A 535247-nucleotide genomic window follows, 5' to 3' on the forward strand; every position below is an offset into this window, starting at 1 on the left:
TGCAGCCCTAAATGCATATGCATTTAGAATTACCATTCTTGGTGAACTTATCCTTCTATTATCATATAATGTCCCTCTCTGCCTTTGGTAATCTTCATTGCTTTAAGTCCACTTCAAGTGACATTAATATTAAAGCCAATCCTAGTTGTCTTTTATCAATGTTTGCATGCTATGTATTTTTCCATTCTTTTAACTTTCAAGCTATATAGTTAAATTTTAAGTGACTTTCTTGTAGACAGCATATGGTTAGGTCATGTTTCTTAATCCATTTTGCCAATCTCTTTTTTTAAAAAAATATTAGGCTATTTGAGCACTTTTAGGTTTACAGAAAAATAGAGTGGAAAGTACTGAGTCCTCATATAGCTCCTAACCTTTCCCCACCCCACAGCTGCCCGCAGTTTCCCCTATTCCACTAGTGTGGTACATTTATTACAACTGATAAGTCAACGTTGACAGACTATTATTAACTAAAACTCAGATTTAAGTTTACATTAGGATTCACTCTTTGTGCTATACATTGTATGGGTTTTAACAAATCTATGATGAAATGTAGCCATCATTACAGTATCATACAGATTAATTTCATGGCCCTAAAAATCCCCTGTGCTCCATTTATTCAACCCTTGCTCCCTCTCTCTGAGTCCTTGGCCGATTTCTATTGTTTAGTTGATGTATTTAGACCATTTACATTGCATGTAACTACTGATATGTTAGGGCTTATGTATGCCATTTTATTTCATTTTTTCTTTTTATTCTGTTTTTCTTTCTTTTTCTTGCCTTCCTATGGGCTAAATATTTTTTTAGAATTCCATTTTGATGTATCTATACTGTTTTTGAGTGTATCCATTTTTAAAAAAATAAACTTTATTTTTCAGAGCAGTTTTAGGTTCACAGCAAAATTGAGCAGGAGATACAGAGCCTCCCAAATTATCAACATATCCCACCAGAGTTGTGCATTTGTTACCACTGATGAACCTACATTGACAGATTATTATCACCCAAAGTCCACAGTTTATACTAGGGTTCACTCTTGTACATTCTGACTTTAGACAAACGTATAACTGTTTGTCTAAAGTCACCCACCATTACAGTATCATACAGAGTAGTTTCACTGTCCTCCACATCCCATGTTCCACCTACTCATCGTACCCTCGTCCCTAACCTCTAGAAACCACTGTTCTTTTTACTATCTCAATAGGTTTTTCTTTTCCAGAATGCCATTTGTTGGATTTATATAATACACAGACTTTCAGAGTAGCTTCCTTCTCTTAGTAATATACATTTAACGTTCCTCCATGTCTTTCATGGCTTAATAGCTTATTTATTTTTAGTGCTGAATAATATTCCATTGCCCACTGAAACTTTCTATTTTTTCATCTGTTACAAGTGTGTTTATAATTGCTGATAAATTTTGGAGTTTGAGATTTGCAAATGTTAGCCACTACATATAAAAATAGATTAAAAAACAAATTTCTTCTGTATAGCACAAGGAACTATATTTGGTATCTTATAATAATCTTTAATGAAAAAGAATATGAAAATGAAAAAAAATTGCTCATAAAGCATGTTTATTATGGCTGCTTTAAAATCTTTGTCAAATAATTATAAAATGTTTGGTATCTTTTTTTTTTTTCCAATTTCAGTTTGAGTTCTTCCTGCCTCTTGGTATAAATAATTTTTGATTGAATTGTGGACACTTCTGTATCATGAGACTCTAGATCTTATTTAAACCTTCTGTTTTAGCTGGCTTTCTCTAACCCCACTGACAGAGAAACTGGGGCTGTACCTTGTGACTGCCAGTTGCAGGCAGAAGTCCAAGTTTTCCAGTCAGCCTGTGCTGACACCAGAAGGGGGGTGCTCCTCATTACTGCGGGGCAGTGGTGAGTCCTAACCCCTCACTTGGTGTTTACTGACGCTGTGCAAGGAGAGGGGGATACATCAGGACCGGCTGGTGGGGATGAAAGTCCAGGATCTCTACTTGGTCTTCTGTGACACCACTCCAGTGGTAGTGCTAGGCACTTCGTCTTACCCTTATGAGGACAGAAATCCAGACTCCCCACTTTGTCTTTGCTGGTGTGGGTACGGGTAAGGCTAGTTTCGTCTGTGGTGTTTGGCTGGAATACAGTGGTTACAGTCTGAACGTTTTGTCTCGGTAGGCTGCTCTTTCCTGGTCCTTTGTACAGAGAAAGATTTTGTTGTGGCTGGCTTTTTTGTTTGTGTCATTTGAAATTTCCAGTTTCTTGCTTCTTCAGCACCACCTGGATTACATGTATGAGTCAAAAGGAAAACACAGGAAACGCATCACTGTGTTTTTCCTCAAACCCCAAGGTCTTTAGTCAGTCTGCCTACTCTCCACCTTTCCCTCTTAAGTTTACTTTATGTATAATGCCCAGAGTTTTCAGTTACACTGAAGGGGAGGACTGGAGAAAAGGATGCCTACTCAATCATTCCAGAAGTGGAAGTCTGCCTAAAGATCACTTTTTAAAGTTGGCTTTTCTTGTTGTAGGTTTTTGGACCACATATTGGCAGGCTTTTGCATCCTAGAAAGGAACAGCTACTTTTCCAAAGCCAAGGCTTCTATATGTTTTCCACACCTAAGAAATAGCATTTCCCATTTTATTTAAAAAAAAAAAATTCACAGTCGTGCTTCTTAAGTAGGTGAGCATATTCCAGATTTTCTTTTCTCTTTTTAATGAGGATCCTTGCCACAGAATGTTACTGTTACTGATGGGAGAAATCTTCGTCCTCAAGGGTGTGGGCAGAAAAAGATGCAAATCACTGCTATAGAGTCTCAGGTACAATAAAACATTGTTTTTTATGGCCTGTATTTATCACATGTAGAAGTCCAATTCGAATTTGTTAAAATCCCAGAGATTCAGATACTTGAAAAAAAAGTATCATTTTATTTGTACACCTAAAAAGTTGCACACAGAAACTTGTAATACAATTCTGTAAAACTGAAAGAACTGCCAGGGAAAAAGGAGGCTGTTACCTTTTATTGATTGATCATTAAGGAAGTTAGAGAAATAAAACAAAAACACAATAAAATGTTTAAAAAATTAAAGAACATTTTCCAGGTACAAATTTTATAAATACAAAACAAATTCACAAATTACTTTGAATGCTAAATAAATATCTAGTTAATAAACTCGGACTTAATACCTCCAGCCAGCACTGGTACAGCACTTCAAGGATATAAAATTGGATTCATTCATGTGTAGTGTTGAAAGAATGCTCATGAAACATTTCTTAGACGTATACACTTTTTTCTAAACTGTGCTATAATGGAAGATTATCTGTGTAGATAAAATCTCCCTTAATACCACACTTCTAAAAAAAGTCAATGACAAAATAAATCATAGGTGAAAAAATATTTTCTGAGATACTGGGACACATGAATGATCTCAAAATGTACAAAAACCTCTGTAAACCAGTACTGTATCCAATACATCTATCAAACTTATTAGATACTGAACAAAACTGTAGCAAAGGAAATCCTTCCTACATTCTCCTGAGTGCTTAATATTAAAGTTGAGAATATAGTGCAGGCCACATTTCAATGTGGTCAATCAGTTGTTATTGCTTTATACATATATATCTGCTTTAGAGCATGATTTAATGTTCCATTTTCATGAACAATTTGTTTTCCTCAAATATATCCTTTAGAAGGACAAAATTAGATTCGTGACTTTTTTGCAGCCGGTGGTGTGCTAACTTGATCCACATTCCCAGGTGTGACGTGGAGTCCAAGTTTTTGAGCCTGAATATGAAAAAATGCTTGAAGCCTAGTTCCAGCTTTTGCTTCACTTGTGTTACGAGGGTTGTACTCAAAGCAGTTCGAAAACATTAACTCAATATCATCGATAAACTCAGCTAGAATGGAAAAACCAAATGAGATTAGAAGGAAAGTAAATTATAAATATAATTTTTGTTTGTCTCATATCTGGAAATGTCAATAAGAAAATGGAAGTCCACTTTTTCTTTAAAAACTGAAGACTGAAACAAGGTGGCAGAAATGAAGTTTAAAATTGTTTAACTACAAATATTTTAAAACCTTTTATTGAAATTTGCAGTTATTTAATTAGATGCATTTTATATCATTATAAAGAATGACTATTAAGATCAGGTTCTATAAAATGTCTTTAAACTCATTCAATCCTCATGCATCTTTTATCTCTATATATGCATATATAAGCATTTTAGGGATTTCTTGGGAATGCCATCTAGACAGTTACATTCCTATACATCATTTAAATAAAAACAGTCTCTATCTCCTTAAGCAAAAATAATTATTAGACAAAAAATATAAATTACTCACATGCTAATTTATATTCACATTTGTTCACTTTTTCACGAATTATATTTAAGGCAATGGGCTTTTTGATGATGTCATAATAGTCTGGGACCTGTAAAATAATTCAAATATATCTCTCCTATCGAAAATTTATTGGAGATAAGTAGTCAAATATATGCAAGTTTTGCACTTAAAAGCAACTGAATATTAACCTTTGAATACTATTATTCCATTAAAATTACATAATACATTTCAGTCATTATAATGTTGTGAAGTCTATTTGATAGTATAAAACCCTCTGCTTCATTCAAACTATGCATCATTCCCATATTCTCATTTCTAGGTTTTTAACTTATTGTTTCCTCTTCCTGAAATGTCCTTATTACATCTCTCACTATTGATATTCCATCTTTCTTCAATGACCAGACCAAATAGTTCTTCCACACAAAAAAAGTCTCTAATTCCTGCTATTCCCACACTCTGAAATGCCCAGATCAATTGCCTGCTCTTCTCTACTTCTGAAAGACCATCGTAACTTCTAATACAGTGCTGCAGCACGCCCACCTCTGCGGCAGCATGTCATATCCTGTCATACGTGTCTAAGTAACCCAGCACCGTCTCAAATCCCTTAGTCAGGCTATGCCATCTCTATTATTTAAGAGTGCCTATCCTTACATCAATGTTTCTCAAACTGTAGTCTCCGGACCAACACCATCAGCATTACTTGTCAGTAATGCAATTGTTTCGGCATCATTCCAGACCTAGTGAATTAAGAACTCTAGAGTGGGGCCCAGTCACCTGTGTTTTAACAAGCCCTCTGGTGATTCTGGTGTATGCTGAAGTTTAAGAAACACTGTTTAACATAATAGAAATACCAATAACGGTACTCGGTTGAATCAAGTCTATTCCTATTCATTACACAGAATAAAAGCAGTCAGGCTATTTCAACGCACAGTCATCACTGATAAGAAGCAGTCACAGGGCTAGAAGGGACTGAGGAGACTATGCTGTCTGACTCCATGTTTTTCAATATAGGAACCCACTTTCCAAGGTTTTTTTTCCCCCCAAGTAGACAGTGACTAAATAAGTATTTTGACTACCTCAAATTTGCCATGCAGACTGAATCAGATAATAGATATGAACACATTTTATAAAGTCTAGTAATATTACCTGGATTTTAGAAACGAGTTTCAAAAAAGGCCAGCTGTCATCATGCCGTACCAATTCCACAACAAGCTGTTCAAAGGCAGACAGTTCATGAACTCCTCCCTGTCGGCCTGAACTCCTTCGATTCAGTGTCATAGGGGATGATTCTGAATAAATCATTATATTAATTTTAGGTGATGACAAAGCGAAATATTTGATCACCACAAGCAAAGCAGGGCATATAAATACGAACTGAAAACAGGAAATCAACACTGTACACACTGAGATATTAAACTAACATACATTCTGAGATACACGAAAATCTGGACCAATTATCCATTATTTCCTTTTTGGTCTTAAAAAATGTCTAATTGAAATAAACATTCATTGGGAACAGATTATAAAAAGGATATAATACAAAAGGAAATTCTAGAACACAAGGTTGTGGATCGTTTTTTACTCCATTTTATTAAAAATGTGTTTTCAACTATAGTAAAATGAAAGCAAGCAATTCTTTGGTATTTCTTGAAACACATCTTTAGCAAAAGAACCTTTTCAGATCTAGAAACTTAGACTCTTTATTACCTTGCATAATAGAAAACATCTCTCAATGATGAACTAACAGATTCTTATATAATTTTATATGGAGCATTTGCATAAAGCAAAATGTTTTTTTCATAAAATGTCAGGTGTATAATGAAATCTAAGGTGTATAAATTAGTACAAAAAAGCAGTACAGTCTGTATGTGACTTCAGGAGTTTAAATTCCCTGCTTAAGTCAAAGCCCACACTCCCCTCCCACCTGTCCTTGGCACCAGGTGAGTTCACAGATCAATTAACAACACTTTTTTTCTCAGCAGAGGTTTTTGTTTTTGTTTTTAGTTTTAATAAAAATGCTTCAGCTGTGCTACTTTTTAAATAGCTTGGAGCTTAGAATTGGGAAAGAGCGAAACAGACAAGGGGATAGGAAAAACTAAATTAGATCTTGGTCCAAAATTACCTGATATTCTGTCCTCTGCCCCCTCAACCTGGACAACCTGGTAACTGCGTTATGTTCTTTTCTTTCACCAATGAATCACTTAATCCTGTCACGTGTTTGAATAATGCAATATAACTAAAATTCTTCAAGGAACAGTAGTAATATTTTTTATGTTTAACTTCTTTTTTTTTTGAAATATCAAAGGTTTGTTATACTGACAACAAAGAAAAAAGAGGATAGGACTAAAGAGATAAATAAGTAAAGAGATTATTATATGGATAAATATTACTGTAAACAATAATTATCAGAATTAAAAAGAGAGCTGGTGATCACTTCCTAATAATATTACTGTTCTCAACTCTTCCTGTCCCTAAATTCAGTATGTCAGATGGGAACCTTACCAAGTATCTAATGTAGCTTGTCCAGGTGATGATGAGTGTGTTTTGAAGCAAGACAAGGTGGAAGAGAATGAAATGTGTTACAGTGTGATATACTGAGGCTGTTCATTGGCCAAACCTCTCCATGAAAAACAGAACACTGTTTGCAAATTTCTTACAACTATCCTGCTGCCCTAGTAAAAATACTAGTAATGTGGTTTGCCTTTATTCCCCAAATAGCTGCCCCTTCCTTGAATGTTATGCTTCAGGTCAAGTTGTTCCCTAATAACTCTGCATAGAGACAGCCTTTCAGAAATGATCCAAAATGCCTCAACATTAGATCTTTCCAAATTACTTGATTTTCTTTGGTAAGAATAGTTTAAATAAGACTTCTTCATACCTGTAGATTGTCTTTTCCTTCCTCTTCTCTTGGATTCACTATCTTGGAGAGAAAGTTTGGAAGCAACATTTAGAGATCTTGACTGCTCACTCGACTTTGTGGCAATGACTCTGAAGTTAGGGAAGCTGGGACTGTTTTCTGGTGTATTATTAGCACTTTTCCTCCCTCTGCGTTTTCTGCGAGGACTAAGTAGTTCCACGAATACTTCTGCTTGCAGTGGGCCGTGACTCTGGCGAGTAGAACGACTGGCAATTCTTAAAGATTTAGTTTCTGTAGGAGGAGCAGATTTTATCTTTCGTAGGCTTCTACCAGTAGTTTTAGAGGACACAGTTGTTTTGGGTGTACTCTGCTGACTTCTTGAAGTGTATCTTCCAGGATCTTGTCGTTGGCCACGACTTGAGAAAGAAGAGCTGAGTCTCCCTCTTGTTTTAATTGGCAGTCTCACTTGTGGTCGTCCTCGTTTTGGTGGGCTATAAACAGTGTTAGAAAACAATTATTGTGCAGAGCGATGACGAACACACGGCTAGCTCTAGTCCCCTTGTTCTGCTATTCAGCCGATGAGTTCTACACACATAACTTTTCTATGTTACTGAGACTCATCCCACGCTCAATTCTTTAAACTTACGAGCCAATAACTTTTTTTTCCTTTTTTAAAAAAATTATTTTTATTGAAATACAGTCAGTTTACAATGTTGTGTTAGAGCCAGCAAATTTTTCTTGGAAATCTAAAATGTGCTTTCATATATTTCTTTGTAATACAAAGAGAATGTTTAATAATTTCTGGGTAACTCCAGGACATCATCATAAAAATCAAATCCTAAATTATGATAAACTGTAATAAAATCCTCAGGAGAACCAAATAAATGGACTTAATCATGTTGCAAAACTTAAAACACAAATCTTCTGTCTCCTTATGCTACAGGAGACTGTCACTTCTCATTACTATTGATACTGAGGTAACCTATAGTTTTGGCCAATGGATGCCACAAAAGTCGGCCTTAAACCTACTGTTCAATACCGGGCCAAGAATCTCTTTGCCATCTTCTGATTCTTACTGTAGGATACAAAACTAGATTTAACCTTTTAATTGCCTTTAAGTTGTAGACAAGGATGAAACAACCCAATTAAGCCCCCTTTTAGCCATCTCCTCACATACCTGAACTTCCAGTTTACCCAAAATATTTCCAAGAATTTTCCAAATTCTATATCACTTTTATGTTTAACACAATACTGCTATTATAAGCTACAGGGAAAATGGCTCCTGCTGATTGTGCTATTAAACAATAGAGGGTGGCTCTCTCTAATCATCCTTCTCAGACTGTGGCCTTTTTTTTTTTTTTTTTTTGCAGGGGGAGGCAATTAGGTTTACTTACTTGTTTAATTTAATGGAGGTACTAGGGATTGAGAACCCAGGACCTCATGCATGCTAGTCATGTGCTCTACCACTTGACCTATACCCTCAACTCTCAGACTGTGGCCTTTCTAAGGTGCTGTGTCAGTTCTAGGCTGCCCTTGCTTCATATTCACTTTCTTGATTCCACATGAACAGAGTTCAAATGTTAAAAAGAGGGGAAGGTCTACGGACAAGTAACGGGAGACTGCCCCAGTGCTGCCACAGCAGGAATAACCAAACCTATACAGTAAGCTTGGGCAAGTTGCAGCATACTTGGTTATACAGTAGTACAGAAGTTGGTTCTAGGTGCTGACGTGGTAGGAGTATAAAAATACAATGTGCTTCCTGGCATTTCTCTCTCTTTTTCCATAGATTGCCAAGATCACCAATATTTGGGTATAACCCCTTGAGCAAGCAAAAGAGCCTTTGGGATGCTGCATTCATCTTTATCTCATGAATATCCTATGGACTGTTTATTTGCTGCTTTTGGTAAAAAATTAAGTAATATCTACCTGGATGTGGCTCTGAATTGACATTCCTGTCCAAACTTGCACTCATACTTGGTTTTATGATCTGCCTAAGTTCACAAAGGGACTAAACTCCCTTGGGAAGAATTTTGTTTACAATATATAAAAAGCAAGGGTAACTTTATGTTACCATATTGTATACTAGTTTTAAAAAAATTATAGACCCCAGCTATTCTATTTTATTTGAAAAGTCAAGAGACTGTCTAGCTAAGACCCACGAATCCTTATTTTATTGCATGTTAGGACTTACCTGATTTCTTCCTCTTCTTGAGAATCATCTTCATCTTGTTCTACCTCATACTCTTCCTCCTCACTTTGACCCTCTTCATCATCATCATCAACGTCATCATCCTCACCTTCCATGCTGTCTTCCATTTCATCATCACTTTCCAAGGATGGTCTCTGTCTAGAGGAGAGTCTTCTAGAACGTTGCTTTGGCCGACACTCTGGACAAAACCAATCTCCTTCAGGCACAGTCTGATAAATCACATAAATAATCATTAATCATCTGTCACTCAGAATCTCAATGTCCCAATTCTAATCTGAGAAGTAGAAGAAGAAAAAAATACCTTGAGCTTTGGTCGAACACAGTAGGTATGATGACCCCGATCACAACCATCACAAAGCACCATGTTTTCAGCATCGCCCTTCTTTCGGCATATCTTGCAACGGGCATTCAGTATAGATTTAGACCATATCACACTACGATCCAACGTGGAGAGGTGAAGAAAGACTTGGGATAGACTAGCAGAAGAAAGGAGAGACTCTCTCCAACGGTCCAGGACTGTTTTATAAGAACGCCCACTGTCACTGGCATCTTAAATGAAAAAGGAAAGCAATTAAAGTTTCTAGGCAAACCCTAGACATCTCCTAGAACTATTTTCTTGGTAGTTTAAATAGCTTAGATTTTTACTGTTCTTCTCTCCTAATACTTCACAAAAAGACTGTGTTGATATTAAAAACAAAAACCTCACATTAAAGAAGATATTTGCTGAGCCACATCTTGTTTATGATATAAGGAGTTAAATCCATAAACCAAATGCTTGGGAATTTATAGTTAAAAGAGAAAAATAACTTAGGCAACATGTTCTTGATCTAGTTCTTCACATCATACTTGATCTAAAACTGCCTAAATACGATTACAGGCTAGCTACTATTCATTTGAATCAAAAACATTACTTTCTCATTTTCTGATAAAAGACGGACTGCTCCCTAAGTATCAATTGTATATGAGGTTTCTTTGGGGGCTGATGAAAATGTTCTGAAACTAGAAAGTGGTGGATGGCTGTACAACTGTGAATATACTAAAGCCCACTGAACCATATAATTTAAAAAGGTGAATTTTATATATGTGAATTATATCTCAATAATACTGTTATTAAAAATATTAATTGTGTATAAAATACCAACATTATCTTCTATACCTAAGAAACTATTATCTTTAAAATGAGGTAAATTAAAAAAATGTTAATACCCCCTTAAAAAAACTTTCAGCACCAATATTTATACAGAAACATTTGAAGTATTCTGTCATTAATCACATCATTTCTTTGTCTTCTGGACTAAAAAGAAATCTATTAAGAGTCATTTAACTAGATGCCATCAATCTAGCCAGTCTATCGTTTTACAACGGCATGTAACTCCCATTTTTAATTGATCTTCAATATTGCAATGACTTTCGTTTTCCTAAGACATCATACTTAATTATGAAGGGCCTACACATCATGTCAAAATTCTGCAAGATATATTAGACTCCACACAGTTTGGGCCTATCATGCCATATGTTCTTCCATTTTCAAATAAAACCTCATAGGCAGTAACACAATGATTAAGAGAATGTGGGCTGTGCAGTCAGTCTGTCCTGAGGTAATTACTAGCTCCCCAAGTGACTGTGGGCAAGTTACTTAACCCTGTTGTCCCTCAGGGGCCTCAGCAGTAATATGTGGTCAATTTACACCTCTGTTGGGAAGGTTAAATGAGATAATACGCAAAAGACATGTAAACTGCCTCATGGAGTAAATGCTATTGTTGTTATCATTGTTCCTGCATCATACTGTTCCTCCGATGTGCAGTAGTTCAGAAAATACGAAACAAGTCTATTCTATGGCCCCTGCCTTTAAGAAAATTTTAATATAGCTCGGAGGGTGAAGATACACACAATGAGCTGAAGTCTTAAAGCAAAAGACCTGCCACACTCTAGTGGATCTTGAGCTCCAGTTTGACTTGGGCAGGGAGGGAGAGAGGGGACATGAAACCTAAGGCAATGTTATAATGTTATATAATGTGATGAGTCTTCTCTGAAAAGCTAGGACCTCTAAAGGTTACACTTGTAAGTGTAACGGTGGAAAAGGGTGCTGCAAAGGAAGAGGCAGCAAGGAAATCTGCTCATCTGGACCCTGGTGTTGGGTGGAAAGGGGAAAAAAATTTACCCTGAGATTAGTTAACTACAAGCAAAGCCTGTTTAAAACCTGAAAAAACACAAGCTAAGATTTTAAAGCGGTCCAGGGTTGGTAGTGGCCTCAGGTGAATGGCAGAAACAAGTGCAAATCTTTGCAAAATCTCTCTGATGAAATCTCCATAGATAAAGTTACGAGGAATGAGAGTTAATAGTCAAAACCCACAAGGCACGTGTGGAAACAAAACACTATAAGCAAAAGCTTGCAGAATCTGACCCATAAATACTTAAGACACAGAATTAGACAGAATATAAAATAATCATGTTTAACATGTTCAAAGAAATAAACATTTGAAAATATGAGTAAATAACCAAGCAGTCTGAAAAAGCATCAGAACCTCTGAAAATAATTGAGATCTGTATCGCAATGAGAGAGGGAAAAAATGGATGAGTCAAACGATTCTTTAGACAAAACTAAAGAGAAATATTAGCAAAGAGGGAGATAAAAGCAATAATACAGTCCATTTGACTTATTTCCATGCTTTCATTTTGTGCTTCCTCTTGATTTTGATTTTCTGATATACGGCTTCCTGAAAAGTTCTGGCTTGAGTGGAACTTCCAAGGAAGAAAGCAACAAGAATTGCTAGTTCAAAGATCCTGAAGAAATCTTTCTGGATAAACCAGGGGGTATTCTTACTGGTAAAGGCAAGAAATAAAGTTGCAGAGGCCAATGTGCAAGGCTGGAAGAAAAGTTATGAAGTGTCTTTGGAACCTTGAAAGTCAGTTTGAATGGTTCTTAATTCACAGGTTGGTGAAACACTATGGGTTTTGATCAAAGAGGTGCTTTACGAAAATTAAACCAGTGATAGCTCAAGGTCCAATTTTTATCCCACTTACTCCTATCTATTCAAAATATTCTAAATATAAAATATAAATGTAAATGGATGCCCACATTTTTCTATTTTCATATAAGTACTTAAAGATTAAAAAACAATATGTATAATTGATTCCATTTTTCTGCTAATTGTTTTCTTATCTCAAACCTTGTTTCTTCTCCAGATTATACAACTCTCAAGGGCAGAAATCTTTTTTTCTCATTATGCCACCACTGATAAATTCTTCAAGAAATTACCAATTGAAAGTATTTTACTAATATAAAATAATGATAGATTCGTATGATCAAATATCACACTGGGAGATCTCATACTATTAACTGCCACTACACAGTAATCCATGTCACCATGCCATGTAAGCCTCACTAGGAGATAAAACAGTAACATCGCCTACTTCATAATTCTCCTTATGCTAGTAAAGGAAAAAACAATGCTGTGAATACTATATGCAAAATAAGTACTATATATTCTGTAGCTGTTCATTCTTTTAACTAATAACTAAGTATACTAAGATTCAACAATGTAAACTTTTTATATACTAGTTTAAAAGAATTTGATTAGCTGAGGTATGAAATGTAAAAAAAAAAAGTTAGAAAGGTAATATTGTTTTATAAGCTTGCCCCCAACCTCATTCTCTTCCAAAAAAATCAAATCTAAGGTTTTCCTTCAAAAGCTAAATATGTAAACCAGTATTCAGCAATAAAGTAAAATCATAATTCGTCAAAAAGACAAAGTTCTTTAAAAATTTACCATCTTCTCTCACACTAGATTGATCTTCCTCTCTCTTTTTCTTGTCCTTTTTTTTCTACCTCCCTTTTGACCTTTATTAATTTCTGTGTTACCTGATTTCAAATTGATAAAGTTAGTTTGAGAATTTTTTCATAGCTCAAGGGTTTAACCATAAGCATGACTTTATAAATGATTAAATTATCAATCCAAGCAAACAAGTCTCACATATCTTACCTAAAATCATTAGCTAAAATATTATTATCTTCCCCATGTTAAAAAAGCCTAGATTTATCAATGTGATTGGTCACTAGACTAAAAGGGACATACTAGGGAAGGTGGAACATAAGCAGAAATTTTATTTCTTACTTGCTTCATCAAGAAACTGAAATAACCTCTGAAGCTAAACTGGGAAAATTCCTACTATAGTTATTTTCCTATGTCGAAAAATTATCAAGAGAATGGAGAATTTTAATATATATTCTCTCTCAAATATTCATAAAGTGGAACTCCCTTTTCTCTCTTGGATTAAAGATATTCTTGATTACCTTGCTCCAAATATTTAGACTATCTTAAAACCCTAGAGGCACCTCTATGTCCTGCTACCTCATTCAAAATAGATCATTCAAACAAAGGCTTAAACATAAAGAGTTACAGACATCAGTTCTTCTATTAACTTTGAGTCAGCTATGGTAGATGGTAACATCCATATTATAAATGATCAACATTTTACTTTAACCAACATTTACCACCAAAGCAAGTAAGGTAAGATGAATTTATTTCATTTATATTTTTAAGATCCCAAATTAACATTGTTTCTTTTGTAGGATGAAATGAATGTTCTAACACTGCTGTATATAAACAAGCATAAGAAACACCATAGTTCTCAGCTCTTATAAAACCTACTAGATAATAAGTTGAAACATCTCCCAAGGGTAGCTTTTTTCTTTGTCTAAATATTTAATAAAATGTACTGATGAAAATATAGATACACTAAATAATTAATTTGATTATCCCCCTGAACTTATAAATAACTTTAATTGATGGCAATTTCAGAAATGGAAAAATCAGCAGAATTGCATTTTATCCCTTACCTCTTTTGGATCACAGAATTAATAAGTAATAATAAGATCTTACATTTTAAGAGCACTATGACTTACAAACTTTTAACTGAAATTTTAATAGGAGTAATTGTAGATTCACATGTGGTTGTAAGAAATAATATAAAGATCTCCTGTATACATAAATTGATTTAGACACAGAAAATAGTAAGAAATACTGAAGATGAAATAAGAGTGATACAGCAAATACAAATCCTTGTGAGCTGTGATCATATGTATTTTTTTCTTACAAGTGCTACTTTCAATCTGAAAAGTGAGTAATTAAGCTTATGGTGGAATTATCAATTTATAAAAAATATGGATAGGTTTATTAGAACAATGAGATACTGGCCACAAACTCAATTTAAAAATAGACATTTTACAAATATATTGACATTCCAAAATTGCTCTGATACCACCATATATTTATGAAAACTTTGTTCTTATTACTCAACAAGGTAACATTCAAATCATTCTTAAAGGATTTTAGTCTATTCAAATTGCTCTCTTAATATGAGACCAAAAAGATATGGTTTAAAAAAATTGTTTCTTCTAGTACCCCACTGTTGAGATATAAACTCTCAACATGATGAATTATAAATTAATTCAATATTTCAGAAAGACCACAGGGAAGTAAAGGCAGTTATGACATGAAAATTGATATGGAACTTGAAACACGTATTTTCCTAAAGACATAATGATTATGTTCCTAGATTAGTCCCTAAAAGCATATTAATTTCATAAATTGCTGAAACATGATCCAGATAGCATTATTTCTGTCATTGTAACCATAAATTACAGAGTATTTCCTCATCTGCTTCTCTTTAACATTTGGTATTTCTGATTTAGCACTTCTTATACAGAACTCAGGTTAGTGACCCACATTATGAAACCATATCCCTAACTGTGGACATTTAAGTACCTTCTTTGAGGTTCTGTTTTAAATAACAACAAACTTATATATAATCTTTGATTACTCAGGGTCTGGCTAGTCACAGGTTTTGGTAATCTTTCTTTTGATGAAATATTCACAAAAGAAAAGATTGAAAGAAATAGTTGAAAGGAATGAATGCCTAGAATAAAATTAAAAAAAAAAACAGTATTTAAGTATTATTACAATAACTCACCTGAAAGAACTCATTTTAAAACGAAAATGCAATCTCAAAAATCTTCACATTAGTCAATGAATTTTATTACGTCAGCCCATACAGTTGTTACTTAAAGAGCAATTCAAAAACATTTAAAATATAAGTAATATTTTGAATTAAAAACAGATACTTACCAAGTGGAGCTTTGAGAAAACGCCGCTCAATGCCCTGCTCTATTTGAAAAAGTGCCATTGCAAGATAATGAACCACATTGCTCACTGACTGCGGTGTACTTGCATTAGTTGAGACAGTACTTGGAGTTTCTGTTTTTATGCCCAGAAGTCTACAATTAAAACATTGAAGAGTTTATAGTACTTAAAAACCCTACTGGGTGAAACTTGAGCCCACTTATTCATCCAAATGCTTTCTTATACCCGTGTAAGAAATAGTTTCCTCAATCTCAGACAGTTCTCATAAACTAGTAGGAAAGGAAAATAAAAACATGGATCAAGAGCTAACCTAACTATTGAGTCATTTAAGGATGTCAGAAGGGCAAATATCTGGAGGAGGGAAGGTGGATGAGACAAGGCTTTGGGGGAAGGTTTCAGAGACGTGATACTGTGATGGGCCTTAAGGGGTAAGTATCTCAGGCAGCTAATCTCTATTTCTCATGCTTCAACTGTTACTTATACATAGCTGCCTCCTAACTAACTAGTTCGTTGGCCTCCAATGCTACTCCCTTTGCAATAAATCTCCATGCTGCAGCTAAAACAGTCATTTAAAACTGTAAGTCGGTTCACTCAAAGCCTTTGGTATAATGCCTTCCCTCCCAGTTTCATATCTTCCCCACCTTTAGGTCTCAGGTTCACAGTCACTTCCTCTTGCGCTGGCTTTGCTGTCTTCCGTATTCTACCAAGTTAAGAAGCCCTCCTATGTACTACATCTGCACTGGGTATTTACTTCTACCAGAACTCTGACCCTGTTCTTATAATTTTTTTTAATTTAAATTTTTTTTGGGGGGAGGTGATTAGGTTTATATATTTAGTTATTTTAATGGAGGTACTGGGGATTGAACCCAGGACCTCCTGCATGCTGAGCATGTACTCTAACCACTGAGCTATACCCTCCCCCTTGACCCTGTTTTATAATTGCTAGCATCATGTCCCTCCACCATTTCCTTCTAGACAATAAACTTATCCTTAAGGGCAGACAGTATCCAAAATAACTCTGAAAAAGTAAAAGTATCTGTCTGTAGATACATAGCTTCTTATTAATAGCTCAAATAATAGTTCAGGCTACTACAGTTTACTAAGTTTTCCTACAGAATAGAAAAATGGATAGTATAAAGTTACTTTCTGAGATTAATAAAACTTTAAGTTCAAAGACTTTTAAAAAAACTGAGTAATTGTTATTATCCTAACAAACTGTCTTTGGCTTCATTAGTACTAAGTGGAGTAACAGAGAACCTGAGGTTTAACAAAATCATTATTTCAGTGGCTACAAATATTAAGGTCCTCACAATAAGATTTTAAAACAATTTTCTGAAGAAAAAGAAACATTTATTTAAAAAAAAGGAAATGGCAAGGAAAAGTGATGATTATTTTAGAAGAATCCCTTCTGTACCTGTCTTTTACTATGACCTTTGCTTGCTCATCAATTTCCATCTCTTCTACGTCTTCATTCACAGTTTTAATTATCCCATTTTCCTTGTTTTCCTCACTTAACAGCTCATATCGGCCACTTTCTAATGCTGATCTCCAGGTGTGTCGGTCTGTAACCTGTAACAAAACTCAAATTTACTAACTCTGAAAAATGGCATATGTTGTTCCTAAGTATGAGGCTCAATGTACATATGAAAAATTCATGAATATTCTAAAACAGATTGTGAATCAAAAAGGGATCTATTCAATCCCCAGTACCTCCGCTAAAAAACAAAAAACAAAAAACAAAACAAAAAGGGATCTAAAATAAGGTTACTAAGTGGCCAAAATGGAATTCATATCATTCATAAATGGAAGCTTTAATAACTTACTGTCTAGGTAGGGAAATCTTAAACAATTCTAAGATTGGTAACCTGATAGTAGCAAAAAAGTGACAGATGATAGCAAAGGAATGAACAGAACACACATCAAGCATGAATTACTTACAGATTTTAAAAAGGTAACAAAGAAACCAATAAACAAACCAGACTCAGCAGAGCAGGCAGGAGCTAGTCAAGGAAGAAGAAAATATCCTTACACATTTCAACATCTCGGATGAAAATACCATAAAACAGATTTTTTTTAAGTACTAAAAATTAGTACTAAAAAAGTCAATTATGTTCAATTAAATTCTGTTTAAGAAAGCAGATAGTCATATAGTATATTTTAAAAGATTTCTGTCTAATTATAAATATTTTGATACAGGGGAATAAACTTAGTTTTCATTAAAAATATATATATCTCCCTGGTATTTATTCAGAACACACATGCCCTATATCAAATGTTAATAAACATGACCAAAACTCTGATAATTAGGTAAATTAAAAATGGAAACAGATACAAACCTTGATGGCTCCTAATGTTCCTTGGTAGATTCTGTCTTCAATATCCAAAAGAAAATCTCTCAGCCTCAATTCAAGCTGCCTTTCTGCAGATATCTGAGATGGATCATAGGTATTGGAAGATCTTCCCCGACTACATGTAGGTTTGCTATCAGTTTGAAATTTGTCTGAAATAATTATCAAATATCTTTATTATGATTTTATTATTAAAAATACAATTACCCATGTGACTACATGACTATGAGATAATAAAAACACTTAGTAAATCCTCAATTGCATAAAAAAAGGAGAAAATGTTTGCACATCATTTATCTAATAAGGGACTTGTATCTAGAATATATAGCGAACACTTACAACTTAACAAAAAGACAAATAGTTAAAAAACGAGCAAAGGATCTGAACACACTTTTCGTTAAGGAAGCTATACAGATGGCCAATAAGACCATGGAGAAGCTCAACATCACTAGTCAGTTGGGAAATGCACATCAAAACCACAATGAGACACCACTTCACATCTCTAGAATGTCTAGAATCAAAAAGTCAGATAATAACAAATGTTGAGAAGGACATGAAGAAATTTTAACCTTCAATATAGAATTGTGAGCCACTTCAGGAAACAGTATGGCAGTTCCTCAAACAATTCCTCAAACAGAACTACCATATGACCCAGTAATTTTACTCTTCAGTATATATGAGAAGTGAAAACATGTTGGCAAAAATTTGTACACAAATGTTCATAGCAGCATTATTCATAATAGCCAAAAAGTGGAAACAACAGAAATGTCCATCAGTAACATATGGATAAGTAAAATGTGGTATATACATACAATAAACATTATTTGTTCATAAAAAGGAATGAAGTACTGATACACGCTACAACTTGGATGAGCCTTGAAAACATTATGCTAAGTGAAAGAAGCCAGTCACAAAAGACCATACATTATATGATATCAGTCATATAAAATGTTCAGACAGGGAAATTTACACTGACAGAAAATAGATTTGTGGTTGCTTATGTCTATGGGAGGTGGTAGCTAAAGGGTACAGGGTTTCTTTCTGAGATGATGAAAATGTTCTAAAATTGACTATGTGATGGTTGCAAATAAATATCTATGAATATATGAAAAACCACTGAATTGTACACTTTAAATGGGTGAATTGTATGGTGTATGAATTAAACCTCAACAAAGCTGTTAAGAAAAGAATTGTGATTTACAGTTTTTAATCCTGAAGAGAACTAAAGTAGTCATGGTAATAATATGCCCCTGAATTTTAGAGTTCTCTATCTAGAGAATCTCATTTCTTAATACAAAACCTTACACCTAAAAATGCCTACTGCTTTCTCTTATCTGTCATCAATAGACCAGCCACCAAATAGGAAACATTGCTACCTGACTGGCCCTTGCAGCCCATCTCCAAAGAAGTGATCAACTAACCAAACCTGTCCCTGGACCCTGAGCCTCACTATTAGGTCTCAAAAACTGATGGTAACCTCAGTACCTTGGGTATTCAGTCTACTGATCAAGAAATGAGATCAGGAAGAATATATAACTTCTCATATTGCTAGATGTGTTTCTCATAATCCAACTGGAACCCAATGGAATCTAGAAAACCTTATTTCTCTAACTGGCAAACTTTCCCTAACTTAGGAACTGAGAACATAGTCCAAACGAAAGAGAAGGTGTTTTCAATATAGCTCTAATAGCTTGAAAACTGTTTAATCCTGAACCAGAGATTACTGGGAAAGAAAAATACAGGAAAAAGGTTTCACTGAAAATTTACCTGAAAAATGAAATTTCTCTTCAGAAAAATGGGCTAGCTGTGCACATATTCTGCTTTTCTCTTGCAACAAAGTTTCTTTTAAGGCACTTTCTCTATGTCCTCTAGAATTAAGAGCTTCAATAAGCTGGTCCAGCTGTTCACAAGAACTGTAAAAGCACCACCGATTTGGCTTATGCACTGGTTTTGGCAGCTGCACAGAATCATCACATGGACCTTGGTCAATGCTGGAGGTAGATTCAGACATCAAAGAATCTCCAGTTTTAGTGGATACCTGAGGACCTTGAGACTGTACATTATTCTGAAATGATGAAGGTCTAGGCAACAGCATGTCTTCAGTGAGACCAGAATAATCTTCTTCAATAAACAATCCAGGAATAGAAGGGAAAATCCAATACCGCCTATACATGCGGTCACGGCCCAAGGGAAAGATATTGGTACATGCTATGGCACTTTGGATTTTTTCCAAGAGCTCTTTCTCTTTTCGTTGGTGTTCTTGTTTTAAAGCTTCTTCCTCATCAGCAGTAAGAGGCTCTCTTGTTACACAGCTGACCTCTTCCTGCCTTGTAAACTCTTTAAATCCATTTTGTCCCCCTTTCCCTATAATTGAAACAACATTTGATCACCATTAGCATATTTTAAATTTTCCTTACAAAAAATACAAGGTACCCCAAGTTACTATATGTTATGGACTAAATTGTATGTGCCCTGCTTCTCCACTGCCCCAACCCAGCCCCAAATTCATCGGCTGAAGTCCTAAACCCAATGTGACTGTATTTGGAGACAGGGCCATTAAGGAGGTAATAAAGGTTAACTGAATTCAGAAGGGTGGGGCCCTAATTCAATAGGACTGGTGTCTTTAAAGAAGAGGAACAGAGACCAAAGTACTCTCTCTATCCACATCAGAGGTAAGGTCATGTGAGGACACAGTGAGAAGGCTCTATCACCAGCTAAGAGAGGCCCCACCAGAAGTCAACCCTTTTGGCACCTTCATCTTGTACTTACAGCCTCCACAACTGTCATAAAATAAATTTGTTGTTTAAACCACCCAGTCTGTGGTATTTTGTTATGGCAGCACGAATAGACTATAATACTATGTTAGTAAGAAATTGGTATACTTAGGGGGCAGGGTATAGCTTAAGTGGTAGAGCACATGCTTAGCATGCACAAGGGCCTGGGTTCAATTCCCAGTACCTCCTCTAAAATAAACAAATAAATAAACCTGATTACCACCCCCCAGTAACAACAACAAACAAACAAACAATAAAATTTCATCTTAAAAAAAAAGAAAAGAAAAGAAATTGGTATACTTAAATATAAGGGGCCACACAAAAATCTTCCATCTCCATACTGGAGAGTGTGGCAGAGTTTGTTAGTTATTCTGCAACATAGACTCATTCCTTCCTCTAAGGCAGGAGTTAGCAAAACACTTCTATAAAGGGCTAGCTACTAACTATTTTAGGCTGTGTGGGCCATATGGTTTCTGTCACAGCTACCCAACGTTGCTACGGTAGCATGAAAGCAGCCATAGACAATATATAAATGAATGAACATGGCTATGTTCAATAAAACTTTATTTGTGGTCACTGAGTCTGAAATTCATATAATTTTCACATGCCACAAAATATTATTCCATTTTTAATTTTTTCCAACTATTTAAAAATGTAAAAACCCTTCGTAGCTCATGGGTTACATAAAAACAGGGGGCAGGGCAGATTTGGCCAGTGGGCTGAAGTTTACTAACCACTGCTTTAAGGTAACAGAGCACTTAACTGTTAGCAGGCACCTAGCAATCCAAAAGAAGGACAGCATTTCCCAGACCCTCTTTCCCCGGTAAGCATGGCTACATTAGAAACTTCTGGTCAAAGAGATGGGAGCAAAAGAATTACATGTGACCTCTGGGTTGTGCTTCTTTTTCTTCTTCCCCTTGTCCAACTAGAATGGAGACAAGGTGATAAATCATTTTGGAACATGAGGATGGCAGCAAAACCCTAAGGATGAGAGCACCAACAAGACAGAAGGAGCCTGGATTCCTGGTGCCCTGCCTGGCCTTCTGTGCTGTGTTGAAGAATTAGACTTCTCTCTTGTTTCAGTCATTGTCAAATTGCTTAAATAGTTGGGGAATGTTTCTTCTTTCTATTTCTTTTGCATGAAAGAGTTTGTATAAGATTGGAATTACTTGCTTCTTTAAAATTTGGTGGAATTCACCATAAAGTTGCCTGGGACTGATAATTTCTTTATAGGAAAACTTTTAATACTAATTCAAGATCTTTAACATTTTAAGACCATCCACATTTTTTTTCATTACTCTATTTTTATAATTTCCATTTTTCTAGGATTTTGCTCATTTTGGCCTCTATTTTCTAATTTATTGCTATAAAATTGTTATGTTATCCCCTTGTCTTCAAATTTCTTCTCTGTCTGTAGTTATGTTACTTCCATTTTCAGTCCTAATTTGGTTCATTGTGACCCCCCACCCTCCTAAAAATCAGTTGCAACCAAAGTTTGTCTAGTTTGTGCTTTTTTCAAAGAACAAACTTTTGGCTTTGTCGTTCTTCTCTACTGCGGTTTTATTTTCTATTAATTTCTACTCGTATCTGTTGTTTCCTTATATTTGGGGAGATTATTCTAGTTTCTACCTCTAACTTCTTAAATGAATATCTAGCTCAATTTGCCTTCTCCTTTCCTAACATGTAATAAAGATATAAATTTTCCTCTAAGAAGAGGGACTGTATCTAACAAGTGTTGATATGCAATATTAATTAGTTTAAAATATTTTCTAATTTCCATTATGGTTTCTCCTTTGACCCATTACTTAGAGGTATGTTTTAATACTCTAATAACATGAAGTTTATTTGTTTTGGATTTCTAAATCAACTGCATCATAATCAGAGAATATAGCTTCCATGATGCAGGATGTTTTCTTTTTACTTCTAATAATCATTTAGAAAATACTGTTGGGAAAAAAAGATACTATTTAAATTACAGGAACAGAATAAACTTAAGGATCTCCTTTAATAGTTACCAAATGAAGATGGTAAGAGATCCTCAGAAGCTTCCAAAAAATATATTCCCTTTGATCTAGCAAGTTATGAAATTATTTTAAGGAAGCAGAGATTTCCATTCTCAGCAATAGGACACCAATTATAAGCATTACTGATCTTTGTATCTCTAGCGTCTAAGAGGTATACAATGCATGTTGAATGAGTTATGTTATAGAATAAAAATTTCTATTTGGTCTAACATAAAGTAGTAAATATAAAAACTCAACAAAACTCACTGACCAACCAAAAGTTGAAGTGATGAGAAACTGTCCCATTAAAGAGATAAGAATATTGTCTGTTTTCTCTAAAGTATAAATGACATGTGAATAAAGATCTAATCGTAAATATACTACGGTAATTTCATAACACCACTTAAAAAACTTATCAAAGCTATGAGCTGGGCACTTAAAAAACAAACACACCTTGGAATCACAAATGGAAGTAATCTATTATTTCAGAATAGTGAGTTAATAAAGTGCCTGTTTAAAAATAAGCAAGCATGCCCTTAAGAAATTCTGTATTACCTCTTCTGCCTCTTTTATGTGATCCTGGGTCATCTTCATCTTCAGTGACTGTATCTTGATCTTGATCTTGTTCCTTTTGCTCTATTTCTTTGCTCTCAGTGCTAGTATCAAAATCTTCCCTTTCTTCCTCCCTTAAAGATAAAAATAAAAATTTTATTTATTAATGAATATATAATTCCACTCATGAAGTATTTATTGCCTGCCTAAGTAAAGTGCCAGGCATCATGCTCAGAAGTAGTGAGCAAGATGACACACAGTTTACAGTCTTGTAGAGAAAACAGATAATTATATAAACCATTGTAAAATTAAAATATGTAATAAATACTAAAAAAAGAAGTTCAAAGTGCTACCAAAGCATTTCTAGGAGAACCAAATCTAGTGTCAGGGATCAAGAAAGGCTTACTTGCAGAAGTGATATTTAAACTGCAAGACTAAGGAGACTAGGGAGGGGTGAGATGACAGACAGGTAAAAGAAAATCTCCATTTCTAGCAGAGGGAATAACATATGCAAAGGCACTGGGCTCCAGAGAAAAGGAGCTATAGAAGAACATTAAAAAAAAGAAGTCATCTAAGATATGAATGAGAAAAGGCAGGGCTAGATCATACTGAGCCACATAGGACATTATTCAAAAAGCAATGGGAAAAAAGAGGATGAGTTTAGAAAAGGAAATGATATGAGGGATATGATTAGAAGCCACTCTGGCTGCTATGTGGAAAATCATGTGGGAGAGAAAGTAGTTGAGGGGAGGCCAGTAAAGAGGTCAATGTAATATCGTAGCTGGTTGGGAGGTGACGTTGGCTCAGAGCATAAAGGAGATAAATAGACAAGCAGTGAAGGAGAGAACTAGACAAATTCAGAAACAGTTATTAGGCAGCATGAACACAATGTGGATGTTTTACCTAATCTATTATGTTGTCCAAATTAAAAATAACATTGTATGAAACTTGAAACAAATTCCACTATTTATGTTCTACATTCAAAGCAAGTTTTGCAAACTCAAATGTATTTAGAAGCCAGAGAGATAATGTAAATGAGGGAGGCTAGATGAGTACAAAGATATAAAGTGGTGGGATCTATAACATGCCCTATTTTTCCTTTTTTAAAAGTTGAATTATCACAAGGAAAAAAAATTGTAACTATGAGAAGTGATGGATATTAACAAGACTGTGGTAATCATTTCACAATATATACATACATCAAATCATTGTTTTGTACACCTTAAACGAATACAATTATTTTATGTCAATTATACCTCAGTATAATTGGGAGAAGTTTATAAAATGTAAAAACATTTGATATATAATTCACATACCATAAAAAAATCACCATTTTCAAGTGTACAATCAGTGGTTTTCAGTATGTTAACAAGGTTGTGCAATCATTGCTTCTATCTAATTTCAGAACACTTTCATCATCCCCAAAGAAAAACCACATAGCCATTTTCATTTCCTCTTCCCCACTGGCCCTGGTAACTGCTCATCTACTTTCTACATTGATTTGCCTATTCTGGACCTTTCCTACAAATGGAACCACATAATACATGGCCTTTTGTGACTGGCTTCTTTCACTGAGCATATTGTTTGCAAAGTTCATCCACATTGTAGTATGTATCAGAATTCCATTCCTTTTTACTGCTGAAAAACGTTACATGGATTTAACACAAAAGGAGTATATCATTTTGTTTGTCTGTTCATCAATTGACAGACACTTGGGTTTTTATCAGTTTTTGGCTATTAAGAATAATGCTGCTATGAACTTTTTCATGTGTACATTTCTGGGTAAACATAGATTCTTAGTTCTCTTAGGTATACACCTAGGAGTGGAACTGCTGGTCATGTGGTAACACACAGTTTAAATTGTTTGATGAACTGCCAAACTTATCCAAAGCAGCCACACCATTTTATACATCCCTGCCAGCAACGTATGAGAGTTGTAATTTCTTTGCACTCTCACCAACACATGTTTTATGACTAATGATGTTGAGCATCTTTTTGTGTACTTCCTGTGTATCTTCTTTGGAGAAATGCCCATTAAAATCCTTTGTTCATTTTTTAATTGAGATGTCCTTTTTTTATTCAGTTGTATGAGTTCTTTACATATTCTGGATATTAAACCATCATATATGCAATTTGCAGTATTTTTTTCCCATTCTCTGGGTTTTTTCTTTTTTTTACTTTTTTGATAGTGTTCTTTAATCTTCATGAAGTCTAACTATCTATTTTTCCTTTGTGCTTTAGGTGTCATATCTATGAACTTCCTTTAAGGCATCCAAGTTCAATTCCTTAAAGTGTTACTGATGGCCCTGGAAAATACAGCTGTTGCAAGTTTGTGACCTATGATCTTAAGACTTAGGTATTTTTACATGCAAGTATAATCAAAAGTGTATTGACTAAATTTTTATAAGTAAAATTTTTATAAAATAAATAAAACTTTAGTCAATACATTAAATTTGGAATACTGAGATTTTTGTTTAGAACTTCCTTTGCAGATTTTATTTTAAAATGATTATTTCTGCTAAATTTGAATATAATTTGCCATCTGCAATATGGAAAAATTCCCACTTGTCTTCCAAGCTAATCTGTATCTCTAATATTTGGAAATGCAATAAAATACTTAGGCAGTCACTAAATTATTTAAGTAACTAAAAACTATTTAACTAACAACAGAGGATGCTGACATCCTCTCCCTACACCGTCTACCAAAACCTCCTGTCTCATCTCTATTCCTCAATAGGCTCCAAGGAGCTCTGTGAAACACAGTGTACAACTGTGATGATGTTGGTGGAGGGGGAGATACTACTGGTAATGCTAGAAACTAGTTAAAAATAGCCTATTGAAAGTTTTCTGAGAAATTACAATTTATAACATCAATTCTATGAGAAAATGAGTTCTAGACTCCCTAGGAGTACTTTTTTTTTTTTAACATAACACATGTGTATCTGAGGACTGTCTATATGTAAACTTCACAGGCTTTTTGACACTATTACATACGTACAGAAAACTAGTTTTCTAAAAATTTTGAAAGCACTGCAGAGTTTAAGATGCTGATTTTTATTCTTTATACAAAGCCAAATGAGCAGTGTAATTCAAACCATACCCAATAGATACACCTGCAACTGAACTTCTTTGCTCATCTTCCTTTAGTTTTTCTTGTTTCTCCTTCATTTTCTGTTCTTGCTCCTTAAGTTTTTCTTCCTTCCTTTTACGAATTCTGAAAGTTAAAATAAAGTATTATATAGTCTGTCCCATACTTTTAAATTTTAGTATCTTGCTTTTCATCATCAAATTATAAAAAATGCTCCAAATGTTATCACAAAACCATAATGTAGTTGTAATCTATTCATAATTTCTTAGTAAAGCCATCAAACAGCATGAGCCAATGCCACATTGTAGCCGAATAAGAAATATGGTTTTCCTTTTTTATTTTTAAAAATTTTTTACTAAAGTATAGTCAGTTACACTGTGTCAGTTTCTGGTGCACAGCACAATGTCCCAGTCATGCATATATACACATATATTCATTTTCATATTCTTTTTCATTAAAGGTTATTACAAGAGAAATATGGTTTTAGATGCAAAGAAATAAACAGCTTTTATCAGCACAACTGAGATAATTATCTCTCACCTAGCAGCTGCTTCTTCCCTCTCTTTTCGATGTTGTTCTGCTTTTAACTCCCGGAACTCCTGCTTTGCCTGTCGTAAGATGTCAACATAATCTTCAATGAAATCCCTAGTAGAAACCAGGGTCAGTAGTTTCCCACAGAGAGCATGAAGTATCTTCATTTTTTCTCCTGTCAAAAATTGGTAAATAACTTCTGGATTATCAAGGACAAGAAAATTTTAAGTTTGTGGCTCAGTGTGAAAATGCTTAACAAAAAATAGGGAAAAGTCTTTCACGATTAAACATGTTGATGGTATGTCACTGGAAAAAAGCAACTTTGAATCCAATTTAACAGTTATGTGATAAACAAGGCATTTCAAATACTAATGACTATTTTATATACTAGTTAAACAAACATGAAAAATTTTCTAATTGCAAAGCATTATTTTTCAACTTTTAATTTTTAGGATTATGTATAAAGTTCAAATCAAAACTAAGTTATTAACCACATGAATTTAAAAAAATGGCAATAGGCAAATTGCTACTCTGAAAAGACTACACAAAAGCACTACCATAAATTACAAAAACTATATGAATGTTAGGAATTAAGATACTCTACTTTCATTGTATGTTCTCTTAAATAAGCATATTAAACTAAATTCCATAGATTTGTACATTATAATTTTTATTTAAAAAAGGAAGTGAAAAACAACTTCATCTTAATTTTATATACTGTTTCTCATATCTCACTTATTCAAGCAAATATGAGAATTCAGCAGCCTCAGCTATACTAATATATAAAGGTGAAAGCTCGCTAATTCTCATTTATCTTACTTAACTTAGTAGATGTAGTAAACTAACCACAAACTTCTAAAATAATACAAAATCCAAATGAAAAAGAAAGAAAACCATAAATAATTAAAGCTAATATGAGTAACAATAGTAGTTTCAATCTAGGTACTATCTGAATTCCAACAATGTTTTTAGAGACTGTTTTCTCTTTTAAAACTGAATATCATCTAAAACTTATCATCAGCTACTTAGTTTTCTTGGCATAAGAGGATAAGAGGGTAGGAAGTAAGCAGGTTACACTAGTTTCAACTTGCAAAGTTTACCTGGTGTCAAATCATACACTGAAGTGCTTGACAGTTTCTTTACTAGACCAGGATTGCTCAAACGAAGCTCCATACAGGCATCATCTGTAGCATCAAATCCTCCTCGTTTCTGATATCTGTACTTTGCATTTGCTGATGTTACATCAGCACCTGAAGCTAAGATGTGTAGTCTGAGGATTTCAGAAAGAGTGCAGCTATCAAGATCCAAGCTTTTCAAACTGCAACCTACAGTTGTTAAAAAGGAAATAGTCATTTAGAATATAAACAATAAATCCTCAGCAGCGTAAAATATACCTTTATAAAATTAAAAATAAAAAGCCAATCAAAAAAATAAAACCCACACATACCCTGGTGCAACTGCGGCCATGCAGCTGCCAAAGATGCAACTGCAGACAGTGCAGATTTTGTGGGGTCTGCATCTTCATCCAAAGCCTCTGTTAAATCTTTAAGGAAATAAATACTTTATTCTAGTGCAAATCAAAGCTTGAATATTTGGGAATAATGCCCTTTTAAAATGATGAAAGAAACAGCAAACAGCTTAAAATTCAGGAACCTCAAAAGAACCAACACTAGGTACAACAAGCATCATTCACATTCTGCCCAGTCTCCACCTAAAACTATGAATCCCAAGACATGTACTATACACTAAATTTTCCCTTACTTAACATAGAGAAGACAACTTCCAAGTTACCAACAAGACACACATACATTTCCAAAAAATGGTAAAATGCACTTCAGAATGAAAAACAAATCTCCTTGCTAAATACAACTTTAGAAAATTCTACTTTGAAAATCAGAATCTATTTGAAGATACCCAATCTTTCATAAATAGTTGGGATTGAATCATAACAAAATAAAAGTTGTAATCATCACAAAATCAGCACAGAAAAAGAGCTAAAAGAACTTAAAGACAGCACTAGTGTCACTTAACCATAGATCTATCGTCTTCATTTAAATTGCCTGCTTTCATTTTGAAAACTCTCTGATCCAAGAACCAATAGGAAGATCTTCCTGTATTTTCTAAGTAAATTGTTTTAGCTTTGAAAATAGTGCTTAGCTTACAAATAGGACTAAAGAGAAAATCTACTGGCACAAATGTATTTAAAGAATTAGTGTGTAATTAATTAAAGATTTAATGTACAATTATTCCTGACAAAGATAACAAAAAAATTAAATTGTCACCTATGAAAAAACTTTAAGCTTACAAAAGCTCTTCTTTTGTATCACAGTACAGTGGACACCACTTCAGATTAAGAGTCAAATAATGTACATTCTATTTCTAGCTCTGCCTGTCCCTAGTTCCTAGTTATGTAGCTTTTAGACAAGTCATTTAATCGGCTTCATTATTCTTAAAGGGGTAGTCTGGATCAGCAGTTTTCAAATTCTTCAAATATTTCTTGGAAGACTAATATAAACGAGATAAAAGATGCCCTTATTAACGTAGGATATGGAGATGATAGACCTGCCCATTCATCTTTCCAACTACCTTGCAGCAGAATGGAGGAATCCCTGTACAACCTGTATACTCCACAGATTAGAGATGGAAAATCACTGGGCTACCTGGTTCTGTGATTCTTTAGCTTTCTACTGTATGATTCCCTCTCCAAAGTTCACAAGCTAAAAAAATGAACCTTAGAGAACAGAACCGCTGTCCTTTATACTAAAGGAAAAAGGCAGCCCTAGGATTATGTCTGATTACAATCACTGACAATTTTATGGCATATAAAGCATAAGTAATACTACACAGGAGAAGTGATCTGAGTAAATGTTGCATGTATGCGGTAGTTATTCCTACCAGGCCATGAATCTAGTCGAAATGACAGACATTATATTCTTTCTCACCAGGGAAATATTACACCTAAAACTGTTTCAGTTTTCACTGTACATATAAAGCCTAACAAACTTAAAACTAATAGGCACTCTAAAATTAGTAACAGTCCTAGTTGCAGAGCTGTACGAGTGTCCTGGCTCTCTTCCTTTGCAGCAATCACCACATTCAGCCTATTTTACACATAGTAAGTTATAGTTTCCTAGGACAAAGGCTATAAAGGCCTTAAGAAATGGACAACCAACAAAATGACAGTTTACTTTTAGTTGTATTAAACTAACATGTTAAAATATGTATTCTTAAACTCAATTATCTACCAAATGGCACACTCAAGAAACTGCAAATATAATTCGAGGATTTGCTGAGAGACAATCACTTTGGTACATCATACCAAAATGAACCATTTATGTTATTACTACCTGAGACAGATACATTTATCATCATTGTAATCAAGAATTAGGTACACACAATTTCAATACTAAACAGCAACATCTCATCAACTACATGAGATTATTCTACATAAGGAGGATGATCTTGTTCCCGTACTTCAAAGGGTGTTTAAGTTCATAATGTAAGACTAAAGAGAGGAATTGATATTTTTAATGTAAGAGTTAAAAAATTACTGGTCAAAATGTCCAAGTTTTGATATAAAAACAGAGATTAAAGGTCAAAGAAATCAGATGTTCTTGAAGACAGATAATTACTTCTTTGCAATGTTATAAAGCAATATTAACGTAGTTTAATGAGGCTCTGTCTAGACCAGGGTGCCCGAATTTGTATCTCATCACTTTCTTATTAGCCATATGTCTTTGGGCAAGTTAATTCAACTCCTTAAGTCTAAGTTTCTTTATATGTTAAAGGCAGAAAAGAATTACATCTACCTCACAGGGTGGTATGAGGATTAAATGAAACAACGAATATATAGTGTCTTACTAGCTATGTGATCACTTACCATCTATATGATCATCAGTAAATAACCTTACTGAACCTCAGTTTTCTCATCACTATGATAAATTCATGCTTTTGTCTTCTGCCCAATTTCCCCATTTCTAAAAATAGCAAGAACCACCTTATATAATAAGACCAGATAATGAGGAAGTAAAAGAATATTAAAAATCCCATTTGACTATTCAGTTGCTTTTAGGAAGACTATGGAAAAGCTTTTGTTACTGAGATGGGAAAACATGAAAAATACCTGGGGGAACAGTCCAGGGCTCTTAATGAAATAGAAATAACCATTTACAACATGGCCAATAATAATAGGGAAGTGAGAGAAAGGTGAAAAATTCTGAAGTCTTTTTCCCTTCCCTAACATTAAAATAGTTTCAAAATGAGCATTAAAACCTTTATTTAATGGCCAGCTTATTCAGAGGTAGACTTTATAGACAATCCTGTATAGAGGTAGAGCTATAAAAATTACAGATCAAACAAATCATGAGTAGAAAATATAATGGCAATACAAAAGTCAACAGTTACATGTATCTCTCCTTTACACTAGCTGATTTTCCAACACAATTTCCTTTTGACCCCAATTTTTGTCATCAGGACTTCCAAAACTACAAAATTCACCTGCTTCCAATTCTGAATTAAAGAAAGCTTTATGTCTTGTATTAAGGTCAGAATTTGGTCAATAACCCTGTGATGTTACTGGTCATTAAGACAACCTAATGGCTAAAAGAATGAATATATGCTACATTGTCTACCTTAGATAATCTATCTTTAGTGCTGGTACTTCTCATCTTAGAAAATCTTTAGATATTCTATGAATGGATTTACTCTCCTGTCTTCCCTTTAGTAGAGTCTCATTTAATTAACTAAATTGTCTGAGATGACAATGAGGATCACACTGCTAAAATGGCCTTGATAAGGGACTCATGGTGATTAGCAGTCAAGCTAGAGAATATATTTTGCTTGAACTCAGGCTGTAAAATCAAAAAACAACCAACACTGGATATGTACTCATCATTATCCTATTGCTTAAGCAACCAGGCATAAAGGAAATTAGCTCAAATTATCTAAGGCCAACCATACTATCTGAATAGAGGAATGTCCCATTTTTTTGTACTAAGATCCTGCTATCAAGATGTCTCCAAATAGTTATTTCTTATTGTAAATTTTTATGCAATACACTAAAGTATTGTTTAATGGTCCTATCACATATGTAGCAAAATTCAGAGTATTATTCAGGAAGTCAAATCCACCTCTTAATATAGATGCTTAACAATTTCTCTAACTGAGATAAATCCTAAATAAAACAGTGAACATACTCTATATTAAAAATAAAAAAAGGTTTCCCCAAGCATTATTCCTACATTAATATGTACCACATTGACACTAGATACTTAACTGCATAGAATTTGAAGAGCAAAATTTCTAGTTCAAACTAATTAGTGAAAGTAAAAAATTAAACTTAACTCTGATCTAAAAACTATCAGATTTGAAATGAAAATAGTAGTAGTATTTTCAATTTAAAGTATTATTAACAACAATTAAAGTATTTCCTTAGATGCAGGCAAAAAAAAAAATCAGTGTTATTTAGTAGTTTCTTGAAGCTACAGATACTGGTCAATGAAATCTGTAATGCTCCTAAATCACAGATGAAATCTAAAGGAATAAAAAGCAAGATAGAATAGGTGGGGTGAGGGGAGGTATTTTTAAGGTCATCAGAAACAGGATACACTAAAATAAAGTTTTTATAAAGCAACTGATAATGTGTTGTTAGTACATGACTCAAGAATCGAGTAACTTGAACAATCATACTGTATAACTGTAAAAGTCAAGTTAATTTTTTAAAAAACTTGAAAAATTAGTTTCACTACAAAGCTACTACCAGCAAGCAGTAACACAGAACTCTGACCTTTGGTGTCAGCATCAGTTATTTGCTCTTTGGCTACTTCCTCTTCTTCTTCAGCTATCGCCTGGAAGATGGCAGTCAGGAAGAAAAAAAGCAATTCACATAGTGGGCCTTCACTGTCATTTCCTACAAGAGCTTCCTCTAACACTTCTGTGAATAAAATGTTTAAAATGAATTTAAAGTTCTGGTCATGTAGCGAAAAAACAACTCCACTGGAATAATAAACATTTTAATCAACAACAGCCTGTTAACTATTTTCTTAAGTGCCCATTTATCAAAGTAGAGCCAAGTATTATTCAAGGTAAAATTAAAAAAGTATTTTATAATTATTAAAATAAAAGACAATAAAATCATAAGCCAAAATCACTGCATTCAAAGAAAGTCAAATGAGTCTTAGTAGATTAACATTTCTTCTAGGTTTCAATTTGAGATGCAAATTAAGGCATATATTAAAAATTACAATTTACTCTAATTTGAGTAACAATGCCAAGGATTTGTTATTGTTGTCCCTCTATTCTAATAAGCTATGTAGGACATTACTATTTACCAAACAGTGCACAGAAGAGGTAACTGTCACCATTAGATGTAATCCTCATATTGTATTCAAGTCATAAATGTTTCTCATTTAATTCATCTTAACCCAAAACTTCTTATCTAAACTAGCACTATTTAGGCCTTCCTGATCTGTAAGGCACAATGATTCATGCCTCACTCAGTTCATAAAAGGAAACGGAGGGAATCTGAAACCCCTCTTGAAGAATAAATTCATTAAAATAAGAGTGACATTATAATTCCATCTTTGAGAGTCTTTATTTGGATCTTAAGAAAATTATTTTACTATTTGTCAGCTAAAAAACCAAAATGGTATCTAAAGCCATTTTTGTTCTAATTTAGCTCTTATAAATGATGTTTATACAAAGTAAAATTATGTAAGTGCAGAGGCAAAACAGAATCACAAATTAAAGTCACGGTGGGGGTGGTTATTGCTCAAGTGGTAGAGGGCATACTTAGCATGCATGAGGTCCTGGGTTCAATCTCAGTACCTCCATTAAAAAAAAAAATCTAATTACCTTCCCCCCAAACAAATCAATAAATAAAAATTTTAAAAAAAATTAAGGTACAAATACCTTGTCTCCAAATATAGCTGATGTCAATTCCTTCCCTCCCTGCACTTAAATACCATGCCGCCCTCAGGAAGTAAGAGTCTATTCCTTCACCTCTTTGAATCCCAGCAGGCCTAACTAATGGAATATGGCAGAAAAAAGGCTTGGCTAGTTCCAGGCCTGGCCTTTGAGAAGACTGGCAGTTTCTGCTTCCTGCCTCTTGGAGCTCTCAGCTGTGCATAAGGAGGGCAGGCCACCCTGATGGTGCCCACCGCTGCCATGGGGAGGAGCACTGAGGCACCAGGCATATGAGTGTGAAGAAGCCACCTTGAATATCTGTCCAGGTACGCCTTCAGGTGACTCCATTTCCAGTCGCTATCTGACTGTAACCACATGAAAGACCCCAAGAGAAGACTGGACAGCTAGGTCCTGTGACTCCACAGAACTTTGGGAGAAAATAATTTGTTCCTTTAAGCCGCTAATTTTAGAGTGAACTGTAACACAGCAACAGCACTTGCCTAGGGTTACTCCCTCAGGAAATTCATCCTGAAGATCAAAAAGCTCCCCAAATGCATTAAGGAACTCCAAAACCATCAGAGCATCACCAAAGATTTCAGGAGGTAGTCTAGTTTTCACTGGCGTTGGTTCTGGAAGTTCCTGCAAGATTAAACAATTGATATAAATATTTGAACTAAGTACAGAAAATTGTAAAAGACAGATATGATATACTCTTTACCTAGTAAGAATTATTTCATGTGGTTCTCAACTCTAGATGTTTATCACAATCACCTTTGGAACTTTTAAAATTATAGAGCCTGGCCTTATTCCCACTTCACTAAATCATGGTCTCTAGGATATTTTTCCTTCACCAAACTAACAACATAGCTTTAGGCAGAAGTGTATTTCTGACTACATTTTCTAGTTAAGGGGAACTCCTAACCTAGATTCTAAGGTAAAGGCATTAACTGCATCAATAAGGCCTTCAATGCAGTATTTTCCTTAGAATATGGAACAGAATTAATCCATCCTCTGTTGGCGTAGAAATGGTTCCTTTTAAACTGAGATGAATGAGTTTGGTTTGGATACTTTGGTAACTTCTGGAGATGGGCAGAATCTATCAACCAAAACTAAAAAAAGCATGCCTGGCCCCAGAGGCTACTGGATTTTCAAGGATAGCACAAACAACCGATTATTTCTACAGCATAAGAATCATTATCAAAGCTTGTTATAAAATACTAACAATGGAACTCTAAATACAAGCATTTGCTCAATTGGCTATTTCCTCTGGTTCCATAGGTGTGTGAAACATGCTTATACCTTAAGATCATCACATTCCATATCTTCTCTAGGTTTACTCCACTGTTTTAAGTATTCCATATATTTTTTCTTTTCTTCACGTAATTTCTCTCTTTCCTAAAACAAAAGGTTAATAAAACTTCTTATAAGAATTTGTAAGGCAGCATCAGCATCACCTCAGAAATAGGAAGAAATACAAATACTTGAGCTCTACCCTAGACCTACTGAACCAGGATCTCTGGGGTTAGGACCCAGGAACTGATGTTTTAGTAAGCTCTTCTCGTGATTTTGAGGCACATTAAAGTGTTAAAACTACTGATCAAAACAATGCTTATCTGATAGAACTGAGATAAAAAAAAGTCTGACACATAGTAGCTCCTGCATAAATGTTAATTCAATCTGACCCTGCAGCTCTCCTTTAAATCAATCAGATCCTAACTTAAGAAGTAAGAAATTATTAGAAGACCCAAAATAAAACCTCCCCTTGTATTTGTAATACATTTATTTTCAAGATTCATTTAAATCTGACTAAACAGCCTAGGAACACAAAGAGGGGACAATAGGTAAAAAAATACTAGAATATAATTGGTGGACTTTTCTTTCTTTTAATCTAAGTTATTTCTCTTGCTCACTTGGTCTTTTAAAACCCTTACTTCCTGATTCTGGTATTTGAAACTGCAAGATAAATACTAACCTTAAAAAGTCTCTAATAAAGCAGACTGTAAATAAAATATCTTATTGTAATTATTTTCCAATACATATGTTAACGCATGTAATAACATATATATTTAATATACGTTAATATTATTCTCTTTAAAATTTAGCAACACTGAAAGGAAACAGATGTACACTTACCAAATTTAACATAAAACAACCAGATAGCAACAGAAGTTACTAGCTGTGTTTTGAGTGGTCTGCTGAAATAAGTTCCCCCTCCCCCCAAATAATTCTTGTGGGATGTAAAAAGATGGGTATTTTCACTCATTGTTGCTAAGAGTATATATAAATACAACATGTTTGGCAAACAAATATGTGTATAGAAAGTTTTTAAAATGTTCTTACCTTTTGACCTGTTATTTTACTTCTACAAATTTACACAGAGACATAATCCAAAACCAGGAAATATTTTTATTTATAAATCTGAACAAAGTATTATCATTTATGAGCAAAAATTTATAAACTGCTTACCCATCTCTTTAAGTATTATATGTAGTTACTGAAAATTTCACCTTGCTTATTTAATTTATTTAGTAACATGAAGGAATGTTTATAATAATGTTAAATAAAAAAATATATATATACAAAACTATAAATGCTGGATCTTTTTCTTTAAGGCCCGTAATAAAGATTACAAATAAATTAATCCAAGTGTTAACGCTATCTCTAAATGTTACCATTTAGATTAAAAGTAGTGTTTTTTGTTCTGTACGTTTTCTTGAGTAAACATGTATTAGACACTCCCCATCCCTACCGTAAGGACTTATTTGAAATAATTCAAGAAATACATGTAATTTAAATGAGCACAATGTGTGACATGATCACCTAAGGCCACTTGTGAATATCCAAGAAAACCAATGACAGTGACTGACCTTAGAAGAAACCAGCTATAGAATTACCTGAGGAGCATCTTCCACTGAAGATTATAACCCAAGATTTGCTGAAATATCCTATTATCACAGATAATTTATTCTACACAGAGAATAAGAACACTGTAGCAATTCTTAATCATAATTTTATTGTATTTTTCTAATGATGTATTTCACTTTTGAAAGTTCTTTGTGTATTGTCTTTCCTAAATATGTAAGTCTAAATAATGAAGAAAATCAACTTCAGAATTGTACTTTAGAGAGGCTTTGAGGGGTAAAGGCATGCATATATGTTGAACCTTAAATCATTCATCAAATTTTCCAAAGCATTAGAGAGATAAACCAATACTGTTTATCAGTGCTCTATGCACAACTATAAATGTGAATGAAAGTGGTAAAAGTATTTGAAAATTAACTGTAAATTTAAATATGTGAAGCACTATTTACTATTTGTGGAGAGCATAACTAATATACTTGAATAAATACCTTCTCTCTTTCTATTTTAAGCCTCTCTTTTTCTTCTTTCTTCTTCAATCTCTCTTCTTCAACAATTTTTTTCAATTCCTCCTTCTTTTTCTCTTTATCTTCCTTTTCTTTTTTCTTTGCCTCTAGGGCATCTGCTTTTTCTCTTTTTAATTTAGCCTTTTCAAAAGCTGTGGAGAAGGTCAAACTTAGAACTGTACACAGACAGAAAATAACATATTTTGTAATGTAACAAAAGAATCCTTGAAATACCTTAAGGTTAAATGATATCATGAGACTCACAGGGGTTGTAAATTCCTGGAGGGAGTCAGCAGGTGATTAAAATGGGGAAAGCTAGTTGACTGTGTTTAAGATAAACTACTGCAAACATACATCTGCCTTTGGAAGCCTTGCTACTCTAAGTGTGATCCTAAGACCAGCAACAAGGTATTACCTTGTTAGAAATGCAAAATCTCTTCTCCCACCCAGATCTACTAATTCAGAATCTTCATTTTAGTAAGATTCCCAAGTGATTTATATGTACGGTCACACCTGGGAAGCAGTGTTTTATAAGGCTGCATGAATCAAAACAAAATGGCCCAGAACAGTTTGTAAGGCCTAGAAACTCCCAACTGTATTTTAATGTAGCATTAGGTCAGTTTAACAGGGGATATGCTATATACCTTGAAATATTATTTTGGGAGATGAACAGAGGTCTTATTTACCATAAAAATCAATTGGTATCTGAGGGGGAAAAACTATGCATAAAAAAACCCCCCAGAAACATGCCATTTTAGAAATAACCCCTACGTGGGTACAGAGAAACAATCTTTCCTATAACTAAATAGTTTTCAGAGAGAATGTTAAAACTCACCCAGCGACTTCATTTCTTCTTGTTTCAAAAGTTTATCTTTTTCTTTAGTAGTTTTGTTCCTATAACCTGTGATAGTCTGTTTATTAGCAACACTGTCCTCCTAAAAAAAAACAAAACAAAAACAAAAAAACCAAGAAACTAAAGTTACAGAACTACAACTTTTACAAAACAATGGTCTGCTTTGTTCTTACAGTAATAATAAAACACAAAAAATATAAAAGCCCTATTAATTATACTTTCTTTATACTGAGGTTTTTATCCTAAAGTATAACTGAACTCTTAGTATCTCTAATCATAGTAACATACAGAATGTGAGTTAATTCTATTTTTACTAATTTATAGAACTAATTCTATAGTTCTATAAAAAAAACTTCCCAGGAAAAAGAATCAGTAATATATAAAGAGAGCCTTAAAAATACGCATTATTAAAAAAATCTTCCAGGCAGAGAAAAAACATGTCAGAGACATTTTTGTGCCCAATGTTAAACAATATCTAAAGTTTATTTCTACTTCATTTCTTGGGAGATTAAGGTCCTTAACCTGTTTAATTGTAACATTATTAACTCATTTTTTAAAAAATACGTTTATTTTTAATTGAAGTAGAGTCAATTTGCAATGTTGCGTTAGTTTTTGGTGTACAGCATAGTGATTCAGTTTTTTATATATATATAATATATTCTTTTTTTCATATTCTTTTTCATTATAGGCTATTAAAAGATATCGAATATAGTTCCCTATGCAATTCAGTAGGACCTTGTTGTTTATCTATTTTATATATATAGTTAGTTATATAATAGTTGGTATTCTGCAAATCTCAAACTCCCCACACCCTTTCCCCTTTGTTTTCATGTCTGTGAGTAACTTTGTTTTCTATGTCTGTGAGTCTGTTTTGGTTTTGTAAATAAGCTCATTTGTGTCTTTTTCTTTTTTTTTGAAGATTCCACATATAAATGATATCATATAATTTTCCTTTCTTTTTCTGGCTTACTTGATTATCTCTAGGTCCATCCATGATGCTGCAAATGGCATTATTTCATTCTTTTTTTTTTTATGGCTGATTAACTCTTATATTTTAAATGGTCTTTACATTTCAATTACATAATTTATTTCCTGTGTTTCATACTGCTTTACATTTTACTAATTGCTTATATGCTTGCTTCCACTTTGATATAAAATCCCAGTGGCGTGACAGCCATGTCTAATTCACAGCTGAAACTTTTACAAGCCTCACTGCTGGGCAGTTCTATACTATGTACCTTCTTTGTGTGTGAAGGAATGTGCTCCTTCCTACAGGCTACAGGGGTGAGGAGAGCCAAACACTACTCTTGATTTTGATTAACTGTATTAAGAGCCACAATGTAGTTTTTCTCTATTCTCTACTTACCTGATTAATAGATACTCGTTTGGGAGGTCTGCCTCTTCTTCTGTTAGCAGGACTGAAGATAAATGTGGGTGGATCATCAGGGAAGAAATATGAAAAATCTTGTTCTGCTATTTTGTATGTTGAAAGAGATGATGCCTTCATGAAGAAAAGACATATGGTGCAGTAACAACACATGAGTAAACCGTATATAGATATGCTGCAACATGTCACACAACTACTGTTAAAGACCAGGTCAAAAACATTAGAATTTCATTTGTATTATGTAGTAATACATATTTTATTACTTGATCCTTTTAAAAACAATCAGCTTTACCAGAAGGAAAACCATAATTCAAAGGATTACTTCACTGTAAAATACTCAAGAATGTTTCAACAGTTTCTTGAATTTTAAAATTAATTTCAAATTATTTATACAATAATCTTTTTTGTTCACTTTTGACTAATTTTTTATGAGATTCTTCTATGTAAATAATCTACAGATTTAATATTAAAAATCCACTGTATTACCAAATAAATGTTTCTTAGCCATTTCCTAACTGCTGAACATTTAGATTTTCCCCCCAGTTTGAAGTGACAACTTAAAATACTTTATCTATCAAACTTTAAAGCTAGTCTAGATAAAAGCAGATATATTGACAAATTCCTATAAAGTTTCAACTCAAAATTTAAATTCAGAGAAGTCACCCTCAATTTTACCAGAAGTGGTGTGGTTTTAGGATAATTGCTAAATTCAAGAGTTTCTCTTTTACTTTGTATTCAGAACTTGTTCACCTTTCCCCCATGTCCAACTCTAGACTTTTTATTTTTGATTAGCAATTCTGAAAATTATTTTTTGTCTAACAGCCAAGATCATAGTTCTTTCTCTCCAAAAAAACAGGTGTCATTTACAGAAATACAGAAAATGTGTAAGAAAATGATGACATAAAATTTTAAACTATTAACAGAATAGGACTACAACCACAGGGAATTCAATTTACTATGTAATATTTTTATTTTTGGTAGATAACAGCTTTTACCACCTAAAATTCACTCCGTTCTGGCCATCACAATAAATCAAGAATCCATTAAGATTTTACATTAAAGTAAATTCCATTAAGATGGCTGTCTACTATCCCACACACACAAAAAAACTCCTCAATATAGAGACCTGTCCTTTAAGTATGAATGGGTGATTTCTTCTCAAATACATAGTCAAAAAAGGTAAAAATAGGCTTTAATATATTAATTGCCACGGTGTCTTTATTGACACACATGACACACACAATAAAAAAAATACTACATCTCTGTGTTCTTGCAGGTCCTCTTAACTATAGTCTACACTAGCCACACCAGGTATCAGACTTTGTTGCTTTGAGGGTGTTTGTATATGCAAGTATATCAGAATATCCACTAACAACTTTTTGTTTTACTCTAAGAGAAAAGTGTTTACTGTCACCTTAACTTTCATTTATTCATTAAGTAAAGTTGAACTTCTTTTCATGTTTACTGACTGTTTATTTTCCTTGGTGAATAACTGCTGATGTCTTTCACCATTTTTTTCTTAATTGGGTTATTTCTGTTTGTTGATATGTAAGAGATCTTAGTAAATTAGGGGAACTGGCCAACTGGCTGTTTATAACACACACAGGCAACTCACTGCCTTCCACGTGTCAGACACTGTTGCAGCCACTTATCACAAGTGTCTAAATCACTTTTTACAAACATCATTTTACATGGCTACCTGATATTCAGTGTTATAGACAGAAGAATGCTTAAACTATGCTCTCTTATCAAGACAAATATATAGATATGCTCACATTAAAAAATTATTTCTTTCATGGGGGGAGGGTATAGCTCAAGCAGTAGAGCACATACTTAGTGTGCATGAGGTCCTGGGTTCAATCCCCAGTACCGCCTGTAAAAATTAACAGACAAACTGAATTACCTCCCCCCACCAAAAAAATAAAGAAACAAAATTAAAAAAGAAATTTCTTTCAGATGATTCTATCTTATGTTTTCAAGTTTTTATACTTCATTCACTGTGAATTTTGATGTCTATTTGTCCATTTTTCTAATAGGGTGATTATGTTTTATAATTGATTGTAGCTCCTCATTGTATTCACTGAAAGTATTGTTCCTCCAGCACTTGCCCTTGAAATCTATTCATTACATTTTAAAACCCACGTGAGTTTATACTGTCAAATCAATCTCATCTGCAGTATTTCTTTTCTACTGCTCCTCCTGATTACTTCAGCATGAAAAACATCATGTCCTTTTTTTTCTTTTTCAAGTCAGATATAACTTTATTTTTTCAAATAGTTAACCAAGTGTCCCAGTTTTATTTATTAAATAATCTATCGTGGTCTCTAGAGATTTTCTACTTTTCATATAGAGTAAAATCACATATTCTTTTTTTTCGTTATCTTTTCTTTGATGTAACATTTACACATAATAAAACACACAAATCTTAAGCATATAGTAGCTATTTCTGATACATGCATACATCTCTCTAACCCGTTCTATTGCTTTTTTACTTAGATAAACTTTCTCCCAATATGAGTTAAATGTTTCTCATTAAAAAGAATTAGTTTTAGTTTGACCATTTAATTTTTTATTTAGTGTACAGTGTGAGGTATCTATACTTGATACTTTTTCTCTGAATGTTTATGAATAAAATATAACCTATCTGCTTAGTACTGGTCTCTGATGTTCATATATATATAATATATGTTCATATAAACATATATATATTGTTTTCCTATCTAGTAGGATCTATTTTAGCATTGCTCTTTGAATCTGTTTTTGTGAGCCAGCACCACACTATATAGTTGTCCTACTCCCATAGCTTTTCTTTTTCCAAGTTTTCCATATATTCTCATCTATCTTGGTTGATCTTTTTTTTTTTTTAGTATTTTATTTAATTTTATTTTTTTAACATTTTTTATTGATTTATAATCATTTTACAATGTTGTGTCAAATTTCAGTGTTCAGCACAATTTTTCAGTCATTCATGGACATATACACACTCATTGTCACATTTTTTTCTCTGTGAGTTATCATAACATTTTGTATATATTTCCCTGTGCTATACAGTGTAATCTTGTTTATCTATTCTACAATTTTAAAATCCCAGTCTATCCCTTCCCACCCTCCACCCGGTTGATCTTTTTTATACAAGGAAAAAAGTGGAAGTACTTGAGGCACCTAGCAATTCTAACAACCGAAAACACAGTATATAATCCAATCAAATACAAATAAAATTACTAAAAATTTGCTCCAGATGAAAAGAGAGCTATTTTCAACCAACTTTGCAATAACATTTCTGCAGTGTTACAGCTTTATAACACTACTCATTTTTCTTTTTTCTTCTTTCCAACAAATAATTCACTGTTCTGATTACCTTAATTTTAATGACTCCATCTTGTGGTTCACAGTGTTGCTTCAGAAAAAGCTTTAGTTTATCACGGGAAAACAGGTGTTTTCTCCGGCTATAGGGGAAAAAGAGGGAGAAAGAAAAAAGTGTTAATATCAAAGAATTCAATCTAAACTTCATAATCTCTATAAATCTACAAGCTCAATTTCAAGCTTAGGGAAAGAACAACATTTCATTTCCCAATAGTATGTATTTAGAGATTATGAGAAACTTTATATAGAAGTACTTACGTAGAATGTTATAAAATCTACTTGAGTATATCTATCATAAAAATCCACTACAAAAATAGCATGTGCATTTGTTGTTAGGAACCACTTAGAAATTAAATAAACCTCAAGAAAAGTATACTACAGAGAGTAAACCAAATTTTATAAAATCAGATGATTATTCCTACAAGTATCACCATTAAAATTCTTAAAATAATTAAAATTAGTAGACTACCAGATATCATATAGTACTATGTAAATCAACATTCAAATGGATATTGTGAATAGAGGTGAACATGGTGTTTTTATTAAATTCTAAAACATTTTGTGTTTAAATTTCATATGGCAGCCAACAAATTCATAGAATTAAATGTAAAAAGAGTTAGAACCATTAAAATTCTAAAAATATATTATTTTTTATTTTCCCTTGCCCCCGAATTCAAAAACCATAATACAAGTATTTCTAGAAAGGTTCTGGAAAGAAAGCAAATGCTTCAATTGAACTTAATGTATTCCTTTCAAGAAAAAGCCAAGTTAAAAGCTTCCATGAGTAAATAAGCAATATAGGAGTTCTTAAGTAGTGGCCCTCCTAAAATGTATATTCTTTTCCTAGGCCATAGGAAGGACTATATGAAAGGATTCTGGTTCACTGCTGTATGCTAGCACCATACAGTAGCTGACAAGAAGAAGGTAATCATCTTTCGACTACTGACTAACTATACTAGTCGTCAAAATGTACTGTCCTACATGGCATCTACTAGCCACGTGGTTTTTCCCTTCCAATAAATAAAATTAAAATTAAAAGTTCAGTTCCTAACTATTACTAGCCACATTTCAAGTGCTCAATAGCCACATGTGACTACTGGCGACCACACTGGATAGCACATATATAACGTTTCTATCACTGCAGAAAGTTCTACTTGTCAGTGCTACTCTATCATATTAAGTCTTCCTTACAGGATTGGTACCAGGTCTTTTATAGGAATGGTACTATCTTTTGATCTAACAAAGAGCTGCAAGCCATTTAAGTCTTCTATTATCAAGTATAACTTTCCAACTCTATAATTCTTTGGCTCACCAATTAAGAAGAAAATGAGTTAATAAGACAGTAACCAAGATCTAGCAGAATTGTATTTAAAGTATAAGTCAAAAAGTAAGTAGAAAAGTGAAAAATATTAAATAGGGAATTACACTATATAAAAAACATAACTTGAACTAAAAGAAAAAACTCAACAATGAGTAAGGAAAACACTGGTTGTGTCAACTTTACTTTTCATTAGCCCATAAACTGAACAAATTCAAAAGTTTTGAATAATCCATGAACATTATCTTGGGAATGCTATTTTGCAATATACAATAAAGTGTAGAATGCTGTGGAGATCTTACATTAACGACGAGCCCCCTCTTAAACAAAAAAACAAAAAATACACACATCCATATAGTATAGAAAGTAGTATATCTGACTCAGGATTCACTCAATACTTCTATGATTATCACTTTTCTTTGGACTCATGAATATATAGGTGGACAACAGGGATGAGAGAGTAAGTAAAATTCTTTCACGCCAAATGAAATGTAAGACTGATTCCTAGGTGGCAAACTGGTAGAGGCTGATAATGTAAACGACTTGTTTTGAGATGACTAAGAGCCTAACAACCAAACATCAACGTGGATTTTCCTAAAACATATCAATGTAACCTAGAGCCAGGCCCTTTAAATATTACCATTCACCAGCTCTCTCTTTTGATTAGGTCTCAAATAAGAATTTTTTAAAGGTAATTCTGTTTTGTTAATTTTCTTAAGAAATAGGGAGAGACTGATCAGATATTTGTATCTGATGAATATGTATCTGCAAATATGACATATTTGTAAGCACCAGACTTCTCAGCTTTGAAAACTGAGTTCTTTCAGGAGAAATACTTCATAAATAGGATCCTTCTTAGTTTTTCAGATGTGAAGACTATTTAGGGTTAGTTACTAAACTAAATAAAGAGCTCATGGAGTCCATTAGGATTCACATTATCAGTCTATGAGCATAAAAATATACATCTATTTTAAAAAGGGAAGCAATCACATGCAAGATTACCCATGTGTTCCACATCCAATCTTCTTAATCAACATTATCCTACTTTAAACCAACAAGAGAAGATACCGAGTTTTACCTGATCTGTGTTGCTTTAACAATAGCACACTCATACAATTCTTTTTTAGTGGGTTGTACCTTGTACTTGAATAATAAAGGATCAATTGTATCTTTTTTCTTCCTAAAAAGAGCAAAGACACAAATCAGTTAATAATTTGTTTCGAAATGTGGTATTTTAAATGAAATCTAGTTTCTAAGAACATACTATAACAGAATCTAATATATTTTTATTTTAGTTATGATTTTATAAATTACTGATATGCTTCACCATTCTATTAGCCAAAACAATACAAAGCACTTTTTTATGTTAGGTAGGTACTTTAATCACTCATTCAACAAGTTTTCTTTGAATGAAGAAGTTAACTCCAGATGAATAAGGAGAATACCCAGTTTAGGTCAGACAAATTTATAAACAAACAGCTGTCTGATTTGCTTTTAAATTTTCTCCTTCACAGCTATGTAATCCAAGGGCAAAAGTGTACAACACAAGAGTTTTGCCTGTTTTGAGAACTGGCAAAAAGGCTACACATTTTATTCCCTCCCCAACCAACTTCTTTTTTTTTTTTCTTCCCTTTGAGGGTACATACACTCATTTACCCATCCATTCAGTAAAATAGCTAGAGCCTACAATGTGCCAAATATTAATACAGATTCAGTGGTGAACAAATAGATATACAGTGAGGAGATACAGGTAACCAAATAAACAAAAAAATACACAACAGGGTGGGTAGTGTTATGAAGGGAATACAGTGCAGAGTGGAAAAAGGTCTCTATTTTATATAGGGTGATGGTCCCTGATAAACTGACCATGTAGGTCTTCCAAGAAGTTAACATTTAAGCAGAGATCTGAAAAAAAAAAAAATGAAGGAGCAATCCATGAGAAAACCTTGGGAAATGAGTTTTCAAAGGAAGAGAGAAAACAGTGTGTAAAGGCCCTGAGGGGGAAGCATGCATGGTTTGCACAAGAAGCAGAATAAATAGAGTGAATGAAAGGAAAGAAGGTTCAGTCAGAGAGGCAGCAGCAGGGCCAGATTACAGGCCATCACTAAGGGCTTTAAATTTTACTCTGAGTAAAGACACAAGAGGATTCTGAAAATGGGGTGAAAATGCTTTAATTTACATTTCAGAAGGATCACTCTAGCTGCTACGTGGGGCATAGACTATGCGGCAAGAGTGCAAACAGGGATACCAGTTAGAATGTTAATGTAATAAACTAAGTGAGAAAAATGATGGCACTATAGACTAAGAGGGTAGTGGTGGTAGTAGAGAGAAGTGGTTAGAGTCTGGGAAAACTGCCTCTGTGCATGCAAGTGTATATGTAAAGGGGATATAAGGGAGGCTAGAGAAAAGGAAATGACAGGAAAGGATGATAAAGAGAAGTGCTGGGCAATAAAAGTAAGCTATAGTCAAAGTGATACAAACGCTGTACACATACCGCAGACAGTGCCATTTTATATAGATTTTTTTGCCAAGAGCACTCAGCTGACTAATACTGTCAATTGACTAAATTTCAGAAGGTTACAGAGCTTCTTTACCATATGCACCACAAAGTAACTAATAAAGTACAGAATGAATTCTCCCAAGTAAACGAAAGTGGAATGTATAGGATAACTGAATGAAGTGAGCGTCAATTGCTCTTAAGCAGCTGACTAGAATTTACTAGGTAAGTTCCAATTTTGCAAACTCTAACACGTGTTGTTGAACCACATTGCTCTGATGCATAGTATCCAGTGTATGACTAGAAAGGAAGAAGGGTGGGATTAAAGAAAAAATTATTTCAATGGGATATCAGTAGCCAATCTGATATATATTTAAAAATTTAATACAAATCACTTACCCATTTTGAAAAGAACTGTTTTGTGTTTCTGAATCATCACTATCACTGATGATAATAGTTTCTCCATCTATACTGCTGACATGTCCATTAGCAAAACCATTTTGGTGAGATGGAGGGAGGACTTCCAAAATCCTACATTGTAACCTGCAAGAAAATGATTCATTTACAAATGCAACTCATCTTTTATTGTGACTTCTGATCTCTGGAAAGCTTCCTATTCACTAACTCTGTTAACCTTATTTTGGCTTCCTTTACCTCTCCTCTCCTCTATTTTATGGGCTGCAATTTCAGACTCACTCACCACAACTGAAACATTTTTCAATCTCATTTTTACTGTGCCAATTTTCAACTGATAAATAATTTAAATTTGGCATATCCATAACTGGAACATTATTCAACAAAAAGAAAAATAGGAATGAAATACTGATACATGATATATTAGGGATGAACTTTGAAAACATGCTAAATTAAAGGAACCAGACATAAAAGGCCATATAATATATGATTCTGTTTATATGAAACATCCAGGATAGGGAAATCCATAAAGACAGAAAGTAGATGAATGGTTGTGAGGAACTTGGGATATAGGAGGGGAGGGAAGAGGGTGAGAGGAGAATATTGGGCAGTGGCTGCTAATGGGTATGGCTTTCTTTTGTGGGTGCTGAAAATGCTCTAAAATTAGCTTGCAGTGATGGCTGTAAAACTCTAAGAATATACTAAACGCTACTGAACTATACATTTTAAATGGGTGAATTTTATGGTATGTGAAATATATCTTGTTAAAAAAAAGACAGTCACAAGTATAGCAGGGAGTAAAAAAAGACGAGAGAGAGAGAGCATTGCTGGAATTAATCTATGGCATCTCTACAACTCTTAGGCAATTCAGGGGTTTTATTAACTAAGAATATATTAAGCACATATATACTTATCAATAGGTAAATCCCTATTCTCTGAGAAAAACTGGCTCAAGATTAGACAATCTACTCACGGTTATCATTCATTTGGTTATTTCATATCATAAACAAACTCTGATATATTGTGGGCCCTACTCTTCTAGAACGTCATTCTCCCCATACTCCACTTTTTTTCCACATAGTAGGAGTAGAGCTGGTATGTTCCCACAAGACCCTGGCCAGAGTCAGTTGATATCAGGTGGGTACCCTTTTGCTGAGCCAATACACCTTTCCCAAGATTTTAATATTTGCAATCTAGAAAGTAAAAATCAGTCCCTTTCCTATCATGAAATTGGTAAGATATAAAATTCTAGTGCTGCTGGCCACCATGTTTTCTGTACGTGAAAACAGGCCAGTGCGCAGTGAGAGAAGAGAGGAGAGATGGCAGGAGTACTAGAGGCAATTTGTTCTCTTATTCCTGTTTTTTAGGTTTAACTGCACCTTGCCCTATCTCAGATTTAGCTGTTTAATCTTTCCCTTGATTCAATAAACTGATAATTTGCCCTTTTGCCTACATGTTTTCAAAATAGAATTTTGTCATTCACAATCAAAATAAACAGAATCATATAATTCCAGAAAAACAAATAGTATATTTAGAACTGATTGATTTTGGGAAGCTGGTGGCTTTTTACAAGATAATAGCACTTATTTTCACTAGAGTACATTTTAGCATATGCTTGCTTATATTCTCCTTTAGGAGAACATCTTTAGTATCCCCAACAATATCTAATTTTGCTGTTAGGCACAGAAAAAATCAGGAGTATGGATTTCCTGTCAGGGACTTTGTACTATATACAAATAGAAGAGAGCAACTGGTTCCACAGCATCTTAAGGTTCAACAATCAACAAAATGTAGAGTATGTGGGTGAATCCAAAGCCCTTAAAGCATCTTATCTTCTTCCCTCAACTAATTTCCTCATTCTGAAACTTATAAGCATTTGATTAAAAGTATTATATATGATTCCTTAATAATTTGCTCCTAAAATAAAGAACTGAGATAAGAGAGAGAAGACTCAAATTACTAAAACCGGAAGTGAAAACTGGGAAAGATTGTAAGAGAGTATCATGGACAATTGTATGCTGACAAACTAGATAACCTAGATGAAATGGACAAATTCTTAGAAATACACAAACTGACTCAAGAAAAAATAAAAAATCTAAAAGAATCTGTAACTATTAAGAAGATTGAATACGTAATCAAAAAGCATTTCAACGAGGAAAAGCCCAAGACCAAATGGTTTCACTGGTGAGTTCTACCAAACTTTAAAAGAATTAATACCAATTCTCAAAATCTTCCAAAAGACTGAAAAGGAGAGAACGCTTCTTGACTCATTCTATAAGGCCAGCATTACCCTGATACACAAACCAGACAAAGACATGGCAAAACATATAAAGAACTCATAACCCAATTAAAAAAAAATCCAATTCAAATATCAGCAAAGGACCTGAATAGTCATTTCTCAAAAAGGATAACAAATGGCAATAAGCATATGAAAAAATGCTCTGCATCATTGGTCATAAAGGAAATGCAAAATCAAAACTGCAATGAGATACAACTTCATACTTTCTTAAGATGGCTATTATTTTTTTTAAATGGAGAATAAAGAGTGTTGGGGAGGATATTAAGAAACTGGAATCATCGTGCATTGCTGATGCAAATGTAAAATGGTGCAGCTGCTGCAGAAAATAATAATATTAAAAAATTTAAACATAGAAATATCATATAACCCAGCAATTCCCTTTCTAGGTATATACCCAAAAGAATTGAAAATAGAAACTCAATAAATATTTGTACATCAGTGTTCATAATGACATTATTCATGATAGCCAAAAAGGAACAAACAACTCAGGTATCTATCAACAAATGCACAGATGACAAAAGGTGGTATGTACACATACAGTGGAATAGTATTCCGCCATTAAAAGGATGAAATTTTGATACATGCTACAACACAGATGAAGAACCTCAAAAATATTATGCTCAGTGAAATCAGCCAAGTACAAAAGGGCAAACAGTGTAAGAATCCACTTATATGAAGTATCTAGGCAAATTCATAGAGGCATAAAGTAGATAAAGGCTACCAGGGACAGGAAGGAGGGAGAAATGGGGAGTTATTGCTTAATGGGTACAGAATTTCTGTTTGGGATGACGAAAAGTTTTGGAAACAGTAGAGATAGTTACACAACACTGTGAATGTACTTAATATCACTAAATTATACACTGAAAAATGATTACAATGGTGAAGGTTATGTTTATTTACCACAGTTTAAAAAAAAATTTTTTTTGGTCCTAACAGTTAAGCTGAAGAAGGCCTAATTACCAAGCCTACACTGGTAGCAAACGGAAATGGTGTCAAAAGAACAGCAGGCTAACTTTGGCTACTCACTGACAGAAACAAACCAATGTTTCTAAAGAGGAACAACTGCAGGAAATCATATCAGAACTGGTTAAGCAATTATGTAGTCTAATGGTAAAAAGATTCTGTAATTTAGTGACATATAAACTGCACGAAAATAAGCAAGGAATGAAATGGACCTACTTTTGAAGGGTCTAGGTTTAACATTCAAGAATCATATGGCTCAGGGTTCAAGGAGGTGATGAAGACAGCTTTTCAGATAACCTGTGACAAGGTTCTTCAAATTAGAAAAAGAGATGGTTTTCACTGGCAGAGCTCAGGTGAGTACCTCTAAGTGGCAATGGTGGTCGTCATCAGAGAAAAACAAAGTAACTGGGTCTATGCTGCACACAGGAATGGTTGGTGTGGTGCCTAAAATGATTTGATGGTCTACTGACAAGAACAGTCTATGATTCCAGGAAAGCCTACAGAGCTACAGCAATTTAAGAATTACTTTATTTAAAACCAACAGAAAATTAAGATAGAAATACAATTCCCTGACAGAGGAATAAGGAAAAGGGAAACTAGTACTAGTAGCATGGAGACATTGCCTCTAATGTAAGAAATATGTTTTATATATAAATTATATTAGTTATTATTGGATGGAGGGTATAGCTTAAGTGGTAGAGCACATGCTTAACATGCATGAGGTCCTGGGTTCAATCCCTAGTACCTCCTCTAAAACTAAATAAGTAAATAAATAAGTAGACCTAATTACCTACCCCCTCTTAAAACTTATTTTTAATTAAAAGAATATATACTAGTTATTATCAATGCTGTTGCTAACTTTGCACCCAAACCACAGGTAATCTATTTCTTGCTAATCTAATTGATGCTTGGCCTCTCATTGATGCTTAGCTAAACTTCAGGTAACTACAAGATGTCAAATCAACACATTCTAATAACTTCCAAAGAGACATAGTCTATGTCTTTCAAATCCACTTGCTACAATTTCTTGGTTCTAGGGAGTCCAGAGAAGACTAGGGTATAAAAAATGGTTAAAGAATCATGAATTAAGACCCAGTTAGCAGGTCTTGGAGAATACAGAAACTCTAAATTGAAGTTATGCTCCATTATTTGAGGACAGAGTGGAAGCTGACAATCAAAAGATGGTCCTTATAATTATTAGAGTTCCTGTGTGCCAGGTAAGTATATAATATATACATATTTCTCTCCTCATATCAACCCTGCAAGTTATACATTTTTCAGCAGATGAAATTCAGGGTCAGAGAAGTTAAATCATTTACTTACAGTCATACAACCAATAATGGTACAGCCAAAACTTGAACCGATTGGCTCTGAAGCCCACATACTTTCTAATCTTCCCCTCTATTACTGGAGTTGAGGGGGAACACAACAATATACTGACCCAAGGGAATTTCAGAGCTTTAAGCCCAGGCAGCCAAGAGGCACTTTTGGAGCCTCTCTGAAACACATTTCAAACTTCAACACATTTCATAGTGAAGGGAAGTTTGTGGAACAGCGGCAAGCACTGAATGAGCATACAGCAGAAGTTAGCCATAAATCTCTGATAGTGACCAGCTAAACATGGAAATAGCCTTTTATAAGAACATTCTGTAATGGCATATATCACTTCTCCCAAAAAAGCTGCTTTTGTTTTATAGTCATTTAATAATGGCTATAGTTCAATTTACATCTCAAAATACAAATTCACTAAAACAAAAGCCAGTTCTGGAATTTAAATATATGCAGAATATTTATAAGGCATTTGGGGTAGAAGATAAATAATTAAGAGCAAAAGGAAAGAAGACTGGAAACCTGGAGCGACCTAACTGACATAAAGGACTGACCCTCTCTGGGTCTCTAAAAATGGAATCTGTTGAATCTATGGCATGCTTCACACCTGCTCACCTGTGCTGCCGCACTAACCTTTTATTTTCTTGTAATACAGGTGCAACAACATTTAGTTTAAAAATACTATGCTTGGATAATTACTTCAACTTTATAGGTAGAAACAGAGCAATGCTGTTTAATTTGAAGATCAGAGTTTAAAAAAAAAACAACTCAAATTAAGGAGGTTAAGTGATACCTCATTTTAAGTGGAGGAAACTAGACCACTCAACAAGTCTGCTACTTCAAACAAAAAGACTGTGAATTACGTTGATTACTTGTCAGTTGAGAAGAAGAGGTCAGAAAAGGTTGCTTTGTTTCTAACTCCTCACTTTTTAGACAAGTGGATCAGAGTAGCTCAAAGAATGTTTCGTTTTGAATTGTTCTGAGACTCTATGGACAGAGAACCATGTCTTATTATTTCTCCAACTGGCATTTGGTCTATCATAAGCCTAAATAATGTAAGATAACAAGACTCATTAGATTCTTATTAAAGACTAAATCTATTAAAAGATATATAATATAAATAAAAATCTTTGGAAAGAAAATTCTAGATATAAGATATATGGGTTAAAGCCTACATATCTCTAGTAAGTTTCAAACACTTGGTTATTATCAGCATACTGTGTAAAATTAAACTCTTTAGTATTCAAAATTATCATCTTAAAGCCACATGAGTTAATTTGGCTAAAGTGTCAACCAAATTAATGAAAGCTTTACCAAAATACGTTCAAATTCCTACTAGCATATTCAAATTAATAGGTATTCAAAACGTTTGCAGGCTCAGCTTTATGTTGACCTGGCCTACTGATGTCAACAGAGTTGATAACCTTGTGTGGAGGCAAGACCAACACATACAGATCAGAGAAAACAAAACATTAAATACAATGAAAGCCACCACAGATTTAGCAGCAAGTAACTTTTGTTACAAAATGAAAATAGTATTTCAGAACACTCAACTTGACCTCATGGTGGACGATGGATAGGAAAGGAAGAGAAGCAGGCTCCTTGCCTTTCCTCTATCTCACTGCCGTCCTGAACAAGGGAAACAATGGTTACAACCTTGGGATGACTGAGCAGAAGACAGGGAAAAGCCTGGGTTCCTGACAACTTTGTGGACCTGCATACCCAGTCCTAACACTAGAACTTCTGTACTTAGTTCTATATGAGTGAGAAATTTCTATTTTGTTAATGCCACTAAAATTTTTCCTGCTATACGCACCTAACTCAAATCCCAGCTGATAAGGAAAAGCAATATAAGCAATCTATCAGGTATCCTAGGTGTTTTCATTAAATAGTAATCAGTCTATAAACTGATAGATGTTAAATTTATTGAGTCAGAGAACTGTATTCTTCACTTCAGCCAATACAAGCTGAATAAGATTTTCAAACTTGAAAGTTTCCTTGTCGTTGGCAATATAAGTTTTTCAAGTCATATTTGTTTCAGAAAACTGATAGTGTAAAGTAGGAAAGTAAGTTTAACAACGTATGATTTGTAGGTGTGGCATAAAGGAGCAGTATGAGGGATATCTGTAGCGATAGAAATATTCTGTACCATGACTATATTAATGGCAATATCCTGGTTTGACACTGTACAACTGGGGAAATTCTGTATTATTTTACAACTGCATGTGATTCCATAGTTATCTCAAAATAGAAAGTTTAATTTAAAAATGCTAATGATAAGCATTAGGAAAACACTAACCCCAATTAAAAGGATTGATTTCACATATTATGGGAAAAAAATCAATAAAAGATGAAAGTAATGTACATGTATCACTAAAAAGCTACAGTAAATAATGACACTATAGTATTGGCAGAAGGATAGTCATACAGCTCAATAGAAGGGAGACCAGAAACAGAAAATTCCATTTATGTTTATATTCTGGAAAGGGCAAAATTATAAGGACAGAAAACAGATCAGTGGTTGCCCGAGTTTAGGAGATATGGGCAAGGGCTGATTACAAGGAGGCACAAAAGAAGGTAGTAAAAATGTTTACGTCTTATTGTGATGGGTTACATGACTGTGTCAAAAGTCAGAACTATACACTAAAAAGGGTAAATTTTATCATAAGAAAGTAATGTACTTTAATTAAGCTTTATTAGTTTAGACTACTTAGGATAAAGGCCTATCTGAATGTAAGTTATGTAATTTATTCTTTAATTTAAATATAACTAAAAAATTAAAATGATAAAATTATACTTATTACTCCTTGCATTCTCAAATTCAAGCTGGAAGCTCAAACAATTAACTTGAGTATTTTTTACTATCCTTATGGTTAATAAACATTCTTAATATGACAACAATGAAGTCAACATGCTGAGTGATTCATTGACTAGAAGCAGATAAAGAAAGATACAAACATATCTTTATCAAGATAATTCAAAGATAAACACCAACCCATTTGAATGGCTAATCATAGCACATTATTAATGGAGCACTAAATTAATTTGGCATTATAGTACCTTTTATTCATTCTATTTGAATATTAGTGATATACTCACTAGCACAGTAAGACTTACCTGTGCCCTTTTCTTTCCAGTTTTATTGAGAAATAATTGACATACATCACTGTATAAGCTTAAGGCATACAGCATGGTCTGATTTACATACATTGTGAAATGACTACCACAGTAAGTTCACCTAACATCCAGCATCTCACATAACATTCAGTATCTCATACAGTAAAAAGAATAAAAAAATTTCTCCTTATGATGAGAACTCTTAGGGTTTATTCTCAACAACTTTCCTGTATATCATACAGCAGTGTTAACTATAGTCATCATGTTGTACATTACATCGCTAGTATTTATTTATCTTAAAACGGGAAGTCTCTACCTTTCGACCACCCAATTCTTCCTCCAATTCTCCTCCCCTCTTTGTCTTCTTAATGCAGTTATCTTATTCAGTTCTTTATTAGTCATTCATATGTATTTCACTTATCTGCGCCCTGTACATTCTATCTCTGCTACCAATAGACTATATAATGCTTGAGAATAAGTACTAATGCTTTACTCATATTTGATTATCCACTTGCATCTAACAGTGGTTTTCAGAGAAAACACTGAATTAATTGGCTATAACAAAAAATGACTCAAGACTATCCCATCAAGTTTTATTATCTTTATAGCACTGATCAGTATCTGAAATTGTCCTGATTTGTGTATTTCTCTCTTGCACTTGAATGTAAGTCCCAAGTCTTTGTCTTACTCACTACCCTCTTCCCAATACCTATAACAGCACTGAGCACACAACTTATTGAATTAATCACAGAAAATTGGTTTTGTGTATACTATAAAGTACTCAATCAGAATATTCCCTACCACCTCTATGGAAAAAAGTAATAAATAATTGCATTTTTCATCCCTGGAAACTGTGCCAAAAGATAGAAAAAAAATAAATTAATTAAAATTCTATTTTCTCCCATGCTTGCAGTCACCTTTTGTTGCCACTAGATAGCATTCTTTCATCTGCAAGCTATTTAAGAAAGCTTAAATAGCTTGGAATACTGAAGTAAAATAATTAAGGCATCTCTAATAAGTACAATGGTTAAAAATATAAACAGCCAGGGAACCTGTTTAAATACAGGGTCTTTTTTCCCCTTGAATCAATGATCATAAGATGATGCTGATTTTCAGACACTCAACAATATGACCTGGATCACTCTTAGAGTGACTAAGCAAAAGCTTAAAACTAACCACATTATATACAATCCTATGTTTCTTCACACTTTCACAGAAATTATAAAATACTAAAGTAAAGTGAAAAGTAAATACTGAGTGATCAATAAATACATCAACTTATAATCTTTAACTCCTTTTTAAGGGCTATCCTTTCATATTTTTTTTTCATACTCATTACTCCTCCCAAACAGAACCACTACCTGTGCTTGAAAACTTTACTACTTGTTACCTTGAGCAAGTTTTGATTAACTAAGCTCTGTGTATGAACTCCTCAACTGTGAAATGAGTGAATAAGCACCTATCACATATGGCTGTTGTGGGAATTAAATAAGATAGTATAAATAAAAAGCTAAGAGCAGTGTCTGGCATATAATAAGCTCTCAAAAGTTTACTGGTATTGTCATCATCTCCCTAAAATGACATATGGTGAACTCTCAAGAACAGTGACTATGAGGTAAGAAAATTAGGGACTGGCTACCAAAAAAAGATGAGTCATCACAGCTGGCAGGCTCTTCACTTATCTCTGACAAGAGCAGGAAGGATCCAACATTTACTGAGTGCTTTATGTACCAGGCCCTATGCTGGCCTCCTAACAAATATTAACCATTATGACAGACTGTTGCAGTCATGGTCCCCACTGAGACACACCTCTGTGGTCCCCTCCCACATTAATTCTGAATTTGCTCATGTGACTTGCTTTGGTCAATGGAACACTAGCTAACATGGAGCGTGCTGAGGCTTGATATGCACTTACATGCTGGAGCATGCCCTCTCTTGCTGCTAGGAACCCTGCTCCCACCCTCGGAACAGGTTCCAATTAGCCTCCTGAAGGATAAGAGCCACGTGAAAACAGCCACCCAGTCTGAGGCCCCAGACATGTGTGTAAGGCTAGAGTAAACGACCTAGACAATCCAGCCCCAGACCATAAGAACATTCCTGTTTATTGATTTAGGCCACTAAATTTTGGAGGGTGGTTCGTTATGCAGCAAAAGCTAATTAATACAACCACCATATGGATGTACATATTACTTGTTTTACAGATTAGGAAAGAAGATTCTCAGAACTAATAAGTCAGTTTGGCGCCAAAGGCTTTTCCTACCATACCAAGCCACCTCTACATGCCATACTCTGGGGTTCTAGATAAAAAGGGGATCTCTGGGGAGTTTATTCTATATCTCTTATTTAAGCAGTAACCTTTCCTCTCTACCAGCAGTCAGCACACTGTGGCTCATGGGTTAGATCCAACTCATTGCTTGTTTTATATGGTCTATGAGCTAAGAATGGCTTATACATTTTTAAATGGTTTAAAATAACATAAGAGTACTTTGGGACATGTGAAAGTAATATGAAATTCAAATTTCAGTGCTCATAAATAAAGAACAGAGCCATGCTCATTCATATACTGTCTATGGCTGCTTTCGCACTGTAACAGCAGAGTTGGGTGGCTGTGATGGAGACCATATGGACTTCGAAGTCTATAATATCTATCTGGCCCTTAATTTTTTTAAAAAAAAGTGTGCCAGCCTCTGCTCAGAATTATCTCTTGGTATATGTCTTTAATTTAAACAAAGGATTTTGCCTGGTCTTTAGTGATGAGTAGACTTTCTTTGTACTTTTATCACTCCTTTCCCTTTCATTGGAAATTATTTAAGCTTATGTCATTTCTCTTAGTTCTCTTTTTTTTCCTCATTTCAGCAGGGTTTATTTATTTTTTAAATTGAAGTATTGTTGATTTACAACATTGTATGGTTTCTGGTGTGCAGCATAGTGATTCAGTTACACATATAAAAATATATTCTTTTCCATTACAAGTTACTACAATCTCTTACTTCTCTTTTATCTTTCCTTGGTCTCTGAATTTGTCCAAGAAAGACAGATAGCCTCATTTTTAAAATAGTTATTCAGAACTATTGTGATCTTATATTGGCCAAATGGAATAGACCACAAAGGAGGTAGAAGCTGATGCAGGAGAGAGATTTTATTCAAAAGACCCTCTAACTTCCCAGACCTGAACTTGTGTAATAACCATATAGAAATAAACTTCCCTTTTATTCCTAAACGGGATTTCAGGACAGAAGTAGCTCTACACAGTCTTCTCTCTTTTGTGAGATGAGCCTCTAATATTCTCCTGCCATCGGAAGCTAAGAACTTCAGAACAACTACTACTAGTCTACTTCACCACCCTGCTGCTAACCAGTTCACTGAGACACAAATTGAAATAAACCCCTTATTTCCTTTTATATTAGAAGACGTGAACCTCAATTTACTTGCCATTCCCCATTTTTATCATTTTCTTACTATGAATAAGACTCCTACAGTAATGACCACAAGTCTGGTAGAGACTCAGCTGACTCTACACTTAGTGCATTACTGCAAAGGATCAATAAAGAAGTTGCCATAGAAACCAACGCCTTTACCTCCAACATTTACCAAAGACTTTTGAGAATCATTAGACAGATGCCCCTAATGACCAATGACATCTGAACACCCTTAGAGCACTGAACAAAATAAATACGTTTGTTTGGTCAGTCTAAACTTCACTGAACTATTTTGTTAAGCATCAAGCATTTATTTGAGTCCATTTAGAAATACTAAAAACAGAAGCATTATATGTTATTTGAATTAAACATGTTTAGAAAAATAAATTCATTTTCAGTTATGTTGTGACTACTTATTAGGGATTTTTAGGGTATAAAAATGTTTTCCTAGGATGGCCTCGCAATTTACTATTACACAACTAAATACGGATTCTAAATTTTAACTGTTAAACTTGCAACGACAAACCAGTCAGTCAGTCAGGTTGTAAGTCTGGGTCTCTGGTACATACAACAAATGTATCTAAAGAAGATGGTTTCAGTCTAACTTAGAATTCCAAAGGAAGGACAGCTGTCCCAAAGAGCCTTTTCTTCCCTATTAATAATTATATCGTCAACACACTAGGGTCATCAGGAACTAAAGATGGAAACTACAGTTTGAGGATGTTGCTTAGGATACTCCTTGGCTGAGAACCTGGAATTCTGACCTCTAAGGGGCAGTCGTGTAAGCAGACCGACAGAATGCCCTCTCTCTGAAAGAGCTATAATAAATTTAACTAACATATGTTGCCAAAATTATATACCATCTTTGCACCTAAGTAAGAAGACTTCCTCTTCAGTCCTTTCTACTAATTTATGCTTTCCTCTGTCTTAAAATTTCTAGTTAAATAACCCTTTCCCCAAAACTTCTTGATTAATTCCACCTAGATCCAGTCACTGATATCCAAGTATGCATATTTAAATCAAAATACCTGTATTTGTTCCTCACTTATCTCTTTTATGTTCATCTTATCTTCTCAATATATTTAGTATTTCCTTTTGTCCACAACATTAGTGCATTTTAATTCATTAGGATTCACTAGTATCATTAAGGTTAGCAATATAAAAAGAGCCCAAAGTTCATTTTCTCATTTCCAATTCTAATATATAATAAGTACCTACTCTCTATATTTTACCTTTTTATACTAATTTTCTCTTACTTCTTTTAGACTAAAGTGCTTAAAGCATTCCACCAATGCAACATAGAAAGCCATAGAGAATATACTATCAATAGTTGGATAGTTAGCAGGGGAGGGTATATCTCTGTGGCACAGTGCATGCTTAGTATGCACGAGGTTCTGGGTTCAACCCCCAGTACCTCCATTATAAATAAATACAGCTGATTACTTTACCCAAAAAAAACAAACACACAAAAAAGAAAAAAATAGTTGAACAGTTAAGAGCCGTAGTTGGTTGGTCACTATGTAATACCAAAATTGATATGAAACTCTTTGGTACAAATCCAATTTTTCTATTTTAGAGATTTAACCTACGTTGGTGAAAAGGTCTGTCATTAAGTTAAAGGTCAAAGGTTATGTGGAAGAAAATGCAGTTCATTATTTTTAAAGAGAAAATTCACACAAGGCTGGCAAAAGAAGTAACTTTCTCCATCCTCAGAAAAAGGCAATATTCCAAGTAAGCTTTTTAGGAACACATAGTTTAGCTAGTTTATTCAAAACCAATTAAAAATGATGCACATGCTGTTCTGATATAAGAAAATATCCAAACTATTGCTAAGTGAAAAAGCTACTTGTTATTTTCGTTTTTTAATTTAGTGCAGTATAGAAAAAAAGAGAACTATGCGCTAATTTTTGACAGTGTTACCTCTGGAGGGAACATTTGGGGAACACACTCCAGGCCTTCACCCTTTACTTTTCTCTAATATATATGAATCTTTATAGGAAAAAAAGAGCAGATTTTTTTAAATTGTAAACTTCAGTCTTAATAAGCAGAGCATATAATTTTATTTTTTAATTTAAAGACTTTGGTATTTTAGACCAGTTTTAGTTTCACAGCAAAGTTGAGAGGAAGATACAGAGATTTCCTATATAATCCCTACCCCAAAACATGCATAACCTCCCCCTCTATCAACATCTTATACCAGAGAAGTACACTTGTTACCATGAACCTACATCGACACATCATTATCACCCAAAGTCCATAGTTACATTAAGTTCACTCCTGGTGCTGTACATTCTATGGATTTGGACAAATGCATCCATCATTATAGTACCACCGAGAGTATTTTATACTGCCTTAAACATCCTCTGTGCTGCACTTATTAATCTCTCCTCTACCCTCCCCAACTCCTGGCAACCACTGATCTTTTTACTGTCCCCATAGTTTTGCCTTTTCTAAAAAGTCATACAGTTTGAATTATACTATATGTATCCTTTTCAGATTGGCTTCTTTCACTTAGAAATATGCACTTAAGGTTGCTCCATGTCTTTTTATGGCTTGATAGCTCATTTCTTTTTAGCACTGAATAATATTCCACTGCCTGGATGTATCACCATATATTTAATCCATTCACCTACTAAAGGATATCTTGGTTACTTTCAAGTTTTGGCAATTATTAATAAAGCTGCTATAATCATTCATGTGTAGGTTTTGTGTGGACATAAGCGCTCAACACCTTTGGGTAAATAACACGGGTTATTTTTTGAAAATTCTGGGTCACCCATCAGTATCATGAAAATTTAAATGAAAGCACCCAGCACACTGCCTAGCATACAAGAAAAGTTCAATAAATGCTAGCATACTTTCAATTCTTCAGTGTCATGAAAAGTTCAATAAATGCTAGCATACTTTCAGTTCTTCAGTGTCTTCTAAGGTTACCAAATTATATATCTTATATGCAGAGCCAGGACAAAGTATACAAAGTATACTTTGTAGTTAATTTTTATTCCATCTCCTCCTTTGCTATAAGGTGCCGTTTCTTGCTGCTGTCAGTATTTCTATTTTTAGAAGTACCTTCTCACACCTGTTGCTTCAAATCACCTATGAATCTTTCACAGCTCCCAGAACATCTTGACTGTGTTTGTAAAATGGCTGAAAACAAGTTGCCCAAAGCCTACTTTAACTGAAAAAAATTACCAAATATACAATTATATTCTGACTCAATTTCTCAAATTCTCTCAAACTTTAGTTCTTTCTTTACACTGAATAATGACTCAACAGTCCAAAATGTTTATTTGTTGTGTGATGTTTACCTCCTTTTTTCGTTTTTCCTGATTTAATTCTCCAGTTCTAGGGTTAGGGAAAGAAGATGGGTTTATCATGCAAGCATTTGATTTCTAGCTCACCATCTTTCCAATCCTTCATTAAACAAACGACTATCAGTGTTGTTAAAAAGAAAATGAGAAAGTTGGTTGAAACTTGGGTGCCTTGAAATCTACTTGTGTAGCACTTTTTAGATCACATACCAATGTGGAATGACTATCTTCAAAAAACAACTATGTCTGTCTAAGACACTGAAATTGTAAACTGTGGGATTTCCTTTCAGACCTGCAACTGACAAACTTGATTTCAAGTGACAGTGGCCCAGGCAGCTATTGTAGCCTCACATTACTATTGGCATGTTTCAAAAAACAAACAAACCAAACAAAACTCACGGCCACCAATAAACACATTCAAATACTAACAAGACACCTACATCAAAAGGGTAGTATTATATAATACAGCTTAAAACATGATATATGTCATTTTATCCTGTGAGGCAACCCTGTAAGGCAGGGGTCCATTTAATACATGAAAAAGACTAAACCTTAAAGATTTTAAATTACTTGCTCAGAACTATACAGCTAATCATAAATGGCAGAATTCAAAACCAAGGACACAGATACAGAAAAGTGATTTTGTAAGTCAGCCCCGCCTGAATTTAGATCCTACCATCTACAACTTGTAAGACAGGAACAGACGCCCCATGACTTTTTGTTCACTGCTATATGTCCAGTGTCTAGAACAGTGCAAGTAAACAGCAGGTATCAATAAATATATGTTGAGTAATATTACCAAAAAAAGCACTTAACTTCTTCGGATCTCTGTTTTCTTATCTGTAAATGGAAACAGTTAAGTCCTTGCCTGATATCTGCTGATATAATGTATATACAAAGCATCTGGTAGCTATTTAAGAATTAATAGACTTGACTAGCAGTGTTTTTTCCACAAGACCACCCGTCCTCTCACTTCTTCCATAGGCTCTAAGGAAGTAGCAGAAGACAAATGTCAGTATGATTGGCAGGCAAACTGGTGGTGATCAGGATGGGGAGTGTAAAGAAATAAACTGATGTGGCTCAGTCAAGTAGTCAGCTGTTCTCTTTACTACTCTGTCATAGCAATGATGAAAGATCTTCTAGAAGAATCTGTTAGCTGACTGCTAATTTCAGAACAGAAAGTCTTGGTGGGGAGGGAAGCACCTAATCTATACTCATAAGATGCAAAAGAAAAAAAAAGAAAAGAAAAGAAAAGAAAAGGGAGGCGGGATATCTAAAGGTAAATGAGACAATAAGAATATTAAGGCAAGAAGACTCAGAGGACCTATACTAATTCAACCTACAAATGGGCCCATCCATTTCTCTGTAATGTAGCATAGCCTTTCCAGTTAATCTAATTCTAATGGATAAAAAACGTCTTTAGGACCACTGATAAGTACTACCAACAGGGATTGAAACAAAAGGTAGATGGCTACTGACAAGTAGAACAAAAGTTAAAAGCAAAGGGACATGATGCTGCCAATGGTACCATCAAGAATGTGAAAAGACAACTCACAGAATGGGAGCAAATATTTGCAAATTGTGTATCTGCTATGGGACTTGTACCTAAAAACACAAAGAACACTTACAACTCGGTAATAAAAAGATAAAGAACCCACTTTTAAAGTGAGCAAAGGGAAAAAAATAAAATAAAATAAAATGAGCAAAGGACAAGAGTAGACATTTCTCCAAAGAAGGTACACAAATCAGTAAACATATGAAATGATGCTCGATATTATTAGTCATTAGGGAAATGCAAATCAATGACATACCACTTCACATCCACTAGGACAAATAAAAATAAAAAAGATGGACAATCATAAATTGTCCATACGTGAGGATGTGGAGACATTGGAACTCATACACACTAGTGGAAATATAAAATGATGCAGCTGCTCTGGAAAAGTCTGGAGGTTTCTCAAATGCTAAACACAGAGTTATAAAACGACTTACCAATTCTACTTCTAGGTATATACCCAAGAGAACTGAAAACATATCTTCACACAAAAGCTTATGCACGAATGTTTGTCACAGCATTACTTAGAATTGCCCCAAAGTGGAAACAACCCAAGTATCTATCAACTGATTAATGGATAAACAAAATGTGATAGATCCATACAGCAGAATCAATAAAAAAAAAATACTGATAAATGCTACAACTCGGATGAACCTTGAAAAAATTATAGTAAGTGAAAGACACCAAACACAGAAGGGTACATATTTTATGATTCCATATATATGAAATGTCCAGAATAGGCAAATCCACAGAGATAGAAAATAGATGAGTGGTTGCCAGGGGCTGAGGAGAGAGGGTAGTGGGGAGGGCCTGCTAATGGGGACAAGACTTACTGGGATGATGAAAATATTCTCGAATTAATAGAAATAGCCACACAACCTCGGTAATATACTAAAACCCACTGAATTGTACACTTAAAATGAGAAAATTTTACAGTGTGTAAATTATATCTCAATATAGCTCATTTAACCTAAACAGCAGAGGAAGATGAAAATGTGGGCACTGTGTAAGCAAACTCTTCTAAATTCACATTCTAACTTCCAAAGAGTGGACAGTCAGAGCAGGAGCACAGATATCTCATGTTGTGGATCCATGGATCCCATGAAGATAGAAAACACCTGCTATTCTCAGCCACTGGGAGAAATCCATTTAATTCTCTAAATAAGCCCCCTAAGGATAAACCTCATGCCATAGTCAGGTATAAGGAGCCTGCAAATAAAGGTCAATAGGGATACTGAGGAAACTCAGCCTGGAGCTTCTCTCATCATTGAAGCTGGATTTGCTCTAGCTGACCCCATAAGGACACCAGAACTTTACCACTACCATCATCACCTCAAAATTGAACTCAATCTCAGAAGCTACACAAGTAGATGTGAAACCAGAAGGGATATATGTTCCTTGGGGACACATTCCAAACGAAAAACATCAGGCCAAGTCATTTTCTCATATCGGTGTGATAGATAAGAGTTTACAAGCATGACAGAAAACTAAAAAATCAAAATGGAAAAAGATTTGACTTTTTTTACTTGTTGTTTATTGAACACTTGTGTACCTGGCACTTCATATACAGCATTTCAATCAATCTTCACAATAATTCTACTATATATGCAAAGAAGAGATAAGTGATGTTAAATAACTTGCTAAAAAGTTAAACAAGTTGTAAGCGGGGAGGAGGGGAAGAGGTACAATTCTAAACAAAGAAAATCTAGTCAAATTTATATATTAAAGTTATTTTAACTAAAATTTAAGTGGAGAGGGGAGGGTATAGCTCAAGCGGTAGAGTGCATGCTTAGCATGCATGAGGTCCTGGGTTCAATCCCCAGTACCTTCTCTAAGAATAAACAAACAAACAAACAAACCTAATTACCTCCTCCTACCAAAAAAAAAAGGAAAATTTAAATGGAAAAGGTGAAAGGATAAGGGTGTATGGAGGATCTAGGATCTAATGTTGCAGAAATCTCAAGTCAGGCTTGAAGCTTAATTATAATATAAAATATAATTTTTAATAGAAAAACTAGTCAATAATAGGAGAAAAATACTAAGCCTCTTGGGCCACCAGCAGCATTATTTCCCCAGCAAAATGCCACTATATTGTATGTATGTAGCAATTTGAAATGTGTACAGCACACACACACACACACACACTCTCTCTCTCTCATTTTAGTCTCACAATAACCTGAAAGGACATCATTGTCCAACATGGTCAGTCTGACTCAAAAGCCTAAATAAACCCTTTACTATCACACAATTCTGCCTCCCATAAAACTAGAAATTTATGGCTTTTCTCAAACCATAAAGAAAAATCAAAGGTTAAAGTATTCTACTGAAACCAAGTGGTAAATGTGTGAATTATTTACTGTATTTTTTATTGGTTCTGCCTTAATTCTATTATTATTCTTTATATGTATTTAAAAAATTCGTTTTACATTTACTGCACATTTAAGAAAAAAGCAAAAATTTAAGTGGAAAGATATTTGCAACAACATGAAAAAGAGTTTAACGTGCGTAGTATCTAATGAAGATCTTTCACAAATCTATGACAAACCAACCAAAAGAAAAATGGGCAAAGGATCTGAAAAGCAGATTAAACACTGAGAAATCATCAGATTTGGCAAAGATTAAAAGACTAAAATAACCAGTGTTAGCATGAGTGTAGGGAGCCCAGGCCTAGCCTCTATGGCACTCTGGACCTAGATGTCCCTGAATTACCTCATTCATATGCTTATTTTCATACCTGGCAAATTGACATGTTTGTCTCTCCCTTACCTAAACTCTTTAAAGACATCTTAATTCTTTTCATATCCCTAGCACCTAACCCAGTGTCTAGCCTCTAAGTGACACTCATGAGTCACCTAAGCAACATGTCCATGAAACACAAAATCAGAGCAATCAGAAATATCTGGTCCTGAGATAAGAGCAAAGATGGCTAGACTCTGATAGTGTTACTTCCTGAGGCTTCTGCGTCTTACCATCCACCCAGGTGCTAAAGGCAAAAAAGTCAACGAGCCTTCCACAATTTCTCCTTTCCCACAAAATGATTAAGAATGGCCAATAAGAATTACGAAAATTAAGCAAAATTGTGACTCTCAGATTTCCCATTTCTACAACCCTAATTTACTACTGTCATTAAAGCTACAACTATCTGAAGCCTATTTTTAAGGTACAACAAAAAAAAAAGCTGTGCGAAAAACACTGAACCACTACATTTCTAGATGGAAGCAATATTCCTAATGTTAAAGGTTAATGTATCCCAATGATTTGTAAATTAGAAAATACTTTGGCATAAGTCAAATAAAACAATGACTGTAAGGAGAGAAACACTGTCCTGGTCCCCAGACATGGCCGTATTATTCTTGCTGGTGGTACACACTGGTAAGTTCTTGGTGGGGTTACTGGTGACATACCAATCTTATCTCTTGAAAATAAAGATACAGTTTTTTCCAAAAGTCACTAGACATATAAAAAATCCTTCAGTTTTTACCCTAGTTGCTTTCACAATTTAAAAAAGGACTTAAAAATTTGATTCTTTACCAAAATGAAATCCAAACAAATTTAGATCTTAAAATAAACATCTCTTGGCCTTTTAAGATTCATGTAGAGTAGCAGTTAATAACTAAAATAGATTATATTAAGATATTATTCTGAAATTACATATAAGGGGGGGAGGGTAGAGTATGCACTTAGCATGCACAAGGTCCTGGGCTCTATCCTCAGTACCACCATTAAAAAATTAATAAATAAATAAACCTAATTACCTATCCTTCCAAAAAACAAACAAATGAAATTACATACAATTCATGATGATTCTCCAAAATAAGATAATAAAGAATATAATTACTTATGTTTGTTATTATTTACTTATGTTCTTTATTATTACACAATTACTTATGTTCTTTACTGTAACATAATATACAATAACTTTTGACTGCTAAAGTTTAAAACTCAAAAAGGAAAAAATTTGCATTCAGGTTAACAAAGAGGAGGAAAAAGCATCCCAAAATAGTCACTGTCTCAAAAGTGAAGAGGCTATAAAAAGCTTTAATGCAAATAAAGATTACTGTAACAAATATCAGTGACTAGCCTATCATAAATGCCTAAGATTTCAGGAAAGCACTGATAATTTTTAACTTAGTGCCATAGATAATGTCATTTAAAATTTTCATATGTGAAAAATCTGCTTTTTTCTTGAATACCTGGATAAACAAAGAACTTAGTGGAGTATATAAAACTCAATCCTTATCTTATCAAAATAACTACTAAAACCCAGCAAGAAATATAGGCATGTTTAAACTATTAGGTAACATAATGAGAACATAGTAGATATCTAAGATATATCTAAGATTTTTTCATTCTTAAACAGAGAACATTGATATAGTAGAAGTTATTATAAAGAAAAAAGAGAAGGAATGTGGTTTTTAAAGCAGTAGACTAATCTTCAAGATACTTTAAGTGAAAAAAGGTATAAATCATAATATGTTACCTTCCACATTAAAAGGGACAGGAGGATGTGTGACTCTGTGTGTGTACATAATGTTTCTGTATATAAAAATCAGCTCTGGAAAAATATACAAGAAACTATTAACACAAGGATTACGTGGGGGCGGGGGGTAACAGGATAGCTGGAAAATAGTAAAAGAGAAGCTCTCCTCAGTTCACTGTTTTGTGTATTTTGAATTTGAGCAATGTGACATCAAAAGAAAAAATTAAAAGTACCTTACCTTGCACCATTGTTCCTAATGACTTCCACAGTTTCTTCAACAAAATATCGATCCTTGACATATGCAAAAATATCATCACAAATTTCATGTAAGCGTGAACGATGTGTAAGGTTGGTCAAGTATAAAACTGGAATAATTAGTGGTTCTGGAAAACTCTGAAGATTCTGTCTTGCTTTTTTTTCTGATTCAAGTGCTTCCTGATAGGTCAGTCCAGGTCTACCTGTCACAGCACAACTCCACACAAGACTGTTGCACAGAATGGTTCGTTCAAAAAAGTCACTGATTAAAAAACAAAAACAAAAATCCATTACCTATCATTTCACAAATTTTACTTTAAAAGCTTACTTTATTGCAAAATTTCACATAGAATTATAGAACTCAAATAAGAGTTTAGTGACTGGTCAACTTACACATTAATACAAACCTAAGAAAAAATACATTTAAACTAGAAAATTTACATTTTACAATTTAGAGGTACATTCAGCCAAAATTGGACTTTGATTTCCATAGTTTTGAAACTGGGAGTGAAACAAAATAAATTCAAACTTTCCCTTTCCTTCTAATTTTTAAGCTTTTTGTTCCAAAGCAATCGAAACACTGATTTAATTCAAGGACTCAACTATGAATTTTAAGAAGCTTTGACATAATACTAGTGAAAAACTGGGGAATCTAAGCATCTATCTCCAATAAGGGAATGGTTAAGTAAATTACAGTACTTCATAATTAAAAATCAGTCACTAAACAGCACAAGGAGAGGTCTTAAATAACATGCAAATAAGAAAAACAACATTCCAGTCTGCTTCCCTCTTATATTCTTTCAAAGTAAAAGCTTACCAAAACAATACATATAATATGGTCCTACTTTAAAATAAAGAAAGAAAGAAAGAAAGAAAGAAAAAGGGAAGAAAGGAAGGGAGGAAAGGAAGGAGGGAGAAAGGGAAGGAGGAAAGAAAGGAAGGAAGGGAGGGAAGGAGAGAAAGATAATCTGAGGAAGTATAAAAAACTTCTGGAATGTTATACAAAAATTAAGGTAACAGCTACAGAATGGGGATGGGACTAAGGGACCCAGTGCTTTTCTGCATTGTTGGAACTTCTTAGTATGAGTACTGATTTCTTTTTAAAAATTCTGTTCAGTCATTTTTAAAATGCAAGAGATCTATAATATGGAAAGACTTCTAAGGTATACTAAGTAGAACAAACTCAAATCACTGAATGACATAGTTCCATATGCATTAATTATAATAATAGCAAAAATGTGCGAATATTTGTACCTATACAAATATAACAAACAGATGTTCCCTATGGAGAAAGGGAGGGACTGGGAAGGAAGGAAATAGAAAATTTTGTTCTAAATATTTCTATACAGTTTGAATTTTTACAATGAGCATGTACTCATATTATTTTTATAATAAAAATATTTCTAAAGTAGAAAAGGTTAGATGTATGAGAAAAAGTTAATAGAGTTGCCTCTAAGTGGTAAGATATGGGTAAATACTTCCCTCCTGAATAATGATATGTAACCAACATAATTCCTCCTTCCTGAAACCCCCCTTTCCTTCTCCTATCATTCTAAAAATTATTAAAACTGTTACATATTTATTTCCTTGTTAGTATATCTGTATAGGTTATCCTTGTAGCAGTTTAATCTGCAAAGATTTGGGGTAATTCCATTAAGACAGTTTCATTTGTATATTTGTCTATAGATTCTACAACAACAAAAAGATGAAGTCTATGGAAATAAAGAGAAACTAATCATACCTTAATATAAATGAAATCTAAAGAGATAACATACATATGCTAAGTTGCATGACTAATTCAGTACAAAGAAAATCCTTTTGAAGTATGTACCCTTTAGTAAAGGAGATAATGGATGTCTATCATTAAAATACAAAGTAAAAAGTGATTATTACAAGACAGAGGCAGTTATCCTTCGGGAATTCAGAGGAAGGGAAGGAGACGCAGGCAAAAAAGACCAAGAAATACTAGAATATTTTTGGGAGGAAATGGCATTAAGGGTCAGGACTTAAAGGAAAAGTAGAGTTGAGGGGAAAAATGCCAGAGAGAAAAAAAGATGAGTATAATCTGTTTCTTATAAGCAAGAAAACCTATGTCAGATAAATAATTTATTAGCTAAGAGAGAGGCAACAGACATACCCAATAGGTGGTTATCAACAATGCGGAACAAAATGAATGAAATGGATGGATGGATTTTGAAAGAGTTCTTATTCAATTTTTACTGCCTAAAACTGCAGTACAGAGAAAGACAAATACTGTATGATATCACTTAAATGTAGAACCTAAAAAATACAACAAACTAGTGAATACAACAAAAAAGAAGCAGACTCAAAGATGCAGAGAACAAACTAGTGATTACCAGTAGGGAGGGGATGAAGGGGCAATATGAGGGAAGAGTGAGAAGTACAAACTATTGGGTAAGACAGACTACAAGTATGTACTGTACAACATGGGGCACATAGTCAGTATTTTGTAATAACTGTAAATGGAGTGTAACCTTTAAAATTGTATAAAACTAAAAAAAAAAAGTTTGCTTAGAAAGTTTTATAAAAGTTTTAAACTTTTCCTATAGAAACAAACATATCTGTAAGGCTTAGATTCCCAAGCCACATATGGTTAGCACATAATGTACATGAGGTATATGTCTAATAATTTTAACTCTATCTAGTACTACAGGTAGCCTCTGATCAATGGTGAGGAGAGGGAGAGGGGTGCTAATCAAAAACCCATGTATAACTTTACAATCAGCCCCCTTAACCACAGTCAACTGTAAGAAAAATATACTTCAAATCTAGATATCTTACACATTAACTAGTCTCTAAGCCAGTGCTAAAAGAACTAGAATACAAGCCACATAGATAATTTAAAATTTTCTAGTGGTCACATTAAAAAATTTCTAAAGAAATAGTAATAAAATTAAATTAATACATTTTATTTAACTCAACATATTCCCAACTATTTCAATATATAATCAATATTGAAATATTTTACTTATATTTGTACCAAGTCTTCAAAATCCAGTATGTATTTTACATTTACTTCACATCTTAATTCTGACTAACCACATTTCAAGTCCTTAGTAAACCCTGTGCCAAAGAATGGCTCCTGCATTGGACAGCACAACTCTAGCCATAGCAGGTCACTATTTGATAGCCTGGGGTATTTGGTGCCCCAGCAGGGGGACAGACTCTACACTGAGCTGCAAAACACAGTTTAAATTTGTTACCATTGTTTAAAATACCAAGGGAAGCAATGATAAAAGTGTTACAAACCTCCAGGAAACATGTGGGATAGTCAGTAACTGGTGATGTACCCGCCCTTCACACAGGTTGCCACCATCCTCTAGCAAAGTCTCTAGAAAAGTGTTTGTACTGTTTGTTTCCTTTGTGTCCATCTTCTCTACAAAGTTCTTATTACATTATAGCTCTGCTGTGCACCAAGATCTACCCTCGGGGAATGGAGGCAGAGGACACTACCACAGCAGCCATATTTAAGCAAGGGAAAAAAATCTAAGGTTATTTCTCCCTATTCATTATCCCCTACCAGCATGGCACCATTTCTAACATTACATACGTTCACTTACTTCCCTTTCTATAATTCTGCTCTTAATTCATTCATTACACACATTCAAATGTGTAGGATTTTGTTACTAATACTGAACTCTAGGGGATAAGTTACAGTGCCTCTTCAATTTTTATATTATAATAATGTAAAATGATGAAACTTTTACAAGAAGCACATTTTATTATTGTGAGCAAAAATTTACAAAATACAAAGTACTATTTTGTATCAGTTTAGATGAATATAATTATTATGTCTCCAATTTATTACTACATTCCTTCAACAATCCTCTTTACCAGAGATGGGTATACCTACTGGCCCAGAAGTCAAATGCAGCCTTTCACCTGTTTTTCTAGTTTTATTGGAACACAACCACAGCCATACCTTTAGGTAATGCCCCTGACTGCTTTCTCACTACATTTGCAGAGCTGGGTAGGTATAACAGACACCTGTTTTACCTACCTAACGTCCTATAAAGCCTAAAATATTGACTATCCAGCTCTCTAAGAGGAAGTTTGATGACCTCTGCTCTTTATCATTATTTCCTAAGGAAAAATTGCTTCTGAGTTACCAGGTCAAGTACTGGTAAGAACACACTTCTAAAATAAAGTCAACCAACCCTCTAATGAACAAATTAAGGAACAAAGGGCAACATACTGTTGACTTGCTAGGTATTTGGAAAACTTAAAACCTAGTAGAATAAAATGAAAAATGAAGTGACAAAAACCAGAATCTAAATGCAATTCAGAAAAGGTATATGCAAAGTGTACTCTGTTTACTTAATGGCCCAAACTATATTAACCAAACATAAAACAAGGTAAGAACGATCTAGCAGAATACTGCAGAAAAGATCTAAGGGACATAAGCAAACTCCCCTGTCCACAGAAAAATTAGCAAATGAGAAATGCAGCCATAGGTTAAAAACTAACATAATTTCTAACTTAAATAGCATATGGTATGCAAGAGATGGAAAGTATGTTTATAAACTCAGAAGAGTGGTAACTGTGAGAAGACAGCAAAGGTTTTTCTAACAATTCCCTTCATTGAAGGGGTTATAAGAGCAGGAGATTAGGTGATCATGAGCATGGTGGACTATACATACCTTACACTATATAGAGAAATAGTAGCTAGATGAAAATTACATTTATTACATTTATACATAAATGGTCAGGGAAAGTTCAATTAATTAAAAATAAACTTTAGTTTAAAAAAACACTAATGAAATACTACTTTGCACTCTACTTAGTGCTGCCTCAAACAGACTTAGATCTAATAACGTACATGGGAGGCTCCTAAAACCTGCAGATACCAAGCTGGTATAGTAATGAAGTTTTTTTAATCTAAAGACTAAAACCTTAAGTAGAAACCAACAAAGGTGAAACACTCTAGCTTCATCTTTCAGGACATATGTTATCTCCCATCACTCAAAGATGGGAAATACATGTCAATTCCAAGAGTCTAAAATGGCTAAAATAAGTGATTTTATTTAGGAAATTAAATTCACTAGGTAATACAACAAATCATTTTTCTGTTCCACAAATCTAGAATTTCTGGTATACAGACCTGACTATTCAATTTTTGAACAATCCACAGACAAAAAAAGAAAAAAATTAAACCAAGATTGTTGTGAGCTAAGTAAATTACAGGACAAATTTTTATCTCATTTAAGAGATTAAATTTTGCACTTCATTCTTTTTATCTATGAGCTTTGTTTTTCTTGTGTTTTTTCCCTAGGTTCCAAGTATAAGTGAGATCATACAGTATTTGCTTTTCCCTGTGTGACTTACTTCACTTAGTATAGTGCCCTCTAGGTTCATATATATTATTGCAAATAGCAAGATTTCATTCTTTTTTAAGGTTGAATAATATTTCATTGTGTATATATACCACATCTTCTTCACCCATATATCCATCAATGGACACTTAGGAGTACATACCTTGACTATTGTACATAATACTGCAATGAACATGGGATGCATACATCTTTTTGAATTAGTGGTTTCATTTTCTTTGGATAAATACCCAGAAGTGGAATTCCTGGATCATATGGTAGTTCTGTTTGTAATTTTTTGAGGAACCCCAATACTGTTTTCCATAATGGCTGTACCAATTTATAGTTCTACCAATAGTGCACAAGGGTTCCCTTTTCCCCACATCTTCCCCAAAACTTGTTATTTCTAGTCTTTTTAATAATAGCCATTCTAACATACGTGTGGTGATATCTCATTATGGTTTTGATTTGCCTTTCCTTGATTAATGATGTAGAGCTCCTGTTGGTTCTCTGTATACTGTCTGTGGAAAAATATCTACTCAGATCTTCTGTTCGTTTTAAAATCAAATTGTTTTGTTTTTTGCTATTAAGTTGTTTGAGCTCTTTATGTATTTTGAATTTTAGCCCCCAATCAGATATAAGATTTACAAATATTTTTTCCCATTTAGTAGGTTGCCTTTTCATTTTGTTAATGGTTTCCTTCACTGTGCATAAGCATTTTAGTTTGATGTAGTCCCGCTAGTTTATTTTTGTTTTTATTGCTTTTGCTTTTAATGTCAGAGTCAAAAAACCACTGCTAAGACCTATGTCAAGGAGCTTACCACCTGTGTTTTCTTCTAGGAGTTTTATGGTTTCAGGTCTTATGTTTAAGTCTTTAATCCATTTGGAGTTAATTTTTGTGCGTGGTGTAAGAAAGTGGCCCAGTTTCATTCTTCTGCACTTTAGCTTATGCATTCGCCTACAGTTAATGTACTATTTTTAATGAGTCTTCTTTACTTATGGAAAACAGGTCAAACAAGAGTTAGCAATTAGTTAAAGAGAATACAGTTCAAACAAATAAAGGAGTTGGTACTATATAATCACTAAGAATCCATCTTTGTCATAGTCCCTGCCTCAAAGAATTCAGAGTCAAGAAAAAGACAAAATGTGATGCAACACACTGCATTACAGTGCAATAACTGCAGATGTTAACACTAGCTAAAATGGAGGGGGTGACCACTGCTGCTAGAAGGACAAAGGAGGAAGTGTTAGGCTATAACATCAAGTAAGATAGACAAGATGGTATTTAACAATTAAAAGGTCACTGGCAACCTCTAACAACAGAGTTAGGGGCAAAAGTTACTTTGCATTGTGCTGGTAAGTGACAAGGTGGAGACGTGCAGTGAAACTCTTTGACACTGATTAGAGAAAGTTATATTCAAGAAATCAAAAACCTGAGCAAATAGGTGAGCATAATGATCTTCAGACAAATACAAAAGAAAAATGTTCAAAATTATGCACTTAAAGGATAATCTTCAAATTCACATAGACCAATCTGTGATTTAATGAATTAGTGAAAACAGGTTTCCTTCATAGTTTCTCCAGACTTGTGGAAAAGGTCAGAATACCATAATCTGCAGACCACCATAAACCATCCATTATGAATGCATTTTTAGAAAGATCTCTTTGTAATTATCTAAGAGAAAGTAATCCAAATTTTAACACAATTAAATGGCAGTCTTCTTCCAATTTTGCCAATTCAAGGTTATAAACATTAATACCCAAGAACACCAGTAGTTCTTCTTTGCTCAGAAGAAATGATTAAATACCTTTGCTCTCAAACCAATCACTTCTCTTAAACTGCTCTTGATTTCCAAAAATATAAACACTTCAGCGCAGAGAAAACAGAAAATTTAAAAACTAGTTTTTTTTTTTAAGACTTTAATGTCATTAAGACTACAGAGGACACAGTTCCTTAAAATTAATGGAAGGTTGGTATGGAATACCAAAAATCTCTCCCTTTATTTGGCATTTCAGATTTCTCCACAATTATAATAAATCATTAAGAACCTAAGTATCTAGGAAGTGTTTGATTCAAGGATAATGGCTATATTCATGCTCCCTTCTAAAGTGAAAAGAGTACCTCAAAAAGGTAAGAGTGCTTATATAAAAGGAGATACGTTTGAAATTTAAGCCCACTTCCTTATTTTGTTGGCACTTTTAAATACATTTTTTGGAAAAAAAATCAGAATTATCAAGGATTTTAACTTAAACTTTCTTTAAAAATAAGACAGCATCCTTGTCAAGTTACCTAATCCAAGTTCACTTAAGTAGTTACAAGAGTGAACTCTATTTGAGTAACAAAACAAGTCTGTACAGGAGCAGAGTAAGATGTGCACTCCTATTTAAAAGTACTGTCTGCTGAAAAATCTCTCTAGATATAGCATGTTTGCGTGTAACTCCCTCTGTGGAGCTGAAGAAAAAGAAGGCTTGCTTAAAATAAAAGCTCAAAGGAACTCTTTTCTAACTTCAATACTCATTTCTCAGACAGGTGCAGAGTTTGCCTAAAGCCCTCTCTTCATCAAACCCCCACTCAGAAAAGGTGCCTCCTACACACAATTTATTTGGTTCCTATAATACTTGGTTTCTAAGCCACAAAGGGATTCCTTCTGAGTGGAGAGGATAAAGCATAAGAAAAAGGGAGGATCAGGCTGTTTCAGTGATTGATCAGTTCAGGTTCTCACTTGGAGATCCTGTTTAAACGCAGAGCTCTAAAACACCCCGTTGTTTGGTGTCACGGGACAAGGGGATCTCTTGGGATAAACCAGGCGAGGGACTAAAAATTTAGAGGGTGAAACTACACACGCAGCGGCTCCGGATTCTTATCAAAACAATAGCGAGTGGCACATGTCAGGCGGCCCACATGCGCAGGGGGATAAAGGAGAGGCTGGCTGGGGCTGCAGTTGAACTTGTCTTAACCCCCTCCCCCAACTCCCACCGCTGCCCTGCCGGCTACGCGAAAGTGAAAACGAGGGGGCGCCCGGGGCCCTGCTCTCTCCCCCGCCCAGCCCCGACTTCTTCCTCACCCGGTCTCCCGGGGGCGGAGACGCTGAGTTCCCCGGGGCCGGGAGTTAGTCACCAAGAAGAGGCGGTGACAGAACGAACGGCTGGCTCCGCACACTCCGAGGCCTAGCCGCACGGGACCGGAGGCGGCCGGCGGAGTCTCTGGTGTCCTGGGTCCCCCGGCCCCCGGCGAGCCCCCTTCTTCCCCGAATCCCAGCTCCGCTCCCCACCCCACCCCCGCCCCAACTCAAGGCAGTTCCAACGTCAGGCTCCACTCCCGACCGAGGAAACGACGCCCAGCCCGGCCGTTTCCTGCCCCCGGGGGCGGGGATTCCCTCCCCGGGCCGGGGGACTGCGGCTCCGTGCCGCTGACCCGAGCGGGGATCCCCTTGGCCGCCGGGCGGGGATCCCGGAACTGGCCCCGGAGCGCGCGTGTGGCCGCGGCAGGGAGGGGCAAGGCGGGGAGTTTCCGCCGCTCGGCGGCCAGGCGGCAGCCGCGACTACAAGCGATCCCCGCGGCCAGCGGGGGACCCCAGCCTCCTCCGCCCAGGCCGGCTCTCCCCACGCGCGCCGCCGCCGGTCGGACCGCCCGGGGGCTCCGCGCAGTCACCGGGTCGGGCTGGGGGACCAGAGAAACTCGGGCCCGCGGCCACCCGTCACTTTCTAGTCGCCCCGCCAGAAGCCCAGGGCTAGGAAAAGGAGAGAGACAAAAGGGCGCTGGGGAGGGAGTCCCCACACACCCCCGCACCCCCCGCGCCCGGCCCGGCCCTTACTCGTAGTGGCGGAAGATCTCGTTGGTGACTTTACAGTAGAAAACTTCCTCGTCGGGCCGCAGGTCCGCGGGCGGCTTCTGTCTCACAAACGGCTTTCGGTGTAGCAGCGGCATCTCGTGTCCGCCGGCGGGCTCACCCGGACCCTCGGCCGCCCGCGCCGCTCCGCTTCCCTATCAAAATTGGAGGGAAAGGAAAGCCGGTAAGGTGGAGAGCGCTCGGCGGCGGCGTGGGCCGGTCCGCGCGCCGGGGGAAGCTCGACTGCCTTTTGTGTGACTGACGCGCCGCGGCTTCTACCGGAGCCGAGGTCGCTCCTGTCGCGGCCGGGGTTCTGAGAGAGCGGAGCCGCCCCACCTCCGCTCGCCCCGCTGCCGGCTCACAATGGGGCCGGACGCCCAGCCGCGGGCCGGCGGGCGGTGCGGGAGCGGCGGCGGCCCCCTCCCCCAGCGCCCGCTCCCTGTCCGCCGCCGCCGCCGCCGCCGCGGGGCTCACAACGTGCTCGGCGCGCTGCCGGCCCGCCCGACGCCGCGAGGGAGCTCGCTGCGGGCGGACCCCGGCGCCGCTCCGCTTTGTTCCCCCACTCGCCTACACTTCCCTGCCGGCGCTGGCCGGCTCCCGAGCGACCACACCGAGCCCCTCACCTGCGAGCACGCCGGCTGCCACTTCTCCACCTTCTCAACTATGAAGGCGGCGAGGGGAGGCTCTGTCCTCCCCGGGGGTCGCTTTTCGCCGGCCCCGCCGCGCCGTCGGCCGCCGCTTCTCCCGCTGCCACGGCCTGGCTCCGCGCGGGGGATCGCGTCCCACCGCCACTTCCCCGCCTCTCGGAGCTCCTGGGAAGTTTCTGATCTACTTTCGGCTCTGAAGGAGGAAGAGCTGTTGGGAGGAGCTTTACACTTCTCGCTTCTACCTTTTTATTGGCTGCTCGATGACTTTTACAGCCTGTCACTGATACAGGAAGAGACGGCGGAGAGCTTGGGAGAGCTACATTATTAATTAATGGAGCAACCCCTTGTGAAGAATCAGAAGCATCCTCCATGTTTGAGATTATCAGCCCAAAGATCTAGGAAGAGCGCTGGGGTTTCATAAACACATGGCTAACAAAGTAAAGCCTTCATCTTCCAGTCTGGCACCAGCGCTTGGTTCGACGATGGGAAAAGGATTCTAATTAAGACTTAACTTGTATTTTAAAGATGGGAAGAGAGATGAAGAATAAGAAATGAACAGTATTTTGATATTTTCTTCTTTTAAGTTAAAATTCTCATGTCTAAAAAACTTTGCTTGTGTAAACAAACGTTCATCTTGAAAAGAAAATACCTTTCTTGACAGCAGTTCTCTTTAATAATTAGAGAGGACAATTCAGTCAAAGACTTAGCAGAGGAAAAGACAAAAAAAGCGTATGTCAGAAAGTGTCATCATGCCTATAGGACCCCCCACATATTTAAAACTAGAAACACCTTTAAAAAGTAATATTCAGAATACGCTGCTGAAAATATTTTGCAGAGGATCAATATTTAATTCAATCACACAGAATTTTAAAGATTATGGATTTACTAGTGACGTTTCTACTAAAGCAACTTTCCCATATCTATGATTTCCATTTGTGAGACCAATTTTAATGCATATGATACATGTAATTTTTGAATTAAAAAGAATTTTGAAACTACAGATAACTCCAAATGTTCGCCAGCTTTGTACCAATTTTTTTTTTGCTACTGCCCTTTTTTGCTTATTTGCAGATTAGCATCTAAGAATGGGTCTAAAAGTAAATTTGAAGACCCGTCATTCAATGAAGGATGTAACTAATTACTATGAAATGATCTTAGTTATAGAAAGTGTGGGATCATCTTTGTATCTTCAAATTAAACACATATGTACGTTGGAGCAGAAAATGTTAGGAATCTATTCAATCTCAAGAGTTATCATTTTTAAACTTCAGATACTTTTATGGTAGGTAGCAAAATAAAATTTTGTGATTCAAAAATTATTAATAAAATTAATACCTGTAGTGGACAGACACAGAAATCAAAGAGGCTTAGAAATACTCTCAGTAGCAAAAATAGTTTTTAGCCTGGATAAACTCTTCAAAAAAATTATACATTCAAAGATTTGGTGTTTCAAACTTACCTCCAACTAGTACACTGAGTGACAATATAGAATTCCCTACCTAGAAAATAATTTTCCAGGTGAAAAATTTAGAGCCCACAAAGATAGACTCAAAGAAGGGACAAGGAGGATGGATAATTTTTAACCCATCCTGAAGCATCACTCTCACAATTCAAAATCCTAACTTAATTGTTAAGATGAAAATAGATGAAATTTTATCTTATTATATAGTATTTACATTTCTTAGATCTCACTATTTGATAAGATGCTAAAAATAATCTTGTTAAAATTATGATTAAAAATAGTAATCTTAATTTTACTTTCACAAAATACAAATTTTTAAACAATTGGATTCTTTTTCTTTATACTAATCTAAGATTGAAATTTTATTCTGCTTCAAAATACTATCATCTCAATTTCCCTACTATCTTACTCAGATTTCAGTACCATCATAACTTACTCTCTGAGTTACATACATAGTATTTATTTTAATTTGTTATATTTAATAAATGTTATTCTTTCAGAACATGTTTAGTAAATTACAATTAACATGTTTAGTTTTTTTTTTAATTGAAGTATAGTCAGTTTACAATGTGTCAATTTCTGGTACATAGCACAATGTTTAATTTATATATATACATACATATATTCCTTTTCATATTCTTTTTCATTATAGGTTACTATAAGATATTGAATATAGTTCCCTGTGCTATACAGTATAAACTTGCTTTTTATTTATTTTGTATATAGGAGTTCGTATCAGGAAATCTGAAACTCCCAATTTATTCATTCCCACCCTCTTTTCCCCTGGTAACCGTAAGTTTGTTTTCTGTCTATAAGTCTGTTTTGTAAATAAGTTCATTTGTGTTTTTTAAAAAGTTTAGTTTTTATGTTTATAATGTTTGATCAAATTGATAGCATTCTTAAGCTACCTGAAAATAACACTTCTCTTAAAGTTATCCTACACATTTACTACTAAAAGCTTACCTAATGTATTATTTATTTCATATTTTGGTATTATGAACACCTCCGTGCTTTATTAATTACTACTTCTTGGCTTTTGAGGAGTAAAAAGCTCACTGTTGTATACCAAAAGTATACTGTCATGATACTGTCATGAAATATGACTTTGTGTAAAAAAAAATTGCAAATATTGCAAAAGAAGCTGTGAAAGTTAAGGTATCATAAAGAAAAAAGAGAAAACAATGACGTTAATTTAAATTTTTAACAATTCTGTTAAATATTTGTACTCCTTGTATGTGCCAAGACACTGTACCAGCTCATGTAAAGGATACAATATAAATGTATCTTGGTCTCAAAAAATGTGCAATCGTGTAGGGAAGGGATGATGGAAAGACAAACAACTGAAACGAACTGTGTGAGTCCTAATGATCATGAGTGATATAATGCAAAAGGAGAAGTAGAAAAGATGAAAATGTGGACAGGGGACCTAGGGTCAGTCCTAAATGAAGTCATCCACAGAGCGTGATCTGAAGGGCAACAGAAAGCCCATGTTCCAGCACATCTTCCCCAGTCTCAAGATGCAATCCTCCACCCTCCGTCACCCCTCTGGTTGAAGACACCAGTAGCCCTCACTTGAATGCAAAATGTAAATATACTAGTTAGACATGACATATATTCATCTAACATCATCAAGACCTAGTTTAATATTTGAGAAGGTATACTGCCTTAGGTAAAAGACAAAGCAAGACTATGAAAAAATATATATGTTTAGGGGTAATTAGTCTTATATATTTGCTTATTTATTTTAATGGAGGTACTGGGGATTGAACCCAGGACCCTGGGTATGCTAAGCACACACTCTACCACTGAGCTGTACCCTCCCCCCTGAAATATATAGTTTAAAAGCTTGAGCCAGAATACTTTCCCTGATTAAGAAAGGCTTTACTTAGGTGGTTTTGTGATACAGTAATTACTTAGAACTGAAAGGAACATTTGGGAACTCTAAATTCTCTCATTTTGCAGCTGAGGAAACTGAAGCAGAGGAACTGAAATCTAGGCCTCCTGACTCTAGTCTCCAGATGACACTACTCTTTCTGTGGATTCAACAATATCTAACTTTCTTGTATACCCTAGTCACATTGTATCTATAAATGAGCTAAAATGCCACTACAAATCCTTCTTAAACTGCTAAAATGTGTAGGGGACAAAATATTTCACTCGTGATCAGAAATAATACTTAATTTTTGAGAATCATCCAGGGAAGCAATAAGGGGTAATAAGAATCTTAAATCCATCTACTTGAAGAGCTGGTGAGTTCCATCTCCATGCTTCAGTTAACACATCTAACAAATACAAACACTTCATGCCTCTTACCTCTAAGTAGCAGTTATAAAAGTATTTAGAATATAGCTGAGAAAGATGTCTTATAACTATATGCAAGGAATACCTTCAACTTCATAATTCCTTCCCTCAGTATCTCTATCTGACACCTATCTCAACTTTTCTATGTTCTCTCTCTCTCTCTTTTTTTTCTCTCTCTTTTTTTTTTTTAATTGAAGTGTAGTTGATTTACAACGTTGTGTTAGTTTCTGGTGTACAGCATAGTGATTCAATTATACATATATGTATATTCTTTTTCATAATAGGTTATTGTAAGATATTGAATATAGTTCCCTGTGTTATACAGTAGGTCCCTGTTGTTTATCTATTTTATATATTGTAGTGTGTATCTGCTAATCCCGAACACCTAATTTATCCATCACCCTTTATCCTTTGGCAACCTCAGGTTTGTTTTCTGTCTGTGAGTCTATTTCTGTTTTGTAAATAAGTTCATTTGGGTCTTTTTTTTTAGATTCCACATATTCTCTTTTTAATGTCTCTCTAATTCATAGCATCTTGCCTATTAAAATATTTTTATATATTGTTCTTTAGAAGCAATAAATATGTTTCCCTTCATATCTGAAACCATTGGCCTAGTATTAGGATAGTGGTTCTAGACATTAGCTGCCCATTGAAATCACCGGAGAGATTTCTGAAAGATATTAATGCCTGGGTCATACCCTAGACCCATTAAAACAATCTCTAAGTTAGGGACCCAGACATTCCAGCTTTAAAAATCTACTCAGGTGATTCCAAGGTTGAGAACTACTATGCTTTGAGGAGATTGGATTGTTAATACTAAGAAGTAATGTTAGCAAATTTGGAATTCATTTTTTATTCAACCCCTTGTGATTAAATACATGGATTATGGATGTAATAAGGATTGAAAGAATAGTCTATGGCCATCATCATCATCACAGTAATACTTAACATTTAATGAATGTGTCTAGCTTGTCAAACATTGTGCTAAGGGCTTTAAATGAATCACCCATGCAGTTCTCACAACAAAGTTCTATTTATCATTTCCATTTTACAGATGAAGCTGTTGAGGGTAATTAAGTAGCAAGCCCAAGGTCATACAGCCTAGAAGGAGAAAAGCCAAAACTATCAACTCTGGGGTCCAAACTCCTTACTGCTACTCTGTTTCCATGGGACTGATTTGCTAATCTAGTTCAGATATAAATTAAAACAGGGAATTTGAGCCAATGCACTGGACAGTTTAGAACTTGCAATGATTAAGAATGCTCATTAAAGGAAACCATGGAGAACTTTAAAAATTATCTCAGAGTGTGGAAAGCCTAAGTACTATAACACAAAGCCCAGAATCCACAAAGATAACTTTGTAAAATAAAAACTTTAAATTTCTGCGTGACAAGAGTGCCCACAAAGTTGGAAGACAACTATCAAACTGGGAAAATAACTATTTGCAACTCACTGACAAAGGGATAATTTCCCTAATCCCTTGTATATAAATAATTTCCTATTTCTCTATCATATTAGTAATAATAAATCATAATAACCCAAGAGAAACAAAAAATATATAAATTCCTTTTAAAAGATATGAAGATTCTCAGCCTCACTCATAATAAGAGAAATGCAAATTAAGACTATATTGATCACTGAAACATGCTGTATACCAGAAATTGACAACACTGTAAACTGAGTATACTTCAATTTTTGAAAATGATTAAAAAAAATTACACCGAGAGGACATTTTTCGTCCTTCAGATTTGTAAAGATCACCTTAAATGTTGGCAAGTCTGGGGGAACAGGCACAACCTCTATAAAGGTCAAATTGGCAATATTTATCCAAAATTACAAATGTACATAAAATTCCATCTCTGGGAAGATATGCTACCAGTATCTTTGAACTAAGACTCTATTTTGGCTTTGTTAGGAATAGCATAATATTAAAATTAATGGAAATGTCCATTATTAAATAAATCATGATATGTCCATACAATGGAATAGTATGCAGACATAAGAATGAGAAAGCAAAAAAAAAAAAGTGCATTAAAATATGTGTGGAGGCTTAATGTATACACACATTTGCATAAAATGTATCTGTAAAGATATATTGGAAAACAACACACTGGTTGCCTTTGGAAAAGGAGTTGCTAGGGGACAGGGATCAAGGGAGACTTTTCACTTGTAGAAAGATGAATACAAGTTTTTAAAATATAGAGATTAGATGGCAAAGCAGCAGATAAGGACAGATAGATGATGTAATAAAGTCTTTCACTTAACAATTGGAAATAAGTTTAGAACTGCAAATAAAAAGTAAAAATGGCTGTGTTAAATATTATACAGGGGCTAGAATAGTGCTTTTCCCATTATAGGAGTTCAATACATATTTGTTGGGTGGATGAACAGTTAGATGGATATATAAAAGAAAAGTGTAATTTGATCATAGTGAAAGAAATAGAATCAGATAGATAGCTGCTTTCATCTTAACCTGGAAACAGAATTTAGATTACATGTTTCCAAGAAAGTCTCTTTAGACTGTTTAATTATTAGTTATATGTCAATTTACAGAACAAGGCATACTGTATTCAGCCAAATAGATTTATTATTATTTTTTAAAATAAGACATACAAGGAAAAAGTAGAAGTTTTAAAATTTTGAATTACAGGGTTCTTTTTCTTATTCTTATCAGCTTCAAAACTAATTTTTAAGTTTTAGTTTATCTATATAGTAAAACAGCTACTAGATAAAAGTTGCACTAATATTTGTCATCTCACTAACTTCTGTGAATACTGTGTATAAAATACTGGAATAAACTACTTTGTCCTCTTTCTCTTTAGTGTTCAGGCTATAACCTATTATCAGATATCATTTTAGATATTACTGTATAATTTTTAAAAATCTTCTTAATAAGATTTACTACCATGCTTGGAACAGGGTAGGCACTCAGAACCTATTATAGAAAAGTACTACGTTCTGTTATTTTTCTTTTCTTCTAATATTTAAATAATTACTATTTATAATATTTATGATTAGGACCATATCTTGTTTTTTTAGCAGTCAGCTCATGTGGTTGAAACATGGTATTATCAACATAAATACTGCGAGTGTGACACCAATACTAGCCCCATATTGCAATGCATCCATGGACTACCCAGCAATTATGGAGGAAGAGAGAATTAACAGCTAAAATTCAGAAACCAGTTTTGAACATATTACCACTAAATTCTAATCTAAGAGTTCCTGATGAAACATGCGCTAATGCTACAGGCATTATAAAATGAAGCCTTTAGGGTTTTCTCCCTTTTATTTCTGTTGCCATCATCATATCTAGAACCCAGGAGTCATGCTACTATCCTATTTTCTTTGGTCTAAGGGTTGGTCAAAACACCTATCTCTTATTTCCTTTGCACAACTGAAATTTATCTTTTTTAGCTACCAGTAAACTGTTTCACAATAACTTCTTAGCACCTAAGCACCACATGCCTGGCATCAAGGGACCAGTTTACCTACCAGAACAAGCATCCTGCTGATTTCAAGTACAAAAATGAAATTCTCCAGCACTAAACACCTTTCCCCCAACCCTGACCATTTCAAACTTTCTTCTTAAAGACCTCACTCTCAGTTCCAGTGTGGTAGGCAAAATAATAGCCCCCAAAGCTGTCCAGAACCTAACACCCAGGATCAGTGAATATGTTATCTTACATGGCAAAAGAAACTTGCAATTATCATTCAGGTTAAGGACCTCGAGATAGGGAGAGCTGCCTGGATTATCCAGGTGGACCCAGTCTAATCACTTGTGTGTTTAAATGTAGAGAACCTTTTCTGGGTGTGGTCAGAGACAGATGGGAAGACTGACTAAGGTTAGAGAGATACGATGTTGCTGGTCTGGAATGGAGAAAGGGAGCCACAAACCAAGGAATGCAGTGGTCTCTAGAAGCTGGGAGAGGCAAGGGAACAGATTCTCCCGCAGAAACCCCCAGAGAGGAACATAAACTGGCCTACACCATTATTTTTGCCCAGTGAGACCTCACTGGACTTCTGACCTACCACTAAGCTTCTGGTAATTTATTAGAGTAGCAATAGAAAACTAATACATCTAGTGTGAAAATATTCTTAATTCCCAGCTGATTTTCATGGAAATAGTGAAGATACCTTTGAACTTGAATGATTTAGCTCTTTCAAGCTGAGGCTATTAGCAACTCCTAGACTTTTCTGGAATGATTCAACCAACTGCTACCTCTTCAAGTTGCAAAAATTCATCTAGTCATTTCATAATGCATCATTACCTTAACCATACATAACCATAACATATATCCAGTCAGAATTAGCATGTACATGGTAAGAGGATGATTATAAATGGACAAAGACTTTTCCCCCCTCACTAGTTTCTATCTCTTCAGACGTCCTTAGGGAACTTGCTCCATCAATCCATCTTCCCTCTAATATCAAGCTTTCTTTCACCACTGAGATCTCTGCCCTTAGACTGTAATCTAGTGCAAGCCTCTCTCATTGGTGGTGGGGAGGATTAACTACATCTTTCTTTGTCTTCAGCACTATCTCTCTTCTTAACCAACATTTAAAAAAGGAAACCTAAGTTCCTTGTTTCTACTTCTTTATTTCTCAGCCCTCTGTAGCCTCCTTATACTCCCCGAAAACTGCTTTTGATTCTGACTCCATAATTGCTAAATCCAACAGACTGTAAGCAAGGAAGAGTCCACCTTATTCACTCTGCTCCTTGACATTCTCTCCCACCTTGGTCTCTGTGACACACTCTCCCCTGGCTCTCCTCCTACCCCTCTACTGCCCCAAGTCTCTCTGGCATCACCTCTTCCTCCTCAGTCTATTCCCTAAATCCTGGTGTCTCCCAGCTTTCTTCCATCCATTCTTTTCTCCTGTCGCTCCTCAGGGAAGCCGTCTCTAAACCAGCATGTCCTCCTGACTGCCCCCATTCTCATTGGAATATGAGATCCTCTAAAGTCTTCTTGTTTCCTTAGGGACTCTACCACACCTCCTGGAAGATTTTTGTTTAATGGGTGATTTTAAACCTCTTTAAACAAATTTTTATTGAAGTATAGTTGATTTTCCTTGAAGATTTTTGAGATGAAGAATGATTCATCAAACTGACATTTTATAAAGATTAATCTGGGTGTGGTATGTAAGACTGACTGCATTGGGTAGAGCCTGGAGGCAGGGGAACCAGTTGAGAAGGCCTAGGAGAAGTACAAGTATGGAATGACAACAGCCTGAATTATTGCTTTGGCCATGGAAAGGAAGAAAAGCCAGGAGAAATATTTCAGTTATGTCATCAAGACTGAACTTGATGACACATTAAGGAAGAAAGAGGAAAAGTCAGAGATGACTCACAAATTTCAGACCTGGGATACTGGAAACGTCCTAATGTTAACAAAAATGGGATAATCGGGTATAGGAAAGAAAAGAAGAAGGAAAAAAAAGAAAAAAAATCAGGTATAGAAATGGTTTTGGTAGGAAGATGAAGCATTCGATCTTAGAAATGGAACATCAAAGCAGAGATGCCCTACAGGCACTTGGAAGACTGGGCTCTGAAATCAAAAGAGAAATCCGGATTGAGGCTACAGATTAGGGAACTGTTTCCAGAAATCTGATTTTAAAAGCTACTAAAATTGATGGGTATGCAGTAAGTAATTAATATTTGGTAAATAAATAAACCTCTTTATACTCTTTCCTCTGTTCAAGTGCTCAGCGCAAGTACCAGGATGCTCTAGACACTCACCAGCACTCCAGAACTCCTCACTGGTATTGCCACCATGAGTAACCCCCAGCGTTTGTTTTCAGTTGCCTCTTGCTGACTGATCATTGCAAGGTATTACAAAAACATGCTCTCTAATCCTAGGGCCGCATGGACACGCTAGCCTCCTTTTAAGTCATGTCATGCTGACATTCTATTGAACATCCTGCAACAGTTTTTCTAAGCCTCTTTTCACTTTTCTCAAGCCCTCAACCTGATCTTCCTTTCTGAGCCTACCTTGCTCTCAGCACACACCTTGCCTCCTAATTTATTTACAAAATCTGGGCCATTCAGTATGACTTCTGTTCTCAACCCAAATTTCCTTTTATTTTCACCCCACCTTTTTCCCCTTCCCTAATGTCTTCTTTCCAAGGCTATTGCTGTGCCTTTGATCATATTTCTTTCAACTTCTAGGATCTTACTCCACGACTGACTTCTCTAATGTCTCCCCACTGCAGTTGCTCCTTTCTTTTGGCCTCCTAACAAATTTAAGCCCACCTTATCCTTAAAAAACCTTTTTCCTTCACTTTGATTCCCTCAGAGCTACCATCTTATCACTCTTTGTTGGTGTTACTGAGTAATATAAACTGTACCACCATGTGTAGTCTTGATAGTGGTTTGAATTCTTGCTTGAGCAGGTTTGCTTGTGTTAGTATGTATGTCCTATATGTTTGTGTCACAGTCTCCAAAATGTCAGTTCCTGTAGGGCAGAAATCATGTGATAAATTAATGATAAAATATTTTCAGCTGTGACTAATCAAGAACTAGTTACGAGATTTGGGGTGCTGACTTCTGAGAAGCAATAAATAATATAATACTACTTTGCCTTTATCTGTTTCCAAGGAGTTAAAATTGTAAATGCACTTTAGAGTTGTCATGTGGCGGTTCTCTCTTAGTCATAAGTCAGGACTTTTCTGATGTCTGTAACAATAGCAATTATACTCATTTCAGGCTGTAAGCAAGAGTCTTGGGCAATCTCTGTGCCAGCAAATGTAGATGTTAGCATGAGAAGTGGGCAGTCAAGTTTTGAAGTTAGAAGGCACTAGGAGAACACTAATTTTTTCCATTATTAATTTAGATACAATCAATCTTACTTCATAAAAATTATTTATGTCTTAGAACTTTCTAGGAGGAAAGTTGACAGTGCCTTTCCCTCTGTACTCTTCACACCTACATTTCTCCTTCTATCATAAAAAGCTACCTTTTTGCCCTGGTCCGCTAGAGCTGCCTTCCTAATTGTTGTTGAAGTTAGAGAAGCTGCCTGAATGTATTGCTAAATATTTGGATTTAAGGGCTAAAGAATGAAATATTTAAAAATTAACATTTATAACCAACTTTTTAAAAAGTTATTTTTATAATTTCACAAAAATAAAATACATATTTTATGTCATCCCAACAAAATTAAGGCCCCACAGCCAGAAAACTTCTGAAAAATATTTTAAGATTATGATCTGTAGTTAAAGCAAATTTATGCCTCATAATTGAATATAAAAATTAAATTAAAAGTCATTTAGAGGGCAACTACTAGGTATAAAGCACTTTACCAAGCACTGAGCTTAATATTTAAGTATAACATAAGAAAGTCATAATGGCTCAGATTACAGGTCTCTGTTACAAACATGTATAGAAGAAATACATTCCATATTGTTATTCTTGTCTTACAGATAGTAAGGCTGAGGTATAGCAGGGTAAAGAAATCCTCCAAGATCCACAGTATACAAGTGGAAAAGCTGGGATTCGAATTCAGACTGATTAGATGTCAAAGTCTATTCAGTCAACAGGTATTTCCGAGCGCCTTTTATACGTTAGACACTGTTCTGGAGACTTGGGCTACATCAGGGAAGAAAACAGAAGACGATCCTCGCACTCTTGGTGCCACATTCATTAGCTGACCACCCCTCTGTTTTCTCCCCTGCCTCCCATCTACACAAAGAAAGAAAAATTTACTTTCTCAAGATTAACCCTTCTACCTAGGTTGTTCTACCTTTATCACAAGTTTCCTTTGAAACCTGGCTTAATCAATTATTGCCTCTTCCACTGGATCTATCCAACTCCATAAATATCCATGGCTCATCTTGAAAAATCACTCTGCTTGTCCCTATTTCCACTCCTTCTTCTCACTCTACAACATATCCCATGTTCCACAGCACTTTTCTAACCCTCTGCTACCTCGTTTCCCTTTTGCAGTCCTCATGCCTTTCAATTTGTCTACAACATTTAACCATTCTGACCACCCCTGAAAACTTCCTTGACTGATGAGAATTCGCCTTATCCTGGCTTTAAAAGAATGGTGTTTTTACATCCATAAGATTATCTTTAAGAAAAATGAATAGGACCATCTCCTGTGAATACTGTCATCACAGTAAGAAGTTGAATAAGTCAGAAAATTGGCTAATTTTTTCTTGAAATCATCTAGAGGAATTTGTTTTCCTTTCCTGTTTTTAACATCTTTCTAATGCAAACAAGATGATACATATTTATATTTATTCTATCATGTATTTCACTGGTAAGTAGAGATAACTACAAGCTAGTATAAAAGTCAGACATCATTTTTACCATTTAGAAGGTGACTCAGAACTGCTTCTGACTCAAGATACACACTCAGAACCAGGTATAAGAATTTTAAAAGCATGGATTTGAGTCATTTAATGTTAGGGCAAAAAGTTCCACATAAACCAAGTTATTCCAGTCCAGTAATAACAACAATTTAGTGCCTCTAAATCATTAAGAGAAAATTATGTTCAACATACTATTTAAGAGTCTGAGCATATTGTATACTGTATATACAATATACTCACTATACAGACACACACACATATTTTTAACCCTTTCCATTACAAATTACATGGAACAGTGCATAAAATAAATATGCAGATCAATGACTTACCACAAAAAAAAACCACTACCCAGATAAAGAAAGAGAACATAGGCTGCACCCCAATGTTTCTGAGACTCATCCACATTGTTACACATACCTGTAGTTTATTCATTTTCCTTACCATGTGGTATTCTAGCATATGCATTCACCAAAATCTACCCATTCTTCTGTTGATGAACATTGGCTGTTTGCAGTTCATGCTTATGAACATTCTTGTGCATGTCTCTTGGACATGTGAATGTATAGATAGGCGTGGAATTGTTGGGTTATAGGAAGTGCATATTTTTAGCTTTAATAGATAGTCAGACTCTTCCAAAGTGGCCATGCAAATTGGTACTCCCACCAACAGCATTATGTAAGTTCTATCCTCACTATATATCCTTACTAGCACTTGGTACTGTCTGTCTTTCTAGCCATTCTGGTGAGTATATAATAACTCACTGTAGCTTAAATCTGCATTTTCCTGATTGCTAATGAGGTTAAATATCCTTTTATATGTTCATTGGCCGTTTGGATTTTTCTTTGGTGATACCTTCTTGACATTTAAAAGATTTTGATATTAAGTGGTTGAAATAAACAGAGCAAATTTTTTAGGTGGAATGAGGACAGAGAACAGCCATTAAAATGCTTTAATATTGCTACAGGGCTCTCTGAGCAAGGCAAGAAAAGACCAAAAGTTGCTCTGTACAACAGAGAGTCATTGTTTCTATGGACTGAGCTTGAGGCCAGCAAATACAGAGAAAATATTTTCTCAATAGGCTTTAGGGAAATATATCTATGTTTCAAGGTTTAATGTGTAAGTTTTGTGAAGTCTAGAGCCAGGAGGATCCTACTGTATCATATTCCCTCCTAGGCCTGAGGAGAGAGAAGGTATTATCCTAAAAAATGGACTTCAATCCATTTCTAGTGGTTTTTGTTAGCAGAAGAGAGTCTCATGACCAGAAAGAATATTTTCAAGAGAGACAGTAATCCTGACCAGTCCTCACTCAGAGGCAAAAAGTGAAGCTGTGGTTGGGGACGGTATGGGAGGGACAGCTAACCACTGGGTGATCATATATGGGAAATTCACAAATACAGAAAGGTTTCATTTCCCCTCCACGTCAGATTATTGAAGCTTTTGGCAAAATCGTTGCTATCAAATGAGAAGAATCCCTTATTTGCCAGATATCCGTACAACAGTTAAGGATAATTAATCACACTAGAGAAACAGTAGGCTGCTATAGAAAGCAAATGCCTTTGTAAGACTGGGGTTTTAAATTTTCATTTGGCACATAAAGCCTTGAGAAAAGAAGTTTCTTCATCTATCAACAGTGAGCGTAGATTCCAGGTTCATAAGTGTTTCTATTCAAATTCAATCAAAACTTTAAGGCATACATACAATATGATCAATAATATCTAATTTATTCTAGAAAAAAGAATGCTATGGAAAATTTTATTATTATTAATTTTTAAAAGTTGGAATAACCTGAGAATGAAACCTGAGGCACACAGCACAGAAAAAAAGAAAACCACAGACTAACTACATTTATGAAAACTGATACAAAAAAATTCCAAATAAAATATTAACAATCAAATTCAGCAGTATATTAACAGAATAGCATACCGTGACTAAGAAGGGCTTATTCTGAGACTACCCAGATGGTTCAAAGTATTAAGAGATCAATAAATAAATTTTACCACATTAAATGGTCAAAAGAGTAAAAATCCAAGATGGCTTTGAGAGAGAACAAAAGAGAATTTGATCAAATTTAATGTCTGTTCCTGGCTACATTTCCATCAAAATCAAGAACAATAAGAAATCCCCACTATTGTTGCGATTATTCAAGTCTGTGCAGGAAGCGAGCTAAGAAATAGAAAAAGAAACAAGAGGTATAAGTCTTTAAAAAAATAAGAGAAATTTATCACTGTGTAGATGATCTAATTGTCTTGAAAATCAAAAGTCAACTAAAAAAACTATTACTACCAATAAGAGAGGTTCAGAAGGATATTTGGTCACGAGATAACGTTCCTATACAGTAGCAGTAATCATTCAGGAAATAGAAGAACGATCCCATTCATAAAGAGCCCAGACTGACGGTGAAGGATACATGGGATCTCTCCGTACATTTTAAAAACAGCTTCCTGTGACTCTAGTATCATTTTAAAATAAAGTTTAAAATGTTACACAGCCCACAAGTGGAAGCTAAGAAAATGAACTTTTAGAGTGCATAGTACGCCAGACCTTTATTGGATCCATCTAGTATGCTCTTTCTAGTGAAAAACAGGTCTTGAGAAAAACACACACATAGAGATATATGGATGCACTGTCTTACCGGGAATGCCAGTTTTCAGTTCTAAATTGAACCATCATACCATCACGAACTCCCTATTTTTCTACACAACAGCAAAATCAAGGTGGTCCATGTTTTTATTCACCCTCGCACCAAGAGTGGGACCAATCATACCTTATCTCTGCAACCTGAGAGATCTCTTTTCTATTTTAAGGTGTTGGGGTTCATCTTAACTTGATATTACCTTTAAAAAAAATGCTGGGCAGGGACCCAAATTAACACGAACTGGGCCCAACCCCCTCTATAAATTGTCCTAATGTCCTCCCCTCAAGGTTACAGTCCCACCCACACATTTCACCTTTATTCCTATGCTGTTTCTGTTCTTACCCAGAGTTCATGTAGGCCTCTTGATCTAACTAACTAAAACATCCGCTCTGACGCCTCTACACTAAAGCAACAGACACACTTTGCTTCTCTAGGAAGGTTCCTGGGTCATGTGGTGGCTCAATGCTGCTCACTTCAAAAGTAAGATTCTTTGAGACTTGCTATGTCTGGAGTATTTAGTCTCTGTCTCTCTTAGGACTTAGCTTCCCCCTAAAAAACCACATTCTCTCCTCTAACAAAGTAGCAGGTTTTGTTTTAGCCTGAAAATTGCTTCTCTGTCTTTTGAATGGCTTCAGTCCTACAAATCATCTATTAGTAACAGAACTCTCTATGCATGTCCTCAAGGATAGCCTAAAATTAAATATTCTCTTACTCTGTTCTTCCTAATAATGGGGTTTCACAACTAGGTAAGCTCCTGTGTCTTCTGAAATCCACTCCTATTGCAGGCTTGGGCCTTGGAAAGTATATTCAAATGTTAAGATTTCCAAGAGGCAATCAGCACAGAAGGTTCTCTGTAACTTGAACTTATCTGTTTTTTGCATTATCTGTGTGTACAGTTTAAAGTTTGAAGCAAAGTAGCTGATCTAATAAAAAGCAAATTTTGGACTGTGGCGTTTTTGTTTGTCTTTTAATTTTACAAACACATTCCAAATCTGTCTGTTGCAACCAGTCTGTTGAAGAACGAAAGCTCATTAGTATGTCTCAACAATCAGAGAAAACATAAATTGCAATAAGTAGGGCTAAAATTTCCAAAATAAGAAGGACCCAGGAAAGTTCTTCCATAACTTTAATTGGCCTGAATAAAAACTACTATTGCCCCCCAATTTTGTAGCAGTCAGATATAATTACATAGACCAAGACATTGTTTTGTTTGCATAACAAATACATATTAGACTAAGCACCTATCTTCTCAAGAAGCACTACCTGTACCCCCACCCCCAAACACCCATAATACTGAAAACCTCTTTCTTGTTGCCCTTACATAGTTCCTATAACACATTGTATCCATTTGGTTATATGTCAGTAATCCTGGGATGGGCATGGGCAGGGACTGTACCTTCCTCCTCTGATATAATGCCTGACATACACTGTAGTTCCTTTCATACAAACTTGAATGAAGGAATACGAATGAATGAATGACTGAATGAATACTAGGAAGAATCTGGACTGTGTTTTTTTGCATCTCCATTGTATGAATATAAAGAGATTTGGAATAGTTTTTCTGTTCTTGAATCATGAACAATAAATACATGTTTAAAGGTGGGATGCAAAGAAGACCAATGGAAGCCAAGAGATTTAGTCTCTGCATTAACTCTACTCTTCTGGTGGGAGGGGGCACTCAACTTTCTTCGTGGTAGGTTAATATATCTGTAAAATCAGAGGTTTAAATTAGATGCGTGCCACAGCACCAGATTATTCATAGATTTTGTGAGCCCCCTCATTATTCCAAAGTACAAACATGTAGATTTGTGCTTTAGAAAAACTGGTATTAACAACACAGTCTTTGTAGGAGCGATTGTTATTAATTATAGTATGGTATTTTGCCTTTTTACATGACATTGTCCCTATGCATTAGTGGAACAGTACTTTTGTAAACACCTCTGTTATAGCACTTGTCACTCTGTATTGTAACTATTTGCTTTCTTAATGGTTTCTCTCATTAGACACTAGCTAGCCTCTCAAGGACAGATACCAGGGCTATGTTTAATGTATCACTGTATAGCTACCTCTAGCACATCACTGATACACAGAGGGTCTCAAAAATATTTTTTGAAGAATGAATTAATTTTTAATATTTTAAGTCCGCCTTGAACTAGTTCAAACCTAAAGTTTCACGTATTTATAAAAGAGATCTATTTTTGAATTTAGGAGTATTCACGGTTATTTTAAACTCCTTTGTATTCCTCTGTGGCTTGTACCATTATTGTTATTTAAATTTTTAAATTTCATTTTAAATATAAGACAGCATATTAACCAGGATCTGATTCATGTATCAAGTGGGTAGATCACAGAATTTAATTACCTATAAACTGTTTGTCAGAAGTGCTATGAATTTTAATATCTGCCAAGGCTTTTACCATGCTGGGATGAAAGACATTCAAGAGTAATGCATCATTATCAACAGTGCAACCACGATCTGCATGCACGAATTTGAAAGTACATCTAAAGTACCATTTCAGATTTTGTAAGAAGACGTGTAAATGTGCCATATCACAGCTTCCACCGAAGTTAGAAAGAACTTCGATTTTCACTAATGCTTTCTACAGTCAATTACTTCTAGATGAAATACCTTAGCTTTGTTATTAGAACTTAATCTTCAGCTACATTTTAGGAGGGTTTTTGTTTTGATTTATTGCTGTGGTGGTTGTTAATACAATTAGCTCCCAAATTACTTTATCTCCGAAGCATGCCTATATTTCATGGTAAAACCACTCCATTCTCCCTTAGTTCCCATGATCCAATCCATAAAAGTCCCTTTTTTTCTTTTAAATATTACTCAAATTAGTCTAATTTTCCTTCTATTACCATCCAAATGCAAACCAGTCATCTCCTACCTAAAATAGCTCCATGGCCTCTTAATCTACCTGCATTTATTCTTCCTTCTCTCTAGGCTACAGATAGTTGTTGTTTTTTTTGGTTTTGGTTTTTGGGTTTTTTTGAGGGGGGGATAATTAGATTTATGCATTCATTTATCCATTTTGATGGAGGTACTGGGGATTGAACCCAGGACTTTGTGCATGCTAAGTACACACTCTACCACTGAGCTACACCCTCTCCCCAATATTTTTTTTTTTTAAGTAAGACCTAATCCTGTCACTTTCAACACTAAAACCTTCAGTGTCTTCCCTTTGTTCTTAAAGCCCACTCCTTAGCATAGCCTTCGAAATCCTGGACATTCTGGTCCCTCACCTACCCTTCCGGTTCCTATTCCAATCACTCTGCCAGCTTCCTTCTCCATCACCCTCACCTGCTTTCAGGCTTCTGAACTTTCCTAGGGCTACTTCCCAAGCTGGGAATATTCTTCCCACTGTTTCTTGCTAGTTACATGTGCTCATCCTTCAGAGCTCATCTGTCTCTTAAAGCCTAGCATGAGTTCCTTGACTAAGTTAAATCCCTGTTTGCTCTAATCTCTCATAGCACCATGGGTGTCCCTTCATAGTCCTCACCACAAGCTTTACACTTATTTGTGTGATCGTGTTTGATTCTTCTGCTTCTCCCCTCGATTGTACACCCCATGAGGGCACCATCTGCTCATCATTAGAGCCCCACTCAGCTCCCAGAACAGTGCCTGGCACATAGATGCTCAATAAATTTTTGTTAATTCCTATTCTATTAATGCTTCATCTAGATTTACCATAGGCACTAAAGTAATAAATAAACATCTTAAAAAAGGGAATTTAAAAAGCAGAACCATAGAAAATGAAATCATTCTTCAGGAATTATTTTATTAAATTATTAAATCTGGTAATAGAAAATCACATGGGCTCAGAAGATTTACGTTATAAAAATTTTCACCAGAAATAACATGTTTACTAACATATATCAATGTCACCCTCTCCTTTGAACTGTTACCATGAAATAATCATAAAAATAACAGATAGCATTTATTGAACTTTTACCATGTGCAGGCACTGTGTTAAGTGTTATACATGTATTATTTCATCCAATTCTCATAACACCCTTGATGTAGGTATTATTAAACCCATTTTACTCATGAGAAAATTAAGGCTCAGAGAAGTTGACTTTCTTAGTCAAACAACTACTAAGTGGCAGAGACCACATAGCCAATAGTCAGCCCAGACCTATCTGACTCCTGATTCCCCTCCCCATCCTCTGTTAACCATGAATATCAGTGTCCTAAGAGAGAACAGGACATCATAGGCTTTGATGTTAGGCCAGCTCTGACTTTGAGACTCAGCTCTGGCACAGACCAGCCATTTGATCTTATACAAATTACATAACCACCTCTCTCTCACCAGCTTCTACAAGTATAAAATGGAAACAATAGCACCTACCTGGCAGGGTTAAAAATTAGGTATACTACACTGTATATACAATAGATATTCAATACATCACTTTTTATTATTGCTTCATATGATGTCTTTATTTTTTTCACGGAACTTGGATTTAGCAGCGTTATGTTTTGGATTCTCTAGGATAGTCCTCATTTCTATGATTCAGAAACACTGTCACCACAGATTTATTTGTCAGAGCATGGGTCTTATTTTGGGGTTTACAAAATAAGATCATTATACTCAAATGTCATTTAGCTGAGTGCTGTGCCTATAAAAAGATACCTAATAAGTCCATGTTAAATAACTGAATGATTATTATACAGCAAATGAATGAAGAATTCACAGGTAAACAGAAAAATCTACCTAAAATGGATCAGAAAAAATAAGTAGCATTCACAAATTACCTCTGAGTTTTATCTCTGATTTATTAAGTTCTGAAAACATAGGTCCAATTTAATTTTTACAATTTGATGCAGTAATGAAAAAATTACATCACTGTCTATACATTTAAGTCTATAGTTACTGATTAGTCAAAAAGTTATGATCACTATTCTTACAAGCAAATATATTTGTTAAAGTGATACACAATATTTAATCACACTTATGTGAAAATCCAAAAAAAATTTTAATTGAAAGAAATTCACATGTTTCAAATTGTCCACAAAAGCACTGAAAATTAATTAAACTATCTGGATGATGGTAAACATATCCAAGAACCTTTCAACATAATGACTGAAAACAATTTTGCTTTCAAAGCTATGCCGATTTTTTTCCTAATTCTGAAACCTTAGAGAGAAACCCAAATTAGGTACTCTAGTTTAAAACCAGATTCATGAGGTTTGCAACTGAAATAGTACTTGGATTATATACTGTGTGTGAAATTTAAAATTATAACTCAGTTTATATCAAACAGCTGTATTGATTTAGAACCTATAATTAGCATTAATGTAAAGTGCCAACTGTCTTCCATTTTATTGACTTGCTAACTAGGAAAAAATTTCACACACACAAAAATTAAATTCTTTTTGAGTGTTTTAACACTTCCAAAGTTTTATCTATCCTGATGTAATATTTATACAAATTAAGACTGCACACACTTTTTAAATGATAATTTTATAATGATATATTTAATCCTGTGTATTTCATAAGTGGTAGTATTGTAGAAAACCTCAGCATTATGACTTTAAATCTCATAATTATTATTTATTTATTTTATATGTATAATATAATGAATAATCATTCATTTCCATGACATTTCTATGAATATGACCACGTTTTATTCCTATTTTATAAAAGATTAATATAAGAATGCATATAGAATATCTAGTAGTAACAAAGCTAGGAAAAAGATGAGTTTCTGCTAGGTGATTTTGGAATTAGTTTCCTAGTTCTCACTTCAATTCTGGATGTTAAAAAAAAATTCCCACATGGAAGACACAATTGAATCTAAGCGATAGCTCCTTAATAAAGAAGTTTCATATTTAAACAGTACATTCTTTCCAAATGCACAGTACCCGTCAATTAATTGGGTTAGGAACAAGATCACTCTTGGAGAAAAGCTAATGAACCTGCTGCCCAGGTGGGATCTGAAAGCCACAGGGAGAAGCCTTTCCCAAACCTCTTCCCCAGATTCCCAGGGCAGCTGTCAGCCATTAATATATTGGTTTGAATTAGTTTATCTGTCACCAACCTGAGTAAGACTTGGAGGAAACAGGAGCTCAACTGCCAAGCTAGTGAGTCTGCAGTGGAGACAGTAGGCAGTTTGGGGAACAGCAGCAACAGAACACAAGTCCCTGGAAGAATGGAGAATGCAGAAAGATGCCACTGAAAAAGAGATAAAAGATTCATGGAGAACAACTTCACCTACTTCACAGTTTTTCAAATAAGCAGGAGTATTTCACTTACACACTTGATTCCAAGCAGTACTCAAAATAGTCAGATCTTAAATATTAAATGCAGTTACAGATAAAAGTTCTAAACAGCTAAGAAATACTTAAGTAATTACCTTTTTTTTTTTTGGCATTGGAAAGCTATAGGCTGAATTTCATATTGCTGTGAGTGGATTCCATTTATTCTATTGGTTTTTTCCTTCTAGCAGTTAAAAACCAGTAACCTACAGGGAAACAGTATAATCTCAACATTCTATTAAACCTGACCATAATCAGTAACTGAGCTGATACTGAAGTGGTAAGGTCATTTACTCTCCTTTATAGTGATGTAAAGATATACATGTGTTTTTAATCTCTTTTATTAGAAAAGATGAGATTACTCAACATTTATGTTATTGGAGAAAAACTTCTATTCTCCTTTCTCAGTTATTCTCTACACACAATTCTATAATCAGATGTTGAGTCCAAATTTTGAAAATGCAACAGAAAGTATTTGGAGGAGTGTATATATCCATATTTCTGCCTGTTTCAGATATGTGCAGGGAGGCCAAAGACAGAAAAGGAAGCATATATTCAAATAGGTCCCATGGGCACTACTGAGTCCATGAACCTCCCCTCAAAGAACAGAGCAGAGGGGCTAGAAAAGGACCATCCCCCTGCCCTTCTTTTTTTTCATATGTCCCTGAAGGAAAGCAGTGTTTTATCAAAAACAAAACAAAACAAAGCAAAACAAAAGACAAAAAAACAGCCCCACAGACACACAATAGGGATGGAATCAACAAGACAGGAAATTACTCAGTCAGCAGCCTCCAAGCATCATTTCAAATTCGAACCTTCACTATCCCACAGACAACTTGAAGGCAGGCTTTCCCCACCAATACAGCAAAGAACAGCCGCATAGAAGACAGCAGTTTGTGCGGTGGCTCCTCACTTATGCCCTGAAGTCAGGCAGGCTTGGGTTTGAATTCTAACTCTGACACTTACTGGCTGCAACTAAACAATGACTGTCCATGTTTATTTCCTGATCCTGTGCCTATTTCCTGATCTGTAATGGGAGTTAATGCTTCCTCAGAGGGTCGTTCTGAGGATCAAATAAAAGAGGTGCTCGGCATGGAGCAAATATTAGCGGTTCACTCGTCATTAACCCTCACCCCTACCACTGTTCTGAAGTCAGAAAAGGCATATTTTGAGGCAGATCATAAAATATGTTATGAGCAACTCATTGGTAAATGTCTGTTGAGCCAATTCTGCCTTCAGCACTCTAACTGTATGCCCCAAGTACCAAAGTATTAAATCTCTGCCTTGATCACACATTTTCTTTATCTTTCACTGGCAGATTCTCTTTAGGAGTTTGTGGGAAGAAATAACTTCAAAGAAGAAATAGGCCTACTGCATGACAGAAATGGTCCGATTTTAGCAGCTGAACAAAAGAGTTGGGCTACTTGATGACTATATTGCTTCGATCTTCTAAGCAAAATAGAAATATTTTCCAGCTGGAAAAAATTTACCTTGGAGGGGTCTCCAAGATTATCCACACCCCTAGGGTAGGCTTTAAAAATCTGCATCTATAATATCAGTATCAGAAATTCAGAATATTCAGACCAGCTGCTTTCACACCCAGAATTCCATCTACCCCCATTCAATCTACTTTATTCACACAAGAGTGTGTGTTGGTTGGGGACATACACATCGTCACCTCCAAATGGAGAGTAAACTCCCTGATTGTTCACTTCTGTCCAAGTTCAGCACATTATAGTGCTTCATTCATGTTTGTTAAGTGAACAAACCTAAAGGTAGACTAGAAGCCCACAATACCTGAAGAAATAATAAGAATTAGCCACTCCAACAGAGTTCAAGTCTCCAGCACTCCTGAGAATTATACATTTAGATGCTGACAATTCTTGCCTTTTGGTTTCAGCATCAGTGTTAGTGATCTCTGAGAAATAATATTTTTTAATGGGGGGAGGTAATTAGGTTGGTTTGTTTGTTTGCTTAATGCAGGTACTGGGAATTGAATCCAGGACCTCATGCATGCTAAGCATGCACTCTACCACTGAGCTATACCCTCCCCGCTGAGAAATAATATTTTAAAAAGGGATAGGGATGAGCAGGTTTCTGGAAAATTGTAGACTGATTACTTTCCAAATTTTCAATAGTATATAGCCTAGTAATTACTCAGTGGAAAGCCTGATTCTGACTGCCTACAGCATTTTATAGCAATTTATTAAATCTTGGCTTACAAGCATGTATGAAAGTACACAGTGATCATTAGAAGCCAAAATATATTCTCTCAGAATGCCATTTAAATTGAATCCCCTTTCCTCTTTTGCTACGTTGCCAGGTTGGTACATCAGCAGAATTTCACAGCCTACCTCTGCTAATCACCACGCTGAATAGTAAGATGAGCTGACCACTGCAGCTATTTATGAGTATGGAATTTTAACTGTACAAGGAATTAAAATCTCTTAAACCAAAGCTGGAACTATTAGGCAGGAGTCAAATTGTATCAGGTTCACGAACAGGAATACTTAAAGCAGTAGGACAGAAACACAGGCAGGAACCAATCTGCGGCTGCTTATTAGAACAGGCAGACAAGTCAGAAAGCTTTAGTGGGTGTCAACAGAAAGATGAAGAGGTAGTTATCAGGAAGCAACAGTCATTTATTAAGGAAACCAAAGAAATGATGAGGAGAAAAGCCAAGCCAGGCAGCCATGACAGCTAAGTTCTTGGGAATGCAAGTTGCATGGATAAGGCTTTTGGATCACAGGGTTTTTTTCTAATGACACCCCATCAGATGATAAAGGCATCTTTCCTGGTTTTTAAGTAACCAAGACCCTAGCAATGACAAGCTATAATTCTAGAGCACTGTGTCTCAACCCTGGCTGCAGTTAGGAGTTTTGAAAAATACCAGTGCCAAGGGTTCCAACCCCAGAGCAATTAAATCAGTCTCTAGAGGATGCAGCCCAGTCTTCAGTATTTTTTAAAAGCCCTCCCAGGTGAATTTAATGTGTAGTGAAAGTTGCGAATTACTATCCAATGGGGAAATCTCTATTGTACACTGCTCTCAGACTTAACGTGTGTACAAATCATTTGGGGAATCTTGTTAAATGCAGATTTTGAGTTAGTAATTCTGGTTTAGGGTCTGAGATTCTGAATTTATAACAAGTTTCCAAGCAATATTAGTGGGTTGGTCCACAGACCATACTTAGAGTAGTAAGGCTCTGGGACAATGCTATAGGACTCTATTTCTAGCCCTTTTCTGTTGAAAATTTTATATTAGATTAAGGTCTATAGGCATGGTTATGAAATATTATGATCATACAAAAAGAGGTAGCAAATAGTTTACCTCAGAATTAGATTCAGAAATATTTTCACAGGTTGAAATAAATAAGATGAAATTTATTCCTTAACAGGAATTATTTCAAGTCTATAATATAAGCTAAGACAATTCTGAAAAAAAAAAAAGGTATTAAAATATAAAGCAGTAATCATTTCACGTGGTGGTAATACCTTATGAGTAACTAATTAAACTGAATAGTAAGTAAAAAAAAGTATTTTAAAATGAGGGAATTTGGACTATGATAAAGTATCTATTTAAAATGGGAGAGAATTAGTCAATTAATCAAACTGAAACAAAAGAAAAATGTCTGGCTTATGTCACTTAGCATGATGTTTTCAAGGTTCATCCATGTTCTAACCATGTATCAGAATTTCATTCCTTTTTAAGGCTGAATAATATTCCATTATATGTATACATAACATTTTGTTTATTCATCTATTGATGGCATTTAGATTGTTTCTGACTTTTGGTTACTGTGAATAATACTGCTATAAAAATTGGTGTACTAGTATCTGTTTGAGTTCCTATTTTCATTTCTTTCAGGTATTTACCCAGAATTGGAATGGCTGAGTCATATGATAATTCTGTTTAAATTTCTGAGGAAATGCCATGTTGTTTTCCAGAATGAACCATTTTACATTCCCAGCAGCCATGCATGATGGTTCTAATTTCTCCATATCCTCACGAACATTTATTTCCTTTTATTTTGTTAGTAATAGCCATCCCAATGGGTGTGTAATAGTATAATAGCATCTCATTGTAATTTTGGTTTGTGTTTCCCTAATGACTAACATCTTTTCATGTGATGATTGGTCATTATCTATCTTCTTTGAAGAAATGTCTACTCAAGTCCTTTGCCCATTTTTTAATTGGGTTGTGTTTTTTTGTTATTGAGTTCGTTTTTTTTAATTGAAGTATAGTTGATTTACAATATTGTGTTAGTTTCAGGTGTACAGCAAAGTGATTCAGTTATTTTTTTCACATAACTTTTCATCATAGGTTATATTCAATATACAAGATTTTGAATATAGTTCCCTGTGCTATACAGTAAATCCTTGTTGCTTACCTGTTTTTATATATAGTAGTTTATATCTGTTAATCCCATACTCCCGATTTATCCTTCTCAACTCCTGCATCCCTTTCCCCTTTGGTAACCATAAGTTTGTTTTCTGTATCTGTGAGTCTGTTTCTGTTTTGTAAATAAAGTCATGTGTATTATTTTTTAGATTCCACATATAAGTGATGTCATGTAATATCTGTCTTATTATTGAGTTCTTTATATATTCAAGATACAAATATTGCAAATATTTTCTTTCATTCTGTGGGTTATATTTTCACCTTCTTGATAGTGTCCTTTGATCTGCGAAAGGTTTTAATTTTGCTAAAGTCCAATCTATTTTTTTCCTTTTGTTGCTAGTGATTTTGTTGTCCCATCGAAGACAACCTTGCCAAAGCCAATGCCATAAAGATCGCCCCCTATACTTTCTTCTAAAAGCTTCATAGTTTTAGCTCTTACATTTAAGACTCTCACCCATTTTGAATTAATTTTTGTATATGATGTAAGCTAAAAGCCCAACTTTATTCTTTTGCATGTGGATATTACTATGCCTTTTAGTAATATTTATTTTTCTCATTTATAAATAGAATTGTAATAGCTGCCTCTTATATTCTCTTTTAAACCTATTATATATAATATTGTATTGTTAATAAGGTGACTACACTGTGGGCAATTTAAAAAGTAGATTTTAATTCAATAAGACTTTTTTTGTTGATTGTAGTTCATAGGCTGAGTGCACTCTATACAACAGCACCTTAGGAGCCTATAAAGATAGGTATCAGGCTTATGGAAAAAAGAACTGGACCAGAAGCTGACTTTAAACAAACAAACAAGAACAAAACCAGATTGTTAGGAAGAGGAGCCATTCTAGAAATGAGCATTGTGCTTCAGCAATGGGTTTGGGGATAACTGGTGTCAAGACCCCAGCCCTGGGTTATAGCATTAAGGAATTTTATAATTAGAAACTGAGTCTGATATCACTTATATGTGGAATCTAAAAAATGATACAAATGAATTTATTTACAAAACAAAAACAGACTCATAGACACAAAACAAATTTATGATGGGGGAGGGATAAATTAGGAGTTCAGGATTAGCAGATACAAATTATATAAAACAAATAAACAACAAGGTCCTACTGTGTAGCACAGGGAACTACTTTATACCTTGTAATAAACTACTATGGAAAAGAATCTGAAAAAGAACATATGTATATAATACATATATGTTTTGAGTCATTTTGCGCTATACCAGAAACTAACACATTGTAAATCAACTATACTTCAATTGAAAAAAAGAAGAAAGAGTCTAGGAGAGCCCTCTAATGCTCTTGCGGAATAAAGGCACTTTTTATTTTTTTGGTTTTTAACTTTAAAAAAAATTCAAGTACAGTTGACTTACAATGTTGTATTAGTTTCTGGTGTACAGCATAGTGATTCAGTTACACATATATATCATTTTCATATTCTTTTCCAATACAGGTTACTACAAGCCATTGAATATAGTATCCTGCGCTGTATCTATTGTTTATCTATTCTGTATACAGTAGTTTGTATCTGTAAAGGCATTTCTTGGTCGTTTACAGCAGATAAGTTTTGTTTTCTTCGCGGCGTTATCCGGAGGAACTTTTACTCACCAGGGCAGGCGACGCGGCCGTTCTCCCGTCAGGCCCGCGCTCACCCCTCGCATCCGGGTCGCCCGGGCGGCGGTCCTCGCATCCCCCCCCCCCCCCCCGGCGACCGCCTCACGTCTGGGGGCCTTGCCATCCTCCCTGCCCTCCCCGGAGCCGGCCGGGGGGACTCGCGCACCTCGCCGCTACCGGCAGCCACCGCCCTGCGGCACAGGCCAGCGTTCGACCCCGAACAACCCCGGAGCGAGGATGCGCTGTTCCAGCTCCCGCAAGGCGAGCCCTTAGGCGGGGGCCCCGGCCCTGGAGGGTGGCTGGGACCCGAAGAGACCTTCAGCTCCCTTCACCGTCTAATTGTCAGGACAGGATTTCTGAAGATAACGTTTGGAGTGACTCTCGCCAAAAGCAAAACAGAACACTTGAGACGCTGGAGGCGCAACTCTGGCTTTCCCCCCAGCATAGCTTCGGAAGCGGGGGCAGGTCGTGGGCAAGCAAGGGAGGCTGAGTCACTGCGGGGGTGGGGGTGGGGGCAGGCAGACGGGACCTGGAAACGTCTACAAATCCAGCCTCTTGTGAGGTTATGAATCGTGGCCTGGTCAGACGGTTATGACCTAGCGAGACAGTTACCTACCCGGTAACCTACGCAGTGCTGCCTTTGAATGATACCTTCTTAGAGCGGATACTCTGGCTACCTCTCTGTTAATGTGTTCATGCAGGGTAGATACCGTAAGTCACAAACTTGAGTGAGAAGTAGGCGGATAGTAGTTGAAAAAGCGGGAAAGAACCTCAAGATGATTATGCCTAAGAAGTCTGCTTACAGACTGGATATAATGATATAAAACGTATTCTCTTCCTGAGGATTCCTAAGAATGGAGATTCTGAAAGATTATTTACAGGGTTAAGTTCTTCAACAGATTTAAATGTAGCCCATCTACCATTAAGGCAGCGTGATATAGTGGGAAAAGTCTGGGACTTGGAATCAGGACAAATACAATTGAGTCCTGGTTCTGCCTCTTTTTAAATTGTGAACCTGGGCAAATTACCTAACCTTTTCCTCATTTAATTACTTCATCTTTAAAATAGGGACAGTAATAGCACCAATATTACAATACTGTTACAAGAAATAAGTGGGGTAGAGTATATAAAAAGTACATTGTAAAGTGCTATGTAAGCATTAATTTTTCAACAAGTGTGTGTTTTGTACACAACTTGTACAAAAGGTCATCCTTTCTATAGCCATTTATTCCCATAACCATTTATTTCTATTTTTTTAATCTGTATAATCGACACTTTTCCTTTTCTCTACATCCCTGTATTGGTCACTGGGGCACCACCTAAAAATGGCTTTTTGTCATCATGTTACAGATTTAACTTTGGTAAGGCCAACCTTATGAAAATGTATTATTTTCTGTGAGCCATTACATTTACAATTCAGGTGCCACCAAGTGGATGGTGTGCCTGTCTTATGGTTGTGTGAGCTTACTGTCTAGCCTATTCTCTGCTTTGGATAAAAGAATATAGTTTATTCCATAACCTAGCCAATTTTTCTATCATATCTGTTTATTAAAAATAATAGTCCTAAAGTGTGACCTATTTAATTACTAATGGCATATGTTGGACATCATATTCCATAAACTCTGGAGAAGCATAAACATTTATATTCAAAGCTCCTCACTCACTCAATTTCAATCCATTTAAATAACAACTTACAAAACCACCAAAGCTCTTTGGAACTGAAGTCAGAGCTGGAAGGTTGCACCTATTAGAATGGATGAAAAGTGAAGGCAGTGGAGGGCTACTGGAGTGTGCATTCCTGAAAGCCCTGAAGAACAGGTGAGTCGAGTTGCCCATGTAGAGCAGGTAGGGTAGGAACCGGAAAGGAGTTATAATATGTTCAGAATTAGTCACTGGGATGTCAGGGAGAATGCTGACATAAAATCAGAACCAAAATGAGCCTGCAATTAGGACACCAAAAAAGATGCCTTACCGGGGCAGGATTTAGGGACCAAGATGAACTGGGCTGCCATGGGAAGAAGCCAGTGTATCCTAGGATTAAATCTTGTATGCAAGCAAATGCCACCTGGAAACTAGAATCTCCCTTGAGGTTGATGTCAAGAGTTTCCCATAGTTGTGTTCCTTTAAAAAAAATCTGTTTATTGGGCACTTGTAATGTGCTATCAGTGTTCTAAGCACTTAGTGTTCTCTCTTTTAATTTTCACAACAACCCTATGAAGTAGATAATCTGTTTATCTGCATTTTATAGAAGAAACTTGGGCAAAGGAGGTTAACCAGCTAGTCCAAGGTTACTCACCCAATAAATATTAGAGCAGGGACTCTATTTCAGGCAGCCTGACCCCCAAGCCTGTGCTCTAAACCACGATGGTACATGGCTTCCTGCAGTTTTAACTCATGCTTATCATCTGTTGTTTCACTGAGCTCAGCCTAGGCTTGAGAGAGATGGCTGGAGACACGCATATCAGGTCCAGATAATATTTAGTCTAATTTTTCTTGTTAAGAATGTAGTATTTAAAAAATTTTTACAGATATGTAACTTAAGGGAAAAAATCTTTAACTTTGTTCCCTTTGAAGTTAAAAAGCCTCTGTGTAGTTGGCTGCACAAAAGCATTTGAAATTTTGTCATCAGAATTCTTCATGGTTGATTTTGCTCAATTTTGTTCATTTATGAAAGACAAGTTGGCCTTATTTTTACCTCCTTCAAGGAAAGACCACATTTACCTCTCTGCATTCCAAACTCTCAATCCATGCATCTTTTCTTTCGGGAGGCATATTGAATTGAAAGGAATTTCAGGATGATCAGATAAAAATGTTAGCTAATGAGATATGTGGGATCAGAAGTAGTTAGGACTAGAGTTATGAATTTGGGTGTTATTCATAAAGAGGTTCTAGTTGACATTATGGGGAAAATATTCAACAACTAAAAAAAGAGAGCTCAGTCTAGGTGAAAAAGACTTTATCAATCATTCTAGTTCAATCCTTTCCACAAATCTCTACTCCTCAGAACAGAAAAGCCCAGCTCTACTGCTGTGCCTGTGATGATAGAAACTCATTACTCCCTGGGTAAGTTTCCTCTTGTCACTGTAACAAATCACCACAAATTTTGTGGTTTAAACAACACAAAAATATAATCTTACAGTTCTGGAGGGCAGAAATCCAAAATGAGTTTCCCTGGGCCCAAATCAAGGTGTTGCTAAGGCAGGATTCCCTCCAGGGATTCTATCTCTGGGTAGAACCTGCTTCCTTGCCTTTCCCAGTGTCTAGAGGCTGCCTGCGTTCTTTGGCTTATGACCCCTTCCTCCATCTTCAAAGCCAGTAATGTAGCATCTGCTTCCACCATCACATCTTCTTTGATTCCTCTGCCTCCCTCTTTCTTCTTTTTTTAAAATTTTTTTTTGGGGGAAGGTAATTAGATTTATTTATTCATTCGTTAATATTTTTAATGGAGGTACTGGGGATTGAACCCAGGACCTTGTGCATGCTAAGCAGGTACTGAGCTATACCATCCCCACTCCCTCTTTTATCTTTTAAAGACCATTGTAATTACATTGGGCTCATCTGGATAATCCAGAATAATCTCCTTAAATTAAGATTCACAAATTAATCACATTTACAGAGTCTCTTCTGCTGTGTATGGCAACATATGCGAGGATTCCAAGGATTAATACATGGACATCTTTGGGGCCCATTAGTCTACACACCCCCTAAAGTAGCCCATGTCGTTATGGCTAGAAAGTGCTTACATTGAGCTAAACTTTGTCTACATGTAGGTTCTATACCTTGACCCTGGCTTTGTCCTCTGAAGTCACAAAGGTTAAGTTTAGTATCTGCCACATAGATCTCCTTCAGATATTTGAAGATGTATTGACCCCCCTCTCCCCTAGACAAAACCGTTTCTTCCAGCAGTTTAATAGGACGTAGTTCCAAATTCCTATTATCCTGGTTAGCCTCCTGCGGAAAAGTTTGGCTTATCAGTGTTTCTTTGAAAACATGGTGAGGTCTAATCAAGCAAGAATAAATGGGGCCAATATTCCCCTGGTTCTAAGCACTGGATTTTAATTAATGAAGCCCACACTGTAGTCTATTAAATTCTTATCTTTCCAAATACTGCTGAAGGACATGTTTACCTTAACTGTAATTGTGCAGTTGATTTTTAACTGAAGTATGGCTTTTACAATTAGGTTTATCAAATAGCTCTTTAATGTCAATGAACACATTAGTAATCCTTAACTACATGTGAGCTACAAATTTAATTACATGTGAGTTTTTATCCAAATCATTGATAAAAATGTTAAGTGTGACAGCCCTGCAGCATAGCTGAAGGACATTTGTCTGCTTTCTTGGGCCAAAGTCCTTCAAGTGAGATCTAACTGTGTTATCATTGATTCATAGTTTTTCATCTTTTCCACAAGGAGTTCAATGTTTTACACTCTTCATACAGCATCTCCATGACTACCAGTCTACCAATATTATCTAAAAGGAGAAAAGGTTAGTGTGGCTTAACCTATTTTTGGTAAACTCGGCTACAAGTGATCAATGTCTTCTCCTTAAGTGCTCTCAAATCAGCTACGAAAATCCATTTTAGACCTTTTCCTGGGACTAATATTAAGTTTGCCCGAATACAGTACTCAGACTGTATTTTCCTTCCCTTGTTGAAAATGATCTTGTTCTGACTTTAGTCTTTTTGCTCCTCTCTTCTTCCTTCTAGTTCCTCCCCTATGAAACACTGTAATGTGTTTATTGTCTTTGGAGAGCAAAGTAGTCTAAAGCTGAAGGGACAGTTCTTCGTGACCTAAGCAATGAAATGAAGAGAAATGAAAAACTAAATTCCAGTTTTACCCATTTGACTTGCTTTTAAACTTCAGTCAAAGCTCTTTATATCTTCTCCACAAAGCAGGCCCAGTCAGTTGTCAGGTTACCTAGATATTTTGAGGATATCTGAAATAACGAATACGAAAAAACATTCTTTATAATTGCTATATAAATATTGCACGCAAGAAAAAAATAGCGACAGACATAGTAAACAAACTTATGGCTACTGGGGCAAGGGGGTGGGAAGGGATAAATTTGGGAGTTTGAGATTTACAAATGTTAGCCACTATATATAAAAATAGATTTTTAAAAAGTTTCTTCTGTATAGCACAGGGAACTATATTCAATATCTTGTAATAACCTTTAATGAAAAAGAATATGAAAACAAATATATGTATGTATATGCATGACTGGGACATTGTGCTGTACACCAGAAATTGACACATTATAACCGACTGTACTTCAATTAAAAAAAAAAGAAGAAAAAGAATAGCATTAAGTAAATTTTATATAAATACAAAATTAACAAGTCCTCTTTGGTCTGTATCATTCTACACAGTACTTTTATACTTACAGTTTGGGATTTAGACATTTGGGTTAGTCCAGAAATTTGGTCCAGTTAGTCCTTTCATGTTTGTGCATGCATGTTTGTGCGGAGATTTTGTTTTGCACTCCTGTCAGGGTTTCTCATTTGTCTCTGGCAGTCACAGATAACATTACTTCACAGAGCCACTTTAAGAGGCAGTTTAGAACAGTTATTTAGACTTATGGTCTTGCGCAATTAGATTTGCTTTTTGACAGGATATATGTAATATATATCTTTCTCCTGTAAGTCCTCCTCACAATACAGAAAAGTAAATATTACTTATCCCAACATTCCACAAAAGGTCTGGAAGCCAATATAGCCCCAAGATGGTCATCTTTTTTAAGCCCCACTTTCAGCTTTAAAAATTCGTGGAATATTTTGCCACAATAGATAAGTTCACTCTCCTGATTGTGGTAATGCCACAGGTGTCTGTATATCTTAACACTCATCAAATTGTACCCTTTAAAAATGTACAGTTTATTGTATATCGTATAGCCTCAATAAAACTGTTAAAAAATTTAACTTCATGGAAGAATGAGTGAACTATAAGTACATAAAACAACATAGATGAATGCCATAATTGAGCAAAAAAAAGTCAGGCACAGAGAGGCTGGGTGTAGTTCAGTGGTAAGGCCCTTGCTTAACATGCACAAGGTCCTGGGTTCAATCCCCAATACCTCCACTGAAAAAAAAAAGAAAGAAAGAAAGAAAAAATGAGTGAAAAAAGAAGCTAGGTACAAAAAAGTACATGATATGTGTGATTTACTCTTCAGGGAGGGTAGTGACTCAAAAGGAGTATAAAGAGGCCTTCTGAAGTGATGGTGCTTTTGTGCCTTGAACTGAGTTACATGGGCGTATTTATTTCATGAAAATGCATTGAACTGTGCGTTTATGTTCAGGATCATTGTGGTGAGGGAATAGCTCTGGATCTTGATTGTGGTGGTAGTTACACACATCTCTAAGGATGTGATAAAATCTTGTAGATTTTTTATACACCATACAAATGAGTGCATGTAGAAGTGGTGACATCTGAAAAAAAAAAGTGGTGACATCTGAGTCTGAGTGGTGAAGTCTGTGGATTGTACCAATGTCAGTTTCCTGGTTTTGATATTGTACTACCGTAACATAGGATGCTACCATGGGGAAAACTGAGTGGAAATTTTCTGTACTAATTTTTCAACTTCCTGTGAATCTATAATTATTTTGACATAAAAATTACTATTGTGTAAAGTAGTATTTTTGTATGTGAATATCTTTAGGATTTTCTACTTCTATCCTCTTTCTAGAAATTTCTTTCCTCCTCTTTTACAGGATTGTGGTGAAAACTGTTATGTTCAGCCTAAGTGGTCCCAAACCTGGATGACAGTTGGTGGTCATCTGTCCTAATGCAGGAATTGGAGTCTTTTCTTGGAAATACGGCATTTGGACTGAGAACCGTCTCTCTTCATATGCCTAGACGATTCCTTGTAAATTCAAGAACTTTCCAGAGTGTTCTGTCTTCCATCATGTAATCAGGGGAAGCAGAAGAACCTGGTCTATGGAGAGAAGGTGAGATAAAGCACCTTTCCTTTGGATTTGCCTTCCTGGCATCTTATGTGCAGCCAAATTCCTGTCCTTTGATTTAAGAGACCCTTCTGTGCTTTTTGTAATAAATTCATCTTCCTATTTAAACAAGAGCCATTTGGATTTCTATTACTTGCAACCATAACAAATCCCAATCAAATATCTAAGAAGATGAAACCATACTTATCCTTAGAATTTTTTTAAAATGTAAGTATGGCTTTACCATATCTGAGAGAAAGATTTCCACTTCCCCATAGTACAATCATACAGAACCTACTAAAGATTTAACCCATCCCTCACATTTTCAGGCGAGAAAACAGAAGCCAGAAAGGTTAAGGGACTTAGCCATAGTCAACAGCCAGTTTCTAGAAGATCCAGAACTACTGCCCTGTCACCTCCCTCTCTTCGATATTACATTATATGTCCTGGAGGGAAGCCCCAGGATGCCCCATTGAAGGTTTTATTTGCTTGCTTTTAGTGTATACGCTGCATAACTAATGACTCAGAACGTGGTTAATAAGGACCTACTTGAGAGATCAAATAAATAAGGGGTAGGGAATAGGGCTATAAATAGAGTTATAATTATAGGCACTTACAACTAAGAAAAACTTTAACTTTCATCATTATTAGTCATAGAGATATTCCATTTGTCACTTAGAACAGATATACGTAGTCTTTTGAAAGTCAAAGGAAACATAATTTCAGGGCAGATTACTCAAACATCTTCATTCAAATAGTGAGTATCTAGAATTGAGGGAAAAATTTAAGACTCTATTAAACAGGATGTCAATACTCAGTTTGACATACACTTCCTGAGAGGTGGAGGTTTGCTCTGAAACTTCCTGCTTGGTCACAAAGGGGAACAAGGCAACTGGAACACATTAGTCTTTCTCACTCAATCAGGTCCTCTGTGGTCGATTAAAAATGGTGATTTGGAATTATTCTTAAAAAACAAAAGTAGCCAAAACACAGCTTTATGTTGACTGTATTTCAGAAGACACCTGGTAGGTGGGAAAGAAGTATAGCTCAGTTTTTAAATAAAGGGAAGTCTGATAAACACGTGACTTGCTGGAAAGCAGCACACTGAATAGAAAAAGAGTAATTTGCAGCTTTCAGTTCTATGTTTCCCTTAATGGAAGTAGCTGCTCTTGTCACTTCTAGTGCCTTGGACATCCAAAGCTGTAGCTGTCTGCTTCTTGATGAAAACTGTTGACTGTGCCCCAACTCTCTCTGCTGGGGCTATGGACCATCCCATAGCACTGTGTTATGTGTACAAGTAAATTCTCCCTACTCTTGTTCCCCCTAAACCACAAAGTTTATTATCTTTTTAGGAATTCCATTTGTAGAGGGGCGTTTTAATATTAGTTTCCCAAGGGTAGGGAACCCAGCTCCATCACTGCCTCCGGTGCGCATGTCGTTGTTTTTGGTCTGGGTTTCCTGGAGCTGCATTCTCCCGGAAAGTAGGCATCTGCTCACTCATATGCATGAGACCTCAAAACCTTTTGGGGTAGAGGGAAAGAAAAAAATTGCTCTCACTATACAGTTGCCAAAAAATACGTAAATACCTTAAAAAAGCTAAAAAAGGAAGGAGCAAAAAAGAAATAAAGACTTCTCAGTTTCTTGAGATTTCTTCTGGGGGAGCAGTGTAAACAGGGCAGGAAAGGCTTTTTTGGACCTTATCTCAAGTACACTTCTAGAGGGCAGCCTCAGTACTTTCATGTCGGTTGGCTTCCCAGTGTCCACATTCCCTTCTGGAACATTTTCTATCTCTTCCTGATAGCATTGCATCTTCATAATATTGTTTTGCAAACAAATGTATCACGCCTGTGGCTTTGATATTACTATTTGGCATTGTATTAACAGATATCCACCCCCTCCCAAGTCCCCATTAGGCAGAGTTAAGTGCAGAAATTGTGTAACAGATTTTCCTCCCTGGCAGGTAATACCAGGAAAAGACACAGAGCTCTATCCATTCTACTCTGCCATCTCGGTGTCTGGGCAGGGAAGGGTAAGTTTGTGTTTCAGGTGGAATCACACCCTCGTCACGTGGGATACAACATGGAGGTCATAGAGGAGAAAAGTTTTCGGTGGTTCTTTTCATCTCCAGTTTGCTTTTGCTTAATGCCTCCCATACAATATTAAGCAGTCTACTCCAAATGGACAGCCCAGGTCTTTCTTACCTGAATCGTCTCCCCTTCCAAGATAACTAATTTCATTATTTTCAGTAAATATTCATGAACTGAAAGATCGGGCTTACACAAAGTTACTTTTTTGGTATTTAGTTGTAAACTATTTAATTTTTATAAAAAGAAAGAAAAAGAAAAACAAGTGGCATTAACTTGATCTGAGTATATGCCTGATAAAGGTTAATCCCTTCCTATTTTAATGAGTATAATGTTAAGTGTGTATATCTCAATTTTCAGGGCAAATTTCAAAACTATTGTTTAAGATGTTGATCATATAATATATAGGTGTCATAGGTGTGTGTGGTTTAACCTAAGACAGACTTAGAAAAGGGGACAGGGTATGTTGTTACTTTATTACAAACCTGTTTTAAGAAGTACACAGTAACACATAGGTGCATATATAGTAATCCTTAAATGACAGTAGGTCATATGTTATTGAAAGATATGTCAAACAAAATTCCAGCTGGTAATTTATTTTGCTTGTCTAGCCCTGGCCACTCCCACCCCTCCCCCCAAGAAGAATGTACGCGCCGTAAGGACTATGAGCTTGTCTATCTTGTTCGCTGCTGCATTCCTATCCTGAATAGTTCCAGATATGTAGTAAAAGGTCTATAAATATTTACTGAATGAATGAAAAACTGAGACATAATTTTAAAAGAATAAAAAGTGGCATTGAGTTTATTAAAAAAAAAACACAACACTGTGAACAGAAGTTCTAAAGTTATCCAATTCTAAAACAAACCAGATTTCTCTACAGAGTTGCAAGTTCAATCTAATTCCAAACTTTAAAGTCATAGGTGGCATGCATTACTGGTTCTCAACGAATGATATAATTGGATATTAGTAGTAAGAGTTAAAACGCAGATGACTAATAAAGGCATAGATGGTTCACTTCTGTGTCAAAGGTAGTCCTTGGGGTTCTGACTGAACATCTGAGAAAGGGCAGAGCACCAGTTCACATGGGCAGGTGTTAAAGCCCATAGAGGATGAAAAAGGAGGTAACTGCAGGAATAACTTCTCTTTCTTATTTTGTGGGCTTCTCTTTAATGTTTGTTCTTTCACCCTTTATCATCCCAAACTAAAGGATTAGTTAACTCTAGAGGACCTGAGTAACTGATCTTTGGTAAACTGGTGACTCAGACAATTTTAGGAGAATTAACGGAAACATTAAATGTAGTGGAAGCTTAGGAACCACTATTTTTTTTTCAGATGACTACCATATGTACCCTTTAAAACTTGAACTTTTAGCCAGTCTTAAATGTCAGAATAAGGCAGTTTTTTTAAACCTCATTTTTATTATGAAATATACATACCAAAGAACATACAAAACATAGATGTAGATTTTTTAAAAATAACTAAAGAAACATCTATGTACCCACAAGCTTGAGAAGAATTTCTTAAATTAACAACTTATGAAAACTATCAAATTAATTGTCCATTCTCCAGTTGAGCTTTCACTAAAGTGGTTTAATTAAATCCGTATGTCTATTAAAATCTACAGCTCTGATAATTTCTACTACAGAGCACTTATTTCCAGAATTGAAGATAGTTACTACAGAGATAGGAGTTTATTATTTTTCAGAATAGTGGAGAGCTAATTAGATCCCTATGGCTTGTAAAAATAGAACCTTGTGGTTTTTTAATGGAAAAGTGTGACTGGAAACTCTAATTCTTTAAGATTAATTTCTAAACTCAGAAGTGAGATCATGACACAATCTCTTGGCAAGTTTCTAAGATTTTTCTAGGGAGTAACTACCCTGACTGGGTAAAGAATGAATCTCAGATGAATATTAATTTCTTCTTTAATTGAATAAGATTTGAGGTAAAGGTAAGTTAGTATTATCAAGTGGAATCTGTATTAGTTATCTGTTGCTGCACAACAAATTACCACTTAGTAGCTTGAGGCAGTAAACATTTATTATCTCAGAGTCTGTGGGTTAGGAAGCTGGGCATGGCTCAGTTGGGTCTTCTGACTCTGGGTGTCTCGCAAGGCTGCAGTCAAGGCGCTGGCTGTTTTTACAGCCTTAGTGCTTGACTGGACCTAGATCCACTTCTGCCTCACTCAGGATGATGTTGGGAAGAGTTAGTTCCTCTCAGGGTGTTGCGCTGATGGCCTCAGTTCCTCATTGGCTGTTGACTAGAGGCTGTTCTCTGTTCTTTGCCACCTCGACCTATCCATTTGGCAGCTCATAGCATGGCAGTCTGCTTCATCAGAATGAGTAAGTGAAAGATAGAGAGAGAGAGAAAGATGAAAGACATAGATACTGTAATCCAGTCTCAGATAGGATATCACTTTTGCAATATTCTGTTCATTAGAAATAAGTTACTAGGTTCAGTCCACCCACAACGGGAGGAAATTACACAAGGATGTGAAAGCCAAGAAGTGGGGATCGTTATGAGCCTCAAAAAGGAGCAGATGATGTTTTATTCTTGGGCAATTAGTGGAGGGTAATAACCACATCCCCAGCCCATTGGCACCCTTATATAGTATCATTTCTACTGTGCTTTTCATCTTATCAGTAGCCTGTGGGCTCATTTCATCCATTTAACAAGAACGTTGACCATATAGCTTTTAGGTGATTAGGGTCCAGGAAAGCCTGCTGGAGAGGTCATAGTATTACAATTCCCTTCCTTTGCACCACTCTGTATGAAAACTGTGTTTGAAACTTTCCATGCCTTTTGTTGGCATAGAGGTGATTATTTTTCTGTTTGGAAAATGTGAGATAACTCATCTGAGGTGATTTTATTTAAACAGACATGGGAAAAATATATATTTATTATTTCATTTTGAAAGTTAAAAAAAATAATTTCTTCTGAGTTGCCTTCTCCATTCTGTCATTCTGTAACTTGTGCTGGAAAATTATCCTACTTGTTTTTGGCTTCAGTAGAGTGGCTTCAACTAACCACTTGAAAATTAAGTTTTATGCTCTGGGCCTTCCAGAATTTTAAGCAAATTTCTCAAATTTTACTTAGGAGCAAATTGCAGAAGGGTGGGTTTTTAAAAAGTTGCTAGTCCTAGAATGTGTTTAATGCTTGAAGCTGTAAAAATCACGATTTAATAAATGATTAAAAGAATTTTTGATGTTTTCTAAAAGCCTTTGAGTTGTTACTTCAGTTGCTTAATTATTAGCTAGTACTATATATCATGGCAAAGTATCATGATTGTTTTTCTTCCCAATTGTTCATTTTAGGCTTTTTGTTCTTTGCCTATTTTTTTTTCAGCTTCCTCCATCTTTTGAAATTAAAAAAAAAATCAGATAGAGTGGAAAGACCGCCTAACAAGTAGTGCATTGAGTAGAGTCTTCAGAAGTTCACTGCCTCAGCAGTTGAGCCAAATATGCCCTATATTAAGGGCTGTTCTGGACATGCCCAACAAAGCTTAAAAGTAAGCTTTGAAAGGACCAAACTGTTTTCAAGTAACATAGCTGTATCCCAGAACAAAACCCTCAAATGTGTAAAGGAATACAAAAACTCCAGCACAATGGCATCCAGTCAAAACTTAGAAGGTATTCAAAAAGCAGGAAAATACAATCTGTAATGAGGAAAAACTTAATCAATAGAATCAGTCCCAGAAATGACACAGATGATAGAATTAGTTAAATAGGTTAGGGATATTAAAACAGCTATTATAAATATACTCCATATCTTCAAAAAGGTACAGGAAAGTGCAAGCATGGAAAGAAGAGGTATGTAAAATACTAAAAAAAAGACCCACAGCAAGAGAGAATGTGACAATGGATGTATGTGTGTTCATGTATAACTGAAAAATTGTGCTCTACACTGGAATTTGACACAACATTGTAAAATGACTATAACTCACTAAAAAAATGTTAAAAAAAGACCCAAATCAAACTTCTGGAGATAACAAACAAAAACAGTAACAATGTCTAAAATGAACAATGCTCTGGATAGGATTAACAGCACACTGGACAATGCTGAAGAATAGATTAGTAAAGCTGAAGACATAGCAACAGAAATTATTCAAAACAGAGCACAGAAAGATAAGACTGGAGGGAAAAAGAGTAAAGGGAAAGCATCACTGAACTGAGGGACATCATGCAGCCTAACAGTCTAACATAGTTAGAGTCTCAGAAGGGGAGGAGAAAAATGGAGGGATGGATTAAATATCTGATAAAATAATGACCAGAAGTTTCCCAAATTTGATGAAAAGTATAAACTCACAGATCCAAGAAGCTCAATAAATCTCAAGTCAAAGAAACATGAAATAGAACACAGCAATGCACATCAAAATTAAGTTGTCAAGAACCAGTAATAAAAATAGAATATTAAAAGCAGCCAGAAGAGGGGGGAGGATATAGCTCAAGTGGTAGAGCTCATGCCTAGCACACATGAGGTCCTGGGTTCAGTCCTCAGTATCTACATTAAAATAAATAAATAAATAGACCTAATCACCACCTGCCCCCACCCCCTGCCACCGCCCAAAGCAGCCAGAGAAACAAGATACAAATACTGAACAACAAAGGTAAGAATGACAGAAGCAGTGCAAGCCAGAGTACATGAGCAACATCCTCAAAATACTGAAAGATAAAACTGTCAACCTAGGATTTTGAATCCAGCAAAGGCCTTTCAGAAGTAAAGTGAAAATAAAGACATTTTCAGACATATAAAAGCAGAAAGAATTACTCACCAGCAGACCAGTTGAAGAAATGGAAAAGGTATTTCTTTAGGCACAAGGAAAATGTGCAATTGTCACCACAACCTAAATTTTTATCACCACAAAAGAAATTTTTTATCTATTAGTAGTCCCCTCCCATTCTCCCTCTGCCCCACTCCTACTCTGAACAACCACTAACATACTTCCTGTTTCTATAGATTTGTCTATTCTGGACATTTCACATAAACAGAATCATAGAATGTGATATTTTGTGACTGGCTTCTGTCATTTAGTATAATGTTTCAAAGATTCATCCATGTTCTAGCACGGATTAATATCTCATTTCTTTTTATTCTGAATAAATCAGTTCCATTCATCAGTTGATATGTGTCCCCTACCTGACTTTTTGGCTATCACAATAATGTTCTATGAGTATCTGTTCATAGTGCAAGTTTCTATGCTAGATGTATATTTCCCTTTCTCTTGGGTATGTATCTAGGAGTGGAAGTACAGGTCATACAACTCTATGTTTAACATTTTGAGGAACTACCAAATTGTTTTCCAAAGCAGCCACACCACTTTATGCTCCTACCAGCAATATAGGAAGGTTCTAATTTCTCAACATCAACCTAAAGTATTTTTCAAGCTTAATTTTATCCCATAAATTGTGGGTCCCAGGTTGGCAGAATACAGATACATTTTAAGGCAGTTGCCTTTTCCCACTATGCAAAGAAGCTCCAAATATAATTTTTCTTTTTCTAAGAAAATGGAGTTAGACTAGTTTATCCTAAGGTAAGTCCTAACTCTAAAACTCTGTACTTCTCTGAATCCTTCATCTTCCAACAGAAAGTGTCTCTTCTTATTTGCACCTTACAGTTTGACCTGAATAATGATGTCTGTTTTGGCAAGGAAAAGTAAACAAAGCTGGAATCCAAAAACTGAGTCATTGTTTTAAGTAAATCATATATAGTCTCTGCTAGTTGCCCCTTCTGCCTATAAGCCAAAATCTTCGCCTATTTTCCATCTCTTCTGCTTTTGAAAACTTCAGGTATTATTTTATAATGCATGCACAATTTAGTAAATGAGAGAAAAAAGGGAAGAGATTGAACTTAACATTCAATATAAGTAACTTTCAATGTAAAAACAGAATCACATTAATAATTTCCATCTAGGATGTTTATATTCATCGTGTTAAGCAATACCAATACAAATATTAAAGCCATATTGTGCTTCTCTTTTACTTAAAAGCCACAAATTTTGAACTCTGATCTAGTTGTCATTTTTCCTCTTGGATTAAACACTCAACAGATTTGTAAGTCATAGCTGTAACTCATACATTTGACAAATGCTCAAGCAACTCTCATACTGATGAGGAATCCAAAGGCAAAATGAAGAGGCTTCTCTTCATGAGAATCTGTTGATTTTGTCCTTAATATTAGGCTATGAAATTGAAAACATAGAGCAGCATAACAAAAGAGCAGAGGCTTTGGAGTTCAGATAGAAAACAGGGTTGAATCCTGGCTCTGCCATTTACTAGCTGAACAACATTTGGAAAGTTTCTTACCTTCACTAAAACTCAGTGTTAAATGAGATTACTAAATAACTCTTACTTCACTGATCCATTGACATGGTCAATAGGTAATGTGCTGTGTACAAATGTGTCAATAAATTTTAGGGATTTTTTTTTGGCCTGAAAATCTTCCTTGAGGACTCAGTACTTAAATATATATCACCCTTCCTGGTCTAGGAATCTGTCTTTGATTTAGGTCAGTATGGAAGTGGTTTTTTTTTTTTTTATGTTTAGAGGGTGTACTGGGGATTGAACCCATGACCTTGAGCATGCTAAGCATGCGTTCCACCACTTGAGCTATACCCTCCTCCCCAGTATGGAAGTGTTTTAATAGAGTCTGCTTAAGAACTGATTCCTTAGCTTGTGATATTTCCTTCCATTAGATTTAGGTGAGATTTTTCATATATATATTTTTCAGTCTACAAAAGTATATTTTCAGTAATCCACATTGAACTTATTCCTAGGAGGTTATCTTGGGCATATTTCTCTTTCCTCATCTTCCTCCAAGAAAGTAGAAATTTGAGAAAACCATTAAGTTTTAGATAATTTAACAACCATAGGATCATTGTTGTTGACAAAAAGCAACCTGAAGTTCAACGCTCTTAGAAATGAACATTGATACAATCGCTTGATACAATTATGACTATTATATCTATTAATTTTCTTGGGATACTCCTTTGGATAAAGAGACAAAAATCAGTTCCAACTTGTATTCTATGTATGTGCTTTTTCATGTGTATATCTCAAGGTGTTTATCACTCAGTAGTGTACATACTCATGAAACTCATGGTCTGAAAACATTAATTAATTTTACAAGTGGGTAAGCTACAGCCTGAAGTGGTTGAGTTGCTTTAGGCACATGGACAAGTCTAGGGAAGTTAAGAGCAGCCCAAGTTCCAAGGCCTGTTTAATTAATATTGTATCCAGGAAATGAGTTCTTAAAAGCAGAAATCTTTTACTGTGCTATCACATCCCCAGTGAAACCCTTAAGGGTTAGTTTCCGCCTCACCCCTGCAGCTAGATTCTTACTTCATTACATGAAAAATGTTTGGAACTCTGTGCCCTATCTAAATTCTTCCCTTCAGTGCTAATAACATTGTTTATCTTGTGTGTATTTTTTCACTCTTGGTAGGGTCCTTTTCAAGTTGTCTTAGTTTTTGCTTTTTAGCATTCCTTTTTGGGTCATATACTTAGAATTTAACTTTTTTCTTATGCTGATATTGATTCCATTGAGGAGATTTCTTGCTATTATCTTTTGACTAAATAAATTTGCTATAATGCCTCATTTTCTTATGCATCTTTAGAAATGTAATCTTAAAAATTCTACTCACTTCTGGATTTATGTACTCCCCAACAAACTGCCAAGGCCTTCTAAACACCTCCTGCCCCCTTTTGTTTCCCTCCATCCCCAGAGTCACTGCCTTAGTTCATTTCTACTGGGCTCACTGGACCACCACAGTGGCTTCCTGACAAGGCTATCCCCTTGCCCCTTATTTTTAATCATCATAGATCATGTCTCCAGAATTGTGTTTCTGTAATTTTATTCTGACTGTATCAGTATGCTGCTTAAAAATCTTTGAATGGCTCACCCTGACTCAGAATAAGATGGGATCTCCTTTGCCTGGCATACCATGCCCTTCTGATCTGGCATCCACCTACTTCACCACCCTGATGTGGTGAAGTAATCCTAGCCTGGACTCTACAAACTAAAATACTGTCCTCCGTGTTTCTGCACATACTGTTCCCTCTACCAGGAACAACTTCTCTTACCCTGTATCTATTGTGTCCCTTGCTCTCCTTAACAGTGTGAGTTCCTTCAGGGTGAAGCCAAGTGTTCTATTTTTGTATCTGTGAGGCTGGCAGAGTGGGAGCTTATATACATGTTTGTATAATTAGTGCAATTAATAGCTGAATGGCTGTAGAATTCACCAATAGGAAATACCTCATAATGTCTACTGATGAGGTTTTCATGAAACTCTGGGATGTTTAAGCTGTGCTATCCCAAAACAGGACCTGGTTAGGATCTCAAGGGGTCTGCATTAGGAAGAGGGGACTGGAGATTGGATAAAGGAATGAGGTGACAAAACCTGGATATGTTCTACGGAGTTTAGTAATTTTAAAGGAACACTGGCAGAAAAAAGTCCTCAAGTTCTAATAAGCAACTTAATTTTGTTTCCTATCAATTTAACTTTCATCAAATTGGTTATGTATTTTTATAAGGCAACAAGACAAATAATTTGGACATTTACCGTTATCTTAATGTTTTCAGTTGCCTGAGCACCAGTAATGCTATATGAAAAAGTGTTTTTCTTTTTGTTTTGTGTATTTTTCATTTGGCTGCTGAAATATGAAAGTATCTTAACTCTTACTCCCTTCCCTATCCCCGCACCCCCACCCCATAACCGCAGCCTTTGGAGACAGACAGCATGACATCAGAGGGTAGAGAGGGAGGCTGAAGCTAAGGAGTGACAAACTGCAAGAAGTGTAAGAATTCTGACACCAAAACTTCTCCAAAAGTGAAAAATTACCTTTTTAAATGACAGTAATTGACTCTAGACCAATATATAGACATTTAAAAACTTAAATAATGCCATATACAGAATATTAATAGTAGTATAGGAATGTCTCCTCAATATCCTATAATTCTAATATTTGCCTCAAGGATCTGTTTAAAAATGTGTTAAGCACATACATACCATACAGAATATTTTCCAATATTTTAGACTGTTTACACCTTTTTTTCTTTTCTATCAGCTAAAGATCCAGTTTATTTTAACATCTAAAAACAATAGCAATGACAACAGTATTTAAAAAATCATCCATTCTTTTTCTGTAACTTTAATCATCTACCTATGGAAACCTCCTTATAATCTGTACTCTTGACTATATTCTACTAATGGTAGCTGAATACTTTTATTTTACAGGGGAGGGGCTGAGTGATTTGAAACTAGGTGTGCAAACAGACTTCCCCCTCATTATCTAGAGTGTTGCCCATGCTCTCCCTGTCCTGTCCAGGGCCTTCCGGAATGGGAGTTCTGGCACTCACCCAAGGGCCACAGCAGACTGTGCTTCGGAGGCTTATTTCTGAGGAGCAGTCAAGCACTAGGGCCACTGGGTTTCCGAGTTTAGCAATTATAGTTTCTTAAGAATAGGCACAGCGTAAAGTGAATTCAATTAAGTGTTATGTTTATAATTATGTGTCACATTACTAATAAACTCATTTTTTCATGGATGATTACTATTTATATCTTATATAACACTATTTGCTAGTTTTATTCTTTGTTGTATTTGAAGTTTAAGTGCCTAAATGTAAGTTATTATAGTAAACCAATAAATGTATTTAATTATATATAAAACAATCATATAAATAATGGCTACAAGCTACTTTAAAATACTTTAAATTTTCTCCTTTTCAATAAATCTTTCCAAAATCTCAAAAAATCTTCACAGCCTCCTGGGAACATCCATCAATCGTTACTCAGAGATGTCAGAAGTTTATAGTGACTTCTTTTTGGGTGACTAGCATGGTAAGATGTTTAATGGGTTAGCAGGAATAAATAATGCCTGTGTGAAATTATTGGAATTCATTCCGGCATTTATTCTGATATTCAGTATTATACCAGGTCCTAAATATTAAACTTATTAATATCAAAATAAAGGTGAAGTTCCAAACTTGTTTTTATATTTTTAGCATTTTGTTTGCCTACTGACCAATAATTTTCTTTTAAAAGTTAAGAGTTGACTGTCACTGCAAATTCTTTTTCAGAAGCAAGTGATGACAAAAAGTATATTAGATAAATCCCTTTTAAAAGATAGATCTGCAAAAGGTTCTGCAATTCCAAAATGTGATTTAGTTTGGTTTAAAAAAGTAATTTAAATATAATTCTAAACATTAGATTACTGGAACTAGTTAAGTGTTTAAATTTTGATGTTTCATTGTATTCTTTAAAAAAAAAGTTTTGCTTTTCCTGATTTCAAGAAATACAATCATTACAGAAAAAAATGGAAAATTCAGAAAAGCACAGAAAAGAAAAAAATTAAATCATCAGTAACTGTTCCACCTAGATAGAATCTCTTTATATTTTAAAGGCTATTTCTTTAGTTTTGCTTTTTTCTAGAAATTGCAATTATTTATTTTAGTCCTCGCGCTAGGCTCCTCAGATTAAGCTGTGTACAAGGAATCTTTACAGAACAGAGATATAATCAATGGGGTACAATGTAACCTACCTTCTCTTCTGCCCCTGTCCCAGGATAGATGCCACTTCTGATCTTCTTTTGTGTCATATCTGGACTTGGTATACAGAGTAAGTGACTAAAGAAAGACACGTATTTATATTTTTAACAGAATAAAAGAAACCAGGGGAAAACGAAATTTTTTTCAGATAAACTATTTTAATAAAATTATCACGCAAAGCAAACATAGACACACACACACAACTATTTACAAATATGTAAGCATATGTACAAAGACCAAAAAGGAGACAGAAAAAAGAGGTCTTAGGATACTGGGGTTATGTTTCTTTTTCATTATTTTGTAATATATTCAACAAAGCATTACACTGAGATAGGACTATTTTAGTGTTAGAGAATCTTATATAAATGTATTTGTTTAAGGGCTTCCCTGTCAATATCCTTTTCTGGGTAGACATCATAGTTCAGTGGTACTTCATCAACCCAGGAAGATAACTGTATATTAACCTGGAAAAAAAAAAGGTTACAAACAAATATGAATATTGCAGGATGAACCTACTGTCTTGAATTTCAAGAAATCACGACTAACTAAGTAACTGAACGCAACGGATATTTATTACAATGAGTGGGACCAAGTTCTACAAGATGATGCCACATGTACATGTATTCTTTGTCATACTAAATGGTAAGTCTGTGGATTCAGGGACTTAATACTTGGATTTTGGAACTTGAAAGAATAAAGAACATATAGAATAATTGTTTTCATGTAATTCATTTAATAATTATCATTAGGCTTAAACAGTAAAAGACTAAAATAACAATGGGAATATACAAATAACACAGAAAAACTGTTCATATATACACAGTGATGGTACTAAGAAGTTTCATGAGAGGAGCTGATTTCCCTCCATAACCTTCGTCAGGCCCTTTCCTTCACATTGCAAACTTGGGTCTCCATGACACAGAAATTCTGGAGCCACCAATGGATGTATCTGCCTAAAGTAGTTTCATTAGATAAGAAAGCAATAAAGTTATTCAAGAATTTCTGTATAAGGACTCTTAAATGTTAATTTCTATTGGTTATCTAGATGGGACTTACTTATTTTGTGTGAAAGGTATGATTTTGATAACTGAAAAATCACTGAATTATTTCAATACATATAAACATCATAAACTGGAGACTATATATTTTAAAAGCTATGTTTTTATATAGTGTGAAAAAGTATGGTAGAATCACACCACTCATGGGGTAGATATCTCATGGGAAAGGAATTAGTCAGAGGGAAACCAGGGAGATTAACATTTTTTCTTTATATATTTCTGTATTACTTCCCTCGTTATGGCAAACATGAATCACTTCTGTAATTCAGATGATAGACAAAAATTTTGGTACTACTGATGACTGTTTAGTTTTTTAAAGGAAGAAACAGGTACTTAAATTTGGCAGTGCTTATATGCAAGGAAAGCTCTATTAAAGAAAATGATAATACCACTGTACTAAGAAAACTATGGTATCTTTCCTCTAGGGATCTCAAAGAGCTTTACAAATATTAATTAACCTTTATAAATGGTCAGTCTTTTGGCTTGAATCTTATTATTAAATATCAGCCTTATTTTATACGGAGAACCTGAGAAATACAGAAGCAGTTTGTGCAAGATTCTCAATTGATCTAGAAGCTAAACTGAGCACAGGATGTAGTCCTCCAGGCCATTTACTGATTCCAGAAGGCTAAACAACTCTGTTCCTTTTGTTCTCAGGAAAAAAGTTATCATGTGGGTATTCTAAGTCTTACAAATACATAATAGCATTTGCTAACCTAAAACTGTACCTGCACAGTTGGAAAAACTGGGTGGAGAAGCAAAGTACTCTATATCAAAACCAGAATTAGAATTTCAGAGCTCTTAAGGCCAGTGAACAAACCACAAATCAGTTCTTAAGCCCTAAGGCCTTGCTAGTCTATCGTCTGTCACTATATTCAGACTGAACACTTCTAGAACACTGTTAACAGCTATCAGAAAAGGGGAGAAACGTTTTGACAATGAAAACGCTGGGAAGGAGGCTTACCTACCTGAAGACCTGAGAGAGACTCTTCAAGACTTGGTACTGTCACTAGTAACGATCCCCGTCTCCTTACATTATGGCTGATGTAGTCCCAGGCTCTACAACACATCAAAAACTTACTATGTTAGGTTTTACCAGACATTGGATTTTTTTTTTTTTAAGTGAGGATGAACAAAATAAAACGCAGCACAGGTGATATTCCAGATGGGCAAAATGTTTGTCAGCAGGAAATAGGATCACAGCAACATACTAGAAATTGGTAAATTTTCTAGTGTTGGCCAAATTGTGAAGTGACAGCACTGAAGAGATTTAACAAGATGGAGATTGGGGTTAATACAAGGGATTGTGAGTAACGCCAAAAGGAAATTTTCAGAACTGATGCAGAAGTCAAAGCTGGATAGTGTTAAAACCCCTTAAATTCTTTATGAACTGTCAAAATTTCTGCAGAATGGAACAGGGATGAGGGGTGGAAGTGGGGAAGAGTCATGGAGAAGGGCCATAGAAGACAGAAGACGAGTAAAGCCTAATGATAAAAGTATATAATACCTAGATTAGATCTTTTAAAATAATACCAAGAGTGAAATCATACTTAATTTGACTGTCAGAAATATTCAGTGCAAAGATTTATGGACAAAACGGCACCTGAGGTTAGTGGGATTAGCAAAGTTTAAAGCACGACTGCATGCCATGTGCATGTGTCAGAGGGCAGTGTCCGTGTGACCAGTTCTGACTAACCTGTAGTGCAGACATGAACTGGATTTCTACACTGTGCATGAGTCTTGATAGTACACCGTACTACTGAGGAGCAAAGGTCAAGCAAAGCAGGGATGTGCAACCCTTGCAGTGGGGCAGGTGGGCAGCTGTATCACGTGCACTTCCTTTAATTATAGCAATGGTTATTGGGTATAGAGGTTATTAGGCAAAATGATAACAAATGTTCTTTTTTTTAGGCTAGATCTAAAACCTAGTAGCATAATAACTATCACTGTGCTTGGGCTAGAGCTGTTTGTTGTTTTGATGTAGTTTCTTAGAAATTACATACTTTACAAGTTTAGTAAGAATGAAGAAGCTGAGTATACTGGCATGGTTGTGCGTGGCTCCCAAAAGAGCACTTGCTGTTTCTGATAACTGTCATTATACTAGTTGTGTATGTTTCACCTCCTGAAAAGAATACACAGAGGCACCCTTTAAAGAATTACTCTACCAATGTGGGGTGTTACTCTGTAATGAGATCTAGCTTTTCTGAAGCCTGAGCCTTTCCTGGGTATGTTTTCTAGTATTATGATATGTTTCTATTTTCTCTTATGTGCTAACTCCTATAGCAATATCATCTCCACTTGTCCTCAGGTTCTGATCAAGATTACAGATCTTTGGAGGCTATATGCTGTGCCATCTCTTTTACTTGCTACAACGTAGAATAATACAGGTACACAGTAAGTTTTGTCAGGACAGAATGCTTTATCTCCTAAACTTTCTCCTGTGTGCTGTCATTTATGACGAAGAGAAGATATTAACCATGAGAGGCTATAACATATCCGTATTCAGAACTCACTGCACTAGACTAATTTGAAGAAATGACTGAACTAACTACACACGTAGTCAATACCTATTCAGTGAGTCATACAGAGTTTGTGAATGAACGTACCAGGATAGTTTTTAAAACGACCCAAACATGCAGTATTTCCAGTAGCAAGCTGACCAGTAGCATTTATCATTCTCCAGCATTCAAAATCTTCCTATATGAATCTCCAAAGAGTTGAAGGTGTTTTTCCCTTTTAACTCTTTATACAACATAAACCTGTGTAAGGTTTTGGCCACAGGTCATTAACTTAAAAAGATAAAAAGCTAAACATACTTTGCCCACTGGAAATTAAGCTCAAAGAGTGTACTATGATTAAAACTACTTTGTTCATGTTGTGTTTCTGGTCTTTAGCCTGTGACCAAAAATCATCACCCATTCTGGCTGAGCTTTGACTATATGATTAGCTTTCTGTTGAATCAGTTTCCTTTTAAACTATTTAAGTTGTTAATTTTTTACTGGCCTTAACCTAGAAGCAATGGGGGTGTGTATGTGTGTCAAAGAGAGAGAGAGAGAGAGGGAGAGAATATAGATGGTGAAGGGATGGCAGGATAAAGAGGTTTAGTCATTCAAGATTCTACTCCATATTAATTGCTCATTGCCTATAATTTTATGCATTTTTATTTCTCAGCAGTAGAAACATCATGGATGCACTAGCCCTTTCATATATATGGAAAGGAGCTTTCTTGCATGTGAAGTATATATATGTCATTATGATAAATAAGTCAGCAAGCCTAACTGGCCAGAAAATCAGTGTCTCAGACTACAGACTACAGGCATTTTCTAATTAGAGGAACCTGTTAAGTCCTGATAAGAAGTCAGGAAAGTGATCACAGACTTGCTAATTTTTCTATTGCTTGAATAGTGGAATAAACTCCAAGAACCTACCATTACCAGCTTGAGGACATTTTAAATATTTGATAATTAATCACTGTCTTCCAGCTTAATATTCTTATATCTTATTTTATAGTCATTTATAGCCATTAGTTAATTCTCATCATTCTGTACAGGATAGCATATGACATGTTTTTTAAAAGAAAAGAAAACTGAGGCAAAAAAGAGGAAGTATGAAGACCCACTGGGACTTAATACCTTCCTGCATCCCTGACTGTTAAGCAAATGCTTGGGTCATAATAATCATTTTTTTTCTACTCAAAATTAGATATAATATTTTACAAAGTTAAAATAGACAGTTTTATTTTTCTTTCACACATAACACATTTCCTTATTAATATAATTTCACAGGTGAGGTAATTTTTTAAAAAGTTTAATAAGAAAACATTTCTACCAATCCCTTTTCATACTTTCTTGGATATATTTTAACAACAGATTTCTTGCTTGAACAAATAACGTACCTGGCCTGTTCTGCCTCATTAAGAAAATATTCAAAGACATTATTCATTATAATAATATCAGCATTTTGCAGAAGTGAACCCTGCGTACAGATGTCTGTGTGAAGCACCTAAAGAAGAAATAAGAAAGAGTTCATGTAAGACAACAAAGACTCTGCATCATACCACCACTTAAGAAACAGCTACTGGTTCAATGATGCTGTGAGGCAACACAGGTTCACACTTCTTAAAATCGGAGAAAGAACAGTGTATTTAACACTACTGCTTATGGGAGACACTTAACATCTAATGAAAACAATAAACTTGGGCAAATTTAATTTGGTTTAGATGGAATTATTTATATAGCCATAATTACACTCCTTTGACTCCCAGTTCAGAGCTTTCCCCACTATATCAGTAGTTGTGAGTTCAAGGACCTAGTTTCAAATTCTAGCTCCATCATCACCTAGGTTTGTACACTTGGGTAGTCAGTGTCTTCATAAATAAAATGGGGTAATATTTGTCCTGAGTCAAAGAATCAAATGGGACCATGTGAAATTATAAATGTAATTTATAAATTGTAAAATGTTAATACACTATGTTAACTGGTCTTGCACGACTCTTCATCTAAAATTCACTTGAACGTATTAACTGTCCAAGAAAGCAAACAAAACAATTTATTTGTTTAACTATATACCTCAAAAAATTAACAAAGACTAGAATCAACAAGTCTTGTAGACCATAGGCAAGATAACAAGAGGAAACATTTATCTACTCAAGAGCAAAGAAAATAACTTTCATTTTAAAAAGAAAAGTATACCTTGTATCATATGATTTATTTCCAAAAAAGCAATTCGCCTTACAAATAAATAATATCCAGAATGTTTAAATCTCAATTTCTAAGTAAATTGATACTCCTTTTAGTTATGTGATTCTTACTATGTAAAAACAGTGTGTTCTTATTCATTAAACATGGAATAGTGAGAAAAATCCATGAATTTATTTTTGGACAATGAATTCTCTTTGCTCATTTGCCTCTCAATTTCTAAGATGAAAGAGAGAGAGAAAAGGAAGGATGGAAGGAGGGAGAGAACTAAAAAATTTCCTTTTATAAAAAAGGGGAAGGCTAGACCCTTCTCAATCTTACTGAGATATGTCTTCCAATAGCAATTGCACCTAACACCAGACACCCTGAGATACTCAATGTTTCTGTGCACTGCCATTAGTGGTGTAGGATCGCTACTGAAATGGTAAGGATTCATTCCTGTATTAACCAAAAAGCTTCCTTTGTCCTTTTCTGTTATTTTCCCCTTACGTATAAGAAAAAGAGAAAATTTCTGTCATAGCCCAATCCAGGGCATCATTCTTCCATGAACTGCTATTCTCTGGCATCCACAATTCCTCCTGAAAGCTTAGGAAAAGAAGATTAAGAACTGCAAGCATTAACCCTTTTGCTTAATTTCAACATTCAGAATTTAATCAAATACACTTGACCAATATCTAGAGATCCAAAAATGTTGTTACCAAAACTTTAGTTGATGTGAAGAAAACAAAGAAAAAAAAATTTCTATTTTCTAATTGGGGAAGAAGAGAAAAATGTGAGTGGAACATGATAATTAACCTTTATTATTAATGTTTTAAAATATTAAGTTAACTCAATCTGTTTCTGCAGAACAGCAGCTAAGAATAGATTCAAAAAGATTTTCCAACTCCAGTTGGAAATTTGGCTAAATTATGCTATACAATGGATAACAGAATAAATATTTAAAAGGGTACCTTTATTCTGTCAGTGAACTGGTATTTTTTAATGACCATTTCCTGCAATTGGCAAAAGTCTCCATTCAATTCTACTCCATATAGTTGCGATGCTGAACTATAAAGATAACCCTAAAATATGAAGACACATTATGATGCAAAAAAATTAACTTTCAGTTGTGTTTATTTCTACTTGAAATTTAAAAAGTTAAACTTTTAAAAACAGAATTCAACAAAGAAAAATAAAATGAACGATAAATAACATTTTATAATTTATGTAAAACAACTTCAAGAACTTAAGGACTCTTACTCATCAAGACCTTGATTGTAGTTTATTCATTTTCATTATTTAAAAGTAATTGTTTTTAAAGGTTTCTTACTTTTCCTGATTAAATGGTACATTTAAAAAAGTTGGAAATGAGAAAAGTAATCACATACAGAGTCTTTAATACCCTATTTCTGTAATTTCTTGGGAAGTTACATCAGGCAAAAATGCAATCTGACACGAGAGGAGGGTAGCTGGAGGTGTGTCCTGTTTGGCTGAGTAAGTCAGCCAGTGTCTAGCAATCTGCCAAAGATAACTGATCATTAGTTAACAAGGAGGAGCACTGAGAACTAGCTATATACTATTATGTATCTATTTTTGGTTGTTATAACCAAAAATAATGTGGAAGAAAAGGTCAAAGCATAATCTGAAGATGATTTTTACATCAACTAATACCTATGTGTAAACCAAATTTACATTTATAGTTCATCATGGGTTTTTAGAGTATGTTCAACAGAGCATATGGAAGTATTCAAAAATTTTTTGATGACTGAACCAGTGACCTAATATGGAAAAAGATGACAATATGTTTAAATTCATTAATGCTGCCAAATACCTGCAGAGCCACAATTATTTCAGCTATCTACTTTTCTAACAAATCAACAAATTAACAGCAGTGGACAAAATATGGTAGACAATCCTAATCTCTAATGTTCTCCAAATAAAACCATCTGACACACTGTACTTTTTATTATGGCTATCTTTCCTAATTATAGAATAAACGTCAAGACTGAAAAATAAATTAAGCCTTAAAAAGAGTTAACTGTTTCTGTGTAGAGCAGGCAGTGGTGCTGGGAGATGATAGGGCCTGTTTCTGGCAGGAACCTCTACTGCTGTTGGCCACATGTTTTAACAAGTCTGTTAATGACAACCAGAAACCACATTTGAGTTTTTTAATGAAATCACTTAAAAACATTAAAAATACTCAAGATTTGAGTTTTTTTTTTTTAAAAAGCCACATTGAGGTGGTTATTTCAGAAACAAAAGTCTACATCTAAACTTTGAACACAGAAAACTGGAGCAAGCTGTGCCTTGGATATCATTTAGTTTGCTTGCTTACAGGTGAGAAACTTGAGGCCCAGAGGTGTTAAATGACTTGCTTATGGCCAGATGCAATATCCTAGGTGAAGCAAATTTGTCAGTTTTGTAAGAGCTCTTATCAAAGCTCAGTATATTATTTTAGTACAGTACAAAGAAAATGGAGTTAGAAGGGTGGTAGTGAGTGACAAAATAGCAAAGTGTTTTGAGGGTCACCTGTCTCTGTTTTGTTGATATCCTTTCATTATGTCACAGAGACAACTAGTAAAGGAAATGAGAGAGGTGGTCTCTGAAATTCGAAATTTAATGCACTATTTTAACCGTATTATTCTGTTACTCTAAAAAATAAAGCCAAGCTGTCACCTTGGATGGTGGCAGGCAAAACTGTTGCTAGCAGGAGAAGAAAGTATTTCCAAATGCTGAGTATGTCCACAAGCTGGACTTTACCCCATAGAGGACCGTGCCAAGTCTGGAGCCAACATCAACCAAGATCTTTTCCGACAGATCAGGGAGTACATGATGATAAATGAACTTCAATTCCATGAGAGAGAAGGAATGAGAAATAAACCCTGGAGAATTAGAATAGAGTCAACATCAAATTTTGCTTGGGGATTAACAATTGCATTCTGGGTTTCTAATTCTTTTACCATAAAGTATATTTCATGTTTTTCTTATTCAATGAAAGCCATTCAGAGGTTATTTAGAAAAAATTAACGTGATAGTTTTGCACTCATTCACTCCGAGTTGTATTAGACAAGAGCAAATACGAAGTCTCTAACAATGAAAAGGCCTCTATAGGGAATGTCTATTCAGCTGCCTGACCCTATCCTGAGCCCCTTATTTCCGTTTTGCTGCTGTGTAGGGTGTCCTTGGTCTTTCCCTTTCTCCTCTCCCTCTGATCTGTTGTTCCCCGTGACTGCTCCCTAACTCCACACCACCTGGCTTTCTCACCCTACCCCAAGCCAACCGCACAGCTGCCCCCTCTTGCTGCACAGCCTATAAATCACCAAACGAATGACTGTCTCTGGAGTGGAACCAAGTGGCAGCCCTGACCAACCTAAAGTGTGTTCTGGAGTGCAGGAGAGGGGTGAGATGGAAGGAGGCTAAGATACTCCTGAATTATCCTTATTTTCCTTAGTCCAATTACTGTAATTTCTAGCCTCCTAGCCCATCTTCTCACTCCATTATTTCTGTAACGAACCATCTGGGAGAACCTGAGTCTATTTTATCTGATATGGAAGTAACCCAAAGACTTTCCCTACCGTGTTCTGCATAATATTAATGGTCAGAAAGGGCAGAAACTTTGATCATAACTAATGAATGGTGGCCAAGAAAAAGGAAGCAGGCAGGCTAATCCCCCGGAAGAAAATAAAGGGTGTGAGTCAGCCTCAGAAATAACACCTCAGGGGTGGGGGTTGGCTTTAACCACCATAGTCCCTACCTCCCCTCATCCACACTGCCCTCTGTGACATGTCCGTGCTTCTGCCCCAGGCTACGGAGTCATTCTTAGTGTTTGCAGGGAGGCAAGTCCCTTTCGTATAGGGAAGAGGGGTCCCACGTGGTGATAGCCTTTGCAGGTTCATTACAGGTATGTGGGCTGGCCTGGGGACCCGGTCACTATTTACAACCTGATTTTTATGAAAAAATGCATCCTAATTTCCAAATTTTTATTTGTCGAGCACAGCTCTTCTATAAATTTCTAAAAATTAGCTCTGATATGGTGTTATATTTATACTTTACTTTTCAGTTTTCCCTCCATTGTTCATGTCTAAGTCCTTTTCTCTTCTGTGAATTTCAGCTACCTCAAATAGAAATCATTAAGTGCTATCTAAAAACAGAATCTTAAACCAGTAAACCAGGGTGGTTTAATCCCCAACTATAACATAGATACAGTATATCTTTATTAGCAACATATTACAAATTTGGTAGTAGTTGACTTTTGAAAGTACTATTATCTAAGGTCAGTAATATGAGCACAATATTATTTACATGGAAGGGTAGCCCACTTTAAGCACTATCTCTAAATCTAAGTGAGCAGGGAGACTGAAACAGCATGTTTAAAGTAACAGCCTAGACGATCATATCCAGTTTGGACAAAAAATACACTAACAGAAAAGTTAATACATTAGCAGCACGGAGTCAGTCTAGTTTCCCATTTGAAACAGGTGCTGCATCGGAGAGGCAGAGATGCAGGAGATTGTCACTATTCTGTGTTACAGACCAGAGATGCTCCACTAGGTCAAATCATGGTCTGAATAAACTCTTTCCCAAGATTATCTATCTCTGTCTTGAGTCCGTGGCCATCCAACAGTATCTGATTATTATCTGACCTCTCAAGTAAATGTTTCTATAAGGAGAATGTTTTCAGCCCCCTTGACGGCTACATTTCTCATTGTAAATAAATCAGCACTATGTCAACTATGAATCTTTCGAGTATGGAAAGTATGAGTCAGCTTCCCTGTACTCAATCATTTATGATTAGTTTCTGGACCTGAAAAGTCACCTCTGATTAAATATTTGCTGTGAAAAGCAGAAATATCCTCCTGGGAGACATGAAGTGGCCTAGCCTCCCTGGGCAATGTTGCTATTTAATTTCCCAGACTGCAGAAATTGGTAATGGCTGTACATCCAAGCTGGCCTTTTGCTTTCAAAAAACAGTGAATGCTTGGTCAAGGATTTGCATACTCATGACATGTAAGGAAAAGAACACACGAAGTCATCAGGTTTGCAAGCTTGAGTGCCCACCTAAAGGTGCCGTCTGGTGCGAGCCGCATACTGTACAGTAATTTCTGCTCATTTTTCCTTCCTCACATAATGAATCAATAAAGTCTTCATCATAAAGGAATGCATCAACGTGAACTGTGGGTTCTGGCTGCTGCTGTATCTGGTGGAGAGAAGAAAAACATCAAAAGAAACAAAGTACAAAGAAGTCTCTTTTTATTGCTAAATAAGGCAAAACATCAGTGGTTCATATGCTGAAATTCTGAGAGCAAAAACAAGGCCCAGAAAGACGTTTCGCTTATGGAAGTCAGCAACTCTGCTCTCCTTCCGTTTTATTTCTGAAACACTAGCAACTTTTTATTTGACTTGTCATGATGCAAAACATGGATATGAGAAATAGATAAAAATTCTAGTTGAAAGGAGTATTTTAGGAACATCTTGTCCATCCTAAGTAGTATATTTTACAAACAAAGAAACTGATACCCAGAGAGGTTTCTCCAAAGAAATGACACTAGTCAGTTAAGAGGGGGAAGGACTGAAACTAATACCAGGACGTCTGAGTCCTACACGTCAGTGACCCATTAAAACACTTAGCAAGTTATCTTTGCCCAGAAGCAAAGTTTTCAAATAATAAAAAAATGTTAGTAAAACTTAGTACTTACAAATAATGGCTCTTTAATAATACTGCTGGTACGTGATACAATAGCAAGCAGCTACAGAGAGAAAAACATGATTCCTTCTACTTTAACAGTAATAGAGAATCAACCTAGCGCCCTGGAAATCTACAAAATTGTATCTACGTCTACACACACATCTATATTATAAGTATGTAAAATATATGAACAAATACAAGGACCAGAAGGAAACAAAGGAAGAAAAAAACCCAAAGTTTGTTGGGACAGGGGATTGTGGGTCTACCATTAACATGTAATGAATACCTTTATCTCATTTTATAGTAAATTACATCATGATACTGATAAAATTGTTTTATTAATAACATCCAAAGGATTACAAATATTTATTATTTTTTTAATGGAGGTAATGGGCATTCTACCACTGGGCTATACCCTCCCCTTCCCTTAGTTTTTATACCATCCATTATTTTTCTCCTATGAATGATAGGATGTTTACTAAGATTTACTGAGTGCTCACAATGTGCACAGCATGACTAAAAATGTACAGGATTTAGTGCCTCTGCTCAGGAATTTACATGCTAAAAAAACCACATGGAGGGCCACCATTTTCAAATTAGTGGGAGAAGAAATTATTAGTATTAGCTTTGCTTTAGGAAACAATATTCATAGCTTACATACTCCATAAGAGTTGGGAGTTGAAGGGACTTGAATGAGGGGGTTATGTGGTGAAGAAAAATGAGAACTAATTCACAGAATAACAGAATAGAAGAATAAGCAAAAACTGTGCAATGCAAAAGTAGAAGAAGGAAACAAAGGGGTGAACTTCACCTTTGATAAAAGCCAGGGAAATGGAACAGGGGAGAGAAAACCAGGACAATGATGTAGGCAGGGACAGATTACTGTTGGGCCTTCCTTGATAATGGAGGGGGTTTGGAGTGCTTGGCAAACAGGACACCTTCAAAACATACTTGTTCAATGAATGGTACTAGGGAACCAGAGGGTTACAGCCTCAAGAATTGGGGACATGGTTGAGGCATCAAATGAAAAAGCAGAATTCAGGACTGAGCAGACTAGAAAGGCTAGGGGGTTAGGGAAGAAGAGGAGAACCCTTAAGTAGCACTAGGAGTAAATTAATCAATGTATTTACTTTTTGGAGGGCTAGATGTTCTGAGGAAAGCATGGTTTCTAGGGGCAAGCAATTCCGAAGGTCTTCTGCTATGTTTTTCAACATAATGTCATTATTGTCTTGAGTGAATTCATCAAAATCTCCTGAAAAAAAAAAAAAGGAAAGAAATAGCTTAAAAATTTTTATTATGATGATGATTTTCAACAGAGGTACTGGGGATTGCACCCAAGACCTCGTAGGTGCTAAGCAGATGCTCTACCACTGAGCTACACCCTCCCCCAGAAACAGCTTTTACAGTGGTAGTCATACCTGGACTAAGCGATTATAATGGATGGGTATTTTCCATCAGATAGCATCAATTTATAATAAATAAACCTTTTAACCAATGAAATACTGAAATTTGAACAAATGTTCCATTTAAAACACTGTGTTTTTCTTTTTCCAAACTGCTTGAAAATATAAAACTTGACTATTTCAGCCTGTTATATAGAACAACAAAGGCACTTAAAAAATATGTAGTACTTTGACTATTTTATTTTTACTTAAGAAGCACTGCCATAAGTTTTTAGGGTCTTAAACTTACCAGTAAGTGGTTAAATATTCCTTCTTTGACCATATAGATCTTACAAGCTTAGGGGGCACACGCAGGGATTACTAAGAAGGTAACTTTAATCTGAGTACCCCTGCCTCCAATAAAATGTACCCAAGACTTCAGATAATAAGTACTGACAGCTGGCACCAACTATATAATAATTATATTTTACAAGAATCATGTTGCTCTGCTGCATTTGAACAGCAGATAAAATGATCATTAAAACAGCACATTTCTGATGGCTGTGGGTGATCTGACAAAAAGGGGAGTGTGTGTGTGCGTACGTCTACAGCAATAAAGATGGAGAAGGTAAGAAAGTGACAGTTGGTGAATCTAGGTGAGGGTAGAAAAGCTGTGTTCAGTGTTCTGTTGTTTCAACTTATCTGTGTGTTTAAAAAATTTTTTTAATTAGCTCTAAAGAAGCATGATTTCTAAGCAGCTCATATATAATTTTAAATACAATGTGACTTCTCTGGAAGTAAAATACTCTAAAAATTAGCTAATGGCCTGAATGCCTAATATAGACTGGAAAAGAGTACTAATGAAAATATTTTACCTTTCTCTTTAAAGATTTTCTTATATTGAATTCTTGCCAGAGTAAAAGGACCTCAAGGGGATTGTGTTTTTCCTACCGTTTTAAAATAGCTGTAAAAGGAAAACAAGGAGATCCTGAAGGAAATATCATCCATCTCCACATGCCCTGCCCTCCAATCTTTGGTTGCTTTTAAGTAAATTCATGATTTCCTTCTTAAACATAAAATAACTCTTGTGTTGGGTCAGAACGCTATTTTTGTGTCACAAATAACAATTAAAATCCTGGTAATATTTTATAGTTTACAAAGCTCATTCATATAGAAACTAGGTCATTTAAGTATTATAACATCCATGTGAGGAAGACAAGGCAAGATTCTCCTCTGACTTACACGGGAGGTAACTGAGTCTTTGAAGGTTAGATGAATTATGAAAAGCTGCAAAGCAGGACAACAGCAGCACGAGAAATAAACCTAGGTTTTCTGCTTCTAAATAAAGGTAGTCTTCCTTTTCACTTTTTCCACTGTGTCCCATACATAGATCCAGAGTTTTTTTTCTCTGCATAACTCCCCTTTGAGAAACAGTAGTTAATACAAAGATATATTATTTGGCTCCCTGAACTAATGCAGAAAGGACTTTTAGCTCTTTTTTCTTTCCTCACCCATCTAGTATAATGTTCTAAGTTGTGGCTTCAAATTATTTCCAGTAGGAGGCAGAATATAAATTATAGAGAAACAAAAATACTATTAAGATTCATTCCAAATTGTTCTAGGTGGAACTTAAACAGCATCTGTGACATATTAAAAAAAAACCGTTTTTATAAATTATATTTTAAAAACCCAGTTAAATTTTCTCAAGGTGTTAATTCCCTCCATAGACAGAAAATTGTTTGGAAGCCTCTGTGACTCACATTTAATTCCAATAATCTCACTCATACCAGTGGTTCTTAGCAAGTTCTCTCAATTTGTAAATGGTGTAATTGAAGAAGCCAATAAAAATCTCGTATCAAACTAAGATATTTCATAGCCCAACTTCTTTGGATTTAATTCTGTAACATAAACAACCATGTTAAGAATGCATAGTTTTCATGCTGATCGGCCTTATAAAAACAGAATCCTACGGTGGGAAGGGAACTTAGACTACAACCTATTACCAAATGGCAGACCATCTAGGTATCCCTGACGTATGACAGTTGTCCAGTCTTCAACTGAACATATTCAGGGACGGCATTTCTTCCATACACTGAGCCAGAGTCTGCCTTTCTGTAACATCAACTTATTTTCTCATTTCAGCCTGAGAGGAATCACCATTTTTAATGCTATATGACATTTATTGAATGAGCAGTTAAGGCATGCTAACCTTTGTGCACTGCTTTTCAAACACTGTCATTTAGTCCTAAGAATCCTACATGTGGTACTATTATCATTTCTATTTCATAACAAAAAAAAGAATCTGAAGTCAGAGGTTAAGTTACTTGTCTCAGGCCATAGTGGCCTGAAAGTGGTAGAGCTGGGAAGTGAATGTAAGTCTAGCTCTGAACTGTTACTCAAGCATGTAGTCTCTCTAAGGTAGTGAAGAAGGAGCTGGCCTGTCACTACTGTAGTCTTCCCTTCTCCCTAGCTCTGAGCATGGTTCCTCACGTGATGTGGGACATCATATCCTCTGACATCCGGTTGCTATCTTCTGCAGTTGTTCAACAGCCCCCTTAAATGTGGCCCTGGAACTGAACCCAATTTGGCGATCTAGTTCTCTAACCATGATTACCTTAGCTTATTCTCCTCTTCTATCATTTTGTAGTGTCTAGGGCTCTGATTGCTACTGCTACTGGGTTATTAATAGACTTGGAAAGGGTGGTGGTGGTGGTGAAACATCTTAAACAGTCATATGTAAAGATCTAGGGAGCTGGCAAAATGAAAGATGGGAAGGGTTGCAAATTCTGAACCATCACAATACATTTCCAGCTATCACCCTAGTTAAATATGTTTATGGGAGGCAAATCCCCAATTAATGTGAGCATCACCAGTCAAAATGAGAAAAATTATGAAAATATGTGTTAAATTACTCAGTTATTTAAAAAAGGCAGTATTAACTGAAGACTGAATTTGTCTTACCTCAATCCCAAGGATATCAGGTGAAAGTGAGAACTGGCACCCCTTATTCTGGACAACAAACTGATTCAGCTATATTCAAGGCTAAAAAGAGATTTCTTCAGTTATAACAGGGGTTCTCCACCATGGTCCTAGTTAAGAGGATCTGTACATGGGCTTTACGTAGTCCATAAAAGATTTAAGGGTGTATGCTTGGTTGTATACATAAATATGTATACTTTTCTAGGAAGAAAATTCTTAAGAGAATTTTCCTAATAATAGGTAATATTTGTTGAGCACCATATGTAAGGCACTGTGGAAATTTTTAGCTCAAGAAGGCTAAAATTAGTTTTTATTGTGTAGTGGTTGGTGAATAACTAGAAGTGTAAGACATTTTTGCCCTAAAAATGGCTATAAATCAGGTCAAAAAGTCATGATATGATAGGATTTTACTGAAGTGTGTAAAACTGGAATTCATTTAACATATCATAAGTATTTACTTTATTAAAATTAAATTCCTTAAAACATTATTTTTAAAGGTGAATAGTGCACCATAGGCATATTAATTAGCCATTTACTCCTACTACCATACATTTAGATATAGTTATAAATGTGAAAAATTTGGAACACTGCAATGAACATTTTGGCATAAATCACCTTTTTGCATTTATTTCCTTACTATAAATTCTTAGACGTAGAAATACTTAAACATTTTAAAGTCTTTTGCTATATACAGTCAAGTTTCTTTCCTGAAAGATTATACCAATTTACTCTATCAGAAAAGAATATGTGTTTTATTAAAGCCTTACAGCATTGAATATTACCATAAAAACAAACTTTGTTGTTTTAATCTGCATTTCTTTAATTACTAGTGAGGCTGAACATCTTTTAACATGTGTAATAGCTATTTCAGAATGTGTGGTAACAGTACGTTGCTTGGAAAAAGATTAAAGAAAGATGTTAATCAGTTGCCTAAGGACAGTAAAGTTTTTCTCAAATTACATATGTAGGTGGGAAGAGAGTGGAGAAAGAAGAGCTTCTCTAAAGAACAAAATTTATTCTTTAAAAATTTTCTACTTATATTTAATTAAATATATGGGGAAGAGAAGTCACCAAAGCTGACAATCTATGAATCAAATCCCACTTTTTAAATCTAGTCAGGTATCAAGACCCATCACTTTCTCTTTTGCATCCTACTCCCCTGTTTATCTTCAACTACCCCCCTCATAGGCAGTCACCACCTCACACTTAGAATACCACTACAAAGTTATAATTAGCTCCTTGATTATCAGTTTCTCCCCACTATAATATATAGACAGCACACCTATTTTAAACTAATCTTGCTTAAACTTCACTTCTCTCCTTCTCCTTACAATTTTTCAATGTTATCAAATCTCATTCTAGACTTTTAAGGCCCTCTATATCACCTGAGTCTAACCATCCCATTTTCTTTTTTTTTTTATTTTTAATTTATTTTTAATTTTTACTTTTTTTGACCGGGGGAGGGGAGGTGGTAATTAGGTCGGTTTGTTTGTTTGTTTGTTTGTTTGTTTATTTTAGAGGAGGTACTGGTTATTGAACCTGGGACCTTGTGCATGCTAAGCATGCGCTCTACCACTTGAGCTATATCCTCCCCTCTATTTTCTGTTTTCATTACTCTCTAGTATCATTTTTGCTCAAGGCAGGCAAATCTCCTCAGTTGTTTTCCATATTCCTTCCTGTTCATACTGTTCCTTTTAACTCTATGAACTTGCTTTTTGCAAGAAGAGCCTGTGCAAGTTACTTCACCTCCCTGAATTCTTACCCTCAACCCCTGGCCTTCACTCACCCATATCCTTACCTCTAATGACTTACGATACATAATTAAACATTTGGTTACATATTTTCTACTACCATTCACATCATATATTACTCTGAAGTCCTTTATCAAATTTTTAAAATTTGTTGAGGGACTTCTGGTCCCAGACAAGATGGCAACTTCTCTCACTTCCTCCTGCTCCTCTCTTCTAAATATAATTAAATACCCTGGAAATAATTCAACAGGCAACCATAAAGGATTCTGAAAACTAGAACAAAGGTAAACTCTCTAGGGACCTCAGGACTTAAGGAAGGAAGGTCACTACAGTGAATTCCCTCCTGGTTTTCTTTTTATCTTCTATGTAGCCAAGACTGGGCCCTAGAGAGGCCTATATCCCAGAACTACCAACAGTCAGAGGTGGGAAAAAACAAAACAAAACACAAAATAAGAAAAGCCTGCTCTCTCTCTCACCAAAGACCAGTAAAGGGGAAGACTAGAGATGTACTGGGGAGCCCTAATCCCTACTCCACACCTAGGGCAGTGGCAGGCTGTCCAGTAGCATCAGGGGAGGCTGCTGTCTCGGGGCCCTCTACCCAGTAGGATAAAGAGACCTAGGCCTAGGGTCTCCCAGCCTTCTGCCAGGTAGCCAAGAGCAAACCAGGTCCTGTATTGCTTGTCCCCTTATCCCCACCAGTGGAAGGCAGCTCAGTGACATAGGAGGTCCAGGAAACTGTCTTTTCCCACGCAGGCAACACCAGGATAAATTGATCAGGAGCCCCAGCAGGGCCAAAAAATGAAGCAGCCTTGAATAGCACTGCAAGGGCACTGGAAACCAAACTGTTATCAGAGCTACAGCCCACAAAAGTCGTCCAGAACCAACAGTTTAAATCTAAGTAGGGCACCTGGCCACTAAGGTAGAAGATTTGAAAAGGATCAAGAGTCAACTTAATATCTAAAGTAATCAGGATACAATGGAAAGTCACTTAAACCAAGAACAGGAAAAATCATAATTTGAAAATCCAGATGCTAATATCCAAATTAATCAGCATTTGGATTATAAGACAAAGATTTTAAAGCAGTCATCATAAAAATGCTTCAGTAAGTAGTTGCGAATGATCTTATAACAAGTGAAAAAACAAAATGTCAGCAAAGCAACAGAAGTTATAAAAAAGAAATTAGAAAACTGAAAAAACAATCATCAAAAATTTAAAAAAACTTGCTAGATGGATCTTGCAAGACAGATCAATAAAATTTTCTCCATCTGAACAACAGAGAGAAAGCAGACTGAAAAAAATAATTGAACAGAGTCTCAATGATCTGTGGGACAATAACAGAAGTTCTAACATTAGTATCAGAGTTCCAAAAGTAGGAGAAAGAATGTTGGGCTGAAAAAAGTTTGAAAAAAACATAGCTAAAAACTCCCTAAATTTGGTGAAAGACGTAAACCTATACAGCTATAAGAAGCTAAGCAAACTCCATGTATGACAGACCCAAAGAAATCTACACAAGAGCATATCATAAACTTCTAAAAACAAAAGACAAAGAACAAAACTTAAAAGCAACCAGAGAGAAATCATTCACTACCTACAAGGAAACGCCAATTCAAATGATAGTGAATTTTTTATCTGAAACCATGGGAGTCAAGAACTTACAGAATTTTTAAATGCTGGGGAAAAAAGGGCCAAAAACTGTGAATTTTATATCTGATAAAATTATCCTTCAGGTATGGAGGAGTAAAGACATCCTTAGACGCAGAAAATCTAAGAATTTGTTGCCAGTAGACCTACCCTTAAAGAATGGGTACTGGAAACTCTCCAACAGAAAGGAAATAGCAGAAGAAGGCTTGGTACTTTTGAAACTAAAGGCCAACAGAATGGGTAAAACAGAGTAAATATTACCATAGCCATGACATGTAAACAACCTAAATGTCCATTGACAGATAAATGGATAAAGAAGATGTGGTGTGGAATATTGCTCACCCATAAAAAGGAATGAAATAATGCCATTTGTAGCAACATAGATGGGCCTAGAGATTATCATATTAAGTGAAGTAAATTAGACAAAGAAAGACAAATATTGTATGATATCATTTATATGTAGAATCTAAAAAAAGATACAAATTTATAAACCAGAAATAGACTCACAAACACAGAAAACAAACTATCATTACCTGAGGGGAAAGGTGGGGGAGGGATAAACCAGGAGTTTGGGATTAACAGATACACACTACTACATTTAAAATAGATAAACAACAAGGACCTACTGTATGGCACAGGGAGCTATATTCAATTTCTTATAATAAGCTACAATGGAAAAGAATCTGAAAATATATGTGTATGTATATGTATAAATGAAATGCTTTGCTGTAGACTTGAAACTAACACTGTAAATCAACTACATTTCAATAAAAAACAAAAAATAAAAAAAACCACAACCCAACTATTTGCTGTCAAGAGAAACTCACTTTGAACATGACAGGAAGACTGAATGTAAATGGATAGAAGAAATTCACTGTGTACACATTAGTTGAAAAAATAAGAGTGGCTATATTAATATGAAATAAAGTAGACTTTAAAACAAAAAATTATTAGGGACAAAGAAGAATATTACATAATGATAAAAGGATAAATTTATCTAGAAGACATAGCAATCTTAAATGTGCATACACCAAACAACAGAGCTTCAAAATACATGAAACAAGGAAGGGAGGGGGGTATAGCTCAAGTGATAGAATGCAAGCTTAGCAACAAGGTCCTGGATTCAATCCCCAGTATTTCCTCTAAAAGATAAGTAAGTAAACCTAATTACCTCCCCCCAACCCAAAATAAATAAATAAAAGCACATTAAAAATACATTAAAATAAGTAAATAAAATACATGAAACAAAAACTGACAGAGGTGAAAGGAGAGAGAGACAAATCCACAATTATAGCTGGGCACTTCAACACCCACCCTCAGCAACTCATAGATCTACTAGGCAGAAAATCAGCAAAGATACCGAGGAACTGAAAAATATCATCAACCAACAAGATCTGATAGATATTTATAAAATGCTTCACTAAACTGAAGTAGAATACATAGTTTTTTTTTCTAATTACCCACAGAACATTCACCAAGATAAACCATATCCTGAGTCATAAAACAAAGTAAGTTTTAAAGAACTGAAATCATACGGAGTATCTTCTCTGACCATAATGGAGCCAAAGTAATAGTAAAACAAAAGGCAAATCTCCAAATACTTGGAAGTTAAACAACACATTTTTAAATAATAATAGCTAGTGTCATCAAGAGAGTATGGTACTGGAAGAGAACAGAGGATCCAGAAATAGATCCCAGCAAAAACACCCAGCTGATTTTCAATGATGCGAAAGCAATTCAATGGAGAAAGGACAGCCTTTTCAACAAGTGGTGCTGAAGCAAAGACATCTATAGGGGGAAAAATGAACTTCAGCTTAAACTTTATACTTTATACAACAGTTAACTTGGATCAAAGAATTAAATGTAAAACACAAAACCACAATTCTTTCATGGAAAAAAAAAAAACCCAAAACCATAGGATCTGAAACTAATATACTGTTGTATAATTTTAAATAAAAAGAAAAAAGTAGCTTAGGAAAATCTTCAGGCTCTAGAGCCAAACAGAGTTCTTAAATTTGGCATCAAAGAAAGAAAAGTGGATAAATTGGACTTCATCAAAATTAAAAACTTTTGCCTTGCAAAAACTCTGTTAAGAGAATGAACAAATTACAGACTGGGAGAAAATACTTGCAAACCACATAACTGACAAAGAGCTTATAGCTAGGATACATAAAGAACTCTCAAAACAACACTATAAAAATACAATAGAAAATGGGCAAAAGACAAGAACAGACATTTCATCAAAGAGGATACACAAATGGCAGATAAACATACGAGAAGACATTCAACATCATTTAGAAAGTGGAAATTAAAACCCAATGATATGTCACTACACGACTATCAGAATGGCTAAAATAAAAAATACTGAAAATACCAAATGCTGGTGAGGATGCAGAGAAACTGGATTACTCATGCATTGCTGGTGAAAATGTAAAATTGTACAACCACTCTGGAAAACAGTTCGGTACTTTCTATAAAACTAAAAATGTACTTACCATATGACTGAGCAATTGCCCTCTTGGACTTCATCAGAGAAATGAAAACTTACATTAACACAAAAACCTGCACATGAATGTTCACAGCAACATTATTCGTAACAAAGGCTTAACTGGGCTGGATATCTCAGATGGCTTCTTTACTCACATGTCTTGTGCCTAGGCTAGGATGACAGGAACATTACAGGCTGGTTGAGCATCTTGCTCTCCATAGGCTAGCTGGGGCTTCCTGATAGTATGACAATCTCAGGGTAGCAGACTACATAAATGATGGTGAGCTTTTCCCAGAGCAAGCATTCAAGAGGCAGGAAGTAGAAGTTGCCAGTTTCTTAAGTCCTGGGTCTGAAACTGGCATAGTGTCATTTCTGCCGTATTCTATTGGCCAAAGTTGTCACAGAGCCCACCCAGATTGAAGCAGAGAAAATACAGACCCGACCACTCATGGAATGAGGGTCAAAGAACTTGTGTCCGTTAAAAAGAGAAAAAAGAAAAAAAAAGCTTTATAGAGGTAGGATTGACACACAATAAACTGTACATATTTAAAGTGTACAATTATGTAAGTTTTGACTTGTGTACAGCCATGAAACATTACTACAATCAAGATAGTGAACATATCCATTATCCCCCAATGTCTCCTCATGCCCCTCTGGAATCCCTCCTTCTCTGCAATCCCACCCCGCAACCCAGCTGTAAGAGATCTATTTTTCTGTCACTATAGATCAGTGTGCATTTTCCTAGTTTTACATAAGTGGAATCATACAGTATGCAGTCCTTTTCAGTATGGCTTATTTCACTTAGCAAAATTTATCCATGGTTGCTGCACATATGAACATGTCATTCCATTTATTTGCCAAGTAGTGTTCCATTATAAAAATAAAGCACAATTTGTTTATCCAGTCACCTGTTTCTAATTGAGATGCCTCCCTCCTCCCTCTTTTCTTGCTATATTGTACTGGCTAGAAGCTCTATTATGATACTGTCTAGAAGGGATGAGTACAAAACTTTATCTTACCCTTGTTCTTACAGGAAAGAATTTAGTCTTTCAGCATTAAGTGGATATTAGCTGCAGATTTTTCATAGATCCCCTTTATCTGGTTGAGAATGTTTCCTTCTATTCCTAGTGTGATGAGAGTTTTTATCAGGAAAAGATGTTATATTATCAGATGCTTTTTCTACGTCTTTTGAGATAATCATAGTTTTTCTTTTTAGTTAAATAGTGAATTACATTTATTGATTTTCTAATGTTAAACCAACAGTGCACTCTGGGATAAAGCCATTTGTTCATGATATATTATTCTTTTTACATATCATGGTTATTTTTAATATACAACAAATGCAATAAAGAGAAAAGTACAATTATTTTTGCTTATTTGATAGAAAACAATCTATTTTATTTACCTCATATACTTGATAACTCTCAAATTCATATGGCTTTAATAAAGATTGGAAAAACTTTAAGTTAATGTGGAAACTTCCTTAGTGGTAATGTCATATAGAATTGGAGTAGTATGCCATTTCACAAATGTCTAGATGCCAGGCTTTTTTTTTCAAATTTGTGGGAATTTCAAAGGAACTCTAACAGCTCTGTAGCTGCTGCTCAGTGAAGATGTATTTAAAATAGAGGACACAGAGAAGCTTCTAAAAGCTTCTAGGTACCTACCGTTATCGTCTTTAAGCATTTAAACATTTTCTTAATGATTTTATTAATTTTCTTACAGCAAACCTAATTTTCTATCCTTTGTAACTTGATTCTTAATAGAAACGTTCATGAGTTGTTGGTTTGCCTTCCTTATTTGTATGTGCTTATTCAGGGAAAACTTCAGAGGCTTCAGAATAGTGTTTGTTAACAGGTATATATTCCAATGTAATTTTTAATATGCTTATTGGGGACACCACTTACAATCCTGGCTCTCAGCTCCTTCACTTAATGGATTGCAGTCACTTTCCTACACTTTGAAAATTAGATCAGGAGCCCACTTTACACATACACAAGAAATAGAGAAGAACAGATGCTCTGCCACAAGATCAGAATCAATGAGCTGAGGTCCTGATTTTTTTTTTTTTTTGCTCCTTTTATTTATTTGTCGGTGGGGGCAGTTATCTTTGTTTGTGTGCTGTGCCTCTCAGACTTGGTTCGTCCTTTGGTGCTCATTTGTTTCCTAGATCTTTGGCCTACACTGTACCAAGGTAAATGTAGGCTCCTACGTTTATTTTTCTACATTTTCAGTTTATATCATACACTGACATGTGCTTAGCTCTGTCTTGGTCCAAGCTTCTGGTTCTACCAGCCTGATCCTAAATGACCCCAGGTCTTGGTAGGATAATTCCACTAGTCCTTCAGAGACCAAAAATATTATTCTTCCTTTTGTGTATTTAAAATTATTGTGATTTTACCTGTTAGCAATATATCGATATTTTTGTTTCAATAAACTCTACAAAACTTCAAAGAGAGTTATAATTATTTAAGGGTCAATGCAAATGTCATACAAGTAAGACATCATGCAGTAATTTTTTTCCTGGAAGAAGGAAATTAATTAGGAAAATGAAAAATGATTGGCAGAATCTTTTGTATTGTATTTCATTAAAAAGTACACTGTGAGTTTCAGTTTGGGAAGATGAGAATGTTCTGGAGATGGATGATGGCGATGGTTGCACGATGTAAATGTACTTAATGCCACTGACATGTATGCTTAAAAATGGTTAAAACGGTAAATTTTATATTATGTATATATTACCACCTAAAAAAGGTATACCAAAAAATTATACTATTTTTTAAGATCTATATTAAAACATACTCCTTCATTTTAAGCTAAGTGACACTCTCATTTCTTAAAATATTCATGTAATAAACATTCTTCAGAAACTCTGTTTTCTAAATTGTTTAACAAATTGCTTGAGTTTTTCTGACTACAAGGTCTGCTGGAGAAAGGCACAGAACTTGCTGTTAGAAAAGTAAAAATGCATTCTTATAGCCAATGGTATCGGGTCTTCTTGCGTACAAACTCATCATCCAAAACAGGCTTTCAAGCTTTCTCGATTTTGAAAAATGGAGACTTAAGTGATGCCTCTAAAACTGGAGATTTAGATTACAGATGGCTCTACAATACTGAAATCTTGAGGGCAAGGATGTTTTAGTAATTGTGCAATTGCCAGAACTAGGCAGTAGATGGCATTTTTGTAGGCATGTGTGTATAAGTATGAAGGTACGGCTTCGGTTTTCTCTACTTTCTAGGCTAAATCTCACTATCAGGTGTGCAAATTAATGTCAGTTTGGCATCTTATCTAAAATGATTCTCCAAAATGTGTAGTAGTAGTAGTAGCAGTAATAATAAATAATACCCAAACAATTGATTGACTCTCACATCACAGAGAGAGCATTCTAGGATGAACCTTAGGGATGGAAGACTAAAATTGGGGGTCATCAGCAAATAGGAATATTTCAAGTCATGGGTCTGTATGAAAATAAACATGGGAATCCACGTTTAGGGTACAGAAGCAGAGTATGGTTTGGCATAGTTCTCAAAGAAGGAATATCCTATCTTCTTGTGTTTTCACCAGGCTTCACTTTGTCAAAACAGATCTATCCCATTTTTCAATAACTATATCTAATTACCACATTTCCAAGATTCTAACTTGTTCTTTCTATTATTACTATTATTCATTTTGTTAACAGTTTAAAATTAAAGACCCTTTCCTCCCCTTTTCTCTTCTCCCTCTCCCCACCTCGGAAAAATTGCTATTAATTGGCCCATTTTACTTACAATTGAGAAAATAAATGCACTAGCTGCATGTGATTTTGCCTACAGGGTAAAAACATCCAGCTCTTACAGCCTAAAACTTCTCTTGCAAAGGGCTTCTTCGGGTAGTATCCTACTGGTGACCTCAAATTTGTGGGAGTAATAGGGGGCTAACCCCCCTTTTTTCTTTCCTTCAGAAAACAGATTAGATACTAGGCGGCTCTAGAGCTCGTCTGAAGTCTGTAGCGGGATCACATAGAACCCACAGCCAGGTCTTCCAGCACCCAATCTTAAACTGGACTTAACCTACCAAGCTCTGAGATGTGCCCGTCTCTATCTGCCCCGCAGCAGAGCAGAGACCAGCACAAGCTACCCCATGAAAGGCTTCTGGCCTCACCCTCAGTCCCCAAGGTCAGCGCCCACAGCATATCCTTGCCCTAACCGCCTGCCTCAGGTTCTGATCGCTTACGGGTAGTTCGCATCCACTGGATCAGCTCTGGGAGGTCTGCGGGAGCCACCGTACGTAGTAGCTGCAGTACAGCTTGCCTCGCGGAGCGGAAATCCATGTTGGAGCAGAAAGCTGAGCAGGAGGAAGGTTCGCACTGCGCAGGCGCAGGCAGAGGCGGGTCCAGACACCTGATTCGGCGCGGGGTGGAACCCGCCACCCTCGGCTCCGAAAGGCCTAAGTCCCGCCCCTTCTATGGAGTTCTCACGTGCTTTCGGGAATCTCTACCTTCCATCGCATCCCCCATCTATCATAATTCTCTTTTTTAACTGGTGGTGCTCCGCCAGGTCATTTTTTCTTAAGGTGGCGCCTGGCGGCCGGACTTCTTTCTTGAGATCGCATCTCTAGAGAGCCTCCGATCTTAATACTAACTTTAATGCCGCAGTTACTGAGCGGTAGAAAACTGCCAAAAGCCAGTCAAAGCAAAGAAACATCTCAAGAAACCCTTTCAGTAAAAGCACTGAAGGAACGCGGCGGGTGCCCCGGAAGCGGAAGTGTGTTCTCTTCAAGAAAGGCTGGACTACGCCGAGTGGTGACGTTTCCTCATTGGGCGGAAGGTTCGGTGGCAGTCGTCGGTCTTCCAGCTGGTGGGAGTTGGCGTCGCAGTGCTGGGCGCTGGGACCCTAGTTGATATAGTTTGGGAAGTTGGGCCGTGGGGTCGCAGTTGTCTGTCTGATCCTCCTTTTCCGTGGTTTCCTCCCACGGTGTGGGGCTTCGGGAAGGACTCCCCGGCCCCTTTGGGCCACGGCGGTAGCGGTGCCTTTTGCGGTAAGTGTCTGCTTTTTCCCGCCGCAGACTGCGGACTAGCAGCTAGGAGCAGCCCCAATCCTGCTTAGGAAGCCAGACACTCCGGAGGGAGTCGGCTTCCTTGACCGCTGGCTGTCGTCACCCAGACAGAGGTGCTCCGGCCCATTTTCATGTCTTGTCCCCATCAGAAGTTTTATTAAAGGATGCGCTGTGACCTTTTAAAATTGTCTCCGAATTTACCTGAGCCAAATTAGACGTAAGCAATTGCAGGCCTGACTCTGTTTTGCTGACTTGACCAAGAATTTTGATGTGGTTACTTACCCGAAAATCTGCCGTGTACCAGATTTTATTTTTCCATGTTAACTTGTGCCTAATTAATGCAGTGTCCTACATATAGTAGGCGTTCAATAAATGAATAAGAAATATCAGCCCATTGATGACTTAAAATATGCTGATGGCTCTCTCCGTAGCGTATGGCACTATTCTACTGACCATTTCTTGAAACTCTTTCCCCTCTTGGCGTTCTTGGTGCTGTTCTCACCTAGTTCTTTCATATGCTTCATTGAACAATGTATTTACTCATTCTTAACCATAGGGATACAGAAATGAATGACGAACCCTAGTATTGAGGAGCTAACAGTAGTACAGTGAGAGAGAGGCACATAAACATACATTATATCAAGATGAGTAATGAGAAACTAGTAGGATATAAAGAGCAGTGAGAGCTATGGAAACACAGAGGAGAGTGTGCTCCTTATATTTGTGACCCTGAGCAAGTTTCTATTCCATTCTCGCCTCAGTTTCCTCACCTACTTAATAAGCCTCGTATAAGGATGAAAGATTAGGTAACATGTTTGGTACAGTGCCTAGAATATAGCAGTGGTGGCACCAAAGAGGAGGGGACTATTTCCTTCAAACCTCTTTCCCTTGATATTTTGATGTGGTCAGTTAGTATTTTCCAACTGAAAATAAAGTACTGTGCAAAAACATCTTCAAGCTCTCTTTAAAACAGGTAACTCCTGTAATTCTCCCTATCTGAAAATTCTGGACCTGCCATATATAGTAAGTAAGTATGGAATATAGTAAGATAACCATAAGTGGTAGCTTTTTTTTTTAAATTGATATTCTTCTGTATGTCTTTGAAGAAAGAGAATTAGTAAAGCTTCTGTCCTTTTGATAATTTTCAGTTTTAGTTGACTCTCTTTTAATTGGCACTTCACCATCACTATAACCCAGATGCTCTCCTTGAGAGTTCTCTTATACTTCCATGGTATTACCCTTGGGATGCCAAGCATTTCCTCATCTTTTTCTTTAGCCTCTGTCTCATGAATAACATAGTTCCTTGGTTTCTGCAAATACAACAGATCTAACACCAAATTCACTCTCTCCAAATGAACGCCTATATACTCAATATCCAGCCTAGTATCAGAACATTGCAAATAACCTTTAAAGCCCCTTGTACCTTTTCTCTTTAACTTTCAAACCAGCTTCTCATTTTGCCTTCCATTCATTGTTTAATGGCATCACTAGCTGTCTGGTTATTCTAACTAAAGACCTTAGAGTCATTTTTGCCTCCTGTTTCTCTCCATTCTCCATAGCCATTTGGTCGTTAGGTCCTATACATTCCGCTTTACAGTTAGCCCTTGGCCTGAGCCCCTTCCCTCCATTTTGTTCTGCTCCCTTACTTCAAGCCCCCATCTCTTGAATAGACTTGTGGAGTATGGTTAGCATACTTGCTTAGTATCCTTATGCATAGTATCCTTGCTCTCAAGTTTTTCTCCCTTTAATGTATTTGCTACATTGTCTCTAATTTTTTAAATTATAGGACAGATTTTTCATTCCCCTGTTTCCTTTGAGGAGTATTGCTTCATGCAGTGATTATTAACCCTGGCTGCACATCAGTATAGCCAGTGAAGCTTTTCAAAATATAGATGCCTTGTTTTGCTCTCCTAATAAGAATTAAGATGAGGCTACTTCCCGGAAAATCTTCTGATGTTACCATCCTTGGAGATTCTGACTGAGTATTTACTTTTTCACTGACAGATGTTAGCTGCATATCATGGAAATTGCCCATTGCTTGAGCATATGCCTCTTATCCCTCCTCATCCATATTTTCAGTCTATATTCTTTTCAACTTCAAGGCAAACTATTTCTAGGGAATTCTTTTGACTTAGTTTTAATTTTCCTCTTGGTAATAGTTTTCCATAAAGATTATTTTTATGATTGACCTGATAGGCAAAAAGTATCTTAAAGAAATGACGTCCGGTGTATTTGAGTATTACCATTGTTGCTAATTGAATTTTTGGTATACCTCTTCTGCTATTGAACCATGAAGTGTTGCAGTGGTTTTATTTTTAATAGTAAAATGAGTTTTAAAAATTGAAAACAATTATTTTTAATGTAGAGAGAACTTCCTGATGCTTCTTTGGTGCAAACTTAAGGCAGAGAAGTCAGTGGTGGTATGAGGCATAATTTATCTTCTGCAGTTAACAGAGGAGTCTTGTCTTCATTAACTTGATGTAATTTATTGATTGAGAGTTAGAACTTTTCTTATGCTGGTAGAATTCCTGGAGCACATAGTAGGTGTTTAATGAATGACTAAATGGTACAAGTGGCAACTCTATCTTAACTTCTAGTATAATATTACTCTAATTTTCATGAAGAGCACTTTGAAAAATAATTTTCCCCTTGACTTAAAAAATAATACTCTTAGGGGGATGGGTATAGCTCAGTGGTAGAGTGCATGTTTAGCATGCACAAGGTCCTGGGTTCAGTCCCCAGTACCTCCCCTAAAACAATAACAACAAAAACCTCTTAGTACCAAAAATTTGGAAATTACAAAATGATATAAATAAGGAAATGAAAATTACTAGTTAGTCACCATCCAGAGGGGCAAATGTTAATATTTTCTAACAATTTTACTGAAATAAAATTTGCATACCATAAAGGTCACATGAAGTGTACAATTCCATGGTTTTTAGTGTATTTACAGAGTTGTGCAACTATCATTGCAATCAATTTTAGAACATTTTCGTCACTCTGTGAAGAAACCCCATACCCATTAACAGTCTTTCTTCATTTTCCCCCAATTCCAAAGCCCTAAGCAAATGTTAATCCACTTTCTTGATTTTTCTCTTGCGACATTTCATGTAAATGGAATCATATGTGGTCTTTTGTCACTGGTTTCTTTCATTTAACATGTTTTCAAGATTCTTCCACGTTGTAGCGTGTATCAGTACTTCATCTCTTTTTATTATAAATAATATTCCATTTGGTGAATATACCACATTTTAGTTATCCATTCATGGGTTGGGGGATATTTGTTTTTTCTTCCCCTTTTGACTAGCATGAATAATGCTGCCAGTGACCATCAAGTACAATTCTTTGCTTAGATGTGTGTCTTCCTTTTTCTTGGATATACCTGGGAGTAGAATTGCTGGACCATATAGTAACCCTGGTTTAAAATTTTGAGGAATTGCCAAACTGCTTTCCAAACAGCTGTACCATTTTGCATTCCCACCAGCAGTGCATGAGGGTTCTGATTTCTCCACATTCTCACCAACACTTTTTATTACGTCTTTTTGATTATAGCCTTCTCAATGTGGGTGAAGTGGTCTCTGATCGTGCCTTTGATTTACATTGTCCTCCAGGCTAATGCCCCATTTTTTGGATGTTTGTTTATAGACAAAATATGGATTATACGATATGTGCAGTTTTGTAATCTGCCTTTTGCATTGAAGCATATTTATAACAGTAGCAAGCATATTTACAAAAGATTTTCCCTCATTTCTACTGCTTTCCTCTTCACTCCCCCCAAAACCATAATTCTTGTGAAAACTTGCCTAAATTATATACATAAAAAATAAAATCTAGGGGAATGTATACCAAATTATGATTGGTGGTTATCAGGAGACAAAAGTGGGTAGGGTTAGGGGAATTATATCTTCTACCTTTAATATTTCTGTAATGTTTGAATTTTTACAATGAACGTGTATCCTCTTGCAATCATAAAACATAAAAGTGAATTATTTCCTTGAAATATACCTAAATTTAAAAGTCATAATTAACATTATGTTAGTTACTCAGATATAATCATTTTACCAAATAAAATACTAATAGGCCACTTTGTTAAGTAATTTACTTGTATATGGTTCTACACTATGAATAAATATGCTATACAGAATTTTAAAAATATATATATATACATTTAGTGCTATAGTCAGGAAAGCAAGTATTGGTTTGGGCTATGACTATTTTATAGAAAAGTATATAAAGTAGAAGTCATTTTTTCCAGAGATATTTACTAATATTAGTATATTTGTATATTTAGTTCTGTAGTCTAATATTGAACCAATAAGTTAGTCACTGACTAGGGCTTAAACTCTTTAATAGGGGTTTTCATTATAATAAGATTTGAAAACTCTAATCATTAGAATCTGTTTATATAATCTCAAATTAAATCAGACAGGGTTCTGGCAGTAGTATTTATAATTGTTTATGTAGAGAAAAGTGGCTGTTTGAACACTCCAACTTCTATTGAAGGTACATGTAATTGGCGCTAAATGTTAAAAATTCCACGTGGGTGGTTCCTGACTGGTGGAACAGGCACTATAGTGGTGTTCAGAAGATTTCTAGTTTACTCACATTTCAGATAATATTATAGGGAGAGCCAATTGATAGTCATTCAAGAAAAGAAGGAAGTTAATGCTGTGCCCTTGCAGACAGTTTTATACATATTGTCTCATTTAATCCTCACAACAGCCCTTCAGGGTAACTACCTTGATAATGGTATTATCTCCATTTTGCAGGTGAGGAAAGTGAGGCTCAGAGAGATTAAGTAACTTGCCCAAAGTAACACATCCAGTATGTAACAGAGCTGGGATTTGAATCCAAATCTGTCAGACTCCAAAGCCCATGCTCTTTCCAGTAGTACTTCACACTGCAGCAGGTAAGTATGATACTTGCCTTACTTAGGGCACCCCAAACTTGGGCCTGTTTCCATCACCGCATTATCCAATTCTTAGTTAGCCTCCTGTTAGGAGAACATATGATAGGCCAAAATCAGTCCTTGTGCATCCTGATTGCAGTGGTACTTATCAGTTCTTTCTGGACATCTCAGGTATTACTCTTCTATGAAGAGGAATGTGCATCTGTGCTTTCAAAATATAATTTTCTCTCTTAAGGTATAGTAGCAAAATTTGTCCCTGGAGTTTGCCAGCAGGAATATTCAACACTATTGTTGAAAGCATCATTCATATTTAGGACCTAAGGCTGTGCAGCAAAGAGACTGTGGGAAGTCATTTTGGTTGTTTTAGAAGGAATGGCCATTCCATTCCTTCACCTGCTTATATTGTAAAATTGTTGTGAGGGTGGAATGAGATAATAGATGTTAAATTGTATGAAGAACTAACTATACAGTAATCTCTTACTTTTGCAATAGCCCCATCTAGGTAGAGATTCTTCTTTTGTGAGACTCCATTACAGTTATACACATATTTACTTCTGTAAATCTTTTTAGTTAGCCAAGAGAATTTTGAGTGAGTATATTTGAATTGTGTATTACTCCAATTTGAGATATCACTTAGCAATTAACATAAAAAAAGATACTTTGCATTTTACTGTGCATATTAGAACAAGGTGAAGTTAATTTTTAAGAGTCTTATTGGAAATTATTTTTAGGGAAATTCTGAAAATTCATAACAGATAATGGCAAATGAATATTGATTGTATAATATCAATTATCTGGGTCATTGATTTTCTTTTGATTTGTCATGGTATCTTCATTGGTTTATTTTAGTGGTCTTTAAGAGATATTTGTAAGGCCTTTCATGACTTTGGTTCCCTAGTCTTGCTTTTCCCCTAAAGTCTTAAATATATCATTCATCTATAAAGCTTATTTTTACTAAAGGCTTACTACATGAGACTGTGGAGAAATAAAGCAGTAAGCTCACAGGAAAGAGCAAAAAAGGGAGAAAATCCCTGCCTTCATGCAGCTTACATTTCAGTGGGGTATAAAGACCACAAATAATATACAGTTGACCCTTAAACAACCTGTTTGACCTCTGTGGATTGACTTATATGTGGATTTTTTCAAGAAATATAGTATTGGTATTTTCATTTTGCAGATCTTTAAATTAACTAAGTATTGGGGAAAGTTGGTGTTCAACTAGAGATCAAATTATATGGAATCAAAAGAACTAGGGTTTGAGTTGATTCTATCCGAACTGTTTCAACTTCCTGCTCTTGGGTGATTTGTCAGTATCTTTGTTTTTGAGGCAGAGATAGCAGTACCAGATTTCCAGGGATTTTCAGCTAGGATAGTGGAGGGGTCAAAGGTGCCACTAACTTCCTTGTTGTTCAAGGGTCAGCTATAAGTAAATTATGTTAGTTGGTAACAAAACAATGAGAAAAAATAAAGAGAAGGAGGTTTGCAATTTTAAATAAATTTTGAGGGAAGTCCTCACTGAAAAGTTGCATCTGGACAATAGCAGTCTGAAGGAGATGAGGGAGGGAGCTATATTGTTAACCAGAGGATGAACCTGCCAGCTAGTACTAAGGCCCTGGGATGGAAACGTGCAGCATCAACAGCAAGGTCATTGTGATTAAAATCGAGTTTGTGTTTGGGAGTACCTTATTGTCCATTCTAAGAACTTTCTTTACCTCTGCATGAAGTGGGAAGTTGTCGAGGTTTTGAACAGAATTCTAATACCAAAGTTTTCAGAACCACATCCTTGGAAATGCAGGGAAAACACTGTATAAATAAAAGGTATTATTAGATATTGTTAATCCTCTATGGAAGTACAGGTTTTTGTAACCAAGCAAATATATTAAAAAAAAAATGAAGTCAGAACATTCCCTCACACCATACATAAAAATAAACTCAAAATGGCTTAAAGACTCAAATATAAGGTATGACACCATTAAACTCCTTTTGAGAATACAGGCAAAACATTCTCTGACATAAATCATAGCATTATTTTCTTAGGTCAGTCTCCTAAGGCAAAAGAAATAAAAGCAAAAATAAAGAAAGGAGACCTAATCATACTTTAAAACTTTTGCACAGCAAAGGAAACCGTAAACAAAATGAAAAGACAGCTTGCGGACTGGGAGAAAATATTTGCAAACGATGCAACCAACAGGGGCTTAATTGCCAAAACATACAAATAGCTCATACAGCTCAATGTCAACAAATAAAAAACCAAAGAACCCAATCAAAAAATGGGCAGAAAAAAAAAATGAGCAGAAGACCTAAATAGATGTTTCTCCAAAGAAGACATAGATGGCCAAAAGGCACATAAAAGGATGCTCAACATCTCTAATTAATAGAGAAATGCAAATCAAAACTGCAGTGAGATATCACCTCACAGCAGTCAGAATGGCCATCATCAAAAAGTCTACAAATAATAAATGCTAGAGAGGGTGTGGAGGAAAGGGAACCCTCCTACACTGTTGGTGGGAATGTAAATTTCTGCAGCCACTATGGCGAACAGTATGAAGGTTCCTTAAAAAACTAAAAATAGACTTACCACATGATCCAGCTATCTCACTTGTGGGCATATATCTGGAGAAGACAAAAACTCTAATTTGAAAAGGTACGTGCACCCCAGTGTTCACAGCAGCATTATTTGCAATAGCCAAGACATGGAAGCAACTGAAGTATTCCTGGACATATGACTCAATAAAGAAGTTGTGGTTTATATATACAACGGAATACTACTCAGCCATAAAAAAGAGGGAACTAATGTCATTTGCAGCAACATGGATAGACCTAGAGATTATCATACTAAGTGAAGTAAATCAGACAGAGGATGACAGATATCATATGACATCACTTGTTTGTGGTATCTAAAAAATGATACAAATGAACTTACAAAACAGAAACAGACAGATACAGAAAACAATCTAATGGTTACCAAAGGGGAAAGGATGGGGAGGGATAAATTAGAGTTTGGGATTAATGTATATACACTACTACGTATAAAATAGGTAAACAAGGACCTATTGTTTAGCATAGGGAACTATAGGTATCTAGATATATCTAACTATATATCTTGTAATAACCTATAATGGAAAAGAATCTTGAAAAGAAAATGTATACATGCATAACTGAATCACTTTGCTGTACACCCAAAACTAACACAACCATTGTAAATCAACTGTATTTCAATAGAATTAAAAATATATATACTGCCAATAAGTACTAGGTAAGGAAAGATATATTGGAAAATCTTGCAGAATTTTATTTTTAATTTAAAAGAGCTAGTCAACTTGGGATGATAAGAGTTAACTAGAGTAGCTTTTTAAAATGGAGGATGATCTGTTTATGACATGATCTCTAAAAAAGCTAATTGTGGTGTCATAATAAGGATGATATTCCTGGCAATGCAGTGGTAAGGGAGATGAACTGAAACATCTGAATCTTATTTCCTACCTGAAAATATTTACTTAAGCAATAATAATTTAGTATAATGAGTGTGGGATAGAAATAAAAAGTCCTGAATCTTTTCCATGAAGTGTATCTTACTCTTTCAGGTTAAATAACCATGTAATTGTAAAAAAAATTATGGTAAGTACTCTTTTTTCATTTCCATCAAGTGCTGGTAGTAATTGTTTAGGTTCTAGATAACCGCATTTTACCTGAATGGAAGCGTAAGTGTTTAATGTAAAGCTCAGCTTGGAATATCTCTTTGCCAGTGATAGGTCCTTGAGTGCATTTTCCCTTCCTGCTTCTCTTGACTTCCCTCGTCTCTCCAGTTTCTCTGTGTTGAATGAGTCAGCTCTTTTGTCATCCTGTTTCTCTTATTTTTAATCTCCTGTATACTCTATAGGTAGGATCTAGTCTACCTAATCTTGGTTGACTAAATTAGACCAGGTTAGTTTGGAAGAGTTGCCAAAACAGCTATTTTGAACAGTGAACTTTTCTGCCAGCATTACTTATATTGGACAATTGGTATTTCTTAACGTGGTTTTCAGAGTCCTTTACAACCTGTGTTTCCTTCTAACTATATAGCCCTGTGTCCTGACCAGAGTGTTTTACTCACTGTCCTCCCCCAAAATTCTCAATAATCTATAAGTACAATACATAACATAAGGTGTAAGTATGTGCCAGGCTTTTCCATGTCTCCATTTCTGTTTATGCCAGTTCACCTTCTTCAGTTTCCCTTTTGTCCTCTTCTCTACCTATCCAACTTCTCCCTGTATTTCAGTATTAAATTTGTGTTTAACCTCTCAGTAAAGCCTATTCTGTCTACTTGAGCCTATTTTTTTCTCCTTTGAATATTTACAGAAATAATCATTAGTAGTTGGCTATAAACTTTTATTGCTAGCTTTGAACTAGTACTTTACTGGTATTAGTCAAGGTTCTCTACAGCAACAGACCAGTAGGATGTATGTATAAATATATGCACAGGTATAAAAAAAAGATTTATTATAAGAAATTTATTATAAGGAGTTGGCTTATGTGACAAGTCCCAAGATCCACAGGGTGAGTTGGCAAGCTGGAGATCCAGAGAACTAAGCCAATGGTACATTTCCAGTCTGCAGTCTGGCGGGCCTGAGACCCGGGAAGAGCTGATGTTTCTGACTGAGTCTGAAGGAAGGAAAAAACCCATGTTCCAACTTGAGGGTAGGAACTAAAAGTCATACTTGCTTACTTACCATCCATGAGTCCTTGCATCCTGACTTAAGTGTGGTAGGTACATCTACATATTTTATAAAACCATAACATTTTAGTGCAGGCAAGTGCCTTTGAAGTAGTCTTATTTTACAGTTGAGGAATCAAGAACAACTTTAAAATAGGAAGATTTAAAAATATACCTCTTTCCTTGGTTGTTAGAAGTATAAAATAAATGAGATAATGTGATGTGTATGGTTTATTAATTTTAAAACTTTTTCCTTTTTTTTTGCTTAGAGCATAGATCAAAATAGTTTACAGAAAGAAAAATACCATATGATATCACTTATATGTGGAATCTAAAAAAAAAAAAGACAAACCAACTTATTTATAAAACAGAAATAGACTCGCAGACATAGAAAACAAACTTACAGTTACCAGAGGAGGAAACAGGTGGGAAGGGATAAATTGAGAGTTTCAGGTTTGCAGATACTAATATGTATAAAATAGATAAACAACAGGTTCATACTGTATAGCACAGAGAACTATATTTAGTATCTTGTCATAACTTATGGTGAAAAAGACTATGAAAATAAATATATGTATATGTATGACTGAAGCATTATGCTGTATACCAGAAATTGACACAATATTGTAAATTGGCTGTATGTCAATAAAAAAAAATATATATGTATCAAATAGTTTGCAAAGTCATTTCATTAGACAGTATTCCTGGGTAGAGATTTCACCTTTTTCTTTTTCTTTCTGACCCTCTTTTCATTTTAAACAGTACGTGACACATTAGTACTTATTCATATTTACCAGTATGTCCAAAGTGAGGGCGGATTTAATTTGACATCATGTCATCATTTCTTCAAAGCCTATTATATGGAATTTTCTGATTCATGTAGAGTATTTTAGTTATGTATTCAAAGATAAGGCATCATAACCAAGTGGTAGGTTTAGCTTTTATGTCTGGCTATATTGAAACTGTAGGTTGAGGCTATAGAAGGTGAAGTTAACAGTGTCTAAAGAGTAGAGTACTTTAATTTGAACTTACTTTTCTTTAAAAGAACTCTTCAGTTATGGAAACTGATATTGGTTGTTTTCAGATGTTTTTATTTACTTTTTTCCCTTCCTAGATTTTCTTGTAATCACGTCTTAAAGCCTTCAGGATGGTACTAGCAGACCTTGGAAGAAAAATAACATCAGCATTACGCTCGTTGAGCAATGCCACCATTATTAATGAAGAGGTATGTAAAATATGTGAAATATATGTGATTGCACATCATCACTAGCATTGAAAGGATAGGTTATTAGTAATCTCTGTGTAAATACTTGTAGGTAAAAATCTAAAAATGGATACACTAGTATATTTTTATTGGGTGATAGACTATCTTCATCTCAACTTTCTACAGAGAACTAGCAAAAAAACCCCACCTTAACTTGCATGTAAAAATAACATACATTTTGTACTTGAAAAATGGCTTAGATCTGAAAATATACTTTTACTTTCTCCCTTGACACAGGTCTAAAACTTCAGTTTCCTGCTTCTACCTGACTAGGCATGGGCATATCTGACCTTTTCTCCTTGACTTTTATTTAATATTCTTATAAAAGGGTAGTATTTCTGTCTTAGCTACTTCGATTCATTTTCTCTGAAATCCTCATTCAGCTTTTGGGAAATTTTGTAAGCTGACTCCTTGTATGGTATCTAAAATACTTTTTCTCCTGGTTTTATTATTTCAAGTTTAAGACATTTTGCTCCCATTCCTCCCACCCCTCAACATTGTATCTTAATGGTTTGTCAATTGAGAAAAGACAGGATGTACCAATGGAAAAGTACTGAATTTGGTTTTAGAAGACCTTGTTTAGAATCCCACCTGCTAGCTGTGTGATAGAAATTTGAGCAAGTGAACTTCATATTTCTTAATGTATAAAATGAGAAAATAGCATTTACCTTTCAAGATGGTTTTAAGGATCAAATGCAATAATAGATAAAAAGTACTTTCTAACTTAGGGGTTTGAAAAAAATTCTAATATAGTATTTGGTATCAACACTTTAATAAGCTAATGAAATTAAATAATTTGGGGACCATCTTTGAACTCCGGCCTCTCACTTAACAGCAACTGAAAGTCAGTTTCACATGTTTATTTATTGGAAGAACCAGGATTATAATCTTTTTTCTAATTCCTCACCCAGGGCTTTTTCAAATAATTATTATTAAATAATAAATCATAATTTAAACCATTGTTTAGTCTTTGGAATTCAGAATAAATAAAACAGCAGCTTTCCAAATAGTTTTCCCTGTTGAGTAACCCTCATGCTGTTTGTGTTTATAGTAGAAAAAAAAATAAAAGCAACCAGGGAGAAGAGCTTGGTGAGAAGTAAAATAACAGCTGTTGCTTGAATTGGCAGCTTGTCTGTTCTTGGTACTTTGCTGCTAGGAAATTAACAAGGAGATATCCTTCTAATGAAAGATCAGTTCCATTTTTACCAGACCCCTTTAACGAGGAATAGAGAAGTCTGATAAACCTCTGTATGACATATAAAGGAAGCTGAAGGTGAGAATTCATTCAAAAAGTATTTGAGGGCCTACATTTTTGCAGACATTTTTCTAGCACCAGGGATATAGTATGAACAAAATAGACTAAAATCTCTGCCCTCATGGAGCTTATGTTTTAATGATGTAAACACATTACCTTGAATAGCTAAGGCCTCATCTTTTTTTTAGGACTTTAGAGTTTGTGACCTTTCAATCACAGAGCCTTGCCACTCAACAAATATGTGATGATAGTGAGTTATTAATGGAGGATAGTTTCCTTTTCAACTTTGTTCCTCTGCTCTGAGTGAAAATAGTAAGGTTGCTAAGTCAGACTGGGTCATTTTCTTTGGTCACATTTTCCTCCATGGTAGTCGGGTTAAGCAGATTTTGTGAATATATGGTGCTGTGTATCAGCAACAGGTCTTCCTGTTTCAATGACTCAGAAAACTTCAATGGCAATATGTATTTTGTAGTAATTTTCTTTGGCTTGTGAATTGTCTTTACTGTTACTTTAATACAGGAGTAAAGTTGTGTTGGTTAATATTTAGTTGAATAAAATGAAATGGAATGTCTTATTTTGATATAATGACTAGACATTTAATAAGATTATATCTCAAAGGCTAACTGAAAACCTATTTTCCCCCCAATGATGTAGTATTGTTTTTATTAAGCTATGATAGTATATGATGACTGGTCATTGTTTTTATATGGTTGAAATGATAAACTGGGCATTTAAAATTTTTGTTTATGTACGTATGTATGTATTTGCAGGTGTTAAATGCTATGCTAAAAGAAGTATGTACAGCATTGCTGGAAGCAGATGTTAATATTAAACTAGTGAAGCAACTAAGAGAAAATGTAAAGTAAGTTAAATTAAGCAGGTAAAAAAACAGGCAAAACTAAATTTAGCTTATTGGGATGAGGAGCTAACTAGAAAAGTCTGCTATATTATGATACATTTCTGTTATACAGTATAGGGAAAGAATGGAACTCATATGTTGAAAGACTGCGTGTATAGTATGTTTCCATAATGATGGTTCAAAGAATAAACAACATGTGGCTTTCATTTAATTATGTATTTCTTTCTATTTTACTATTCCTTTGTATGAATGGATTCAATCATACAGTGTGTAGTATTTTAATGTAAAAGCCTTCTAACAGTTCAGATTCATCATAGAAAAGTGGTGCCATTTTAATCCTCTTCAGACTAAAGATGACATTAATCAGCTTCCTTCATTATTGGAAAATTGTATTCTTTTTTGTTCCCCTTTTGGTTTCTCTGCCCATGTTTGAATAAAGGAGTAATGTGTGTGGTCTCAGTTATTGTGTTAATTAGGAGAGGCACAGATTGAGGCAGGGCACATAGAATAATAGAATAATCGAGGGCATTTCAGTTAGCTGTTTGAATCCTGTAAGCCCTTGTCATGGTCAGGCCATCCTTTCTTTTCATATTGTCAGTCTTGGTATTAAATATTAGAACTACTAGTGTTCCTAAGCATTTAGAACTAGAGAATGCGTCCTATTTTCTGCTAGGTGTAAAGATGTATGAATTATGTATGCTGCAAGAAAATAAATAAAATTAATACTTCACCGTAATATGAGGACAAATTAATGTCTGGGTTAAAAAAAAAAAGCCCTGAAAAACTAACCAAAACCTTGCACCTAAAATTCATGGTAAATTCCTTATGATTTGGACTTATGAATTTGTAGTAATTATATGTATGTTAATTAGAAGACTATTAATATGATTGATTAAATATTCTTACATTCTTTGGGGCAGAAGCTGATTTTTTACAGTGTCTTAACTGACTTTTCTCCTTTCTACCCTCAAAAACCATAATCACGAAGGTCTGCTATTGATCTTGAAGAGATGGCATCTGGTCTTAACAAAAGAAAAATGATTCAGCATGCTGTATTTAAAGAACTTGTGAAGGTAATAATATATCAGGATCATGCTGTGATTCTCTGTACATTCACTATATTAGCGCTGCAAACGGGAATACTATTTCAGAATACTTTTTTATATTTTTATAGAATATTTATATCTATATTAAAAATAGTAATTGAAGGATTATTAAGTTTTTTTATTAAGTTTTTTTAAAGTGGTCTATTTTTATCAGACTTCTTCTCTGAATACAAAATTCTGAGTGCAGATGTGAAGTACGATTTCTGCAAAAAAATGCCAAAGCCAAGTAGCAAAAAATTAAACTTCACTATATATTAATTGATGGACGGGCCTCTTTGAGTTTATCCTCTTTATTTAATTTAATTTATTTTATTTTATTTTATTTTATTTTATTTTATTTTATTTTATTTTATTTTATTTTATTTTATTTTATTTTATTTTATTTTTAACTGGAGTTACTGGGAAATGAACCCAGGACCTCATGTTGTGCTCCACCACTGACCTATTTCCCTCCCTACTCATACCCTTTTTTAATATTAAGTTTTGCCGATTGAAGGGCCTAATTTGGTATAGAAAGTCACTCTTTGCAAGAGTTCTTTTCTACACTTTCATTGTGTCCAAAATTTCCTTTGAAAAGGTCAAATATCCCAACTCTTGCCTAGTTTGTGAGTAATTTTGAATTAGTCAAGTTCTATTTTGCAAATTATAAATATAGCCTATTGACCTGTCCCGCCTTATAACTGCTATTGCTGCTGCTGTCATGAAAATTATGATGAAAAATTTAGAGCTTTAGAAAATATGTGTGGGTGGCAGGGGAATAAAGAAAGGAACTAAAAAAAATTTTTTTAACAGCAACAGATGTCTGCTAGTAGTCTCCTAGTGTTTTTCTGTATTGTGTGAGTAGTTTCATTTACTCCTTTGGTTCCAAGCAGAGCTAACTGGTACTTTGAAAAAGTCTAGTGTCTCAGATGGTTGTGTCATTTCAGTTTAGTCTTGTAAACTAATTAATTAGAAAAGAAATTTAGAAAGAGTTCAGAAAATGTATCCAGTCATACTTCTCAGTTTGCAGCTGAAGAAAGTAATACAGTTAGTTAGTGGCTGACCCAGGTCTGATCGCCAAACTCCTTGTGTAGGACTCCTTGCAGTATTTCCAGACTGCTTTTCGTCTAACATGTGAGGCCAGCACAGGGTGAGTGAACATTTTTATTTTCAGGAGTTGGCGTCTATAGGACATTCTGGTGTGTGAAGTGTTTTGTTAAGATGCCTTTATTGAGTACATACTTTTACTCTAAATACTGCTGATAACAAATGAAAAAGAATGGGCCTTAGGCTCAGAAGCTCATGGTCTAGGGCAGTGGTATACAAAGCAAGGTCAAAACTGTTTTCATAAAGACAATAAGATTATTTGCCTTTTTTTACTGGGCAAAAGCAATAGTGGATAAAACCATTGGATAAAACTCCCTAGCATGAATCAAGGCAGTATTTCCAAACTGTACTAGTAGTCATTGTACTCTTTACTCCCACAAACTTGCGGTTAAAAAAATAAAAATTTTTCAAAGGTCAGTTTCACTTAGAAGTCTTTGATGGAGCAGTAGAAATTATTGGTTGTATTAAATCTTGATCCTCGAGTATACATGTCTTTATAAGATTTTGTGTGATGAGATGGAAAGTATGCCAAAAGCCCTCATGCTGCATACTGGAATTTGATGGTTGTCTTGAGGAAAGCACCTGTGTAATTGATTGCAAGCTGAGCTAGCCACTTCTTTCATAGAACACCGTTTTTACACAAACAACAGACAGATAATCTGTGTTATTCAGATTCAAATCTTATTCAGGCTTGGACATTTGGCATACTCTCCAAAGTAAATAAAGTGAGCCTGTCGCTTAAGCCCAATAACTAACAGTATTGTGGCCAGTGATAAAATCTCAGCTTTCTAGTGAACACTTGAATCTTGTATCTCCACCATGAGTTTGACAATGTCCTGATAATTACTTTTCTGTTGAGATCAGTATTGATATTAATAAATAAAAATTTTTGATGTTGTGTAGTGAAATTATCAAAAATGGGAGCTCTGCTTAACTCAGTGAACCAATATTTTCTAAGTGACTAATTAATGTATGTTGTTACAAAATCATTCACCATTATAGTATTGATTCAAAGTTCAAGTTAGAATAATAAATTTTAGTATAACAGTGTGGAAAGTTCAGTACTGCTGTTCTAGGATGCAGGAGGAAGATAGGTTTATAACAAAATCATTATTCCATAAAACTTGTATGTTCCAAATAGTAGGTTCATAGACAGCTGAGTGATTCTGCCATGGGATATAGAGAACAGAGGTGAATATAGGGTAGATCTGAAAGGATCTAGGAGGAAGGGGAGTAGATTTAGTTTAAAATAGATTTTGCCTATTTCAGAAGTTTGCTTAAGGCCAGGCGCATGCCTGGAAAGGAGATAACAAAATGTGTTTTCTTTTTCTCCCTTTTCAACCACATGGCTTTCCTTGAAATTCAGGTATAATATGGATTATGTAACCTTTACAGTGTCATCTAGCATGGGGCTTAGCAAATTTCTCTTAAGGATAAATAGTTTAGGCTTTGTGGGCCACATGGTCTCTGTTGCAGCTACTCAGCTCTGCTGTTGTAGCACAAAAGCAGTAAATGAATGGGCATGTCTATGTTCTATTAAAACTTTAGCTGGCCAGCCTCTGGTCTAGGACGTTAACTACTATTATGGCTTAATTATCATATGGAGATACAAGTTTCAAGCCCAAACAGCTGACTTGCAAATGAATTATTTTTTAAAATGAACTTTAAAAATGCCTCATGCTTGTAGTTTGAGATTGTCCATAAATGAACCTTAATTTTCCCCTGATTGTCATTATAAAATTGGTGATTACTTTTCACTAGCCCTCTGTGATCACTTTGTAGAACAGTAGATCTTTGGCATTGGAGAATTTAATATTTGAGTGACCTGGAGTATCTTTCACATGTAGTTTGTAATTTTACTCATATATAAACATTTGTCAAATTGAACATGAAGACTGGGGCATTGTGCTGTACATCAGAAATTGACACATTATAACTGATTATACTTCAATTAAAAAAAAAAAGATTTCACCAAAAAAAAAATTTGAACATGAAGATGGGTTCTGTCCTAATATGGTAGCCACTAGCCACATGTGGTTATGGAGCACGTGTTACGTGGCTAGTCCAAATTGAGATGTACTGTATGAAATACATGCCAAGTTTGAAGACTTAGCATGGGAAAAGAGAATATAAAATATCTCATTAGTTTGTAAATATAGATTATATGTTGAAATGGTCATATTTTGGATACATTTGGTTAAATAAAATATTAAAATTAATACCACTTGTTTTTACTTTTTTAAATGTCACTGCTAGAAATTTAAGAATTTCTTAAGTGGCCTGCACAAATATTTTTATATATTTCTGCAGTGCTGATGTTGATTGCTCCTTTGGCTAAAAATTGGTCTCATATTTTAGTTACACTGTAGCTTGTTCTAAAAACCATTTTGAGATCCTCCTAACTTGGTTTGGGAGTCTAGGCTTCCTTATGACTTCACAATGCATTATTTTAAATTCTTAAATTTCATTATGTGTGTACAAAGGAAAATAACAGTCGTAATAGAATGAATGGTAAGATTATGGTTGCCTTTTATATTAAAATGTCTTTAAATTATTTTTACAATTTAAAAGTTGTAGAGGGGATAGGGTATACCTCAGTGGTAGAGTGCATTCTTAGCATGCACAAGATCCTGGAGTCAATCCCCAGTACCTCCATTAAATAAATAAGTAAATAAACCTGACTGCCCCCAAGGGAAAAACAAAACTAAACAAAAAACAAACAAAGAAAAAACAACAAAAGTTGTAGGGGGAGGGATTTTGAATGTAAGCAGATGTTAACCTGATTTTATTTTTATTTTTGGTATGTAGCTTGTAGACCCGGGAGTTAAAGCATGGACACCCACTAAAGGAAAACAGAACGTGATCATGTTTGTTGGATTGCAAGGGAGTGGTAAAACAACAACCTGTTCAAAGGTAAATTATACTTAATTTAAAAAACAGTCATAGAGAAGATAAATTTATATAAATCAATTTTTATATTAAAGCCATGCTTTATACTATTGTTGCTTTACAATTTTGTGTTGCTTGATGTATCTATTATGTTTCTGTAATAGCTTTTTGTAGGATGAGAGGAAAGAATCCCATACCCTCTCTTGTGATTACTTTTTGTAAGAATGATAGTCTTCTATGTAACTGTGCTATTTCTTTTACCAAGGAGAAACTGTTTCTATCCTTTAAGAAGATGAGGATATGAGTTTTAGAGAAGTGAACATGGAAAGTTTATCTTGTCTCCTTTTCACAGTGTCCCACACAGCGTAATATGTATAGATCTTTATTTTGCATATCCTTTTACTAATTTTAAATTCATTATACCACCCCTTCCTCCAGAATTGGGTGCCTCAACTTTGTTGCCAGATTTTGCTTCACAAGCCTCATCTATAGTTTAGAAAGAAAAAAAAGAAAGGATTATTTCCTAGAGGGTTATGTTGTTTTTACTTAATTAACATTAATAGTTAACATTTTTTACTCTGGCCATTTGTTCTTGATCATTTTGAATGTAACTGTATGGCACTTAGAATTTAAACTGTTTAGGAAATTTACTGTATTCAAAAGTGTAATAATACTACTTTTAGGAGAATATGAGAAGTTTTATTTTACTCCTTAAGTAAATAACAAGGGTAAACAGAAACAATTGCATGTATAATAATTTGTATTTGTTGATTTTTTTTAAAAAAAACTTCCTTTCCCAGTTAGCGTATTATTACCAGAGGAAGGGTTGGAAGACCTGTTTGATATGTGCAGACACATTCAGAGCAGGTAATGTGTTGAAATTTGGAAATTGTTTTCTGAAATTTTTATTTTCAAGTTTGAGGACTCATTAACTCTTTGTTTCATAGGGGCTTTTGACCAACTGAAACAGAATGCTACCAAAGCAAGAATTCCATTCTATGGAAGGTGGGTTCCAGTTTTTTGTTTTTATACTCATGTGCCTCATCTTATGTGTCTGACATTATATTTTATGCTATCTGGTCACATTTTAATATATACTTATAAGCTTAAATCCTTTCTGGAACAACGTAGGGGTAGGATTTTAAATACATTGTTATCTTTCATTCCTGTAACATGACTCCTCTGATCTAGCCTGATAGAGCAGATGATGCTTAGTTTCTAATTCTGCCTGTACTTATCTTACCTTGCATGCTTTTCAGCCTCCTTCTGCTCCTATTCCAGTTGTTTCTTTTAAGACCTATCTGAAGCATTCCTCGATTCAGCACACACTGATGAATTCTGTACTGTTTCTTTAGTACATCATTTAAAAGTTTGTGTTTGATCATCCTAAAATGGCTTATAATCTGTAGTTATCTCAGGGTTCTGATCATTACTATCCTTCATTTGATAACACTGCTGTTCAGTTAGGTGGTTTGTATATGTTAGAATGACTAAGTAAAAGAACTGAGTTGAGATTGAATTTAGAAGGACTTATTTCAGAAAATAGCATTCTTCTTAATGTTATTAATACAAATGGTTTATTATACTCTCTGGAAGAAAGCATGAAGAAGCTAACATTCGAGGTAATTAAGTGAGTTATATCATTTTGTTAGTCATTATTTTCTAGTTTTTAGCTGGCCAGAAGAGCTTGTGAACTTTGACCACGATATATTCTTTATTTAAATGTTTTTTCTTTTAGTTATTTTCTAACAAGCAGATTAAAGAATGATGTTAAGATTTTTTTTTTAGAATAAGAACTGATTCTAATACAGGTTTAAAAATCAAAGGATAATAAACAGTTATACTTTTACGGTTCACAATTTGCAAATGATGCAATTTAGCTGATAATTGCTTGAACTATCAGACAAAGCTAGAGCATTAATTTTTAACCAGTATTCTTAATACTATTTATTAATCTCTCCTTTGCTCATGTAAACTTAAAAACTATACTATGTATATGGAGTAAAGTATTAATAATCATTGTTTCCTCTGGGAGGGATGAAAGGAATGGGCTGGGGAAGAACTTGAACCGTGCCTCCAATGTTAAATTTACATTTAGCATTTATTGTGGGGGTAGATACAGGACTGTTTGTTATATTATCATTTGTTCTTCTTTTAAAAAACATAACACTGTTTCAATTAAAAATTTTAAATGAAAGAAGTGAAAGCCCTAACAGTTTCGGTTCCTGGTTACCAGCTTTTAGCATGTCCATCTGTGCTTTTTTCAGTGTCTATAGAAATGAATACACTGAGATAGGTAGATAATTTTAAATTGAAATGGAAGCTTACAGTGCTTTGTACCTTGATTACTGTGATAGTGGTTATAAGGGTTGTGTAAATTTGTCAAAGCTCATTAAAATGAAACTTAAAGTACTGTATGTTATTGTATGTAAACATACCACTAGAGAGTTGATTAAAAATGGGATCTTGTGAGAAGATAGTGATTACTCTTGGGAGGGAGTGAGATGCTGGTTATGTTGTTTCTTGATCTGGGTGTGTTTGCTTTATGAAGATTCACTGAGTTTATAATTTGTGTAACTTTTCCATATATATGTTATACTTATTTAAAATGTTTACTGAAAAATGGAATCTTAATAATTCTGGAATACATATTTAAGGTAATTCTTTTTTATGACATTGTATTCCATTGTATGCATGTATATAATTAATCATTCCCCCTCTTATCAGTATCTTTGATCATATTTCTTTGTACATTTATGAGTTTTAATTGTATCTTTATCATACTTAAAAATAGCTAGTAATACTAATCTCTGTCTTCTTTTTTTTTTTTTTTAACATTTTCTTACCTATTTCACTTACTTATTTTCCTGGATAAATTTTAGATTTTTTGATTAAGCTCCAGAAAAAAAAATCTCCCTAAGATTTTGATTAGACCTGCATTGAAACCAGTTAGTTTAGGGAAGAACTGACATCTTTACTGTATTTGTATAATTCCATTTGGGAACTTGGTAATTTTTTGTTGTTGTTCTTAAAAAGGCTTATGTTCTTAAGTATAATAATTTTTTTATTTAAATCTCACATATATTCTTATTAAGTGTATTCCTACCTAATTTTTGTTGTTGTTAATTTAGGGGAAAAAGATTTTTTTAACTTTGTATGTCTTTTCATTTGACAGTAATGATCTGCATAAAAGTTACCACTAATCAAAAGAATGCAAATTAAAATGAGATATATTTCTTGATTTTCAAGTTGAAAAGATTTTTGAGGATTGTGAAAATATAGTAAAATAGGAATGAAATTAAAGTTTTACGGAGGACTTTTTCCTTTTAAATACCAAAAACCTAAATGATCAGGCTATTTGATCCAAATTCACCTTGTAAAAGTGTGTCATAACAATTTCAGAAAAACGACGTTATGTCCTATTCATATTGGCTATATTTTTCACACCAAGAAATTGGAAAACTTTAAATGGCCAACAAAAGGGCATTTATTTATTAATAAATGATAGATAGCATAGCCATCTGATGGAATTCTGTAAAACCTAAAAATCATGTTTTACAAGAATAGTTTAATAGTTTTATCAAATGCTTACAAAAGGGTGTTAAATGGAAAATCATGTGTGAAACACTATGTCATACAAGTTCAATTATTTTTAAAAATGTAAAAAAAAATGAGGGAAACAACTTTCAGAAAAGACATGCAGCAGAATAATACAGGATTTCATAATTGGAAAACTGGATGCTGCTGCATGCTGCTCTGGAAGTAGGATACTATATTTAGTATTTGTTAGATTTTACTATTCTAAATTGAGATTGTGATCACTATGATGTTTTCAGAATAAAGGTACACCAACAATTTCCAAGTTATTAGCATTTGAAGTTCTTCTGTTGTCATTGTTGTTAACTCATTTGCCCATGTTAAATAGCTATACAGAAATGGATCCTGTTATCATTGCCTCCGAAGGAGTGGAGAAATTCAAAAATGAAAATTTTGAAATTATTATTGTTGATACAAGTGGCCGCCATAAACAAGAAGACTCTTTGTTTGAAGAAATGCTTCAAGTTGCTAATGCTATAGTAAGTAGCTTCAATTTAACCACATTATAAGGAGTTTGGTTAATTTAATTACAAACTTGGTTAATTTAATTGTAAACCCTGATTGAGTTCATGGACCATATCAATTGTGTTTTTGCCTGCAAGGCAGATTCCAAGTAGTTTATTTCTAGGATGGGCACCTTTATCTGTTTGATAAGGATTTAATCTTCTCTGTGTTAATATGAAATTTTCATGAGTATCAAAAAATAATTTCCTTTCTTACTTAATCATCTTACTAGTATGTATAAGAAAAAGTAACATGAAAAAATTGAGAATTAACCTTTAATATCTGTCGAATTTCCTTTCTGTAAATTACTTAAATTAGAAACATTTGCTTTAGGTGAATTTTGAAAGATTTTTCAAAATGAAGCATTTTAAAAATATTAATCATCATTTAGTGCCTCTTTAAAACTGTGATAGAAATAACTTGACGAGAAGAAGCAGTTCATAGGTAACATGGGGGGAGGGTACAGCTAAAGTGGTAGAGCACATGCCTAGCATTCATAAGGTCCCAGGTTCAATCCCCAGTACCTCCTCTAAAAATAAATAAATAAACCTGACTACCTCCTACACACACACACACACACACAGCCATTATAGGTAATCTGTAGCACATATTATGAACCCATGTTTTGCTGTTAGGGTGTTGGCAGTAATTCTTTGGTTAATGGTTAATGCTAATAGGTTTTTTTCCTAGTGATGCCATTATTTTTGTCTAGGTGAGCAGAGCTAAGGGAAGTAGCCTCACCTCTCTTTTGTTCACTGTGGCTTCAGTGTATACTTTTCTACTTTTTATTTTTATCTGATTTACTTTTGCATTCTTTTTGTCTAGAATTCGATTACTCCTCCTCCAGATTGTTCCTTGACTTTTTCCTCTTTATTCAGGCCTCAATTCAAATGTTACCTACAAAAAGGTCTTCCCTGACTACCCTACCGAAAGAAGCCTCCCACACCTCAAACTGATTTTCTCTATCCTATTTTAGTTGTACATCCAAAATGTTTATTTGCCTATTTATTATGTCTCCAGTGACTAGAAGGTAGGTCCCACGAGGACAAGGATTTTCTTACTCATCTCTTTGAGGACCTAAATAGTGCCTAGCACATAATACTCCCTCAGTAAATATTTGTTGATTGAATAATTATTTATAATAAATATTTTTTCTATAGCTTCTAATTATGAAATTTGCTTAAGGTCAGTAAAAATATGTATCTTTTCTATTTACATCTTCTAGCAACCTGATAACATTGTTTATGTGATGGATGCGTCCATTGGGCAGGCTTGTGAAGCCCAGGCTAAGGCTTTTAAAGATAAAGTAGATGTAGCCTCAGTAATAGTGACAAAACTTGATGGTCATGCAAAAGGAGGTGGTGCGCTCAGTGCGTAAGTATCATTGATGCTGTTGTCCTGTGTCTTGGGCTTATATGGTGTGAATGCATGTGTATTTATGGTTTTCTTATTGATAATTTAAAATATATTCCAGTAGGGGACCTAATAATGGTCTATAAAGGAAGTTTAAACAGAATTTTGGAGTCCCTCTCATATAGTTCAATTTTAAATAGTGAAAAGAAACTTAAGCTATATACCTTCGTCTAATTAGCTTTGAAATCTGCTAGAAATTTGTTTTCCTTTTTGAGGTTACTTTATATTTTCTTTTTCTTTGCAGAGTTGCTGCCACAAAAAGTCCAATTATTTTCATTGGTACAGGGGAACATATAGATGACTTTGAACCTTTCAAAACACAGCCTTTCATCAGCAAACTTCTTGGTGCGTACGGTGGTGGGGATATAAAAAATCTCCAAGAAATAGCATGAATTCTTAGGATTTTCATCCTGCCGTTTCACTAACTAGTTCAGGACAGTCATTTCCTTCTATGATTTATCTTCTTCACCTGCAAAATAGGGATGATGATTATCTGCTTCCCATGATTAGAGCGGTAAAATGAGCTATTAACTGGAAAGTTCCGTGGGAAAGTTTTAGAGCACAGTAGAGAACTATGTGGTTGTAGTAATACCAGTGGTAACGGCAGCAGAACTTTCATAATGTCTCCAAGTGTTAGCGTGGAATTTGGAATTAAACCATGGGCTGAGGTCCCTGCTTTGTCACTTACCCTCTCTAGCTTCAGTTTTCTCACCTGCAAAGTATAATAGAAGTACTTGAGCTGCCTATCCTACAGGCTTATTATGTACATGCATGTATTTTGTATAATGTAAAGCAGGGTATGCTATTAGTTGTTAATTTTACTTTTTTGGGTCTTATAGGTATGGGTGACATTGAAGGACTGATAGATAAAGTCAACGAGTTGAAGTTGGATGACAATGAAGCCCTTATAGAGAAGTTGAAACATGGTATATGAGTAGCAAAAAGCATTTGATCTCAGATGACTTCCCTTGATTTCTTTTGCTAAAGCTACTCTAATTTGTTTGAAATGATAAGTTCATTAAAGTCAGTTCTTCAAATGTTTATTTTTTTAGATGATTTATATACAAATCATTCTAAATCTCAGACATCTAAGCCGTTGTAGAATTGAGTGTTTTTATTTTCTTTTTTGTAATCACATTGCCTTAAGATTAAAATTGAAGTTTTCATAGGGTTCCTTGGAGTAGAACAGGTTAAAAGTAAGTTAGAATACTCTCTTCTGATTTGTTTCTTTACCTATAAATTTTATATTTATATATAATAAAATATATAAAAAGAAATATAAAAGAATGAGATTAAACACACACACATACATTTTCTTCACTCCATAATGAAGACTGCTCCAGTGGAGTGTGATTATGAGCTCAGATTTTTAAATCTAACATATAACTTTTTCAAATTACTTACCCTCAATTTCCTTACTTGTAAACAGTAGATAGTATTAAGTTAATATTTTCTTCATAGAGTTGTGAAACTTAAATTAGCTGATATATGTAAAATGACCAGCACTTCAGAAGCATTCGGCATATATTATTATTGAGCATTTCTGTTTTCCTCAAAATGATATTACTCTTAGTTTCCATGGTCACATACTAGCCTGCCTCTTTGCTCCTTCTCACTCATCTTGTCAGGTATCTGGGCCTTTACTTCTCAAACGTTGGTGTTTTTCAGGGATCATCTTGTTACTTTGGAGCTTCAGACTTGTGTCTGTATGTTTACTAGACCATGCTTGGATGTTCCTTAGACACTTAGTTCAGCTTATCCTTATCTTCCCATCCCAACCTCCCACTCCTTTGTAAATCATCAGTGAAGGTTAACATTGTTTGTCTCATTGCCGAAATCAGAAACCTGAGTGTTGATATTAACTCATATCTCTTCCTTACTCTGCCCAGTTTTTTTCCCATCATTCAGTCAGTCCTAGTGATTCTACCTCCTAATTATCCCCATTTCATCCCCTACTTTCCAGCAACTATGCAAGTTCATCTCTCGTCTAGATTGTTTGTTCTAAATCTTTTAACAGGTATTCCAGTTTCTTGGACTCTTCCGCTTGGATCTATTTTTTTAATACTGCAGCCAAATGAGCTTTCAGAAATGCAAATTTGATCCCATTACTACCTTTCTTAAAATCATTGGCTTCCCATTGTTCTTAGAATGTTTTAAAATGACTCCACCATCTAACCTACATCTTCCAAGTCATGTTTTGACACTTGTTCTTAGCATTCCATGTGCCAGTCATGCTGAATTTCTCTCCACTTCTCAAGTGTATGCTGCTGTCTCTCACCTCTGGGCCTTTGCCCCTGCTGGTCCCTCAGCCTGTTAGATAGTTATCCTCTCTTCCTACTTCTGTCCTCCTTTCTGCCAGCCAACCTGGCTACTCCTCTCATACTTCAAGTCTCTTCTTAAATGTCCTTCAGGGACTTTATATTCCAGACTAAGTAGGAAACCCCTGCTAGACGTTTCCGTTGGACCCTGTAATTATTGTAGTATTCATTACAGTTACTTGATGTCTGTCTGCCCTGCTTGAAGGTGAAGGTAGGTTTCATAGCTGTGTTCTTCCTCTTTTATGTTCACAGTACCTAGTGCAATTTCTGAAGCTTAGTAGGTCTTTAGTAAATATTTGTTGAGTGAATGAACCTATCCTTTGTTGCCTGATACTTCCTCCTGCCTCTTTCTGTTGTAAATAGCCCAACCGCTGCTGCTCCTTCCACACTAAGCTGGATAATGTATTCCTAGTCAGTGTACTTTCTGAGTCCTAGGTCCCTCTTTATGTCTCTGCATTTTGCTGGTGCTTCTAACATTCTACTCATTTCTGATGTTACCAAGGGCCCCCTAATTCCAAATGTAGTGACCTTTCTCTTTTCTCTTGACTCCCAATATTTAACAGTCTTACCTGCCTTTTATATTTTCAAACTCTTCACTTGGGTTCCATGACAGTAGATTTCCTGTATTATCATAGCTTCTATTGTCATTTCTGTATAGTGGCCAAATATGTATCTCAGCCTTAACCTTCTCTACCACTGTTTAATTCTGCATTTCTAGCTGCCTGTTCTAACATTTCTTTTAAGATACTGTCCTTCGACTTCACATTCTGAATGCCTTAAACTGAACACCTTTTTCATTTATATCTTAGGACGTAAATAGAAAATAATCTTTCTCTTTTCTCTTGTTCTTTCTGTTTTTTTTTTTTAATTGAAGTTAATTTACATAATAATGAAATGCTTGGATACTAAGGAAATTGTTCCTTCAGTTTTGACAAACACACAATAATCTACAGTCTATCAGGAAACAGAACATTTCTAATACTCTAGAAAGTTTGCTTATTCCCCTTCCCAGTAAATATTTCATATTATAGGAATCCTAGAGTATATATATTTTCCACCTACTTTTTTTTGACTCAGCGTATTTTTGATATCCATCCATATTGTAGTACTTACCTATCGCCTCTTCTTTTATTGCTAAGTAGTATCCCATCCAGAGTCTGTTCTTTTTCCAGTTCATGGGCAGCTGAGCTGTTTAAGAAACTCCAAATAATCTTCTTAAGTGTTTTTTACCAGTTTACGTTCTCATCAGCAGTATATGAGAGTTCTGCTTGTTCTATATCTCTTTAAATTTTGATGTTGTCAGACTTCTTAATTTAATTTTTGATGTTGTCAGACTTCTTAATTTTAGTTGTCCTAGCAGTTATAGTTTGTCTCCTTTGTTTTCACATTTCCTGTGTATTTGTTTATGTCCATTTTCTCTGATAGAATGTGAGCTTCTCTAGGTTGGGATCTATCTGTCTCCACTGCATTCATCCTGTGATCCTGCACATAGTAACTGCTCAGTGAATATTTATTGATTGGATATTTTATAAGTGTTCTTCAAGATGAACCCATGATTAAGGAAAATATTAGTATTTATTGAAAGGAAATGTTCGTTCTCTAATATATCTTAATCATTTATATTGTATTTCAGGTCAGTTTACGTTGCGAGACATGTATGAACAATTTCAAAATATCATGAAAATGGGCCCCTTCAGTCAGATCTTGGTTAGTTATTCTAAAAAGTTTTTTTCTGACCTCTTTTCATTTTGTTAAAATTTCTAAGAGCAGATACACTTGCTTTAATTGTTTTTATTATTTGGGTAAACATAGATACTTTAAAAACTTAGTGTCAATATTAAAGCCATTAGTTAAATGTGAACATTTTGAACCATTAATTTCAAGCTATTATTGGTTTTATGTTTAAATATTTTTGTTTTAGGGGATGATCCCTGGTTTTGGAACAGATTTCATGAGCAAAGGAAATGAACAAGAGTCAATGGCAAGGCTAAAGAAATTAATGACAATAATGGATAGTATGAATGATCAAGGTAAGATGGCAGATTACTTGACTTGAAGGACAGTGTTCTAAATATCAGCAAGTGCAAGTTGAGAGTTTCACTGTATTCTTATGGGCAAGATGGGGAAACATTTAGACTGAAGGATTATTGCTAGGTAGATTTATAGCTGCTTGCAAGCTCTTGCTTAAAGGGTTATGATTATTGGATTGATTTCATCATTGAGAGAAATGTCTGGTACAGTGCTTCTGCAAATGAGTTCTGTGGAGAGAACACTAGTTCTTCAGGATGTTGATAGAGACAATTTAAAAGAGGAGTTCTGTAGTCAAATGAATTTGGGAGAATGCTGAGTTTATAAAAAAAAAACTAGTTAGTTTATGATGTCTTCTCAGAGCTCTAGTATGCTAATATGAATTGGGAATCTGTATAGTTTCAGCAATGCTTACAAACTTATTTTGCCCTGAAACTCTCAAGGTTTCAGTCTTCTCAAATACACTGCTCTATCTCTGTAATCCTAGATTGTCACTCTCTCCTGTATTTCCAAGTCCTCAGCCCATGAGCATTTCTAGTCCCACGATCCCTTTATCTTTTTCCCAGTTTTTTGGCACCCTTTCTGATTCAACCCAGTGGGTAGGCCAAACATTTATCACCATTTTGGAGGCCTTCTACTTTACTACTTGACCTCTGGCCTTATTTACAAAGAAATACAGGATTTTGGCATTGAATTCTTTCAGCCTTCGGCTAACATACCTATGAGATTGTGAGAGCCACAAACCATTCTTCAAGTTTTTTCGAGGAGCTCTCTTCATTAATAAAGTTCTCTCCTATATCTCCAGTCTCTCCTTACCGGTATACTGACTTTTTCCGTATCAGCATACAATTGTAAGTTCACTTTTTCTGGGCTTTATTTCTCCCTCATGCTTTTACTCTGCCTCTCTTTTCAGGCAAAGTTCTTAAAGGAATGGTTTGTGTTCTCAAACTCCTGAAATCTGACTTCTGTCTCCACCATTACTCTGAAATAGATCATACAGAGATTTCCAATAACCTTTTTTCCCCCAACATTATCAAGTCTGTTGATTTTATTCACTGCATAAAAGGTTAAGAATGAAGAAAAACAACTTCATCTCACTAGATGTGCCACAATAGCATTTAGTCGAATGTATCATCTATTACCATCAAAAATCTTGATAGTTTAGAAATGGAAGGAATCTATAAGACACACTAAACATGTTTCTTATGGGAAAATATTGTTTGAGTGAGCTAATGGGGACTAGATGATCCAATAACCTACTGGTCTACTCCAGTGGATGCTTTATAACAGTGTACATTAACTGCCTTTTTCTTTGATTTCCATTACCATCTCCCTCTTTACCCTTAACTTTCTTGTTAACTCAGTCTCTTTCACTGGTCTTATCTTCAGCCAACCTCTTAAATAAATACATGCTACAGGGTTCTGTTACAAGCCAGTTTTTCTTATCCTTCTGCTCATGTTTGTTGAATAATTCATCCACATCTATGCTTTGTCTACTACCTGATTAATTTTTGTAGTCTCTACCTCTTTCCTGATCTCTAGGTCTTCATAGTAACCCAGATAAGGTTGTGTTTCTCATCTCTGTATCTTCAACACTGCAAAAAGTTTTGAATGTAGAATTAATAATAACTGCAGCCTTATCTAGTGTTTATTCTGCTTGAGGCACTGTCCTGAGCACTTTACATATATTAACCCACAACAGCTCATTAAGGGACAATTCTGGGGGTCAGAATCCATTATGATGTAACTCTTAAATATCAGGATACAGGGAAGTTGAGTAATCCACCAAAGGTCACTAGCTGAGGAATGGAGAGGCTGGGTTTCTGGCTTGAGAATCTATACTCTGGATCACTTCCCTTCTCGATGCTCACTAAATGGGGACAGATGTCTCTATTACATGTTTGAAAGTTTTCTGAGGTACATATACATTTAGGATTGATATGTCTTTTTAGTGAATTGACTTGACACTTTTATCAATATGTATGTAATGTCCTCCTTTGTCCCTTGGCTCCTTTATGACCACCCCAGCTTTCTTTTAACTAGTTGTTTGCATTGTATGTCTTTTTCTATCCTTTTATCTTTAACCTACCTATATTATTATATTTGAAGTGGGTTTCATATCAATAGCGTGTAATTGGATTTTTTTAATAATTCTGATAATTTCTTTTAACTGATAATATGTTATATATAATATATATATATTATTAGGCTTTAATTCTGCCATTTTATCTTTTGCTCACTCTGATTTTTTTTTTTTTTTTAGCTTTCTGTTTTATTTATTTATTTATTTATTTATTTATTTATTTATTTATTTAATTTTGGTGGGGGGAGGTAACTAGGTTTATTTATTTTTAGAGGAGGTACTGGGGCTTGAACCCAGGACCTCATGCATGCTAAGCAAGCGCTCTACCACTTGAGCTATACCCTCCCCCCGCTCACTCTGATTTTTGTTGTTCTGTTTTCTCTTGTCTTCTTTCCTATGGATTGCTTGAACATTATTTAGTATTCTATTTTAATGTATCTGTAGTGTTTCTGAGTATACTTCTTGAAGAGTTTTCTTAGTAGTTGCTCTAGGTATTACAATATACATTCATATTTAACTTATCACAGTCTATTTTTATCTATTTTTCTACTTCAAATGGAATATAGGAAACTTAACATCATCTTAGACTTAGTGAGCTATACTTCCTAAATATTTCCCATATCTTCTCTCTTCTCTGTGTGTCTGTATCACCTGCATCAGTTCATACACTCATCATTTCTGACCTAGATTACTGCAGGAGCCTCTTAACATTTCCTTTTCTGTTTTTCACTCCTCTTTTTAATCTGTCTTCCTCACTGCCACAAGAATGGGCTCTCTAACCATAACAATTCTGAAGTCAGAATCTTTTAGTGGCTCTTTATTGTCCTCATGATGAACTCTCCGTTCCTAAGCCTGGCATACACATTCTGCTAGAGTCTTGTCCTTACTACTTTTGTAACCCCTTAAATTTCTCAGCTCTCATCCATGGTTGGTTCCTTCTACACAAAACTGTATTTATTCTAGGAATCTATGTTCTGCTTCCTAGAATGTCCCTTGCTCCTTTCTCTTCTGTACTTAACTCATACTTGTCCCTCAGGACTACACAGTTAAAGGGGAACCACCAGCATGGAGCCTTTCCTCACTTCCTTTCTGCTGTTGGCTTCACCCTTATCTTATTGATTACCAGGGTGTGCCATTGTTAGCTTGTCTTCTTTCTCTCACTCCATTTGAGCTCTTGGGAGGGATATGATACACATTTCCTAAATATTTTATTACGAAGATGTAGCTTAAAAGCTTCATTTATGAAATGGATTTAGAGGTCTTAACAGACTGTAAGTTTATTATGAGGTAATTTGATCTTTATTTGTGTTGTGTCGGTAATACCTTGATTTCAGTTTACTTCTGGACCATAAGCTTAGAGCGCATAGACAAATTAGAAGATGTATTTAGGAAATCGGCATTATAAATGGGGTGCTCAACCTTGTTATAAGAGTTGGATATTTGTCACCTAGAGAAAATTCACAGGAGATCTGGTGGCTCTAAGCATTTGAAAAACTCATTCTTTGTGCCTGGCAAGGAGACATCTGTGCAAAATAGGAAGAAGTGCCAGGCAAATATACTTCATCTTAGTATGTGAAAAGATTTTCCATAATTATGGGTATAATAGAATGGCATAGATTGCCTTATTTTAGATAGCAGGTCATCTGCTGGGGTTATTAAAATCCAGGCTAGGTGACCACTTATTGGGGGATATTGTAGAGAGAATGCAGACATGAAAGAAAGATATTTTTTTAATGTGGGGGAGGTAATTAGGATTCTTCATTGATTTCCTCTCGGAGGAGGTACTGGGGATTGAACCCCTGACCTCTTGGGTGCTGAGCATGCGCTCTGCCATTTGCGCTATACCCTTCCCCCATGATAGAAATTTTAACTAAAGGCCATTTTGTTCCTGAGATTATGCAACTAATTTCGTAAGTATACCTCATATTCTAAGAGTTATTGAAACACTGGAGGGAATTAACTCTTTATGTTACAGATTAAAATACTGGTAGTAATTGATTATATAGGAAATAAAACTATTATTCAGTTGATTATAGGGAGAACCTACCTACTTCTACTTGCTTATGTGCCTAAATTTATGATTTAAAGGTTAATAGTTAGAGCTAAGGTGAGCACTTTTCTTCCTTTTTGAAATATACCTTATACCTCTGGTATGTACTCTGAGGTGCAGTTAGATATGAGATATGGAAAGGGTAGACATGCTTTCAAAGAAGATTTTTCAGAATGCTTCATTTTACTTAAATTGTAGGGTAAGGACATGTGTATTTTTTTATTATTTTTATAGCTTGTTAATATTATATTATTTTGACTATATTCCATGTTTAATTTTTTAAAATCAGATGCAAACTTGGCAGACGATAACATTTGTTAAATCTCGTAGTGGTTTGACCATTGTATTTGTTTTCCTGTGTATAAGATATTTGGACATAACTGCTTTGATAATGAATGTTAATTGTATGTAAGTCAAAGTAACTGGCCCTTGCCTGCAGAACTTGACAGTACTGATGGTGCCAAGGTTTTTAGTAAGCAACCAGGAAGAATCCAAAGAGTAGCAAGAGGATCAGGTGTGTCAACGAGAGATGTTCAAGAACTTTTGACACAATATACCAAATTTGCACAGATGGTAAAAAAGATGGGAGGTATCAAAGGACTTTTCAAAGGTAAGAAAAATAAGAAACTCATCATTAGTTAACACACTGAAAGGAAAGAAAGAAATTGAGAAACTAAAAATTAAAGCTAGGGAATATGATCAATATTAGAAAATATACTGCTGAATTTCATAAGTACTTCCAGGATTTATAATGTGATCTGTGATTTATAGTTTTCAAATTTAAGATCATAAACACTAATTAAAAAAAACAAACTTAATGACTTTATTTTTATGAGGATATATATTACTATATATTAAAGAATATATTAATATATATTAATACTATATATTAAAGAAAATTTAGAGAATATGAGAAAGTATAAGAAAAAAATTTTAAACACCCATTACCTTTATTCCCCAGAGAATAACATTTGATATAATTAGTGTTTTCTTCTGATACATCATGACTTTTTTTTCCATATTGTCAAGTATTCTCCAAAATGTAACTTTTAACCACTGAGTACCATTCTAGTTATGCATGTGTCTTTGTTCATTAGCACAATGCCTTTTTGTTGGATGTTTAAGCTGATTCATCTGCTTCTGTATCAGTATCAGTTCTTACATCAGTTTCTGTGCAGTCTTCTGTGAGGCCAGGGATTTTGTCTGTTTTGATCAGAAACATGGTAGATGCTGAATAAGTTTTGTAATAATTCAATATTTCCAATTTAATGGTCAAATTTTTTTCAGTATGTGTTTTTTAGATTACTGACGTTTAACATTTATTTGTACATTTACTGGTTTGAATTCCCTTTGTGAATCCCCTCTTAGTTTAGGTTTTTTGTCCATTTGCTTAATTTTTTCCCTTATTGCCTTGCAATAACTTTAAAATCCTTGGATCATGTTTATAAATATTTTCCCCAGGTTTTATTTGCCTTTTATAATTATTTATATTTTTAATGAACAGAAGTTTTCATTTTTAATGCAGTCTAGCTTTTTGATTTGATTTGTTTTATACTCATAAAAACCTTCCCCGTGTAATCACCTATTTTTTTTTTTTTACTCATTTTGGTTTTTTTATTTTTTAGGTTTTACTTTTTATCCCACATAGAATTTATTTTGCTATGTATTGTGTAAGGTTAAAGAGATGAGTTTGCTTCTTCCAGAGAGTTAATCAGCTGTCCTGGCCCTCTCTGAAAATTTTTTTCCTGTATTTTAAACACTATTATAAAGTGAATTTATTATTTAAGAAATACTGATTAGGCAACATCCAAAGATATCACTGAATAACTTTCTTAAAAAAGATGAATATTTCCATAAGTTTTTTAATCACCTTTTGTCTTTGACAGTTTCCTTATTTTCCTTGCTTGCTATATCCTGTTTTCTTTTTTGTGACAAGGGAGAAACATTAGATAAACATGTTTAAAATTGGTTATAATTCCTAACATCACATGCTATTTCAGATAGTGATTTGTAAACACACTAAGTCAGTTTAACATCTTTCCTAAACAAACCTGACTGTCCTTGACTGAACTACTGCAGATCCATCAGTCCAGCAGTCCATTGACTGCTCAGTAAAGGCACAACCAAGATGAAGTGAGCAGTGGACAAGGTGCACGTCCTTGTCACACCAAACTCTTAATAATTTTTTGAAGTTTTAAGTCCTCAGAGACAAACTCTTAAAACAGTTCACCAGTGGTCATAAAATTCACATCTTACAGAAATTAAGTATGAAAAAAATTTCACAGATTGTATTATGTTTTATAAAAATATGTCTTCTTTCATTCATAGTTCTTAATTCATTTAATTTATTCAGATTAGCCAGCTTTGATCAGAGAATCAGGGTCGGCTTTGATTTGCATTTTCACAAGTGTTCCTGAGAAGGACCAGAGTTAATGTTCCTTTGAAATAAACTGTTTAGCTGAAGCAGCTCTACTTATTCATTGCTGTTGCATCAATGATCTCTTTGGCTTCCTGTCTCTTAGAAGCACAGCAGTTACTCTCTACAGGATGCTCTTATCTCTTCTGCCCTAGAGTGTATCTCTTTCTGTGGCTGCCTTTTTATTGTGGAGTTTTGACTAAGTGTGTAGAAATTGATAAATGGAATTGCATTATTTTTCTTTCTATTCTCTGAAGCTTTTTGTTATTTTTAATAGCTTCTTAGATATATACAAATCCTCAATTTCTCTATGATATCCATTTATCAGCAATCCAGTCTCTTTCTCAGTTAACCCATATCCATAAAGTTTTTTGATTAGCATTCTACCATAGCACTATTAAACAATTGTTGTTATAGCTTACTATTAATAACCTCTGGATACAGTTTTGCTTATAATGACTTATTCACAGGTATAAGTGTTAACAAAAATCGTAGCCCTTAAGAAAGTCCCTTAAATGTGCCTTAATATCGAATTTCATTTGTTCTTTCTCAAAAATATGTATGTAATTGAGATAAAGATTAAAAGGGAAAGACAAGAAAAAAGGTAATATGTACAAATAGAAATAATTGTGTTAGAGTGATAAGATTATACGGTGGGTTTTTTTCATATTTATTCAATTCATTAAACTTTCTATGATACCCTGATTATATTAGGTTCTATATTGACTCAAAACTTTTTTTTTTCAGGTGGTGACATGTCTAAGAATGTGAGCCAGTCACAGATGGCAAAATTGAATCAACAAATGGCCAAAATGATGGATCCAAGAGTTCTTCATCACATGGGTAAATACAAAGTTGTTGCCAGCTGCTAATACATGGTTTAGTTTATATAAATATAATATATAATACAGGGTTGAGTTTTAATAAGCCTTCTGTTGTGATATGAAAATCTGTTCAAACAATATATGATTTGAGAAAAAGGGCCATCTAACTTGTAAGATGAATGATTGTATTAGTGCTATATAAGCTGAGGTTTTATTCACTCCTCTGCTGCCGTCTGTGATTTTTTTTAGTAAGATACTTCATTGTCATTTGTTAATGCTTGTTCTGGTGACCTTTTGCTGCCCTAGTTTAGAATCTAGATATTTTCAATGGTGAGACTTTGGAATTATCTAAAGATTTTGAAAACCAGTTCCACTTTTACTTGTGTAACCAGTGAAAAGTTCCTTAAACTTTCTGAACCTCACTTTTCCTGTCTATAAAGTCACAAATAATATCTCATCAGGAAATTGTGGTAATTAAATGAGCTAATAGATATGAAAGCATTTAGTACAGTTCTGGACATATTGTGGATGTTTAATTATGCTGAATTCTTTTCTTCCTTTAAGTCCTATGAAATTACTACCCTCCACCCCTGCCCCAATTGATTACTGTTTACAAGATTCTCAGACCTCCCAGGGAAAAAAATTTTGTTTAGGTTTATTGACTTCCTACTGTGTGACAGGTATGGTTGCTAAGATCTCTTCATGTAGTATGTATTCCTCATAACTTGACCAGGTAAGTTATTTATTCTGTTTTATAGGTGAGGATACCAGTGATAATGGAAATTTTTATGTTTTTTAAGGCTGATCATCAGATTGCAGGCAGAACCTAGTATGTTTTTTAGAAGCGCAAGTGTTTATTAGGCCAAAGTAACATGTTTCCAGTTTTCTTTATTATCTGACTTTATTCTTTCATTCTAGGTGGTATGGCGGGACTTCAGTCAATGATGAGGCAGTTTCAGCAGGGTGCTGCTGGCAATATGAAAGGCATGATGGGATTCAATAACATGTAAAGAAGATGCCTTAATATAAACTGACTCGATTAATTACATTATTTGCTGAGACCTCAAGAGTTTCCTTCCTTTTTGCAAACGGAAAAAAAGTATTTTTCTTGCCTATCTTGCCCTCTTTCTTTCTCTTCTCGTCTTTTTCCCCACTCCTCTTCTTTTTCCTTTTCTCCTTTTTCCCTCCCTTCCCTTGGCATAAGGGAGGAATATATGGTTTTTGTGGAAATCATTATATTTTTTTGCTTTAGATTTTCTTCTGTTAGTTTTCAACCATCATAACACTTAAGTTAAACAAATCATGATGTAAAATTTAAGTACTTAAAAGTTTTTAATTGTTTCAGAGGCCAAGCATTACATTTGTAAACAGTCCTGGTCAGTAGTTACATGATGTCTCAATAAAAGTGCTGTAAAATAAACTTCAAACTCGTTATAAGTTAAGGGGTTGTTAACTTTCTTTATGGTTTAAAATTATCAGTGTATAAATATTAAAAGGCAGAAAGAAAAATCAATATTTAAAACTATTTCCAGAAGTATATCTTTACTGAGAAATATGGTAGAGTAACATAACCATTAGTATTAGGAATTTTTGCTTATTTTGGAATAATAAAGATAATTTTGCCATAGAAAATCTTACAGCTCTGCCATTTAAATTGAAATTGTGAATTTGGTTACATTTCACAATTTAATGTTTTGTATATAGCTTGCATTTTTTACCTCATATTTTTGAGGCCTTAATGGCAATATGTGATTTTCTTGAAAAGCCAATTTTGTGTTACCAAAAATCTGCTTGAAGAAATTGATTTTCTTTGATGATAATAGCTAATATATAGACCTCCTAATGGGAAAATAATTGTAGATATAAGGCTGTCACTAATATGTTAAAAATAATGAGACCATGACAAGATTGATTTGGTTGTTGGTCACTTTGGATTGCTGCACATTTCATTTAGAACAACAGCTTTTAAATAAGTTGTGGAATTATTTTAAAATACTAGAATAATTATTATACCTACTTATTACTGACATCATGAAAATAATAGATATGGTGTAACAGTGTATTTTGAACTAGAATGAACTGATCTTCAACACAGAGTTGATTTGTAGTAGGAAGACAGTGAAAGAAATAGCTAGTTTTTATAATATTAATTTTTTTATGATTCAAGTGTTTTAAAAAGACCTTAATAGCCAAAGTATCTTTAAAAAATAATTACATAAGGAATGCAACTGATCTTTTTGTTTATTTAAGCAAAGATTTTATATCTCACTAAATCATTTTCACCAGGTAAAAACTTTAACATCCCTATAGAATATTTGTATACCCTGTAAAAATTGTGTATCTTGTGTTCTGCAAAAATGTCATTGCGAGGTCCAGCTATAGAAATTTGACAATGAGAGAAAATATTGTTCTTCAAATTAGTTTCTTATTAAACTGATGCATACCATCTTTTCTCGGCATGCATTTTTGTGATTTCTGTCCTGGGGGTACCACTTTTACATTTTGACCAAAAAAGGAAATGAGACAGTTGTCCAGACTTTATGGTTTGGGGCATTGTTTTTAGTATTTTTGTGTTTGATGCAAATTATATTTTTCAGAAGCAAAAATAACACTGGCCAAGGACACAACTAAAGGTCCAGAACACCTAGTTCAGCTTCCATTTCTCTTTCCTTTTCTACAAAATAAGGGGAGTTAGAGATGCTCTCTAAAATTCTGATTCCATTAATTCCTCAGCCTGGCATCTTTTTAGTTACAAAAGCTATCCTTCAGTTTTCATAAGTTTTTATCAAAGTATTGGTATTTTGACAGCACAAGTACTGTATCAAATCAAATTCCTTAATAATTTGAACAAATTTCCTTTTATTTTTCACTATTGTTAAAATTGGTTCCTTAGCTTTTTGATATCTGTCCTATTCTCAACTTAGAGCTAGCACTCAATCTAGTACTATATAACATTGTATTCTTCCTGGATTTTATTATAATGTTACTTAAATATGTACAAACATAAAACTAGTATAATTTCTTGTGCTTACAATACTTATGTAATGTTAAAGCAAAAACAAACAAATTAATTATCAGTGGGGTGGGGGGGTTATAGCTCTCAGTGTTAGCATGCCTGCTTAGTATGCATAAGGTCCTGGGTTCAATTCCCAATACCTCCATTAAAAATTTTTTTTTAGATTATCAACAAACTACAATAACTAGAAAAGGCAAATTAAAAATTTAACCTGATGTCAGTGTTCTGGAAGTGTCATATTTGTTGGCATATAGGATATAAGGTGTGTGTGTGTGTGTATATATATATATACACATTGCATTGCAATTTAAGGAGGAATTTTTTGGAAAAAATTAAGTACTTTTCATAGGTAGTAATAGTGATTTTAAAGTGTGTTACATAAACCATTATACTGTTCAAATAATACTGTAATTATAATGTGAGAAGTCCTAAGTTCTGATATACAGTAATATTGTACTAACCTTGCATAGAAGTATAATGCATATAGCTAAAAAGAAGTGTATTATTATCAATAAATACTGATATACCGAAGGTAATAAAACCAGGAAATTTACTAGGATTAAAGTCTCATCATGCATATAATGTTGGTAAAATTAGTATAATATTAATACTTTATGTCAGTGAATGTAAAGGGTCTAAAAAGTAAACCATAATATAAAATAAAATTGAATTAATTTGTTTTACACATAGCTCTAGTACATATAAACAAATGTTTGAGTAAAAAAATGAGATAAAATATTTAAAATAAATGTGAGGACTTTCAGATTGATGATTGTGTATACAGTAAAAGCAAGTATTTTATTATAATAAAAAAAATAGCAACCACGGAATTTGAATAAGCTCTAATAAAAACTATGTCAGGGAGAACCATGGCTAAATAACAACTATATGTAAGTAAGTTTTGGTCTTCCTTAAAACCTGGCAATAATTATTTAAAAGCCAAGTAAGTTATCATATTCAAAACTAGAAAACCATTATCACAGCTGAAATCTAGATGATTCTGTTCATTGCTGGCATTCACTGGATTAGAAAGGGTCATCTTCAAAATTCTGCTCTAAGCTCCAGTAACCAAGTTCTGAACGTTAAGCTACTGCATTAAAGTTGAACCTAATACCTTCTTTGCTCGTGAGCCATGAGTTACAGGCATGATGAATTTATAGCTCAGATACTGGGGAACTAATTTAAATTTTACTTCTAGATCACCTGTATAGTCTGGCTTGTTATTTTTGTAAAGTAGTTATTGATGTCTTGTGAAATTTTGCTGTGGCTTTCCCCCCCCCAACACTTGGCCGTTAGGGGTAGGTAGCAGTTTATTTGTGCTCAGTGTTGAGTAATTGCTAACCCAGGACTCTAGGCCCTATCCCTCTCTACTGACCTCTTGTCTGTTATATGGGCATGTTGAGTACAAGGTAATTTTCGGATACCTTTAAAATGAAAATACAACTTGTAAGCTAGTAATATGGCATATTTTCTTTGGTGATATTAATGTGGTGCCACACAAGCTTTTCTGTTTGGCATGCCTGTGCTACTGTTTGCAACTTTCATGGCTTTTCTTTCTCTTTGTTCAGATCATCATTTGAAAAGCTTCAGCTTCATTTGGCTTTAAAGGGTTCTCTCATTAGTCTAAAACCATGACTCCTTGGTACCAGTTGGTTCATAAGTGGAAAAATAGTCAAGAAGTACATGTTTGTAGGAGGGATAATTTAGATGAGTCTAACACTAAGAAAATCCCCTACATGAGGCCTGAGACTACTCTGACACAAAGACTTCTAATGGGAAGCAGAAGAGAGTAATATTCTCTGACTGTGGTCTGTATTTTTTTGTGTGTGTGGTCTATTTTTTGTAAGCAACATATGCCAAAGTTTTGTGACCTTCCAGAGAAAAGTCCCATATCTACATTGAGGAGACCATGTAATGTCTGCCTGTCTGCATTATTTAGGAATCATGGTTGCTTGCTTTTTGTGATTTGATAATAGAATGAGGGAGATTTGTTCCTCAGTGGCCCAAAAGAGGTAAGACTTGTTACTGGATATATTCATGGGCCCATAATTTCTGACTTCGGGAATCAATTAAGGGGTTCAGAGTTTTGTTTCTGGCAGAAGTGGTGCAAGAAATACCTGCTTGTTTCTTGACATTCCATTTGATAGGAAATACGGGGAGTGTGAAACCCTTCAGTTGACATGTCCTTTCATTTTCTACAGTTTCCTTCTCATTGTATTTGTCTACTGTAAGAAGCACTAACTGTAAAGCCAAAGGCAGGATACCCCTGTGAGGAGCCCACAGCCGGTTCTACTCTCCTAGTAATAGATGTGGCAACCATGCCTAGAGAGGCCTTGGCTCTGGAGGCTGGTCACAGAATAGGAAGGGACAGGACCCAGAGCCTGTGTTCCAATTGCCCTGAGATTCTAGGAGCTTCTGAGGAGGGCAAAGGGAGATGCATGGAGTGGGAATTGCTCCACATGGGGGTCTGTGTAGTTCTGAGCTTGAAGTGGCTGGGCCTTGCTGGATTGGTATGTGATGTTATGAGTTTGGGGAAGAACAGTTACCATTAGAAGCAGTGTCAGGGATGGAGATCATTGCCTTCCTTAAGTTCCAGGCCTCTAGGAGCCCAGATTCCTTGGAGTTGCTGCCCCGCTGCCTTGGACTGGAAGCTGACTGGGAGAACTATGAGTCAGAATAACCTGGACATCTTCCTGTGGCCACAGATGCTAGTTCCAATGGTGTGGAGGGCCCTGTGCCACTCCTCGAGCCCTCACCTTATCCTGGTATGCAGTAAATTGCTGACCCAAGGCCATGATGGCTGGGGAGGTGGGGGGAAGAAACCAAAGGCATTTTATTTGAGGTCTTAGAATTGTAATTCAGGAAATCACAGATACCAGAGGTACCTAGAATAGTGTTCCACTGGAAGAAAATGGGTAGAGGTTTTTATGAGGAAAAGGAGGAAGTTCATGCAGAACTTGCTTACACATTTTGTACCAAAAATTTGAGTTGGAGGTAAAATTGTTCTATATACACAGTTGGGTTATCAAGTATATTTCATCCATTACTAGAGAAAGGTATGGTTTCTTTAGTCCAGGGAAAGTACAGTTCTCAGGATTGTTCTTTCCTTACGGCAAAGTAGCCAATATCAACATTTTATTTTAGAGAGTTCAGCAGAAGTTTAGCATGGCCTGGAGGTCCTCAGGGCACGTCTCTGTCACTTATGCCATTGTACCTTTCACATTACCCTCTTGCTTATGATTTTTCCCAAAGAAAACATCACTGGAGCAACTCTTAGTCCACATCGCTGGAGTGGCTTGGCTACCTGTTCTGGATTCATCATGCCCCTCGGAAGGTGGGTTGTGTGTAAGAATCAATGGATAGATCAGGAAAATCATTCGCAGCGCCGTGACATTGTGCTACCTCAAGCATAGTGATCTGCGTGAACTTTAACTGAGCAGTAGAATGTTTAAGTATAGAAGTAATCAATTTAAGCAAGCTCTTTATCAGTGTAAAAAGGCTAACAACAATTATTAAGAACTATAACCCAGTTCGCAGGACATTTCTGAACTAAGGTCCATTGTTTGAGGGTAACAAGCTGAACACATCAAACATTAGGGGAGTGTTGAGGGTATTAGAATGAAGCCAAGTGGCTTTCTTCTGTAGGACCTCAGTTTGTTTCTACTATACCAGAAATATTTATCCAAGTACAGGAGGTGATATTTTAAGGTGGTACAGATACCTCCATGTTCTGCCAGAAGGTAGTCCAAGGAAAATCAGTTATCTGTTATAACATGAGCAAGTGAGTTTAGGGGGTTTTCTTGGGCACTTAATCCTATGTCTGTGGCCTTAGCTATTTCTGCTATGGTGGCAGCAATTTCAAACCATTTTGCCAAGTGTTTCTGTCCCCCACATGGGGAATATAATTCTTAGGTATTTCTGAAATCTCTCAGAGGAGGTCTCGTTGGAGGCAAGAAGTAGAGCATATGTGCCATTTGGTAATTTCTGAAGAATTTAACACAGTCAAAGGAGCTATTAAAAGTCCTAGGGCACATTGAGAACCTGGGGTTAAGGGGATTGAGGCAGGACATTCCCCAGGCAGAACTCTTCCAATCACAAATAAAGACATAGCCAGATGGGGCACAAAGAAAGGAGCTGTCAAGGTGAAATTAAACCAAGGGTTGGTTATATTTGAGCTGTCTAGAAGCCTTCCTTATTGAAATCCATGGGGGTCATCATGAGGGTATGTTTTGTTGTTGCACAGCAAGGTAAAGGTGAGAGCAAATGTTTCTGGGTAACCACAGGGTGCTGTTGGAACAACTTTTCCTAAGAACTGTTGGAGGTTTTGTCTGGTTCTATTGACCAAACAAGGAAAAGGAGCTGTGGATTTGAGTAGGCAAATGTGGTACCCTACAAGAATAGATGAATTCTGAACAAGACATGGTGGAGTGATATCAATAAGACTGGAGTTAGATAAGGCAAGGGAATGATCTGGGGTGCCAATGGCATATCCAACAATCAGATTTCCTCCTAGACTTTGGGAAATGCAGATTAGGGAATTACTCTTCCAGGCATAAGGGTTCTGGATGGATTTTAAGAGTAAATAGTAAGTCTAGTGAGAGAATATCCAAGTAAAGTCAGCCATTTTAATATAAAAAGGGAAAAGGGTGGCTTGTGGTCTTGGTTAATGAAAGAATCCCAAGCTGAATAGATGAATGGCCAAGAAGTGGAGCCAGAGGCTTCTCAGGAGAGTTCTGGCAAGATACATGGTTTTCACAGAATTACCACCAATGTAAGATGCCCACTGTATGTAGTAGGGCAAAGAGCATTAATAAACCTGTAGCCACATGGAGGAGTCCCAAAAGTTCAATTCTCCAATCAAAATTAAGGGACCAAAGGACCTGCATCACTTTCTTTAAACTTTCATTCCAAACATAAAACCATTCATGAAAATTTTTCTTTAGAGCCTTAATGAGACTTTGGCAATAATGGAAAAGATCTTCCTTTGCTAGAAGGGGCTCCATTAGTCCTGAGTCAACAATCATGGGTCTTCCAGTAATTATTTCAAATGGCGGCAGCTTGTGTCTTCCAAAGGGTGTCGATCTTAAGTTTAAAAAAAAAAAAGAAACCATGAGTAGTAATTTAGGCTGAGGAAGACTGAAAGGGTCAGAGAGTTTTGCCAGTTGCGTTTTGATTATGCCATTGGTTCTTTCCATGATCAGCGGACTGAGGATGATGGGCACAGTGGATGTTGTAGTATAGGTCAGATTTCACAGTGTTTAGAATTTGTCCAGTGAAATGGGTACTTTTATAACTCTGGGATTCCAAAGGAATTTCTCAAGTAGGAAAAATCCTTTCTAACATTTTGGCCACTGCAAGGGTTGGTACTCATCTGCAAGAAAAGGCTTCCACCCAATGGGAATATATACAAACCATTGCCAGAACATATCTGTATCCTTGAGGGGGAGGCAGCTGGATAAAATCCAGTTGCCAGATAGTAAAGGGACCAGGAGGTAAAAGAAAGTGGCCTTGAGAATATGAATAGGTTTTCCTGGGTTATACTTCGGACAGATCTGACACCTCTGACATACTTCAGTTGCTACTATGGGAGGTTTCCAAAAGTATTGTTTCCCCCAGGCTATCATTTTAGCAGTTCCTTAATGAGTCATTTCATGTATTAATTTTAATATGGTTTCTTGAATGACTGCAGAAAGAGCAAGGCGGCTCTTTGGCCCATACCGAAGCCCAGAATGTTGGTTGAATGTGCATCCTTCAGAAACCCACCTCTGCTGTTCCTTACATGTAGCACACAATTGCCCATCACTGATAATATCCTTTAAATCCTGGGTGTCCTTCTAAGTAGTACGTAGTTAACTTGGTGTGAATAGCATGACCAACAGGAGGTGGTCTCTCCTGAATCTTGTCATGCTGCAGCCTTAGCAGCTCTGTCGGCCGGTCAGTTTCCCTTTCCTTTCTCAGTATTATCTTTGGAATGCCCTGTTACTTTTATTACTGCCAGCTGTTGTGCAGCAAGATTGCAGCCAGCAAAGCCTTAACGAAGGGGCCATTTTCCATTTCATTTCCCCCTGAGTTCAAGAAACCTCTTTCCAAAGCGTTCCAAAGTCATAAGCTACTCCAAAAGCATACCTGCTATCACTGTAAGTGTTAACGCATTTGCCAGCGGCCAAAGTGCAGGTGCAAGTGGGTGCGTATAGTTGAGTTTGTTGGGCTGAAGGAACCGACAGGCAGAGAGAGCGCTGGATTCTATTACAGTGAAGGGAGTAGTGACAGTATGTCCAGCATCATTTCATAGATAAACCAAAAAATGTCAAATTTGTCTAGAGGTGTTTCTTGCAAATCTGGATGCAGCCTAGTCAGAAGATCAATTGTGGTTGTGCAATCACGTGGGGTCTTATTTGCTGCTGATGGTAAGAGGGTAGCAGAACTTAGGGAGTTACAATGAGACAAAGTGACATTTGGAGAGGAAAGCGATAACATTTCATAGAATGTCAGTCAACTAGTGTTGTATGTGGTGTGAGTTCAAAAGTGCCTCAACAGAGTGAGGGACAAAAACCTATAGGGGAGACCCTTAAGAGACCCTGTCTCCTCTGTGGCCTGTAGAGGGAAGCAGTGGCTGCTATGCTTGGAGGCAAGCTGAAGCTGTAGGGTCCAACTGTTGGCTCTAAAGGCCAATAGGTCTGTGTTTGCCCCTTGGGGCTGAACGAACACTCCAAGGGTGTTTCCTGCTAACTTGATATACAAGCAGTAGAAAGGGAAAAGAATAATTAAGGTGCCCTAAAACAGCGGCTGTGGCCAACTGAGTTTTTAAAGTTTGAAAAGCTGACTCAGCCTCATTATCCCAAACAAGAGGATCAGGTCTGTTGTCCTTCAGAATGGAATAAGGGGTTGTGTGTATAAGGAGAAATCAGGAACCCAACTCTGCAACAGCCTGTTAGCCCAAGAAAGCATCTCAATTGGCACTTGGTGGCGGGAAAGGGGAAACTGAGATGCATGTAGGATCTGCTGTTAACCCTTGACAGGTAAGCAGATGATCCAAATATCTTACCTGGGTGTGAATAAATTGGAGCCTATTCCTTGAGACCTTATGTCCTTTGTGTGCTGAGTGAGGTTTGTAGGCTGTCCTTGAGACTTGCTTCCTCAGTGGGGGAGTGTAACAAAAGGTCATCAATGTATTGAAGTAAAATAGAGCCATGGGCAAAATTCACATTGGCCAAGTCTTGTCTCAATATCTGTAAAAATAAGTAGGGCTTTCTGTGTAGTCCTGAGGCATAATGGTCCTATCCTTGACATCCTTTCCAAATAATGGCAAACAGGTACTGAGTATCTAGATGGGCAGGAATGTCAAAGAAAGCACTACATAAATCTATGACTTTAAAGAACCAGAGGGAGTAAATTGAGGATGGTGTGAGGGTTGGGGACCACAGGGTGATGTGGTATGACTATGTTGTTTCTGGCTTAGAGATGTTGAACAAAACACCAGTCTCGACCATGAGGCTTGTCTATGGGAAGGACTGGCAGGCTTCAGGGACTGGGGCATGGGATTATGAGGCCCTTCTAGAGGTCTGCTTTGAGAGTGGGACGAATTCATTCTAGTGCCTCAGGCCTGAGGGCACTGTCTGAGGTGAGACAAAGGTTTATTAGGATCATCTCAGATCTTAATTGATGGCGTTCTTTGTCATTTGAAGAGGCAGACCATAAGGTAAAAGGAACAGAATCTAACAAATTCTTGTGACTGGGAATTGACAAGACAGAAGCAAGGCGGGGACTCTCAATATCAGGACTAGAGTTAGAAGTAGACCTCAAGGAGTCAAGGAATTGTAAGTGTATTTCCCCTTTTAGGGAAAAGGAAATATTAGCTTATAATTTTTCTAGGAAGTCTTGGCCAAGAAGATGTACAGGGACAAGGAACAAGAAGGAACTGGTAAGTTCCACAAAAAGAACCTATCTTGAAAGGCAAGGGGGCTGATTTGCTTACTTCATAACTATGTTGGAAACTCACACAATTTGGACCTTTCTGTACTCCAAGGAAGGGGGTCTTGAGGCTGGTGGGGTTCAAGACAGACAAAGTTGTTCCTGTATCCACAAAAGCATCAATAGCCTCAACTCCTATACAAAGGTCCAATTCTCCCAGTGATATTAAGTGGGAGTACTGGGAAGACCCCAAATTTTCCTTAGAGCATCCCCTTGCCTTTCAAGATAGGTTCTTTTTGGGGAACTTACCAGTTCATGCACAGCAAAGCTGAAGGAACTGATTCTTAGATTAATATTTTCCACTTAAAAGGGGCCCCTGCACTGGGTTGGTCTATAGAGAGGACTGCTGACCTCAAACTCATCTTAAAATCATGCTTAAACAGAGGAGAAGTGACACCTGCCCCAGGACAAGAAGAAGATGACATCTGAAGCAGCAGCTATCCCAAGATACTCGACCTGATCCATATGATTATTTGAAGTGTAGTTCTTGATTTCTTGGACTTTTGAACATAAATGTTCTTCTATCATGGGCACAAATCCTGTGCAGAGCTTAAAAATTAATCCAATTGTTGGTTTTATGGTCAGTTACCTATGTCCAGTACTTCTGGTTTACCTTGGTGGATTTCTCTTCTCCAAGGCTCTGATTGGATGGTCCTTAAAATTTTTTTCTAGAAGAAAGAAGTTACAGTTCTGTTTGGGCCACTATTGATATTACTAGATGGGACCCCCTCACTTGGCCAATCAATCATACTCACTCTGACCATGGATATGAATTTTCTTTAAAAGTTACTCAAGCACAGTCAGAGGAACAAGCCAAGTTTCAGTCAAAAACCATAACCACCTCCTCCTCCCTCAATTATGGGATGGATTTACATGGGTAACACCAGGCTATAGTCATTTAAGTTTAAAGGTCCTTTGTGTTGGGAACAGTTAAATCATACCAATTTAGTCAGCTTAATGACACTAGAAAATTGGTCTGGCTGCCTTGTGAACAATGCCAACATATCATTACCCTTAATGACTGTGAATGGTGCAGAACACACTGAACCAGATGACCAGGGATATACATGGCTGCATGTAATGGAAGTTCTTGGCTTAAATATTTGTTATTGACCTTATTAGTGCAACTAGTTACATTACTTATACTCTGCCTAATTTATATTGTTGTTTTTTGTTATTACCTGAAATGTGACTGCACCACTGATAAAAATAATAATGACTAAATGACTTAAAATGACTGACAAAATACATAGTTTTATATAAAGTTAAAATGATGGTAATAGTATAACTCTAGAAATGGGAAGAAGCAAGGAGAGGGAATCATTTCCTGGACCATATGAAACTCACTGAGTCCAGAGACAGGGCCAGAGGCTTCCGTGGCTAACATTAACAGGGCCTAGTCCAGGAATAGCACTTTGGCCTCTCAATGAAATCTTGCCTGACCTACGAATAAGCCTTGCTAGCACCATAGGACAAATTGGTCATGAAATGCCTCCCAAGCCATGGTCAAATTTACAAAAAAGGGAAATTGTAAAACTGTTTTCTACAAGGATTAAGTCATTACTGCAGTTGCTGACCTGAAGTACACCCTAAAAAAAATTCGGCATGAAGAACAGGATGAGACACTGTGCTTCTGGAAAACAGGCAAAACAGGACCTTAGATAGTTTGAAATATTCCAGGAATAATTTTTTTATGAACCGAGGTTCTGGCATTTTTCCATACTTAGAAAAATCACTAAAATCATTATCTGAAATATCTGTTCCTCATGTTTTTTTTTTTCAAATGGAGGTACTGGGAATTGAACCAAGTATCTCGTGCATACTCAGCATGCACCCCATCCACTGATATCTGTTCCTTGTGACTAGAAGTGACCTTATACTGAGATGTATTTTTGATTACACTTATTTCTTAGCCAAAATCACGTATATATATTGGCCTCTCCCCATTGCTCTTTGGAAAGGTTTTCTCAGAGCTCTTTGAGAGGCTGTCTCCTGGGCTATAGTACTCAGTGAGACACTGAATAAAACTCACAGCTCTTATGTTCTGTGTGTTTTCTCAGTTGACACACACTTCAGTAATTACCATCCAGACCTTTCCAAATATTACACTCACCTTTGGTTTAGGAATTTTCTGCCCTTCTAATAGCCTATTTTCTGACATTTTCATTCTCAGAGGGTCACAGTGGCTGCAAGTGTAGGCTCTAGAACTAGACTGCCTGGGTTTGAATCCCTTCTCTTCTGCTTACCAGCTGTGTCCCTGACCAAGTTACTTAACCTCTCTAAGCCTTTGTTTCCTCATCTGTAGAAAATGTTGGTAATTACAATAGTACCTCAGAGTTGTGAGGAAGAGTTAATACATGGAAAGCCCTAAGCACAGTACCTGGCCAATTGAGCTCTATGAGTGAAGCCACTGCTGTTATTTAACAGATTCTGTATTTTTAAGCTTTAAATCAATCTAAAGTGCATTGAAAAGATTTTTTTTTAATTTTTACTTTTGGTGGGGGGAGGTAATTAGTTTTATTTATTTATGTATGTTTAGAGGGAATACTGGGGATTGAACCCAAGACCTTATGCATGCTAAGCCTGTGCTCTACCACTTGAGCTGTATCCCCCCCCACTAAAGTAGATTTTAATTTTTAACACCTTATTTTTTCTTGTGCATGACTGATGATGAAAACATATCCCCCTATTTAAGGAATGGGATAACCTTAAAAATATTCTCTACTAAAATACCTATGTAACTATGTTAAAACCATATGAAAGTCTTGTTTTTTATTTGATGGACATTCCAAGTTATTGAATTTTATTCAGCTTTGTTTTCAGAGATAGGATCTCTGTGAAAGGCTGGGAAATGCTAAATTTAGATAACAGTTGTGTTTTCAAGTAAATTATGATAATACCTGAATTTATTTTTTGTCACGGTGATATAACTTATTCTACAAAGTGAAAGGAAGATTTTGCATGTTGTTTGTTCCCCACTTTTAGCTGCTCTACGACAGTCTGGAAATGACACAAATGTAAATGCCCAAAATAAAACCATTAGGATTTCTATGCTTTTCTATTGCTGTGAGTTGTTCATTTGCAACAGACTGCTCTTCAGTTGCATATTTGTGTTAAAAAAAAACTCAGGAAATAATTCTAGTTCATGTTGGAATGTGATTTGCAATTTGAACTTTCAGTAAACTAAGAAATGTACTTGTAAACCATGAGAGTAAGTTTGGCTTCAGCAGTGAAGAATGTAATTTGATGCTTAATTGCCAATTTGCAAAAGAAAATCATACATTTGTAAACATTCCACTAATTTTTAATGATAAAGGCTTTTGATTACCCTTCTTGCCAATAAGAGGAAAGGGAATTTGAATACATGTAATGTAGAACTGTCTTGTTTATCAAAGCCAATTCATGAAGCCTTTAATAATTGCTTCTTTATTTTTCGTCTCAATGTATTGCAGTTTGTTTTTGCTGTTTTGGATTGTCTCAACCCCTTGTAATGTCACTTGATCATGTTACTAAAACTTGTGTACCACAGCAACAAACTAATTTGATTTTATTACCAGAATATAAATTATGAATTTCTGGCCAATTTTTAAAATGTAGATGGCTTTCGGTGGTAGGTATAGCTTAGTGGTAGAGCGCAAGCTTAGCGTGGACCAGGTCCTGGGTCCAATCCCCAGTACCGCCATTAAAAATAAATAAAATAAAAACTAAAAACAGTTAATCTTTAAAAAAATGTAATTACAAATGCAGGTGGCTTTCAAATAATCAGTTTAAAAAATCAGAATTCTTAGTTTAGGGGCTTATTTAAATTGTAGTAAAAAAACCCCCACATAACATAAAATTTGCCATCTTAACTATTTTAGTGTCCAGCTCAGCTGTGTTAACTACAATCACATTATTGTGCAACAGCTCTCTAGAAATTTTTTCTCTTGCAAAACTGAAACTTTATGCCCACGGAATAACAATTCCACTTTTTCCTCTGCCTCAACTCTTGGAAGCCACCATTCTAATTTTTATTTCTAAGAGTTTGTTATTTAAGGTAACTCCTATAAGTGGAATTATGCAGTATTTGTCTTTTTGTGATTGACTTACTTCACTTAGCACAATGTCCTCAAAGCATCATCCAAGTTATAGCATATGAGAGTATTTCCTTGTTTAAGGCTGAATAATATGCCATTGTGTGTATAAACCACATTTTCTTTATCCACTCATCCACCAATAGATATCAAAAAATTAACTTTTAAGGTTTTTGGTTTGGTTTTTAGGTTATCATAGTTATATGCAGAATAGAAAGTGTAGAAGAATATTAAGCAGAGAGTAAGGAAAAAGAACTTTGGCGCAGGAGAGAAAGAACATTTAAGGTTATAAAGGTGTTGTGTCTGCTGGTGCCACTCTGAAGATATATTAGGCCATAACTTTGGGGAGCATTTATTAATTTTGACTGGCATGAAAATGGAATTTAAAGTATCAAATGAAGCCCCTCCTCCATAGCCAAAATAATGTATTTTATTTTCGACCTCTACAACTGGGGAAAATTGTGTGAAACTGTCATACTAAAATTATAATAAAAAAACCACTTACCTGGAAATGCTCCAACTAGTTTATTAAAGTAATGCAGTAATCACTGCAATCATGACTTTTTAATTTGGTTGAACATTGGGAAAAATGGGAAAAGTTTGAAATGCTCCCTCTTACACCCCCTCCCCACTAAAAATTATTCTTCACACTTGTCAACATGGAAGCTTGCTGCTCTCCTTCAGGTCTCCCTTAACTTTTTCTACAGGTACATATACTTAAGTATTTCTGACAAGTGTAAGCAAAATTCACCTCTGAGGCTCTTATTTCAAGGGCATTTTGCCTATAGACTCATCCATGTAAGAGATGGAATACGTAGCATGAGCCGTTTATTTAAAAGTATTTTTTCGGGATTTGTACATACTAACTACTATATATAAAAAAAGGTTAGACAACAAGGTCCTACAGTGTAGCACAGGAAATGGTATTCAACACCTTGTAATAGCCTATAATGAAAAAGAATATGAAAAGGAATGTATATATGTACAACTGAATCACTATGCTGCACACTAGAAATTAACACATAATAAATCGACTATTTCTCAATAAAAACAACAAAAAACAGCACATCATTCACTTAAAAATAATTTTAAACATACCTGAATAAAATTATTTAGAATTTCTGCAATTACATACATATATTTTCAGTAACCACATCTCATCACAAGCCTTTAAAGCACACTACGCAGCTGTTCTATTTCACAAGTGCAGAAATCAAGGTCTAGGGGTGACTGCCCTCCAGGACGCAGCTGGCGAGTGTTGGCGCCCAGATCCCGAAGCAAGACTCCAGGTTCAGGTACGAGGCATGACGTCACTGCTGGTGCCGGGCGGCGAGCTTCAGACGTGGGCCGGGCCGGAAGCGGTACTGCAGGAGGCCCCGCCCCACCTCGCCTCGCCCCGCCCCGCGTGAGCCAGTTGATGGGCCTTTCAGGTCCCGGTCTACCGCGCCCGACTTATCTAGCCAAGCCCCGGGTGCCCGGCCTGGCGGGCGAGGCGCCTGCCGGCCCCGCCCCTCGGGCCGGTCCCACCCCCCCCAGGGCTGCCCCGCCCCTCCTGCCGTGGCGCGGCCGGGCGCGGCGCTAGGCGGGCGCTAGCGGTGAGTCCCACTTCCTGACTGCGGGCTGGGTCTGCGCCTAGACCGGGAGGCGGAGGATGGAAGTGGGCTTATCGGCCATTACCTTGTATCTCGCCAGCGCCAGCAGTCCTGTGGCGGCGACAACGATGGACCGGGAGCCAGGGAGCGGTGAGGAGGGAGGAGACGCCGTCGCAGCCTCGGGAGCTGCGGGAGCTGCGAAAGCTGCGGCCGCCGCGGCGTTCGGGGAATCGGCGCGGCAGGTAGGTAGGGCCGCCGAAGGTTGCGGCGGTGCGGAGGCTGAGGCCGGGAGAGCCCAGCCTCCGGTCTGCCTCGTCCGCCGGCTGTCCTTTTGGTCTGCTGGGCCTTTCCCTAGCAGGCCGCCCGCCGGAGGTGCGTTTCGAGGCTCCTCTTCACGGTATGCCCGATCTCTGCTCTGAGACACCGGATTGCAGGAAGGGGCGGACGCCCCCGCAACTGCGTGGCGCCCTCTCGGCGACCACTCCGCTGGCAGCGCTGCAGACTCTGGGGCGGCCTCGGGTTTCGAGGGATGATGGTGCAGCTTCGGGTCTGCGAGCGAGCGAAGGAAGGCGTGTCCCGGAAAGGCTGTCCTGGGAGTAGCTGGAAGCCAGGTGACGCCGGCGACAGTCACTTCTCAGTCTCTCCTAGTGGGAGCGCCTGACTTGGCATCGGCCCTTCGGCTAGCTCATAGCAACTACGTGCTAGGTGTTTACAGGCTGTTTTCCCCACCTAATCCTTAGAGCTGCGCTGTCCAGAAGACATAATGCAAACCGCATTGTAAATTAATGCATTTTCTACTAGCCACATGAAACCGGTGAAATCAGTTTTAATATTCTATTTTATTTAACCCAATTTATCAAAAAATTCAACCTGTAGTTAATATGAATTGAAGTTAATTTTAGTAGTACAGTTTATTTAACCTAGTTTGTCAAAAAACGTTTCAACAGGTAATAAATGTGAGAGTTATCAAGGAGATATTTCACCTTCTCTCTGTGGTACTAGTCTTTGAACTTCTTTGTGTGAAAGGCTTGAACTAGCCACATTTCGAGTGAGCATTAGCCAGATGTGGCTAATGGTTACTGTATCGGGCAACACAATTTTAGAGAGTTAGGTTAAGGTTTGGAGGTTTGTTTTGTTTTGGATTTGGAAGTCTGAAGTAGTAGTTTAGGATCTTTGGCCAAGTAAAATTAATGAAGAAATGGTTCTATCTGAAACTAGCTCGGGAGTATACAGTTTTGTCCTTACAAACCTCGAGTTGCTCCTGCGTGGAAATCTTCTCACCCTAGGTGAGAATGAATCTTTTTCAGTAGCTTCATTTTTCAGTAGCTTCACTGACTACCTGAGTGTTATTAAGACATTTCCCCTAAGCTAGAATCCTAAAAAATGGTGCCTGAATGTGAGTGTAGTTCTAATACTATAAAATGTAGTTTGCATTAACAAAAACTTCTTCAGATGCTAGTCTTTATATGGTATTGTTTTTTCACCTACTTAAGAAGGGGGAAGATTGTAAATTTTAAAGGAATTTGAGTGGACCTCAGAGCCATATGACGTCTCACCTGTGTTTCTGTTTCTAGAGGCTGTTTTCAGTCTCACGGTGGCCGGCACGCTGCGGGTTTGTGCGCCGGAGGCTGTGGAAGAGCAGTGTTAGCTCATCTCTGGAAGGTTGAGAAACACAAAACTTACACACGCATCTTTTGTCATAAAGAAATTTGAATTACAAATTTCAACCAGCAAACAAAACATGTTTTTTTTGCTTTTGCTCAGTTTTTATATATTGCCTTACACATTTTTTTTCAAAAACATGATTAAAAGCAACATCTGAGTAGAAATTGTTAGATTTTAAATAACAATTTATTTTAAAAAGTTTTAAATTTTACCAGCCTAAAGAAAGTATAAACCAAGTAAGTGTACTTTAAAGCTGGGGGTGGGTTTCTTTGATTTGAATAATCAGAAACTTTTTGTTTGTTGAACTTTACCATCTGAGCAGTTCTTTCTATTTCTCAGGACAAGTGCACTAGCTCCAAACTGCTGTATTTGTCAGTGATAAATTTCAGCATTTGTCATTGAAGTGGAACAATAGTTGTATAAAGCCTGAAATGGAAAATAGTGATATTAGCTCAAGAACTACAAACTAGAAAGCTTTTCACTGTGAAATACAGTACACTGCTTCTCATCATGTATTTTCCAGGTACTTCTGACATGTGAAATAAAGGAAACCTTGCTAATTTATTTGACTGAACAAATACACTTTGATAATTTTTTATATTTACATAAACTTACTTTTGCAAATGTAAAATTAGAGCATTTCATTTGTTCTGTGGAGTCTGTTCCATTGTACATCACTACAGATGTTTCACTTTCTAGTACAAGCGTTTTAAGTTATGAACACGTGGAGAACTTAGCCACTTGGGATGATTGATTATAGACCAGTGTTAGTAGGTTAAATTGCTTTAAAGTGGTGCCAAGTCCCAACGTCTGATGTGATGGGTTGTTTTATACATAAGAAATTTTTCTAATTTAAATACCAGAAATATAAAACTCAAGTGTATTTCTTTAGGTTTACTTGATTTCTGTAAATTGTGCATTACATTGCAGAATATTATATCACTGTATATTAAAACATGAACTTCATAGCTTTGTTAATTGAAGTAGAATAAACATCTACAAAAGGTTAAAAAAAAAAGGAAGGGAGGAGGTAACCTGCTGCAAGAAGGAATTCAGGGGCAATACTAATTGATTAGGAAGCCACTTTTCATGTTCAGTTGAATCTAGGCCTGTTGACGTATATACTTGAAGTGAACCTTTTAGTCCACAGCACTTGATGTGTTTTCCATTTGATTCTTCCTTCTGTTACTATAATTGTTTTCGTCACTCCTTCAGCTTAGCTTAGCTCTAATAGCAAAATAAACATACCTATACTGATTTACCAGATAAATGTTTTTTGAAAAGAGGCTCTTTGTTGTGGCTTATAGTGCTATTATTTATTTTCACATTCTTGTTAAAAAATAAGTATTCAAACAAAAAGAAGGCTGTAGAGCAAAAAGTAAAAAGTCACATTCACATTCCCCGAAAGTAACTGGTAAATTTCTGGTGTATTCTTTCTGGGTTGTCATATGCATATATAATCCTTCTTATTAAACACAAACAAGTTCATCCTATAGTTTTCTCACTTTCCCTTTTTACTCTCTCATTCACATTCCTGAAGCAGAAGCATTTCTGGGAACCCCAGGTGTATGCCTAGGGGTTTGACCACAGCCAGTGATGGGGAGACCTGGGTGAAAAGGGAGGTTGCTGTCTAGTACTCCTTCATTGGTTTGTCAGAACTGAGAAATCTGAAGTGCCATGTAGGGAAGGGTGTAAGAGATGGGAGCCTGGCTCAGTGTTTAGAATCAGGCCTCAAACCAGGCCATTCAGCAGCTTCTCTGACCAGACGTTTAACCAGAATCTCAGCTTCAGTATTATTACAGGAGTTAAAATTTCATTACTGCTTGTTCATTTATTTATTTAGCATTTCTGCTAACAAGAAGCTGTAGGCTAAAGGTTATAGCAGTGAAAGATACACACTGCCTACTCCCATGTTGCTACACCTTTTTGAGGAAGGTGAGAGACTAAATTCCAACTGTAATATATGCTTTGAAAAAGTTCTGGGTGCTACGGGAGTATATAAAAAGAAAACTGCCACTAAAAACAGGCCCCAAGGAACAAGATAAGCAGATTTATAGTTTGGTTAACCAGAGAATGTAATAAAATGTTAATTGACGTTTCATCTCATAATTTCCTGGTGTTAGGAAACTGTCTTTCCAGATCTTCGGAGTTTGTTAAATGGAATTTGTATAATTGACAGTGAACATTTTCTAACTTGCAGATTTACTGTTATCTGTAAAAATGAAAAGTTTGCAAAGTTCAGAGAATAACTCTCACTTGAAATTGTTGGAAATTTTGAATCAAATTATTTTCTGGTTGATTTTACCCATCAATACCTCCCTTAACCATTACCCACCCCACCATTTCCCCACCTCGCCAAGGAGAGGTTAGAATCACATGTCATAAATTCTTTCACAGATTTTTTACTTGCTAATTTTTTACTTGCTAATCCCCTTAAGATGAGGAGTTGACAAACTATAGCCTGTGAGCCAGATCCCACCAGCCACTGATTTATCTAAAGTTTTATGGGAACGTAGCCCAAGCTTCATTATGTATTGTTCATGGCTGTTCACTCTTGAAGAGTTCAGTAGTTGTGACAAATTACTTGCCTGGCACAGCCTCAAATATTTACTATCTGTCCATTACAGAAAAGTTTGCTCATTCCTGCTGAAGGTAATCCATCTAAAACTTGAGTTTTACTATATCAAAAATTAATACTAAATTTTTAAAGGAAAGTCCTTAAATAAAAGTCTCTTTAATAAAAATATATGAAATGTGACGATTAGAAGAAATAAAATGCCATTTTAAATTACATATTACGCATAGAGAATATTACTCAGAGTTCTGTTTATACTTAACTAACTTTGGTATTAGAATGAAAAATACGAATCATGTTTCAGCCTTCCCCTTTGTAGATTTCTTTTTTGATTTAGCCTTTTGGAAAAATATAGCCAAGAGTCAGTTAATAGAGATAGTAGATAAGTTTATACCAGCTATAATGTCCCAGCTAGAATGTTTTTATTTATTAGAGTTGCCTAAGGAAGACAGAGTAGTTAAACCAGTGAGAGACACACCTTGTCCTTTGCCTGTATCTTAGAAAACAAAAATTAAGTGAATAAGAGATTGTTAGAGGGAAAATGAGAAGCTGCTTTGGCTCTGATGGGGGTGGGTTGGGGGTGGAAAGGGACATGGTGATGTACTGTGAAAGGTCTCAGCTCTGTACATTGACTGGGACTGTTGCTTGGGCATCATCCAGTTAGTATGAGGATTGGTGTTCTAACCCAGATCCTCTGGCTTTCCCTTGCCTGTAAAGAGATCCAAAATGTCATGGTCCAAAAGGAGACATTGATGTCAGGACAACCATAAACCAAATCTTACATGAAGATGAGATTGGGTAGGAATGGCTCACCATGCCTGGAAGCTGGAGGTAGAAGAAAGGTGGCCTGGGTGAATTATTTGTTGTCTATCTTATTTGTGGACACAGTAAATTGGCTGGTCATCCTTTAGTAAGGGCTGGGATTTCCTTAAAACCTCAGGACAGGCTAGAGAGAATTGTGTTTTGTTTTTTTTTTCAAGATAGATATCCCATGCTATGAAGGTTTTCAAGGTTTCACTTTGCTGTACAGCAGTTATAGGTGTTGTCAATGATGTCCACATGCATCATGGAACAACCCATGTGTATTTGGGTTGAATATACCTGGGTTCAAATCCTGCCTAATGACATCTTACCTTTGGGAAGTGAAAGACAGAGAAGAACCATGTCTGTTTTCTAAGGACCTTACTTATAAAGGATTAAGAGGAAACAGTGCATAAAAATAAAGTTACTTATACTTGTGTAGCTGGACAATTCTAGTCGACTAGTTTTCTCAGTATAATTTCATCTCTGCAAATGCAGTTCCAGGAACTTTTCTAGTGAGTGAACAGTCATGGGTTTGAATTATGTTTGGTCATATTTATAAGGGTAAGAATCCTTATAAAGGACAAAATGCTTGAAATCTGGACAATGGTAGGGAATCCCACTGTCATGGATTCTAATCATGGCAGTGCTGTATCATTTTGCTTTGGTTTAGTTTAAAATTTTACCAATAACATGTGAACATATTCTCATCAAAAAACACAAACCAAACAACAAAATACGAAAAGAATAAAAAGGTCCCTCTTACCACCCCCTTACCTGTACCTCCTCCCCCTTCTGTGTTCTTAACCCCAAGAGTAACCACCATTGCCAGATTTTTCTTTACAATTACTTCTATTGTGCCTTTTTGAAGTCTTCTAGTACAGAGATGCAACAAAGGCTTTCTTAGGAATTTAAGTTTGAGGCAAGATGATAGGGAAGAGTTCTTCATCCTCTCTCACAATATGCATTTACTCTGAGTTTGCAGCATCAGCTGTATGTATGAGATAAAATTAGTATTTCTCTAGGAGTGAAATTTGGATGTAAGTAGAATTCCATAGACTATTATAGTTTTAAAATTCATGAAATTAGGTGCCTCGTTAGCGCAGTAGGTAGCGCGTCAGTCTCATAAAATTCATGAAATCTTTTTACTGTCAGGAAACTCTGTTGTCACCTATGTATTAGTGACTGAGAAATCTGGAAGTTTAGCAATAGAACGCTGATCGCCTGCTCTCCAGATTTGGTTTATAGATGAGTTTTATTTGGCCTGCACAGTGCTCTAAAAATTTTTTCATTTAAATGTCTTTAGTTGCGGCATGCTTTCTCCAAGGGTCTATCTACCCTTCCATGTGTATATATCTTTACTCTTTTTTGGTACCTGCTTGGCTCTAAAAGGCATTTGAACTTTGGACTCCTGTTTTGGTAAAAGGAGAGGTTCCAAGTTAAGTTGAACTGTTTTATTTTTGCTCACACATAGCTAACTAAGCTCAATCCAGAGACTTAGCAGAGTTCCCTAATAGAAAATGTTATTTTATTTTGCATATCTAATATATGTATATGTGCATCTGTATGATTTTCCTTTAATATTACAGATTAACCCTAAAAGAATGATTACCATTATTCTTTAAAATTATTGCTGTCCAGCATGTCTTCACATATTATACAGCATTGGAATTGCTGTGACTTGAAGTGTGGTGCTTGATTTCTTAGCTGTTAACTTAAACAAAAAATTGAGTTGGTTATGTTCTATTTTTTTAACCTTGGTAGTGAGTATGCAGACTTTCACTATATTATTCATTAAACTTTTCATGTATGCTGTAAATATTCTTTTGTGTGTATGATCTGTTTTATTTTTTAAAAATTAAAGATTGGCTTATATTTCTTTATTCCCTACAATAAAGCAGTCAAATTTTGTTGTTGTTGTAATAAGAAAGTAAATTAATCTCACTTGAAACTTTTATTTTCTTATTATTGACATTAGATGAGTAATGAAAGAGGCTTTGAAAATGTAGAACTGGGAGTCATAGGAAAAAAGAAGAAAGTCCCAAGGAGAGTCATCCACTTTGTTAGTGGAGAAACAATGGAAGAATACAGCACCGATGAAGATGAGGTCGATAGCCTGGAGAAGAAAGACGTGTTGCCTACTATTGATCCGGTAGGTTTGTTGATTCATGATGATCCTTTTGTCAGTGGGTTTTGTTTTGACTGATTTGTTCCCCTTAAACAATGAATGGAAGGGACATTTTGAGGTCTAAATCAACTATATTTTGATTATAAAATTGTGCGTTATGATTCTGGTAGAAAACAGTATTTTTATACAATGTGGATGGAAATATTTTCTGCATTTCAATAGCCTGAATAGTTTATGTTTGAGTGTCAGAGTTCTTTGTCAGTATAGCACATCTTACATGCTATTACAAAGTTGCTACTTGAATATTTAACTAAAAAAAATCTTGAACAGGCAGAATTTAATTTCACATTGGATTTCAAGAAATCTACCTATAAAATCTCTTTTCCTCTTTTACATTTCTTTCACAACATCCATCCTTAAAAAAAAAAGTTGTGTTAACACTTAACATGTGAACTACTCCACAAAATTGTAAACATATATGGTATTAGCTTTAGGCACAGCGTGGTACAGGAGATCTCTAGAATTTAATCATCTTGCATAACTGAAACTGATACCCCTTGAATAATAATTCTCCATTTCCCCACCGCTTCTGAGCACCTGGCAGCCACCATTCTACTCTCTGCTTCTATGTGTTGCATTATTTTAGATACCTGATGTGAGTGGAATCATGCAGTATTTGTCCTTCTGTGACTGGTTAATTTCACTTAACATAATGTCCTCAAGATTCATCCACGTTGTTGCAAATGGCAAGATTTCATTCCTTTTTATGGCTGAATATATATATACAAAAAATATGTATGTACAGGGGTTTCAGTTTCTCCACATCCTCACCAACAGTTATCTTTTTTTTAAAAATAATCATCATCCTGACAGATGTTAATAACTGAAGACAAACCCAGTTTCACTTAATGTGAGGAGACTTTCCATTTTCTATTTGCTTCTAATGCATTATAAATCTGATAGGACAAAGACATTTGGAAGAGATATTGTCCTATATTTACATAGTAGATTTGTAGAACAGGCCCGATTTAAAAAAAAAACCTGATACTTAAAGATTTAAGACTAATACTCCTGACATATGATACTTGTCAAAAATGGAGACCTATGTCTTTTTATAATCTTATGATAATTATTTTCCTTAGATTTTACTTTAGATATGCCTTAGGAATAATCATATTTCTGGTAATTCCTTTAACCATTGATTTAGTTTCACTTAGGTTTCCTCAAATATGTGTATATGTATGTATCTAATTATGCATATTAGAAACTTTGATTATGTACATAATTTTCTCCTCTATAAATGGATTGATGCCTTTTGTAATATAGTCAGAACTTAAAATTATCTGGATCATTTTTGCTTACCAAATTTTAAAAAAGGAAAAGGACAGTATATTGTAGTGAAGGTACAAGGGCATGGACAACCTCATATATTACTGCTGAATATTTGTTGGTAAATTTTCTGGTGTTAAGTTTTTCATTGTAAAGGAAGAGCTTTTCAAATGATTATATTTTTTACCTAGTTATTCCACCTTTAGGAACTCAAACATTTGGGAAATATGCTTAGTATTTCAATATAGTAAATGGGAAAAACAGCAGGATAGAAAAAGCATAACTGTTGTAAATCACATATATGCCTAGGAAAAGACTGGGAAAATATATAAGATGTCAATTATGGATGATAGAAAAATGGGTGACTTAAATTTTTGTTATACTTTTTCCATTTTCTAAGTGTTTTGAAATAAATAAGCATTACTTTTATAATTTAAAAATAAGTTGTTTAAAAACTAAAGTGAAAGATAGCAAGTCTTAATAGATCCCTATTAAGGAAGAGATGGGTAATTATTCAGAAAGAAATGGATACTTAAATTTTTGAAAAAAGAAATGAACCTACTTGAGTTTGTACCCATAAATTGGAAGTTTTGAAGACTCCAGATCTTGTCCCTGTTCTCCTGTTTACTGGACTGTTGGTGGTGGTAGGGATGCTGGCAGTCAGTGGTGGCAGGGTTTCAGTGTAGACTGTGGGTCAGTGTCTAAACAAAGGGCCCTGTCCATTCATTCTGTATACCTGTATGTGATAATGAAGATGTCATTCAGGAATTCTTATCCAGTGTCTCAGCTCTGGAGCAGATTTGACTCTGGTAGTTACAGCCTGAATATTAGCAATTATTCTGTCTAGAAACACCCCAGGAGAATTGGTCCACTGAGAAATATATGCTTTCCTCCAAAAAAGCATGCTGAGTCCTTTTCTAAGTCGTTTCTTGGCCCTATCATTTATTATGTGTTACAGAAATTGATTCTAAGCTCTCCCATTTTGCTGTAAAAAAAAAGTAAGTAAACACTAGAGTCTGAGCATCTTAAACAGAGCCCCTAAACTAACTCTTATCCCCACATAAGAGACACCTCCTGCTCTGAGTATAGAAGATACAGCAGATTTGAAAAGTATTTTCTTGAATATATTTGTTTGCTTAGACACCTATTCTTGTGTAAATAGAGACTAAAGAGCTACCTTACTTGTGTGTTTTTTCACAAATACTGTCACAGAAATTGGTATACTTACTTTTCATTGAAAGACTGTTAAGTGTTTCCTCTTCCCTACTTTAGCCATCTGCCGGTCTTACATATACTTCTTTCTAAAAAATATTTAAAATATATAACTTTAATTTTTGCAGTAACTTGCATAAGAAGTGGGTGAGGCAGTGGCCACTCAAAATGACTTTGAAAACTCTCAGGGGAAAAATTTTCCTTAAGTAAGAAGAAGAGGAAATAACACTAAAATTGACAACCACTTCAGCTTTAAATAATCAGAAAAGGAAAATCCTTTCATTTCACCGATGGAGAAGAAAGAGTTATTTCCAGTGTCTACAGTTTTCAGTCTTAAAGTATTCTTATATTTGCTTTTTTTAATGCTCTTATAATCATCAGCATATCTTATCTAAGAAGATTAAGGACATGTTTATCTTTTCTTTTCTCCCCAGAACCAATGTTAAAACAATTTGATTGATTGCAGGCTCTATACAATGTTTCCTTGTCATAAAAAAAGATACTAGAACCATTAGTGATGCTAGTATTACCAGTTGCATCCACAGAGGCAAACTGTCATCTCTGTGGCAAGCTTTACCAAAGTATTCTATGGCATTACAGCACCAAGATTAACTATGGAGGTGTGTAGTGTAGATTGCATTCTGCCAGTGGTCCTAGCCTACCAAATATATACTTAACTTTTTTTCAATTATATGGTCTGGTCCCTTATTAATCCTTGAAAAAACGAAAAACTCATCTTGCCGCTTATTGGTTACTTACTGTCCCATCATTCAAAGTTTATTTGATATGCCCTTAGTTACCCTGTTTAATTTCTCTGAATCTTAATTTCCCCACTAAACCATAAGTATGTTGTACTATTTGATTTCTTAGATCCCTTTCCGTTGAGTGTACACACTCTCTGATGTGCTTTTGAATGATGAAGACAAAAAAGCAGCAAGACAGGAGAAAGGAAGGCTCTGAATTATCAGCTCATAAATAATCAAGATTGTGACTTGACAACTCCATTTCCATGACTGCTGCTTTTTTGGTGGTTATTCCATGGGCTTAAGGTGGTGGTAGTTATATGGGTGGATGTAAACTGTCTTTGTGGCATTCTGTCTTCAAAGCTTTTCATTTTTTTTTATTGGATTGTAGTCTGTTTGTAGTACTATCTGTAGAATATTCTATGTGCCCACCAAATATTTGATTACTTCTTTCTGGCCTGAATGCACAGAATGAGTTGAGGTATGAACATTGCTAACCTAACCTCTTGTTGCAGACAAAACTTACCTGGGGCCCCTACTTATGGTTTTACATGCTTCGTGCTGCCACATCAACCCTGTCAGGTATTGCTTTTCGGTTTGAATATTGTATAACTACTATAATATGTTCCAAGAACCAGAGCTTTGCCAAATGGGGTGTTTCAAAAGTGAAGGAGATACAGTAGTGAGCTATCATTGAAAGATATTAACCTAACTTGTACTTCACCATAGAACATTCTTCAGCTTCTGGATATGCTTTACAAAAAAAAAAGACAAAAATAGCTGTATTAATTTTGATACAATTTTCATGTTCTTGAACCTTTTCTGTTAGCAGTTATTTAGCCATTTTGTCATTTAGTTCTCTGGTATCATTCTCGTTCTGTTTGACTGCTTGTTCTAAAGCCTGTAGTTATCATTCATTTATGTTTTATTTTATTAATATTTCATTTCTTAAGTTGATATGTAACTAAATCATATTTGAAGAAAATGATCAACTTATGACTTAGTCATACTAATTTTAAGTATGTGTTTTATTTCTTTTTTGGGGGGATAATTAGGTTTATTTTTTAAGAGTTTATTTATTTGTTTATTATTATTTTTTTAATGAAGGTACAGGGGATTGAACCCAGGACCTCATGCACGCTAAGCATGCACTCTACCACTGAGCTATATACCCTATCCCCCTTAAATATGCATTTTAAATCATAAAGCTTTTTCTGCTTCCTGTTTTAACTCCCTTGTAGCTTCTATCACTTTGTGCCTTTTATTAGATCTAAGTTTGAACAGTAATTCATTCAACAAACATTTACTGAGCACTCAGTATATGCTAGACAGTCTGGTGTAATGAAAAGATCATCAGTGAGTATTTTTTTAATATTTCATTTGTTTATTATTATAGTATTCCATTATTTTATTGGAGGGAAGGTAATTAGACTTTCTTATTTTTAGAGGAGGTACTGGGGATTGAACCCAGGGCCTCATGCATGCTAAGCATGTACTCTACCACTTGAGCTATACCCTTCCCCCTAATGAAAAGAACATGAGCTTTACATTCAGACCTGGACTGAATTATGGATCTGCTTTGTCAGCTTGGGCGAGTTCTTCAACCACTTTGAGTCTAATCTTTCACAGTGCCTGGCACATGGCAGGCACTCAGCCAGTGTTATAGTATAAGCCATTCCTTTCTTCCAGCTCAATGATATCCCAACCCTCTAAGAGTGTGTATTTTTCTTGAAGAAATAGACATCTAACATAATTATAGTGCCTGATGATAAGTGTTATAGTAAGAGGTATAGCAATGTTATTGGGAGCCCAGAAGGATCCACTGGTGCTTCTTCGGGGGAATCAAGGAAGGTTTACCAAAGAGATGAACTGAATGTTCATAATCTTCCTGAGGGCAGGGATTATAACGTCTATACCTTGCACATAGAAAGGGCTCAAGAAATGTTTATAGAATTATGTAAGCCCTTTAACTTCTGTATTTTTAGTGTGTGACTTTCTTGGAGAGAAGATTGCATCTGTTTTGGGGATCAGCACCCCAAAATACCAATATGCCATTGATGAATATTACCGGATGAAGAAGGAGGTATGTCTCCCTTTTACATTTTCTTGATTCAGTTTGGTTTGCTGTGGACTTGATGGGTTGTGTAATGAACATGTGTTATCCTCTAGCTGCCCCAAAGATAGCTCCCTTATGCTACACATTTCGTTCTGGAGTCATTAATTTCTTTATCAAATTAGCTTGCATTTTAAAATCTTTTAATACTGAAATTTCCCTAGGATCTATGTACAAAATTAAGCTAGATTTCATTGTGTAGGTGCTATGTGAGGTGCCTTATATATGTTACCTTATTTAATCCTCACACACCTCTTTGAATTATTATTCTCATTTTAAGATAAGGAAACAAGACCCATTCTCTGTGGTTAGGACACATAAACTGGCTGTAGGGGAAGTGAAAGGGGTTTGATGCACAGAAAACTACCAGTACTAAAAGTGTGTAAGTGCCAATCGTTAAGGCACAAAGATATGAGGCAATTTTCTGTGCAGATGTAGGTTTCAGGTGCAGTGAGGTCTTAGGGTGAGGGCAAAGTGAGTTGTTTAGCTTTAAAGAACAAGAAAGTTTTAGCAGTTAAGAGTGTGGGCTCAATAACCAAAGGTCTCAGTTCAAATTCTGCTCTACCACTTCGAACTTTGTAACTTTGAGCAAGATACTTGACCTATATAAGCCACGGTTTCCTCATCTTTGTAATGAGGAGAATTGCAGCATCCATGCACAGCATTGCTCTAAGGCTTAAATGAGTTAATACGTAAAATGCTTAGGCTAGTACCTAGTGTATATCTGTGAGCTTGAAATAAATGTTAGAATCTTTCATTATTCTCCTTCAAGTAAATGACGAGGGCAATTTAGATAAAGCTAGAATGTAGAGGCATGAAGATAAATGTATAAACAATCGTTATGTTTGAGGAAATGACAAGAATAGTACTTTATTGTCTCTGAGCATAGAGATGAAGCTAGAAAGGCCAGCTGACTATATTTGTTATGTGGTTCCAAAAATGTTTTATGAGCAAATGAGTGTTTTTCACACTACTAGCCTTGTTTAGAGCTTCATTACCTCATCCGGACTGTTCTAACAGTCTCTCTCACTTTCTCCTCCACTCTCAGGCAGCTCTATTAGTCCTCCCGGCAGGTTACACACTCTGTACTGAAGACCCACACTGCAGGGGCCAGAGCAAAGGCTGCCATTTTCTCCATGAATTTAGTGGTTCTGGAACTGGAAGTTACTGACTCTGAATCTCTACAGTCTTATTCCTTTATGTCTTAATATTATTTTTACATGTCTTAGCTTCCCTCCTAGACTGTAAACTTCTTGAGGGCAGGGGCTGCCTTACCTCTCTACTAGGTCCTTATGAAAACAATAACCATGCTGCTATACCATTGAAGTGAATAGACCACCCTATTCCACGGAAAAGGTTGACACTCTCTAATTGTACTGATACAACATTTAGCTAATTTTTAAATTTAGATTAGAATTAATCTGAAGAGATACAGTCCATGTCAAAGTTAATTCAGGCCTCATCTAAGGTAAGCAGTGCTCTCCCATGTTTTAATAATAATTTCACTGTATATACTTCATATACAATAGTTTTTATTTCAGTTTGGAAACTGGGGAAAGGGAAGGCTGTCTTGTCTTAATTGGACCAAACTGAATTGGACATAACACTAATAATCTTTTGGTTAAAAAAAGCACAAGCTTGTACCCAGAAGGAAATCTACTTCAGGATGACACCTGCACTCCAATGTTCATAGCAGCACTATTTACAATACCCAAAACATGGAAACAGCCTAAATATCCATCAACAGGTGACTGGATAAAGAAGATGTGGTATATTTATACAATGGAATACTACTCAGCCATAAAAACTGACAACATAATGCCATTTGCAGCAACATGGATGCTCCTGGAGAATGTCATTCTAAGTGAAGTAAGCCAGAAAGAGAAAGAAAAATACCATATGAGATCGCTCATATGTGGAATCTAAAAAACAAAAACAAACAAACAAAAACAAAGCATAAATACAGGACAGAAATAGACTCATGGACAGAGAATACAGACTTGTGGTTACCAGGGGGGTAGAGGGTGGGAAGGGATAGACTGGGATTTCAAAATTGTAGAATAGATAAACAAGATTACACTGTATAGCACAGGGAAATATACACCAAATGTTACGATAAATCACAGAGAAAAAAATGTGACAATGAGTGTGTATATGTCCATGAATGACTGAAAAATTGTGCTGAACACTGGAATTTGACACAACACTGTAAAATGATTATAAATCAATAAAAAATGTTAAAAAAAAAAAGGGGGGGGAAAAAAGCACAAGCAGCTGAAAGTGGGGAAAAAGTACTGTTCCTTTTGGACATTTATATTTCAACTTTGGTATTTCCTCTTCTTAGGAAGAAGAAGAGGAAGAAGAAAACAGGATGTCTGAAGAAGCAGAGAGACAATACCAACAAAATAAGCTGCAGGCTGATTCCATCGTTCAGTCAGGTCAACCAGAAATGCTGGTACCCAGTTCATTTGTCAATCTCAATTTTGAAATGGAGGGGGAATGTGAAGTCATTATGGAAAGCAAACAAAATCCAGTCTCTGTCCCTCCGTAGAATGAAATGGCTATCAAATTTCTAAGGTGGTTTTTATACCAGGAACTTTCTCATTCTCTATTCAGTGGGACTTAATACAGTTATTTATATTTTAAAGTGTTATCTGGAAAGGGAAAAATGCTTCTTTATTACTTAGGCTCTATCTAGCAAAAGCCAGATCTGAAATTTGGATATCTGTACTATGCTTTTACTGTATCAAATTAGTGCTTTGATTTTAAAATGATCTTTAAAAAAAGGACATTCTAGAGCCCTAACCACCAATTAAGAGTTAAATTATCAGGCTTGTCTGTTATTTGTGTTTGTAAGGAAAAAAAATAGTAAAGTTGCCAACTTAGTCTAATTGGAGTTGATATTCGTAGTCTCAGATTAAAATGATTACCCTAGATTTTCTCATGTTATGTCTTACGTTTATGTATCTAACCATTCATTTCATTCTAAGGATGAGTGTGTAATAAAAGGAGCAAGATAAAAAACATTTTGAATTTTCTTTCCTTGAGAATAACTTTTTGGTAAGGTGATTGAGTTTATAACACCACCAGATATTAAGATGGGTTTCCATTTCTTAATGGTTACTTAATCTTACATTCTTTCAGTAGTTACTCAAATAAGTTTGAACATTGTGTTCAACATACTAATTATGGGATGAGTTTATTGATATATTAAAGTGGTAATACTGAGTGATTACCCATATGGCATCCTGGTTGTCACTCGTTCAGCCCTGAATGCCTCCTATGGGCCAAGTAGTAGTGGGGTGAGACTGGGGGACAGATGAAGACTTAACCCTTCAGGGGCTCACTGTTGTACAAGGTGCAGTGGCAGCATAATGAAGTTACTGTCATTCACCACTTCCAAGTTACAACAGTGGATGGTTTACTTGACCCAGGTTGGTCACCTCTCTACCTGCTGCACTATTAGAAGACCTTACAAAAGTATTATATAGCACTAGTTTTGAAAATATTCTTGTGTGTGTTCAGAATCTTACATCTGTATGATTTGATATATAACTAAATGTGTGTAAGAAAAAATGTGTGGAGTATTTCAGATATGCTGCTCTCAAAAACCTATTCACAAACTTTTAGAGATGAATGGTTGTTGATAGCCTTCTAAACAGCATTAAGCTTTCAATCTTAAATATATCTGTATAAAATATGGCTTCAAAGAAATTCACAACCTAGGTACAGTGGGCTTATTGTGAAAGTCTGATCACTGAACGTGAATGTCTGACCATAGTCTAAGTTCTTCAAGTGAAATTTGAAGGATTTAAGAAAGCTAATTCTTCATTAGGAATCCTCAGTTACATAGATTTATGGTGGTTCATGGCATGTGATGGTAATCTTTTTAGTCCTGGGTGTAAACTACATAATTTAGTGCTTTAAGGATTAATCTTCAGATTATGTAATGTCACCATAAATTAGTTTACCAATAGCTCTAAAGAATGCTAACCTGATGTCTTCCCTATAATTTGTTTTGATCTACATTTGAGAAGATACTTAAATATTTATTTGGTTATCCTACGAAGGCAAGCATGTCTAAAGGCAAGCTGAATCTTCTCTCCCTAGAGACACTAGGTCTAAAAGAGCTTAGCAAGGACTTTTCTGATTGTAGTAGAAGGAAGATAATGACTTACGGAGGTTTTACATTTCTTAAATTTTACTTTTTCTTCCTGTCCAACAGTGGCCAGTTTGTAATATTTATATAGTTATTCACTGTGCCTTAAATTTTTATACTTTTTATTTATGCAAACTATAAAATTTCCCATAAATGCATTAAGTGGTTTTGTCTTATTTTAAGCCTCTTTCACGTTTTCTTCCTTTTCCATCGTTTTAGTAACTACTGTTCCTTCTGGATCATAGTTCATGATTGTCCACCCTCTTCTTTCATCTCATAAAAACTGAACAGTGTAATTGAAAATCTTTACACTTAACTAACAAATTCTCTAACAAAAATCCTTAACAAAATGAAATTTTGTAAAATGTAACCCTGGTGCTGGTTAATCAAGCTAGACAAATTTTTTTATACCAATGATTTTAATTAAAGTGAAATACTAACGAATACTTTCTATTGAAACACCCTATTAAAATAAACATGTCCAGACACTTTCCAGAAATGAAATCGCTCTACTTTGATGGCTGGGGAAGTCTATAATCTTTGATATACATAATACTTTAGAAGAAGATTCAAAGTTAAATGACTATTAAAGTATCTTTCAAATGTTCAAATTCTTAATGACTAATGTCAGAAATACTCCATGAAAACTTCCTTTATTTCTAAACATTATACAGATTTAAGGTGGACTCCTATCTTCACCAGAACACTTGCCACATTTGAGCTACGAGGAACCAGTATTTACTACCTCCTAATTTCATCCTATTGCTTCCAAACTACTGCAACCAAAATCCCAATAACCAGAACACTGGCTGTGTTCCATGGGCATATGAAGTGTTTTATTTAGACCATTCCCAAGGATTCTCCTTCAAACGTTTTACATGCAGCATTCAAGCTTATTGTAATGAATACAGTCTAGTCTTTAGGAGATCATGTATCGTCAAGGTCTGCAGAGTTTTCATTATCATTTGCAACAAGGGCTTCTCTATTCTCATAAGTCCAGAAGCCATTCAGATCAATCAGAATGGTGGTGACTGTGTCACCTTGATTACTGTTGATTAAATCCTGAAGAGAGATTTTCAAAGGATCCTTTGGTTTTACCATGTCAAAGATTTCATCCTACAAGAGAGGAAAAAATGATGAAGTCTCATATCCAATTCACTTAATTTCTATCACACAATGACCTAAACTTTAGGGCCAGCACTTGAGCTTACATAAAATTTTTGTTCCAGTGTTTTTTTTCCACAGGCAATCCTCTTATCTACATATACAGAATTTTATTGGAAAATTCCTTAGGTACAAGTATACTGTTAGAGATACTGTGGGTTCAGGTGCAGACCATCACAATAAAGTGGGTATGTAATAAAGCAAGTCATATACATTTTTTGGTTTCCCAGAGCATATAAAAGTTATGTTTATACTATACTATGGTCTATTAAGTGTGCAGTAGCATTATGTCTCATAAAACAGTGTATATACTTTACTTAAAAAATACTTGATAGCTAAAAATGCTAACCATCATCTAAGCCTTCAAGTCATAATCTTTTTGCAAAAGTAACATCAGAGATCACAGATCAGAGACACCAAGTAATAATAATGAAAACATTTTAAATATGGTGAGAATTACTGAAACGTGACAGAGACATGAAGCAAGCAAATGCTATTGGAAAAATGATGCCGATAGACTTGCTTGATGTAGGGTTGTCACAAACCTTCAGTTTGTAAAAAATGCAGTAAAACAGGATATGCCTGTGTGTGTCTTATAAGAGTTTAATCTACTCTAAGCCACATGAGCTAATTAGTGGCAAAACTATCTAATGCAGTGTTCTTGGAATACATGTTAACTAACTACTTATATTTTTCTCTTGTCTTTTAATCGGTAAAGCAGAGCCTTGATTTAAGTGCAAATTCAGCCCAAAGTAAAAAACTTATGTGCTTTAGAGCCAAGGCAGTGACAAAACTTCATTTCCAATATTGATGTCAACCTTTTTCTCTGGACCTGGAATGGGTAGGGGGAGTCTGGTATTGAAGAATTAAATCATCCATAATGACACTAAATTGTGCTAAAAATGACTGGAATAGTTGGAAGAACCTCTCCTATACTATGAAATGTACTATAAGAATATTTACAAGGAATTAGTACATTTTCATCTTTTTGTAGTAAAATGACTCAGAGTATTTAGTAGCGTTTAAAGAGGCAAATTACATTTTTAAAAGATAAGAACAATTCAGGTAAAATGATATGTATGAACTTTTACTCTTGTTGCATGTGAAACTTCCCTTTCCAGGTTGGTGGCAGTTTAAAATTACTAGTTCTTAAGTTGCCAGTTGCATAGTTGCAAATTTGTCTCACATTTAACCAAAATAGCCCTTTATCTTATTATACTTGGTTAAAACTGGATGGATTATTTTATTACATTTTTAACCTGAACAAGTACTGGATACTTAATGTGTTTCGTAGCTGGTGAAACTCTGATTACTAAAATGCTAAGTATAGCATGTGTTTTAAATAGTGGTAGTTTTCATACTGTCAGACCGGTGTCTCCTTAAATGATACCAAAGCAAACAAGCTGTTTAAAGTACCAGACTGAAAAGGTGCCTGAACCTAAACAGTTCCCCAAAATTCAGTTTACAGTGGAACAGACTGTCAGAGGGTGCAGGCTGTACTGATTCTCTTAATTTTCAATCAAAATGAATGAATGCTTCCAATGAGAACAGGAGGCTGATAATGCTAAAATCATAAATTACACAAATCATTAGTCCAAGTATGGTCTCAGTTTCTAATGATTTAAATATTAATTCAGAACAAATGATAGCAAATACTTGATTTGGTTTAGTATTTCATAAGTTGCTTTCAGGAAAAACTTCATTTAATACATGATTATCTGGTCTTATGTAAGTTAAATAAAAAGGTAACCTTGACGTCTTGAAATGAAACAGGATCCTGTCCATGGATTTTCATTAGTTCCTGTATGGCCTGTAGGTAGTAGAAATCAATGTGTAAATAAAAAATAAAACACACAACACCTCCTGTCCTATTCCACAGCCCCTTTCTAGTTCCATTCCCTGTCCTATCAAGACCAGAGGCCTCATTGTTTTGCCAATTGCTCTTGCCAATATTCTCAAATTCCTTGCCCTTGTTTCATGTCTGTTCAGCAAAACCTAAACACGGGATCAGTGTAACCGTCAGCCTTTCTAGACATACACCTTAGCTGTGGAAAACTTCAGAAAGGAAGTATACAAGACCACAGATTACTATTCATTACATAGGAATGGTCTCCAACCCCACATGTGCCTTAAACATGGCCTGCTCCTCCCATTTTCAAGGAGCGCTGTTCACACCATCACCATTCTTTAAGAGACCCAGTACATCAACACCCCTCCCACCCTACACTTTTATCTTCTACTTGACAGAAAAAAATGGAGGTGAGCCTCCCTCAAACTCTTCTCTTTTATGAACTTAAACAGAAAATACTGACTGAAAAAACTACTGTGATCCAGCTGGACCAATAAGTATTTTAGGTAGGAGTCATTCACTAGAAAATGTGGAGCTTAAAATTCTTGGAAAATAATTAACTAAAATAGGTCTAAGTCCCTGCTCTGCAGTGCTGCTGATACCAGAGTGTGCACAGGGCATCTCTTTGAAGTAGCTGAGAATCTGAGTATGCTCTCAGCTACCAGAGTAGCAGACCTGGATGGTATGATCTAGAGAGTACACCACCCAGGTCCAGATTTGTCACTGGGATACTGATGTACAAAGGAGCCAAGAACAGCCCAGGACTGCAGGCCTCAGCACCAGTAACTTCTTACCTTAGCCCATATGACCAAGCCTAAATAAACTTTGGTAAAAGAAATGCATGAAATATTTTCAATGTATTAAAAAATAAAATTTAATATTCTAAGAATAGATACACTATAAACAAATGTTTGTGAAAAGGGATTGAGTAATTTCCAAAAGATACATTTACTTTGTTTTCCTAAAACTGAATTATCACTTAATAGGTCTGCCTAAAGCAGAGGCATCCCTACGTGATGTGATATTATAGTCTCAGATGAGCGATTGATTTAAGCCCATGTAGCATTCAGTTTTTAAAAACTACATCCTAATACTGAGATTGTAATTTATCCTTATAGTATTTGTAGTCATTATTACCTAGAAAATCGTAATAGAAAGCCTTTTGGGGAATTTAACATGAAATTATGAAATATATACTATGAAACTCAGAAATCAGAGTTATTTTAGAAGTATCAAAAATTTTACATGGAAAAGAAAAAGCCTCTGGGAAAATAGTTTATGACAAAGATATGAAAATGTCATTTTTATTGTTTAAAAAAATTTCTTCTTGCTACTGATCTTAACCATATAAAAACCTCATGGTCTTCTAAAAACTATTTATAAAAATGTAGCAATGGAGTGGAATACTACTGTATAAAACTATTCTATCAAGTAGAAAAGTCACCATTCAATTTGAGGAATGATTTATCTTGAAAGGGCAAACACACCTACATTTGCTTACACTTGCTGCATCTGAATGCCTATCAGATAAAATACATTCAGATTCCACTTCAGAGCTCATCACGCTATTCTCAGAGACCACGTAAGGTACAGAATTTCAGCAAATCTGTTTCACACTGAAATGCAGCACACAATTCTAGCCAATTTTAAATTTGTGTTTTTTACAGCATAGCAATTAAAAGAATATATAACTACCAAGGTCTACAAACCTCTGTGAAAAAGGAGTTACCTTTTCTGAACTGTTTAATTAAAGCTTCAGTAGGATTTTACATACTAGTTTTTGATCACCAAGAGCACAGAATTTCTCAGGCATGTTTGTATCTCCACTGGGTAATAGCTCAACATATATATACACACACTTTTTTAGTACTCTTCGACTAGTCAAATCAGCATTGATTTAGCTCATTTATATTTTTAAAAATAGAAAAAACAAAATTAAAACCAGACCTGATACCCTTCTGAAATCTCTTATATAAACATCATAAGTTAGATAAAATTGTCACTGAGTAGTTAATTTAAACCAAATTGTATAACATATCTTAAGGAACAAAGACACATATACTCAAATGAGACTTACCCTAAAGAAATAATTAAGGGAAAAGACATTCAGATATCCTTTGTTCTCAATATCAAGTAATTTGAAAATATATTGTAGAGCTGCAGGTTCTTTTCGATTTTCTAATGCAAGAACAAAATCGAGGTAGGTCTTATAGTCCTATTGAAAAGAAAATCATGTTCATTAGAGGCCTTATTTGGAATTAACTTTTCAGGTGAATATCTAATGATTTTAAGCTATTATGTAATCAAAGGTGGAAAATTTTTAAAAATATGAAATGAGAAATCTACCTGTATACTTAACATTGGTTTCTAGGAATTCTACGTAGCCGTTAATTTGTACAGGAAAGTTGTAGGGGCACAGCTCATGTTCTTATGAGAGATTTGCTGTGTTAAACCAAAATTTTCTTTCATTACAATTTTGAGATGGACAAGACAGCATACGTTGCTAGTAAATTTATATTAACATTTCAGTGTGGTCATTTTGAAATACTGTCTTAAAATTTTAATTCAGATGATTTCCAATAAGTCTTTTTAACAGTGTCAGATATTCTACAGCGAACAGACGCCGTTCTCATCCAAAAAAAAAGTACAAATGAAGGCTAAAAAGACATGAAGAGAACAGAAAGCTTTCTCTACAGAAAGGGGATAAGTCACAGAAAACTTTTTTTTGCGTGGTTAAAAGTAGTAAAGTACTTGGGAGATTCTCACTTGCAAAAGAAAATTTATAATCTTGGAGAGGACTTTTTAAAGGATTCTTTTCTGTTTAAATTGCAGTATAAAGAACTAGACATGCAGCCTTATCATGGTCTAAACTCCACACACAGCTGTAGCTTCTGATTTTCTTTATTCACAGGTCATTAGTATACTCCAAGCGCCTCACTATTAACCATGGACAGCTGTGGGAGTCACTAAGCAGAGTATCTGCACCTTTTTTCCCTTTTCCTTTGCACTTGGCTAACAATGTTACTTAGAAAACTGCTATTAACACTAAATGATAAAACCTAAAAACCCTGATTCTCTTCTGACAATATGACCATCTCTTAACTTTTCTAAACTAGTGATGCTTATCAGATCCTTAACACATTTTTAATTGCAAGAATGGTGGTTAAAAATGCTGTTTAGAATTTTCTTCTCAAATATTTTACATTGTTATAATAAAAGGACCAGTGCATACTACTAAGTCTTTAGCTACTAAAATGTAGCTGCTTAGAGTAATATAACCTGATTCTTAGATTTAAATCATGGCATATGTGGTACTAGATCTGACCTGGTAACTTAATGAACAAATCACATATATGAAAACAGTCAATAGAATTTGTCCATTTTTCAGGTTTTTTTAAAACTAGTCCACACTCCTCTACAATAGGTGCATAGATGCACTGACAATGAAGTAAACCAAATACTAAACTTTTCTATTTGCCCTGAGTCCATAAGGGAAGTAATGTTTTTGAACAAATTTACCTTAAGATCAAAGGCTCTGAATCTCAAATAACTTGATCAGTGTATACTTTTTAAGATACTGTTACACAGATATGAAAATAATGCTGTACCACATCAAGAAAAAGCTTTTGTGATTAAAAAATGGGCAGAGGACCTGAATAGGCATTTTTACAAAGAAGACATCAGATGGCCAAGAGGCACATGAAAAGATGCTCAACATCACTAATCATCGGGGAAATGCAAATCGAAACCACAATGAGATATCACCTTACACCTGTCAGAATGGCTATCATTGAAAAGACAAATAAATACTGGGGTGGGTGTGGAGAAAAGGGAACCCTTGTGCACTGTTGGTAGGAATGTAAATTGGTACAGCCACTATGAAAACACTATGGAGGTTTCTAAAAATAGAACTACCATATAAGCAGCAATTCCATTCATGGGTATTTAAAGAAAATGAAAACATTAATTTGAAAAGATATATGCATCCCAATGTTCATAGTAGCATTATTTACAGTAGCCAAGATATGGAAGCAACCTTAGTGTCTATACAGATGAATGGATAAAGATGATACGGTGTGTGTATACACACACACACTGGACTACTACTCAGCCATAAAAAAGAATGAAATCTTGCCATATGCAACAACACAGATGGATCTGGAGGGTATTATGCTTAGTGAAATAAGTCAGAGGAAAAGAAATACTGTATGTTTTCACTTAAATGTGGAATCTAAAAAACAAAACAAATCAACAAATATAACAAAACAGAAACACGACTCACAGATACAGAGAACAAACTAATGGTTACCAAGGGGGAGAGGGGTGTGCAGAGGGGCAAAATAGGTGAAGGGGATTAAGAGGTCCAAACTGCCAGTTAAAAAACAAGTCAAAGAGTTGTACAGCACAGGGAATATAGTCAATATATTACAATATCTTCAGTGTGTCATCTGTAAAAATATTGACTCACTATGTTGTATACATGAAACTAATGTAACATTGTAAGTCGATTATAGTTTAATTTTAAAAAGTCTTTTGGAAATTGTAGGAGCCTAAATTTTTAAAACTTAGAGATTTAAATTACCATTTCTCCATCATAAGTGAGACACTCCTGGAAAACACGGTCTAAGAAGACATTGGTCATGGTTGCTGTTCCATAGCGGGAGAGTTCTTCTTTACTGAGCATGCCGTTGTGATCCTTATCAAGATTCAAATACTGGCCTTGGGAAGAAAGATGGTAAGAAAACACTTAAGAATAAAATAAAATTCTTTAAAAGACAAAAGAATAAACACTAACAGAAGTTATTTTTGTTGGTCACCATTTTGATTTTTAAACTGATTATGTTACATTTAGGGCAGACATCTGCTATCCCTGCAGGCTCTATCAGAACAACCATTAAACTGGAACTGGTCAAGGAAAACTCATCATGAAGGCCATGCCTTTGGACTATTTCACTTACATTATTATTCTATTTCAGTTTGTAACCTTTTAGAACGTTCCTAGGATTCTAAATTAAATGGAGGTGGGGGGTCAACCAACATAAAGCAGTGAAATGCTGACACCTGAAAGCAGAGGTCAGGGTTGCCAAAACGAGTCAGAAGATGACCCAATGGAACAATGTAACAGACTAATGAAATTCAAGAAAAGAGCAAGCTCGGCCCTAGAACACCTCCTTCTGAGGACCCTGAGAGTAGCATTTTATCACAATGCAAGATCATAGGTGATGTTCACAATGACGTTCCTGAGTCAACAAGAAAGGATCAAACGACAGTGTATGTTCTATTAAAGTGTTAGAAATGTACTAACTTAAATAAGAGTTACAAAAATACAAAATGTTGGTATTTAAGCAAGTAAAAGTTAGTCATCTAGAATAGAAACTCTTAAGGTAAATTACAGTACTTTGATCTTAAGGTATATTAGCCTATGTAGAAAACTGTCCTTTGAACACCACTTAATGAAACATTAACTGAGGAATGGATAATTCAAATTCTGGCATTAAGATAGGAACATACCATACACCCTCAGGGCAGAAGGAGCAGAAAACCAATTTGTTTCTTGACTCTCCTTGGATAGTTCCTCATCCCTTAACTAAATGAACACAGAGACATAAGTAGAAGATAGCAACTGTCAAGTGACATAATTAAGTAGTTTAAAAACATACTTACCTCCAGTAAATCATCCAGGAAGCTGCACGCTAAAATATCTTGAATTTTTATCTTCCCTTTAAAACACATTAACACAATTAATTTCATTTTAAAAATAAGAGCAACTCAATTTTATAAAGGTATTGTTTTATAAGAGCAATCCCATAATTAATATTTTAAAGCTTCCTAGGTCTTCTTCTCCAAGTCCTTACTATGTACTGCTATGAAAGGGAACTGTGCAGGGAATATTTAATAAATCTCATACAGGTATGTCTACCTATATACACCCAACTATATACATCCAATTGGTACACTGATACAGATTCCAAAAGAAGTTGTGTTAACTTTTTTGTGGATATGGATATGAGACTGTTAGCAGTCCAAGAGACCGTCTCCATATTTCTTTGGAGGTTCAGGAATAGAAAGCAATACAGAGGTGTGGTTAAGAGCAGATAGATGGAGAGTTAAATCACTCCTAGACAGGCAATCCATCTGAGTCTCAGTTGCTTCACACGTAAAATGTGTATAATAATATCTTCCTTATAGTGTTATGAGAAGGAAATGAAAGAATCTATGTAAAATGCTTAGCATAGTACTTAGTGCATAATAAACAGTCAAAACTGTTAGCTATTATTATTTTGTAAAGTTGAAAGGGAAAAGATGTGTATATGCCTGTAATGGAGGTGTTTACAAAAGACTGTCAGCTCCCTGTACTGTGATGGACTCATAGCTGGATTTTCAAAGACAGAAGGAGAATCAAGGACTTTGATTTGGGCATTCTGTCCTTTCCTCTGTCTCAGTTACACATATTTAATTAAGCCCAGCACGTTAGAATAGTTGATAAAGTGTACTGTTAATGAGGCCATATTTACAAATCTGATCCTCATATAGGATAGCTAACTTGAGAAAGAGAAAAATACATCATAGCTAAACAGTTCTATCTCCCAATTCAGATTTTTCATCAAAAAGAACAATTCTCCAGCACATAACCTATCTGGGATAGCAAATTATATCAGAATACTTGGCTTCAAAGAACTGGCAAGAGCCAGAGATCACCTGGTTCATAGTTCATTTTAGAGATGAGAAACTGTAAAAGGTTAGGTGACATACCCACTGTCACAACTGATGATGGCTGATGCAAATAAATCAAAAGGTCTTTATATATTAACAGCAATGACATGTTAGGAAAATAAATAAATGACATTTTAAAGACTTTAGTTCCTGAGATTTAGAAGTAATGATATTCTCCTTAATATAAGTTAGATAAGATTTTCCTTTACCTGTTCTTAGAGGGTCTAAAAAGAAGAAGAACTTCCTAACTGCTGTACAAACATAAAAGGAATAAAAAGATTTTTCCAGTCCATCTAACTGTGGCAAAGTAGGGATAAGTTCCAGTATGTAGTTTTCTAAATCCTGAAAGAACAAAAAACCAAAATAAAACTTTAAAGTCGTAAATGTCTGATTTCTTTTTTTTTGAGTTTAAATGTATTTTATTTTTAGAAAACCTATACAGGTAAATGTCTGATCTTGTTTCTTCATTAGATACTGGAATATAATTTCAGCCCTAAAAATTATTCAGCATTAATACTATATTAATGATGAAATAAATGCATAATTATATTAGAGGTGAAACTTTTAAATTTATTTTTACTAATTTACTTTTTATTTTCATCTTAACATAGTTTTGAATACATAACACATTCTACATAGCTCCAAATTCAAATGAAACAAAAAAGTATTCATTGAAAAGTTTCCCTCTCACCTATTTCCTCTACCTAGAGGTAACCTATATTATCAGCTTCTGATGTACCTTTTCTAAAGATAACTGATGCACGTATATGCCAATACGCATATGTATATATTTCTCTTCCTCTTTTTACATAGGATGTAGCAGTGTACCATGCAGATCTTTCTGTATCTTCTTATATCACTCAACAATATACTTTGCAGTGATTCCACCTTGACTATCAAAGCGTTTCTACTTTAAAAAAAAGCTATGTATTATTTCATTGTATGGATGTACCAAATCTATTTAACCAGTCTTCTGATGGGCATTTAGGTTGTTTCTAATCTTTTGCAACACTAAAAAAGCACAATAGGAGCTAAACTCATTTTTCATTCATAGATATTACGGGAAAATACAGGATATAATTTCTGTCAGTGGAGTTGCTGGGTCAAAGCATATGCACGTTTATAATTTTGATAAGACGTTGGCAAATTTCCCACTACCCCATAAAGGCCACATTCGTTTTACACTCCCACCGGCAATGTGAAGGCTCTATTAACAGTTCCCAAATTGTGCACCAGGAGTGCTACCCTAAACTCACAGGTGCAGCAGGATATAAATTTTTAAGAGAAACAGCGACATCTGTTGGATACTGCACAACATGTCACTATGAGCTCAAAGTAGTTCACATTTTCAACATCAGATTGAAATTATATTCCTTTTGATGACATTAATCTTTGCAAAGCTAGGTTTTGGGTGGTTGCTGTGATAAAGCTAGTATCACATGAAATGAGTGTGGAAGAGGCACCGAGGATGACTGTATCCAACCTAATCCCCAGGATTGAGTAGCTGTACAGTGCCCCATGGGTACACACATTCCATTAGTGACTGTCATTTAAGAATAAAGTAAAAATTAGATTTTCTTTTAACTTATGTGTATTATTTTTGTAAATGGTTAATAGGCTAATAAGTTAAGTGAATACTTTCATTAAATTGTTTCAAGCTAACTGTAAGGGCACCTCAGTGAACTGGAAACGTCTGGGAAACCATGGCCTATTTCACATTCCTTCATTAAAAGCATTATCAAACTTTTTGCTTTTTGTCAATCTCGTAGGCGAAAATGATATTTTAGTGTAGATCTATTTGGCATTTCTCTTATATAAAGTGAAGTTAACATTTTTTTCTTGTGATTAAGAAGCATTTGATAGGGAAGGATATAGCTCAAGTGGTAGTGTGCATGCTTAGCATACACAAAGTCCTGAGTTCAATCCCGAGTACCTCCTCTAAAAATAAATAAATAAATAAATAAATAAACCTAATTACCTCCCCCAATGGAAAAAAAAAGTAGCATTTATATTTTGCAAACTACTTATATCCTTTGCCCAGTTTTAACTGGGTTAGCAGCCATCTTCCTCTTGATTTCTAGCAGCTTTTTATACATTAGGGTAATTGGCCATTTGTCTGTGACTGAGTTTCAGACATTTTCTTAGTTTGTTTTCTTTAAGTTTGCTTATGATGGTCTTTGCTCTATAGATTTTTTTAAAATTTAGCTGAATTTATTATTTTTTAGACTTCTTAGAAAGGCTTTCCCTACTCCAAGATCATATATTTAAAAGTTTCGTTACTATTGTTAAGGATAGTGTTTCTATTTCATCTGAGACACTTTATAATTTAAGCTGCAGAACAGATGGCATCTCAAACATAGTGTGTCCAAAACTAGACTCCTATCATCCACAGCCCTGGTCCTCACCCATTTTTCCCTATTCCATCACTTATTCAAAGTGAAAATTTTAAACTCATCTTTGGTTCCTACGTTTTCTTCACCTAGGCCCCTAACCCTTGGTCAACATCTAACTTGGCAGCAAATTTTTGTGGTTGTTTTTTGGGGGTATGTGTCCAAAATATATGCTGAATTAATCCACTACTGGCTTCTTCTACAGCCATCACCCTGGTCTGATCCATAATCATCTTGAGAGACGATCTGCCTTCTGTTTCTAGAACAGGTCTTTAACTGTGCCTTGGGGACACTGAATTTGCTGTTACCTCTGTACTAAATCTTCATAAGGTAGGCTTCCTTCTCATCTTTCATAGCTAAAACTCAATCACTATCTCAAAGTACCCCTTCCATCTTACCTAAAACAGTTCCCCAACCCCAGTCATACTGTTTCCTATTATCCTATTTTCTCTTCAGAACTTGTCACTATTTGAAATCATCTTGCTTACAATTTAGTGTCTTCCTCCTCACTCTGCTAGAAAAAAAGCACCCTAAGAATAAGGCTTAGCACAGTACCGGGCACAAATTAAGTGTCTGGTACATGCTTATTTAATAAGATTTAGTAAGTGAATGAAAGTTTTTGCCTGTTCTACTCAAGTTACAGACACTGGCTCTGGAAATCACTGTCTTTTTAAACAAGGGAGATACAAGGTCTACAGGACAAAGTGCCAAGGTGAGGAGAAATACCTCTTTTCTTTGAGACAAATGTATTCTTTCATTGAGAGAAGGGAAAACAACTCCCTTTTAAACACAACTAGAGAGATACACTGCTGCTTTTCTCTCTCTTCCCCATCCCTCTTTCAACTTTTGTTTCCATTTGTGGAACGAGGCAAGAAAAGATAAATGTGTTTTGAAAACCAACAAGAATTCTCAGAGCTGTAGAAGGACTCCAGTACCTGACCTGAATTGTACCAACAGGTGGCTACTAGATCTTCCTTGCTAGGGAGAGAGGGACAGAAGCAAGAACCTTTTATTGGCAAGTTTATCTGAACCTTAAAGGACAAGAATTGTACTGTGATCCTAGATAGTTTTTCAAGTGTAAATGTTTAGGATGAGCTAACAGATTCTATCTATAGAACTCTGGATAAAACAGTGCAACAAATTATAACAGGAACTATAAACCATAACAAGGAACCTGGATTTCTTTAAGTCTTATATTTGAATATTTATTGAAATGACTAAATAACCTGATTTGTATTTATGCCTATTTGTATTTATCCCTTCCCTTTTCCTTCACAACCCTAAAAAGGATTCCATATATTTGGGGAAAAAGCCTGAGCTGAAAAGAAGCACATTCATACTATTTAGATACCCACACTTACAAGAAGAATAACGATTTGGATCATGAAGCTGCAATGTAATTCTGTTGATAACCTGGCCTAACTACATTAGTCCCTAATGGGAAATAAATAGTTCTTGGTAACTGACCTTACAACCCAAACCTACAGGTGAGAATATAGTCACAGTATTTTTCTTATATTTCCTAAAAGAGGGAAAACTTCTGGTCCCTACATTTTAAAACAGTCATACATTAATAACACTCATGAATAACCAGAAGTTTTTCACTGTTTTAAAGGTTGGATCAATACATGTATTGATCAAGATACATTTAAAAAGCTTTTTAGTAACATATTTGTAAAAACAAACAAAACTGAGACACAAAAACAAAGTAAGAATTATTTGTAATCTCAACACCCAGTGATAACTACTGTTTAACATTCTGGTGTCTAGTGTAGTTATTAAAGTAGGTCAAGACTTACAGATTCCCGAAGATACCCTTGTCCGGCAACATCATACAAACTGAGTCCTATTCTTGTTTGATGAAGCCAAACTAACAATAAACAGGAAAATGCAATATAATTATTAAGATCTATCTGTTAGCATATATATGCATTAAAGGAGATAAAGAGCTAGATTAAGGGGCAAGCTAATTTAATAACTATAAACAAATTTTTTCTCACACACATTACTTATTCATTAACCCCAAAATTGTTCAAAACGAAACAAACATACCACAGAATTAACTGCAGATATCAACGATTCTACCAAGCCTAAAGCGAGAACAAAGTGGACGCCCTTGGGAATACCGGTGTTCCAACAGGAGGAGTGTAATGTTAGGCCTTCAATGAAGTAGCTTTTATTCTACGGAGGTTAATTACTACAACTAAGTGTTAGTTACAGATGGTACACACAGGACTTCATAGGTCATAATGGAACTTAAAGGAATCATAACAACTCCAAGTTGTTAAATAAAAACTCCTTGAATATGATGCTACAGTTGTGAGTTTGGAACTATCCTCTCAGGCAACTCAACCTGTAATATACTGGTGAAATAAAATTACCAGTGGATTGAAATTATTTCCAGTAACCATACATTAAACCTCTTGGTTCAGCTTTTGATATACCTAGTTAGGTAGTATCTTCAGGATATATGAGGTTTTTGTTTTGCTTTGTTTTGTTTAATAGTGAGCCCAAATGTATAGTAGAAAATCACAGCTCTAGTAATTTCCAGGAGAGAATCATAGTAATAGGAAAATAAACCTTGGTCAAAAGACAAGAAATTCTGTTATTCAAACTTACTAAAACAGTTGTTTGACATGGAAGGGATACTATAAAAGCACGGACCAAAAATCTACTTTATTCCCAGACAGGAGTTCAAGCACAATGAAAATGAAATCACCTTTTCTCATGACGTAATTAAAGAACTGCATTATGGAAATTCTTCCATAGGAATCTGTATGAAGGAGTTTAGCAAAGACTTTTGCTGTAAAAAATTGCCTAAGGAAAGAAATAAAGATTCAATCATCTGCTAATATAATATAAAAATGACTCCTATATGATTTAGCAAACAACAAAATAAATTCAAAACAATTAAATCAAAGGGGTGAAAAAAATCAAAGAACTATAGGTTAAAACTTAAAATTTTAAGTCACACGCCTTTCTATTCTGTTGTCTTAAGGATGAAGGCCTTTGAAAAGTAGGAAGGAGAGCTCAGATTTGTGTAAGAAGAAATAGCTCTAGGCATGTGGGGACATTATTGCACTTATAGACAATCAGCTGTGGGGTTAAGGTAGTTCGCCTCAGCTCATATTATCACTTGTCTTCCCGGCATTTAAGAATAATTATTTCCCCCATCTCTACTTAAATTTTACTCTTTACAGAGATATACATACACAGTCCTATAACAATAATACCATAACTATCAAGAAAAGAAAATATAGGTTACCCATTACCATACTTCCAAAAGTAACATTTTGATATAACCTTTCACCTCTCCTCTGTGTATATGGATTTATTTTTAAAGTTACTATGTAGTTAGTATTCCATAATTTATTTAACCAGTTTCATGTTAATGAATATTTTGTTTGTTCTTTTGCTTTTGTTTGTCATGCTATTGTTTTTTTTTGTTTTTTGCTTTTATAAATAATGAATTCCTTGTATATTTTGGTACATTTATGTTATTATTTGCTCAGGATAAATTTCTAGAAGTAGAAAAAAAGAATGAAGGTCTATAATGTTGTAAATAAAGTATCATTATTTCTTTTAATAACTTTTAATAACTTCATACCAATGTAAGTTTCTCAACTGTAAGTAATTTTATTAAACTTTGTTAGTTCAATAAAAAGTTGACTCAAATTGTCATATCATTGACTTAAATTTTCATTAGTTCTTTGAAGCATTTAAAATGCTTTATCGCTTCTCGGCCTTTTGGCTAAGATCAAGTGTGTAAAATGCTTAATATAACATACTCCTTTGTTAATTATATTATTCTTACTTGCACTTTGGTCCAGCCTTTTCACCGACCTTCAAAAAATTTTCATAATTAATCATTGCTTCCTCTCCAATCATAGGTGGCGTCTGATGCTTGTCCAGCAAAAACCATAAGTTCTTAGGAGAATTGCAGAAATGACAATGTCATAATTAACAGAACAAAATTTTAAAACGTAGTTAAATGTGTTATAGTAGAGAGCTAATATTAAGAAGAACCTCATCCTCATTATCCTTTTGATTACTAATAATAAAAACAGCTAGCATTCACTGACTGCCTACTAAGTTCTAAAATTTTTCATATGCAGTTCCTCTTCAATGCATATAACTATATGATGTACATACTGTTATCCCTACTTTACAGATGAGAACTGAAGCACAGAATGTTAAGTCCATCATAGAGCAGGGCTACGATTTGAACCCTTACAGTTTGACCCTACAGTAGTGGTTCTCAACTTTGGCCTCACATTAAAATCACCTACGGACTTTAAAAAACAAAACAAAACTATCCTTGAGAGAGCCACACAAGCTCTGTAGCTGATTCTGGTGGGAACCATGGCTTCAGAGCCCCAGCTTTCACCGCTCTGCAGTACTGGCTCTACTAAGGCACCCTGAGATCCTGTAGGACGTGAGTACCAATCATAAATGGCTAACATACAAAGCAACTTTTCATTCCATTCTTACCTGTAACTCTTCATTATCTAACAGTTCTCTGCTTTTCCTTTGCAGGAAGACGGCTCTGGATTCCTCTCTTAATTTCTGTAGTAAGACTTCATCTTCAGCTGGCAGCTAAAAATACACTGTAGAGTTAATTTCTACACTTAAATTCTAGACTGGATTCTGTAAAATGTATTTGGCCTCATAAAAAACTATATATGCTACTGTCTCAAAATTACTTTTTTTTCTCAATTTTGCTTAACATCAAGTCATCATTTATTTAAAAAGTTCATTTACAAAGAGATCCGCAGAGAATTCAGTGATCAGCTAAGGGCCAGATTCCTGCCTGGAAAAAGCTAACTGTCTAGCCCAAATTTCTTTCTCTTTTTCTTTTTCTTTTCTTTTAGATCCATAGAAGTTTACTTAAAAATGAACACCACATTTAGTATGTGCTCATGATATACCAGGCATCAACACACACACGTTCTAATTTAATCCTAACAGCCCTGTGAGATGGACTTCATTAGGCTCAATTTAGAGAGGAGGAAATCAAAAGATGGATGACTTGATCAAGAACACATGTACAGTTAGTCAGTCCCAGACCCAAGATTTACATCTTCAGCATCCAAGACTGTTTTAATTTTTTATTAGTTGTTTGGTTTGGTTCCCCATTCCCCTCCGTCCCCTCAATTTCACATCAAATGTTAATGAGTTGCCCAAGGTCATGCAACTAGAGTAATCAAATTTGCCAGGGAGGAAAGCGGTGACCAAAGATGACAGGTGGTTTCTCTGAAGCGGTGGAGTAGAATGACAGGAAGAATAAACAAGGGAAAGAATGTCCCACAAATCCACAGCTGCAGACCAGAAACCATCTGGGATCTGGAAGAGGTCAGAGAACAAGAGACAGAAATGGGGGAAAAGGGGATTCCCTCAGAACCACAAGGGGACGTCTGGGACTGGAAGGGCAAGAAAGTTGAGTCATGGGCTCAGGAATGGGGTTACGTCAACATCTGAGGGCCGTTTCTGGGTTAGTAAGATACGATTTCATAATCCTGGTTACATGAGAGTGAATATAAAGTGCTCTGAAGTATGCAGACACTCCGTAAATGTGAATTCCCCTCCCGCCCCTACCCCAGACTATAAAAAATTCTCAGCTGTCTAGCTGCCTCTGGTTAAAAAAGTGTGAAATGCTAAAAAGCAGGAAAAGCATGTATGATGTGATCCCATTTTTGTTACACACACATACACATACATACATACAGAAATACGTAGAAGGATTCATATAAAATACTTATTTACATCTCTGGGCAATGTTATTATGGGCAAATATCAGCTTTAGCTGCTTTTTCTTTTTTCCATGACAGATGTGGATTAGTTATATAATTTTTAAAATGCTGGATACAAAGTATTACAAAAAAGTTTCCAATAAAATGGTTCACATGAAAAAAGCTTGTACTTGAAGTAAGTTTGAATTATCTTGATAATTCACTTATATTAATACTTCATTCCTTAATGCAAGCGAAATAAAATGTTCACTCTCTTTGCAAATATTGTTATAATTAATTGAGTTTAGAAGATAACAGGTTTAAGAGACATTCAGCTAAAACTCCAAAGTTAACTTTTCCATAGTGGTTACATTTTACATAATAGTAAATAGGTCCTATTCTTCTTAGTAGTCTTCAATTTCAGCTGTAAATAGCTTTCTTAAAGTCTTACTGTTTTTATCTATGACATTCTTTACAGTTTTGGCACTAGAAAACATTCAACTAAGTACAATTCAAAGTTTTCCACTCTCAATCTACTTTTCAGTTTAGCCTTGAGCAAAACATTTTACACCTTATGAGTAAAAGTCAGAGTTAAAAACTGTGATCAGCTAAGTAAACCTTAGTCTTACAGAAAGCCTGACAACATAATCCAATAGAATGCCTACTATTAACATCCGTAATGAAAATAGGGAAGGAAGGAAAAGCCTATCGCTTAAAAAAAGTGGCAAGTAAAAACTGTGTTCTTATACCAATTTATATGAAAAAACTAAGACCTAACCAGGTTGAAAATAGGAAGATCAACTAGAATGAAAAAATAAATATACAAAATTTTGAATATAATCAATTGACTTATTTATAAAATATAAGACTTTTAACTCATTTTAAAATTACATTTCATTTATAAATTCTGCAAGATATATGCTTAGATACCACTTACCCTGTAATAAAACCGGGGAATCGTCTTATAGAATTCATTTGTGTTTTTTCTACCTCCTTTCCATTCTGAGTAATATTTGGTAAATAAATCCATTTCTTCATCTTTTAATTCTTGTTCACTTTTTTTTTCTAGTAACAAAACAGAGTAAGGTGGGGGAAGCACTTTTAAATTCAGACAATAGTTTTTTCAAGACATCAAAATAGTGTAATTACAGCACAAAAAAGACCTTCACGATTGTGTTTAGACACTAAGCATCTTTATTAATTTTCTTGACACACCAAGAATCACTATTTTCCACTGAAACAGCCTCCTCTACCTCTTCAACCACTTCTCAGAGGCTCCCTCCACTTCTTTTTATCACCATCCTTGTCTCTTCCTCAAGTCACTGCCTCTCTTACAGACCTGACACGTCCAAAGTTATTTCATGAGCACTGACTCTGTACAGAGCACTGTGCTGGACTTTGGGTAGAGTAGTGAGAAAACAGGCACAGCCCTTGACCTCGGGAAAATTCAGCTTTGTAACCACTGTTCCTCTACCTAATGCAAATCCTTCCATCTGATGCTCACCTCTCAGGGTGCTATGACCCAGCCCGCCTGCTACTGGCAGTTCGCTGACTCATTTAGTCTTTCCTCCACACTCGTCTGTGGACCATGACAACTGGTGCACAGCACTCTGTACCTCAATGTCCAGCAATCCCCAAAGAATAAACATTTATGGGGGTGACTGTGTCCCCTCAACTCTGAAGGCTGTCACCTCTCCTCCTCTCTTACTCAGCAAGGCCACAGATCTTATCTGCTCCTAGTCTGAAATCTTAAACTCTAATATACTCTGAAAAATTTTCTCTCCTCCTGGTTATTCAAAACCTCACTGCACTGCAGCCTCATTGAGATCTTTAATTCTTTGATCTGTTTTCTCAAAAATTTTTCCTCCTCTTGGTCTCACTTCCTTCTCAACATGCCTGAAGTTGTTCCCCTAACATCCTCTTCTGCCTGGATTTTCTGCCACATCTGCCTTGCTAATTTTTAACCTTGGACCAATTTTATTATCTGTTTACTATGGCTCAATGCTGTTGGAGAAAGCTGCAAAATTTTGAAATATTTGGCCCCACAAGTTTATTTCATGGTTACTAATTAATAAGTCAGCCTCTCAAAAACACCAGTACACATTTTATTTGCCCATGATACCCTCTTGCTTATTCCTCTCAGTGACTGACTGCCCCAAACCTTCACTATAGTTCTCAAGCCCCCTCCATGTTCATCCTCAAGGGAGATGCGAATTCCTCCCAGTTCACCAAAAATTGAGTCTACTGTGTGTGGATATCCACAAACATTTGAGTGGAGTGGGAGAACAGGAAAGTATCACATCTGCATCTTACTTTCTTCCCGCCAGTGTAAGGGGAAGAGGTAGCTCTTATCCCAGGCTTACCCTCATCCTCCCATCTCCTCCCCCAAACTTCTTCCTTTTACCTATGGCCACACATAATTCCTTCTTTCTCAGGCACCTTTTCAAATGAAAAGCTTGTGTTGGCTCTCTTCCTTACCTCTCATGACTCTTTATGCAATCCTGACCCTACTCTTACCGCTCCGAAGAGACCACCCGGGCAATATGGGACCTAACTGCTTAGTTTAATGGACACACCTGTCCTTGATTTCTTTGTTAAATTTGATACTGTTGATGAGTCTAACCTTTTTGTGGCTTTTATGAGACCACACTGTCGATTCTCCTGTTTCCTGGCTATTTCTTCTTTTTTGTTTATCTTCTTCCTCTATCATTTCAACTTTTACAGTTTAATTTCTAAGTCCCAAACCTATGGCACTAACCCAGACATTGCTCTTGAACCCTAAACTCATACAATCAAAACAAAATATTTTCATCCTCATGCTCCAACATACCTAAAATAATCCCCCTATCCCTCATCTTACTACTCTTCTTCTAATTCCATATTTTGATTTCAGTAAATGGAAGCATTATCACCCAGTCACCTGAGCCCAAATCCTAAGAATCACTTTCATTATATCATCCAACTGTTCTAGGGATATACAAGTCTATGTGAGCGGATTTGTGTGTACACACGTGCGGTTTTTGACAGAGTGTCAGGGAAAGTCTTGCTGAGATGAAACTGAGCAGAAAAGAAACAAAACAAAACAAAAACACAACTGAAGGTGAGGAAGCTGGCTATCCAGATATCCGGGGGAAGCGCATTCCAGGCAAAAGAAACAGCCAGCGCCCAGGCACTAAAAAGAGAGCGTGCCTGGTGTGTGCAGGGAAGAGGGAGGCGGCCAGTGCAGTTGCAGCAGAATGAGCCAAAGAGGATAGCAGGAGATGAGGGAAGGCAGGTAATGGGAGGTCAGGCCACGAGGTCACTGGAAAGCCCTTGGCTTTTATTCTGGTGAGGGAAAGAGCCCCCAGAAGCAAATGGGAAGCTAATGCCGTAATCCAGGTGACAGATGGTGGTGGCTTGGGCCAGGGTGGCTGCAATGGAGGCTATCAGGAATAAATTCATCCTGGATATATTTTCTTTTTGGTCCCAGGATTTGCTGACACACTGGACGTGGGTTATTGAAGAGAAGAGCAGTCAAAGATATCTCCAAAGGTTCTGACCTGAGTAGATGGGGTTGCCAGTAACTAAGATGGAGAAAACTGTAAGTGAGCAAATCAGGAAGAAGAGCAGGAGTTCAATTTGGACAAGATCAAGGTATCTTATTAGAGCCAAGTAACCATGTCAAGTAGGCAATTAGACATATGAATCTGGCATTTGGGAAGAGGTTCAGGCTTGAGATATTTAGGAGATGTTAACAAATGCATAGCATTGAAAGCTGTAAGACTAGATAATTTCACCGCGAAGCAAGTGTAGACAGAGAATAGAAGCTGACAAGGGACTGGGCCTTGGGCACTCCAATGTTAAGTTCTTGGAGAGAAGAGGAAGAAAAAGCAAAGACTGAGAAGGGATGACTGGTGAGGGAGGAGGACAACTAAGAGTGTGTCTCCCAGAGACCAAGAGAACAAAGTATGTGTAAGAGGAGAGAGTGAACCGCTGTGTCCCTGGCAGGGACTGCTAGCAGGTCAAGTAAAGTGAGGAAAACTGAGCTCTGGAACAACATGGAGATTTCTGATGATCGTGACAAGCAGGAATCAGAGACAAGTACAGATTCAACTGATAACTCGTTTAACAAGTGTTGCTAAAAGAACAGAGAAATGAGGGACAGCTACAGGGCGAAATTAAAGTTTCTCTAAGGTGGGAGAAATACCACCATGTTCATATGCTGATGGGAATGACTGAGAAAACCTGATGATGCAGGAGACAGGGGATGACTGCAGGACTACATCCTTAAGGAGGCAAAAATGGCATCTAGCACAAAGGATGGGATCTAGCACACTGATGAAAAAGACAGCCTTCAATAGAAGTTGTACAACCTATATAACTGACATTATTTTCTCATCTCTCCCAACACTAAAGTGTAAGTTCTATAAGGACAAGAATTTCCGTGTGTTTGCTGCTACAGCCTAAGTTATGCACATAACAGACATGCAATGGAGTGGGTTTAAGAATGAAGAGGAAGAGAAAGCACAAGTAACAGGTAACTTTTTCGAGAAGTTTTCTAATAAGGGGTACAGAGAAATGTAGCAAAAGCTGGAGGGGGAGGTAAAATCAAATGACTTTTTTTTTTTAAGATGGGGAAATCACAGCATGTTTGTCAAAGCTGACGGAAATGATCTAGTAGAGAAGGAAAATTTGATGCGGTATGAGAGAGGATAAGGTCAGAGTGAAGTCAGTGAATACAAGAAAGGAACACGATCTAGTGCAGGAGTGGAGGGACTGTCTCAAATAAGCGCGATAAAGAGTTCATCATTTTAACAGTGAAGGTAGAGTGTCACCTATCGGGCGAAAGGGGCTGACAGAAATAATAAATGGGCAGGTGAGGTTCTTCTTTGCTTCTACGTTCTTAAATATACATACTAGTTCATCAGCTGAAGGTAAGAAGCAGGTAGGACATGAAGGTTTGGGAGATGAGAAAGAACTGACTTGGAGTGCAGGACAGTGAATGTCTAGGGAAACAAGGAAGAAATGTAGACGAATGACTAAAACACCTACTTTAGGTATTAATGGACATTGAATTAAAAGAGACAATTCACCACGGTTCCGTTTTTCTCCAGCCGCTATCAGCTGCCCCGGATGCCGGTGTGGAATAAGAACGATAGTTTTAATCAGACTGATTAACAAGCAAGCGTGAAGCAGAGAGAAAGAGACAAGGAAAAATGAATTATTAAGTCTAAAGGGGATAAGGACGGAAGTGAAAAGTGTGACAATTAAAAGTGGTAGGGTCAATGGATTCCGGTAGGATAGAAGAGTTGTTGACGCCAGGATTCTCGATTACCCCTCGCAAATCTAGGTCAGTACCATACAAGTGAGTGGCTACAGTAAGTAGCTTTTCATTCCCGCAAAGCTTTTCCCAGGGAAGTATGAGTCAAACCCCTCTAGATCCTTAAACCACTTCCCAGTCCGCCTCCTTTGTCAGGAGAGGTTTTACCGAAGCGGAAAGCGCGGCTCGCAAGGGCTGCTCCTCCCCATCCTCCCCCACCTCCTGGAGGTTGGGGCCAGGCTGTCTCTGCGGGCCGCCCCTCCCAAACTCACTGTTCGGACCGGTGTTAGGCGTCGCTAACCGCCGGCGAAGAATTTCTTTCCAGTCCATGGCTGACTCCGGCGCAGCAGTTCCCGCATTTGCTGTTTACTAACCGCTCCACCCCCGCCAGCTGAGGCGTCAAAGCCGCCCAGCCCCGTGAAGATCAGGAAGGCCGCTCAACCGCCATCTTGGACACGGGCGGAAGTCGACGAAACCGAAGAACTCCATCACTGCCCGCCACTGCGGAGAGTACGGCGATCACGCTAACAGACGTGAAAGAGACGGAAAATGGGCCTCCTTAAAGCAGCGTCCCAGCTTCACCACGTCCTATTTTAAAGGCGCAGGATACGAGAGCACGCACTTTTTACTTCGTCTTGGCCCTTTGGCGCTTGTGCACCACGTGAGCCAGGAGTGCCTTTGGAGCTTCTAAATCGAGGGAAGAGCCTTCTGATTTCACATTTTTTTTTTCATTGTTCACTGCGGCTATCTGGGGGTCCTAACGGTCTCCTGAGTGTAGTAGGCGCCTTCGGCAGCTGCCTGTGCCCACTTCCGCCACTACAAGGTTCAGAATCGCCTTTTTCTCGCCGCCAGGCCCGGCGGAGCCCTGCGTCCGGCTCAGCCACACTTCCGCGGCGGGGGCCGTCGCGGTGCATTGTGGGCGCCGTAGTTTGCGCCGCGTTTATGGTTGCGTGGAGCTGGAGTGCTGTGGTGAGTTGTTGAACGAAGTGAACGTCGTTTGTGATCGGTCCGGACTCAGCAGGCGGTGCCCTTTTGGACCTCCTTTCCTTGCTTCTCTCTCCCCCGCCCCTTCCCTACCCCTCTGCCATTATTTGACGAGTTTAGGGGCCAGGGCCCCTAGACTTGGGCTTCCGAGTCTGTCCTTGCTGCCGGTGGGTCTAGGGTAGGGGGCTACCTACTTACTCCCTTTCTGCCGCATTGCTCCCGTGGGATCCTGCCCTTTTTAAAGAACAGCTGTGTTCCGCGTGAGTCGAACTGGGAGGTCCTCTGTGCTTTTTTCCTCAGATTCGTGGACTGGGATATAACAGGCTCCAGAAGATTCCTGCTCTGTCCTCCGGTTCTGAAGCTTGCGACCGAAGTTGGATGTCCCCAGATCGTTGTATAATGAAGAGAGTTCAACCAGACTTAGTTGGTTTTAACTAGCCCCCAAAATCAGAACCCTGATTTGCCTGTGAGAAGCTGAAAATCATATTTTAGAAAGTTGCGCTTCGATTCTCCACACTCCTTCACCCCCAATCCCATAATATGCCGTAGAAGTTGGGGCTTTTTGAACATCTCGCAATCTGGTGCTGATTTCACTGCACAATGACTTTCTATTTCACTGGTGTTCGAAGCTTTCCTAAGCTTTGGAAGAGTAACCCATATCTTGGGCTAGGCCAGGGACACTCTTATGTCTCCCTGTTTCTCAAAGACTATGATGGCATCAGGAACCAACAGAAGTGGTTTTCTCTTAAAACGATGTCCCCACAAAATACCAAAGGAATGAATCTGTTGATTGCCAAGGTCGGATATGTCAGGAAGGGAAATGAGGGGAATAATAAACAAGTTTCTTCTGAGTCTCCTCACATGTTTGCAGCTGGAGCAGCTAAGAAGCGATCACAGATGAATCCTTCAAGTAAAGGTCATGACTTGCGACCTGTGGGGAACATTATTCAACTCCCAACAAAACCTTTGACTTCAGAGGAGTGGGATAAACTTAAGGAAGATTTCAAAGAAAAGGCTAATTTTGAAAATTGGATCATTTCACAAATGGTTAAATGCCATAGCTCTGTTGATGTGGCCAAATCTGTGCTGGCCTGGGTAGCTGCAAAAAACAGTGGTATTGTAGGCTATGATTTGCTTGTCAAGTATTTGTCTCTCTGTGTTTTTCATAAACAGACATCAGAAATTATTGATGTCTATGAAATCATGAAAACCAGATACAAGCGCTTAGAACCTGCAGGGAGCACTCTTCTCATCCGGGGATTAAGCCATACAGACAGATGGAGAGAGGCCTTGCTACTGTTGGAAGACATCAGAAAAGTCATAACCCCTTCAAAGAGGAACTATAATGACTGTATCCAGGGAGCCCTCTTTCATCAAGATGTAAATGTAGCGTGGAATTTGTATCAGGAATTGTTAGGTCATGATATTGTTCCTATGTTGGAAACTTTAAAAGCCTTTTTCGATTTTGGGAAAGACATAAAAGATGTTCAGTATTCAAACAAACTGCAAGACATTCTTTTGTATCTAAGAAATAATCAGCTATATCCTGGGGAATCATTTGCACACAGTATAAAAACATGGTTTGAGAGGTAATTTCGATTTTTTCTTAATATATATGTTTTTATTTTAATACCTATACTAAAAGTTGCCTTTTTTTTCTAACTAGTTGCTGAGAATTACTTTATTCAGGCTCTACTTTTTTTCTGTCTCTTAGTAAGATTATTTCCACTTTAAGACAAAATTTTCTTTCTCTTTAAAAAAGTAGCATAAACAAGTTGTGGTTATCACATAAAAGAGAAACTATAAAGCACTTGTAGTTTTTATGTATTTTTTCCTTATAGAAGGATCATTTGTTTTCTGAGATATCTAGTATGATGTTAATATTTACAAATAGCACTTGTGGCTAGAGTTCATACCAATATAACTGGAGCTGTCTTTGGATCATATTAGTGTTTTCAGAAGTTCTTCTGAGACCCAGTGACTGATATAATGTGCATGTGTATATTCTGTTTAATCTATGCATTTCATCAAGTTGAATAGTTAAGAGTGGAGAGAGGAATCCTGATCAAACCTGATATGCATTCATCCTTCCAGTTTATTTTGATCTCTCCATCTTTTGGCTGCTCTCTCCTTTGCTTTTATTCTTGTTACTGGCTACATGCCAATTTATTGCTTCAGTCTTTCATTCTCTTACGTCTTTACTGCTAATTTGCTTCAGGCTCTTTCCTCCAGATTCATTCCTTTCGCCTCTGTTTTTCTCTTGCTTTTCCACTATGTATTATCTTTACGGAGCTTTGAAATAGCAGTCATGCTTAGTTATCTTTATTGACAAATCTACTGAGTATCAACAGAAGAGCTGGAGTGTGAAGGTCTTTGACTGCTAAGGATTTTGATTTTATTCTGTTATCAAGAATGCTGGTCTTGGAGTGGAGTTTTAAAAAGGTAACTGCCAAAACAATGAGAAAGAAGATTGGAGAGGGATTATGATTTGAAACAGGGAGATCTGTGTGGAGGCAGATGTAGGTTTGAACGAGAGATGATGAGATCTTGGATTAAGACCTGGGAAAGGAGAAAGAAGAGAAGGCGGTAGAATCAATAGGAATTGATAGTATTATGTGTAAGAGGAAAGAAGGAAGGACACGTTGTTTGAGCAAATAAATCAATAAGTAATTTTGAATGCCTTCAATTTTAGGCTTAGCACTGTGGGTGTTTTGTGATATCATATCCATTACAGTGGCATTCACATCCTAATTGTGAATACAGTAATTGACAGTTACCTAAGAGTGGTGTATAAGTTTATTGTGTACAAGAAGTGATTGCTCTGGGCAGGAACAGTCTCTGGCAGCTTTATAGAGGTTAGAGTTGAGTTTCGATTACAGAGGTTATACTACGAATGTCAGCTGCTTTTGGGAGCAGGTCCTGTGAAGGTAGATTTAGACTTGAAGATGAGGATCAGATGACGAGAGAAGCAGCAAAGGGAAGGAGATCCAGAGTAGGGGACCATCAGTTCCTTAGCCCCATCACAGTGTAAGCAACCACTCTTCGAACTGAACCATTCTAGGGAAGTATTGAATTTTTCAGAGCTTTTGCCTACCAAGTTTTTAAATACAGTGAGTGTCTTTTTGCTTCAGTAGGAATTTGACCTTCTGATGGCTTGGTTTTGCATTCTTTTTTGTAGTGTTCCTGGAGAACAATGGAAAGGACAGTTCACCACAATCCAGCAAAGGTAAAGGCCAGTATTTTATTTTTAATTTGTTCGATTTAGGTTTAGCAGGTTTTGTTGTTACTGATGAAAACAAAATTAAAAGACTACCTTAGAGATAGGATAAATAAGTAAATTAGGATAACCAAGGAAAAAAAGTCATGTTTCACATTTGGAGAATTTGTCATGGTCAATTGTTTTTTTGGTGGGTGCTGTGAACTTGGTGTGATCCTCAGAAGTGTTTCCCTTAGAGATTTGGGATCCAGTTGTATTTTAAGAATGACTTTTAAAACTTTACGTGGTTAAAAAAACAAATAGAAAACTTTGGATGCCCAGCAGTCTACTCATTTGGGTTTTTTGGCACATGAATTTGTGATATTTTCTGGTTTCCAAAAATCAGATGTATGTGATGATCACAAGGGTTGTAATGTTCTTTTAAAAATTACCTTCCAGTTTCCTCATGTCCTAGAATGATTCATTTTAGAAAAGATTCGTTTCTAGGACATTATTTAACACATTCACTTGTAATTACAGTGGTCAGTGTTTGGGCTGTGGAAGAACCCTAGAGTCTATTCACCTGAGTTCAGAAGAATATGAATTTCTCAAGGGAAAAATCATGAAGGATGTGATAGATGGAGGTGACCAATACAAAAAGACAACACCCCAGGTGAGTCTGGAACAGGCCTTATCGCATTCTTGGATTGCTTGTCTCTAACAGGGGTCAGCAGTTGTTTTCTGTGAAAGGCCAGATAGTAAATATTTTAGACTTTGTGGGTCATAATAATCTCTGCTGCAACTTTTCTAGTCTGCTATTACAGTGAAAACAGCCACAGACAATGTATAAATGAATGATCATGGCTGGGTTCCAGTAAAATTATATTCATGGAAATGAGTGGTGGGCTGGATTTGGCCGGCTGGTCGTAGTTGCCAGCCTATAGGAGAGGTTGATTTAGAGGTTGATTCATGGAGTCATTGGCTTAGGCTGTCATCCGTCTGTTGAAGTCAGTCCTCTTTTACCTGGGCACAAGTACGCTTAAGCCAAAAAGACAGGTGCTTATTCTTTGTCTAAGTGCTTTCGGAAAACTGTGTTCAGTAAACTCCCATAAAAACATCATGGTTTCTCACAAGTTTTCTAGTCAAGAGAGTTGTAGGTAACTTGACAAAATTATTCCCAACTCTTCTTCATACTGATTCTCGAAGTCATTTTTAATAACTTTATTTTGCTTACCTTCAGTAATTTATGCTGGTTTACTAAGATTAAGCTGAAGAAGTAAAATGCTTTTACCTTGGGGAAAGGCTGCCTGTCATATCACTGAATGCTTTTTCTTCAAGGTACCAGATGAAAATGAGAAGTGAAAATTGTTTTGCCTTCTCACCTTGACTTAAAATTGTCAGAAAATGTCCCTAATACGAAGACCTTTAATCCTCAGAATAAAGTCAAAATCCAGAGCAGTCAACCTGCCTTTTATTTTTTGTTTTTTGTGACATTAATTTTTTGAAAAGTATGGTTTGTCTTGTACAGGGCTTCTCAAACTTTATATCTCAGAGACACTTGAGGCTCTGTTTAAAATGAAAATTATAAGGCAGTTCTCCAGAATAGAATCTAAGATTCTGTATTTTGAACAAGCTCCCAAGGGATGGGATTCTGATCTTTGGACCACTTTTGAGTAGCAAGACTGGCCTAAGTGTCTGATCGCTTTCTCTTCGTTAATTCAGTGTGAAAAGCTTTTGGGTACATTACACAGGTGATGCTGTGTGCATTTTATTGCATCACAGCCGCTTCATAATATCAGGCTGCTCTCTGTTGCTGATGCTAAGCTTGATCACTTGATTAAAAGGGTGACTGCCAGATACCTCCATTGAAAAGGTACGGTGTTTTCCTTTGTAATTTTCATAATTAAAAATTATCGTGGAGTAAGTAATACTTGAAGACTATATGGATATCCTGTCACCCATTAATTCTTCACTCAGTGTTTTTCTCATCATGGAGATGACCTCTCTACCTTTGGAGGGGTGCAAAGTGATGATTTTCTAGTTATTTCATTCCTTCTACATTTATTAGCTGGTTTTATTCTATGAAAGTTTTTCATTTTCCCCTTTCTTTCTACCCACCTCCTTTTTAAAAAAGAATGATCTGGCGGGGAGGGTATAGCTCCCTGCTAGAACGTGTGCTTAGTATGCACGAGGTCCTGGATTCATTCCCCAGTACCTTCATTAAGGAAAACAAAAAAGAATTAAAAAAAAAAGATAAATCTGACTACCTTCCTCCCTTTAAAAAAATAATAAAATGACCTGCCTGGACATAAGGACTGTTTTAAAAAATTAACCGTGTTAGAATCCATTACAATGTTTATTCTTTTTGATGCTCAAATTGTCCCAAATGTGACCTGTAGGAGCCCTTGCAAGCCAGCTCCTGTGTCTTTCTGACACCCCCACCCCATCACCTCCACCCACCCCAGTCAGTTTATGAGCACTTCTGTGCTTTCTGGCGCAAGATGTCCCAGGCTGTCACCTTAGGTTGCTCCTGCCCCAGCCACAGAATCACTAGTTGAATACTTTTGTTTAACACTCTCAATGGCTAAACATTTCTATAATTCCTTTTTAATGGATATCACTTTAATGCTAGGTTAATAGAAGGAAGATTTATTAGTTTTCTCTGCTGATAAAGACTTAGAACCCAGAGCAAATCTTCCCCTTGGAGAGTTTTATACCGTGGCAGGAGTTTCAGGCTCCAGACCATGGTGAGAATAGCAAAGAGTCGTCATACATTTAATTACCATAATTTACACAGCCACTGAATATAGTCACGGAAGGATTGGGACATATTATGGCAAGGGGAATTATTTTCTCCATTTTTATTTCCAGGTGTTCTCCTTCTGGCCCCCTGCTGCTCCCCAGTTCTATATCCCTTTTTTTTTTTTGTCATCTGCCTTTCACCTTTATGCTATTACTCTCCCATAATAATGACATCGCTACCATTTATTGATTGAGTACCATATATCAGGCACTTCTAGGTGTGTTATACTCACAACACTCGACAATCTTGAAAGAATATCAAGTTTGAAGACAGGGAGGCTCAGGATGAGAACTATATCCATGGGTAAAGAGCAGTGAAAGAAGGCGTATGGCTGGCTTGGTTCAGGGTTTATTTTTTGTAGTATTGGTGAGGCAGAAGGGCAGGGGTGGATCCAGACTCTTTCTGGGACTAGAGGGAAGGACTCGGATGCTGGATAAGTTCAGTGTGTAGGTGCAGCGGAGAGTTTTTCTCTGAAGAGCCCGAGGCAAGTTGGTCATTTGAAGGCCAGAGAAGGTATGATAGCTTAAGGGGAATTTTCAGCCTTGGAATTTTGGACTATTTGTGAAATAACCGAGGAGAATACTGCTGGGTAGTGCTGAAGCCCTGGCTAAGGCTGGAGAGCCTAAGTTTGTAAGGGCGTTGATCTGTGATCCATTTTCAGTGGTCCTGGGACATCCAGGTGTAGAGGTGGCAGATGGATGGGGTGGTGCAAGGTTTTGTGGTACACTTGGAGAGTTGAGGTATAGGTGAGAGAGTGGCTCAATTAACGGGCCATGAGATCAAGGTTGATAGAAGGAAGTAAAGATGAGTGGGAGCTCGTGAATTAGGAGACAACAGAGATAAAAGTGGACAGAAGGCTTACTGAGGTTGAAGAACAAGCATAAAGGGACTGAGAGTGATCAGTGTATATTAGAGATGTGATTTCAGAGACAGTGCTCTGGAGTGATGACAAAGTCTAGGGTACGACAGTTAAGCAGGTGAAGAAACTGACAGCCTAGGTGGTCATACACAGAGCTAATCAGAGTGTCCACATGATAGTTTTTGAAAATAATAATTGCAGCCACATTATGGAATGCTTACCAGGTGCAGGCACCGTCCTTTGTCCCTTAGGTTGGTGATGAAGACTGAGTCGAGTGCCAAATTCTTGATAAGTGTACAGGTGTCTGGGACAACACAAAGTGATAGCAAAGAGGAGGAGTCAGCAAACTATGGCCCGCAGACCAATACCAGCCTACCGATTGTTTTTGTAAATAAAGTTTCATAGGAACACAGCCACACTCGTTTATGTACAGGCGTACCTTGTTTAATTGCACTTTGCTTTATTGTGTTGTTGTTTTTTTTCTGCAAATTGAAGGTTTGTGGCAGCAACGCATGTAGGAAATCTGTTGGCACTATTTTTCTAACAGCATTTGCTCACACTTTATGTCTCTTTGACACATTTTGGTAATTCTTGAAATATTTCAAACTTTTTCATTATTGTATTTGTTATGGTGATCTGTGATCAGTGATCTTTTATGTTACTATTGTAAAAAGATGACAACTCTCTGAAGGTTCGAATAGTGGTTACCATTTTTTAGCAATAAATTATTTTTTTCAATTAAGTATAGTCAGTTTACAACGTGGTGTCAATTTCTGGTGTTCAGCACAATTTTTCAGTCATACATGAATATACATATATTTGTTTTCATACTCTTTTTCACCGTGAGCTACTACAAGATCTTGAATATTTTTCCCTGTTGTGGGTTGCCTTTTTACTTTGTTAATAGTGTATTTTGATACACAAACATTTTTTAATTATCATGAAGTCCATTTGTTTATTTTTTCTTTTGCTTTATATCCGAGAAAATCATCGCCAAATCCAATGTCGTGAAGCTTTTTGTTCTGTTTTATTCTTTAAGAATTTAATTTTTTAGATTGTACATTTAGGCCCTGGATCCATTTTGAGTTAATTTTTGTATATGGTATTAGGTAAGAGTTGGACGTCATTTTAACATATATGAGAGGGTTTGAGTATATTTCAGTTCCAATTTGGTCTACATGTCTATTGTTATGCCAGTACCACACTGTTTTGAAAACTGTAGCTTTGTAGTAAGTTTTGCACTCAGGAAGTGTGACTCCTCCAGTCCTCCAGTTTTGTTCTTCTTTTTCAAGATTGTTCTGGCTATTCAGGATCCCTTGAGATTCCGTATGAATTTTAGGATGGGTTTTTCTATCTCTGCAAAAAAAAGTGATTGGGATTTTGATAGAGATTGTATTAAATCTGTGATTGCTTTGGGTAGTGTTGACATTTTAACAATAGCAAGTCTTGTGATCCATGAACATGGGATTTGTTTCCATTTATTTATGTCTTTACTTTGTTTCAGCAATATTATGTAGTTTTCATTGTACAGATTTTTCACCTCCTTGGTTAAGTTAATTCCTAAATAGTTTATTCTTTTTGATGCTATGGTAAATATAATTTTTTTTGTAATTTTCTTTTCGGGTTGTTCATTATTAGTTTATAGAAATGCAGCTAATTTTTGTGTGTTGCTTTTTTTTTAACATTCTTTTATTGAGTAATAGTCATTTTACAATGTTGTGTCAAATTCCAGTGTAGAGCACAATTTTTTGGTTATAGGTGAACATACATATATTCATTGTCACATTTTTTTTTCGCTGTGAGCTTCCACAAGATCTTGTATTTATTTCCCTGTGCGATACAGTATAATCTTGTTTATTTATTCTACATTTTAAAATCCCAGTCTGTCCCTTCCCACCCCCTGCCCCCTTGGCAACCACAAGTTTGTATTCTATGTCTCTGTTTCTGTTTTGTATTTGTTTTTGTTTTTTATTTTTAGATTCCGCATATGAGTGATCTCATATGGTATTTTTCTTTCTCTTTCTGGCTTACTTCACTTAGAATGACATTCTCCAGGAACAACCATGTTGCTGCAAATGGTGTTATGTTGTCTTTTTTGTGGCTGAATAGTATTCCATTGTATAAATATACCACATCTTCTTTATCCAGTCATCTGTTGATGGACATTTAGGCTGTTTCCATGTCTTGGCTATTGTAAATAGTGCTGCTATGAACATTGGAGTGCAGATGTCATTTTAAAAAAGGGTTCCTTCTGGATATATGCCCAGGAGCAGGATTCCTGGGTCATATGGTAAGTCTATTCCTAGTCTTTTGAGGAATCTCCATACTGTTTTCCACAGTGGCTTTCCTTGCTTCCCTCTCCCACTCTTAATGATTTAGATGTCTTCTTTTACAATTTTGTGTTTATTCTATTTGTAATTGATGGTAGTTACCACCTTTCCAGTTACGAGTTTCTCATTTTTGTATCATCCTGCTTCTTTTCTATTTAGAGTAGACCTGTCAATATTTCTTTTAGCATGAGTTTAGTGTTGCTAAACTCTCTTAGTTTTTGCTTCTCTGTGAAGTTCTTTATCTCTCCTATTCTAAAGGATAGCCTTGCTGGATAGAGTTTCCTAGGCTGCATCTTTTTTTCATTCAGAACTTTGAATATATCTTGCCACTCCCTTCTGGTCTGTAGTGTTTGTGTAGAGAAGTCAGCTGAGAGCCTTATGGGGGTTCCCTTATAACTTACTCTGTTTTTCTCTTGCTGCCTTTAGGATCATTTCTTTATCCTTGACTCTGGCCATCTTGATTATGATATGTCTTGGTGCGGGCCTGTTTGGGTTCTTTCTGTTTGGGACCCTCTGAGTGTCCTGTACTTGGATATCTGATTCCTTCTTTAGGTTTGGGAAGTTTTCCGTCATGATTTCTTCAAATACCTTTTCAATCCCCTTTGTTCTTTCTTCCCCTTCTGGAACCCCTATTATGTGTAGATTGACACACTTTATATTATCCCATAGGTCCCTTATATTGTTTTCATTGTTTTTCATTTGTTTTTCTCTCAGCTGTTCTGATTTGGTGCTTTCTGTTGTCCTGTCTTCTAGGTCACTTATTCGTTCCTCTGCATTATCTAGCCTGCTTTGTACAGTCTTTAGGTCAGCTCTCATCTCAGCAAATGTGTTTACTAATTCTACTTGGTTCTTCTTTATAGCTTCGATTTCATTTTTGACATGTTTTATATCTCTAAATACTATTTATTTTGGTTCTTTCAGTACTTTGATCACTCCTTTTTTGAAATCTTGATCTAGTGGGCCATCAATGTCTGTTTCCTTGATCATGCTTTCAGGGGATTTCTCTTGATCTTTTAATTGGGAGTGCTTCCTCTGCTTCTTCATATTGCTCATATCTCTCTGGCTTCAGTGGGTGGGCGGGTCACTCCCCCTCCCGATGCCACAGTCAGATGCTGCATTCGGGTGAGGTAGGTGGGCGGATTGCGCCCCCTCCCAGCACTGTGGTCAGGTGCTGTGTTTCTGCCAGGAAGGCGGGTGGCCACCTGCCCTCTCCTGGTGCCAGTCACTCTGCTGCTTTGTGCAACTGCCTGTTCCACCTCGGGTTGGTGCTCCGTAGGTGGGCTCGGGGAAGACTGTGGAACAGCTCTGCCCTTGCTCTGTGCCAAATCTCAGCTCCTTGTTTGTCTTGGTGGTGTGAGTTCTCTGAGGTGCCAGGGCAGAAAGATCCTATCTACCTCGGACTGTAAACAAGTCTCATTCCTGCCTAGGAGGTTGTGGAGCCCCCGGGTGTGGATTCAGAGCTCGGCCCTGTCCCTGCCTGCATGCTGCACACAAGAGGATATGGGGGCTGTGGCTGTGCCCTGCCTCTTCTCGTGAGAAGCGCCAGTTACTGCGCCGCAGGTCTCAGGAGACAAAGGCTATGGTGCCCCTCCCAGGGCACACCAGCCTTGTTGCTTTGCTTTTTTCACAATTTATGGGGACCGAGGTTGTTATGCTCCATATCCCCTCCCAGCCACGGCGTGCAGCACCCTGCAGTCCCCCAGGGCTGCCTCAGTGCCGCCGTCCCTGTCCTCCGCCTGGCTTGGGCGGCTTGTCCCGGCCCCAGCTGCCGGCTCACGTCTCAGGCTGGGTGCCGCGGGGACTGTTTATGCCCATTTACTTAGTTCTGTCAGTCAAGGGGTGCTCAGGGCAGATCTGAGCCTCGGAGGCTCCCCCCTGTCCCACTGGCCTCTCCATTGGAGAGGGGGAGACCCAGCAAACAAGCGCTATTCCTTCTTCACTGCTCCCTCCCTGTGGGACCGGTCCCACACTGTTTTGTTTTTTCTTCTTTCTTTTTTCCTTTTCTCCTACTAGATTTTTGGCATCTTTGCCTTTTGAAGAGGGCGATGTTCTGTCGGAGTTTGGCAGTGCTCTGGTTGGCTGAGTGGGTCCATAGATGTGAGTGTTGGTGTATTTGTGGGAGAGGGTGAGCTACAAGCGTCCTACTACTCCGCCATCTTGCTTCTCTGTATGTGTTGATTTTATATCCTACTTTGCTAAATTGATGTATTAATTCTAATGTGTGTGTGTGTAATCTTAATGGTTTTCTCTGTATAAGATCATATCACCTGCTAACAAAGATAATTTTACATTTTCTTTTCCAATTTGGATGCCTTTTATTTCTTTTTCTTGCTTAATTGCTCTGGCTAGAACTTCACTACTATGTTAAATAGAAGTGGTACAAGCAGGCATCCTTACCTTGGTCCTGAGAAAAAAATTTCAGTCATTCACCATTGAGTATGATGTTGGCTGGGTTTTTTGTATATGGCTTTTATGTTGAGTTAGTTTCCTTCTAGTCCTAGTTCGTTGAGGGTTTTTGCTTCTTTTTTTTTAAATGAAAGAGTGTTAAATTTTGTCGAATGATTTTTCTGCATTATTTGAGATGATCATGTGTTTGTTTTCCTTCTTTCTATGTGGTATATTACATTGATCAGTTTTCATATGTTGAACCATCCTTGCATCAAAGAATAAATCCCATTTGGTCATGGTGTATAATCCTTTTAATATGCTGCTGAATTCTGCTTACTAGTATTTTGTTGAAGATTTTTGCATCATTGTTCATAAAGGATATTGGTGTGTAGTTTTCTTTTCTTGTAGTATAAAGATACTTTAGTGTCAAGGTAATGCTGGCCTTGTAGAATGAGTTGAGAAGTGTTCCCTCTTCAACTTTTTGGAAAAAAATTTAAGAAGGATTGATAGTAGTTTTTCTTTAAATGTTTATTAGAGTTCACCAGTGAACCATTAGGTCCAGGACTTTGTTTGTTGTTGTTGGGAGATTTTTAAGTTACTAATTCACTTTCCTTACTAGTTATAGATGTATGCACATTTTCTTTTTCTTGATGATTATACCTCCTGATACCTCTATGACCAGAAGCAGTAGTTGGCAATCCAAGCACAGATCTCCAATATTTGGAGGACAGGGTCCTTCTTGCCCACCCTGGCTCCCATATGCTGTGTGCAGGCTGCTTCAGGAATAGCTGCCTGCCATGTGGCTGGGGGTGAGAGATGGGTAGCCATTACTCTGCAAAGAGTGAAAACTGATGAAATTAACCACCATTCATCATTCAGATCTTCCCCTGGAAGTTGAAAGCCCTTAGTAGACTTCAGAGTTGCAAAATAGTTACAGAATCAGATTCTCTCAGTGCACTGTTGTCCTGTCTGTCTAGGGAGACTGATTCCTGATGCTCTTTTCTCTGCCATCTTTCCTTCAACTTGATGGGTTTTGACACATGTATACCCCTGTGGAACTGTCACCACTGCCAAGATAATGAGCATATCTATCAACCTCAAAAGTATCCTGCCACTTTGTAATGATTCCTTCCTATACTTGCCCATGACTCACTCTTGCCACCTGAGGTGAACACCATCAAATCATATAATATATAGTCCTTTTTGTCTGACTTCGTTAATTCAGCATAATTATTTTGAGATTTCACTCACATTTTGTATCTCAATCATTTGTTCATTTTTGTTGCTAAGTAGTATTCTGTTGCACGGTTATACCACTGTTCTATAAATTCATTTGCCTATTGATGGATGTTTCAGCTTGCAGCTATGACAAGTAAAGCCAAGAACATTTTTGTACGAGTCTTTGTACTTGTGCTTTTGTATTAGCTTCCTAGGGATGCTGTAACAAAGTACTACAACCTGGGTGGCTTAAAATGACAGGCATTTATTCTCTCACAGTTCTGGGAGGTGTTGGCAGGGCCATGCTCCTTCTGAAGGCTCTGGGAAGATTCTTCCCTTTTGCTCGCTTCAGCAGCTCCCAGCTCCTGGCAATCATTGGCGTTTCTTAGCTTTTAACTGCGTCACTCCACTCTCTGCCTCCTCATCTCTGTGTTTTATCTCTTCTTACAAAGACATCAGTCATTGGATTTAGGGCCCACTTTATTCCACTATGACCTCATAATTAATGGCATCTGTGAAGATCCCCTTTTTAGATAAGGTCACATTACAGGTAGACATGGATTTTAGAGGAGACACTATTTAACCCACTACAACTTTTCTTTCTCTTGGGTACATATCTAGGAGTGGAATGCTGGGTCTTGTGGTAGGGGTGTGTGTGCCTTTTTAAGAAACTGCCAAACTGTTTTCCAAAGTGATTGCCCCATTTTACATTTCTCCCAGCAGTGTGAGGGTTACTGTTGCTCCATATCCTGGCCGACACTTAATATGGTCAGTTTCTTCACCTTTAGCTGTTCTAATGGATGCGAAGTAATATCTTACTGTGGTCTTATTTTACAGTTTCCTAATAACTGATGATGTTGAGCATCTTTTCATGTGCTGAATGGTCATCCAATTATCTTCTTTTGTGAAGTGTTGTTTAGATCTTTTGCCCATTTAAAAAATTGGGCTTTTTTTAAAAATTGAGTTGTAAGAGTTATTCTAGATGCAAGTCCTATGTCAGATACATCTTTTGCAAATATTTTCTCTCAGTCTGTGACTTGACTTCCGTTTTTCACAAAATAGAGATTCTGATTTAATTGCTCTGGTTTGGGGCCCAGGCACTGGGATTTTCACAAGCTCCCAGATGATTTTAAAGTGCAGCTGGGATCAAGAACCAATGCTTCTAATGTGAGATTCTGAATATTCCTAATGTGTGTATGACAGCTACTTTTCTAAAGGATGATTTGGGGAGAAAACCTAGTCATAGGTAAATTATTAGTTTTTCTGTTTTAAACGTTTATTTACTGTGCTTAGGCATCAGAGCCAGCAGGTGGCAGCAGTGTAACATTTGAAAAATTATTTTAGGTTATAGCCAGGTCAGTCAGGTTAAAGGATTTGGTGAGCTTCTTTTAATATTAATTGGAAAGATATCTATTTCTTTGTTAAATCAGGTTAGTGATAGTAAGTAAAGAGGGGAGCTGTATATGTAAATTTTAAGTGAACAAAGCAGGACTCCAAATAGTGTGCATGTACTACTGATTCAACTACATGAAACTAATTGACATCAGTGAAGATACAAAAGTGAATTTGGAGCTATGTGGTTAGTGTTAATTTAATATTAATAAGATTTTTTCCTTTTATTTTCCTTCATTCTGAACTATAACATTAAATTACAGGGTTTTTTTTCATATTCAACTGTTCAGGTATGAATTTAATTTAATTTATTCAATTTTCTTCTTAGGGAAAATTTCAAACCATATGCAAAAGTAGGAAGACAAGTATAGCAGACTCCTAGCTCAGTCATTGTTAACTCATGGCCAGTCTTACTTAATTTATACTCCCACTGTTCCTCCCCTTGCCACTCAGAAATTGTGAAGCAAATCAGAGCTTAATTATTTGTCCTGTAAATTATAAATTCACTTTTAAACAACTTTCTTTGTTTCTCTTAAGAAATACTCCTTTGTAGAGTGATATTTTTCTTATAGAGTAGGAAATACTTTAGAGTAGCAATTCTCAACCTTTTTGGTCTCAAGACTCTTTCACAGTCTTAGAAATTAAGGACTCCTGAGAGCTTTTGTTCATGTGGGATTTTATCTGTTCATCATTTCTGGATTAGAAATTAAAACTGAGAATTTTAAAAAATATGTTTTTATTTAAAACAACAATATAAAAACTGTTATATGTGAACATAAATATTTCTTCTCAGTAATAAATATCTAAAACAAAAACAATATGTGAGAAGAGGGTCTTGTCTTAACATATTTGTACATCTCCTTAATTACCTGGCTCAAGAGAAGACAGCTGAGTTTTTATAGCCGCATCTGTATTCAGTCTGTTGTGGTTTGTTATTTTGGTGGAAGCATATGAAGAAAATGGAGGCTCATAGAGATAGTAGTTAGAAAAGGTGAGAATATTTTATTGGTATTTTCAGATAATTGTTGTTATTCTTCTCCGATATTATACTAAAACTCCACTGTACACTTGTGAGCAAATGAATGTGAAAAGGGCAGGTAACATCTTAGTATTATTAATAAAAGCAGTTTTTAACCTTACAGATCACCCGAAAGGTTCTTAAAGATGCCCAAGGGTCCTTGCACCACAGTTTAAGAACCACTGCTCTAGAAACTCTGCTTTAGTTTTTTCCTTTTCCTATTTGAAAAGTTGAAGTAAAGTTTATTTCCCCCAATTTTATTATACAAATATATTAATAAAGGAAGTTAAAACAAAGATAATAGTCTTACTACTCAGCATATTTTGTATTTAGTTTCTTCTGTTCTCTTTTATTTCTTACTGAGACTTATTTCATCATCATCTTTCACTTTCCAAAATGGAAAACAAAACAAAAAATTAATTATTTTAAAAATTTCAGTTAAAATTGCCAACACTAAAGAAAGAAATAGTAGCCCAACATGGTCCTCTCATTTTGAGCTTTTAATGAAGCTCTTTTTTTTTTAACTTTGAATGAAACTTTAATCATGATAGCAGTCCCCCATAATCCTGTGATTTAGAACTTCTTAAATAAAACTTTAATGACTTGGGATTCTGTTTTCTAGAAAAGAAATTGGAGGAAGGCAAATTGCCTGTAGTACATTTAATTGAGTATTTAGGGTTAAGTTTAAATCAGACCATTTGTTCTGCTTGATAGTATCTCATCAGTTAATTGACAAAAGGGAGGCCTTCTGGTCTTTCTCTAACTACAGATTTAAGACAGCACATGTGACCCAAATGAAATGTCAGTTTAAGAACTGATCTGATGTAGGTTTTGTTTTGTTTTAAGAGTGGCAGCTGCAAACTATGAAAGATAGGAACCAACTGAGCTCTTCATAGGCTTCAGAACCTTCCACTCTCATCTTCTGTGGGTTTGAAGATCTGGTTATCTTAAAGGTAAATGTGAGGTTTTCCCCCCAGACTAAAGAAAATGTTGAGTGGTAAATGGTAAACTTTGGGGGTTTGGTAGTAAAAATAAAACAAAGAGGAAAAAAAAACCTGAGAAATTTAATTATTTGCAAAGTATACATTTAAAACCATGTGTTTTGAAGTCTCTATTTATAAAAAGCCCATTAATAAATAGTCCTCAACTTATAAACAGTTTACCCAATGCATACTTAATTATCACTAATACACTTCCCCCATTCCCGCTTCTTGAACCCCACAGCTGAAAAGTAGAGAATAGGCATCTGATCTCTGGATCATCCAGGTGTGTTGGTGTAAGAATTATGGCCGAAAATGTGAACCTTCTAGAAAAATCAGTGAGTTCAGAAGCACAGGAAGGGTAAAAACATAAAAAGAAAAGCAGGCTGACTCCTTGCAGTGGCCTTCTTAGCATCAGATATTTCCATTTCTTCATTCTTCTTTATTTGCTCTTATATAGCACTTGTTGAAATCTTACCAATTGGGATTCAGTCATTTTATGAGAATTAACCTGAAGCAATGCATTTCCTTCTGATGCTTCACTGAGTTCTGTTTTACAAGGGAAGGGGAATTGTGTGTGGATGTGGCTGGTTGCTGCTGTTTCAGAGTTGGGTCGGTGATTTTTAGACATGGAGAACATTCTAGGGGGGCAGATCTGAGGAGGATGTGAGAGTGGGAGGTCTCATGTAGATGACAGGGCTGGAGGCGGAGGGACGGAGGCACCTTTTTTCAGTTGAGGTTTGGACAAAGTGGGAGCATGCGAGGAGAAACCTGACTTGCTTTTTTCTCAGATCAAGGGTGAGAAGATCTGGTCTTTCTTACACCCTGTGATCTGTTCTCTCTTAGATCCAGGCTGGTACTACTTATTATTGTTATAATGTAGCCCCATGATATAGTTTGGCATGGAAACCAAGTCATTTTTATAAATTTGTATTTATGGGAAAAGTTTTGTGAGTTCTAAATAATCGTCTGGTAAGTGAATTTTAGAAACAATATGCTGGCAGTGAGGCAGTACCCAGAGTGACCATACTTTTAGTTTTTTGGGGTTTTTTTTGTTTTTTTGCTTAGAAAATGCTCCTCAGGTTTCTGATTGTTTTTCCTTCACTGTTGACTAAATTATCAATTTTTATTGCCATTTCATTTGGTCTCCCTAGAAAATAGAATAGTGTAAATAAGACAGAAGACCAGAAATGGTAACACAGGGTCCTGAAGACTGATAGCTTACTTCTGAGAGAAGAGAAAACTACTAGCGCGAAGGAACAGCTGCTGAGATGCTGAGGATAACGGCAGAGGCCTCCTCCATTCTCCAAGCACCAAGCTCTCCTAATTATTCAGATGTCCAACACATCAGTCAACCTTGACTCCCCTCTCTCCTTCATAGCCCACCTGTAGTCTACCAGAAAATCCTGTCAGTTTCCTTCAAGGTATTTCTGACCACTTCTCATCACCTTCACTACTGCTTTTTGATCCAAGGCACTATCATTTCCAGGCGAGGCAACTATAACTGGTCTCCCTGTTTCCCAGCACCCGAGTCTGTTACCAGAGTGATCCTTTTAAATCCTTATCAGATCATATCACCCCCTTGCTTAAAACTCTCCAATGGCTTTTCATCTCACTGAGGCTGAAACACAGTCTTTCCAGTGACCCATAAGACCCTTCATAGTCTGGCCCCTGTTTGCGTCTCAGACTTTACTGCATTCCAGCCATACTGGGCTCCTACCAAATGATACTCTTGCCTCAGGACCTTTGCACTTGCTATTTCTTCTTGCTCCATGTATCTGTGTGATTATGCATCTACCTGCTTCAGCTCTTTTCTTACGTATTGCCTTCTTAGAATGGTTCTTCCTGACTACCCTACTGAAAATTTTGCTAGGCCTTAGAGAGTTTAAGTGGCTTTGCCAAGGCAAGTTTGTTAATAGCAGAGCTAAGATTAGAACCCAAGTCTGTCTGTCTCCAAAATCTGAGTTCTGTTCATTAAGCTTCATTCCATAATGAAATACTGGGTCACTAAGAAATTTAATAAGATATTATTTGGTGTTCTTCATTTGATAAAGGAAAGTATGCAATGCATTTCTAACAATAATCTCCATCTTGGATTACCTTAACTTTAAAAGGTTAAAAGCGAATAAAGTTAGGTATTTAAAGGAACATGCCTCAGTTATCTGGAATGTTTACTTATACGTAGAACACATTATTCCCCCAAAATACAAGGTAGGAGGGAGTATGTTTGTATTCTTGAAGAAGTTCAAGACATCTTTTCAAATACTAATTCTGCTTCTTAATTCGTGTTATCTGTGCTTTTTTTCCTAAAGCAAATGTTTATATAAGGGTTATTATATGCTAGTCACTACTTTACAACTATTAACTCATTTAACATCATCTTTATAACTGTGGGAAAGTTACTTCATGACTCTTGTTCTGACTGTTGCCAGGCAACCCAGTTATGTATTAAGAAATGTCAGATAAGGTCATTTTTTCCTAGTAGGGGCAGAGATGAATGTAGAGCCCTAAAGACAGTACAGAGTAGAAGAAGTTGTGATTTTTTTAGATGAATAAAAGTGCAGAATCTGTATCTAGCACAGTGTCAGTCTGGAAAGGCAGAAAAGGGACATCAGATCATTGTTGAGGGTTCAATAGTGTGAAGCTATTTAGACTACCTCACTGCCTTTCCTTACTATCTTAAGGTCGAAATTTGAAGTTGGTAAGTCTTGAGCAGAGCACATGACACCTTATTATCCAGCACTTCTTTTTAGCTGCAGGTTGAAGCTTGGCAAATGGTTCTTCTCCCTCAGGGTTTCAAGAAATAGGAAATAGAAGAGTTAAGAATCTGGTACATGAAAATATCAAATTTGAATCAAATCAACATTTAGAGTCAACTACCAATTACAGAAAATACATGGGACTTACTACACCTCAAGGATATAATCACCAAATCCAGTCTGTAGGAAGCTTTAAGACAAATAACCTAGTTTTTTCCAATAAATCAATTGCAAGCAGAGAGAAAGAGCCAGGGATAGGGAGAGGGAAAAGACATATAGATTAAAAGCAGTAGGTGATATAGCAATCATTTGCAACGTATGGACTGGATTGGGCCTGATTTGATCAAAGAAATCTGAACACCACTTGTTGGAGATACTAAGAAATCGTTGTTGGTTTGTTTTTTTTAAGATATAATGATGCTAGAGAGTTGTGTTTTAAAACTTTTTATTTTAGAGCTACACCCTGAAATATTTATGGATGAAATGATGTGGTATCTGAGATATGCTTCAAAAATAACTTGGAGATGGGGGATGGAGTAGGTGGAGTTACATATGAAACAAAATTGACCATGAGTTGGTAAAGTTAGTTTATGAATTCATTGGGATTTATTATTACATTATTCTGCCTACTTTGGTATATGTTTGGAATTTCCATTGAAAAATCTTTTTTTAAAAGCTGACATATTAAATAAATGCTTACATGCTTTCAGGACAGAGGTTATGAAGAGGGAGATTATAAAACAATGCATCCCTAGTGAATTTCATGCAGCGGCAACACCTTCTTGTAGCATTTTCTCCCAAACACACATATTCATTGTAAAAGATGAAAGTAGTTCAGAAATGTCACCATAGAAAGTGGAAATCTATTTCTTTAATCACATAATATTTTTAAAATATTGAAAACTGTCATGTTATTTGCACATGGGTAATAAATTTTTCCATTTATGAAATGCATGAGAAATGAAATTTAGATCAGAGCTGGAAAGATATTTCCTGCAGAAGGGCTAGTAACATTTGTTCTGGAGTTTTAAAAAAAATCCTGTACGTGATAACCCATTCTGTAGTGATAACTATAGCCAGAGTGGCAATCTGGAATGCTCCAGTGTGCATCTACCCCTGCCTTTAGTGCAGGTGGCAACTGCAGATAGATTCTGGGTGGTTAGGCCTGTGAAGGGAAATTTGAACCTGAGAGCTTATACGTCCTGCAGTGCTAATTGGGAAATGAGGAGGAAGGGGATTTCCACTCTTTGTTAATAAGATCTCCAGGCTCATTTCCTCTTTGTTTTTGCATTTTCCTCAGCTGGGCAGCAGCTGCAGGGAAGAAAAATGTGATTTTCTGCACTTATGAGTGCTGGCTTTTCTTTTGGAGACTTATAATTGGAAGAGTGGAATGTGTATGGATTGAGCTACTTACACAGCTAATTTTAACATTAAGTTTTTAAAAATAAATTAGTTCTCGGCGTTTGTGCCCATGATAGATTTGCTCAGATGATTTGAATTCGCAGATAAACTCAGGTTGTCTCCAAGGCAGGCATCCCTCTTGACAGACCTCTGCTTTAACAGGGTGATTCTTTGCAAGCTAACTGAAAAATGATGAATGGCAAAATTGCATTCTGCTATATTAATAAAAAATAGTATATTTTCTTTGCAGACTCATACCATATAAATGCTTCTGTTTTTGGTTGAACTGGTTATTTAACCTGTAGAATTCTCCAAAATGAGAAATAAACCAACAGACCACTTCCAGAACCAGCAGAGTTAGATGATCAGATCCAAAGCACAGCATTTGACGTCCCTGTCAGCTATGTTATCATTGAAGCTAAACTAGTATTAAAATCCAAATGTGTTTACTCATTATTGTGTTGGAGTAAAACTTTCCAAGTAAAATACCCTATAAGTAAAGGAACCATAATAGATTTTGAGGGGAGAGGACCCTAACCCTTCCTTTCCTTGTTTTGTGATTGATCTTAGTAATTTTCTGGTTTTGTTCTGTGGGATTCTGAACCCCCAGAAATTGTGGTAACATTTTGTGTACATATGTGTGCAGTGTTAAGGGTGAGTTATGGTCTAGCAGGTAAATACCACACATACATCCAGGGTAAAATCAGATTAAATTCTTAGTTTATATAGCTAAGGACGCTGAAATTTATCAGAAAGTGGCCAGATGGAGAAGAAGGTGCTGGACATTTCAGTGCAGTTTCCATAGGCCCCTGGAGTGCCCAGTGAGGCTGAGCAGCCAGTAACAGTGTCTACTCAAGGTAAGCTCACTCTGTCTTAATTCATGTTGCATCACAGACCTTTTATACCTAGGCTGACATCACTGTTCACAAGGATTTATGCCACAATCTATGTACCTCTTTGAAGAGGACTTTATGAATAGTGGGCTTTCCTCTTCTTATCAGAGAAAACCCATTTTCCCACAGTGAGGGTGTATATTTCTCTCCTGGAAGAAGACCTGGAATCTTAATTAGTGACCCTGATGGCATTTCTTTCACAGCTTTAGTTCTTTCTTATCCAAGCGACTCCCAAATTGTTTTCTTTAATCCTTTTTTTTAATATGGCTTCTCTTTAAAATTCCTGATCAATATAACCACTTGTGAGACATTTCTATGTGAATATGCCATTATGAACTCAAATTCAGCATGTCATAAAGCAAATTCTTCATAAATCTTTGTTTTCTAGCCTCCAATCAGACACTGGTTTTTTCTGTTATGGTATTTATTTATTTATTTATTTATTTATTTTAACGTTTTTTACTGAGTTATAATCATTGTACAATGTTGTGTCAAATTCCAGTGTAGAGCACAATTTTTCAGTTATACATGAACATATATATATTCATTGTCACATTTTTTTCTCTGTGAGCTACCATAAGATCTTGTATATATTTCCCTGTGCTATACAGTATAATCTGTTTATCTGTTCTACATTTTGAAATCCCAGTCTGTCCCTTCCCACCCCCTGCCCCCTTGGCACCCACAAGTTTGTATTCTATGTCTGTGAGTCTGTTTCTATTTTGTACTTATGTTTTGTTTATTTATTTATTTTTTTTAGATTCCACATATGAGCGATCTCATATGGTATTTTTCTTTCTCTTTCTGGGTTACTTCACTTAGAATGACATTCTCCAGGAACATCCATATTGCTGCAAATGGCATTATGTTGTCTTTTTTATGGCTGAATAGTATTCCACTGTATAAATATACCACATCTTCTTTAACCAGTCAGCTGTTGATGGACATTTAGGCTGTTTCCATGTCTTGGCTACTGTAAATACTGCTGCTATGAACATTGGGATGCAGGTGTCATTTTGAAGTAGGATTCCTTCTGAATATATGCCCAGGAGTGGGATTCCTGGGTCGTATGATAAGTCTGTTCCTAGTCTTTTGAGGAATCTCCATACTGTTTTCCACAGTGGCTGCAACAAACTGCATTCCCACCAGCAATGTAGGAGGGTTCCCTTTTCTCCACAGTCTCTCCAGCATTTGTCATTTGTGGATTTTTGAATGATTGCCATTCTGACTGGTGTGAGGTGATACCTCATTGTAGTTTTGATTTCCATTTCTCTGCTAATTAGTGATATTGAACATTTTTTTCATGTACCTATTGATCATTTGTATGTCTTCCTTGGAGAATTGCTTATTTAGGTCTTCTGCCCATTTTTGGATTGGGTTGTTTGTTTTTTTCTTATTAAGTCGTATGAGCTGCTTATATATTCTGGAGATCAAGCCTTTGTCAGTTTCATTTGCAAAAATTTTCTCCCATTCCATAGGTTGTCTTTTTGTTTTACTTATGGTTTCCTTTGCTGTGCAGAAGCTTGTAAGTTTAATTAGGTCCCATTCGTTTATTCTTGCTTTTATTTCTATTGCTTGGATAGACTGTCCTAGGAGAACATTTTTGAGATGTGTGTGAGATAATGTTTTGCCTATATTTTCTTCTTGGAGGTTTATTGTATCTTGTCTTATGTTTAAGTCTTTGATCCATTTTGAGTTTATTTTTGTGTATGGTGTAAGGGAGAAATGCTGTTGAGTTTCCTTTTGTGACTTTCCTCTTTGCCATCCAGAGTGAGGAGGTTAAAACTGATTTTGACTCCTCTCTTACCCTTAACTTTTGTGTCAGATGGGGCAGTAATCCTGTTGTGCATCATTTCTCAGATCTGCCTCTGCTGCTCCATTTCCACTACTTTCATCTTGTCCAGGCCCTCAGCATCTCAACCTCAATGCCTGTTACCTCCTAACTGATTTTCTTGTGTCTATACCCTTCCTTCCATTTTTTTTTCATTTATACGCTTGCTAAAATCAATCTTTTTCCAACACTGATTTCATCATATTCCCTTGCCTCAAAACCTTCTGTTTTCCATTCCTACCCTGAAAGTAACTCCTTCCTTCTCCACGATTTTGCTTCAACCTCCTATTTTAAACCTCACCCCTTATTACTGTCCTCTGCAGACACCTGCTTCAGCCAGAGCTGGCTACTCCCTGGCCCTGGACTGCTGTTTTCTTCTGCTGCTTTTTCCCTTCATCTAAAATGGACAGAAGTACAGTTTACATGTCTCTAAATCCTGTTTTTCCTTCAAGGTTTATCTCAAGTCCCTTTTCTGTCACGACCTTTCCTAACCTCTATAGTCTGTCTTTTCTTCCTTTGAACTTAGAACATTTATTAACTCTGGCACACATTTGGCTATTAATCCTAGGCCACATATTCTTGCTTTAGTGCTTAGCTTTTCACAGCAGTATCTGTTGTCTCTTCAACCACATTATAAACTCTTGGAGGGACAGAACACCCTTCTTTGTATTCTCCACAATGTTTGGCATCCAGTAGGTATGCAATAACTGTTATTTATACATTAAATCAAGGTTTATATATATATATATATATTTTAAATTTTGTTGGGGGGAGGTAATTAGGTTTATTTATTTATTTTTAATAGAGGTACTGGGAATTGAACCCAGGACCTTGTGCATGCTAGGCAGGCATATACTGCCTGCTGAGCATATACCCTCCCCCCCAGAGGTTTATATTTCTTATGTCATAGTTCCCATTTATTTAATGACACCATTTAGTCGTTTCAATAACTTTGAGGGAAGTAGTATTTTACATACTTTACAGAGAGGAAACTGAGGCTTGGAGAAGTTATAGTCAACTTGCCAAAGCCACACAGTTTAAGTCACGAAGCCAAGATTCAAACCCTGATCTTTGGATTCAGTTACACATGCTGTTTATACTATACCAGTAATTGTGCCTCCTTATTAGTCTGGTTTTCTTTTTTGAGGGTGGAAGAGTGCCTAGTACTTAGCTTGCTATTACTTGGAGCAGAAGAAAAGATGTGGCAACTTGAATTAGTAATTGCTAGCAGGAATAATGAAACAGATGCAAACTGTGTCAAAGTTCACAGGAAAGTAGAATTTCCCTTTATCTCCTTTATTACTGGTGGAATGACTCATCTTCCAGTTGTACATTGCTCTTAAGTTATTCAGTATTTGTATAAGTTAGAAGGAAGGGAAAACCACCGATGAGATGTACGGGACACGTCATTTGAGCTAAGGAATGTTCCCGGGATATCCCCAAGATTTCTACCTGAGTCTTCTTGCCTCTTCCATTTACTGTTGGACTCTCGCCTTCTGGGTTTCTTTCAGAGTAAAATCACTTCCCATTTTTTTTCTGCCCTCCGTTTAGACAGCTTCCATAGGCTACTTTCTTACTACTGCGATACACAAAGATTTACTGTCTACTTATTTAACATGAGTCAGACTTAGTATTGTTTAACCTAGGCACTAGAAATTCCATGATTTAAAAATTTCCCTTTTCTATTCTCCCTCTTCTATTCTTGATTTTTTTTCATTAAAAGAGGACAAAAAGATAAGTCAAACCATTTTCTTTTTAAATTAGCAATAAAATAGAACATACATGATAGTAAATTCTGCCTCATTGCTCTGAGAAAATTTTAAACTTTGGTTGCTTTTGCAGAGACAACTGATAAATTGTTGTTTCTGCTTTATAAACAAAATAAATAGCTCATTCAGCTCAATGAAGTAATGAATGAGGTAAGAGTCAGAAACAGAGGTTCTGTATTTTTTATAGAATCATTAACTTGGTGTTTTTTCCCTCTGCATCTCAATTTTCTCCCAGGATTATTCTGAGGATAGAATCAGAAGATACATGCATGTTGTAAAGTATAAAGTAATCTACAAGGATGTACACCAGTACTGGTGTACTTCAGTACAGAACACTTGATTTATGAATCACCTAAACATACACATGAACTGCGAGAACCATGGATCTGGCCTTTCTGAAGGGGATGGGCTGAAATGGTCTCTGCCCCCTGAATCAAAATATGTGGGAACAAATGACATGTAAACATGTTTTTCTTATACATATGGAGGCAGTTAGGTTATTGCTACTTTAGGGATTCATACATTCTACCACCCTATGAAGACAGAAACCCATTTCTGAGTCAGGAACAAGAAGCAGGGAGAGTTATTTTCCTGTTTTAAAACCCAAAGAGTTATAGAAGGTGACAAGCTCTTGGCAGAACGTGTACTGTTACTATTTACCAAAGCACACGTAGAGGCTCTTGTTGTAGAGACTTCTTACGGTCAGCTCGTTTAATCTTACTGAGTCCTTACAGTGGCCCTTTGAAGTAGGTAGCTGCACTTCTCACCTGAGGAACCTGAGGCCCAGAAAAGTGAAGTGACTTGACCAGAGTCATATCAGCTAGTGGGTGGCAGAGCAGAGAAGATGCAAACCCAAATAGGCTTATCGCTAGTCCAGGCTTCTTTAGCATCCTCACAGCTGCTTTGAGGTCTTGTGTATATATACCTGAGGAAGATGATAGTAATATGGTACCTCAAGTTATTGTTAAAGGAAACATTTTGAGTTTGGTCACTTTTTCAGGGTGAACAATGAAACATCTGTAAAGATACTTAAAAAAAAGCCTTGGACAACCCCCCATACTTGCTTTTCTCTGGGAATTGTTTTTAAGGATTCTAGTAAAGTTTTATCTATGTGTAGTGCTCAGTTTTTCTTTAAGATTTTTTTCTCTCCCTTATTCGAAAATAAATGTTTACTTTCTGATTTGGCGGGGGGTAGTTTTCAGTGAGTTTTATTTGTGCAATATTTTTATCTTATTTTGTTTTGGGATCATCCAGTGAAAGAACTTAAATATGTTGTGTGTTTGCTTCCAAGGAAGAGGAGAAGTTAAGTGCTGTGTTGATGTTGTGAAGCAGAGGGGATTTCCAGGGTATGTAAGCGTGGATCCTTGAACTGAATGCAGAATTTTAAAAAAACAAAAAGAAAAAAGGAGTGGTTAACAGCATTTCTGGGTTTGCAGGATCCAAGCTGTGTTACTGCCTTTCCTTGCCTGATTTATTCCTTTTAAATTTGGGAGCAAGAGTCCACAAGGAAAAATACATTGTCTCTTTGCCTTTCGTTTAACTGTTTTCTATGTCTGTCAGTATCTGCTACGAAAGGGAAGGAGAGTGGGATTAAAAAGAAGGTAGCTTTTTGTTCTACCTACTAATTTAATTTTCTGAACTATCTTTACCTGAATAAAATTTACTTCCTCAAAGCCTAGGCAAGATTTAAGAAATACCTTTATACTGTGAGTAATTTAAATTTTTCCTGGGGTATTTAGTAGAGAAATCTACTTGGAAATATGCTTCGCTGCTAGAGAACTAACATGTCTTTAACTCGTGATTCTAGATGGTTGAGAATTTTTTAGTGAATTTTTTTCAGTCCTTTATGTTGTTGATACTAGTCTATTTTGTATTTCAAGATTTATTTTCTTCCTCCTTCTCCCATGCTCCTCTCCCCTCTTCCTCCTCTCTTTTTTCTCTTTCTAGCTGTATAGTTTTCCATTGTGTCAGATGACCATAATTTAATTACTTACACAGTCTTTTGTTAATGGATACTTAGGTTGTTTTAGTCTTTTACTGTTACAAAAATGCAACAGTGAATCGCCTTACAGATTTGTAATTTCTCATATATTCTAAGATCACTGTGCGATCTCTGCAGATTGAATTGCTAGGACATCGGAGATGTATCGATTTTAATTGGCCTTCATGGAAATTTTATCATTGAACACACCTACTGATCAGCAGTGTATGAGAATTCTTGTTTCTCCACACCTTTGTGTTCCATTGTGTCATCAAACATTTTGATCTTGGCCTATCTGAAGTGAAAAATGGAACCTCAGTGTAGAGTTAATTTACATTTTTCTTAACGAGTAAGTCAATCATCTTCCCATAGGTTTAAAGGCCATTTGGATTTTTTCTACAAAGTGTTTGCTTCTGTCTTGCCCATTTTTCATTTTCTCAATAACTCAATAACTTGAGAGGTTTCTTTTTTTTTTTATTGATTTGTAGGAGCTTTCCATTTGAAAAATTGTGATTTGAGTTGTGATTTTTTTGAGGCTTTTTTTCCCTTATGATAACTTTTTTCCATGCACATTTAAAAATAGTCAAATTTACCAGATTTTTCTTTTATGACTCCTGGGTTTCATTCTTAGAAAGGCCTTTCCTTTTTACAAGATTATTTAAGAACAAACAAACATAAACACAAACTTCTTTTTGCCCCCTACTACTTTTGTTGTTTTTCCTTTACATTTTTGATCCATTTGGAATTTTTTCTGGTGTGAATGTGGTAGTGTTCCAACTTGAATTTTTTTTCCCCTGTTAACTACCCAGTTGTGTCAACACTGTTTATTTAACAACCCATCTTTTCTCCCGCTGGGTTGGGATCCCACTTTCAGCAAATATTAAATTCTCATGTATGTGTGGGTCCGCTTCTGAATTTTCTTTTTTCACTAATCTGTGTACGTGATCACAGTATATTGATAATATAAGTTCATAGTGGTAGAGTTAATCCTTAGAACTGGGGTTCTCCCCCTTTCTTTACAAACTTTCAAGGAGTAAATATAGGCCTATGATAAAATGTATTAATACTGTTCCTGGGGGCAAAATCATGGTTTGTATATGTGACAGCCCCAGAACCGGTGGCTTTTTTTTCTAATATATGTTTTTATTGAATTATAGTCAGTTTACAATGTGTGTCAATTTCTGGTGTACAGCACAATGCTTTAGTCATATAGGGACATACATATATTCATTTTCATATTCTTTTTCACTGTTGGTTACTACAAGATACTGAATATAGTTCCTTGTGCTATACAGTACCAGTACCAGTGGCTTTTAAAAATTTTTTACTACAACTCAAGTACAAAATACATTTTATGTAACAACCCATTTTATAACTAAAAATTTTTTCTGTAATATATTTTTATTGAAGTACAGTCAGTTTACAGTGTGTCAATTTCTGGTGTACAGTATAATACTTCAGTCACATAGGAACATATATACATTAGTTCTCATAACAAAAATTTATGTGCTCTTGCTACAGGAGTTAGACTCCGTTTTAATTACTTTATTTAACTGTAATCTCAAAAATGCTGGTTGCAACCTAAATTGATTTCATGACCCAGTAATTGATTGTGACCTACAGTTAAAAAAATACCTTATCAGACTTCTATTTAGGTGAAATTCCAATATCCTTATTAGTCTTTTTTGGAGTGGGGAGCAGAAAAAGGAGGGTTATCTCTCCCTAAATAAACAAGAGAGACTACATAGAAGCAAATAGTGTTTCTCAACAAAAGAACTCATGAAGGGCATTTGCATTTCTCTCCCATTTTGCAAGTACCTTGTAAGGAAGGGCAGTGGTCTTGATTTAAGGAGGGCATGCATGCCTTCTTAAAAACTTGGCCACAATTTATGAATATGTACCGTTCAGGAAGAAGGAAAAACCCTTACAAGGCAGGTGCCAGGAGGGTCAGGCCCATGTGAGGAATATTCCACCATCTGTAAACATAGTTGTTTTGTGGTCTTCTGGCTTTTAGGGATCCCGGCTTGATTTTTGTTGCTCTGTTCCACTATACCTCAGATGAGAGCATGGATTTCTAGATTTTGAATCCAAGGCTGCCCCTTACTAGTTACATGACTTGCTTAACTTTTCTGTGCTTTAGTCTCTTAATCTGACCTGAAGTGGGGAGAATGGTAACACCTACCTCATTACTGTTCATAGAGGAATAAGAGAGTTAATATATGGAAAACACTTAGAATTCTTATTTTTCTGTATTGTTATGATCTACATGGCACTGAAAAGTCTTTGCGTTATTATTATCACTTGGCTTGGATGTATATGGGATTTTTTTTCCTTCAACTTCAAAATTAAAAATTTTGTGGAAAGAGGACTAGGTGGATATTTTCAGTAAGTTTCCCTGAACCTCAGGAGTCCTTAAAGACATGTTTTCTTGTTTGTTTGTTTGTTTTTATGTTAGTTTTTTTTTTAATGGTTAGTTCTCTTCTTTTTGTTCTGATTCATTCTTTGGAAATACCCTTGTGAGAGCTTATGCAGGGTGTCTGTTCTCTGTCCTTCATAGCTATAATGTTCCTCCTCTTTGTGTTTTTTTCTCTGCATTCTAGGAAAAATTTTCAAAGTTTGTGCTGCATTTCACAAAATCTATGTTCTAATATATTACATCCAATCTTCAGTGCTTCAATGAAGATTTTAATTCTGTTACATTTTCTTTTTTTTCTTGCATTTCTGTTTTATTTTTGCCAAACCCTTTGCATCAGTCATGTTCTCTCCTCAAAGCTCATTGCTTTTTCTTTATGGATGCAACTGAGTTTGTCCTCTTTTATTGAGAGGACAGTAATACAGTATGTCCCCTGCCCTCCCCTGAGTTTTTGGTGTTTCCCAGGCTTCCTCTTTTCCTACTCAACCCACTCTCCCTGTTCATTTTCACCCACTCCCCTGGTTTTCTCTACCACCTGATTGCCAGTGACTCACAGATCCATATAGCTCCAGCCCTTGCATTCTCACTGAGCCCCAGACTTCCTGTTGGGCATCTTGATGAGTAACATTCTTTCAGTGACATGATAAGAGGAGTGGTAAACTATTTTATTCTTTGTCTGAAAATGTTTACTTAAATGTTAGTTTAAGTGCAGAGAATTTAGTATTTTCCCTCAGCACTGAAGATAGCATTATTCCATTGTCTTCTGGCCTCTGTTTTAGTTACTGTTGAAGAGTTTGCTTTGGGCCCAGTTTTTGTTCCGTCTCCATCCCCCTTGTTGCTCTTAAAATTTTTTTTCCACTTCTGCTGTTTCACTCTGATGGGTATGTATGAATGTATTTATTTATTTATTCACTGAGCTTCCTGAATCCAAGGTTTCATGTCTTGAATCATGGTGGATTATTTACCCTTGTTTTTCACAGTTTTAAATTGGTGAGGTCAGTTTTAGAGGGGCTTGCTTTTTCCATGAGAACCCTTTTGTTGCCTGGATTGTTGATAGTGTCTCTCCGGAGAAGTTTTGTGTTTGCTTCTGCCAAGTGCTCAAGAGATATTATTGGACCAGACCAGTTTGTATGTAATTTTTTGGTGGAACTTGATGATTTTGTATCATACAGTTTGTCTAAGATTGTACTTCAAACCCATTAAAACCTGGGCCTAGAGTTTCTATTTCTTAAGAGATTTTTTTTTCCTGCTTAGACCCCTATTAGAGATAGAGGAGGTAGTGTATTGTATTTTGACATTAGTGTGCTCATTTGTAAAAATTCTTCTTTTATTATGGAGTTCACTTCCAATTTCCCCCCTCATTTGGACCCAAGGTTTGGTAACTCTCCAGTTTCCAAAGGGTTATCAAAAGCCAAGCCCCTATTTGCCGATACCCATACCTGTCCCATTTCTGCTTTTTACTTCTCTGCTGGACAGCATTGTCATCAGCTCTTTTCCTTACAGTTAGATTTTCAGATCTGGCTTCATCTCTGGCACTTGGAGATTTCTCTTCCTTTATTAAAAGTTCAGCCCTGCATTAAGTATTTTTTGCTGTATTTTGTCCAGCCTTCTTAGATATTTGTAGCAGGAGGGGTTTTTTTGTTTGTTTTTTCATCTTACTGAAATCAGAAAACTCACATAAGATTGTAAGTATTTTTAAATAGGATACTACATGCTAGTAATTATAACTGTAATTACTGAATGAAAAACATCTCCTAGAACATAGCTTCCGATTGAATAAGTATAAACTTTCTAAGATTAGTAGTTGTTAGATTGCAGTGACATTTTCCAGACATGTGAGTTCACTTTTCCCAGGCTACATTAAGGCAATCATGCTAGTGTTCTTTGTATTTAGGATTTATTTGGATCGGCACACGGAGAAATTTGGCCGTTTGATGCAGAGATGCATTTTTTTTTTATTGTTGTTTCCATGTTAAGAACAGTGTTTCCAACCAAAATAACTGGTATTCCCCTGTTTTTCCATAGCCACTGTGACTAAAACCAGTTGTTTTAATACTCCCTTTCTCTAATCTTTGGAAAATATTATCTGATGTTTGCAGTACTTTGGGTATAATTAACATGTTAAGATCACTGCTTCTTTTGTGATGTAAAGTTTTGAGTATGTATTATTGTCATCGTCCTAATTCCCCTTAGTTGCTGTTCTCAAGTAGGAAATAAAATAAATAAAATAAATGAAAGAGATTTGTTTTTAATTTTCTGGTGAAATTTGTATCACAGTCTCAGGATAAAAGTAAACCATCATAAACATATGGATAATCATCCCCCTAAATTGAAGAATTTTAACCTCTTCTAAGTGGAAAGGTAAAAAAGGAGTTAGTGTCTCTTTGCATATCATTTATTGAGAAAAATAAGTTACTTAAGCAGTTTGCTTTGTCATCCATATTGTAGGAGGAATGATAAATAAAAAGACTCAAGTTATCCTGACACGTATGTTGTGAGAGTTATTTATATTATGAGGACAGCTTTTTGCTGGCAGGAGCTGGAGTCACCTCTAGTTCAGAGCTCAGGTACCAGGTGTAGTGTGTAAGCGCCATTCTTTTATTTCTCTGTTGTGCTACTCGTCTTTGGATCACTTTTGCTACTCATTTGTGATTAGGTGACAACCACAAAGCAACAAATACAAGTTCTGCTTCATTGTTTCTAATAAGAGATTGGATAAGGTAAAGAATTTAAAACTTTTGATTATCTGTTTTAGAATTGTTTTTGTTTTTGTATTTACTCTTTTCTGTATTGTAGTAATAAGGAAGAATTTTTTTGTTTTTTTGTTTCTTACTTTAAGTTCAAAGTATAATTACATACAGACTTTATACTTATTCTTTGAGTTTTCAAGTTGCCTAGTTGTGAATCCTCAAACATGCCAAGCTCTTTGGTGTTTCCTAAGGGCCTTGGCAGTTCTTTCCTCTGCCGAGAAGGCTCTTCCCTCAGAGGAGGGGGTATGACTTACTCCCTCACTTCATTAAAACCTTTGTTCAAATGTCACCTAATCAGAAAGGCCTTTCCCTTTTACTTTTACCTTAAAATAGAGAGGAACTAGGAAGAATGATGCTAACACCCTACCTACCCTGCTTAATTTTTCTTCAAGACACTTTTCTCTGCCTGAAATTAAGTGTTTGTTACATTGGTATTGCTTGTTCCCTCCGCTAACATACTGTGCAGTCCTTGAAGGCAGAAAGTTTGTTCACTTTTCTGTTCGTAGGAATGGGAACATCACTGGGCACATGCTTAATGAAAATCTGTTGACGGACTGACCAAGTGAATGTATTAACCTTGTGGCCTAAGGATGGGATCTAGCCCATACACGTTTTTTGTTTGAAAGGTCTTCAGTGTTACTCTTTTAAAAAGTTATTTCACATATTTCAAAATGCCAGATTTTTAATTTTCCTTAAAATATCAAATCTATTGACCCTGGGGCTGTATTTTTTTGTGTGGCAACAATTATCTGGACTGAGCACTAGGCTGTTTCCTTTCTAAGGGACCTATGTTCTCCAATTTTGTCAGTCTTCACCTCTTTCTATCCAGTTGTGGACAATGAGACCTGTGCCATCCACTAGTTATCATTTTGCCAGCTCTGTTATGTTTTCTTAGACTTGGCCCATTTTACCTATTTATGTCACCTGCCTGGTCCCTGTAGGCATCTGAGTTAACAACTGCTGTTGAAAGTCATAGTATTTACAACTTGTGTGAAGTTAAACATCTCAGATTTCAACTTAAAAGTATAAAATGAGTAAAAATGATAGAAGTTGTGGCTGTTGTTAAAGGAGATATATGTTGAATTTATAAAGTATATGTTACAAAAATGAAGAACATCCTTTAGGCCAATGAGCACATAAAAAGATGCTCAACATCATTAGTCATTAGAGAAATATACATCAAAACCGCAGTGAGATACCACTTCACACCCACAAGCATGACTATAATAAAAAGTACATACAACATCAACTGTTGGTGAGGATGTGTAGACATTGGGAGCTTCATACATTGCCGCTGAGAATGTAAAATGGTGCAGCTACTTCGGAAAACAGTCTAGCAGTTCCTCAAAAAATTAAACATAGAGTTACCACATATGATAACTCTTGACAATTTCATTCCTAGACAGATGTACCCAAGAGAAATGAAAACATTTATCCATACAGAACTTATACACAGATGTTCATGGCAGCATTATTCATAATAGCCCCAAAGTGGAAATAACCCAAATGTTCATCTGCTAGTGAATGAGTAAATAAAATGTGGTATATTCATACAATGAAGTATTATTCAACAGTAAAAAAGAATGAAGTACAACATGGTTGAACCTTGAAAACATTATGCTAAGTGAAAGAAGTGAGTCATAGAATACTGCATTTTTGTATGATTCAGTTTATCTGAAATGTCCAGAATAAATAAACCTATAGGAACAAAGTTGATTGATTAGTGATTGCTGGGTGGTGGGTGAAGGGAGTGAGAGTTGACTGCTAGTGAGTACAGAGATTCTTCTAGGAGGGACAGAATATTCTAAGATTAGACTGTGATAGGTACAACTAGTGAATTGGATGGTATGTGAACTATATCTCAAAATTATTTTTTTTAAGTTAGAACTTCTTTTATTAATAATCAAGAAACAGATGATCAAAAGATTGATGGATTTTCATACCCCAGATCATTAGTCAATCTGCAGTCAAGTACGATTCCAGCAGTAGCCCTAGAAAGAAATAATTGCTCTTTGCTTAAATTTGCCATCCATTAAAACAGCTACGCTTGCGTCTTTGTATTGCCCTATGCCACAGCAAGTATGTTATCTCATTAGGTCATCTCTTTCTTTGTCATGCCTTATTAGCATGATCTACTCAGTGGCTTTCGAGTGCAGTGATGTAAATTTATTTAGTTTGGAAAGTGAGCACCTTGGGGGCCCACCAGAAGTATGACAAAGTGATAAAAATATTACTCCCTGACCAGTAAACATATTCAATAAGCAGAGCTTTAGTAATGGGGAAGAAAACAACCTGACACCTTGGATTTTTCTGTATTAGAAGACATGGATCAGGAGAATAATTTTTTTTTTGGTATATATTAATTTTTTATTGAAGTCTAGTTAGTTTACAATGTTGTGTCAGTTTCTGGTGTACAGCACAATGCTTCAGTTATAGATGAACATACATATATTCGTTTTCATATTCTTTTTCGCCATAAGTTACTACAAGATATCGAATATAGTTCCCTGCACTATACAGCAGGAACTTGTTTACCAGAGGATAATCTTTGGATGAGATTATGTTACACATCCTGTGATTGCACAGAGGCTCCTGAGACTCACCTTTCAAACAAACCATCTCAAGTATACCCTTTTCCATTCTGGGTTTTAAGGGATTTCCAGGCTTGTTAACACAGAATATCAGGACCGAAAGGGGATTTTATAAGTTACCTAGTTTAACTCTTGATTTTTACAGATATCCATTTTTCTGGTAATACTAAACTACCTTAGTTTGTTATTACTCCAGAAATGAATATAATGCATACCAAGAACAGCACCAAGATGATAATTTGGAAGTATAATGGGAAATCTTTTTCATGTTAATTATTAGTAAAACCTGAATTTTAAATATTTAGACATAACGAGCAATCTTATGGTTACCAGAGGGAAAGGTGTGGGAAGGGATAAATTGAGAGTTTGAGATTTGCAAATATTAACTACTATATATAAAAATAGATAAAAAACAAATTTCTTCTGTATAGCACAGGAAACTATATTCAATATCTTGTAGTAACCTTTAATGAAAAAGAATATGAAAATGAATATATGTATGTGTATGTGTGACTAAAACATTATCCTGTACACCAGAAATTGACACATGTAACTGACTATACTTCAATGAAAAAGAAAAAGAGTTAACCAAGGATTTCTTCATATTTATATACAAATTTTTGCAGTTCTCTTATTTCTAGCATTCATTTTCTAACTTTCCAGCCTCTCTGGCAGCCCCAAACTCTTGTCTTCTGATTTCTCAAACTAGTCAGTCTGCAGCTTTCTGCTTGATTTCCAGCTGCCCCTGTCAACCTTGCTGACTAGAGTGCCCTCCGGCAAAAAGCCAAATAGAGGCAAATTTCTCCTGGTGCAGCTCACTTTTCCCATTTCCATAGATAGGTAACAAATCATCCCAAACGTAGTGGCACTGAACAGAAAGTCACTTATTACTATTATTATTATATCTCATTTTTCTAGAGTTTTACTAGACTCAATTGTGTGGTTCTTGCTTGGCTCTTCTACTGTTGTAATCAAATGGAGGCTTGAGGTCATTCATCTTGAAATCTTCCTCACTCTCATAGATCTGATGGTTGATGTTGACTCGGTTGGACTGCCAGGTAGAATACCTATACATGACCTCTGTGGCGATAGTTAGGTTCCAAGAGCAAGCATCCTAAGAGGGAGAGCCAAATGGAAGTTGTATTGCCTTTTTTTTTTTTTAAATTGAAAGTATAGTCAATTACAATTTATCTGTTTTAGTCATTATGTGTATATGTATACATACAAATATTTGTTTTCATATACTTTTTCATTATAGGTTGCTATATATTACAGTTCCTTGTGCTATATAGAAAAAATTTATTATCTATTTTATACAGAGTTAATATTTGCAAATCTTGAAAAAAAAAGAAGACATTAATGTATTGCCTTTTACTACCTATTTTTTTAATTGCCTGTTTACCACATAGATTACTTCTGCCATGTTTATTCATTGGGGCAGTCACAAAGAGCCCATATTCAAGTGGAGGGAATTAGACTCCACATTTTGAGAGAGGAGGAGGGCCAAAGAATTTTCAGTCATCTTTTAAAATCACCAAACGTTCTTTCAAATGTTGTGTTCCTTCCAGTTTCTGCCTGCTTTTGGTCATTCTCTAGTATTGTCAAATTGTTATTTTTTTATATAAAAAGTACTGTATTATCTGGTCGTCCAATACAGACTACTCCATCATTACCAGGAGTGAACTGCCTCCCCTCCTTTTCTTCTGTCCATAGCATTCATCACATTTGACCTTTAATAACTTATTTATTTGATTTATTTTGTGTCTCCTTCCACTAAAATGCAAGCTCCATTACATTGGGGTTTTGTCTCTTTGGTGACTGCTAGGCATATAGTAGGTGCTCAGCAAATATTTATTGAATGAATGAATGAATGCTCAACTCTTCAAAATAGCTGTAAGTAAACAAAACCCTCTTGGTGACAGAAGAGAAGCTACAAATTATAGAGCCTTGTTCTTTCAGCATGGTTGCACTGGTAGACTGGCATATTTGAGGTTCACTTCTTCTTAGCTTACAGAACAGGACATAGAGATTTTGACATTTCACTATTATCATGACTACCATGTGTGTCATTGTAGCAGACCAGATGGCTGGTTACAGATCAGTTGAAGTGCTATGTGAAGTACTTTGTCAAGTGTAAAGCACTGTGAGATTATCAAGTATATCAGATAATTACATGCAGTTGTATCTGTTAGGCTGGTCTTTTCAGGTTTTTATTTGAAAGCATCTCTGTGTGTAGGTATATGTGTGTGTATTTTTAAGGGATGAATATTTTGACTTATCAGAGCAATAATAAAAGTCGTAGCAGTGTGTTTATATATTAAAGTCCTTACTGGGTTCTTACTAATATTTTATCTGACTTTTCCTTTTTAGGAACTTAGGAGATTTCAGAACTTTGTAAAATGCTGTCCTCCTTTTGATATTGTCATCGATGGGCTCAATGTTGCCAAAATGTTTCCTAAAGCTCGTGAGTCTCAAGTTGTAAGTACAAGTTTTATTTTACTGTTCCACATCTCTAGAAATATTTACTGTACCCATTTGTGACCTTCCTTAGGTCTCTTAGCTCCCCATTTTCCCTTCTTCTAAAAATAAGTTCTCAGAGGGGCCACAGTGAGCAACTAATCATCTAAGATTCACCATTTTAGTCTCTGACAAGTAAGTGGCTCTTACAGACTGGCCAAGAGTGAGAGATTAAAGTCTATTTAATAAAGGGCCAGTTTGGCCCTTTTTGTGTAACCTTCAGCTGACCTTCTCCTAGGTCTCTACTCTTTGGGGTTACTCTGTCTTGTCCCTGAGGATCACATGCCTCCATTTGCAATTTATTAACATGCACTATTGAGAGATATTAATCACTCATAACTCAGAGTTGTGTTTTTCCAAACATAGTATGTTCAGAAATTAGCCTAAGCAGTTCTTTTTTTGCAAGGTAATCCATTTGGTCTATCAATTTCTAAGTGTTCTAGTAGTTTCTAATAGGAATATCATGATTTTTTATAGCCGTTGTGAGCAATTCTTTTAATCCCCATTTTACAGATTAGAAAATTAGAAAATTGAGGTCAATTTTGTACAGTAAATCCTTAGAAAGCCATCAAAACATCAAAATTTGATTGTAGAGAGCTCCAGGGTTTTTGACTTGTGGCTCTTATCGCTGGCAATCTATGGCCATTCATCTGTAGTTAAACTGTTATTTCTTAAAAATTGCTGCCACTTGAAAGCTTTTTCTCAGAGATGCTACTAGTCCTATTTGGCCATTTATACTCAGAATAGCTCACAAGTACTAACAAAGGACAAGGTAGATTTATAGAAATTTCTTTATATGCCTTCTTTGTTTGAGCCTTCATTTTTATGGTCAAGTGTGTGCTTTTTACTCCTTTATTTTTAAAAAACACAAAAGCAAGTGGAAACTATTTCTCTTTCTTAGGTATTTGCAGGGGCCTTGAAGGCAGTAACATTGACAAAGGCAAAACCAGAAAAGGAAGAGTGAAATTATTATCATTAATGCACTGTTGCGCTCAGAATCAGAAGGGCTCGTTCCCATCTGATCTTGAGAATAAGAAGTTTCCTATTTGTTCACCTTTTGTTTGACTTTCAGCTTCAACACAAAGCACTGAAAATTGGCTTGCCAGAAATATTTAGCCCAAGTTGGGCTAACTTTTGCAGGGAAAGTAACATGTGGAAGAAGATGTAGTGGACACACTCCCCAGCATTATGGGAGAAATATGTGCACATAAAGGTTCTAGCAGATTTTGGCAAACAGAGGCAGAGAACACACGGTGAGCCAGGGAAATCATAGGCATCTGCCACTACTTTTAGCTTTTACTGTTAAAATAATTTACTGTTAGCAGCAGTTTATGTGACAAGTAATTGTTATTACCCAGCTCTTCAGAGCCCTGTTATCTTATGACAGTGCACTGACATTCTGTTTGAGAAACTTCAGCTTAGAGACTCCGTTTAGAGATGCCATCTCAATAGCATTTAATAGCATTTTAACTAGCATTTTAGTTTAGAAGTTAAGAACAGGGATTCTGGAACCAGGCCCTTTGTATTCAGTCTGCCACTTTTCATTGTTTTCATAGTTTGAGCAAGTTATGTAACCTCTCTGTGCCCTCGTTTCCCAATCTGTAAAATCGGGATAATAATAGTACCATCTCATAAAGATGTTGTGAAGAGTACTTGGCACACACTGAGTACCTAGTCGGTGTAACTATTATTGTGATTACTCTTCGTATTAACTTCCCAAATGGAACCGTAATTCTTGCTTTCAGCTGACCCTTATTTGGCAGTTTAAGATTTTCTACTATCATGTCATCCATGTCAATGGAGTTGAAAGAAAATACGAATCTCTGCTTTAGTATTAGACTTCGTATTAGAGTTGGACTCTAGGTCAGGTACTCAAATAATACTTGGTTGAGAATTGAAGTCAGCACCGACCGTCAAAAACTTAAGAAAAATGTTAAGTACAATTTTAAGAAATGTTACTTTCTTCTGATTATAAAAAAAATGCATGTTCATTGTAGAAAATTTGGAAATTACAGAAAAGAAAATCATGTATAATCCTAACATTCATCAGTAATCACTGTCAACATTTTATTTCCTTGCAGTATTTTTCTATTTTTTTACCTGAGCTCCAACTCTGTAAATAATTATATATCTACGTTTTAACTTAGAGTTGTTGAAAGCTCTCAGTAAAAATGAAATTATAAAAGGGGTAGAAGAATATTTGTGATAGGACCTTTGAAGCATACATAAGATTCAGGAACCCTAATGGGAAGAATAGAGAAATTTGCTGAACAGTGAAAAATACTATAAACGTTGTTAAAAGATAACAAACTAAGAAAATTCACAGCACATGTAACAAAGAGCCAACTGCCTAACTGTACCAAAGTCTCTTATAAGTCTATAAGAAGAAAGATGAACCATGTGGTAGAAAAATGGTTTAACCTTATTCACAATTTTAGTTAGGCAAATTAAAATGTTTATTTTCCAGACTGGCAGAGATTTAACAGTTGGTAGTATCCAGTATTTTGAACGGTTTGGAGAGGTAGAGAGGAGGGTATCAGTACAGGGGTTTTGGTGGGTGATTTGTCAATAATTCCAAATGCCTAAAATGTTGAAATTCTACTCTTTGGAACTGATATATTCACAGTAGTACATAATTTATGTACTACTGTATGTATGTAATATATATACACAGTACTACATGATATATTCATAGTAATACACAATAGTACATATCCAGGTATGTTCGTTATAGCATTGTAAGCAGAAAATTCTCATCAACCTAAATATCTGTCAATCTTGGACCTAATATATATCGAAACATCTATTTTAAATGAATGAGGTCGATCTACCCATGCTGATATGAAACAATAGCCAAAGTAAATATAAGAAGCAAGTTGAAGGCCAAGCTTAGTATGGCCCCACTTGTGTTCAAAACAAAACAAAGGATTACTCATATAAATGTTTGTTAGGTAAGTTCATATATGGCTAGAAAATTTCTAGAAATTATACATAAAAACTTCATAGCAGTTAACTTTAGGAGTTGGGGCTGGACTATAAGACAATGAGAGCATTTCAGTTTTTCATTTGTATTTTTAAAATTGTCTTTCACAGTGGGTATATGTTACTTTAAAGTAAAGAATCACCATCAGGAAAAGAAAAAAGTAAAAAGGCATTCTTGGCAAATATTCTAAAATAACTGTATCTTACGGATGTACCACAATTTTTTAATCATTTCCCTGTTGGTGGGCATATTAAATTGTCTCATTTTTCCCCGTGGTAAATAACGCTTGGAAGAAAATCTCTGTGCACGTTGCAGATGGTTTCTTAAGAACAGATTCCCAGAAATACAACTCTTGATATGATACTTTTAAAGGTCTCACTACATATTGCCAAATTGCTTCCCAAATGATGGTAGCAATTTATACTCCCACTAACAGTGTATAAAGCTGCCCAAATAGAACACATTTCTTCAGGGTTGCTTATTACATGATTGCTTCAACTATTTAGTTGCATTTGTGCCATGAGTCTGCTGAGTGAAAAGAGCTGGACAGTTTGTACCCCAATTTTCTTAGATCAGACATTTAAAAAAATGTGTAAACAGAGTTTAGTAAAATAGCCCAGAAAGGAAATATTCTTGACTGTCTTGTTTGTCCTCTTTCTCTCTCTCTCAGTATAGTTGCCTGTATGTGCTCATAAAGGAAAGGTTAGGAATCCTAGTTTGTTGAGTCTTGAATTTTTCATCTTCATGTGGAGAAATTTCCAGGCTTTTTCTGTGAAATAATATACAGATCGTTTATGTTCTTCCCATGAACTTTCTGTGTAATGTGTTACAAATTCTTCTTGGTCGTTTTCCATTTATGGTTAATTATATATCCAGCATTGTTCTCTGTAAGTTCATAAATGAGAAAAGACCGTTTTTTACATTCATCATCTAGGGAGTAGAGTAACACCATGATCACATATCTTGAGCTCAGAACCTACAGCCTAGGGGTGATGGAGATTAAGGAGCTAAAAATAAGTTTGGTTGTGAATTTATTTTCTCAATTTTCATATACATCTTTTTATATTTTAGTTTTTTTGAGGCTAGAGTATGTCTTACAGTTGATGTCGGTAGAAGCTTGCCAGCCACGATGTAGAGTTGAGACTTATTGGTGGTTGTCATTGCCTGGGTATCTGCAAATTGAGCTGTACACAGCATGTGTCTGTCATCCACTTGTGACCTCAGCCGAGTTAGTTGTATTGGCAGCTCTAACACTCTTTAATTTTAACCTTATTTTAACCTTAATTGTAACTTTAAATATTTACTGAGGGTTTTCTAAATGCAATAAAAGGTGGTGGTAACTGACACATTTCTCAGGGTAAGGTACAGAATTTTAAAGCAAGGATTGCTTATCATAACTGTTGCATTTTGAAAAACTGTCACCCAGGCTGCAAACTTCTTTCTGCCAAAAGCTTTCTGTAGCCATTCAAGTTGATCAACTTACAGAATGGCATCATTCATTGAAAGAAAAAGCAATAATTTGATGTGAAATGCAGGTAACCCCTAGTATTCTTCAGTCTGTCTTTGCTTTTGGTCCTGAAAGTGATACAGTAGTAAAGGTGAAAAACACAGGTTCTCAGGAGAGTAGTGTGTTACATGTCGTAGAGCTGCTGTGGCCAAAAGTGATTCAGAAGAGCCTTTAACTCAGATAGGAAGATTTCTATTTAAATGTGACTTGTGATTCTGCATAAATAAATAAATAAATAAATAAGGCATGGAATTGTATAGTTAGTATGTGATTTGGTTGGTTACTGAAAAAGAAAGCTTCTTTTTTTTTTTGCATAAAAGTTACTACTAAATCAGTGATTCATCTTGTAGTTTCTGGTGTCTTAATAAATACCATGACAGGATATACTAAGTGGTACTGGAGATTGTACAATCCCTGACTAGATTTTATTTTTGGCATATTTAAGGTCTTGTCAAGCAGTATCTCAATTCTTTAGAACCTACACTAGTTTTCTTTTTCTTTACTAAGGTATAATTCATAAACATAACATTCACCCCTTGGAAGTGTACAATTCAGTGGGTTTTAGTACAGTGGGCCCTCTGGGTCCACCAGTTCCGCATCCTCAGATGTGGAGGGCCAACTGTACTATGCCATTTTATGTAAGGGACCTGAGTACCCATGGATTTTGGTATCTGCTGGTAGTTCTGGAACCAATCCCCACCAGATGCTGAGGGAACTAGCCTTGGTTCTTTCTAATTTATTTGTTTAACCTTCAGTAAATCTAGGCAAAATAAGACTTGCTACCCATCATGTAGATTATTTTCCAAATACTTTAAAAAGTATTTGTTGGGGAAGGAGGGTATAGCTTAGTGGTAGAGTGCTATGCTTAGCATGCATGAGGTCCTAGGTTGAATCTCTAGTACCTCCCATTAAAAAAAAAATACATACACACACACATATACTTGGTTGCAAATTTTCAGAAGAGAGTTTGGGTTTGTATTTTTATTTTTAAGAGGGAAGGGTTCTGAGTGACTGGCAGATTAATTATATAGGCTGCATTTTGGGAAGGATAGCTGGAGCATCTTAGCAGGGAATTACAATGTAGAGTTAGTTATTGTTCATTGAGCAACTCTTCCATGCCAGATACTGTTTTAAGATATGAGGATATGTCTAGAGGCCAATAAATGCTATGAATGCTAGGAACATGATTAGGCTAATGGTTATGTTACCTAAACAAGAAATTTACTTGGAATGTCAGAAGGGAGCATAATGTCTGCCCAAAATGCATGAGAAAAGGATGTTTTTTAAAAAATAAATATTGCAAAAATAGTTTTGTAATATTCAATTCTCCAGAATATGTTGTGATTTGGAAGAAACAATGACTAAATTAAAAAGTGTTAGATATGAATCTTGTATAGCACTTGAGTCAGCCTCTGTGTAGCACTTGGGTATCTTTCTCTTTACCTTCTGCAGGATATAGTGTTTTGGATTTTCTTGGATTCAGTTTCTTTTAATTTAATAAACTGTGTTTTGGGAGCAGTTTTAGTGTTAGGTTCATGGATTTTTTTATGAACAGCCATCCCCACATCAACATGTTTTTGGCTCTTTTCTGAGAAAAAGCACTGTGTAAATCATGAGAAGTAGAAATTAAATTCTATCTTCTTTTTTTTTTAAGTTTAAGAGTAATTGGTACCACCATCCTTCTAATTGCTCAAACCCCAAACCAAGGATTGTAGCCTCAACTGCTCTTTTTCACTTAGCCCCAGCTCACTGACACATTTTAATAGTTATAATCCCCAAGTATATCCTGTAATCTAATCACTTTACCATCTAGGTGGTCTCCTTACTTTTTCATCCTTGCCTCATTGACTTTGCACTATATTTGGAATAAAATCCAAATTCCTTATCATGGATTTTAGTACTTTCATCATCTTGGTATCATATAGCACCTTTCATACCTCTGTTTTCAGCCTCATCTCTGTTTTTTCTCTTTGTCTTTCACTGAATTATAAATTATAAAATTATAAATAGACACACTAGAGTTTTTCCTGTACCTCAAATATACTGAACTTGTTCCTGCCTCAAGATCTTTGTACTTGATATTCCTTCAGCCTTTAATGTTCTTTCTTCTTCAAATGACTGGATCGTTATTAGCACTTCAAAGGTCTTCCCTGATTCTTCTAAAGTATCCCCACTCTGCTTACCCAACATCTGCCTGTATTTTCAGTTACATCAACCTTATTTATGTCTGTGGTGGATTAGGAATGGCCACAGCTTTTTTGCAGTTTCTCTCATCAGGAGATGGTGTCTGTCTCCCCATCTCTTGAATCTGGGGTTGCCTTATGACTTGCCTTGTGCATGTGGCAGAAGTGACATTGTGGGTCTTCCAGGCAAGGGCTCAAGAGGCCATGCAGCTGTGCTGTCACTCTAGGAGCTACCACCTCATGAATAAGCCCAGGGTAGTCTCCTTGAGGATGAGATGCCACATGGAGAGAGAGAGAGAGCACACTCAGCCATCACAGCTAAGGCTCCCAACATGTGAGTAGAGTCACCTGGGACCAGATGACCTCCAGGCAGCCTGCCAGCTGATTGTGAACACATGCATGAGCCCAGTCTACACTGTGTAGAACAGAATAACGTCCTGCTGAGTCCAACCCAAATTGCCAACCCATAGTATTGTGAGAAAATAAGTGATTATTTTAAGCCCAGTTTTTGGGTGGTTTATTACACAGCAATAGATAGCTGTTTTAATTCCTCCTAGCACTTGGTATCTAAAATTACCTATACACTTCGGTTTCTTTTATTAATCTCCTCCATCAGAATGTAAATGAGATTGAAGATCTTGTGGACCTTGCTCGCTGTTATATCCTCAGCACTGAGATAAAGGCCTTGAACACAGCAAGTGCTCATTAGATACTTAGTGAGTCAGTGAAAGAATGAACAAATGGCTATACAGTAATTCATACAACCTGTTAGAACTAACACCTGCTTTCCAGGGTTAACTGAAAGACTTCTTGAGTTCTCCTCCTGGCAACTTACTTCACGTGGTAGCTTTGTGACCTTGTTGAAGTTACTTAACCTCCTGGTTCCTTTGTGATGACTAAGGAGCTAATTTTTGAAAAGCACCTATTGTAGTGCCCGGCACATAATCTAGTAAATTTAAAATGAAAAAAACCCCAACAACTCTGTGATTGCATTTAGTTGTCCATGGTCTTAACTTTGTAGAAATAAAAGCATGGTAGTTTTTTTAAGATGTGTTTAGTCTCCTACTTTAAATAACTGACCATCTACTCTTGTAGTTTTTTCAGTTTGAGGTTCTCATTCTTTTTGAACTGATGCTTAGAACCTAAACTTGAGTCTCCAAATAAGTGGCTAACTTCTCTGTAGAGTAACTAAATAAGAACTATTTCAGCAGTGTGGAACAAATAAGAGACTGACTTTATTAGTCAGGATAGGGTAAATGCTTCAATAATAAATTCAAAATTTCAGTAGCTTAAAACAAGAGTATTTCTTGTTCATGATATGTCCATTTTAGGTCATCTGTGTCATCATCATTCTCATTCTAGGACTCAGAATAACTTTGTAAAATATTGCCAGTCACTGTGACAGAGGGAAAGGGTGAAGTGCACGCTGACTCACAGCTCCTTCTCAGATATGATAGCTGTCACTTCTGCTCATATTTGATTAGCAGCTAATACAAGGGACACAGCTACACTTGAGTTCAACAGGACAGGACAGGCCAGGCATTCCTACCGTGCACCAGGAAGGAGAAAGAGAATTCGTATTTTTTAACAGCTCTGATGATTGCCACACTGAAGTTGGTGCTGTCTTACTTGCTGCGATGTTCAGGTCCAGGAGCTAGAAACGAGTTTCAGCATGGCAGTGCAAACTGTCTTTGCCTAGATTTCTCTTTTCAATATCAGATTCCCTCACTATAGTTTTATGTGGAAAGAACTGATGTTTTTGTTGATCATTTTCCCCAGAATGATCAGGTAGGAATTTTAAAGTTACCAAAATTCATACTCTATGTGTACTTTGACTTTGAGAGGGATTTTTCTTTTGAGCTACCAAGTCATCATTAATAATTGGTGATGTGATATTGCCTTGAGGGGACAAGGACAACGTACTAAGCTTTCACCTAGAAGACAAAAAGACATAAAATAGAAAGCTTACCCTGCATTTTCTCTCATGTTACTCCACTCTCCCCACCCTCCACACACACATACTTCCTCATGAGTCAGTCTTAATGTTTGCTCCTTGCTCCTTTTGCAGCTTGCATTTGGAGTTTTCAGTTGTTCATAAGCTCCTCTAGTGGAGGGTGTATAGGGAAAAAAGTATATCATTTTAGTTAACTTTGTTAGCTGTTCAAAACCCTGCACCCTATTTTTGTAGATAAGTGAGAATCAGTTAAAATGGTTTCCACAGAAAGAAAATTTATAATGTAATTTAAAAGAATTATGGCCAGACATCAACACTGAATGCTTCCATTCTTACAGCTTCCTTGGGGCATTGAATAGAAAGTAGTTTGGTAGAAACACTGCAGAATTTGTTTTGATTGCCATCTCTTAGTTGGTTTTACTACAGTGAGAGAAGAATGGAGGAAAGGGCATTAGGCATTAAAAGGCATTGGCAGGAGCATTTACTTGGCAGTGAGTTCTCATTTTTTTCTACCACCCAGGCTACTTTCTTTCTTTCTGTTGATTTATATAACGTCTTGTAAATGTTTGAATAACATAAAGAACCTAAGATAAAATAAACTATGCTCAGTGTTTTTGTGTGCAGGTAATCCTGGACATACTTTTTTGCCCAAACTATAGAAATGTTTGGAGTTTGACTCCCAACTATGCTTGAAATTGTTTTAATAATGTTACAGTAGCAAGGAAACTCCTTACTATGTTTGCAGTGGCAAAGGTTAGATTAAGTATTGAAGTGACATTTTTATTATACCTCCTTAACTTTTAAATATCCTTCTCTATATAATTGTTTCTCCTGCTTGAAGACTAGCTCTTAAGGGTTGGCTTTAGAAGTAGAAGGTCTTGTTCCTATGGTCTCAAAACTTGGGGGTCATGCTGCTTTTATTGCCTTCAAAAATATGCCACCCCCATGTCTTCTCTGAGAAAGTATTTGAATAATTTTTTTCTGTATTGAAATCTAGAATCAAGAACTTGTCATTTTCCCCAGTTTACTTATAAATTTTCTTGATTACATGATTGGAGATTACTTCTAAGCATTTTCTTAATTTTCGTCAACTAGTTAAAAATGGTTTCTTTTCAATGGATTTTTAAAAGTGTTGTTAAGTCTAAGAGTTACAGGAACAATTATTTATCCAGTTATTTCTGGGTTAAACTCTAATCCAGGAAAGGACTTCACTTTTTACTTTATATAGTTATAGATATATTTACAAATACTTCCTACATTAAAAAAAAACCACATATTTTTAAAGGTAAGAAAATTTAAAATCTTTAAACTTAACCACTAATGTTTCTGCTGTATTTTAGAATATTGATTCTCAACCTTTAGTGCACATCAGAATCACTTGGAGGGCTTGCTAAAACAGGATTTCTGGCAATACACCCGGAGATCCTGAGTTAGAAGGTCTGAGGTGGGGCTGAGAATTTACATTTTTGAAAGTTCCTAGACAATGCTGATGCTGCCGGTTTGGGGATCACATTTTGAGAACCACTGTTACATAAAAACAGTTTCTCAGAAGTGCACTCATACTGCTTTACAGAAACAAGCAACTGTAGAAGTCAGATACTGAAAATTATTAGAAGTCTAAATGATTCTTAGATTAGGAATCTATTTTTTTAACTAAATACATGAAACTCATTTTAAGGTACTGAAACCTGGTCCTAAGAATAATATGCTTCTTCCACTTTCAAAATAGAAGTGTGTCATGTTTCCATAACCACCCGTTATGTATCAAGTAGTTAGCATTATGATGATTAAAGTTACCTAGAGTATGACTTTTTAAAAACCGTTAAATAGCCCAAAGGAGAATATGCCAACTGGAGAAAACCTGAGACTGAAAGTAATTATATGGAATATCAAACCAGTGGAATTTCATGTTTCTCTCTAGGGGGGTCTGAAATAATCACCCAAATAAGTCACTGTATTCATGAGCCTGAAGATTAAAAAAAAAAAATCAGTAAAAACAGTCCATAAACTTGGACTGTGAATCTTAGGCAACTAATCTAGTAGCAGTGTTTAAGTCCTATGTCATTGGGGTTTGGGAAGGGGTGATAAGAGTTCTCTAATCTATAAGTTTGTTACATGGGGGTAGGGAGGAAGTAGACCTAATCTTGACTCCTTATTTTTAAAACAGTTAACATCTAGCTAGTCAAGGGTGATCCCCACAAGTGACTTGGGGAAATAAATAGGCATTAGTGGACAACGGCAGTCCAGAATCCACTGAGGAACACAACAAATGGTTCTTGGGTTTTTTTCTTACTATTTATTTTTCATGACATGATAAGTCAGGGAAGTCACGTTGCCCCAGGTCTGATAATGCCAAACTGACTAGGTACTTCCTTCCACCCATGTTCCGTTCCACCCACTTCACCTGCTTGACACATGTAGGATTTCTCTTTTGTCATGTGAGGGCTGGAAAAGTCTGTGGCACTCAGAATTACACTGACATGTACTGGCTGCTAATAAAGTAAATGATCAGCTGTCAGGTAAGTGATTTCAAATATGTAAATAGAAAGATGAATGAAATCAGGCAAAGTTTCTGTTATGAATTTGGCATCATATCCTTTTCTTTGCAAGTATCCCCAAAAGGTATACTCTGCATAGTTTTGAAACAGAATTTCCCCAATTGCGTTAGTAACATGACCGTGTGTCTCACAGCAGCCTTGTTAGGAACACAGTGTTGCCAAGCTCCCATATCTGTTTTCTCTCTGGCAAAATCTTAATGGCAAGTAGATTCTCCTCTTGACGTGTCACTGATAATGTTTGTGTAATAACTGTTTGGGGTGTGGTGCGATGGTCTTTGTGGTGAGATGGTCTTTGTGAATCATTACTGTGTGTAGTTTGCTTCTATGACAGTATTTTAAAACATGCTTCTCAAGAATGTGGTAGGTGGAGTGAAAATATAATACTCACTTTAACCAAAAAATTTTAAAAATATTTGTTAAGTCTCTAAGATAAGCAGCAATTCAGAGTGAGTAGTCAATTTACTTACACAGGTTTTTGAAGCTATATAAATTATTCTTAGCTAATTATTATTACAGTGGTCACACTTTATTCATCATTAATTTTGTGTTAACATACTTTAAGATGATCGTTGATGAGCAGGGATTTATCCTGCCTGCAGATGATTCATAAGCACCCCACAACCCACTGTAAACATCTCTCTTTTCCTAAAGAGATGCTCAAAGGAGCTGGGATAGCTGGGATAGAGATATCAGAAAGGGGAGAAGTTTAAAGACATCCAGTTCTGGGATAACATCCCACTATAAGATTCGCTGATTTGTAAGATTCACATAATTCATAAGATCAAATGGATACAAATTGTTTGGGGAAAGTACTGTTATTCCTAATATGTAAGGCAAAGAGATTTCTCTTGTGGACCCCCACAGTGCAGAGCCATGTGAACACTGCGCTCTTCACAACATCCTTGTTATGACCAGGTGAATGGATTGTGTAAGCATCAGCAGTAAAGGAATCTCAACAGTGCGTGAGCTTGAGAGAGGCCTCTGCTGGTACTGAACAGGCCTCAGTAATTCAGTCTCACTGTTGCTCTCTCAGGTTGGTCAGAAGGCCTAGTAGCAGGACTCATGTTCTTGATCTCTTTGGAAAATAGGTAAGCTGGTTTTTCAGTTCAGATCCACAGTAGTTCATTCATAGCAGTACTGGACCTTGTTTTAAACATTTAAATTATTTCACTGCAGTTAAAAAAAAAATCTAGTCAGAAAGCTTATACCCCTAATACAGCTCATTTGTAATAAGCAGTCTAAGATTTGAAGAGATACTCAGGTGGGTTTGAGTATCAGAATTGCCTTTGGTTTTTGTTAAGTACTTACAACAAGTACCATTTCTTTAATATGAAGAAAGAAACCCGCAAACATAACATCATTTAATTTAATCAGTGGAGCATTTTCCTCAGTCTTGTCTGAACCATAAATGCCTAGAAATTGCTTGTGTATATAAAGTTATAGAATTAATCTTAATTGAAGCTTTCCAATTATAATAGATCAGCCTCTCCAGAAAAAGATCCACATATGATATGAGTGGCAGGAAAACCTCTTGAAAAATTTCTCATCTGTTTAGGAAAGAGGTAATAGATAGGCAGGCTTACTGGGTTTAGGCTTGGAAGATAAGTGGAAGCAGCAGTTCCTCTTCAAATGAACCAAAATAATCCTGCAAAGTATACATAAAGTGTTTTATCAATATCAGTCTTTTACCAAAATAAGAACTTGAAAGTAAAAATCGCAAAGCTGTGTTGTGAAGATATTATAAGTATACTGAATTTAATTACTTTCCACTATTTTGTTTTATCAATTCCATTTCAATATCTATTAACTGGTTTTCACTCTGACAAGTCATCAGATAGAAAAAAAATGACACATAGACATTTGGTTCCTTACTCTTTGATTTCTTTTTTTTTTTCAAATACATTAGAATTTTATCTTGTTATAAGTGTTATATTTTAATTCTTAGATGAGATGCATGTAGGTCATTTCACAATGTCTATTCAGTCTGTACAAAGGCATTTTGGCTGTCCATGAAATCAGCAACATTCCCTTTCTTTTTCCTTCCCTCCATACCTGAATAAATTTTTCTCCATTCATAAATATGAGATTTTTTTTGTAACTTGGAGAGGGGAGAGAAAATTCCCTTACTCTTTGATTTCTAATTAAGTCCTAGCTTAAATGAGTCACTTTCTGCAAGGATGTCAGGCTGTAGGTATTAGTCAGGTCCTTCCCCATCCCTATTTTTTGAAAATGAAGAAGTCAGTTACACAGCCTATGGGAAGCTTAAGCTTATTGGGTGATAAAAAGTAAGAACAAGTTACAGAAAATAGAAAAAAAAAAGTTGGCTGTAAATTCATTCAACTCAGAAGTATAGCACTATCTTGTATCTCATTTAAACAGTATTCTTTTTATCGGTATTATATTATTTGTATTAATTCAGAAAGAATTGATATGACATTTATTCTCTCCATCCAAGAAAATACTATATTCCCCCCCCTTTTTTAAAGATTTTTTTTACTGTTTTTTTAAAGGAGATTTTTATTTTAGAATAGTTTTAGATTTACAGAAAAGCTGCAAAGATAGTACAGGGAGTTCCCATATGCCCTATACCTAGTTTTTGCCATCATTCACATTTTCCATTAGTGTGGTACATTTGTCACAGTTAGTGAACCAATACAGATACATTGTCATTACCCGAAGCTTATACTTTGTTCAATTCCCTTAGTTTTCACTTGTTCTTTTTCTGTTATAGGATTCCTTCCAAGGTACCACATCACATTTAGCTGTCATGTCTCACTAGACTCCTCTTGACTGGGACAGTTTCTCCGTCTTTCCTTGATTTTGATGCCCTTGACAGTTTTGAGGAGTACTGGTCAGGTATTATGTAGAATGCCCCTCCACTGGGATTTACATGATGTTTTTCTCGTGATTAGACTGGAGTTAAGGCTTTGGGGGAGAATGTCCCCAGAGGTAAAATGCCATTCCTACAACATTGTGGTAAAAGTACACACCATTAACATGGCTTAATCGCTGATGTTAACTTTGATCAGCTGGCCAGGGAAGTGTTTGTCAAGTTTCTACACTGTGAAGTTACTCCTTTTTCTCCCTTTTCATACTGTGATCTTTGGAAGGAAGTCAGTGTGCAGACCACACTTAAAGAGGGCGCAGTTATGCTCCAGCTCCTTGGGGGAGAAGTATTTACCCAAATTATTTGGAGTTCTTCTGCTCAGGAAATGTGTGCTTTCTCTGTCATTTATTTATTTATTTAATCACTTATTTATAGTAGTATGAACTCATGGAAATTTGCTTTATACTTTGGGTTATAATCTAATATTACCTTATTTTGTTGTTCACATTATTTTAGCTTTGGCAGTTGTGGGCTTTTTGTTGGCTTCCATGTTCCTTTCCTTTTTCCTTTTTCCACATCTCCCCATAATTGTGTGTTTTTTTGAGCACTTCCTTTTGGCACTACAAAATTCTTTATTGGTACAACGTTCTTTTTTAAAAGCTAAAAAACACAGATAATTAGGTAGACTGCTTTAATTTTCTTTGAAGGAAAAAAAGCTACCCCCTTTTTTGATTATTGTAGGATAATAAAAAGGAAAGGTTAGCATTTTCTCTACTTTTACTCCTTTTTTTAAAAATCAAGTAATACTTGTTTCTGCCACTTGGTGTAACTGTTTTGCTGGTCACCTTTGATTTTTTGGGGGGGAGTTTAATCTTTTTTGTGGTTTGCTTGTGTTGGAGGATTAGCATGTATTTTTGGTTGTTCTTTTTCCTTTTCTGTCTCTTTAGTAGTGGAGTAGGAAGGGTGTGGGTCAAAGGAGAAACTGAAATAGTACTCTAAACTTATTCAGAGCAGCTCTCCTGTTTCTGTGTCTCAAGTAATCAAAAAGTGGTTCCTACCCAACTAATTACCAAACCGGTTAGTGGTAGTTACCCAGCTGGTTACCTCCAAAGAGAACAGTTATGTAGAATTCTGGTTTTCTGTATTATATATTTGTGTAGTGTTAGAACTTTTTAAAGTAATGAACTTATATTTCTTTCACAATCTGGAAAATAATAGAAGTTTATTTTTAGAGCCAGTGGAAATGCAAAGAAAAGAACTTACTCTTTCTGTGGTTTGAACTGCTTTAGAACTTAAAAACTTTTTTCCACACTTGATATACTCGACCTTTTTGGTTATTTTACACCAGTTTTGCTTAGCTCTACCTGTGTTTTTCACAAGTTTAGCTGTACTAGTGAAACTGCATGTCTGCCCAGTTATTTTATGTAACTGCAAGATTATATTTAGCATTTAATGATTACTTGGGATTCTCTGATGATTGTTTTAGGTGTATAAGACTTCACTTTAGCAAGGTTATAAATACAATATAGGTAGAGATCACTCACTTTTTATGTATTTCTCATAAAAACCATACAGTTATTTTGGTGTATTGCTGTAGAAGGAAAAGGTGGAACTCTTTCCCACTATCTCTTTGTTCTGCTGCTTTTTCATGCTGTCCTCAGACTTGAGTTCTTTCTTGCTTGATATCCATTGGGTTTTCTATCCTGTGCCTGCTGAGCTTTACACTCTCAGATTACTTACCTTTAGTGTCCTTTCTCTCTCCTTTAAGCCACCAACATGGACCTGACAACTCAAGGAAACCCCTCTTGAGATTTTCATGGGATATGGCGTGGTGTCAAAATGAAATGTCCCTGTGGCCACTAACCTTTATATTTTCCAGCACCAGTAGGGACCAGATCCACTCTCTATATTGCCCCACTGCCACTCCCTTCCCTGCCCCCAAATCTAAAAGTTTAAGCTCTTACCACCTCATTTAGAAATGAGGATATTCTAAGATTTAATAGCAGAAAGAATAAGTGAAACACTGCTAGAGCTTTCTTTACATTTATTTGTGCCACTTTAGAAACCATAAAATATGTCCTTTTGTCCTCACCATGCTTTCTTATTTTTATTTCAGTACAATACACACAAAACAAGCATTTGTTTTATATAACTCAAGACCAAAAAGAGTTTGTTTTACTGTAACATTTTGTTTGATGAGATTTAAATACAGCATAGCCACTTTTTAATAAAATTAATATCTTCTACAAATCAACAAAAATGAGCTTATCTATGCCTAAATTCAGTTCAACAATGTTAAGTGACTGTTGTGTGGTTCTGGAAATGGCCATGTGGCCTTTGCCCTCAAGAAGCTTACATCCTAGAAGAAGTGATACATATATATATAAGTGAGAGCGGAAATATATTAACACTATAAATAAAGTGTATTTGACACAACATTGTAAAATGACTATAACTCAATAAAAAAAGTGTTAAAAAATAAATAAGGTGTAGATAAGAAGACTAAGGAAAGGCTTCGTGAACAAGGTGAGATTTGAGATGAATCTTAATCAGGCAGAGTTAATAGGGAGGATATTCTAAGCAGAGGCAGTGATTTCAGCCATGAGTATGTGAAGGCAGAAAATAAAGGCATACCTGAAAAATACTGAGTAGGCCACTAACAGCTGGAGCATAGCTTACTTGGTTAAAATATTAGTTGCTAGTAGTACTTGTTTGGTAGGGTTGGTTATGGCTATGGTTTGGAGTACCTTAAATACCGTGTTGAAGAGTAAGAATTTTCTTTCAGTCATTCAGCAGCTAGGTTGAGGATGCTATGGTAAATAAAAACAGACATGATCATTGCCCCCATGGAGTTTATAGCCTGGTATTAGTAAATTAATCATAGAAATACATACAGAATTGCAGTTATAAGTGGTATCAAACAGACAACAAAAAAGGAACATGGTGCTGTGAAGGTATTTAAGAAAAAAAAAAACTTGACCTAGACAAGGAGATCAGGGAAAGTTTCCTCGAAGAAATGGCAAGTGAGCTGAGATCAGAGGGATGAGTAGGGGTTAACTAAGTAAAGAACGATAACAAAGAAGGATGGAGAAAGTATTTTATGTAGAGAGAACAGCATGTGCAAAGGCCCTGTGCAGGTTGAGAAGGAGAGGTACATGGCAAGTGTGAGGGATTGAAAGAAGGTCAGGATGGTAGCAAAAGAAAGGGGCTGGACCTTCTAGACTTCACTCTTTATCCTTAGAGTGATAGGAAGCAGGGAATTGACATAATCAGGTTTTCACTTTTGAAAGTATAATTCTGGTTGTAGTGTGAAGAGTGGATCTGAGATTTCCAGTTCTATAAATTCACACTTTGATGTACCACCTCTGCACCAAACACATATCAATGATAGATGAAATATAGAAACAGAAAATCAAAAAGATACTGCTAAGCCCCCAAACAAAACAAAACATTAAAAATATAAGATCTTGAGTAGAGCTGAAACCACAGGCTTGTTTAGTTGAGTCCTAGTGCAGGCATAGAGGCAGGGAATTCAACTCCTTTGGGGTAGTAAATAAAAGCACTCTATATGAGGCGGGGGCAAAGCCAGATATATTGCTCAAAACTGGGGCAAGAGCAAGGCTTCTCAAAGTGGCAAAGGAGGCTGGGGTAAGGAAATAGACCTTTTAACTACCATTTGAAGTTATGGCCTGTAGCTGCAAGCTCCAGAAGTGAAGTCAAGAAATAATCTAGCAATGGCTGGATCTGTAATATTCCCAGGCTCAACGTAGGACTCGGGAACTAAAGAGGCCAATACTCCCAAAACTTTAAGGCAAGGATAGGATCAGCATAGAAGAATTTAAGAAGAGACAAAATATTGAAGAGAAGAAAGAATAAACAAAAACTGTAACTTAAAATGCAAATGACGTGGCAAACCAAAACTCTAAAATGTGAAGAAATTTAATGCTAAGAAAAACAACCACTACCACCAGCAACAAAAACAACCAACAAACTCAACAATTAAGACATAAATTTACACTCATGGTTAGCAGTAGGGAGAGGGAAGCGGGGAGGGGCAATATAGTGGTAGAGGGGAGACAAAGGTTATTATGGGATTATATGAAATCATCTATGTGAAATATTTGAAAATTGTAAAGAACTATAGAATTTAAAGACTCTTTAATTCAATAACTTTTTAACTTTTAAAAAGGTAAATTTACAGATGAAATTGTCAGTTTCATTTATTTTAAAGTAGGTATATTTAGTATGTTCAGATCCAAATAAACATATACCATTTTAAGGTGAGCAAGAAAATGTGAAACAAAACAGGCAGAAATGAAACAGGAACAGATGGATATTTGAAAAGAATCAGAAATCTTGAATGAAAAATAGTCATTGAAATAATGAATTCAATAGACATGATAAACTGTAGACTGGCTATAATGAAAGAATTTGTGAATTGAAAGTTGATACTGAGAAATTCACCTAGAATGAAGCACAGAAAGAGATTTAGAGAGGGAGAGACTAGGAAGTGGATGAATCTTCGAATATTTAGAACATAAAATTGAATCTGGTAATGAGCCACATGGGGATGTATGAATTAAAGAAAATAGCCAAGAGCAACACCAAGGCGTTGTCTTGTTTAACTAGATGGATGCCATTTACTGAGAAAGTCTGGAAGAAATTTGGAGGGAAAATCATGAGTCTCACTTTGGGTGTGTTGAGTTTGATGCCTTTGGGGTATCCAAAAGGAGATACCTAGCAGTTGGGAATATAGGCCTGGAGTTCAATGAGAAGTCAGTGCAGAAGACAGAAGTTTTAACTCACATACCTCTAGTTGATCATTGAAACTGTATGGAATGAGAAAGGAGAAATTTTCAGACCAAGCTTTAAGGAACTCTAATACTTTGCCTAGAAGTGTCTAAGTTTCAAAGGAGTTGGAGGAATGGCTGCAGAGGCTGGAGGTAAATTAGAAGAGTGTGTTATTATGGCAGTGCAGAAAGTGTTTCAGCAGGGAGGCAGAGGTTAATATTGTCAAATGTTGTAGAACTATCATGATGAGGACTACGGATCAGATACCTGGAAGAGAAATGGAGGAGAAAAGGAGTGAATGATAGTGGAGAGTATCTGAGAAGGTAGAAGGCAGTAGGGTCCAAAGCATGGATGGAGGAATTAGCCGCAACAAGAGGTCTGAGGGAAGGAGAATACAATGGCTGTAGATATTTTCCAAGAGAGCGTATATTACTTGACTATGGAACTTTTTTCACAGAGCATTTTGAAGGATGCATTAGTTCTTCAAGATGCTCTTGGGGAAATGCTGACTTAAAGCATCACTGTCTTCTGAACTAAGTCATCAGTTACTGTTTACTTGTTACACAAGAATCTGTCACAGATATTCAAGATTAATTGTTTCTTTTTAAAGTGCTTTATCCTGAATTCCTTTTAGAATAAATTGAAAGTAATTTTAAATAGTGAAGTGCTCTTTCTTAAGACAAGGGTACAAGAGCACAGAAATTATATGTTAATGTAGACTTAAACCTTAATTCAGTTTTGCTTGATCTTGCCATTAATAACATCCAGATTTTAGTATAAGGATGTTCTTTTGATAGAACTGATCATTTTGTTATTGTGTTGAAAAAAAAAACTGCTTTGAAAATCAAGTGAGAACATCCTAAAGTTTTTTCATTGAATTGGTTCATTAAATTCCAAACCACTAAATCTTAAGCTTTGTATTTCAAAAATAGTATGTTATCTCCTTTAATCTGGCGACCACAAAAAACTTCCTGCAGAGAAGCAGCTTATATTTTTATATTCTGCTTACTTACCTTTCTCCTTTTTAATTTTTTTCCCTTTCACTTTAAACCTTTGTTAAAGGTGATACTCATGCCACACGATCATGTTACTGAAAAGTAATGTTGGGAGATATGTGAAAGAAATGAGAAAAATGTTTTTTCTGATGAAAAAGAAATGGGTCAATGAGACCACAAGATCTAATGTTGAATTCTGTGTGCTCAAGTTGAAGGCATTCATCAAGACTCCTGCCTCCTTAGTCACGTCATTACCTCTTCAGAAGAATACTGTTTTTTCTTTTCTTTAAATAAATCATATTGTAATCACTTTACAATTTCAGTATATTTTTGAGAGTTAATCACTGTGGAATAGTGATGCCAAATTGATTTAGTCTGTCTCCACTGACCCCAACTACTCTACTCAGAATGCCCTAAACATTTTATTCATCAAATATTTCTTGAGGGCCTCCTTGTTTTAAGGCCCTGTGCAGAGTGTATCAGAAATACGAAGGTAAAAGAGGCATAGTCTCTTCCCTCAAGGATTTCATAATCTCTTAGGGGAAATAAGAGAAAAAAGGTAAATGTCTTCAGTAGAAAACAGAATAAAACCAGTCTTAATTGTACCAGTAACTGTGCACAGGAACTGCAAGTAACGTTTCTTAGATTTCTTAGATTTTCCTAATTGTTTAAACTAGTCTTTCTGTCTAGTTGCTCAGAAATATTAGACATTTCTGGTATTTCCAGTTAATTTATTCAGAATGGCACTAGAATCTTTTGTTTTTCTTAGTTTTAGCTAGCACTTAGTAAGAATTTCACACTTGCCAGGAACTATTCTGAATACCTTACATACATTATGTCATTTAATCCTCACAGTAGTTTTATAAGGTATTATTTTCATTTTACAGGTGCAGAAACTGAGAGAAGTCAAGAAACTTGCCCATGATAAATTTATAGCTAGTGAATGACAGATTTGAGATTCAAACCTTAACTTTCTAGTGCCAGACTTGGCTTAAGTGACTCTTTATTAGTATTATTATTATTATTTTAAATTGAAGTATCCCTGAGTTACTATGTTGTGTTAGTTTCTGGTGTACAGTATAGTGATTCAGTTATACACATATATACATATTCTTTTTCATCGTAGGTTATTATAAGAGATTGAATGTAGTTCCCTGTGCTGTGTATACAATAGGTCCTTGTTGTATATATATTTTATATAAAATGGTGTGTATCTGCTAATCCCAAACTCCTAATTTATCCCTCTCCCCTTCCCCTTTGGTAACCATAAGTTTGTTTTCTATGAAATGAGTATTATATTCTTTCTCTATACCTTGCCAATTTTCTATGCATCTGCTCTATTCGGAGAAAAGTAGCTTTAGAAGTGGAAGGAAAGCCATCAGCGGTATCTGTTGGTTTGTTTTAATGAGGTATTGACATGACCTTAAAATAGAAAATATTCATTCTGCCAAAGAGTTCGGTCTTATTATCACCATGGTCTCGTGCTCTTGTACTGGCTTCTTTAGTGAGGCTTATTTCTTCTCGCCCTTCATGGCTTAGCTTGGGAATCCTCCCTAGGAAGTCTTCCCTGACCCCCGCCCACCCCCACCCCCAGTCCTCTCCCATCTGGGGACTTGGCGTCTTCCGTGTGTTCTCCGGGCAGTCTGCTCTCATTCCTTTCACAGCACCGGTCATATGATTGCAATTATCCAAGTTTCTTAATAGCAGGGACTGTTCTTCATCTTAGAAATCTCACCATCCAGCACAGTGACTGGTCTATGGTAGGTGTTCAAGAACTGTTGAATGACTGTTTGACTGAAGGTGTATTTTAGACTTGTGGAATGTTTGCTGCTCTCTGTAGTCTGATTAATTGCCCTGGAAACTACCTCACATAGCTATGATAGTGGTGCTTATGATGGACAGTGCACCTTTTGGTCCTCCAGTATTTTTTTGGTGAGGAAAAAGTGTTAGCCTTGAGGTCATCACATGGGAGAGGGGTGAGGGAATGCTGCTGGCGAACACCCTCAGCAGGGCGGAGGACACTGCTGTTTGGCTTCCCCCCCCCTCCAGTGAGAAGGCGGCGAGCTTTACAGTCAGGGTTAAGACAGTGGGAAACATGAAACCTGAGCCTGTCAGGAGCTCACTGTTGACTGGTTGGGACCTCTGATGCAGGTACTGGCCAGGTCTCCAGTAAGGTAAGGCACATTTGTATAACTTCATAGCCCAACCAGTCAGCTTCAAGTTTAAAACCTTTGTAACTCTTAAGTGTTTACCCCTAACCTGAAATCCATCTCTTCTTCATCATAAGTGAATAGATCAGCCATGCCATCATATATCAGTTATATCAGATGGGAGGAAAACCGCTCCCCACCCCCATCAATGTTTATTGACTGGATGACGGAAAGTAAGACAGTGAGCTTCTCTGGGCCTCAGTCCTCTCCTTTCAAAAGTGGGAGCCTTAAGTTTTTATGTTCCTCAGGCCATGGAACTAAACTGGATTGTTTGTCAGGGTCCATTCTGTTTCTATTTTAAGATGCATAATTTAGAAGATTTTTCCCCTGTAGAGATGGAAAGTTAAATTCTGTGTCTCAGAATTGTTCTTAAGGATATGTGAAAGCAGCCTGTACTTTTTCAACTTAATCAGGTACACCAACTGGATTTTTGTGGTTGCAGGAAGCAGAATTAATCCCATATGGTTGCCAGGCCCCAGGATGGTCCCCAATCATCTTTGCCTCCAGATACTCTCAGTCTTGTAGAGACCCTTCCCACAGTGAATCAAGAATACGACGTGAAGACAATGTGCAACTTCTGAGGCTAGGTCATAAGAAAGCATCTCAGGTTCCTTCTGAGTCTGCCTTTGCCACTTGTTTGTCATTTAGCAATGTTGAAATTCTAACACGAATTTACTGCATTCAGTATGTTGATTTTTAACCCCTAAAGTTTCCTGATGAGTGTCACATGGAGGCCTCTCTTTTTTAATTTCTTTTCTCAAGGTGATTATGTTTCTTTCATTTTTTTCCTTAGGGGTGAGGTCCTAATATGCTAAACAAGTGTGTACTGTCAGGCCATTTACCTAAGGACACCCAGAGCCTTTGGGGCATGTTATATCAATCAATACATGAGATAAAGGCTGAGATGTTTTTGCCCAGTTTCTTTAACTCTCTACTCTCAAAAGAAAGTTCTCGAACATAAAAGACCTTATAAATCCTACTTTAATAAAAGCTTTACTTCCTAAAGGCAGAAATCAAAATTTTAAAGTTAACAACTATAGTCATCAGAAAAAAGTATCTCCTCCAGTATTACTATGAATACATTAATAGTTCATTGTTCTGTTCTCCACCTACGAAGATACACAAAGTATACAACATTTTACCGGTGAGAGTATCTGTAACAGGCCTCCTAACCCCTCAGCTCTGTCCTTATTCTATTCCATGCTGCTGCAACCTTTCTGTTAGCTTCCTTTTTCCAACATTTTATTATGAAAAATTTAAAAAACACAGCAAAGTTTAAAGAATTTTACGGTGAACATCTGTACACTCATCTCCTTGATTCTACATTAACATTAACTACGTTAATATGATTAACATTTTACTATACTTTCTTCATTAGGTATCTAGATTTCAACATTTTATTATGAAAAATTTAAAAAACACAGGAAAGTTTAAAGAATTTTGCTGTGAACATCTATTCACTCATCTGGATTCTACATTAAGATGTAACATTTTACTGTACTTTCTTCATTAGGTATCTAGGTTTCTGTCTGTCTCTTCATTCATAAATTCATGTGATTTCTCATGCATTTCAAAGTAGATTGCAGATACTATATTTATACCTATTCTCTTCTAATCAGTATTTTTACTTCTACCAAAAGTTACTGAACTTGAGTGAGTAGGCATGACCGCTTCTTCTGACTGACTCATTCAGGACTCTACCCATATCTCAGGCCTTATTACAGTGCTGTCAGTCTATATGCCATGGTTTTCACAGAGTAGACCAGGGACATTCTAGAGTGACATTCTAGTTCAGCACTGTCCGATGGAAATATGTTACCTTAAATCTCCTAGTAACTACATTTAAAAAGTCAAAAGTTCACCTGTTTGGTGAAATAACTTTAAATAGTTATTTAACTCAAGACATCCAATATGTTATCATTTCAACATATAATTAATATTTTAATAATTATTAATGAAATATGTTATATTCTCTTTCAGTAGTAATTTTCGTAGAAATCCAGTACATCTCAATTCTAATTAGTTCTATTTCAAGTGCTCATTAGTAAAAAGGAGCTACCATATTCGACAGTGCAGCTCTAGACCTTCACCCTTAAGGAGTGTATTCCTCCTCAGAAATTTCCAATGTCTGAATATACTGACTTAGCAGTCAGATTTCCCATGAATGCAAAAGAAGTAGTGGTATTCATCACCACAAGCCCTAATTAGACCCTTTCGTGTTGAGGTCATTTTGATTCTTCATTCTCTTTTCAGAAACTTCTTAGGGGTTTTTTTATTCCTCTCTTTTAATCATTTCTCATCTACACTCAGAGTTGAATTACATTCCCTATAGAAATAGTGAGTGTATTTTGTTACTTTTCTGCTGCCTTCCATGTAGTTTCATACTCCACCAGTTTATCTTTTCCCATTTTTGCTAGAGCGCTCTTTCTAAAACAGATAAAATCTTTAAATTTCAGTTATAAAAATAAAAATACATGTTAGTGTTAAAACATTAATGAGCACAGTTATAAAAATTAAAAATTAGTTCATGGTGAAACTGTTCTGTATCCTGATTGTGGTGCTGATTAAAACTCACACAACTGTATGCGTGCGTGCACACACATACACAAATGAAAGAAAAGACGTCAGTTAGGTGTTATGAAGTGAAGTTTTTACTGACTAGAAAAAAGACCTTTGGCTGAATAACTAGACAAATGTTCCTTTTTATAAAGTGTAAGTTGAGTCTCCGTTGGTTATTTGTCAAAAGACATCTGTATCCTTCCTTTTTCCACTAACAAAATGTTTATTTAATTTGGGTCATGAAGATGCTTTGTCTCATTCTCTGCTTTCAATTGGTATATTTCGTTTAGAGAGTAGATGAGCAAAAGCCACAGGTCATATAAAATAATGTCTGATTTCAGATACATCTGGGTGGTTTTTATTTTTAACTTTTAGCCTATAGTTACGAGTCTTGATTAGCCCATAGAGAAGACGTAGATGGGCAAGTCAGCAGGAGTGGAAAGAACACCCAGTGTTCTGACAGTGGCAGAATTTTGCAAGAAGAGGCTCATGTTGATAAGTATTAATTATCTTGAAAATCAACACATGTGACTAGCTAGAAATATCAGAAATGTCACCCAATTTAGATATTGGATAAATAGATTAATTTAGATACCTGGAAGACTAAGATATGCCTACTGATAAAATAAAGTATTTACTGAGCTTCTGATAAAAAGACCAAAACAATTCACCTCTTCCAGTTTTCTTTAGCAAAGCAATTCACTGTAGGCTTTGTGCCCACATCTTATTGCATCTTCATGGGCAATGGTATATATATATATATATATATATATATATATATATATATATATATATATATATAGCATTGTCTCGGATGCCACAGTGGAACCGATGAACATTTTTTAGTGGGTGTATAACACTGGAAAGATTATTTTTAAAGTTTTTCTTAGATAATTGTTTTATTCATACTTTGCAATCACCTTGTTCATTTATTTTTGTTTGTTTGTTTACTAACAGTTTTCCACCTCCCAAGAATGTAAGTTCCATGAGAACAGGGACCTTGCCCCTTTGGTTCACTGGTATATTCCCAGCACTTAAAACCTTGCCTTGCAGATCATGGCTGCTCAGTAAATATTCACCAAAAGAATGATTATCTTTACAGATTCGTCAATAGACGAAAAACTGTCAGCTAGAAGTGCATCATACCTCTAGTGTGTCTGCTCAGTATTCTTAAAGGCTGTCAGTGCTGCTTATGATAAAGGCTATACATTATTCTTTACGTTATTCATCACTTGTCAAAATGTTCATTTGTTTCTTTTTGTCAATCATGTTTCAAATAAGAGGAAAACAGGCTGTTCTTTCAAAGAATGTTGTCTGTCAGGGGAGCAGGGAACTACTCAGACCTAGGAGTATGAAAATGATAAAAGCTAAAATGGCAGTACCTGTATTATTTTATATTTTTGGAAAAGAGTCATGTACTTTTCCTTTCCTTTTATGAATAGCCTTTCATTAGCCAGCCTGAATAATGAAATTGTAGGACTTAACTCCAGAATAATATCCCAGTACAGTAGGTCAGTTATATAGTAACAGATTTTCTCAGAAGCTCCAAACTGTATTCAGTCTATTCTCATTAAGATATTATTTTCTAGAATTAAGCAAGGTGATTTTTCTCTGTCATCTCCTGTTGCTGCTTTTTAGAAGAAGGAAGTATTAATAATAGACAAACGCAGAAGTTGTGAGGTTTTATAAATTCTTACTCTGATTCGTATCAAGCAGCAGGCAAGAATGGGTGTGTCTCTCCAAAATAATACTTTTCAATGGCTGGGTGCCTAGAGTGCCTATCGGGTATAGGCCTTCATATTTTCTAAAGATTGGAGGGGTATTATTTTTTATCTTTAAAATATTTATTGAATAAAGAATGGGAGGATCAGAAAAAAGCAGCTTTGGTTAGGATCTGATGTGGAGCTCTGTTCCCAACTCTGCTGCTCTGCCCTTTATGACTTTGGGTAGTCTCTTCTTTTTGAACCCCAATTTCCTTGTTTATAAAATGAGGAGACCAGGTTTAATGATCTTTAAAGACTCTCAGCTGTAAAAAGCTGATGATTCCAACAGGCTCCCCGTGAAGAACAAACAATGCATTTCTTCCAAAAGAGGGTGCTGTGGTATTTCTAAGGGCTTTAGCGTTTTCTTGAAAGGAACTGAACAGAGGTGGAATCTCAGGTTAATTTTTTGTCTTCAGACTCTCAACCTTTGAGAAATAGTATCTGATCCTTAGATTTATTTAGATCAGGTGATATAAACCAAACCTTGATGTTACTGATAAATTTAAAAGCTTTTTTTTATATATGTTGATTTTTTTAAATCTGGCAAATAAGAACGTTTCAAAGAAAAAATAAAAAACAATCTTTTTTTGGTTTCATTCAGTTTACTTTAAATCTAAATCTATATATTGAGAGAGAGGGAAGGAAAGTTTTGTTGTTATTTTTCTCTCATCTGGTGAAAATTTCTATAGAATTAAATGTGTTTTGGAAACTATGATTTACATCACCATTTTCCTATTATTCAGTATTTAGGTTGTTCCCATATTTTTAGCATTAAAAATTACATTGTGAAGAATAGTTTGTATGTAAATCTATCATATAATATGTTCAGATTTCCGAGTCAAAAGCTATAAACATTTTAATGTTCTTGATACATTGTCAAATATACCTTTCCTGAAATATACCTGTTCCGATCAAGTCATATCTGGAATCATGCAATATCTGACTTCTTGTTCTTTTTTTTTAAATTGAAGTATAATTGACATATAACACCATATTAGTTTTAGGTGTACAACATAATGATTTGACACTTGTATACATTGTGAAATGGTCACAATTGGCTTCTTTTAATTAGCACAATGTTTTCAAGGTTCATCCATGTTGTAGCATGTATCAGTACTAGATTTCTTTTTATCACTAAATAACATTCCATTGTATGGATAATACCACATTTTGTTTATCCATTCATCAATTTTATTGTTTCTACTTTTGGAGCATTATGAATAATGCCACTATGAACATGTATATAAATTTTTGTGTAGACATGTATTTTTGTTCCTCTTAGGTATATACCTAGAAATGAAATTGCTAATTCATATGGTAACTCTTGGTTTAACCATTTGAGGAACTGCCTGACTGTTGTCCAAAGTGGCCACACTATTTTACATTCCCACCAGCAGAATATAAGGGTTCTAATTTCTCCAGATCCTCACATACACTTGTTATTATCTGTCTTAGTTATCTTAGTGGGTGTAAAGGGTAACTCCCTGCAGTTTCGGTTTGCCTTGATGGGTAATGATGTCGATCATCTTTTAATATGCTTATTATCATTTACATTATCTTCTTTGAAGAAATGGCTATTCAGATCTTTTGCCCATTTTAAAATTGGGTTAATTTTATTCTTGAGTTGTAAGAGCTTTCAATATATTTTGGAAACTGCACTTTTATCAGATACATGATTTGCAAAATTTTTCTCCTGTACTATGGTTTTTACTTTCTTAATGATGTCCTTTGTAGCACAGAAGTTTTTAATGTTGCTCATGTCCCATTTATCTCATTTTTTCTTTTATTATATTTGCTTTTGTTTTCATAACTTAAGAAGCCATTGCCTAATCCAAGGTTGCAAAGATTTATGCCTTTTGTTTTCCAAGAGTTTTATAGTTGTAACTCTCACATTTAGATCTTTGATCTGAGTTAATTTTTGAATATGGTGTAAGGTACGGGTCTAACTTCATTCTTTAGCATATAGATATCCCTTTGTCTGGCAATAATTTGTTGAAAAGGCTATTCTTTCCCCAATTAAATTATCTTCGAACCTTGTTAAAAATCAATTGACCATAAATGTGAAGGTTTGTACTCCATTCTGTTTCGTTGATCTATGTGTTTATCCTTATGCAGGTACTACTATACAGTCTTAAATTGGAAAATGTGAGTCCTCCAGCTTTGTTTTTCTTTTTCAAGATTCTTTTGCCTATTCTGAGTCCCTTGAATTTCCATGTAACTTTTTAGGATCATCTTGTCAATTTCTACAAAGAAGCCAGCTGAGATTTTGATAAGGATTGCATTGAATCTAGGGGGTCTTGTTTTCATGTGCATTTTTAAAATAAATAATGAGGCTGCCATTTTTTATATGTTTGTTAAGAGTTTTGATTTCTTCTGTGAATTCATGTCATTTCTATAAGTTTCTATGTTTATGCTTTTTTCTGTTTGGCTTAGTATTTATTTTGTTTGTATGCATTCTTATAAAGTAAGTTTATTGACCCTTATTGCAGTTGTTGCAAATATTTTCCCAGCTTGCCTTTTAATGTTGTTTATGATCTTCAGCATAACAGAAGTTTTGAGTTTTTAAGTGGCCAAATCTATTTTTTTCTTTGCTTTTTTTGTTTAGAAAATCTTGCCTTTTCCTAAATTCATTCTTTTTAATAAAGCACATGAACCTCGGCCATCTTAGTCCAGAAAGCCAGGTTAGATAAAGCAATTTAGAGGTAAATGATTACATTTTAAACTCACTTATTCTTTTTTTTTAATTGAATGAAAGATTCTCTAAATTCTATAGTGCTTTACAGTTTTCACAAGTTTCACACACATAATTTCATACAATCCCATAATAACCCCCCTTTCCACTCCTACCACTACATTGTCCCTCCCCCCTTCCCTCTCCCCACTGGTAACCACTAGTTTGTTCTCTATATCTGTAACTCTGCATCTTTGTCATTTTATTCACTAGTTTGTTGTAGTTTCTAGATTCCACATGTAAGTGATATCATATAGTGTTTGTCTTTGTCTGACTTATTTCATTTAGTAAAATGCCCTCCAAGTTCATCCATGTTGCTGCACGTGGCAGAATTTCATTCTCTTTTATGGCTGAGTAGTATTCCATTGTGTATATATACTGCATTTCTTTACCCATTCATCTGTTGATGGGCATTTAGGTTGCTTCTGTACTTTGGCAATTGTAAACAATTCTGCTGTGAACATTGGTGTGCATGTATCTTTTCAGATTAGTGTTTTTACTTGTTTCAGATATATACCCAGGAGTGGAATTGCTGGTCACATGGTAGTTCTATTTTTAATTTTTTGAGAAATCTCCATGCTGTTTTCCGCAGTGGCTGCAACAATTTACATTCCCACCAACAGTATACAGGGATTCTCTTTCGTCCACATCCTCACCAATATTTGTTTTTTCTGTTCTTTTTGATGATGGCCATTCTGACAAGTGTGAGGTGATACCTCATTGCAATTTTGATTTGCATTTCCTTGATGGTTAGCAATGTTGAGCATCTTTCATGTACCTATTGTTAAAATATAAATGACAGAACTGTTACATTAGTACTAAAACAACAAATTTTTAAAATACTTTACAATACTTATATCACAGATATTCTTAGTCTATCTTAACTCCTTGTTTTTTTGTTTTGTTTCTGTTTTTGTTTTTTTATTCCCACAAACCTCACCAAAGTACTTACTGTAAGTTGCTATATTTACTTGGTGTTAAAAGTAGTCTGTGCACATGCATGTCACTGTGCCTTCAGTAGAACTGTGTAACTCCAACTTTGTTACATCCAGCCTCCTTCAGGAAAATACTCTTGATCCCCCATTTCTACTTTTAATTTTGAGACAGGCTTTCATTTGCTTTTCCTTTTGTATACTCTGTTCTTAATTCTTTCCACGTGTCAGAAACTGTAAAAAGAATGGTTCTTCATCTCTCTCTCTCCCTGCCCCTTCTCTTTTTTTGTCTCTGATTCTCTCTTTTTTCTCTCTTTCTCTCTTTCCTTCTGTGTCTCATTCTAATTGGCCGGCTTCAAGCTACAGGGTTTCTTCTTTTTCTCTGCTGAATTCTTCTCATCCACTTACCCTTTCATCTTCATTCTGACTCACTCTCGGAAGTATAACATGCCTGCTTCTACCTCAACCAGGAGTATTGAGACCAGATAGAATAGCCCATGGATTCTTAAGCTTGGCACTACTGACATTTTTAGGCCAGCTAATTCTTCATTGTGGGGTTATGTTGTTCATTGTAGGATCCCTGGCCTCCACCCAATTAGATACTTTCCCTTCCTCAGTTGTGAAAACCAAATATGTCTCTAGACGTTGCCAGTTGTCATGGGAGCAAAGTCATCCCTTAGTTAAGAATCCTGGAATTGACAAAGACAAACCAGCTGCTCTAGTTCCAGAATGTGAATTCCTATCCCAACCCTGTTTTTTCCACTACCTTCTCTTCTCTACTCCCCAGACTAAAAACAAATAAAATTCTTCCTTTCTAGATCAATAGCTTGATGCATCCCTTTTATCACCCATGGCGTACACTTGGGCATTGTGTGCTCCACCCGTGAGCCATCATTTATTAACTGAGTGACCCCACACCTCTCTGATTACTTCATCCATAGAAGGAGGATAAATACCCACCCGCTGGATTTTAGTGAGAATTAAATAAAAATGCATGTTAATTGTGGGTTGCCTGCATTGTAAATGCTCAGTTAATACTGGATGTTACCATCATCGCTACTCCATCGCTCACCTCTTCTATTGAGCTGACTCTGAGATACCGCGTAGGGATAGCTCAAAAAATTGTCCCTGATTCCATCACTTTACTCTTATTTCAAGCTAAAAGTAGTTCCTCCCTCCTTGCAATTCCCATAATATTCTGTCTCTGCCTTTCTTGTAGCACTTGGCCCTCCTTACCTTATGTTATCATTGTTTATGTATGTGTTTTTGGTTCGCCACTTTTCACTCTGCTCCTTACAGTTCTCAGTGTGTTTTTCACCTTTGTAGTCCAACACATTCACACGTAGTACACTTGTATTAAATATTTTGAACAACTGAATGAATGTAGAAACTAGTGAAGAAGCACAAAGTAGTTTATTAACACCAACAGAATGATAACTTGGGAGACAGGGTGACAAACAGCTTAAGAGCACAGAACAGAGGTATTTGGGCTTGGATCTACCACTTATATCTGTGTGCAACCCAACTCCTTCACACACTAGGCTGTTTAATAAAATGATTTGTGACCAGCAAATAAAACTTTAATGGAAGGAGAAAAAGATTCCTTTTTATTTCAAGTGCTTTGTCTTATAAAAATAATTTGCTGGTGTAGGGATAGTTCAAGTGGTAGAGCGTGTGCTTAGCATGTATGAAGTCCTGGGTTCAGTCCCCAGCACCTCCATTAAATAATTAAATAAATAGACCTACCCCCACACACAAAAAAACCCTAAAAAATAAAGTAAAATAATTCAAAGATGTAAAGAACAGTACTTGGTGCCATACAGTCAAGGTGTATTCTTTTGTTTTAGTTGTACTATACCCCTTTTTAATTAACAACCAGAAAAAGAAAAGGTGTGAGATTGAAACATCATTATTTTGGAGTATTTGCATTTTCTTTAAAAGCGTATAAGGTATCCCCAGATTTTTCTAAGCCCATGCTGTAAATTAATAGCAAGTTAATAGTAGAGTGAGGTGGGCCTGTGGAGGCTTTTTTCTACAAAGGGATATAAAACATTTATGAAAGCTAGTAACCTTCGTTTGACAGTGTTTAGACACTGGAGTCTTGAAAAATGTTTTGTGGCCACTGAGAAGAGCATACTTTGGCTCATAACATACCTGCATAATTTGGATTAGCTACCGTTCCCTAAGTGACCATGACTTTTGGATGGAGTCCACATCTAATGGCACCCTGCATGTTAGACACAGCTTCATGTGTTTGTTAGAGAGGCTGGTACTGTGAACTTTATAAGGTCACCGGTTAATTTATTGGTGAATTTCTGTATGCCTACTCGTGTGTATCAGAATATGTCTCCTCTTCTCTGTTGCCTAGAGAGTAGAGGTATCAGTTTCTGGAAATAGTTTCTGGAAACATTGCAGAAAAACTTTCCTAAGTGGTAGCTTTCCACATGGACTCTGTTACTTTTTATTTTTCCACTAGGCAGGAAATGACTAGAAACAAAGATTCTTAGATTGAGAAGACTTACAAGTCTATTGGTCCAAACTCCCCCGGCCTCCATCTTTACACGGCTGCCTTCTCTGTGTCTCCTGGCTTCTCTCTTTCTGTCTCTTACAAGGTCATTTGCGGTAGGACTCACCTGGCTAATCCAGGATGTTCTCATCTCAGAGATCTATAACTTGATTACAGCTGAAAAGATTATTTTCCCAAATAAGGTTTCATTCACAGATTTCAGTTGTGGGGACATGGTTATGTCTTTTTGAGGCTCACTGTTCAACACTACACCCTCAGTCCCACTCCACTTTCTGCCAGGTTCGCTCTGTAGCATCCCAATGAGGAGCTGCAAGATTTGCTGTTATGGTACAGTCACCATTTCACATCTGCTCATTCTGTTTATGAACAGCTCTAAAGGCTAAAAATTGTCATACAGAGCCAGAACCCATCCCTAGAATAAGATTTAGCAATGGGTTCTAGGTCTCTCCTGCAAAGCTCTAGGAGACAAGAAAAACTGGTCCCATGATTCTCAGGTTGAAGGAGAATAACACATATACTGCTTCTTCACCGCTCTGATTCAGTGTGCTCAGAGGTACGAGATCCTCTCCAGCATATGTACTACCACCCTCCTCCTCCAAAAAAATCCCAAACTTAATGAAGAGTTTAATGCCGTCATGAGCCAGTTGTGATAGAAGTGTAATGAATCCCCTCCAGGAGAAGGGGAGTGGACAGAAGACTCTCTTAGCCTTCTTCCTCATGATAACCATTCAGATAGCTGAGGACAGGTACTTAGATTTCCTTGAGTCTGTTCTTTTCCACAATCAACACTTTAATTTTAGTTACTCCCCTATGACATGGTTTCCACACCACTCATTCAGCAAATATTTATTGAGGGCCTAATATGTGCCAGGCATCCTGTTAGGTATTAGCGTGATGCAGGGATGAATGGCCTGAAATCTGGGTCATCTAAGATTGTAGTCTGGGGGAGGACGTAAACAAATTGTAAAACACTGATAAGTATTTCGTGACAAGTATTTTGATAAGCTTAAGTACAGGTGCTTCAGGAGCACAAGAAGGAATATTTAAACCAGCAATGAAGAAGTAATATCTAAACTGATACCTAAAGATCAAAAAGAGGAGGGAGGCAGGATAGGTGAGTGTTCCAGGCAAAAGGAACATCCACACTCACTTCCTGTTTCCAAGCCAGGCCTCCTGCGGGGGAAATCAGATGGCTCCAGAAGGTCCTTGTCACTCCCTGGCAACTAGGGGCAGGCTTGGGGCCGGGGTGAGGAGAATGAGGCACTCACCTCAGCTGCAACATTTAAGGGGAGGCAAAAGAACCTCAGTAATTAAAAAAATATTTTAGTGTATTTTTAAGAATCACAATTAATGCAAAAAATCCATGATGGACAAAATATCAAAATTTTGAAGAAAGACAGGATCAGTATTATTGATTTTCCCTTTTGCCTTGGGCACCAGAACAGTTTGGCATGGCACTGTTGTCAGCCTGTCTTTCTTTAAATTTTAATATTTTGTTCATGGATTTTTTTGCCTCAATTTTAATTTTTAAAAATATTGCACTAACATACTATTTATCTTGATTAACTGAGTTGTTTGGTGCCCCTTTAAATTTTGTACCCAAAGCAAGTGCCTTAGTCACCTCACCCTGGTCCCAGACCTGTAACTAAGATACACACACACGGGACCCATGCTTAGCCGGTTGGGCTCTCCCTCCTGGGACTGACTCTAGAAGGTGTAAAGACACAGATGTGGTTAGAAGAATTTCATAGTAATGGTAGTGGAGGGACGTATCCTACACTACTGTGACTGTGTGTGTGTGTGTGTGTGTGTGTGTGTGTGTGTGTGTACACTCATCTGAGGCTCCAGAGACTGACTAGCCACACCAGTCGTGACCTTGGTCATGTTACTGCTCTGTCATCCCTTAGTCTTGCTCCTTTTCTGAGCTGATGTTCTGATGTTCAGGATCCATATTTCCTTCCTTTTCGAAAATCACAATCATGTTTGTTTATCTCCAGACTTCCATTCTCCTTTCTTTAGAGATAACCAGTAATAGTTGCTTGATTCTATATGTACGTTTTCTTGGTATCTTAGGATGAAATTCACCCAGGCCTAGAAAAATGAACTCAGTTGAAGTAACTTTTGCTTTGTTTTGTTTTGAGGGAGGTAATTAAGTTTGCTTGTTTATTTGTTTTTTAATGGAGGTACTGGGGATGGAACCCAGGACCTCGTGCATGCTAAGCACACACTCTACCACTGAGCTATACCCTCCCCCTGAAGTGACTTTTTAAAGTCACTTCCCTTGTCTTGTACTTCTTTTCCCATTCAGTCTTTTGTCCAACGTTTCTAACTAGAACATAATTTTGAACATTTATTATCAGTTACCATTTCTTAATATTAAACTTAAAATAAATAAAGTCTTTTTTGTTGTCCATAACTTTAAAATAATAATTTAATAATAATGACAGTAACAACAACAACTAGCCACTGGACCTGAATATATGAATAGCAGAAATTAAAGGACTCAGATAGTCTTACTAAAGGCAAGTACCAGAGGCATCCATAGAGGAAAAACAGTGTTTACTAAGAAACACTGGAAGATTTAGAAACATTATTCAGTAAGAACCCACGTCCAGACTCCAGTCTTTGGAAAGAATGGCCCCTCCAATTGGCATATAGCCAACAGTACTACAGATTGTATTCAGGAACCTCAGAGCAAAACTTAAAAAGTAAAATTTCAAACATATGCAGTAAAAGCAACAAGAAACTCAACAATAACAGTTACCTGAGGGAGAAGTCAAGAGAAATATGGGCACTTCTCACCTAGATCCACTGGCAGGACCAGCCCTGACTCCCCGATTTCTGTAGATCATCAGACACCCTCTGTTCAGGTTAGCATGTCCCTATTTTAAGGCCCCTGTGGACTGCTCTGTTGGCCATAAAATAGCCTCTTTTACATACTGCCAAGGCCCTAACATACGCTGCCTATTTTCCGTTTTGGGCTTTTAGGTTCTTTTCTTAGGCTGAGTCTAATTCTTTAGTCTCTTCACTCACAGGTAGAACATAACCAGCAGTTCTGACCTGCAAGAGAAGAAAACAGTGCAGTGGGAAAATATTTACTTCATTCTGAGCATTAACTTTCCTGATACTTTATAGTGAGTTTGTGTCACTCTGCGTTCGTACATCTCTACTTGGTTTTTTTCTTCCTCCTTTGATTGCTTCTGTGCTTCTTCCCTCACTAGAGTCTGTAATACATAATTTCGTTCCATTTGTCTTAGATTACACTCCCTGCTAAGAGTTTCTGGCTTGGAATTACCCCATCCTATCTCTGAACACTTTGACATTTACTCTTGTGGGGTCTAGGGTCCTCCCATGCAAAAAGTTTCCTTCCTTTGCTACTACAAAGTCCAAGCTAGCAGGCACCATCACTTCTTTTAAAGCTCTTGTCACTCTTCTATCACCTACAGTTTCCTCGCTGTCAGTCCTGAATAGCAGTTTTCTCTGTCATTTCCTCTCCTTCTGAGAAATGCAATTGTCAATATGATATCAATTTATCAGGTGCTTCACTTTTACCAGAATGAAACCTCTCCCCAGTGCTGAGAGAGATGACGTTTCCCGTTACTACTATACACTGTATCTGTATCTGTTTTGTAATCTGTGTTAGGAAAGCATCATTGTGTGTCGACCACAATAGCGTCACTAGAATAGAGCGTACCTTTCCAGTGTCATGAGTCTCGGTGATACTTGCCTCCTTGTTAACCTTCCAAGTTTACTTTTCTTATTGTTCATGTTCTAGAGATTGTTATTAAGAATGAGGCCATTAGCTTGCTCTCCGTCTACTTGATTTTTCGCTGATAAATTATTTAAAGGCTCCACTTCATTATTCTCTGGGTATCATGCCAGCACCTCTATGTGGGAGATCTTGATTTTACATAATCTCATTGAGGCTTCGAACTGCACCATATCATCAGCTTTATCGCTTATTGTCATATAGCTAATAAGACAAGTGATATATATCCTCTTTCCTCTCTCATTTCCTGTGGGGCAAGGTAGATTTGGAGGAAGTAAACACTTAGGAACCCTGAGCAAGAGGTGTACTGTTTCCTGGATAACTCTTTTAACTAGCATTATAGAGGCAGAGTTAGAAATAATGAGGTGGGGGTTGGGGAGAAGGACAGAAAATAAAGTCAAAGCAGGGATTCTTTAGAAACAGAAAACTTTTTTTTTTTAAGTTCTTCCTTGTGTCATCATAATATATATATCTGGAGACCTTCTCAATCATGAGGGCCAAACTTCTTAAATCAGATGAACGTCTAAACTATTTAGGACAGATTTTATTTTGCAGACATTCATACGGCACTTACTGTGGGATATACATCTAAAGTGCTTTATAAACAATAATTCATTAAATTAGTTATTTAATTCTCATAACAAACAAATCCTCTCATCAGCTAGGAACCAGTATTAGTTTCCATTTTACAGCTGAAGAAACTAAGGCTTGGAGATATTAAGCAACAACTCTAAGGTCACACAGCTAGTAAGTGAGAGAGCTGAAATTTGAATTCAAGAAATCTGGCTTGAGTCTATGCCCTAAACACTATGTAACGCAGCCTCTCCAGTTCATTTTCTTCCTAAAATTCCAGTGGAGAAAAATGTTACGTCCTATACCAGAAAATACCTTATGAACATGAGACATAATTTTTTTAAAAGACAACTAATTAAGGACTTTGTCAACTGTGTAGCACCTTCACCTTCATAGTTGACTTTCACCAAAGCTGCCTAATTCCAATAATGTTCCCTCCTTGTTATTTGTTGTCTGCTTGGTTCTCCCACCTATTTCCCAACTTCCCGATGACATTGTATCTAGCTCTTACTTGTGTACCTTTTGTCATAATCTCCTTTTTCTTGGTTGTGGTATATTGTGGGGTTGTGGGAAGTTTATTGATTGTGTTCAGGGCTAGACTAATGTCCTTTCACCTCTTTCTCTTTTAGCTTAATCCTGCTGATTATTTCTATCTATCCATGTTTACATCTAATCTTCTCTTCCATGCAGATTTTGCTAGTATCAGAAATTAATTTTTTTCTCTGTCTCTGCATAGATTTTCTGTAATTGCTTTAATAGAAACTCTTTTGTAGTTAATCTCATATAGTGTAACATACCCTGTATATAAATAAATTTACTGGGGACTCTGAATAAATCTACGGAGGGTTTGAATACTTTGGGAAGGCATTTTTCTACTGTAGTGAAGGGAGCCCCAATAAACAAAAATCTAAAAAACACAAAGCTAAGGATTCTGTTTAATTCTTGCCTTTCTTCCCAGCATTTGGCATGTTTTTTAATTTGTTTATGCTTTCCTTTTTGGTAGTTGTGACATCTCCCTGGCAACAGTACAACCTGTCTAATCTACAAATTGAAGTACTGGTTAGAAAGGAACTTAAGAAGTTCGGCTCCTTGTAAATCACACCCCTTAGCCTAGCCAAAGGTCTGACAAGCTGTAACATTAATTTGTCACTAGACTGCTGGTGACTTAATGACACTAATTATTACTCTCATAAAAACCATGAGTTTAAGTATGTATATTTTACTACAGTTGCCATAGGTTTTGGCTTTCCTTGTCCAAGTAATATTTAACAGAGACTCTCTGTTGTTGATCTTTGTGCCATGATGTTTCTCAAAAGAATTCTTTGGTTTATTATGAGCCATGTAAACTTTCAAATGTAAACACACATTATTTATTAGTTTGACTTCCTGTCCTGTGCCAGGCCCTGTGCTAGGTACTGTGACAGATGCAAAGTTGAATAAAGTGCAGTTCTTGTCTTGTCCGGAAGTTTATAATCCTGTAAATACTAAAAGTGTTAATGTGTAGAATATAAGGGCCCTAAGCAATATTTAGAAGAAAAGCTTAAAAAAAAAGCAGAGGCTATTGTGTAAATATACTACTCTGCCATAAAAAAATAAAATAATGCCATTTGCAGCAACATGAATGGACCTGGAGAATGTTAGGTAAGACAGAAAGAGAAAGAAAAATACCACATGATATCACTCATATGTGGAATCTTTAAAAAAAAAAAGAGCACTAATGAACTCATCTACAAAACAGAAATAGACTCGAAGACTTAGTAAGCAATCTTACGGTTATCAAGGAAAGGGGGTGAGAAAGGATAAATTTAGGAGTTTGAGATTTACAAATGTTAGCCACTATATGTAAAAATAGATTAAAAAAAAGTTTCTTCTGTAGAGCAGAGGGATCTATATTCAATATCTTGTAATAACCTCTAATGTGAAAAAACATGTAAATGAATATATGCACGTGTATGCGTGACTGGGATATTGTGCTGTACACCAGAGATAGACACATTGTAACCTACTGTACTTCAGTTAAAAAAATTAATAAATATATCCAAAAAAATGCATAGGCTAAAGAAAACCACTTCTCGGTAAGGAGGAATCCAATAATAATTTACGAAGACATCAGCGTTTAATTTGGGCCTTGACAATTAGGTTAGGTTTTGAGAACTATATTTAGGGGATAGGAAAGAAGAGAGACTGATTCCATATCCAGACAACACTATTCGAATAGAACCATGGAGCAGAGTAATACTTAGGAGGTAGGGTGAAGGAAGGGGGGAAAGTAATAAATATCACTTAATTTTTTTTTATTATCAACACATGGCAACTGTGATGCGATTTGAGAAGAAAGATGAAATTTAATACCCAGTTGAAAATAGTTGGTTAAACAAAGCAGAAAAATTCTCCTTGTCCTGTTAATATTATTGGTTCTCTTTGGTTATTTCCAAAATCAAATGTCTTCTTTTTAATTCTAAACAATAGTTGTAATGGATTCCAGTTATTTACCTTAAAAGTTATATGTATATTATGATAACACAGCATACCAGTATAATATCCTCTTGGGAGCATGAAAATCATCTGTGGTCTGGGATCCCTTCCTTCAGGCTCCTCCAGCTTCCACCTGAAAATCTGAATCAGCCTGTTCACTTTGATACTCCTCCTCCTCTTCTGTCCTGTGCATCCCTAGGCTACCCCACTGGTCAGAAAAGAAGGAATCCCACCAAAAAGAGGAGATTCTTTTCACTTCTTACATGGAATCTTTTTACTTCTTGGACAGTCCCAACTTGTATCTCACAGCAAAATGAAAATAAATGGGAACTTGGGCATATTTCGAACATTTCTTAAAATTCTAGTTCAAAATTATACATTTTTTATTGTTCAGTTACATAATATGATGTAATTTAAAGATGTAAAATTATAAGCTCTAGCTTTACAATATAATTTTTAAAAACTAATAACCCCAGGGGGAAGGGTATAGCTCAGTGGTAGAGCACATGCTTACGATGCATCAGGTCCTGGATTCAATCCCCAGGACCTCCATTAAATCAATCAATCAATCAATCGACCTCTCCCCACCAAAAACCAAAATATGTATATATGTGTATGTGTGTGTATATGTATGTGTGTATATTGCATATGTATGTAAAGCTTATAACCAGCCAGTTGAGTATTAACTGTCTTTCCTTACGTGTGATTAAGAGAAAACATACCATGTAACTTTAACTTTGATAAATACATGTATTTAAAAGGGTATGAAGATGTTAGCCTGAATAGTATGCCAGGCTTCCGTTTCAGTTATTTCCCCTCTAAAGAACACCATGATTCCTACATGTACTGTAGATGGCAGTACTTAGGTGGAAAATATAAGTTCATGCAAGAGATTTGAGAATGATTAGCAGACAGAGTCTTAAATGAGTAAGGATCATTTGAAATGTTCTTTCTTTGTTAATTTTTCTCGTTCACTAAATTTTTTAAACAATCATAAACTTTCTTTTTCACTCATGTTTCCATTCAGTATTCTTCCACCATCACCTGTCCTCCCTCCCCACCCCACTTTGGTTTCAGAAATCACGTGTTATGTAAGCATTTTCTCTTTAGATGGCAGTGATTGGAAACTTGTTGATTACGCACATGATAGGACTCTGTGTAAAGTTCTGTATGAGTATTTTTCCTTAAGCAGGTTGACTGACAGCTAGCATTGCTATAAATTTTAACAGGGACAGGGGAAACACTGTCACTTATGTTTCAAATACACCTTTATTACAAATCTATAGTTACAGGGTCAGTCAAGTCTGTCTTTGCATGGAAGGAAGTAGCTCATTCAGGAATACGAAAAGCTCTCTTGTTCTCCCTAAACATTTGAGAATTTTGCTGTGAGATTCTTTCAGTAAGTATTTATTGAGTGCTAATTATATGTGAGGCACTGTGCTGGGTAGGCACCCTGCCTTATTTATACCCATGAAAGGACATGGTATCTACCCTCAGACACCCTTCCCAAGTATTATAAATGGTGGTAATTCCTATAACAGAGGCATGTGGAAGATACAATAAGACATAGAACAGGAATAGTTGGCTGTAGCAGATGTTATAAAATAATCACAAAATACTTTCCTTCCAAGTCTGCTGGCCTCAGACTCCTTCACAACATAGCACTTGAGGAAACTGCTATTCTATGAAAAAAGACACTCAAGAAGAAGTCTGTTTACTTTCTATGGCATAGTGGGAGAAGGGCCTAAAAGTCCACCTAGAAGTGCTATACATTATGCCACCGACTATGTAAAGAGGGGAAAGGAAACACACCACTTGTGTGTTCATGACTGTCTAGAAGGCTGCCCAAGAAATGGCCGATATTGGTTGCCTCCGGGGAGAGGAGCCAGGTGGCTGGGGGATAGGGTGGCAGAGAAACGTTTTCATTGAATAACGTTTTCTTTTGGAGTTTGAACCATGTGAATTTACTACAAGACAAAAATAAAGTTAACGCTTTACTTCCTGGGTACATCACATGGCTACATCTGAAGAGAATATACCAGTTGGTGGGTTGTGTAAACCTTCTAAACTCCTAAACATATACTGGACAGGAGGAGAGTGTGGCTCAGGATCACTGAGGTGTCTGTAACATTTTTTGTTTTGGCTACAGGGAGCTTCCCATTCTTTACTTTTTTACAGCTTTCAACTAACACATCCTCCTGATAAACTTCAAGTGGCTGTGAGTGGGAGTGGCTCCTCCCAGAGAAGCCAACGGTAGATTTTTTTTCTTTTTAATGCAGTGAAGAACCATGTGTTTTTGTTTGGTATGTTGTTTTAGTGGAAATTACAGATGCTGTGTGCCAAAAAACCCTGGCAGAAAACAGATAGTGAACAGGAAAAATACGTTCAGTTAAGTCCCTTTGCTTTGCTCAAATTTAGAGCAAGTTAGCAATTCCTTGGCAAGATGAATTGTTTGTGATATACCATCGGAGGAGTCATAATAGAGGCATCAGCTCTCTTGAAATGTATTTTTGTAGCTGAAATTAAAAATGTATATATATACTAGGAATGTGAAAAGAAATTCCATTGAATCAGCCATAGCCCATGTCCTTAGAAATTCTCCATATGTGTATAGATTGTGTAATGATGTTGAGGGTTGTAAAGAAACAGAACTTTAGACCTAGTTGAAACCTGATAAATAAAACAATGAAAATCAAGTACACACAAGGAGAATACAAGTTGTCTATTTTATGAAAATGCGTCTGTGCTAAAGCTCAAGATATGGTCGGTGGACATTAATTGGTTAATTAAGCTTTATGAACTCTGTTTCTGTTCATTGGATAATAAAACAGCTAACACTATGGTAGCATATAATAATTTAAAGATCACTTCTACAGTGTTTATCTCACTGGATCATGTGTTCAGGAATTTATTAATGAAAATCTTTTCTTCTGACTTCCATCTCTTTGTATGGGTATGGCCATGTAGATGCTTTGGATAGAAAAAAAAGCAACTGTGAGTGGACTTTTCTTGACATACTTACCCTGTTAACAAAGAAGAAATCTCCCGTCTCTGCCAGCATGGTCTTGCCACCCCCCTTTATTATATAATTTTAGTTCAGCCCTTAATATGTCCATGCCAGAGAACAGTAACACGTGGCCAGACAATCCAAACTGCTTCTGCCGTCCCTTCCTCCTCCTCCTTTATAATGGGCAAAAATTCCGTTCCAAAGGATTTTTTGGACTCACTCAGTGTCTTCCAATCATAAGGAATCCTGCTCCAGCATATATTTCATCTCTCTTCTCTGCTCTCAAACTTCAATTTTCTCCTTTGCTTTCATTCAGTAATTCATTCACCCGTTTAGCAAAAATGTATTGATTATCTTAAGCGCCAAGCCCTATTCGTTGTGGCAGGGACACAGCAGTGAACGAAGCAGAGAAAACTCCTTGCCCTCATGGAGTTGTTTTTAATGCATACCTACCATCAGGGCTGCTGTTGTGCGTAGCTCCACGGGGCGCATCTCACTTTTCCGTCCATGTAAATATTGCCCCCAGAGTTGTGTAGTGCACTGCCAGCTCAGCTCCATACAGTGGTCCAGTCTACCATGCTTAATTTGGATGCTTGTCAAAATTAATTTCCTCCAGTAAAGTCAGTCAGTTGCCATGTTCCAACAATTGCCAGGTGCAACTCTTTCCTTTAAGGAAACATACATTCCTCTCCCATAGAGTGGAGGAGGATTTTGTGCAGAAACCAACATTTGTGTTTCATCAGACTACCTGTGTTAAGCCACTCTAAAGTTCACTTCCTGCTTCTTTCTTTACCTTCAGTAGTAATTGAAGGCTTTTTTTTTGTTTGTTTCCCTTTGAGTTCTTTACTTTTTCTTTTCTTTTTCCTTTGTACAGCAAAACATGGGATGTTTTTCTAGTTGCTTTTTCCTCACAATGATCACAGCATCTTTTTTTTTTTTTTCCTGAGCTGTGCTGTGGTTTTTCCACCTTGATTTATGGCCAGTAAATATGCAGTTGTGAAGGACTCTGTGCCCTGTATTTTGAAGGCAAGTTGCATTTCATGTATGTATTAGGAAGAGAGACTTGGGGAAAGAATAGCATTGGATTCCATTATACCATTATCTTGCCTTGGAACTGCTCAGTTCTAAATTCTTTAAAGCTCAGGTTTTCCTTGAGTTCAGAATATGGAGTTAATCACAAGGAGTTTTGTAACTACATATGGGCTGTTAACTAGATGTTTTGGGTGATCATTTTGCTCAGATGATTCATTGTGTTGTAGACCTAACACTAATATAATGTCAATTATACCCCCAATAAAAAAAAATTATAGGGTGGTGATAGAATACTACATACTAAATACCTATTCATAATCCCCCCCTAGTCTGGAAAATAATGGAATTTATCTAAGAAAGCTGTCATGTCAAGACTCATTATTAGAATGAAACGTGTCCTTGAAGAGTATAATTCTTTGTGTATCTAGGTTGGAAAAATTGAGAAGTATGTTTACTTGCACACCATTATGGTTAAAATCAGACGGAAAGGTTTAGAGATTGTGCAATTAGGGAATGTTTTCTATCCACGAATTCCCTAGCTGTGTGCTTCACATTCATTAACAGTTAGGCTCAAGAATGCTTAGATTCCAATCTGCTTTGGAAACTAATTTTCCCAAGTATTTTGTTTCCTGGATCTTTATTGAAATGATCAACATCAGGCATCAACTCCTCCAACAGCTTTCTTCCCTAACTAAGGTGGCCTTGTTTATCCTTTGATCTTTTCCACGTCCAGCTTCCTAAAACTTCATCTCTGTCGCAAGTCTCTTCCTTTAGAAACCAGTGAGGGACCTCTACTTCAAATAATTTGGGGCATATACTAACCACACATAATCTTCCCCTCGCCTCACTTCCCTCTTAGTACTTTATTACTTCATCCTTTTTTGACTTCAAACATAGTTAATACTCTCAAATCCTTTCCTCTTTCAATTCTTGTTCCAATTTTTAATATTATATAACTGAATGCCCTAACCCCATATCTTCATTGCTTAAATTGAAATGACACTCTTCAGTGTTACCAGTGACCTTCCTGGGAGAATGGTAGCTAATATTTGTTGAATACCTGCTGTGGATCAAGCAGAAGGTGCCTGGGCTCGGCACCTGTACATGGAGCATCTCATTTAATTCTCATGACAGTTCCATAGCTAGTGGTGTTCTCTTCTTAAGGATGAGAAAACTAAGGCTCAAAAGGGTTAAGTAACTTGTCTCGTAGGTAGCAGTAAGTGGCAGAGTCACTGGATTAGGCATACCTCTTTCCAAAATCCATGTTCTTTCCTCTGTAACAGATCAGGTTATCCCCTCTTTCTTGAAATACCACTCTGGGCCCTTTGTGACATGCTTTTCTGAGTCTCTGGTCTCTTGACTCTCCACTGCTTCCATCACTAGCTTCTAAATAGCTAGCTTGCTTTAGTCTCTCTCCTCATCTAAACGTCTGGAAAGACTGGTGTACAGTTTCTGTCTTGCTACCCATTTCCTCCCTAACTCCTAAGGGATGGCTGAGCCCCCATCACTCCATTATAACTATTCTTGGCTAGGCCATCAGTAATTTCCTACTTGTCAATTCCAGTGGACAGATTTTAGTGCCTGTATTAGTTTGTTTGGGTTGCTATGACAAAAAGACCATAAGCTGGGTGGCTTATAAACAACAAGCATTTATTTCTCACAGTTCTTGGAGGCTGAGGAAGTCCAAGATCATGTCACTGCAGATTTGGTGGCTGGTGAGGGCCTGAGTCCCTGTTCAGAGACAGCCATCTTTTCATCTCACATGACAGAAGGGATGAAAGAGCTCCTTGTGGGCCTCATTTATAAGGGCACTGGTCCCTTTCATGAGGGGTCTGCCCTCATGACCTTAACCCCTCCTGAAAACCCGCACCTCCAAACACCATCACGTTGGAGATTAAGTTTCAACACCTGAATTTAGGGGAAACATAAACCTCCAGGCCCGTTCTCTGTATTTAATACTTTACTTACTCTTTTCTTCTTGAAACTCTGTCTTTGAATCTGTGGGTCCACACTCTTACCCTTCTCATTATACTCTCTGATCATTCCTTGTTGTTTCTGGCTTGTTTTTCAGTTCCTCTTCCCTTTAAATGTTGGTATGACCCAAGGTTGATCTCATTCACTTTATATGCTGTCAAGTTCCAAATCTTCATCTCTCCTCTAGACAAGTACTTAAAACTAACTGTATTTAAAAACCAAACTCAGCATCTTTCTTCCAGACCTCTAGACCTCCAGATGGTACCACCATTCTCCCAGCCATCCCAGCTAGAAACCTGGGTGTGATCTGTGACTCCTCCCTCTATCCAGTCATTTACCAAGTCTTGCCAATTCTTCCTGCTAATTATTTCTCAAATCAGTTCTCTTTTCTCCCTCTTTTCCATAGCCCTCTCATCAGATCTTTATTAGCTCTGCTGAAATACCTACCACACCATTCTAACTAGTTTCTCATCTCCAGTTTGTTTCTTTCAAATCTTTCTTATTCCACAGGCCAAAGTGACCATGTGGCTCTCAAACTTAAGTGGACTTATAGTTCGACTGTAGATTTACATGTTATGTTTTGACTAGGGAGATAGCTGAATGTATTGAAAGATTTATTTTGGTAACAGGTGTGAGCTGTTTTGTTACATAGTTCCCCTTTCCAATTTAGCCTTTTTATCTTTTTGAACTTTAAAATGAGATATAATATCTGCCTGTTAAGTGGAACAAACAAAACTCTGAACATATAATGCATATAACCATTTTGGTTTTTTTTTAAACACATCTTATTTTTCTATCTGTTTTATGTGAAGGGACAGAAAGTAAAACATACTATACACATTCTTAAAGTTGGACACTGTGCTTAAGCAACCCCCTGAGGTAAGCAGTTATTACAGATGAGGGAACTGATATGCAACTAAGTCACTTCCCAGGAGTTATAAATGCAAGTAGTAGATCCAGAATTCAAATGCCAATCTGATGCCAAAGTCCGTGGTCTTCCCTCTGTCACACTGCCATGCCTTGTAGTATGCAGCTATAATTTCTAAACCCACATATCTAGCCCTCCTCTCACCAGGTAGTTCTCTGGATTTGTTCACACTTGCAGGGGAGGACAGCCTACCAGTCCCAGGAACTGGGATGAATAGGAAGGTGATGCAAAGAAAGCAGTGTTGTAGGAAAAGTAACCTTAGGAGGAACCTGGTTGGGTGACCAATCAGGAGACCTTATGGCATCTTGAGCTGAAAGAAAGGCCTAGGAACTGAGAAAGAAGAAATGAATGTGCTTCCAGTCAATGAATTAAAGTAAAGGGTCTTTGAAGATGTATGTCAACTTTATTTTCATGAAAACTTAATAGTCTCCTAAAATCTTAATCATATAGGGCATACCAAAGCAATATATAAATATGCCGCATTTTTGTGCTTTCATGACCTAATAATAACATTGTGTGTCTTTTACAGCTTACTAAGCCCTTTCATAGCTCTTATCTAATTTTATCATTACACATCTGTATGGAATAAGTAGTTGCACTTTTGTCATTTTACATATGAGGAAACTGGCCCAACGCTGTGAGTGACTTGCAGGGAGGTAACAGCTCCCTTGTACTACACTGAGTCCACATCCTGTGCTTTTTTTCAGAGATGTTCTGCTTTCCTCCCTGGAAACAAAAGTATTTTTTAAAGCAAATGTTCAAACTGGAGCCCTTTTTCTTCTCAGCATTTGAATGCCAGCTTGGCAGCATATTTTGAGTTGGTTAGATCAGGCAATGAATGGATAAAGAAGAGACTTTATGATTCATCCTATGGACTGAATTGTGTATCCCCACCAGGTTTGTATGTTGGAGCCCTAACCCCCTAGTGTTTAGGTTTAGATGAGATTATGAGGCTGGGGCCCTGGTGGTGGGATTAATGTCCTTATAAGAAGAGAAAGAGGCATAGAGCTCTCTGTCTGCCATCTGAGGACAGCAAGATGGCAGCCATCTGCAAGCCAGGAAGAGACCCCTCGCCAGAGCCTGGCCAGGCTGGCACCCTGATCTCAGGTTTCTAGCTAACCTCCAGAACTGTGAGAAATAAATTTGTTGTTTAAGCTACCCAGTCTATGGTATTTTGTTATGACAGCATTAACTGGCTAAGACAGTTCATTAAAGTATTTTCTTGTGACAACTCCAAAGTGCAATGTGTTCAGGAATTAGATGCCTGGTCTACATCTTACAAACAGGACTCTTGTTCCCTTTGACAGGTGACAGATATATGACCCATTTCTTTAGCATTTCATACATTGCTTACTAGCAGTATGTAAACGAAGTCATACCAGTGTCATACCAACTCAATGGCATGTCACGTTGAAACAAGTTCCCCACTCACATGAGTTGTCCTGCCTTGTCTACCTAAAGAAAACCAACAGTCTTTCGCTCTGGCCTGTATGAAAAAAAAAATTAGAAGAGGTTTTGAAACAGAGTACTTGACAGGAGTGTTACACAGACTGGCATAGAGTTAGTGGTTCGTAAATCATTTCACTATCACTAAAGTTACTGTTCAAACTATTTTCCTTGCATTCTGTACACACATTCTAATTTTAGCATCCTTTAAAAATATTGTGGCTACCACTTCCTAGATAGTGGTCAGCCTTTAAATCATTCTTTTCTTTGTTTTAAAACTTACCCAGGTGGGTTTTCTCAGTTCACCTGTTTCTACTGGAAAATCATTCCTTTGAAAACTGGTTTGTTGTTTGTTGTTCGTTTTTTGTTTTGCTTATCCCCTTTCATACATAGATACCTTTGTAGTGTGTCTGCATGTGTCTGGATGTGTGTGTAATCACAGCCATTTCCAAGGCAACCAGCTTGTGTTTTGAGATAGTAAATAATCTAAGGGACAGCTGAGGTGCCACCTACCTTTTAGAGGTATCATTGTTCATGTGCTATATTACATACCCAGGTGTTAGAGGAGAAACCAAGATTAAGTTCAGATAAACATCCTTGAATTAGTTTATAATCAGACTGGATCCCCTCACTTTCTGGATCTTTAGCGTATTGGAGGGTCTCAATTTTCTGACTATTCATTTATTCCTAGAAATTGATATCTTCACCTCTGATATGGACATAATTTTGATGAAATCTTAAAATCCCACTTCTAGGCTAGGTGTTTATTTACAAAATTGAGTAAAGTGCCTTGGAAGCTGTATTGTTTACATTAGATTTTAAAAATTGGGAACATTTCAAAAAGTCTCTTATCTTCAGAAATATCGAAAATTATGGTTGTGCTATTAACGCAAGAAATTAACTTGGAAATGGAATAAACAGTCTCACAAACTTGGGGGTTTTAATTTATTTATTTTGTTTTTTTTTTAATACATATCAGTGTGAAGGTATTTCATATTGAATGAAAATAAAGGCTTGGACCTCCCGTGCCTTATCCTTCTATTTTGTTAAGTCCTCACTCAGAGGAATCTTTAGGAAAGTCTGGGCATCAAAGAGATCTGGATCAAAATTCTGGCTCTGTCACATACTGGCTAGGTCACCATGGGCACAGAACCCCCTACTCAGGTATTGCAAAGTAAACGCTCTAAAACCAAACTTTTTCTCTTCTCCTTCCTCCTCCCTCAGACCTGTTCTTCTTTCTGTATCTATTTGGTTTTCTGGTGCCACTCTCCATCCAGTTACCCAAACCAACAATTCCCCATAGTTCTTCCTGCTTATTCTCCACATTTACTAAGTTAGCAATCCTGCCAACCTGGCCTTCTAAGTCCGTCCCTCTGGTCCTGCCCTGTCTAACATCGTAACCACTAGTCAGGAGGGCTGTTGAGCACTTGAAGTGTGGCTAGCTCAACTGAGATGTGCTGTAAGTGTGAAATATATACTGAGTTTTGAAAACTTAGTATTTTAAAAAAGGGATAGAAACTATCTCATTAATCACTTTTATTTCATGTTGATATTTTTGATACAATGGGTTCAGTAATGTTATTAATATTTACTTATGTGTTTCTTTTTATCTTCTTAATGTGGCTACCAGACTTATACTTGTGACTAAAGTTTCGTTCCGCTTCGGCAGTCCTGCTCTAGTCTGTCTCGTCCTCTCTGTCTTGCTCACTCTTCATCTCTCACTTTTGCCCGAGTCTGCCAGTCGACTTCCCTACGTTCTGAACCTCAGTGGAAATGCTCTTTCTGAAGCCGACGTCTGGATGTGTCACCATCCTGCTGCTGCAGCCCTTCAGAGGCTTCTGGTCAGACCAACCCAAGGCCCTGTGTGCCAGGCAGTCTCGATTACTTTGACCCCTAAGGACCTGTCTCTCACCTTCTCAGCTTGTCCTTCCTTCCACCTTGCACTGTATACTCCACTGACCCTAAACTTCCTATTTTCTCCTAAATATGCTACGCTGTTTCATTCATTTGTGCCTTTGCGTTTGCTGACCCTTTAATCTAGAATGCTTTCCCCCATCTGACTGGGGAGTTCCATTTAACTTTCAAAACTTTCCATCGGCCCCTCTCTCCTCTCTCCCTTGTAGAGGGTCTGCCAACACCTGTATTTATTCCCACTGAGCGCTACGCTCCTTGGGGGCAGGGACCATATCTTGTTCACCTTTATGCCCACCTGTTTTTAGGACAGTTCCTGTGCCAGAGCATCAGGCTGACATATATCACAGTGATTTGTTTATATCAGACGTCTATCTCCCAAACATGGAATGAACTTCTTGAAGAAAAGAAGTGCATCTTACTGATACAAAGATTTAAATATCCCAGCACTTCAAGTAGCGCCTATCAAAGAGTGGACACAAAATAAATATTTTTTGAGTTGAATAGAATAAATTCAGGCAGAACCTACTGTGTGTGGATCGGACTTTCAGATTGACCTTTAGGCTTGAGCATTCAGTGGGTTACTGACTTGAAAGAGCTCTAGAGATCCTTTTTTTGTATTTGGTTTGGGGGATAACTTCGTGTGCTGTTGCTACTTCCCCCCACTTTTACTGAAATGTAATTGACACATAACATTGCATTAGTTTGAGCTGTACAATGCAATGATTTGATAAATGTACATATTGTGAGATGATCACCACATGTTTAGTTAACACACCTCTCATCACCTTACAGTTTTTTTCTTGTGATAAGACCTTTTAAGGTCTATTCTTAAAAACTTAGCAAATACACAATATAGTAGCATTAACTGTAGTCCCCATGCTGTACGTTACAGCCCCTTGAGTTTGTACCTTTTGACCACCTTCACCCATTTTTCCCACCCTGTTGTTGCTGTTTTTTAATCTTTAGATGTTTTTCTTCCTTAACAGAGGTAGTATACATTTTTATTGGGGAAAAAGGTTAAATAATATCAAATGACAGAAACTGACATTTTTCTCAGTCCTGCTCTCCAGAGAAAATGACTGATAAGTTTAGTGTGTGTCTTCCAAGAATATTTTCACACATACGTATGTAATTATTTGGCACAAAAAATGCCGTCATTAAACACTGTTCTGAAATTTGCACTTAATCTGTGTATTTCTAAGTGCAGTTTTGGAAGTGTGTTGAAACAGTCAGATGAGGGCTGTGTTGCATGTTGTGACTTTGTTCCTGGGCCAGGCAGCATGCGGTGCTCAGCTGACTTATTGACAGTCCGGTGGTCCCTCCTCACACTACTGCAGAGGAGAAAGAGCTCCAGTGGGCAGTGGTTGGAAGGTCTGACCCGGCTGCAAGGACAAAGCGTCTTTGGAATCTTACTCGTTTTGTCCGAAAAGTTGGTGTAGGTCTCGCATTTGATGATGTAACAGTATCTCTGTGTGTGTTTTCAGATTAAAACCAAGGAGATTCCCCCCACAAGGAAAACCCAAAGTAAAACGGTCACTTCGGGAGGCTGTGCCTTGTTTATCCTGTGGCGTCAAACACCCCAGCATATTGCCAAGAGTGGCTTGTGTATAGCCCAGTATGAGGAATACAGTGTTAGCTTTCAAACTGGAGTACCTAGGGGTTTCCCACAGCTCACTTAGGAAGAATAGGGCAGTGGATGCTACCAGAAAAATCATGGTCACAGTGAGCTGTAGCATAAGAGGCAGGATTAAGAAGGGAGCATTTTAAAAAATAAGGAGTTAGGATCGAGAGTGTATATTGTATAAGAAGGTTACTGGTTTAAAAGGTGGAGTTGGGGTTAAAATTACCTCAGTTAGAAACCTAGCTCGGCTATTTACTGGCCTGTGACCTTGAGCTAGTTCCTTAACCTTACTGAGTCGCAGTCACCTCCTATTAAGAGAGTATCTGGAGCAGGCTGGTAACAGGGCACCTGTGAGGATGGAGTGATGATGAAAATAAAGACAATGAAGGTGCTTCTGACACATCATAATTGCCCAGTAAATCATAACTAAAGGAGGAGAAGTTAGAAGATTCTGCTTTTTGGTTTATGTGAATTTTTAATCGACGTGCCTGAAAAAAGAGCCTCAGAACAGCTTTTCTGAACTGAGAATCCACTCAGTCCACCCATGTCTCCACCTTGATTAGCGAAGAATGAGTACACTTGTCTCCTTGTGTATCTAATTCCTCCTCTCACATCTCCCTGAAATCACATCCCCATTATTGCTTCCTGTCATTTCCAGTTTCTGTGTCCCCGTTTCTGCTAAGAAAAGCAGAAGTGAGGGAAATGTGAGGGTTTGGGGATTTCTAAAATACTACTCCAAAGTCCTCATTATTGTGTTATTATATTAAACTATAGTTTTGTGAATATAATACTTGACAGATCTTTCTCTGGGAAACACAAAGGAATTTCCCCATTAGAGTCTTAACATTTTAATTTTTTAGAGGACAGGAATTATTGTACTGAGCATATACAATATAAGAGTTATACAATTATGAGAGTTCATTACATTTAAGAAATCCTCTGGGGTTTTTTGTTTTTTTGTTTTTTTCACTCTGCATTTTGCCTGTGGGGAAACTTAGTCTCTTAACTTGTCTCAAGGGTACAAGGTGCACTGCTGAGCCTGAACCACTAGGTTTAATAAACATGTGAGGTTTCTACTTTTGTACCTCAAAAATGGTAGAATATTGGCAACTTCATATGGTTCATAATACAAAGCCTAAGTATGTGTGTTTGTGTGTAAAACACCATGTATAAAGAAAACTTTAAATGTACATATAGTATGTAAAGCTAATAATAAACTAACACCCTTATGATAAATCACAGAGAAAAAAATGTGACAATGAGTGTGTATATGTCCATGAATGACTGAAAAATTGTGCTGAACACTGGAATTTGACACAACATTGTAAAATGATTATAAATCAATAAAAAATGTAAAAAAAAAATAAACTAACACCCCTGTTCACACCAGCTGGGTTAAGGAGCTCCCTCTGTGCCCTGTCTAACCTCCTCTCCTCTCTCCTAACCTCTTCTCCCCAACCCCACCGCCAGCCCCAGCCAGGTAGCATCACCCTGACTATGCCTGTGGGTGAGGGCATAGCTCAGAGGTAGAGTACGGTGCTTAGCATGCATGAGGTCCTGGGTTAGGTCCCTGGTACCTCCATAGAAAGATAAAAATAAAGTAATAATAATTTTCTTGCTTTTCATTGTTTAGATTTGAAAACCTGAATAGTGAGCTCAACCCCAGCTGTGTGAGGAAAGGGCAGTATTGTCACTATTAGCTGACAGCCCCCTGGAGAGGGTGAACAGTCTTTGGTTAATGATCTGGCATTGGCTCCTCTGAAAGTTTGTAAGAGCCTCTTCTGGGGAAGTCAGGGTTCAAGGTCATATGTGAGTCTTAGGAAGCAGAGGGTTTAACCACAATGAGGGAATCTGGCAGAGCTGTAGTTTAGACCAGGTACAAGACATTAAACAGAAAAATGATCAAATATAGGGGAAAGGGATAGCTCCGTGGTAGAGCATGTGCTTAGCATGCATGAGGTCCTGGGTTCAATTCTCAGTACTTCCATTAAAAAAAATTTAAGATAAAAATAAATGAATAAACCTAATTATACTCCCCCCCCAAAAAAAAGCTTTTTAAAAAATCCCACAAAAACAACAACAAAAATATGGTCAAAAAGAATAGGCTACTGTTTACTGCCTCTGAACTCAGCGTGGCTTTTCTCCAGCTTTCAAGGAGTAGGCAAAGTAAAAATTTCTTGCATTTTCAATAAAGTGCAAGTCTTCACCGAGAAGTTTTTGTGGGGGTTTTGCCTTCTTCCTTTTCAGTCTGTTTTTCTTCAATCTTTTGCTTTCTTTCTTTGTTCTAGACTTGCATTTCACAGGCTCTCACAGCTATCTGATCCTTCTCTGCTCTTGCTTGGATTAGACGTGATCTGAAGAGCTGACTGGAAGCTCTGAGTGTGTGGGTGAGGCTTGCTGACGGTGGGCGGTCTGGGGGGGTCGCTTGCTGGGGAATTCCCAGTCGTCAGAATCTTTAGGGTTTTTTCCTCTTTCATCGGTCAGAGTCCCCACTGGAGACTTCTCAGTCTCTTGATTGCAGGGTAAAGACCTTACTGCCAGAGAGTGTTCTGAGCCAAATAGGGGAAAGATCTGAGCTGCTCTGCATGCTCCATTCGAGACGGGTATGCTCATGGACTCTGCTTTCAGTATGGTAATGACACTGTCAGAGGTGCTTGGTAGTCCTGTCTAGATTCCCTCAGATTTACCACAAACCAGGAATGACTCTTCAGACTCCCTCCCCGACCCCAGCAGAGGCCGCATGGGTGGGATGGGGGACACACATCTAGGAATCTTAACGCTTCTTCAGCAGCTTTCCCCCTGCTCCCTAGTTAGCTCCACCCCTCCATTTAGCCTCACCCCTTTGCTTCCAGTCAGGAGCGTCTTGAGAGATCGGGCGGTTTCTTAGCTTCCCCTCTTCGAATGTGACTTTGTTGGATCGGCAAAGTCACTACCACCTGCCCACCTGCTTTCCAGCTTCCACGTTTTATTTCTTTTGTCTCTCCTCTTATTCTCCAAGTTTTTGTGGGTTTGTTGTCTTAGAAAGACTCTGTATCATAATTTTAGTGGGAGTTTCAAGTGAGATTAAGATTAGATGCATATGTTCTTTTTGCCTTCGTAACCTGAAAGTTTATTTTCTACTCTTAAGTGTTAACAGAGGTTAACACACAGATCACCCAGGTCTGTGATAATTTCAAATGAATCTTTTTCTTTCTTTAAAAAATTTTTATTTTCTTTCTTTTCCATTTTCTATTCTCTTTTTTTCAGGGTAGTGAGGAGTGGGGAGGGAGGGAGAACCGTGGGGCTTCGGAGGTCTAAATTTACTAATTCAGGCTGTACTGGCTAATAATAGCTAATATTTATTGAATACTTTTCCATGTGCTTTGTATCTTCGTGCATCTAAATTAATCCTCATAATTTGCATCTCCATTTTACCAATGATGAAACAGAGGCCCAAAAAGGAAATGTAACTTTCGCAAGGTCACACAACTCTGACATAATAGAACCAAAATTTGAACCCAGGCGCCCTGACACTAAAGCTTGTGCTCTTAATTACTATTACTAGTTATGGCTTAATTTACTAAACTATTAAACAGTATATGTAAGTTGGAAAAGTTTCTTTTATGTCTCTGTTAGTTTCATGTGCTGTATAAGCCCTTCTACTGCACAGCTGTATAGATGGCTTGGAACATTAACTGGAGATGTCCAGTGTATCATTTTATATACCTAGGTCTTTTCTGTATTTTGAACTGACAGGGTTGTTCCAGAAAACAAAACCAATAGCCATAATGTACAGTTGTGTGTGGCTCTGTACCAAGACAAAAGTGTGAAGCAGTGCAGCCATGGAGAGGCTGCACCAATTTTCAAGCCTCCAGAGCTCTGCTCATCATAGTCTTTCTCTTCTAGTCATTAAATGGTGGCTCATGAGCCTGAAAGTGTCTACATACTTTTCCAGTATAAGTTAATTATTCCCTGTACATGGACTGGATCTAGAACCCTAGGAGAAATTTTAATTAACTTTTTTCTTCTTCTTCTTCTTTTTGTTTTGTTTTGGGTGGGGGGAGGTAATTGGGTTTATTTAAGGTTTTTTTTTAGTACTAGGGATTGAACCCAGTACTTCGTGCATGCTGAATGAGTACACACTCTACCCCTGAGTTAATACCCTCCCCCGCCTTTAATAAACTTGTAAAAGTGGAAATTAAAATGCATCAGATTAAGTGAAATTAATCTTCCTGAAATTAGTTTTCAGTCTTCAAAATACCATCCTTTCCTGCCTCACGATGATAAAGGAAACACAGATATTGTACAGAGAAACTAAAAAGACCAAAGAATGCATGTCAATGTTTGGAGAAAAGTCACACTATGAGTCAGGAGCCAAATCTTCTGTCTGCTAGACAGCGCTGACTCTCAGCTAGTGGGGGAAATCCATCCAGGCCAACAGTTTAATCATTTTCTAAAAGGTTGGATAACTGTGTGGGTGCTAATGGCATCAGAGAAGACATGGTAGGCAGGAAACACATCCCACACTTGACAGGATGTTCCCAAGGCAGGAAGGGCATTTCTCTTCCTCTCTAGAATTGTTTCATTGACTAAGGATAACATGAGATCATTGAAATCTCCCTAAAATACCAAAGACTGACGAAAGCAGGATATAGGACGTGGTGAGTCTAATGTCAACCAGTGCGATCATTTATGACATCATAATAAAGTAGTAGTATTTCGTGTATACACTTTCCTCCAAGAGATTCAGAAAGCTTTATAGACTCTGTCCATCGTTAGAGTTTTAAATCTGCTCAAAGCACATGGTCCCATAGGTGGGAGTGGGACTCCATCTCAGTCTTAGCCTCTCTTCTCTGGAACTACACCAGGCTTATGAAGTTTCCACTCCCTGAATATCACCCCGTGAAAGCTTCCGTCTCCCCCTGGGCCCCTGTCTTTGGCAGGCAGCCATAGCTATCACACATAGACCTGAGGCTGAAACATACCAGTGAGTAACAAGCAAATGAAAACATGATGAGGAACATTGAGCCACAACCTTGGTGGGTATCCTGTACTCTCCTCCTCAGTGGCATTTCCAAAGGTATACAGGAAAATGTTGACTATAGCAGTCACTCAAGGACTATTTCTAAGATAGGGAGTTGCTTCCCAAGACATAGCTCACAAGAAAAATGAGAGAAACAAAACAAAGAAGGGAATGAAACTGAATATTAGTTTACCTGCAGACTTTAGGGACTTAGAAACAGGTAGAGAACTCCATTGTTCTAGTGTAAGTTATGACCCCTTGTTTCTCCTGCTGTAAACTTTGTGGAGAGCCCAGTGCATCAGTTACAAACATTGTGTTTGTGGTCTTCTAAGTCTGAGAACACTGCCTCCATAGAGTTCATCCATCATAGTGTCCCAAAGTGGTTTCATTTTATCTTAGTTTGTAAAAAAAAAAAATACTGTCAAAATTAATTAATGCATGAAAGAAAAGGATCCATAGAATCTTTATTTACTTTTCTTGCTTTCTCTTATCTGCCTTTGACTTAACCCTATCAAATCCTGAAATCCAACCAAACTCAATAGGAAAACCCCCACCATCCATCCTAGCTCAAGCCCCAAGTTACCACAAGGTTGTCTTTAGTGAAACAATAAAAAACAGACATGTATTTCCTTACTTTAGAGTTCCAAACAACCAGCGTGTAACCGGTATGACAAATTGGTATCTTTTCATGTTGGAACAGTATGCAGGCTGTTTGTGGTTATTTTAAGAATTTCTCATCTTTTTTTTATGGAATTTTAATTTTCTCCACTTGTGAATAACTAAAAATAAACATCAACATTCTGCCTAAAATTAACCTGCTTTCCTTTCCCAGCTCAGGCGCTAAACTATAGCTGTGTGTGTGTGTGTGTGTGTGTGTGTGTGTGTGTGTGTGTGTGTGTGTGTGTGTGTGTGTGTATAAAGAGGAAGCAAGTAAAAGATGAAGTCACTTCGCAGCATCCTTGGTATGAGCACTTGAAGGGCTTTATCTGGGAAAAGTGAGGCCTCCAAATGCTTAGACCCATCAAGTGCATGACGCCTTGCTCCTCAGACACCCTAACCCGGTTGCAGTTTGCACTTATAACAGCTTCTAACTGTTGGCAGGGCGAACAATTTCTGCTTTAATCAAGCTCACCTTCTACTTGAGATCCTTTAAAGGAAACTTTCCATGACTGAGTGCAGGAATCTTCAACTTTCCTTGGTTCCTGAAGAGCTCTTGACATTCATGTCACACGTCTAACAGCATCAGAAGCTGCCAGGGAAAGACACTGGGACCATTATCCATGGAGTGCTGGGCTCGGACGCAGGCTCTGGAGACAGCTGGGGGCCTACCCCTAAGGCAGAGATAAGTAGAGCTTCTCCCTGTCCCCTCACTGACTCTTTAAAGGGGTTGGGTGGGGCAGAGTGTGGAGGGAGAGGCAGTTGAGGAAGAAAACGTACCTCAGCATTAACTTGCAGCCTCCTGGGATCACCTTCTCAGCGAGGCCCCTAGTTGTTTCCAGAAATCTTTAGAAGGAGGAGACATTGTCAGAGAGTGTCAGGTGGTTTTAAGATCCTTTTTCCAAAAATCTTTTCATATAGAAATTGTATGTGAGTCATGACATTGTACATTTTTGTTGATGATGACTCGATAAATGTCAAATGTCCCCAAAGAGATCTGAACAAATAAATAAAATAGGAATTTGGAGTTCCTAACTCAGACCAGAGCCCCAAACCACAGATCCTATACCGATGTAAATATACATTTAATGAGAAATAGGAAGAGATGGCTGATATTTCCAGTGCGGTGCCCCCTGGAAGTGCATTTCGACCACACGTTAATGTGGAGCAGGGGGAGGCCATCATCCTGCACTGGCGTCTCACTCTGCAGCCAGGCGCTGCAGTGAATCTCCCCCTAGCGCTGAGTGCTGTGCCTCCGCCTCACCTGGGCCTTCACAGTCTGGCTCTCTCATATCTGCAGTCGGCTCGGCTCCGACTCCTAGGCTCACCCCAGCAGTCTCTCATCTTCACTGCAGCCCTCGAGCCTCCTACACCTCCCACTCCGTCATCCTTGTGCCAGTGACTCACCTGTTACTGACAGAAAATAGATGTCAGGAGGAATGAGCGCATATGTTGACATATACACTGCACACACACAGCACCATCCATGCGATGCAACCGACATGTCTGCTCAGATCCACCTCAGTGCGAGAGGGGTCCTCAGCACCTGCTCTCCGGATTCTCCCCCTTACAGAACCTTGTTCGCACAGCTATCTCTTCTGTGCCTGTAGCTACAGCCTCTGCCTTACTACTGGCTTCCTCTGATCAGAATATAAATATTCTCAAGTCTCTTTCATCTTTCAAAAAAACAAAACCAAAACCTCACCCCTACACAGTGAAGTTCCTGGGAGGTGAGAGGTTTTGAAGCGGGCACACCACTCAGCATCTGAAATGAAAAGCGTACTTGTTATTTTTGGTAAGCAGAAAAGAGCCCTGCTTGTAAGATAGTCTCTCTGGACAAGGCAAACCGCAACCTTGTATAGAGTTTAGGAAACCAGGTGAAACTCACTCCTGCCCCGCCATGAAATCATCAAAATGCCTCCTCCCTTTGCAGGCCTCAAGTTGGTGTTTCTGTAGCGCTCAGGTTTAGCCTCTCCTTCCTTCTTGAAATGCTCCTTCTGGTCTTCCTAAGAGACCACCGTCTCCTGGTTTTCCTTCTCTCTCTCTCCTCATTCCTCAGCTTCCATTAATGGCTTTTTAATAACTCTATCTTTTAAATAGTAGTATTCTTCAGCCTTCATCCTCTGCTTCTTTCCTTTTGAGCCTGTTGTTTCTCTTCCACTAGCTGATGGCTCCTGCCATTGCGTGTTTCTGATGACCCCAGATCTTTATTTCAGCCCAAAGCCCTCTCCTAAATGGTAGAGTCACCTAACTCGCTGCCCACAGGACATCTCCCATCTGGCCACATCACGAGCTCCTCCACTCATAGGCCCTGTCTTGCTACATCATCCATCCCAGTTGTCCAGATCTTCCTTGGTTCATCCCTCTCCTTGCTCCCCACGTTCAGTCAGTGACGAAGTCTGGTCAGTTCTGCTTTACTCTCAGAGGGCTTTCATTTCTCCATCTTTACTGCAGGCGCCTCAGTTCTCATTATGTCTTACCTGAATTACTGCAGGAGCCCCCTACTTGATCTCCCTCTGCTAGTCCAGCCTTCTTACAATCCACAGTTTTGATCTCTCTACATTGGTAGTCACGTCACGCTCCTGTTTAAATCCTTTGTCTATCTCCATTGCTTTCAGGTGGTAAAACATTCCTTATAGCAGTTTACAAGGACCCCTGTTATCTGACCCCTCCAGTCATCACCAGCCTTATTTCTGACTCTCCTCTTGTCATCCTCCCACACCTCAGCTTGAGCCACATTTGACAGCTTGCAGTTCCCTGAATTCAGCATACTAATAAAGAGCCCCCACCTTCAACATGCTGCTGCTTGTCCTCGGAAACTCCCATTCCTTGCCTGGATAATTCATCTGAAAACTCAGCCCAGCTGTCGCTTCCTTTGTGGCGACTTCCCTGACCAGCCTCCCCACCCTGTGTCTGATTTAGGTGCCCATCCTTTGTCCTCCCGCTTAGCACTTTTTACATTACATTACATTACAGTCATTTGACTGCAGACTCCTGGAGGTTAGGGATAAATGTGTCTTTATATCTGTATCTACATCCCCAGTACCCTCTGTCTAGTGACAGAGAAGTTTGTCATTCTTTTTTTTATCGAAGAGGGAGTGGAGTAATTAGGTTTATTTATTTATTTTTAATGGAGGTACCAGGGATTGAACCCAGGACCTTGTGCTTGCTAGGTGTGCTCTACCACTGAGCTATACCCTCTCCTCAAAATTAATTCATTCCTTTAACTTTTTTTAATTTACTTTTTTTTTAATCTTTTTTTTCTAATGGAGGTGCTGGGGTTTGAACCCAGGACCTCATGCATGCTAAGCACGCACTCTGCCACTGAACTATACCCTCCCACTCCCCATCATACATTTTTGATGAATGAACTAACTTTTTTTTAACATTTTTTATTGATTTATAATCATTTTACAATGTTGTGTCAAATTCCAGTGTTCAGCACAATTTTTCAGTCATACATGGACATATACACACTCATTGTCACAGAACTGGCCTTTTTACTTTATCAAAGCCACAATTTTAAATATACACACGCACACACGCATACATACCAAAAAACCCTTGAATCTGATCAAGCTCTAGAGCCAACTACCAATCTATAAGAAACATAGAGGACTAGGGAATATGTTACATGATACCACAGGGATGCTGTTGTCAAAATCTAAATGTGGGAACTTCTGTAAGACTAGCAGCCACATTTCTTTAATTGCAATCAAGCAATTGCAGTGTATGGGGCTCTTTTAGGTCCTGATTTTCTTTTTAAACTGTAAAAAAAATTATAAGTTAGAGAAATATAAATACTGGTTGTATATTTGATACTAAGAAATTACTGTTAATTTTTTAAGAATCCTTATATTTAAAAATACATGCTGATGTATTCACAGATGAAATGTTACAAGGATTTGTTTCTAAATAATCTGAGACAGAAGTCGATGGAGATATTGATGAAATAGAATTGGCCATGAACTGATAATTATTGAAGCTGGGTGAAGGGCACATTATGCTATTCTGCCCACTTTTGTTTATATTTAAATTTTTCTGTAATAAAACTTTATATTGTGGTAAAATATATATAACATAAAATATATCATTTTAACCATTTTCAAGGGTACAATTCAGTGGTATTAAGTACTTTACACTGTTGTGCAACCATCACGACACCATTCATCTCCAGAACTTCTTCATCTTCCCAACCTGAAACTTGGTGCCCGTTAAGCAATAACTCCTCATTCCCTTCTCTTCTGGCCCCTGGCAGCCACCACCATTCTATTTTCTGTCTCTATGATTTTGACTGTTCCAGGGAACTTATGTAAATGAAATCATGCAATATTTGTTCTTTTGTGTCTGGCTTATTTTCTTCAAGTTTCATCCATATTGTAGCATGTATCAGAACTTTATTCCTTTTTAAGGCTGAATAGTATTCCATAGTATATATACACAACATTTTGTTTATCTGTTCATGTCGTTGAACATTTGGCTTATTTCCAAAACTTTCTTTCCTGAACTTACCCTAAAATGAGTGTTCTTATATATGAGGTATACTGATGATAGCTATCTTGCTACAGAACTGGCATAGAACTTCTACAGTCTGTAGGCTTCAGATCCCAAAGGCTTCAGAGTTTTTAAAGATCACACAACCCAGGAAATGCCAGAGACTGCAGAGGAGGAGGGAAAAAGTTAAGAATAGGGCAAGGAAGTTTCATTTGCTATTTAGGATTACTCAGAAAAGCTCTTGTTCTCATTGGCCTCTCCAACCTCTCAGGCAATGTTTCTACTTCCTGAGCATCCCTGCACAGTTATTTCTAACACATGTAGCTCTGCCAATTGTATTTTTACCCTAAGCTCAGGAACTACGTCCCAAAAGTTAAGTCCCTTATAAGTAATGTCACTTACGAGTTTAAAAAACAACAGCAGCAACAACAAAAACCTTCTTATCTGTTCCTACTAGAGATAAACCAAATTAGAACGGAAGCCAAACCAGAAAATGTTTACACCAAATATTAAGCTGCAATTTGTTCTTACTCTTCTGGTGTTTGGAGAATCATGCTTTAGACATCTTTAGACATCCTTAAAGCAATGTTGAATTTAAGAGTTCTTCATATGTTCTAGATATTAGTTCTTTGTTGAATATGTGGTTTGCAGATATTTTCTCCAGTCTGTGATTTGTCTTTTCATCCTTTTAACAGAGCCTTTCCCAGAGCAAACATTTAAAGATTTGATGAAACCCAGTTTGTCAATGTTTCCTTTTATGGACTTTGTTTTAGGTGTCAAGCTAGGAACCTAGCTCTATATCATAAAGATTTTCTTCTAGATTTTTTCATAAAACTTTATAGTTGATATTTTACATGTAAATCCATGATCCATTTTGATATAATTTTTCTATAAGTTATGAAATTTAGGTGGAGGTTCATTTTTTTACTTTCGGATATCCAGTTATACCAGCATCATTTGTTTCCATGGCATATTTGTCTATTTTTGGCTCATCTATTCTGTTCTGTTGATCTGTATGTCAGTTCCTCCATCAGTTGTCACACAGTTTAGATTACTGTAGCTGTATAATAAGGCTTAAAATGAGGTGGACTGATTTTTCCCACTTTATTCTTCTTTTTCAAAATTATTTTAGTTATTCTTATCCCTTTGCCTTTTCATGTATTTTAGAATAATCTTGCCTATATCTACATAAAAATCTTACTAGGATTTTGCTAGGAATTGCATTAAGCCCATATATTAATTTGGGGAGACTTGACACCCTTACTATCTTGAGTCTTCCAATCCATGAATGTGGGTGTATTGTTGAGCTCTTCTGTGTACTTGTTGACTTTCTGCCAAGTTTTTCTGAAGTCTCCAAAGTCTCCAGCTCTGAATTGTGGATTTTTTTTTTAATGGAGGTACTGAGGATTGAACCCAGGACCTTGTGTCTGCTAAGCACGTGCTCTACCACTGAGCTACACCCTCCCCACTAGTTCTAACAGCTTTTGCTTCACATATTTTGCAGCTCTGTTGTTTGGTTCACACACATCTAGGATTGCTCTATCTTCTTGGAGTGACCCCTTTATCATTATATATTGTCCCTCTGTGTCTCTGGGGTTTTTTTGTTTTTTTTGTTTGTTTGTTTGTTTGTTTGCTTGCTCTGAAGTCTACTTCATTTAATATTAATGTAGTCACTCTGGCTTTCCTTATATGGATGTTTGCATAATATAATATTTTCCATTCTTTTACTTTCTATCAGCCTATATTATTTGAAGTGAGTTTCTTTTAGATAGCATATAACTGGGCCCTGTTTTTAAATCCACTCCGCCAACCTCTGTCTTTTAATTGATGTATTAAAACCCTATATTTGACACAACATTGTAAAATGATTATAAATTAAATAAAAGTGTTAAAAAAAAAACCCTTTATATTTTATGTTATTAGTGATACGTTAGGGCTTGTGCCTGCCATTTTATTTTTTGTTTTCTATCATCTCTGTTTTTTCGGTTGTATTTTTCCTGCCTTCCAGTGGGCTACTTGAACTTTTTTTAGATTTCCATTTTTATTTATCTTATTGGGTGTTTTGTTTTGTTTTTTAATTATAGTGTTTTTGAGTATATCTCTTTGTATAGTTTTTTAATGGTTGCTCTAGGTATTATACACATACACATAAACACACATATAACATCACAACCTACTGATGTCATTTTAACAAGTTTTCTGTCTTGCTAGTCTGAGCCTCTTTCCTGATCCTTTGGCTAGAGAGAACAGGCCTTCGTGGGTCTCTCTTTGTTTGCATCCATTGACATTTCCAGGTTACTGGCTTCTTGAGCTCCAAGTATAGGATATATGAGGCAAAAGGAAAATCCAGGGAACCCTCCAGCATGTCATTCCTCATGTCCCAAGGTCCCTAGCCAGTCTGCCTTTTTATCTCTACTTTTCAAAGTCTTATGTTTATATATAATGTCTGGGTTTTTTACTTACACATAGTGGGGGTGAGAAGGAAAAGTACATCTACTGTATCTTCCCAGAAGTGGAAATTTCTCCCAGTTTTTTCTTTTGAAGTACCGAAGTTTATTTATTTATTTTAATTTTAAACCTGGCAGTTTCCCAGTTTTATTTTTGATCTAAAATAGAATTAAGGTGAATTTTCTTTTTCTTTACTTTTCTGAGTATATCTTTAACTCTGACTGAGGCCCGTGGATCCAGCCTTGAAATTTACCCCAGAGGGAGTGGGTGCATAGCTAGACTGTCACAGAGTTTCAGGCAAGTGCCTTTATTCCGTACACTCATCTTTCTTTTCTGTGTCTTTCCTTGAGTCTCCTTTGTTCGCATCATTTTTGGAGAGCTGCTACTAGTAGAGACCTCTCAGCCACAAGATGGTGCCCCAGAGTAGTTCAAGCCAAGCGTTTTCTGCCTTTCGTTGGGCCCCTATCTGTAACTTAGTGTTAGTAAACTCAAGGCCATTTAGCTAAACCAAGGTATAGATGTGAAGAACCAATTGTGTTTTTCTTTCAGCCATGTCTTCCCCCAATGCATGGAAACTTAAGTAATTAGTATCAAAAATTCTTTTTGTTTGATTTTTTTTGTATCTTTACAATAACTTTGTGGGAATTTATATATATATAAGTTTTTTTAAAGTTACTATCATTAATCTAAATGAATCCAGTTGCCATTTTGTATCTGGGCTCATTGAAAATAATCTGTGATCTCAGCGTGGCTTAAAGAAAGGGAATGTTAGTGCATTCTGAAGGCGATGCACTCTCAATGTCTTTTGAGGTGTTTGAATCCGTGAACCAAACTTTCTTTGTGAAAATGTTTGCTTTTGATTAGTAACCTAACTTTTAAAGCAGTAGCTTATATAAAAATGCGTAGAATAGAGCTGGCCTGGTTAGGAGAAGGAGGAAAAGTGGGATCCTCCAAGAAGTAGATTCTCAGGCATCTGTCTGTGCCACTGCCAGAAAATTAATTTATGGTTACCAAAGGGGAAGGTGGGGGTGGGGGGATAAATTAGAAGTATGGGATTAACAGATACAAAGTACTATACATAAATTAGATAACCAACAAAGATTTACTGTATAGCACAGGGAATTATATTTTATATCTTGTAATAAGCTATAATGGAAAATAATCTGTAAAAATATGTATATATGTAACTGAATCACTTTGCTGTATACCTGAAACTAATACAATATTGTAAATCAGCTATAGTTCAATTTTTTTTAATGCGTAGAATAAAAAGACTGGCAAATACATGTTAACAATCTTTGGATAATGAGGTATAAGTGGTTTCTTCTTTCATCTTCTGCTCTATGTTTTTCAAGTTTTCAATAATGAGCTACTTCTATATAGATTAAAAATAGAGGTAGGCATATTCTTCAGCTAATCAGAAAGTGTTTATTAACCATCCAATATACATAGAGCCAGCATAGACATTTTCCTGGGCTTGATAGTTGGGTAAAAAATTGTTAGGCACTCCCTCAGTAAAAGTAGGGGCCATGTCTTTCTAAATTTTGTAGACTGTGATATGTAGCATGTGCCTTACACATAGAGCGGCCTGGGAAGTAACTGTCAAATGAGCACAGAAGTCATCATTCCTCGCTTTGAAGGAAAACAGCTTTGGGTTTAGTCTTCACACTGGTCTTGGTGTACTTGTCTGCCTGAGTATCAGCTCGCATTTGATGGCCAAGTTGTGTCCATTCTGCCCCTCAATTCTAAAACTAAGAATTAGCAATAGTGAAACCAATACTGTTTTAAAGTAATTTAGTAATGGAGTGGGATGGACAGTATATATATGAATCCAAAGCATTAAACAGTAATTTAAAAATTCAGCCCTTGCTAGTTGATTATTGGGCTGCCGGGAGTACATGTGTATTAGACATAACAGGTACCCAAGCAATACTTGACAACTGACCAAATAAGTGAATGAAATGTTATTGATTAAAGAATTTTAAATAATATCCTGAAAGTCTGGATAGGAAGAAATTATGAGTAAGGGGAAGCTAGACTAAAATCAGTGCTTTTTCTAACCAAGACCCGGGAAAATTAAGGAGTTCTTCAATGGCTTTCAACTTGTGGTTTTTGTAGATCCAGTTCTTGTAAATTAAAAAACTTTCATATTTCTGATACCCTATTATATAATGTAAGTTATAATTTTTCATTAGCTTTTACATATTATACTTGGTAATATCCTTTTGTAGCTTATTTTAATAGATTGTACATGAAAATAATCTGTGGACTTTTCCTTATGAAAGATTGAATGTAGGCAAGCTCACCAAAGTACTAGATATACCAAAAATCCAAGGCTAAACTTTTGAGAGGAGTTCACGTGCACACAAGCCATGTGGGAAGTGGAGAGAATGGAGGGCAAATTCACTGAGTGGAAAATCAGCTAGAGGGTGGAAATTGACAGACCTTTGGGAGGAAAAAGGGATTTCAGTGAAAGGTAGCAGCCTCAGCAGAATCATGACATGGAAAAGTCGAATGAAAAGTCACTATCTATCTATTCCAGCTGTTTACAAACTTACAAAAAAAAAAAAAAGGTAGACGCCTTTATTCAAATAAAAACCTATGCAGAATACCAATATATAAATATATAAAAGCTGAGCCGTTTGGATTGAAACAGGGTTGGGAGTGTATAGGAGCCAAACCTCATCCTCCTTAGCCCCCTCTGCCTCTATCCCAGTGGGCTCATCCAGTCCATGCTTAGAACCTACACACACACCAGTATCCAGTGCAGCCTGACCAGTGGCCAGGTGTCAGGCATTAATTTGTAACAAGGGAGCTTTTTCCTCAGTTTTATTTACAAAGATGGACAATTATTTTAAGGAATGTTTTCTCATCTCTTACCAGAAGAATGTTTCACTACTGGAAGAATCACTCCCCTTATTTGAGATTCTTCCCTTGACCCTCTTGGGGTCTGACTTTGTGTTTTTTAGCTCTTGGATGTGGTTTCTCAACTAGCCAAGCGGAATCTTCACGTGCTGGTCCTGGGCCGGAAGCACATGCTGACGCAGAATTCCCGGTGGAGAAAGGATGACATGGAAAAGGTGCAGAAGCATGCCAGCTGTTTTTTCGCTGACAACATGTAGGTACTCAAGGTATTAAGTGAATTACACTAGGCTCCAGTCATCTGCTTGTTAGTTACCTTTTTTTTTTTTGCCATTTTTAAAGTGCATGTGTATATACCTATATATGTATAATCAGCCTCATTCAAAAGAAAAAAAGATTTGAGGCAGCTTACAAAAGTATGAGTTTTTACAGCAGGATAAACTTAAATATAGGAGGAAATCAGGATAAATGAGAAACGGGATAAAGTCCAAAATGAGATTGGCACACAGAATGCTTGCCATAAATTCCTAACTAGATCAGCACCTTCTATGTTTTTGGAGAAACCACAGTGAACATGACCAAGTCCCTGCCCTCTTGGGACTTAACAATAAACAGGAAATGAAATTCCAGGCAGGGATCAATGCTGTGAAGACAGTGAAGCGGAGTAAGGAGCTAGAAAGGTGGGGGTGGGTCCGAGGGTAGTGGATGGAGAGTCAGGAAGGGCCTTTGGGAGGAAGCAGGTCTGAAGGGAAGGAGTGAGTCTTTTGAGAAGGGGAGAGGGGTGGTGGGAAGAACCTACCAGGCAGAGGAAACAGCAGGTGTTCAAAAGGCCCAGAGGCAGAAATGAGGAAGGCAGGCAGGCAGTGTAGGTGGGTAAGTTCTGAGGTCCGAGAGAAGGCAGGGACCATGTTACATAGGACCTAATGGGTTCTGGTGGATTCTGGTAGGCAAGAGAGGGGCCTGAACTTTATTCTAAATATAAGGGGAATGTTGCTGTGAGCTACAGCTTCTCAGAAGCCAAAGGAACATGGGAAATACACAGCGACAAAATACACAGTGTCCACGGAGCATGAAGAAAGCTCATCAGGAAGAGCACAGACCCTCAGCGGTGACTTGCAGCCTGCGTGCAGGCTTTTATGCTGTTTATGCTGACAAAGGTGTATTTCCGACTTCGCGCAGATAATGAGAGTGCCTCACCCCCAAGTCCAGGTTTCCTTAGGTTGAATGTGATAACTTCAGGATTTATCAGTGTTCCCCAAATCATTTCATCTTAAAAAGCTAAGATGGCACTTGATGCATACAGCTGGCAGCTAACCCCTCATTCAGATCCCCAACCAAATCCCAATTTTCTTTATCTAAGTCCTTTCATTTGTTCATGGTAGGGGGTGCTTCCATCTCTCCAAGAGTCTAAGACAGTAATAGCGCTCTTCACACGGTCACCGTAGGCAACGCTGAGTAAACATTAGGAGCGCAGACTTGGGAATTAGTCTACCCAGGTTCAGACCGAGGCCTGCCACTTCCTGTCTGCGAAGGTGTTTCCCTTCTCTGTGTCTTCTTTTCTTCGTATGTTACCCACATGGGGATGTTGTGAAGATTAAATGAAAAAACATCTGTAAATAATATATGTAAAACTCTTGGCACAGCACCAAGTATGCAGAAAGCACATATATTTGTTGCTGTCACCATCATTATTACTTTTCTTAGGTGGAAGAGCTAGATAAATGCAGTGTTATAATCAAGAAGCCTGTGGGAAATTAATCTCATGCTTGGTTTGGGGCCTGTATTTATTGCCTACACTGAAGTTCCAAACCCAGTTGTAAAGATTGATTCAGGGACCCTCTATGGCTTTGGATTTAAATATTAAAATTTATAACATTAACTCCGTTTTCCACCAATGTGCCAAAGAAGCTTATTCAGACGTACACTGGAGGGAACAGTAGAGTAAATCCTCACATAGCTATCGCCCAGCTCCAACAGTTACCATCGTTTGCTAATCTTGTACCATGTAATCCCCCACATTTTTTCTTTTTTTCTTTTCTGCTCTTTTTTTCCCCTGGAGATTTTTAAGATATACTCCAATCATTTTATCATTTCACTTGAAATATGTCAGTTCAAGGTAAACCTGAAACGATCCTACTTTGGGTCATTTGGATTAAGGCATAGGCATATCATGTTATCAGCCAAATCCCCTGAACCAAGGCACCTACTGCTGTTTTCACAGCACGTGTTTCCACATGGGGAGTGCTCAGGTTCAGGGTCCACTGGAGACTCTGAGCTCTTGGCTCTTCTCAAGCTGGAGATGCCTTCAGGTGCTGATCAGGGTGACTCCCCGGAAGCCGCTTGGAGATGCCACTTTCAGCTTTGAGGTCCACCCATTACTTTTGCAAGAAAGTGTCATCCTGCCCTGTTACTATTATGAATGTACCTTGAATTCGAGTAAGGAAAATGGAGGGGAAAGGTGTACTCTGTGGCAGATGGGGCAAGTAGGAAAAATGCCCTGGGAACACAGAGAACCATCTTTTGAGTGTGAAGAGAGAATTCGTGTTAGAATTCTTCATTCTTGTGGAAGAACCCAGCTGAGCTGCTAAGAATCTCAAGCATTAGCATTCCTTTCCCCTTAGCTTCCCGTCAGTGTTGTAGATAGTGTGATCCACCAGCTCAGGACTCGCAGGTGGTTCGTAAGTATCACTGAGATCTTGTCAGTTCAGAGCACAGAGCATTTGTGAGTAAAGGAGAGGAGGAAGTAAACTGTATGGTGAAGAGTGCTGTCCTCTGCCTCCCTGGGTGTGTGCTTGACTCTGTCATTTCTTCTGCCTGGCTCAGCTCAGAGGACGATCCGTACCTTCTGTATGCCACACTGCACTCCGGGAACCACTGCAAGTTCATCACAAATGATCTGATGCGGGACCACAAGGCCTGTCTGCCTGATGCCAGGACCCAACACCTGTTCTTTAAGTGGCAGCAGGCACATCAGCTGGCAATTACTAGTAGGCATCCAGGATCAAAAATAATTTTTCAGGTATGTTATCTGTTGTCTCCATAACATCAGCAGAGTCAGGTATCTTGTACAAATGTGGCAGAGTCATAGAAGGTTTCAGCTAGTCCTGTGTGCTTTATTTTTCTCAGTTTTAGTTTGGTATTTGAAATCGGCCAGGTCTTAGAACCACAAAGTCCACCAGAGCAAAGTTTTCATGGGTCAACCCCACATTAACTGACATATTGGAAATGCCTGGGATGGCATCAGTTGCGACTTCTATTATGTCATCAGTTACAAACCCTCATATGTGGTTTTTTATTTTCCTATTTATTTGCAATAGCTCAAAATTCCTTATGCTTTATAGTTCATCATACTTGTGCTTCTGCTAAGTAACTCCTTTTTCCTATTTAATCCACTTCTACTGCGCAGTCTCAGTTGAACTCGATTCAAGTTTAAATACCTATAAGTACATGAATGCCTCTTGTGTGAAAGCAAAGGGAGGAAATCTAGAGACGAGTTACTACAGAAAAAGACACTAATCAATGGTAAATATGGTTGAGTGGTCAAAAAATATACGAAACAACACTTATAGGAAATATAGTACAAATGATACGACAGAGATGCCATCAGCAAAACCAGCTGTGCGAACAATACAGGACAACTGACCTGGTTTCCTCCACAACAAAAAAAATTGCAAGAAAATATGGATGGAAAGGGAAGCTCTAGATTAAAACAGAATTGAGAGATCATTCAGCCCGTCACAATGCAATAATCTTTTTTCAATTTCTATTCAAACAAACTGCCAAATGTAGCTACACACATACAATCATTGGGAAAATGTAAACAGAAATTTGATGATAAGGAACTATTGATTTTTAGTATTATAATGGTATCGCTCTTATACTTACAAAACAAGTCCTTATCTTTCAGAAACATACTGAATTACAGAAGAAATGCTATAATATCAGAGATTTATTTGAAAATAGTATGGGGGGGATCAAAATAATCTGGGAGGAGGGAGTGGGTACGGATGAATGAAATAAGATTAGCCATGAGTTGATAATGATTGAAGCCAGGTGATGGGTATGTGGGAGATCATTGTGCTGTTTCTCTATCTTTGTATATTTGACAGTTTTTTCTGTCACAACCAAAACCAATAAAGGCAACAAAAGGAATATGTGTATATATGTGTGTGTGTTGGTGTGTGTGTTCCTGTAGAGAGTTCTTAACCTTAAAAATGAAACCTCCCCAAAAAGGAGCTCCTCATAGTAGGATTCCTCTTCACAGAGCTAGCTGCTCTTTAAAACCCCCCCTTTTTTTTTTTTAACCGGGGTCCTGGGGATTGAACTCAGGACCTCGTGCATACTAAGCATGTACTCTACAACTGAGCTGTACCTTCCCCCTGCAAATCCATTGTTAAATAAGACAGAGAATACATCTCTGGAACAAACTGAGATGTTGTCAGGGAAGAAAGGGAAATGGCCAGGTATTCCTTTAGAGTTGTTCTAAGTGTGTGGTTCCCTTTTTAATTCAACAGCATATTCTCAACTATGACACAGTGGTGCAAACAACTGGAGACTCATGGCACATACCATATGATGAAGAGCTGGTGGAAAGATATTCCTACGAAGTACCAACCAGATGGCTTTGCCTTCACCGAAAGACATAAAGACTCTTACTTCCATGCTAAAGTTGTGTTTGGGGGTGCCCTCCTGGTTGGCATTGGAGCTCTTAAGTTGATGGCTTGTTTAGAGCATTGCTTCTGTCCTGTCTGATGCAGTTTGTCCTCTTTGATCCAGTTGGTTTGTATATCAACAAATTTATTTTTAATTAAATGAGTTATAATATCGTCTCATAACCAGTTGCATTTTTTTTCTCCTAACATTTGTTTTTGGAGGCTGATCCGGAGTTGGGGAACTCAGTGCAGAGTGATCTGACCTTTCTCCTACTGAGCCAGCTGTTCCACTTACCTAGGCAGCAGGAGCTGCGGGCATCCATTTTGCTACTGCTGACCCACCTTCCAGGTCCACCACCAGCAGAACCAATCCGTCTGGCCCTGCGCCCTGGGTCATTTCTAAACCCTTCCTCCATTTCTGATAGCATCTCATCCTCTACATGTGATGTCCTACCCACACTGAATCACTTACGGTCCTCTGTGATGAATTGGCCAAGATACCAAAAGCTTGAGATAGGAGAGAATATGAAAAGAATCATAAAACTTCAGAGCAGCAGTGAACCTTAAAGAACGTAAAATCCAACTGTAGCCTTTTATAGAAGAAGAAAGACCGAGAAGGATGAACTGGCTCCTCTGGATCCCACAGCCAGTTAGTGGAGACATTTCAACCATAATGCAGCTCTCCTGATTCTCAGCCAAATAGTCTTCTACTGTGTTTAGGCTAGAGTCATTCATAAAAACGCAGACAAGCTGAATGGTAGAGCATCCAGTGTGTAGATTTAGAAACTTTGTTAGCCACATAGGAGAGGGGAGAGAGGGAGGAAGGGAACAAGGGAGGAGGACCTCCTTAAGGGCCACGGTCCCACAGTGGCCCGTCAGGGCAGAAAATCGTGGTAGGTAAGTTACATCATTTTTGAACTCTTTAATACCGCTCAAAAACAAAACCCTAATTTCTGCTTGAGGTAAATTGAGGTGCATCTGTCATTTGTCCAGGGGTAGGGGAATTCTAGGGCCACTCAGAGGCTCGGAGTCAGCGACACCCATGCGGGACACTGGAGGGTGCAGGGATTCTCTGAATGAAGCCAGCTGGGCCCCGACACTTGGGCTGCCTTTTGTATTCTGATCACCTGAGTGAAACAAAAGCTACCTGTCTAGCCAGGTCCAAGCCACAGTGGGAAGAAGGAATTCTTTAAAGAGCTGTGCCCTGGATTGAGAGTATCTTTAAAGCCAGCCAGCCATGAACAATGAAGGCTTTGAAAGGACACTGACTCTGCCACTGGAAAGTATTTCTGAAGTGCTTTGTGCTTCCCTCTGGCCTGCTCCTGAATTTATACTGTTTTCCTCCTGCTGTTCTCAGACCCGGTAAAGAGAAAATCTCGAAGGAGAAGCCTGAGTACATTCTCTCAGGGCTCCTCTGGGACTACCTCACCTCAGCTGCCTTGTTCTTCACATTAAATGAATTTTTCTCTTCAAGCTTGAACTTAAATATAATTACTGCTTCCTTGATCCTCTAGCAGGTTTCTCACTTTTAAAAAACTGTCCTAAGGTACTATAGGACAGTTGCATCCTGGTGAGTCTTATCTTCATTTGCTGAAAGTCAAAAGTATCAGGATAGTTGAGGGCAAAAGCTTAAGTGGAGTCTAGATCTGGTACTTTGCCCATCCTTCAGCAACTCGGAATTTCTAGAGTGAAAAACATCTAAGGGAACCCTTGAGGGAATGCCCGGGAGTAGAGGAACATAGATCGCTGTGATGAAAAAGTGGGATTTAGATTTGGGACTTAGGCAGCTAAGTTCTTAGGAGGTGAGACCAGGCAGCTTCTGGAGCCTCCTGTAACCCAGAGGGTGAGAGTAGGATCGCTGGATAAAATGCAGGATTCCCAGTTAAATCTGAATTTCAAATTAATGGGTAAGTGACTTTTTAGTATAAATGTGTCCCAAGCACTGCAAGGACGTATTTATACTAAAAATATTCATTGTCTATCTGAAATTCACCTTTAACAGGGCATCTTGTGTTTTCATTTGCTACAGCTGGCAACCCTAGGTGGGAATTATATGGGAGGAAGAGGAGTAGTGGGAAATGAGGCATCTACAAAGCTCACAGCCCTACCGGAGGCAGGAGTGGAACAGGGACCAGAAAGGAAGTGAGTAAAAGGCGCCTGGGAACGGGCAAAAAGGAGAGAAGACCAACTTTTCCCTGCCTTGTCCCAGCCAGGGACCAGCAGTTGGCTTGAGCCTACACTGTATAAACGAAGGAAGTTCCATTCAGAGGAAGCCATAGAAACAAGGGGGATGAAAGAAAATACAAGTTACGGGAACAGTAATGAGTAAATGCAGTAAACCTTGAGAATCTTAAATTTTCTCTTAGCATGTCTATATCATGGCATTTCAAGATTCCCTGAAGACTTCTCTTCCCAAGTTTGTTCTTTGTTGGTAATAGTTGACCTGACGGGTGCTTCCAGAGACTGTATGTACACAACTCACTCTCAACTGGGAATTGAAATAAACAGGAAGACAATTATCTTGTCACTGATAACAGCTAAAAATAGTCTGTTTTGCTATCAGAGTACTTTCAGAAGTACACTCTTATCAAATGGATTAAGTTATTAAAATAACCATGATCATTTTTTTTTAGTATTTGAAAAAATTTTTTAACGTTTTTTATTGAGTTATAGTCATTTTACAATGTTGTGTCTAATTCCAGTGTAGAGCACAATTTTTCAGTTATACATGAACATACATATATTCATTGTCACTTTTTTTTTTGCTGTGAGCTACCACAAGATCTTGTATATATTTCCCTGTGCTATACAGTATAATCTTGTTTATCTGTTCTACATTTTGAAATCCCAGTCTGTCCCTTCCCACCTCCCACCCCCTTGGCAACCACAAGTTTGTATTCTATATCTATGAGTCTGTGTTTTGTATTTATGTTTTTGTTTGTGTGTGTGTGTGTGTTGTTTTAGATTCCACATATGAGCGATCTCATATGGTATTTTTCTCTTTCTGGCTTACTTCGAATGACATTCTCCAGAAGCATCCATGTTGCTGCAAATGGTGTTACGTTTTTGGGTTTTATGGCTGAATAGTATTCTGTTGTATAAATATACCACTCTTCTTTATCCAGTCATCTGTTGATGGACATTTAGGCAGTTTCCATGTCTTGGCTTAAAATAACCATGATCATTTTAAATAGCAGTGTCATATTAAGGGTTTTTGGTAGCTTCTGACAAGAAAGTTGATGTAGAGTTCATTTCAGCCACATTAAAATGATTACTTCATTAGTCTCTTTGAAGTTAGTTAACATCCAGCCCAAAAAGCAAATATTGAGTAATCACAATTTCTAATATGGTAGAGACATAAATTCATTTTCAAGAGACCAGTTCGGGTCACACTATCACTCTCAGCTGGACTAGAACATCCCTAACTATCAAGTTTATTTCACCTCTAACTGTTGCAATTCCATTACTGAAGCGGGTTTCTTGTGCTTTCTGTGACTGCATCAGAACTTAGAATGTCAGTGTCCAGAATTCCCTGAGTCCTGCTCTCCGGGCCAGAGTGGCATCCCGGCCTGGGAGAAGAGTATGGGGCCTCCCCCTCCATGAAACAGGTTCCTTTGGAAGTGGTGATGGCAAGTCGTCCGAAACGTAAGTCCTTCACCCAGGCTCATTGCTTAAGATGTACTGTTTTCCTAATTCTTTCCAAATAAATCATTCTTGTGTTTTCTCCCTCTTTTTGGTGACCTTGTCCTAGAATCCAAAGCTGCATTTTTTTCTATCCTCTGTGCCAAAGCTGAGCAGTGTAGTGCTATTAAGTTTTTACACATAAATATGCCTATTCCATACGTAACACGTTATATGTTTTTAAATGGATCATTTTCTATAAACTTTTTTGTAATTTTTTTCCACCTGACAGAAAATGAAAACTCATTCTCTTAGTATTCTACCGCTTCATCCTTATGTACTCCAAACATCATAAAATAAATTTGTAAAACGAGGTACAGCTGTCTACCAGAAAATACTATTCACATAGTCATATACTCACAGACTACTTCTCAGGGTTTCCTAGTGTTTGGAACAAAATTTGTGTTCCAGGAAGCTGTCACCCTGATGACGGCCACTGGCTCAAATTAAGGATTGTGTCCTTTGGCTCTTAGCCCTGTCCTGGCAGTCGTCAAATCCGTGAAGACATGGGTCTTTTCCAAGTTAGGCCCTCTGATCTCCAACTCCTAAAGAAATAAACTCTGGTCAGACCAAGTATTTGAAGGGAAAGTCTGAGAAAGTTTTGCCACTTTACACAGATAGCTTTTTATTTTTTAAAGTAAATGATGGGACTTTTTTTGTTCTTTGAGACACTGAGGGAGGGTTATGTGAGGAGAGCAGTGCTGGACAGTTTGTGCTTCATAAATGTCAGTTGATTTTTTACCTCCTGCTCCCACTGCCCTTATCCCTGGAGATTTCAACACCACTCATATTCTTGTTTCATTGTTTCTTAACCAAATAAACTCTGATGATTTGCCCCCTGTGAGATGCCAACCTGCCTCTTTTCAACTGCTTTAAATTGCTTAAGTTACAGAATTTCACACTTTGTGTCTGCATTTTGATCACAAACCCCCTACCTGCCCACTCCTTCATCCCAACCTCCAGTTCCTAGACCTGCTTCTTCTGCCTATTCCTTCCTCACCTAGGGGCCTCTGTCATCTATCCCCGTCTGGCTTCACTTGCCTTCTTCCTACCCTACTCTTTTTTTTTTTTTTTTATTGAAGTATAGTCAGTTACAATGTTGTGTCAATTTCTGGTGTACCGCATAATGCTTCAGTCACACGTGAACATACCCATACTTGTTTTCATAGTTTTCATATCCTTTTTCATTATAGGTTACTATAAGATATTGAATATATTTCCCTGTGCTATACAGTATAAACTTTTTTATCTATTTTATATACAGTACTTTGTATCTGCAAATCTTGAACTCTCAATTTATCTTCCCACCCAGTAACCATAAGATTCTTTACTATGTTTGTGAGTCTGTTTCTGCTTTGTAGATAAGTTCATTAGTGTCTTCTTTTTCTTTTTTTAGATTCCACATATGAGTGATATCATATGGTATTTTTCTTTCTCTTTCTGGCTTACTTCACTTTGAATGGCATCCCCAGGTCCATCCGTGTTGCCGCAAATGGCATTATTTTATTCTTTTTATGGCTGAGTAGTATTCCATTATATAAATATACCACATCTTCTTTATCCAGTCATCTGTCATTGGACATTTAGGTTGTTTCCATGTCTTGGCTATTGTAGATAGTGCTACTATGAACATTGGGGTGCATGTATCTTCTTTAATTCTTATTTTTTACTGAAGTGTAGTCAGTTTATAATGTTAGTTTCACATGTAAAGAAATTCAGTTATACATATGCATATATATATATTTTCAAATTTTTTTCCATTACAGTTCATTACAAGAAATTGAATCTCGTCCCTGTGCTATACAGTAAGTCCTTGTTCACCCCATCCCACTCTTAAAGCATTCATTTCAGGGATGGCTTCAGTAACACTTCAGATTCTTGCGTTCATTTTACCTCCTGTGGTATCCGTCTCATTAATTCTAAACCTAACCCTGGGTAGCCCCCAGACCGTTCCACTCCTCTGCTCCTGCACACCATAGGATTGCTAGAGAAGTCATGAAATGATACGGCTGGAACTTCACTCCCATTTGAAGGTCCTTTGTTTCACCTTTCAGTGAACTCCCATTAACCTCCCGAATGAGCTCTCCCAACCTTGACAATCTTGAAAAACAGCTCACCTCCTGCAGCCTCCTTTTCCTTTTCTGTTAAGTGGGGAAGATGGTGACCTCGTACTTCTCACACTCTAATGGACATGGGATCTTATTTAAAACGCTGATTCTGATTCAGGTCTGGTGTGCCTGGTGACGCCAGTGCTGCAGACCATATTTTGAGTAGCCTCAAGTGAGCTACAAGATCATTTTAAAATAGTAATAATAATCCAACACTCATGATTCTAACTCCTGAGTCATAACCTCACCAACTCTCAGTCTCAGCAGATGACTTAAGCAGGAACTAAAAGCCATCTGTTATGAGCCTCCAGCAATTTTTGCCCTTTCCAGCAACTTTCCTATCCCCACCCTCTTCTTTCTTTTCTAGGTTTACTTTTTCTACCTGCCTCCATACTGTCCCTTCTTGCTGCCTTGGGAACTTGCTCTCTCATTTTGTCCTTTTCCACCAGCTCTTTCCCATCTAACTACAGATACCTTTGGGCTTTCAGCCTGACAAAACTATGCTTGCCTAGGGATAGTTTAATAGCTAAACTTCTCAAAAGAAGGGAGCCATCACTACCCCTGGTTTCTTTCCAACTCCACATTCGCTGCTGATCATTTCTACCTTGATAGCCTGTGGACCCTCAAAATCAACTGCAGTGAAAACAATTCATCTTCACCCCAGCAAAGTGACCTCCTGCCTTACTTTGTGTTATTTTTTCCTGCTCCTTCCCTTCTACTTGCATACCTAATCAATTAGCAAATCATGTTGACTTTACCTTCAAAATATCTGTTGCAGGCTAGTTACTTAACTCTTAACTACCTTTCCAAAGAAAATAATCCTTTTTAAAAAATTTTGTACATGAAGATATTAATAATAATGTTATTGATAGTTATAGAATTGGAGATAGTGTTCAAAACAAGGGAAGGAAGAAATAAACAATTTTAAATGTTATGATTAAAATGATACTTTGTTAGCATAGGTTAAATGAAAAAGGATCTACAAAATGATATGTCTAGTATGATTCCGTTTTTTTAATTGGAAGGCAGGAAGAAAAGAGATACTTGGAGAAAAGTATCTGAAAGAAATAACATTTTGTTGATTCTCTGGGTGTCTCTGGGTGTTGGGATTGTGGTTGATTTTTCATTCTCTCCATCTTCTGCACAATCTGAAACTGTTACACGTGTCAGAGACTGTTAGAACAGGACTCTTTCTATCTTAATTTCCACTGAGGTACAAGTACAGTTGATACCAAGATTCCCAGGTGAGTGTGAGGCAGACACTGCATATGCAGAATTTACAAAAAGAATAGAGGAGAACCTGCCTCACAACTCCTGGCCCCTCAGCCAGGCCAAAGATATCAAAGAGTCAAAGGAAGGAAACAGATAAAGCTGTTTCCTCGTGGAGAGCTGTTGCTAGGCTCTCAGTTCCTCGGGTGCCTTTGATGGCAAGACCCCAGGAAAGACGCCTCAGTAGGAGGACTTGGAGCTCTTCCTGCAGTCTGGGGAACCAGGACTTCAGAGGAAGCTGAAGCCACTATGGACAGGGCCTGAGTCTGCCTGCAAATCCAGAGGATTGTCATCAGGGCTGATAAGAGGCATTGGAAAGGGAGCAAGATGGGGGCCAACTGGGTGGAAAGAGAGTTGCCTTGGGCTGGAGGGGAACTTCTGGATGGCCAGGGGTTGAGGAAGGGGCGCAAGTGGCCACCTACATTTAAAAATAGATGGGCTCAGCAGAGAACCACTGAAGAGCCTAGAAAAGTGGCCAAGCGTGGAAGCATCAGCGTTAACCATCTATCAGGCTCACCAGAGACACCAACTTTAAACATCTGCTAGGCCTAGAAAGCATAAACCCACCCACATAACTACCATCCCCTGCCCATCCTCTACCTTGCCTGGGGCTTGGGGGCCAGTGCGGGGCAGGTAGAGCTAAACTAGGAGGGATTAGGGAGGAAAAGCCAGCCATGCCCCCTTCCTGCTGGAGTCTTCAGTCTGAAACTGACCTAAGCTGGCAGAATAGAAATGATGCAGCGTCGTCTGAACTCTGTTGGTATCAAACTGGATATTCTAATTCCTGAATTGCGACTGCATGTGTTACTTAAAGTGACCAGAGCACTGCATAGTATCTGAGAAGTAGTGGGGCCTCCCAATTTTCATCTAGAGGCAGGAAAAACTAGAGGAAGAGTGGGAGAACTTAAGTCCAATTGTAGTTTTACGATAAACAGTAAGTCCTGCTGAATAGCACAGGGAACTATATTCAGTATCTTGTAATAACCTATAATGAAAAAGAATATGTATGTAAAACTAAATCACTATGCTGCATACCAGAAACTAACCTCAGCATTGTTAGTCAAGTATACGTCAACAAAAAAGAAAAGCCCCCCAAAATTGTGGTTTTATCACAACCTGTTCATCATGCTTGTTACCAGAGCCCAGATGCCCCCTTCTGCCCACTTCCCATCATTTTTTGCTCCTACAAAGATAACCACAGTATAGATATGTTTTACCTGTTTTTGTGCTTTATGTAAATGGAGTCATTCAGGATGTGCTCTTTTGTGGCAGTCTTTCATTCAGCATTGTGTAAGGTTCATCCATATTGTTGCATGTAATTGTATATCATTCACTTTCAACATTATATAATGTTCTACAGTGTGAATATACCACAGTTTATCCACTCTACTATTGATGGACATTTGAATAGCTTCTAGTTTGCACCTATTACAAAAGTGCTGCTGCTGTGAATGATGTATCACTTTTAATAATGGGGGAGAGCAATTTAAAAATGTCTGGCATCTTCTTTCCTTTCTGTATCCATTACTACCACCCCCATTCAGGCCCTCACAAACTTTCACTTGGATTATTAGCAATAGCCTCCTAATTAGTTCATCATAATTACTGCCACCAAGTTTATCTTCCCACAGCATAATTCTAATCATGCCACCACCCTTACTCAGAAACATTAAATGTCTCCCCATTGTTACCCAAGCAGAGTGTAAGTTCCTTTGCTTGGCATTCAAGGCTATTTGTATCTAATCCAGAACATTTCTGTGTCCTTGTCAAGCTAAGCTGTGGCCATGCCCGAAACACAGGCTCTTATTTTCTTCCTCTGCTTCTCTGTTCATGCTACTCCCAGTCCATGGTGCATCATGGTGCCACTCACATGGCTCCTGACAGCTGACACATCTGGCAGGGTTCTCATCCTCCCAAGCTGGGCTCAGATATTCTTCTCTCAGCAGGTGGCTTGCACTCCCTATGGCCAAGGTCATTTACCAGATGTGGTGCTTTGTTGAACACTACCTGGTGTATCATGAGCTGCCTCGTGTAAGCTTTGCTCTCAGTCATGTTTCATCTTTCTTCCCCACTGAACTCGGGTTGGGACCCTATCTGGTTCTTCTGTGTGTCTCCCAGAGCAGCCAGCCCAGCTGCTTTCCCGTAGAAAGAGCTCAATAAATGTTGGTTGAATTGTTTTGGAGAAGTTGTTCAAAAATGTCTTCCGGATTTTTACCTCTGATTCCCACTTCTCTTTTGAGTGAATTCCCCTCTTGCTCCTTGGTATTTTGTGTGTGTGCTGGCTAGCTCAAGAACAGAATCTTTGGTGTCTGATGCTTTGACTGATCCTCAAGAAATAATGATGACTTCTCAATGCCACCTCTTTGATCATACCATTTTAAACCGCCATGTCTTAAGTGAATTAAATACTTATTTATTAGGCATGGACCATGTTAACCGGCATAAAATTTGCTAGGCACCCATGCCAGCGTTTTTAACCTTGGAAATGTTTTAGATCTGTTGTCTGTTGTTGACTTTTGAAACTTCCTTTTGTTTCACCACTGTGGATGAATTGCACATGGGGTGAAGTTCAGGGATCTCAGCTAAGGTTTATCAGTTACTTTCAAAGCGAGGGGAAAAGAAGACTGGAACACTCTCTTGCTTTCCCATCCATACTGGGTTCTCAAGAACTCATTCCTAGTTTAGTGACAAAAAATATTGGTTATAATGATCAGAAATCTCATTCATTTGCTCTCTCCACCAGTTATACCAAGAGAACTTAGCTCATTTTGAGCATCACAGATAACTTAATTTTGTGGTAAGAAAATGGGAACTAGAGGAAGCCAGTTAGGAAACCTCAGGGAAGAGGAAGTTCCTCTAGGCTGAAGGGAAGGCTGTTGAGTCTTATTTCCTCTCTGTTCTTGACTCATTCTCTCAATGGCCTGGTCAAACTCTGCACCTCCCCTTCCCTACATGATCAGAAAGCTGGAATGGGTGTAGCTCGTGAGGATAGGGATAGTGAGAAGAGTGAACAAAGTAAAATAATACTCATAATAAAGAGCCCAAGATGGAAGGGAGGGCATAGCTCAGTGGTAGAGTGCTTGCTTAGCAATGCACGAGGTCCTCAGTTCAATCCCCAGTACCTCCATTAAAAATAAATAGCTGTTATGAAGATCGTTTGGCACACCAGGCCTTTATAGTCTTTCCAGTATCCGATGAATGGGTGAATTATTCTGTATTAGATTAAAATTAGGTATAATCCTATAAGCCTGGTCTTCAAGACTCAGAAGAGGCAGTACGAATCCCTAAAGAATTTTACTTCTATGCCAAAAGTAAACAAACAAACAAACCTACTTACCTTCCCCGCCAAAAAAGACCCCAAGATGGAGGGACACACCATGGGTGTGAAAATCTCAGTGAACTAATGTAGACTTACAGTCCCCAACCCCGTGTCCATAGTCAAGGGTAGTGCAGCATGTATGTGGGACAGGCTGGGTAAGAACTGGCTGCTTTCCAAGTTAAGAAAACAGACTGAGTTTCACTTCTGAACAATAGCAGAGTGCAGTGCAGGCCGGTGCAGTCCTTGGTTTCCTTCTGTTCTCGGGATAGATCAAAACAAAACAGCCAACAACCCAGGCCTTATTCACCAGGGCCCCTTCCTTTCACAAAGAGAGAAGCTGAGTTTAAGTCTACTAGTCGGTGACTTATTTTTATTGTGGTTGTTAATATTTTTCCCCTATGCCTTTAAGGTGGGTGCAGCATGCTCACCTGTTTGAGAGAAGAAACTGAGGTCATGGTCACCAGGTCATCTCTAGCAGGGCTTAGATTCAAATCCAGTGCTTCTGACGCTCTTATCAAAGCCTGACCATGGTCAGGACTCAAGCTTCTCCCTTCCTCATCTTATTTTTCACTGGAACATTTGCTGTTTTCTCAAGCTATGAAGGGCTTCCTGTGTTATCATGCCTAAGGGGAAGTTGTATGTTAAAAACCACCAACGGTTAAGCCCAAGCCAGCTGGGGTCTTCCATTGCTTCTTCCAGTATTCTGGGGAGAACTGTGAGAATTCTTAGTGTCTCTCAAAGTCCTTGTCTTCCAGAAACAGGAGCTCAGTCGTCAGTCAAGCATTGGGTCTTCATTTTAAGGGGGAGTTTGGGAGAGTAGGAGAAATACCAAAGTTGTAAGAAGAGAATACTGAAATTGTTACAGCTACAAATCAAGGGTGAACTGAAGGCTAAAGATTATGGCTCTTTAGAAAGGTTCCTGAATAGCTTTAGTTAAATGTCCTTTGGGTGGAGCTGATGCAAGTACATCCCCTGTCAAATCAAAGGACAGCATTATAATTGTGGATGACACCTAGAATCCAGGCACAGAATTACACTGTGTTAAGGAAAGAATGGAGTAGAAGGGAAATGATAATTGTGTGACTGCTATGTTGATAGACACCACATTGCACCCACCATTGGTGCTGGAGGGTGAGAACCACACGAGGTGTTATGGAGAGGGGACGAGAGATGGGGGAGTGCTGCTTGATTGGAATATTGTCAGGGAAGGGGTGTGAATGGCTTCTGAATAGAAGCATAACCAAATGCCTCATGTAGGTCACAGTAGCACCTCCCACACCACACTTGGTGCCCCATTTGTCCCTCTCTTCTGCCCATCAGTTACAGAGAAATCACCCCCTTTCTCCTTCCCCAAGACTCAGCCAGAATAACTCCTAGGTAGCTAACCATAGCTACTGGGGTGCAGGAAGAACTGCAGGGCTTAGATTGGTGTGGGAGAGATACAAAGAGAACCAAGTGCTTGCCCCCAGCCCCCTAAGGAAGCAGCTGGTTGGTGAGAGTCTGGCCAGGGAGCTGGGCAGAGCTCTACCTCCTTTCTACTCTTCACCCAGCTCTGCTACATCCCCAGCTCTTCTGTGGCCACCGTTCACCTTCGGGGCCCCTTAACATCAGTGACTCCTAACTCCCCAAAGATACTCTATTACCAGTGTTTTCACACCTACTAACATCACACGGAAAGACAGATAAGCTTCATTTTTATATTCCCTGGCTCACTGAAACCACCAGCAGAGCATCTTAAGCTGAGGGCTAAATTCTAATCTTGCCTTTAAGCGCCATGTAATTCAGCAGGCTTGCAGTCATTAGGAATCTACGCTGCCACTTTTTACCTTTGCCTTGTGGGTAACCCCTACCTTCCACCCACCTCCACCCCCAGGGGAGAATGTGGGCCTTGCCAAACGGAGGCCCCCAGGAGATTTTCCAAGACTCACGAGATGTCAAGTCATCTCTGAAATTTTTCAAAAAACCAGAAAGTCATTTCAAAAAGTCTAACTTGGTGGCCCCACAGAGAGGAAGATCAAATTTTCCATACAGACACAGCAAGTCTGCCCCCACAGGCTTGTGTTAAAGCTGCAGCAGTACTGGTACCCAGACATTTGTGAAAGCTCCCCAACCCAGGGGGAAGTCCACCTGGTGAGTAGTTTAGCTGGTGCTTGGCACCCAGTGGCACGTATTCGTGAAGTCTGCTTTCAGGGGACTTCCCTTTGCAATGGAATCAGCAATGGGGTTGTCGTTCTGATAGATTTCCCAGAGGAATTTATTTGCCTGTGTAGAAAAAAATCTCAAATTCTAATATAAAATCTCTGACCTTTTAGGTTTTTGAGATTTGCATTTCTCATGGATTCACAAATCTCTTCAAATAAAGAGAAATAATTCAACATAAGAGAAAACTCAAATAATGAGAATGCAAATTCAGGGGATGATCTGAGTGCTTGCTTCATGCTAGGCACTGTTTGGCACTGAGGATACACTAGGGAGCAAAACAGATGTGGTCACTGCCCTCAGGGAGCCCGATGTTCTAACTCTAGCTTTCAGTTTGTGCTGTATTGACAGTGAGATCGAATCCTCCCAGGAAGTGTCCGTTAGGGTATTAATATGTATTTGCCATCCAAAGTCTTATGCCTCTTTTAGGGCCCAGCTTGAAGGCAACCTCAAGAGGAGATCATGGTTTCTTTGAATGTGTGGAATAATTCTCACAGCCTGCATGCAGTGTGTGTGATTTTAGAAATCCCATTACTGCATAGCAGGGAACACCCGGAGGTGCTTTACAGCAGGTCATGTCTATATGGGAAGGAAAGGATTACAGCTATGAAATCATTTCTCAGTTGCCCCCTTTCTTTTTACAGTTTTCAGTTCAACTTAACAGTCATTTACTGAACTTTGATGAGCCAGCCCCATGCCAGGGGTGGTAGAGAATACAGAGATGAAAAGAACTCAGGCTCTGCCCTGCCGATCTTGAGGGAAGAAGCCCTGGCACACAACTCTTTAAGTTAAACTATATGATTACCAATAGTTGATGCTTCTGACCTACAAAAATGGCCATTTCATTTGGTTCTGGCTAATAAAAGATTCAAATGATATGCACTGGGCACATGTGGGGAAAGGGGCAGATTGGTGGATCTGAGCTTCTTAGATGAGGAGATGGGAATGGGGGGTGAGAGAGCTGGAGGAGGGAGCAGGCTGAGCTGCTCAAAGCTGTGCTGGGGAGTGTAGGGGAGGATGCAACAGAAAGAGGAGGATGAACTGGAAGACAAGGCTGAAAAATACGTCTAGGTCAACTAAGCTGAAGACTGAATTTTATTCAGTAACCCCAAGAAATCTGAATGGAGAAGCAATCCAATGAGATCTTGCTTAAGAAAATTACTGCAAAAGTGTGGATCAACAAGAAGAGACTATTGTGCCAGACCAGGCAAACTGTAAAAAGGATCTAAATTCAGACAGTGGCAGTGGGAATGAAAGCAAACAGTCACCCCATAGGAATAATCAACAGGATTTGGTGACTGACCAGACAGGAGAGCAACAGTAATAGCCACCATTTAATGAGGCTTAATATGCGTTAAGTATTTGGTTTAGTACCTCACTTACTTGCTCGCTCTCATTTAATCCCCACAACAGCCCCCATAAAGTGGATCTGACCCAAACTTAACGGATAAGGAAATCCAGACTTAGGGAGGTTGATAAGGTCACACATCTGGTAACTGTCCCAAACAGGGTGTAAATTCAGGTTTAAACAGAAAGGATGTGCTCCTAACCCCTGTGTTGTAAGGGATTCATTTGTTTAACCAACATTTATTGAGCACTTAATTATGCTAGGTAATGTTCAAGCTGCCTGAGCTACACTAGTGAACAAAGATTCCTGCCCTCATGGAGCTTAGACTGGGGGAGAGGAGACAATAAACAGGGAAGAAAATCATGCATTATGTAACATAAAAAAGGCAAGCAGAAAAAGAGGGATCAGGAATACATGGGGACAGAGTCAGAAGCTTTGGGGAGTTGAGGACTGCTGTAAGGTTTTGGCTCTGAGGACTTGGAAAGTATGGAACAGAGGGTTAGGAAGTGGCTTGAGAGAGAAGAGATGGAATGAGGAGTTCTGTTTCAAACATGGTGAGTTTTGAGATACCATGTATCTCAGTGTGATAATATCCCAGAAGCCATTAGAGAAGACTCAGCACCAGAGAAGGGTCCAGAGACCTAGTTTGGAGGAAACATCAGCATGGGAAGGCGTAGTGGGAGTAAATGAGTTCACCCTCTTGCAGCCTTACAGAGAATTCATTTTATCTATGACTCTTCAGGCAAACTGTAGGAATTACATTACCAGAGACTCCCTCAGAGTCTGAGGGAAAAAAAATACTCAAAAGTTCAGGAAGTGTTGGTCCTGAGGATTGGGACCTAAACCAAAAGGAAGGGACAACTTCTATCAGTACACTGGGAATTAGCCGCTGCTGGAAAGTACCCTCTGTGCCAGAGAGGATGTTTGCACTTAGTATCTTCTTAATCAAGTTTCAGTTTTGGATTTTCCTTTTCAGGTTAATGAAATAGTTTATTTTTTAAAAACACTCTTGAGAGATTGGAACTTCCTTAAGAAACTCCTTAGGAGGCTCTACAACTTTTTTTTTCTTTTAAGTGGCAAGTGAATTTAGGAGAAGATACATTAGAGAGGTAAGAATCCCTATTTCAGTATTAGTGACAGCAGGCATGAAGTGCCAGAAACCTTGGTACATCTGGCCTTCCTGGTGCACAAACTATTGAGCAGAGGGGGCGGGCGACTCTAGCCTAACATCTGTTCTGCATTACATATTCAGTAAATAAGGAGTGTGCCTTGGGGTTAGGTCAAAATAGGCACCTTTTACAATTTGAAAAGCCACCTGACGAGAACCTGCTGTTCTCCGGGAGCTGCCTTGCCAGCTTGGAATTGCTCACTTTAGTCCATTCAACACTAGCTCGCTATGAGTCCTGTCCCTTCGGTTTTTGTACACTATCAATCAAGGCTACCGATTCCTCTATTACACCCATATTTTAACCTCAGTTCCACTTTTAAGATACAGCTGTCGGGGGCTGCTGGCCAAAGGATTTTGCCTGGCCAGAAGAAAATTCTGCTCTGGAGTGGCTACCACAACCCTCTTCTTCTGTACCTAAAATGAAAGGCTGGTGCGGCAACAGCTGCAATCCGTTTATTTCTCCCTGTAGTAGCAGGAAGGAAAGTGGTTGGGTAAATGGAGGTTAGGAAGAACACCAGCAATGCAGACACAGGCTGGTTATACACATGCCAAAACTAACAAGAGACTTGTTACATGCAGGATCCATTTAGATCTCACTGATAGTCAAATCACTTCTCCACGGCCTGGAGAGCTTTTCAGTTCTTGCTATAATCAACTGATTCCCCAGATGAAAGCTCTAAACCTCCACAACCAGAGATTCACCTGCCGTCTTCAACCCGCCCACACGTGCTGCTGGCGCACGCGCATATCCAAAACCTTAGCTCAGTTCTCCCCACCCCCACCTCCAGGGGCGGGCCCTTGGAGCTCTTTCCGCGCTTGAACTGGCGAGAGTTGCGAGTTCGGTGCGCAAGAGCGGATGAAGCCGGCTGGTGCCCCGGAAGCAGTCGCAGAAACTTCCGTAGGGACTTGTACGCCTGGTGCGGGAGCTACGGGGCCCGGGGACTGTGCTTGGAGTAGCGGTGCACCACCATGTCCCGTGGTTCCAGCGCTGGTTTTGACCGTCACATTACCATTTTTTCCCCCGAGGGCCGGCTCTACCAAGTAGGTGAGTGAACCAGGTCTGCCTTGGGTCCACGCGGATTGCTCTGTCATGGTACGGCCTGGAGCTGGCAGACGTGGCCGGAGCTTAGTCCCGGGCTGAAGCGTGGCCGGAGCTGGGACGAGGGGAGGGCCGGAGCCAGGTTGAGTCCCGTGATGTTCCCACCCGTGTCTGCAGGCGGGGGTCGGGAGCTCTCCAGGACGAGCGGCCGCATAATAAAGAGTTAAAGAAGATAGGACGGTAATGCCGGAGTCACCTTCCTGAGGCCTCTTCACCTGTTACATTTTGACCTGTTAGTGGGCCCAACGCCTGTAATTCTCTAAAAGATAGTTGGTTCCTTGACCTTCTAGTTAAAGCGTTCCCTCTCCAATTTACTTTGTTTGCAGCATGAACTTCCTTGTCCTGTGGTTAATTCTACACAGGAATTCAGAGACGCTGTGCTGGTCCTAGGGGATGCAGAAATGTCACACCCTCTCTTGTCCTGAAGCTCACAGCTTCAAGGGAATGACAGATAGGTAAACAAACGGATAAAAAGAAGAATAAAAAGCGCTAAGTTACAAATATCTACAGAGTTCAGGACGTCTTTGCATAACTGGTAGATAGGAGGAGTGGCTATCAGTTCTAGAGCTGCTCTTGACACTAACATCCCCTTTTACTCACATCTGTTTGAATGCTTCTGTAGTTTAAAAGCTGTTTCTGAGTTGTAGATGAGGTATGGTGAGCTAGCTGTTTCCTGAAAAAGAGCTTCGGTGGAAATAAACCCTAAACTAGTTATCAGTTATTCAGCATAACAGTACATTTTGTTGGATCGAAATGCTCAGGGTTTAGATTATGATTATAACCCCCGACCCATAACTCCTTGCCATGGTGAATTCATTATGAGAAGAATCAGATTTACAACTGGCCCGTGATAATTTCGCCTTTGAGTGAGTTTAGCACCCTTAGTGCCTTAGTGAGGACCGTAATATAATCATCTGTGCTTGGAAATCATAAGGAGAGAGTTGGCCTATAAATGAGATTCTCTTTACCTGTAAATTTTAGAAATAGTTAAAGATAACTTGGAATGACACCGGTCTACTCTATGGCTACATACTGGATATAATGTAGCAAGAAACAATATCATATTGGTAATTCAGTAACCCTTTTAACTCATCCCCCATTGAAAAATATGATCTGAGATAGAACAGAGAAATAACTGTATCCTCAAGGAAGTTTCATTTTTAAAGTTTCATTCCTGAGTTTTAAAGACTTTTTCTATATTGGACTATGCTTTGAATATTCTCTTTTGTGGTTTTTAATATGTGAACAGGAAAAGTCACTTAGACCTACAGTATGCTATATTGTGAGATCTAGCCATAAAGCATAGGCTTTAATGCTTTCCAGATTCGGTGAGTAGAAAGGCTAACTGTAGTGTCATTTTAATGGTTTTAACAGATTTAGAATATTACACGTAGTTAAAAGCAAGTTAAATATCTAGTCAGAATAATTTAAGCTCTGCCTTGTTGAGTAACACTCCCTCTGCTTTTCAGGGCACTAATTAGACCTTGCTAGGAAAAGGAAAGTGAAAGAATAGTTGGTATGAGCGAGCAGTTTAGTGGTGAAGAGTTCAGGTCTGGATTCAGATTCCTGCTCTGCGCCATACTAGCCGACCTGGGCAAGTAGCACAACCTTAGCCTTAGTTTCTGTTTGCAAAGTTGGCCTAATAATTCCTTCCTTATGTGGTTGTTTTGAGGATTAAATAAGGCGATATTATGTAGAGTGCTTGGCATAGTATTAAAACTTCAGTAAATGTTTTTCTTTGATTCTTTGGCTCAGTTTTTGGTCTTTTAGATTAGTAGCTCTGTAGACATAGAATATTTCTTTTTTTTATGGTCCATCCATGATTGGTTCTCTAGTGAAATACGTACATTATCATAACGTAAATACTTTTTATTAGTTTATAAACTTTAGAATCTGCCAAAGACAAAGCATGTAAAAATTACAGAGCGCAAAATGTTAACCATAACAGTGGGAAAATGATATAACAAAATGGGTAAATGACAAGGGAATGGAAAGATTAATGGGAAGGTGAGTATAGTCCTCATCTTCCATAGTTGGGATTCAAAAGATAAATGTGGTCTAAAGTTGATAAATTTTTAAAAAGACACGTAAATTTAAATGTACACTGCTAACTATAATTATAAACAAACTATTGACTTTTTTCCCAAGAAGTAGGGAGAAAGATTTTTTTATTGTTATCTGTACCCTTTGGTAACTATTAAAATTTTTCTCAGTGTATTCAGATTGTGTGTGTGTGTGTGTGTGAGAGAGAGAGAGAGACAGGGAGAAAGGAGAGGGAGTGAGGGAGGGAAGGAGAGAGAGAGAGAGAGAGAGAGAAGGAAAACTGTAGCACTATATACAGAACACCTGGCTTTGAAATATAATTTCAGAAATTCCCCAGATTATCAGTGAGGAAAGTAAGGTCCATAAGCCTGGCTACTTTCAGGCTCTTCTGTCTACTACTACTTTTTTGCTTAATACTTTTGCTGGATGTGTCTGGCAAGGGAGGTAGGAGCAGTCACTTGAATTTGCCTCCCAGTGAAAGTGAGCACTGCCTGGTTGCTTTTAAGAAGGTGATGAGAAACAGGAAAGAAATGGACTGGAAGAGACAGACTGAAGAGGGCAGTTTTCTAATCTAGCAGTGGTACTGTGTGTTAAAGCCAGGATTCCTGGGGAGTCCTTGCTCCACGCCAACTAGGAGAACATTCTTCATGTGTAAAATAGAGATAATAATTCCACTTACCTTATAGGGCTGTAAGGATTTAATGAGTTAATAGATGTAAAGTACTTAGAACAGTGCCTGTCACATAGTAACTGCTCAGTAAATGTTTCTGTGATGGTCGCTGTCAGAAAAACAAGTGGCTGATAAAATGGAATCAGGAGTTTCACAAATAAATGGACTGAGAAGTTCTTACTGTTTGCCTCTTTTGCAGTTTAAAAAAAATCTTGTTTTAAGAATGTTTCTCAACCCAGATTTCTCATGCCCTCCTTGAATCTGATTTGAAATTAAATGTGTGTATATATTCATACATACATGTTTATGTGTATATATATTCATGAATATGTACATAATAAAACTACACCAAAATGTAATGGGATCAAACGCTGCTATGTTTTCACCACCACCACCAACCCACCAGCGCCCAAGATTTCTAATGACCCTCCCTGCCTGAAGATCACAACTTTAAGGAGTGTAGTATTAAGAGACATCATGAAATGAGACACACTTCCTGCTTAAGTTAGAAGATTAGGGATAGAGAATGAACAGTATCAAAAAATCTTAATAACAAAAAGTTTCTAGTCATACAGCATTGAAATTGAATATATACATTCCTGCAGAATACTTGCCTTGCCCCAATAGAACATCTCTTTTTTTTTTTAATAACCAAACTTCAAAGAATGTTATGGGCCATACGTTATTTTTCCAGCTTATGTTTATATTGGGAAAAAAATCATATTTATCTTCCAAAACTCAGCACAGGTATTTATTTATTTTTAAACAACATCTATTTATTTTCTCCCAGTTTTGTAAGTTAGAAGTCTGGTAGGCTCATCTTTGGGTCACACAGGCTGAAATCAAGGTCTTAGTAGGGCTGCAATCTTTTTTTTTAAGACTTTTTTTTTTTTAATTGAGGAAACATTGGTTTATAACATTATATAAGTTTCATGTGTACAACATTATATTTCTATATACCCTACATCATGCTTACCACCAAAAAGTTTAGTTTTCATCTCAGTACAGCATTTTAGACAAAATTATGGGTGGTAAAAATCTTGAGTTACATTCCTAAAATCTGCAGAATTTCAGAATAACCTGTAGCTGCTTTGCAAAGCTGATAACATCAATAAAGGGGATGTAGATCTCTTCTGTTGCTAGCATCCCACTGAACAGGTCACACTGTGAGCCATTGTCAGACATTGTGTTCTAATCCTGAACATTTTGTCACAGTATCTTTTATATTTAGCCCCAGTTTTTTCCTAGTATACAAATGAGTCCTGGAAAAACTGGAAAGTGTTAGGGAAAATTGTAGGGGAAGAAGCAAAGTGTATGAGAAATTACTGTGGAAAAGAAGTCTCTACATACAAACAGCTGTTTATTAACCGTTTTGTTTGTGATTAAGGAAGCAATTTGCATTCTAACCTCATGGTTTGTTGTTAGATTGAACCTTATGAAACTGCTGATGTTTGACTATTCTTTCCCTGTAAAAGGCTTTTTCATGTGGTTCAGTCTAATATATATAGGTAATTTACTGTGTATTTAAGTTACAAATTAAGAAATTAGATTCAAAACTGAAATAGACTCACAGACATAGAAAACAAATTTAGGGTTACCAAAAAAGGGGAAGGCGGGGAGGGATAAAGTAGGAGTTCAGGATTAACAGATACACACTACTATATATAAAATAGATGAAAAACAAGATCCTACTGTATAGCACAGGGAACTGCATTCAGTATCTTGTAATAACCTCTGATGGAAAGACTCTGAAAAAAAGAATAGATATTTTAAAAGTAAGTATATATATGTATAACTGAATCACTTCGCAGTACACCTGAAACTAACACAACATTGTAAATTAGCTATACTTCAATTTTTTAAAAATTGGGGGCTTGGGATAGACTATAATCCACCATAATTTTTCCCATTTAAAAAGTGGGAAATGGGCTATGAGTTATTTTCCTGCATAATCTTGGACATTCAAGAACAGATTACTGAGATTAACATCATAGTGTTTGCTAGCTTTGAAAGTTTCTGAAATTTTATCCATAAAACAAAAATCTTTAGTGATGGAAATAAAGCATTTAATTACTATTTCTGACACTTGAACTCTGGCTTTAAAAAGTAAATATGCCTTTTAAATGCTGCCCATAAACTATTCAGATTTTTTTCTTAATTGGCCTTCATGCTCACCTTTACTGTAAACTGTGGTATTACTTTTTACCCAACCAGTGTTTCTTTAGAAGGTATTTTTTAGTTATTAAATCATCTCAAGATTCTTTCTTGGCAGTTTCCACTTTTGTCAACATTATAAGATGTATATTTTATCGTGGTATTTTTAAAGATTTTTTTAAATTGAGGTATAGTTGATATACAATATATGAGTTTCAGGTATACAGTATAGTGATTCACAATTTTTGAAGGTTATGCTCCACTTACAGTTATTATAAAATACTGGCTGTATTCCCTGTGCTGTACAGTATATCCTTGTTGTTTATTTATTTTATGCTAGTAGTAATGTTATAATGGGTAATCATTTACACAAAATTTTATTGACAATTACAGTACAGTATGGTATTAAAATATCTGTGCAAAGAAGGGTACTTTGGGAAATGACACTGAAGGTGAGAGTCAGGAAAGTTTGCTCAGAAGATGAATTGATCTGCATGGAGATTAGATAAGGAAATTTGGGGAGACCAGTGCATTGGTCAGTCAGTGTGGCTGGAGCAGACAGTGACGACTGGAAGAGCCGATTGTAGCAAAATTGTGAAGAGATTTGGATGCTGTGCTGGCATTTGGACTTGGTCCCATGGCTTTTGGACATAGCAGAAGTCTTTGAGAACGACACTGAGTACTGAGTAAGATAACGAGAGAGTTGACTGCAGAATTAGAGTACAAAGGGACAGGTGAAAGGAAGGCCACAAAGGAGTAATCCTTATAAGCCCTAATGAGTGAACTAAGGTACTGAGAAAGGGTGGAGAAGGGGAGACTCTTGAGTTTATTTTATTTTTTTTTAATTTTATTATGGAAACTTTCAAACAAAAGTTAGTAGAATAATAGTACAATGACCCTCACGTACTCATACCCAGCTTCAGCAGTTGTCAACATTTTGTCAATCTTATTTTCCCATGCTCTTTCCCCCTCTCTGCTAGAGTATTTTAAAGCAAATCCTAGAGAGGAGTGGACATTTCTCTGATGACAGAGAAATGAAGAGTCAAGAATGGTACCCAAGTTTGTGGCTTGAAAACTTGAGAGGTTAGTAATTTGAGATAAGAACTGTAAGCAGCAGGTTTATAGAGAAGAGGAGTTTAATTTGAGACAAGCCTGTGGGGGAAATAGGCATTTGCAAATATGGTCCAGAGCTAAAAATGACAGAATTACTAGTGATTATATAGGATAAAATCACCCATGGTTAGGGAGAAATTACAGAATCCTGGGGGATACCAGTATTTAAGGAGCTGGTTGAGGAGGTGGAAGCAGTGGTGATCAAGTAGTAGGAGATGGATAGTAGGAATGATATTCTTAACTAAGAATTTTAAGTTGAAAATTCAGTTACTCAATTGCACTAGCCACATTTCAAGTGTTTAATAGCCACATGGGGCTAATGGGTATTGGACAGTGCACATATAGAACATAGCCATTGTCTCAGGAAGTTTTGTTGGACAGCACTAGTCTGTATGGAGAGGGAGAGAGGACTTGGACTCCTGTAATGAATCCTGGCAAATTCTTAGGTACATTATTGAGAACCATTTTTTTATATGGAAAATTTTAAATATTTTGTGGGACAAAATTTTATACTGTGGTGAGGGAGATAGCTCTTTCTTTTATGTCCTTTATCTTTTGCATTATTTAAGCAGGCCAGATATATAATGCACATGAGTAAAACTAGCTGGTGAGATAGGACGAGAAGTGACGGGAACTGTGGAAAACTGCAAAACACGTGCCAGCCCTAGATGATTTTTGCTCTGCAGGACAGTTGCTATGTGGGAATGAGGGTCAGATGTTACCAGAATTTTTTTTTCTCCCTAAAAAAACTAAACCCTGATTTTATCTGACTTTTTAGTTAATTAAAATCTTTCTAGAAACTACATTCTAAGCCAATTTGAGTAAGCTGGATTGGGCCCATGGCCAACCTGTGATTTAGTATCTACTGGTTGCAAATGTAATTTTAAATTTCCTTGGTTCCTACTTTGACTATCCAGTCTGGATGTGGAGGGGGAAATTACACACTTGAAAATGCTAAAAGTACTGGTGAAATAGGAAATTATATGGGAATTCAGAGAAAGGGTTGAAGATCCCTTCTGGAACAATCAGAGTAAGTGTCAGGGAAAATGGAAGAGTCTCGAGGGGAAGGGCAAGCTTCAGCTGGGTGGGAATAAGAGTGGTAGGGCCATCGAGATAGGACTTGAAGAAGCAAAGACATGGGAGTGGAAGGATCAAGGACTATAAACAAAAGAATAATGTACATTTATCTCTATAAATATCTATAGTGATAACCTCCCTTTTCCCTGATAACTGGTCATTTGTATTCTCTTTTTTTTTTTTTTTTTATGAATCCAGCTTGGAGTTTGTATTAGTTTCCTGTGGCTGCTGTAACAAATTACCACTAAGTTGGGGGCTTAAAAAAACAGAAGTTTATTCTCTCACAATTCTGGAGGCCAGAAATCCAAAATCATATCAGCTGACACGGTGTCAGGCAGGGCTGTGCTCTGTCTGGAGGCTCCAGGGCAGAACGCATTCCTTGTCACTTCTACTTCTACAGGCTTTTCTTGGCTTGGGGAGCAAATCTTTCTGCTCCCTCTTCATAGCACCTTCCTCTCTGTGTATGTAAAATTTCCCTCTCTCTCCTAATACAGATACATATGATTGCGTTTAGGGCCCACCGGGGTAATCTCCTCCATCCCAATATTAACCTAATCACGTTTGCAAAGATCCTTTTTTGTGCTCTATAAAATAATATTTGCAGGTTCCAGGGATTAGGACATGGATTTGGGGGATGTTTTTCAGCTTACCAAAGGATTTCTAATTTTGTTGGTTTATTGCTTTTGTTCAAAGAATCAATTTTTGACTTTGCTGATGTTCTCTTTTTTGTCTATTGATTTCTGGTCTTTATTATTTCTTTTCTTCTAATTTGGGTTTATTTTGCCCTTTTCTATCTTCTTAAAGTGGAAACTTAGGTTTAGGACTAAGGGCCCCAGCTACTTTATGGCTTTTCACCAGAGGCCACCAGTGGTTTCTTGCCATATAGCCACTTATCAACCAGCAAGAAGAATCTCTAGAGTGAGTCTGCTAGCAAGACAGAGTCTTATATAATGCAATGTGATCAGGAGAGTGCCATCCCATTTCCTTTGCCATATTTAGTTTGTTAGAAGGAAGTTACAGATCTTGCCCAGTCAGGAAGGGATTACAAAGGTGTGAACACCAGGAGGCAGGTATTGTGGAGGGGAGGGCACCTTAGGGTCTGTCCACCATAGCAGTAAAATTCTGTATGAACACTGTTTTAGCTGCATCCTACAAGTTTTGATAAATTTTCTTTCGCATTCAGTTCAAAACATTTAAAAATTTCTCTTGTGATTACTTCTTTGACCACATGGATTATTTAGATGTATGTTTTTAAATTTTCATATGTTTAGGAATTTCAGTACTTTATTTGAGTCTTGTTTTATGGCCTAACATATAATCTGTCTTGGTAAATGTACCATCTGCATTTTTATTATACTGTTAATACCTCTGCCTTCAGTTGTTGCCAGTAGTGTTCTAGAGATACCACCTAGGTCACCATGGTCGATAGAGGGTTTTCATATCATGTATGTCTACTTTATGTGTGTCTGTTTCTAGTCACTGCTAAGTGGCAGTGTTAAAATCTTTAACTAGGTAGGATTGGCCATTTCTCTTTTTAATTTTGTCAATTTTCCTTTCATGTATTTTGAAGTACTCTTAGAAGGTGCATATACATTTATGATTGTTATGTCTTCTTATGAATTGATTCTTCTACCATTTTGAAATGTCTCTATTTCTGATAGTACCCTTTGTCTTGAAGTCTGCTTTACCTAATATTAATATAGTCCCTCCAACTTTACTTACCATTTATATGTGTACTTTTTTTAGTGTCTTCAGTAGGCAGCATATATATTTAGAATATATGTATTTATATATAATTTTCTTTTACATTATCTTCTATATCTCCTCAAACGAGCATATATTAATTTCTGTTGCTACTTTCCTAATTTACAAAGTATATGTTTATATTAAATTTAAATATTATGGAACTATATAACATAGAAAGAGATAGTCTCATCTGTAATTCTACTCTCCAGAGGCAATCATTTTCAACTAAACTGCATGGTGCCATAGTAGTTTGTTTTTATAAACCACTTTGATCCAGCTGTTTTAACCTGGGGAATGGTTTGACAGCAGCTAGAAGGGCACAAACTGAAGCTGGTTATAGATAAACTTAAGAATCCTATGGCGTAGGTAATGTGAAAATTGCAAAACACATGGTCCAGAAAATTTCAACTTGGTAGGGGGAAAAACAATGCAAAATAATCTAACAGTAAATAAAACTGCATATGATCAATTACTTGTTGACCAAAAGTTGACAGAAATAGTAAATCTTGAGAAAATTTAGGGCAACCTAATTTGACCCAGGAACACCAGACTTGGTAGAAATAATGGCTACGAAACAAACTTTTTAAATGATAAAACATAATTTGTAAAAGATTTGATATGATAAAAATAATTAAATCTTTATTGGAAATTTGGTACTTGCACCGGATGGAAATGATTAAAATGGAAAGAAATGGAGTTGGTTTATTTGTGCTTTATTATTATCATTATTATTTTGACTTTGCATGTTTTGTACAGCATTCCATGTTAGTTCATAAAGCTCTTTATTTTTAATGACTTTATTATTCCATTGCATGAATCATTTCACCTTCTAAAAAAACTGTTTTATTTTCCAGAATATGCTTTTAAGGCTATAAACCAGGGTGGCCTTACATCAGTAGCTGTCAGAGGGAAAGACTGTGCAGTAATTGTCACACAGAAGAAAGTACCTGTAAGTAGTACCGCCCAGATAGCCAACTATTATGGAATACAAAGCAAGGGTTTTTCACAAGTTTGTACAAGGGTATATTATTATCTATATATGTTAACAGTATTTTTGCTTTGACCCTGCTTTCCTAGCTGTTATCCAAGAAGTATTTATTGAGCAGCTCTGGACAGTTTAGCTGAGCAGACAGAATTAACATGTTGAATTTTGTGTCATGATTACAAGCACAGTGGGATTTGTAGGTCTTTTGTCTTCAGGGACCTTGAAACACATTTTGGGGAGCTATAGTTATTGCTCACAGGAAGCATCACCTAAAAAAGGAAAACAGAGCCCCTCCCCCCTTTTAAATTGGTTTTAATTGTAAAATGAACAGAAGACATTTATTATATAGTTCATTGTTATAATTCCATAGTATTTTTAATCACTACACAGAAATCTGTGATTTTTTTTTTAATTATCTTGATTTATTTTGTTCTTTAGGACAAATTGTTGGATTCCAGCACAGTGACTCACTTATTCAAGATAACTGAAAACATTGGCTGTGTGATGACAGGAATGACAGGTAATTGGCTTGGTATCTACTTAAATTTATTATTTTCTTCAAAATATTTTTGAGTGTTGTATTAATTTTTAAAAGCTCCCTTTAGTGCCTAATTTTCAGGTGATATGAGTAGATTTGCAGTCTTCCAAGGTTAGTATCAGTATCTTCAAAGTATTGTGAGCTTTTTAGAAATCATAAGTTTAATAGAACTAGATCTCTATGCTACTGTCAGGGAAACTGGACTGAGACTCCTCTCAGATGATTTATTTCAGATATAGTTAATAGCTGAAGGGGATGTAAGTCATTATATCTCACATGTGGTGATACTGACACTGGTTAGAAGTAAGTGAGAATTATAAAAATTATTCTGGGTTTCTATTTTCTGAAATCAAGGGAAAATTCAAGTCTATAAAAAAAAATCAGGAGAAGCATTATTCTGTCTCCTTAAAACTTGTTCTTTTGGGAGTTACTAGACACTTTTAAAAACTATTTTTACAGCTGTTGAAAGGTTCAACATAAAAGGGCAGTACTGTGTGTAGAACTCCATCTTTTAAATTTTTTTCTTTTTTTTGTCATGTACTAATTACTGAGTCATTCACGACTCATTGGTGGGAGAAAAAGCCATAATGGACCACTTCTGCTTTCCTTAGGTCACAATGAAGATAGATGGAAAATTGTCTGGCTTTGAGGTTCATTCTTTCCTTCTAAACAAGTAAACTTTTGTTTCTTATACTCTAAGCTGACAGCCGATCCCAGGTACAGAGGGCACGCTATGAGGCAGCTAACTGGAAATACAAGTATGGTTATGAGATTCCTGTGGACATGCTGTGTAAAAGAATTGCAGATATTTCTCAGGTCTACACACAGAATGCTGAAATGAGGCCTCTTGGTTGTTGTAAGTATGTGAAGAAGTCTCCCAAATAATTAATGAATTACAATTTTTTAAGAGAACATGCATATGATTGGGACACTGTGCTGTAAATCAGAAATTGACACATTGTAACTGACTGTACTTCAGTAAAAAAAACAAAGCATGCATAAAGGAAGTTATTTCAGTAACACTTGGGTTTTGAACGTGTGGTTTGGAAACTATAAAAGGTAAGGAAATCTTCATAATAAATCAGTGATGGAAGAATAAGTTTCATAATAGTACTTTAGGCATTACTTTTAAGCTTAAATTAGATGCTGTTAGACTTTTTATCAAAATATTTCTATTTAGGGTATGTGATTTGAAAGATCTAAGGCACTATGACATTAGGCTTTTGTAATAGGGATTCTGCTGCAATTCTAGATTATTAGTTCAGTGGAAATGCCTGAACTAGGCATCTTAACAAGCTGCTTCTTTTGACCACCCTGAAGTATCAGGCTCACACACACATGCCTGAGATTCAGATACTTAGAATAAATTTCTTCTTTAAAAAACATGTAAAATTTTGTTGAGAGGGATCAGATTTACTGATTTTAGATTTATTGTAATACATTAGTCTAAAAGATTCAACACATTTGTTTCTGACATTGTGTCATTCATTCATGAGGATTAAAGCAGGCAATGTAATGATTTTAGTATCTGACCCTGTTTTTGACCTGTCACTTAAAAATTCTCCCTTGATTTCTTCAGTGATAGTGTTCTCCTCCTCACTTTGCTTAGCTCATTCTCGTCAAATGGTCCCTTAATGTTGGTCATCAGGTTTCTCTCCTTGGTCCTTCTCTCCTCTTTGTTCTGTCTGGGTGACCACATCCACTTTCATGGCTTCATTTACTACCTGTATACCAGTCACCCCTCATTAGCCCAGGCCCCTTCTCCTTTTCCCATGGATAGTTCAAACTTGAAATCATTGCAGTTTTTCTACATTCATCCTCAACTTTTCTACCCTCACCTCACCTTCCCTGGTCATCTGTTTAGTCATCAAGCTTTACCTTAAAATATCTGTTCTTCCCATCTCCTCTGTCACTGTTTCATTGTCTCTTGCCTTTGCCACCTAATTTACCTCTTTTCTCCCTTCTCACTCTTTCCTAGTCTGTTCCATATTGCGGCATGAGTTACTCTAACATCAAATTTTGATCATTGTTTCCTTGGAAATACAGTGTAAATTCCAAACTTCTTAATATGGCTTGCAAGTCCCCTTACAGTTTATTCCGAAGTTGCCTCTTTCTTGGCCTGCATTCCTCTCTCACCTGAAGCCCCGGTAATACATGGATCTTTCTGTCATTCCCTGGGTGTGCCCTGACCTTTCATGTGTTGTGCCTTTGTGTATGTTCCTTTTGCCTTGATTGGCCTTCATTTCCTTATCACCTGTTAAACCCTACTCATCTTGCAAGACCCTGGAGTAAAGAAGTGTTTCTTTTTTCTCCCAAGCAGTAAGTGGATCTCTCTTTTGTGTTGCTCTTCTACTTTGTATACATATATCAAGTATAAAATGTAAAGAAAATTACAGGGAAACATAACAGTGGAATAAAGCAGATAGTTGGTCACTGTCATAGTGTTTGTCAATAAAATAAGACTGAAAATTCCTCATTACTAGAGTCTATAAAACATCTGTATAGAATAAAGTAGTTGAATAAAGCAGTCTTATAATTGTTCAAGTGGAGTTAAGCCATTCTTTACTTTGTTACCTGCTCTGCTGAGTAGAATGAAGTTTGTTGGTGGTGGTTATTTTAATTGTATGTTTTAGAATAACATAATTTTATTTATAATAACAAAGTTATGTCTACAGAATTTAGAATTTGGTTTATACTGACTACTGGAGGAGTACATTCCATCGGTAACAAAGATGAGCAGTGTAAAGGTGAACAAGTATCCCCCAGGTACATTTCACTTTGTCCCAGCATTCCCAATGTGGGTTCCATACCCTTTCAGTTCCCTGGAACCTTAACAGGTAGTTGATTAATTTTTTAAAAAGTATTTCTTGGTCAAATAAATTTAAGAACTACTGAGCTAAAAGAGGTCAGCCTACAGCAGAACATTTAATATACCTTTGTATATTATTTTCTCTAAAAGCAGCTTGTGAAACATATTTCCAAATTTATTTGACCAGTTAACACCTTGGGATTAGGGTTCAAAGGAACACGCTTTGGGTAATAGCAAATTGTACATCATATTTGTGATAATTCAGACCTTTTAAAAGTCTGTGATAAAACCTTTTGCAAATGGAAATTTGTTACCTAATTTATCTGTGGTGAAAGCCTATATTTTGGTTATCAGTTTTCTTAAAACACGTATCCTAAAATAGATGGCCAGAGTAATGATTAACAACACCTTTGTGACCACACCAGGAGAGAAGAAATCTTGTTGTATAAAGGTGTAAGATACTTAATGAGAGTCTTTTTCTTTTTAAGGTATGATTTTAATTGGTATAGATGAAGAACAAGGCCCTCAGGTGTACAAGTGTGACCCTGCAGGTTACTACTGTGGGTTTAAAGCCACTGCAGCAGGAGTTAAACAAACCGAGTCAACCAGCTTCCTTGAAAAAAAAGTGAAGAAGAAATTTGATTGGACATTTGAACAGACAGTGGAAGTAAGTTAGCCAAAAGGAGCTGACCTTTTTTTTTTTTTTTTTTTTTTACTGCTATATACAATTGTGACGATCATGGCATAATTGACAAATCTCTATAGGCTATTTCTGGTGTATCTAAGTTTGTCAGCTTAATAGTAAAATTGGTGTGACATGGGAACAATGAATACTGCTTTTGTTCACTTAATTCACTATCTCATTTTGTAATGTATTTGAAACTGCTTTCAACAAAACACTTATTAAATGGGAAAATATGACTAAGCATAGGAGTCAAGACCAGGCCCAAAGACCTGCACGGTTGTGACTTAAATTAGGCTTAAGCTTCCTGGAAGCAAAAGTGAAGAAGCTGAGTCAGTAATGTTGCTCTTATGGTCCAAAAGGAAAAGCAGCCACACCAAATTCTCAGGGAAGCAGACATCTTCATAGTAAAAGAATATGCTCACAGGATGACTTGGCAGAGAAAGTGTATCTAGGATGCAGAAGGAGAGCTAGCTTAATGCAAGGTTCTTGAGGGGATTGTTCATTTTGATTGGAAAGTTTTAAATTGACAGGACAAGCCAAAACTCCTATACAAATATTTAGTAACCTTAGACTAAAGAAGCCTCTTATTTACTGCCAAGAAGTTAAAAACAAAATTTGGAGATGAGGGTATGGGATACAGCTATTCTAAAGACTAACAACATGATTCTGATAAATGACAGAAAAAATTACCATCTCATACTTTTATGTTTGGTTGGCAGTGTTATCGTATACTAGTAAGAGATATGGAGCTAGTTCTCATCCAGGAGGCACTGTGTCTTGTTTAAGTGTTTCTTAAAGTTTTTTTTTAATTGCAATTCATAGTCACGTAAATAATCACATCAGCTACAAAGCCACTTAAAACATTCTTAAATTATTATTACTGTAAAGGCCTTGAAGGAAGATGGCACATTCATCTTTATCCTCTCTCCATCTCACTCCAAATGCTACTCTTGCATATTGTCTGGCAAATAGACTGTAAATCATCCTATTTTGTTTGATGGATCCCTTTAATTTATGGTTTGACTTGGTATAAACAAGTTTCTTGTCATTGGCAGGTGACATATTAGAGTTAAGCAATCTGTGTGGCTATAAAACTACATGACTCGAGTCTGGAGCAAAAATGAATAGTTTGTGGTTAACTCATGAAGTGAATAAGCTTGGAATGGGAAAATCTTGGAATCTCTGACAAATACTGTATTATTTTAATGTTGATACTTTTTCAGACTGCAATTACATGCCTGTCTACTGTCCTGTCAATTGATTTCAAACCTTCAGAAATAGAAGTTGGAGTAGTTACAGTTGAAAATCCTAAATTCAGGTGAGTTACCTTGTTGGCTAGGTACTTAAAGAAGTTTGCCAAGTGATGAATTCTAGCCTAGAAAGATAGAGGAGGTCCATTTGTCCTATAACTTGAGGAAAAAACACTTTTTTGAACTATAGTTAGTTTTTTTTTCTTCAGCACCTGAGAGATCTGTTTTAAAACTTAGTGGATGTCTCTTTAAGAAAGACATAACTTCTTTTCTTCTCATTTCATTTATATTATATCTAATGCCAGAGGTGATGTGAAATAACCTCCTTTATATAAGGAGTAAAGTAAGCATAAATGTTTTCTTTTTCAGCTTAAGTCCAATAGAAATTCAGCTCCCAAAGTAGTCATTTCATGTGGAATGTTATTTAGTGGTTATTTAAGTGGAGCTTTGAAGAACAGTATGAAATACTGATGTACATCAGACCCTATCTGGATAACTCCGAAACCCTTGAATTTTGCATACAGCTAATTGAATTGCAGATGCTGGATGCTTGTCTGTTCTTACTCACTGATTCCCACAAATGAGCTTCACAGCTTCCATGAGTCAAATCTATACTGGGTGCTTAACATGTATCAGCTTTCTTAATCCTCCCAGCAGTCCTATGAGGTGGTTTACTTTTACCATGAGTCTGGATGCTCTTGTGAGTTGTGAAAATACTTTAGTTAAAACCACAGACGCAAGGAATCTGCAGGGGGGCATGTTAACCAATGTGTGTATCTACTGTAGGGTCACAAATATAAAGACACATGGTCATGGTTAGGGCTGGGGAGAAAAGATAGTAAACTAGGCTTAACCAGACCTTGAAAAGTTTTGTTAGTACATTTTTTTCCTGCTTTGTTCTTTTTGTTGCCTGCAGGTAAGTGATATAAACATGAAAGATTTAAGAAATATTTATTGAATTAAAAAAAAAACACAATTGAATTTCCTCCTCCCTCTGCCCACTATAGGAAAAGGTTGCTTTTTTTTCTTTAATAACTAGAATATATAATATAAACATCAACAAGTATGTAACTACTTACATTGCCCCAATTTGCACTAAAAAATGTCACTTTGACAAATTTCACTGTTAAAAGTCAGCCAGTAATAGGTCACATTAAAAGTTGCCAAGCAATTGATTTCTTTGGGGCAAACATCATTTAGAAAATAACATATTCAACATGGAGTGCCTTCTTGTGTCTCAGCCGATACAAACTTGAATTATACTAGATATAAAGGCATTTTGACATAAGAACTAAAATAGAATACATTATATATAGTTTAGTTTTATATTTAGATATTTGCTATCATAGTTGCAACCAAAAGGGTTTTGCTGTCAAGAGACCTAATTCTAGATCTGATGTCAAAGAGGTAAACATTAGTGTGTATAGATGAAGTTAATATGATGCCTGGGAATTCCTTCAAATAAATTTGAAGGGATGATAATTGTTGAAGGTGGGTGACAGGTACACAAGAGTTCGTTACTATCCTACTTTTGTGTGTTTTTGGAATTTTGCATAATAAAAAGTTCTCAAAAAGTAAATCGTGGGTTTTTTCCCTTTGCCTTCTAGGATTCTTACGGAAGCAGAGATTGACGCTCACCTTGTTGCTCTAGCAGAGAGAGACTAAACATGGTAGTTAGTTTACCACATCTGTGACACCACTTGCCTGTGTGTTTGGTATCAACAGGCCAACATTATGGAGGCCCCTGGATTGAAGAAGGAATCTCTCCCAGTCCTCCTGCCACTGAAGTGGTTAGGACTCTGTATAAATAAAACAGTGCTTTTGGAAAATAATCGCATCCTGTCTTTTTTACCTCCAATTTTAAACCTTTGTTAAATGCAGACTATTAAATGTTCACCATCTTCATACTGTAGCTTTATTCATTTTGTTTAAAGATCCAAGTTTCTTTGGCTTAAGGAACTTAATAGCCAGAAATTTAAACTACAGCTGTACAACATAATTATAAATTACAAACTAAAACCCTGGTTTCAAAACTTGCTCTGACTGTAACAAGTTGGTGTGTGACACAAGGCCTTTATTTTATAGTTCCTCATTCATTCCTGAACCTGGACTCCCAAGTTCCACTGGAGGTTCTAACTACAGTAAAATGATGATGATTAGCACTATTGATCTACAGTAGTGGAGATCTACATTTAATCTATACTCAATAAGGAACAATATTTTTAAGAGCAGAAATAGCGGTTAACTTTAGGCAACAAAAGGGTTAGAAAAGCTGTAGAATCTGTGTGTTTTCGATGCTGGTTAAAGATTTAATTATTTAAACCACACTTAAGAGGAATTGGTCTGTAGTAGAGACACCACTATAAACAACATTAAGGGAAAAAGAAGAGCAAATTATATTCTGAATAGTCTCTTTTAATGTACAGAATTTGCTGATCTGAGCCACTAATTGTTATAGATGATCCAAAAATCCTGAAATGTCTAAGGCCAATACATTTCATGTCCCCATTTGGCCTGGTTGAGACTGGTGCTGTTAGTGTTACCTCATGCAGGTGAGTGTGGCTGCTGGTTAATCCATGGAGTCAGTTGCCCCTGTTTCTGCAGCCACCAGGCCACAAAAGTGGAGGCCGTGTGAGCTTGTGACCACTAGATACAGGAAATGTCACCGACCACATCCTTTTCAGAGCTGAGTCACGAGTTAGAGTGTCCTAAAAAAGAAGCATCGTTCTTTAGTTCAGGGGCTGCTGCCCTGGGATTACCCATCCAAGTCCACGGGGCTCTATAAGGGTGCTGCTATCATTTTGAAAGTGGGCTCTGTGTGGAGGGCTACTCCCCAAATAGACTCTGAACTATATCCTTAGGGCCTTGACTGGTTTCACCCTTTGGAATCATGGGTGAGAGACTAGCAAATAACTGGGGTTTCCTGTAAGAAAATACCTTTTAGTGAATGAAAATTTTTTCCTTTGTTAGAAAAATAATTTTTTACATTATAATGCAAAATCTAGATGAATTAAGGATTAGTTTTAAGTAAGTATATTGGTTATTTTATGCTTAAAAACTGGAAGAAATAGAGATCAATTTAAGTGTGTGAACATTAAATACTCTAATTCTGTTTTTAACACAGTCTGGGATTGATAACACTTCATGTGGAAATCTTATCCAAATGCTAAGAAAAATATCTTAAAACTTAACGCAATACCTTTTCTTTACCCAAAGGGCATTGTGATAAACTCCTAGTAAGAAATGTACAGTTGAATACTGACATTCAGACGGATGTGTCCAGACATTCTTATAATGTGAAGCTACTTGGGGAGATGTATGTCTTCCCTTCTTTTGGTAGCCACATGAAGAAACAGCTTTGAACCATTTAGATTTTAGGTGAAACACAAAGCAGATACTTAGCTCCCTCACTAGCCCCAAATCCCAACATTCAGATTTGTGCCACAACCAAATTACTACATTAAGGATCTTCAGGATCACTCTTAAAAAGAAATGCTAAAGTTAAATATGTTCCAACCATCTACTGCATTTCCAAAACACAGGAAACAAACCTTAACAGCTAATATAATAATGGCACCTCTGCTAAAACCAGAAGTGACCCCAGGATGACTGTTACCTCCATTTATTTTACATTTTGAAAAATCCAGCTAATTCATACATTTCTCTGCTTCCTGGGCTCAAGGGCTTCTCAAGCCACAGACCTCTAAATCGAGGAAAGCCCGCTCAATCTGCGCAAGCCTAACATACCTGAAGTGTGGTGTAAATGATGTCAACCGAAGCTGGTGGATAAATGCCTCTTGTGGGGGCATTTCTGGGATGGGCCATAGGGGTCCCTAGAACTTGGAAACTAAAATTTAGTGCATGTCTTAAGTTTCCTGGGAGAGAACCATAGCTTTCATCAGATACTCAAAGAAGTCTGTTTCCCAAGAAGGAACCACTGGCAGAGAGGAAACAGTAGAAGGAAAACAATAGAATGCGAATAGTGGTTTTTTCTGGTAGAAATTATTTTGGTTTTTATGGTGGAATTTTGAGCACATTTAATTTTTTTCTTCATACTAATCTGTATTTTAAAGATGGATGTGTTAAAATGTTAACTAATAGCTCAATAAAATGTTTTGCTGCCATTAAAAGTGTTTCAAAAGAATTAAAAATGACATTGAAAAAGCTTATGACATAACAAAAAAAAAACAGGACATAAGATTGTTTACAAAGTTTGTGACTTCAACAATGTAAGCAATGCATGGAGAAAAAAGCTCCTGGAAATAATAAATGTTCACAGTAAGGTTGCAGGATACAAGTTAATATACAAGTCAATTGCTTTCGTATATACCAGCAATGAACAATTGGAATCTGAAAATAAGATACAACAATACCATTTGCATTAGCACCCAAAAAATGAAAAAAAAAGAAATACTTAGATATAAACCTAACTAAATGAGGAAAACTATAAAACTGATGTAAGAAACATATAAATAAATGGAGACAGTTCATATTCATGGATAAGAAAAATCAATATTGTCAAGATGTCAATTTTTCCCAAATTATTCTACAGATTTTATGCAATCTCAATCAAAATTCCAGCACTTTATTTTGTGAATATTGACAAAGTGATTCTAAAGTTCATATGGAAAGGTAAAAGACCCAGAATAGCCAACACAATACTAAAGAAGAACAAACTTAGAGAACTGATTATCTGACTTTAAGACTTATTACAAATGTACAGTAGTCAAGACAGTATGGTGTTGGTGAAAGAACAGATTAATAAAGCAGAGTAGAGATTCCAGAAATAGACCCACACACATGTAATGAATTAATCTATGTTAAAAGGAACAACGGCAATTTATTGGACAAAGAGTCGCTTTGACAAATAGTGCTGTAACAACCTACATCCACACACAAAAACATGAATCTAGACATAGATTTTCACCTATCACAAAACAACTCAAAATGGATCACAGGCTCAATGCAAAACACCAAACTGTAAGACTTCTAGACAATAACATAAGAGATATCTAGGTGACCTTCATTTTGGCAAACAGCTTTTAGATATAAGATTGCTCATCACTGTTCAGGACAGAGAAGAATTAGCACAGAGAGATCCTAACCATTAAAAACACGAAGCACACAACTTATCAATAGGTGATGAATCCGAAGAATCATATATGCAAGTGAAAAAAAATCTTAAGAACAGGCAAAAAATCTTAACAGATACCTCACTAAAAGAAGATAAACAGATGGCAAATAAACATATGAAAAGACATCCAACATCACGTATCATCAGGAATTGCACATTAAAACAATGAGGTACCACTACACACCTATTAGAATGGATAAGTTTTTTTAATCGACAATATCAAATGTTGGTGAGGATTTAGAGCAACAGGTACTGGTAAGAATGTAAAATGCCACAATTTTGGAAGACAGTTGGGCAGTTTCTTAGAAAGGTAAACGAAGTCTTACTGCAAGGTCCAGCTTATGCCTACACAAAAACTTGCACACAAATGTTTATAGCAGTTTTATTCATAATTACCAAAAACTGGAAGCAACCAAGGTGTTCTTCAATAAGTCAATGGAAAAACGGTGGTACACTCAAACAATGGAATATTACTCTGTGCTAGAAGGAAGCTATCAAGCCACAGAAGACATGGAGGAAAATTAAATGCATATTGTAAATAAACAAATGGGACCTAATTAAACGTACAAACTTTTTTTTTTTTGGCGGGGGAGGTAATTAGGTTTATTTTTTTTATTTTTAGAGGAGTTACTGGGGATTGAACCCAGGACCTCATGCATGCTAAGCATGTGCTCTTCTGCTTGAACTATACCCTCCCTGCTAAACGTACAAACTTTTGCACAGCAAAGGAAACCATAAATAAAATGAAAAGATAACTTAATGTAATGGGAGAAAATATTTGTAAACAATACCACCGACAAGGGCTTAATTTCCAGAATATACAAACAGCTCATACAACTCAATAACAACAACAAAAAAAACCCCCAAACAATCCAATCAAAAAATGGACAGAAGACCTAAACGAACATTTCTCCAATAAAGACAGACAAATGGCCAATAAGCATATGAAAAAATGTTCAATATCACTAATTATCAGAGAAATGCAAATCAAAACTACAATGAGGTATCACCACTTCACAGCAGTCAGAATGGCCATCATTAAAAAGTCCACAAACAATAAATGCTGGAGAGGGTGTGGAGAAAGGGAACTCTCCAACACTGTTGGTGGGAATGTAGTTTGGTGCAGACATTATGGAAAACAGTATGGAGATTCCTTTAAAAACTGAAAACAGACTTACTGTATGATCCAGCAATCCCACTCCTGGGCATATATCCAGAAGGAACTCTATAGTGAAAAGATACATGCACCCCAATGTTCATAGCAGCACTATATACAATAGCCAAGACATGGAAGTAACCCAAATGCCATTGTCAGATGACTGGATAAAGACGTGGTAAATATATAGATATACACAAAAGAATACTACTCAGCCATAAAAAAGAATACAAATGAGTTCATTTAGCAATTATGGTGGTTCACTTATAAGAGAAATATTTTAAAAGTACTCAGTGGCAACAGTGAAAGCCCTCTCTCACCCTGATAGTAAATATATTAATAATAATAAAAAAGAATACCAATACCATTTACAACAACAGGGATGGACCTGGAGATTGTCATCCTAAGTGAAATAAGCCAGAAAGAGAAAGAAAAAATACTGTATGATATCACTTATATGGGGGGTGAGGGGGAAGGACATGAATGAACTTATTTACAAAACAGAGACAGACTGACCGACTCACAGGCACAGAAAACAAATTTATGGTTACCGGGGAGAAGGGGGTTGGGAGAGATAATTGAGGGTTTGGGATTTGTAGACACTACTATATATAAAATAGATAACAAGGTATAGCATAGGGAACTATATTCAATACCTTGTAATGGTCTATAATGAAAAAATGTGAAAAGGAATATGTGTGTGTGTGTGTGTGTGTGTGTGTGCGTGTGTATAAATGAATCACTATGCTGTTCACCAGAGATTAATACATTGTAAATTGACTATACTTCAATTTTTTTAATAGACTTTATTCTTTTAGAGCAGTTTCAGGTTCACGACAGAATTGAGCAGAAAATACAGAGTTCGCACATAGTCCTCCCCACCCACATATACATACTCCCCACCCTCAAGATCCCTCTTCAGTGTGGTATATTTGGTACGATCAATGAACCAACACAGGTACATTATTATCAACCAAAGTCCATAGTTTACATTAGGGTTCGCTCTTGATATTGTACATTCTATGTGTTTTTACAAATGCATAATGACATGTAGCCACCACTATTGTATCATACAGAATAATTTCATTGCCCTAAAAATCCTTTGTGCTCCATCTTTTCATTCCTCGCTCCCTCCCTCCCTCCCCCCAAACCCCTAGAAACAATGATCTTTATATTTTTTCTGTAGCTGTGCCTTTTCCAGTATGTCATTTGGTTGGAATTGCAGTTTTTAAAAAATGCATATTGCGAGTGAAAGAAGCCAGTTTGAAAAGACTATGACTCCAACTATAAGATATTCTGAAAAAGGCAAAACTATAGAGACAGTAAAAAGATGAGAGGTTGCTAGGAGTTTGGAATACGGCTGAGGGAAGAGTGGGGGAGGGTTGGCGGCGAGGACTAGTGGTGTACAGGTTTAGTGCAGTGAGATTATTATTTGATACTGTAATGGTGGATACAGGACATTAAGAGTTAGTCAAAACCTGTAGAAATGTACAACACAAATGATGAACCCTAATATAAACTAAGGACTTTAGTTCATAATAATGTATCAATTATCAGTTCATTAACTGCAACAAATGTACTACACTAACGAAAGACTGTTAATAGGGAAAACTGGTGGGGGAGCAGCATTATATAGGAACTCAGTACAACTACTGCCAAATTTTTCTGTAAATCTAAAACTGTTCTAAAATAAAGCCTATTAATTTTTTAAATGCATGGGGAAAAATCTCAACAGAGAATCCAAAATATTCATACTGATTATGAATCATTTTTCTCACTTCTTACATTTTAATGTATTTTCCAAATGTTTTCAATGGATCAGTTATTACTTATAGAATCAGACAAAAATTAAGCCCTGAATTCTAAAAGCCTATACTGAAGGGCATGGATTTTTTAAAACCTGGTTAAGGCTTTCAGCCTTTTCATGAGCAAACAGGCCCAAATTTTCCCAATATAATTTTCTTCACTCAAAGTGAAGCTACGGATATTCTTACCCATTAAAAAAAAAAAGTGTAGTTGATTTACGATGTTGTGTTAGTTTCAGCTGTATATCCTTACCCATTTTTGAAGTGTCCGCACATCCTAGCATTACCTGGAGAGGAGCCTTGCTCAGCTCGTCACGTGCTAGTTAAGACTCATTCAGCCCCAGTGTGTGACGCTTGCTTTCCCTCAGTTCCGACCACAGAGAAGCCCTAACCCAGGTGGCCCAAACTGCGCATGCGTGAAGTGCGTTCCCAAGTCCCCGGGCAGAGCCACGGGAGCCACACACAGCGCCGGTGCTCCCGAAGGCGGACAGCAGCCCACCACGTCCCCCCGCGCACAGTCTCACCCCGCTCACCTGTTATCCACCTGACTGACCTCAAGTCTGAGCGGCCTCTCCTCTAGGAACTGCCTCTCTTGGCTTTAAATGAAAGCACACCGTCAGGTGCAGCCGCTTGCCTCTGACTTAAAAGGAAGCTTCTGGATAACAAAAAGCACGATTTGATCGCTGACCACTCCAAGCGAGAAGAAAATCACGGAGCTCAGTGTGGTCTGAAATTCTCTGTAATACCACTTTCCTATGCCCACGCCCCATGAGGGTAAGCAGTGAAGACTTTTAAACTGACATGTGCTAGATTGCCAGTTCCTAGCCAGGGTTTCCCATCAGAACCGCCAGGGGAACTTTACCCTAATGTACAAGCCTGGCCTCTAGCCTGGATCTATCACATCACAGGCTCTCCGGGTGCCTCTGTGGGCATGTGTATTTTGAGGTCTGGTGTTTGCTACTGGTTAGGAAACGTTGTAAGAGGTACCTGCAGGTGGCATGATCATAGGGTTTTGGGGGCTCATCCCACCTGCACTCCTCTTGGTCTGTCGGCAGGTTACCAATGTGCTGAGGAGTCAAGCAGGTTTCCAGGAACTGACACCCATGTATTAGGTTCTCATCATCTGTACCTTTGCTGCCCTCATCCTTGACTCCTAAAGCCAGTCCAGGGGACAAGAAATGCAAATGTCTAACAATAACTAAACTCTCTTCAGCAGCCCAGCTTGTAGCAACCTCAGCCTGGGGGCCCCCTTGCAAAGGCTTGATGCAGATCCACCAGAGCTTTGTGCAGACCCGCTCAATGAGAGGGCTCCTCCACATCCAGAGGGACATGGAGGGAACACAGGGAAATGTGCACGTAGGAGAAGGGGACATACCGTGGTCCCAGAGGGCAGGTGGTGTTGCAGGAATTTTGAGGAAGCTACTGATGCCTCTTTTGAGTAGTTACCACAAGAAGACTGTCTGCCTGAGACACAGCAACATCTAACGTTTTTGCAGGACTTGACCTGCAAATCTCAAAGTTATCTCAGTCATTTAGGTTTTACCAAGAACTACAGTGATTAAGCCGCCACTGGGGACTGGAAGGAGCATGAAAAGGAGAAGCAGAAGAAGAGGAAAGACCTGGTTTCCCAGGGCAGAGTAGGGATGAATTGGGGGGAGCCCCGGCCACCAGCCTCGCAGTACCCGCATGAGCTGGGGTTTTCCAGGGATAGAGGCTGAGGGCAGCACCTCGGTTATAACTGGATCTACCTGCTGGGTTACTAACTCCTATTTGAGCCATGTCTGCCTAGGTTATGTAACCGGGCTGCACTCCTTGGGCCTCCTCCAGGGGCCTGGTGGACACTTGTTTTGGGGAGCTTACATAAGTTCTCACCAAGACAGAAGGCAAAATAGCTTCTTTGAAGATGGCCATGCTAGCATTATTTCAGTGATACTGGTCAAGTTTTAGATGGACACAAGACAGAATCACCTCCCACCAAAAAAAAAAAAAAAGAAAAGAAAAAAAGTAGCTCATGAATCCTAATAGAATGGCTGTAGAAACTCACTGTTGCAGAGTGACCTGGCAGAAGCCACCAGCTTCTCTGTACTCCTGTGTCCTGCAGCCACCTGAGAAAATGTGCTTCAAGAGAGACCCAGGGAGGAATGCCGTCATGCAAGGGCCACGTGATTGCACCATCTCCTGTCAGTGAAGGAAACATTCTCTTAGTTCTTATTGATCATCAAAGATTTTTGAGCCCCACCTTTAAGTTAGACCCTGCTTGGGGGCCTGGGGACACAATGATGAACAAGGCAACACAGGAACTAAGTCTCTCCGAGGACTAAGAATTTGGGCCCTTTCATCTCTGGCAGAGTATCTCCTCCTAGTGAGCTGTCGCTTGAGAGATTTATGGCAGCTTCGCATCCCACAGAGTGGTGGGGGTTTACGCCTTTGAAGAAGCATATTTGGGCATGAAGGTATCTTGTGCAAAACCAGCCTCCACGCCTCCTTCCAGATGGGCTCAGTTAGGGGCACCCCCAGGGACTGGCAGCCACCTGCCCAGGGGTGGTGAGTGGATGCTCACCTCTAACATCCCCAAATTATAATACGCGTAGTACATTCCTTTCCTGCCACAAACTATATGGAGATCCCTCCTGGGTTTTTTCCTTGCTTTCTTTCTCTGTGTTCTTAAAAAACAAATGTCATTGTAATACAGCGTATTATGCAGCTTCTTTTAAAGCAGGAAGGGCTGCAGGTGCTCACCGCTGATTTCACATTTCTGAAAAACCCCAGTACCAAGCCTCTGCTACACAAAGGATGGGGGATGGGGTGGCAGAGCTGATGGCCTTGGAGGGAGGGGCTTTCCAGGGAGGGAGATAAATAGTCACATGAACCTCTGTCCAGGCACTTGGACGCCGGAAAACACAGCCAAACTGGGAGTGGGGAGATTCCGGCTGAAACAGTCACGGCCAGCAGCTCCCAAAGGCTGCACACCAGCACCAAAGTCCCAGCTCTGCATTTGCTCTATTTTAAACTGGGCCTCAAGGAGACCCAGGTGACACAGACCCTGACCAGAGAGATGGGGGAAAAGTCTGCTCGCACCCCAGGTTTCCATCCCTGACTCGAGTGCTAGGGACTTCAGCTCTCCAACAAAGAGTCCCACTCAGTTTTCAGTCCACAGCTGGGAATTTTACAGCCTCAGTTTTCTCTTCTGTAAAATGACGTAATCATAGGGTCCATCTCAAAGGGAGGCAGTGAGAATTAAATGACAACACATTTAAAGTGCAGGAAAGAACAGTGTTACTGTGAGGGGAGGGTGTAGCTCAGGAGTGCATGCCTACCCTGCACAAGGTCCTGGGTTCAATCCCCAGTACCTCCATTAAATAAATAAATAAACTTAATTACCTCCCTCACCAAAAAAAAAAAAAAAAAAAAAGAACAGTATTACTGTCTCTCAACAGGAGCTGGTGTAGTTCTTCCAGAATGGTTCTTAAATGCTTTCAAGTTTCTAAAGCACCCTGACCTTCTAAAATATGACTTCATGAGAACATTTTCACCCAAGTAATGGGGTCAACAAGGTGGGAGCCGCCTGCAGTTAAAGCTTCCCTCCAGCCAGAGCTGAGCAAGTGTGGCCTTTTGTAACCTGCACGAGGCTTGGGGTCCAGGCTGGGAGCCAAATTCCCACTACTTTCTGGGTGAAGAGGTTCCTTCCTGGGCCGGCCCTTGCTCATGACACACACACAGGCTGCAACTTTTCCTCATGGGGGTCCCTTGCCATGGCCTAGCGCCTGCTCTTGCTGAAGGAGCACGCAACGTGGCGTCAGAAAGCAAGCGGCTTCTGACCCTCTTGTGAACCAGAACGGTCTCTTGGAGCTCTGAGAACCTGGACTCGGGTCATGTCCTGTCCCACCCCCCCTCCACTCCTCTCCCCAACCCTCCCAGAGCCCTGATGCCCTGGTTCGGCTGGACCCCAGCACACAGCTGGGAGTTTCCTGGCCTGTGCTTGGAGCCTACCTTCCCAGGGGCTCCTCACCTGGAGTGTCCTGGGGACAGAGGTGGAGTCAATGGAGCGGGACAGAGGGCAGATGCCACACCCTACCTGGGGAGTGTGTGAGTCTAGGCCAGCTGGGAGGGAGGGGCAGACACGGAGGAGCCCAAGGGGGCAGAAGAAAGGGGGAGGAGAGAGGGAACTTCCCCTGTGCTGCCGAGTTCCTCTATGCTCTGAGCTGAGCCAGGGGGCCCTGAAGTGAGTCCAACCCAACAGAATATGCAGGGCTCTCCCACCTTCTCTTCAAATCCTTGCTGGAAAACTGTAGCCTCATGAAGCCTCCCTGTGCGGGAGGAATTTTGCAACTTCCCAGTGGCTTTTGTCACCTATAGAAAACTACCCCAGTCCAAACCGGCTTGCTTATCAGGTGATTGGAGCCAGGAAGACTGCAGGCCTTGGGGTGGGGAAATCCTATCTTGCATGGCTTCCTTCCTTCCTCCTTCTGACTGGGCCCCACAGGGCGGGGAGGCCTTCCTGAGCCTTGTACCGGGCTGCTGGGCTCACAGCCAAGCATCCAGAAGACACCCCTCCTGCCACCTGGACCCTTCTCATCTTCCCAGGGCACAGGGAACATGAGGCTTCTGCTCTGGAAAAGAAGCGGAAAACACCTGCATTTCCAGAGCCTCGAAACAGCCTGCCCTAGCCTGGCTTCCTGGGAGGCGCGGAGGAAGAACATCGGTCAGGAGCAGGTCAGTCCTGCTCTGCGCTGCCTCAGGCGTGTCCTCCTGCTGGCAGGGCTCTTACCAACCGAGGACAGAGCGAGAGACTCTACTGAACATGCCGGCACACAGCAGATGCCCGTGGACGCCCTTCCTCAAGGCCCGGGGCCCAGCAAAGTACTACATTCATCGGTCCCCATCCCACCTGAGACTGTCTGCACCTGAGCCTTAGTAGGGACTTAAATTTAGAAACTTGATATGCTTGTGGGAAGCTGCTTGATTTGTTTAAACCAACAGGGCCCATTTCTTCAGATTCCCAGCCTATTTTAGAGGGTAATTGGACCCCCCTTCTAGGCAGAAGGCAGGTCTCTCTTCTCTCATTTCCTAATGGCCTCCCCATCCCCTCCTAGCACACACACCCACTAAGCCCACAGTCAGGCCGGTTCCCCAGACACAAGAATAAAGAGAAAAGTCAAAGGCCGGATCTCCACTCATCTCCCCTTGAAGTTGTTCAGCTGCTGTCACCCTGCCAAATGCAGAGGCCAGGCCCCTACTGCTGTGCAGTCAGGGCCCGCGTGGAGCAAGGCGCCCTGAGCCCCCACTGCGGGGCAGCCCTGCTGCAGGAGCGCTGCGCTGTGGGAATTTTCCATCTTGCTCTGCAGCCTGGTTGGCTCCTCCTTAGATCATTATCCTGCCACTGACAGGGGCCTGGGTTGGGCAAGCTTTCCAAGGTCAGCAGCTCCACCTAGACCTGCTCTGGCCAGGTTTCCCTGTCGGCAGCTCAGAAGGGAGAGGAGGGGTTCAGGGCCCCAGGCACCCCTTAGCCCCACCTCGGGCCAAGGCCTTGTCTCCTCCGGCTGCCTGCAGCCTCTGTCTCTGCCCAGGCCTGTTTCCTCTGGTTTTCCCACTGGGCGGCTCCCAGCGCTTCCAAAAACCCCCTCCAGGAAATGTGCTTGTTGCCACAAAATAATGCAGATGTGCTCCCAGGGCTGCCCAGGCAACAGCAGTCTCTGCCCCCAGAGACCTGGAGAGGGAGGGTAGGAAGGTCTGCGCCCCCCAGTGCCCCGCCTCCAGCCACCCCAATGGGGGCAAGAACAAGCCGTACAGCATTATGCTGTACACCAGAAGCTGACACAACACTGTAAACTGACTATTTCAATTTAAAAGAAAAAAGCAAAAAGAACAAGTCGCAGCCACAGGAGAGCCTTGGGACAAGGCAAAGCCTTGGCGTTTTGTATCTAAGGGAACCGAGCTCTGCCCAGAGAAAGGCCACACAGGACCCTGGTCGCTCCCAGGTCCTTTTTGTCTGTTTAATATATAAAAATGGTATAAAGTTTGTGTTCATGTTTAGCATTTGTTTCTGTCTGTTTATCTAATGGAAACTTGTTGCCGTGTCTGGATCAGAAGGTGAGGACGCCCCCAAGCCCCACAGTGCTGGGGAGTGACGAATGCAGGGACACAAAGGACAGCAGCGAATCCTGGCCGTGTGGTGCGCATCTGGGGGCCCCGGCATGTGCTCCTTGGTCATAGCGGCCTGAGGCCCTGGGGCAAGGAGCTGGTGACCACAGAAAGGTGCACCGTGGTGCCTGACTGGCTGCACCCCCAGTGGTGCAGGGCAGGAGGTCAGGGTGAGGCCCTGCAGGTGGGGGAGCTGTGTGAACAGTGACCAAGGCAGGATGGACTGACTGCTACCCAGAACCTCTCAGGCCCCTGACCCCTGCAGCTCCCTCTCCCCACCCCTCTCCTCCCTACGAGGTGGTCCCTGGGCCAAGCGTCTGAAGAGAATGTTACCCGACCCCAGCTTTCCTCCTCTCTTGCTGCTGCTGCTGCCTTCATGGTGATGGGACCGTGATTGCTCAGGAGAACAATAGAGTCACAGGCTAGGGGCTCTTGCTCCTAATGAAGGAGAGGTGGCAGGAACATTCACCGACCACCTACTGAGTACCAGGCCCTCAGAGCAATGCTTCAGATAAACCCCCCCTCAGTTGACTCTCTCAATAGCAATCCCATGAGGTAGATGTTTTCATGCCTCTTTGACAGATGGGATTCTGAGGCTCACAGAGATTAATGAGTTGCCCAGGGTCACACAGGTGGTAGGTGGTGATTCAAAGCCAGGCCTGTTTGGAGTTCAGTGCCCAGGGCGTCTCTCGGTTACAGGGCTGCGGTCAACCAGAACATGCAGCCCTTGCCTTGTGAAATCTGGAAAGTCCATCCACATTCCCACCCAGCTCCAAACTCCACGTCCCACAGCATCTCTGCACCTGCAAACGGGGGCCCAGAGACTCCCTTGAGGCCCCTAGAAGAGACCAGCATTTAAACCCTCAGCTTTCTGGATTGGCCGAGGACTGAGCCTCCAAATTAGGATATAGACCAAATGAGGGATAAGGCCTAACGAGAAGCCAAAGTAACTTTGCCTTATGATTCGAGGAAGAACTGGACTCAGGTGGGATGGTATTATCCAGCCACACATGTTCCTGAGGCCAACTATGTGGCTCTCACCAGCCAGAAACCAGGCTGCGGTCCAGGTAGGGCTCTGGGGCCAGCCTCTAGGCCTGCGTCCCTTCAGGCACTGCGGCCCCAGCAGCTTTTATAGGATGAAAGGCTTCAGGCTAGAGCTTGGATTGGGACTGGAAAGCAGAGGGAATTATCAGGGCAAAACCTCTGCCTCCCACAAAGGATACTGAACTGCTGTTGCAAGTCCTAACACAGGCCTCGTCTGTCCAGCCCCTCAGTGAGGGCCTTGCGGCAGCATGCAGAAGGGCACCCCCACCCCACCCCATCCCACAGTGCTCCCCAGCTGCAGGTCAGGATCTAAAAGCCAGCAGGCTACAGGGGAGGAAGAATCTAAATGAGGCCTGAAAGCTCGTGCCAGGAGCCCCATCTGCCCCCAGACAAACTCTATGTGCCTCCACTCTGCCTGCCTCTGACCCTGGAAGGCTGGCTGGTTGAAGGCCACATCCTTGACCTGCGTGAAATTCCCCTTGGGGCCTCTCTGTCCCCTCTGACATTTCTTACCACCCTGGCTGCTCACCTCAGCCTGCCTGCCACATTTGTTGCCTCACATCTCTGGGGGTGGGTAGAGATGTTACCTTGATGCCTCCAGGTTCCTAGCAGCTGGGAACTCTCTCTGTTGCCTGGTGGTTTCAAGCCTTTCTTCTGCAATGCTCATCTTTGTCCGCTAACAACATCTCCACCGACAACATCTTCACCAGCTGTGAGTGCTGAGAGGCACTTACGCGAAGGCAAAATGCATTTCAGCCTTAGATTCCCAGGCAGGAGGCCACCACGATCCCTCATGTGTGCTTTGTCAGGGCTGTATCCCTGGTGGATAAAAAGGTCACTGAGCGTATGGGGGAGGAGCTCTCGAGACTGGTGTAAGCTTTGTCTGTTTGTTGGAGCACAAATGGAGCCAGTGGGGATGCCAGGGAGAAGACCCCCTTCTGAGATCTTGTGGATGAGGAGGTGGGGAACTGATACGGATCAAAGCAAGAATCCCGGGCTCTCTGGAGCTGCTACGCCCCACAGTGAGCCACCAGTTCCCAGCCTCCCTGGTGGCTCTGGGCCACGTAGGCCCAATTTCCAGGGCTCTGGACCCCCTGCCTGCCCGCATCAGCATCGTCTGGGTGTTTGTTCACATTGCACATTCCTGGGCTCCAGCGTGTCGACGTTCTGACCTTGGAGGAGAGGAGGAAGGACCTTCCTGCTAACAAGGCCCCTGTGCCCCAGGGGACTTCTGTACCCTCAATCCAGGAACCATTGTCCTGGGTAGCCAGGCCAGACCCAGACCACGGGCAGATCTATACAGAGCGCCTGTTTCCTCTTCCCCAGCAACTCCTCCACCCCAGGGTTTCTATGTTAATGGCTAGACATTCAGGAAGAGCAGTGGATCTTGGTGCTGTCCCAGGAGGCCCGAGAAGCAGCCCATCCTCGTCCTCACAGGGTCCCCTGTTCAGAGTTCCCCTCCCTCATCACCGGCCTGGACCTAGCCCCACGGGCCTCTGGCCAGATTGACAGCATGGGAAAACTCCGTGGGAGCCGCAGAGGCAGGAGGGAGGTGCCACCGAGGGCTGGGAGTGCGTCCTCCCCTGGGGTGCTGTCTGCTGCCCAGGTAGAGGCCTCGGCCTTCTCTCCTCTGGGGCCTGCTAAGCCCCACCTGGCTGCACCCACCTCCTCCTGCCCCCTGCTCTGCACTTTGTGCCCCTGCTCTGCACTTTGTGCCCCCTGGCCGGCCTGCAAACTGGGGTCCATTTTTCAAAGCAAACCTTAGCCCCTCGCCTTTTCTATGACTCCTTCTTGCCACCCTGACAGAGCTCTGATGTCTCCTTCCTGTGGTGAGGTGGCATGTCCTGCACGCCCCTCACGCCCTGGGCCCTCCCGTCAGCACGCCAGGCTCCCCCGCGGGCCCCTCTGTGAGCGGCCGCAGCTGGGAGTGGGTGTTCTTAATTGGGCTCTGTGGTCTGGAGGGAGTTCAAGGCTTGTTTTCCCTCCGACAAGGATTCGGGTGGCTTTTCTCTTATCTCACCTCAGTGGGGAAGCAAGACCAGCTCAGTCACACCTGCAACACCTCAAGGAGGCCCATGACTCTGCCCTGGCTCTTTCCTCCCCAGTGCTTATGGCCATTTGCAATTATCTTATTTGTTTCTTGGGTTTTTGGTCCGTTTTGCCCCCCACTAGAAGGTGAGTGACGACAGAGTGTATTTGCTTCCCTACTGAGTCTTCAGACGTGGTGCTGAGTGAGACCCAAAAGGCGTTCACTAAACGTGTGCTGACGGACTGACGTTAAATCATCGGTCCTGCCCCGCTGGGCCTATCTGACGGGTGATTTAACTGCACAGTCCATATTTTCAGGTCAAATACAGATACACACTATTCCTGGCCTCAGCTTCCACACGCTTGGGCCTCATTCTGATCCTCCATGACTCAAGCCAGTCAGGATGATATGTGATTGGTTTGGAGGTGACCCTGACACAGTGGCAGAAGTTAGGACACACGCAGGGGAAGATAGGGAAGTAAACAGCCTGGAGAGGAGGAAAGAGGTCTGGGCTCTCCTCAGGCTGCTCTGCTGACCTCCTGCTTGGTGGCTGCTCACCTCCCAGACTGAGGGCTCATCCCAGGAACTTGAAGCGCAGTCCTGAAAGTGTCACCCCGGCCTTGGGGGAAAGGATCCCCAGGCCAGCAGCTGCCTCAATGCTTAGGGCTTATCTCTGCTGAATGACCGCCTCTGACCCTGGCCTGTGGGCACCAGGCACCGGCCTGCATAGGGCTTTGTGTGATTTGGGAAAAGATGACCCATCATCCAGATGGTCAGAGCCCAACATAAGCTGGGTGAGCCCCCGACTCACGCCTCAGCCCACACCTGCATGGCTGTACACAGCAGCCCTGACCCCAGGAAAGTCCCCAAGATTTGTAGGAAAAGGAAAGGCAGATGCATTCTCTACTAGGCCCCTTCTCCGGGCCTTCCCCAAGCTTTCCATCCCATTTGGCTCCACCACATCCCTTCTGGGTGGATCTCGGGCCACTCGCTCCCTCAGCAGGACCCTGGGCCCTGGACCCTGGAGGCGGCTGGACCTGCCCCATGGCCAAGGATACTAAGTGAGGTTCCTAGTTGGAGCCAGCGATGGGTTGGACTGCCCCACCTGGCTCCCCTTCCAGGCCTGGCTTGGGCTCCTGCCCACACCTCCCCACCCTCTATCCCCACACCTCCCCGCAGTGTTTACCACACAGCCACACAGGAGGAGGCCAGGCAGGCCAGCGAGCTGGGAAACTCCCGTCCACCGCCAAGCCACTGGCTCCAGCTGAGTCTAATTAGCCCCGCCGCTCCCACAGAGGCGACACTGTATTCTTGCCAAGGCCCTGCCTTCTACAGCTTGTTGGCAGCAACTCAGGGCAGGCAAGCCTCCCAGCCTCCCTTCACTGGGGGAAAAGTAAGAGCCGAGGACAGAAGGAGAAGAGGGGAAACAGAGCCAAGATGGGGAAGCCTGAGCTCAGGGTTGGGTCCTGGAGTCCTGGGGACGCTTGGATTGGCTGTCTCCCCAGAGTCAGCACTTTATCCCTCAGTCCCTAAGCCCCTTACCCTCAGCCATCCCAGGCCCTGGGCAAGGGTGGGGGCTGGGAGATGCATCTCTGGGCATCTCCAGCCAGCAGCTGCCTCTCTGGTCAAGGTTTTCCACAACAGAAGCCTCCTGGTCCGTGGAGGGGGCTTGCCACAGGGGCCCCGGCTGTCCCAGATGATGTGTTTCAAGTGGTTTTGCTTTTGAGGAACCTGCCATCCAGGACTTCAAGGCCCTACCCTGCCCCATGCATGTCCCAGGGCCTCCACTGGCCCCATTCCCCTCTCCAACCCCTGGCTCCCACCTCTTTGCTGCTGGTCCTGGGCTCCTGTGGCCAAGGAGAGCTGGGCAAAAGTTGGCAGATGCCTCATTCTTGCCCTGGAGTGATTCCAGGCTCTGCTGAAACTCTGGAAGGAGGGTAGAGCCAGGGGTTGCTGTGAGGCCTAAGTCTCCAGCAGCAACCTGCCACTCCCCAGCAATGACCCGTAACCTCCAGAGGCCCCCAGTGTACACTGTCTCTTCAAGTGCCCCTCAAGGAGCCTGCCCCACTTAAAGAAACACTAGCCCCTAGCTTGTGACTCCAGGGCCCATGCAGAAGGGAATAGGAGCCAAACCTCACTGCTAGGGCAGCTGGGAATGCTCACAGGAGTGTCTCGGTTATGGCCAGGTTCTCTCTTCACACAGCCAGAGCCTCACAACCCACCCAGGCAGAACTCTCAAACCCCACAAGGAGCCACCACCATTTTCTTTCCCCTTCCCATCCTCCTCCCCACCATCCAGCCTGAAAGTAAAGGCCCACTGACAGCTTGGACACTCTTGACCCTGCGTGCATCATAAACCCTTAACAGGGTGTTCTTTCCTGCAAGGGTTCATTTAGGAACTAAGTATCGAGGCAGTCCTCACAGACCTCAGATGCCTGTTGTATTCCCTGAACAAGCCAAGCTCCATCCCACCCCCGCCTGGATGACTTTCCCCGGTTCTTGACACACCTGATGGCTCCTTCAGGTGAAATGTTAATTTCCTTGCCTGTCATTTCTAAAGACTCCCTGCATGCTTTTCATTTCTCTCATTGCACTTACCACGTTTCATATTATCTTAGATATTTGTTTATCCCGTATCATCTACCACAAGAATGTAAGTTCCCTAAGGGCAGAGAACTTTTCTGTTTGGCTCACTGTGATTTCCGTCCCCTCCCCCCAGCACAATTCATGGTGCATAATAGGTGCTCGGGAAATCTGTGTTGAGGGAATGCAATGTCTGTGGCCCAGCCCCGTCCTCTCTGCCAGAACAGGTGTGGATCACTTGGTCACTCAGGAGAGTCATGTGAAAATTTGCAAGTAGCCATTTGATTCCAGAGAGGGTCTTCTTACTACCGAGGCTGCTTCAGGCAAGGGGCTTGACCCCTGGGTCTTTCTTACGCTCACAGGCACCATAAATCATCCATGTGACGCTGGAAGGGGTTGCTGACCATTTGAGGTACATCCTTGCTGATAAAATCCCATCTGTCCAGCACTGGCCTTGCAGACAAGTCAGAAGCTTTTGGTCTGCGGCCCCCTGGACTCTTTCCCAGCATGCCTTTCTCTGCGTGCGACTGGGAGGGGCAGCCGCTTCCTGTACGGTTTTCTTCTCCCTTATGTCCAATTCTATCAGAACTCTGACACTCAAGGCAGGACTGGAGAGAGCAAGGGAGGGGTGATCTAGAATCTTCTGTTCCTAGTGCTGTTTCAGCACCTCGGGATTCAGCACAGCAGGATGGTCTCAGGTGGTCGGAAAGTTAACCACTGGGGATCCTGAGAATACTCTGAGGGACGCAAAACGTCCAGGGTGTGCCTGCTTGGGAGAAGTCTCGAGACTATATGAAAGGGCTGGATACTCCCCAGCAGCCACTCAAGACGGGGCAGAACCTCACCCTGGAGACAGGGCCAGAATCAGAGATGGTGGTGCTGTGGCCTTGGTGTCCTCTGTTTTGGGCACTGAGGAGACGTCTAGCTTCAGACTTGGGTCATGACCGCAGTTTGAATCTCAACGCCTCCCTGCCCTCGGAGGTGGGCAGGTGGTTTCACTGAAATGCAGAGAGGAAAGGCTTCCTCCCTTTTCTCCCTGCCAACTTATCCCCAGCTCCTCCCTCTCCTGGGCCCCCAACTCGGGCACTCACCAGATCCCACCAGTCCTCTTACTACCTCTCAGGCTTGAGGTCAATCTTCACTAAAGGCCAGGTGGCATCACAGCAATTTTCTGTCCAAAACCCCGGTGGGCACTGTACTGCCCCTGGGGTAAAACCCTCTCTTCAGCCTCAGGTCAAAGCCTTTCCTGTGTAGCCCACGCCACCGCCCAACCTCGTCACCAGCACCTCTCTACACTGATCTATTTGTCCTTCAAATACACCGATCATCCAGCACTCGTTCATTCATTTATATTTACCATGAACAGAAACTGATAGGGATGGAAGATCACCTTCCCTTCAGGAAAGGGGCAGAGACAAGGAGCAAGGAAGGACCCACACACCCATAGGTGCTGACTTGTGAGGTAGCTGTGGACTTTAAAACAGTTTTTTAAAGTATTTATTGACTAAGACATTAATTTTATTATATTGGTGGGCTTCTAAATTAATGTATTTTTAAACTTTTCAAAAATAAAATTATTTCAAAAGATAACGTGTATATCAGAGCAAGTAAAAAACTTAATTACATTGATTATTCCAATATTTTTAAAAAACAATAAAAATACTATTCTTGGTACTTTAATCACTTTCACAGTATTCTTGTTCTTTAATTACTTTAACTATATCTGTCTCTAAATACCATGCCACTGGTACTTTTCCTAAAAAATGCATTACTTTCAACACAGGCTTATCATTTTTAATTGTTCATAAAATTGCCTGAAATCAATTCCCTCTAAAGTTGCATTTTAAAATTCTTTTTTGGGGGGCGATAATTAGGTTTGTTTATTTATATATTTAATGGAGGTACTGGGGATTGACCTCGTACATGCTAAGCACAGCACTCTACCACTGAGCTACGCCCTCCCCACTAAGGTTGTGTTTAGAAATGAGTAATTTTGAAATTTCAGACATTTTTAATCGACTCTTTTAATTGACTGTGATGTTTCTGAATGAGAATTTACCTTCTGTAGAAGTGCCTGGTAAGCTCAAAGAAATTCTGTCAATAGCAGCTATTCTCAATCCTGAGTTTTTATATTGCAGTTTGCAAATCTTCCAGGGGGCTGGGTTTCTAAAGGAGCACAGCAGCTGGGAGGGGTGTGATGGTGAGAGCCCAGCTGGGAGCCAGCCTTTCGTTAGCCGTTAGCCACAGTGCCCTTGGGCAGGGGCTTCCCCTCGGAGCTTTCGTCTCCTCCTCCTGCTCTGTAAGGCGCGACGATTCCACCCAGCTGGCACCCAGCTGGCATGTGTGCGCAGGGTTTCATGGCAGTGGACGCAGCAGGCCCAGCAAAGGGCTGACCCTTAGAGGTGCTCGATTAATCGGTATTATTGTTACTCTCAGGTGCCAGCCTCACCTGGACACACAATCCTGCCTCTCAGAATGGCCCTGCGTAGTGGCATCCTGCCTTGGAAAGCTTTAGGTCTCACACAGCAGGCTGTAAAAGTAACAGTCATGATTCACATGTACAGTGTTCACTCCATGCCCAGCACTGTTCTAAGCACTTCACATCCATATTAACAAATTTCATTCTCATAGCAGCCTCCAGGGTAGACACAATTATTACCTTGTGTTACGGCTCACGATGCCTATGGACACCCAGGTGGTGAGTGGTGGGGCTGGGCTACGCGCCCAGGCTGGCTGGCTCCTCGGCTTGCAAGCTGTCTCAGAGATTCACCCTCTGTCCTTCCAGATCCTCTCCCCACCCATTTCCACCCTGCACTGTGTCTGGAGGAGGCTGACCCCTGCGACCAGTCCTGCAAAGACCAGCGCCCTTGCCCTCTGGCTGTGTTTCGGTGTTGGCCAATGGGGAGCCCATGAGGAATCAAAGGAAGGGAGGAGAGGGAAGTCTGTACTCATTCCCCAGCCGCTCTAGGAAGGAAGGAAGTTCACAGCCTGTGTCGGGGAGCCTCTTCCACTGATCCTCTCCGTCTAAATTCCAGTAAGTAGTACCAGGGCTGTTGCTACGGAGGCCAGGGGCCACTCCACCCCTCCCCTGCGCTCTCCTTCCCCCTTTACACCTGTGTAAGGAGTTCCTTTGTCAGTGAACCACCCACCGGCCTGTACGGCCTCTCAGCCATCCATCCCGCCTGCAAAGCTTAGCTTCTCCTGGAGCCCTAACTGTTTGCGGAGTCTTTTATTTATTTACTTATTTATTTGCTGCTTCTTTTATTTTTACTTTTTCGTATTTCTTGAAAAGATTTCAATGGGAACAAAAGGATGTGCTGTGAAAAGTCTCCCTTCCTCTCTTTCTCAAACACCCAGTTCTCCCAACCGGCAACTAATGAAATTTTTAAAAAAATTGTAGTTAACAGAACATAATATAAAATTAAGCATTTTAATCCTTTTTAAGGGTACAGTGCTGTAGCATTAAGTGCATTCACATTGTCGTGCAAACATCACCATCCATCCATCTTTAGAACTTTCTCATCTTCCCCATCTGAAACTGTACCATTATAAGAAAGGAAAGTAATTTTCCCTCTACCCTTCTAAGTTCTTGGCTGAGACACCCCTGTAGTGAAGTAAAGATTAACAGGAGAAAAGCTAGTTTAATTTCGTATGTACAAGAGTCCCAAAGATATGAGACACCAAAAAGTGACCAGAACAGGCACAAAATCTCCAAAGTGGGAGATTTATTTCCTGCTTTCAGAGGGACAAAAGAGGGTCAGAGTATCTGTCCTTCTTGCACCAGCTGTTCTTAAGCAACTTTGATCCAAAGTAATATGCCAAAGTGTCTTATTTTAGGGTGGCCTGCCCTGAATCCCATCACCATTAAATACAAACTCCCTGAAATGTTTTTTATGACTCCTTCCAGAGACATTTGATGCATAATCAAGCAAATAATACAAATAAAGCCACAAATGGTAGCTTATTTTATACAGTCTGCACCTCCTACCTTTTTGACTTAATAATATATCTTGGACATCATTTCATATCAATACATAATGCAATTTCTCATCCTGCTCGGGCTTCCCTTGTGCGGCTGTTCCCTGTGTGTTCAGCCCTTCCCACATGGATGGAAACTGAGGATGTGTTCAATCTTTTGCTGTACAGATGCCTGTGCTTTGCTTCTAACCTCCTGTTTCCCCTCCCCATTCATGACCCTGCATCTCCTGCTCTGCTTGCCTTCACAGACATCAACCACCACTGTGACTTCAGAGCCTTCCAGTCCTCTGGGTTCCCTACTTGCTGTCCCCTCTCAGGAGACTGCCTGCTCCTTTACCCCGGCTCTGCAGCAATCCCAGCACGTCTCCTTGGGCAGCACCCTCCCTGCCGGCCTGTGTTCCAGATGAGACAAACCAGTGACACAAGGTAATCGAAGATGGCAGTCACGGCCCCATGGATGCCATGGGTGAGGGCACACTCCACACGCAGGCCCCTGGGGAGTGTCCACACCACCTGCAGGGGTCGGGACATGGCTCGAGTCCGTCTGCAGAGACCAGGAGCTCAGCACTAGGTTTCCAAACTTTCTTCAGTCCCAGCTGAATTTGCTGGCACCTGCTCTGGGAGGTGAGGCTGCCCGGTACCCTATGTATCTTTCCATCCACACCCTACACAGTTTTTCCTCTCTGCCACCACCACCTCCACCTTCCAGTTTAAAAAAAAAATTGTAGCAAAAAAAAAAAGAGAGAAAGAAAAGAACGAAAATGGTAGAGAAAACTCCCCTCCTCTCCAAAAAAAAAGGAAGAAAGAAAAAAGACTCAAGATCTATGCTAGATGGATGGGGCAGGAACAATTACAATGAAAAATCCTCTTCACAAAATACAAATGACCATCGCACCTATTTGATAAATACACACACGACACCCATGGTGCCTGCCCCGCACCACCCTGTCAGGAAAGTACTGGTTTTTTTCCCACCACTTTACTGATGAAGAAAGAGGCTTAGGGAAGACAAGGGAACAGTCAATGCCAGAGGTGGGGCTGGACCCTCTTCCCGACACCCAGTCTCCACTAATGCCCCCATTTCCCTGATGTGTTTGGCCTTTGACCTTGAGGCAAGCCTGCAGGTAGATGGGACTCAAAGAGGCTACCAAGGAGAGAATTAATTAACATAAAAGAACTATTGGCAGCAAGGCCCTGGGGGGTAACCCGCACAGATGTGGGGCCAGCAAAACTAGGCCAGGTTGCAGGCTGAGCTCATGGAGGATGCTGGAGGGGATGAGTAGAAATGGCTGGAGGGCCAGAGACCAGCTGAGGATGTGTTTGCACCCGCTCCTGAGAGCGGGCAAAAGAGAAGGAGAGACAGGGAGAGGGGGTCCTGAGTGTGGAGGACCCTGTCTGTGTGCAGGTGGCTAGATTTTATTGCAGACTCCACTTCCAGGAAATGTGGGACCTCACAGAAAGGACCTTGTCCCTCAGGACCAGAAGGCTTAGTGGCGGAGCTTTGATTCAGCTGGAGACAAAGTAAACAAGGGACCAGGGGTGGGGCAGGGGTGGGATGAAAATCCTATGAGGAATGAATTCGGTTGTGTTCAAATGAAGCCCAGTGCCTGGCAACTCCCCTTCCTGAGGGCCCCAGGTCGGAGGTTGTCTTACACTGTCCAGCCCCCTGGCCTGAAGAAACACCAACAAAGCAGGAGGCTGGGGAGACAAACCTGAGCAGGGAGGCCTTGTCCACAGACAGTGCTCTCTAGAGGAAACCTTTTTCCCCTGGTCCCTGGGAGGTCAGCCAAGGAAGGCCTCTCAGAGAATGAAGAAGCCGAGGAGGCCGTTTGGGAGGATACCCTAAGAAGCCCCCTCACTGATGCCCCACCTGTCCCTGCCCTCTTGGAGAGCACCAGGGACAAAAACAGCCTGGCCTGTTAAACCCAGCAGGTGCTGCCGCGCCACGCACCTGCCTGAGTGCCCAGCTGCGTGAAGCCCACAGGGTGGAGGCCACAAAGGAGAGTAAGACGGGCTGGCCCCCTCACAGAGGGCTTCCAGGGAGGGGGCGCTGCGGGCGCACAAACCACAGCCTCAACGGGTGTTGGGTGTCGGCTGAGGGCTTGAGACAGTGCAGGCCTGGAGCAGCGAGGGGGCTGGGGGAGGCTCCGGGAAGCACACAGGGTTTCACACCTGTGTCCCTTCCTCCTGTAGTTCCTGATAAGCTTGGAGCTCGCCCCTCCCCAGGAACCACATACACACACGCATTTCTGGTGCCATTCTGTGTGCACTGCCTCAGGGAAGGGATGTGAGGACGGGAAGAGGAAAAGAAGTACAGAAAAGAAAGCCTTCCTAAGGTCTTCGATCCACAATTCCCACCCTTCAGAGGAACGGAAGACCCAGGAATAGATTTGGGGAGCTGTTTGAAGAGGAATAGTGAGGACCGAGTCCCTGGGCTTGAGAGCAGAGTTGGGGAAGTGGTGAGATGTATGTAGACATTGGTGGGGCCCCGAGGAAGCGACCCTGACCCAGTTTTTTGGGATAGGCCCAGAGAAAGTGTGCAAAGGTCCAGGTTAGGAAAGGCCAAAAGGGGTGTCAGGCAGGCGGGTGTCTGCACCACTGCAGGCTGCAGGAGTCCTGCGCTCTGTACTGTAGGGCTGAGGAGGAGAGCACAGCCTTGGAGGGGCCTTGTGACAAGAAGTGACAGACAGGGAATTCCAGTGGATGCCAGATGGACAGCGAGTGTGGAGAAGCAAGTGAACTCTGGCTACCTCCCATGTCCTGAGTAAGCCCTCCTGGACTCAAGACCATTCCAGGAACTTTGGGGGGATGAGAGGACCAGACAACCTCTGGATTGGCAAGATAAGTTTCTGCCACCTCAGGGAAATGGGGACTGAAATGTAGTCTTTTTAATTTTCAAAAATTTATTTTGGGGGTGGGTAGTTAGGTTTATTTATATATTTATTTATTTTTAATGGGGGAACTGGGGATTGTACCCAGGACCTCGTGCATGCTAAGCATGCACTCAACCACTGATCTGTACTCCCACCCTGAAATATATTAAATGATGAGGAGGTACAAAAATCAATCCTTGCACATCCAAATGTATGTTTTGAAATTCTAACCTGCTATAAGATAGAAAACTCAGAATATACGGGAACCCTATCTATAATAAAAGTCTGCAAACAAAAGGTAAACAATAAACTGGAGGGAATTATTATACCATTTCTTATCAAAAATACTAATTTCTGGGGGGAGGGTATAGCTCAGTAGTAGAGTGCATGCCTAGCATGCATGAGGTCCTGGGTTCAATCCCCAGTACCTCCATTAAAAATAAATATATAAACCTAATTACCTACCCACCCCCCAAAACAAGGAAACAAAACAAAACAAATTTTTTAATCTTCTAAAAATTAAATAAAGATTAGCTGACTGAAGTATGTTAAAAAAAATGTAAAAAATACTAATTTCCTTCATATATGAGGAACTCTTATAGTCAATGAGATAAAAACTGACCACAAATAGGATAGCTCACAAAGGATATAAATAGGCAGTTTACAGAAAAAGAAATACAAATGACTTCTTAATATTTGAAACATATATCTAAGCCATAATTAGAGAAATGCAAATTAAGGTTACAGTGAGATACCATTTTTCACTTATCAGGTGAGAGAAGGTTTGTAAGTTTAACAAAGCCTGATGTTGGTGAGAGAGAGAATAGGGAAGCAGTCTCTCTCAGCATTGTTGGTGGAAGGGAAAATTGGCACAGCCAACTAGAGAGCTAGCTGGCAGTACCTATCAAAACTAAAGTCCGTATTTCATTTGATCCTGTAATTCCAGTTCTAGGGATTTATTTTGCAGGTACATCTCTACATGTCCACAAGGATGTTTGTTCAAGGATGTCCACAGTAGCATTTTTTGTAGTGGCCGAAAAGCAGAAACAACCCAAATGTCTATTAATAGGGGACTAGATCAATAAATAAATAATTGACACATCAATGAAATACTAAGAGACCATTCAAAATGAAAAAGGGCTGTGTAGGCTGATATGGAAAGGTCTTGGAGATACATTGTTAATTTAAAAAAAAAAGCAAGGTGCAGAATACTCCATTGCCGTCTGCCATTGGCATTAAAAAGACTCTATACGCAAATATATACATGTTTATGCAGTGACATTTCTAAAGAGGCCCAGAGGTTAAACAAATATCCATATATCCTCACGGGATAGTTTTGTACTGTTGGAATGGTTCAACATCTGTGGACGTTTTGTTTTTATAAAAGCATTGTGAGGTAAAGGAGGGGTCAGGAGCAGGGGAGCAGTGGGAGGAAGGCGGAGGAAGCCCATCTGCCGGCCTCCGGGAAGTGGGCGGAGGGTTTGTGCCTAGGGAATGAGTGTTTTCCACGTGGACAGCCTCGGACGTCAGGGACAGGGCCTGAGTCACAACTGTGACAAAAGTCCACAACCCTTCAAAGGCAGGCACTGCCGCCATGCTCCAGAACAGTTTATCCTTGAGAAAGGAGCACTTGGAGGGCTTCCAGGCAGGGCTGGAAATGACTGATAAGGATTCTGAGCAGAACCTACCTAGCTCAAAGGTGAGATCAGCAAAGAATTGGAAGGAGTCGTTTTAATTTATTATTGGGAAGGATGCAAATGGTTGCACAAGGTAAAACAAGAAATCCAAAGCCTCATAGTAGATGAGTAACGAGGGAACTAGGACCGTAAATTCAAGCAAAGTCAATTCAAGTTCAAACACAAAGGTCTCACTTTCCACCTATTAGATTAGTAAAAATGTTAAGGATTGCTACTATTCAGTGTTGGTGGGAGCTGGAAAAACAGGTGCTCTCAGGCACCATTGGGGAGAGAGAAATCATTGCAATCTTTTTTGAGACCAATTAGGCAGTAGCAACATGTTAAATGTGGGTTCTCCCTGATCTAGAAATTCTGCTTCTGGGAATCCACCCTCTGCCATTCTCACACAAGGCACATACAAGGATGCGCAACACACTGTGGTTTGTCTAGCAAAATATTAGAGACAACCTAAATGGCTATCAATCAGAGACTGCATGAATAACTTATGGTACATCCACACCATGGTATCCTTAAAATCTTCAAAAGACAGAGGCAGATTTACATACACTGACATGACGTGATCTCTAAGGCATATCGACAAGTGAAAGCAACAAACAAGTCAAAAGCATGGCATATACAGTATAATATATATTTTTAAAGTCTCTCCCAAATCCTAACACTGTATCATATGTAGGAACAGGTCTAGAAGGATGTACACACACCATATATATATAAAGAGTTACCTCTGGGGAGAAAAGGGGAATTGGAAGAGGGGTGACAAAGAGGAACTAGAAGCTGTACTACATATGCTTCTATGCTTTTGGATTTTTATGTACTTATCTATTTTTAGACAATGAGCCTGCATGAATGTATTACCTAGCTGCAGTACGCATGGCCATGGTTAGTGTAGACCCTGGCTTTATTAGTCAGTAGCTGTGTGAGAGGCACCAAACTAAATCTCAATGAGCCTCACTTGTCTTTTTCCTAGAAAAATAGGGCTAATAATGCCTTGTTATAAGGCTTAAATATACTCACAGAAGCAAAATGCTTCGAACAGAGCCAAACCCATTGCAAGTGTTCTGATTATTATTACTTGCATATTTCAACATAAGCTTTGTTTCAGGAGTAGGCTGTGCCTGCTTGGATGGAGAATCCCATGCTAACAAGGCTAAACTTACCTGATGGAGGGCTTGGGAAAGGAGGGAGATACTTGCTGTATATGTTGATGTCGAAAGGAGATTCACATCTCCTGGAGAGTGGGAAAGCAGGCTAAGACACAGAAGACCTGCCCCCGAGCAGCGTCGGGCTGGTGTGGACAGTTCTTTCTGTGGGACATCACGCTGGCATGATGCAGTCTGAGGTGACCAGTGTCACTGACCAAAGCAGGGGGATTGCATCTAGTCCAGGACATGAGTTTTTCTAGGGAGACGCTGAGGAGCATGTGACTTTGGAGGATGGAGAGTTATGGTTAGGATCTTCCTGTGGGTTCTGGTTGGGAGCCGCTGGTAGTCAGTGCCAAGAGGGAGGGGCTGGAAGCAAAATCAGCAGGGCCTTGGACCAGGAATCACTTATACAGCCCTTGTTTTTGGAGACCCATGCAGACTGCTGTGTTTCCATCAGCAACTTCAAGCACATTTAAAACTTTTTGCCAGTGATGACATTTTCCTCTCTCTGTTGATTAAAAATTAGGCATGACTTGTTTTTCACCTTTCACAAACAACATACTTCTGGAAAGGAAATTCTTCAAAAGGGGTGACAGCCCTCTCTGGAATGATATTTTTAAGATGCATACCGAGGTGGAGTGGGAAGATAAACAAGGCTAGACTCATTCAAGTGGTACTGGATTGGAGTTGGAGTTATCAGTAAGAACTCATGTTTTACACAGTATAGACACAGATGGTTACATGTAGAAATAGTTATAGATGTGTATGTATACAGGCAGGCTGGTTAACACATGCCTATCTTTGCTCTGCCACCTGAGAACCCGAGAAACGGCACCCTGGTAGCAACAAGCACACCAAGCACCCAGATCTTGGTTTGTAGAACCATTCTCCAGCAGTAGGAACAAAGCTTCTTGGAGAACCGTCTGATTCTAAGACTGAAGTGGGAAACACACAAGAAGGACCTGGAGCATCTTGTAGTGCTAGAAAGTAAGGAAGTGCTTGCAAAACAAACACATTGATGTGTGTATGTTCAAAGGAACACAGGACGGGGAAGGTATAGTTCAGTGGCAGTGTGCCTGCCTAGCATGCACAAGGTCCTGCTTTAGTCCCCAGTACCTCCATTAAAGATAAGTAAATAAATAAACCTAATTACCCCTCCCCCACAAAAAACAAAACAAACAAAAAATGAGACACAGGAGTCAACTGAAAGAGCTCCTAATGGCTAAGCTGGAAATTTTTGAGCTGTACAATAAGTAACTATTGGATTGTAACCCAAAGTCTAAAACAAGCCCATATTGATACAAATGACTGAATAAATTCATAAATGGAGAAGAGACATATCTTCTATGTAGAAGAATTTAAAAACAGAAATGCATGCAAACCAGAAATGCTCAAGACAATGTCTTGGCATTTTCACAGGGGGAAAAAATACATACATACACACACACACACATATATATACATATACATACACGCCATTTTTACATCATTTAAACTTGCAAATGTATATATACATATGTACATATATACATTTACATATACGTTAGCAAGTTCAAATGCAGTAAAATATATATACATGTATATGCTGTAACATTTCAGACTTGGCAAGTTGGAAGAAACTTTAGCACATGTGTCCATTGCTGTGAGCAATGTAAGTTCGTACATGCCTTTTGGACAGCACTTCGGCAATATCTATCCAGAACTCGAAAAACATTTATACCCTTGAACACGGTAGTTTCTTTTCTGATAATTAATCACAAGTAAAATAAATCCATGAGAAAAGACCACAAGGAAAGCAAATTGCATTTTGCCGCTATCTTATTTAAATGAGCAAAACTGGAAACTATCTGTTGTCCCACAGAGGTTACAAAATGACCCAGTTACTTGGTGGACTATTGTTTAATTACTAAAAAGTTTGATATAAGGACTATACAGGAACATGGGAAGTACTTATGAGCACATATGAGAAAGAAATATAAAGCAAAACCTGTAACTATACTACTGGAATTATGACTATAAAAGTAGCTCATATGGGCTGGAGGCCTGGAAAGCTGGCAGTTGGACCGTTGGCACCTGGACCCTTTCCCACTGGCAACACAGACCCAGCCTTTCCATCCTCCTCCAGGGTCTGACAGCAGCCAGCTGACTTCATCACCCAGCGTACTTCCAGGCATAGAGAGGGTGCTCAAAGCATAATTTTGGGAGAAATGTTTTGTTAAAGTTGCTATGATGTTCTCTGGTGCCTCTTAAAGAGATTCTCCTAAATGTTTCCTGGTGAACCTGGATTCAAACTTGAACAGTGTCTCTCAATGCCTTGGTCCCCACCGAGGCCTAACCAAACCCTCCCACGACTCACACATCCTAGTCAAAGTTTCCATTTCTATCTCACAGCCACCTACCGGCTCTCTCAGACGGGTGCAAGAAAGCCCCTGCGCGCCTCATATGAGACAGAGCATTTTAAAAGGTCAAGCAGGTCAGAAAATAGCTGCTTAAAACACAAAAGGGTTTTCCAGGGAGATGCTTGGATCTCATCTGGAGAACTGAAGAATCAAGACACCACAGACCTGGGCGAGTTACTTTCAGTGCGAGGGAGGAGCGAGGGCGGATCTAAAGACCTGGACAGTTTGGTGGGAACTAGGCGTGGGGCTGTGGCCGCACCCCGTTTCCGTGGCAGCACTGCGCTGGATGGTTGCCCCATCCAGCAACTAAGTGGGGTGCGGACCACAGACGTAAGTGTTCTAAAAGCCACACTAAAAAGAGTGAAAAATAGGTGGCATTAATTTTAATATATTTTGCTTACTCCAAAATCTCCAGAATATCATCAGTTTAGCGTGTGATAGATCAAAATTGTTTTTTATTTTACATTCTTTTTTTCATACTAGGTCTTTGAAATCCAGCGTGTATTTTAAACTTACAGCACATCTCCATTTGGACCAGCCACATGTCCAGTGCTCTTATATGAGCAGAAGCACCATACCAAACAGCACAGATCTAGAACTCTCTTCTGTCTCCTTACCTTTCCTTCTCCCATCCCTTCACCTCCTTCCTTCCTCCTTTCCTTCTATCCCTCCTTCTCTCTCTTTGTTTCTCTCTCTCCTTCTTTCTTTCTCTCTCTTTCTTCCATTGAAAAACAGGTCACTCTTTGGAAATTGAGATGCATACGTCTCCCTGCCTACAGCATTCACCTAGGCAGTGAATCCTGGGAAACCTTATTTTTCGGAATTCTCCGCTGTCCAGTGGCTGTTCCCTCTTGAGTGCTGCAGCAGACACCTTTTTTAGGCTCCTGGCAGCCCTCTCATTAGATGCTCCTGGACGCATCCAGCCCCCACGCACTCCTCCTCCAAGGCTGTAGGGAGGGTGAGCCGGCTCTCTCCATGGGGACGGGAGAGATGGCGGCAGGCTTACACAGGCCCTTTTTCTGGCAGAGCCTTCAGTATTTAGTAAGGTTTCCCAGGTCTTGTTCGTGACTGGCGTGGCACTTTGCCTTGGAAGCTGGCTGGTGGCCAGCTGAAGTCCCTGCACCATCTCTGGGCCTGAGGGAAACTATGAGCCCCAATGTAGGGGTCTTATGGAATTAATGACAGAGACTGTCGCATGTCCGTTAGCAATCCTGGAAAACTGCTCTGGGAAATAAGCTCCTGGAGAAGGGATCTTGAAAGGAGGACTTTTGAAGGGATGGGTGGGGAATAGAGAGGAGAAAGTCATTTTCTAGGCATAATTTTACCAGAAGTCATTCTTTATTTGCATTTCCTTTCATTATCAAAGCAAACACACACACACAATTGCAGTTATGCAACGGATTCTGCAGTTGCTATGAGTCCTAATGCGCTCACTCAGCCACGTGTGAGTCGGCACATCCCCGGCTTCCCGCACTTGGGGCAACAGGAGGCACTGGGAATTTCTCAGATGTTCACAAGAATGTGGAGAGGGAGTTCTGAGTAATCACAATTCCTTAAACTTCTTGTGGGAAAATAAAGCCCCAATTTCCTTTTAGAGATAACTGTCTTTGAAAGCCTTTTACCATGAGAATTTTTATTTGTTTATGGTGCAGAGAATGGTAACAACACACTTCTGTGGAAGGTCCCAGCAAGTGAAAAATCCCACCACAGGGACATCATGGCCCCAAGCATGGAGCAAACTTGAATTCTCCAGCTGAGCACCAACACCTGCTTATCTCTGATCCCTCACACTGAGGTGTTTTAGCCGTTAATCTGATCAGTCTCATAAACCGTTGATGTTTTCTTGTTCTCCTTTTCTCCTAGGGATCCAACCTTTTGTGTCTCCTCCATCTCTGTTCTCTCCTGCCCTATAGGTATTGCCTGGATGGCACCTAGGAAACTGAGTGTCCAGGGAGGCAAGTGAGATCTGCTTGCCATGTGGGCGGTTCCAGGAGCCACTCATCACTAGTCCTTGCTCCTGAGCCCTCGCCTCCTTTGGATGCCTCTGTCCAATGCCACACCCTCTCTGGCTTCTGGTCTCCACCAGACAGGTAGACAATTAGATTAAGTAAGGAGAAGGCAAAATAAAAGGGAAGAGAAAGGGAAAAGAAAAAACCAGCTTACCTGAATCAAGATGTCTGGGTCCCTCTTTCTGTAGTGGGAGAATGACTGTGTCCGCAGCTGCTGTCCAACCTACAGGCACAAGGAAGGTAGAGATTTCCAGATGTGGAGAAGATGCCATGGTGCTGGTGGAGCCTGCATGTGGGGAGCTGCCTGCCCATTCTGCTGGGGCAGCCTGACCATGCTGGTCTAGCCTGGGTGCTTAGCATCTGTCACCAGGATTTTGTTTTTTTGTAAGGAGCACAATAGTAAAAACAAAACAAAACAAAATAAAACAAAACCCTGTTGAGGGTCTCTGCCAACATGAACTTTTTATAATTCCAGAAATAGCCCTGATACAGAGTGGCCTTGTTCCCTCAAAGAGCTCCAGGCCAATTCCTACCTTCCTGGAGAGAAGGGGGAGGCCGAGCCCTGGGGGCCATGGACCTTTCTGCCCCTCGGCCAGCCATCAGCTCCCTCTGCGGAGGTCCAGGCTCCCTCATGAGGACCACAGAAGCGCCATTCCTCTTTGCTAAGAAGCAAAACAGCAAGGAGAACCTAAATGGGAAAGTATGGACTTTAGGGTTGGTACCAGCTTCTCTTTTTTTTTTCTGTTGTTCATTCAGTCACCCAACAGATGCAGAACTGAACACCTCCTGGCCCTGGCTCGGAGGCCCCTCCTCTGGACAGCTGAAAGTCCATCTCCTGTGTATCCCGATTTTCCCTCCAGGAGGTGGTGAGCCCTCACTTTGAAAAATGCCTACGGAGCAGTTTCGCCCCTCTGTGAATGAGCTTTGGCAAGAACATGGCTGAGTCACAGTCTTGGTGACACAAAGCACGTGGCTTTAAATTGCTCAGAAGTATGACGGGTACCCCAGCCTGGGCCTCCCTGCCCCAAAGGGCTCTGGGTGAGCTACTGTCAGCTCAGAACAAGGGATCCAAAGTTTATCCCTCTTGTGGTCTAAAAGCTGGCTGCCGAGTTTCAAGGCCTTGTCTGTACATGGTGAATTCCTTGAAGGCAGCCGAGATAACCACTAATTTTTTTGTTGTTGTTGTTGTTGTTGAATTATCTAAGCTAAGTGTCTTTTTCTGAGAGGAGCAAATTCCCCTATGGGACTCCTGAATTTGAGGGGAGGGTGGAGAATGTTCTTACTTGGCAGTTGGGTGGGGCAATGAGGTCTAGTTCAAACAGCTTGCTGAGGGCACCTGGATTCCTGACCCTGGAAGCTCATGGCTGACCTGCTGGGGAGCTGGCCAGGGGTCTGCCAAAGTCATGGTTCTTGCCAGCCACACCCCCGGCCTGCTCCCAGCTCCTGACATGCTCTGGGCTGGTGTGCCCTACAGTGGATGTCTGCCTGACCATCCCTGGAGCGGCCGCACCTCACCTCTGTAGGACAGAGCAGAGAAGGGAGAAGGCAGAGGGCAGCCACTCCTGTGTCCCCTGGGCCAGCTGGAAGCCAGGCAGCTGGTGGCTTGTCAGTGACCGGCTGAGCCTGACTCATGGCCCTGTCACAGCCCTCGCTGGCAGACTGACCCGCAGAGGAAATTACACAGCACTCTGTGGCCCATGGTAGAGGCAGGGGCTTTTCCAAGTGCATCAGCTGGGAAGCAGCCTTCACCCACTCCGGAATCTCAGGCGTGGGGATCCCGACTAGCTTCAGGTTAGTACTGGTGACCACGGGAACCAGCAGGCCTGTGCGAATCCCTTCCCTAGCTTCCGACTTGCTGGCGGGGCACCCATAGCCCCAACTTGCCTAAGAGAGAGCTGCTGCACTCCCCAACCCAGCCTTGCACACACAGTTCCTTGGGCTGCAGCCCCTGGCCCCACCTCAGCCATTCCCCCTGAATCTGCACTGGCCTTAGGAGCTTGATGAGGGACCCTTGGCCAGAAAAGACAGTGCCTCCAATAGGACCGAAGGCCACTCCCCTCAGGTGACTGTGTGACTCAGCAACTAAATTAAACTTGCTGTATCTCAGTTTTCTCATCTGTAAAATGGGACTGGAATGCCTACCTCCTAAAGTTGTGGCGAGTATTAGATGAGAGTATGTACAAAGAACCTGGCACAATGCCAGGCAGGTAGCAGGTGCTCTATACCTGTTCCTTGTTCTAAGCCTGCTCTGAGGCAAAATTCAAATTGGCACCAACTCCCGCGGCTCAACTCTCATATCCCTCCCCCCGTATCTAGTCTCCCAACTCTTCATGCAAATGTGTGGCTGAAAGAGGAGACCAAAGCTCCATTGTCATCACTGAGGAGCTTCCATGACAGGGACGCCATGCTGGTATGACCACATGCCAGTCATGGGGAGACCTGCAGGGATGGGCAGCCTAGGTCTTGCCTCTCCAGGAGGTACCAAAGGAATAAATCAGGTAGGTGAGTAACAAGAAGACACTGTCCGAAGCCCTCCCTCCTCCTTCCACAGTCACCCTGAAGCTCCTGCCCCTCCTGCTGCACTTGCTCTTCCCGCAGCCTAGAGGCACATCCGCCAGCGTGCATGCCCACCCCCTTACCCACCCTACCCCCCAACACACACTCTCTGGAGCATCTCCCCAGGGCTCCTGTGACGGCTCCAATTAACTCCTGGCTCTTACTGTCTCGGCCACCAGACTTGGAGCCCCGTGAGGCCAAAGCCAGCTCCTGGGCCTGGTCCCTTGAAACTTGCACAGTGCCCAGTACATAGTAGGTGTTTGGCATTTGCAGAAAGTCTTGTAGTGAGGTGAATGTGGTTGTATATGCGCACACACGTGTGAAGGGGGACGGATTCATTGTGTACCTGCTGTGGGCTGGCCCAGGGCTAGGCCCTGTGCTCAGGGTATCTCACTTAATCCTCATAATTTGTGTAGTTGTTTCCGGGATGGCTTTTTATGCAGACATGCCTCAGGTGGGGTGGGGGTGGGGAGAGCTCTGCTTCTATTTTTATCTCCCTCCTTCAAGGCTGTTCTGTTCTCAAGGCCCCTTATCTCCCCTGGCACTTTCCTCTACATGCAGCTGCAACTTAGAAGCTTTGTTTGTAAAAAGAGCTGGTTGCTTCACATCCAGTAACCTCAACCCCCCACCCCTACCCCCCACCCCCGCTCTGAGCCTTGCAAGCCCCGGGATCTGGGTCACCTCTTCCAGAAGACCCTCATTCTTCCCGTCAGGGGCCAATCCTGGGCTGGATGGGGGCAGAATCCGGGCTTCCTCCTGGAACCTGAGAACTAGCTGCGATGGGACATCTCCCTTCATTCCTGCTCCCCAGCTGTTCAAGGGTTCACATGGGCTAATGGCCTCCTTCTGGGCAGCAGCCTGTCAGTGAGGGCAGCCCTAGACTCTACACAGCTAAGGAGCTCCCCTGGGACCCTTGAACACCCCTTGAGTTTGGTTTATTTCAATCTATTACATCCCAGGCTGAGCATCAGAATGCAGCTTGGGATTGGAGGCACCGTTGCATCTAGGACAAGCTTGTAGTTATTCTACATTTGATGTGTACAACCATTCTGCATGTGGGTAGGTGGGAAGGGTAATTATTATCTCTAATTTCCCGATAGGAACCCAAAGGCCTAGAGATAAAGGTTGTTTAGCTGCTACTCTGAGTGTCTTCTGAATCTCAACTCAGGGTCACTTTCTACTACCAAGTACGCAGAGGCAGGTCCCTGGCATTTGAGCAAGAGGAGGCAGGGCTCAGAGAGAGAGTTCTGGGGACATCTCTCCCCAGGGAACGAAAACCGGGAGACCCATGGCTCCACGTAATGGCTGGCTGGCTCTGAGTGTTGAGTAAATCTCCAAGCTGCAGTCTCCTGGGGTAGAAAACATAAGACTATGCACCTCCTCGGGGCTGGCACGTGATTATAGCTGATACAGAGGTAACACAACCACCTTACTGTGTTCCAGACACCGTTCAAATGCTTTCCAGAGAAAGCCTCATTTAATCCTCACAAAATCCTGAAAGGCAATATGATTATTCCCATTTTACAGATAAAAGGACGGAGGCACAGAGAGGTTAAGAAACATGCCCAAGTTTATGCAGCTAGGAAGTCTCCAATAAATGTTGCTTTTCTTCAACTCTTTTTATAGACTATTAACTCTCATGGGCAGAAAATGAGACATCCCTAATGCTGTGCTCTAAATATGAGATCAGGTGTCCCCAGTTGGTTTCCTCATTCCTCTGCTTACAAAAATACTCTTGCTTAGTAGGTACAATTGGAGGTGGTTTACTGGAGTTTGTATAGTTTTATTTATTAGAAAAATTTTTTTTTCTGTTGATACTGGTGATTGAACCCAGGAGCTGGTGCATGCTAAGCATGCACTCTACCTACCACTGAGCTATACTCTCCCCTATTAGAGTTTTTAAAAGCAAAATTCCTTTAATATTTTATGTTGTTGAGATAAGAAGTATGTTTGTTTTCATTTTGAAGTAAAGTGCAGCCACTGGTGCTTTCCTTCAGCGGGGACGCCTCAGGAGTGGCGCGTGGAAGGGACCGGGCGGAGCAACGGTCTCCGGGTGGCATGTGTGATCCGCGGCTTTTCTGGACGTTAGGCCTGGGCTGCTCAGGCTCCCGGCGACAGTGACCTCGGAGCAGGGGAGCGCGGGAGGGAAGTCTGTCCTCCGTAAACGGCCCAAGAACGCAATCCCAGTGTGAGTGAGGCCGGGCGTTTAGGGTAACTCTGTTTGACTCTTTAGACATCAGGATGTAGCCCTTTTTAAAGGTTATCTCTAAAGGGCAAAGACAAAACAAAGTCACTTAAACATTAGTTAGCAGTGCCGGACATTTGTCCCTTGGGCTCCTCTCGCCAGCCCCCTCTTCTACGCTCTGAGGTCCAGGCTAGGTTCAGCCTAGGGGGACGCCGCGGAGATTCGGAGATTTGGAGATTCACCGAGGGAGAGCGCCAGGAAGCGCCTATTCTCCTATTCTCCTGCCCCTCCAACGGCCCTCTCTGGCCCTCTGGCTCTGCCAGGCCTCAGGGGGCAAGGCTGCTGCTGTGAAACCTGGGCCCAGCCCTTCGCCTTTCTAAAAAGTCTCTTTATTAAACGCTCTTCCTTATCCACTGTGCGGGTGACAGCTGGTTCCTGCCTGTTACATCACTAATGAGCACAACAGATGTTTCAGACCCTCTCCTCTTAACCAGGCCTCGCTCCCACTGCATCCAGTCAAAAACGATTGTTACAAACGCCACCTTCCATTCCGAGGGGCCCAGAGGCCGCGAGATCTCAGCTCGGTGTATTTAAAGAATTGATGGGCCTGGTGTCTGGAAGCCTGAATACATCCTTGGGGGAAGGTCTGCAGGAAACTGACAGATGTACGTCCGCAGCACAGTCCTCCCGAAGATTAGCCTCCGGAGGCACGGGGAGGGGGGCGGTCCGGCCATCCACAGATCCGACCTCCACTTTGTCAGGGTCTGTGATGCGGGCAGCAAGGCGCATGGGACCTTCAGGAGCATCCAGGCTGCGAACTAACCCCGCCTCTCTCCACCAGCTCTACCAATGCGAAGGCAGGGATGGTACCTTCCAGCGCCTCGTCAGCCACCAATGAGGAGCTCGGAGGCCACGCCCAGCGCTATGAGGAACCGGGGCTGGGGGTGGGTGGTCGGGAAAGCGGGGCACTCAAGGAGATGCTGTTTTACCCGGTGCTGCTCCCGGGATGCTGACGGCCGGCCAGTCAGCTTTCGGAGAAACAGGAAACGTTCACAGGCTGGTCCACCCTTGGCACACTCGGTTTTTTCCAGGTCCAGAAAGCAATATAAAACGCATCCTGTTACGGTAACATGAGTCAGCTGAATCCTGTTAGGGCTTCTTCCCCAGGTGCACAGATGTATGGGTGGGGGCGGGGGACAGGGACTGAAGAGCAAAGGATCCTAGATTTTGCAAGCGGGAGGAGAGGTGGGGGAGCTTCTGTCCAACTCCCTAATCACCCTAATTTCACAGACAAGGAAGGGACCTGGGTTGCAGAGCCGGGCTGGAAACCAGGCATCCCAGCCCCCCGCAGAGCCCTTGCATCCACCCCTGCTCTCCGTTGGCAATGAGCTGTTTTCTGAGCAGATTTTTAACCCCCTTGCCTGAAGCCTGGAGGCCCAGGTCAAAGAGGCTTTGTTGAAAACTGGTTGTTCAGAAGCTGGGGAGGGATAATCCTGGCATATTAAGACAAGTAAATGCTGCCTCCTGAAGTTCTTCCTGGCGACCCCTATTAGAGGGTTTGTTCCCTTCTCTAAAAGCCTCTGTTTCTCAGGATCTCCCCCAAGGAGCCTGTAAACGTTAACATCCATCTGTACCCATCCATGTTTCCTGTATAAGGTCACTGGTTCTTCTTTCTGCACGGTACACAGATTCCCCGGGTACACATGCCCAACCTGAGGAGCATGTGTTGAACTTGGATGGATTGTCATCCTAGGACAGAAACCACAGAAATCCAAGGACTGGGATTAAAGAAGGTCTGAGTGCTGCTGCCTGGGCCAGGCCAGCTGGGACAAGGTCTTCTGCAGCCCTGGCAGGGATGCAGGCGGGGGCGGGGTGAGGGGAGTGTGCCAGATTCACAGGGGCCAATTGGGATTGTTTTCTGAAGCAGGGCAGATAAGACTTCCTCTTTCCCCCCACTATCTTACAACTAATAATAATGGTATTATTGAGAGTTTACTGTGGGTCACACACTTGGGTGGCTTCTTTGAATCCTATAGGCAGAAACTACCAAAATCCCCAATTTAAAGATGAGAAGGGAGTCGGCAGTATAGCTCAGTGGTAGAGCTCATGCTTGGTGTGCATGAAGTCCTGAGTTCAATCCCCAGTGGAAAAAAAAAAGATTAAAATGTTAAAACAAACCAGCAAACAAACAAATAAGAGAAAACTGAGGCCCAGTAAAGTTAAGTGATGTGCTCAAGTCATCCTGGCTGGCAAGTGGTGAGACCAGGAGGCCTCCATTAACCACTCCCTATACTGTCCCCTCCCCACAAAGTGATTCTGTGGTGGCCTCCCTGCCCTTGATGGGGCATTGAGGGGTTCTCTGAGCAGAGAGTCACAAAGGCTGCCCAGGCAAGTCAGTTTCCAAGATGAAGAAGTTTTTTCTGTTGTCAGAGCTTTTCCATGACCCCTGAGTTATGAGAAGCCCTTGCCCAGCCTATATCCTTGGGAACCGAGTAGGTCTCTGAGGCAAAAGGTGAAGTTAAGAGGACACCATGCGGAATGCGTCCAGCTGCCCTGGCCCCTCTCTGGTGCTGCCTACTAGACAGCGGGTCATGGAACTGTCATCAGAGAGCTTGGTTATTCAAACAGACTGCAGAACAGTAAGGCTGGAAACCAAGCCAAGATGTAAGGCTAGGAAGCCAAAAAGGAAAAAAGAAAAAGAAAACTAGGAAAGGTGCCTTCCCTTATCAAGATCACAGAGGCTCTGTTCACTGAGCAACTAGAACAAAAAGTTCCAATTAAAACTCAAAGCAGCCATTGAAGGAGACAATTGGGGAGGCGAGTCAACACCATGTGGCCAGTCCATGTCTTTCCCAGGGCAGGGTCTGGCAAATCTTTCCTCCATCTGTAAATGGAGCCCACGGAAAGGGGATGTTCAGCTTAGAACTTCCTGAATCAGAAGCAGCCCTAGCTGTCAACACCAGTGCCCTTCTACCTTCTATGACATTTACCAGGCCACTCATTGTACTAATTTCTTAATCTAGGAAAAATGAAATAGAAAAAGTCTTGGGAAATATAGGAAGCTCATTGCAGGACTACCTCAAAAAGGTGACTCAGCGCTTCTTCGTTTCACAAAAGGAACCAGAAGTTTTGTAAACACAGTGTTCTCACTAAATCAGGGAATTGAACCAAGAACCTGACACCTAAACTTTTTGCTGAATGCCTGGGGCTCAGTTGCAAGACTCCTGGCTGGTAGGAAGAGCGCTCTCTCCTTTTCAGAAGTGGTTGATTCTGACATGGCTGAGTGATCCTATGTGCTTCTACAGAGGGTCACAGACTTGTTAGGGCCTGGTAGCCAGAGTGTTCTTCTGGAATACCAGAAAATGGTGAACTATAATCCATTTCATGAACCAGAAGCAAGTGTCAACAGAAAATCTGCCTATAGGTAGAACGTGAAATCACAATCAAAAGTAGGTGTCCAAAAAAAAGGCTTTCACTGACAGAGTGATCACTGGTTTTCTGGTTTATTCATTAATATCCATTTGCTCTTACAAATATATTTTGTAAAACATATATGAACATTAACTATAATTCATCAAGAAATTGGAAAGGGTGGAAGTAGAGTTTTACGTTTCTGCTGTAGCTTGTTTTGCAAAGTTACTTAAGCTGTTTATTTTTAAAAAGTACTTTCCCAGATGTCACTCCTTACCAGTGCTGTAATTTTCCTAATTTTGCACAGGCCTCATGTATGATATTTTGCAGCCAACAAAAGTTCAGGTCACATCAAGTCACCCACTTGCTGATGGCAAACGCAGCATGGTTTGATCTGGAGTTGACTGGAAGAGTTGTGAGAGTTCACTTGTCTATGAGTCCCCAAAAGGTCCCTTAGCCTGGGAACTGAGCCCAGCACTGCCTCAACCCGGGGACTCAGGACTAGAGGAATGGGGGCTCCTAAGATTTTTTAAAAAAATTGAAGTATAGATGTTAGTTTCTGTTGTACAGCATAGTGATCCAGTCATACACACACATATATATTCCTTTCCATTGTAGGTTATTACAAGATATTGAATATAGTTCCCTATGCTACACAGCAGGACCTTGCTGTGTATCTATATTATATATAATAGTGTGTATCTGCTAATCCCAAACTCCTAATTTATCCCTCTGCCCTTTTCCCCTTTGGTAACCATAAATTTGTTTTCTATGTCTGTGAGTCTGTTTCTGTTTTGTAAATAAGTTCATTTGTGTCATTTTCTTCAGATTCCCCAAGTAAGTGCTATTGTATGATATTTGTCTTTGTCTGACTTACTTCACTTAGCATGATAATCTCTAGGTACATCCATGTTGCTGCAAATGGCATTTTTTTTTATGGCTGAGTAGTATTCAATTGTATATATATACACCACAACTTCTTTATCCAGGCATCTGTCAGGGAACATTTAGGTTGATTCCATGGCTTGACCATTGTAAATAGCATGGCTGTGAACACTGGGGTGCATGTGCCTTTGGATTACTTTTTGCTTGCATACACATGCACATGCACACAGACATAATTGTTTTGATAGAGGAGTTTCTTCCTTACTGCAAGCCACCTTTCTATAAGAAGAGGATGTTGGTTGCTTCTCCTGAGAGCCGTACTGGTCTCTAGCTGGCCCCAGAACTTCCCCCCTTCAGCCAGTCCGTCTCTGGGCCGGCAGTCACAAGCATTGTTCCTAAGAGCTGCCTGGCACTGTTTTTCCTGAGGACTGGAAGTTCTTGAGAACAGAAGCCACCACAGGCTTTTTGAAATTCCTTACAACACTTTCAATAATACATATACTTAAAAAGTAACCTAACGAGCAGCAAACTTTTTCTATAATTTTAACGTGTCTCCTAATCTTGGCTCACAGTATAGTCACGCATTTTTATATAGACTCGACCATGGTGCATTTCTTTTATGCTTTACTTTCTGTCTTAACGTCCTACAGTACGTACTGCATACATTTCCACGTGTTTCAGTTATTTGTTGCTGTGTAACAAACTACCCCAACATTCAGTGTCTTAAAACAACCTTGAGTTTTTCTCATGATCCTGCGGGTTGGCGGGGTGGATCTTCTGCTTCATGTGGCATTACTCACGTGGCTGCATTCAACTGGGAGCTCAGCTGGGCATCTCTGTTCCTCTCCTTGAGCTGCCTCATTCTCCCCTGTGTCTCCAGTCTCCCACTGGCTAGCCAGGACTTCCTTAAAGCAGGGCATCTGGGTCCTAAGAGGTAGCATTCCAAGAGGACAGATCTAAAGCACAACCACTTACTGAGGCTGATCTTGTATCATGCCTCCTTAAAGTCCTGTTAGCCAAAGCCAGACACATAGTCAAGGCCAGAGACGATGTGGGAGGGACTACACGAGGGCATAGATTCTAGGAGGCAGGCTTCCCAAGAGGGCACAGTCTACCAGAGTCTACTACAATGGAACAGCCTACCACAACTCCCTTCTTGTTCCAGAAGACTAGTAATAGTTATGGATTTGATATTTTCAGGCTCAATGATTTGAGAGCAAACCTGGTATTAGGAAGATTGTGATTTTGCAAGATTGGCATTAGAATTGTGTCTCCAGTCCAGAGCTGAAGTGTGAATTGCTTACTGGTGAGTAAGCCTGGCTGTATACAGAGCACCTGACTCTTTCCAAGGCTTGGATGACCTCCGCTCATCTTGACTGCAAGGTAGCTCTTGTAAAGTTGCAAGGGGGGATAGGAGAGAAATCAGCACTTATTTCTTTGTGGGGATTAAAAAAGGACATCATGTGAGAAATAAAACTAGTGATGGTTGATAAGATGCAAGAATAAGCACAAGACACACAGGGGCTCTCTGGGATGGCATGATTCCTGGGGTAAGGAGCTGGATGTTTCTCAATGTGCAGACTTGGAAATGAGCAAAGGTCTTGAAACATATCCATTGCAAATGTCAGGTGGCTACTGGCTTAATGTAATAAATCTTTTGCTGAGTTGGGGTGGAGGGATAAATTAAGAATACAGGATTAACAGGCACACACTACTATATAAAAAATAGATTTACTGTGTAGCACAGGGAACTATAATCAATATCGTGTAGTAACCTATAATGGAAAAAAATCTGAAAAAGAACATTTTATATATATGTAACTGAATCACTTTGCTGTACACCTGAGACTAATTCAATATTGTAAATCAACTCTACTTCAATAATAAATAAATCTTTGCTGATATCAATATAATTTAAATATAAAAGGAAAATAATTCATCTGGAGCAACCCTCCCATCTCCGTATCCCTTTTCTGAATACCTTTCAAAGAAAGGACACACAGCCAGGGGCCACGCACCTGCCCAGCAGCAGTCCGTAATTTACTCACAACTCTGCCGCTTGTGTTTTTTCCCCAGGCTGTGGTCATATTCTTGCATGACTTATTGGAAGTGTAAGCATAGAATAGACATATTTTGTATTTTTTAATAAAAATTCACTGTATACATCTTTCTTTTTTTTATTCTCTGTCAGTTTACTTAACTCTTCATCTGGGTTTTCTGCACTGTTGCTGTTATAAATAGCACTGCTATAAACATCTTTGCAAGTCTTTCATTTTGGATTATTTCCTTGAAGGTAATACATTTATACTCGCTGACCCACTTCCCTCTGAAGTGGGTCAGGGAGTATATATATAGCTCTTGTTGCATATTTCCAAACTGTTCCTAGATCCACTCCACCGAAATAAATTCCAGATGGATTGGAGATACAACAAAAAAAAACCAAAACATAAAATTTAAAGGAAAATAAGTAATGTAATCATTGGTGATGAAAGGACTTTCTCAGTTTAAAAGGGAAATAATCATGTAAGTTTTGGTTAAAAATATTTTAAGCCACATTGAGCTGAGATGAGTGAAGACTATTTCTTATGGCAATGAGGGAAATACACCACCAAGCAAAGGCTGATGGTCTCTGCATCCCACTGAAATGTAGGCAATGAAATCTTTCCCCAAGAATATCACAGAACTAGTGCATACTACCTGCAATAAAATATACTCTGCTTGGAAACCAGCAGGTGAAAACACATGATATGCCTGAAATGAACACCATGACTAAGCATTTCAACTAAGTCTGATGGTGTGATTACAAATTTTTTTTAAAATTAGAAGAAAACCTGGTTAAAGATCTTGATAGACAAGGTGACAAAGTATTACAATTCTTACTGTATCATTAAATGGAAAAGAAAAATAATATTGTTGTAAGGACATGAGTAGACAACTCACAGATAAAAGCACAGTTAACCAGGACCTACTGTATAACACAGGGAACTATATTGAATTTCTTGTAATAAGCTCTAATAGAAAAGAATCTGAAAAAAATGTATATATGTATGTATATGTGTAACTGAATCACTTTGCTGTACACCTGAAACTAACATTGTAAATCAACTACATTTCAATAAAAAAAAAATTTAAAAAGCAGTTGATTATTAAATAATTGAGAAAAGGTATAATAGTCAAAGAAATACACATTTAAAAGAGGATATATTTTCCATCTATCAAATCAGTTGACTTTAAAAAAATGTATCACACCCAGGATTAGAAAAAAGTGCTCTTGTAGTACAAGGGTTCTTACTAACCTGCTGCCTAGAGGAGGGTGGCTCACTCTTTGAAAGGGCATTGATTTGGCAATGTGTGTGAGGAGCTTAGCAAGCTCATGCCCTTTGGCCCAGTACATGCTCTTACAAAACACCATCCTAAGTATATAACCTTAAATGGATAAGAAGCTCTATATTCAACATTATTTCCAGGACTAAAAAAAAAAATGGAAATAAACTAAGTATCTAATATTAAATAAGTGATTAAGTTAATTATAATATTCACTTGTTGGATATTATACAACTATTAATAAGATAGACTTAAATAACTTATGAAAACTATAATGTTACATTTTAAAGTAGATTACAAAGTGATAAATACACAACTGTATAAAGAAAAAATTGCATAAAGTCAGGAAAGAAATGATTCAAAACAGGAATTTTGAGAGCTACCATGTAGCTAAGATGAGTTTGGATTTGGGTGAGGAAAGTCTAGTTGAGTTGGTTGAGTTTTTTCTACTTTTTTTTCTTTAAGATACATGCATTTTCTTTATAATGGAAAAGAACTAAATGTAGAAAAACATTTGCAGTAGCACCAGGAAATTATCATGAGTCCTCCTTCTCCATTGTCTGGAATTTGGTCATCTGATTCACTCCTGCTGGCTGAGAGGGATCATTTGTAGTCATTTGATTTTATATTTCTCAAAATTTCATTCAGATGTTCTCTAAAAGATCAGGAGAACTGAAGATTTTGGTTTCTATTCTTTTTTTTTTTTTGGAATAGAGATGCTGGGGATTGAACCAAGAACCCAAGGAACCAGGGATCATCCCGAGGAGCCCTGGAAGTTCAGCAGTCAGCCCACCACTCAAGCACAGGAACATCAAATCCAGCACAAAAGTCACCGAGCACAGAGATCCCTGAGCATCCCTTATAGTGCAGAGAAAGCAGCTTCAGGAGTGGAACAGGGGTGGTCAGAGATCTCAGGAAACTGAGGAATCAGTGGAATGGAAACAAGGGCCAGATGGAAGCTAGTTGTCATTTTGCCAGTGTCTGACACCCAGTCCTAAGAGCTCTCCGACCTCCTTTTATGAGACTGCCTCATCCCTATTTTCCTCAAAGAGAGCCAAGGGCGCCAAATCCTTCCAGCTCCACCCTTGACCCCAATCCAGTTGTGACAGGAATGTGGCCTCTGCCTGGCCAGTTGGATGCTCTTGCCTAGGGTGTCAGGTCTTGGGCCAGTGAGCTGAGGACACTGGGCCATTAGAAGTCATTTATAGAAGCAGATACAGCAGCTTCCTGCTGTCTAGAGCCCTCAATTTCTGACTTTCCCAACTCTGGTCTCCCCAATCTCTTGTGCATTTTGTGAGCTCTCCATCCCCCATGGGCTCCATTAAATTTTCCTTTGCTTAAAAAATTAGTTAGAGCTGGTTAAGCACCCATAAACACAAGCATTGGACCTGAGTCAACCGCGCATCCAATGAGTAGGCAGTTGGGAACCAGCGGGAGTATCCTGCCCTTTTCTCTTCAAGATACATCTCCTGCCGTGAGACACACATGGAGGGAGAACAGGTGCTCCTTAGAGAGGAGCACAGGTGTAGGCCCAGGTGACTGCTGGTGGCCTCCGGGCCTCACCACTTCATGAGTCTCCAGAGCCCTCCCTCCAGGGGCTTCTGTTGTGACCCAGACGATCGATGCCCTTGGTTGCTCTGGGTTCTGTTTCTGTGGCCCTGACCCGCCTTTCTCCTCAGGACTGGGGTTCTGAGACATGCTCAACTTGAGGTTAATGTGTTTGAGAAGAAATTAAGAACGGGAATAGCTCTTTTCCCCCTGATAATTAAAGCAATATAGAAATGCACCAAGAAGAGAGTAAAAGAAATCACTCAGAATTATTGTGAGTTTTCTCAGTGTGATGATGGCGTTAAAGCTAGGCATTTAAAGTGTATACAGTCTTCATCTTTTAGGCATAAATTCCTTAAGGTATTTAAGGACGAACTTCTATGATATGATGACTGGTGTTGCTTCTAGTAAGATGGAGGAAAGGAAATGGAGAATTATAAACGAAAACAAAATTGCCCATGAGCTGATAACTGAAGCTGGAGATGGAGATTCATTTTAATGTTCCACATTTGTATATGTTTGAAATTCTCCATCATAAATTACCAAAAACCCCCCAAAACCCAACCACCCTAGAATCCAACCACCCAGAGATAACCCCAATTAACATCTTGGGAAATTTGTTACTCAAATTTGTCATATGAACCCACTTCTTATGTTTGGGGGATGCCCTAACTTGAAGCAAAAATTCCAGGCACTCATCTTCCCAGCCTCCCTCGCACAAGCACATGACCAAGCCTCCAGCAATCACACCCTCTGCCTAGATCTTGAATCAGAGCCTAATAATGGGAGGGATTGTGTTGAATCCAACCGGGGCCCCAGTGGAACAGCCCAGGCTGCAGTGATGAGCTCACTGACTCTTCTCTCTGGCTCTGCAGCCCTGCCTGGAGATTCAGAGGGGTCGCCCAAATCTTTCTCCCAAATCTCTTCCCTGCCTAAATTATCTAGAATTAGTTTGAGGATCCTGGTGGGCAGAATATTTTAGTGTCTTTGGGGGGGGCGGTTATTGATAGGATTATTATGCAAAATGCTCTGTAAGTTGGTTTCTTCCTTTCACTTAATAGCATGTGGAAGTGTCTTTGTAGGTATGCAGGCCTCCTTCCTTCATTTTCCCAAACAGTTCATGCTGCTGCAGGAGCGAGGGCTCTCTCCCTGCCTTTCCCACAAGCGGGCTGGTAGAAGGAAAGGAAAGGTGTCCGTAATAAAAGTTCACTTTCCGCATAATGAGGGCGGGTGGGGAGACCTAGATGGCCCAAGGGTGTGCCTGAGCAGCTGCCCTCCTAGGGAGCTCCGCAGGGTCCCAGGAGAGGGCTGTTCCTCACACCCTGTAGGCAGGCTGTGCTTATCCCCTGAGCAGCCTGCAGCCTGGCCCACTGCTGACCACGGGAGCAGAGATGTTGCCTTCTGTGGCTTCACAGGGCTGTCAGAGGTCAAGAGCCTCCAGCTCACATCCAGGCCTGGGCCCTTAACAACTTTGTTTCCCACCTTTGGTCAGGAGCCTCATCAATTGCGTCTTCTAGTCCAGCCCTGTGGCAGCTCTCGTGGGTCAGGTCTGAGCTGAATGGACTCCCCTCACCCATCAGGGGACCATGTCCCAAGGCTGAGATGGGCTGGGTGAGGGTGGAGCCCAGGGGCAAGGGACGAAGTCAGGAAGGGAACCAGGGAAGACTGAATGCCCCAGTTTATCCCTAGAGGATCTGGTTCCTCAGGTCCTGGGCTACCCTGAGAGGCGGAGGCAGGCGGAGTGCTATTTGGAGGGAACACCCTGCCAACAGGAGGGTTGTCACATGCCTCCTAGTATTACTGATATGAATAATCCTAATGGCAGGAGCTGTCAGCCTCTGAGCCCCGGCTATGTGCCGGGCACTTGGCCAGAGCTTTGCAGACACCATTGGTGATGGTTAAGCATCACAGCAACTCTGCAAGGCAGCTGCATCACCTGTTTTAGAGATGAGAAACTGAGAAGCAGAGAGGTTCAGCAACTAGCCCAGGGTCACGCCACAGTACAGATCAGAGCTCAGCTTGGGACCCAATTTGGTCTGAACCTCAAAGGGCTGGGCAGTCACTCTGGAGGCTCCTTCTGCTGTGACAGTCACCAGCGGTGGTCCTGCTGGTCCTTTGAAAAGTGCCCCTTGAAGCTGCAGCCCCAGGCCCCACAGGTGTCTGCTCACCATCCATCTCCGCCCTGCGGGTCAGCTGGAAATGTGCTCTAAGCTTAATCACAAATTACCTTTAACTGGGTTTCCCAGGAGGCTCGGAGGAGGCGGAGTTTTCTCTCTCCTTTGCTGGTGGGTTCCTGCCATTTGCTCTCAAGAATCCTCCTGGGACAGCCCCTTGAGTGGGATCAGGTGCCCGGAGCCTGCTGGACTTGGAGGCCTCTTGCACTGAGGTCCGGCGTGCCTGGACTGTGGCCGCGGCTGCGGGTGAGTTTCCTATGAATTTACGGCAACTCTATCATTTACTTTTCAAACACTCCTATGAGGTACCTTTCCAACTTTTCTGATAAGGAAATTTTCTAAAATAGAAGTACTAGTAGCAAATGGCTTCTCAGAGTAAAATGGGTTTACGTGGTAGCCAGAGCTATTTGAGGTAAACCAACAGCCGCAGTGGACAAAGGCCGTGGTTGGGGATCTTCGAACAGTTTCAGCAAAGGAGGAGGCTCACCCTGACCCGCCTGGTGAGAAGGAGATTTTGAGGCAGAAGGTGGAGGGTCTGAGTTCCAGCACTGCCATGTTTCTTGGTTACATCACCTCAGACAAGTTACTGAACCGCTCAGAACCTGTTTCCTCATCTACAGAATGGGGGTAATAATTCCGCCAGTGTAAAAGGCCTGCCATATGGCCCCTGTCTGAGAAATGATACCTTCTATTGTTATTCACCAGTAGCTGGATTACAATGGGTACTTCGCAGTGGGCATTTGTGACTGTGTCAAAGGCTTGTCAATTATGGGTAAAATTATAGGACATGTTGAGGGGAGGGTATAGTTTAGTGGTAGAACACGTGCTTAGCATACCATACATGAATTCCTGGGTTCAATCCCCTGTCCCTCCATCAAAACAAACAAACAAACAAATAAACAAACCTAATTACTTCCCCTCCAAAAAAGAAAACAAAATCACAGAACATGTAAAATTTGTTTTTTGATCCCCCCCGCTTCCTCTGTGCTTCCTGTGTACAGTTTCCTCTGTAAACTCCGTTAGCCTTCCCCTAGCCCCCCACCCAGCATTGCTTATGGATTCATGTCCTGGATTTTTAACCTTTTTAATTTATCAAAATGTGCCTGTCATGTGTCCTCATATTCCTTAGGACTTTAGGCATAATAATTAATAAGACTGAGGCCAAAACTACCCTCTTCTGCCCCTACTTTACTGTCTACAACACCAGGACTTTATTCTTCCAGTGCTCATTGCAATAACTTTACTATTCCAGGACAGTCCTGCCCAGGCAAATAACTTAGTTGTTCATTACGGGAATTTCCTGAAAGACCCCTTACTCTTTAATAGGAAGTATCAACAGACAGTTCACCCATGAGAGGCTTCCGTTGAACCCCTCGCCTCAAAATCCTCACCTAGCTGTTTCCAACCCCAAACTGCTTGCCCCAATCCCATTCAAGCCCCTGCCTTGAAAGACCTCCTTTAAACCCAACTTGAATTCTCACTGAGATTTGACCTTGTCCCTCCCACTTGGGGTGCTGTGGGGAACACAGGTGGAGGGCAGAGGGCACAGGTTCCCTGGGGACCATCGCTGCTGCACGCGTTTCAGACCTGGGAAGTACTGCATGCATCCCAGACAGACCCTTACATGTGCTGTGAATCTGCCCACGAAACAGTTTTTCCCAGTTCTAACCTCAAAGAGGTGAAAGCGCTCTACTCCATTTGCCTTGTAAATTACACGATATTTACATGTCTATGGTTTAGACCTTGCCTTCAGACTAGAGGTTTACTCTGTGTTTTGTGGAAGAGAACAACTGAGTTAAGTGCAAATACACAAAAAAGATTTTTGGAGCCCAGGCTACCCTCTTGGCTAGGCCATGTGCGGCGGGCCACAGGGCAAAGTCTTGCCCTGGGGAGTTGCCTCCCAAGCATCAGGATGGGAAGGCATCCAAAGGAGAACTTGAAAAACCAACTTAAAGCTGAATCAACACTAGAACATTTCACCTGAAAGAAACTCTTTCATTAATCCTTACAAGTTGCATGTGCTTGTTTGTTTTGGGCTTCTCCGGGGATGAATATTAAAATACTGCAACGTTGTAAAAAGTCTGACCAAAATGTTTCATGTGGTGACTTTGGGGAGACCTAGCCTCAATCAGAAGCAAACATAGACCACACAACTGGAAACTCCTGGAAGGAGAGACATGCCTCACTTCCTTTTACTTAGAACCGTATGAAACTTGACACTAAACATCCAGAGGAGATGAATTAGGATTTGGGTCCAGATCTGCCTGAGTCCCATGCACCTTGCGTGCTCTGTGGTATGTAGTTTATGCGAGACAGTCTTCCATTAACGCAACACATCAGAAAATCATACCATCCCCAGTAATATTTATCCATTTTTGGAAGGATATCACTAACAAACGTGGAAGAAACAGATTCAGAATTGATGACCTGAAGACATTTTAGTTAGCGGGAATTGCTGCGCACGTTGGAAGCTGCTTTGCACCACAGGTTGGGAACGTGAGCCTGGAGCCGCCATTTACGGACTGTGTGACGCGGGCTGAGTGTCTTCACTTGGCTGTGCCTCAGCTTCCTTACAAAAAACATGAAAATAACAATAGTACCTACCTCACAGGGTCATTTCAGGATCCGAGGGGTTAATATTTGTAAACCACTTAGGATAAAGCCTGGCACATAGTAAGCACTATGTACCTGTTTAATAATTAAAACCTGAATTTACTCTATGATTTTATCCCACGTTATGTGGTATCATAGATCAGTTTTAAAAATTTGAATCAAATACTGCACAAAAGGAAAATAAGGCAACTTCACAGCTTTTCAAAAATTTCCCTTTGTAACAGGTGACTGTTTTCCATATAGGCCATACTCCATAAATTGCTAAAATGAGGAAACATGAAATGCTGGCAATATTTAGGGGAAGTTATTCTTTATTGAAGGTTTTCCCTGATGCGTTTTAGTCAGTGCTTGTTAAGGCTTCTCATATTCTGATAAGAATACCTTAGTCGCTGGGAGGCCGACCCCTCTTCCTTCCTTCCCGGTGGTGGCCTGGTCAGGGCGCCTCCAACATGCCAGAGCAGCCCCATACAAAGGGACAAATAAGCTTATTTTAAAACCAGCTTTTCTTCTCCTTAATGAGTGAATCATCCTTCAAATGCTTTTTCTTCATGACTTTTGTTCTTTTCTTGGACCTCAGGTGATTAAGCCTTTGGCCTTGCGTTGCGTTGCGTTGCGTCAGCTGCTTTCCTTATTACGTTTACCTGGCTCGTTGGTAGGTTTCTTGGCCTTGGCCCCTATTTTAATATCAGTCCTCAGGACCCAGCCCTGCCTTTCAAAAGACTCATGTTGCCTCATGCTGGGTCATCCTCAGGAGTGGCTGCAGAAGTGCATGTCCAGTTTGTCGTGGTACCGAGGAGGGTGGCAGAGAACCAATAACCAACGTAACCTTTCAATCAAAATGCTCTTCAGAGTGTGGCCCCTGGGGCCAGCAGCACAGACCTTGTCCGGGAACTTGTCAGAAATGCAAATGTCAGGCCAGCCCCAGACTAACTGAATCAGAACCTGCATTTCAACAAGATCTCCAGGCCATGTGAGTGCACATTGAAGTGCACACTGAGTTTGAGGAGCTCTGGACTAAGGCATGCACATCATTTGTCATTAATTCAGACTAGTGGCCAGTTGCTTTCAGGCTTAGCTCTGGACTCTTGGAGCACACACAGGTGCAGAAATGAACAGCGGATGGTCAATTTAATCCAGCCCAGAAGTTAGTTTTGTTCTGAGCACAGCCTTGTTTCCTGTTGCTTGTCAAAAAGTGACCACTGGTCACTTAGGACATGGGATAAGAGAACGGAGAGCACTGGCTGGGGGACAAATAGCTAATGAGTGTGTCATCTCTTAATCGCCCCCTCCCACTGCATTCCTCCCTGGGGCCTCTGATTTGAGCGCCTATCAAGTTCCCTGCTTCATCTTACCATCCTGTCTTCTACCAGCTTGTCTTCCTCTCCACCTGAGCAAGGAGCTCTTTGAGGCAGAGCCCATGACTGGTTCCTATTTGTGTTTCTAGCCCCTAGAGGATGGTGGTGCTTCACCATGTGATAGAATGAATGGGACTGAGAGCACTCCTCCAGGAGGGAAACACACACAGGAGACCCAGTCTCAGTTTCTGTAATGCTCCCTCCACTGGGGAAACAACCTGGGATATTCTTGTCCAGGCCCCAGAGGTCAGGGAATGCTTCTTGGGTATGTTTCTGACCGGAGTTCCACTCGGACTTTTCTTGCCAAATGAAACTTCAGCTACACCTCGGGCAAGCTGATGAAAATCGGGAGGAAGGGGGGCGAAGGAAGAACCCGGTTCACTGACTCAGTTCTAACTGTCACCACTTAATCACTTCCAGTAGCAACTGAAGTTTCAATGCAAATACCCTCAAGAACCCAGCCTCGGCATTTCCAGGCCCCATGTGAAGGTCTCCAAATTGCTCAGACGGGAGTTTTTTCCCTCTTTAAAGAAAAACCCTTCCTTCTGGAAGCAACTTGGCACACGTACCTGTGAAGGAAATTTATCCTGAGGATGAGGCAGACAGAAGGAATCAAGGAACTGAATTCAAGAAGTTGCTGATGTAACTTTTATTTCCTCCTCATGTCACTGCGTCTTCCCCAAGGCTCCCTTACTCCTACCTGTCCTGACAGGATCTTCAGCTTCTTGGAGAAAATCACAGTGCATGAGAGACTCTCGGTCTGCTGAACTGTTTTCTTTGAAAACTTTGGTTCTCATTTGCTTAGAAATTTGAGGAAGACTTTCTATAGATTAGAATGTGTCAGTTCTAACATTTTGCTTTAGGCTCCAGCCACCCAACCAATGGCGTGAAAGAAAGTAGGTTTAAGATAAAAAGAAAAGATAAGAGATGGAGAAACAGGAAGAAGATCCAGAGATGAAGAATCCAGGGCCAGTTAAGTCTAGATGTACGCCAACGATGGAATCCACCCTGAGGGTTGGTGTCCAGAAGAGCAGAAAATCTCAAGCCAGGAAAGGTGGGAGGCTGGTCCCAAATGAGTCAGAAGGGTCCCCGCTGTGCTGTGAGCATGGAAGGTGATGCCTTTACACAAAAGCCGGTCCCCAAGGAGGCTGAGGAAGAGTGGGCCACATCCCTTTGTCCCGTTTGACCAACCCTGTAGCACAGAACTGGAGAGTGATGGGTACCTTGTCATTTAACACCATTACAGGGGGAAAGAGAGACATCATTCCAAAATTGGGAGCCAAGTTTCCAACCTTTGTTTTTGGGATCTGAGGCGGATATCCCTCCCCTCATGCGTCTTACCTTTTCTAGTATCAGCGTAGAGAGCTGAACCTAACTGGCATTTGTGTTATATGGTGGAACACCTGCCTTCAGGTGCTCTGGGATGGACAAGAAATTTCAGTCATGGGCCTGGAGCACCTTGAGAGAAGACAAAACTGGTAGAGGGGCCACCGCAGTGCTCAGATCCAGACGAATGAGGCTGCGGGAGGACAGAGCTGGCTTTGACTGGACAGTAGAGCCTACAGTGATACTCTTTATGAAAGACCCACTAAGGACTGGCTCCTTTTTGATCTGAGAGGGAGGTGATCATATTCACCTGACTTTGACATCATTTGTGGGTCAGGAAAGGGATAACATAATGCAAGGGTAATGTTTTCTCAGGGGCAAGCCAAAGGACATGGTTGTATTGATACTCCCTTCTGCATTTCATAGATGCCATGAACTTTACTCCTCTTTCTAACGATGTCTTTTAGGGATAAAAACTTTGAAAGCATCTAAACCCAAACTTGACAAGTTACTGATTTCTTGTGAAATCAACTGCTTCTGTAGAATCATTCAGTAGAATTTGACTGAGCTGATGAAAAACTTTTCCAAACTTTCTTATTTTTATACTGCAGCTGCTAACAAAACAGGCTGATGTAGAGGTGGTTGGCATTTAAAAGACGTTAACCACTTGAAGGTTAACCTGCCTGTCCTGCAAGGTGACCCTGAACAGGACATTCTCTCTGGACTTGTTCCTTCCCGTGTGAACTGCAGGATGTTGTGCAACGCTTGTGTTTCTCTTTCGCCCTGTGCCTGGCACTGCTGTGCTTTTTACGTGGATTGTCTTGTGTAATCTTCAGAAGGCCCAGTTTGTAAATGAGGAAACAAAGACTCCAAGGTGGGCACCTGCTAACTCATGTTAGCGCAGTCCTGTTCCTGAGCCCAGGTCCTCAGGAACCTCCAGTATCATAGGTGAGATCTCTCCCCTCTATAAAATGTGAAATCAGCAGGCTCCTCTTGGCTAAAATCCTTTCCTAAAGTGGAAGTAAGGTCCTGGAATAGTTTTAAACCAAGAAGATGAAAGCAAAGAACAACGAAGAGCCTTCCAGCTGGAGGCCAGGCAACTTGCTGCCACCCCAAGCCTGGAACTGGTGTTTCCCATCAGCTTGCAGCAGCCTCCCCTCCTACACACCGGGCTCCGGGGCTGCCTGCAAAGTCGGGCGGGGAGGTTGGTGTAGACTGTGAGAAGCTGCTCTCTGAAAGGGCTCCGTGGCTGGCTGTGGTAAGTGCCCCCACACGACTCTCCACCTCCACTTCCACCTGGGGATCAAATGACTCTCAGGGTAGGAGTCCCACAGCAGCCCGAAGAAAATGATCAGTAGGATTCTGTTTGTAAAAATCTGTTTAATAAATATACATCTTGGAAGTACCAAAATAATTAACAACAAAATACACCATGTACACTATTTACAGGAGGGGAGCACACCTGGACAGGTAGCGACTTTTAACCCCACCCCACTGATGGGTTTAACATCACACCTGATCCTTACGTGTCACTGGATACAACTGGGCTCAGCCACTAAATCCGTGGTCGTTCAACCAAGATGTACAATAAATTAATGTAGTCCTTTCATCAAATTTTGGATAACCTTCCCCAAAAACCCCACAAAGGTGATGTTTTAAAAGAAGTTTTCTCTGAATTCCAATGATCCTTCTTGGCCCCCTTCCAAAGTTCACAAAAGTAACAAAATGAAGGCTAATCCACCACAGTAAAATGTTTCAGGCCAGCAGTGTAAAGTGTGGTTATAAGTGCACCCCCTCTTTTTTTCTTTTTCTTTTTCTTTTTTTAGAAAAATAAACCTCTCTTTTTGTACAAATATACAAGTCCATGTTCTTTTAGACAGTTTCCAAAGCTCATAACGTCAGGCGCTGGCCTCCAAGCACACAGTCATCATAGGGCAGCTAAAAAGAGAAAAAAAGGCACGTCAAACTTGCAAACCTTGCCAATGGTTCTGGGATGATGGTGAGAGCTGCTACTGGAAAGAACTCAAGTATTCTTGGCCTGCATTGTCTATAACCAGAATATAAATGAACTTCTTGGGCTGAGAGAGTTTTCCTTTAAGGATCCTCTCCTTCCAAAAGAGCCAAAGACATACTCTTGGGATACTGCTTACACACACTGGAGTTTGAGAGCCTCGCTATAAGAGGAGACCCCCGGGATAAGGAGGAGCGTAGGGGCCTGAGAGAGTGAGGGAGAACAGCCGCAGAGCGAAGAACAAGTTAACTGGGACTCACCTCGTCCTCTGTGAACTCTGACTCTGTGTCATAGCTCTCCTCATCCTCGCTCTCTGGCAGCATCTGAAGGTTCTCTAGCGTCAGCTGGCCCAGCTGCTGCTGTATCCGGGTGCTTGGGCGGCCCCAGGTGAGCTGGTATGGGGAGTAGCCCTGGTAGGTGACTCTGTTGACATCAGCTCCACACTTCAACAAGAGCGACACCAGGTCTGGATTCTGCAGGTCCACTGCGAGATGGAGGGCGGTTCGGCCGTTACAGGGCTCCTGAAACAAAAGGAATTTGAGATGCTTACAATTGAGTTTGAGATGTCTGCTGGCCACAAAAGCACGCTGAGTTCGGATTGCAGAGGGCTCGGAGCCTGGTGCGCTCCATCCGAAGGCAGGCATGAGGCACTCACCTGAGCATTGACATCAGCACCCAAGGACACCAACAGCTCCACGATGCCCAGGTAGCCATGGATAGAGGCTAAGTGCAGACACGTGTGGCCTAGAGGACCAAAAGTAAGAAACTATAACCACTTGTTTTGATCCTCACTTTTCAAGCAGAACCTCTCACCTATTTTTTTCTTTTTTTAAATGGGGGGAGGTAATTAGGTTTATTTATTTATATGTATTTTTTAATGGAAGTGCTGGGGATTGAACCCAGGACCCTCTGTATGCTAAGCATGTACTCTACTACTGAGCGACACCCTCCACCCTCACCTATTCTTTTAAGGGACAAATTCTTCTGAATTCGAAAAACCCAGAATCTGGGTTCTCAATCGACCTTAGTAAGGCAGCAGAGGCCTTTAGGCAGATTTTTTTTTTAATCTGTCACATGCAGAGAGTTTAAGCCTTCCCTGGACTCCTTAAGGTGGCCCACTTCCCCCTTCTTCACTTCAGGTCACCTGCCCTCTGACGGGCGGGGCAGGCAGACGTACCATTGTAGTTGGTGGCCTGCAGAATGGAGTGGAGGTGCTGGGTCTGGCGGGTCTGAGTCAGGACGCCCACACTGGCCAGGCAGCCCTGCTCACAGGCAAGGTGTAGGGGGGTATTTCCTCGAAAGTCTCGGAGCTCAGGATCACAGCCAGCTTCCAGAAGTACCTCAGCAATTTCTGGCTGGTTGGTGATTACAGCCAAGTGGAGTGGAGTCTACAAACAGAAGATGGACAGAAAGGATAAGCCATAGATCAAACCCACAGTCTGTGTTCCCTTGATCTCCAGGTTGTGAGTGCTGTTCCTCCCAGACAGGCGCCAGAGGCCCCAGGTGGGGCTTCATCAAGGCCTCACCAAATCAAGGGAACTTTCTTTCCTCTCTAGGATGTTGGCTGATTCAGGTGTAAAAGGTCGGGGCCAATAACGCCCAGGGGCTGCTAATTTAGAAATCATTGGGAATATCTGTGCTAGACTGAGCTTCGTCACGGGGTGAGAGAGGCACGGGGGCCGAGGCCAGAAAAGCAGCGTACCTGCTGCAGGTTGTTCTGGAAGTTGAGGAAGGCCAGGTCTCCCTTTACTTGGCGGACTACTTCCATGGTCAGTGCCTTCTCTTCATGGATGATGGCCAAGTGCAGGAACCTGCGGGGAAAAGAGGGAAAACCCCCCCGGGGCTGGTGAGTGCACTGCGTGGGGCCCAGGGAGGCGCGGCCCGCGGGGGATTGCGCAAGGCCGGGGTTTCTGGAGGCCGAGGCCGCGGTGTTTTCCGCGAGGTTATTATGAGCTGAGTGTTCCTGGCAGGCGCCCAGGGACTTTCCGGGCTCCCCCCCACCACCTCGCGGCGGGCGCCGGCCAGACCGCCCCGCCCTCCCGCCGGGCCGGAACGCCCTGTACTTCCCCTCCCGGCCGCGCGGCGCCCGCCAGCGGGGCAGAAACTCCCGCCCCCCTTATGCAAGCGGGGACTTCGCGTCCCGGCCGCCGCCCCGCCCCCGGCCGAGGGGACCTGCACGGCGCGGGGGGGGGGGGGGAGGGGGGCGGGGGGCGTGCGCGGCTGCAAGGCCGAGCTGCAGGCCCACCGCCCCGGGAGCCAGCCCCGATCCCCGGCCCCCACGCGCAGCCGTGCACCTCTGCACGCCTCGGGGTCGATGCAGAAAGCCCCATCCGCGGCCGCAACGGGGGCCCCGCTCGCCGGGCTGCAGGCCCGGCGCCCCCACCGGGCCCCGCCACCCAAGCCTGGGCCCGCGACACTTACGAGTCTCCGTCCTCGGTGAGCTGCTGCTTCCAGGGCTCGGCGCCGCGCGGCGCCTCCTGAGGCTCGAGGCGGATCTCCCGCAGCTCCTTCACCATCTGCTCGTACTCCTCGTCCTTCATGGAGTCCAGGCCGCTGTCGTGGCGGTCGTCCAGCAGCCGCTCCTTCTTGAGCGCATCCCGAGGGCCCTCCATGGCCCACTCGTGGCCAGGCTCGGCGGGCTGGAACATGGCGCGGTGAAAGCTCGGGCGCTGCTCCCCAGGTGCGCTGGCCACGGGCTGCGCTGCGCGCTGGCTGCTCTCGGTGTCACTGGAGGGCGGACGGGCGGAACGGCAGGCTCGGACTGTTGTGGGCTCGGCAGCGCCGCCGCGGCGCCCTATAAACGCTGGCTGGGGATTTCTCCGGGGCGGGGTCAGGCACGGGGAATTTCCAAGCCAGTCAGACCAGAAAAGAGAACTGGCCTCGTCCTCTGCTAGGGGGAAAAAGAAGCCTAAAGCCCGAGCCCGGGTTCATCAGAGAAACTCCCTGCGATGAGCCACGGGGGTCATGTACAGGGAACTTTTTGATGAACGCTGAGTGGCTGGAAAGTCCTCCCGACCAGGCCCCCTCCCCCGGTACTTCCCTGCAGCCTGCACTCAGTAATCCCGGCCCGCTGCTAGAAACCTTCTTTCCCTGGGGTTTCCCATGATCGATTTGATTGGGGGTCGTCGGCTGCTGAGATTCCAAGGATGCAGACCTGCTGGGCAGTCCTTCCTTGGGGTTTGCCGACCTGCCGGTCCTTTCCGTTTTCTGATCTTTTGGAAACGCGAGTGGAAATGTTGGCTGGGTGTAGGGATTCACTTCCCCCAAACCTCTCTGCAGGAAGGATGCACTGGCGGTGGAAGGTCACCGGCTGCCCCTGCGTTCCTGCCACTACCAGATTCTTTGAGGCTCAGGGACATGTTGCGCCTCCCCAGCCCCCCTCAGGTAGAAGTCGTGAAAGCTTTAGCATTAAAAGCTTAAATGCTTGGAGAACCCTCTGGCCATTTTCCTCGGGACTGACAGACCTGTTGACTCGGGACGGGCAAACCCTCTGCCCTATGTGTGCAGGAAAATGCTGAATGTGACCACAATACTTTTCAAGGAAAGCAAGGTGTTAATCTTTGTAGTAGAGGTTGTAGATTCCTTGCAAAAACGAAATAATTATTGAGGTTATGTTCCTTGATTTGCACTGGGCTGCTGCAGAGAATAGATCCTGAACTTTCTTCAGGGTGCCCAGCTGGGTGACTTTCCAGAAGCATTTTGGAGGTGACTGAAGAATGGTTGAGTAGTGCCTTACAGAAGATTGGGCCTTCAGGATGGCTAAGAAAGTAGCTGCCAGGCATACTGCGGGAGGCTCAGGGCAGCCCTAACATGGCCTTTATCCTGCCCCTGCTGTTACCTTGCTCTCCTGCCTACCAGGGAGGGTAGTAGTTGGACCTATCCATGCCATATGGATAGCCACTCCAGGTTGCCCATTCTCTGGTCTCACCTGCAGAAATAGAACATATGCTCCCTGCCCCACCTGCGCCTCCTAGCCAATGACAAGAATGCATTCACTTGCTTCTAGAATTGGCCCAGGCGAAACAAAGCAACTTGAATCAGGTCTTCAGAATGCGGCCCAAGAAGCCAATATTGTTTTGCAGAGATTTCTGGTGATTGTTGCAGTCATCTTCAACTTGCCTGGCTGTGTACTAACCAACTCTTATCCTCTCCTCATCCCCTCTTTCCCCACTCCCCCACCAGCAGTATCTGAATGTAGGGAATCTCGGTCAATGGGGGTGAGAGGCAAAATAGGGAAAAATAGTAAAATCAAGAAATAAAACCTTCAGGGTAGTAATGATCACATAGTAAAACAGAAACTTCCCAGGGATAGACTCCATATGTCTCTGCAGGCATATGACTTACAAATACATATTTACTAGGCAAGGCATAACGGTGACTGTCAGCAGGAGATCTCATTTCCCAGCTCTACCTCTAACTGCAGATTAGTTGGAGAGATTCGCTGCCTTTGCTATGGGATACCTGCTTGTACGATAATAAGATTGGATTTAATGCTATTTAGGTTTCTTTTTTCCCAGATTAAAAATTGTATTACTTGACCACAAATGCTTGTGTAAGTTTGCTCAGGGTGACCATGTCTTGGAAATATCACAGCGTAAATTTTTGAAGGGCTCTAACACTTTCTGCAACTCATTGTTAGTTCTCAGAATTAACCTTGAAATTAGGGAACTATTGTTCCTACTTTCCTAAAAAGAAACTGAAATGCAAAGAAATTTACCTAGGCATCCCATGGCAGTTGATCTAATTTCTATCCCAACATATTAATCATTTGGCCAAAGCAGTCATGGTATTAACGCTTCTGAAAACACCTTGTGAAAATGAGACTGAATACGCTGTAGTTTGGAAGATATGCAAAGTATTTTCTACTCCAGTTGTTAGGTGAAATAGAGTAGATGCTTCTGCATCTGGGAATATTCACACCTGTTGAAAAAGGGGGGTGGGTACAGAAATATCAAACCCTAAATGCCCCCCTTACTAAGGATACCTTAGAAGAGGATTATTAGTTGCAGGTTTAAAAAATGATCATTGAAAAGAAAATCATGCATAAGTCAAAAAATATCTTAGAAATAAGTTTCTTTGCACCTCCTTGGATGGCTTTGTGTTGCTCGAGGCCTTAGGGAACTGGTGGTCCTTATTCCTGATTGTTTAGTGTGACACCTAGTGGTGAGAGTTAGGCCCTGCCGTTCTCTGATTTGCATAGTGCTTTGAAAATTTTGAGAGGTGCTGAGCCTTCATGACCTGTCCCTATGGTGGGGATTCCCAAGGAGGTACCTTTTGTTTTTCCGCAGCCTGGGAGACGGTTTTGAGTAATGTGATCCAACAGGTTTCCTCGCTATCATATGCTCTATATGGTTTAAATCAACAAACATTACAACTTGGGTACCAGATAACATACAAGGAAATCAGAAAACATGAACAGCTGGAGCAGAAAAGATGGCAAAACTGACTTTTGGCTTAGAAAGACCTTTCTGGACTCTTGCACACTTAGAGTTCTCCCCCCACCCGTCATTGTCAGACATTTTAGCTATTGACAGTTTTAAATATGTTAAAGCCTTAGATAACTCATTTTTAATGTTAGTTGGATTTTTTTCTTTTTCATGCAAAAGGCAAAAGAATGAATGTGGCAGCCTTGAAGCTGCCCAGGATGCAGCTAGAGGGAAGGACAAGGTGGCCAGTGATGCTCGCCTGCTTCACTGTGGGCAGGAGCAGCCCCATGGGAAAGGAGCAAGGTCAGGGCCCCCGGTGTGACTGCAGGCACGTTGTGCACTCTTCCTGGGCGGGAAGCATGTGGTGTGGATTGACCCTACTACCTGCAGTGCCCAGTGGCCTGGCAGCGTGGAGATTTTTCTATAAGTTCAGCCAGGTGGTCCAACATATTTGGCTTTTCTTAACATCGTGTCCTATGTGGTTGCTCAAAGTTGTTTTAGCCCCAGCAAATTGAATTCCTAAAGAAGAGTGCCCACAGCTCACTGCAGCCAGGCTGGAAGAGAGAGGAGCCAGGACAGAGTCCAGGAGGGCAGGTGAGTCAGGCACAATACTGATGGATGCCCCAGTATGAAACTGCAAATTTATATTCCCCCTCCAGTCCCGGGCTGTCTCCTTTCCTTCCATGGTGGTGAGCAACAGCTTCTGTCCTCAGAACCTGGGACTCCCAAGCTCTGAATCTTTCCCTTTGGAAAAATAGCTATCAGGACTTTCATTTGTAGTGACCTGCAAATTAGACTGTCAAAGCCTCCATGAGTCTTTTGTTACACATTCTGCAGTTTAATGGGGATCAAAGTGTTAAAGTGTGGCATACTCAGATACCTTCCTGTAGGGGCCAGGCAGTTTTCACAGAGGAGTGGAGCCGTAGTGTGAGTCCAAGAGGGAGCAGTGGCATCTCTTACTGAGAGAGTATGTCCCTCATACTTAACTCAGATAGTTTGTGCCAAGCAGCACCTGGAGTTCAGCACTGGTACTCTGCTGTTAAAAGATCAGAAAATGGATTTTGATGTGAAAAATTTCAAATTTTAAAGCATCGTAAAAACCAAACAAAATGCACTTCTGCATTTTTTGGCCCGAATTTATGACCTCTTTTTCAGCCCAGGTAGGATGTTTTCATGGTGCTTTGGAGGATGGCACCTGCCTTGGGCTCCCGTGGCATCACAGGGCCTCGGCTCATCTGCACAACCGGAGGCTGGGGGTGGAATGCATCTGTCCAGGAAGTTCCATCTGCCCCTGCAGCCAGGGCTGGAATTGCGAAGCCTTAGAAAAGAGAGTCCTCCTCCACCGAGGACCAAAAAACTTTTCAACACTATCCTATAAAGTAAGTCAGTAAGTTCAACAAAGTTCTGATCTTTCTTATAAAGACTACTTAGGGTTTTTTTTTTTTTTCTAAAAACTTGAGTTCCTTCAATAAACATCTCTTTGAGGTGTTCCTGCTCGGCTGGTGCCTCAACCAGCCACCTAGTCTGCCTGTTGGGTGACCGGCTGCTGCCAGGGAGGGAGGAGGCCCTCACGTGTCACCTGTGGCCAGAATTCCTGGCTCTCCTTTTCACTGTTTGTTGGCAGTAACCAAGTAATAGCTGTAGGTGTGAGGATGGTTCACGTTCTCTTGTGCTCAGGGAGGGGCAGTTGGATCAGGAAGGAGGTGGAGGCTTAACAGCACGTTGCTTCCTCTGCCTCTCAGTCTGTTTGCTATTTTGTCTTGGGTGTAAATCGCTCTGAGTTCAGCCAGGGTACGGGGAAACTGAGCCCTGGGGCACTTCCATACAAAAGCCTGGTGCTGGGCAGGAGATCTTGGGCACCGTAATCCGTTGAGGGACTCATGATCTCTCTTGGCATCAGAGGCAAAAGCCACTATCAGAAATTATATGGGGATGTGGACCTTTTTTTTTCCTTAGACCATACTAAGGTCTTGGGAATGGTTTAGGACAAAGATGAACAGAATGATAGCTGCATCATAGATAATCATAGCAGAAACATCGTTTCGCTCCAGTTTACAAAGATTTAGGAACCTTGATCCTCAACCCTTTCTTGTAATCACCAAGATAACGTCTTTCCCAAACCTCCTTTTAGACCCTCTGCTCCCTGGAGTGGAGCCCCAGGTGACTTGGACAAGTGTTAGAAACTGAGATGTGTCTCGGAGGCTTATCTCTGAGCTGGTTAATGGGTGATACCTATAAAAAAAATTGCTTCTGAAAGTTGTTCTTAGGCTTTTAACATACTTAATTTTTATTTTAAAAATTTTTAATTGAAGTATACTTGATTTGTACTATCATGTTAGTTTCAGGTGTAAAGCAAAGTGATTCAGATATATATATATATATTTTTTTCCAGATTATTTTCCATTATAGGCTGTTACAAGGTATTGAATATTGTTCCCTGTGCTATATAGTAGGTCCTTAATGCTTATCCATTTTATATACAGTAGTGTGTATCTGTTAATCCCATACTCTTTAGGCTGATTTTTAAATGCTGAAAGCAAATGAGAGAATAAGAATGGCCACAAACAGAAGCTATGGACAGGGAGAGAGGGGGAAATTGGTCTGGAACATTTTTCCTTTGTTACCAAGTCTCAACAGTCAAGAGTCCAGTCCCATGACTGTGACATAGTCCCTGTGGATAAGTCACTCAGCTTGGCTCCACAATGCTCATCATTTCCTATATCCCAGGGCTGTTTATAGGCCACCGTTCAGGGATTATTTTACCAAGAACACTGATATTTTCAGAAAATGAGGTAGGTAAGTGCATCACTAAACCTTTTAATGCTAATATTTGATAATTAGGCCATTCAGAAGAGAAGTTAAAGAGCATGAGAACTAGGGGATAGGGGTGCCCCCTGCATTCATGGGTTGAAATTCAAGAGGCTGGGGGGCATGCGGTGGGGGCGACAGCCTGGATACAGGTCTTGGTAAATAATCTACGTGAACATGATGATGGAGAGAGGGCAGGGAGGCACGCATACATGCTGGTCACAAGGTTGATTCTGCTGCCTGGAAGGGCTCAGAGCCACCCCCAGATGACCAGGGCATCAGGGCAGGGAGGTAGAGGGAAGGATGAGGATTCACAGGAGAAAGAGGAGGCTACCCGCAGGCAGGACGTGGAGTCAGGGGAGTTAGTTAGGGAGCCACAGTGGAATTTTCCTTCACCAATGACAGACTCCAGACAAGAGGAGCGCAGTATGGATGGGACTGTCTGCAGCGACATCTTCAGGCCGTCCATGGAATAACTGTTCTCTGAAGAGTCACATTTTCTTAAGGAGGGGATTTCAGGAAATATGGGTGGAGGACGTGTCCTGAGACTGGATATTTAGGTGTGACTGTAGTGCGTCATTTACCACAGCCCCGGGGAAAGCCGCAAGTGTTCTCTCTCCTGAAGTCCCTGTAGCTGATCAGTTCATTTCATCTGGCTTTTGAAATGATTGCAGTCCACTCCCTTCCCGTTTCCACTGTCACCACATTAATGCAGGCCCTGTTTCACCAGAGCAGCCTCTCAATTTATTATTTAGACATTTATTGAACACTTACCATGACCGGCACTTGATACACTTTATCCTATTTAATCTTCATAACTGTTCTCTTAGATGACTTTCATGATCTGCTTTTTAAAGGAATTTGAGGCTCAGAAAGATTGTCACTCACTCAGAAGGCCAGAGCCAGCATTCAAACCCACCACTCCATGCTGCCCCTCCCGGTGTCCCCTCCCGCTGTCCCTTCCACACTCTAACAATGTGGCTTGACTGTTCCTGTTGACACATTTTTCAAAGGTGTTGGCATAAATTATATGTTGTATTTTCTATAGCATTAAAAAGACATAGCACTTGCATGTGGTTAAAGGTGTTTTAAAAAATTCAAGTAGGAAAAAAGTTTTTTAAAAACCAATTTAAAAGCGAGGTAGGGGTATAGCTCAGCGGTAGAGCATGTGCTCAGCATACACAAGGTCCTGGGTTCCGTCCACAGTACTCCAGTGCTTCCATTAAAACAAAAAACTCAAAGAAAAACTTCAAGTAGTATAAAAGGGTTACAACTATACAATTAAATCTCTTTTCACTGACACACATTTCTGTCCTGTAATTTCCTGTAACAACCTCTAGTGACCTACCGTGACCTGAAGGACACAGTCTGAATTTACAGCCCTCCAGAGTCAGGGTCTGCACAGTGTGGCCACCCCTCATCCCCATTTCTCTCCCGCCCCAACACTCTGCTGCAGCAGCTCTGGCCTGGGCTGCAGCCTCTGCTCTCCCGTCCTGCCCAAGGACCAACTTCTTTCCACTTCCTTGCCAGGACCTACCCTTTCCAAGAGTCCTTCCCTATCTTCCTCTCCCTGGAGTGCTCTGCCCTCTTTTGAATCTTTCTAATTCATATGACCTGATGTGCACATAGGGCCTGTGGTCACATGTGGTTTTGTGTTGCTTAGTTATTGCTCAGTGCCTCCCTTTTTTTGGCAGGGGAGGTAATTATTTAATGGAGGTACTGGGGATTGAACCCCGGACCATGTGCATGCTAAGCATGCACTCTACCCATTGAACTGTACCCTCCCGCCTCAGTGTCCCATTTTGACTTTAGCTAGACATAGGGATACGGGGTGGCAGGGGCACTGCTGGGCCGGGAGGAGAAAATTCATTTCTTCTGTGTCTCCCTTGTCCCATCCATTGTTTAAGGCGTGGGCATCCTCTGTACTTCAGACCTAACAGAATTGTTCTCTGATTCTTCTTGGTTAATATCTCACTCTTGGTCCAATCAACTCTTCTCTACCTGGAAATTCTCTCCAGAGCTCATCTGGTCCAGCTTCTGACTTGGAGTGAGTGAAGTGTTACCGTTCTCATTTTACAAAGGAAGGAGACATCGTGGGATAAAGACTATTAGGAGCACAGGAAGCCAAACTAGAGCCACCATAGAACTCAGCCCATCTAGAGATCGGAGCATTAATAAGAGGGATGAAGAGATTATAAATAGATATGGGTGGTGCCTCCCTTTTCTATCTTTCCTCTCTGCTGCCTGAGAGTAACCTCCAGGGTGGGACCCAGGAAGAGGAGGCAGACGACTCCTGAAAACATTCAGTACGAAGATAGATGAGGTCCTGGAGGTGTGCTTGTAACTTAGGCCAGCTCCTCAGGACAAGAGATCAGAAAGGAAGCTGGGGCAGAAGGTCTACTTTAGAGGACTAGATAAGCCATTGGCTAGAGTATCCCTTGTGTCAAAAATCCTGTGGGGACGTGGAATGAGGGGAAGGAGGCTGAATAGGAATCAGTCTGGTTGATTGAGAGGTTACCCAGCAGGGCGATGCAGCACCAGAACTCCCTTCAATGGGCTGCAAGGCCGAAGGCGCATGGACATGCGGTTGGCCGGAAACAGTGGAGGAGAGGAAGCTGTCCTTCCAGGATGATCTTTCAGAAGCAGCAGCATTTTCAGCACAAAACATCATACCCCAAGAGCTTGACCTAGTGTAACAAAGCATATACCAACTAACATAGTATTTACAACGGAAAGCCCATCGTGTACCAAGAATGATACGTGGCGTGTAGTCTATCTGGTTCAGGCAACATTGAGGACAGTTCTTTTCCCAGATAAGCTTTCCTTAAAGAGGAAATCCCAGGGTGGGTGAGTTTAGATTATCCGGTGCAGGCTCGGAATCTCAGAGAACACAGAGAAATTTATTCAAATAACGTTACATCTGAACATACACTCAATTGTTCTATAAAAGTAGCACAGGGAGGCTATTCGATGCCTTAGGTGTCAGGGCATCTTTGCAACTTTCCACTGTTAAAGGTCGTACCTTCTCATTTCAAGTCTTCTCACTTCAGGTCTAGCACTTTATCAGGCCAGCCCCGGCTGATTCATTCTGGCAACAGCGGGATTGAAAATTAACGCAGAAGTATATGGGAGGGGTGCCGTCTGCAGGGCATTGAACTGAAGCTAAAAATAGGTGGGGGGTTCCTGGGGAAAGCTCCTTCATGGCCACAGGCACCACAAAAGGAAAACTCACCAGGGAAAATCTGCCCACAAGAGAGGACAAAAGCCCCCGCCTCTGTCACCCTTTTTGCCCCACAGGAAAAGCTCAAGGTGACAGTGAGTTTGGTGCTTTCAAAATGTCACAGTTCCCACAGACAGGCTGCCCTCCCTCCCACCCCAGACCTCTGATCAGATGCTCTCCCTCTGTGTAAGTTCACTTTCTTAGTTCCTGCTCCAGGACCAAGTCCAGATGTCTGTCCCTACCTGCCTGGAGCCATGGTTAGTCAAAAGGACTGGTTCAGATAAAAGAAATGTGGCACGTTGACACTCATGGCTAATATGAAAAAAGAAATCACTAGAGGAAAAATGTATCATATAGAAAGAAAAAATAAGCATTAGTTTGTCCAGCGTTCATTAAACGCTTCTTTTGTGCTTAGTGGCACTGCTGGGGTCTGAAGGGACAAAGGAAAGAAAACAGGCTCCTGGCTCTTAAGGAACTTAGAGGCTGGTGGGGAGATAACCAGGTCAAGGGGTGATTCCAGTGAAGAGCGATAAGGCTGTGGTTGAGGTCAGAACAAAGTGCTCTGGGAGCAGAGAATGGTGGAGGCTAAGGCAGACTGGGAGGGGCGGTCAAGGACAGCTTTTTAAAAATTGAAGTGTAGTTGATGTACAATATCATGTAAGTTACAGGTATATTATGTAGTAATTCACACATTTTAAAGGTTATGCTCCACTTATAGTTACTGTAACTTATTGGCTATATTCCCTGTGCTGTACAATACATCCTTGTGGCTCATTTATTTTAGACATAGTAGTTTGGACCTCTTCATTCCCTGCCCCCATCTTGCTCCTCCTCCCTTACCTCTCCCACTGGTCACCACTAGATTGTTTTCTTTATCTGTGACTCTGCTGCTTTTTCTCACTAGTTTGTTGTATATTTTAGATTCCACATATAAGTGATATACAGTATTTATCTTTTTTCTAACTTATTTCACTCAGCATAATACCCTCCAAGTCCATCCATGCTGCTGAAAATGGCAACATTTCATTCTTTTTGTTATAAATGAGTAGTATTCCATTGTGTATATATACCACATCTTCTTTATCCAGTCATCTGTTGATGGACACTAAGGTTGCTTCAATGTCTTGGCTGTTGTAAATAATGCTGCCATGAACATTGAGGTGCATGTATCTTTTCGAATTAGTGTTTTTGTTTCTTTTGGATCTGTGCCTAGGAGTGGGATTGCTGGGTCATATGGAAACTCTATTTTCTGTTTTTTGAGGAACCTCCATACTGTTTTCCATAGTGGCTGCACCAATTTACATTCCCACCATCAGTGTAGGAAGGTTCCCTTTTCTCCATCTCCCTGCCAACATTTGTTATTTGTGTTCTTTCTGATGATAGTCATTCTGACAGGTGTGAGGTGATAAAGGACAGCTTTTAAAGGACAGGTAGGAGTCATTTGGAAAAGAGGAGAAGGACATGTGGGGAGAAGGTGGAGTCTGTGGCAAAGCATGGAGGAGTAAAACAAACAGTTGTACAGGGCTGGGTGTGCGGTGGAGGGAGAGGAGGGTTGGGCACGAGGGAGACGGATCACGGCCAGGTGACTGAGCTGAGAGGCTGGAACAGCCCCTGGAAAGCCACGGAGAGCCACTGAGGGATTTGACACGGAGGCCTTCATCCGTGTGCTTTGGAAGACGGCGTGGCAAATAGACTGGGGTGGATTAGGCATGAAGCTGGTGACTAGTTAAAAGGCAGTGACAGGAAAGTGAGGCAGAGAGATGGCTAACGAGATCCAAACAAGGATCTACAGGCCTGGGTGACTGATTGGATGAGAGAGAAGGATGGAGGGAAGGGTTTAGGAGGTCTCTGTTACTGATCTGGGCAACTTCGTGGGAAAATAGGAGGAAGCGTGAATTGGGTTGGGGGATGGTGATGAGCTCTGTCTTGGGCAGGTTAACCTGAGGGGCTGGTGGGTATCTAACAGTTGATTTAATGTGGGGGTTTCTAAGAGAATGAAATATCTGGAAGTCATCAGCTTACTTGAGAAAGAGCTGAAGTCAGGGTGAAGACAGAACCATCCAGAATTGTGTGTAGATTCCAGGAACCAAGATGGGAACACCAGCGTTTTAGGGGTGGGCTGAGGTTAAGAAGCCAGCGGGGGAAACTGAGAAGGAACATCCAAATAGATGGGAGGGAAACTGGAAGAGAGGGCTGTCCCGGAAGCTGAAAACCCGAGAGGAACAAAAGATTCTCGTTGGAAGAAGTATGTAGTGTGGCGAGACTGTCTGTGTGACTTGCTCACCATTCAGGCTAACTAGAGAAGAGAAAGGCCAGACTGAAAGAAAAGAAAATTTTACTTAAGATACGATGTTTAATTACTTGCAAGCATACAATTACAAGGCTAACTAAAGGGGTTTTTCAGGGCTGTGATTGAAAGATTTACCATTAGTACATTAAATTTATAATAAAAATTTAGCAGCTCTTTCATTTTATAAGTGCAGAGATGGAGGTAGATGAGGTTAAGGGATGTCCCCAAAGTCACACATGAAATAGATCAGAACTGGAATCCAGATCTCTAGAAAATTTAGCCCACTGCCCCTTCCTCTGGTATCAGTGGTTAGTCCTCAAACTGTAGCTTACGTGAGAGTCACCACAGGGCTTTTAAAACACGGATTGCTGAGCCCCACTCCCAGAGATTTTCATTCAGTAGGTCTAGCGTGGGGCTTGAAAATGCCCTTCTTACAAGTTTCAGGTTCTCTCTTGCTTCTGGCCAGGGCCACACTTTGAGAACCACTGCTGTCTGAGCCTCTTCATCTCTAACAAGTACTTAAAAGTACTTGAGGATTCTAGAAAGCAACTAGGTTTCCCAGGATGCTTAATCATTCTCTAAGAAACCCTTCTTAGAATATTAATTTGCCTAGAAAGAATACTTTCTTTATGTGAGTCAAGAGTGTCCTTGTGGAAAGTATGAATATGGAACTGAACCTTATTCATTCAAAGCTGTTTTGAGTGCCCACACTGTTTTAGACACTCTTTTTTAATTTAATTTAATTTTTTCATTGAAGTATAGTTGATTTATAATGTTAGTTTCAGGTGTACAGCAAAGCAATTCAGTTATACATATACATACATGTATATTTTCAGATTCTTTTCTATTATAGCTTATTACAAGAAATTGAATGTAGTTCCCTGTGCTATACAGTAGGCCCTTCTTGTTTTAATTTGCATTCTTTTTTATTGAAGTATAGTCAGTTACAGTGTGTCAATTTCTGCTGTACGTCATAATGTTTGTCATACATACACATACATATATTCATTTTCATATTCTTTTTATTATAGTTTACTACAGGATATTGAATATAGTTCCCTGTGCTTTACAGTATGAACTTGTTGTTTATCTATTTTATATATAGTAGTTAGTATCTGCAAATCCTGAACTCCCAATTTATACCCCCCTCCACTTTTTCCCTTGGTAACCATAGTTTGTTGACTAGGTCCATGATCGAGACACTCTTCTAAGCCTGGGAGCTATAGTCCCAAACTCTGCCCTCAGGGAGCTTACCTTGTACAGAAGATACAAATAGACTAGATCAATAAGTACAATGCAGAAGACCTTGGTGAGAGTGCTTAGGAGAAAAATAAATCCGAGGAAGGGGTAGACATGTCAGGGCAGGAGGACCTGCTGAAGTTTTCAGCAGACTGGCTGGCAAGATGTGAGGGCAACACTGAAGAGGAGTGAAGGAAGAGCAGGGAGTGAGCTGGGCGGGTGCTGGCACAGAGACCCTGCGGTGGGAGCAGGCTGGGAGGAGCAGCCGGGAAGCAGGGTGGCTGAGGTGGGCTGAGTCTGGGGAAGAGATCCCAGAAAGCCAGATCAATGGTGGGATCCTAGGAATGGATTTTTAACAACATTTAGGAAATCCCTCGAGAAAATGTCATTCCATTTCTCTTGTACTAAAACGGATTATCTACTGAGGGAGCATCAGGCCCCAAGCCCTAGGGGTGGATATCCTGATACTGAGGCTATGCATGCCCTCCACCAAGTGGCTAAGGAGTTTGCTCGGCTCCAGGTTTTCCCAAAACAACTGAATACAGGCCACTGTGGAGGGACAGACCAGGAGGAAATGTGTTTCTTTGACCCCTTTTTATGTGTAAGTGTGCATGGCCCCACGCCCCCTCTTCCCAGTCCATGCCCCCCACCTCCACTCCGACCTCTCCACTGAATGCTGAGAGAATTGCCCTGGCAAAAGCTGCCACATTTTTTCTGTATTACAAATTACATTGTTTGCACTTCTGGGAAAAATGGACCCCACCCATTTGAGTCGTGGGTGGTGGCTCAGACCTTCGGTTTGTCAGCCCTACATTCTTTTTATGGTCAAGACTTTTGGGTCCTGGCCCACCCCACCGCCACCTGTCTTGGGGTTAAAAAAAAACAAAAACAAAAACAAAAAAAAAACTTCCTTAACGCAGTAAAGAACAGACTAGGATGTTTGTCGTTTTGGATGATTACTGAATTCATATTCAAACATATAGAAGGCAAACTACTAGGCCAGAGGGGTAATTGTTCTAAGAAAGTTTTGTGTTTCCTTATGTTCTCACATACACGTCTGACCTGGAGTAGAATTGACCTCTGGCCCGGCAAAGTGTCTGACTGTTGCCGGTGGAGCCCTGGGCTAGGTCCTGCCCCAAAATGTAGGACTGAGAACATGCAGTCCTGGGCTCTAGGAGGTTATGTCCTAGGCCTCTGAGAATGGAGGGGTATTTATGAGAATTAATGTTTTCACATTATTACATGAGAAAGATTTTCTTTCTAGCAGAACAAAAGACAATTCTGAGCTTCCTCACCATTTGCTTTCGGGTCTTCAGAGACCACATTTGTTTCTGTAAGTGGAATGTAGTTTTGAAGCCATACTGGCTAATTATCAAGTTATCTATGGATAAAAATGGTAAAGTATTGGATTCAAAAACAAATGAGTTTTTGCTGATGACTTTTTTTTCTTTCCAAGAGACTTGAAGTCCAGGCTCTTAGTGGCCCACAGAGTTTCCTCACCTCTCTAGAGCAAGCCCTCTGTCCCACCCAGCATACAGCACTTATGGGCCACTCCAAAACCTCAGGCAACTGGTCCTACTCCCAGACTTCGGGGGCTCTTAGTGGCAGAGATATTTTTTTGTTTGATCCCTGTAATTGGAGACGGTGGGGGCTGAAGTGACCTTGAAGATCATTTAGTCCAACTACTCATTTTATGTTGAAAGGATGTCTCAATGTCCTCACTAAGTGGTCTAGCAAGTTTGGTTAAACACCCCTAGTATTAGGTGAGAGGGGAGACCCCAATTCCACTTACTTGGAAAGGCCTTTGTGCAGGAGGTGAGTTTTGATGTGGTTTATCTGCTCAGTTCAGACATAGTCCAGTTCAATTAAAAGAGAGGAAAAGGAAACTTGGCCAATGCCTCTTCTCTTTTGCCAAATGAAACAATAGTGTGGATAGAGAATCAAGAGTATCTTTTTGGAAAACAGCTACATGGCAAGCACCTATCCCTCCTAGTTCCCTCCTAATTGAAAAACAATCCCAAATGCCAGACCACAAGGGCACAATGCTTCACAGCGCCCCCACCCCAGTAAGCCCTCCTTCCTTGTCTCTGCCAACAAAAACAAATTTTATGGCCCTGTCTTTGCATGAATCACCCTGTGAAAATGATAGCAAATGTAACAACCCCAGACAGCTGCAATTATCTAAATGTCTCTCTATTAGCCATTTGAATGGTTGAAGCCTTATAATCAAATCAGAGTGAATGCTAATTGAAATCTAATAGAGCTTATATCCGTGTGATTAGGTGTCAGAGTCTGATTCCAATATTGCTGCGTTACACACAAGGCCCATCAAGTCACACTAAAAATAAATTTTAAACCGTCAATGGCAAAAGGAGATGGATCCTTTCAATAAACAGGGATCAAACTGGAACTCGTTTGTACTGTGTCACCGCCACCTGGTGGGACTTAGTGGAACTGAAGGGGCAATCTTTCCCTGGAAGTGGGGTGCAACTGTTTTTCCTAATCCAGGAAGTTTCTCGACAGCCAAGCAAAAGAAACTACCTGCGTTTGTAATTCTTTGGTTAAATATGACTAATGATCATGGAGAATATTAATGATTATTCCTGGAAGAAGCAGCCACGAAGATTACAGCTGGGAGGGAGTATGCTGGTGAGAACTAGAGGCAGAAGTGGGACCAGATGATGGAGTGCTGCTGAGAGAATGGCTAGAGAAATGAGCCTTAACACTCTCTGTGTCCCATCTGACAACATCCCTCCCTGGTCGCTGCTAACGGAAGATTCACTTTCTGTTGGTAATACCTCTAGAATAAATAACATGTACTGAATCCCTACTGTGGAATGAACACAGTCTCAAAATCCTGTTGAGTCGTAGAGGTATAAATGTGGTCCTTCCCTCCGGGGGTTTATAATCAGTTCTGTGAAGAGGTTAGAGGAAAATACATGCTGCCTTATAGTAGCCGTTAAGGACTGATTTTGGCATATGCTACTCGCCTAAGAAAGAATGCCTGGGATGTAAATTTTTTTGAGGCTTTGCATGTATGAAATGCCTCTATTCTCGACTCATGATTGAGACTGTTTGGCTAAAGTATACTTTCCCCTCACTTGGTGAATGCATAGGGATGCTTGGTTGTAAAATACACGCCCTGGGACTCTGAGAGGTAGTAGAGGGATGGTAAGTCAAATTTGTCGCTTAATTTACCAACTACATAGATATACACAAGGTCTGTATATCTGGACACTGGATTTGGCCTGAATTACCCTTGATTTTTTTTCCAAAATGTTTTAAGTTGTAAAATACACATAAAAGTCATCATCTTAACAATGTTTAAGTAACAGTTTAGTGGTATTAATTACATTCGAACTGTTGAGCAACCATCACCACCATCCATCCCCAGAACTCTTACAAACTCATCTTACAAAATTGAAACTCCACACCCATTAAACAATGACTCATTGTTTCGCTTTCCCCTCAGCCCCTGGCAACCACGATTCTACTTTCTGCCTCTATGATTTTGACTACTCCAGGTACCTCATACAGATGGAATCCTACAGTGTTAGTCTTTTTGTGACTGCTTTCAGTTAGCATAACATTCTCAGGGTTCATCCACGTTGTAGCATGTGTCAGAATTTCCTTCCTTTTTAAGGCAGAAAAATGTTCCCCTGTAATGCATATACCATGTTTTGCTTATTCATTCATCCATTCCTGGACACTTGGGTTGCTTCCAAGCTATGGCAAATAAAACTGCTATAAACATGGGTGTACAAATATACCTTTGAGACTCTGCTTTTAATTCTTTTGGGCATATACCCAGAAGTGGAATGGCTGGGTCATATACTAGATCTATTTTTAATTTTTTAAGGGACTGCAAAACTTTTCCACAGCTGCTGAACCACTTACATTTACACTAATAGTGCACAAGGGTTCTAATTTCTCCACGTCCTTGCCAACATTTGTTATTTTGGATTTTTTGATAGTAGCTACGCTAATGGGTGTGAGGTGGTATCTCATTGTAGTTTTGATTTGCATTAACCTAGTGATTAGTGATGTTGAGTATCTTTTCATGTGCTTATTGGCCATTCACATGTCTTTGAGGAAATGTCTGTTCGAGTCCTTTACCTATTTTTGAATCAAATTACCTGGGTTTTTTGTTGTTGTTTAGTTTGAAAAGTTCTCCTTATACTTTTGATAGTAACCCTTATCACATTTATGATTTGCAAATATTTTCTCCCATTCATGGGTTACCTTTTCACGCTGTTGAAAGTGTCTTTGGGGGGGGGGCGGCAGCACCAAATTGCTCTATTTGAGGGAAGGGTACAAATGAAAGAACTTAAGTAGATGTTTTGGTACAACCTATAGTAAAGGTAAAGACACTCCAACATGCATGTGCTGCCTTGGTAACCAGGGGAGTCACCAAGGAGATAGGAGAAGCCAGCCTAAGCCTTAGCTCTCGTTAGCACTGTCTCCCTGGATGGGCTTGTCAAATAGATGCTCTTCCATGCCAGATTCTCCAGCCCCCATCTTGGGCAAGTTGATTATGTGGTCTCCCAGTTCTTCGGATTTCACTGGCTCATTCAGGTTAATGAGTCTCAGTGAAGTCAACAAGTAGGGGTTGTTTTTGTCAGTGGCCAGCCTGTTTCGTCCGTGGCTTCAGCAGTGACTGAGTCATGCTTTCCAAGTGAAACACACACTCCATTGTATTCAGCCCATTCTCCCAGTTCTCCTGATCTGGTTTCTTGATATCCTGGAGGAAGACTGGATCACCTCATGGGTTCTGCAGCTTCATCAGTTTCTCAGCATGCTTTCTCTCCTCATGAGATCTGATGAAGAGAATATATGGCAAAGCTCTTCAGAGCTACATTGTTGCAGTCAAAGTAGTAAGACAAGGAGAGGTAGAGGTAGGAGGTGCAGAGCTCCAGGCTGATCTTGTGGTTGATGGTGGCCTCTGACTCCTCGTGGTAGTTCTGGTCCATCAGTGTGGGGCCTTGGTGGTCAGGGCGGGTGGCTGCCCAGCACTTGAGCAGCAGTGGGGGGCCTTGGGGCAAAGAGCACAGAGGAGGGGGCAGAGGGCTGGCTCTGAGCACCAGCAGGCATGGAGGATTCATGCCCGTTCCATCCAAGCACTGCTGAAGCAGGAAACAAATCGTGGTGATTCTTGGGGAAGACGGTGGAACTGTCCTTTTTTTTTTTTTTTAGATTGAGTTATAGTCAGTTTACAATGTTGTGTCAATTTCTGGTGTACAACATAGTTTTTCAGTCATACAGGAGTATACATATATTCTTTTTCACTGTGAGCTACTACAAGATCTTGAATATATTTCCCTGTGCTATACAGTATAAACTTGTTTATCTATTCTGTATATACCTGTCAGTATCTATAGATCTCAAACTCCCAGTCTGTCCCTACTCACCTTCCTCCTCCCTGGCAACCACAAAAATAGTTTTTTCTTGTGAATGTGTGGGGAGATAATTAGGTCTATTTATTTATTTTTAGAGAAGGTACTGGGGATTGAACCCAGGACCTCCTGCATGCTAAATATGTGCTCTACCACTTGAGCTATACCCTCCCTTGGTGGAACTGTCCTTTGATGCACCAAAGTTTTTAATTTTCATGAAGTCCAACTTGTCTGTTTTTTCTTTTGTTGCCTGTGTCTTTGGTGTCATATCCAAGAAATCATTGCCAAATCCAGTGTCATAAAGTGTTTACTGTTTTCTTCTGAGAGTTTTATGATTTAGGTCTTATGTTGAGTTCTGTGATCCATTTTGAGTTAATTTTTGTAGATGGAATTAGGGAAGAATCCAACTTCATTCTTTTACATGTGGCTGTCCAGTTTTCCTAGCATCATTTGTTGAAAAGACTGTCCTTTCTCCATTGAATGGTCTTGGCATCCTTGTTGAAAATTGACCATACACATGAGGGCTTATTTCTGGGGTCTCTGTTCTGTTCCTTTGGTCTGTATGTCTATCTTTATGCCACCACCACACCGTTTGATTACTATAGCTTTGTAGTAAGTTCTGAAATCAGGAAGTATGAGACCTCCAACTTTGTTCTTCTTTTTCAAGACTGTTTCTGCTATTCTGGGTCCCTTGAATTTCCAGAGGAGTTTTAGGATGAAATTTTCTATTTCTCCAAAAAAAATCTATGAGATTTTGATAGGGATTGCATTGAATCTGTAGATAGTTTTGGGTAATATGGGCATTTTAAACAATATTAAGTCTTCTAATTCATGAACATGGGATGTGTTTCCACTTATTTATGCCTACTTTAATTTCAGCAATGTTGCATAGTTTTCATTGTATGTCTTTAACTTCCTCAGGTAAGTTAATTCCTAAGTATTTTATTCTTTTTGATGCTATTGTGGTGGATGTTATTGTAGTGTGACTGTTTTCAAAATATCCTTTCCAGTTTGTTCATCATTGCTTATAGAAGTGCAACTGATTTTTTGTGTGCTGATTTTGTATCCTGTTACTTTGCTGAATTCATTTATTAGTTCTAACAGGTTTTTTTTGTTTTGTTTTTGGTGGACTCTAAGGTTGCCTACATATAGGATATCATCTGTGAACAGAGATAATTTTACTTCTTCCTTTCTGGTTTGAATGACTTACTTATGTACTTCCTTTCTTCCTTTCCTCTTTTCTTTTCCTAGTTTATTGAATGGTTTTTTTTTACCTAAAAAGGGTGTTGAATTTGTCAGATGCTTTTATGCACCAATTGAGATGATTATGAAGGCTTTTTCCCTTCATTCTGTTCCTGTGGTATTCTTACATTGATCAGTTTTTCATATGTTGAACCCTCCTTGCAGTCTAAGGATAAATTCCACTTGGTCATGGTGTATAATCTTTTTAATATGCTGTTGAATTTGGTTTGCTAGTATTTTGTTGAGGATTTTTGCAGTAGTGTTCATAAGGGATATTGGTCTGTAGTTTTCTTGCAGTGTCTTTGTCTGGCTTTGGTATTAGAGTAATGCTGGTCTCATAGAATTAATTTTGGAAGTGTTTCCTCTTCAATTTTTGAAAAGTTTGAGGACGATTTATATTAGTTCTTCTTTAAATGCTTGGTAGCATTCATGACTGAGTCATCAGGTCTAGACATTTTAATTGTTGGGAGAGTGGTTTGATTTTGATTCAATCTCCTTACTATTATAGGTCTATTCAGATTTTCTGTTTCTTTATGATTCAGACTTGGTACGTTTCTAGGAATTTGTCCATTTCATCTAGGTTATCCCATGTTTTGACATACCAGTTGTTCACAGTACTCTCTTGTAATCCTTTTTATGTATGTAGACTCAGTAGTGATGTCCCCACTTTCATTCACTTTGTTTTAGTAATTTGTGTCGTCTCTTTTTTCCAAATTATTCTAGCTAAAGGTTTGTAAATTTTGCTGATGTTTCCTGATTTTTGGCTTCATTGATTTTTCCCTATTGTTTTTCTACCCTTTATTGTATTTATCTCATCTCTAATCTTAATTATTTCCTTCCTTCTGCTAGCTTTGGGTTTATTATTTCCTTTTTCCTAGTTTCTTAGTTGTAAAGTCAGGTTGTTGATTTGACATGTTTCTTGTTTTTCAATGTAAGTGCTAATAGTTGTAAATGTCCCCCTTAGCACTGCTTTTGCTGTGTTCCGTAAGCTTTGGTATGTTGTATTTTTGTTTTCATTAGTTTCTAAATATCTTCTAATGTCTCTTCTGATTTCTTCTTTGATTCATTGGTTATTTAAGAGTGAGTTATTTAATTTCTACACATTTATTAATTTTCCAGTTTTCCTTCTGTTACTGATTTCTAACTTGAGAGTCCTACAAAGTGTATGGTGGTTTGCTTGGTGATGTCCTACAGTTTCTTTAGGCTCTGTTCACGTTTATTTTTTTTCTTTTCATTCCTCACATTTGATAATCTCCATTGTCCTGTCTTCAAGTTTGCCAATACTTTATTCTGCCTGCTCAAGTCTGTTTTTGAAATTTTCATTTCAGTTACTAAATTTTGCAGTATAATAGAGTTTCCTTTTCGGTTTTCTATTTCTTTATTGACATTCACCATGTCTTTTAGTTCTTTGAGCATCTTTTAGATGGTTTTGTAAGCAGTCTTTTTATAGGAGGTCCGCCATCTGGTTTTTCCTGGGGTAGTTCTGTTGGTGTGATTTGTGATTTTTTTTTTTCCTTTGAATGGGCTTCTTTCTCTGGGACATTCCTGTTCTTTGTATGCCTTGTGATTTTTTGTTTGTTTGCTGTTGTTGAAAACATGAACATTTGAATTTAATGAAATAAGATTCTTTCCCTTCCCCAAGGTTTTCTGGCTTTTGATTTTGTTTTGATTTGCTTTTTACAAATTTTCTATAAGCTTTCTCTACCAAGGATTAGTCTGAGGTATAGACTTACCTCTTCTCAGGTCTCTTTTGAGCCTGTGCCCTTCCCTGGGCATGTGTGGTGACTTTCTAATTTCTCCTGTATGTACAGATGCTTTTGAATGTCCTAGTGTTTAATGTCTGTTTCCCCAAATGGGGAAAATAGGAAAAAGAAGTGGGAGGGGGCACTCCTTTAAATCTTGTGGAAGTTTCTTAAGTTGGATGGGAAGAGGCTTGTACCAATGCAGGGGGTGCAGTGCAACAGTGGCTGCCCATCTCTGTGTCTGCACTTCTAACATCAGCAACAGCAGTTAGCGATTAGGACACAGATCCCCAGTATTTAGAGGACAGGATCCTTATTGCCCACCCTGCTTTCCACAAGCTATGTGCAGGTTAGTCCAGAAATGCATGCACAGCTACCTACCATGGGGCTGGCAGGCGGGGCATTAGTGCTTTATACTATGCTGAGAGTTGAAGCTGACCAAAATAGCTTCCTAGAAGTTACAGACCTTCAGTAGACTCCAGAGTTCCTAAATAGTTACATCAGATTCTGCCAGATCAGTTGTTGCCCAGCTGAGGGAGACAGATTCCTGGTGCTTCGTATCTGCTATTTTCCCAGAATCCTCTCTTCAACTTTGATTTATTAAATTGTAATTTTCTATCCTATAGTACATATTCTAAAACTACACCAAATGTTGAAGAACAAGGCAGGAATATAAACTTCTAAATGAAAAAGTTTGTAATTGATAGCAAAGGAAAAGCAAGGTCATTTGAAGTGATAGTAAAAGATTATTTCAGTGCTGGCTTCTGGTAGGCCTCTCCTCCCCCAGAATGTTCACGTTCTAATTCCTACATCCTGTGAAAATGTGAGGCTACATGGTAAAGGGAAATTAAGTTTGCAGATGAAATTAGGGTTGCTAATCAGATGATCTAGAGATAAGATTGTCCTGGTGGACCTAATATAATCACAAGATTCCTTATCAGTGGAAGAGGGAGAAGCAGAGAGATGGCAACGTGATAAGGACTCAGCCTGACACTGCTGGTTTTGGAGGTAGAGGGATGAAGCCATAAGCCAAGAAATAAAGGCAGCCTCTAGCAGCTGGAAAGAGGTGAGGAAATGGCTTCTCCTCTAGAGCCTCTACAAGGAACACAGCTGTACCAACACCTTGATTTTAGCCCAGTGAGACTTATTTTGAATGTCTGACTTTCAGCACTGTTAGATAATACATTTTTATTGTGTAAGCCATGAATTTTGACATGGCAGCAATAGGAAAACTAAAAATGGATTGACAGGGGTAGGGGTATGGCTCAGTGATTGGTACAGTGTATGCTTAACATGTACAAGGTCCTAGGTTCAATCCCCAGTACCTCCATAAAATAAAATGAAAAAATAACTCTAATTATTACCCGCCACCTCCAACCGCCCCCCCCCCACCAAATTAAAAACAAAATCCAAATTGTCTCTTCATCCATATACATGGATTGGCAGAAGGGGAAGGTGAGGCGGCCAGGAAAGATGGAGGTGCTGTTTGTTATACAGGGGCGAGAGCAGCAGACGTGAGTTAGAAGACCAGTTGAGGTTCCTGGTTCGGCCAGTGACCACCTGTGTGACCCAGATCACGGTACTCAGTCTCTCTGTGTCTCTGTAGCTTAACCTGTGAGAAGCAGTAGTAATAGTACCTCCTCGCATGGCGGCTGGGAGGAGGAAACGAGTGGTCTGTGCGGGCCCTTAGCGCGGCGCCCGTGCTAAGCCCCAGCCACGTGATCCGCGCCTGCTGCTGATCCTGCTGCCGCTTTTATATATGTGTGTGTATTTTTTCGGTGATTAGATGTTTATTCACAAAATCATCTGCATAACATAGACATACTTATCCAAAATTCACTTTCCACGTGAAGTGATACAGATTAAAATCACGTTCAAATGTTGAACATAATAAGGGTCTATTTAAGTGAGTGTTCAGTTAAGCCCACCCACCCCTAATCTCATTTCAGGCGAGGAGACTCCTGCACAGCAGAGGGCAGGCCTGGCCTTCCGGAGAAGAAAACCAGACCATCTCAGCGGAAGCAGTTCTTCCTGAAACCCCGATCAGCAACTCCAGCTCCAGGTGGGTGGAATTAAATTAGCTTCTTCGTAGTCATGATTATCATATACCAACTGAGAGTGTGACTCTTTCAGTTTTTGGAATGATTCAGAATATGTAGATCTATAGAATATTAAATAGGATGCTAATATTTGCAACTGGGGATCTTTCTAATGTAATTCTATTTTTTACTTCTAACTGAAAGTCATTTTGTATTGTATATACAATTCACACAGTTGTACATAATCTAAACTTTTGTGAGCACAAGATTATTTCTAAGGAAAAACTTGTAAAAGCAGTAGAGAGAGTTCCCATGTATCCTTCACTCAGCTGCCTCCAATGAGAACATGAAAACCAGCAAACTGACCCTGGTACAGTGATAACCATAACACATTACGGATTTTTCTCAGATTCACAGTTCTTACATGTACTGGTTTTCTGGTTTTTTGCTACACAGTTCTGTGAAATTTTATCACATGTATAGACTTGTGTAACCACTGCCACAGTCAGGATATACAACTGTTCCATTGCCGCCAAGAAATGCCCTGTACTGCCCCTGATAGTCACTCTCTCCTCCTGTCGCCGACTGCTGCGAATGACTGCTCTGTTCTCCATCACTGTCATTTTGTCATTTTGAGAATGTTAAGATAAATGGAATAATACAATATGTAAACTTTTGAGATTGGCCTTTTTCACTTGAAGCCCTTGAGGCTCATTCAGGTTGTAGCGTCTTTAAGAGTTTGCTCCTTTTTAATGATGAGTAGTATCCCATTATATGAGTGGCCCACAGTTTATCCATCCACCTGATGAAAGATATTTGGGTCGTTTCCAGTCTGTAGCTCTTACAGAGGAAACTGCCCCAGTCACACCTTGGAGATAGTGCAGTTCCATCCCAGGCCACTGGATTAGTGAATATTGCAATACAGTGAGTCGCACGAAGGTTTTGGTCTCCCAGTACATATAAAAGTTATGTTTACATTGTACTGTAGTCTATTAGGTGTACCATAGCATTATGTCTCAAAGAATAATGTATATATCTTAATTAAAAAATACTCTAAGAGGGGAGGGTGTAGCTCAGTGGTAGAGCATGTGCTTAGTATGCGTGAGGTCCTGGGTTCAATCCCCGGTTCCTCCATAAACAGGCAAACAAACCTAATTACCCCTCTCAAATACTTTATCTTGGTTTAAAAAATGCTATTTAGCTAAAAGATGCTAACCATCATCTGAGCCTTCTGCAAATTGTATAGTGACATCAGTGATCACCAATCACAGATCATCGTAACAAATACAATGATAATGAAACAGTTGAAAATATTGTGAGAATTCCTAAAATGTGACATAGAAATAGGAAGTGAGCAAATGTTGCTGGAAAAACAGCACTGACTTGCTGGACCCAGGGCTGCCACAAACCAATTTGTAAAAACAAACAAACAAACAAAACCTCACAATTATCTGTGACGAGCAATAAAGCAAAGGACAATAAAACGAGGTCTGCCTGCACAAGCATTCATGTATAAGCTTTCATTTCTCTGAGATAAAAACCCAGCTTTATAAGATTTTAAGAGTTAAGTAAGATCATTATTGTTGAGATGCTTTGTAAATGACAATGCTTGTTTCGAATTTAAGGTATATTACTCTGAGTTGTATTAATGATGATAAACAGTGGCAAAAGACTGAAAAAAGGTATAGAAAAAGAAGTGGTAGGAGTTGATGGCAGATGGAATGGGAAGCAGGGACTCAGTTTTGAGCTTTTTCTTTTGGAGAAAATGAAATGACGTTTGCTAGTTAACAGAAGGAGTGAGATTCTGGGGCAGCCTTTCATACAGTGGAAATGTAGGATTGAATTCAAAACAAAAGGTTGAAATATCTTGGTACATTGGCAATGCACCAGCCTCGGGGGGGTATCCACAATTCATGCAGAGACTATTAACTGAAAGAAAGATGAACAGAAAGAGAAAGGCAGATTCATTCATTCATTCACCAACAAATATTTCCTGGGCCCCTCCCTACCTCCTTTCTTTTTCCCTTCCTCTTTCCCTTCTTTCCTTTCCCTCTCCCTCCCTCCCTTCCTTTCCATTTAGGCAGGTACTGATGTCCACATTTATTTGAAGGACCAGAAAAAAGAAATCACAAATAGTGATGTAGTTCCTTCCTACTCCTGCATCACTGGCTCCGCAGACAGGGCTGTTCCCTGAGCCATCCGCCCATCCTCGCAGCTCTCCTCTAGACAGATGGGTGATCTCACTTTGCCGCTGCCCTTTCCTTCTCTTCGGGGGTGGGCAGTAGGGAATGGGGAAGGCGTGAGCTCAAGATCAGTTTTAAAGAAACAAAATATTACGGATACAACTGAAGCTCCTTTTGAATCCCTTCTCAATCTCCGTTCCCTCGCCCCCTACTGCTATCACCCTTCCTCCCGTGTTGTCATGCTCCTGGTGCGGGTGACTGTGTCCAGGACCAGCAGAGGCTGTTGTTTAAGAGTGATGTAAGTGGCATGTTCAAGGTAAGCTTTTGCAACTTGCTTTTCCAGGCACCATTATGAGTTGAGGTTTATTCATATTGATACATGTTGTTCATTCATGTAACTGCGTTGCTTAAATAGTCTACATTTATTCATCCACTTCTTTATTGGTGGTTTCTAGTTTTTCGCAATTGTGGACAGTACTGTGATGAATATTTTTTTGTGGTGTCCTCTTAGGTACATGTATGACGGTGTCTCTAGGGCAGTGAATCTCAAAATGTAGCGCCTGAATCAGCGGCAGCCACATCAGGATGACTTGGGACTTGTTAGAAATCCAAGTTCTAGGTCCTCAACCCAGGCTTCCTCGATCAGAACCCTGGGGTGGGGCCCAGCAGGCTGTATTTTAACAGGTTCTCCAGTCATTCAAATTAGAGTTTGAGTTTGAGAATTACTGCTCTTGGTATACATTTTATAGTAGAATTGCTGGGTTAAAAGATATGTGTATTTTCAAATTTATGAGATTTAGACAAATTCCCTTGAAAGTAATTGTGCTAATTAACATTCCTAAATATCGTCTGACAGTCTATAGCTTTTCTTAACTTTTTAAACAAGTAACTGTTGTCATACAGAAGCTTTACACTGTAATGTAGTTGAATTTATTAAAATTTTTCTTTATGTTTTGTGTTTTTGGTCTTGTTTGCGTCTGAGTGCCAGAGAGAGTTTCCTAAATGATCTTCTAATCATTTAAAATGTTTGCTTTTCCCATTTGGGTCTTTAAACTGTCTGAAATTAATTCAAATATAGTAGTGCCTTTTTCTGACCTGCACTTGCTGGACAAATAAGGTTTCTGCCAACTTAAAATCTAGATAGTTGCCTCAAAGATAAAAGTATCATAGGTAGAGGTTTGATGGGTGTGGGGCGAAGGGTGATGTGGAGAATACACATATGTGGTAAAAACGATTTTAAAGAGCCAAAGCATTTGCTGTAATGAAAAATACCTATTTACTTGAATTTAAGATCACTAGGGGAGAAGTTGGTTCTGTCCTTTTATTTCCCTTTTTAACAGAGACAGAGGTAGTGGGCATTGAACCCAGGCCCTTGTGCATGCCAATTATGTGCTCTACACTGAGCTATACCCCCAGCCTCTGGGGTTGTTTCCTATGACTGTTTTATTTACAGTGCTGTGTGTTTCTTGGACTTACTTGTTTTCATGCATCATGGATGCCGTTGGGTATGGTTCCCATTAAGCACACACAGGCTGTGAAAATCGCACTGTTCTAAAATACTGCATTGCTTCTGTCTATATTTGGATGCGTATGCCCTCAAGTCGTCCCCTACATTAGTCAGCACTAATTAATAATTAACCCATGAACTTGGTATTATGTATTCTTTGATATGAGTTTCTTAATACAAATGCCAAGAAACGAGAGGATTTGGGGGTCATTTGTAGTTCACTGGGAGAGTCTTTCAGTGCTTTTAGCGGACCCACACGACTCCCCATTCAAATCCCAGTGCCTGGAACAATGATTCACACATAGCAGAAGGTTTCTAAATGTTGATTCACTGATGGGTTGCAGAAAGGGCTGAACTGCCCAGACTTTTTACTCATTCTGAACTCTGCTTCGAAGTGCTAGTCCTGAAGAAGAAGAGCTTAAATGGTATACTCACATGCACCACAGAGCAACAAGCTATATGGGCTGCTCACCTGCCATTTTAAGTGTTTAAAATTTTCAACAAAAATGATGCTTTGGAAAGATTTATTAATGTATAATTTATGCATTCGTATTTGTTAGGCCTAGCCTAGATTTTTAATTTACATTATTTTGTGTTCAGTTAAAATTTTTTTTGGTGAACTGACTTGTGCTATACTTACCTCTAAGGACATAGTAGTGAGGAAGACACAGTTCCTGCCTTAACTTATTCAGGGTGATGTCCCCTCTCTGGGTTATAATTATGGCAAACGAAGTCAGTCCACTTTTAGTCCATCGCTATTATCTTTTGGGGATGGAGGAAATGCCTTGCAAAATTTCTTACCTTAGATCTAAAAAGGTGAAAATCTTCAGTCATATGCCTAAGCCAACAAACACTGATTCCTAGCAGGCCTTCTAGAATTGAGTAAAAGATTCAACAGCGAGGGAAGCAAAGCTTCAGAGGGCAGACTTGATCAGCATGTTGGCTGGTGGTAGGAGACAGTCGGAAGCAATTATTATTCTAGCTACACCATTACACATTACACAGCTGGGAAGAATTTTCTTGCCCCGTGGGGGCCCTCCCACCAACTGGGAACCGACCAGCATTTGCCAGTGTGGTCCACAGCCTTCCTCCCGCCCAAGACACAAGCGCCTTTCCTCACAGCCAGTTCTCCCAGTTCTTTCTTTGTTTTGCTCTGCTCCACTCAACTCCGGGCCTTGCAAGATAATGCCTAGAGGTTCAGTTTTGTCACTATAGAAATCAGATGAGCCTACAGGTTATTTGGTTTTAATTATCATTTGTTAAAACGATCAATGGAGAGGATTTAGTCGTTCAAATGGGTAATGGTGGGACATTTAGGTAATTATGACTGTTGACTGTTCTCTCTCTGCTAATTGTTTTATTGGGCAAGATTTATATCTAGATCTTGAAAAGGAGTGGTTGAAGCTGAGGGTATGTGTAACAGGCCAGCGTTTTGGGAGGAAGTGGTGGAGAGAGATGTGGGCCTAAGCCTTTGCTCTCCACTGTGTTTCAGTCTCTTCCTATTCCAAAGAAGAGATGCAAGTAAATCATCCCTTGAGGCTCAGGGAAAAGACCCAAGTCAGATTCTGTCTATATTTGGATACTTGTGCTCTCAAGTAACCCCCTGAATTAGTCAGCACTGATTATTAATTAACCCATGTACTTGGTATCATGTTTTCGTTGGTAAACAGACTTAGCTTATATACAGCTCTCTTTTTTCAAATATTCTTTTCCGTCCTTTCTGGTGATCCAAGTCTTACCCTTTCTTCATGGGCTGATTTCAAAACCACTGATTCATTCAAATCCCTTTACTCTTTATCATTCATTCAAATTTATTACTTCAACCAATGAACTATGTGTCAGGTCCTGTGGGTGGCCCTGGAATGACAGCAGTGAGAAATTAAAAAAAAAAAGTTCAGCTTGTTTCCTGACACCACCTATTATGAAAAATTCTTCCACGACACTAGTGTTTGTATTCTTGTGGTCTGAATATTACCTGGCCTCAGTCTACAGTTATCAAACATAATATGATGATAACAATGCTCACGTAAAATCCTGAAAAGTACTAAATGAGAATAGCTGAGATTAAAAGTAGGCTGCTTTAAATACAAAATGTGGTTGAGATACTGATAGGAAATAACTCACAGAGACTATGCTGGAAAAATGAAAAGATGGACCATTTTAAAGGCCTTTTTATTTCCTTGTGGTTTTAAGTCCGGGTCTGGCCGTGGAGACATTCTTAGCTGTTACTCTAGACTCTGCTTCCTGCATCCCTGTCACCGTATCTGCAAGTCTCACCATTTCTACTACCTGAATATCTTTTGGAAACAGCTCACCTCTCCTTTCCCTCTTTGGGGAGACTTCTGGAGTCCTCCACCATAATTCCCCCAAACCAGACTGGCTAATGTAGGTGGTCCAGGAAATCCTTGAACTTGTCTCTATCACACTGTATTCTAAAGGTTTGGCCATTGACAGCCTTTATCAGTCTGTGAGTTCCTTAAGAGGAGGCATCATGTCTCATTTAATTTTTGTGTTATCACCAGCAGAGTGCCTGGCACAAGACAAGTACTTAATAAATTTTTGCTGAATTAACAAATGAATTTAATAAACCAGGGAACAGTTTCCTTAAAACTCACAAGGGGGCAGCAAGGAATACAACTCTTTTCTATTGTCTGCAAAATCATGCATCTTTGGAGCTAGAAGAAATGTTAGATTGGTTGAATGTCAATGAACTTTTCTTCTCCTTAGAAGGCTCAAATATTTCTTTAGAGGACTTCACTGAACTCACAGGGCTCCCTTTGAGCACTGCCTCACTTCCAGGCTTTAAAGCATCTAGTCTATTGGTCATCCTTGCAAACGTGAATATTTAGCCATAGCTCTGTGCTTAGTTGCCTTGACACAGTCCCTTAAGATTATATAAAATCCTATGCACTGCCTAGATGGAAGTTTTGAATATAGTATTTGTTTGGCTTCTTGATTTCTTACATGATCATATAATTTTACTACTCTAATTTTTAGTACCAGCTCCCCACTTTAAGAGATGAAGAAATGGAGGCCTAGACAGGTTAAAAGATTTGCCTTTGTTCACACAGCAAATTAGTAATTGAACCGGAGCCAGAATCCTAGTCTCCTACTTCTTATTGTCTGAAGGCCAGGACGCAGCAGATGCTTTGGTTGGAAACAAGCATAATTTGGGGTACACAGACTTAGCACCCAGTTCCTCCTAGACAAACGAGTGTGTGCGGTTCAGTCTCAAAGCTTAGATGTTAGCATCTAACTACAGTGAACAAGGGTTTGTACATGTTCTCCTTTTTCTTGATTGAATAAGGAAATACAAATAAAAAACAAGACCTTCATAATCTCACAATTCTGAAATAATACAATCCCCAGTAAAGGGGAGGAGAAAAGTTTTCTTTGATCCTCTTCAGGTCCCTGGCTGGGTCTGAAAATTAAACTGACAAAGACAGACTAGCAGGAGGAAAACATACAAATGTTACTGAAGTTTTACCTGTACATGGAGCCTTCACAGGAGAATGAAGGCCCCCAGGAGTGACCAGAGCAGGAAGCTTTGGTACTTTTTAGACAAACAATAAATTTGTGAAGAATTCCAGTGTAGAGCACAATTTTTCAGTTATACATGATCATGTGTATATTCATTATCACATTTTTTTCACTGTGAGCTACATAAGATCTTGTATATATTTCCCTGTGCTATACAGTATAATCTTGTTTATCTGTTCTACAATTTTGAAATCCTAGTCTCTCTCTTCCCACCCCCCGCCCCCTTGGCAACCACAAGTTTATATTCTATATCTGTGAGTCTATTTCTGTTTTGTATTTATGCTTTGTTTGTTTGTTTGTTTTTAGATTCCACATATGAGCGATCTCATATTGTATTTTTCTTTCTCTTTCTGGCTTACTTCACTTAGAATGATATTCTCCAGGAGCATCCATGTTGCTGCAAATGGCGTTATGTGTCGGTTTTTATGGCTGAGTAGTATTCCATTGTATAAATATACCACATCTTCTTTATCCAGTCATCTGTTGATGGACATTTATGCTGTTTCCATGTCTTGGCTATTTGACACAACATTGTAAAATGATTATAAATCAATAAAAAATGTTAAAAAAAGAAATTAAAACAAATTTCTACACAAAAAGATAGTATATGAAGGTTCATAGCAGCAAAAAGTAGAAAACATAAGTGTCCATCAGTTGATAAATGGCTAAATAAAATGTGGTATATAGAATATTATTTGGCATTAAAAAGCAATAAAGCACTGATACAAGCTCAAAAAAAGAAAGAAATTTGTGAAGAATTGACAAGACAAAGAGGTTTGGGGGTGGTTAGTAAATGGTGAAGTAAGTAGAAAGAGAAGGATTAGTTTAACCAGGTTTGTTTATACAGCCTTCTCAGCCTCAAATTCTGTCTCCAGTGATAAGAACATCTTCTTTCCTCCTGGCGTAAGGAGGTCACCTTTTACATGGGAATTTTATGGCTTGTTTCAGGGAAAAAGAGCAAGGGTGTGAGGAGGTCAGAGTGACCTTCTTGCTTCTGTTGTTTTTAAAAAATTCCTTCAGCCTAAGATATTTGCTGTGCCAAGGTGCCATATTTGGGGGTTGCATGCCTAAGCTCCATCACCACTGAAACAGATATTTTGAAATACCTTTGATAAAAAAAATTTTTTTTTACCAATTCACTTTTTTTTTATTGAAGTACAGTCAATTACAGTGTGTCTATTCTCTAGTGTACAGCACAATATCCCAGTCATGCATATACATACATATATTCATTTTCATATTTTTTCCTTTAAAGGTTATTACAAGATATTGAACATAGTTCCTTGTGCTATACAAAAGAAACTTCTAAAAAAATCTATACTTATATATAGTAGCTAACATTTGTAAATCTTAAACTCCTGAATTTATCCCCTCCCACCTCCTTTCCCTGGTAACCATAAGATTGTTTACTATGTCTGAGAGTCTGTTTTTGTTTTGTAGATGAGTTCATAGGGTCCTTTTTTTTTTTTAGATTCCACATATGAGTAATATCATATAGTATTTTTCTTTCTTTTTCTGGCTTACTTCACTTAGAATGATGATCTCTAGGTACAACCATATTGCTGCAAATGGCATTATTTTATTCTTTTTTATGGCAGAATAGTATTCCATTCGATAAGTATACCATAGCTTCTTTATCCAGTCATCTGTCGACGGACATTTAGGTTGGTTCCATGTCTTGGCTATTGTATGTAGTGCTGCTATGAATGCTGGGGTACATGTATGTTTTTGCATTAGAGTTCCCTCCAGATATATACCCAGAAGTGGGATTGCTGGGTCATATGGTAAGTCTCCAGTTCCCTTATTTGTTCTCAAATAATCAGATCTTTGTTCTCTAGAAAAGAGTACTTTTCAAGTGATTTAATATATTTTCTTCTGAATATGAAAGCTACAAATGCTTTTGTACTAAAAATACAAACATTAGAGACATATGCAACATGGATACTGAGAATGCCCATGTTGATCATCCTTAGAATCACTATCACTTATTTAGTGTATCCCTCTCCAGGTTTTTATCTATGTACATTCTAATAGATATTATTGCTTTTCCCACAAAAAAACAGGATCATGTTATTCATATTGTTTTTTCAAATTGAGGTAAAATTCCCGTGACATAAAATTAACCATCTTTAACTGTTCAGCCTAGTGACCACCGTCATCCAGTTCCCTCTCCCCCATCCTTTAATCCTGACTCTGGTAACAATCTGATTTCTTTTTCTGTAAGTTTGTTTGTTGAAGTATAATTGACCTACAACATGATGATAGTTCCTAGTGCACAGCATAGTTGATTCGTTGTTTCTATGTATTATAAAATGATCACCATAGTGAGTCTAGTTACTGTCTGTCACCATACAAAGATATTACGTTATTATTGACTGTGTTCCCCCACACCGTGTACTTTATCCCCACGACTCATTTGTTTTGTAACTGAAGTTTGCACCTCTAATTTTCCTCACCTATTTAATTAATTTAGTGGCTCTCAATTTAGTGACTTCTAGTATGTTCACGATGTTGTACAACTACCACTGCTATCTAATTTCAGAGCATTTTAATCGCTCATAAAGAAACCTTGTATCCTATTCATACTGTTCTGCGACTTGTTTTATTACTTAGTGCTCCCTACTGTGTAAAGACATCCCTCATTCTCCTTACCAGCTTTATAGCGTTCCATTATAGGTATCATTGTTATCTAATCGACCTCAGTGAATGGACAGTTGGGTTATACCAGATTTTAAAAATACTATAAACGATGCTATACTGACTTGACCACTTACATGCTTTTGTGAGACAACTTATTAGAAATAGAAACGTTGAGTCAGAGGAGACAAACATTCAAAATGTAATGTAAATTGCTACATTTCCCTCCAGTAGGGTTGTACAATTCCACAAGAGTATTTCTCCATTTATGTTTTCTTGCCTTCTTGCCAACACTGAATATTATCCATTTTTGCATCTTTGGTGATCTGATAGGTGGAAAAACATCACATTATTGTGTTACTTTTTATTTGATTAATTATAAGGGAAGCTGAGCAGCTTTTAATGTTCATTAGCAATTTGTGTGTGTGTGACTTGCCTGTTCATGCTCTTTATCCATAGTTCTGTTGAGGTGTTTTTCTTTTCCTTATTGATTTTTACGTAGTTAATAAGAAATTTTTGTTTTGAAAGATCTTTTGGGTTCTAATTTTAAATGGACTTCTTTTCCTTCTCTGTGCTGGAAACACATTCTCGGATTCATTTGTGGTAAGAGTTTCCAGGCCATTTAGTTAATGAAACCTTTTTCTGCCGAAGAGGGCTTGGTCTGTGATCATCAAAAGGACGGTATTACCCAGTTTCCGTTTCCTTTAGAGCCCACATCTTCTTTTTCTCTCACATTAATTGCTTTGAGTTCTCCCTGCTTGATGCATTCGACCTGAGGTTTTTCATGTAGTTCTTTCTTGCTAATATTCAGCTGATTGTATCAGAGGAAAATTAATTCCTCTGGAGTTCTGAGTACATTATAGAAGGAAGCTCCATTGCATTAGTATTCCTTTCAGGATGCGTCAAAATTTGTCTCAACCAAAGAGTACCCTTTGATTGAAACGCTATTCTTTGGAATCCACCTGTCCTAAATGCTTTTTGGACTCCCAGGGTGAGGACCTCACCGCAAAGCCAGTGACAGCCATTATTTCTTTGTCAGGGTGAGAATGCCTAAATCCCCGGTTAACTGGTCATACGTAATTTCCCTAAACTCCCTATAGTGGAAATGCTTTTCTGTTTCTTAATTCAGATGGCCATCCTAAGTTTCTGTGTGCTATCAGGTACTGCTTTGCCCCAGAAGCAGCCACAGTGACCTCTGGGGCTAGCTTGAGAAATTAATGAAGCCTTGTGGGATCCTTCACAAAGGAAGGGTTGGCATAAATGGGAGGTGTGTTCTCTATGGTTCTCAAGGGAGTTGAAACAAACCAAGGATGAGAAAAATGCTGCCGCAGCTGCTATTGCCTGTGAGTAATGTGAGGGTGAAGTGTTGATAACACACAGATCCCTGGAGAAAACTTGGAGGGTGAGACAGTCACAATACTGCAATGCTTTTTTCATGGTCTTAGCATTGATTTTCAAATAACACATTCACTTAAAGCCCAGTCTGACCAGGGCGTGATACAGGATGGGTCGGTTACAAAGCCCACCCCCAGCAGCTTTATTATCATTACCACCAAGCATTGGTGTGGAAACAAATCAGGGACTCTAGGTCCTTTTCAGCTCCCAGCTCATAAATAAGCTTTGTCTGGAGATGGGCTGAAAGAGGCAAGCCAAGAAGAATTCTGTGCCTTTGACAATGAATAGAATGAAGTTTTGTTCTATTTCAGTTTTACGAGAAAGCACAGAATTACTCAGTCATCTTTCCGTACTAGCTCCCGCTTACCATCCCAAAGGGAGAGCCTGTGTACTTACCTACGTGGTTCTTCCATATGGTTGTTTATGCCGCTGGCACCTTTAGAAACAGTGCCCACCCTTAATGGCTTCCTGAATGTTACCAAGGTCTTTAATTGGCATAATCTGTTTCTCATGGTCTTCCACTTGTTTATTTTAACTAACTTTTCCTCAATACTATGTATCACACATGTTGCTGATAGACAATCTGGCAAATAGAGCAAAGTAGTATAAAAAAGAAAATCAAAATCAACCACATTCTTTTTTAAAAATTTATTTTTAATTGAAGTGCAATCTCAGCCACATTCTTATTAAAGATGACTGATGATCAGTATCTTGATATGTATCTTTTCACATTGTATATACGTAGACAGCTCTCATTATTTGTGGTAATTATGGTCTATAAAGTTCCTGCAAACAATGAATTAGTGAATATTGAACCATTGCTTCTAGGAAAGTACTGGGTTAGGTTCCTATGAGCCTCTGGTCACAACATTTTCATTAATTGATCAATACATAGCCTTGTTTTATGTGAGCTTCAGTTTGAAGACCACTTATTTAATACATATTGTTAATTCAGTAGCATTGAGCTCATGGCCAACGGCACTGAAACTCATGCCCGAATGACCTTAACACTCATATTTTCTCTGTAAGGCACACCACAGCCTTCTTGTGCTTGGGAGCACTACACAGCACTTCAGTGCGACACTGGGAGGCCAATTTCAACAGCAAAATCACCAAAAAAAAAAAAAAAAGGACAAAAAAGTGAAATATATGGCAGTAAACAGACTCTGAAAATGACACTTGTTTACAGTACAAGATGAAACAAGAAGGCAGTTTTCACCTTGTTTCACCTTAGCTGGGAATGTGCTCTTTGGGCAACTCAAAATTTTTGCCACTTTGTGCAAGTCCACAAATGATCAGAAAAAGCAGTGCAATGACTGGTTTGGGGGTTACAAATAAATTTTATAGAACAGGTGAATTCACAAATACAGAATCCATGAATAATGAAGGTCAATTATGTATTATTTTTTTTCACATAACAATACATGGATTTTAAGGTGTGTTTAGTAGTCTAAGGTATGAATATACCATGATTTATTTAACCATTTTCCTCATCTTAGACATTTAGTTTATTTTAAAGTTTTTGCTCTTTTACTGTCATCCTTGAATGTAGATCTTTATTCATATCTGTTATTTACTTGGATATATTCCTCTAAGAGGAATCGTGATTCTAGTCTTTTTATTTTATTTTTACTTTTTGCTTATGGGGGGGTAATTAGGTTTACTTTTTAATTAATTTATTGTTTGGAGGAGGTACTGGGGATTGAACCCAGGACCTCATGCATGCTAAGCATGTGCTCTACCACTTGAGCTATACCCTCCCCCCAGGCATTGCGATTCTAGTCTTTAAAGACAAAGTGTTATATTTTGCATAGATAATCTAGTACATAACCCATATTTTTATGTATGTGTGCAGTAAAGGGTTAACTCAGCAGGCTTAGGTGTCTAAATCATGTATATTCCAAAGGTCTTTAGGACTGGCCTTTGATCAGCTCCTGGGAGATAGCCTCTAAGCCCTTGGAATACCTGCCTGATAAGAGTGTCTTTGTATAGTGACATAGGCCATGCTAGATAGTTTATGTTAACAATGTGATATATGGTGAACACCTGTTTTGGTTCAGGTGGGGCCACACTATATCAGTCAGACTTCCGGGGAGGCTGGAGACTGACTAGTTAGGGTCAGTCATGCCTCTGCTCTATGTCTATGTGATTGACTCCCAGTAAAAACCTTGGGCACCAAGGCTTGGGTGAGTCTCCCTGGTTGGCACTCTGTAGCTTCACATGGTTGCTGGGGAAATTAAGTGCTGTCTGTGTGACTTTCCTGGGAGAGGACAATTAGAAGCTTGCACTTGGTTTCTTTTTGCTCTGCTCTATGAAATGTCTCCCTTTGCTGTAATAAACCATAATAATGAGTATAACAGCTTTTCTGAGTTCTCTGTGTCCCCCTAGTGAATCACTGAAACTGAGGGTGGTCTTGGGGATCCCCCAATGCAATCCATTATATGTTTACACATACGTGTAGGATTCTGTGCCCCAAATCGTATACTTTATATCATGGGAGATTTAAGAGGTTTCCAAGGGTAACGATACTGTACTTGATTTTTACCTTACATTCTATTTTTAGAAATCAATCCTTATTAGCAATTCCACTATTGAACATCTTTTCAAATGCTTATTGGCCATTGGAATTTCTTCCTCTGTCTATTCAGGTCCTTTGTCTTGGCTGAGCTGTTCTTGAATTTAGAAAACAGTAAGCACATTCACATATACACAAAGGAAGTCAAAATTGATTTCCCTGTTGGTGCATGGAGCTCGATGCTTTCTATATAGTTAGTGATTTACTTTGTCTAAATAATCCCTAAAATTGCTCACCCCTCAGGAATACAAGCTTTCTCCAATTCCTAATTTTCTCACGCCTTGCCTCTGTTTTTAAGTCATTGCCCACCGGCAGTCTCTCTTAGACCTTCCTTCTCTCTGGGAAAAACTTCACTCACTAAATTTATTGAGTTTTCCAATGTCTCTAATACATGCATCTTCCTTTACATTACCATCATGCGACCTTAGACTTTTAGGCTCTCACATTTGATTATTTTAATAACCTTCCCATTAATTCGGTAACTTCTCCCATTAAATCCACCTATAGATGCCAGATTAACCTTCTTAAAGCATGGATTTTATTGTGCCACTATCTTGCTCAAAATCTTCCAATACTTTCTTTAGGTTCTTCTATTAGACATGGGAACTTCTGAGTGTACTAAGCGCTCAGGCTATTTGGTTTACTCATGGAATCACCTTTCAAGAGAAAGGTCCTGAAATAAAACAGAGGTCTGTATCTGTGTGGTTGGTTTTGGTGTATTGAGCTAGGAGGTAGGTGAATTGTGACCTAGGAGGTTAAAGTGGTGGGAGATGGTCAAAGCCTGCTCAAGACGGCTCAGGCGCTTTATGCAAAAGCAATTCTGATATTTACTGGTGGAATCAAGCTTGAAGCAGCCAAGAAGGATTCATAACAAGGTTGCATGTAATAGATGCCAGGTCCTGATTGTAGCATGTTTTTTATATTTGGTCTTTGCTTCCAGGGGTCTCATTCCTGGCCTCTACTTTTAGTCTTCACTGTGAATTGGAGCAGGGGACTCTGGGTTTCTCCAAGTTTATTCAAGGGAAGCCTGTCCCCAAATTAGGAATCTGTTTAAGACAGGCTACCCAGGGGTCTACCTATTCCTGTCTGTCTGTATTTCACCTGGGCACACATGTGTAGACCCTGCAATGGGTGGAACGTTGTGGAATATGTGCGGTTACTGAAACAACTAGTGGACCCTGCCCCAGCCCTAGTCTAGACCGGAGTCTGGACTTTAATGTGTAGTACAGAAGGGACAATATTGCTGCTCTAGGCCTTAAAGGCCCACAGAACTGTCATCAAGTCAAGTGGCTGGAGAGGCTACTGGATGAATTCTGCCAGAACCAGATGGGGCCACATTCCTGTGACGTCTCCAGCTGAGGCGGTGCAGGTGCTGGGATCCCTGCTGCTCTGTTCCGTAATCCACTTCCGGATGAGCACCCAATTGCCTGACCAACTGCTTCCTTCAGAAAAAGATTTGAGACTGCATTAGACATGGATTACTGGAAGAACAGAGACACTTGTGTCTGGTTTTGACTCAACTGGCAGGAAACCCACAATCAATGGGGGTGTCTCAGAGGTTACAGGTGCCAGGACTCTTCCAGGTGGCGTTGAAGGCGGTCATCACCGTAGAAGCTCTTTCACCCAAATGAGCTGGGCTCAGGGACTAGACAAAGAGATGCATTTATGGAAGAAGTATGTCTAGAGAAGATTACCGGATCTCTTCCCTGGAAATTGTAATTGCTGATTTAGATTTGGACCCAGGAACCTGAGATTTTTATCTTTGGGGAGGTTTGGAAAACACTGGCCTCAGATTCATTTGAGAAAAAATAGCCCTGACTGAGGGTGGAGGTGTTGGCTTCTTTCAGGAGCAGGTGTTGTGGGGTTGAAGGAGGTTAGCACTGTAGCATGGGTGAAGTCTCTTTGATTTGCTGAATAGCTCAGATTTATCCATCCAGGGACTGGATGAAGAACAGCCCCCTTTGACGAGATTCATCTGCAGGGTGGTCACACTGATGAAATGTGGGGTGAACCCAAGGAACATCCTTGATGCGTTGGGAAGATGGATGCCACTTTAGGACTGGAGATTTTTGTTGGGAATCCATCATCCCGTTGGATTGGGAGACAATAAACCCTAAGAACTTGATCTCAATAGGCTCCTATAATCATTTCTTTGCCTGTGCATTTTCAGAAGGAACAAACCTGGGTGGTGTCACTGAGTTTATATAAGGTCAGATCTGGATAGTAAATTTGTCATTCCTAGGGTTTAGTGCAAGGCATGTGTTTGTATTAAAAAAGAAAAAAAAAAAAGAAACTTCGCAAGTGATTTTGATGTTCTGGTCAAGAATTCTCACTTTAGAGGAATCTGTGGCCTTGATTTGAGATTTATCATGACCTGGCTGCAGACTCAGCCTTGCCTGGCTGCCTCGTAATAATTCTCTTGCTTTATCTCTCTGGCTTCCCTGATGCTTTAGCAGCTCGGCATCTGGACTGAATAGATTCCCTGACTCGTGTCCTTCATCCACTGTGACTTGCAAGGGGGTGTCTGAGATTCCATCACTTTGGCTTGGCCTGGCAGCCCTGCTCAGATTTACTCTCAAAAGCAAACTTGTCTGAGGCAGCTTTATATCCCAGGCCTCCCCTCATTCTATTCCAGTACCAGGAAGCCAGGTTCTAGAGGGTTAAACTAGGCCATCCCAGGCCATCATCGAATCCTAATTTACCTTTCTAAGTTTCTCTCCCGTCAGTCTTTCATGAGAACTCTTGGTGTCAGTCAGGCTGTTTCAGTTATCACACCCAGACCACGCCTAGCCTGTGATGCTATATTAAAGCTATGACTCTCCCCCCAATAACTTTGGTCAAACATTCCATATACTTGGAACGCCCCCTCCCTGTTTCGTACTCTATCTGAACTCTGGTTTTTAGAATACCTTCTTTTTTTTCTGATTATTAAATTAATCCATATTTACTGTAGATAAGAAAAACGTGATAAATCATGAAGGAAAAATTATCTGCAGAAAAGAGAATCCACTGTTGTTTCTTCCAATCTCTTTTTTTCCCTTATATGCACCAGTGCACATGCGGGATGAACAGCTATTGATAGTGTAAATAGCTTGCTATTTATGTGTTCTGTTTGCTGCTTAATAGTTCTTCACCTCTTCCCCTCCTTACTTGCCCTCTCCAGAACAACAAATACCTTGCATGAGACTGAGTGAGGAATTTTTACTTCTCTCTAGTACCCTGAGGGCCCCATCTCCTACGTCAAATACTTTGCAAAGAAAGTCTGTATTAAAAAATATTGTGATGCTAGCTCTCAAGAGAATAATATACCTTATTTTGTGATGAGTACAGGTAACAAAAGTAATGCATGTATTTAAAAAATATTTTTGATTAAAGAATAATTTTGCATATTCGTTAGGGTCACTGATCAATGTTTTGATGTTGGAGGAAAAGAAAAGGGAGGGAAAATCTGTAAATGATCAAAACCTGGGAACTGGGAGTTTAAACTACTTTTAATCTAAGAATCCAGACATGTTGGTAGAATATATGCAAAACCTTAGCGTCTTTTTTTTCATACATCTAAAAAATAGAATTGGAATTTTATCCCACAGTTTGTATCCTTTTTTTTGTTACTACTGTATCACTAACACTTAGCAGTCTTTAAAAATGTAATTTTCATATAGATATAATTTAAGTACTGAGGTAATTCAGTCATACTAATCAAAGATGAATTTTTAGTAATTTAACAATATCTGAATAAGCCACTTATTCTCTACTCACCTCCGGTTTCTTAACAGTTGATGTCTCCAAGATCACTTCTATCCCATAATGTTTTTGATTACATACATGCTATATTTGTCAAATGTAAGCATATTCAGTTGAATGATATAAAATGGCAGATGCTTGACCATTTTTGACTATGAAAATGGTGATTTCATACATACACACACATAGACACACACACACACATTCATAGGTATTTCATGTTTATCCTGTGCCTTGCAGCTCCAAAGCTGCTTCAAGAGAAGCGTTCTTTATTCATGGTGCAGCCTGTGCCACACATGTTACTTTGTAAGTGATGCTACTGCTACATCTCTCACGTGTCGCCCTCCTGCCTGGCACTCTCTGCGAGTCCTCCTTGTCATGAACTCAGCTCTTCATATGAAGTGGGGGGGATGTGTGGGTGGTGAGGACAGAAGGAGGGGTGGATGGTGAGGGGAGCTGGGTAAACTTCCTGAACCAGGCAGCCTTTGTGCTGCGGTCAGCTGTCACTCTGCATTTGCTCACTCGCATTTTCTGATGATAACCTCGACTGGCTTAGAAATGTCAGAGGCAGCTGTGGCTGAATCAAACTAAACAGTGAGGCCCTTCTCATTGGCCTCTGTTTCTTGCTTTCCTCTGGGAAAACACACTTTAAATGTGCCTGAATGGCGTTTTTTGGCAGACTGTTACAGTAGAATATTGACTCTCTGATCTGAAGCCAGGTTTGTCCCAGAGATAGTCTGCTTTTCTAAGAGCTAATAATGAGAATTGATCAATGGTGGAGGTGGAGGGAGGAAGAAAAACGAACCCTGATAACTGTTCGGAGAACACTGGATTCTGAAGCTCTTTGACAATTTATCTCTATTCTTTTGCATTATTTTTTCTCATCAGAAATAAGGCAAGTTTTTAGTAGACACTGTATAACTGAATTAAAGCAAAGTAAAGCCAGCAAAGCAAATCTAAATGCTGTCCTTTTCTTTCTGTTAATTTCTCTATCCTTTGGTGCTCATCACCACCGTATCCATATAGGTCAAGTCTGATTACAACCAACCCCAGAGGGAATTACATCATTTTCAATGTAATGGAATTTCATTATTGCAATAGGAAGCCTGGGAAGATGGAAGATCGGGTTCCAATTCACCTCCTGGGGAAAGAAAGATAAATACCTACTCTTCTGATTAATCATTATTCCTCAACCTCAAAACAAACAGCCAACGGAAATCCATCTGCTTGAGAGGGCACAGGGTGGTGGAAATGTAAGCCAATAATGATTTTATTTTTTAAGTTGAAACTTCCTTCTTTTTGATAAGTGATATCCTTCCTCTGATAGTTTGGGCAGTTTTTCTTTATTTTAAAGCACTCTTTCTTTACTTCCAGTGCAACTCAAGCCCCTTTGTTAAAGGTACTTGTCTCATCCCATCTCTCCTGCAGCTCACTCCCCCCATCCTGATATGACCCTTTAAAGTGACATGTCCCTTGTTGGGAAGCACTTTATCTTCTGTGTCACCACCAGGCAAAATCATTTTCTTGAGCTTTATATTTTTTGTTTGCGTTATGGGAACAATAGGTTGTTTTCTCCTGGATATAAATTTGTAATATTATTGATTCAGTGCTTTTTCAAATCAGATGAGTTTCTCTTCCTTGCTAGTCCTCCAAACCCTAAAATGATGACAAATCCTCCAAAATACTTCTCACAGGAAAACAGTGACTTGAAGAAACTTTTTTGTTTTTGAGTGTGTTTATGTATGACTTATAACCAAAACTTCTGTTTATATACAATGTATTTTTCTTTCTAATTTTTTATTAATTGACATACACTAGTTTTGAGTATACCACATAATGATTCAATATTGGTATATAATGTGAAATGATCATCACCATAAATCTAGTTAATGTCGATCACCACACATAGTTATGATTTTTTTTGAGAACTTTTAAGATTTACTCTCTTAGCAACTTTCAACTATACAATACAGTATTATTAACTATAGTCACCATGCTGTACATTACATCCCCAGGACTTGCTTATTTTATAACTAGAAGTTTGTACCTTCGGACCCTTTCATCTATTTGCCCCCGCTCACCCCTGCTCCAGGTCTCTGGCAACCACCAATCTATTCTTTATATCTATGAGTTCAGGTTTTTGTTTGTTTGTTTTCTGGATTCCACATATAAGTGAGATTATACAATGTTTGTCTTTCTCTGACTAATTTCACTTAACATAATACACTCAAGGTCCATCTGTGTTATCACAAATGGGAAGATTTCCTTCTTTCTTAATGGCTTAGTAATATTCATCCATCTATATGTATCTATATGTATAAACACACAATTTTCTTTATCCATTCATCCATCAGTGGACACATAGGTTGATTCCATACCTTGGCTATTATAAATAATACTGCCCTGAACATGAGGGTGCATATATCTTTTTGAGTTCGTTTTTTTTTTCCCTCTTTGGATAAATACCCAGGAGTGGAACTTCTGGATCATGTGGTAGTTCTATTTTTAATTTTTTGAGGACCCTTCATACTGTTTTCCATAGTGGCTGCACCAATTTACATTCCCACCAACAGTGCACAAATTTTCCCTTCTCTCCACATTCTCACCAACACTTGTCATTGACAATAGCCATTTTAACAGGGGTGAGTGGTATCTTATTGTGGTTTTGATTTGCATTTCCCTGATCATTAGTGATGCTGAGTACCTTTTCATGTACCTGTTGGTTATCTGCTATGTCTTCTTTGTAAAAATGTCTATTCAGATCCTCTGCCCATTTTTTAACTGGATGTTGTTTTGCTATTGAGTTGTATGAGTTCTTTATATATTTTTTTGATATTAATCTCTTATCAGATATCTGATTTGCAAAGATCATTGTGTAGGTTGCCTTTTCATTTTGTTGATGGTTTCCTTTGCTGGGCAGAAGATTTTTAGTTTGATGTAATCTTGGTTGTTTATTTTTGCATTTACTGCCTTCACTTTTGTTGCCAAATCCGCCCCCCCCCCCAAATCATTGTCAAGACCAATGTCAAGGAGCTTACTGTCTATGTTTTTCCCTAGGAGTTTTATGGATTCAGGTCTTACATTCAAATCGTTAATCCATTTTGAGGCTTTTGTGTGTGTGGGAGGGTGTGTGTGTAGTATAAGATAGTGGTCCACTTTCATTATTTTGAGTGTAGCTGTACAGTTTCTCCAACAGCATTTGTTGAGGATACTATCCTTTCTCCATTGTATAGTCTTGGTGACTTTGTTATAAATTAATTGACCATATATGTGTGGGCTTATTTCTGGTTTCTCTATTCTGTTTCATTGATCTATATGTCTGTTTTTATGCCAATATCATATTATTTTGACTACTATGGCTTTGTAATATAATTTGAAATCAGGTTACATGGTGCCTCCAGCTTTGTTCTTCTTTCTCAGGATTGCTTTGGCTATGTGGGGTCTTTTTTTGTTTCCATAAAAGCTTTAGGATTATTTATTCTATTTCTGTGAAAAATGCTATTGTGCTTTTATATTCTTCTTGGAGTATATGCCAGGAAATCAGGTGATATTTTACCCCTCTTTGTACACATTTATGTTTATACTAATAATACTTAAAGCTTATTGGAGACTTTCTATGTGCAGACACTGAATGATTTAATTCTCAGAATCATTCTATGAGGTAGGTACTGTTATTATCCCCATTTTAAGATGAAGAAAACAAGGCCCTCAGAAGTGAGGTCACTTACCTATGGTCACACAGTTAGTAAGTATTGGAGTCAGAACATGAGCCCAGATGGTCTGAGCTTAGAGTCCATGCTTTTGACCTCTCCACTCAGTTGTGTGGTTCAAGACTGGGGAAGAATGCATTGTGCTAGTGCTTATAATATGCATCAAATCCAGTAGCACAAATAATATTAAAACAAAAATTTCTTTCTGATCAAATATTTCAAGCCTCAGTTGTTGGCTAATACACTTTAAGCAATTTTAATTATACACTCCTGTTGGAGAAAATATAATAAAATAGTTGAAAGTCTCTTAGAACTTCCTATAATGGCTGTATGAATTATACTGTAATGATATTTACCCCCTCAGAAGCTTATCTGTACTCTAATAAACTTTTTTGAAGATCTGATTATAGTAAAATTACCTTATTATTTTTTAAAGATCAAACTGTTCAGCATCTTGGCGTGCACTCTAAAGTGATTTTTTTTAAATGTAATTTTTTAAGCCTAGAAACCTTAAAAATTGGAAGAAATGAACAACTATTTTGGATTAAAATTTTGAGTCAATCAAAATTTATGACTAAGTGTATAAAATGATCACTGGAATTTATTATAATTTATAACTCATAGTTAAATAATAGGATCACATGAATTTTGGGCTGAAGATTAAAAGGTGCACATTAAAGAGTGACATTATTGACACAACATTGTAAAATGACTATAACTCAATAAAAAAAGTTTATATATTAACAACAACAACAAAAAAACCAACAACAACCCAAAAAAGAGTGACATTATGGAGATATGGGTACAGCTCTCATATCTGGCCCCATCTGCCTGGTTCCCAGCTCCCACCACAATTGCTGTTGTTAGTTTCCTCAGAATCTTTCCAGTGTTTTCTGCATATACAAGTAGAATATATATCCCCTCTTTTTTTTACACAAAAGATAGCACTATTCTATATTTAAAATATTAAGTATCCTGGAAATTTTTTCCCTGTATCAATATATAGGGCTTTCTCATTGTTTTCATATATCTGCAAAATATTCAGTATGTGGATGTACTATAATTTAGTTAGCTAATTTCCTATTAATAGACAGTTAGATTGTTTACCAGTCTTTTTCTATTGCAATATTTCAGTGAATAACCTATGCAAATATATCTATAGAATAAGTTCTAGCAGTGGATTTGCTAAGTCAAAGGACATACACTTTAGTAATTTGGATAGGTATTGCAAATTGCCCTCCATAGCAGTTGTGTTAATTTACACTTCCACCAGCAGGGTATGAGAGTGCCTGTTTCCTCGCAATTCTGCCAACACTGTGCATTATCAAACGTTGGGATTTTTGCCAGTCTAATAGCTGAGAAATGACATCTTAGTATACTTTTAATTTGCATTCCTCTTATTATGAGTGAGGCTAGATATCTTTTTCTGTGTTCAAAAAAATGTTTTTATTTCCTTTTCTGTGAAATGTTCCAATCTTTAGTATATTTTACTATTGAATTGGGTCGATGGTCTTTTTTCCTGTTTTTGTTTATAGGAGCTCCTTCTAGATAAGGGAGATTTGCCTTTTGTTCATGAAAAGAATTACTACAAACATTTCCCTCCAATATGTAATTTGTCTTTTGATATCATATAATTTTTTTTAAACCATGCTAAATTTTAAAACTAATTTTAGGTGGTTGAATTTATGACCATTTTTCTTTAATGACATGTGGCTTTCAAGTCATAGTTAGAAAGATCCTCCACTAAGCCAAGGTTAGAAAGGAATTCTTTCTTTTTGTACTTTTATGGCTGGCCCTTCCTTCCTTCCTTGCTATCTGTGTTCTATTTGGAATATACCTAGTATGAGGTATGGGTAATATTTTGTAACATTACCTTGTTTTTATATCCATGAATTTTTATTTTTGTTTGCTCCATTTCTGGTAATAGCTTACTCAGGGTCTCTACAGAACAGAAAGCAGGAGTATTATGCAGGACTTTTTGGCTTTTGCTTCCAAAAGCTTAAGCTCTTAGAATAATTTAGAGTTTACAGAGAAAGGAAAAAGGAGAAGGAGACTTTCAGGTAGAGGTGGAATGTACTGGAAAAGTGGAGCTGTAAGTGGGCTTCACCAGAGACTTAGGTATACAGGATTTAGTCAGTTTTGAGGGAGATTCTAAGTCTTGAGCATATTGATGAAACAGAGGAAAACCATGGATACTGAAGGTGCCATTTGGACAAGACCGTGGAAGACTCAGTGGTGACCTGTGTACAGACGGGATTGGCTGCTAGAACCAGTTCCACCCCAGTTTGCCCCACCCCAAAATGCAGAAGATCAGAATCTTGACACAACTCAGAAGAGATGAGGGAAAGGCTTTAAAAAATAACTATTCTTAATTTTTCTAATAGTCCAGGGGATTAGGGTGGGGCGGGAGTCAGAATTTAAGTTTTTATATAAAATAAAGTGATATTTCACGCTACCTGAATTTTTTATCATACCCACTAAATATGCTTTGATTTAGATATGCATGATTTGTTATATTTTATAACTCACTAAACCTGCCAAAATTTAAACTAAAAGATTAGAGGGTTCCAACTTTTGAGAAGCCGTAAACTCGGTTCCAACCTCCTGGTACTACATGTATGCAGTTGTCCTTGAGTGCATCTAGAGGCGTTTTCCATCGTCACCCATAGAGGTTTGGAATAGTCTATGTATCTCTTAAAAAAATCAATTCTTGTTAATTAATTTAGGTAATTGTGGAAGAAACAACCACAGCATAATGAGCAAGTTGCAAAGGGAGCATAACTGTAGCTGGATAATATTCCAGTGGGTTTTTTTCACCTGTAAAGATGAGGTTAGTAATAACCTGCTCCATAGCTAACATAAAAATATACAATAAAGAAATAAAGCGTATCATGTAATATTTACAATTTTTGAAGAGAGAAGATACAGGTATTGGAGAGCTTTCAAATGTTGAAGAAGCTAAATAAAGAAGCAGCAGAAATCTTTGAGTACTAATGGGAAATCTCAGAAGCCTTTATTTTTTGGTATGTCAACTACCCTAAGATTGTGAGGGTAACTCACTGACCTGAAAAAACACATTTCAAACCAGTGTGAGATGTGGCTAATTGACTAATCAGAGGAAGAAAGACCCAGATGACTTTTTAGAATAATTCAGATCAGAATGGCTATTGACAGGGCAGATGGTGAATGACACTGAAAGGCAGATTTAATTTATTTACTCTTTGTATTCTACTTTCTGTAATTTTAATTAAAGTGAGTAAGAGCAAAATCTTGTCTAAGTATTTTTTCTTCCCAATACGAAAGGTGTTGACACATCATATCATTGAGTTGGGAAGATAAAGGCAAGGGAAAGGATTGGAATTTGGTGTGAATTAACATATCACAAGGCTCTTGTGTCTGTAAAAGGTGCGGAAACAAACTCATGTGTTAATGTAACTCCAGCTGTATAGGAAGGCTGTCAAGGCATGTATGTGTGCTTGGTCAAATGCTGTTGATTCCAGAAAGGTAATTTCATTTGATGGATTTTATTGTAATTAACAAAGGGAGTTGCACCAACTCAGAACTCTTAACTTTATTATCTTGGGAGAAGACTTGTGAAATGTATGCACTTATAAAATAGGATTCATATTTTTCAGAGGGTTTATAATGCTAATGGGTCTTGGGAACCCTCTGGGATTATGTCCTCAAGCTTGCAATTAAGGCTTCTCTTTTGCAATCTCAAGCGTGGTTTACCTGGAGCATTTCATCCTAAATGGTATTTAATAGAACTTGGGAGCTCTTCAGGGCAGGGGCTTGGATTTTGTTGTTGTTGTTACCTGTTGTAAAGCACTAAGTTCATGGCCAGAGAAAGCTAGCAATCATTTGTTATGTGAGCATTTGCTTATTCTTTCAAATCCTGTAGAGGTCATCTCTAACATTTAACAATTCACAAAAGCATAAGGTTTACATGAGTGCATTAATAGTATGTGGAGGATTTGCCATCTATTTTAACAATTAAGCAAAAATGTTTGAGATTATATGAAGAAAAGGTAGAATAAACAAAAGAAAACTAATGCATGAATTTCTTCACATAGTGGATAGAGAGAGTTCATTTCCTGAAGTGTCTGGAATAAAAACTTAGATTTGGAAAAGAACTACCTAGAAATATTAAAGCTCAAGTTTTAGGATGGGATCTACCTGCAGATCTGAGAGCAGCTAACAATTTGGATACTGTCAAAGCAGAGCCTGCCCTTTCAAACCTCTCCTTGGGAAACTAATTAGCAGAATAATAAAAAGGCAAGATCAGCTCTTGTCTTCCTTGTTGGGGATATAAAAAACAGTAGTTCTAATTAGCAATAATTAAAATTTAATTAAGAAGCTCTTGCAATCCTCCTCCCCCCACCCCCTCAACTGGTGCCTGCCAGCTCTTGGTTGTGGAGCTGTTTTTATCCCTGTGGTGCTGAATCACAGCTAAATCATAAAACCTTAGATCACAGCTTACCCAGTCCTGAGCACTAATCACCACGGTTTTCCAAGAGTGACAAGTACATATTCTAGATTTTGATAACCTGAGCAATTACTTCCTTCAATTTTATAATTGTAAATTGTGATTCTTCTTTCCTCTTTATCAGCTGATTGCAGATGCCATTGCCTTAAAAAATTTTTTTTGGAGGGAGGTAATTAGGTTTATTTATTTTTATTTATGTATTTTTTAATGGGAGTACTGGGGATTGAACTCAGGACCTCGTGCATGCTAGGCATGCACTCTACCACTGAGCTATACACTCCCCCCAGCACTGCCTTTTTAAAAACTTGTCTTTGTATTTGTTTCCCCAGTTCTACTCGTTGTTGAGACAAGAGGATAATAGGAGACCTCTAAGAATGTTAAATATTTGAACCTAAATTTCAACTTCTATGCTTTAAGCAGAAAATTGGCTTACAAATAAAAGACTAACACATTGGCAAAACCACAAATTTAAAAAATAAAAGTGGTTGACTATTAAAAATTAAAACAACACACTGTAGGTGAGGGTTAAGGAAAGCAAATATAGTACTTGATGCTCATCACAAGCTTTAGAGAGTCATCTAAGTATTCAGATTTAGAATATTTCATGTTATAAAATGGAACTCCTCCAAATTATATGCTTTAATATGGTTACAGTGGTGAATTTTATGTTATGTGAATTTTATCTCAAAAGAAAAAGGCATTCAAACTCTGACTTTGTCCTAGTTTTGGGTTTGAATATTAATCACATAGTTTACAGAGAAGGAGAAAAAAAACACAACAAGATTTGATAGATCATTATGAGCAAAAGAAAAAGGAAATAGTCAGGAACAGAGGAAAATTAGTTTTTTAAAAGCCACCGGCCTAAGAAATATAACCCCAGTTCTTTAATTATTAAGAGAAGGGCTCTGAATCTGCTCCATTATCTTAATTATGTTTCTGGAGCAAACATTATTTCAATGTGATAAAAGATGACATGACACTAAAGGTGAAGGCAGAGCAGATGTTACATGAGTAACAAGCCAATAGGCCCACATTCTGGTAATTTCTTCCCCACTAGACATGTTCTCATTAATCTGTGATTAATAGGATTTGAGTATAGTAAATGATGATGATCTATTGTCTGTCTTTGTCGAGCACCGTGGAGAGAGTAATTTGTCAGCTCAGCTTTTGTGTGACTATTTAATAGCAAAGAGGGAGAGAGAAAAGACGCTAATCTTCTAATTGGCATCTATAGAGAAGGTCTAGGAGAACACTGCCTTATGGAAATAGCCCCATATAATTCCTATGCCTGAGAAAAGTAAGTGTGAACTATGTGTACCTTTTCTGTAACAATGCCTCCTATAAAAGGCAGGATGGAGGCGAGGGAAGAAAAGCAGCAATGAAACAATCTTAAGAAATCATAGGAAATGTTAATTTCCTGACCTGTTTGTGAGCCTTTTGCAACTGTAGTGACTTGGTAAAAAGTAAGGCAAAAAAATCACTTATGGTTAAAAAATAGTTGCCTAGATGGACCAAAAAAATGCATAAAATAAAAAGCCACCTGAATCATCTCCACCACAACTAACAACACAGAATGCCCTGTAGTTATGATCATAAAAATTTTAATATATCAGCTAATCAGATATTTTGAACTAAAATGGTTTGATGATTTGTCCTATCTAATCTGTTGTGGAACCTTCTTCAAGTGCCTATCCCTTGATCAGAACAAGGTGTAGAATTGCTCTTTCCCTCCCTCCATCTCTCTCTTTTTATCTTGAAAAATATTCTGCACATGTTTCTGTACTCTAGGTCTTTTCAGGTACTCTTCTGGTTGCTGGAAATGAATAAGACAAGGTCTCACTAAGAGAAGATATTTTCAGTGCATAAAAACAATGAAAGACTAGTACATGCAGACTGTCTAAAGAACTACCTCTGATCCATCTTTGAGAGAAATTGGCCAAGAATAAAAATAGGTAATTGACAGAAGAGGAAATTCAACATGAGCAATGGACATATAGATAGATGCTCAATATAACCAATAATCAGGGGAATTTAACTTAAAACGTAGGATTCCATCCATATCCATCAGACTGACCAAAATTGAGATGTTTGACTAGACCAAATGGGGGACTCAAAGTCTGGTGGGGTGAAAATCAGACCACTTTGGGGAGCAATTTGTCAATATCTAGTAATTCAATTTCCATTTGTCATTATTTATAGCAATTCTACTTCTAGAGATGTGCCCCAAAGAAACCCTTCCACATGTGCATAGAGACATATGGAAGAATTATTCATTGCAGCATTGTTTATAATCATGAAAAATAGTGAAAGCAGTAGTCGTAGTAGTTTTGGCATTTTGGGGAGGCAAAAGGACAGAGACTAGATTGCAGCTTCTAATAACAGTGCTGAAGTCATTACACAAATTTCTTCTCTCTCTAATGTTACTGTTTTCATGAACTTGAGAAGTTATTTTCATTTCTTTGTGCCTCAGTTTCTTTATCTGTACAATAAGGGGGTTGGATAGAGAATCTTTTAAGGTCCCTTCCAGTTCTAAAGTTTTAAGATTCCATTTTAATTCTAAAATACAAATCCTGATTTATATGAAAACAAAACAGATGAGCAAGATTTTCCCCCAAGTTAGTAATAAAACTACGTTTATTCATGAAATGTTATGGCTGTTATCAAAAGGTAAAAGAAGTCTTTCTGTCATGAAATTGGGTGACAAAAGAAACAGTTAATTGGTCATAATTAGATTTGGAGGAGATTTAGAAATTTGGAGAATATATATGTATTTCTTTCTTCAAGGAGTACATGGAAAGGGGGTGTTGGAGAGAAATGAATGAGATTTTCGACAGAAAGATCTGCGGATATGTTTTTACTTCTGAAGTAAAGATAAATAGAAACATTTTGTCTTATATATTGAACTTCTGAACCTAACAAGATTCTGTATCAAGGGTGATTATTTTTAGATCAGGCAAAGAGTTGAACTTCCTTGGTCCCACATGCTGAGCTGCAAATATACTAGTTAATTCATATCACATAAGTTATTCTGCAAAGTACTCTCCTTCTTTCCTGTAATACTAACCCTGAGTACAACAGGAAGGGACCAGATAGCAAAACTCTAGCTGTTTGTCATAATGATAAGGTTCTGCTCAGTGATAATAATCCATTTGCTAGGAAGTCCTGATAACCCCCAATCCTGGCTTTGCCAGGGTGTTGATTCCTGCTTGAAAAACTGATTCTCCTGGAGGACAGTGAGTTAGAGAAAGGCAGAGAATCTTCTGTTCATATTCCTCTTGCAGTCAGTTTCCACAGATCATACATTAAGGTTTAGCACCTCCTAAATCTCAAATTTTGTTTGTTACAGCCTGGAGAACCCTTCCTTTTCTCCCTTTATTCCAAAGGGATTTTCTATTTTTTTTTCTTTTTCTTTTTTTTTGGGGGGCTTTTCTATTTTGATTGGTATAAATTATAATGTTAGAAAAATACTGTGGATTATTTGGGTTTAGCTGGAAGAAGAAACTATTCATCATGCATTTCCTTCTTTTCAAAAATTGAGGTATAATTCACATAAAACATTATAATAGTTTAAAGTGTACAATGTAGTGATTTGAGATTTGTATATATATTGCAAAATGATCATCACCATAAATCTAGTTCACATCTCACATCACACACAGTTACAAACTTTATTCTTGTGATGAGAACTTTTAAGAACCATTCTCTTAGCAACTTTCAAATATGCAACACAGTATTATTAACTGTCATCACCATGCTGTATGTTATATTACATTCCCATGACTTACTTATATTATAACTGGAAATTTGTACCTTTTGACCCCTTTCACTCATTTTGCCACCATCCCCCTCCTCACCCTCAGTTACCATGCTCTCTGTATATGAGCTTGGATTTTATTTTTGCTTTTAAATTCCATACATAAGTGAGATCATATGGTATTTGTCTTTCTCTGTCTGACTTATTTCACTTAGCATAATGCCCTAAAGTTCCATCCAGATTGTTGCAAATGGCAAGTTTTCATTGTTTTTTATGGCTGAATAATATTCCATTGTGTATATATAGCATTCCCATCTTCTCTCTCTCTCTCTCTCTTTTTTTTTTTTGGCTTTTGTTTTCACCACTCTACATAAAACATTCTAAAGTTAAATGCTTCTTACTTATAAATCACATATCTGATAAGGGATTTATATCCAAAATAGACAAGGAAATCATGTACTCAATAGAAAAAGCAAAAACAAAAACAAAAAACCCCAAATAACCCAATTTAAAAATGGACAAAGGACCTGAATAGACATTTTTCCAAAGAAGACATACAAACAGCCAATAGGTACATGAAAAAGGTCTTGACATCTCTAATCATCAGGGAAATGCAAATTAAAAACACAGTGAGATATTATTACCTTCCACCTGTTGGATGGCCATTATCAAAAAGACAAGAGATAAGTATCGGTGAGGATGTAGAGGAAAGGGAACCATTTGTACACTGTTGGTGGGAATGTGAATTGGTGCAGCCACTATGGAAAAAAGTATGAAGTTCCTCAAGAAATTAAAAATTGAACTACCATCTGATCCAGCTATTTCTCTTCTGGATATATATCCAAAGGGAAGAAAATGACTATGCTGAACATGGTAGTCTGTACTACCATGTTCACAGCAGTATTACAATAGCCAAGGTATGGAAACAACTGAAGTGTCCATCAGCAGAAGAATGAGTAAAGCAAATGTAATATATATACACAATGGAAAATTATTCAGCCATGAAAAAGAAGGAAACCCTGTCATTTGCAACAACATAGATGAATCTGGAGGGCATTATACTAAGTGAAATAAACCAGACTGAGGTAGACAAATTACCACATGATATCATTTATACATGGAATATTTAAAAAAAAATGCATTGAAGAGAGTATAAAAGTGGTTGCCAGGGGCTGAGGCTTGGGAGAAATAGGGGTAAGGTAGGTAATAGGGTAAAAATTTACAGTTGTAAGATGAATAATGTCTGAGAATCTAATTTATAACATGGTAACTGTAGTTGATAACATTCTATTCTATAACTGAAGTTTGCTAAGAGAGTAGAACTTGCTAAAAAAAAAAAAGGTAAATATGTGGGGTGGTGGATATGTTAATGAGCTTGATGGTGGGAATCCTTTCACAATGTACATCAAATCATCACACTGTGTACTCTGAAGATCTTAAGATTTAATTTGTTAATTATACTTCAGTAAAGCTGGAAAAAAATTGATTCCTCCTGGCTAGACCTAACAGTCTTTTTTTTTAAAATTGTTCGCACAGTTTTTTTTTTACTTTATTTTAAAATAATTATAGTGTCACAGGAAGTAGCAAAAAGTAGTAGAGAGGTCCCATGTGTCCTTTACCCAGTTTTCTTCCAGTAGTAATATCTTATATAATGAAATATTATGTCCTCTTGTATAATGAAATTGAGATGTCACCATTTTATGTGCTGTTTGTGTGTGTTCTTGCATGTATATAGTTCAATGCAATTTTATCACATGTGTAGATTTGTGTTCCCATGACCACAATCAAGCTTCAGAACGATTCTGTCATCACAAAGATCCCTTAGGTTACCCCTTTATAGTTATTTCTACCTCCTTCCCTTTCCACATCCCTGGTAACTACTAAAATGTTTCCAATCTCTGTAATTTTATCATTTTGATATAAATAGAATATTATAAATATGTAATTGTTTGAGACTGGGTTTAGTCACTCAGAATTATTCTCTGAGATTCATCCAGGTTGTTGAAAGTACCACTAGTTCATCCCTTTTTTATTGCTGAGTAATAGTCCATGTTGTGAATGTACCATAGGTTGTTTAACCATTCACCAGTTGAAGGACATTTGGGTTGTTTCCAGTTTCTGGCTATTATGAATAAAGCTTCCATGAATGTTCATGTACAGGTTTTTGTGTGATAAATAGTCTTTTTAAAATCTTGAACTTCTCTTCTGCTTTCACCATCACTGACTGTCCTGTTTAAAAAAAAATGGGAGGTGGATATAGCTCAGTGGCAGAGTATGTGCTTAGCATGCTCGAGGTCCTGGGTTCAACTCCCAGTACCTCTATTAAAAAAAAAAAAAAAGAAAGACCTCCATTTGGAGGTTCGTCAATTGTTGTGTCTCTTGTGCTACCTTACCTGCATCTGTGGTTCTTTAAGACTCAGACTTTGGTCCTCACAGGGCAGATATTTCTAGAAAAGCTTATGTACTCTCATAGCTTCAAATACTAGTTTTTTGCCTTTTAGTTCTACATCTTGAGATAGCTAGCTGTCCATATAGTATGTCTACTTGTATTATGCTAGCACCAAAATATTTGTTTGTTGAACATGGAACTTTTTTCTATTGTGTACATCCTGAGGGCCTTCCTAGGCTCACTGCTCCTCGGTTGCCTGGAGGTGTAGTCCTGTGATTATTTGTGACTCATCCTTTTCCTCAGCCTTCCACATTCAGTCATGTACCAGATTCTGATGACACGTTCTCCCTGTCTTACATTTTATTCTTTCTTTTTCCTTATTCTTTTTCAATTCTCAACCTATCATTCCCATGCTTAGTCTCTCTTATATTATATCTGTATTATTACGTTAGATTCTATGGCTTGTCCTTTTGCTTTTTTTTTTCCCAGGTGTGCATATGTAGACCACGTGTGCTTTATTTTTTATTTTAGTTTAGTTTTTAATTGAAGTGTAGTTGCTTTACAGTGTTACAGGGGTACTGCAAAGTGATTCATGTGTATATATATTCTCTTTCAGATTCTTTTCCATTCTAGGTTATTACAAGACTTTGAATGTAGTTCCCTGTGCTATATAGTTGGTCCTTGTTGTTTAGTCCTTTTGCTTTTTTTCTTCTCTATTCTAATCCCTCATACGATCCCTATCAGGAGGGTCTGTCTCTCCTGTAGCATCATTATGATACTCCCCGTCAAAGAATCTACATTAGTCTACTGTTTTCTACTATGTACTTCTCAGCTGTATTGCCCTGTGACTTCAGTCGTGCTGACCTTCCATCTTCACACAGATAAATTTCTGTTATCTCATATACCACTTCCCATGGAATTTCCCTTATGTGTCCTCTTTACATGTTTTAAAATAGTTTTTCCTTATAAATGTACTACATGTTCCATATTCATTCTAGAAAATTTACATAATACATAAAAGCAGAAAGAAAAAGCTACCCATAATATCACCTCCTAGAACAATAGTATACTATATTACATATAGGATAGAATAATAATAATCTTGTTTTATTTCTTTCAAGTCATTATGATTTTTAAGGGCTTAAGGTGCATGCCTTTGCATTTTCTTAGTACCCTAAGTAGCTTTCTCTGTGTGTGTGTGTTTGCGATCCAATTTTATGTGTGGAGTTTTATCTCCCAAAGATCATAAATGCATGAGGAATTCTGAGGGGAATCACAGGGCGTCTTGCTAGAAAAACTTAATGGCTTCTTCCTGAGTCCTGGGTCACTTGTCTGTTTACCCCTTCTCTTACATTGTCCAGTGATGTGATCCAGTTTCTAAATCCCACCACACACAATCCCAGGATTCCTCTTCCTATCGAGAGTGATAGGAAGCAGGAGAAAGTTTTTGAAATTTTCCTCCACTGAACTGTCTTAGAAGTAGACATACAAATTCCTTTTTTACTTTCAAGTTTTAAAAAAGTATTGCTTATTGCAAAATTTTTTGGTTCTTTTTCCTTCTTGTTTTAAACTGCTAGTAACTTTACAGAGCCAAACAGGAAGCAATAACAATGCTAAAAAACTATACTCCTTCCCCCTTCCAAAACATTTTGGGGAAAGTGGAGTCACAAAATAAATATTAAGAATAATAATAGTTGTACTTCATTTTCATTGCAATAAGTTGAATATTGTCTGTCTTCTCAGAGTCAAGTTTCTTTGTTTAAAGAAAACCTCTCACTCCCCACATTATTGCTTCCAATTTCAATGTTCTTCCTACCAAACGTGCAGAAAAACAACCCAACATATCCCTTGAGAATCAGTGTGTGACTCTGGAGTTAGACAGAATGTTTTTAAATCTGAGCCCTAATGGTTACTAATGGGCTGTCCTTGGGCAATTGGCCTGGTTTCTATGAGCCTCAGCTTTTTCTTCTGTAAAATGTAGATAGCAAAACTTAGCTCCTAGGGTTATCGAAATAATTAAATGAGATACTGCAGGTAAGGGGCCCAGCCTAGAGCCTGGCACAAAGTATACCCTCAACAAATGTTAGTTGACTTTCTCCCTCCTTTTTTTCCCAGAGTACCTTGACGGCTACTCCAGCATATGTGGAGACACAGCTGCTTGCTAAATGGATATATAAAAATTTTCTTTACTCCTGGATAGAAATCTCTCTCCCCCATTTCTTCCTGTCTTCATTGATAACTTAATTGCAACACAGTAGGTCTGATAACTTCCATTAAATCTTTATTTTAAATAACAGTAGTTTGTACATTGCGCTCCTGGAAGATTAAGAAGCCATATTATGAAAAATGACAGAATAGAATAGAACCAATGTTTATAGCTACAGTGAATGAATCAAAGAAGGGCGTAAGATTGGAAAAGCATCATTAACATATCCCTAACAAAGGCAGAAAAGTTCAGACAGTTATAAATTATATTAAGTTCAGAAAGACACAAAATTATATTAAGATGGACTTCGGGCTGTGGAGCAGTGAAGAGGCTGACAAATCCTCTCCACCTCAAAACAACTATGAAACTGTATAGGATTTTCAAAATCAGTCACTTTAGGGCTCAGGGAATCTATAGGGCTCAGGCAAACAACAAACTGAAAATTGTATATCCATTAAAGACTGCTGAAGAATTTGTGTCTTTAATGGAAGAGTGGGTGTCATTGCCTGGGGCTGCCTCCATCTGCTACCCTACTTTGTCAGGGCTGCTGTTCTATTAAGGTGGTGCTGGCTGTGAAAACTGGTAGCTTTGCTGCTGGATGAGGCTAACTTGATTGGGAGTAGAGGGTGGAAAACCCACCCCTAGCAAACAGGAAAAGCCTACAAGTCTCTGAGCGTTTGGTGTTGGTGGGGGCAAAAGGCAGACAGGAGGACTATCCACAAATTTAACAGAGAGATCCTGGCAATAAGAGAACTCTCCCCCAGTTTTATTGAGACATAATTGACACACATCACTGTATAAATTTAAGGTGTACATACAGCACAATGGTTTGACTTACATATATTACGAAATGATTCCAGCAGTAAGTTTAGTTATCAGCCATCATCTCTTATAGATACAATAAAAATTAAAAGCAAAAAAAAAACCAAAAAATGATTTTTTTTTGTGATGAGACCCAACCAACCAAATAAAACATTATAGCCCTTTTTAACCCTTTGAGCTATAAAACATTGAATCTAGAAATCTGTTTCGTGGGCCCATGTCAATACATTTGACCTGATCCAATTTTATGTCCTTCTACCATTATCCCACACCCTTACTATCCGTTCCACACATATTCATTATATTTTTGTCTGTATAAATTAGAAAAATTATGCAGTTCTTTTGGTGTGTAGCACACCTTCTCATGGGTCACACTTTGTACCCCACCTTTGGGGCCTGCTGGGACTTGAATCTAGATCTAGAAGCAAAGAGGGGTGACGGGGATAGGTCCTAAGGAGACTCAGGGGTAACTTCTTCAAGGGAAGCCATTACAGATTCTTCAGGCAAAGCAGGGTTCACCTCCTCAGATAGGGATGGAAGGGCTGCTTCTACTGACAAAGAAACTCAGCAGAATTTAGAGGTTCAATGTCCCCAACTTCATTGGCATCTTCTCCCATGTTCCCATTCTAATTTCTTTCTTTCTTTTTTTTAATGGGGGTACTGGGGATTGAACCCAGGACCTCATGCATGCTGAGCAAGCTCTCTACTACTGAACTATACTCACCTACCCACTCCCATGTTCCCATTCTAGTTTTCAGAGGTTACTTTTTTATCTACCTAAACGTGCTTTAAACTTTAGAATTTTCGTACTTAATTTTTATTGCATTTTAATTAAACAGTGTCACCATACTTTGAAACTAGATTAGAATTTAATATGTAAACAGCCAAATGTGAAAACATTCCTAACCATACAACTTAATAAAAGTCTAATTCAGTATATTAAAATGTAGACAACATTGGAATGTGAAGGCTCTTGAGTTTATAGTCTACGTAGGCATGGCAATCCATGATTAATCAATTCATTCAACATTCAGTAAACATTTTATTGAACACTTCCTATATGACTGGCCCTGTATTTGGTACTGGGAATACAAATAAAACTAAGACATAATTCCTACATTCAAGGAGTATACTGTTTAGTGAAATAAAAAAATCTGAATTGTTGCCTAGCCTTCCAGACTTCCTGTTGTATGGTAGGAGCCATCAGTCAGGATATCACCTGAGAATCATATGCCCTAAAACTTTGCCCAGCTTGCCCACCTGAATTGCTCTTGAGTGTAAAATAAGGCCAATATCACCTGTGTGAAATGGTGGTTGGGAGGCTTGATAAGATGCAAAGTAGCACAGAGTTAAACACTCTACAAATAATAGCTCTTATGAGTTGATCTGAAATATACTCTGACTCAAAATCATGGAGCAAGTGATAGTTTACCACTTCACAGTCATAAGGATTTGAGTAAGGTAATTACCTGAGACTCAACTCCTCTATATTCTTTTAGAAGAAAAGGTTGCAGACTTAAAATGGGCTTAATGGAATTTTTCTCTGGTTACTGCATAATAGAAAATTACCTCTTATTCCTTCATATTCCTCTGTTACATGTTCTCATAGAATCAAGTCTCTTTTCTTCCTAATAGTTATCTCCACTTGTAATTAGACATTGATGAGTATGATGACTTGATAATGTCCATCTTTCCCACTGGACGAAAGCCTTACTGACAGCAGGGACTATGTCTGGTTTTGCTCGTCATCAGATCTCTGGCGGTTAGCACAATGCCGTGCACAATGGTAGGCAGTTAATAAGCAGAATGAATAAATCAAGGATCAATTAAGGATAAGACACTAAAAGGATTTCTATTAATGTTGTGAATGAGAACCTACTATTGGTTAATACTGTTCTATGAGTTGGAAATAATGCAATGGGACAAGAAAACAAAATATGAAAAATACTGAAAAGGAGGAGAAAATATACTTATACACAGATGATGTGATTACATATGGAACACTGAAAAAATAAACTAAAAAACTACTAGGAATAATAGGAGAGGTTTTAGTAATCTCAGTATTGTTTAAAAACAAGTTTGTCAAAATCAATGGCTTTTTTGTATACTAACAAAAACCAGTCAGAAAATATAGTGGGAAAAATATCTCACTCAGAAGAGCAACAAAAAATATGATACTCAGGGAGAGTCTAACAATGTTTTCAGCACTTGTATAAAGAAAACTAGAAAACTCTACCATGGGACATAAAAGAGGTCATAGAATAAACAAAAAGGCAATTTTTCTTTTATATAGAAATATTTTATATTATGCAAGTAACATGAATATGTGGTACAAAAAATTTCAAATAATACAGAAGAACACAGAGCAAAAGATAATACTTCCCCTTTTCCAACCTCCATTCTCAATTCTTTCCTTAGAGGTAACATGTACAAACTTCCAAGCCCCTTTCTATGTGAGTTTACTTACAAATATGTGTGTGTGTATTTTCTTGTTCACAAATAGAGTAATTTTATATATCCTACTCTTTAACTTTTTTTTTTTTTTTTGCAGTATATTTCCTCTGTCTTCTTCATGTTGGGTAATTTCTATTGTTCTGTCTTCCAGTTCACTGGTTCTTTCCTCTGTCTCTTCTATTCTGTGTTGAGCCCACCCACTGAGCTTTTTATTTTAGTTATTGTATTTTCAGTTAAAAATTTTCCATTTGGTTCTTATATCTTCTCTTTCTTTATTTAGACTTTCTATTTCTTTTTGAGGCTTTCTGTTTTTTCATGTTTATAATTGCTCACTGAAGCATTTTTATCATGGTTGCTTTAAAATCTTTGTAATTCTGATGTCTCTATTGTGTCAGTATTGACATCTATTGATTATCTTTTATTTTCATTCATTTTTAGATCTTCCTAGTTTTTGATAAGAAACCTGGACATTTTTGTATTATATTCTGAGTCTCTAGATCTTATTTAAGCCGTCTGTTAAGCTGTCTTTCTCTGATACTAGTCCAGCAATGGAAGGTGGGGGGTACTGCCTTATTACTGCCAGGTAAATGAACAAGTCCAAGTTTCCCTCTCACTCTCCACTGCACTGAGAGGGTGCTACTTGCTGCTGCTGGGTGAGACTGGAAGTTCTTGTTCCTTGCATTGTCTCCACTGGCACTATGGTGGAGGTGGCCTTTTACTGCTGGGCAATGGTAAAAGTTCTGACCCTGCACTGGGCCTTTTTTTTACACCATCAGGGAAAGGGTATTGGGGCACTTCATTAAATCTTATTTCTATTAGGACTTTGTTGGCATTAGTGGAGGTGGGATCACAGTTTTTTTCTGTAGTATTTGGCTGGAGTAGACCAGTTATTGTCTAAAAGATTTCTGTCTTACTAAGCTGCTGCATTTCTAGTACTCTGGGGTGAGAGCAGGCTTTTGTTAGGTCTCTTTTTGTTTGCACCTGTGGCATTTTCAGGTTGCCAGTTTCTTCAGCTCTAAGTCTGGGACATATGAGGCAAAAGAAAATCCAGGGAACACACACCATGTCAAGGTCCCTGGCTGGTTTGCTTTTTCTTCAGCTTTCAGAGTCTACTTGTGTTTGTTTATATGTAATGTTCAGGGTTTTCTGTTGTAATTAGAGGAAGGAATAGGAATAAGTATGACTATTTCATCTTACCAGAAGCAGAATTCCTGAGATCTGTTTTAAAAAAACTAAATTACATCTGATTGATTCTTCTGTGCAGCTGCTATGGCTGTACATATTATTCTGTAAGTATACATGATTATAATTTACATAGCCACTTCCTGCTGATAAATATTTAAATGTTTTCTAGGTTCAATATTATAGAAATTAATCCTAACAATTCAGAATTCAATGAAATCAGTGTGAGTTGACAAAATGAACTTAATAATGGAAATTTATGTAAAAGAAAAGTGATAAAGGAGTATGTGACTACCAAACAATAAATATATTATAGAACTACCATAAAAGTGATAATAATGTGATTCTGATACAGAAGGTAAAGAAGGATCAGTGGTTCAGAAGAGAAAATCTTGAGATACATATAGGGATATATGAGAATGTATGTGATAATAGTGGCATATTTAATAAATGGCCACGTGGCAATATTTTCTAGGTTAGCAACTCTGCAAAAAATAATAGTACATTGATTCCAGATTGTTTGAAAGATAATAATAATATAAATTCCAGGTTGTTAAAACAAATAAAAAATGTGAAATATCTAAAACATAAAAAGGTTGATTTTTTATTATGAAATATTTCTCTAAGTTAATAAAATGAATATGTCTATAAAGCCAGAAAAAGAGCATTTTTATAAAGGGAAATCAAAATGAAATTAAATAGGACAAAACCTTAAAATATGTTTGACATCACTAGTTACCAAATTTATGAAAAGACAATGATGAGATATTTTTCATTATTCAGACTGGAAAAGATAAAAATTATTTGGCAAAACCTTACATCAGCGAGAGAGTGTGGGATGATTTGCTCTCAATCACTGTCTTGTGAGTACAAACTGGAACATTTCTATAGGGCAATAGGGCAATATGTATCAGAATTTTGAATCGGAATATCCTCTGATTTAGTAATTCTTTCAGGAATGTATCCTAAATTTTCATCACAGTGTAGTTTGTAATAGCAAAGTAAAGGATGGAAATAGCTTGAAAGATCATCAGTAGAGGGTGAAATGAAAAAAGAGTACATCTCCACATTGCATGCTCTCAGCTGTTAAAAATGGTTAAAGAGATCTCATGCATTGACGTGACGTTTAATTCAACATAAAATGTTGAATGTTTTTATATAGTGCTATTTATATAAAGCTGAGTGTACATATGTGTGTGTGCGTGTGTGCGCACACTTGAGAGATTCTAAAAGGAGCAAAGGCTCACTCTAGGTGCTGGGATTTCAGGTATATTATACTTTGTTCTTTATTTTTTTCTGCCCTATTAGAAGGCAGGGAGTGGCGTGTATCATTTTTAGAATCAGAAAAAACCTATTTTCATTAAAAATTTAATTGCAAGCCATCACTAAAGAAAATCTCAAGATTGTTCATAGCATATCCTACTTAATATGCGAAGTGCATGAATGTATATGCAAGATAACAGTCAGTGCCATATTTTGGCCATCGAAATAATGTATGCATCTTGGGGCATGCTCAGGCACTTCTTTGTGTATTGCTATAATTTCATGACCATATAACACAGGATGTCTTGCCCTGCAGTGCTCTGCTGAAGAGTTTTATTACCATGAAATGATATGGTAATGAAGTAGTGACAGTTCTAGGTCTGTCTGGCTGGGAAATCTTAGACAAGTTACTTAGCTTCTCTGAATCTCAGCTTCCTCCTTTGTAAGATTAACATCTGCACTATCTACTTCAACAAATTGTACGGATCAGTTGAGATGGTGTGTGTGAGAACATTTGCTAAAATTCAAAAGTGCAGGTATAGTTACTATCCTCATCATTGTGTTTATTTAAGAGAAACTGCCATTAACAGGAGGGGAAAAATCACATATAAAATAATATCAAGCAGAGAACTTTGGAAGAAAGTGAAATGGGAAGAATAAGTCTTAAATCTAGAATTAGAATCAGACTTTAAATCTGGTGACATCCTTCTTCTGAAAGTTGTAGGAAAACCTTTTGATACTTTGAACCAAGTAAAACATAGCAGCAATTGCTACATGGCAATGGTAAAGGAAGTTAAGTGTAATCCATCCACTAGGAAGCTTTTGATCCAAAATGAAATGGTTTTCTCCCCCTGTTAGTCAGGCAGAAATCTAATTACTCTTGTTTGATCTACTATGGAGAGGCAAACCTGAGAAGTTTAGGTTATAGACAGTTTTATTGATTTTAATCTTGGACATCAATAAATAAAGGTTTTGTACTTTGCATGTAGTTACTTAGCTGGTGTTAAGAATAAAACCAGTCAATAATAATAATTTTTGTTTTACTACAATTTGTTCTAGTTTCAGGGACAGAGTTGGCTATCTCATAGTCCCTTACTTTATATGAATGCTTTGAAGATAATCTCTCTCTAATGTGGAACTCTTTTTCATTTCATACAATGTTTCACACCCCAAGCCAGAATAACGGAAGTTTATAGATAAGCTCTGGGAAGGTTGGGAGGGTAAAGAAAGTGAGCATGAACTTCTTTTTCTTTAAATTGTGTCAGTCCTGGCTACTGTTTGACCATTTGGATCCCATGAAGTATGGGAATCAGATCAAGCAGGTGCACATGGCAGGTGTGAAGTGGAATACGCTCCCTTCTCTCTTGCTTTCCTTTGCACAACAGGGCAGTCAGAAGACCTGGGTTCTGGACCCAGAACTGGTCCTCATGAGCTGAGCAACCTGATGTTGACAGCTGGTGTGGCCAAGAGCTGAGAACTAGGATTCCTTGATCTTTCACTGCAGGCCTGGGGCTAAACGCTTTACATGCGCTCTTTCTTCTTATCCTCACAACAGTTCTGTGATGTAAGTGGTATTATCCCCTGTTTACAGATTAGGGAACTAAACGTCTGAGAATTAAGTAACTTGGCACAGATTACACAGAAGAGAAATATTTTGGAGATGGGATGAAATAATGCTTAACAAAGTGCTTTGAAAATTGTAAAATGCTATACAAATTTTAACTAGTTTTTCTATTATGTTGTCCTCAGCAAGGAAAGTAAAAAATCTTTCCAAGTGCTCTTTCCAGGCAGGCTTCTACCTCTTTTGCATTAATAAACAACTGCTTCCGTTTCCAAAAAGGGCAAGATTAGTATTTGCAGGTGTTCTGATGGCCTCACTGTCACAATGGCAGAGACAGTTATTTTGTAGAGATGATGACAGGTACAAGAGGAGAACAAAAGGAAATCTATTTTCCTCACTACTCTGGAAGGATTTAATAAAATCCCACTGGGTTAATAAAATAGTGAATTTTATTGTATGTATGGGAATCATTGGGCTGGTAATGGCCTTGCATCATGCTGGGTCCCCTGGGAAGGGTCACTCTTTGCTCTTATGACTTTACTGTCTTGTCTCTTTTCAGTCACAGGGCAGCGCACACACAGCTATTTGTCAACTTCACAAGCACTCGGCTGTAAACAGCAATAACCCTCAGATTATCTTGATAGTTGGTGTGTCCTGAGAGATAAGACTGTTTCGTCCCCAGCTGCCTCACTCCTGAATGACTGGCAACTCCTTTAGAAGAGGCTGTGGTCCTTTCTTTTATGCAGAGGTTATCAGAGCACCCACCGTTCAGTTCTGCTATTAAAACAATTAATACGGGAATATAGTACCAAACAGTAGGGAAAAAGAGGCCAAAACTTCATTCCCACGTTGAGACTAGGACTGTGTGGTTTGTTACATCTTTTCTCAACGCAATTTTCCTAAAGATATTTCAAGTCCATTTTGCTTCTCAGGAGTCAAATCATCAAAAATAGCTGTTTGCTAATTCTCACGATTCTGATGCATTCTGACCCTCATTTGTTTAGTTGGGAAGATGAAGGGAATTCTCAGCAGGCCGAGTTAGAAAGCACTGGGAAAAGCCCTGGACTGAGAAATCTGATGACATGACACGCTACCATATTTCTGCGGGTCACACCCAGTGAGCTCTCTCAGTGTTGCACGTTTCTTTCTCCATAAAAAATTTTTACCTTTTAGGAATTTAAACAAGATTAATGAAATATATCTCAGGTTGTATCTGTGATCCATATTGACTCAGAATTGTTCTGCTGGATAGACAACACGGCCCTACTGTACAGCACAGGGAACTATATTCAATACCTGGTAATAACCTATAATGAAAAATAATATGAACCGGCATAGAATATATATGTATAACTGACTCACTGTACTGTACACCAGAAATTAACAGAACAGTGTAAATCGACTATACCTCAAAAGAAAAATTGTTCTGAACAGTGACGTGCCAGCTTGTTTTCTCCTCTTAAAATTCTTCTCTTTGACTCTTGCTGTTTGGAAGCAGTGTTGGTACTGACAACTACAGGCTTTTGGGGCTGACTGGTCCCGTTTCTGGGTCCTGGATCTTGCTTACTTTTTTTTTTTTTAATAGCTGGTTCTTTTTTTTGTGGGGGGAGGGTAATTAGGTTTATTTTTTTTTTAAGGGAGGTGCTGGGGATTGAACCCAGGACCCTGTGCACACTAAATATGCACTCTGCCATATACCCTCCCCCGTCATGAATTTTTTTTTAATTCAGCAAATATTGAACACCTCCTATGTACCAGACTGGGTAAATTGCACAAAGTCTTTAACCTCTTGGAACAGACTGTATACAGTTGTCTGTGTGTCTAGGCTTCTCTGGGAATCTTTATCTGATGATCAGTTTGGACTTAAGTACATGTTCTATGTGCCTCAATAACTCCATGCTTTTGTTATAAATTTGTAATATATATAGTAAAAAGTATAAAAATATACTGAAAATATCCATGTGCTTATCATACAATTAATAAATAGAACATTAACGGGGAATTCCTATGACCCTCTCCCCAGTTGTGTCCCCTTCTTTTCCCTAAAGAGGAAAGCAGTACTTTCTGTCTCTATGAACTTGCCTATTTAGTTAATATCATCACCTCACAGTTACACATTTTTTCTTGTGATGAGGAATTTTAAGATACAATCTCTTAGACGCTTTCAAGTGTACAATACAGTATTGTCAACTATAGTCCCCATGCTGTACATTCCATGCCTAGAACTTATGCATCTTATAACTGGAGGCTTTTATCTTTTGACCCCCTTCACCCATATCTCCTACCCTCTACCCCTACCTCTGGCAACCATAAATCTGCTCTCTGTTTCTATGAGTCTGGTTTTTTAGAATCCACATGTAAGTGAGATTATACAGTATTGGTCTTTCTCTGATTTATTTCACTTAGCATAGTGCCCTCAAGATCCATCCATGTTGTCACAAATGGCAGAATTTCCTTCTTTTTATGGCTGAAAAATATTCTATATACGTGTGTGTGTCTGTGTGTATATATATATATATATATATATATATATAAAATCACATTTTCTTTCTCCCTCACCCCCAGTTTTATTGAGAAATAATTGACATTTATTACTGTTTAAGTTTAAGGCATACAGAATGATGGTTTGATTCACATATGTTGTGAAATGATTATCACAATGGTTCAGCTAACATCGTCATCTCATATAGATAAAATATAAAGAAAAGAAACAAGAGAAAAAATGTTTTCTCCTTGTGATGAGCACTCTTCAGACGTACTCTCTTAACAACTTTCCTGTGTATCATACAGCAGTGTTAGCAGGTTATCATACTGTACATTACATCCCTAGTGCTTGTCTGTCTTATAACTGGAAGTTTGTACCTTTTGACCAACTTCCTCTAACTGCTCCTCTCCCAACTTCTGGTAACCACAACTCTGATCTTTTTTTCTTTGAATTTGGATTTCTTATGTTTATTTGTTTATTTGCTTGTTTTTTTGTAGATTCCACATATAAGTGAGATCATAGGGTATTTGTCTTTCTCTGTCTGAGTTATTTCACTTACCATAATGCCTTCAAAGTCCACCCATATTGTCACAAATGGTAGGATTCCCTCATTTTTGTGGTTGAATAATATTCCATTATATATATGTACCAGAACTTTATCCATTCATCCACTGATGGACACTTAGTTTGTTTCCATGTTTTAGCTATTGTAAGTAATGCTGCAATGAATATTGGGGTGCAGATATGTCTTTGAGTTAGTGATTTCATTTTCTTTGGATATATATCCAGAAATGGATTGTTGAATCATATGGTAGTTCTATTTTTAATTTTTTGAAGAACCTCCATATTGTTTTCCATAGTGGCTGCACCAATTTACATTCCCACCAACAGTGCACAAGGGTTCCCTTTTCTCCACATCCTCACAAACAATTGTTATATCTTGTCTTTTTTGATGATAACCATCCTAACAGGTGTGAAGTGATGTCTCATTGTGCTTTTGATTTGCATTTCCCTGATGATTAGTGATGTTGAGTACATTTTCATATAGCTGTTGGCCATTTACATATTTTATATAAATGAAATCACAGAACATTCTACCCTTTGGGTCTTGCTTATTTCACCTAGCATGTTTTCAAGTTTCATCTGAGTTGTAGTGTGTTTCAGAACTTCGTTCCTTTTTAAGGCTGAAAAATATTTTCCTGCATGTATATACCGCATTTTGTTTATCTGTTAATCTGTTGATAGAACTTGGGTGTTTCCACCTTTTGGCTATCGTGAATAATGCTGCAATGAGTATTGACATACAGGTATGCTTGAATCTATGTTTTCAGTTCTTTTAGGTATATGCCTAGGAATGGGATTGCTGGGGCATACAGTAATTGTACATTTCTGAGGAACTGTCAAACTGTTTTCCATAGCAGCTGTACCATTTTACATTCTTACCAGCAATGCAAAAGAGTTCTGAGTTTTCCACATCTTCGCCAATACTTGTTATTTTCTGCTAAAAAGTATAGCCATCCTGGTAGGTGTGAAATGGTATTTCATTGTGGTTTTGATTTGCATTTCTCTAATGATTAATGATACTGAGCTACTTACTGGCCACTTGTATATTTCCTTTGGAGAAATGTCTATTCAAGTCTTTTATTCACTTTGAATTGGGGTATCTTTTTGTTGTTGAGTTGTGGGAATTCTTTATGTATTCTGGATAATAAATCCTTATCAGATATATGATTTACAAATATTTCCTACCATGCAGTAGGTTGTCTTTTCACTGCCTTGGTAATGTCCTTCGATGCACAAAAGTTTTAAATTTTGATGAAGCCCTGAATATTTTTATTTTTGTTGTTCAGTTTTTTGATGTAATTGCCAAATCCAAGGTCAGGAAGATCTATTCCTATGTTTTTATGTAAGAGTTTTTTGGTTTTAGCTCTTATATTTATTTTAGGTCAATGATTCACTTTGAATTAATTTTTGTATATGGTGTGAGATAAAGGTCCAGTATCACTTTTATGCATGTGGAAATCCAATTGTCCCAACATCATCTGCTGAAAAGACATTTTCTCATTGAATGAACTTGGCACCCTTGTAAAAAATCAATTGGTCATAAGTGTGTGGGTTTATTTATGGAACCTCAATTCTATTCCATTGGTCTATATATCTATCTGTCCTTATGCCAATATCACATTGTTTTAATTACTGTAGCTTTGAAATTGGGGTGTGTGAGTCTTCCAACATTATTCTTTTTCTAGATTATTTTAGCTATTTAGCATTATTTGCAATTGTCTATTCAAGGTCCTCTGCAATTCTATATAAATTTGAAGATAAGTTTTCCATGTCTGCAAAAGAGGCTGTTGAAATTTCCATGGTTATTGCATTGAGTCTGTAGACCACTTTGGGTAGTACTCACATTTTAAATTATGATAAAGTATTCTTACCCAAGAATATATATTTCCATTTATTTGGGTCTTCTATCATTTCCTTCAGCTGTGTTTTGTAGTTGTCAGTGTAAGAGTCTTTCACCTTATTGGTTAAACTTATTCCTAAGTATTTTACTCTTTTGGATGTTATTATAAAGAAAATTGCTTTCTTAATTTCCTTTTTGGATTGTTCATTACAGGTGTATAGAAACACAGCTGGCTTTGGTGTATTGATCTTATACTCTGCAAATTTGCTCAGTTCCTTAATTAGAGCTCTGGTAGCTTTCTTGAAAATTCTTTGGGATTTTCTATATATAGGACCATATTATCTGCAATTAGAGAGAACTTTAATTTTCTTTCATCTCCATCTGGATGTTTCTCTTGTCCATTTGCTCTAGTTAGAACTTCTAGTACAATGTTAAATAGCAGTGGTGAAAGTGGACGTTCTTGTCTTATTCCTGATCTTAAGGAGAAAACTTTCAGACTTTTACCATTGAGTAAGATGTTAGCCATGGGTTTTTCATAAATGCCTTTTATCATGTTGAGTTTAAAAACTTCTATTTCTATTCCTACTTTTCTGAGTTTAAAAAAATTATCAAGGTAGATTTCATCATGAAGAAGTATTAAATGCCTTTTCTGAATAAATTGAGATAATAACTTTTTTCTTCATCCTATTAATGTGATGTATTTCATTGATTAATTTTCTTATGTTGAATCACTATTGCATTCCTAAGATAAATCTCACTTGGTCATGGTGTAGAATCATTTTAATATGCTGTTGGATTAGGTTTCTTGTGTTTGGTTGAGGATTTTTGTGCCTATATTCATAAGAAATTTTGGTCTTTAATTTTCTTTTCTTGTTGTGTCTTTATCAAGATAATGGTTGACTCACAGAATGAATTTGAAAGTGTTCCCTCCTCTTCAATTTTTTGGAAGAGTTCGTGAAGAATTGGTGTTAATTCTTCTTTAAATGTTTGGTGGAATTCACCAGTAAAGCCATACGGACTTTTCTTTGTCTTTTATCCTATTTGGGAAGTTTTCTGCCATTATTTCTTCAAATAATCTTTCCGCCCCCTTTCTTTCTCTCTCCTCCCTCTGGAATTTCCATAGTATATATGTTAGTTGACTTGGTGTGTCTCACATATCCCTTAGACTCTGTTCAGTTTTCTTCATTTTTCCCCTTTCTGCTCCTCAAATTTGATAATTTGACTTATTCTGTCTCCAGGTTCACTTATTTTTCTTTTGTTTGCTCAAGTCTGCTATTGAACCCCTCTAGTGAATTTTTCACTTCAGTTCTTGTACTTTTCACTTCTAGAATACCTTGTTTCCTTTTTATAATTTCTTTCTCTTTATTGATAATCTTATTTTGTTCATACATTGTTTTCCTGACTTGCTTTAGTTCTTTGTTTGTGTTTTCCTTTAGTGATTTGAGTATATTTAAGATAGTTTAAAGTCTGTGTCTAGATATTCCAATGTCCAGGTTTCCTCAAGGATGGTTTTGGCCAGTTTATTCTATTCCTTTGAATGGACCATACTTTCCTGTTTCTTTGTATGCCTTGTGATATTTGCTGAAAACCAGACAGTTGACTATTATAATGTGATAACTTTGGAAATCGGCTTCTCCACCTTCTCTAGGGTTTGCTGTTTTTTATTTTTTGACTATTGAAGGCTGTAGTAGTTTATTCTTTAGTAACTTTTCTGAACTATTTTTACAAAGACTGTATATCTTGTCATCTATGGTCCTTGAAGTCTCTGTTCCTCCAGAGACTTCTTTGAAGGCCAGGAAATAAAATTAAATACAATACAACCCTCCCAAAACAAACAAACAAACAAACAAACAAACAAACAAACACCAAGCACCTCTTCTAGTCTTTGCAGATTGACTCTGTACTGGGGTATTTATCCAGGATCACAGTGAGCTTAGGGATCAACCTGAGATGAAAATTTAGGGTCCTCTCAGAAATTTTCTGGACGTGTATCTTGCCCTGGACATGTGCTATTTCTGCCACATTTGCAGTTACTTCTTCCACTGAAGTCTTGAACCCCTCAAAGTCATCCATGGGGTTTGGAATCAATTTCCAAACTCCTATTAATGTTATTATTTTGACCTCTTCCCATGCATCACGTATGTTCTTAATGGCATCTAGAATGGTTTTCTTGTTTCCAGTAGGTTTTCAATTTACTTTGCCAAGATTTATCACAAGAATCACTATCTATGGCAGCTCTAGCCTTACAAAATGTATTTCTTAAAGAATAAGACTTGAAAGTTGAAATTACTCCTTGATCCATGGGCTACAGAATTGATGTTGTGTTAGCAGTCATGAAAACAACTTGAATCTCACTATATATCTCCATCAGAACTCTTGGGTGACTAGATGCATTGTCAATGAGCTATAATATTTTGAAAGGGGTCTTTTTTCTGAGCTGTAGGTCTCAACAGCGGCTTTAAAATATTCAGTAAACCATGTTGTAAACAGATGTGGTATCACCCAGGCTTTGGTTTCTCCATATATAGAACACAGACAGAGTAGATTTGGCATAATTCTTAATCCATAGAATTTTCAGAATGGTAAATGAGCATTGGCTTCAACTTCAAGTCCCCAGATGTGTTAGCCCCCAATAAGAGAGCCAGCCTGTCCTTTGAAGCTTTGGAACCAGGCACTGGCTTCTCTTCTCTAGCTAGGAAGGTCCTCACTGGCACCTTTTTCCAATGGAAGACTGTTTTGTCTACATTGAAAATGTGTTGCGTGGTGTAGCACCTTCATTTATCATCTTAGCTCACTCTTCTGGAAAACTCATTGAGGTTCTGCTCCACACTTGATGTTTCCCCAGCACTTGTGTGTCACAGAGATGGCTTCTTTCCTCAAACGTCATGAACCAACTCTGCTAGCTTCAAATGTTTCTTCTGCAGCTTTCTCACCTCTCTCAGCACTCCTAGAATTGAGGAGAGCTAAGGCCTTGCTCTGGATTAGACTTTGACTGAAAGGAAAGTTGTGGCTGATTTCATCTTCTATCCAGACCCCTAAAACTTTCTCAACAATAAGGCTGTTTTGTTTTCTTATTCATCTGCTCACTGGAGTAGCACTTTTAATTTCCTTCAAGAGCTTTTCCTTTACATTCACAACGTGGCTGACTGGCACAAGGGGCTTAGCATTTGGCCTTTTTTGGCTTTGGATGTGCCTTCCTCGCTAAACTTAATCATTTCTAGCTTTTGATTTAAAGTGAGAGACATGCAACTCTTCCTTTCACTTGAACACTTCGAGGCCACTGTAGGGTTATTAATTGGCCTAATTTCAAAATTGTTGTGTTTCAGGGAGCAGGGAGGCCTGAGGAGAGGGAGGCGGGGGGACGGCCAGTCGGTGGGGCAGTCAGAACACACACATTTATGGATTAGGTTTGCTTCTTACCCCGGCGCGGCTGTGGTGCCCCGGAACAATTACAACATTAGCATCAAAGATAACTGGTCACAGATCTCCGTAACGAATACAGTAACAATGAAAACGAGTATTGAAAATAATGAAAATGTGACGCAGAGACATGAAGTGAGCAAATGCTGTTGGAAACTTGGCATCGATAGACTTGCTAGATGCAGGGTTACCACAAACCTTCAGTTTTTAAAAAAATGCAGTATCTGTGAAGCCAATAAAATGAGGTATGTCTGTAAAGTATAAGTACAGCTCATTCTTGAATAATGGAATTAAAATTTACCAGTGGAAAATCTAATAGTTTTAGTCTTAAGTATTTTGCTTCAATAAAGGTAGAATATACTATTTAAAGTTAACAAATAATTTTGACAACAGTGATGCATGCGCCTGAATTAGTTTTTCTAATTGTGTGCTCCCTACATATGTGGATGTCTGTCTCTTTCTAGCTATACATATACATAATTAGGTAGTTATTTTTAAAAATAGAATCTTTAAAGTGTTTAATGTAAAGTTTAATTTTTCATCATTATTACCTTGGTGGGAAAAAAGGAACAATAAAATGTATCTCTAAATATAAAGTTCCATGGCCAGCAGTATTGTAACAATATTGTTTATTTTATTTACTTTTTAATGGGAGGCCACTGGTCTATCATTTAAATGGCCACCCAATTCTTTTTTGGAGAGAAGGGGAGGTAATTAGGTTTGTTTGTTTTCTGTCTGTCTGTCTGTCTGTCTATCTATCTAACAGAGGTACTGGGGACTGAACCCAGGACCTCGTGCATGCTAAGCATGTGCTCTACCACTGAGCTATACCCTCCTCACCCTGACAGTATTGTTTATTTTTGTCTGGTTATTGTGCTTGGAATTTTTAACTTTCAGGAAATAGCAATCAAAAGTAAATCATTAATTCAAAAGGATAAAGATTCTTCTAGAAAAGAGACAGCAGACCCTACTGAGTCACAGGCTCTCAAACTGGCCCTCAGAACCTTCCTAATGCTGCTGCCTGCACTAGGGCGTTTTGGTCAGCTCTCTTTCTAAAGGCAAAAGCTATCTAGGCCCCGCCCCCCCTTTAGTTTGGTCTCCAGGGGACAGGTGTTGGCTCAGTTATTGCTTTTCAGCTTCTCTCTCTCCCACAGGAGCCAGTCTGTTTACTTTTTTTTTTTTTAATAGCTTGGATGAAAAAGAAAATTTTATACCTTTTTTCAGCTGAGACACATTACTCTTTGCTTCCTTCAAGAGGAAATTTCACGGAGAATGCCTCAGAACAACATTTTAAACCAATGTCACAAATGCTTCCTTTTAATAAAAGAACCCCCCTCAAACAATGCTGTCGTCAAGAGGGTCAAGTGAGAGTTTTGTTGCTATCTTCTCATTCCTACTCTCTTTGTATAATCATCGTGGTGAAATTATTGGAGGTGTGGATGCTTTGCTAGAATTTTCACAACAGGGTCAGCTTCCTTCTGCCCTCAAACCCACCTTTCATGCACACACACGTGGCATCATCTCTGTGTATTTGTGCTGTAACTTCCTGCACTCGATTTTTCTTGTTTTTATTGGATGGCGCTCCGGTTGGCTTACTCTGTGATAAATATTGACTATATTTTTAGAATCTCAAGTTACCCCCATCGTCTTTTCACAGTGGTTAGAGGGGCGGGGATCAGAGCCCAGAACTGGGACAGTCACTGCTTATGGTTGTGCTTTATCTCATTAAGTGCTGATCACCAGGAAAGCAAACAGCCTGTCATGAAATTTGCCTTGCAAACAATATAACAAAGAAATCTCATGAAAAGAGGCTGAACAGAAGGTGTGTTTAATCTGCCATGGCGTTGGTTAGCCCCAGTTTCAGACTAAGAGCGATGATACTCGGAAAAAAATTGGGAGTCTGCCTGTGGGCAACATTTACCCCTGATGTAGAGATTGCTACAGAAACCTAACCGTTGGAAGTTTTCAACATACAAATCAGGATTTATTAAAGGAATTAATATCTTTGAAGGCTCACAAAGCAATTCTGTTTCCCTGCAAGATGGATGAAAGGCAGAGATTTCAAAACATTTGCTAGAAAACATCAATAGCCAATCCTGCTGATTTAATTTTTTCGATCCCTCAGGCATCAAAAGAAGTTGTGACTTGTCCACATTTGCCTCAGAAGCAAAGCAATATTGTAAATTAAAAATGGCTAGAGCTTAGCTGGCTGCATTTCATTTTTAATTAGCTGGAGCTTCACAATATTTATCAACGTTTCTTAAGCTCAGAGGCTAAGGAACTTCCTCCTCATGTTTGCTGTGTAGAGGGTCCGGGGAGTACTGGGTGACGTTCACTTACACAGGACAGAGTTCCTGGATTTAGTTGTCTGTTGAAAAGAAACGGTGTTTAGTCAGCTCATTTCTCTTCTCTTTTATTCTTGAGCAAGCAGAGATTTCTGACTCATTTTCACCAGTTGGGAACTCACATAAACTCCTTAGAGATTGGTGCTAGAAACCAAAGCGAATTCTGGCAGAGTGGACCAAAAGCAACTGATTTTGCTTTAGGCATTTTGTAGAGGTGTGTGGCTAATTCACAGGATGCAACAACAACATAGTCTGAGATTTCAGAATTAAGGTTTCCCTCTGAGTATAAACATGAAAAAAAGGTTGTAAAATGACTATAACTCAATAAAAAAAAGTTTAAAAAAATGAAAAATAGGGTCTTGTAGTACGTGAGACAAATCATTCATTCATTCAAAATGTATTTGTTGACTCTTCTTTTATGTCAGGCACTGTGTTAAGCTCTTGGGATACAGTGGTGAACAGGAAGTCAGGGTCCCGGACCTCCTGAAGCGTACACTCATTAGACATATTCAGACCAAAACATTGCTCTGTAAGTGGGGAGGGGAATTCTGGGAGCACCGGAACTCTATCAGGGTAACACCAATAGACTTTCCAGAAAATGAGACAATAGTCGTATATCTGAATCTGTAATCTTATCAATTATGTTTGATCTTACCTGAAGAATACATTAAAAGAAGCCTAGAAAAAGGAGAAATCAAGAAGGAGTTTGCTGGTACGTCTTCATCAGGGCACCGGGCAGGGGTCCTCTGACTGGCAGCTCCCAGTACCCTCGGCAAGTCCACCTCAGCAGTGGAGCTGGAATCATCAGACTAGCTTGATGCCATTAGTAGAGGTTGTCCGACGCACTCCCACTGCTGTGATTTCAAGGTGATCAAGCAGCCTTCTGCTATAACATGGCTGCCTGGAGGGGTTTTACTAGGAGAGAATGTGCCCTCTGCAGCCCCAGGTGCTCCTGTCCTTTTAAAGTTCGAGTTCTCCCTAGAAGTAAATCAGCATTCTGGTTTATACTTCATTATCTTGGGAATTTGGTTACCATGAATCTGAACATCTTTGGGTATTCTGATGAAGTTGGATATGTAGAATGGTAATACTGAAGCTTAGACCCTCAAATAGTGTTTCTCCAAGGGTGATTTTAAATTTTGGCATGAGAATCACTTAACCTAGGGGATGTGTTAAACATGCAGCCTCAGCTCCACCGTTTTGCACCCTATCCCTCACCACAGGGGACATCAGATGGATGGCTCACTTGTGGAGAATCAGAATCATTGAGAATGGGGCTCTGGATTTGCATTTTACTAAGGTCCCCAAATGATTCCCATACAGCATAAAGCTTGAGACGCGCCGTCTAAGAAGCCCAGGGTGACAGCCAGTGAAGCTGTTAGAGCATTTAGTCCTTTTCCTAAATAACATCTTCATGTTTATAATTACAACCATGTATTTCAGTGGATTCTCATCAAGCCTCAGTGGCTTTCACAATCTGGCCTCCTTACCTTTCCAGTCTCATTTCTCACCTTTCCCTGCCGTCCTTCTGTGCTTCAACACTCTGAGTAGGCGACTTTCATGGCTCTGGCCCGTACATGTCTGGAGGGTTTTTTCTGCAGGGGAGGGGCAATAAATAGTATCCCAATTCCTGGCCTGACTTCTAAACCAACTGAGAAAGATAAAGGAGGCAGTTTGAAGGCAAAATAACACTTTTATTCCTAATGATGGTTAGGTTGGAGAAGGTGGCTTAGATGTGGAAAACAAGGGGCTTCCTAATTCTGACCTCCAGAATTAGACACACTTACCCATCCTGTCCCAGGAGGAAATGGATGGCTTACTGGCCTCTGCTCTCAGGGGCAACCAGCTACTTCTGAGCTTTCGTAAGGCTAAGAGCAAACCAGGTTGATCAGAAAGAGGAGGGAGGAAGACGGTGATAGAGCTAAGCGTACTGAGATGCTGGTCCTTAACTCACTCATCAAGTTACATCATTCCTCTTCCCCGGTGAGGAGTGAGTGAAGGAAGGAGCCCTGGAATGTCACTCTAACAGATGTCTCTTGACACGAAAGGAAACATCGGGAGTGGGGAGCAAATGTTCCCCCTGACAGCGTGCGCTGTTCTCGGTTCCCAAGGGACCCGGCTGCTCCCCGCCCCTCCCCTTATTTTGAACGCTTGACTCCTTTCATCTTTCGAGATGCACCTCAAATGTCTACTCTGTGAAGCTTGAGGGAACTGAAGGCAATGCTTCCACTTTCATGCTGTCACAGGACTTTGAACAACTTTTATTGTGGTACTTGTCATGGGATGTACTTACAAGCTTCCCTTATGAGTGCAGGGACTGTGGCTTATATATCTTTATATTTCCATAGTAGGTAGTCAATGAATTTTTGCTGAATGACTGTGAAAAAGATGGCAAACTGAAATATATGTAAATTAGTATATTTAAATAGCACTATGTATTATATAAAATATTATATATTCTATTAGTCTATTATTATATAAATAATATAAATATACTTAAATTAGTATTAGTATTTTTAATTTAGTATTTTAAAATCTGCATTTTAGCACCAAGGCCAATAAGAAGACTATCAATTATTTTCCTTTATAAGATTTTCTATTCTCCAAAAATTTGCTAACAAACTTCTCGTTAAGGCAGATATTGGCTGTTTAAGCATCATTTTTTTTAATGTTGTAGCATGTGTCAGTAGTTCATTCCCTTCTTTTATTGCTTTTTAAAAATTGAAGTATAGTTGCTACACAATATTATATCTTACAGGTGTACAAAATAGTGATTTATAATTTTTAAAGATTATCCTCCATTTAAAGTTATTTTGAAATATTGACTATATTCCCATGTTGTATAATATATCCTTGCAGCTCATTTTATACATAATAGTTTGTACTTCTTACTCCTCTACCCATATATTGCCCCTCCTCCTCCCCTCTGTTAACCACTAATTTGTTTTCTGTATCTGTGAGTGTCCTTTTCACTAATTTGTCCTATTTTTAGATTCTACTTATAAGTGATAGCATACAGTCTTTCTCTGTCTGACTTATCTCACTTAGCATAATGCCCTCCAAGTCCATCTATGCTGTTACAAATGGGAAATTTTCATTCTTTTTTATGGCTGAGTAATATTCCATTGTATATATACTGTATATATTGTGTGTGTGTGTACCACATCTTTTTTATACATTCACCTATTGATGGACATTTAGGTTGCTTCTGTATCTTGGCAAATTCTGCTGTGAACATTAGGGTGCATGTCCCTTTTCGAATTCATGTTTTTATTTTTTTTTTGGATATATGCCCAGGAGTAGAATTTCAAGCACCATTTTTGAATCCTGTTGGCATCATCTTATTAACATGGCACAAATGACCTGACTCCTGAAGGATGCCCTCTTCCAGTTAATGTAATTTCACGTGCTTATAATTAGATAAACTATTAAGTAATAAGGAATCACTTAAAAAAAAGCCCCAGTGAATTAGAAACTACTAACAGAAACCTTATTTCAGGTAAAATTTAAATTTCTAAGTTCAATTATTTTAGAAAAAAAATATTACAATTAATGTATATTTTGTTACAAGATTACTTTTTCTCCTCTCTGAATATATTTTGTCTGATTGTGCAAAGAAAGGATAAAAGGCATTTCAGTCTTAAAGTTCAAACACTGTATGTCTTTACAGCAGGAATGATACATGTCACAGAACAGTCATTCCTTGAAGTTCTAGGCATAAGGAAAGATTTTTCAGCTTCGATTGGTAAAATCAATTTGTGGATCCTTGTAAAAGAGACACAAAACATCCTTTTTGTGGTACTCTCTTAAATTTAAGATGAATATTTGGTATTAGAGTATATTTAATTGTCCCTAATACAGACTTTGTTTGAAATTTACCTTTTGTTTCATTTATTAGTTGTGGTGAGCCTCCCAAATGATGGGTAATAGCATTTATTAAGTGGTAAAATGCACTGAGCTAGCACCTGCACCAGGCTCAGCCTCTCCCGGCTCTCTAAGGACTAACAATACAAAACTGAAAGCAAAGGAAAGTCATAGTGCAAGTCATCCCAGCAAGAGCCACATTGGCCATTTTTTCTTACAGAGATCCAGTGGTCGGGAGTTTGCAACACTCTCAAGCCATTTTCAAAACAAGACTCTCCTGTCGTTTTAATACTTTGATTTCTATTGCTGTAATCCCAGGCATTCTCTAATTCTGTTTCAAACAGGTGTCTGTTAGTGTATTTTTCTCTGCTTAGGACCTTCGGTAAACTTTCCAAATTGAGCTGTTTTGTCAGTCAGCGTCTGCTAAACCCTGGGCCCACACAATATCAGTAAATGTGCTTCTATTTAGCTATCTCTTTACAGTCATAAGAGAAATAAACATATAAAATAAATGCATCTCAATGCATAGCTGTGCAGGAGTACAGATGTTTTATTAATGAAAATGAATCCAGCTTTTTGTAAGTCATGGCAGCAATATAACATTTCATTGTTTGGTTCTGTGCTAGACAGCCCCTGCTGTTTCTACATAGAAATTCCTGTAATGCCTAATGGACATCTGGAAGAATTCAGCCAATTAATCGAATTCACGTAGGAGCTAGGCTAATGGCTGTCTGAAAGGCAGATCACATTAAATCAAACTTGCAATATGAATGAAAGCACTTAATCATACATGCAACATTCATTAGATGCAACACAGCAAGTGTTTTGATTACTTTAATGAAAGATCAGGTAAAGTGCATCAGCTGAACAGATTGAAAAGACAGCATGCTTACAAATGTTTGATTATACTGAATATCAACAGAAACAGTGCCAGTAATTTATAGCAAAACGTATTTGTAGGTGTCTAGAGCTGGGGAACTCAGTGAAATTCAGGGCCTTTGCTCAAAACAATCATTAATATATGATAAAATGTTAATCAGATGTCCGAAAGAGAGATTGCTGGAAGTTTAGTAACTTATCATCTCTGGGCACCTTCATATTTTGAGTTACTTGATGTCTCCTTGAACCCCAATTTCATTTACGGTGAGGTAGACAGTTTTTTCCACCAACTTCACCGAGAGAGAATTGACATATAATGTCATGTAAGTTTAAGATATACATTATTTGATATAGATATAAATTATTGAAATGATCACCACAATAAAGTTAGTTAACACATCCATCACCTCACATAGTTAGCTTGTGTGTGTGTGTGTGTGTGTGTGTGCTGAGAACATTTAAGATACACTGAGGTACATGGTTTTTCAGTGAAAAGGTGTTACTAAACTAAAAACACTTGATATGTTGGACTCTAAAAATCTCATGACAGGAATTAAAATGTTATCCTTAGTGACTGTTCCTGCCTTCTGGATTCATGAGTATTTTCCACCTTCTCTTCACTGATTATCTTGAATTCTTCCTGATGGTCTGTAGGAAGAAGCCTTATATGGTGCATTCCTACATAATATTAATGTAGCAAATGCCATTTGCAGCTTTTTGAGTGAAACAACAATAAAGGATTTTTATATTTACCATCTCTCTGTATATGTCCACACATACATGAAGAATTTCCTTTCGGTAAATAATTTAATATTAGACAAGACTGCCTTTATAGGTGGTAGAAACCACTTTTTCCTGGGGTTTAACGAAAGGACTGATTTTTATCTCCCTGGATTGATGTATGACCCTAAAAACAGGGAAATGGGCATAGGACCTTGAAAGTCCAATGTTATTCAATTCAAGCCAATGAATGTGCAGTAAGTACTCAATTGTCTTCAACTGTCTTAGTGCTATGTGTGATACCAAGATGTGAAAGATACGGGTGGGTCGTCATAGTCACAAGGAGTTTATAATAACCTATCCAGCAAAACACACAAAGAAGTCAAAGCAATGGCAGAAATGAAAAAGTGAAAACTGCAATCCAGAATGTTTTCAAGCAGAAGCTAAAGTACTGATTTATAAATTCTGTAGAAAGTCAAAGGAGCTAAAATAATGGGGAAGTTTGCATTTGAATTGCTTAATTCACTGGATGAGAAATATAATTTAAGAGAATTAAAATTTCGCTATTCCAGAATTAAGCATTACAGAAAAATCTAGGAACACTGTTTTGCCTTTTTACAGAGATGTTAAAAATTGAGTGTAATTCCAAGTACTATCCAAATACCAAATTGCACAATATATTTTGAGGCTAAATGAGTTGACTGTTTTTAACAACAGGCTAGGAATTCTTCCTCTTCCCAATTTCCTCCCATTACACACATGTTCACAAAAAGGGAAAGAAAAACTAGTGGGTCTTCATATAACCATTATTCATAGTCTACCAACCAAATAATTCTTTTTCTACTGATGACTGCTTGAATGTTAGCAACATACTAAGCATAAAACTAGAAGGAAAGCCTCATGTGATACTACTGATTAGGAGTTGCCAAAACATTTCTCTCCTGTCACAGTTAGTTTAAAACGTCCGCACTGTCAGCTGCTTACCCTGCATGTAATGAAAAATGCCGGGGTGGGGGGTGGAGTCTGAGTGGTAGAGCGCATGCGTAGCATGCATGAGGTCTTGGGTTCAATCCTCCATATGTCCATTTTGAAAAATGGCATTGTTTTCTGAACTATGTGCTTTCTTGCCCCATTTATTTGTTCAATTGCCTTTTTAAAATGGGCTAAGTAATCTTAGAATTCCAAGTTGTCAATGCTTCTGTTGGAAAATGTTAACACAGTTGACCTTGAACAACATGGTGGGGGTTGGGGCACCAAACCTCCCTACAGGGACCCATAATTTGTGGTCCCTCCCTGTCTGCAGGGCAGTTCCCTTCTGTAGGCATTCCGCATCTGCGAGTTCAACCGACCCACGGCGACTGGGTCGTGTAGTTCTGCAGTATTTACTGTTGAAAAAATCCCCAGACAAGTAGACTTATGCGAGTTAGTCGGGAGTCAGTTGTAATTATTTGTATTAGCTCAGGTAGGTTGAGACAAACTAAAAAATTTGTTTCTGCCCACTGGCAGATCTTCACCTATTTGAGTGACTGATCAGGAACTGTCACTTCAGATAGGTTTTTAATCTCTTTTGAAGCATTATCCTTCACCCTGGAGAGCTCTTCTATGATGAGAGTTCACTAATGATCATTCCTGTCTGTCAGTCTATTACTACCTGGTTATCTGTCTGTATCTTTAATTTTTCTGACGTCTTCTGTGGCTTTGTTCTCTGGGCAGGTTAGACAGAAACTGCAGCTACATGATCTCCTCCTGTTGTGATTTGGGATCATGTTTTCCAGATATTTGAGACCATATGTTTCTGAGATACCTGAAAACTTGTTTGCATCAAAAATTTATTCTTTGCTATTCCTCTAATTTATTTTCCTAAAAAGAGTCTGGGAGCGGAGGAGGCAGAGTGACTGTGCCTGCTTTCATGTGTGTTTGGGAAATGCTCCTTCTCCTGGAATTCTGGAAGGAAACATTACTCCAGTGGGGAGTCCAGTGCTTAGTCCTGCTTCCTACACAGAACCTCGGGAATCAGACAAGTAGCTTCATAGCTGGTGAAGTGTTTGCTTCATTGCACCCCTTCCTTCCCGTTTTCTTAAAGCTGGCTAGGTAGTCGAAGGATTTGTGATTCCTGGAGTTCCTCCTTCTCAGGGAGCTGCCCAATGGGAAAATTGGAAATCATTTTGTTCAACTTCAGTGGTTTTATATTCTCAATTTGTAATTCTTCTACCAACGTTTTCATCCTCTGAACCCAACTCAGAGTGAGATGGAGAGAAAGTTGTGATTTCTTGCCTACTCATGGGGGAAAAAACTCCCTCCTATTCTACTAGGCTTTCCCTGGGCTGTTTTCAGAGGTGTTTCATTGTTACTTTGGTTAAGGTGACTCTTGAGTTGTTCATTTTCGTAATTTTCCATGATGTGTTTTCTAACAATAATGATAATACCATCTATTGAATGTCTACATTGGGTTAGGTATGTGTAAGTATCGTTTACAGTAAAACTATCTTCACAACTCTCCAAGGAAAGTAGTATTTTAAAGATGAGGAAACAGAGGTTCAGAGAGGTTAAGTAAGTTGTCCAGGGTAACACAGCTACCAAGTTACAGAGCCAGGACAAGAACTTGGGTCTGTCCAACTTCAAGGCCTCCCTAGCTAATTTACCCAACATCATCCTTTCATTATGTACTTTATGTACTCCTCTATTCACTTTTTAAAAAGTATGTTTAAAAATATGGAACACTTCACAAATTTGCATGTCATCCTTACGCAGAGGCTGTGCTAATCTCTGTATTGTTCCAATTTTAGTGCCGCGAACAGGCACCTTGATTCCCTTTTATTGTGTTCTTTCATCCTGTACTTTGATGCATTCTAAGAGCAGCTTTCTGAAGAAATGATTGTATAGTAGGTAGAAAAGGGTCTTATATCTTGAAATCTTATGGTGGAGTCCTCTGTCAGCAGCTCCAAAGAGAAGAGTTCAGTCCAGATTTGCAGATGCACAAAAGCCATCCCGATGAACTCCTGGAGCCTTGTCAGGCAGTTCTCAGCACCCGGGTTACTTTGAGTTTGGAAATAATGAGCGGCAGCCCCTCCAGGCTCAGACCAGTTTGGCTCCAAAGACTTTCGCGGTGCAGCTAGCTTAGGAAGTGCAAAATGTTATGTCATTACTTTAACTCATTTATTAAATATTTAGTGTGAGTAGACCATTGTGCTAGGTACTCTGTAGATAAACTCAGTCACTTCCCTCAAGGGTGTTCACAATGTCATGGGAGAGATAATCTATTCAATTAATACCCAGATAGGTCTGGTAGACACAGAGCATGAATACAAGGTCTTGTAGCGGCCCCAGCCTCTGAAAGTGCCGTTGCGAAGCGTTAAGTCATGAATTAGTATGCGGGAGGAGCCTTGGGGGTGAGATTAAACTGTACACAGGTCCTTAAGCTATAAAACAGATAATGTCTGAGTCAGTTCTAGGCAGGTTCTTGGAAGCTATCTATGATTCGACAGCAGTGAAACCAGAAGAGGTAACAAAGAAATAGAAAAGGAAAGCAGTTGAAAGAAATAAAACCAAGCTTCAACATTCAGTAGCAAAAGTGTTTCTTCTGAACATTCAAGGGGGCAAACAAAAACAAAAGCAAAATGGCCAACTTGAGAGGAAATGGAAGAAGAGATGACAATACAGTTTTTATTTCCATTAGCCCTCATACCTAAGGTTTTTAAAGTGCTTTGCAAAATATTATGCTTCACAATAGCTTCATGAGACAGGCAAGTGCTATTATCTCCACATAAAGGTGGAGAAAAGAAGGCACAGGGGTTTGCTTCTTTTATGCCAAGTGAGGCCAAATATTTTGTGGAGTATTTGAAATAAGACTTGAAAATAGAGAAGCAAAGAGAGAGAAGGCTGGAAGAATCTGTAATTGAGGAGCATAATTTCACACCACCTAAGTGTCTAGAGAACGTTAATATAGTGAGTCCTCATTTCCAGTGAAGTGGAATGAAAGCCTTGAATTGCTTCAATGCACCACGTCGTGCAAATAGCAATTTCAGTTTCAGAAAATCCTCCACTTGTAGTAGAGTTGTTCAGTGAAAATGGTCATGATGAGGATTTCACACATAATTGTCCAAAATATGCTCATAGTTGTACCCTGTATATCTGCAGAATATAGCTGTGCAAACTCTCTCAGTTGCAATATCAAATAATTCTGGGCATCGTGTAGACTCTTAAAATATGCTAATGAAGATCTAATATGTTTTGGCTCCACTGTGTTATTTATTCCCGTACCTCTTTCCCTTCCCCTTCTTGCCTTTTTATATACTGCTTTTTCAGTGCTCTCTTTTATTTTGGAACTTTCTTTAAGGAGTTCTGCCCGGGGAAGACAGAGGTCATGGCTCAATAAGAATACACACTGTTGTCCTCATTTCTCATTTGTAAAATACATACGAAAGATACATGCATATTGATTTCCTTTATGTAAAGACTGTAAGTCTCAGCGTTCCCAGTGAGAAGACTGGTGCTTAGAGTAATCTGGTTTTATATTTTTCAGCAGAGTGTTTGAATCAAAACATTGAGAAAGTTAGGTTGTCTATCGATAAGTTTCTGAGCAAACTAGGAATAAAGCCTATTGATCCTGACACCAGGTTAGGACTTTTCAAGCAGTTAGCGCTCGTGAATATACTACGTGGGATTGTTTTAATTAACTAGCTCCCTAATTCTTGTTCCAGAAAAGACTTGAAGTAACAATGCTGCCCTCAGTGTTAGACTAGTTCCAAGGGATTAGTCACAATTAACCTTTTGGGGGAACAAATCAATCTCTTTATTCATAATAGACAGAAATTATTAAAGCTGCTGACATTGGAGTTTCAATTTTATTTAGAAGTTACGACGTTCTATCTAAGGAATTATATTTAAATATGGCTGTAAGTCTTTTTCACCTGGTTCAGGGGAGAATTGAGCCCTAATGCCCCAAGGCATCCATTATATGTAATAAATGAATTTTCTCCTGTGTGCCTAGAATAGCACTTGTTTTGTACCAGCCTTGGGAGAACTGAGAAAATAGTTGAGTCATTTTCTGTGTTGTAGTTCAGGTGAGGGATCTTAGTTAAAAATGTCTAAGTTTTCTTGGTTTAGTCTTCTTTGCATTTCTCCCCTCTAGTGACAACCTCCCCTCCTCAGCAAAATGTTAACAACAACCAACCTTTGGGTAAATGTGCTTTGTGAAAAGCACAACACTCCTTACACATGAGCACCGTAGTTACAATGTACCTGGGCAGGTAAAGGTTTTATTAATGACAGGCAACTCGATTATGCAATAGCAGCCAGGCCAATATTCTAATTAGTTCCATGTCAGGTCCCAGGAGAAATAGAAAAAAAGCAAAGGAAAGTAGCCAACCCTGAGACTTCCTCTCCTGCTCTCTCACAAGATAGTGTCTTCTTTAATAATCGTTCCAACACAGACACACACACACACCTGCAGGAGTTAACATTTTCTATTAAACAAGAGTGGTTGATATTTTAACAATAGAGAATCAAAAACCAAGAAAGATGCTATTATAATTGATCTTATGAGCTATCATGTTCTGAAGTTAGAAAAGATTAAATGAAACAAAATAAAACCAACTTACTAAGAACAATGAAGATCAGAGAATATGCTAATTTCCTGTGACAGATACTTACTCTGGTCTTTACTCATGTTTCTCCTGGGTTTTCTCTCCAGTAATGAATTAATACTACACTCTGTTAGTAAAGGAGATCGTTTTCGTAAATAGTGATAATTTTTCTATTTATTTTATCCATGCTGCCTTTATTGTCTTCTTCCAAATTATTGCTTCTTGGGCCATGTGGGTTTGGTGCTATAAATGCTGATCAAAAGGTTCCCTAACCAAAAAAATGACACATATATTCTTCTAGTGTGTGAGTTATTCCCTGGGCGTTATGACTGAGTTTTGGAATCTGGGTTTATTTGTTTAAAACAAGCAACTGTACGTGTCAGTTGAAGCTGAGCCTGGTGGAAATTAAAATATAGAAAACAGCAAAAGGAAGCAGAAGGTTCTCCTTCTTCTGAAAACATGCTTTGCAAGCTGGCCTAGTGCGTCTTTTGATTGCCCCCAAATTAACATATACTTTTAGGCGAATGTCACATAAGGAGATGAGCCATAGATTTCAAAGGGCATCATATAAATGTGACTAAGATCAATAGCGTTACCAGATTCATAGATTTTATGTAATGAAATGGTGAGTAATGAATAGTTTGTTCATTTACCTTGAAATATATAATCATCCCTCAATATCTGAGGGGAGCTGGCTCCAGGACCCCCATGGATTCCAAAATTCACAGATGTTCAAGTCCGTCATGTAAAATGGCATAGTGTTTGCAAATAACCTACACACATTCTCCCGTACACTTTAAATCACTCTAGAGTACTTACAATACCTAATACAATTTAAATGCTGTGTAAATAGTTGCCAGAGTATGCAAATTCAAATTTTGCTTTTTGGAACTTTGTGGAATTTTTTTTCTGGAATATTTTCGTTCGTCAATTGATTGAATCCATAGACGCAGAACCTGTGGATATGGAGGACTGACTATAGAATTATCATCCTTGTTGGATAGAATACAATGATCATTCCGCCTTAGTACAATACGTAAGAAGTTTTCCAATGAAATCATCTCACAACCAGTATATCTCATTATTAACCTCTGATATAAAACTTGATTTCAACTAAATCTAATTATGTTGCAGGGAATCTAGCATTAGGATGTCCTGTAAGTACACATGAAGGGAAGACAGTCTTTGTTTTGCCTACATTTCCTGTTGATGTAGCATAAAACATTACTTATGACATCTAGGACAATGATTTAGGAAATAATGTCACCAGTTAAAGCTATGACATGGATGTAATACATAGTTTCAGTCAGCCTATCACACACAAATCTTCAGGAAACTAGGCTTTATTGGTTCAGATACTTGCCTGCTTGCTTTACAGAACACTTTGTTAAGTGAAAGGAAGAGTAATGTCTCCAATTGAAAAATAGAGGGAGTTTGGGGCCAGCAGAATGCAATTGCCCAAGTTAGAGCAAACCAAATTGATCTGAAATCATTTAGATAACAATGTGATGGGCAGCGAACAGCATTTGTTTATGAAGACAGATTATGCCAGGCAAATCTGATTTATTCGGTCTTATAAAATTACTCAACAAGTTTGTGGAAAGAAAACTCCATGGACAAACAATATATCTAAATGTTTGTAAAAGCTTTTGATGTGGGTCTGCATGAGATTAAGATAATTGAAATGCTAGGAAGATGTTGCCTGGATAACAGTGCAATGGTGTGGTTATCAGATTTAAACAGAGTAATCATAAAACATGGATCATAATATCTAATTGATGTATTTGGCAGAAGACCATAAAAGAGCTGGTGTCTTTATAGATCAATACTGTAAGCAAGTCTGAAAATGATTTAGTCCACTAAAATTCGTTTACTCTTTCTTCAGGAGATAACCATGTCATAAATAAAAATTAGTTCAAAATACTTTACTTTTTTGTCCAAAATGAACTATTACTTTATTCTGGACTCTACCAATATTTATAAGATTTGTTATTTGTGGTGTCTGCTAAAAGCATTAAAATGGATAATCATAAGCTTGATAGGTTTTCAAAACACAGTCAAATTCAAAAAAATTTTATATAGGTTTGTGACTAAATTCCTTTATAGATTTTTAAGAACTGAGAGATCATTTAAAAGCAAATAGCAGGAGGGAGGGGAATAGCTCAGTGGTAGAGTGTGTGCTTAGCATGCATGAGGTCCTGGGTTCAGTGCCCAGTACCTCAATTAATAAATAAAACAAATGAATAAACAAACAAACCTAATCCATCTCCCCCTAAAAAAACCAAAGAGAAATTAAAAAAAAACCCTTAAAACAAGTAGCTATAGGTACCAGAAATGAGGACAAAGACCAAATATGCATTTCTTATTAAAAATCACAATGTCACAGCTTATAAATTGGAACTACATTTTGGAGGATGTGTTTTTAACATCTAATGCAACTTTTAAAATATGCATTCTCTCTGACTTAGTGTTTCTCAACTCTGTACCTACCCCAGAGAAACACTCCTAAATTGGTACAGAGACACAGGGATATGGATATTATTAATCGTAGAATTAAAAAATAACTTTATTTATTTTATTTTATTAGGAGGGAAAGTAGTTAGGTTTACTTATTTTATTTATTTTTAGAGGAGGTACTTGGGACTGAACCCAGGACCTTGTGTATGCGAGGCGTGTGCTCTACCACTTGAGCTACACCCTCCCCCTCTAGAATTTTAATTGTGAGCACAGAGCAACAGCAAAACAAAAGATGGCATATGCACACTAGGGAATATGATGCAGCAGTGAAAAAGAAATAGGTGGATCCACGTGTCATACTATGGAGTGACTCCCAAGACAAAATGTCTTATGGATAAAGCAAACTGCAAACAAACAAACAAACAAACAAAAGCAAATAGCTATAGTAATGGTAATAGTTTTGAGAGAAACTTAAAATAATTATAAATAAAAATTAAGAAAAGAGGATATGGAAGAAAAAAGTGTGATGTGTTTTAGAGTCTTACTGTCAAATGGTAGAGCACATGCTTAGCATGCATGAGGCCCTGGGTTCAAACTCCAGTACTGCCATTAAAAATAAATACATTTTAAAAATCCCAGAATGATAAAGGTTGAAATAAAAAGAAAAATACCTTGCAAACGCCAACCAAATGATAGTGTAGCTAGAGGAAAACATCAGACAGAACAGCCTTTGGGTCAGAAAGCTGAGTTGCAGAATTGCTGCAGATAAAGGATACTCTGTACTGATGAGACATTCAATTAACCAAACAGATACTGCTTTTCATTCATATGCACATGTAACTAAGTCTCAAAGTATATAGAGCAGAAATGGAGAGACTACAAAGGGAAACGATCTACCATATATCTGTGGGAGGGGGCATATACACATATGATACACGGTATGTACAACTGCAAAATACATACACATTCTTTTCAAGCACAGGAATGGAATTTATTAAATCTAAATATATAGATGTAGATAAAGACCGATAAAGCTTTTTCCCTCCTAGACAGGTGGACAACCGTCATTATTACTCATTTGGACACGCATACATTATTCTGTGTAGTGAAAAGCTGGTTAGATAGTCTCTTACTCCTATGAGTTTACAAGCAACACCAAGTCTGTAAACACTGAGAGCGAGCACAGTGCTGTCAAGGGTATTAGTTGATCGCATTCAATTTAATTCTCATTCTATGATGTAGATAGCTAATTGCTATACCTAATTTAGAGATTATTAATTGAGACTCAGACAGATGAAGTAAATTTTCTAAGGTCACCTCTTCGTTAGTGACAGTGCTAAAATTCAAATCTACTCTTTTTATGAGCCATGAGCCAGCTCCAGAAAATACTTACTCCCTTGAGACTGGAAGTAAGGAGGAAGGTATTCTTATAGAAGAATTCTATAAAATTAGGAAGATGAAGTCTTTGTGCAGCATTGACAAAGGCTTTAGTATCTACAGTATAGGAGAGTTATACATTGAGCCAAAGAAGCGGCTAGAAGGGTTTGATGAAAGAGGTATCTTACAAAACAAGGACGGTGCTAGCAATGTGGGATGTGAGAGCGGCTCAGGTAAAGGGCTGTCATGTAGCCTGCATAATAGAATTTAAAAGGCCTCTCCATTGTGGCCTCTGATGCCATTGAAAATCCTTTTCCTCTAGCTCAAGCTCACTCTTTTCCAATTGCTTCCGGTTTCTGAAGTGAATCTCAGTCTCAGCAGGCAGTCTGTCCCCGGCCAAGTGAAAGTCAGGGTGCAATTCCCTTCTACTATCAAGTGTTTAGGGTATAAGTTGTCTCTTTCACCTCTTAACGTGGGGGGAAACATGCTCACAGAGGTAGTGTAGTCATATATTTCATCAGCCAATTGTTCAAATCCATTCAATATTTGAATACTTAGGGCCAGGTCATCTTCTGTCAACTACTTTCATTTTCTCCTGGCTGAACTCCCTACCTCTGGTTTCATCCCACTCTCCCAACCTTCTCCACACCTTCACCGCCTCCCCAGAGCCTGACAACAGCACAGCCAGGTAGCTTTCCAAAACAAAGCTTTGATTATATCATTTCTATGCTTTAGGAAAAAAAAAAATCAGCGGCTTTCTCTGAATAATTCCCACCCTCAGTTTAGTGTGGTATGTAATGCTCTTTGAGATCTGGCCCCAACTTCTCTTTCCAGCCTCAGCTCCGCCGCTTTGCACCCTGTCCCTCACCACGGGGGACATCAGACGGACGGCCCACTTGTGGAGAATCCTGTGCTGTTGTGCCTGCGTGGCAAGAAACTGGGGCCAGAGAGGTGGAAGTAGCTGGCCAGGTCATACCGCGAGTAAATGCCAGAGCTGGGGTTCAGACTGAGGCCTGACTCCAAATCGTGGTCTTCGTCCAGTAAACCACATTGACTTCTGTCTTTTGTATGTTCTTGTGAATCTTGTTTCAGTAAGGCAAAATTAATTTGGAGCATACGTAAATGCTACGCATAATCAGTACTGTCTTGCATCATATCAGCCAGTTACGTAAATTATTCTGTTATTTCTAGAGAATTTACAGTTGCCACTACTGTCAGTAGTTTCCTCAGATACTTAAATAATAATAATAATACCTTCCATTCATCTGGGGCTCACTATATGCCGGACGTTGTGTTAAGCCTTTAAAATACATGATAATATTTAATGATAACAGCATTCTTTGAGGTAATTATTACTCTTCCCATTTTGCGATGAGAAGCTGAGGCTGCAAAAGGCTAAGGAAGGTGCTTGAGGTTAAACAGAGAGTAGTGGAGCTGGAACTGAACTCAAGACCATCCCACATTATAGCTCGTGCCCTTGACGACTACACTACACAATCTCCCTGACAGCTCCCAGATTAAACTTCTCAAAGACCTGCATCCTACCTGCCATCCCCAATGCCTGAAATTCCTTGTTTTCCACACAGGTGCTCTTATCCTGCAAGTCTCACCTTTCCATCCGAGTAGTCGACAAGCTTTTTTCTGCTCCCATTCTCCTAGTTTCTTGGGTCCTGAATGGCTTAAGATCATAGAAACCCTGGTTGTGAGCTGGGGTTGCTTTTCCCTGCAGGGAGTGGCTTCAGAGGACAGGAATGGGAGTGATCTAAGCCATGGGTCAAATGGCCGGGGTGGAGAAAAGGTCTTCCAAGGGTATAACAATTCAAGGAAGATCTTTCCATTCTTCTCATTTTTCTAAAAAATGCACCAAGATTCTAGAATCTGAAGCTCTTTATGGCTTTTTCCTCCTTCCTCTGTGCTCAGAGTGGGCTGTAGGTCTGTAGGTTGCAGCAATATGAAACATAGAAGCCTTTTAAAATTCGGTGGCTCACTATTTTAGTCATCAGTTCATTTATGGATATGCCAGACATTGTTCTAGATACTGGATATATAGCTGTGAACAAAACAAAGAAATCTGTCCTCATGGACTTTAGAGCTTGCTGGGGAACAACAGACAATTAACCAATAAACAGATAAATAAATAGTGTGGTGACAGATAGTGGTAAGTCGTGTCGAGAGAAAGCAACATGGGTAAAGGGAAGGACAATGATGAAGGGCACTGGTGGGTGAAGGGCTGCCGTGTTAGTGAAGGTGGTCAGAAAGATCTTTCTGAGGTGGGAATCTTTGAGTAAAG

The 535247-nt window shown here is 38.2% G+C and overlaps 8 protein-coding genes, 2 long non-coding RNA genes and 2 pseudogenes across 26 annotated transcripts; 4 read left to right on the top strand and 8 right to left on the bottom strand.

Annotated features, from left to right (window-relative positions):
• Nucleotides 1-2978: 2978 nt before the first annotated feature.
• Nucleotides 2979-76929, bottom strand: BAZ1A (bromodomain adjacent to zinc finger domain 1A). Of its 3 annotated transcripts, none has more exons than XM_072962923.1 (26): nucleotides 76797-76929; nucleotides 67635-67913; nucleotides 46909-47052; nucleotides 45091-45192; nucleotides 42690-42777; nucleotides 39311-39445; nucleotides 37927-38026; nucleotides 37077-37243; nucleotides 35026-35121; nucleotides 34227-34365; nucleotides 32609-32755; nucleotides 28271-28366; nucleotides 27924-28148; nucleotides 26833-26998; nucleotides 26305-26418; nucleotides 23208-23338; nucleotides 19643-20239; nucleotides 17864-18027; nucleotides 16942-17096; nucleotides 15513-15661; nucleotides 9686-9933; nucleotides 9367-9593; nucleotides 7197-7666; nucleotides 5465-5607; nucleotides 4319-4406; nucleotides 2979-3873 (listed from the first exon to the last, which is right to left on the bottom strand). In XM_072962923.1, exons 1-26 carry the CDS (start codon nucleotides 76907-76909, stop codon nucleotides 3677-3679), a joined length of 4680 nt encoding a protein of 1559 aa, XP_072819024.1. In that variant the 5' UTR covers nucleotides 76910-76929; the 3' UTR covers nucleotides 2979-3676. The 3 variants fall into 3 exon arrangements, with proteins under 3 accessions (XP_072819024.1, XP_072819023.1, XP_072819025.1); XM_072962922.1 differs by having other exon boundaries at nucleotides 37077-37267; XM_072962924.1 differs by lacking the exon at nucleotides 28271-28366.
• A 32-nt stretch (nucleotides 76930-76961) lies between these two features.
• Nucleotides 76962-80300, top strand: LOC140696887 (uncharacterized). Its single transcript, XM_072962925.1, has 2 exons — nucleotides 76962-78740; nucleotides 79647-80300. The coding sequence occupies exon 1, from the start codon at nucleotides 77175-77177 to the stop codon at nucleotides 77784-77786; it is 612 nt and encodes a 203-aa protein (XP_072819026.1). The 5' UTR covers nucleotides 76962-77174; the 3' UTR covers nucleotides 77787-78740; nucleotides 79647-80300.
• Nucleotides 80301-124153: 43853 nt separating this feature from the next.
• LOC102543501 (uncharacterized) lies at nucleotides 124154-150117 on the bottom strand. Of its 4 annotated transcripts, none has more exons than XM_031678938.2 (9): nucleotides 149891-150117; nucleotides 137693-137781; nucleotides 136566-136687; nucleotides 134808-134946; nucleotides 132510-132631; nucleotides 130721-130831; nucleotides 128969-129075; nucleotides 126042-126132; nucleotides 124154-124479 (listed from the first exon to the last, which is right to left on the bottom strand). In XM_031678938.2, exons 3-9 carry the CDS (start codon nucleotides 136647-136649, stop codon nucleotides 124363-124365), a joined length of 771 nt encoding a protein of 256 aa, XP_031534798.1. In that variant the 5' UTR covers nucleotides 136650-136687; nucleotides 137693-137781; nucleotides 149891-150117; the 3' UTR covers nucleotides 124154-124362. The 4 variants fall into 4 exon arrangements, with proteins under 4 accessions (XP_031534798.1, XP_072819042.1, XP_072819040.1 ...); XM_072962941.1 differs by lacking the exon at nucleotides 149891-150117 and adding an exon at nucleotides 139779-139795; XM_072962939.1 differs by lacking the exon at nucleotides 137693-137781.
• Nucleotides 150118-150555: 438 nt separating this feature from the next.
• Nucleotides 150556-218250, top strand: LOC102543080 (signal recognition particle subunit SRP54). Of its 8 annotated transcripts, XM_072962934.1 has the most exons (18): nucleotides 150558-150694; nucleotides 155482-155621; nucleotides 159206-159239; nucleotides 161429-161539; nucleotides 163604-163695; nucleotides 164681-164765; nucleotides 168693-168797; nucleotides 169574-169640; nucleotides 169721-169778; nucleotides 172699-172849; nucleotides 174100-174248; nucleotides 174532-174632; nucleotides 175127-175213; nucleotides 178239-178312; nucleotides 178527-178635; nucleotides 183206-183376; nucleotides 185930-186025; nucleotides 186925-187067. In XM_072962934.1, exons 4-18 carry the CDS (start codon nucleotides 161462-161464, stop codon nucleotides 187014-187016), a joined length of 1515 nt encoding a protein of 504 aa, XP_072819035.1. In that variant the 5' UTR covers nucleotides 150558-150694; nucleotides 155482-155621; nucleotides 159206-159239; nucleotides 161429-161461; the 3' UTR covers nucleotides 187017-187067. The 8 variants fall into 8 exon arrangements, with proteins under 8 accessions (XP_006212824.1, XP_072819035.1, XP_031534787.1 ...); XM_031678927.2 differs by lacking the exon at nucleotides 159206-159239; XM_072962935.1 differs by lacking the exon at nucleotides 155482-155621 and having other exon boundaries at nucleotides 150559-150694.
• A 1947-nt stretch (nucleotides 218251-220197) lies between these two features.
• On the bottom strand, nucleotides 220198-242937 carry PPP2R3C (protein phosphatase 2 regulatory subunit B''gamma). Its single transcript, XM_006212761.4, has 13 exons — nucleotides 242801-242937; nucleotides 238167-238294; nucleotides 235992-236096; nucleotides 235315-235427; nucleotides 234220-234317; nucleotides 233300-233370; nucleotides 229320-229452; nucleotides 228061-228116; nucleotides 227908-227983; nucleotides 226979-227115; nucleotides 224474-224611; nucleotides 222298-222357; nucleotides 220198-220499 (listed from the first exon to the last, which is right to left on the bottom strand). The coding sequence occupies exons 1-13, from the start codon at nucleotides 242856-242858 to the stop codon at nucleotides 220311-220313; spliced, it is 1362 nt and encodes a 453-aa protein (XP_006212823.1). The 5' UTR covers nucleotides 242859-242937; the 3' UTR covers nucleotides 220198-220310.
• Nucleotides 242479-352158, top strand: PRORP (protein only RNase P catalytic subunit). 4 transcript variants are annotated; one of them, XM_006212759.4, is made up of 8 exons: nucleotides 243358-243497; nucleotides 243813-245101; nucleotides 246691-246738; nucleotides 247249-247381; nucleotides 280455-280562; nucleotides 347431-347579; nucleotides 350147-350342; nucleotides 351838-352158. In XM_006212759.4, the coding sequence occupies exons 2-8, from the start codon at nucleotides 244113-244115 to the stop codon at nucleotides 351967-351969; spliced, it is 1755 nt and encodes a 584-aa protein (XP_006212821.1). In that variant the 5' UTR covers nucleotides 243358-243497; nucleotides 243813-244112; the 3' UTR covers nucleotides 351970-352158. The 4 variants fall into 4 exon arrangements, with proteins under 4 accessions (XP_072819032.1, XP_006212821.1, XP_072819033.1 ...); XM_072962931.1 differs by lacking the exons at nucleotides 243358-243497; nucleotides 243813-245101 and adding an exon at nucleotides 242479-242558; XM_072962932.1 differs by lacking the exon at nucleotides 243813-245101 and having other exon boundaries at nucleotides 243381-243497.
• LOC140697116 (uncharacterized) lies at nucleotides 310199-311213 on the bottom strand. Its single transcript, XR_012073938.1, has 2 exons — nucleotides 311003-311213; nucleotides 310199-310440 (listed from the first exon to the last, which is right to left on the bottom strand). It is a non-coding gene; the product is annotated as an uncharacterized lncRNA (long non-coding RNA).
• A 3349-nt stretch (nucleotides 352159-355507) lies between the features above and the next one.
• PSMA6 (proteasome 20S subunit alpha 6) lies at nucleotides 355508-385068 on the top strand. Of its 2 annotated transcripts, none has more exons than XM_072962926.1 (7): nucleotides 355508-355620; nucleotides 377824-377918; nucleotides 378393-378474; nucleotides 379193-379348; nucleotides 381790-381968; nucleotides 383210-383304; nucleotides 384844-385068. In XM_072962926.1, the coding sequence occupies exons 1-7, from the start codon at nucleotides 355575-355577 to the stop codon at nucleotides 384899-384901; spliced, it is 711 nt and encodes a 236-aa protein (XP_072819027.1). In that variant the 5' UTR covers nucleotides 355508-355574; the 3' UTR covers nucleotides 384902-385068. The 2 variants fall into 2 exon arrangements, with proteins under 2 accessions (XP_072819027.1, XP_006212818.1); XM_006212756.3 differs by lacking the exon at nucleotides 355508-355620 and adding an exon at nucleotides 367934-368112.
• Nucleotides 385065-399303, bottom strand: LOC140696888 (uncharacterized). Its single transcript, XR_012073506.1, has 3 exons — nucleotides 399104-399303; nucleotides 393376-393509; nucleotides 385065-385944 (listed from the first exon to the last, which is right to left on the bottom strand). It is a non-coding gene; the product is annotated as an uncharacterized lncRNA (long non-coding RNA).
• A 40660-nt stretch (nucleotides 399304-439963) lies between these two features.
• Nucleotides 439964-443642, bottom strand: NFKBIA (NFKB inhibitor alpha). Its single transcript, XM_072962927.1, has 6 exons — nucleotides 443036-443642; nucleotides 442317-442425; nucleotides 441792-442002; nucleotides 441270-441358; nucleotides 440875-441135; nucleotides 439964-440541 (listed from the first exon to the last, which is right to left on the bottom strand). Exons 1-6 carry the CDS (start codon nucleotides 443260-443262, stop codon nucleotides 440494-440496), a joined length of 945 nt encoding a protein of 314 aa, XP_072819028.1. The 5' UTR covers nucleotides 443263-443642; the 3' UTR covers nucleotides 439964-440493.
• A 16395-nt stretch (nucleotides 443643-460037) lies between these two features.
• On the bottom strand, nucleotides 460038-460699 carry LOC102545911 (ferritin heavy chain pseudogene; annotated as a pseudogene).
• A 65545-nt stretch (nucleotides 460700-526244) lies between these two features.
• On the bottom strand, nucleotides 526245-526340 carry LOC116281130 (U6 spliceosomal RNA; annotated as a pseudogene).
• Between the last annotated feature and the right edge of the window lie 8907 nt (nucleotides 526341-535247).

Source organism: Vicugna pacos, chromosome 6 (assembly GCF_048564905.1).
Source record: "Vicugna pacos chromosome 6, VicPac4, whole genome shotgun sequence".
Taxonomy (NCBI): Eukaryota; Metazoa; Chordata; class Mammalia; order Artiodactyla; family Camelidae; genus Vicugna; species Vicugna pacos.

What these genes read in the sequence shown, in the direction of transcription:
- BAZ1A (XM_072962922.1), bottom strand. Translation starts at nt 76,909, where the DNA reads ATGCCGCTGCTACACCGAAAGCCGTTTGTGAGACAGAAGCCGCCCGCG. An exon ending in AAGGTCATAGTAAAAGACAG is followed by an intron (nt 15,662 to 16,941) that starts GTACAGAAGGGA and finishes TTTTAATTGTAG; the next exon opens with ACTTCTGGGCATAAAAACAG. An exon ending in CAAGAAGAGGAAGAAATCAG is followed by an intron (nt 7,667 to 9,366) that starts GTAAGTCCTAAC and finishes CACTGTTTATAG; the next exon opens with CCCACCAAAACGAGGACGAC.
- PPP2R3C (XM_006212761.4), bottom strand. Translation starts at nt 242,858, where the DNA reads ATGGACTGGAAAGAAATTCTTCGCCGGCGGTTAGCGACGCCTAACACC. An exon ending in TAATTACGTCATGAGAAAAG is followed by an intron (nt 233,371 to 234,219) that starts GTGATTTCATTT and finishes GTTTATTGTTAG; the next exon opens with TTTGGCTTCATCAAACAAGA. An exon ending in TTTAGACCCTCTAAGAACAG is followed by an intron (nt 228,117 to 229,319) that starts GTAAAGGAAAAT and finishes TGTGTTTTAAAG; the next exon opens with GGAAGATAAAAATTCAAGAT.
- LOC140696887 (XM_072962925.1), top strand. Translation starts at nt 77,175, where the DNA reads ATGGGGCCGGACGCCCAGCCGCGGGCCGGCGGGCGGTGCGGGAGCGGC.
- PSMA6 (XM_006212756.3), top strand. Translation starts at nt 368,037, where the DNA reads ATGTCCCGTGGTTCCAGCGCTGGTTTTGACCGTCACATTACCATTTTT. An exon ending in GGGCCGGCTCTACCAAGTAG is followed by an intron (nt 368,113 to 377,823) that starts GTGAGTGAACCA and finishes TTTATTTTCCAG; the next exon opens with AATATGCTTTTAAGGCTATA. An exon ending in GTTGAAAATCCTAAATTCAG is followed by an intron (nt 383,305 to 384,843) that starts GTGAGTTACCTT and finishes TTTGCCTTCTAG; the next exon opens with GATTCTTACGGAAGCAGAGA.
- LOC102543080 (XM_072962937.1), top strand. Translation starts at nt 161,462, where the DNA reads ATGGTACTAGCAGACCTTGGAAGAAAAATAACATCAGCATTACGCTCG. An exon ending in CAACTAAGAGAAAATGTAAA is followed by an intron (nt 163,696 to 164,680) that starts GTAAGTTAAATT and finishes ATAATCACGAAG; the next exon opens with GTCTGCTATTGATCTTGAAG. An exon ending in GCCCCTTCAGTCAGATCTTG is followed by an intron (nt 178,313 to 178,526) that starts GTTAGTTATTCT and finishes TTTTTGTTTTAG; the next exon opens with GGGATGATCCCTGGTTTTGG.
- PRORP (XM_006212759.4), top strand. Translation starts at nt 244,113, where the DNA reads ATGACTTTCTATTTCACTGGTGTTCGAAGCTTTCCTAAGCTTTGGAAG. An exon ending in AAGCTCGTGAGTCTCAAGTT is followed by an intron (nt 280,563 to 347,430) that starts GTAAGTACAAGT and finishes TGTGTTTTTTAG; the next exon opens with CTCTTGGATGTGGTTTCTCA. An exon ending in TGTTTTTTCGCTGACAACAT is followed by an intron (nt 347,580 to 350,146) that starts GTAGGTACTCAA and finishes TGCCTGGCTCAG; the next exon opens with CTCAGAGGACGATCCGTACC.
- NFKBIA (XM_072962927.1), bottom strand. Translation starts at nt 443,262, where the DNA reads ATGTTCCAGCCCGCCGAGCCTGGCCACGAGTGGGCCATGGAGGGCCCT. An exon ending in CTCACCGAGGACGGAGACTC is followed by an intron (nt 442,426 to 443,035) that starts GTAAGTGTCGCG and finishes TTTTCCCCGCAG; the next exon opens with GTTCCTGCACTTGGCCATCA. An exon ending in CAGAGTTCACAGAGGACGAG is followed by an intron (nt 440,542 to 440,874) that starts GTGAGTCCCAGT and finishes TTCTCTTTTTAG; the next exon opens with CTGCCCTATGATGACTGTGT.
- LOC102543501 (XM_072962939.1), bottom strand. Translation starts at nt 149,987, where the DNA reads ATGGATTTCCGCTCCGCGAGGCAAGCTGTACTGCAGCTACTACGTACG. An exon ending in TTGGCACGGTCCTCTATGGG is followed by an intron (nt 130,832 to 132,509) that starts GTAAAGTCCAGC and finishes TTCATATTTTAG; the next exon opens with GGTTATCTTTATAGTTCAGC. An exon ending in AGTTCACTGACAGAATAAAG is followed by an intron (nt 129,076 to 130,720) that starts GTACCCTTTTAA and finishes TTTCTTCTTTAG; the next exon opens with GTGCTTCACACAGACATCTG.